Genomic DNA, 504,104 nt, shown 5'->3' on the forward strand with positions numbered 1-504,104 from the left:
GCCCATTCATCTGGATTTTATAAATGTGTCCCATACAGTATTTCTCACATGTTCTGGTAACCTTACTTTGTAGTATTTTAATTTCTCATTATTGTATGCAACTCAAATAGGCTTCTTTTGGTTCTTAAGGATTTGTGCATTTCTTGATTTTTGGTGCTTTTAACAGTTGTGTTAAACTTTATAAAGTATGCAGGGCTAGAACAAAAGGAAGAATGTGTTACTCTGCTAGGGCTTATTCCAATATCCACATCAACACAAAATGTGTTAACATGCCTCTGCATGAAATAACAATGACATATTCAACTTGTTCAGCAGCCTGAAATTAAAAACAGATAATATTACTCATTGCTGTGTCTTTCCAATTGCATCCTCCAGACAATTAAATGAGCAGTATAATGGGGAATTAGATAATTAGACCTGAGGAACTGACTGCTATGAATAGGGTTAATTAGCAAAGGTTTTCTGAGACCTGGCTTACATGGTTGTTATTTATGAAAGCAGAAGACCTCTGGACACAAACTTTTTTAATACAAACACTATTAAAATATTACCCCCAGGGAGCACGACACCACCCTTCCATACAAAGATGTACTCAGAATATATGAATGCCCCCATATAGACCCCTTCTTGTTTCTTTTATTCTTAAGACATTTAAGCTAAAAGTGAACATTTCAACTTGTTTTACTTATATCTGGAACTGGTTCAGAAGGGAAGGTTTAATCTTCTTCCAAGTCCAAATTTAGAAGTGAAATTGCTAATTTTCAGAGCATTCCAGATTTAGATAAGTGGTCCATTCTGGTATAAATTAAAAGTAAATCCAGAAGTTCAGGTAGAACAGTAGTTCTTTATTGTTCAATGATACCAAAAATTGTATGATTTTTTTGGGGTTTTCCCCCGAACCAATTAATTTGAGCTTTTTAAATAATAAATAAGGTCAAATCGAGTATGGGAGATTGGTTGTAGTTTTTTATTAAAATAATTAGATAGATTCTGATTTTGGTAAATAACCCTCCCCATGTGAGGTCAATCCACTATAGCTAATTCCTTAATCAACTACAATGTTGATGACTGCAATTAATGTTTTTTTCCTAGAGATTTCAATCCTAAACCTGTTATTTTTATAAACACAGCAAATAATTGTGAGGCATACTAATAACCATTTATATGACTAATCATAATCTTGTTCCAATAAATCACTTTTTGGTCCTCTGTAAAGGATAGCAGTGGCTGCTCTTACAGTGTCATTTGTCTTAGCTTTTGGAAAATGTCCTAGTTCCTGTCACAAACTTTCTGAATTGATCTTATCATCTATTTTTTAATAAACTGGCACAGAGGTAGCATATACAGTAGACTCCAAGAATAATTAAATGTCAGAGCAATTGTTTCATGCCTTTAAGTGCGCATAAAATAATTGGCAAACAAAAAGCATTTCAAGTTTATCTCAAGTATATATAATCTGAAAACATTTCAAATATACAGTATGATCCTTTAAGCAGGTTAGCAAAGTATTTCATAAAAATCATGTAACGCATGTGTATACATGGATTATTCACCTAATTGAATTAGAAATCATTTTCTCCCGCTCGTCTTCCATTTTAACACACGATACACACAGAGTTACTGCATAATCATAAGGTCTCTGTAGAGGGCAATAACCTTATTTTACTTTATACAGTATTTCCTCCAACATGTTAATCTCTCTGTTGATATGCCCCAAGGATCTGTCTTCCTGCCTTTTCTATTCTCTCTTTACATTCTCTATCTGGTAATCTCATCACATTCTTCACCTTTCATGTCCTGATCTCAGACCTGCTATTCAGGCTAAAGTCATGCAATGCCTTACTAATGTAGCATCTTTAAGACTGAACTTCTTACATTACCATTAGCGAATTTGGGGCATTTTGCTTCTCCGAAAAATTCACAAAAAACTGCGCCGGCTTCCGTTTTTGGACGGTGGCGCAAAATCACCGCAAATTTGCGCCTGGCAAATAAATTCGTCCATCACTACTTACCATCTAAGCCTGGCCCCCTCCTTCCATTTAACATTACAATTGACATCACCCTACTTTCAGTCTCCCAAGGCAGACTACCAGGAATTATCACCACATTACCCCCATCCCCAATTAATGCCCAATGAATGACTCTGAGGCTGACTTGTAGATTAAGGTTAGTCACAGTTTTATTAGCATGTTTTATCCTGTGATCCTTGTCCTCTTGTAAACACATATTTATATAAACGAATAACCATTTATTTAAAACCACATCAGATCAAACCAAAAAACAATGCCAGCCATTTCCAGAGCAATGGGCATGTGAGGACCATTTAATCCATATAATAATAATAAATTATCCATATAATAATAACAAAGCTAGGTTCAAAACTTTCTGCCACTGGGAGTTCATGTAAGCTACACAGAACAAAGACCTCCACCCAACAAAAAAGTACTCTTTCCACCCCATCTTGTATCCCTGAGAGGAAAATGTCCAGGCCAATTTCGGTTAGATGAACACCCTCAAATTGTGACTTTCAAGTTGGTGGAGCCTGATAGCCACCCAACCCTTTGCGCGGGCAAAATGTGCAGCGCTGACATTGATTAATTTCCTGGCATGCTCAATTGCAGAAATGTCTCTTGTGCTACACCAAACCATCCTAGGTATAATCTTGGACCAAACTTTGATTATTTCTGGGAAGAAAGCTGGTAAGCAATCAAGATCAAATTTTCTAATAGATATTAACTCAGGTGTTCTAACGTAACATAAGTTATATTTTTGAATATAGCATTGAACTGGAAACAGATCAGGAGGTGACCATTCTCAGGGGTCAAGAAACCCATTTTCTCTTAAAAGTCATAGGGGATTAACCCTACTTCCTTTGTGCCTTATCATATAGGCATGGTTTTAAGAAAAAATGGGTGGGATTACCTGGGTTTAAATTCTGTGTTCAATATGCTACTGACAGAGACACTTATGACTAAGTGCCGGAGGGTACGAAACACTGAAGGTGGACCATGTGGGGTCAGCATGTACCAAAACCTTTTTAATTTGAATATTAATAAATAATTAATTTTTATCAAGAAGCCTTGGGACATATATCTTTTGATATAACTTATACATGTAATTGGTGCCATGACCATGCTCATAAGTTGTTCTCCACCAGGTAGAATAAGAAAGTTGGGCAAGTCAACCCACCGTGTCCGCTCCAGGAACCTGCTGGCAGAACATTTGCCACTGTAAACGAGAAAGAACAACAACAGCAGCGTTTTTAACCCGGAACATGTTGAGCCCGGAATCAAATATTATTTTCAAGGCATCTGAGCACCAAGTGACGGAGCAAGTCGAGAACTGGAAGGGAAGCAGAGGTTAGATTATTAATGAAAATACAATGCTTTGGTTATCTGACCAAAAGCAGATGGCATGGTTAGGTATGGACTGCCCCTAGAGTTCAACGGCCACTGCAATAGGAAACAATTCCAGCAGTGAAAGATTTTTACAGAAACCTAGTCTTGAACAACCCTTCAGGCAAAACTGCCTGTGCACAACGAAACCAATTGCCCCAGATGAATCTGTGTAAAGAGCCAACTCATCATCCTCTTCCCACATGCAAGTGTGCCATTATAAGACTAGAGGAAGAAGTGCCATGCCATTGAGTCCTCTCTCATCTGCTTTGTCATACAAATAAAATGGTGTGGTTTCTTGATTCCTTTTGTGGCCGGCAATACCTCCTGCTAAAAACCTGACCCATCGGCATAAAGCGACAAGTGAAGATCAGCAGGCCTAGCAGGGACTGCATTTGTTTTGTTAGTTACTTTCCTGGCATACATCACACATCACCATATCCAAGGGGATGGTCCTACAAAGAGCAAATCATCTAAGTAGTTTATTATGGAATTGTGGCCTGTCTTGCTCTGGATAACCCACTCAAGGAAGGAGCTAAAAACGTAGAAGTATCTGCATGATATAGAGCAACCCATTAGGAGGCACATGTCTTAATATATATGCCCCTCAAACTCGCAGCCCAACAGGTGAAAGCAATTCTCATGGACTGGAAGGAGTCGGAAAGGCCAACTCAATATTAGATTTTGCAATATGTTTGCAATATGACTTCTGGCCAATTATACAGGCTAAAACTGAGAAGCAAATTACTGACTGTTTTTTCTAATTTCAGTATCCAATCTTCCTGTCAAAACGCCTCTCCTTGTCTACCATGGGTTACTCAGGGGATATAAGAGACCATGTGTCTATGTATTAATTTTGCCATAAGGTAACAACCCAGAGGTGTAACCCCACAGAAATAAGTATCCTTTAATGGGGGAGGTAAAGCCACATTTGTATTAGCAGCAGCCTGGTTGTTGCCTAGGATTGATAATATCCTGCAGCCAATCCTCCCCTTCTGCAGCCACCTTGGCACACAGCTGTTCAAGTAACTGGTCTCCCTTGTTGAGGTGGGGGGATTACTATAATGTGCAGGCACAAATACTATAATACTACGACGTGCAAGTAAATCACCTGACTAAATTGACACTCCCTGAGATGGTTAGCAGCGGAGACTTAGAAAAGGGAGTGGAGGCCAGGGAGGGTGAAGAGACAGCAATGCCAAACAGACTCTGATGGCTCTATGCTGTTCTGTAATGGCACTTGTTGCCTAGGGGACATAGGTGATGTTGCACACTCAACACACACCAGAGCAGTGGAGGGGTTGTGTGAAACAGGTTCCCAGTGATGACATGAGCGGGGGGAGGAAGGTAAGGAACAGCATCCCTCCCCGCAGTCCGCAGTCCGCAGTCCGCAGTCCTGATGTGCCTCACTAGGCTCTATGCCACATTAGAAGTGTCTGGATTTCATTTTAGAACATTCTCTTTCATTTTCAACCCATATTACATCCATCATCAGATCATGCTGCAACAATAAGTCCCTTCCTCCTCTTATATTACTAGCTGGTCTTCCTGAATTTCATCACCACCCACTGAAAACTCATTGTTGCTGCCTGCATAACCTCCCCACTAAAGTCTTTCCTGGCTCCCGGTAAAATGGTGCAAAATTGGTGTACAAAATTCTTATCCTGTGCTTCAGAGCCCTGCATTCTTCTGCTCCTCTATGGGGCAAATTCACTAACCTGCGGAAATTCGCAAGCGCCGGCTTCGCTCACATCGCAACACTTCGCCAGCGTAGATTCGCCAGGACAACGTAATTCACTAAAATCCGAAGTTGCATCCAGGGCGCTCAACTCTGGCGAAGTTGAGCTATAGTTACTGCCCAAGTGAAGTGAAGTTGCACTAGCATTGGCTTATTTTGCATACGGCAGGAAGTTAAAGTTGAATGTACGTATATGTTGCAGCAAATACATTACACTACACAAGCCCAGGAAACCTTAAGAAAATAAAATAAATTTGTTATATAGCCCCACACATGTGCTCAGTGTATATTTTTATGTGCCATATGTTAGGAAATGTATGGGGGAGCCTGGGTACCCAAAAAAATTTTCACAGACTTTTGCAGCCTATCATGCTGAAAAAGTAAAAGGCGCTAGCGGTTTTTGGGAATTGCACTTCACCTGGTCTGAGCTGGCGAAGGCAAGTCTGACAGAACAGGTAATGTTGAGTAAAAGGCGCATCTTAGTAAATTTGCGAAGTTACGCTCTTTCGCTAGAGTGAACATTCGCCTGGCATAAGAGTGCGAAGTAGCGCTACAGTCTGTGCTGCACCAGTTAGTCCCAAAATGACATCACGCTTGCGAATTTTTGCTAACGTTAGTCACTTTGCCCTTGTGTTAGGAAAACTCCCACACTAACACTTTTCTCAAAACTCCTTAAAAAATTACCTTCTAAAAGGAAACAATTAACTAGTCTTCCTTTTGCAATAGGAAACCTTTGACCTACTGTATACACTTGTTCTATACATTTTTTGTGTCTGTCTCCTCTTCCTTAAACATTCTAAGCTCTTTGGGACAGGGACCTCATCCCAACTGTATCTTGAAATACCTAATCACTAAAGCATTTATTTATTTATTTTCACTGTCTACTTTTATAATAACTGTATTCATATTTATTTATGAAAAATGTAAAGCACTGTGAACATTTGTGATGATCTGTATATATATATATATATATATATATATATATATATATATATATATATATATATATATATGAATATATGCATAAATACAAATGGAAGTAGCAAGTTGACTATTATGGTATGGAATTAATTATTAAAGCAGAAAAAACCCTTGACCCCCCCTTCACTGCTCGCTTTACTGCCCACAGTATTTATTCTTTTTAGAAGTCTCCCTTCTCTTGGCCTGCTATAAATTTGCGGAGTTCAAAGAGGCCATTTTCCATCTGTGTTCTCATCGTCTTCTGACAGTTGCCAATACAGATCTTGCAGGATCATGCGCAGTAGAAGCTGATTCAGCTCCTTCAAGATCCATGTTGCCACTCTAAAGTAGTGGAAAAGAACAGACAGAAGATGGCTCCTTTGAACTTCGCTGCACAACTCATATTCATAGCAGCTCTGCAGAAGGGAGATTTCTGAAAAGAATAAATACCGCAGGCAGGGAGCTTGGAGCTGGGGCAGTGGAGGGGGGGGTGTGGAGAGGGTCAGGGGTTTAGTTCTCCTTTAAGTAGTGATGAGCAAATATGTCCAGTTTCACTTGCCAATTTTGAGACACCACAATTTTTTTGTTGTGGCAAATTTTTTGTGAGCTAATTTTTGCCACAGTGAAAATATTTGCGGATGGAGAAACATGAAAATTCGCCATAAATCCATGCCTGGCAAATAAATTCGCCCATCACTACCTTTAAGCTTACCTCTTCACTCTCCATATCAAAGGTGCAATTCTTAGAGGCAGAGATACATTGTGGGCATAAAACAGGATACCAAATGCCTGTTTTCTGCACTTTCCAGCTTGTCTCCCTTAATAAATAAGCTATACACTATTTTCTTCTGTGCAAACCTCAATCCAATCTCACAATTTCTAATACAAATGGCAAAATTGTATACAATTATTGTTGCTGGACACTGCATAACATTACATGCCATTAGATCAATGTTGACAAAAAATAATTTTCACATTAGAACTGCTGTGGCATTATAAGCTTTAGGGCATGTCTGAATTGAATGATGTGGTCATTTGTTGATCCATGTGACAAAGGAGTATCTACTCACTTAGGGCTCTTACTGACGAGTGGGTGTGGCTGTGCTACATTTTTTCCAATGGGGCTGTACTCACACAGGCGCATGTAGGCGCCGAATGCAGGAAAAATGCAGCATGTTGCGTCAACCTGCGTTCGGCGCCTACATGCGCCTGTGTGAGTACAGCCCCATTGGAAAAAATGTAATGCATCTAATCCTGCGCTCCCCTGCGGCTGAACGCAGAAAAACAGAATGCAGGGGAGCGCAGCTACAACCGCTCCTCAGTAAGAGCCCTTGATGATTCAGTGGATATCACAAGGCTTCATTCAGTGTAGGAACCAATAATACATTACATATCTAAATTCTTCGCTTTGTTTCTATCAAATATATTTCCATTCGGTTTTTAAACATTTAAAAAAGTGTGTAAACTATTCTATAGCTTTCAATAAACGAGTGAGACCAGCTGTTTTTATTTTATATTAATAAGTGTTCTGGTGTAACCATAGCAAGGCCAATAAAGGTCAAATCAATGCCAATTTGACAAATTAAGTTGTTTAGTAAAACTGATTAAGCAGAAAAAAATTACAATCAATGTACAATTACAGGTACACGTGATAAAAGTTGTTACTGAAAAAATTGGAGCAATGTGAATACATTTAATTTAGTATAAATCTGTGAACTTGTAGCACGTTATGTACAAGTGGAAAAAGGATTGTCTATTTTTTTCTTAAATGCGTGAGCTAATTGATTCCATTGAATTAGTACACATGAGCACTCTACATTTTCCCACTGTAGCATCCCACTGATTTTTTGATACACAACATTCTGCATTTTTTTATGCTTTGACACATGTTCAAAACACAATAAAATATTGAAATGCATGCCCAGCTAAGATAAATGCAAATTCTATGCAATACAGAAATTTTTTAAAAAGATTAAAATGCATGCTAAAAGCATCAATGTGCATATATTGCAACAGTCATTTGCAATGTAATCCAATTTTTTTATGTTATGACTCCTATTAAATTTTCCCAATAGCCCTTACTAAATTGCAAGATGGGTTAGGCCATATATAATTCTCTATGGCACTATTGGGACATATTATGTAGATAACCAATGACCAACCTTTGGACCTTATGAACAACCTTGACTGCTTTTTAACTGCCGCTTTCAGAATCCCTCAGCAGAAAATGATGGAATTTTTCACCTAGATTTTATCACCTAAAACAAGACTGCTAGATTTTATTACATCATGGACTCTTTATCAAGGGGTCACTATGTATCATTGAGAAATCACTGGCAATATCAATGGCTGAAAACAATACCATAAGGTAAGTAGAATTATAAGCATTGAAAAGGGACATTATTGTGCTTGGAGGTGCTTGCTTTACTGATTTACTGAAATGTTTGAAGAAATGCTCCTGTGAGGTCTTACTTGTGATATTTAAAAGGAGAAAAAATGCTACCATGGATCTTCCAACTTAAGATAGGCAACATCTGCCCAAATAATATGTGATGTGATGTTGCAAAATAGAGTCAAAAGAAGAGATGAGTGGTAGCAAAAACTTGATTAATACACTGGGAAGAGAAATCAAGATGATGGCGAGTCCTCAAATTCAGGATTTCCTAATCCAACAGATTTGCTTCCTGATATAAAAATTTCAGTGGAAGCCTGCACAAGGATTATTATGCCCAAAATGGACAGAATAAAAGTGGAGCTGCTTTAAAAGATAAGAAAGAATATGCATCTGCTTTTAAGCAAACTGTACATGCTAGAATACCAGTAGACCACTTTCAAACCAAATCCACAAGTTACAGTTTTGGATATAGCTAAAACCTTTGACCAATTCGCAAGTGGGCCAATTTGTTTTTGGTCAATTTTACTTTGGTTCTAAATACTGTAGCTTGATAAAACTCATTTATCATTCTTCCAAGGTCCCATAGTCACAAATGGTAAAAAAACTAATGGAAAAAACTCAACCAGGTTTTTGTTGAAAGGGGACACAATACTTGTCATCCCTGCTCTTTGTCCTTGCACTGATACCATTTGCTCAAGCTTTGAAAGGGAAGACTGCATACAGCTTTATACTGATATAGCTCTCTTTCTTGTTCCTGCTTCCACAAAATCGCTTGCAGATTTACACAACATTTAGGATTAGTAACTAGCTCAGCTAAATCAGTGATTCTACTGTTGGATCTCCCTGAGGACCTATAATGCAAACTGGTTTTACCTTTTCCAGTTGTAGAACAATTTACTTATTTTGGTATACTTAGGGACCCATTTATTAAACCTCGATTTTTTCGGGTCGAAGTTTTTAGGGGAAAAATTTTAAAATTTTTGTGGAAAACTTTAATTTTTAGAGATTTATTATACCCCAAAGCTTCTAAAAAACCAAATCCGAAAATACATCATCTCAAACCTGTCGTGGTCATGTAGACGTCACTGAAGTTGTATCTTGACATTGTGATCTGTGCTGGATTATCTGAAAAAGTTTTTCATCCAATAATCTGAAAGTCCAAGTAAATTAGATAAAATTGAGTTTTCGGAGAGTCAATCGTTTGATATGAATGTTATAATATGAACATTTGAACGTTAAGTCTCTGATTTTCAAGAAAAATTATTAATAAATTAGTTTAATTTGTTGAAGAGAGTTTGGTCAGCTTTATTTTAATAAAAAATTTGATTAATTTGAATTAAGCCCCTTAATGTTTCTCAACTAATAGTTTCAAATAGTGATGGGTGAATTTATTCATCAGGCGCGAATTTGCGAGTTTCGCCGCCGCAATATATTTGACTCCGGTGACAATGCCAACACCGGCAACAATTCTAGTCACCTATTGACTTTAATGGGCTTCAGAATTGTTGCCAGTGTCAAAATTCGCATTTTTTTGCCATTTCGTGAATTTTGCGGGAAATTCACAAATTTTTCAGTGTAGTGAAATGGGAGAATTTCGCCCATCACTAGTTTCAAGGATTAAAGCATGGGAGTTTGATAATTCACCACAAATCAACATACATTTGTACATTTCCTGTTAAGTGCTTCTTTAATAAACATGATTCTTGTTTTAAGCAAATTATATGGGGAGGTTCAAAATTGGTTTACTTTGACTAATCGATTTAGAAACAAAGATAGGAGTACTGATTGCCCTATTATTTGTATTCACTATATTGCAGTTTAATTGAGCTTTGTAGCATAGGTTTAAAAAAACATACCAACAAACTATTCTTTAATTTAATGTGAGTCTGCTGTGTGCTAAACTTACACTATTCCAGTGATTTCATATTCAATGCTATAAGATATCAAAACTTGATTGTATACTGAGCACATAGTATTATTCAGCTTACAGATGTTCTCCATGAAATCCCTTTGTGGAAAAATGCTTGCTTTCCTGGAGGGGCTAGGTTAGATTGTAGACCAGTGTAAAATATTTGTTCCTTTTGAAAACCTTTAGCAACATTTTCACCTCATTTAAAGTCCACAACTGGACCTTAATTAAGGTACCAAAAGGGACCAAAACATAATTTTTTTGTACATGCACTGACTACAGATGAAATATTCACTAACTCCCTAAGTGCTGGTCTTTATTTATATGCCAAAATTTACTGGGCACTGGGGTTATTGTATTTGAAGTGCAGTGCTGTCATTCCTGGGTATTGGCAGAAGACGTGGGAGGGCTACAGCTTATGATGGATGCATGCCATGTTGCTCAAAATGGCAGGGTAGCCTCATACTTGTGAACATGTAATGAACTGGTATTGATGAATGAAATATTTTGCCAGTCATGGAGACCAATCATGTCTTGGCAGGATACCGGAATCAGCTTTTTCACAGTACCTACTGCCTCCCCCTCAAAGGCAAATTAGGCAAATTATACTTAGTTGGAACAACCGTGCTATTTTTTTCAAAATTAACTATAGTTCAGTGAAAGAAGAATTGCCGTAAGGCTTCTGATTATTGTAAGAAAATTGTGCTGTATCTTTTTACAGCAATTTAATCGTCACAAACTAAAATACACTGAAATAAATAAACACTGTCAAGACAACTGGATTATGTATTAAGCCTGATTGTCTTTATTACATATTCATGCCAAAATATGGAAATGCAATTTCATTGCCTTGATGGAAATGTGATTATGCGTTTCCATTTTCTGCACAAGCTATTTTTCTGTTAGTTTAAAATAAAACTTTAGTTTTATGATTTGACATGTAAATAAATATTGGATGCTGGTTCCTCTATAGATATAGCTACTTTTAACTGATAATGAGCAGTACACAAAAAAGGCACTTTCAAAAGCATTTATCCATGTATATTGTGTTCACTATAAGGCAAAGAAACAGAAATAAAGAAATGGAGGCTCTCACTATACAAGTTCATGATGTATTCTGTTAGAAATGGGACAGCAAGATAAATGATGAAGTGATGAAACATGTTTTGCATGAGACTGCTGACAACAGCAAAGTAACTAGCCCAGCTAAGTCTGTGTTGTGAGAGTCTATCAACTGTGAGGGAAGCCAAGCCTCTGGCTAAATTTAGTTCTGTTATTGGGAAACAATACCAGGCTACTTTCTTTGAAATCCTGAACAAATAGTAATCATTTCACCACATACTCTGCTTAATGATAACTTTTTTTTTTACTTTCTCTATGAAGCATTAATCAGCTGTTGTGTAATCAACTGATGGTTTTCGGCAATGCATAATCCCAAATCAGTACCTAAGATAGATGAGCTTGACTGAACAACATGAAAATAAAATTACATTTGTAAAAGGGTTTAGGCATTAAATATTGGATTTTTTTTTTCATTTTGAGATATAACTAATTAATTAAAAGATGTCTGAGAATTATTTGTTTGGAAATGCAATTATACATTATGATAATTATCCATACAAATGCAGACATACAAAACCACCCACAATATGGATAAAAGTTTTGGGAAATTACTTTATGCAAATATGAACTTTCTATTCATATCATCAGTCACATAATTAGGGGCAGATAATAAATTGATGATGTCATTCAAGAAAGCCATTGACTCTCTTGGGAAGGATGGGGACTCATAGGGGCAGATTCACTAAAGGGCGAAGTGGCTAACGCTAGTGACTTTTCACCAGCATTGCCACCCACAGGGACTTAGCCAATTCACTAACAGGTGCAGGTGCCAAATCGCCGGGGTTGACTTCAGACCAGATGAAGTGCTAAAAAGAAGCTAGATCTTCTTCAATCTTCTGTCACTTACATCATATCTTGTGTGGCGAAAATGCATTAAAGTTCAAAGAAAGCTGGCGACTTTTCCTGTTTTAAAGCGGAATTGGCCGCAAAAGTCCTAACGTAGACTTTTTTGGGTAACCGGTTTTCTCCAGACATTTCCAAACATATGGAAAATTCATTTTACAGTGGGCTAATGTGTAGGGAATTATATTAACTCTCTTGTCTTTATTAAGGTTCCCTTGACACTTTTAATAAAAAGTGGTAATTTCAAGTATTTGCACCAATATTTATAATAAAGACCTCCATACAACTTTATATTACCCAACGTATGCAAATTGACCTAAGCTCAAGATCACTAGTGAATTTTCAATAGGCACAAACGAAAGCTAGTGCATCTTCCCTATGAAATGCTCGCACTGCCGAAGTAACACTAGTGAAAAGTCACCAGCGTTTGGCACCCAGGGCGCAACTTCACATGTTAGTGAATTAGCATAGTGGTAGCAAATTTGCATCTGGCAAAGTGGTGCGATGTGTGCGAAGCAGTTGCTGGCGACAATTCAGGAGTCAGGACACAAGGAAACTCATTGGGAACAGATTTAACAGACTTTATTGATGAACAATCATTTTCTGATAAATTGTAAGTGGAAGATAAATTTCTTTGAATAAAGGTGCTGAAAGAATTTTATACGATGGGAGCGCACCACCTTCTTTTATGTTTATTTGTAGATAATTATTTTACCAGTGCATTAGATTAGATAAGCATTAGTCCATTATGCAGTTGATTATCTGTGCACTGGTAATCCTAGTATTTACCTCAGAAATACCAAACCTGGTATAGCTTAATTTCCCTTGCCTTGCGTAGCTCAAGAAATAATACAAATCATCCTATATGAGTTGTGGAATATACTCAAAAATGTTTGACACTTTTCTTCCATTCCATCCATTTATATATTCATCCTGTAGTCCTTCTGTCTATCTGAAAAATCATTTTTGACATGACTCCATGCATATGCACAACAGAATGATTTAACAATAATGATATTTTATCTTATGATATCTGGAAGAGACTGCCAACTATATAAACATGGCTATTTTTAACATATACGTATTGTTGGACCTAAATGATAACTTATTTTGCCATATTCACTCAGCTTTCATTTGCTTATACTCCAGGGGCATATTTTATAAGATCAATTTACACAAAGCAGACAGGCATAAATATAGTTACCTTTTTATTGCACAGGGCCACAAGGTGTACAAGATTTCTTTTGTATTATTTATTGTTGCTTTAATGTTTCGTGGAAGCCAAGCCAAGGTCATATATCTTCTCTGAAACAGTCTCCTTGAATTTTTCATAACTTTAGATTGAAAGTCAGGCAGCTGAATGTAATTTCAACAAGTCAAAGTAGATTTTTTTTTAAACTATGTTAAAGGGACCACACTTAATTAACCAACAAAAAGGGTGCAAGCTGTACTCTGTGCCTTCCAGTCAGTTGAAAATTAAAATCTGGCACAAGGAGCAGATGCTATAAGCATATGTAAAAGAATGGGCTCTAGATCATCCATCCATTCCAGCACATACTAGTGGTATTGGTAAATGAGCTTTTATAGAAACAGTTATAGCATTCTTTAAATGTACTGTATCCTTTATAAGCAAAGAGCTCATGGCAATGTTCTGTCGCATTTGTAATACTATCATAAGAGCATTGTGTTCCCCTTTAGTTTTACTGTCACTACATTAGAGCAGATTGTCAAGTCAGAAATTATTTTGTGTGGGATAATGACTAATTTTTGGCCATATTGATAGATGTTGATTATGTAAATCAGAAGCTGCCTACAAATTCTTACTAACATAATGCTTGGTCATTAGTGATGTAGGAATTTTAGCAATGTAACAGTTTTTATTGAGTAAATCTATAAAATTATGAAATCAATTAAAATGATACTGACATTTTATTTTATTTCATGCGATAAAACACACATTACATAGATTACTTGTGCTTTCACAACTTGTGCCAAGCGGCCATGTCATCATCTGAGAACAAAAAAAGTGTTGTGTTTACATGCTTTAAGGGTTTGTTTTTGGTTTGCATTAAATATTAAACTGAATACAAGTTCACCCCCAAAACTGCTGGGGTTTGATATCATCATATGAATTCAATGATATCATCATGAACCAGTGCCTGGCTTCAAGACATCCCCATTATTACAACAATTATTTATACAGCATCATATCATTGTACTTTTGTAAGGGAGGTTTTGTTAGAGTTGTGAAGGTAGAAATAAGACTGCAGTGGAGTTTAATGATGTTTAGTAGAAAAGTTCTCTGTATATGTGCTATTACAACAATTTTGAGAAACTAAAACTGGCCAGTTACTTGAAAGCGATATATATAATTTTTTAAGGATATATTTTAAGACACTGTGTTTGGACAGTCATTGCTGGAATTCAGGACCATGGAACAGAAACAGATAAATTAAGTCACTTTTAATTGTCTGTTTTTTATTATTTACAAATAACTTTGTTATATGTGCAGTATATTGGAAAGGTGCTTACATTTCATTATGATAAATTTGCTTTGGGTGGAGATTTGGAGAATCATTTCAATCAACAACTTGTACTTATGTGTAAGGGTACTTTACTTGGAATAATGGGTTCAGCACAATTTTTATTATGAGTGTTATAAATTTTTATATTCATACACTATTGACTAGTGAAAAAAAAATCTCTAAAAGTCTGAATGGCTAAAGCGCAGCTCCCAGTGTCTTCTATGGGACCTCAATGGCTTTGACTTTCTGTTTTAAAGTTTTCATGTATTTTACACTTCATAAATCTCATATTTTTATAGAGTTTTAGAGAGATAAAAAAGGGATTTGTCACATTTGTGTTTGAAATTGGCCTTGTAGTATTTGTGTCTGAGGAAATATTTCTTTGTCCCATCACCCTCTCACATAATTTTCCACCCAACCTTCCCCTGCTGCCTTTGCTCCCTGCAGACCCCAAAACTCTGCAAAGGCCTTTGTTTGTTACCTTCCCTGCTGCCAATTGTGCAAGCCCTTGCTAACTCCTGAACTACAAACCTCCCTCCATCAGTCATCTGTGCTTTTCCTTCAAATTGTGCCCACTACCCTCATGCACCCTATACACTAGTAGTATAGGCTGCCTCTGTTGATTACCCCTAGTTCTGACTCCTAGGCAATTTCAGATAATTGTGGACAAGCATCAGACCGATGAAGAAATCAACTGAAACAGTTTTTCACGTGAGTCATGGCTCTCTGTTTAAAAGGAAAAAGAAATGAACACACATACATATACAATATATGTAGTGTGTGTGGAGTAAAGGTGATCATAAATCTTTGACATTAAACAGGACAATTTTCTGATGGTGGAACTACACTGAAGAGAGAGTACTGCATATTACTGTGACCCCTACTACTAAACTTTGAGGCACTCACTTCATTTTATTGATTTTGTCATGTAAAAGCAAAATATATCATTTCTGGAATGGTCTCGGTTTAATGCATGCAGCACTTTTATTAGAAGCTCAAGATGACAAGAAGATAAATGACACGATATCAAATGTTCAGTAATGCCTGGAAATAAATAGTAGCTACAATTTCATCTGGGATCTCTTTGCTGTTCAGTGTTGATCAATGACTTTTTTCCTTTTCTCATCAGCTAACAACTAAAACTTAATTTAAAATTCTTCATTACAAAAAAAAGCATGAGTTACAGAGCAAGGATTTGCCAGGCTTCCCTTCATCCAGACCAAAGACATCTATAGTCTCTAGTATTTTAGTGGTCACATGATATAAATACTCTCTATGGCTTCCCGAGGGCTACAGTTTTGGCAGCTGTATTGACAAATACATTTTTGTTATAGCCACCTTACTAATTTTTGTTATAGCTAGTGTACATTTAATAGAGTTGAATACATCAACAAAATCATGAATTCTGGAGAAACAGGGCAATCAGTGTCATGATTATAATGATTCTGTTACCTACCAACAACAATTGACAATTGACAAAAAGAAATATGGACTAGTGTATTAATGCATTGTGAACACCACTATGATACATATTTTAGAATGTTAAATGCCCCTAATTATCATTTGAGATAAAAGACATATTACATGAATATTTTGAGGGGTTTATACTACAAAATTCAACTCCATTATGTGATCCTTGAATGAGTTGTTTTAGCCTTTGGTTAAACCTTTTTCCACTTGTAAAGGCATTCCACCAAGATAATGAATTCCACTAGAATCCTTTAAAATAAGATAAACCTGTAGTTTGTAAACAAACACTTTGCTAACAGCTAGTACTCTCAAACATCCCTTGTTTATTTTTTTCATATTATTGTTAAAAGACCTTACCTTGCTCCTATAATAGCTTGCAATATATTAATATTGCGCCTTTCAGGAATGTATTCTTAAAGGACTGATAGTGTCAAAAAGCAGTGCTCCATATTCCATGCTTATTAATTTTACTTTTATACTTGACATTTTTAGCTGAGAAGTAGGCTACATGCTACTAGCCCCAAATAATTCATTTTGACTTACCCCTCAAATGAATGATTGTGCTGTGGGTACAGCTAACAGCTTTGTACACAGTCAACACACTGTAATAATGCATCAGCCAGGGTCTCTCTTAGCCCTTCTACACTCTAGGGACCGCAACAGCCAGCAGCTATGTTGTCTGTAATTTGAAAGCCTCGATACCTAGTGTAGTGCTTTAAATATAAGCCCAGTGTATATACAATATCAGATAATTATGTTTATCTTTGATCTTTATGCACTTGCTGTAGGCTTACAGACAGTTTTGTCCCAACAATTTTAGATGCAGAAGCTCAGAAAAATATTTCTTCAATTGCCTTAAAATATTCACACACATGAGCACAGAATACACTGATACAGGTTTAAAAGAAATGCAGTTTTTAGCATTGATTTTTTGAGTTTAATTATCAGCATATTTTTAATGACCCACTTGAGCCCTAAATCATTCCTATTTGTATTCCAGTCCTGTTATTTATACTGGCACAGTGAGGTAAACATGATTGCTCCCTGTACCATGTTAGTAAAGAACAGTTCTTAGGGTCTATTGATTTATAAGAAAGTAGCTAAATCCTGAATATGCATCAATGTCTTACCTGAAGGCCCTTTCTGCTTCTCTCACATAACATCAATGGATCCTGGTATTTAATAGTTTAAGCACGTTTCCATGTATAGATCTGGACTGCCGAATAGAAATAGGGGGAAACAATCTGTACTGGGAAGTGCTAGCTAATGGGATTGTTACAGGATGAATATTAAAATGTAACTCTCGAAGGGCCAATTATAATATGACAAATGTTTTTTTTTATACAACCAGTGCTTCTCCTGAGCTAACAATTTTGGTGAAGACTTGTGTATTTCTCTTTTAAAACTAACTGTTTTTCAATATAATGCTAAGCATAATTATTTATGAGATATTAAGATTATTACTTAGGATTTAAATTGTTAAAATACCAGTGAGAGCAAAAATCCCCTTCTAGCTTGCTCATTAGTTCTAACTGACTGATACCAAACAGTCAGGAAACTTAAAAAGACTGTACTACTACTTTCCCTTATAGGAAAATATATTGTCCAGAAAGCTTTGAATTACAGGAAGGCCTTCTCCCAAAGAATCAATTTTAAGCTAATAATGTTAACATGATATCCTTTTTGTCTTTAATAATAAAACAATACCTTGTACTTGATGGTAATTAAGTTGCATAAATCTATATTAGTGACAAATAAATCCTATTGGGTTTATTTAAAATAACAGTAACACCCAACAATTTAAGTGTTTTAAAGGAATGCCAATATAATGTTTCCTTGTTTTTGCTTCAAAAACATAACTATAGTTTATATAAAGAAGCTGCTGTGTAGCCATGGGGGCAGCCATTCAAGCACAGGATACATAGTAGATTACAGATAAATTCAGAAGAATCCCTTTGTATACTATAGAGCTTATCTGTTATCTGTTGTTTATCCTGTGCCTTTTCTCCCTTTTCAGTTTTGAATGGCTGCCCCTATTGCTACACAGAGGCTTCTTTATATAAACGGTATTAGTATTTCAGAAAGGAAACATGCCAGTTTTACCAGTGCATAAGAACAATGCATTATATTTTAATTATTTTGAAAGAATTACATTTTTGGCGTTACTGTTTAATGTTAAAATGTTTTTTTAGACTTAAGGTAATGAGATCCAAACTAAGGAAATACAGGTATCCCTTATCCTGAAAACCCAATGTCCCAAACATTCCATAACATAGATCATACAAGTAACACATTACAACAAGTATGGACTAATATAAGATACCCGGGACTCCCTCCTTTGAGTCTTGTACATTAATAATAATAATAGTAATGTTTGGTTTAAAGGCATTGATCAGTAAACCCAAGCTGTTGTACTCTGCACCCATTTTTCTTTCTGTGTCATTTAATTGAAGACTACTACTTTATTGCAATCCAGCAAAAAAAGCAGTGTGACAGCTTCCAGACATAATATATTTCATCATGTAGATGAATAAGACTCTCTGGGAAGAACCAATGGCCATTGGTTTTCTAAGCAGTTATGGGCAAACAAAAAGAAAATCAAATCCTTTAAACAGAAACTGTTTACTGCTGTGCAGGGCAGGATAGAAATGCTGCCCATTAAGGGCAGGCTAGCATTTCTTCCCTAAGGGTAATTGTACCGACAGTAAGGGTCTGTGCAAGTTTTTGGGTGGGCAGAATTAACACAGATCTCATATTTATGGAAGTTTGATGTGCCTAATCATTTAAAATTGATCTATGAAACATTTTCTCAAAAATGCTATATATATATATATATATATATATATATATATATATATATATATATATATATATATATATATATATATATATATATATATATATATATATATATACCTTACAGATTATGTAATATAGAGACCACAGGAGCATTGGCTAACACAGTAACAAATTCTAATTTACTTGGAAATAGACCATGAGGAATCTAACATGTTCTGTTTACTTGTACACTTTGTAGGGCTGATCTTAGAGCTTTAGGTTTCATCTGAATGTAATCCAGAAATCAGTATGCACCAAGACTGGTGTGCTTTAGAGCTAAAGAATACCTACACTTTCAGCCCAGTTTTTGAGTCCAGTTTTATTTGGCCAAATTCACCTCTCCCAACTCTTTGTTTGTGGGGAGGGGAGAAATACTTCAAGTAATTTATTTTTTAGTAAATGTAGTTCAAACTCAGTGACATAATTATAGCAAATTATTTGCCTACTGCCAAATGCAACCATGGCACACAAAATGTTGCCACTGCCCAAATCCTTCTTACCTTTTGTATGAATTCATTCATTTTCCACACACATATTTAAGGGATTTGTATGAAAATTTAAAATTGTTTACAACATTAATCTATAGAGATTTTGCTAAACCCTTTGGCATAAATCTTTTGAAAACTTTAGAAAGACTGAAATTCAAAATACACTATTACAATGCAAACAACTGAAAACAACCTTAGGAAAAACAAATCTATGAAGGCTGATGTTTTCGACTTTCAATGCTTAGTGACGTTGTCAGTTTTGATAAAAGAGTGATGAAAAACCAGAGAGAGTTATTTTGCTGCTTTTATTTTTCAGCTGACAGAGAACTCTTCAAATGCAATTTCAAACCGATAGACATGAGACTCATAAACAATTCACATGGTTTATTAAAGCAGAATGTTCATTATTAGATTTCACAGATGTGACGAGAGGTGAATTTCTACAGGGAAACCATTTGTGTCACTGCCGTAAATAGCTATTGGGAAGCAATTACAAATGGTTGGTATGTCAACTGAAAAATCCTGAGAGGGCATTGATAGGCCGAGTGGATAGTCAGGATCTGTCTGTTGTCCAGTCTGCACATTTGTTTTTTTCTAAAAAAAAAATTCCATACACTCTATAAGTCATAATGAAAGTTTTATTTTGACTTCTGGAAATTCCACAGACATTTTAAAGACGACACTATCACTGTCTTTAAAGCAGCAATGCAAATGCTTTACTGGTAACTCTGTCCATTTCTCTCTCCTCCTTCCATCTTTCCTGCCTGTCTTTGGGGAGTATAAAATGGAAAATCTGTAACACTGATAAACGCAGAAGACCATGATATGGTTGAATATGGTTGCATTGGTTTAGTGTTATGCCCACAATGTTTCCAATGTCTTGTGAGTTGACAAAATATAGTCAATAGTGGGAGATTGGATTGATTTTTCCTTCTTATGATATTCAGGTGTGGTGGGATGAGTTTAACAATGGAGAATGACACATGGTTAGAAGGATAGCAATAGTGTCTGTGCTTTGGTCACATCCTAAAGGTTTGGTGGTATAAGCAAATATTTCATAAACATATTTGAAACTGGCATTGAGGACAAACATTTTGGTTGGAGGTACTGTAGGAGCCATAATATAATTTTATTTCATAATTTTGCATAACAGTATATGGGGCTCATATATAAAAACTGGGCAAATTTGTACCTGGGCAGTATCTCCAAGCAACCAATCAGTGATTGGCCAGCTGCAGGTTTACCAATGAAAGCAAGTATCTGATAGGTTTCCATGGGTTACTGCCCAGTTGCAAATTTGCCCAATCTAGTCAGTGACCCCCATTTGAAAGCTGGAAACTGGAGTCAGATGAAGAATAATTAAGAATAATAAAGAGTAATTAAAAAATGATAAAGAAATTAATAATGAACATCAGCTGCTTAGAATTATCCATAATATTATATTTAATATAACTTATTAAATATAAGCTCCATCCATTCCTGTAATGTTAAATGTTCATTTTTATATGCATTAGCAGCTTAGCACTGGGTGGAGTAATGAGAAAGGTTATGGACAAAGGAAGGGGAAGTGAAGGGGGAGGAGCAAACAGTGTGGAGAGAGCAGCCATGAATACAACTGACTTCTGCCCTGCAGTCTGACATGTCTGTGTGCATTGTTCCAGCTCCACAATACCATGCACTGGGTTATCACAGACTCCAAGCATAATACCAGCCTAGACTATGTACATATGTTGGGTTTCTTCTACATAGCTTAAGGTTCAGCTGCAGGTTGGCACACAAAGCTACTGGGGGAGATTAGTCACCCAGCGACAAACTGCTTCTTCTTGCAACTAATCTCCCCGAACTGCCTTCCAGCCGGCTAGAATCTAAATTGCAGGCTGGATGCACTCGGAGCGATTCGTTTTCCAAAGTCGCCCGAAGTTTCCTCGTGAGGCACCTTCGGGCGACTTTGGAAAACAAAGCAATCCGAGTGAAATCCCGCCGCCGATTTAGATTCATAAGGGTGTTTTCCCATTGAGCAGTTTCTTTCATCCCTGAATGAGATATGCATTGGGGAACAAGGATTCTTTGTTTGCTTCTGAGCAGCCCTGAACACTATGATCTCAGAGAGCAAAATGGTTTTTAACTGCACAAAGGATTCAAACACATTCTGTCTAAGTTGAAGTCAGGTAAATTTTCCGCAAATCTGCATCACCTGAACTTGGATGTTGTTGGAAATGTAGTTAGTAGTTTAAATAATATGTCTGGTAAAAGAAATCCAAGCATAAAAACATGTATAGAAAATTGCAGTATATTACAGTGAGATACTTTCCTTATTAACAACAAACTATTTGCCTTTATAGGAGCTGTTTTTTAAAATAATTTTTTGTCCTGCTGCTGACTCCAAAGGGACACTAATTAAATGCAGCACATAACTTTAACATTCATTTTCATTTCATAATAAATTCTAGGAAGGAACGTTAGTAACATGTAAAATGATCCAGAAGTTAATCATGGTGTGTAAGAGTAGCAGTGTAAGCTGAAATAAACAGGCATGTGGAAAAGTCCCATGATCTTTGTAAGGCAGAGATGTGGGTTTTGCTTAGGTGAAGACCTTGGAGGAAACATAATGTATGTGGATATCAAGGTGTCAGGAAACAGGGCTTATCGCTTGTGATTCTGTGAAAATAAGCAAAATAATGAGCACATGCACTTCCATTAGCAGTTTGTTTGACTATAAGGCTGCGACCATACAAAAGGCAGAGTATTGCTGATATTGCACTTCCCTCTCATGCTATGTTATAGGAAAAGCTTGATTTGTCCTCCCTTGTTTGATTTGTCCTCCAGCATTTTGGAACTGTCCCTCAGGGTGATTGTGTTTGTTCACAGCAAGTCATTTACCATGAGCTACACTTAGACCCAGAAACTTGCAGCTTGAAGATGTTAAACCCCAGCATTTTTTTTTGTAAATTGGTCAGCAGTTCAAAATGTAGCGTTCAGCTCTAACTATACATACTGTAAATGATGGCAATATATTCATAGTAGTCCAAGCATGATCACATACTAGAGCTCACTTACCAACAGGAAGGCAGGGTGCAAAGTGCAAATAACACAAAACACCATTGTTTTGCACTATGCATGCTGCCTTCCTCCCTTGATCAATTGCCTAGGTCTCCATCTCTCTCTGTACTTTGTTTCACTGACATGTGGCTTATCTATTAAAACAGTGCTGCCTATGTTTGGCAAAGCTGTATTCATGAGGGCCAGATAGTGAATGGCATGTAGGCTGCCCAGTCCTTTACACATTCCCTAACTTTGTGTGTCACACAAGTGTGTTATGTGCTTGAGCTTGCACCCCAAAATTCTTCCTGTTTTTAATAAATTACCCCATTGTATTCATACATAAAATATAATATGCAATTGGCAAATATTTGAATAATGACCTGTCTTGTCTCATACTAATGAAAGTGCAGCTAAAATCCCTGCGTAAGGCAAAGCCCCGAAGCAGATGTTAGTTGAAACAATTGCTCATAAACCTAGTTTGCTGTCACTTCTAGCCTGTGTAGTAATTTACCAAGAAAGTACAAAGACCTTTCTGCTTTGCATGCAGTGTGCTAATAAAGCAGATATCAGACCCGCAATTGACAGGCAGCAGTAATTACATCAGCCAGTCACTAAATATACAAATATAGCATTGACCCATATATTGACTTATGTCACATTGTGATAAAGTATAATAAGTCACAAGTAGCCTTTTAACACTGACTTAAGAAAATCATATTTTCTTAATGCCTAGTAGAAGAAACGCATTAGCTAGGCCTTAAAATTCTGTCTGCATATAAACTGTAAGAGAACATTGACTTTCTCTGGCATTTTATTTCTTTACCTTCTATCAGCATCTTTGTGTCCCAATATATCCCTGGTCACTAGGTCATGTTTACATGCTTGTATATTCTATTAGAGGATCATCATATCTGGTAAAATTAGCTGGGGGCTTATGGAAGAGATGGGGAGTATTATGGAACAGAAATAGTATTGTGGTCTGATAATATCTGCAAACAAATCTGCTAAGGTTTTATAGAGCGGAATATGAATATCATTATAGATTCATATCTTTACAAATCCATGTGATGCTTGAACAAAAAAAAAAGGTTAATATGCCTTTACATAACTTCAAAAAACCCAAATGCTTTAGCTTATCATGTCTCACACCTACCCTTTGCATTCCAAAAGCAATATCTCATTTTGTACACAATCGTTTAAGAAGTTGTGCTAGTTTTGCCTTCTCCAAACTTCCTTGGTTCTAGCATCTACGGGTGATTTATCATTTTCCTTGGATAAATAATTCATGTAAAAATAGCATCCAAAACACCTCTACAAGTGAAAAACATTACTTCTTTATATCTACTTCCCCTGACACATTTCTAATTACATGCGCTAGCAAATGCAATGTTGGATAAATGTTCTTGAAGATGTATGTCTGCCTCTGTTGCTTGCAGCTTTGTGCAAAGCCATTCTTGCCTGATATAGCACAGGCTGAATAGAAAATGAGCCAGGAACATTTTACAGGATTTAGGTAGCTTGAAACACTGTCCTTTTCTATTCCTAGTGAAATAATGCACATATCTGAGTAATTTTTGTTTATGAGTACAGACTGGTCACATAGCATTTGCTGAGATGACAGTTAAGAAGAAAAAGAACAGCTGTAAACATGTATAATATTTGAAGGGCGAGAAAGATTTTTAAAGAACAAACATACATATTGGAATATGCAATTTGGAAAATAATTCTGTGTTGTTTATGTTGATACTGTATCAAAGGAGTTTGATTTATTAATCACATTGTAAGTGTTGATCTTAATTAAAATAGTGATGAGCAAAGTTCTATTCCATCTAAATTCAAGTAGAGGCTGAATATGTTTCCCTTCCGTTGCGCTAAATATCAGGGTAATTTTAAATTCAACACTTCCATCATTGTAGTACAGGTATGAGATCCATTATCCAGAAACCCATCATCCAGAAAGCTCTGTATTACAGGAAAGCTATTTCGCATAGACCCGTTTTAATCAAGTAATTAAAAATCCAGGCTCCAGCAAAGATGCACTTGAAAATGGGGTGAAAATGTGTGCTCCCACATTCAGCAACATTGTATTCATGAAGGCTGCGCTGCAGAACATGTCTAGGGTTTCTCCATCTCATCCTATCTTGTAAATCATGCAGAAATGCTAGATAGGGTGTCCTATCAGCCACAGGCTATAAGTAGCCTTATACCTGCTTGTAGGACAGGGCTGCCATGTAATACAAGGACCTGATTAAGAGGCCTATTTACTAAGGTCAAATTTTAGTGGTATTAGAGCTTTTTGAAACCATAAACTCTAGGGGGCAGATTTATCAAGGGTTGAATTGAAAATTAGAATTTGAAATTCGACTAGGGAGTTATTCAAATCTGATTTTCGAGACTCTGGGCATTTAAGAACTTGAAATCGACTATTCACCACCTAAAATCTGCCAAATTGCTTTTTAAGTCAACGGGAGACATCCAGGGATCAATTTGGAGCTGTTTGCAGCCTTCCTGACATTCAAGTGTTTTTCAGAGAAAACACTAGATTCGAATTTAATTTGATTTAAGTTTTTTGGTCAATCTAATTCATCCGAGTTCGAAAAATTAGATTTTTTTTAATAAATTTGATTTGGTTAAATTTTGAGTTTATTGGAGTTTAGGGGAGTTTTTAAAAACTGACATGAATTCGAAATTCGACCTTTGATAAATGTGCCTCTAGGTCTCTAAAATTACAAATGGCATAAAAAGTTCAAATATAAAAAGTATGAACTGGAAAACAAATGCTTAATGATCTGAAAAAACAGAAACTTTTCTAAAACCTTTTAGAGAAATAAAAAACATACATTTTTAGAAAAAAATACTAATCATTGGAAAAAAAATGGAATTTCCGAATATTAGTAAATAGGCCCAAAAATGTTCCACGGGGATAGAAATAGCCAATGTCTTAAGGATTCTGAATCACAAATTTTAGCAAAACAAGTAGATGATATTTTCACTGCATTTAATATATAACTATAAATGGTTAGTTTATTCAGATAAATGCCACATTTAATATTCTCTTCTCCTGGCTGGTCCTAGGAGGTTAATTAATGCCTTTCTCACTTATGATGTTAATCATTTAACTTGGCATTGCAACATGCATTATTGATCTCCCTAGGCTATTTTTATGAATTGCGCGATAGCTCCTTGCAAATAGCTAAGTGCAGCTGATCTGGTGGTCTAGAGAAACCCTGCACCTTCTAGTGGTATAATGTACATGTTATTCCCAAAGAACCGCAGTACCCCTTGAACAGTTGCCTAGCTCCTTCTTCCACTGTGATTATTATAGACCTATTTATGCTGTTCAATTTCAGTCTTTTTCCTATTGCATAACAGGAGCAAAAATCAGGACAATTAAAAGGTAGTTAATTACTGAATCACACGTGTCATAATCCTAAATGACTCCCATTCTGTGTGAAAATAAAATGAATGATTGGCCATAGTAAAATAAATAATAATTATAATAAAGAAGCATTTGCATTTAGAAATTGTCCATACATAAGAATGTGCAAAAGTGGATACAGTTTTACTTATAATAATATAGGGTGTGAAGTTATTAAGCTTAATAACACAATTGCTACTACATTTAGGATGTAAGCTATATTAAAGGTTATCCGCTCAAAACACAAAAACATTACATTATCTTCATTAAATTGTAAGGAAAGTTGTTCCTCTGCAGCATGTTGCACCTTGTTGTGACATGGTAGGATCAAAAAAGGAGTGCAGCATTGTACTCATGTGGTGGTAATAGTGTTTAATCCCTTGTTAAACAATTTACTGAGAATTATCAAAAAAGTTTATTTTCATTTAATCTGTCTTTATGCACTGCTTGCATCTGTAATGGAAAGAGCAAGTTAACCACCCTGTGTGCTATGTACTACATGCACCAAGATAGCATGTTTCACATAAAGTTCTACTGAAATCAGTGAATACTCTAATACAGCCAACAAGTCATCATCCTCAGCAGTGTCCCAGCAGATGAAGAGGAAACTCTCTTCTAATTTTTAAAAGCAAATCAATGTCCTATGTTACATTGTAGAAAATCTGACAATTTGGGAAAGTCATAGTTTCATAGATAATTTAACTTGAAAAAAAGACCAAAATCAACTTCAACCCCTCCAAATTAAACCCAGTGCATATACACACACACATACATACACACACATCCTGGCTAGTGATGGGCGAATTTATTCGCCAGGCGCAAATTTGCGGCGAATTTGCGCGATTCGCCGCCAACGAATAAATTCGCGAAACGCCCGCGAAAATTCGCGTAAAAAATTTGCCAGCGTCAAAAAAAAAATTTCGCAAAAAACGGGCGCCGGCGTCAAAAACGGGCGCCGGCATCGAAAAAACGGGCGCCGGCGTCAAAAACGGGCGCCGGCATCAAAAACGAGCGCTGTTTCGCAAATTTTTTGCCGTTTTGCGAATTTCGCACGAAATTCGCAAATTTTTCGGCGAAGCGAAACGGCGCAGATTCGCCCATCACTAATCCTGGCCTATTTATACACTCACATATATAAAATAAATATACCAATATCTATACTGTATTGTACATTTTAGTTTATAATCACAATAGCCTGTGATATTATGCTTGTCCAAAAAATAATCTAAAACAATCTTAAAGGCTTTAATCGAATCTGCCATCCCAATATCAACCAGCAGGGCATTCCATGCTGGTAATACTGTATTTTTATTAAAGCAGTCTATACCGGATCATAACTGTGTAGTTATTGCTGTTAGATGACTATAATAGAACTGCAGGCAGAATATAATTTTTAATTTAAGTGTAACTTTCATGGTATTTTAAGAGACTGCCTTTTGAGAAACATTTAGAGGTTGACAGATATTCCACTGAATTGTTGTGTTAGATGTCAGTAGAATGGATCACAATATAATACATTCAGTATCAGGGGAGAATCCTTCAGCATAGATCTTGTAACTTGGTGCTTTTTCTATGGAGTGCTCTTGTGTGCCACCAGGGTCCAGCTCTTTTATGGTTGCAGTCAGCCACTATCATCCGGATTATATCCGGTTATAGCCTATTACTACACTTTCAATGGAACACAATTGTATTATCTTGAACTTTGTTCTATGAAAGAAAAACTACCTGATTCAAACTTGTATGAAACAGTAGTGAAATGAGGTCATATTTGAAACCCCCTCCAAGGCAAGATCATGTCCCTTTTCTAGTAAGGGTGAGTAGAATGCAACTATTTATCCATGCCTATATACAGTTATTTGGATTTGGGCTATGAAGTCTAGATAATACAGGATTAGATGTTTAGTAAAAACCAGAGATTTTCTGGGATGATTTGGATGAATTTTAAAGAGTCTTGTTTTACTGTATTATTTTTAGCTCTGTAGATGTCAGTTTGAAATGTGTTTGCTTTGAAAATTGAAACCAGAGCATAAAAATTTGACACTAATTAGTTCTAGGTATGGTAGCAAATCACAGCTTTGGTGCATTTCCTAATCATCTGCTCCTCTATTTACCAATTCTCAAGGGATTCACAGTGAACTTCATTGATACAAATTTCTTTTTCCAGACATATGTGGTTCCTCCCATTAAACCATGTTAAGACTTTAGGAGGAGATACTTTTATTTTTGTGTTCATCTTGTAGGAGGCTGTTTTATTTACATTATTCATTTTGAAGAGTTGAAATGAAAAATGCAGACAGTAAGGTCTTGGACCTCTAGAAAAGCCTAGAAGATCAGTGGTGTCCTCAGCATTGCTGGCATCAGAAACTCATTTTTTACACTAATACCCCATACATAAGACATACGTGGAACTCCTATACTGTGTCTTGTTCTTTCTAGTCTGCCCTGTCCCTCAATACAGTAGCATGTTCAGAATTTGGTGGGTGGTAACCAAAAGGCCAATTAATGAAAAGAGATACTGCCACAGTTACTCATCAACAGTCTTCTTTTGTGCCCCTAATTTAATTAAAATTATGTGTTTGATATACCATGTCATACCCATCCTTACTCCGGAATGATATTTACTTCCATGAGCAAGAATTTGCCAGTGCCGAGAACTAACACCTATTGAATATGTTCCACTATTCACTGCAGTCAACCCCATTCTAATGAATTGACTGTTTATCAACACATTTCATGAGTGAGTTTTTAAGTAAGAATCAAGATTAAAGGAGAAGGAAAGGTAAACAACAGTTCTATATATTGGCCACAAAGTAAAGAGCTACTTACAATAACCGTGCCTCTATATGTCTTTCCCTTCAGCTGTATTCAAAGATTGATGTTAAAAATGTTGCTAATCTGGTCAGGTGGTACCAGGCAACATCATCGGGGAGGTTATGGGGGAGGAATACATTTTTCTCATGCGCACTTTCATCAAGGTGGCACAGGATGTGACACATACATGGCCAACATGGCGGCTGAAAAGTCTGTAATGGGGAAAATTTTTATTGGCATGGCACAAGTTCTGGAAACCGTATTGGGGCGTCAAACTATAGCAGTTCAGGAGTGGGGCATCCAAGAACAGTTTGAGATAGGTATTAAAACATTTACTTTACTTCTCCTTTAAGCAGCTGGGAATTGTTCTGGATTCTTGACTGATCTTTAATAAATCTGTCGCTGAAAAGGCTTTTTTACTATAATCACAACTTTACCTGATACACTGTGCACTAAAGCTGGTAAATGCACTACATTAAATTGTTTAAGTAAACATCCCATTATACCATATATTTTATATACAAAGCCTAAGGGCAAGCGACAGATATAAACCTATTGTGTAAATTATGACAAGTCTTCATTCAGTTCCAGATGTAGTATAAGACTATGCAGCCTTACTGTATATCATTTTACAGTTTATTAGACATAATTATTTGTATACTCTCTTTTTCCAAGGTCATGCTTTCTATTGTTGTTCTTACAGGAGATAATGGCAGGTAGCCAATATGGGAAAATTACACAGGATTAACTAAGGATCAGCAGTATTTAATGTGTTCCTTTTTTCATGACCTTCTTAGCAGTTTCCTGTTAGTAAAACCAGTGTAGTTTCCTCTGTGATCTGATGATGGGACTAAATAGGTGTGACTTTATTGATATGATTGTACTAATGTTTTCTGTTATCACCATTTTTTTTTTAAATGATGACATTTTCTATTGTTTAGATAAGAATGACACCTAAAAAAAAATATTTGTTAGACTGTAAGCTCTACAGAGCAGGGACCTCCTTCCCACATATGTCTCTTGCCACAAATCACTTATCTCTTTGTCCTGATATAATTCTGTATATATTTATTATGTGATTTGTCTTCCCCATGAATACTTTAATATATATTGTACTTTTATGCACTTTACAGCGCTGTGGCTCCTTAACAGTGCTTTAAAAATAAAGTTATTCATACATACATATTCCCTTTAAACTAATTTTAGTAAGGAGTCAATTCAGGTTTTTAAAATTGGGGATATGTGCACTACCACAGACAAAAAGCAAGGAGGTTGTGAACTGAAAAATACAATTTTGCCTAATGCAATTTTAGTTCTGAGCAACTTTCCTATATGCATTAATTTCACGCTGGCAATTTTTTACAGTAATTTGTAAATATAACTGGTTCTGATACTAAAACAACATGGCACAAGCCAACTAATTAACAGACCTGTGCAGGATCACACAAGACTGACTTCTGCTACAGTGTTTCAAGAGACAGAACCAGCAGTGCAAAAAGTACTTTTGACAATAACACGTAAAGTTACTGATAACTTAAAAACCATTGAAAATGAATTAATTTATATTTAAAGTTACTGAGAGCTCCACCCCTCCCCCCAACTAGCTTTACTCCATATCGACCTACATCTAATCCCACACATCCACAGACTATATGTTACCCACATACTGTGTGCCGCAAGGCATTCTATAGTTTCCAATTGGAAAGACTGTTCACCACGTAACACAGAACACATCCTATTTCAAGCCTCTCTCAATTTAGATATGGAAAAAAGATTGAGAGGCATAAATATCTGATTACCCTGGGGTTTCTACTTAGCTATTTATACAATATTTGTTGTTCGGTTGTTACATATCTCAATGTAGCGTCCTGATTTTCGTCCATTCTCTACACGATTTTGCCTTTTTTCCGAATAGGAGCATGTGTCTCCATATTTTGGGAGGATTTGGGAGCCTTGTTATTCCAAGTAGTTGTTATTCTATTCTGTTACTCTGAGCTCTTTTTTGAAGTTCAAAGCACGTGTTAATATGGAACTGGCAAACCACCGAACTTTCTGTAATTGCTTAAAAATGTAATGATACCATAATTACTTCTGAAAGACTGTATTCTTATCGAAGGTTTGCATTTCTTGCTTTTATGAAAATCTTCAATAAAACTTGTTAAGTTTAAAAAAAAAGTTACTGAGAGCTGGAAAATATTGTGTTTTTTTTTGCTTATACCCTCTTTATAGCATAGCCTTCATCAATAATTATCTCACTATGAAAATCATCCAATTCATAAATTAATGGTCATAGTCTGAATAGATAAAGACGCAAGATCATCCTATTATCAATAAACCAAGCATGATCAAAATATATCAAGGCATAAGATCATTATTTTGCTAGACTGACAAACAGATTGTGAACAAGATAATTAGCTTAGTAGCTAAGATTGAAAAAAACACACACGTCGATCAAGTTCATCCCTTCAACAGTGACAGCATACATATGTTTAGCCCGATCCTAGTAATTTATGTAGCTATGTAGATTGCCTATCGAAGACATCATTAAATGCATTTGCAGGGTTACCCAGAGCACTCGGCAGGTAGACTTCTTAATGAATCTGCCAATTAACCCTCTTATACATCAATACCCTTTTAGAGAAATAATTATACACTACCATGATAAATTCTGGCTGAAGAGGATATGATGACCAAATATGGTAATGTGACCCCTAATCCCATTGTCAGTCTCAGCAAGAAACATGTTAATTATTATGATTTGAGCCCTGAGGAATAAATGAATAATGTAATAAAGGGGGAATATTTTATTTACACTAAAAGAAAAGGGTGCTTTGCTTGATGTATAAGGAAAAGGTAATAATATATGAAGTTTTGTACTTCAATAAACTTATTTTCTCTATATAATAAAAAAAACAATATTGGCTAATTCCACACATATTAAATGGAATGTATAGTGATGGTTTCAATTGACAGAAAAAGGCATAACATGCATGATGGATTCTTCACTTATGAATTAATGTTATGACAGTAACATTTCCAGCTGATGACGGATTTCCTAACCAGACTACAAGATAGTGTAAATGAAAGCTCTTTAGAGATTTAGTAATCTTTCTTCCTTACCTTTTCTTTAGTTTGGAAGAAAGTAATCAGGTTCTGTGTATGTGACATGGAAATGAACACATTGTCTAAGCAATCAGATAGAAGATCCAGTGCAAATTTTTTCAAGTAAATAAACAGTCTGGGAGAACATTTCATTGATTGTGAGAAGGCTACTAAATTCCTTTTGTCACTAAGACCCATCAACAGATATTTTCTTCCTTTTAAAAGGGAAATTCTTGATATGCTGCATGTTTTCTTTGCAACTTCCTTTCTGCATATACTTAAAACAACTTAGAATACAGGCAGCATGCCAAAATATTCCTTCTCTTCCAGTTCCCTGCATGTAAAACAAAATGTAAAAATGCAATATGGTGCTATGTTTATTACAATTGTTAATTTGTTACTATCATTGGTTGCCTACACACCCATTCTACCATTTCTGTAGTGCACTGGGTTTGTAGACAATAGGGAACTACCTATGTATGTCTGAATAGGACCAATGATATTTGTGAACCAATTATAGAAAAACTCACATAGGTTGAAATACATTATAATACCTTGATATCTGTCCTATTAATTCCTTGGTTTAAAAAAAAGAATGTAACACTTCTTTTGCTTATTGACACAAAAGTCTCAGTTTAGTACTTTGTAATAACTTGAGGCTTGTGTTACACACCAACATGCTAATACAACAGCCCATATATATGGTATAATCTCTATAACAGACTAATACACAATTTTAAAAACTGTGTATCATGGTGCTTGTAGAAAATTAAGAAATTAGATTTTTTTTTCATATATATATTACCATGTCTCTAGACACTCTAAGAAGGGGTGTAAAAGGATGCTTTTAAGGTACATAACTGTTCTTATTTGATCTGATCTTCCTTAAGGGAGCTAAACTGGACAGGACTTACAGAGTGTGTTATATAGAAAGCTCTGAAAGTTTCACGTTTTCTTCAAATAATCCAAATTTTTAAAAATGATTTCCTTTTTCTCTGTAATAATAAAACAGTACCTGGTACTTGATCCAAACTAAGATATAATCAATTCTTCTTTTAAAGAAAACAAGTCTATTGGGTTTATTAAGGAGGTTTTTAACTAAACACAAATTTATCTGATCAGGCTTTTTGGAGTAAAAGCTAAAATTATTTGTGGAAAAAAACTTGTATTTTGCGTGATTTATTATACTCTGATGCTGAAAAAAAGCAGGAATCTGAAAATCTGTCATCTCAGACCCGTCAATGTGTTGTATAAGTCAATGGGAGATGTCCCTATCCCAATTTGAAGATATAGTGGTTTGCGCTGGGTTTAGCCAAACAATCCAATAAATTCATAGTTTTCTAGCACAAAACAGAATAAATCAAGTGATTCAGAAAAGAAGTGAGAAAAAATCATATGATTTTGGTCTCTGCTTGATTTTATCAGGTTTTTGCCCAATCTGATTTATTTGAGTTATATTATTAATAAATAAGGCAAAATCGGGCATGGGGGGTTGGTCAAGATTTTTCTATTTTATGAGATAAATTCAGATTTTAATAAATAACCTGCTTAATATTTAAATTATTATGGTATGAAGATCCAAATTACTGAAAGATCCATTATCCAGAAAACCCTAGGTCCTGAGAATTCTGTATAACAGGTCCCATAACTGTAATTCAGAAGACTGGGATAATTTTCACTAAGAAATGGTATCATATTCAATAATATGGGGTTATGAGGATGACATGGAACTGTAGTCATAAGAAGGCAAAATGTAATTCTAGGTACAGTACCAGAACTTCAAAATAACAGCAGCTTGACAAATGTCCTTCAAGCATACCATAATGGACTGACTACCCATGGTTAAGAGGGTTTGTATTATATAATATTTAAGGAGGTGTTTTCCTATCTGAATGCTAAGTAAAAAAAAAAAAAAAGGTAATTTTTGTGGCCATAGTTAGGATGTGTCTTGCAGATAAGAAGTTGCCTTGGTATATCAGTCCTTGATAATTCCTTTGTTATTTTTCAGAGAAATTGACCAGTGTTATTTAAAAAGGGGGTTGACAGAATCTAGGTACTGTAGCCTTATGGTCCCAACTGCATACTGCATACTGCATGAGGGTTATAAAATACGAATTTATCTAATTTTTTAAATAAAAAAACCACAACCAAACTCTAATACTCCATTTTATCTTTTTTATTATTAAAAAAAGCTTGATTTTATCGGTTCGGGTAAAAACAATAAAATCGTGGAAAAACCCAAATCTTCCAGTATTTCCCGTAATCACTCGATTTTTTTGGGCTTTTTCTTGAAAAGTCCAAACTGGTCGGATTTTTGGGCTAATGCCAGTACAGACCACAGAAACTTCAAAATAGGATACAGAGCTCTGCCTTTAACTTATACACAACCTCGGCAGGTCTGAGATGGTGGATTTTCAGATTTGGGCTTTTTGCTGCATCAAACTTTAATAAATCTTGAAAATTTTGAGTTTTAAAAAAATACCCTGAAAAATTTGAGATTTCCCCCAAAAAGCCGACCGGAGTTTAGTAAATAACCCCCATAGTGTGCAGAGGATCCATCAGTCAGTGCACTGTTTTTATGGCCAGTTCTGCAGGCTGCCTGGTGCACATTAAATTTATGAAATTTCTTTTGTGGAAGCAATTTATATTATTTCCAAAGAACAGCAGCATACAAAAAATAAATATAGGATTAAAATAATTGGAAAAATAGAATTGTAGGAGAAAATACTTTTTAAGCATCTAGATTAATAATAGAAAACTGTGAAGCCTTTACTTCATCTAAGTATTCTAAATGTACTGAGTTGTCATCAAGAGCTAATTTTATAGAACAAAGCAGAACAATGTAGCATTTAGTTCAGGTATAAATGTCCAATTTTATGCATATCTCTTTGCCTTTGAAGTGGTTATATCAGAATTTTTGGAAATATTGAACTTGGTTTACTGGGGCTATAATGATTAATTCTATTCCATTCTGAACTTCAGGCAGAATTTAGGCAGAGATGTGGAATATTTATCAACTGAGTCCAAAAAACAATAATTTCTACATACACTCTAGGGTACCGATGAACTGATATTAAAAAGTTTATTTATTTATTTATTTATTTCCATAAAGGTTTGTTATTTTGTTTGTTTAAATACAATTTAAGCATGTCTGTGGCAGTGCAAGTGGCCGTAGAATTTGCCAGTTCTGGGGGAAGTGTTGCATTCTGTGTTAAAAATAACAATCTACATCCATATATGCACCTTGTAACTTTTAAGAGTTCTAAAATTATTGGAATTACCTCCCATAAAATTAATTTCAGATTGCTGTGACCTATCATACAGCAGACCACAAGTTTAGCCCCCGCATGGTCACAGGGGCTGCCAGATGGTATTTATACAACTGCCTGTGTCCTGCGGGATGCTTAAATGTATTATTTTACAAACTCTTGCAGTTTTATAATTTGTGTTGTTACTGTAACCCTAATTTGGTTACTGTGTCTTTAAATCACAATTAACCCTTGGCAATCCAGGGGTCCTGAGTCCCTTTTTGCGTATGAAAAGTACTGGGAACTAGTTCCTCCACCTAGGGAACACTGAGGAGAAACTTCCACTAGGAAAATTAAACACACAGTTTGCAATTGAAACAGATATAAACTTTATATAAACAGTAGTAAAAAGAACTTTGGCAATCTAATACACAATACACTCCTGCACTAGGGAAACGTGGGACACTACCTTACTCACTATTAGGTACCTGACTGTTTCTCCAACACATTCCTTTTTATTATCAAAGTCCCAATCCTCTGGAAGGGGTTAATAACCATACAGTTCAGTTCAATTAAAGTGTCCTTTTCCCAGAGCTCTTATAACTCAGGTAGAGCTACCTTTCCCAAAAGTACCTCTCCCTTTGGAACTTAGCAGCTGCTCCCACGTAGCAGGTAAATGCACAAGACCTGTCTTCAAATTGGGACCCCATGCTTGTATCCTTGCCAGTATCCTCCCTTGGGTGGCTCACTCACGGGGGTGCTTTCAGAGACAATTATACTGGAGATTACAGGCAGCTCGGCAGCAGGAGAAAGCTCCATCTCTCCTTCTGATTCAGGATGGGCTCTTTCTGTACTTCCACAGATTCAACAACTTGGACAGTTTCACAAGACTTTGTTCTGGCTGGATCTTCCACCATATAACCCCTGTTAAGCTCTGTTGTACACCCTGTACAAAAGGCTCAAAAGTCAGGCACACCCTCTCTCCGAAGGATGCACTAGGGTTGCCCAGCCAATTGGATTGCTCTCCAGTCTGTAAATGGGCTGGATGATTTCACAGACAGAAATACACAGGGTCGGACGGGGGGGCCCGGGGCCCACCGGGACCGCTGTCCAGGGCCCCCCTCTGGCCCCCGCTACCTACTTTGAGCCGAAGCGCCGATCAGCATACTCCGTCAGGCGGCGCATCGCGCATGCGCAAAAATCACTAAGCGCGCATGCGCAAAAGGCGCTAGGCGCGGGTGCGCAAATGGCGCTGCGATGTGCCGAAATAGTTTTTTCCGAAAAACTGTTTGGGAGAGGGGGTCTGGCGGGGGCCCACTAGGGTCGGGGCCCACCGGGTATTTTCCCGGTGTCCCGCCGGGCCAGTCCGACACTGGAAATACAGGGGAAGAATTTTGCTGGTCCCCTACATTACCAAAAAAACCCAGCACACAAAAAACTCCACACATGTACAGTTGATAGATATGTCCCACCATTACCCTTTTACTCCTTCTATTCTCCTTATTCTTTTGCAGTTTGATTTTTACCACTTCTTGCCTTGTTTTTTTTTTGTCTTTTATCATTTACTCTTGCCTTTTTTCATTCCAATCTCATTTCTTTCTACTTTCTTGATGCATCTTACTTTAATTGTTGACCTCAAGTGTTATTCGCATCAGCCACCCTCTTCATCTGAGGTTGTGGGTGGTTAGTTATATTAGAAACAAAGTATTGCAAAGAATAGATAATAATACAATAGTGTAGCCTATATAAATGGAATGGAAAGTTTTATCTGTGACAGCTGTCTACAGCTGACTGTTTTTAATATTAATGGATTGCTGCTGTGAATATAGTTATGAACATAGTAAATGCTCTAATCTCTTTACATGGCAGTATAAATAGAATACGTTCAGCACATTGCATTTATCTTTCTACTGATAGCACATGAAACATTATAACATGATAGTATCTTTTAATGTATTTTTCCATTTAGTTTTATAGGGAAAGTTTTATTGTAGTTTAGTCAATAGAAAATGTGCACAATTGCAGTTCATCATAGTTTATGTTTGTTGCGTTGGAAGTTGTACTGACAAATAATATTCCTAAATCATAATTACATGGCACTGTGTTGTCATATTATTATGTCAATCAACTGTCATAAGAGTATTTAGATCAGCCCATGAGTAAACATTTTGCACAGTTTTTGGTAAGAATCAATAACGTAACTTAACTTGCAGGAGAATAAGGTTGGCTCAAATGCATTTTAAAGGTGTGTATTTTCCTAGGGCCATTTCAGTCTTAATCATGGTGAGGAAATAATATCAGATTTTCTTATGTGGAAAGTTTATTTTTAAAATGAAAATAAAATACTGTATGAGCTTTGCCCAAAATTTCCTCATCTAAAGCCATGGACAGCAATTAAATTACTTAATTTTTTGTGAAAGGTTACCTTTTACATCCTCTTTTCCTGGAATACTTAGAAATATGTAGTAGTTATTTTTAGTTACAGTGCAACATTTGTTTTTGATGAATGGCCAAAGATTTAGTTCCAAGAGTGTTACATGATGTAGACTGCAGAATTCTAATTGGCTGACATTTTATTTTTGGTACAGTACTCTTTTTTTTGTTATTAATATGTTTTTGTTTTACAGCTTTTAGGCTTGGAATTAAGAGCTGTTATCTGGTTGATAGGTTTTAATTACCCTACCAATCACGGAGTAGTAAAATCTCAATGCACAAATAACTGAGCAATAAAAATACAAATGACAATAAATTTGAAGGTGCACAAGTGTGTGATTAGGGTGCCAAAGTAATGTAAATCTGTCAACTAGATATCATTTTCTGGATATAACCAAAATAGTTAATAGCTAATGATGAAAAATACAATAATGAAGACTAATTAAATAAACTGCATCTATACTGTAATCTAAGTATAGTTAAAGGTGATATTCCCCTTTAATTATTACTTCGAAGGAACAATCATTGTTTGAAGTGATCAATATATTTAAGTCCTATCATTTCTTGTGAAGGTAAGTCTTTTACTTGCTTGACATTTCCTTTTTTTGCCCAAACTTTTATTTTGATGATTTAGGCAGGGAAATAACCTTTTCTAGCTGATATATAGGCTTCAAAATAATGTCTTTCTCTTTTTCTTCTTAAAAGTTCTGATCCCAAATCTACAATACTGTAAACAATAACCTTTATGGCAGAAGCTCCACATTAATGAGGTCAAAGAAAATATCTCCTGTGTGTTTTTCCAGCAAGCCTCCAACTTTCATAGCCTTAAAAAGCAGACATTTCAATGAGTCATATGTGACATTTATTCACTGCTCCTCATCACAGATGAACAGCAAAAGAAAAGCAATAAAAAAGCAAAAGAAAACCTACAAATGTGCCAGCATTTTATATTAAACACACAAATGCATCTGTAAGATGCATCTATCATGCAATTATTTTGTCCAAGATAGTAAGATCAAACATATGTTAAATAACCAATAATCAAGAAACTGTAGAAGAGAGACATGTTAAGGGGAGACACGTTTAGGGGGTTATTTATTAAAGGTCGAGCTATGTTTTTCACGGGTAGTTTTACTAAGGTTTTTACCTTCATGATTACTTTTTTTTTGTTATGGTAGTTTGAACTCAAAAATCAAGTATTCAAGATTTTTTAGCCTAGAAAATCGACAAATTTAAGCTATTTGAGATTTTACCCCTGAGTTTTTTTACATTCAGGTTTTATCATAAATAAGCAAACATTCGAGTTGTGAGTCTATTCGAGGTAGAAAAAAACTCACAATCTTGATCTTTGATACATAACCCCCTTATAGTCCATTGCTAAAATAAAATCACTATAATCCCAATGGTTTAGGGATGCAATGAATACACTATTTTAGGATTTGGCTGAATCCCAAATACTTTCTGAAATAATCAGCCAAACACTGTACGGAATCATGGATTCGATTTATCCACATAATAGATACAACAGTATGCAGTTATGATTTATAAGGAGAACTGTGTCGGTGTCTCCAGTTGCCAGAGATCCTCCCGCAGCTGTTATTCCTCCTTCAGCGGCTTCATCAGCTGGTGAGCCCAGCATTGCTCCACCATATCACTATAATGGGGATCCTCAAGTCTGCAGAGATTCTACCTCCCCATAGCTCCTACGATTGTCCCATCGAGCTTCTACCCAGTACCATGCCCTCCTGAGGTCGTACAATACTTACCCCTGTCTCTTGCCGAGACTTCTGTAATGAGGGAATATATTCAAGATAACCTCCAGTGAGGATTCATTAGACCCTCATCTTCTCCTGCAGGAGCAGGGTTCTTTTTTGTGGAGAAGATGGATGGCAAATTGCGTCCCTGTATTGATTACAGCGGCCTAAACAAGATCACGATTAAAAACTGATATCCTCTGCTTCTCATCTCAGAGCTCTTCAACCAACTCACAGGGGCTAAGATATTTATATATTTATAAGTTGGATCTTTGAGGAGCTTACAACCTCATCCGCATCCGAGAGGGCGATGAATTTAACACCATAGATGCGCATTATGAATACCTGGTAATGCTCTCTGTAATGCCCCTGCTGTCTTCCAAGAATATTTAAATTACATCTTCAGAGATCAACTGGGACAATCTGTAGTCGTGTATTTGGACGGCATTTTAATCTTCTCCAAAGACTTGGAAAGTCACCAAACCCGAATGAAAGGAGTCCTCTCCTGTCTGAGAGAAAACTCCCTATTCGCCAAGGTGGAGAATTGTGTTTTTGAGGTGCCTAAGATTCCTTTCCTGGGTTACATTATCTCTCATGATGATGGATCCTTCTAAAGTCATGGCAATCCAAGACTGGCCTCTTCCCACAAGTACCAAGGCCATACAAAGAATTGTCAGTTTCGCCAACTACTACTGACAATTTATCAAGGGGTTCTCCTACCGTATTGCACCTGTCTTAGCTCTCATTCGGATGGGAGGAAATCCTTATGCTTGGCCCCCTCACACTTTGGAGGCCTTTCAGTCCCTGAAAGACTCATTTGCCTCTGCTCCTGTCCTTTGATATCCTGACCTTCTGCAACACTTCTTCATTGAAGTAGATGCTTCTGACATCAGGGCTGCTGCTATCCTCTCTCAAAGACAAGTCGCAGATGAAGAATAACACCCTTGTGCTTATCACAATTTCGCCAACTACTACTGACAATTTATCAAGGGGTTTTCCTACCGTATTGCACCTGTCTTAGCTCTCATTTGGATGGGAGGAAATCCTTATGCCTGGCCCCCTCACGCTTTGGAGACCTTTCAGTCCCTGAAAGTCTCATTTGCCTCTGCTCCTGTCCTTCGACATCCTGACCTTCTGCAACTCTTCTTCATTGAAGTAGATGCTTCTGACATCAGGGCTGGAGCTATCCTCTCTCAGAGACAAGTTGCAGATGGGGAACAACACCCTTGTGCTTATTTCTTGAAAATATTCTCGGGAATGTGAGCTTTTGGCAGTTAAACTTGCACTCAAGTAGTGGCGACACTTCCTGGAATGAGCCCCTCATCCTGTAAACATTTAGACTGATCACAAAAACTTCAAGAGACTGAACCCTCGTCAAGCTTGGTAAGCTCTCTTCTTCAACTTTGTCCTTACATGCCACCTTGGCTCCAGTAATCGGAAGGCAGATGCCCTATCCCAAAGCATTGTACCTGAGGGTCACATCATTGAAGATCAAGAACCAAAAGTCCAAAAACTTGCAAGGAGATGCAAAAAATGCAAAAAATTTCAAATAAATGGAAAAAAGTTAGTCCTTTAGTCCAATCCGATCCTGCCGATCCTACTTCAGTTCTCACAACTGTAGAATACTTCACATATTTATAGAAAACGGATCAGCGTCTCTGGCATCGGAGACAAACAAACACCAGAAATAAGAGAAAAAAGAGAATATATAGGGGTCCGTTTACTAAAGCGCGATAAAAATATTCGCACAAAATATAGACAAATTTGTCGCCAAATATGTTTTCGCCAGTTTACTAACCTGCAGTAAATATAAATTTCCAAATTTTCTTGCGCAAAAATATGTTTTCGACAGTTATCGCATTCGCTGAAAAAAACGATACGTACACATTAATGTCTGGTTTACTAAACAGCGAAATGTGTAAATTTACACAAGAATAGTCGCAACATTTTACCGCCACCTATGTAGTGGCGTAAAAGTATTTTTTCGCCAGAAAATTCTCAAGGGGCAGGAAATATCCCATAATACTTTTTTTTTACCCATCTTTCTTTGCTGACAGGAGAGAGATCTGTAGCTATTGCTGACATGAAGTTTTGGCTTCTGCTTCTATCTGCTGCAATTTCAGCTCAGAGGCGTGTTATTGGCAGCGGGCATCACAGTCCAAGGATTCGTCCGCCTCTATGCTTTTTTGGTTTCATTGTGATTGGCTACATTAAACTGTGCATTTCTATGAATCAAAGAGATTGACTGGTATGACTTCTTGTTCATATGATTCAATTGGCAGAAGGGTTTATATGATGCATAAATGTTTGATTGGTGTTACTCTGGTAATGTTGTTACATAGTTACATATTTAAATCGAGTTGAAAAAAGATATAGTCCATCAAGTCCAACCCCTCCAAATGAAAACCCAGCATCCATACACACACACCCCTACTTTCACACAAATTATATATACCCATATCTATACTAACTATAGAGTTTAGTTAGTTAGTGTTGGATGGTATAATCATCAGTCAATAAAGTTATGAGTTTTGAAGATGCATTTCTGGCCATAAATGTCACAGTAAAAATTGCCATAATAACCGCCATAAAACAAGACTATTTTATAGCATAAATATTCGCAAAAACGTAATTTGTCGCCAGAAAATTTGCAACTCGCTAAAATTACCGCTAACATAAGCTGGTTCGTTAACGTAGTTACCGCAAGTGATCGCAATGACTTCTGAGCACATCGCTGTTTAGTAAACTTATTCGCTGCGAATATTCTGGCGGAAAAATATTCTCAGCGATAACGTGCGGAAACTTAAAGTCAGATTTATCGCACTTTAGTAAACTGTGTTACTTCCCTTTTAAATCCATTTTTTCACATGTGTTCATAAACCATGCTTAATTCCCCTCTCAGGTGCCCTTTAACTCCTCTCAGCATGCATGCAAGTTCTTCCACCGATAACTGGCTAAAATGCCTACTTACAAGACCCAAGTCCTTAGTTTGCCCGTATTGATATCCACTCTGCTCTTCTCATCCGTCAATCCATTTCACATATAAAACAGAGACTTATATTGTGGAGTTTGCTTTAATAAAACTTCATATAAATTTTAAATATTTCACTCACATTTTTTTTTCATTCTTTACACACGTTTCGTAAAAAAGGCTGTTTCATGCAGGTTGCCCAGTTATATCTGGGATAGGAGTAAAAAAAGCCGGCTTCCCCTTCTCCCTTGTGGCTTCTTCCCTGCAGACTGCCATTTTATCCCCACCGCCTGACGCGTTTCACTGCTCCAATCAGCTTCCTCAGAGGCATGGGGGTGTGCGTCGCATATTTTCCTTAAAAAAACAATTGCGGCTGGTCGCTATGGTTACCCTTCCATTCCATATCATGATGCGTTCCATCTTGTGGTCCAGCCCGCTATTTGGGCGATCTTCGGCAGTCCGTTACTATAGTCTGATTAGTGGGCAACCAAGTGTCTCTCTTATTTAAAATATCCATTCTCAGTTCACAAAAATAACCTTCCTTTTTATCAAATACAAGTCTAGAGGGGGTACAGTTCTTAACATTCTAGATATAGAAGATCCCTAATGTGTTCCATTTGTCTTTGGTAAAACCGGCCATCGCTAATCGTTTCTCTTCAATCTCCTCCTTTTTCAATCTCCGTGGGAATACAAGGTAGACAAGATTGTGGACTCAAGAATTTCAGAGGGTCCCTTCAGTTCCTGATCCAGTGGAAGGGTTTAGGTCCCGAGGAGTGCTCTTGTATAAAACAGGCTGATGTCCATGCTACTCGACTGATACTTGAGTTCTACAAGCAGTTTCAAAAGAAACCACGAGGTGGTGGTCCAGTGGCCCTTCCTGGGGGAGGGGGTACTGTCAGGAGCACCCATTAGTGCCCCGGAGGTGTTGCATCCAAAATGGCAGCACCCATGAGCCACGTGGGCCAATGCCGGCGCCTTGATGTCGGCGCAATGATATCACGCGCCCGTCGCAAAATTTAAAAATAAAAGGACTTACATATAACATATAAAACTGCACAGTTTCAGATTATCCTGATATTTTCCTTCAGTCCAGAGGCATGTAGAAAATGATGATGTTGATGATACCAGTTTGGGAAATGTAAATAAACTTCTGTAGAAGTCTATATATTTTTCAGAACCTTTCTGTGCAAATCCCATTGGAGAAGGTTTTACCTTATATGAGTTAATAAATAATTAGTTAACACTACATTTCTAAGTTCAAAACAATATCAATTATTTTAGACACTTGGGACTGTACTTTGTTCTTTCTACTTGGGTTTCAGACTGCACAATTATTTCTTCTTCTTTCCCTTCTATATGAGGTTAAGGAGTACCAAGACGCTAAAAAGCACTTCATAAATTGTAGATCACAGTAAAAATGCAATTGGATTATTTATGAAACTAGAAATTTAACATCTTACACAATTTAACAATAACTCGTTACTCAACAGGTTCCAACTCAAGATGTACAAAAAATAGGATTCACCTTGTGGTTGTCTAGGCTGTTTCTCTTGCTAATATCATGTCAAAATAATTTCACAGCTGATATGTTTGGCAGAAAATCCTACCCAGAAGCACTGGCTGTTTCACATTTTCTTTTGTAAGCCATATAAATAAACTCTGATAACATTGCCAGAGGATAAAGGTAGAAGCAAAATGAAATACTATTTTGGTGTCACAAATGTCTGCAGGACACGGATACGGAACATAATTTCATTTCAGCAAAATCTGAATCTGACAATGTACATGACTAGCATGATGAAGGAACAGTGCCAGCCGTGCTCTGTTGCTTATGTTTGTCATATTTTCAAGAATATATCAAGACTCTGAGAGTTTGGGAAGCATTACCTGTAGCTATTATACGCAGATAAGGGAAAGCACTGGCAGTTGGTACCAAAATCCTTCAGTAATAAACTGTGCCAATGGACTTTATACTATTTATCGATTTAATGACTAAGCAATAAACATTCATCATTATTCATACTCAGAGCATAGTCAAATAGCTACTTTACCTGTGTTAAGATCAAAAAGAGATCTGAAAGAGCAAAAATTACTATGTATAGATGTGTGATTGGTCCAAGGGACATTCGTATTTACAGTTTATTTCAGCAGAATTTCCTTTTCATTAGCCTTGCTTGCAGTAATTCCTTGTTACTCTTATGAGGCCAAGGATAGAAGTAGATTTTTTTCTAAAATATGATTATCTGAAGATAGTGTAATAAGTTTAATATTCTATAACAGTCACACAGTAATTTAGTTTAAAAAAGGCACCTGTCCATCAAGATCAACCCAGCATGCACTAGCATTAGGCCATAAACTGTTGTTGACTGTACCTCTCTATTTTATATGTGTGTATGCACATATAAATAGAAAAATCACACATATACAACATATATGCACAAACACATACCAATAAGCATAACATCACTAGGCAGAGAATCCCACAGCCTTACTGTCCAGACCATCAGCAATGCATGGTATCATATGAAATGGTCATCCCTGGAGACTGGGCGCAGTACAAAAGGAAGGGTGTCTTGATCAGGCAGGCCTACTAAAATGGTGGGGTGGAGTTTTAGATTAAAGCAGGGGTGTCCAAATTTTTTGCAACGAGGGCCAGATTTGGTGAGGTGAAAATGTGTGGGGCCGACCATTCAGCCTGACATTCTTTGAACCATTAGGTATGAAGATCCAATTTACAGAAAGATCCCTTATCTGGAAACCCACTGTTATCGAGCATCTTTTATAGCAGGTCCCATACCTGTTTTCTGAATGCACTGTAGCACTTTGCAACTTTTTTTGTAAATTAAGCACGTTGATTGCACATATATGTTGTCAAGTGAAGTGAACTTGCCACACTATAAAATCGTTTTCTTGTCCCTCCTCTTTTTTTTCTATTTTTTCTTTTTCTCCCTTTTCATCTTTTTTCTGTTTTTCCTCCTTTTCAGTTTTTTCCTTCTATTTACTTATTTAAAACTTATTATTTTCTCATTTAGGCAATATTTTATTTTCTGATTCCTTTCATTTCTATATTCTATTTTTCTGACCTTAGAATGATACTTGGTGAGACCCAATCTGACGGTCCTTGTTTAAGGCTGCGGGCCAGTCTCATATTGAAAACGGGCCTCTATTGGGCCGAGGGCCAGAGTTTGGACATGCCTAGGAACAGTGACATCAAAAAATAAAAGTGTTGTAAAGTAATAAAACTATAATACAGTGTTGCCCTGCACTGGTAAAACTGCTGTGTTTACTTCAGAAAACGACTATTGTTTATATAAATTAGCTGCTGTGTAGCAATGGGGGCAGCCATTCAAAGGAGAAAAGGCTCAGGTTATACAACAGATAGCAGATAAGCTCTGTAGAACATAATGGTGTTATCTGTTATACATTAATTAACCTGTGCCATGTAGCCTTTTTTCAGTTTCCACCATTGCTACAAAGCAGCTTGTGTATATGAACTATAGTAGTGTTTCTGAAGCAAACAAATCAGTGTTACTAGTGCAGGGCAACAGTACATGATATTTTCATTTCTTTAAAACACTTAAATTTTTTTTATGTTACTGTTCCTTTAAGTATCAAATAGGAGTCTGCTTTAATTTTTCTAAGGCACAAAAGCAAACAGGTCCTCACTTGCCCTTCCTAGGGAGTGGGGGTGTTTTTTGTTTATTGCTTTTTAGCTGTCTCTCATGCAGCTATGGGAGGCAAGGGGTACAATAGTTTTGGTTAAATTATTTAGGTAATGGGAGGGTAGTGTGGTCCTAACAGAATATCATGACTTTAACAAGTCACAGCTTGTCCATCTTCTAGTGTGATTGGTTCTTTTACAACATTAATGGTGTATAAGTAGGGGGCATGAATATGAGTCCACAGGCCTCTCGCACACATGCTTCAGAAATGGCCAGTGGAAGTTGAACCCTCGCAGTCCATAACCGACTGTCATGCATAACTTTTGGCCTTCATGCTGGAGGTGCATGTAGTTTCATTTAACTATTCTAGGAGCTACAAAGGGGGTAAAGCTGCTTTGTGGGCCAAATGCACAACATGTCATTTACAACTGCAGTATGCCAAGATTGAGCACACACTGATGCTATTAATACAGGTATTTGCTCTCATAAATGCAAATAGCTTGCACTACTGCCCCTGCACAGTCTGTTCTGATGCATTATGTGCAAGTGTGAGTATTGACACAAGCGAACCCTGGATTTTCTGACAGCCTGGAGGAATTTAGGATTTCCTTAGTGAGTTGCATCAGTAGTCATAAATGTCCTAGAAATGCAATCCTGGGTACATTTAAAGCTAACAGATGTACATGCCTCCAGGATTGATGTTTCTAAGGATACACCTAAGGGCTCATTTATTAAGGGTAGCAGAGTGCAGAGTGTATATAACACATTTTTTAATAATAAAGGGCAATATTTTGTGTATTCCAACATTTATTTTTTACCCAATATACTAGATATTCTATATGGCTCCATTTGATTCAACCATAACTCAAGGGCTCCATCTGCTGATACTTAACTGCATCAAAAGTTAAATTTAAAATAGTAAACCATAAGGTACTAACTAATTTTGTTACATTGTTTCCCGATAAAAGATCCCAATATTCATTTAATAAAAAACAATAAAAAACTGTTTTTGAAGCCGTGTGCACTTTTTGGCCTCACTCCCAAACAGTAAACCATAAAGTACTAACCAATTTGGTTACATAGTTTCCCGATACTAGATCCCAATAGTAATTAAATAAAAAAACAATAAAAAACTGTTTTTGCAACCATGCCCACTTTTTGCCACACCATACAGCACCTATTTTACTACAACACAATCCATATAATCCAGTATAATACTATAGAAAATGGATAATCAGCATATTAACACCAGGTGTGCCAGTATAAAGACAACAGTAAATAAATAATTAGCATAATTACCCTAGACGTGCTTGTACAATTACTACAGAAAATGGATGGTCAGCATATTAACCCCAGCTGTGCAAGTATAATCACTGTAGAAATGGTCATTATGTAATCCATCAATCCTAGACATGCCAGTAAAATCACAAAAAAATGTCCAATGAGCACTTCATTAACTCCATACATGCCAGTAAGATCAGTGGATAGATTGAAAGCATAACCTTACACATGCACAAGCAGAATACCAGTAGCAAAGTTGTATTCTTTCATTGTAGCAGCTTGGCACGTGCTTTCTCTGTGTCTGCCTGCTCTGTACAATGCAGAAAAATCCAAGATGCTTGTGTTCCACGGTGAAAGTGAGGCTGGGGTAAGGGGGAGCAGTTGCAGCTACCACGGTAAGGGGAGTAGGAAGGAAAATAAATTCAGTGGGCCATCCAAATTAGTGGGCCCTGGGCAGATGTCCAATTTACCCTATGGTTAAATCAACCCTGAGTTACCATCCACAGGTTATTGATGATCAAATCCTTAGGGCAAGTCAAATACCCTGAGAGACATTCTTGGAATACAAACATAAGATAGAAAACAACAGTGTACCTATTTTAGTCACCTACAATCCACAACTGAACATTATTAGAAAAAAATAGCCAGAGAGCTGCAACCCATGCAGCATACAGATACCAGACTAAAGGAAATATTCCCGGAACTACCTCTTTTGTCTTATAGACAACCTCCTTGTCTGAGGAAAATGAGTGCTCTACCTCAAACAACTAAAGCAGGTTTACCTGAAACAGCAACAGATGTGAAACTTCAAAATACATTGAGTGCAAATATCAAGTTGCAATACCATATGATTAGATGTACTGAATGCCCTACAGGAGGCATATACATTGAATAAAAAGGACAAAAAACTACATACAAGGACAAATCATCGCCACCATAACATCAAGACATGATACACCAGTGGGGAATCACTTCTGCAAACAAAATCACAGGATTCAGGACATGAAGATCTTAACTCTAAAAGGAAACTGTAAAACTGAACAAGAAACAAAGCTCTATGAATTCAAATGTATCAAGTAATTTATTAAGATAGTGCCTTATTTTGGGGTTGGGTTTCATGTCATATGACCTAACTGAATCAAGATCCCTGGACTATTTACAACCCACCCTAATTACTTTTATTATCTTTATAAGTTATCTCTATCTATCTGTAACTTTCCTAATTTATTGCCCATGAACACTTTTCAATGATCCAACAGTATATATGCTGTGCCTTTCCAGCTTCATTTGTATTTTGCCTGACGAAGGGGCCTTGGTGTTCCAAAAGCTTGCATTGTTTTTTTATAATATAATATAATATAATATTATTATTAATTGTTAGCCAATACAGGTATGACTTCTACAATACTTCTACAATACTTTTGTATTTGTCTATTTTTATTTATTATTTTTGTCACCGGCTAACACTGTACAACAGTTATTGTTTTGTGATTATCATGTAGAGGTAGAATGTTTTCTAGCAATGAACATAAAATGAGGTGATGTCTGCGTTACCTTATTTCCCTGGTGCAAGAGAATTAATTGGCCGTTCAAGTCTGGTATTTTACCCCTATAACACAAATATTATTGTGATTCACACGTATCATTTTGGGCACAATGGCATAAATATCATTGTTAAATAAACACAGAGTGCTATAATATCTACCACTTGATAAATGTGTATAGTAAATTATTTATAAATTGAAAATTAATAATAAACACCTCTGTTATAATATTAGTCAACTGCCAGTTTAAATATGCCACCTAAATTATTTTTGGCACCTTAAATGTTATGTCTGGAAATGTAAAAACAACACAAAATTTTATTATAAATCTAAAACCCAAGAGACTTTGTAAATTGTAAAGTGATCCTGTCATGTGTCTCTGTGCCTGTGTTTTACCCTTCTTATGAATGTTCTTTTGATCTATGCCATACTTCAGTTTTCCTGCAAACATTGGCATGGCATACATAAAAGAGAAGCCCTGAACTTGCATGCTAGCAATTTCATATTGGCACTGTAGATCTTACTTTGCCAGCACATAAAGGCTTAATAACGTTTCCTTGTTAACCCACTTTAAAACAGTTGCCTGCAGTTTCTGAAAATGTCACTAGAGTGCACTAAAACATTTCTAGCAGAGAATAAAAAGGCCACAGCATTGGCTGCATTGAAACTACAATAACAAGTTGTAAGTTACAACCTGGCACAAAATATTCTCATAACGTGTATATATGTGTATAATTAGTATTCAAATCACAAATGAATGTATATGAGTGTAATTACTTTATAATAATATCTATGCAGGTTAAGCTGTGATCCAGCCAAGTGTGATAGGCAGCTGGATGCAGGAACAAGACACCATCACCAGTTCCACCGAGCCAACGATGACTGTAGAGCATGTATCGCTTGATGCAGGATGCTTTCAGAACCCTGATGCTAGTGCCACCTTCAAGGATGGCAGTGGCTCCAGGGTTCCCTTTCATCAGTAGGCTATCAGCGTCACCAGGGCTGGATTTACATAGCCCTAGGCCCACCACCATTCAACTGAAAAAGGAAGTAGTTTGTACCAGTATCACGATAGGGCTCCTGCCCCACAGCTTCTGTCCCAAAATAGAAGCAATGCAAATGGCAAGTCTTTAGAATTGTGGACAAACAGGAACATAAAACCGCAGAAACTGTGCTGCAAGGTTTTTTTTTTTAGTTTTTTTTTTTTTTATTCACAACATGTTTCGAGCTAAAGTGGCTCTTTTTCAAGTGTACTTGAAGACTTGGCCCACCACCATTCATTGCCTTGCCCCCTCCCCTTCAAACCTGTGCATACGCAAATTTTCTTATTTGGGTCCCAAGCACTGGGAATTGGAGTACAGGAAATATAAAGAACTATCAAATCTTCTGAGCAGACTATGGGGAGGCAGTTGCTTGTGTGTAATATAAACATTCTCATTACAACAGATCTAGATAATAGTGATTTTCAGGCTGGCCAAAACCTGTGAGACCCACTAGTTTACCCACTGGTCGGGCCGGTTCAGGTTGGCTCCTACACAAAATCTTTTGTGACCTAGCACTGCCGACTTCCAGCAACTAAATTTATAGACTTGTACCTGCCCCGTCACGCCCATTTTCTGACATCACTGCAGGGCAGGCAGAGGTGTATAAATAGAGGGGGGCGGTCTGGGTGCGGGTTGGCAGGGGGTGGGTTAGGGTCGGGTGCAGGTCTCAGTTTTCCCTTTAAATTGGTGGAGATTAGCCACAGCTTTAATAAACCCTATTTAGTCAAAACATAACCTGTCCTTGCCATGTTATACCAAACATAGGTTACCCCAGATGCCAGCCACTGTAGCCATAGTGGGCATGAAAAGATAAACCTTATTAACAAGAACCAAATGGCAAGGACCAAAATCAGCAGCTGTGACAAAAACACTTCAAATAGCAGTACATATATACAGTTTTGAAATATCTTAACAATTCCCTTGAAACCTTTAAATTACAAAAAACAGTATGCTATAACAATGCAATAGGGTGGGGGGTGGGATGATCGGTCGCAATTATGGGAGACCAGACACGCTGCCAAGCCTGCACAGTGCTCCAGGTGCCCGTGACTTTAAAAGAGGAGTATCCATAGCCAAGCCTTCACCCCCACGTAGTCAGTCCCATAGTTCCCTCCGCTCCCAGCACCTCCCCACAGTCCCAGGTGCCTGTCGTTAACCACTTTGGTGTCATATATCTCCAGTGCTTTTGAACGAATGTAGATGTGGCTGGGCAGCATATTTATATATGTATACAGATATGGGATCCAATATCGAGAAATCGATTATCCAGAAGGTTCTGAATTACAGGAAGGTAATCTCTCACAGATCCTTTTAATCAAATAATTAATTTTTAAATATAATTTCCCTTTTTTTTTTTAATGAGAAACCAATATTTTGATCTGAATCCCAAGAAATAAGTAATCTTTATTAGAGGCAAAACAATCCTATTGTGTTTAATTAATGTTTAAATGATTTATTTAGTAGACTTAAGGTAAGGAAATCCAATTTACAAAAAGACCCCTTTTCCTAAAAACTCAAGTCTCATGCATTTTGGATAACAATTTCCATACCTGTATATATTTATCTTATGCATACATGCTTATATGGAAAATCCTATGCCTCCCAGACCAGCCAATACCAAATATCTATATAGGTTTATGGAGATTCCTAACCTGTGTAGTTGAAAACTAACAGTTGTACACTGAATTTTTATTTACAATTTGTGTACATTTGTCTTTAACAGGAAATTAAAGGATCTGAAGACAGAAATGGAGGGCAGGACAATACACTAGGAAAGAGGAAGATGTGAAAAAGAGCACTCTCTTGATACAGATTTTTTTTAAAAGGGTACAGTAGCTATACATGGTTAAATCGACACTGCATCAGCAAATGATGAGGGGTTTCACATTTGGGGTGTCTCATGATGCCTAGCTTTTGTGCTGATTGGTGGTCTGTCAGCAGAAAGTCCTTTCCTACTGTGATGGAAAAGTAATAAAAGTCACAAATGGAAAAAATTGCACAAGTTAGATAGTTCTTACATTGCAAATTTTAATTGCGCACACAGTGCACTTTTAAGGCATGCTTAATAGTGATGGGCGAATTTATTCGGCAGGCACGAATTCGCGGCGAATTTGCGCGATTCACCGCCAGCGAATAAATTCGCGAAACGCCCGCAAAAACGCCCGCAAAAATGGGCGCCGGCGTCGAAAAAACGGGCACCGGCGTCAAAAACGGCGCGATTTCGCAAATTTTTCGCCGTTTCGCAAATTTCGCGCCAAATTCGCAAATTTTTCGGCGAAGCGAAACGGCGCAAATTCGCCCATCACTAATGCTTAAAGCTGGAGTAATGTTTTGGAGCGAAATAACTTTTTTAGGATGAAGTTTTATTACATACACTGTGCACTGGAGCAAACTATGGCAGAAGTGGTCACCTAACAATTTCTGAGTTTGCAAAAGCTATATTACATTACTGTACCTATATGCAAAATTTGTCTGTCTTCTGTAAGCTGTTGCCTAGCAACCAGCTGCACAGTGAACTCAGGGCTGCAGGAAGTTGCCCAGCAGGGAATGCTGGGAATGGCCAGCAGGAGGCGGAAACTGGAAGGCCCCACCAAAAGCAGTCATTTGTATCGGGTTAGCAAAGGGAAGTCAAATACTGTGCCTGGAGAGAACCAGAGTTTGAGAGGAGTCCCAACTGGTGGAGAAACCATCTGGGAATTCCCATCTGAGTACCCAAAGGAGCTGGTAGTCGCACTGCATGGCTGCAAGTGCTGGACTCGCTGAACGGTTCAGTGTAAAGCATCAAAGAGACTTTTGGAGTGTGTATTACTATTTAAAGGGACAGTATCCTAAGGGAGCATTTGCAGATGTCTGTTTGGAAATATATTCCTAACTTTTAGTTAGTCAAACAGTTTGTGCCTACCTAGTTAGTTAAAGAGGTCCCTATTGCTACCTTGTTAGGAGTGCTGTTTGTATTAGTTGGCCATTTAAACAGGGCCACCCGTAGGTGCATTTTCGGATCCCACTAGGTGGAGGGACTGCTCTAATAAGTACCAGGTTCCCAGTCGCTCTCAATACCACTATGGAGTGGCTCAGGTTTGTCCCATGCGATCACATACATTCGAAATTCAACCTTTGATAAATCTGCCCTTTAGAGTGTAACACTGACAGAAGAAGTGTCAATAGGGTTACACACTGTTTTGATATATTTTAAGTAGCAATGTGAAATCTTTAGTAGAGTAGTCATAGCACAGCTAGTGAGCAAACAGGATCATGTTGTTTTTTTGTTTTCAAGTAGGTCGAATTGAGCAATTTCTGGTCAGGGAGCCATTATTATTATTGTAGCTATTTTGAAATTAGTTGGAAGCTTTCTGACCATCAGTTATTTGTATTTCACATGACCACCAGATACGTAATTATTATTATTATTCCTTATATATCATTGACTTTCTGCAGTGCTGCTTTGCAGACATTATACTGTACATCATTCAATTCCTGCCGCAGTGGAGCTTACAATCTAAGTTCCATTTTGCATTCACACACTGAAGAGCCAGTTTTATCAGGAGTCAAGTAATCTGCTTGTATGCTTTGGAACATGGGAGGAAACCATGACTACCCAGAGGAAGCTCACACAGACATGGGGAGAATATACTAATTTCTTTCAGATAGTCCTCAAGCTGGAATACCAAACCTTATTATTTTTTATTTTTATTACATTTCTGAAAAGGCAATGGGGGTAATTTATTTATTTATTTATTAGAACTTAACTTTTTCTCCCATACTCCCAAACCTGGATCCCCTTAATTTACCAATAATTATTATTTATAGTTGGTGCGAAAAAACAAAATCATGCGTCGATTAGAATTGTGCGACTTTTTCTAATTGATGTTCCAAAAACTCAATTTTATTCAACTGTCGCAAACTAGTGCAAACAGCCTGAAACTATCGAGAATCCTGAAGGTAAAAAATTTGGAAAAAAAAACTTCATTGACTTCTACATAATTTTGACAGGTTTTAGCTGGCATATTCTTAGATTCGAAAGCTTTGGAGCATAATAATTCTAGAAACATTTTAGTTCGTTTTTTTTCCTCTTAAAATCAAGTTTTTCCCCTTAAAAATTCAACCAGAAAAAATTGAGGTTTAATAAATAGGCCCTTTCCATGTGTACTGCATCTCATCTGCCGTGTTTCCTCAGGTAAAAAGAGAAATCATCATAAAAATTAAACCAGTTGTTCTCTAAACATTTTGATGCACAATAATGGTCAATACAGTAAACATAAAAAAGTGTTGTACATGTAGAGTCATTGATCATCTGATCATAAAATGCTTATGTACCATCACTTATGACCTAACTAACACACATGTTACATGTCATGATTCTCATCCTGTTAACTGCTCTGTCCTGTGTTTGTAAACTAGATTATTATTGTTGTTTTCGTTGTTATTATTAGTAGTTGTATTAGTTATTATACTACAAGCTGGTAGTGTATTTGGTTGCACTGCTTTGCTGCTAATCCTAAAAATGTCACTAGAGTGCAGTAAAGCATTTCTACTTGAAAATTAAAAAGTAGTATGAACAGTAGTAACTCCAGCTTTAAAAATATTCAATTTATATAAAATATCCTATGACAAGATATAAAACACTCATAAATAAACTATAAAATAATTGGCTATAGTTATTATTGTTGCCATTATGTAAATACAAGTTAAAATCTGAAATTTTATAGTGGAGCTAGGGAGGCACAAATAATTAAAAGGGCAGAAAGATAAAATTATAGGAAGGCCAGCATTTTTTTTGCACACACAGTTCTTTGTTTTTTAGCACGAAACATGAAAACCATGAATACTTGCTGTTTGTACTTGACCACATAGAGATGTATGGGGGAAATGTACCAAACAAATAACAAAGCAAACATGCAGCATCTATGAGTAAACTTGTTCCAATATATAACTATATCAAGGCAGTGGAGAAGATGGAAGTTCTAAGTAAAGTGATAGCATAAGGGCCAATGCCCAGTGAGAAGATACTATAATAAACACAGCATGTGGCAGGAATGGAAAGTTACTACTACTAACTCAATTCCAACAGCATAGAGGGAGAGAATGAACAAACATTTAGAGGTTAAGAGAGTTAAGCGCTCATTCTTTAGACTGAAGCTGGCAGGGGGAACTGCCCCAGGTTTTTATTTTCATTTAATTGTCTTAGTTCTGCACAATGTAAATCATAACATTTAAATAAATTAGAAGAAGTGCAGTAGTGTGAATAGATGTCATATGGTTTGCAGTCCTCTGCATTATTCACAACATTTGTAGCTTACTTCATTTTTCTTTTACAGGATTCTACACTGAAGCTTTCTCTGGAGTCAAATCAGAAGTGCTGCATGGGTGCCCTATTGATATGGTACCTTATGTTTATGGTAGAAGGTCAGCCTGAATTTGCCTCAAGAGGCACTTGACTATGTCTCTGCAACAAATTCAACAATTTATATCATAATACAGAAATCAGTCCAACTAGTCCAATTAGTCCTAAATCATGGTCAGAAGTGGATACTGGTATCTGTTTTATTTATCTAAAGTATGTATTTATGTAACGATAAAGAAGGAGAAAGATTGCTAGCACTTGGTTTGTCTTTAAAAAGTATAATAATAATTATAGTCAAAAATGTTAGACTGAGTCCTGGCACAAAGGAGCTTGTAGCAGCTGGTCAATGCCACAGAGTGGGTTAGACCAAGCGCTGGCGATTTCTTTCTGTGTTCTCAATTAACCATGTTATGGTTAACTGTACTAACACCCGAGGAGATTATTCATCTGCGTTAAATCTTTGCTTCTGTGAGCAAATAATCTTTTGCAAATGCTTTCCCACCAGCAATAATATAAATCGCTGGTGGTAAAGCATATGCAGGGCTTAATTTCTCAAAATTGCTTAAAGTTGCCTTACATGGAAACTCTGTGTGACTTTGGAAAGACGAAGCTCTGCATATGTTACATTATTGCAGGTGGGAAAGCATGTGCAGCAGAGTTGTTGCCTGCATTAGCGAAGATTTATCGTAGAAGACTAATCTCCTTGTGTGCCAAAAATATTTTGGAAAAGATAAAGGATAAAGCTTTGATTGGTTCAATTTACTCTTTCTGTTTTCTCTATAGCCTATTCAATGTCTTATTTTACGGTAAAAGTAGAAATAAATATGAAGTTGAAAACCTCAATAAATCTAAGTGATTAAAAATAATTCAGGGCCTAATATTTTAGGGGACATAGGTTTCCTTCACAAGGAGCAGTAGTAGTTATAGCTGATCTTACTAATGCAGTGAAGACCACCAGCAGATGCCTTCTTTAGTGTTAAAAAACATACACAATTATTCCTTAACTGATGTAAGGATTTTTTTTTTTCATTTGAACAACCAATCAATATTTTTAAAGCATACTAAAGATAAAATAAAGTTATTTTCAGGTATTGCTTTAATAGTAAGTCCTATTTTTTGTCCCAGAAAGAAATTGTTCAATATTATATTTCCATCATATTTTCTGGACGCAGTTATCTGGGTGACATGCATTTGAACAGATATCTTCCATAAAACAAGAATGCCTTTCCTGCACATGTTCTCACCAAAGCTAATTTAGCTGAAAAGAATCCTTTGTAACCCTACAAAAAATCCCCATCAGATTTTTACGATAAATTATATTATTTTGCTGAAGATATTATAGAACTATAAAATAATTTGGCCTTTTTCACCTTCACCTTCTCAATATGTTATTTTACCAAGTTGGTTCATTTCAAGATAGATTAAACTCACCTTTAAATCATAGAATATTTCTATCTTCGGAATTATTTTGCAAAGCTTTCCTGTCTGCTTTATCTCCCATTTCATTTCCTTTAATACCTACACAAGCTGAGATCCACACAGAAATGTCATTGTTGCATTGATGTATAGCTGTGTTATATACATCAATAATTTCCAAAGCCATACACTCTCTGGTGATTGAAATTTCCAAGATGATATCAATGGCACATAAAAGATCTAAAAAAAGTGACAGATTGTAAAGGTTGTACCTCTGCAATCTAATTCAGTGTCATCATGACTTCAAATAACTCAAAAGCATAACCTGATAAGTAATCTAGCAGGCTAACTGGTTTCTGAAAGCAAATATGTGAATGCAGGTGACCAAAGAAAATCATCTCTTCTATGCAATATATTACAGCATTTTGGGGAACCTAATCAAGAATGCTTATGGATCTATTTTGCTGACTCATTAATCTGTGGCCCAAGGTCTGCTTTTCAAAATATGCAATGAAACCTTTATCATTGAGTTTTACCGGACCCCTCAGATCACAGAGACGTTGATGTTGCTTTAAGAGAAAACATTATTGAAGTACACGGAGAAGTGATCATGGACTGACACTTCTCAGCTAATCTTGGCGGAGTGAGCTTTTAATACCTCTTTACTGATGTGAAAGTGCGGATGGAAAAAAAACGCCAGAATGGCATAATCCTGCCCCCAACAAAATAGGGTTGTTATTGCTTGGACAGGATTTAGTCTCCCTTTATAATAACAAAGGAATGCAATATTTCATAGAATGATTAACATATAACCAATAATAGTATTGCAATCTCCAGTGCATAGCTTCAGTTTCCAGTTTGGATGTGGATGATTGGCGAATGGGCGAAGGTACACTGACCCTGGATTGTGGATTTGCTTCCAGTGTACATGCACCTGCTTGCATATCCCTAGAATTTAAATTAGAAATAAAAGCAAGTTGGGCAGAAATTGTGGTCTTTAACATTGCTGCCCAAATCTGCAGTTTAGAAGGTGCTATGAAAATGCAATACATTTTGGTGAAGCTACAGTGAAGCAGATGTGGATAGGGTTAAGATGCATGTTCTGGGAGCTAAAACAATATGTATTCTACATCACTTCAAAACTATAATGTCTTTTGGATTTTATATTATAAAAATACATTTTTATGACAAGGGTGCTATTGAAGTTTACAGTATTAGTTCCTTTAGTTAAAATGTGAAAGCTGTCCTCTTTGATATCATGCTAAGATGAGAACAAAACAAAAATAGCATGCATGGTACTGTATCATTTAACTTTTGCCCTTATCTGAACATAAACTAAATATATTTTGCCCCTTGTATTTCCTATGTGCTAAATACTGATTTTGCTTTTATTTACAGGACCTTTTAGACGTTAAAGGAATTGCTATGGAATTGTGGGGATATAGTTAAACAATCAGTGTATAGGAAGATTTAAACATTTTTAGTTAGCCAAAAATGTAATCTATAAAGACTGGAGTGTCTAACATAACATAACAGAACACAACTTCCTGCTTTTCAGCTCTCTAACTCTAAGGGGCATATTTATCAAGGGTCAAATTTAGAGTTTATGGGAGTTTATAAAAACCTGAAATTCTAAAAAAATGACCAATTGGAATTTATTAATTTATTAAAAAAAGTTAGAATTTTTTTAACTTGGGTGAATAGGATCGACACACATACTCAAATTGAATTCAAATCTAATTCCAGTTTTTTCACCAAAATAAAAATATTAAAAGAAAACTGATTCCAAATTGATTGTAGGAGGCCCCCCATAGGCTTAGACATCAATTTGGCAGGTTTTAGATGGCAAATAGTCAAATTTGAATTCTTAAAGGCACAGTACATTTTTAAATTTCAATTTTTTTTAACTCAAATCGAATTTGGACTTTTCCTTTGTCAAATTACACTAAAATAAACTCAAAATTCCAATTTGAGAATTTTCAATTCAACCCTTGATAAATCTGCCCTTAAATTAGTCAGTGACTTTGGGACATAACTTTTCAGTGAGTTTGCAATTGATCCTTAGCATGCAGCTCAGATTCAAAAGCAAATAGTTATGACCCATGTGGCCCCCCCTCAAGTCACTGATTACTGCCTAGTGGGAACCAAGAAAGTTGCAAAGCAGGAAGAAGTGTTCTGGCTATTATGTTCATCATTCAGTCACTCAATCCTTTATAGATTACATTTTTGGCTAACTAACTATATTGAATTTTTTTTTATTTTGCACAGTCTATCTATTTACCCAGTTTTTATTTTTACACTGAACTGTTCCTTTAAGGTTAACTGTTCATCAATAAAAAAAAAAAGATGAAAGCAGCTTTCTCTCTATAACAACCCAACTAGATGTGTGGTATAGAACTAGCAAGACATTTCCAAGGTTGCCACATTGAGCATGAATTCTAGAAAGATTAACATGTATTACTTTTATAGTTAGTTTTTATATAATAATGTAAATGAAACTATAATGCAATTAAAATTACATTTGTCAGCATGTTCTGCCTCATTTTACACATAAATATTGAAAATAAGATGAGAGAAATTGAAGAGCCTTCCCATAAGAGCTTACAATTCCTTAAGTATAAGTCTGATGCCCAATTAATGTTTCCTCTAGTATATCTATAATTTTAAAATATCAGCTGTTGTTGTTCATTAAATGTTTTAATGGAAAGCAATATGAATTTACTACATGCTATGTAGAGTACAGTAATTAATGGTCTAATGGCTGGTAATTATAAGTTATCATTCAGAGGGTTGTTCATTTATGTTTGTCTTAGTTTCAATATGTGATCATTATATATAGAGGGGTCATAGTCTTAAATAATACAATTATTTGGTAACAATATACAGAAATACTGGGTGCTTATTTCTACAGTCATGTATAAATTAAACGAATTATCAGCTTCATCATCAGAATAAAAGGTTACATTAGACAAACACATTATCATTGTGTATTCATAAATATGTGCTTCTGCCATTTGATTTTCAGAAAAAATACCCTTATGCAAACTACCCAGCATTTCCTTAAAAATCAAACCTGTAAGCCAAACTGTTGTTTTGAGAAGAATTTTTTTTTATTATTTCATAAGAACCATGTACAAATGTACAAATTGCTGTAAAAAAATGTATTTACTATTTGGTGGACACAGAATCATCAAGGCAATGTATAAACATGGATTCTTTAGTGAAAATAACATTACCCGTTCTGCTAGATTAATAAAGCAGCTAAATAGCATTGCCACCTTGTGTCAGGGAGCCGGGAGCTCCCTCCAGGGAGGTAGTCAGGATCGAGGAGGAAGCCCTCTTGAGGGAGCAAGGTCGCGGTGTCCAAAGGGTTAATCCAAAGAGTAGTCAGAATCCAGGCAAGAGTTCACGGGCAGGCAGAAACAGCAAAGTCCAAAGTCCAGGCAAAGGGTCAAGATAATAATCAGGAACAAGATAGTAGCTCACAGGAAACCCAGGATACACTTACGGAAAGTATTCCTATACTTGGGCGCCATTCTGGCATCTAGGTAGCGTTTTTATTTTGAATTTGGCGCCTTTGTGACGTCATTGGCGTTCTTGCGCCGACGTCACAAAGTCACAAGTCACAAAGCCGGCGCCGCTACCCAGGTGGCGGCCATGGCGCCGCCATTTTGGGAGCGACGTCGGCAGGGGAGGACACGCCGCCCAGAGCTCCTGGGACTGCTCCGGGCGGCGATCGTGACACCTTGGGCATGGATGAGAGGGGAGAAGTTTTGAGGTTACAGAGGTAGAGTTGTGCTGTTGCAGGGGTGTAGTCAACACAATATGTGGGCAGACTGGCTGATAAACAGACAGAGGTTAGATTTGGTGAGTATCCCAAACTCAGAACAGACTCCAATTACCCGGTCGTGGCTCACCCTTCCGCCTATAACAGCCGCCGTTGACTTCATGACTAGCCCTCCACTACTCGGATACTGGCAGGTTTTAACATGAGAGGCCCAAGAAGAGAGTTCTGAGGGAGCACGGGAATCAAGCTTGAAATAATGGAATCGGAAACAAGCAGTGTCATCGTAAGCCAGGCCATGTTGGTAACAGTCAGACAATGTGGCACCAATACAGGAGACACAGGAATAGTCGGGTCACAGGCCAAGTCAAACACACCAATATCACAGTACAGAACAGGATACAAGAGAATAGTCGAAACAAGACAATTTGAACATCCTGTCAAGTCAGTCAGCTTGTGAGTTGCTGCTTTTGCCACATAGTTCCCATATGATTCTGGCTGAGGAGCAGGTCAAAGTTGTGGTAATGTGAAATGTTTTCAACATTCAGAAAGTGATTACTAGGTGGGCATGAAGGGTTGCAACATATTGTGATGCTGCTAATTAAACAAAGCTTGAGAACATGCAGATGTTCACTATACAAGTGTTAAAAATGTGCCTTTGTTTGGCTTTGCTGCTTTTAGCTGTAGTTCTGATTCGTTGTTTTCTCATTGATCCTGCTTCTCCAAAACATCAGCAGTTCAAGGGTAAACAAATTCACGACCTCAAATATGAGTAACGGGTCTGTGTTTCACATTAGACAACATTTCGTATGCATACTAATTATTTAACCCAAGGATGCCTCTTTTTAGACAGCATCACACAATTCTGTTTAGTGATACAGAATATATATACAGTGATTTGTTGCATGACAAAAAAAATTTTGTTACCCATAGACTTCAATGCATTTGAGCGAATTTTCACGAATTTAGCAGTACACACTAGGAGCAATAAGATGTGAAAAAATTAATGCAAGTGCTTTCTACTGGGTATGAGCGCTTCATCACTCATTATATTAGCATAGAGCACACTTGTTTTTAACGCCTTTTAAATATAGACCTAATTTCACCTAAACACAATGTTGGTATAGTGTCTCTTGCAATCTATATACATATAGACGCCAGACTTCAATGCATTTGAGCGAATTTTCACGAATTTAGCAGTACACACTAGGAGCAATAAGATGTGAAAACATTAATGCAAGTGCTTTCTACTGGGTATGAGCGCTTCATCACTCATTATATTAGCATAGAGCACACGTGTTTTTAACGCCTTTTAAATATAGACCTAATTTCACCTAAACACAATGTTGGTATAGTGTCTCTTGCAATCTATATACATATAGACACCTGAACGTATTTTGACTTTTACCAACCTTTCAAACTACCCAAAGTATATAATAAATTAAAATGGGAAGCTTATGAAAATCAGGCAAATACACTGCACAATTTTTAACTAGCACAAAACACAAGGGTATCTACTCTATATCTGTTTCCAAAAGTTTATAAGAATGTAGACAATTGTCCAGGATAACCAACTCTATAGGCAATAATTAATTTTCTGAAAACCATTCCAGTTTTGTTTGTCTCCTTGTTTATTGTTTATTAGAGACATATGATGTATTTTTCTTCATCCATTCATCCCACACAAAAAAGAAATCTGGCCAGTGGACTATTTTATTAGACACAAAACAAGAAAGTTGTGACATTCAAGCCATAAATGTTTGAATATGAAAGATTTCATTTTAAGAATTTTAGACTTCAAATTCAGTGATTTATTTGTGTTTCAAAAGAAACTAAATTGAAAATAAATTGCATTTCCATTGTGCCTTGAAAATTTGCACCTGAACCACACTGAAGATATCTTTATTCAGTGGAAAGGAAGTAAAGACTTATTATAAACATTCTTAAAGGGATACTGGCATGGGGAAAATGTTTTTTTCAAAACACGTCTATGTTCCAGCAGACTTCTGCACTGAAATCCATTTCTTAAAAGAGCAAACAGATTTTTTATATTTAATTGTTTAATCTTATATGAGGCTAGAAATATTGTCAGTTTCCCAGCTGCCTCCAGTCATGTGCTCTAATAAACTTCAGCCACTCTTTACTGCTCTACTGCAAGTTGCAGTGATATCACCCCCTCCCTTCCACCCCCAGCAGCCTAACAACAGAACAATGGGAAGGTAACCAGATAGCAGCTCCTTAATCAAGATAACAGCTGCCTGGTAGATCTAAGAACAGCACTCAATAGTAAAATCTAGGTCCCACTGCGACACATTTAGTTACTTTCAGGAGGAGAAACAACAGCCTGCCAGAAAGTAGTTCCATCCTAAAGTGCTAGTTCTTTATGAAAGCAAATGACCAGGCAAAATGCACTGAGATGGCTGACTACACATCCAATAATACTGAGATGGCTGACTACACATCCAATATTACAACAACAAAAAAATACACTTGCTGGTTCAGGAATTCAATTTTACATGGTGAATATGAGTGAATTATTTGCAGTGAAAACAGTGTAATTTAGAAATAAATACTACAGAATCCCTTAAAGTTTACTGAAATAGAACTATAACTTGAGTTTAACTTGGACAGTTCTTAGACAAAATATATTTAAGAAGTATTCTTACAACTAACATCTACTGCGAGGAAACAGTCATCATCTGAAACATCAGAAGCAATGAGCATAATAGCCTACTTGGGAATTTTTTACAATCGAGAAGAAATTGTGAACAGTCATCTATAAAGGAGCTAAAGAGATGAGTAGTAAACTCTGAAGAAGGAGGTTATCCAAAGACATACAGTACAAACTGATGTCTGATCTACAGTCAATTCTGGGGTAAATCTGAAATTTACCTTTTAAGGAGTTAAACGTATAACTATTTTATTGTATGCATCTTGAACAAGTTGACCTATGATCATAGTAAAAGTTTTTGGATCAATATAATAGCTTGAAAAAAAAATAAACTGTGAGTCATATAAATGTCATGAGGTGGTAAAGGTCTTGCACCCGAACACGCACACCAGTGAAAAACACCCTCTCCCTGACACACTACTGATCTTATCAGTATTGAAAAATGATTACTTCTTTTTGTTCAGTGAGGCAGAATAGAAAATCTAATTTGAAAATCATTAAAAATATCAATATAACAATCATACTAAAAATTCAAAGTTGAATTGTATCTGTAATGCTAAATATTTTTGCATTTGTAGAATCATATGATGGCTTCTTATTCCACCTAGGTAAAAAATTTTTTTGGAACATTCAGTATTATCAGAAAGAATTTGACAAAGGAAACCATTATATTTTGAACAAGTATACAATACTGCAAATAGTCATATAGAATATAGAAGAATTGTCACTGGAATTCCTGGAGAAAAGATAAGAGAAAAAAAAGTACTTGACATTTATTATAAAGTTGTCATTAACTGCAGCAGTGTTGTAAAAAATCAAGACGATATCTTTAATCTGATTTTGAAAGAAGCTCTGATGTATTTAAAGTTTCTGATTCATCTTGCATTGTTCAATTACAAAACTGCAGATGATGACCTGAAGATAACTTATCATTCAGTCATACTCCTAAATATTTAAATTCTGCTGTAAATGTCATTCTACTTTCTTATTATTGGAGAAATGTAGGTGATGAATTATCTGTGTCCTGAAAGAAATCATGGATAATTTAAATTGTTCATTGTATTCCATATACCTGACCTGCAAGTTGCCCTTTTCTTCTTTGAAATAAAAGAAAGTGTTTTGTCTCTAAACTTTGACACCTTCCATCACTTAAGAATTAATTGTAAGTCAAACATATCTTAAACTTACAAAAATGTGAAATAAATGTATATTCTGAAAATAGAAACTAAAGATCTGTTACCTGAAAGGAACCAATTTCTATATAATAAAATGTAAAATTTCAGTTGTAAGAAATAGATTTTAAAAATTAATTTTTCAAATCATAGGGGGTAATTTTATAATTGATCATTATAGAATTGATAAGTCCAATAAATCCATGATGATCATTGGAATTTATTTATGCAAATGCATTAATGCATTAATGCATTAATGCAAATACAGATTCAGAATAATTTTTTTCAGAAGCAACTGAATTTTAACAATCGTTTAGGAAAACCTACTTGCAGGAAATTCACTCAGATTCACTAGAAAAGCCCACTATGGAATTTGACAGCCCAAACTGGTTTGCGATAAAGAATGATAAATAATGATTTATATCACTGAATCAGTTGAGCAGATATCTTGAATAGATTGCAGTATTATGCTTTCTTGCCCACACTGTAACATATACCATTCATTTAACTGAATCGATTGACCCATTGGACAGATTATTAAAACTTTTATGCAAGTTTGAATGTCTGGGAATCATGCATAAAACCTGCAATGTTCCCATATCAAGCTCTGAAAAATGTTGCTTAAAGGGGTCATTTACCTTTAAATTATATTTTAGTAGATAGATATTCTCAAAAAAGTTTCAATTGGTGTTCAGTTTTTATTGTTTATAGTTTTTTGAATGATTTGGCTTTTTGTGCAGCAATGAGACTAATTGAGAAGTTACTAGGATAAGGACATTCTATAACATACTAAATGCATTGATATTATTTTTTCCAAAGTGCATAACCTTGCATTTATCAACATTGAATCTCATTTTGCAGATTCCTGTCCAGTGTTCCAATTTAGTCAAATCACTTAGGGGCAAATTCACTAAGCGCTGAAGCACCTAACGCTAGCGTCAATTCGCTAGCATTGGGCATTTTCGTTACTTCGCAAATTCACTAACGAACGCTGGTGTAAATTTGCTAGTGTTACTTCGCACCCTTACGCCTGGCGAATTTTTGCTACGGACGTAACTACGCAAATTCACTAATGCGCGCAGTGTACTGAATGCTACCTTTTACGCTAGACTTCCTTCACCACCTCAGACCAGGCGAAGCGCAATAGAGTAGATAGGGATTGCTTCAAAAAAAGTTCAAATTTTTTCTAAGTCCCAAAAAACACTGGCGTTTTTTCTATATTATGGGTGATAGGCTGAAAAAGATCAAAAACATTTTTGGGGCTCCCCTCCTTCCCCCCTACATTTCCTAACTCATGGCAACTTAACTATACAGTGGGCACATGTGTAGGGCAAAAAAAAAAAATTATTTGATGTTTTGAAGGTTTCCCAGGCATTTGTAGTGATTCTACGTATTCCTCCATTGAAATTTCAATTTGGCGCCGTATGCAAATTAACCATCGCTAGCGTAACTTTGCTTCGCTTAGCGAATCAACGCTAGCGCAACTTCGCAACCTTACGCTACCCCTGTGCACAACTTCGGATTTTAGTGAATTTGCGGAGCGCTGGCGAAACTACGCCTGGCGAAGTGTGGCGAAGTGCGGCGAAGTTACGCCTGGCGCAACTACGAATCTTAGTGAATTTGCCCCTTAAAGTGACAGCATCCTGCATAGAACCTATAGTTCTGCACAATTTGGTATCATCAGCAAACTGAAGTACTTTTAATGCCCTCCAGGTCATTAATAAACAAGTTGAAAAGCAAAGGACCAAGTACAGAGCCCATCACTCTTTGCAATCTATCTCTATCCAGGTACAAATACTATGGCCAACATTCCTTAATTTAACCAGTAACCTTCTGTGTGGCACTATATCAAGTGCTTTAGCAAAGTCTAAGTACATCAAATCCACTGCCATCCCAGAATCAAGGTCCCTGCTCACCTTCTCATAAAAAGAAATTAAGTTAATCTAGCAAGATCTATTACATATAAACCATGAATAGTATTATGATTTGCTATGAAGTGCAGTATCTTATCCTTCATTAACCTTTCAAAAAGCTTTCCTACCACTGATGTCAGACTAACGGGCCTATACTGTAGTTTTGAGGCTGAGAACAGGATCCCTTTTTGAATAGTGGCACCATATTAGCAATTCACCAGTCTTGGCAGACCTCAATTAATCCTGAAAAATTAGGTAAAGAGGTTTGGCAATCACAGATCTAAGCTTGCTAAGTACCCTGTGATGAATACCATCCAGCCCCAGACCTTTGTTTATCTTAACATGTTCTAGTCTCTTTTGAATTTTCTCATGTGTGAACCATGCATCATTAGTTGTATTACTAGAATTGGGACTATTAAGAAGGAAACCTTCATTAACTGGTTCCTCATTTGTGTAGACAGATGAAAAATAACAGTTCAGAATCTCAGCATTTTTTTTGTTATCATCAACAAATTTACCCCCTCTGATATTAAGGGTCCCACTGCTTCCTGCTTAATTTTTTTATATCTACATATTTAAAAAAAAAATTCGGATTCTTTTTACTGCTTGCTGCAATACCCTTTTCCAAATTGATTTTAGTTTTGTCTTGTTTGCATGATTTATTTGCCTCCTTGTACCTTATAAACATTTCAGCTAACTTGAAAGCCTTAAAAGAATGACTTTTCTTACCCACCTCAACACCAACACTTGAACCATATTGAACCAAAAAGTTTTGCTTTGCAACAACGTTCCTTATTTACAAGGGGAATATACCGACATGTATATTTATTAAGCAGAATTTTACAGACTTCTCATTTTTGTTCCGTTTAACCCTGTAAAAAGTATTTCCCACTTAATATGTTGCAGAGATGTCCTTATACTCTCAAAGTTTGCACGTCTAAAATTTTGTGTTTTAGTTACTCCCTTATAGAATTGCCTCTGCTACAGAATCTTAAAGGAGACCATGTTATGATCACTATTCCCTAAATGCTCACCAACACAAATGAGATAAGTTCAGTATTATTAGTTATTACACGATCCAAAAGAGAATTATTCCTAGTAGGTTCTTGCGCGAGCTGGAATAAAAAGTGGTCATTCAGCATATTTACAAACCTACTAGCTTTTTCTGTCTTAGCAACCCCATTACCCCAGTCAATGTCTCGATAATTGAAGTCCTCCATAGTAATAACTTGATCTAGTTGTGAAGCCATTTCTATTTGTAAAAGTAGCTGGGCTTTATTCTCGTTAATTATAAGAGGTGGTTTGTAGCATACACAAATGATAATTTTCTTTGTCACCTTTTGCCCAGTTGAAATCTCTACCCAGAGGGATTCCACATCCTCGCCAGTGCCATCAATGGCTATTTCTTTAGTGCATGGCTTTAATTCAGGCTTAATATGCAAACACACTCCTCCACCATTTTTAATCTCTTTTAATCCCTCTGTCCCTCCTAAAAAGTGTTTAACCATTTAAATTCACAGTCCAGTCACATGTTTTCATCCCACCATTTCATTTTGAAATGTGCATTACTTAGAGGAGAATTATATCTTGAGTTTGTTAGCCTATTTTCCTTGTAACAGAAGGACCTCTTTAGCTGTTAAACTGTATGTCCCCCTCACTCCTCCCCATGACCCCTTACTAATCCAACTTCCCTGTCTACCCTAGAGTCTCCATAATTCTTTATCTCACCCACCCCCTTGTCTAGTTTAAACACCCCCTTCCAGTGAGGTGCAATCGGTCATGACTACAGCATATAGATTGTACCCCAAAGAAAAATCAGCCCAGTGCTCTAGGAACCCACACCCTTCCTTCCAACACCAAGACTTGAGCCACACATTTGAGCCACACCCTAAACTCCTGCTGTCTTCCTAAACCTGCACGTGTTACGGCCAAATTTTCTGAGAAAATGGAAGGCCTTCCCTTAATCATAAAGCCTAGATCCTTGAACTCATTCTTTAAGGTCTCCCATCTACCATTAATTTTGTCATTAGTACCAATATGTACTAAGACAGCTCCCTGGCACCAGGAAGACAGCAAACTATTTGGTTTTAGCGATCCGGATGACAGATTACCCTATCCACTTTCCTAATTATTGAATCTCCTACAACCACAATATGCTTAAGCCTGACTCTCCTCACCATTGCTAAAGAAACTGATCTCCCAGCTGTTAGAGAGATCAGCCCCATCTAGAACTGCCATTCCAGAGTTCACACTCCCATCTTTTTCACACAATCTGGCGAATCTGTTGGGATGTATAAACCCCAGGGCTGCCTCCCTTTTCCTTTTTCCCACACTAGATGTCACCCAGCTAACTGCCTCATCATCCTGCTGCTGTTCCCCCCCAAACTATCTGACTCCACTAGGTCTAGCTCAGTGAGCAAGAGACTCCTTTCAAGATTGTCAATCGACTGCAGTGTTGCAATTTGTTGCTCTAGTGCTCTAACTCAAGCATCTAAAGTGGCAATTAAATAAGATAAAAAAAAAATTCTTTGGGCAGATTTTCTATAATTAAAAGCCATTATAGGAAACAATATAGAAGACAAGGGATGTTTACTAAGGATGAGCGAATCTGTTCCATTTTGCCTAGGCGAAAAATTTGTGAAACTGATAAAAAATTCATGAAATGGCGAAAAATGTGCATGCCATTTTTGTAGCAAAATACATTAGAGTCTATGGCCGTTTTTTTATAGCACCTTATTTCTGCTTTGGGAGGGTAAAATCACATGCATTTTTCACTCAGTATACTGCTACACACATGCCCTACATTGTTAGAAGACCTCCTATCCACTGTTCTACAACTGCTTTTTCATTTGAAAAAAAGGTTCCCATGTTGCCAATTTCTTAAAAAGATGTATGTGATTTTTGACTGGTCGACTGGCAATGATATCTACTACTAACACTATGTTGCTCTTTAAGCAAAAAGTACCATCAATAGTCTATTTAAACTACTAGCTTACAAACACAGGCATAGCTAATAATAATTCTGACCACCAAGAGATAATATCTGGTCGCTTTGTATCCCAAATTAAAATGAATAAACCATGTATGTATGTGCATGTCCTTATATAGACAGTGGTATGGCTCAAATCCCTTTGGTTGATGCAGAAGGAGGGGTTTTCTAGTAATGGAAACTACAAACACTGTGACAGATTCAATTCAGTGAGTAAAAGTTAACTCATGGTTTATCATGTAAAAACTCATGCACTAGATTCAATTCGAGGAGATAAAACATTTCTCTAAAATCAGTTCCATGTTTTTCCCATAGTCTTCAGTGGAGTTTTCACGTCATAAACCGTGAGATAAATTTTTCTGGATTGAGTTGCATCTCAAATTGAATCTCGTCCATGACTTTTCACGTGATAAACCTTTTTTGCATTGAATTGAATCTTGCTGAAATGGGCTTAAGTCAAACCATTTTGACTATCTTTATTTTTTTCTACAGGTTCTCTCTTCAAATGTAATAAGCTGACCTTATTATATCAAGTAAAAATGATGTCTGCTCAAGTATCCCACTGTATTTTATTTTAGCAGAAAGACACATTTACATCAGGTTTTCTATTACCAAAAATATATTAAAATGCTTGGTTAGTTAATTGTTGCACTATATATTGTGCAGTATAATCACTTTTCATGGCAAATGTGATTATTTAACACTTTAAATGAAGCTCTAGAAAGGCAAACATAACCACACAATGTATAACTCTTTATTGGCCCCTAAGCTCTTGATGTTTCTTAATCCCTCTTTCAATTAACTTTGTCAGTATTATATATCCTGCTGCTGTGTAGCATTCTATAGTAGCTGAGCAGGCATTTCTCAAATTCCCCATTAGGTATATATTCTATTACTTATAGATTATTTATCATTTGTATAGTACCTTACAAGTTAATAATGCATTTAACTGTAAAATTATTCCTGCCAATGGAATTTTCAGAAGTCATTTTATTGACATTTATGAGCTAGCCTAATGAAAAGTCTTAACTAAGCATTTCAACACTGAATGATAACATTAACTGCATTTGTAAGATACCAGGCAACCATGGCTTTAGCCGCAGTAAAAGCCAACAACTAAGAAAATCATAAAATAGAACAGAGTAAGACCTTCAGATCATAAAAATAAAAGATCCCTTTCCGCATCTAATGAATTTGTTAAAATACATGAAGTAGATTTATTTATGACGTATTTGGTACTTTCTCAGTATTATTATTTAAAAAAGACCCATTATGCTTTTTATTTTCAGCCTGTCCCATTAATGGTGCTTCACACTAAGGGGATATTTACTGAAACTCTAATTTATCTATTTTTTTTTAATTAAAAGTCGATCCTAACTCGCATCCACGAATTGAACCCATTTATTAATATTGATATCAGCTCTAAAAAATAAGTGCAGCAAAATTGTGTGACAATTTGAATTGTGTGAATTGTCACCCAAATCAAATGATTTTTTCGAGTGTTCGCCTAAAAACCCCAACATTGGGCCAGATTCAACTCAGTAAGAAAAAGTTATCTCATAGTGTATCACATGAAAACTTATGGACGAGATTCAAATCAAGGAGAAAATAAAAACTGTTGTACTGTGTAAGCCAGTAGCAAAAAATAACAAATAAAAAAACAAACAATTACAAAAAGTATTGTAGAAGTGATACCAATATAGGTTTCACTTCTACAATACTTTTTGTATTTGTTTGTTTTTTTATTTGTTAAATCGAGAAGAAAAATCTTTTCCCTTAAAGCGATACTGTCATGGAAAAACATGTTTTTTCCAAAACACATGAGTTAATAGTGCTGCTCCAGCAGAATTCTGCACTGAAATCCATTTCTCAAAAGAGCAAACAGATTTTTTTATATTCAGTTTTGAAATCTGACATAGGGCTAGACGTTTTATCAGTTTCCCAGCTGCCCTAGTCGTGTGACTTTAGGATTGAATTACTTTCTGGCAGGCTATTTTTCCTACTTAATGTAACTGAATCAGTCTCAGTGTGACTTGGCTTTTACTATTTAGTGCTGTTCTTAGATCTTTCAGGGAGCTGTTATCTTGTGTTAGGGAGCTGCTATCTCATTACCTTCCCATTGTTCTGTTGTTAGGCTGCTGGGGGGGGGGGAAGAGAGGGGGTGATATCACTCCAACTTGCAGTACAGCAGTAAAGAGTGATTGAAGTATTTCAGAACACAAGTCACATGACTGGGGGCAGCTGGGAAATTGACAATACTAATAACTCATGCATTTTGAAAAAAACATGTTTTCCCATGACAGTATCCCTTTAATTCAGTTCCAGTTTTTTTCCCATAGATTTCAATAGAGGTTTCATGTAATAAACTTTAAGATAAGCTTTTCTGAATTGAATTGCATCTCAAATTGAATCCCATCCATGACTTTTCACATGATAAACCTTTTTCTCACTGAATTGAATCTGGCCATTTATCGGATTATCCAGATCGCAATTAGGGATGTAGCGAACGTCGGAAAAAAAGTTCGCGAACATATTCGCGAACTTGCGCAAAAACGCGAGCGGTTCGCGAACGGTTCGCGAACCCCATAGACTTCAATGGGAAGGCGAACTTTAACATCTAGAAAAGACATTTCTGGCCAGAAAAATGATTTTAAAGTTGTTTAAAGGGTGCAACGACCTGGACAGTGGCATGCCAGAGGGGGATCAAGGGCAAAAATGTATCTGAAAAATCTGCCTGTGTGTGCTTGGAAGAGATAGTGTAGGGGGAGAGCTGTTAGTGATTTCAGGGACAGATGATAGTAAGTTTGCTGGCTAGTAATCTGCTTGATACTGCTCTGTATTGGAGGGACAGAAGTCTGCAGGGATTTGAGGGACATTTTAGCTTAGGTAGCTTTGCTGGCTAGTAATCTACTGTTCTCTTTAAACAACTGCCATACGTTGACCTTGTAGGCATTGTTTGCCCAGTTTTTTTGGACGCAGCCACTGAAGCACAGTTGCCAGAAAAAATATGCCATATAAATGCTGAAAATAGTCATTTTTCGCCATACGTTGACCTTGTAGACATTGTTTGCCCAGTTTTTTTGGACGCAGCCACTGAAGCACAGTTGCCAGAAAAATTATGCCATATAAATGCTGAAAATATAAATTTTTTTGGTTGCAGCCACTGAAGCACAGAGGCCAGAAAAATTATGCCATATAAATGCAGAAAATATGCATTTTTTTGGTCGCAGCCACTGAAGCACAGTTGACAGAAAAATTATGCCATATAAATGCTGAAAATATAAACTTTTTTGGTTGCAGCCACTGAAGCACAGAGGCCAGAAAAATTATGCCATATAAATGCAGAAAACATGCATTTTTTTGGTCGCAGCCACTGAAGCACAGTTGACAGAAAAATTATGCCATATAAATGCTGAAAATATAAATTTTTTTGGTTGCAGCCACTGAAGCACAGAGGCCAGAAAAATTATGCCATATAAATGCAGAAAATATGCATTTTTTTGGTCGCAGCCACTGAAGCACAGTTGCCAGAAAAAATATGCCATATAAATGCTGAAAATAGTCATTTTTTGCCATATACGTTGAGTCAACGTATGGCAAAAAATGACTATTTTCAGCATTTATATGGCATATTTTTTCTGGCCTCTGTGCTTCAGTGGCTGCGGCCAAAAAAACTGGGCAAACAATGCCTACAAGGTCAACGTCGTTGACCTTGTAGGCATTGTTTGCCCAGTTTTTTTGGCCGCAGCCACTGAAGCACAGAGGCCAGAAAAAATATGCCATATAAATGCTGAAAATAGTCATTTTTTTGGTCGCAGCCACTGAAGCACAGTTGCCAGAAAAATTATGCCATATAAATGCTGAAAATATAAATTTTTTTGGTTGCAGCCACTGAAGCACAGAGGCCAGAAAAATTATGCCATATAAATGCAGAAAATATGCATTTTTTTGGTTGCAGCCACTGAAGCACAGAGGCCAGAAAAATTATGCCATATAAATGCAGAAAATATGCATTTTTTTGGATGCAGCCACTGAAGCACAGTTGCCAGAAAAAATATGCCATATAAATGCTGAAAATAGTCATTTTTTGCCATACGTTGACCTTGTAGACATTGTTTGCCCAGTTTTTTTGGTTGCAGCCACTGAAGCACAGAGGCCAGAAAAAATTAAACCAGTAGGGTTTGCACCCTAGTTTGTAACGGTGGCGGAGGGAGGAGGAGGACGCTAAAGGACAGCTGTGTGTGGAGTCATGAGGCTTGAAGAGAAGGACAGCTGCATAGAAGTCAGAACAAGTCTTCCGGCGTGCAGTAACCCTCCGAGATCCACCCCTCATTCATTTTAATAAAGGTCAGGTAATCGACACTTTTGTGACCTAGGCGAGTTCTCTTCTCAGTTACAATCCTCCTGCTGCACTGAAGGTCCTTTCTGAGAGCACACTTGAGGCTGGGCAAGACAAGAGGTTCATGGCAAATTGTGACAGCTCTGGCCACAGATCAAGCCTGCGCACCCAGTAGTCCAGGGGTTCATCGCTCCTCAGAGTGTCGATATCTGCAGTTAATGCCAGGTAGTCCGCTACCTGCCGGTCGAGGCGTTCTTTGAGGGTGGATCCAGAAGGGTTGTGGCGCTGCCTTGGACAGAAAAACATTTGCATGTCTGACGTTACAGACTGGCCAAAGGGCTTTGTCCTTGCAGGTGCGCTCGTGGCAGGATTACTGGCACCTCTGCCCCTGGAATGTTGATGAGTTCCTGAAGTGACATCACCCTTAAAAGCATTGTACAACATGTTTTGCAGGCTGGTTTGTAAATGCCGCATCTTTTCGGACTTGTGGTATGTTGGTAACATTTCTGACACTTTATGCTTGTACCGAGGGTCTAGTAGCGTTGCGACCCAGTACAGGTCCTTCTCCTTAAGCCTCTTGATACGGGGGTCCTTCAACAGGCATGACAGCATGAAAGACCCCATTCTCACAAGGTTGGATGCAGAGCTATCCATCTCCGCTTCCTCATTATCAAGGACTGCATCATCCACGGTCTCCTCCCCCAGCCACGTACAAGACCAGGGGTCCCCAAAAGGTCACCACTAGCCCCCTGGGAAGCCTGCTCCTGTTGGTCCTCCTCCTCCTCCTCCACAAAGCCACCTTCCTCCTCTGACTCCACTTCTGGCACCTCTCCCTGCGTTGCAGCAGGTGCCTGGGTTCGTTCTGGTGATTCCGACCAGAAATCGTGCGCTTCCAGCTCCTCGTCACGCTGGTCTACAGCCTCATCTGTCACTCGTCGCACGGCACGCTCCAGGAAGAAAGCGAAGGGTATTAGGTCGCTGATGGTGCCTTCGGTGCGACTGACCATATTTGTCACCTCTTCAAAAGGTCGCATGAGCCTGCAGGCATCGCGCATAAGCACCCAGTAACGGGGGAAAAAAATCCCCAGCTGTGCAGATCCAGTCCTACCACCCAGTTCAAAAAGGTACTCGTTGACGGCCCTTTGTTGTTGCAGCAGACGTTCCAACATAAGGAGCGTTGAATTCCAGCGAGTCTGGCTGTCAGAAATCAAACGCCTGACTGGCATGTTGTAGCGCTGCTGAATGTCAGCAAGGCGTGCCATGGCTGTGTAGGAACGTCTGAAATGGGCCGACACCTTTCTGGACTGGGTGAGAACGTCCTGGAATCCTGGGTACTTGGAGACAAAACGTTGGACTATTAAATTTAACACATGTGCCATGCAGGGCACATGTGTTAAATTGCCTAGTCTCAACGCTGCCAACAGATTGCTTCCATTGTCACACACCACTTTTCCGATCTGCAGTTGGTGTGGGGTCAGCCACCGATCGGCCTGTGACTGCAGAGATGACAGGAGTACAGATCCGGTATGGTTTTTGCTTTCCAGGCACGTCATCCCCAAGACAGCGTGACAACGGCGTACCTGGCACGTCGAATAGCCTAGGGGGAGCTGGGGGTGCACAGGTGTGGAGGAGGAGAAGGAGGACCCAGCAGCAGAGTAAGAAGAAGAAGAAGACGAGGTAGAGAGCGATGGAGGAGTAGAGGTGGTGGCAGAACCGCGTGCAATCCGTGGCGGTGACACCAACTCCACTGTTGTTGTTGAGCTACCCATTCCCTGCTTCCCAGCCATTACCAAGTTCACCCAGTGGGCAGTGTAGGTGACATACCTGCCCTGACCATGCTTGGAGGACCATGCGTCAGTAGTCATATGGACCTTTGGCCCAACACTAAGTGACAGAGATGCGGTAACTTGGCTCTGCACATGTTGGTACAGGTGTGGTATTCCCTTTTTAGAAAAAAAATTGCGGCTGGGTACCTTCCACTGCGGTGTCCCAATTGCTACAAATTTGCGGAAGGCCTCAGAGTCCACCAGCTGGTATGGTAAAAGCTGGCGGGCTAAGAGTGCAGACAAGCCAGCTGTCAGACGCCGGGCAAGGGGGTGACAGTCAGACATTGGCTTCTTACGCTCAAACATGGCCTTCACAGAAACTTGGCTGGTGGCAGATGACTGGGAATGGGAACAGGTGGTCAAGGTGGAAGGCGGAGTGGAGGGTGGTTCAGACGGGTCAAGGAGAGCAGAGGTAGAGCAGTAAGATGCTGGACCAGAAGGAGTGTGGCTTTTAGTTTGCCTGTTGCCTTTGAGGTGTTGCTCCCAAAGTGCTTTGTGCTTGCCGCTCATGTGCCTTCGCATAGAAGTTGTACCTATGTGGCTGTTGGGCTTACCAAGGCTCAGTTTCTGACTGCACTCATTGCAAATTACAATGCTTTTGTCAGAGGCACACACATTAAAAAAATCCCACACTGCTGACTTTTTGGAAGTGTGCGATCTGGCGGTAACAGTAGAAGTTGGCGGAGTTGGCGGTATTGGCGGCAATGGCGGGTGCGTTGGCCGGCTGAACACAGGTGCCGATACATGTTGTTGCCCTGCTGATCCCTGCGGGCTGTCCTCCCTGCTTCTTCTAAGTCTTATTCTCCTACTGCCTCTCTGACTCTCCGTCTCTCCATCTGAACTACCCTCCTCTTGCTCTCTTCTACTAGGCACCCACAAAACATCAATCTCCTCATCATCATTCTCCTCAGATGCATCAATTTCTTCTGACACATCACAGAAGGAAGCAGCAGCGGGGACCTCCTCCTCATCACTCATTATGTCCATCTCTATCGTGTTCTCTGCCAGAATTAAATCTGGTGTAAGGTCCTCATCTCCTTCATCTTCTTCTGGCAATAATGGTTGCGCATTACTCAGTTCAAGAAACTCATTGGAAAATAACTCCTCTGACCCCAGTGAAGAAGGGGCACCGGTGGTGGAGGAAGTGTTACGTGGGGTGGCCATAGCAGTGGAGGATGAGGAGGATGTTGTGGTAAAGTTAGAAACGGTAGAGGATGGGGTGTGCTGTGTAAGCCAGTCAACTACCTCTTCAGCATTTTGGGAGTTCAGGGTCATTGGCTTTTTAAAACTGGGCAATTTGCTAGGGCCACAGGATTGCATAGCAGCACGGCCCCTAGCACGGCCTCTGCGTGGCGGCCTGCCTTTGCCTGGCATTATTTTTAAAAAAACAACAACAACAACAAAAACTCAGTTGGTTTTTCTGGAAACGATAATACACACAGCTAGATGGCGGGTTGAAGAAAACACTGTGCAAATAATGCCTACAAAGTCAACGTATACACTACTACAGCGGTGGATACGGATTACGTAAAATATATGAATGCTGCTTGAAAAAAGTAACTCAAGTGGTTTTTCTAGAGACGATAATATTATCAATATTTAGACAAAATGTGAACAAGGTCACACAGCTCGATGGCGGGTTGAAGAAAACAGTGTGCAAATAATGCCTACAAGGTCAACGTATACACTACTACAGCGGTGGATACGGATTACGTAAAATATATGAATGCTGCTTGAAAAAAAGTAACTCAAGTGGTTTTTCTAGAGACGATAATATTATCAATATTTAGACAAAATGTGAACAAGGTCACACAGCTCGATGGCGGGTTGAAGAAAACAGTGTGCAAATAATGCCTACAAGGTCAACGTATACACTACTACAGCGGTGGATACGGATTACGTAAAATATATGAATGCTGCTTGAAAAAAAGTAACTCAAGTGGTTTTTCTAGAGACGATAATATTATCAATATTTAGACAAAATGTGAACAAGCTCACACAGCTCGATGGCGGGTTGAAGAAAACACTGTGCAAATAATGCCTACAAGGTCAACGTATACACTACTACAGCGGTGGATACGGATTACGTAAAATATATGAATGCTGCTTGAAAAAAAGTGACTCCGGTGTTTTTTCTGGAGACGGTAATATTATGGATATTTAGACAGAATGGGAACAAGGTCACACAGCTCGATGGCGGGTTGAAGAAAACAGTGTGCAAATAATGCCTACAAGGTCAACGTATACACTACTACAGCGGTGGATACGGATTACGTAAAATATATGAATGCTGCTTGAAAAAAAGTAACTCAAGTGGTTTTTCTAGAGACGATAATATTATCAATATTTAGACAAAATGTGAACAAGGTCACACAGCTCGATGGCGGGTTGAAGAAAACAGTGTGCAAATAATGCCTACAAGGTCAACGTATACACTACTACAGCGGTGGATACGGATTACGTAAAATATATGAATGCTGCTTGAAAAAAAGTAACTCAAGTGGTTTTTCTAGAGACGATAATAATTATCAATATTTAGACAAAATGTGAACAAGCTCACACAAGCTCGATGGCGGGTTGAAGAAAACACTGTGCAAATAATGCCTACAAGGCCAACGTATACACTACTACAGCGGTGGATACGGATTACGTAAAATATATGAATGCTGCTTGAAAAAAGTGACTCCGGTGTTTTTTCTGGAGACGGTAATATTATGGATATTTAGAAAGAATGGGAACAAGGTCACACAGCTCGATGGCGGGTTGAAGAAAACAGTGTGCAAATAATGCCTACAAGGCCAACGTATACACTACTACAGCGGTGGATACGGATTACGTAAAATATATGAATGCTGCTTGAAAAAAGTGACTCCGGTGTTTTTTCTGGAGACGGTAATATTATGGATATTTAGACAGAATGGGAACAAGGTCACACAGCTCGATGGCGGGTTGAAGAAAACAGTGTGCAAATAATGCCTACAAGGCCAACGTATACACTACTACAGCGGTGGATACGGATTACGTAAAATATATGAATGCTGCTTGAAAAAAGTGACTCCGGTGTTTTTTCTGGAGACGGTAATATTATGGATATTTAGACAGAATGGGAACAAGGTCACACAGCTCGATGGCGGGTTGAAGAAAACAGTGTGCAAATAATGCCTACAAGGCCAACGTATACACTACTACAGCGGTGGATACGGATTACGTAAAATATATTATGGCTGCTTGAAAAAAGTGACTCCGGTGTTTTTTCTGGAGACGGTAATATTATGGATATTTAGACAGAATGTGAACAAGGTCACACAGCTCGATGGCGGGTTGAAGAAAACAGTGTGCAAATAATGCCTACAGGGCAAATAATGCCTAAAAGGTCAACTTATACACTACTACAGCGGTAGTAAAATAAAAAAAAGTAAAATAAAAAAAAAATGAATATTAAAAAAAAAAATTAAAGTTGGTGCTGCTGAACTACTAGGAGCAGCAGATTAGCACACCAGTCCCACTCCCCAACACTGCTAGACTAATAGCACTGGGCTCTTATAGTAGTAGTAGTAGTAGTAGTAGTAAAACAACAAAAAAATAAATAAAAGCAGTCCTTACAAGGACTACTGTTATTGCAGCAGTCAGCAGATGAGATCAGAAGCAGGACAGCTGCCCACTGCAGCTACATACAGAGCACTGCAGTAGAAGGTAGATTACTAGCCAGCAAAGCTACCTAAGCTTAAATGTCCCTCAAACCCCTGCAGACTTCTGTCCCTCCAATAACAGAGCAGTATCAAAACGATTACTAGCCAGCAAACTTTCAACTGTCCCTGAAATCACTAACAGGCAGCAGCTCTCTCCCTACACTATCTCTTCAGCACACACAGGCAGAGTGAAAAAACGCTGCAGGGCTTCGGTTTTTATAGGGAAGGGGAGTGGTCCAGGGGAGAGCTTCCTGATTGGCTGCCATGTACCTGCTGGTCTGGGGTGAGAGGGCAAAAAAAAGCGCCAACAATGGCGAACCCAAAATGGCGAACGTCGCGCGACGTTCGCGAACTTCCGGCGAGCGCGAACACCCGATGTTCGCGCGAACAAGTTCGCCGGCGAACAGTTCGCGACATCTCTAATCGCAATGCCAAGAAACAACTTCAGGGGTATCTGCCATTGACTTCTACAATGGCACATTGACTTCTATTTGGATTTTTGGCAGTTTTGGGCTATAAGAAATCCTTAAAAATTCAAAAATTTGAGCTTCCCCTTTAAAAACTTTACTACAAAAAATCGGTCTCTTAATTCCAAGGTGCATTTATAGAAACCACTGTTGGCCAGCTCTTTCATAATTCCATGCCAAAAGGATTCTGCAAGGATGTCCATCCTATCTTTCGCATAGTGGTATAAGCCACAAAAAACATCAGATGCATCTGTAATGTTTAATATGTCTCTTCTGGTGCATTAATAGTATATGTATATATGCCCCATACACTTTTGTCATGATTTGAAGCAGTTAATAGTACTGTAGTTCCTAATTGAATGTACCTGCAACACATGCAATCTCTGTTCTATATTATTACACGGCAGTTTGTGAGCTTTCATTTCTAACTGTATGCCAATTAGCCAATTAGCAATTTCATTGAATAGCAATGCATATTTGTTGGGGGCTTATTTTTCATACATTATAGTTGTATATTGAAATTAGTGATTAGTGATTGGCGCATTTACGCGATTCGAATAAATTCGTGAAATGGCGCAAAAAAAATTGTCGGCGTAAAAAAAATGGACGCCGGCGTCTAAAACAAGAATTTCACGCAAAATTTGCGTATTTTTTGGCGAAGCAAAACTGCGCAAATTCGCCCATCACTATTAGTGATAAAGCACTGTTTATCTTGACAGCGCTATATAAATAAATGATGATGATGCTGATGATTAGTGATAATGGTCTCTCTCTTGCCATCCTAATGATACTAAAGTTTTGTGTTAAAATGCATTTAAAAAGCTAATTAAATAATAAATCCCTAGTATATTATTTTTCCTTAGTTTAAAGAATGAGTTTCAAGTGTTGGAAGTTACCATCAAGTACAACATATTGCTTTATCATTACAGAGAAAATGGAAATAATGTAAAAAAAAAATTAAATGATAATGATTTGCTCAAAATGGATTCTTTATGGGACTTCCCATAATTTGGGGCTTTCTGAAGCCCATACCTGTAAATCTGTAAATGACTGATAATGTCTGAAAGCAAAAAGACAAGACATAGCTATTTAGACAGATATAGAGATCATACTATATATAGTATATTGATTATAAAGATAGACAGATTTACAGATAGATAGATAGATAGATAGATAGATAGATAGATAGATAGATAGATAGATAGATAGATGCCATGTTGAATTTGTCTGTTACAGAAAAATTTTATTTGACACTGTAATATAATTATAATAATAATGATATTTAAAGTTAAACTTAGACCCCCTATAACTTTATTAGTCTCTGAAAAATCAAATAGCTACACAGACTAATTAATAATTTTGTCAACTAAGCTTTCTGAAGGTAGTCAATACATATTTGAATAAGTAATAAGCATTTGACCTTCTTTGTTTAGAATATTGCTCAGAAAGCTACAAGCTCCATAATACATACATCATAATGTCTGCAGATTGTTTGTGACCAATCTAATACTGTGATAATGTATTCAGGGACTATTGAAATGATGCAAAAGTGTTTTTTTATTGTTTTTATTTTTAAGAAAAGCACCTTTTAGTCAGATTTTATTGCTGACATTGCACTCACATCAGTCTGGGTCAGTGGTATGACAGAATAATGCAAAGTGACTTATGAAAGCTGGGACAAGCTGGCAAACTAAAAATTATGTGTTAGCAGTTTTTAATGGAAGCTTCCAAGAATAAATTTTTAACAAGATATTTAAAAAGGAGACAAAAAATCTGGAGATGAGCAGTATACATTCACCTTTGCATGTTAAACTTAATGGCATTAATAAATAAAATTTCAAGCTCTAGTATCATATCTGATCAACAAGATCCACTGCAGTCTCTTTGAAAGCAAGCAGATACAGTATTTAAAACATAAATAATTACAAAATAGGGCAATATGTGTGTTTGCCCTGGACCAAACCTTTACATTCCTTGCATCTGGTAACTGATATCTTGTCAGGAGACAAAGTGCAAAAAATAGGTACAATTATCCATATTTTTCACACCCAGAGGTTAGGGAAGACCTTTTTTTCACAGGTATACTGTGTTTCCTGCATTCTGCAGCACTTTGTTTATGTAGGGGTGTGGCTTATTTATCAGAATTCAAATGTGTACATTTTGGAATTGTTTTAAATCCAAATTAATTATTTATTTATAGAAAAAACTTTAATACAAAAACATTAATGTAGTAAAAATGTGAAAAAGCAAAATTCATATTCTACTTATTCTAAGTGAGTTTACCAACTCTACTTAACCTTAAATAATAATAAAAAATCATAGAACAATTGCAAACTGTCAATAAAATATCATTGTTTACATCACACAAAGAGTTCATTAAGAAAAAAAACTACACCCTTAATGTGGACATAGGTATGCTAGAAGTTTTAAATGGTGTAAAGCATTACTCAGTCACAGAAAAAGTAAGATAACTAAAGGGCTCAATACAATATGTATGTAAGACTTGCATCAAAGAAAGCTGTTTTATATATACTGGTGTGGCATCTGTTATCCAGAAATCCAGTATCCAGAATGGATATTTACCCATAAACTGTATACAGGCTGTCTTGCATATAGTTTGAAGGACAAATTTTGCCACGTGTCTCTGTTCTCTGGGGCAAAACTACTTTTCACAGTTAATCAAAGCTACACATTGGGGCTTTATTTACATAGAAATGCATTTTTCTGTAAAACGAGTAAATTTATATTAGATACATAAATTCTTAGGTAATTGTACTGACAACGCCAGAATGTATGCAAATTTCTTATACCTACTTCTTGTTTTTTAAACTTCATTGACTTTGCCAAGTCATTCAAGTATATCATTCTAGAATAAAACTCTGTATACACATATATAATACTCTCAGAGCCTTTATACCAGGAAGGTTATTTCTGAATGCTATAAAAATCTGAATTTTTTGTGAAAAAAAATATTTTTTTTCAGTATTTATTAAACCCAGAGGATAGAAAAAATCTGAATCTGAAAATTTGGCATCTCAGACCTGACAAGGTTGTATATAGGTCAATGGTAGAAGTCCCAAAAATATCCTGTTCCTGGATTTTGTGCAATAATCAGATTTCATGGTTTTCGGTCAAAAATCTGAAAAAAAATAGATTTTTCCATTAAGAACATCCGAAAAATTTGTAAGATTTTAATTTTTTTAGGATTTCACTATTTTTTCAGTTTTTTCCTGAAAAAAAAAGTGAAATCCTACAATAGGTAGGGCCCGAAATATTGCCCTTATTTGTTCATATATGGGCTAAATAAATCACTACGGATTTGGCATCAATTCAAGTGTGCTACTGGATTTCTTACTGCTGCAAACTATAACATTTGAAATATTTTTCCACTGGCAGATAGGTTTCTAAATATTTCTGCAGGTTCTCAATGCCTGCATTATAAGAACTTTGCACAATTTTCTTCACACTGTTTATTATTTAATTTTTATTTTAATCCCCTGTAAGATAAATACTTTTATTAATATCACTTTCAGGGCTGAATCCCACTCAAGAATAGTGCAATGTAGTCAAGGCTTTAAATATCCACCAGTATAACATCCACCAGAGGAATCACTCATAATTTATGATATAATAATTTATATTCACACAATTTTTATAAAATATAAATTACATGGTTATCTTGTGATCTTGGTACCTCAGGTAGACTTGCTTGTGTGATGTCTTTTTATATTGTATATACGTTATGTTGTTATTAGATAGTGTGCAAGCTGCAAACACATCTCATTTAGCACACTGTTATGTCTCCTCCCCTTTTACCAAGGGTAGTTAAAAATGCAATCCTTCCTGTCTCCACATTGCATTTTCCACCTTCCTTTGTCCTGATTCTATAATGGACTGCCTCATGGAATCCACGTCCAACTTCCAAAGATTAAGTTATTGGTCACTGACCAATCAGAAACTGACACACATACCTCTAGTCAGCCTTCAGGTTAATAGAATAGGTGAAGTTAGTCAGACAGTTCCTGGAGTCCCGGCATTGAGGACACAGATGCCAGACCCAATGGAAGGATCAGTATCAGGGAGGCAGTGGGTTTAGATGTAACTAGCGATGGCATGGATGTAAATGGCATGGATTCGCGGATTTCTGGATTTCGCTGACTGCAAATGTTTTCAAGAAAGCGTGTGTAAAAATTGTCGCGCACATAAAAATTTTGAGCGTCAAAATCATTAGGATTGACTGTGTTTCTCAAATTTTTGCAAATTGGGGCAAGTTCGCCCATTAAAAGAATGTAGCATATACAACAATAAGTTAAAAACCATACATATGGATACACAATTTCTAAAAATATGCATACACTGACATGCTCCTCAAGGCAGTGCCCTTCCATTAGTCTTAGGCTAATGGTTATTTGTGTGTCCTCCTTGGGGGATATATTGCCTTCTATGAACCATCTCCTATACTAATAAGACATGACATAATAGTATACTTTTTCACAGAACAGTTATATTACACTTTATGGAAAAAAATCTCAAGTTTTTATGGACTGGTCTAGGTAGTTGATGTGCATTTTATCTATGGGTGAAAAAGAAGAAAGACCTAAAGGAACACTTTTTCATTATTTTATTTCTAGATTAGATGGGGAACCTTGATGGCTCAGTGATTATCTCTCCTGATTTACAGAACTGGGGTCAATTCAGTCCAGGGCACTTCCACAAGAAGTTTATTTTCCCTATTAGTGTTTGGCGAATAAATTTGGCAGACATTGATTCACAGAGAATATCTGCGTTTTGCCGCCTAAAAAAACAGCGTAGAAAATTTGCCGGCAAAAAATCTGGCAAGACAAAAAAAAAAAACCTGACCAGTGTCAAAATCGACATGCGCATAAAATTATTCGGACACCAATTGACTTTAATGCATTTGGACTAAATAGTCGCCGTTTCATAAATTTTTTCGCCATTTCGCAAATTATTCAGAGTAGCAAAATGGGACAGATTCACCCATTACTATTCCCTATGTTAGTGTGTTTTCTCCAACTACCATAACTTCCTACCACACTCCAAAAACATACATTGACCATAGTATGTGTTAGTGTGATAGAGGCCATATATTGCAATCTGTACAGGGCAAAAGACTGATGTAAAAGATAAACAATTTTGGCTAAGCACTATATAAATGTGTAGGTGCAATTTAAATATTATCTGATGAACACAATGCTTTATTCTGTTTTATTCAAAGGGATTTACAGATAAACCAACATTCTTGCCAGGTATATTTTGCTTTCAGATAAGGTACAGTAAGTTTATCTTCTAGAGATTAAAGGGATGGCTGCATGGTTTGTCTGCTTGGTCAAGGACAACTGCAGTTCACGTATCGCATGGGAAAGTCTTGTTGGCCTGAAAGTATTTCTGCTTTAACTCCCAGTAGCGGATGATATATTTAGCCATCACTGAGTTTAACTGCCACCTGTGCACTCTGACTGCACAAAATAAACAAAGTCAAGTTAGATGAAGTTCTCATAATGCAGATACCTAATACACAGTGGTTTACAAGTTCCTTAGAAAGATATGAAATCATCAACGCTACTCACCAATATTTCAGAACAGACCGTTTAATGCTTTGTATAATATTAAAGTGTATTTGCTGCAATAACTCACCCTTACACTAACTTCCACAGGCCTGTGCCTGACTGATGTTGTTAATGATTTTTTAAGGGCAATAGCCTAGAGTTCTTCCCTCCCTATTTTGTTCAATAGAAACCATCTTTGTTTACTGAGAACAGGATAGTATAGGGCAATGGCAAACTGCATCTGATGAAAATTCATGCATTTTCTAGGCTAATGCAAGGTAAGGCATTTCTATTTATTTGTAAAAGCTTTGCTGGTCAATGCATTGTTTTTCAAGATCCAATTCCATGATATTTGAAAGTTATGATGCAAGGGTCCTGAAATAAGTATACAATACAGATAGAGTCAAGTTACAGTAAAGTTTTGTTAAGCCAAAAATGTTTTTACCTCTGAAAAGTTATCAGTTGTTATTCTAAATTCAACTCATTGCAATGTTGGTTTACTCGAATGTGAGCAATAAACTGTATATATATATATATATATATATATATATATATATATATATATATATATATATATATATATATATATATATATATATATATATATATATATATATATATATATATATATATATATATATATATATACATATATATGTACACACACACATATATATATATATATATATATATATATATTTATACAGTATATCTATACAACAATATATATATATATATATATATATATATATATATATATATACTGACACACAACCCCCAGTATACATACATTTTTAGCTTCAATCCCTTATCTGACTTGTTGTCGTGTTAGCTAAATCAAGCCTTGTAATTTGAGCATTGGAAAAGATTTATGTGTAAGGACCCTCAAGCACTGAACAAGCAGTGTATGGAATGCAATGTATATCCAACATCTTGTTATTGTGCTGAATAGGTTTTTTGTTTCCCTTTTTCCTTATTTGCATAATAGGCCATACAAGAGTTTTTTTGTAATTTTGCCCTACTTAACTGTTTGTTTCATAATATTTACAGGATTTGACATTAATAATATAAACGTAGAATACAAAGTGAGACCAAAAACTCATGTAAGTTTAAAAATTTATGTAAGAAGCCTTTGCAACCCAAAACTAGGACCATTTAAACCATTTGCTATACAAAACGAGAGTTTATAACAAAAAAGTAATGTTTTAATTGACTGATCTGATAACTGTAATTATGCTGCAATTATTTCACTTTAATGATTGATAATTGTATGGTTGTTTTCATGTATCAGGATAAAAGCAGCTAATGTTGGATGTAAGGGCAGGAATTTTATTAGGGAATGTGGTTAATCTAGAAAAATAAAGAAACTATTTTACCACCCAATCTGAGCCAAAATGTCTCACAACAAAGACTGTACAAGCCAGTCCTTATGTTAATTGATGTGGCTTTTACAAATAATGCACTTACATAATATGTAATGCTAAAAGGGGAAGGTTAAAATAGAAAACTTATTCCTTATGAGGTTTAAGACGATTCATGTCATGAATAAACATGACGTTTTTTTGGCTTGCCAAATGAAGAAAACCTGTGCCTAAACTAAGCATGTGTAACCCATGTACTAAACTGTTAAGAGGATTATTGGGTTGAAAAGCAGTTCATAATTGGGAGCGAGACATAGTAGGATGTGAGTGAAAGGAGCCCAGTAAGAACTTTTTGTTTGCCTGCCAAAAAAGCCATAAACAATAGCTGCTGTTCACTTCATTTTAAAAAGTTACAACAAGCTTTAAGTTGACCAGAGGCCTATTTCTAATAAATGCAGTTAGAGGGGCTTTGATAACTTAATTTCAATTGCCAAATGACAATTAAAAAATACCCAAAATACTCCAAGGGAAGCTGAGGTGACTATTAAACTGAAGTCTTGCATGAGGTCCAAACCTCAAAATGCTGTTGTTTTTTGTGCTTAGTACAAAGGTTGAAAAAAAATTGAACAGTCTGAAATACCGCTCACTAGAATACACATTGAGTCTAAATTTAATGGCCATGGCAGTGGGTTGGAAAATCATGCCAATTATCATGTCATCCAGTAACTAGCAGTATATAGCCACAAGTATCTGGACACCTTCCTGGTCCATCCAGTGCTGTTATAACCATCTCTACCATGGTAGGAAAGCTTTCCGCTAAATGTTGAAATATTATTGTTGGGATTTTCTTTATTTCACTCCAAGATTGAGCACTGATTGTGGGTTATTAGACTTGGCTTGCATTTGACTTTTCAATTCATCCCACAGGCAGGGCTCTGTGCAGGCCTGATGTGTAACAAAGTCTCAGTTATGACCGTACTATACACAGTATAGCTAACTACAGACAAACTGTACCAATGTCTACTATAAAGCACCTGCCATTATATGCTAAATATTTTTGAAACACAGTATGACTATGTATGAAGTTTGATGTGAAATTAAAGGAAACTGCATACCCAAGAAAATGTATAATAAAAAAGTTTAACCAAGGACCTCAACCAAACCATGAAAAAAGATCCTCTGACTACTATTTACTCCCAGTCAAATTTACAGTTATGCTTACACATTCAGACAGATAGAAAATCTCCTGGCATCCACACCTAGGATGGTCTATTAGAATGCCAGATTTGAAGCATTTTATCACTACATGGAACCCATTTACTCAACTCCAGAGTCCAATGACTAAAACATTTACAGCACTCCCACCAACACATGGCATTGCAGAGTGATGTTAGTTTTGTATGTGTCTTACCATAAAAAATATTGTTCCCCTTTACTAGCTGTTTTTGGCTAGCCATGCCCCCAGTCATGTCAGGCTACTCACACTGATCTTTAGGCCACAACCAAGCTGAACCTTGCGTTTTTAACTGGAACCAGACTGGAAAGCTTATTATGCAGTAAGTATGATGCATTTTAGTTTAATTACATTTAAAACCCACATGTAGCACAGTCCGAATGGGTTCATTTCTACTCTAAGATAGGCTGTAGATGGACATTAAGGGGGTTATTTACTAAAACTCAAAAGAATCTCAGTTTTTTATGAAAGCAAAGTTGACCAAACTCCCTTCCATGAATTGAATTAATTTATCAATATTTTTCTCGAAAAAGTCAACAACAGTAACGCTCCGAAAACTCGATTTTATCTAATTTTCACTATGAAAACTGGACTTATTTAGATGATTGGATAAACACCCCGACTTCAGATATCAGATTGTCTAGCGCAGATCACAATGCCAAGGAATAACTTCAGGGTCATCTGCCATCGACTTCTACATGACCTTGACCGGTTTGAGTATTTTGAGATATGGATTTGTAGCAGCTTTGGGGTATAATAAATCTCTAAAGATTTGAGTTTTTTTTCCCCATGGGATGCTAGGGTAGCACCAGAAAACTTTAGATAACAGGCCCTTTCTTTACATTATATTTCCTATTCATAGTCAGTTTCTTTATTCTTCTTTTTACATATTACACTTCTCTCTTATTCTCCTCTTTGTTTAATTAACAGGCGATGATACTTTGGGATAAATTGATCGAGAGAAAATATGATGTTACTGTAATAAAGAAAGCTTATGAAAGAGCAGTCAGTACCTCCAGGGAAGAACTCTTGTACCCAGTTAAATACCAAAACAACAAGAGTAGAACATTTAAAAATAAGAAAGGGAACAAAAAACTCAGTGGATCTAATATATACTTTATTACTAAGTACAGCAACCAGGCTGACCAAATAAGGAGAATTATAGACAAAAGATTGGATGTCTTGAAGGTAGACCCCTTGCTAGATAGAGAAGTGCTGGGAGGTCTGAAGTATGTATTCAAAAAGAGTAGGATGTAATGCCCTTGGTCCAATAAAGGCCGTTTTATTCATGAAACAGTGGGTGCTGGACTAACTTTCTTCAAAAAGAGTAGGACCATTTCAAATGACTAGTCTGTATCAACCTAAGAATAAACAGATGGAAATAAACAAAAATTGGTTAGTGAAGCAAGGATCGTTTAAATGTGGAAAAAATAGATGTAAAGTGTGTAAACACATACTAGTTCAAAATTTCTTTAAGAGTACCACATCAGGGGATATTTATCCCATAAGAAGTTATATAAACTGTGACTCAAGGGGTCTCATTTACTTAGCGACCTGTAGCTGTGGTGCTCAATATGTGGGCAGAACGTACAGGTCACTGAAGGAGAGGGCAAGGGAACATCTTACACCCATTGATCTGGACAGAATGGAAGAAACAAATTTTTCAAATAAGCGCACATCTGCTATTAGTAAACATATAATGTGCAGACATGGGGGTGATTTTTCACACATTAAATTTCAGGGCATAGAACACGTCAAATTGGGACCACGTGGAGGCGACATTAAGAAAATAATTGACCAAAGGGAAATCTTTTGGATTTTCACTTCAAAAACTAGGCATCCACATGGTCTCAATAATGACTGGGAAGTAACATGCTTTTTTCAGCCATAATGTGTGAATAACAACCAAAAAACATGCATTTGTAATGATTTATTGAGTGAACAACACCGCTGTTAAATAAGTGTAAAACCAATATGTCTTTTATATTACATTATGATAATAGTGGCTGTGACCGATATGACTTGTAACAAACAATTTTTATTCTTTTGTTTGTTTTGTTTTATATTTGAGATTTTTTTAATGAACACAGGTATATAAGGCACAGGATATCCTGTGACCTCACCTCTGATGAAGTGCCAGAAGGGGGCATGAAATGCGTCAGGTGATATCACATGTCATAGGGTAGGAGTACATCTGTTAAGGATGCCTGTTTGTTGTTTTAATTTTTTCAATAAAGCTGGACAGTGATTTTTTACCCCAAGTGTGTGGAATGGCTTTCTCACCCACCAAAACCCCTCCATAACAAAATGGTCAATGATCAAATATAGACATACAAGACACCTGGGCTCACTGGATCCTACTGTAGTTTGACAATGTTTGTAGGTGCTCTTAGTGCACTAGCATAATGAGGCCGTGGTGGTCTGTATTTTCATCCCACATGGTGCCAGCATGCCTTTACAGTCACAAATCTTTGTACCCCAGACAAAAAGAACAAACATTTGCATCTGACATAAATAAGTTCTTATAACTTTCTTTCAGCACTCAACAATTATTGTTTCTTCAATCATCATGTTTCAAATTCCCACTAGAGGGCAACAGAGATTATGTAAATACTGACTCCAAGTGAAAATGTGTTGAAATGTATCCTATCAGCAATTATATATATATATGATATATTGATATCTGGATTATAGTGCAGTTTCCTACATTCAACTTTGTGTTTAAGTCAGATTGTTTGTATTTTTCTCTTCAGAATAAAAAGTAAAAACAGGAAGTACTCAGAAATCTGTAGAAAGGTAGAAATGTCTTGTGAAAAGCACTGCACTGCAATATCACAGTTAAGTCTCTTTTACCAACAGGTAGGGGCCCATTTATTAAACTTAAATTTTTTTCTAGTTGAGACCTTTAGGGGGAAAACTAAAAATTTTCTAGGAAAAAACTTGTATGTTTAGAGATTTACTATACCCCAAAGCTGCTAAAAATCCAAAAATTTGCCATTTCAAACCTGTCAAGGTCATGTAGAAGTCAATGACAGATGTGCCTGAAATTGTTTCTTGACATCGTGATCTGCACTGGATAATCTAAAAAAATTGGGTTTTTCATCTGATAATCTAAAAAAGTCTAGTTTTTGCAGTGAAAACTTGAACTTAGAGAAAAATCATTTGTAAATTATTTCAATGTGGAAGGAAGCTTGGCTTCGGATTTGTTTTCAAAAAAAATTTGATTCAATCAAATTTTAGTATTTGTGCCACCTAAACTCTTTTCCCCGTATGTAATAAAATGCTTTTAAACAGGTGACCATTAAATGCTACTTACAGATTGGTTGGCATAGGTGATTAGACCTGTAGCAAATGTTGCCCCTTTTATTATATTTCCCTGAGCCTTTATATAAACATTGACCATAGCGAGAGTAATATGGTTTGCAGTATATAGTCAATCCCCTTGTTTAACATGAGTTCAATGAACATGGCTTGTGCTAAACATACGTTTTGCCTATTGTTTTCATCAGGAAAAATTGATGGATTCTTTTGCTTCTTGAAATACACAGGGAAAAAAAGGAAAATTGAAGCTACTTTCTGGTAGTAGATAACTCAAATCTATCTCACAAGAAACATAAATGGAATAACTTCAATCTATTGACTTTTCCTGGTTAAACAATATATAAAACCATTTCCTTTATGCTTTAGTCCTTTATCATTTTCAAATTCTCCAGTCAGACTATCATTTCTCTTTCTATTAAAAATATAGTAAACAGAAAGTATGGTGTGAGTTTATAGATAGCATATGTCCAAATATTGCAAATTATGTATTTTTAGAGACATTGTTTTGAACAATACATTATACAGTACAACCTCAAACTGTTAAAATAGGAACATTTAGGGACCAGGCCCAACACAGAATTTCATCTCTAGGCATCTTTCAGTCCCTCTTATATTTAGAAAAGTTTTGCTTGTCATGGCCCCTATTCAGGCAGAAGGTAGTCCTCTAATGTTTCTGATTCAAAACTTATTGATACGGTTGAGATATCTGTTATGTCCTTACAAAGGACCTGCACATCTCCATTCTGATTCAACATAAATCATTAATGAACAAGGACAGATTCAATTGATACGCATTTTCTCCTAATCTGTAAGGAAGAATTATTATGGGAACACTGTCACTCCTTGCAACTAAATGAGTGCTGCATTTGCCTAACATAGCACATGTTTAAACATTTAGATACGCAAAAACATCTGTATGACCTATCCCTGTAAAGAACAGTAGTCAATCAGATTCTAGTTTTTTATAATTCTATTATAGTTTGTTAGCCTACTGAAAACTCCAAAACTGTATAGCACCAATTCATCCTTCTCTATCACCCTTATTTCTAATAAAGGGCACATTACAGTGGTCTGCACTAGGGTTACCAGATCCCTTGAAAATTCACAAAAATGTCTAGAATATCCAGCTAGAAGGGCTTCAATGATTGCAATGTAATTTGAATACTATCACTGCAGCATTGCGACATGCATTTATTATGGGGCTTATTTATCAAAGGTCGAGTTTGTGAGTTTTTTACCTCAAATCAACTCGAATGTTTGCTTATTTATGAAAAACTTGATTGAATGCAGTTGGAGGAAAACCTGAATACCTTGAATTGATCAAGTTATAAGCTAAAAAAGCCCTGAATACCTCAAATTGATCAAGTTTTCGTGCGCAAACCACTGTAAAAAAACCCAAAAATCATGAAGACAAAAAACATCTTCAAATGGTTCAAAGGACCATTGACTTCTACATGACCTCAACAGGTTTTAGTTGTAGTATTTTATCGTTTTTTGTTTTTTAGCAGCTTTGGGGCCTATGTTAGGTTTTTATTGATCCCAAAAAAATTCGAGGTTTTACTGATACTACCCTCGAAAAACACAACTAGACATTAAATAAATAACCCCCTAAATAAACCCAATAGGATTGTTTCCAATAAGGATTTGTACTGTTTATTTATATATTAAATTAATATGTTTGCATTGCTTTCAGGGCTTTTGGAGTTGGGACAGGGCAAGGATCTAGCATGCTTAAACACTGGTGGATCAAACTGATATCTTTTTTAGTGATTTCTTATCACAACTGAATATTAGGAGTCAAGCCTTTCAAAAATATAAATCTGCTATGTATGTATGGGTATGTTTGGTGCAGGAGGTAGGGATGAGGTATTCTTTGACTGATATATATAGTGTCTGAAAGCAGACTTACATTAAAAACCAGTAAATAATGATACAGGATAACTAATTCTTGAATGCTGATGGATTTTTTATAATTTCATGGCATATTTCACAAAACATTCCTTACAGCATCATCATGAGTTTGTTCACAGGTGATACATACATAAAATCTTCATTATTCTGCTCATCACTAAAATTATCATCCGACAATAATTCCAGTTCTGATTTTAATTATATTTTTAATATCCAGAAAGAAAACTGATTGATTTATTTTTTTAAAAAAAGGGAGACATCATTTAGGATATTGCTTTATATAAGTATCACAAAATGAATCAATAGGGGTTATTTTTATATTTTATATGAATTGCTTTTATAGGTGTAATACAATCGTTTCCATTATTTAGAATCACTCGGGAATTTATTTGAGTTGCTTTCTTTGTAAATGCAAATAAATTAGAGCGAAGAAAGCTTTCATATTTTATCATTCAGGTAACTTTGTCATTTCAGCACAGAAAGCACTTTACAATTAAGGTTTGATGCTAGCTGTCCTAAATATTTAAAGGTGCTTTTTAATTTCTCGTATCAGTACAATGTACCAGCCTTTGCACACAATGTTTTATGTCTGGAATTAAAAGGATGATGTTTTACCCTTAAATAGTTTGCCAAGAAAGAACAGTACAGGGCCTAATGGGTACCTTTGTCATCTGCATCCCTGTACATTATTGATTGATCAGGAGCTAGAATAAATGTGCTGCCTTTCAAGGACAGGAAGGGTCATTTACCATCTTTAACACAATGTATACTCTAGATTTCATTTGAAGACACAAATGACATATTTGTAGAAATCATCATGCTGTGAATGAAGACATTCAGAATATGACTTCAATATTATTCTTTGCCTGTAATGAACATCTGGTGACAAGGTGTTTGGTGCAGCATGAAGAAATAAGAAGAAAAAGAAGTCTGCAGTAAAAAATCTTGTTTTATTGCTGTGATTTTGAGTAATTTTTCTTCTAGCATTAAAAGTTTGCAAAAGGTAGTAATCATTTTTTAATAAGGAAAAAAAATACCAAGCTCATAAATATTGCATGTATTAATTGTGCAGCTTAATGGAACATTTTATGTTTCTGAACAACTCGTTTACATAATTAAAATCTTCTTTGATCTGTAAGTAAGCGATTTAATCATAATGCTCATTAGGCTCAATGGTTCTTATGTTCCGTTATGTCAAGATGGTTAAAAAAATGTCTTTTTCTTTTTAAAAAATATATTATTTTGTTGCTCAATAAGTAAACAAAAAAAATCTGTTCATGGCCTAAAATATTTGTCTTTCATCTTTCTGAATGTTATTGGTTTTAAATAAACATTTACATTAAAGCATGTTTTTCTTGTCTGATTTTGTTTGTTGCAGAGCTGTTCTGCACAGTAAGTGCTTTCTCGGTCAATTTATGTTCATTAACCACTTCACTGCAGAAATAATTAATTCATAAACCATTTTGTCTGAACTGTGCACCAAAGATGCATAATTTGTTTGTTCTAGAAAAACACCGTAATTTGCATTTGTACTGTTTAACATTTAAAAGGACATTACACAAGGAGTTTTGGATTTCCTTTAACCTCTTCGTTACAGGAAAATTCTAGTTTATATTTTGCAGAGTGGTATTATTTTAATGTGGTAGTTAAACAGGTATTCACCTATTTCATCTATTATTTTGAAATCTGTTTCCAAGAATGAACAGAATTGGCAACACCGATAATTACTTGTATTATCTGCTAACTGGGTTACTGCCAAACTGGACAGTTAATATGAAAAGAACATATGCAAAGTTTTACAAACTGACACTGTTCTAATATAGATACAGTTTACATTAAAATGGAACTATCATGAAAATTAAATTTTAATGAGCATCTTATGGAAATAAGGAACTTTCTAGAAATAATGAACTACAAATTTTGTGTGGTTTCTGAAATCGAGTTATTCTTCACTGTGTATCATGTGAAAACCCTATTGAAGTATATGTAAAAGTATATGGGAATATTAGGAGAAAAGTTTTTCTCCTCAAATTGATTCTCATTCATGAGTTTTCACATAATAAACCATGAGATAACTTTTTCTCACTGAATTGAATCTGGCCCAAAGTGTGTTGATGATGCCTACAAGTTGTTTAACAATAACAATATCTATTACATACTAGTTGTGAATATGGTTTTCTCCTTATACTATTTCAAGAGTGTAGGCATTTACAGGAAAAGCCAAATGCCCCTCTAGATGACATACTATACTATAACACATTGCCATTTTCTAGCAGATATAAGGATTCTACAAACTACAAACAGCAGACGTTAAGGATGCTAAGGATGCTGGACTCTAAGGATGCTGGGAACTGCAATGGTTTCTTGGAAAACATCTGCGTTTGTAACCGTCATATAAGACATAAATACACCAGTAATTAATCAGCTTTCCAGGTAGCCTGATGTTTGTACTCCAGTTGCTTCTTCACATGTGGTCATTTAGTAGTAGTGCATTACACCTACCACCATCCCACTTTAGCTGACTGGACATAAACAAAAATCATATTTCTTGACACTGTAAAAATGAACATTTGTATTTGTACTCTTTATTGACCTGCATTTGTCACAGGCACTTCATGGGCAGATGTCTGCAAGGGGTCTCAAAGCACAACAGAACTTTATTTAGCTCCCGCAATTTGCAACAAAGTAAATGTGACATACAAGGGCCAGGAAACACAGAATAAGAAGTATATTGTTTCATGAATTATTTACTGTAGAACAGCACATGTGGTACATAGGGTAACTTTAACATTACTGCAATTATAAAACAGATTTTTTTTTCAGACAGTTTTATAATCCCATCAATCTTTTATACCTTGCACCCTTCCAGTAGCCTCACCTTTCATTTACTATACATAGCCTACAAAAGAGATGCAACTGATACATGCATTTTCCCGTGCATATATTTTCAGGGGGTTTAAGTTACAATAATAAAATTGCCAACACGCTATACTACATCAAGGAAAACCCCGTATGGTGGTCCTAAATATTTACCTGTGGTCATAGTTTTTATAGGCTGGCACCTTCCTGCTTGGTTGCATTATTTTGGAAAAATATCTCCTATTCCTCACCAAAGCATTGGTCTCCCAAGCTGATGCTTTACAAATGGGAGTTGGTTCCCTCCTCCAAAAAGCAACACTGGTGGATGCATCAGCCTATGAGAGCAATGTTTTAGTCTGGAGACACTTTTTCCAAGAAGTACAATATAACAAGATAGGAAGTTGCAGCCTATGAAAAATATAACCAGAGTAAACCATGGACGTTTTACCTTATTGCTGGATGGTGGCTTGGAAGTTATGTGATCATACTTAAAGTATTTAATTAATATTTGTTAGTATTAACATAAAGGATCCATGAGAAACCAGACCTCTCAGTATTCTTAGCACTATCTTCTAGTAAGCAACAATGTTGATGAGCAGATTGCTAGGATAGAGTTACACTTCTCAACAGCCTTAGGTGACAGTGGTGACAGGCAGGTCTGGACTGAGAATTAAAATAGGACCTGGCATTTCAGGTACACAGAGGCCTAATCAGCCCACATAAAGGCCCAATCAGCCACCACCAGCCCACTTAATACTGACTTTCTATGGCATCTTATAGCAGCCCCTCTGGCATTTGCCAGACCCCACGGATTGCCAGTCCGGGACTGGTGACAGGCAGTTTCCATTCCTAGCCATAACATTCGTGGTGGCACCAGGGGTTTCTCTGCCAGCTCAAATACCCAAGCACCTTTTTTACCCCAGAATTTCACACTACCCTGTATGTGCATGAAATCCTTGTACAGCTCTATATATATATGGAAATGTATATGGCTTAAAATAGTGAAGTAAATTAGATGCCATCTTTAATACAGCTTTATGAATAAGACCTTTAATGTTCATATGTTATGTGTTGCAGAAGATGTTTTTCTCTTCTATTTGTTGCCCACCTGCAAAAAAACTACTGCAGTTTATATCACTTTGCACATAAGTTCTACGTTTTAGTAGAAATGAGAATAGGAAGCAAAGTACTAAATTCGATAACTTCTTGTCACTATATAACATCAGTATAGGCACAAATGTAAAGCAGATAATAAAGAATAACTTATGGTGGTGTCAGCTGTATAAAAAAAAATAATATATATGCCAACAATATTTTTAATCGTAGAAATGATTGGTTATATGCTACTCTCTTAAATGAAGGTTTGGCAAGCTCAGCTAAGTTGTAAAACCAATTGCACACTTTGTTCCTGCCTTTCACCCATCTCCATAAAAAGTTATAACATCTAGAATACAGAAATGTCTCCTTTGAGACTTTTACAATACACAAGGACAAGCTTTGGCTTTATTTGTTAAATAGAAAATGCATCAAGGCCTCAGTTTTGCTTGCACTGCTTCTTGTTTAGTTTACTTATGAACAGCATCAATGTATTTTACTTGTAGATAAAAAAGAGCACTCTGATTCAAAAGCTCTGTCACTAAATGTCCCCTTTCCCTAATGTTCCTTCCATTCATTGTTCTCACCCCTATTCCACAGTCCTAATGTGAGACATCTGCTAGAGGACAGATTGCACAAGTTAGTCACACTGCACCATTTGACAGGGGTCATTTGAAGCTTCCAAACACTTCTGCAAGAACTGAACCATGCAAGCAATAATCCTGATTACTACTGGAAACAAACTGCTGCATAAGTCAACCTCAGGTATAAAAAGCTAGAGCTATTATTGCATTGATATGTATTTGAATAAAAATGGTTGATGTATTTATTCTACACCATCTACTCCTAGTTTCCAGTTCATTCCAGTGTTGTTTTTTAACTCTTGTTTTTAACTGTATAACTCTAGCCAGGGTTTGAATTTAATACTTATTGTTTTACTATAAAAAGTGTAATTGCATTTTCCTGCACAAGCTATGTTAACTATAGTATTACTGTATCTTAAATCATAACTTTTCCGAGGGATAGTTCATGTTACTAAGCAATGTTCCAGTAATCTTACTAGGTTTAGAGTGTAATAGTTATTTTGTGAGAATATGATACTGTAACCCTGTAGAAATAGGATATTTAGAAATGGTGAACAACTCCCATAGAATTTTCATATGTAGCGGTACTTCTCCCTATACTTATTGAGAGTCATGGGCATACAAATGATTTCAACAGCCTAATCTGACCTGCAGGTTGTGATCTACAGTCTAGTTTGTTCTAGAATCTAGATTCTACACATTTTACTTAATGGAAACTTCAGGCAACTTCTCAAAGTCAATGTGACTTGTATGTCTTCCCACCAGTGATTTGAATTATTGCAGATGGGAAAGCATTAAGAGGAGATTAGTCACCTGCGTTATAAGAGATCAATTGTAGGGCGACTTATCTCCTCGTGTGTCAGTAACCTTAAGGTATGAGGTTTCCAATTACAAAAAGACCCTTCATTTGTAAAACCCCACATCCTGAACATAACAGGATAACAGGCCCCAATACCTGTACATGCATTTTACTTTAAAATTCTGCATCCTATGTTATGCTTCAATAGAATTCTGACTATACTAGCTTATAGTCTGGTCATATCAGCAGTTAATTTTCATCAGTTTTTGCCAATATGGCAACTGTCTACTTTGGGTTAGTTTCTTCCAGAAATAACCATATTATTTTTAGCAGTCACTGCTTCTTGTATTGGAAAATGCTATGATTTTTTTTTAGATCATGAATACTTGCATTTATTCTAATGTAGTTTGGTCTCCAGGGTGCCTGTCCCAGCATCAGAATATCCCACGCTAACATGCCATTTCAGTGAGGTAATTAAGTATACACCTTTGCTTTACTCTATAGAAAGTTATTAAGGCCTATTCACAATAGGCACACAAACATCCTTAACAGCTGTTCATCATTTTCGGCAATAGAACTTGTTCCTTTATGAAAGTTATTACACACCATTAACGCATGGTGCACAGACATATAAAAATTCTAACTTAAAATAAAACCCACAGCTTCCTTTTTTTGTCCTCATTAATTGCTATCAATTAACAGTGGCATAGAAATGTTTTTCGTTTGTAGTCAGAATTGAATGAAAACGCCATAGCAGGTTCAAGGCAGGGCACAAGCTCCCCAGCCGCAGGGGGAACACCTTGGTCAGGAGATTTTTTGTTAAGCTAACAATAACTTTCTGACACTGTTTTTATGTAGAATGCATTAAACATATGTTTATATGATGAATACATTCAGTGATTATAATTATGAATAAATATGGATCTTAAGCAATGTGTTCTTATCAGCGCTCTCTTGTATATAAGAGAGCACTAATATACCTTTTGGACCTTTGGGTCTGTGGACCCCCCGTTTAACACTTTAGTCATGCTCCCTGTCCTTGCCTGTTTGAAGGTTCTGTGTTGTCTTGTTCCTGTGTTCTCTACTTAAATTCACTTGGAGCTGCAGTTCTGTGTTAGGTCTGTGTACTGATAAGTCACTTTAGATGAAAGTTGCTCCAGATCCTGCTTGTTCCCTGCTTGTTCCCTGTATAACCATGGTATTCATATTTAGGAAGTTTTATGCTGATACATTTTGACATGTGGGACCTACAATACGGTAAAATGCAATCTTTGTGGCCTTTTAATAAATGTTTTAAAAACCAATACGTTCAGCATAGCTTTGCAGTTTGGTAGTTTGCAGTAGAAAGGTGTATATATACCTATTTTGGATCCCCCAAAATGTGTACTTACCAAAAATGTTTTTCTAGGGTCTCCATACTGTTAGTGGGTCTCGTAGCACATAATATGCATACCGGGTGCTTATATTGCAGCAGCCAGATCAGATGTGAACATTCATTTGCACTATTTTAATTTGGGGGGGGTCTCTGTATGCCTCATACTTTGGTAAATCTATGCATATTGGGCATCAACGTGTTAAGTAGATCACTGCCATTCATATTTAGGATGTTTTTACTTGGTACCTAGGAGATAAAATGCAAGAAAGTGGCAGCTTTGATGTAATTTTCAGGTATTTCATCAAAACTGAAAATGTTGGGAAAGTACTGCGACTCAGTAGTTTGGAGTAGAAAGACATGGTTTGCAAGACAAAAATATTGAATGATTCCAGTGTTCTGAACTATATTTTTCTGGTAGTACAAACTCATAGGCTTATGACTAAGTGCCCCCCAGGCACAAAATGCGTACGACTTATTCTGTTTTGAGATGCTTTTTCTTACATCTAATATTTCTATCTGCACCATTTTTAACACATTGGCGCAGTTTGTGCCAGCTTGTCTACGTATTGCATTAAGTTTCTGGAAACATGACCATGTGTGATACCCCTACCAGTTAGTCTACACAGGATTTAACTGTAGTACCAGTTGTTACTAAGTTTGGGCTGCCTATGTTTGAAGATCTGTGAAGGGCAGTGGGAGAATTTAATGGATGGTTTGCATCCTTTTTAAATAAACATAGTTGTTTTGAGCTAATGTGAGCATGTTCAAGTTACTGACTTGAAGGAGCATCCATGGGGAACAGGAAGTGTGAACTAAAAAGAAAAACTAACTTTAACAGCTACAATATGCTTCATGATTATTCAGTCTTATGTGGCACACTTGTTAAACAATCCATTTTAGTTTCACTTGCCATAGAAATAGGCAGATACAGTATATTTAATATTGTTTGCAATTGAGATGTGAAACTGTATGCTGTTTCAGTAGGTCCATGAAAGAGAGAACCATTTTTATTAGGGCGTATTCTTATTCATATATTAAGGTTTTGTCATAAGTAACAAAGGAAAAATGCTCTGCAGTGTACTTTGGTATTGGAGAGCTGCGAAAACGATGAGAGAAGAGTCAATAAACTGTACAATTTCATTTCATTTTGTTTCTGGTTTGACAGTTCCTCTATAAGACGATGATTTCATTTGGTTGATTTGCTACATAGCGTTGTACACTTGCTGGGTAACCAGGCTTGCTTGTTTCTTCTCTTATAAGTCTGTACGTATACTTTCATTGCAGTTGGATACGCTCATACAGACTGTATGAAGTGACGTTCCATGACTTCTGCTGTGGCCGTTAGGAGTTTGCTTTTGCATAATAGTATCTGCTACATTCTTTTTTATCTACGGCAGTAAAAATGCTGATTCTGTGAACATTCTAAGTACATTGTTTCCGTACTAAGCTAGATTTATATCTGTTTGAGGTTCCATTAAAAGCAATCAGCGTGGACTGATAAGTCATTACCTGTGAGTTACTGCTGTGTTTTTATGTTTCTATCTAATATTTACCTGGAGCTCTAATTGATTAACTCTCTGCAATGAAACACTCTTTAGGGCCTGGTATTAAAATATGTCATTGTGAAGTTCATGGTGGTTGTTGTTGTACTCGTTGGCCAAATATGTCTTGACGACCTGCTGGAAAAGATAATACAGTTTGGCTTTTCCTCCTGTTTGATGAAGCAAGACAATAATGCCACATGACATAATTTAGACTTATAGTTATTTACAGGAGATAACCATTAGATATGATGGAGAGCTGGCTATTCCCAAGAGAAGAGTCAATTTGTGTTAAAAAACGAAATACTTAATTCCAAATGAACAAAAGATGAATGTGTTTATACCGAATTGTATAATTATCCGACTAAAGGATAAGCACTTGCTAGGCCACCTTTACCAAAAATACATATCCTAAGGATTGAACATGTATAAATGCAGCAGCCAATCCAACACTTGCCCCAAGCTCTATATTTATAGTTGAAATCAAGTTAATTACTCTGATGTCCCCAGTCACTATAACCAACCATTATAAAAGCCTGACATAGATAATGGTTGGATGGACAAAGCAATCAATCATTAAAGTAGGTTATTGAATACATAAAATATAGCATTGGCATAATCAGTCAACTAGAGCAAGCAAAGTGTTTAACATAGATATGTAATTAGGCAATGCCTTTGTGTCATGTTAAACTGATTTTTTCTATGGCAAAGCTAAATATTTATCAAAATGAGAAAAGAAAAGAAGATTTTCACCAAATTCTACTTAAAGGGAATCTATATTCCTGAATATTGTAGGTCTAAAAATTGTAGAATGTTCCATTGGGAAATCCTAACTAGGCTTTTAAAGGAACAGTTCAGTGTGAAAATAAAAACTGGGTAAATAGATAGGCTGTGCAAAATAAAAAATGTTTCTAATATAGTTAGTTAGCCAAATATGTAATATATAAAGGCTGGAGTGAACTGATGTCTAATAAAACAGCCAAAATCCAACTTCCTGCTTTTCAGCTCTATAACTATGAGCTAGTCAGCGACTTGAATGGGGCCCACATGGGACATTTCTGTTCAGTGAGTTTGCAATTGATCCTCAGCATTCAGCTCAGATTCAAAAGCAACAGAAATGACCCATGTGGCCCCCCCTCAAGTCTCTGATTGGTTACTGCCTGGTAACCAGGGCAATCAGTCAGCGTAAACCAAGAGAGCTGAAAAGTAGTGTTCTGACTGACAAGTTATACATCAAATCACTCCAGCCTTTATACATTACATTTTTGGCTAACTAACTATATTAGAAACTATTTTTTTATTTTGCACAGCCTATTTACCCAGTTTTTATTTTTACACTGAACAATTCCTTTAAGTACTAAGTATCGCCCCCTGACTCATATGCTTCACTGTGCTCTTACAACAGACTGCAGCAATGAGACAATATATATGCAATGGATGGAGACTGAAGTAGCTTTGTCAATGGTACTGTAAAGGGTGCAATGAGCATTTCAATAAATATTGTATTCATCATGATAACCAATTAAATACACTCATTTAAAAAATGTGAGTGAAAAAAGGCATTACATGGTAAAGATATATCTTCACTGTTCTCGGTGTGGCCCCAGCTTCTATATAACTCAATATTCAAAAGTCCCTAGCAAACTCTCAAAATATTTTTGAGTCACTTGCTTTTATTTCATTAACTTTCATGTCTTAGAAGAACTGTGTACATAAAGAGGGAGGAATTTATATCTAGACATTTGGTTCAGATGACTCAATATGTCCTGCCATGTCACAACATTTAAACAGAATTTTAAATAGATTCTTATCACACTATTTTTGCTGTGACACGTTATGTCATCATGTGCAGTGGTGCTCTGCATAATATCAGTAGATCTCAGCAAGCATTTTTCAGGCTTCATGCAACCAGATGAGATGTCACATATAGCAAAATCCAGTCGTTCATTAGATGGTACTACCAATCTGACATAATTGTTAAAGGGATACAGTCATGGGGAAAAAAAAAAAATTTCAAAATGAATCAGTAAATAGTGCTGCTCCTGCAGAATTCTGCACTGATATCCATTTCTCAAAAGAGCAAACAGATTTTTTTATATTCAATTTTGAAATCTGACATGGGGCTAGACATATTGTCAATTTCCCAGCTGCCCCAAGTCATGTGACTTGTGCTCTGATAAACTTCAATCACTCTTTACTGCGTACTGCAAGTTGGAGTGATATCACCCCTCCCCCCCCCCAGCAGCCAAACAAAAGAACAATGGGAAGGTAACCAGATAGCAGCTCCCTAACACAAGATAACAGCTGCCTGGTAGATCTAAGAACAACACTCAGTAGTAAAATCCCATGTCCCACTGAGACACATTCAGTTACATTGAGAAGGAAAAACAGCAGCCTGCCAGAAAGCATTTCTTTCCTAAAGTGCAGGCACAAGTCACATGACCAGGGGCAGCTGGGAAATTGACAAAATGTCTAGCCCCATGTCAGATTTCCAAATTTAATATAAAAAAATCTGTTTGCTCTTTTGAGAAATGGATTTCAGTGCAGAAGTCTGCTGGAGTAGTACTATTAACTGATGCCTTTTGAAAAAAACATGTTTTCTGATGACAGGATCCCTTTAAGCCTTCAGGTACATTAGGTTTTAAAGGGCAGCACCATCAAAGGGCAACACCATCAGCCAGGGTCTATATCCACTGCCCAGAAGATATTTTACACCAGGCCTGATCAATAACTGATGAGTTCCAATCAAATCCAGATCATTTAAGTTCCATACAGAGGCAAATATCTCCTAATTTGATCTAAACTAATGAGACAACAGCAGCTAATGTGTATCTGCTCATGAGTAGTTTTATTCTACAGAGAAAACAGCATCCCCTTAACACCATCTTAATAAATCTAAATGTAACTCCTGTATTAGAATTTGCATATATGTTGTTTTTTGTTTATTTGGCTATTTACCTTTATTATTGTACACAGCACTGTGGAATACACTGACACGTTATAAATGGGTCTTAACAATAGTGATAATAATAAAAAATATTAATTAGTGATAATAATAATAATAAAAATAATAATAATAATAAAAAATATATAATGTTCAATTTGCACAATAACCTGTGTACCAAATTGATTATTACTTTCACGGTGGCCCTCCAGGTTATGACATCCTTAAAGGGTCTTATATAAAGCAAAGATAACACATTATCTTGACCCCTGGGGGGGGGTAGTTCTGATAGGAAGTTTCACCTGGGGAATAATCAGCAGCCTAGATCTGATAGCTGCCAGAGAGAGAGTGAAGGTGGCCATAGACGCAAAGATCCTACCTTACAAATCGAGGATTCGTACGATTTTTGGACCGTGTGTGTAGAGTCCCAACATTTTTCGGTTGTTTGGTCGATCGGACAGGTTTAGCAATGTCGCCAAACGAGCGGATCTTTTCATCTATGGCCACCTTGAGACCCAGAGTAATATTGAGCTACATGCTGAGTGGGTTGAGATCTGTCTTCCAAGGGTTCTCTCACTCTATATAGACAGATAGTTCACCCCTTCCTTTGCCTTTATTTTATTTAAAGCAGAGACATGGTATCTGCCTATCTGATCCTTCATAGCCTAAGGCTGCCATTTGCAAACTAGAGGTGGCATTTACACAACCCTCATTAAATTCTAAATTATAATATACTTTACTAAGCTTTTGAAAATAAAACATATGGGTGGACACTTATACAAATGTGTTAATTTACTTTTTTGTACATAATAGCAACTTGTTTTATATTTTTTACCAATAGTTTCACTAGCTTTTAATAGTTTCTCTTTAAATAATGAATTTATGTAATAATTACTTGCTGGGTTTTTAAAAAGCACATATTTCCTTTCAGTTTACAAGAGCTTTATACCTGAGAAGATTAATGTTTACTAATGAAACATTGCAAAGGAAACATGAAATTAAATATGCGTAAACATTGGGCAGTTTATTAATGTTTGTTCCTTTTTTGTACTGGAGATTAGCAATGTTACCGCTACAAAATTAAGGTAAATGCTTGATTTTAAACCATCCGCTGCTAGGAATAAAATGTATGACTTTTTTTAATTGAATTTCAGTTCTGAATGGTTGATATCACAATCTTAATTAAATAGTAAATTATAAATTACTCCACAAAGAATGAAAATATTGGATAACCTAATAAAACCACATAAAAAGTAACCACTTAATGAACCATCTATCTTCATGTCTTTCCTAATGAAAACTAAGAAGCGCTTTATAAATAGTTGCGTTTCCCATATTATTACCTTTCATGTTCCTAGTGCATTGTGTTTGTCTGCTTTCCTTCTGATTATATTCTCTGAAATACTTGTTTGAAGTAAGATACTTTATTTTAATACTTGCAACAAAAGCTTTGAATAGCTGGGTTCAGAAATACAGTTGTAAATGGAAAAAGCTGTTGCAAAGCACAGGGCCTTCTGCCAAATACTTTTTAAATGGTTTATTGCGCCCAAGCAATTCAGAGATTAAAAACATCTCTTGAATTACAATGACACATCAAAAATAAAATTAATGTTGGGGTTTTCATTACAAGAATTGAGTCTCTGTGTTATTCTTTCCATTAGATAAGGGGGAAAAAACATACTCTGGTACATTGTTTTTGCTGTCAGAGCAAGCTTTTAGGCAAATACACAAGCTCTCGCTGTATGCCGTGCTGACTCAATCTTGTTCGGAACGCCATGTTCTTTTCAACTGCTGATCTGATGGAGATTCAGCTACAAGCTTGGACATTTGCACCTGATTTCTTTCATATATAAATGCTTGAAAATAAAATACTCCACCGCTCCCACCAGAATAAAATGTCAAGACTGGTCTAACAAAAGGCAAAATCTTTTTGTTTAGGAATTCTGTCACCAGAATTCCTTTTCATTGTGTAGTCATCAAGCTCTGTACACTGGCCAATCCATTAAAAATTAAATACAGTACCTTCCACCAAAATACCTGGTTTTAATCAGTTACATTTCCAATGCATGCATAATAAGTACAGTATTTATCAATAAGAAATATACATACAGTACTTTGGTAAACTTTATACAAAGTAATTCATTATTAACATTTTAAAGGGGTGGTTCATCTTCAAACAACTAGTTGTTTTTCATTCGATCGAACGATTAAATCCTTCGAATCGAACGATTCGAAGGATTTTAATCCAACGATCGAAGGAAAATCCTTCGATCAAAAAAAGTTTAGCAAGCCTATGGGGACCTTCCCCATAGGCTAACATTGACTTCAGTAGGTTTTATCTGCCGAAGTAGGGGGTCGAAGTTTTTTTTAAAGGGAAAGTACTTCGACTATCGAATGGTCGAATAGTCGAACGATTTTTCGTTCGAATCGAAGTCGAAGGTCGTAGTCGAAGGTCGAAGTAGCCCATTCGATGGTCGAAGTACCCAAAAAATACTTCGAAATTCGAAGTATTTTTCATTCGAATGCTTCACTCGAGCTTAGTGAATCGGCCCCTTAATGTCTGACTAAAATTATTTTTTGGCAGTTTAGCTTGTTAATGCACCCTTTTTTGTAACTTTAAAGAGGTTCTAGTGATTCATACCTCTTAAAGAGGTGTGACCATACATATTTAGCATCAACAGGTAGTTAAATAGTTTAATTGGGTTGAAAAAAGACCAGAATATCAAATTCAACCCCTTCAAACGAAACCCAAACGTAAAGTTATTAAAGGCATGCAATGCAATTGGTGAGATTATAGATACATGTTTAAGCATATATACCGTATATATATAAATATATATATATATATATATATATAACCTGAATCAGACGCTTGCACTCTAAACCAGTCTTCCATGAACGTGGGTGCTGGGTCAAAGTATTTATGTAGAGTTCAAGAGGACCCGCACACCTTGGTTAGTGAACCAAAAATTTCTTTATTTTTCAAACTTGTGCATCCAACGTTTCGACCCACATTAGGGCCTTTATCAAGGACAAAATACAAGTGTGCCGGTGAGAATTTAAACCTGTGTAGCTCCTCCCAGTGTTACAAAGGCACCAATCATAAAGACATATAAATCCACATTGCATATAATCAGCCATAGGTGAAGTAATTGTGCAATATCTTAGCTCACCATGTGATGTCGCTGTTGAGTGAAAAAAGTGGTTTTTCTTTTTCAGAATAAGTCCATTCAATAAAAAACATCCATCCCTGTGCAACCTGTGAATTTACATACATTACTTTGTTACTCTGTTATCTTGAAGCGACAGATACACTTTGTTACAATGTTAGCGTCAATTATCTGTTTCAATAAAAGTTATACAAACTTACTATACATTGTGCTGTCATTTCTAAACTACCTTCGTTCATTGAATTATAAAAAGCAATTCAGGACCAACTGCCCGTTTAACCCATTTGGTGCTACACAATTCAATTCGTGTATCCAGTAAGCCTCCCGTTGGAGTAGTACTCTGTCAAAGTCCCCTCCTCTGGCCCTCACAGGGACATGCTCAATTGGCATGCATCTAAAGGCAGCCGGGCTATGTTTGGCCTCAGCCCAATGTTTAGCCACCAGCTGCTGTGTGATATCTTGTTTTCTGCCTTTTTCTTTTTTATCCTTGTCTTCCCTGTCTGGGTTTAATGCCGCCCGTATGCTGGACCTATGCATCCCAATCCGCTCCTTGAGCTGCCTTATTGTTTTTCCACAATAAATGAGGCTACAGGGACACTTTATGATGTACACCACCATTGTGGTGGTGCACGTCATCCTGTGTTTAATGGCATATTTTTTACCTGTGTGTGGGTGTGTGAAACTGGTGCCTAGAATTAAACTGCTGCACATGACACAACCGCTGCATTTGAACACACCAGGGCGCTGTGTAAGGAAGTGCTGTTTCTGGGGCTTCACATACTTATCAATAGGATCTGAGGGACTCAATGTTTCTTTGAGATTTCTACCTCTCCTATTGCTGAATTTAGGATTTTTGGGCAATTTTTTATGTAAGCTCTCATCACTATGCACTAGTGGCCAATGCTTTTTCACGCACTGCTGTACATGGCTTGTCGACGCCCCATACTGGCTCACATAATACATATCATTACCGCCATCCTTGTTATTTTTTGTGCCCATATTCTCAGATAACACTTCCTCCCGATTCAATGCTAGGGCCCATTCCTTTGTCTCCTGTATCAATTTGGGGGGATACCCTCTTTGCAGAAATTTGCGAGACATAATGACCAAATCATTTTCTCTTTTGCATGGGTCACTATCAATTCTGATCACTCTGAGCATCTGCGATTTGGGCAACGAATTCAGCAAGTGCTTAGGGTGATTACTATGATAGTGCACTATAGTGTTTCTATCGGTTGGTTTCACATAGATACAAGTATACAACTTATCATTTTCCTTATAGACTTTCACATCAAGGAAGTCTATACAGTCCAAACCATATTTCAAGGTGAATTTCACTGGACTAGACAATGCATTAAGTTGATCGACAAACTCTTCCAGCTCAACAACCGGGCCCAACCATATAAAAAACACATCATCGATATAGCGCCTATAAAAGGCGCCATATCGTCTGAAAAGCGGATGTGACAAAATCTTATCATTTTCATATATGTGCATGTATGCATTTGCATACGCTGGAGCCACCCTCGAGCCCATAGCGGTCCCTGTCCGCTGTATGTAAAATTGGTCCTCGAATTTAAAGTAATTATTGTACAGAATGAATCTCAATAATGACATCGTAAATTCAATCGGTGGTCCCTTATACAGTGCATTATTAATCAACAGATCACGTGTGGCCCCTATACCTGCCTCATGGGGGATGCAGGTATAGAGGCTTTGCACATCCATTGTCACCAGCACTACATCAGATAGGGGTAAATCTATGCTCTGTATGAGTTTCAAAAATGCAGTGGTATCCCTGAGATAGCTACCCATTTGTTGTATACAGGGTTGAAGCAATGAATCCACATATTCAGCTATGCCCTCATTAAGGGACCCATTAGATGATATTATGGGTCTCCCTGGTGGTCTAGACAAACTTTTATGAATTTTGGGCAACGTATAAATCACTGGCCTGACGGGGTATTTGGGTAAAAAATATTCAAACATACTTGTTGTAATCCAACCATTTTTAACAGCATTGTCCAGCATGTTTCCCAACTCACCCCGGAATTTATCTGTAGGATCAAAAGTCAATTTGGCATAGCAACTTTCATCATTCAATTGCGATAGCACTTCATCCTTATAGTAGCTATAATCAAGCAATACAACAGCCCCTCCCTTATCGGCTTTCCGGATAATTATATCCCTATTACACTTTAGGGAGTGCATGGCCTCTCTCTCCGCTGTAGAAAGATTGCCTCGCCACTTACGTTTAGCCCGATACCAAGCAGTCATGTCCAGATTAAGCATGCGGTTGAAAGTTTTAAACTTTCAACCGCATGCTTAATCTGGACATGACTGCTTGGTATCGGGCTAAACGTAAGTGGCGAGGCAATCTTTCTACAGCGGAGAGAGAGGCCATGCACTCCCTAAAGTGTAATAGGGATATAATTATCCGGAAAGCCGATAAGGGAGGGGCTGTTGTATTGCTTGATTATAGCTACTATAAGGATGAAGTGCTATCGCAATTGAATGATGAAAGTTGCTATGCCAAATTGACTTTTGATCCTACAGATAAATTCCGGGGTGAGTTGGGAAACATGCTGGACAATGCTGTTAAAAATGGTTGGATTACAACAAGTATGTTTGAATATTTTTTACCCAAATACCCCGTCAGGCCAGTGATTTATACGTTGCCCAAAATTCATAAAAGTTTGTCTAGACCACCAGGGAGACCCATAATATCATCTAATGGGTCCCTTAATGAGGGCATAGCTGAATATGTGGATTCATTGCTTCAACCCTGTATACAACAAATGGGTAGCTATCTCAGGGATACCACTGCATTTTTGAAACTCATACAGAGCATAGATTTACCCCTATCTGATGTAGTGCTGGTGACAATGGATGTGCAAAGCCTCTATACCTGCATCCCCCATGAGGCAGGTATAGGGGCCACACGTGATCTGTTGATTAATAATGCACTGTATAAGGGACCACCGATTGAATTTACGATGTCATTATTGAGATTCATTCTGTACAATAATTACTTTAAATTCGAGGACCAATTTTACATACAGCGGACAGGGACCGCTATGGGCTCGAGGGTGGCTCCAGCGTATGCAAATGCATACATGCACATATATGAAAATGATAAGATTTTGTCACATCCGCTTTTCAGACGATATGGCGCCTTTTATAGGCGCTATATCGATGATGTGTTTTTTATATGGTTGGGCCCGGTTGTTGAGCTGGAAGAGTTTGTCGATCAACTTAATGCATTGTCTAGTCCAGTGAAATTCACCTTGAAATATGGTTTGGACTGTATAGACTTCCTTGATGTGAAAGTCTATAAGGAAAATGATAAGTTGTATACTTGTATCTATGTGAAACCAACCGATAGAAACACTATAGTGCACTATCATAGTAATCACCCTAAGCACTTGCTGAATTCGTTGCCCAAATCGCAGATGCTCAGAGTGATCAGAATTGATAGTGACCCATGCAAAAGAGAAAATGATTTGGTCATTATGTCTCGCAAATTTCTGCAAAGAGGGTATCCCCCCAAATTGATACAGGAGACAAAGGAATGGGCCCTAGCATTGAATCGGGAGGAAGTGTTATCTGAGAATATGGGCACAAAAAATAACAAGGATGGCGGTAATGATATGTATTATGTGAGCCAGTATGGGGCGTCGACAAGCCATGTACAGCAGTGCGTGAAAAAGCATTGGCCACTAGTGCATAGTGATGAGAGCTTACATAAAAAATTGCCCAAAAATCCTAAATTCAGCAATAGGAGAGGTAGAAATCTCAAAGAAACATTGAGTCCCTCAGATCCTATTGATAAGTATGTGAAGCCCCAGAAACAGCACTTCCTTACACAGCGCCCTGGTGTGTTCAAATGCAGCGGTTGTGTCATGTGCAGCAGTTTAATTCTAGGCACCAGTTTCACACACCCACACACAGGTAAAAAATATGCCATTAAACACAGGATGACGTGCACCACCACAATGGTGGTGTACATCATAAAGTGTCCCTGTAGCCTCATTTATTGTGGAAAAACAATAAGGCAGCTCAAGGAGCGGATTGGGATGCATAGGTCCAGCATACGGGCGGCATTAAACCCAGACAGGGAAGACAAGGATAAAAAAGAAAAAGGCAGAAAACAAGATATCACACAGCAGCTGGTGGCTAAACATTGGGCTGAGGCCAAACATAGCCCGGCTGCCTTTAGATGCATGCCAATTGAGCATGTCCCTGTGAGGGCCAGAGGAGGGGACTTTGACAGAGTACTACTCCAACGGGAGGCTTACTGGATACACGAATTGAATTGTGTAGCACCAAATGGGTTAAACGGGCAGTTGGTCCTGAATTGCTTTTTATAATTCAATGAACGAAGGTAGTTTAGAAATGACAGCACAATGTATAGTAAGTTTGTATAACTTTTATTGAAACAGATAATTGACGCTAACATTGTAACAAAGTGTATCTGTCGCTTCAAGATAACAGAGTAACAAAGTAATGTATGTAAATTCACAGGTTGCACAGGGATGGATGTTTTTTATTGAATGGACTTATTCTGAAAAAGAAAAACCACTTTTTTCACTCAACAGCGACATCACATGGTGAGCTAAGATATTGCACAATTACTTCACCTATGGCTGATTATATGCAATGTGGATTTATATGTCTTTATGATTGGTGCCTTTGTAACACTGGGAGGAGCTACACAGGTTTAAATTCTCACCGGCACACTTGTATTTTGTCCTTGATAAAGGCCCTAATGTGGGTCGAAACGTTGGATGCACAAGTTTGAAAAATAAAGAAATTTTTGGTTCACTAACCAAGGTGTGCGGGTCCTCTTGAACTCTATATATATATATATATATATATATACGATATATATATATATATATATATATATACGGTATATATGCATAAACATGTATCTACTGTATGATATACAGAGTGCTTTAAATAATAAAAACAAGCTAATTGGAATTCAGTATTTTGTTTAGAATTCATTACTGGAATGCCAACCTGGCTCCAAAGATCTTACAATCTATGAGCGTATTTAAATAAGTACACCCCTCACCCCCTCTAGACCATTGACTTTCATATTAAACATTGCAAAGTTTATTCATTTTAATTTAATGTGCTTAGTGACACTTCCTCCTGATCAAAGTTACCTGGATAAACTGGCATTTAAAGATACTTTCTGAACAACAACAACTCAAGAATATATTTCCTTCTCTAAAAGTGCCCTGTAAACTTTGAATAGAATCCTAAAGACACTTAACATTTATTGCACTCTAATGACTGATGAGATGCTGCAACAACATGTATAATAAGTGATCAGGAACAAATACCACAGATCAGCAACAGGTCAATGGATTAAGATTATGTACTTGAAATACAAGATTTGCATGATAAAACCTTATTTACCCATCCATAATTAGCTGTAGATGGGGCTGCAATAGTAACGACACCTAGTGGTCTAGTGGAGTGGCAGGGATGCCCTCCGCTTCCCTCGCAGGAACGCCCGCAGCCTTCTTGTTGAGTTGCGCACTTTTGTAGTAGCAATTGTCCTTACTTAAAGGGATAATTTCATGGGAAAATTTTTTTTTTTCTCAAAATGAATCAGTTAATAGTGCTGTTCCAGCAGAATTCTGCACTGAAATCCATTTCTCAAAAGAGCAAACAGATTTTTTTATATTCAATTTTGAAATCTTGATGCTAGAAGCATCAACCCTGACTACCCTATCCTAATCATGTGAGTCCCTCTTTTGTGGATGATCCACTGGAAAACTATTTCCACTACTCTCCTCGTTGGGGCAACAGGCAGCCCATACTACATAACCCTTTCTCAGACACCTAATGCCTGCTGCACTTTTCTCTTACCCATTCTAGCCTGTCGCTACTCCACACTGTCTGGTCTTCTTCTCCTTCTCCAGTAATGCTTGCTGTTCCCTCCCATTGAAGACAGTGGGGCTCATTTATCAACACTGGGCACATTTGCCCATGGGCAGTTACCTATAGCAACCAATCAGTGATTAGCTTTTTGAAGCCAGCTGTAAGTAGAACACTGATTGCAGCAATTTGATTGGTTGCCATGGGTTACTGCCCATGGGCAAATTTGCCCAGTGTTGACAAATGACCCCCACTGACTCTGGGTGTTGCTGCACTTTTATACCCTTGTGTACCCTAGTGGTTGGCGTAAGGTACTACAACTAACTTATTGCATTAACTATATTGCCACCTGGCTAAATAAGAAACACTTAATAACATGTTGCTACTGCCATTTATTGGTGAACTTAACACACAATATTAACATGCTATATTTTTACACTATCAAAATTTCTTACACATCTATTTCTCTTCATTCCCCTCTTCTCACTATGGAGCTGCTGTAAAGAAAATGGTGTTGATTGGTTCAAAGTGCCACTTTACATTCACCTGTTTGTTGTAATGCCTCTTGCCCTCCTACAGTGAAATAATCATGGCTGGATGCTAACATATGCCCCAGAAGTATCATTACCTGACTGCCTGCTTAACACAGCAAGGGGGTGTATTTGTTTGGCTGGCTCTGCTTTGCCCTCCTTTTTTATTAATGTTTCTGATTTCTAGCTGTGTTTCTCAGTGAATATAATAATAGTAGTGCTTGGCTATGTGTTTTTCTGTAATATATTTAATTAGGTTTTGCAGCCATGGAGAGCTGTAAGCATGGACAAGAGGAACAAGTTGCACATTTCCAGAAGCACATTAATACATTTTTGCCCCCTTCTGCTTAAACAAGAGGGTCCGTGCACAGCTATAAAAACCTTTATCCTTAATGCTACCTTTAAAATAAGTAACAATCATAGGTCTTTGTAAAATTTAATTAAAAACTGGAAATTGTTTTGAACAAAAGAACTTCTTATGAAACTTTAATAAATTTGTTCAGGAACCTGGGTCTGCCAGCTGGGATCCAAAGGACCTTTATCATGACCAAGGGTTGTCTCCCCTGTCCCATGCATTTGGTTTGGGATACCAGTCCCTGTTACCCCAGATGTTAGATTCCTAAATAGTCTTTTTGATCATGGAGCTAGCTATGGCATTTGCAGAATATATTCCTGGCACCTGCAGCTCTTTTTGATCTTGACTGTGTTCATGCACAACAATTTGAGCAGCATTTGATCCAGTTTTTAAGTGGGCAATAATTTTTCTCACAAAGAGAATGTATATACAAGTATATAATCTGCCTTGTATAATATGCTTCTTTAAAATATGCAGGAAGTCTGTAAGTGCACAGAAAATACAAAGGGCAAAGCACTAATGCTCAGGGTTTTTGAGGGGGAAATGGGGAAAGGAGCAACAGCGGTCCATAATGGAGGGATGGGGTCTTTTAAAAAAAAGACTATCACTTTTAATATCTTACTAAAAATGTATTTGATGGTTAACTTCCTCTTTAATAAGATCAACAACAGAAATGAAATAAAGGAGCTAATACTCTAATATAGGGATGCACCGAATCCCCTATTTTGGATTCAGCTGAATCCCCGAATCCTATGTGGAAGATTCAGCCGAATACCGAACCGAATCCAAATCCTAATTTGTATATGCAAACAGTGGAAAAAAATTGGTTTACTTCTTTGTTTTGTGACAAAAAGTCACGGGAAATCCCATCCTGCCCACAATTTGCATATGCAAATTAGGATTTCGGATTCGGTTCAGCCAGGCACAAGAATTCGGCCGAATCTGAATCCTGCTGAAAATGGCCGAATGCCGGCCGAATCCCGGCCGAATCCCGTACCGAATTCTGTATTTGGTGCATTCGTACTCTAATACAGAAATAGGTAAAAATCCAAATTATTCCCTTTGGTGGGGAACGTGGTTAAGTTATGACGTGCTTTACTTTGCTGTTCACATACAGTAAACCTGCACAGGTTCTAATCTGATTTGGTTTCTGTAGGTGCCAGCTCGGTCTATACATGTAATGGCTGCAGATAAAGTTGCATTTGGTCATTGGTGTGTGTGTCACATTAGTAGTCCAACAGTATTTGAATAAGAATACAAATAATAAACATTAAGGGGATTTTTTAAATTCTTTATTAAGTTACATTTTAATTGGTATGCCGGTTTGTATGCATGCACACCTATCATTATTTTATGGCAATGATAGACACAGCCATTGAGAAGAGCAAGAATCACACTGCTTTTTAAAATAACGTATTTGTTTTATGACATTTCAATAACGTATTTTGAAAGCATAAGTAGATGACAGTACGAATTAGAAATCTTTATTGTATAGTAAATTTTGTTTTATGCTGACTGACTGGGATCATTAGATGTACTTTTACAAACTTGCTGTGCAATAAACTTTCTTTTTTTATACTCAGCTGCCATCGCCTCTTATAAAATATGGATCCCTTTTCAAAGAGAAGTATTAAAACAGGCAGGGAATCATTTTGAATTGCATCCAGTTAGTCATTACACTACATATACAAACAAATTAATTGCCTGTATGCACCAAGCTGCACAACTAAGCTAGTGGAACTACATTCTGAAATTCCATGCTTTAAATCAAAACAACCGGCATGATCAATGCTCAGGGGAAATCACTGTAGTGAAGGCATGGGGTTTAGCAAAGGCAGAAGGACATGCATATGAAAAAGAATTTATTCCTTTTATTGCACACAAAAAATATTTTCTTTGATTTTCAATAGCCTGCAAGAATGTGCCATTGTGTGTCATATTACAGATAAATGTTTTCCTTTGTATTATGCAGCACATCATAGGCAGGTTTTGTGGCAACTGCCAAATGTGGTGTATTATCATAAAGTCTGCAGCAAGACAAAGATGCTATTAGAATGTCTCCCAGTTGTTAGAAACTTCCATTTATCTATACAGTAAATATGCCATTGGCAAATCCACTAGTATTGCAAGTAATTGTTGCCCATCATCTGTCATTTTTCCACAGTTTAGATCAACCAGGTTTAAAAGCATAGGAAGGCATATTTACTGGTCTTCCAGGAAAGAGGCTGCATTATAATAGCACAGTGCAGATATTTCCTCCTTTCGGGTTAATGTGAATGTCTTAAACGATGCAGGCCAAGCTCTGTAAATACATGAAATTAAAAAACAAAAAAGCTCTAATTGATTTTATTATAAAGGACAGCATTCATGAAAATTCATAAGAAAAAGTATTTGCTTTTGTATTAAAAGGTCTCCGATAAAATAAAGAAGAACCAAAAAGGGTGCAAAGTTGTTAAAAATTCAAGTCACTGGGCCAACAGCCCTCTTCCTCAAACTGGCGCAATGTACTTTCTTCTAAATTCTGTACCACTATCATATTCTGCTTTCCCTCACCCTGTGTCACCCTGGGCAAGTGCAGTCAAGTTAATGATTAGAATCATGAAGGGTCTTTAACAAATTGCTCCCCCCAATGATTTCCCCCTTTTTTAATACTGTTGTATTTTTATGAATCCATTGTATTCCAGATAAGTGCAAGATGTGATTAGTGACCCATTGCATTGCATTGAATACATAAATGCATTTTTTTCTCAATTCCTTTCCATGCACCAAAAGTCAATGTGTACTTTTTTTTTCCTTGCGCCTAATACATTTGAGTAAATGGATGTTTTTATCACTTTTACAGGTATCCCTATGCAAAAAAAACCTTTTCCCCTCAGAAACAAAACACATGGAGAACTTATATTCATTAAGATTGTTGCATTGTCAAAAATGTGGATTCTAAGTGAATCTGTATAAAAAAAAAAATTGCTCATCCCCAGCTGTAATTAATTACACAGGATGAAATATGAGATAGACTTTAGAGTGCTGGAGAAAAGAGAACTATGACAAAACACTGTAGAGTCACACAAAAAAAAAACAAATATGAGCACAATCATTACAACAAGTACTTGCACAAATACTGCCTTAGACCCTAAATAAACAATACAGTGATACAAGTAGTAGGCTGTGTCACACATAAAACATTTATTTGGTGTGATAAAAATTAATAAATGTATCTTAAAGTAGAAAAAGAATCAAGGACAGAGGTACCTCAGTGCTCCATGGTTCCTGAGCTCCTCCCTCCTAACGCATTTCATGTTATTGGATGCTTTATCAGAGGAGGTGATGAAGCACCCTTTCACGAAGTGTCCAATGATAAAATATTTTTATCATTAACATTTTATATGTTTATAAATTGCACATATATTATCTAGACTAAAAAGGACAAATTCATTAACCTCCTGAAATTCACCAGCAATGGATTCACTCACATCGCCACACTTCGCCAGGCGAAAATTCGCCAGGACAATGCTAATTCAATGCGAAGTTGCATCCAGGGTGCCGAATGCTGGCAAAGTTTCGCTAGCGTTAATTCGGCAAGCAAAGCGAAGTTGCACTAGTGTTGGCTAATTTGCATACAGCGGGAAGTTAAATTTCAATGGACGTATCAATGTATATGTTGCAGCAAATACATTACACTACACAAGCTCAGGGAACTTTAATAAAAGAAAATAGAGTTGTTATATTGCCCTACACATGAGCCTGCTGTATAGTTTATGTGCCAAATGTAAGGAAATGTAGGGGGAAGCCGGGTACCCTAAAAAAAAAATTACGATCTTTTGCAGCCTATCACCCTGAAAAACTGAAAAGTCGCCAGCGTTTTTTTTGGGACTATTTTTTTTCTCGAATGTGCTCTTATTCATGAAAAAATTTGAAACTCAACATAGAGATTTTAAAAATGAGAAAAAAAACTGGAACAGTGAAATCTACCCTTTATTTTCAATGAGTCAAAAATACATTACGGTATTTACTTTTTACACATATATTATCCATTTATGCTGAATTATATTTTGATACAAAGAATTCAACCAATAAAAATCATTACATACTTAAGGAGTCATTTACGACATTTCTTGAACATCTGTATAGTTGCACTCTGTGCTGCTCAGTCCTTCCCGTCTTCCATTTCAAATAGAGCTCCTCCCTCCTAACACATTTCATGTCATTTGATGCTTTATCAGAGGAGGTGATGAAGACTCCTTTCATGAAGTGTCCAATGATAGATCCTAGAATTTTGGCATTAAGGTTTTATGTGTTTATAAATTGCACAAGGCCTATTTTCTAAACTAATGAAACCCTAAGGAATACCCTTTGCTAATATTAAACCAGCTAAGGCTTCCTTCTTAAAGTAATAGTAACATAAAAAATTAAAGTGTTTTAGAGTAATAGGAGTAATAAAAATAGAATGCAGTATTGCCCTGCACTGGTAAAACTGCTGTGTTTGCTTCAGAAACACTACTATTATTTATATAAATAAGCTGCTGTGTAGCCACGGGGGCAGTCATTCGAAGGAGAAAAGGCTCAAGTTACACAGCAGATAACAGATAAGTTCTGTAGAACATAATGGTGTTATCTGTTATCTACCATTTATCCTGTGCCATATAGCCTTTTTCAATTTCCGCGATTGCTACACAGCAGCTTGTTTATATGAACTATAGTAGTGTTTCTGAAGCAAACAGATCAGCTTTACCAGTGCAGGGCAACACTACATGACATTGTCATTACTTTAAGACATGTGGTGTTACTGTTCCTTTAAGGCTACCTAAAATATATATAAAAAAAATACTGGGTTGTATAGTGATCAGTGCATATTCTTACTAGCTTAGAGGAAGGTCTCTGAATAATAGATTCCAACTGCATTATTTAAAATGAATAATGATAGACATGATACAGAAAACAGCACCTGCAATGTTTCTATTATAACATATCTGTGCATAGAAAACAAATATGAATAGGTTAAACATCCCTATCATTGAAAAATGTTTACTTTAATAGAATCTCTAAATCTGGGGAAAACACTACTTATGAGATTCCTTAGCAGCAACAAGTATTTTATAAAAGTCAACCGCAAATGGAATATAATTTTTTATGCCACTGTTGGTATATGGATGCTTTTATTTATCACCTCTATTTACGTTACACAAAAGCCATGGCTATTTAAACAACTATTTAGCTTGCAGCAGTCCAAACAAAAGGCCAGCTCCAACTATTTGTTGCACGGACAATTACAAATTGTTTAAAGCTGGGTGTGACTCACGGAAGGATATGATTCATAGATAGAACAGGTCCTAAGTATCTGTATTGGTGCTTATTAATTACAGTAGCAGACGTGTTTTGTTCCTTTCACTTCTCTAGAGAATTAAATGCCACATAACATATGCTGGATTCTGGCAATCTTATGTTTACAGAAGTTTAAAAAATATTTTGAGCAGTTGTGCATGAAATTATTTAATATCTCTCAGGAGAGGAAATGCTAACAATGTTAAAACCAAATACAACTGCTTTCTATGAATGCTCTGTTTTTCATATCTCGTGAGAATGTACTCAACAGAATATGCAATTTCCACAACTACAGGCTGGAAAAAAGAGAGGACAATACAAAGGCAGTAAGGCAGATAAAAATAGAAGAAAGTGGACCCCAGAAACAATTGAGAATGTTAATTTAACAAGGCCATAAATCTCAGATAAAATGTTCCGTACATATTGTCTCTAATAATATGTTCAACGTAATCTTGTATCATAGTGTGGCCTTTTTTTTACCCTGTTCATTAATGTTATGCTAACACAAAAAGGATTGATGATAATATTTCTATTTTTAAAAACAATAGTGTCAACTTCATTTAGCCTGTACAGATACACATAATTTGGGGTTGGAAATAGCATTTTCTGAAGCCTGAACAAAAAACTAATTAAATTGTATAATATTGAGAGAGGCCTGGTGTCTGTACTGACTTTAGGTTCCAACCTACCTTATTGTTATACAACAAAAAATGATTCCTGAAACCAGAATAACTCATGTGAGTAAGTTTAGTAATGCCATATCTGGTGGAAGTACAGGTGTGGAATCTGTTATCCAAAAACCCATTATCCAGAAAGTTCAGAATTATGATAAGGTCATCTCCCATAGAATGTTTTTTAATCCAATAATTCACATTTTTAAAAATGATTTATTTTTTCTCTGTAATACTAAAACTGTTATTTTTTAGTAGACAAGATATGGAGATCCAAATTATGCAAAGACCCCTTATCCAAACCCTAGACCCTGAGCATTCTGGATAACAGGTCCTATACCTGTACAGACTAGGTAGAGGCACTGGGCCATGTTCTATCAGTAACGCTGAAATGTCATGGTTACCCTGCTTATTACATATACTGTATTTTATGTTTTATATTTTCATTGTCCATATGTCTTTCCTGCATGCAATTCCTCAAGAACCATTCGTATCCATATATATAATCTACTATATCTTTACAAAAAAACAAACAAACATAATATAATGACTTTTATAAACTGCACTAATTAAAAGTTATGACTTATGGGTAGTGTCTAAATGAGTGCTATTTGTATTCTTGTTAATTGACCGTACTTAGACACTACATTTTACACTATTTTTCGGGGTGTAACATATTTTCATAACTTGATAGACAGGCCCCAAATACAATGAATGTGTGCATGTGAAAACATTTCCTTAAAGGCCAGTGTAAACACATTGAACCCGAAACCTTTGATGACTTTTGCATTTGTACTGTGGGCTCTGTCTGGTTATATATCTTGTAATTGATTTTGATGGCTAGAAATGTTGCCTTTATTTCTTCTGTAGTAGGACCGGAGTACAGGTTGTCAGGGGTCTAATGCAAAATGGTCCTTTTTAAAGGCTATATAATGATTTAACATATGAGTGTGTAGAATTGTGACTAACCCACCCCTAGGGGGATAATAAAGGGGAATATTTATGAAGGTCGGTAAACAAGTGTAAAACCTTGTGTAAAATTGATTGTGTATTTATAAAGCCGAATATTTGTCCTAAGTGTTAATTAATATTGTGCATAGTAATCAAGGAAATAATCCATTGCAAATAGCTAATCAATGTATTAAAATGTGTACGTTTTTTCTACACCAGATGAATGCCTACAATCATGCCATTATTTTACACTTCTATAGACTCACTGTAACTCAAAGCAATGAAATTGTGGTTTTAAAAAGGGGTGTTTTTAAGCACGTTTTTTTTACAAGCTAACACTTTTTAAGCAAGTTCTTTTAGCAAGTTTACATTAAGCTAAGAAAATAATGTCTCTCTTCGGGAGACCTCATTGTTAAATTTAGCCCTTAAATAGCTCTAGTATGCACGTAAAATGGAGGCTGGTGGACACCCATTAAAGTCAGAAGTGTATGGACAGCCTTATTGTAAGAAGTAGGTAAGTTGTGATGAACAAATGCACACTTTTCTCGAGTCAGGGTATGGATTGGGGCACTGGTTATAAGAATATTAGTTACACACAGCATTGCTCTCCTGAAGCCTCCAGAACCCCTTTAAGTAGGGGATGCACAGGCAGAGTGCTGATAGCTTTACAGGAGGTTTCCTCTCACTGTAACCCGCCCTCCCTCCTTCATTTCGCTGTGGTGACCCAAGCTTCTCCTGTAGGTTCTTATCTAAATGTACTTACCTGGCACACATTTGATTCACGGGCTCTACCCCAATCTTACTCACTCCTCATCAGGACAACAGACTGTCCTTTCTCTAGCCTACTTACATTTCACTCATAAAGAGTGAACTCACACACCCTTGTATCCACTAGATGGCCCTGAGGGAGTCTGTCTCCCAAATTGTCAGCCACATCAGTCTTGGTCCTGCCTCAAGGTGTTTCTAGGCCAAAGAGGAAATGCACAGCTCCTGCAGTTTCTTATATAGGTTCCTATAGGCAAATTTCCCTAGAGGCTAACCGGAACTAGAATATTGCCCAAACTATTTACAAATAACTTAAATCCCTATGTCACCTCCTTACATGCAGATGATATCCATATATGTTTAGACACATCTCCACTAACCACTGATATTCAGACTCAAAGCTCTAACAGTCTCCCCTGGGATGAATCATTACCGTCTTCGAATGAACTAGTGAAGTGTTGTTCTACACGTGTGTTTTCAACTGCATACATGTTTGGTATTTTTGTAGTACATTCCACCACACAGGAACACTTAATTTAACTGTGCAGTGATGGTTCTGATGGGAGAGTGTATGTAAACACCAAACTCATTTACAATTGTACACATTTAGTCAGGGCCGGAACTAGGGGTAGGCAGACGTGGCATGTGCCTAGGGTGCAAAGATTGAGGGGTGCCAGGCACATCCCTCATTTACAGCCTACTCCTAGTCCGCAGCAGGGGGCGAAGTGGTCGGCTGAGTTGCCTGGGGCACCCAGACGGCCTGGCCCTGCATTGCATTTACTCAGAAAAAAATGCCAATGCACTAAAACACAAACATCAATGTGTGATCAATCAATATTCAGATAAATCAATGTTAAGAGCCCTTAAACAAATCAGATAGGTGTTGTACCTTAATGATGAGCCCCTAAAAGAGGAACAGGGGGCAGACAGGGGAATGACAATGAACATGACTTGGGGAAAAATTAGGCCACTTTTAAATCTCCGTGCATTTCATCTCCACCCACTGCATCCTTGCTGCTGCTGCCTGCATCATCTCTTCCACATTTAAATCTCTCTCCCTATCACTTCACTACTAAAGCCTTACTCCTGGCTCCCAATAAGTACATAATTCTTCTTATCCTGTCATTTAGAGCTCGGCACTCTTATTTTCAGTGTCGTTGCTAGTCGGAGAAGCCCCCCCCCCCGAAAAAAATCTTTGTATCCCAACACACAGCAATTCCATCCTATCCACCAATGGTGACCCCCCGACCCTGCACACTGCCTGCATGTAGGAGAGCAGCTGTGGATGGGGGATTTCTTTAAAACTTTAGAGGATGCAGACCCCATGGTCCAGGATTCGCTGTCTCCTGGACGCCCTACTACCGTGGGGTCTGCTTTATCTTGTTACTCCAGTGCATCTGCTCCTCTCTATATACAGTATTAGTTTTCATCCCTCCATACACTCCCCCAGGGCCTTGCACTCTGCTGAGGGCAATCTCTCCAGCTGACCTTCAAAACCTTCACATCTCTGCTTCTAACTATATTTCTTCAGCTGTGCCTGGTTGTTTCCTCCATTCCACTCGGAGTCATCATCCTTTCACACAATTCACAGTCATATCCATCTTTGTCTTACACCTTTTTATTGTCCAGCTCCTTACCTCTGGATTTACAAACTTGTACCAAGGAATGATACAGGAAGCTTGTACTATGCTATGTTTTAGTATGCTATCTTTTAATGTAATGTCATTTTAAGAGGCAGAGGTAGAAATGTATGTAAAGATTAACCACAATAGAACACAAAATAAAGCAACATTTAATTCTAATAAACTTCTATATGCTGTAGTGTTATATGCTCAATGAGTAATTCAAATAATTAATGCAGCTAGCATCTTACGGCTTTAATACAGCATGAGCACATTTGTTTTTCTTAACGCTATCATACAAAGAGGTGTTGGTTTACCTTTCTGGGGGCATTTGTGCCAACAGGAAGGTCACAAAAGTCAAGGCTATAAAATATTGAAAAGAAAATAAGGAGAATTGAGTAATTGCCAACAATTGTATTCTCTTGCAGCTTAAGTAAACATGTATTCGCAGCAACAAAGCTAGAGTTTCAGCTCAAATGAATGTAATCAGCTTTGTCAGGGGAACAAGCTGGAATCTTTTTAGGAATTATTGTTTCCTATGCTATTTATTGAATAGCATAATTTTTCATTTGTAAACGTATTTCACTTTTGAAAAGAAAAGGATTTACAAAGTGTATTTGCAAATGGCATTCTATCACCTAACTCGCAGAGCAGGAGAATGCACTCTATAATTTATGCCTGTGCAGTACAAAGTCCCCATTAGTCACCAGACTCTGGAAAACATTCTTTCCATCAGTCAAGTATAATATTATATAGTATTGTTTTTATCTTGATGTTCATTCAGTAAGAATGCTTTGTGACTATACACTTGTACTTACTGCTAGCATTCTTCCCTGCTACTAAACCAAACCACAGAAACCTGCATAATGCTTGTGATCTATTGAACACACAAATATTTATTCACTGCAAATAACAGCAGTAATATTGATATGATACCTAACAGTGGTTATCCAATATCTTACTAGCATTTCTTCTTAAAAGTTCAGTGCCTGAGAGCAGTCTGTTTGCAGTTCCTGATTCAATAAATAATTGATAATCTTTCCTTAGGGTAAATTAATAAAAAGTTGTTCATTTATAACCCTAATTATTTTTATTGAATATTGAAAGGCTAAACATGGCATCACAGGCCAATGTAAAATTGCAGATAGCTTAAAAGGTGATTTATCAACATTCAAATTCAAATTTTTGCTGTGAAATTTTTTTGCTCTAAAACTCATGAATTCAAATTATGCGTTAAAAACTTGAATGTACAAATTTGTAAATTTGAAAAACTCAAATGTAAAACATCAGCATATCAAAGCTTCCAAGTTCATGTAGAAGTCAATGGGAACCATCTATGGCAAATGTAAAGTGCTTTTTCAATGTGAGTTTTTTTAATTTTTTAACCCATTGAAAATAAAAAGTAAAAATTTACATTTTTTTGACGATATTATTCAAACAATTTCTTTTTATATTAGGATTTTTAAATAAATAAGCAAACATTTGACTAATCTCTAACATTACACAGGTTTGAATTTTAATAAATTAGCCTTACAATATAGCAGTTATGTTATACATAATGTCCTGTTTTCATTGCAAAAGGAGGACATCAGTGGGCTGAAGCAAGTCTTTGACTGTTTAAGAGGGTGGACCTTTTTACAGAAGGTGGAACTTTTGCAGAATAACATCACAACATCCTGCGTAAAAGTGGTAACTAGTGATGGGCAAATAAATTTGCCAGACATGAATTTGCAGCAAATTTCTGCATATCGGCGCAAGCAAATTAATTTGCGAAATTGCGGCGAAAAATCAGCTGCGTCAAAAAAAAAATGAGCGTGCCAAAATTATTCTGATGCCCATTGACTTTAATGCATTTTGACCAACTAGACATGCATATATACAGTGGCGTAACTACCGGGGGAGCAGGGGGTGCGATTGGGCCAGGGCCTGCACCCCCTCAGGGCCTCCCGGCAGCTCGCGCAGCACTGACTCCGGCGGAGATCCGGGCTGATTCCGGGCGTACGTACGGAGGGGAACCTGGCTCCACGTCCCGCACCAGGGCCCGCCCCCCTCTAGTTATGTTACTGCATATATAAATTGACGCTCATGTCAAAGTTGATGCGTGTCAAAATTATTTTGAGGCCCATTGACTTCGATGCGTTTTGAAAATTTGGTGGTAAGTTCGCAAATTTTTCAGCAAAGCGGCACAGATTCGCAGCATAACTAATATATCTAAATTTTTTATATTATAACTTCTATCATTCTTTGACATCCATGGATGTATGAAAGCAAACTGAGAGGTGGTGACAGAGCAAAGGACGGTGATAAGCTTGCAACAAAGTGAGGGTTGTTGTACAGGGACCAGTAATGTTACATGTTACATAGTTACATTGTAAACACAGTAATGCTGTATCTTTTGTTACATAGGCAAATTTGTATAGCCTTATAAATACACATAATAATCTCTCTAGATCAGTGTTATTTAACCTTTAGGTTGGGACCCAAATCTAAGTCGCCATACTGATCCATTTTAATACAGTGACATTTCCTGGTACAACAGGCAATAGTAATTAAAATAAGGTTCATAATTATAAACTCAATCTTACATGGAGAAGCTGACTCCTTGGCTTAATTAAGGCCCCTTGAGAAGCCGGTTAAGAAATTCTGTTTTATATTCTAATAGTAATTGATTTTAAATGCACTACATGATAATAAATGCCCCAGTGATTATATATTATAAAATATTGCTCTGTTATCTAAATATTAGAACTACATTGAATAATATAAAACAACGCACATCCACTAGGTGGCAATTTATGTTAAATGTAATTTTACAGGATTGCCTTTGAACACTTTCCACATACAGAGTTCTGTTAATAAAATTATTGCAATCTCTTACAGCTGCAAAGCCATCTATATCCTTCTTTTCCTTGAAAAAAGACACCTTTGCTCTCAGTACGTTTGTTTTCAAATCCATAAATCTACATTTCAAAATAATCTGATTGTGATTTCATATGATTATTCGAAGAAACACAGTTGCAAGCCTCTCTTTGTCTCTCTAAACATATCCCTAGTTTCCCAGCAGGTCCAAACACAGATGGCTGCCTTATTGCGACAGAAGCAAAAATGCTACATTAATGTTTAAAGGGATTAAAAATCCTCTTGGCAGTAGTGGCATATGTTACCAGTTAATTGTAGCACTGGAAGCTTCCCTGCTGTTTTAAAACATGGAGCCCTTTTACATGTTTTCTACAGAGCCGTATGAAAATGTCACGTTTACTAGTGTAAATTCTGAATTTACAAACAAAATGACCTATAAAAAGATATTACTGAAAGAACTTGGGTTTTCCCTTGAACAGACTTGTGAATTGTACTCCTTATTTTAGATTTTTTTTTTTCATTCAGACTTAATCTTCTCAATAAAAAAACAGTTTTAAATATTGGATTTTGCAGCCTTAGGATGTTGCATCATGGACACTTTAGTTATGCTGTTATCATGGGATAGGTTTGGTTAAAAACAGCAATTAAAAGCTAGGCAAGCAGCAATTCAGTGTCTTGTTATCAGCAGGTCTCAGAACTACTGTACAGTGAAATTTCCAGCATGCCATCTATATGCTAAGGACTTTATTTTATGGTCCCAGAGTACACGATCTATGGCCCAAGTGCATTGCTAAGCTATTTCTGCTATCTTATTCATTTGCTACTAATCCTACTAATTGCATATATTTGTTTGATGCAGTGTTCTTTCCCTGCACTAGGGCAGTTGGACACATGCAGTATTTGAGATTGTATGTAATAAGCATTTTAACCTGCTTATGGGTAGCATCTTTTCTTTACAGTTATGATGAGGTGTATATATTTATATATTAACATTGCACACACAAACATATACACAAACATCAGCGATGCCACTGCAAGTATACTTTGAAAAAAAAACCATACAATTTACCAGGTAGTATGACAAGGCCATTGTGTCTGTTTTGAAGCATCAAGTTTTTATGTGAATGGAACTCAGAGTGTGACCATGATTATGTTAATTATTTGGGAAAATACTGCATTGTGGGTTAAAAACATGATGATTTGCATCCAAACTCACACTTTGCACACTGCATTGGCATTCATAAATGAGCCCTATAATCTACTTAAAGTAAATTAAAATAAAGGGGCAAAAGATACTAAAGATATTAAGAGATAACACAAGCAGCTGAGTGATGGTGGCCAATAATGAAATTTCATATCCAGTTAATGTTCAGGTTAGCAGCATGGCAGCGGTCAAACAGAGCTGTTGCACAAAAGTAGAAATATTTCCTTGAAAAATATAAATATGTTAAAGAAAACCCTTGAGATACAAGAAACACCTAGGCACAGTGCTAAGGAGAGCATTGACTAATTTTACTTTAATTTTGTGTGTGTGTTTATATCCCCTTAAGGCATTATTTCATAGCCCCCTCCTTTAGCCTTCTGACAGTCCATTTTTATCAACTACCCTTATTACTTCTTGAAGAACTAATAGCCCAGACTGGTGCCCCCCCCCCTCCCCGTCAGAATTCTGCAGCATTCAACAGGGTTGCTAACTCAGACAATCCTTTTGCTTCATTTACAGTAATGCTCAAGGGAAATCTGTCCCTCCAGGACTATAGATGTCTGTCTATATCTGTCCTCTTAAAACAGATTGCCATATACAGGATAGGGATTGTATGTTGAAAAACTGGACCTAGTCTCATCTTGGATGGCATGAAGCCACATGCTTTTATCTTATGGATTGCATTGTAATGAATAGCTAAAACTAATGATAAAAATAGAAGTCTTTTATCAGCCTACTGGCTGTTTTGCATAATAAAAAAATCGAAGCACCTTTTAAATGCACTTGAATTAAAAAATGGAAATTATTTTAGAGTTTGTACATATTGCAACTGAAAACAGTATTTGTTTCTGTTCACTGAAAATTTTTTTTGATTCATTTGATTTTTATATTAGAAAATATAAAATTACAATTGTAATTAATTTTTCAAAATTAATTTTGTGGAGATCCCATTAATCCAGTGATTCCCTGCAGACTAAAGCTGGCCATTCAGTAGAACGTAGTATAGCTCCCTAACAGGTTAGTCAATCTGCAAAGTGCCTGAAAGCGGTAACGACAATTCGCCAGCATTAGTCACTTCACTCTTTAATAAATCTACCCTCATGGGTCCCAGCTGGACTTAAGCTAAGGGTGCCGGTTGGACTCAAGCTAAGGGTCCCAGTTGGACTCAGGCTAAGGGTCCCAGTTAGACTCAGGGTAGGTGGAATGATATACCCCATGGAGTCCTGCACAGATTGGCTGCAAGGTGTAAATGTATATATATAAAATGTAATATTTTACACTGGATCAAAAAGCCTGCAGAGTAGAGTGTGCACAAAGTACTTTCTGTCTCACAACTCGGTAACAGCTGTTATTCATACATCTTGTACAATAAAGATAAAGTGCTTCCCCTTTAGGTTCACAGTTAGTAAAATACCGTTCTCTGAAATCAAAATGGTGTCACAATAAAGGAATTCTGCACATGGAAAATGCAGAGATAACTTAACAGTACTGTCTCAGCCCCTTGAGACAGCTTTAACATAAACTAGCCAAACATTAGGTAGACTGCTGAAGAAGTCAATCCATTACTCCAGCACTTTGCTGTACAAATAAATATAGAGTAAAACAGCTCTTGATTCAGATTAAATATAATGTAAGATTTCTCATATTTTATTCCAGATCTTTAATCCCCAATTTAGTTGTCTGGGTGTATTTACAATCAAAATGGTGTAATGATATACTTTTTTAAGCCTTTTAGTTTTTTGTTTGTGTTCAGCTGTTGACCTTTTAAATTGCACTTCAAATTATTAATTAAATGTGCGGGTATGAATTCTAAATTGCTGTGCTTATCCCCATGTAATCTGTTATTCTGACAGTGCTTGTGATACGAGTATACATTAACTACACTGGTTTCAACAAGTCTTTATTTGAAATGAACACCAATCCATCATATACCGGAAAGAGATTCACTGATATAGCCATTTGCAGCAGGCAGCATTGATATTCTTAGGACAGAATAAAAAATTTCCATTTGGAGAACTATTAATATAGTTTCTAATTAGGAATTGTAGGGTAATAACAGGACTGTTAAGAGGAGACAAAAGATTGATATGAATGTATGTGCCTTGAAAGATATTACTTGTCAGTCAGTTAACGATAAGCAAAATCTAAGAAGAAGTTGTAGGAACTTAAAATGGCATCAAGGGATTTTTTTCTCATTAATCCCATTTTTATAATTTAAAATTAATTTTGAACATTTATCATTTGTGTACTTGGGAGGCTCTAATAAACTCTGGCATTCTCAAAGTAATGAACAATTTGGCTGTTGTAAGGACATTTGGAGCTACCCCGATCAGGTGATTAACATACTGCTGAGTTACATTATTCTTTCAATGTCTCTATTCTCTGATTAACAATTATACATTCTTAAATGAGTTTTACATGGTGTGAATCTTCTGCCCTTGTGTTCTTGAACAACATATTGGAGGCCCAGGAGAGGTTGAATAGCATCCACATAATTCTATGCCCAACTACTAATTCTGTTTTCAATCATCTTAACAATTTTGAAGTTGCTGAGTACAAATAATTTATACAGTTGAATGTACACTTTTAGTAAATTTGCAAAACTGCACATGGTTTGGTAGCTCTTTTCCTAATATAAAGAAAATAAAAGGCTGTATCAAGGACATGGTCATTTTGCTTTGTTTTTTAGACTTTAATGTTTCTGTATCAATTAAATTCAAATTTACACATTTTTCCCTCTACAACTAGGATGCAATTTCATGCTAAGTTTTATCAAAAAAAACTTTTAAAAATAAGTAATACTTTCATACAAATTCACTTATGTTGAAAACATTTAACATTTTATTTAGTCATAAATATGTAATGAACACCAATACAAGCCACGGTCGCAGAGTTATTACCTGATGTCAGAAAATAGCAAGATGGCCAAAGTAGCTCTCAGTGACAGAATCCACTAGATTTATCATCTAGACATGGATTTGTTGCATAAATTGGATTAACATATCTTAAATGAGATAAGAAAATGTAATAAATGCATCAGTGCCCCCACAGCTGTATTTTACCTACCTTTTCCCAAATTCCAGAGTAGTGTAGTCATGTTGGCAATACAAACAAGCTGCTGTGGACATGCCTTCAACTTTTCATGCTCAATGTGCATTTCAAAATGCTTTTATTTTTTTCAAATTAAACAAGCAGGATTTTAACAAAAGTTCAAAGGATATGATTCTGATGACATAGTCCTTGTTGCTGTTTGCCACCAAAGTTGATTTAGGAGGGACAGAATATCTGCTAGTGAAGGAGTGGATTCAATTCAAACGTTTCTTAGTAGCAGCTGTAAACAACAAAATTAGGTTTAACAATGAGTCAATCTGGGATTTGGGTTGCCCCTTTGGACCGAATTCTGGAAAGTCCAGATGTAGAAGTGAAAATGTTGGGCTTAATTTAATTTGAAGTTTGAATTTGAGAATCAGAAACTTCTCCAAGGTTGACCATACCATACGTCCTTTTGGACAACACCAAAGGTAGTGAAATAAGTCTACATTTTTTTGGGTATATTTTGGACAAAAAGACTGAGAGCCCAAGCTCAGTGTCCTTTTGTACAATTTCCCATGGATGGACCAATTTAAAGTGTTGTACTCTCCAGTTTTCAGACACCAAATACTTATTATATTTACTAATGGAATGAGTGAGTTGCGAAGGGGTTATTGCAGTATGTAAGTGACCACTTTTCTGCCACTATTTTAAGAAGATGTTTTTGCTTGTTTCCTGACGACCAACATTTTTGGGAAATTAGATCAATATTCATTAAATCGCAATTCTCAATAAAATCATTCATAGACTTCGCTAGCCACTGTTTCTGAAGAGCAAAATATTCTTTATTTTGGACTCCAATCAACATGCTAAATGTGAGTGGTGTGGGACTCTCCAGGACTACTACATTTTATACTTGCCATTAGTCTGCCTGTGAGTAAACGAAATACATGCAAACATCCGTTAAACTCAGTAGGATTTACTTAATGTGGACTCTGGACTGTAATCTGGAGCTTTCTGGATGTCTGGTTTCCAGATAAGAGATGCCATAACTGTAGTACAGTATACATCTTCAGTTAAGTTTGGCGTATCTACTTTAGAAAGCAGAGGCAAACCAAAAGGAGAGTTGAAGATCTTTACTGAGGGTATACAGACCTTTTAATACCCATTTTGCCCTAGTATCTAATTACAAAGCTATGCTTGCTTCATGAAAGGTCAAAAAAGGTGATAGAAGAAGAAAGTTGTAGTTAAAGAGCCACAGAACAGTGGGTGTTATACATGACTGAGCTTTAAAGCTCTGTTCATTTTAAAGGACAAAAGCTTGGGAGGGAAATGAAAATATGTCATATGAAACCAATAGTCTTTACTCTAGCAGTTGCACTTTTATTGTGCTTTCCTATAATTTCTATAATTCTTACAGTTAAGGACCCTCAGGTCCTTTTTCCTGTGTTGAAATCTGGCAAAAGCCTGGGGCAAAGTGAACTGAACTGCAATGAGCTCCAAAAATATCCAACTTTAAAATGTGCCCAGAATCTCAGCTCACTGAGAATACTTGCACGTTGTACACACATTAGTTTATGTAGCTCAGAGACACCTACAGAAGAATCTCTGAAAAAGCTGGAAAAATCAATGATAAATAATTAAGGTGCACTACACAATGCTTAAGGCATAATAATTTAAAGTTTCGGGTATGTAACCCACCTTTATCAGGACATGGATCAATGATCAGCTACTTATATTGTGCTCTTAGGCAAATAACTTAATCTTCAGCATCTGAGGGAAAAAAGAAAAAAAAACAATTACACTGCGAGCTGATTCACAGCAACTAAATCATTTCATGCACAGGGATGCCTGAAAATAGCATATCATAATAAAATGAATGCATGTTAATATTAATATAATGTTACCAGATCTAATGAAAAATCAGGGATGCCTCTAGTAAATGCACATTTAAATTTAATGCAAGCAGTACTTCCATTTTGGATTTTCTAGATAAATCCCCAAATTTTCACATGATCTGATAACCTTTTTTCTAATATTAATATACCATAATGATATTTGTCTTTTTGGCCCATGTACTTGATCTGCAAGTCCCACGGCATCCCACAACAGAGCAAAATCAAGGGATTTGCGGAGTACCAGGGAAAAATGCCAGTGTTATGTAAGGCTCCCTAAATTCAGAACAAGTGCTAAGCTCCCTGGTCACGGCTCAATCTTCTGCCTGTAGCAGCTGCCTTTGGCCTTGGGAGGAGCCCATAGCTACTCAGATGCCAACAGGTCTTAATGTGAGATGAGCAAAGCAGATGTTCTAAACGAGCAAAGGGGCACATGTGTTTCCAAGGTTTTGGATGGAAGGCAACAATTCAGGGAGTAGACGAAAAGCATAGTCAGGCAGGCCGGGGTCGTTACAGGCAGAGTTCAAGGAGAGTCAGACAGGCAGTGGTCAGTACAGGGGAGTTCAAGCAAGGTCAATCAGGCCAGGTTCAGTGCAGGCAGCGTTCAAAGAACAGTCAGGCAAGCAAGGGTCAGGATTGGCAGAGTTCAGAATAGTCAAGCAGGCAAGGGTCAGAATTGGCAGAGTTCAGAATAGTCAGGCAGGCAAGGATCAATACAGAATCACACCCAGATACTAACAAATTAGACCTAACAACGGGCAAGGACTTCTAGCACGAAGCCCCTTTAAAAAGCTTCAAATCGCAGTGACGTCATCGCACATGGCAATTAAATTGCAGAAGTGTGTGCACCGAGCGCTTTAGGAAACCCCAGCAACAGAAGAGGAGGCAGCACCACGCGGCAGGCATCCCCACTGGCCCAGGGTATGTTACAGCCAGATTGATGTGGGTTTATGATATTGTTATTGCCTATTACTTAAATGCTGTTGGCTTGCCAGATATGTGGATACATTTAACTGTCACTATTACTAAATATTTGCAAATGTGTTGCTCAGGATGTATGTTTCTATTTCATTTTTCTTTTAATGGTCTCTGCAAAGACGTGCATATTTCTCAGTGTTTCCAAGAAAACAGCCACACTGTAATCAATGCAAACCATCAGGTTCCAGTATCTTCCAACATTCAGATGATATCTTGTAAATCAAACAATTGAGCCATTCCAGCAGCCGATTTCACATTTATATTCCTCTTGTCAACCCATTTCTCTCAAAATGGTAATCTCTACAGAGTGTGACATAAAGGTCACATTTGTGCCTAACTGCATGTTTATAGCTTTTCATAGAATACCCTCCCCAAGTAAAAGGTATTTATCTGGTTTTACAAAATATATACATTCTCACATGCATTGTTCAATCAGTTGAAAGGCCATTTATCAAGGGGGGAAGAAATGCAAGAAAATAAATTTAAAAAAATGATGTAATGCAGCATTGATTTATATTGTAATGTTGCCTACACATTCAGATTTCATTGCCTTTATGATGCAAATGTGTGATTTATTGACACAAAATCTGTAAAAAGATAAATAAGTGAGTGATATAAATCAATACAGGGTTTTCATATGCCAAGCAAAATGTGATGGGAGCACAGGCAGGAAAATGCACATTTTAACTTCAATCTAAGCTGAATAGCAGTAGTGAATAGCAGTAGTGAAAAAAATGATAACTAAACAAGGGATTAGTATTTACAGGGGAAAGTAAACTTGTTCCAAGCAGTATAAACACTACAGATATCCAAATAGCAAACATGACTCATATTGCGTTTATGGTCATGTTTCCCTCTCCCCTCCAGACATGTTTGCTTCCTCAAGACCTCTTAAAACTTAGAAGTAAAATTGATTTCCTGTGCACACAAAACCTATTAAGCAAATAAGACTAATAAAAATGACTTCAGTGAAAAATTGTGTTTCTTCATCAGGAAACATTTTGCCATAAAATATTTTAACATCCATATGTAGTCTCTTTTTTTTCTGATTTTTAACAGATTTCTTTAGCAACACAAGGGCTCCTTATTGGATTTAGAGACAGGCCTATTGCATATGCGTGTTTGTTATATATTAAAATTATAAAGAATAAAGGTGTTGCAGGATGGAGATGTTTGGTGCACAGCGTGAATAAAATTGCTGCCTTTTTTGATTTCTGTTTGTTCTCCAACCTAAATCTGCCACATCCAGCAGGTATTTCAACTGTACCACATATGTTCCAATTGCTGCAGCAAATATTAACAGAAATAGGGTATGAAGATAACGTTTCATGTTTCCAAGAGGAGTTTCACACTTTTTATTGTTTTACTCGTATGACAGCAACACAGTAAATAATAATTCAAAACATATTTACTGAGCAACAAAATTGTATTTCTCCGAGCTCTCCATATTGCTTTTCCCAGTCAGCAAAAAACATGATTCTTATGTTGTCTTAACCCATATTTACCATAACTTATTGGGTTTATGTAGGACACGCACCCCAGAATATTTAGGGTCCAGAGTTCCACAATGAGCAAAGGGGGAGAGAGAATGTACTGAAATATTCACAATAAGTCTGATATCAAAGCAAATGGAATCAGGAGAACTGCATCTACATGGATAAAGAGAATGAATCTCATGTATATGAAACTAAATTCATAATCCTACATGTTATCCATTGATGGGAAGTACAGGGGTTTTTCAGCCCCTTCCCTCACTCTGCGCCGGTCAAATGAAAAAACGCCGGAGCTAATCACACGCACATCCCGTGAGGCAACTTCGGGCGACTTCGGAAAACAAACCGCCGCATGTAATTAGTTTTTTTTTTCATCTTAGCTGGCGCAGAGTGAGGGAAGGCGTTTGGGGAGATTGGTCGCCTGAAAGACTAGGTGATTAGTCGCCAGGTGACCAAATCTCCCCAAAATGCCCAGTGTGGCCTTACCCTAAATGAGCATTTTCAAAAAGGCTTTATGTGTGATCCTTGCTGCTTTCCTTATTTTGAGCAGAGCAACTGCCTTTCACCTTGGGACATAGTACTGTATGTGAAATTTTAAATGTTAGGAGACCTACAGTCTAGGAATAGTTAAGGAAATCCACTGAATATCCTATAGTGTTTCAGCATATAAAGTCATTCAGAAAAATAAAGCAGTTATATGAAAATACTGTTGTTTTTTTATATATAGAGAAATCAGATCTCTATCATTGGTATATGTTCAAATTAGAGGTCATTTGCAAACACAGACACAAGTGGGGTCATGCTAAAATAAACACAAAAATTGAGTTTATTGACAGTATTATTTAAAGTACTTGCATCCAAACACAATCCTTGAAATCCTGTATAGTTGTGCCAAGAGGCATTGGGGCAAATTCACTAACCGGCAAAAATTCGCCAGTGATGGCTTTGCGCACATCACAACACTTCACCAGGCGTAAATTTGCCTGGACAATGCTAATTCATGAAGATCCGAAGTTGCACACAGAGTACCGAACGCTGGCCGAAGTTGCGCTAGCGAAAATACGCTCAGCAGTTCGAAGTTACTCTTGCGTTGGCTAATTTGCATACGGCGTGCAGTTAAAGTACAATACATTACACTACACAAGCCCAGGGAACCTTAATAAAATTATATAGTTGTTGTATTGCCCTACACATGTGCCCACAGTTTAGTTTAGGTGCCATATGTTATCAGGGGGGAAGGAGGGTACCCCAAAAAAAAATTCGATCTTTTTCAGCCTATCACCCTGTAAAAAAAGGAAAAGATGCCAACGTTTTTGGGACGTAGAAAAAATTTCAACTTTTTTTTTTGAAGAAGTCCTATCTACCCTCTACTCAAGTCTGGCGATAGAGGTAACGGTCAGTAACATCAAAAACGTAGTGAATTTGCGTAGTAATGCTCTTTCACCAGAGCGAAAATTCGGCTGGTGTTAGAGTGTGAAGTTGCGCCAGAGTCTATCTCCTTGTTAGTTAGTAAATCAGCTAAGTGACAAAATTATGTCACGCTGTTTGTCACCTTGCCCTTTAGTAAATTTGTCCCATTGAGTCCATAATGCTGCTTTGGAATCACATGCAACTGTGAACACTAGGGAACACTGCAGCTACCATTACACTGAACTTTATGGTAATTCCAGGGTGTATATAGCAGGTTTTATCAACAGGTTCAGCAGACTTGCACCAAAAGAATAACATATCATCATCAAGAGCTGGAAGTGACTCTGCACTTATCAAACAGATGTCTTATTTATCATTACCATTGGACAGAGTAAGATACTCCTGAGAAAGTTATGTGCCCTGGGTGTTTAGTAGCTATATGAAGTGCAGAATATGTCTTTGTTGTAGCTTCCATAAGCCATAATCTGGTTCATTTAGGAAATAAATCATTTACACTATATCTTAAAAATATAAAGAAAACATATTTGTGAAAAAGATTTATGAAGCATCCGGTTGCATGTTTATGAAAAAGTTTCCCTTTTCAATCAATAATGAACATATTGTCAGTGTGATCCAAGCAAACTGGCATTGAAGAGTGGCACCTGTTTCTAGTAAAGGAAATCCATTTTCATGTTATCACTAACTGGCAACATGCAGTTCATCTGTCCTTGACAAAAGTCAAAACTTGGAAAAGACTGGGGAAACCTCACCGTTGCACCTTAGCAATCACTATCTCTACTTTTGTGTCTCCACAATGAGCAAAGCCGTCAATGTGCTTTGTTTTGTATATGCCAGTGCCATCCTTTTAAAACTGTATAATCAGAGCTAAAGGGCTTCTAAATATCAGTGACAACAAAACCAATTAAAAATAAAATAAATAAACAATGGTCCATTTTAAATCAAACCAGGAGCTGCACTATAAACTTGACATACGTCTTCCCTTGTATCCATGCCGGCTTTTCTTATTATCCTCTTATTGTGCATTGCTGTAAAAATATAAAGGTAATTTAAATTGTATTAGATAAGGACAATCCTTTAAAAAAAATAGATTTTATGGAATGTTGAAAGAGCTTTAGCATCTCCTGCTGTCTTGATGTGTGCTAGCCACAACTGCCCATCTGCCTCTTGATTGGTAGTAAACTCCAAATGGGAATTACTTCTCATTAATCATGTCACATCACAAAGATAAGGACAGGAAGGAAAAAATGTGTAACGCATCACAGCAAAGATCTAGAGAAAAGGCTCTGGAAAATGAAATGGACAAAAGCAGTAGCTCACAAATCACATTATGACAAGTAATACTCTGATTTCAAACGGAGGGTGATTGCCATATCTTCAGTAATAGAAGAAATGGCTCTGTACTTACAATGAATAATTATGGGTTCATTTTGGATTTGAAGACAGCCTAGTCACATTTTGTGATCTATAGTATTAATACAATTTATACAGATACAAATCAGCATGTTGTATTCTTATGTCCAGTCTCCTGCTGCCCAGCCAAACAATATTGATAGAGTTGATGCAATATGACACACACAACCTTCCATTTGAATTCAATGGTGTGCTGTGTATATCTGAGTTCTAAATAACACATAAGACTGTCACTCACTGCCAGGTTCTCCTGTCTCCATCCCTAAACTTACAGTATCTCGGTCAAGTTTTGTAATATTATCACATTGCCTCAATTATGTTTCCTTCTTACAACTAGGGATTCACCGAATCAACTATTTTGTATTCTGCCAAACCCCGAAATTCTTTGTGAAAGATTTGGCCAAATACCAAGCCGGATCCTAATTTGCATATGCAAATCAGGGACGAGAATGAGACAAAGAGATACATTTTTTTACTTCCTTGTTTGTGATGTGATTTTAAGGATTTGAATTCAGTTCAGGCAGGCATGAGGATTCATCTAAAACTGAATCCTGCAGGAAGAAAAGACTGAATCCTGGCCAAATACCAAAATGAATACTGGATTCGGTGCATCCCTTTCTAACTGCACTTGATTCAATTTAACAACTCTCCTCCCCCCAATGCTACATAACTAAACCCATCTACTTGTTCCTGCCTGGCAGTTTTGTCCTGCCCCAGTCATGAGCCCTCAGTCAGCAATTTGCTTTACCAGGCTTCCCCGGACAGTATTATATAAATGAGAATATAGTTCAAACCTGGGAGAACTTTCCATTTGAAAGTTTCTCTGCTATAAACATTGGATTGGATTGGATTGCGTAGGTCAGGGAATTCATCATCAACTTAAAGGGGAACTCTGGGTTCCAACCCAAAATTTGATAAAGAGGCCCACAAAACACAGAAACCCCCAATATACCCATTACAGTTACCTGAATGCCATTTCTATGCTGAACTCCAGCTGTTTAGCAGTTCTTCTCTTTCTGCATCATTTGAAATCCTGGCAGGGAAGGAGGGACTGAACACTGATGTTACAAATTGTAACAACGTCTACACAGCTTACAGACAGCATGTAGGAACTATATAACCCACAATGCATTGCATTGTGATGTTCCTTTTCTTATTGAAATTGCATGTGCAGGGAATTGTGGGGTTTGGAGGATGCAGGTTGAGGACAGCTGGCTGTTGATACAAAGTAACAGTAGTCAGCCAGCTCAGCAAAGTAGTCAGACAGATCAGCAGGAGAGCAGGGGGCTAGGCTTAGGGAACTGTTCCAAATCATCAATTATGTTTACTATTCAAAAAGCTTAAGTTATGTTTGTGTGGAGTTGTCCTTCAAGATAGAGGTTGATGATTTTAGCGAAGTGGATACATTTAACATGATTTTTTATTCAGTCTTTACTGACACCCAGTTAGCTGTAGAAAATTGTTTGTATAGCTTATAGATATACATGACTTATGGATCCTCCATCCCCACGCCCTTCTTCTTCCCCAATAATTGACACTGACACCAAAATCTGGGTGGAAAGGCCACAGCTTAATTTATATACATGTTACCGTAAATACCCTCAACATACAAATGATTAACCACCCATAACGATATCCATAACCATGCATAAACAGATACATAAACCATTGCTGGCGGCATAACACTACATGTAATTAAACAATCTGACAGTTAACAAAACTGAGGCTAGTTCCCAACACACCTACTTACTGTGGCACCTAACTGGACCTAGCCCCAAAATGCCTATCTCTCCCGCTTAAACTACCCCTTCCATTTTCCCTTTTCCCTGCGCTGTGACAACACAACCATATTATACCCTTTTTACCCTTAGTCTTCGTGCTACCAGGGAGGGAGGGTAGGAAGTTGTCTCCACTTCAGGTAAAATGGCTGCCCCTTCTCTTATGACCAGCCGTTTTATACCCTTTGTTTCTCCTCCCCTCTATTCTACCAACTACAATGCCCATAATTCCACACCCCTCGTGAATGTCCTATTCGTCACCCGGTCATGTCCCTGTCCCTTAACCCTTCGACTACGTTCCCAGGTGCCCTCATAGACATATAGATATAGGAACATGTTTATAAGCCTGTCCCATAGCTTAATAATTTTGTTGCTATTTATTTTTCATATTAGTTTTTACTCCCCTGTACTTCATCTGTTCTATAAATTTGAATAATTCATTTTCTCATTGTAAATTTCATCCTGCTCTTCCGAACTCACTCTTATAAAGCCGATCTTTGCTTACAACTGTTTTGACATGGGCCATGACATTGCCTGATATCCAGACAAATAGTACAGCCTGAGCTTTGTTTCCCTTACTTTATAGGAGGAACACACCAGTTCAAGAATGCAAAGCAGAGCAGAATATCTTATATTCTGAAATTTTCTTCTTGCCCAAATAAATACAGTTAAAAAGAAAAAGAAGAAGCAGAAGGTAACTTAAACTGTTTTGCAATCCTCACAGAAGCAGCTTCTGCCATAAAATGATTAAACTGGATTAAACAAGGAAAAGGCAAACCCACTGCCTAAACACTGACTGCAGTTAATAGTTTGGACATGTATTTGTGACATGTCATAATATGAAAGGAACAGAGTTCTTTAAAGTTTGTTTTTGTCAATAGAAGAGAACATAACAATAGAATTTGGCATCTGTTGAGATTTCATTTATTTCTTCTCACATTTTAAACAGCCAGGCTATTTTTACTCTGTTCATCCTCTCAAAGGGAGCAGAGTGTAATGAAGCATGCAGCACAAAGTAGGCTACACCTCAGCTGGAAAATGTCAAATTCTATTATACAAGCATTAAAAGCATAAATCATGGGCAAAACCTTAAGAAAAGAGTTAGAAAAACAAAATATTAGCCACACAGCAAAGGTTATATTTACAGATGCATTGTATTGGAGAACACGGTCATGACATATTGTCTGATATAATATACAGTATGTTACTGTGAATAAAATAGATTAAGCAGAGCAAATTGCTACAGATAATTCTACCAAAAATGCTGCCACTACGTCGAAAAAATTCTATTTCATTGCATGTTAATATTCAGTATTTACCAGGTATGGAATCATGCAGTGTTTTAGCATTTATCAAACAATGATCTTCATCCAGTGCTTTTAACTGTTGGCTGGATTTACTACTGATTTACGTTCATTCCTTTTTTGCTTATAACTAGCAGTACAAAACTGTCTCGATTAGCTAAGGGTGATGGGATTTGTAGCTCAACAGCAGCTGTGTGCAATTTATAACAAGAACTATATAAATATTATCAGTCAAAACTTCTGACCCCAAGTAAAGTTTATAAACTTAAAGAATCAAAGTAAAATTCAAAGTTAATCTTTCCATAATTTAGATCTTCATACCTTACATCTGCTAAAAATGTTTTGCTTCCAATAACGATTAATTATATCTTAGTTTGGATCAAGTACAAGGTACTGTTTTATTATTATAGAGAAAGGGGAAATCATATTTAAAAATTTGGATTACAGATATTGAACGTGTTATCTGGACCTGTTTTTTAAAGGGATACTGTCATGGAAAAACATGTTTTTTTCAAAATGCATCAGTTAATAGTGCTACTCCAGCAGAATTCTGCACTGAAATCCATATCTGAAAAGAGCAAACAGATTTTTTTATATTCAATTTTGAATATAAAAATCTGACATGGGTCTAGACATTTTGTCAATTTCCCAGCTGCCCCTGGTCATGTGACTTGTGCCTGCACTTTAGGAGAGAAATGCTTTCTGGCAGGCTGCTGTTTTTCCTTCTCAATGTAACTGAATGTGTCTCAGTGGGACATGGGTTTTTACTATTGAGTGTTGTTCTTAGATCTACCAGGCAGCTGTTATCTTGTGTTAGGGAGCTGTTATCTGGTTACCTTCTCATTGTTCTTTTGTTTTGCTGGGGGGGGGAAAGGGAGGGGGTGATATCACTCCAACTTGCAGTACAGCAGTCAAGAGTGACTGAAGTTTATCAGAGCACAAGTCATATGACTTGGGGCAGCTGGGAAATTGACAATATGTCTAGCCCCATGTCAGATTTCAAAATTGAATATAAAAAAATCTGTTTGCTCTTTTGAGAAATGGATTTCAGTGCAGAATTCTGCTGGAGCAGCACTATTAACTGATTCATTTTGAAAAAAATTTTTTCCCATGACAGTATCCCTTTAAGGGATCTTTCTGTAATTTGAATCTCTATATCTTAAGTCTACTAAAGAATCATTTAAACATTAAATAAACCCAATAGCATTGTTTTTGGTCACCGATAAGGATAAATTATATCTTAATTTAGATCAAGTACATGGTACTGTTTTATTATTACAAAGAAAAAGGAAAAAATATTTAAACATTTGAATTTTTTTATTAAAATGTAGTCTGTGGGAGATGGCCTTCCCATGATTTGAATTTTCTGAATAACGGGTTGCTGGATAACGGATCCAATACCTGTATTTGGATAAAATGGAGTCTATAAGGGAGGCAGCCTTTTCATAATTCTGAGCTTTCTGGATAATTGGTTTCCGGATAATGGATCCCATACCTGTATACAGACACAGAAAGGTAGCCAAAAGCAGAGATCAATTATGTATATAGGTTACTGCCAAAAACAATACCAGGTCTTGGTGGAGTTTTTTCTTAGATTTGCTCAATATTTTTAGGGCTTTTTCCAGAAAAGCCTGTGTTTTTTACGGATTTTTGCCCAAAAAGCCTGAAAATGTTGGCTTTTGCCTTATACAAACCCTCGGCAGTTCTGAGATGGCAGATTTAAGTTTTTGCCCCAAAAAGCCCAACCGGAGTTTAGTAAATAACCCCCATAATGTTAGTATTCACTTAGCCTTGTACTGTCCGGAGGGTATAGTTTGTTTATCTGGCACATGTGAAATAGTAGATGTTTCCAGAGTTGATAAAGTACCGATTAGCCCATATTGTAGTTTTGATGAGAGTTCTGGGATTGCATATTGTTTCTCAAGAGGTGCTATTTGAGAAATATCTCATGTAATTGCATACACTCTGTTTTCTTTTTTAGTTTCCTTGGTCCAACATATTGTTTTGGGACAATTTATTACATTCCCTCTTTGAGGAATGTTCCACATCATCAGTTAGTGAGTTGTGTGAGAGTCCTTATTAGTCCTATAACCTGTATCTGCTCCAGTGATCCTATAAAGGTTATTGAGTCAAAGTTAATGTAGCTTAAAGAGAACTACTTTGGCCCTTTTGTATACCCTTACTTACTGAGCGATATTTGTAGCCATAGTGATTAGCATATAATACTTTTAATAACATTTAATAACCCGCTCTGTTAAGCAGACAATCAGGGTACTTGTAAATGTGATTAAATGAATTATACAGGTTTTGCTATCAGTTCTGACTTCTCTAGGTTCTCTTCATTCTGACATTCTATGTTCCTCTATGTTTTCTTTTCTTGTATTTCCTTTTAGATTTTTTTTGCCATGTCCATTTCACCCCACTGCCCTTACAGGGGTCCCCACGAGCCACATTTGAATGTAAAAACTATTGGGGAGCCACACAAGCAAGAAAAATGTCCTTGGGGATTCCAAATAATCCAATGGTAGTGGAGAGCAACATGTTGCTCATGAACCACTGGTTGGACATCACTGCTTTAAAGGAAAACTAAAACCTAACTAAAAAAATAGGGCAGAAATTATGTACATTATGTTTTGGACTTATGTACCAGCCCAAGGCAACCACAGTCCTTTAGCAGGGAAGATATTCACCTCCAAAGATGCCCCAGTAGCTCCCCATCTTCTTTTATGCTGATTCCTTGCACATGCTCTGTGCTGCTGTCACATTATACAGTACACATAGAATATAAATGTCACAATTGAAGGCTGATTAGTATTTAATCCAGATAAATTACTACATGGCAGCTCAGAAACCAGTGCAATTAGCATTACAATTTAATAATCAGCCTTGTAGCATCAGCATTAGGGATGCACCAAATCTAGGATTCAGTTCGGGATTCGGCCAGGATTCAGCCTTTTTCCTGCCCAGCCGAACCGAATCTGAACCCTAATTTGCATATACAAATTAGGGGCGGGGAGGGAAATTGAGTGACATTTTGTCAGAAAACAAGGAAGTAAATTTTTTCCCCTTCCTACCCTTAATTTGCATATGCAAATTAGGGTTCAGATTCGGTTCGGTATTCAGCAAATCTTTGCCAAAGGACTCGGGGGTTCGGCCGAATCCAAAATAGTGGATTCGGTGCATGCCTAATCATCTTATATTACAGACAAACCTCTGCTTGATAATTTGCGACTACCTATAAGCTTAGCTTCTCAACAACTGCTCAGAGCCCCGTGAGCATCTGAGTATCACAGACACTTTCCAAGATGGTGACCCCCTGTGACAAGTTTGAAGTCCTGGATCATTGCTGCTATTGACAAGCTAAAACTTTAGGCTGGCGCAATAAGTTATGTAAATATTAATAAATACGCCATTGTTAGCCATATTCATTTGTATAGTATGCTGTTTTCACACTTTATTTCTCACCTGTTTACATTTTGGAATTACCCCATCCCATCCCATTCTATTTTCTGTATTTATTGCCCTTTTCTTTTGCTTATGCAGCCAGAGAGTTCCATCTTAGTAAGACTCTGCTCTATATCTGGCCTTCATTTGTGCATAAGGCATTGCCTGTGCTCTGATCTGTAATGTTATTGTGGAGATAATGTGTAAGTATACAAATTTAGTGGAAGCTTTCTAAACTTTTTGACATGTGGATAAAGTCGACTAATTAGGCTTATATGTATACAGGTATGGGACCTGTTATCCAGAATACTCAGGACCTGCGGTTTTCTGAATAATGGATCTTTATATATTTTTGTTCTTCATACATTAGGGGACAGATTTACATAGGGTCGAATATCGAGGGTTGATTAACAAAGAGACAGTCAGTACTTTGATTATAGAATGGTCGAATAGTTTTTTTTAAAGAGACAGTACTTTGATTATCGAATGGTTGAATAGTCGAACGATTTTTAGTTTGAATCGTTCGATTCAAAGTCAAAGTCGTAGTCAAAGGTCGAAGTAGCCAATTAGATGGTCGAAGTAGCCAAAAAAACATTCGAAATTCGAAGGGTTTTTTTATTCTATTCTTTCACTCGAACTAAGTAAATGGGCCCCTAGGTCTACTAAAAAATTATTTAAACATCAAATAAACTGAATAGGCCGCTTTTGATTCCAATAAGGATTAAATATATCCTAGTTGGGATCAAGTACAAGGTACTGTTTTATTATTACAAAGAAAACTGAAATCATTTTTAAAAATGTGGATTATTTGGATAAAATGGAGTCTATGGAGATGGCCATATTGTAATTTGGAGCTTTTTAGATAACAGGTTTTCAGATAACCGATCCCATACTTTTTTTTTTGAATGATCATTCATAGAAAACATACATCTAAAGACATGCCCTGATAATCAGTTTCCTATGGTTAGTATTTGCTCATGAGACTCTGTATGTTTATGGGTTCATGGGGTTGATATAACTGTGCATGGGCACCCTTATTTTCTCACTGCCGCCCAGTTTTCGTCAGTGCTTTGTCTTTACAAAACTTTCTAAATCTCCTCAATTGTTGGACTCTAGACGTTCTCTTTTTGCATTTTCCTTAAGAAAATAAGTTAGTAGCAAAACAGCGTTATACATTTACAAATTGTTTTCATTGCATTAATATCTAATCCCCTCCACATAAGAGATGCGCATGGTGAAAGCAAATGTTTTATAAATTGAGCTTTTAAATAATAAATGCTCTGCTTGCCGTCTTTGTTGAATTGGCCTTGATGTTTTGTTCACAAAGCATCTTAGAAGTCTGAAAAGCATTAGTCATTACACAAAAAAAGAAAAATAATTTTCCAGGAAAACTGTAAACAAATCTCAGCAAATATGATAACGCATTATGGTCTGTGTTTTAATGCTTTGCATATTAATATGGCTCAAGTAAAAGAGTAAGTAATTTTAGAGTTTCTCCCTAGAGCTGTGCCGTTCTTTTCATATGTAATTATTCTCTGAGTGCATTAGATAATACTATGGTTCCCACAGCTGTATACACATCTATAAATCATTAATGAGGCAGTTAACTGAATCAAAACTATAAAAGATTTGCATTACCCGGCAGAACCCTTGCTTAATTGACTTCCAGTTAGTTACAATTAATATTTCCGTTTGGAATAATGATTGCGAAGCACTGACTTTTTTATTACTTAGAATTTAGATGATGTTGATTCATCATAACTTTGAACAACAAACAGTTTCTAAATGAAGTTATAGTCATATCTGCAGTTTTTACATTGAACTGGCAGTTTCAGGCAGGTCTGTTTGTTACATTTAATCTCTGGCTTGTAGAGCTCACAAAATAGATTTGATACAATGAAGCATTTAGAAGGATAAGGTACGCATATGGGAATATGAAACAAACTTTTGATAATAAAAAAGTATTTGTGAATGTACACGTATTAAAGGAGAACTAAACCTTAAAAATTAATATGGCTAGAAATGGCATAGTTTATATATTGAACTTATTGATCCAGTCTAAGGGGCAGATTTACTAAGTAGCGAAAATAGCGCAACACTTTGCCAGGCAAAAATTCGATCAGACAACGCTAATTCACTAACATCTGAAGTTGCGTCCAGGGCACTGAATGCTGGTGAAGTTGTGCTAGCGTTAATTCGGCAAGCAGAGCGAAGTTGCGCTAGTGTTGCCTAATTTGAGATGTGATGTCAGGGGAACTTCCTTATCTTCTGAGCAGGACAGAACATCTCACCAACCCTCCCTCTTTTTTGCATAGCTTGTGAAAACGTCAGGAGTTTTTCTTCTTTATGTTCTCATATTACTATATTATCTATTAATAATTGGATGTGAATGTTTCCCTGAATGTTGTTGTCACGGTCGGCACCCAATACCAGAACAAATGCCAAGCACCCTGGTCTCGACTCGTGCTTCACCAGTAGTGTGACCGCCTTTGGCTTCGGAGAGGAGCCCTCAGCTTACTCAGATGCCACCTGGACTTAAACGAGAGGTACAGGGCAGGAGTTCTGGCCAGCAATGGGGCACGACTGTATAAGTCTTTAAGGCCAGAGGTCACGGTACAGACAGGAGTAGGCAAAATTGTGGTCAGACAGGCCGGGTCGAGGCAGGCAGAAAGCAAGAGAGGCAAAGAGTCAAACTGGGTGATCAATCAGGAGGGTTAAGCAGAATCAAGGTCGGTTTCAGGCAAGGGTCAGGTTTAAGAGATCAGAGTAGTCAAAATAGCCAGGCAGGGTCAAACCCAGGAATCAAGACAGACTAGAAGCTTTACTAAGGAGGAAGCCGGCAAGAGGAGCGGCGCGGCGGGCGTCCCCGCCGATGGCGCGGCGGGCATCCCTGCTGCACCACTAGACCACCAGAGTAAGAGTTCCTGACAGTTGTATTGTGGTTTCTGTATCTTGATACTGTAAAATGTATATTGCCTTCCTCTGGATGAAAACAGGGGATATATTATAATGTATTTTAAGTTGTATTTGTCACAGCAGTGGTAGGACCTTGCCAGAGTACTGCACAGGTACATTTAGAAGAAGGAGAAAGCAGGTTCTCTCCTGTGACTGCACGGTAGGTTGATTGATACAGATGCTACTACTGCTTGTGCTAGGTGACAGCCTGCTTGGATTTCCTATCGTCGACACACTACAGATTCAGGACCAACAGCAGGGCTGCTGAACTCTCATGGTGGGAGATGAAGCTCCTGCTTGTAGCAGAGTTTAGGTCCATCCTCTCTGTAGGTAGAGGCAGCCTAATACTCGGTGGTGGATATAATGACATAGTGCTGATCTCAAGTCTTCACTGAGGAGCGGCAGAGCATTGAAGCAATCTCTTATGGAATTCTGGTTTTGAATATTGTCTTGAGCTGAGGCTGGCAAGGTCCTATTTGTTTGATAAAATGCGAATAAATGATGTGGCCGTTTTACCCCATTTCTGATTCCTGGTGTTTCATTAAGGTATGTAACATATGGGGTTCAGTGGGATGGCTGTTGGCTGGGTTAATGGAGGCAGGGCCGGATTTACATAGTGGGCGCCCCTAGGACAACTGCCGTTTGTTGCCCCTGTCCCCTTTCATTTGTTCATGCAAGTTTTCATCATCGTAACCGGAGCAATGGGGAAATTTAAAAAATGAATGTTTCTCCAGGCCACCCCACTGCTGCCCTAGGCCCGGCCCTTGGTGGCCTTTCCACAAATCAAAGTGTTTGCTCTAACAATATGGGGCAAATTTACTAACCTCTGAAAATTCGTCAGCGATGGCTTTGCTCACAGCGCAACACTTCGCCAGGCGTAGATTCACCGGGACAACGTTAATTCACTAAAATTCAAACTTGCGTCCAGGGCGCCGAACGCTAGCGAAGTTGCGCCAAGCGAAGTGAAGTTGGGCTAGTGTTGCCTAGTTTGTATATGGCGGGAAGTTAAAGTTGAATACATTACACTACACAAGCCCGGGAAACCTTAATAAAATAAAATAAAGTTGTTATAATGCCCTACAAATGAGCCCAGTGTATAGTTGATGTGCCATATGGTAGGAAATGTAGGGAGAAGCCGATACCCCAAAAAAATGTTTCAACCTATCATCCTGAAAAAAGGAAAAGATGCACAGACCTTCATTATTATAAGGCTGCTACCTCTAGTTTAGTACCTGTATAATAAAAGCATAGTTTCAATCACAGGACTACTACTCATATCAAGAGAATACTGGGAGCAAGTTTCCCAGTCTCCGCACACACACACTGACACGTAAAATGCCTTTACTTCAGCAATATTTTGAGTTCATGTAGCTCTTTATCAAGGTCAAGTGTTTGGACTGTTGTCCATTGCAACCATAATTACCAGCTACGCACTGTTATGGGCTTATTTATTAAAATTCAAGTTTGTGTAATGTTAGTGGTTTCAACTTGAAATAAACTCTGCTTTTTAAACAATGAAAATCTTTCTTATTTATTAAATAAATCTGAATATAAAAAAATGTCATTTAAAAGAACTGTGAAAGAAATGTATAGCTCACATTTTTACTATATTTGTAATATATTATTTTCTGTGGAAATATTTTAAAAACTTGCTTTGAAAAAACCATTATAAAAAAAGTCATGATATTGACATAGGCAGCTCTCATTGCAGTATATTTATCAAAGAGTGACGTTAGAGATCACCACAGTCCTCTAGAGTGAAATTCTGCCACTCTCCATTTATTTCTATGGGATTTTTAAAAGAGTATTTGTCAATGCGTGAAAGTGAAAGTTTATCCTTAGATTGAATGGAGAGTGGCGGAATTTCCCTCTAACAGACTGTGGCGATCTTTAACTTCACTCTTTGATAATTATACCCCATCAGCTTTTAGATGGTGAAGTTTTACATTCGAGTTTAACGATTTTATTGCACTTAATAAATATTGTACATAGAAATCACAAAGGGTGGCTCAGATGTTTTGGGCTCTCCACTCTTGGGTTTTTGCTGTCCAATAAAAGTCAATGCAATGCTTTCTAGCAAAATACCAATATACTGTATGTATCAGTTGTATTCTTCAAGGATGTAGAAATTGTTTTTTCCTGTGTTTATTTATATATATATATATATATATATATATATATATATATATATATATATATATATATATATATATATATATATATATACCTCTCTATTATGATTTATTATGCTAATGCTTCGCTGTTGTTTTATTACTTTGAGAAAGGCCTTGGGTTAGGCTGAAACGTCAGTTTGAAGTTCTGAGAATAAAAATGATTTTTAAGTTCTGTGAGTGCAGATCCTTCTGGAGGTATTATATATATATTAAATAAACTGCATGGATGGTTAAAATAGTTAATCATATATATTTAATAATAAATAAATCCATAGGTATGTTATTTTGTCTTGGATTCGTTTAATATTTAAACAACATACTGGTGTTCAGGAATACTGATCCATAACTCTGCGTTTCTCAGGTAATCATAATTTCGTCACTAACTATGCACACATGGCTTAAGAATTTGCTTTCTGTTTGACATTTAAAGCTTTTCTTGGAAGGGCAAATTAGAAATCAATAAACTTTATTCAACCAAATGCTCTGTAAGAAAAAAAGATAGTGGTTTCTTGAAAAATGTTGAAATTAACTTAAGATTTGAGAAAGCTGGTAGTTTAAAGATCCTTGTTCCAGAAATGTAAAATATTGTGAAATGTAACAACACAGCGAATTCTTCTGTATGATCTTGGAGACCAAGTCCCCCATTTCAAGTCAGTATTTAAGGTCACACTAAGGAGGGGTTATTCTGGAAGAAAAATATTCTATAGCACATGTGAAGTTAAAAAATGTTCTCTTTCTCTTTCAGTTTTGTTTATGAATTGTATTTATTGAACTTCTTTGTATGATTTTTATATTTCCTTTCTCTATTTATAATTGTGTGTATTTGTGGTTCTATAATAATAAGATACATGAACACATTTTACATACCAGCGTACATTTGTTTTGTCAAAGATCACAGTTCTTTTTTCCAATGGAGTCACTTTCTTATCTTACTGGTCTCTTATACAGGTACAGTGACCTTGCTAGTTTTTTCAACTGCAAATTTGGGGTTCCTTGATAAAGGTTGAGATTAGTACCTTGGTCCTAATCAGGTGATCTCAGAATTTCCATGGGTATATTGTATAATTAAAGGGAATCTAAACCTAAAAATGAATTGATATAATGTCTAAAAACCACAGTCAAAAACCTTAGAAGTCATTGACTGTACAGGAAGTGCATTGGATGTGCATAGATAGAGTTGCTGACACTATGAATTTCAAAGAAAGCTGATGAACTAAAAGTATTAGCAGTCTAAAACTGTCTAAAATGTCTTTTTCTTTACTGACACATATCTTGTTGAGAGGACCACACCTTAGCTCTCTTCTCTGCAGACATCCTGGGAACCAGAAGACACACTGGGGCTCATTTATCGACACTATTCAAATTTGCCCATGGGCAGTTACCTATAGCAACCAATCAGTGATAAGCTTTTTGAAGCCAGCTGCAAGAAGAACAATAACTGTAGCAATTTGATTGGTTGCCATGGGTTACTGCCCATGGGCAAATTTGCCCAATGTTGATAAATGACCCCCACTCTTTCAAAAGAAAGCGTCACCAGTTCATTGTACCTTTCTAAGATGCAAGATTGGGCATGTACACGCAAGTTAAGACATGAGTGCACCCAAGAACGGCACAAAATATTTTTTGAAAGGCCATATCATTTGGCACTTGTTTGGTTCCATACAAACACAGACCAATATATGAAAATGCATTCTTGGGAATCCCAACTGTTCCCCATCAGCTTGAAAATTAAATTTTGCAGTCAGTCAGGAAAGTGTTAAACAAATTGACACATTTATCAAATAGAATTCTTCTAGCACCTTACTAAAATGTTAATCCCTGAAAATGACAAGCATTGCACTCGAATTAATGCAAATAAATTCTAATGCAATGCTCTAGATTAGAATGAATGCAGATTCATGGAGGATTAATGATTTGAAAACATGTTCCAAGTATTAACTTTTACTGCTTAAAATACTACATTTTTTACCAAGCAGTAAATATGGTTAAATTTTAAAAAAAAATATACATTTTTTGCATGTACTGAGTAAAAAATATTATAAGGAATAAAGGGCACCACTTAATTGTTTAGGAATTTACTGTATTTTCCGACATGAATAGACCAAGTCTATTTGCCAATCTTGGCAATCCTAATTCAATGTAAGGCAATTTGTCAGTTGTACTACATCATAATCTGTAGGTCCATTGAATTTCAAACCCCTGCCCTAATTGCTATAAATTGGAAGCTTTTCAGTCCCCATATAATTAACTTATTTGTAGATGAGAATAATATCTCTTTCTGGATAATATCTCTTTATTGGCATAGATACCAAAAAATTAACATATTGTTGTCTAATAAACAACCTATTGTAAACAGTGTGCTTAACATTGGTGGATTTTTGTTTTTTTTGCTTTTTATTAAACCATTCTTGCAGTGGCACACAGAATTTTTTTTAACAGGCTTTTACTGTTCAACTTCATATAATACATTAAATTAGGCATTGAAATGAAAGATTTCCAAAGTCAAACAAAAATGTTTTAATACTGTATTTTAGCAAGAACATTTTAACAAAGAAGTTATACTTTAACTTAATATGGTACAACAGAGAATCCATACTTAAAAGGTCCCATTATCTAACATTCTACTGTATGATCATTTCTCTTAAAAGACCAAATGCTGAGCTGGATATAAGAAGGCATTGTGATCCTCGGTATTCCAGCAGCTAGGGCAACATCCGTGCTTTTTATTTGGTCATCTAATGAAAGAATAATTTGTACACCATTGTTTTTTTGTTTTTTTTAAATGTACACACATTTCTTTTGAAAATGTAATATATATTGAGCATTAGCTTCAATAAACAAAGCAAGATTTATAAACACAATTATATTGTTCCGTGATGAGTGGTATCAGCCATTAAGAATTTCCATTTCAGCCACAAGGAAAGCTGGAAAGGACATTTTTGAGTGTAGTGTATTCATTGGGCATTAGCCACACATTTAACTGAATCATAATCATTTAGATCTTAGGGGGTGAAATGGTTATTTAAGTGTTGGAGTCCTATCTGAATCTTTAGTGATTTTTTTTACATGTGCTTCAGATGTCAAAACAACTCTATTTGGGGTCTACACACTAACAGCATCCTTTTGGTTGGCTTTTCTATGGAAACTTTGCAGAAAAAAATCTTTCATTATTATTAAAATGACATGGCAGTTGTTGATGCAGCAACCGCTACAACAGTTCCAAAAACGTCCTTCAAGTTTCATGCTCGATTCGTAATTTTTCTTTCTATAATAAAGGCATCAAAGGCTGGGAGGGACCCTTTTCATGAACAGTGTAATCTTCAAATAGCAATCTCCAACCGGTCTTCCTTCAGTACATTATTGGTGGCTTTATGTACGTCCTGTTTTCTAACAGAAAGAAAAAACAAATTTAAATCATTTATTTAGCCACGAAATCAGTTTAATTATATTTTGAAATGAATTATATAGTTTTAGCTCACATTGTTTATGGCAAGTTATCATTTCAAACTCTTGTAACGTCATTATTTCCAATGCACAAAAACCCATTATGTGGAAACCCATTTTCAAGAAGGCCATCACTCCCATTTACTCACATTTTACTCTGTAATAATAAAACAGTATCTTGTACTTGATCTTAACTAAGATATAATTAATCCATATTGGAAGCAAAACAATCCTTTTGGGTTTAATTAACATTTTAATGGTGGTCCAGATTATGGAAAGCTCTCTTTTTCTGAGAATTCAGCATTACCAGTTCCATACTTTTATCTGAAATCATCTAAATTGGGGAGTGTTGCATTAACTAGCATTAAAATAATGCCACCAGTCTAGTTTGTTAACAAAGATATGTCTAATTGCTTGGAAAGCAAACTAAAAATATATGTAGATTATGGGGGTTATTTAATAAAAGCTGAATTGATCTAATGTTTTTTTTTTTTTTTAAACACAACCAAACTTATTTATTAATAAAAAACTCAATTTAATCGGATTGAGGAAAAACTAGATACAATCGAATGAAAACCCGAATCACCAGAATTTTTCAGGCTTTTTCCCTAATTGCTTGACTTTACAAGCTCCTTCCCAAATTGCTCTGATTTTTCAGAGTTTTTGCCTGAAAACCCAGATAAAGTCAGGCTAAACCCAGTGCAGACCACAAAAAATTCAAATTGAGATAGGTGCCTTTGGGAGTCCCCATTGGGCGGATATTCGGATTCAGCATCTGGGTAAAAAAAAATTCTACATTTTAACATTCAGATTTTCATAAATAACCCCTTATATCTTCACTGAAAAATAATTTGTCATTTAGAAAAAAAAGCCAGAAAAAGAATTGAAATGATAATTTATTATAATAGTTGTATGAATAATATTTATATACATAATAATTATTAATAATTTTGTATATAATATAGTCATTTCTGCAATAAAATAAAAAATGTCTTCTGGATAATTACAGTGGCTATATAAATGGAATATATTTTATATTTTTAAAACCCCAAATCTTTTGTTCATTTGCCTAAAACACACGTTTCTTAACTTAGAGGCTGTTTGGCATAGGGAATTAAAGGATCTCAAGGTTGTAATTTGGTGTGAATTTTATTTACTGTCTATTTGTTGCTAAATGTTTGTTACTTGACACTTGTTTGCCTGCAGTGTAAGTAAAATATGATTGTTGTCCTGTAATCTGGAGAAAGGGTCAGTTCCTATACTCCTATTAAACAGTTCCCCACAATCTAATATCGTCTTTGCTTTTTCTGCAGCAAGGACAAGGTTAATCCCACATCAGTAGATTGTGTAGATGATAGAAAAATGATAATCCCATGTACCGTGCGTGTTATGTTGACATATATTCCATTGCTGCTTTGCATATGCCAATACCGAATGAATCTTAAGCAAAGAGCCAATATTGACCTGCAAAGTGACACTGATCTTTGGAGCATTTTCAAAGTTCGCCACATTTCAATTTCAAAATGCATTTCAGCCATAATATGAGTGATTTATCACTTAGCAGTAGCTGTCAAAGTAAACTCCTAGATAAAGTAAAAACATCTGGAAGCACAAACAAAGGAGAACAGTGGCTGAATTTTAATCCAAGCCCGGCATGCTCACTTCATTAGGAACAGGAAGCAGCTAATTAGTAAGTGAATGGTTTGTGTTTTAAGAGCTCTTGTACTTCAGCTACAAACAAAGATGATGTAATATGTATTCTGAATATAAACAAGAATAGAGAGCAGGAAGATGAGAGAACAAAACATCTCAAGAGGAATGTTAGGGGGCCTGGGAATAGCACTGTGACAAAAAAAGGACATTAAATACAGTGATATAAGTTCTGATAACTGAGGAAGCACATTTTAAAAAATGCTGCCAATTTTTTTTATTCTACAGAACTGTCTTTCAAGTGTTCATCTACATCCGTTGTATGTCATTAGCATCGTATGCAATTTAAACCAATGCTCATCAAAATCTAGGAGGCAAGAAAACTGTATGTATGCACATTTTATAAAATACTCGTGGGAAATACTTGTTTACTGAAAAAAGAGCACTGTTTGTATTAATATTAAACGCTAATGCTAGCATTTGTCATAGTGGCGAAATAAATCTATGGTAATTATGCTTATATGCAAGCCACATAATATGGGTTTATGATCTATAATTAAATATTCTAGAAAATTGGACCCTATTGTAAACACATTAACTTTATGATTGTGGACATTCATTCAGAAGTTTATTTTTTCACAAAGCAGCCAAATATTATAGCAGTTCTAAGAAATCTCGGAAAGGACCAAGAAAAGTCACACATTTTATTTGGTCTGTCTTAACTATCTTTTGTCCTATCTTTTATAATGACTCCATTATGCCACGCGGCTTAAAATATATCAAAACCAAAATAACCACATACTGTATGAGCAACACTGGCTAAAGAGTAAGGTAGAGACTTTGTACTGGGTTGCAGCATCAGAAGGGCCTTGGGAGGGAGGGGGCAGGAAATAAAGATCTACATATTGTTTAACAGCTGAATCACTAAGCGATCTACAGCAGTCAGTTCTTCAACTACATTTACCTGCAGGAAGGAGAGGGGTGAGCCGTGGAGGGGAGGGGACAGCGACGGAGGGGAGGGAGGGTCAGCGACAGAGGAAGGGTGTCAGGAGGGAAGGAAGAGGAGTACGACTAAGAGGTGTGGACTAGGGGAAGGCAGAAGACAATTTTAGAGGTAGCTGCCCATTGCCCCCCTATCATAGCACACTAGGCAGCTGCCTCTTCTGCCTACCCCTAATTCATGCCCAGTTTACCAACATTTCTATGATTACCGAAAGCTCTTGGAGAGATGCTGGGTATTGTACAGTAGGTAAACAACTAAAGGAGGGTAGTGTTTGAGCCTCTAAAGCATAATTTACCCAGTTTTTTTCCCTCCTAGCTCAAGCTCTAGATTAACAACAATGACTTCAATCAAATACCTTTGATATTTTATGAGCAGAACATTTAAATTGAGACCCTCTTCTCTTTAGTAAACTCTTTTTGTTTTGTTTTTTCTTTTGGTATTATTTGTATAGAAAATACAACGACAGGCTCGATCTTCGTTATAGTAAATAACAACATATGGGAAAGTTAGGAAACATACTGATTCGTAAACACCCATAAATATTGTATTGTGATACAGTATATTTTGTTCAGCAAGAGTTCTGCCCAGCCTTGGATGTTCCCACCCCAAAGAAGTGAATGAAAATTGTCTTCTTTGGTCTGGGGAACATATATATTTCAAATAACAGAGAATATACAAAGTTAAAAGAAACATATGAATATACAAGTAATTTATTTTTCATCAAGTACGGTAAACAATTGTAGTTGAAAACTGGCTGCCACAACATTGACATTTTTGTATTATTTATAAGGTAAACATTTAAAATAATTTATTATTTAACATTCACATTTTTTAAACATTTCTGAATTTCTGAAGCATTCAGTATTTACAAATTTATATTGTGAAACTGTTAAATAGCAATTACAATCTCTACAAATTTAAGTAATGGATGTTGAATGTGGTCTTACATATAGTATACTGAGTGCTGGCACACTGGTGTTTATAGCAGCTGGTCACACTACAGCGTGAGTAAAGTTGGCCATACACGGATAGATCCGCTCGTTTGGCGATGTCGCCAAACGAGCGGATCTCCCTCCGATATGCCCACCTTGAGGTGGGCAATATCGGGCTGATCCGATCGTGGGCCCTAGGGCCCAAAGATCGGATCCTTCACGTTCGCAAACGGGCGGTCGGATCGCGGGACCGCATCAACGAACAGATGTGGCCGCGATCCGACGGGATTTTTAACCCCATCCGATCGAGATCTGGCCGACTTTCGGCCAGATCTCGATCGGGGAAGCCCGTCGGGGGCCCCCATACACAGGCCAATAAGCTGCTGACTCGGTCTGTCGGCAGCTTTTATCGGCCCGTGTATGGCCACCTTTAGAGTGCTAGCGATTTCTTTCATTAATAAACTCTTTGCCCATCTTTACACTAACTATACTGCTCCTTACGATGCATAGGCCCCTATTGAGATTTCCAGCAACAAAGTCCAGTTGGGGATACATAAACTGTGTATTATTTTACTGCCTTCTGACCCTACAGAAACATATTTCAACAAAGGTTCAGCATTTTTCCATGTGTTTTCTGACACTAAATACCCCATCTACACATCTCCCATCACAACACCTATGAGCCATTTAGATTTTTATCAAAAGGGTTGTTAACCTTCCAAACACTTTTTTCAGTTCAGTTGTTTTCATATTGCTCACCAGAAATAAATACTTTTTTCAATTGCTTTCCATTTTTTACCATTTCTCAAAATTGAAGTTTAATGTTCCTGTCTCTATTGTTTCAGTCTGGCAGCTCAGTAATTCAGGTGCAGATTCTGAACTGTTAAAATGTGCTATATTAGTTGATACATTTCTCAGCAGCATCTGTGGAATATTAGCAACTATTGTATCAATTCTAACAGCTGCCTTTAATGAAACTCAGCCATCCTACTCAGCAAGGCCAAAGATAACAAATGTATCAACTGCATGTATCAATTAAGATCAGTTATAGAGTTGGCCAACCCTCCCAAAATTGCTTTAGAAAGATACAAGAAGGTGAAAAATTAAACTTTGTACTTCAATATTCGAAAAAATGGTCACAAATAGAAAATAGAAAGTAATTGAAAAAGTCTTTATTTCTGGTGAACTATCTCAAAACAACTAGATGTTTGAAGGTGAACAACCCCTTTAATGCTAACACAGTTTCCACAATGCCCCACCATGAAGGACTTCCCATGCTCATTGTGGTAATCACTCAAAATTTCCTTCCAATCTCTTCAAAATTGCATAATTTAAGTTTTCCAAAAAACGAATTTGCTCCATTAACTTCTTCAAAAGTCTAATCCAAAATTGTATTAGTTTTGCTAAGAAAATGATTCTACCCGAATATTACAGGCAGAGATTGTCCAGATTGTTCACACCTATCATCATAGCTGTGTTGATTTCAAATAAGACAGAGACAAGTTGGAAGCCATGAACAGAGCTTCCAGTCTTTAAAGGGGTGGTTCACCTTCAAACCATTAGTTGTTTTCAGATAGATCACTAGAAATAACAACTTTTTCCAATGACTTTCTATTTTCTATGTGTGACAGATTTTCTAATATTGAAGTGTAAAGTCTTAATATTTCACCTTCTGAAGCAGCTCTTGGAGGGGTCACCGACCCTGTAAACTTTTCTAAATGCATACATTTAGTTGATACATTTCTTATCTTTCACCCTGCTGAGCAGAATCTCTGGGTTTCATTACAGACAGCTGTTAGAGTTGATACAATAGTTGCTAATATTCCAGAGATGCAGCTGAAAAATGTCAACCAAATGTTGCAAAATTGTAACAGTTTAGCGTCTGCACCCGAATTACTGAGCTATCAGACTGAAACAACAGAGACAGGAACATTCAACTTTAAACTTAGATTTTGGAAAAACAGTAAAAAATAAATAATGGAAAGTAATTGAAAAAAGTCTTTATTTCTAGGGAACAATCTAAAAACAACTGAATTGAAAAAAGGAAGGTGAACAACCCCTTTAATTTTTTATCCTATATAAATGTAACAATTATGGCCTGGTGGACAAAATAATGGCCGAGGAATTGAACCTTAATCTTTAAACTAAAAATATGTTTTTTGCTGTAAAATAGAATGCATCACTACATACTCCTATTTCATAAAATTGAAAGTACAGCAAGTTTGCCTGATTTAAAGTAATGCAAATATTACATACAGTACATATCTTTAAGCATTTAATTAAAATCACAGTCTATATATATATATATATATATATATATATATATATATATATATATATATATATATATATATATAAAATTAATGAATGCTGAATAGTTCTAAATGTAAATCAAATGTGTTTAAAACTAAATAACTATAGTAACTGCCTACTACTTTTCTAGAGGTCATGCATTATATGGCTGTGCAAATATGTTTGGGAACAGCTACCCAAGATGCAAGCAGCACTAAACAGCACTAGTAAATTAAAGTTTTAAAAGTGCATCAACTCAAGGTGATTCATCCTTCCTCAGATAAAATGATCTGTTTCACCACAAGTACCTCTGATAACTCAGGGTCTCTTGGTTTATCTACTTCTTATAGATGGAACTTTATAACCAACATAATCCCAAACAGTCTGCAATAAGTAAATTGTAAATAAAGACGTCTATACCTTCTTGATATATTTGGAATGTGGCAAATCAAATGGCTCTAATCATTATGATACAAATACAGGGCAACAAGCCCGAGGCAATTTCCTAAAGTCTTCATCAGGAGTGTTAATGATATAACTACTACTCTGACAGCTGAAGGAAGGCCCCATTCAAACTACACCACTTCTATCACACAGATGCAGCTTTTGTATACTGTAACTGAGCTATTAAACACAAGCTTTCAATTACATTTTCAGTTACTGTCTCCATTTTCTTATTGCTCATTGAATATTCAGGCAAGGAAGTCTGTACCTTGAACATCTCCACAAACTACTATCATATGTATAAAAAATGTTAAGGATACAAAACCATTGTATAAGCTGTCAGTATACCTGTTCTAAAACCCCAATCAATTTACATTTTAGGTTAACTTTAAACCAACAACATATTTTTGTTTTTAATTCTTTATTTTATTTTATCAATACATGTATGGCAAAATATATATACAAACATTTCTCAACAACATATTAAGCCACAATTGAAACAAAATAAAAAGTTGAACATGCTTTCTAGCATCCTTATTTTCTTTACTTTTTTACACCTAGAACTAAATTGGAAGTCATTTTGATAACTAAAATTGCATTTGTCAAACCCAATACAACTGTCAATGTGATTTTGTTTAAATTCAGCAGTCACTTTACCTTTCTTGCTAAACGCACAATTGAATGTGATAAACCAGGAAAGATAAATCTGCATTGATTTAATGTCTTCAAAGGTAATCATGACTGTCACTTGAATAACATGGTTTCCGTCATTTGGGTTAAAGGAAAAACAGATCGTGACCTAAGATTCAAATCTACTTATTTAAAAGACTGAACCAATGCTCAATGTATGTCTTGTAGACATACAATATATTATTATTACTTAACTAGTTTAGACTACTTTGCTTCTAACATGAATTTTCTATCTTTGGATATTTGTAAATAAAGGAATGCTACAAATTAGTTTTACAGTAATTACTGTAAACTGGCCAGATAACACAGATGGCTCCACACCAAGGATGCTAAGTCTAGAAACATAGTAATATAACTATTACTCAAGCTTGCAAAAAGATATGAGGTGTTGATTTGTTTAAAGTCATCTGGAGAAAGGGGGTGGAATGATTAGGCAATTTACCAGCAGCCGTAGGGGTGGCATACAAAAGAAGCAAATAAATCAAGTATGTATAAATCACTACATGGTATTTATGAATAAAAATAGCAAATATAATGAAATCAGGTTAATTCAGAATTATTTATTTTCTGAATTCCAATCAATCCCATATCAAAGCACATCAATACAGTTTTTTAACATAAAAAAATATTGCCAAGTATGGACTTCAGTAGTTCATACCAGTCATTCTTAAAGGGGCTTGAAATAAGGAATCCCTAAAAGTTATGGATATTAATTTAAAAAAATATTTTAATTCAAATCAATATAATCGGCATATTAATGCAACGAAATGCTAGTTTGATAAATCTGATCGAAATTCCAGTTATGAATAGTTAGAGATCCAGGAAGAAACCTGCAGGATTCCCCATTCAATATGATTAATCTGCCCTTAAACATGTTTAATAACAGAAGTAAATTCCAAAGCTTAAGATACCTAATAATATGACAGTTTCATATTTTATGACACACTTCTACATGGGTCTTAAAAACATGGATTTAAGCTGGAATAAAAAATCCTTACATACATTTGTTTATGTAAGAAGCATATAAAAACCAACAAGGATACGCTTTATTTAATTTTCCCTTGCAAAGCAATCACATGTTTTTATCACATCATCTGTGCTGATTTTACCTTTCTGTATGTTCCACGTTCTATATTTATTTCTTCTGAGATCTCTGTTAACACTAAGGTAAAGCATTTTCTGCACAGAACATATTTGCTCAGTTGAGCCATATGTCATCCTCACAGGTCAACAGTTTAACAAAGTCAACCTTGATGCAGTGTTTTGTGCGCATAAGCAGGAACAGTAAGGTGCCCGTCTGAATAATGTGCCCTGGCACAAACAAGACCCACAGCACAAGAGACTACTTAGCCCTTTAAAACAGTTCAATGCAAACGATATACAAGTTTAATAGCATTTTACTGTTCTGTGTGTGGAAGATTTGTATAAGCCTGTGTGCAATAAATGTATTCATTTATTGGGTTTTTGCTCTAATCAAATATTCATTTACGTGGGTTTCATTCCATTAAAGAGAGTATTATACAAAGGTGAGCAAAACTGTAGATTTAGTTTAAAGCCTAATCTTGTTCTCCAGGGGTAATATTGACTATATAAAAAGTGTATAAATGATATTCCGTAACACTAAAATATGCTTATAGCCCCCAAGTGCACGTTCTCCTGCTTTATAACCTACAGTGAAATGCATGACTGGCTTAATAAGCAAGGCATTTGGAGAGGATTTTACAGAGTAAAGATCTCACAAATTCTCGGAGAGCTGAAAATCCTTCAATAATAGTAATTCTCCCTCAGGACACACATTTTAGAGCAGAAAATGCTGGGTAAATCATTGCGTGTAGTAAAAAAGGGAAAACAAAAAGAAATCAGAAAAGCAGGCAGCGATGTGAGAAAGTAATAGGCACTGCATTTTTCAGACTGTGATATTGTACTTGACTCTTTGCTTCCCAAGCATCATTTTCAGCGGTGTACTTGTGTTATTTGTAGTGTTAAGGTGATTCTGAGTGGTTTAAAAAATACAGGGACACATTTATAAACATGTTTTAAAAAACTGCTTTCAACAAGAAAATTGATTAGAAGTCACTGGAATTATTTCCTTTTTTCCACAAAGACCAATAACTTTGCTCAACTAGTATTAACAGATACCCTGCAATAGCCCTGGTAAAATCCAAAACAACATTTACACTCAAAGGCAGTGGAAGTTGCATAACAAAACCTCAGAGATTGCTTGATATTAAAAATGGCAACAAGCAGAATTCCCTCTGCAGGAACCAACATTTGCTGTGGAATGAAAGCCAGCAGTGATCACTAGAGAATTTCTTAGGGGGTATATCATTTGGCTGCACCCAGACATCCAGACAGTTCTGGGTTTAGATTTTTTAATCATTTTAAGGGTCCTGTCCCTAAAAATTCTTTGATGTATAATGGAAGAAAATATATTTCTAAAGTTTCTAATGTACATTAATTACAAATGTGTAGATGGTTTATAGTCATTTAAAATGGAAATACAAGTGAAAACAGTGTTAGTTTATCCCTTTCTATTTTTTGGGTCTGAACCTTAAAACAGTGCAACACGAATAGTTTTTTTCAATTTCTTTTATCAGCTGGCTTGCAATGTTGTTTTAGGATTCAAAGCCAGCAGTGAAGGGGATGCAAACTGCCTTCAGATATATTTACAAACAACTTTAAAACCAATGAAAAATGTTGATTCATATTAAATTCAAAGATGCTTGGAATTTATATTTTTATTATACTAAATTAGTTTTGGGTGGAAAACCCCTTTAAATCAACTGGTAACAAATATTGGAGCTTAAGGCAGAATAAACTAAATTTAATAAAAGATTGAAAATGGAACAGAAAAAACACACTAAGGGGGTATTTATCAAAGGTCGAATTTTAGAGCTATGCGAGCTTTCTTAAACCTTAAATGAACTCACAACTCAATTAGTTTCTAATTTAAGAAAAAACTTAAATGGAAAAAACTTGAATAATCGAGTTTGGTGTAAACAACCTGAAAAATTAAACAAAACTTCCAGCGGAAAAAACCCTCAAATCGCTCAAATTGATTGCGTTTTCAATCAAAACCCACCGAAAAAAACTCGAACATCATGAAGGCTATTAACATCTTCAAATGGTTCAAGGGACCTCTGCCATTAACTTCTACATGACTTTTAAATCTCAAAATCTATATACAACAAAATGGGACTTCTCCCCCTGCATACACGGAAAGCCCAATAATAAGTGGATGGACAGGGTCAAGGTGCAGCGACTGCGGTGAATGTGGGGATCCCTTCCTGGAGGTCTGTAGTGCAAAGACTGTTACTTGACGTGGAATCCACACGGAGCCGCAGCGGAGACACTATTATACGCTACTACACGGAGCCGCAGTGGAGTTGCCTTTGGACATTGTTGGTCGGTAATATTTTACATTTGAATAAGGGTCACTTAGGGAGACGCATATACCCCATTGAAATGCAATATAGGGCGATGGCTTGTCTGCCTTTCCTGCAAATCTAGACCCAGTAACAACCCTGTCCATCCACTTATTATTGGGCTTTCCGTGTATGCTTGGATTCACCTCAGGCTTACCCCCAAAACACTTGATAGTGTACCACATTCACATTTCAAGGATATTTGGAATATAGGGGGTGCCTTATTAAACTGGTGAACTACGTATTCTACAGATCTTGGGATGTACTAACATTACGCTTTGCTACAACTAGTTTGGATATTACCATTGGATATTCTGAGACCACCCATCTAATTACAAATTGGGATTATCTTTTCATCATTGGAGCGCTTGGTCTAGTCTTTATGGACATATGTTATCTTATACAATATCATAATCACTAGTTGTACTAGTGCATGCATATATATTATATCAAGGGATCCCTTTTGCACATGCAGCACTGCTTAATTTTAATTTTTATTGGTTTTAACTAAGATATCGGCATAGTGTTGAATAAATATTGCCTTTTACTTTATTCATATGTACAGGTGTCATTCACTCCTAATTGAGGTAATTGGAACCACATGGGCAGGGGGAGAAGTCCCATTTTGTAGTATAAAGATTTACTTATTTGTTGGTGGACACCCCAGCCCATTTTCTTCCATATATACTAGTAGTATTGTGTATTGGTGTCTATACTTCACTTAATTTTATGTTTTATTCATAAATCTCAAAATATTTATTTTTTTTAAGCCAAAGAAATTATGTTTGGCCCAAAAAATACCCTCGAAAACTCAAATTTTTCACGGAAAGCACAACTCAACCTTTGATAAATAACCTCCTTAATCTCATGCCCCAAAGAGACTGTGCATTATGAAAAGACAAAGTATAAATATTGCATATACTTTGAGAAAAGTAGAAAATAAATGAGCACAGTAACAGTTGTGTATGCATTTTGTTATTATATATTGTAAAACTACACAATCAAGAACAATGCAAAAAAGGGCTCAGCAGAAATCCCTGCATACAATGAGCCCTAATTGTAAGAGCTTCCAATCTAAGCTTGCTTTTGATCCATTAGATGGAAGCCTAAAAACAAATAGCAAGTAGATGTTAGTTAGTGCATCACAATACATCTAAATGCTGAAACATCCTTTTAATGCTTTTGTAAACCAGAGGCACAAAAGTTTACTCAATAATTTATTAACCTGGTTGTCTCAAAGATGCTGACTGGCAGGATATGCTTTTTAGGTTAACAACTCTCTGGAGCAGTGTACACATAAAGCTACGATAACATCCATTATGTGAACAAGATGTACATGCCTTTTTTTTTAAAACATGTTTCAAAAACCTAACTCAATTAAACTGTAGAGCTTTCATGTCATCTGATCATTCACTTGGACAGCCAGTTTAATGGATTTGCCCACACATTAGTTTTGGAGCCCATGGATAATCATGATATGGTACATGTACTCCAGCAGATAACTCATACCATCTATGCACAAGCTACCTAACTTTCAAGGCAAAAGGAACTACTCAAAAACACCACTGAAAATATATAAACACGCTGAAGAAAAACAAATAGGTCCACAGTATTTAGAACCATTTTTATGGAAAAATATAAGAATCAAAAATAAGATTAGAGTGATGAGAACATTTTTCAAAAGCCCAAGAATCTGAGAGAGAGCTTCTTAGTTTTAACATTTCTGACAGTTTTGTTTACATATATAACAGCTTTAACAGAATATCTCAGGATAAATTCATTGTCATTAATGCTCTCTTTAAATTGTATAATCATTTTAAAATCATTCATAAAATCAAAACTCTATAAAGGCTATGTCTGATCATAGGCATATTGGCTAAAGTGACTTCCCTATATCAAGTCCTTGGATGTAAAAATACTGGCAGAGGTACTGGAGTTGTGTGCAGGCATTTGACAGAAGCTTTTATAAACATTATTTAGGTGTATATTTCAGTGCAGTACAGCATAAGAAATTGGCACATGAAATGTACTATGCAGATATTAGAACTGGGCCAAGTAAAAGGATCAGTCGACTTTCCCCAATAATATTATCTGTGTCCTTTACAGTCTCCTACCCAAGCAGTTGATGTACTTAAATTATATGTTATTAAGAGCTATTAAGAGTTTTGGAGTGTGGCCAGTAACTAAGAGAATCCTGTGTTTTCAGAAAGAGCCAGCACTTCACAATGCAACTGCTTTCAGATAAGCTATTGTTTCTCCTACTAAATGTATCTGGAAGAGTTTCAGGGGGACATGTATTTTTAGTATTGATTGATATTCTCACATCTATACCTAGCAATGTTATTTAGTTACCTTCCCATTGTTATGTATCCTGCATACAGGATGCCCTATAAAGCCTCAATTTTGTCAAATTTTCAAATGCAATCCTGTTACTTTAAATTATTATTTTGTTTGTTGAAATGCAAAGCCACCTTGCATAGTCAATGAGATACATCCTGAAAAGTACAGAATAGTGTTCATATAACTATGCAAATATCTATGGTTTTCAGTAGAGCAGAATTCATTTGTCGCTTTTTACTAATGACCTTATATGGAATCCTGTGTAACTGAATGAAACTTTTTCTGCAGGGCTGTCTATCCTAAAACAGACTTTTCAGCTCATACCATAGATCTTTCACTGAGCCGCTAAATTATTTGTAAAACGAATGTTTGCCCTCTGCTACCCTGTTACCACTTTATGTGTTTAGACACGTATTCCTTGTTTTTATGTGTTAAAAGGATACAGATCACACGCAAACAGCTTCTAACAATGAAATAATACAAAATTTAACTAAGGTATAAACATGCAAAAGAAGAAGTCTCCCTGCGATCATAAAATGATGTTATTTTCTGTTCAGCAGTTCATGTTACTGCTGTTCATGCTAATTAATTAAAGGAGCTGTTTCCATAATGTGCAAACAGGGAATCTGAGAAACTGAGAAGGCTTTTAGGGCTCCAAGAGAAGTTAAGTCAATCCGGGAGCGGGCAATCAAATGTAATGAAATCACTTGTCAGTGCTAAGCTTGCAAAAACTGTGAAGTTTGACTAGGGAGTAAAAGGATTATAATTAGATTTCCAATAGGATAATAACTAAATGGCAGAGAGCAATAAAGAGAAAATATTACTTTGTTGGCTAATGGTGCTGCTGTTCAGTGTAGCTTTCTTTTTTTTCTTTCTTTTTTATCAGCTTTCTTGAATGTTGTGTTAAATTCATTTGTTTTTATCAGCAAAACAAATAAAATAAAAATTATAAAATAAAACAATTCAAAGGTATTTCAATATTATTTCACCACAAACATTAATCTTTAAGTGTTCTTAATACTGCACTGTATTCTAATTGTATTCAAAGCAGAGAATTTGAGAAAGGGTTTGAGATCTGATGAAACTAAGGAGGGACTTTCAGCAGGTCAAAGCAGGTTCCTAACAACTTGAATTCCTGCATTTTCTCTTTATATTTCCCAACTTTCCACACCAGCTTTTTCATTAGAAAGTGCTTGCTTGGTTAAAAGCCATTGTTTTCTATGGGCATACATCTGACAGAATTCTGTAAAACTACTAAAAAAAAATGTGCACTGTGTTATTTGATGGATTTAGCTTAATATATATTACTATCCCTGGAGAAAGTTTGTAAATTTGTAAAAAATAAATAAATAAAATAGTTTTGTGTAAATCAATGAAAAATGGCAAAAAAATGCCAAAAGTATGTCCTACAAATATTCACTTGATATGGAGGTTAGAAAATGAATCAGTTTGCTATATTTCTGTAATGTCCTGTAATTATACATATATACTCTTAACTCCAGAAATAAATTCCAGACTGATCAATATCTGTTTGGGGATTTGAAAGTTATGCGTTGGTTTGAAAAGGTCATGGTGGGAATCACATTGGGCCATTGATGGGTCAGCATATGATCATATTTGGTCTATTAATTGATCAGTGACCCAAACATCTGAATCAGCTAAATTTGGCCTAGAGTAGTTTAAAAATACTATTTTTCATCATTTCTATATTAATTACTTCTGTATACAGAATCATTTATTATTATTATTTTTATATTTGTATATTTGAGGATGCATTATTATTGATCATATGCTTTATGATCAAAGTTTGAGATAAAAAAAGTTTTTATTCTTGACAAAAATTATTTTTCAAGTTTAAAATATTTTTAATGGAAAAGAAGACAAATTGCTACATAGACATGTTGGTAGCTTTAAAAAGCTAGTGGCATCCATTCAGATCAATGGGCACATCAATGTTTGAATAGAAATCTTTATAGCCCTTCATTTACTTCAGATTTTATTATGTTATGTTATTATTGCTTTACATTAAATTCTATTGAAACTTTGTACAACGTGAGAAAAATGGATCTTATCAAGCATATTTATGATAGAGAAAATACATGAAACAAATGATGAATGCTGAAGAAAAAAAATGCTGAGAAATGCTCAGAGACATTTCTCATACATGAGATTGGGCAAGACATTTTTTAAATGTTTTCATTAATATGTTAAATTTCCCATGTCTGGCACAAATTTTTAAAAAAGCACAAAAAAACCTTAAATTTGAACAGTGGGAAATAACTGGCTATAATTTTTTATGTTGTCTCCATTGTGTTATATTGGGCCACATTAGCTCCTTATAATATAAAGTCTATAAGAAAATCTGGAATGAATGAATGAATTGGTATTTTCCATAATGCCCTATTTAAACAAACTATTCTTCATTGTTGACTGCAATACTATGACAGTATCTTGTACTTGAAGCTAGTTGAGCTAATATACTGTATAGTCATGGAAGAACTATCTGGCTATAGAATTATGGCCAGCTAGTTCTTATCCAGAAAACCTTAGGTCCCAGGCATTCTGTTAGATAGATCTAATAGTTGTACATTTACAAATATGCCATGTGCTCTAGTTGGACACTTCAAGTCTGGCATAACACTCACCTTGCATTGGTGGGCTGTCGTGTTGAGAGCCATTGTGTTCTGTTTCCATCTCTGGGATGCAGGCATCTGAAATAAACACAAACAGTTACCATACCTTAATTTCAAAACACTTCCCTTCTGTAGTATTCAAGTATAAACTCAAGCATAAATCTGGCATAACAGAGAAAGTTCAATGCAGGGATTTCCCCCTGCATTTATTTAGTCGATAAACAAAATTTTGGGAGCAGCTCCCCAAAATATATTTTTGACTGAATAAACACAGGAGAAACTCCATGCTTTGGACCACTTTGATGTGCTATCTTTATAACACTTTGAGACTTCCTAGTGAATGTGATCTGCAGTGGGGGTGGTGTTTTGATTGAAGTCCTTATTATTGCGGCCTTGAAGAATCCAAGGATTGATTTTGGCTGGAGCACTCAAGGACTTCTATGTGTTTGTCTACATCTAGGCACAACTTTCCAGTGAAATGGATGCTGTGTAATTCAGAGTTATATAAGTGGCACCTATCAGATGTTGATAGCAGAAATATAACCAAATTGTAACCAAAAATTTGTTATAGAAACATCAATAGGAGATGTCAGTTTTTTAACCCAAAATTGTATATATGCTACTCTGTCTGCTTCTTTGTCTATCTATCTACATTCTAATGCATGAAATTGTTTACCTGAACTGTTTCCTTGCATGTAATAACTAGAAAATGAAAGTTGCCTGGGTGAATTATCTGCAAACCTTTGTCTATCCCAGATGTATATATGTATATATGCCCCTTACACGGTCTGCTCAATCCTAGATCCTGCACCCAGGCAGATTTACCATTTAACATTCGGAGACCCTCCCCTGAGGTGGCTTGTTTAAGTGCCTGTTCAACTTGTTCTCTCCGTTTTGACTCAAACTCCAGAGCATCCTGCAATTTTCTCTTGGCCTTTTTCTCTTTCTTCAAGCGCTTTTGAATTGTTGCTGAAATGCACAAAAATTACAACTGTTACGGTCATCTCTATTCTCGGTGGAATATTTTCCCAGAAAGGATTTTATTGCTCTTACAAGACTTTCCACTTTGAGATATACAGTTAAGCTAGGAAGCAGGCCACTCATTTTGATGTGAGCAGATTCTATAATCATTTTCAGCAGGTAATAGCTGAGTGATATCAATGTTGTTGCTATTTTCCATTTAAAATTTACTGTGCCTGATATATGATGTGAAAAGAGATCCAGAAGGTTATGACTAATAGTCAGGAAAAAAAGAAAAATGGTATTATATTTTAACAATCTCTTAGGCTGACATAAAACGGATGTACTAGGTGATAAATATCTATATGTTTTGTTTTCCCTTCAACTGTGTAATGGGAGCTACAAGAGAATCTCTAGAACAAATACAGTGGAAACAGGATTTCCATTCCGGATCTAATTACGATACAAGAAAGAGCATGACTTTGATATTCTTTTGGGGCATCAAACAAGAGTATATAGTAGTATTATAAATTGAACAGTGGCTGGTAGATTTGCAACTGAGTTAAAAATTAAGCAAAAAACCTTATAGCCACAGGTTGGCCTTCTCTTATATACATGAAAAGAACATCTCAAACAACTGCTTTATTGAATAAATGACATTTGCATTCTGTTAAAAAGTATTGAATGCCTCTTATAAGCTCAGGAAAGAGCATTGGCTGAACAAAATTCAACTGGTTTTGAAATTCTATGAATGTTGGTGCATGGGAAGAGTTTATTAAATATATGCTAGGTCTAGACTGCTCAACAGCTTTGGCAGCCACTAAGTGCAGACAGCACTTAAACAAAATAAATGAAAAGGGTGGAAAGCATAATTATCAAATATTCACCTATTTCAGTAGAGAATACTTGCCCCTTGTGTTATTTTTCATTGTGTGCAAGTAAGCAAAGGTGGAGAGACCTGCCTAGTACAAAATGGTTTATGGTGATAAAGGGGGAATTGTAGAAAGTGGAATAAAGCAATAAAAGTGTTGGAAGGATTACTCTGTATTGCAAAGGTAAAATATGCTCTGGTCGTATATATATATATATATCTAAACAAACTGGCTTGGCATCAAATATGGTGAACTTTCCAGCCATATCTATTTTCATGGAAATGAATGGGTCTGGCACAGGGAATTGTGGTCCCTACATTTGATATAGCTTGTGCTACATCCCCATATTGGCTATTCTATATACTGGCAATGGCTCTGCTGTAAAATCACGAGCTACATTTGTGTCATGTAGTTAAATAAAACTGCACACAATGGCTCCCCATACACCTAACACTTCTGCCTGCCAGCACTGCAGTGGTGGTGTACACTGTGCCCTTGTGCCAGCTGTGCTGAAATGCATAGAAGCCCTATATTTAATATCTAATATGAGCTGGTGGTAAGTGTGGATTCCTGGTGCCTGCTGTAACTTTGGAATGGCAAGTAAGGTCTACACAGTGTGAATTCTTAAATCTGTGAAAGAATAGTACTATTAAATCTACAATTCACTGCTGATACCACTGAGCTTTATACCTCCCTTACCTGCTACAAGTATACAAACATTCTACTTTTATCACTGGTGACCAGCAGTTTTCATTACTGATTAAAGTAGATGCTTTTCATAAAAATATATGATGGCTTACAAATTACCCCCAAAAAAGCACAGTGGGAAAGGAAAAAGTATGTTGTACTAAACTGTACACTCAATTACATATACTATATTCTAAATATAGGATTCAGCACTTTGATAGATGAATAAGTTACTGCAGGAAGCAGAGATATGGACTGTGTTACTGTACTGAGATTTGCCTATTATATTCATTTCATTGACTATGCCAAATTTACAAATGAAAAAATGACACTTTTTATCGCTTTGCAAAGGTTTCAACAGGATATAAATACAGTTTTCCTTGAGCAAGTGCATGCATTTAATTAAGAATAATGCACTATTGATGAAATCTATACTCTTGTTAATGAAATATTTCATGCTGTCTTGGTACACTATACTGCTACAGAACAAAAAATGATTTTATTGTCTTCCGATGATATATTCAAACGGAAGAAAATGTTAGAGCAACAGTGTAATCCACTCTATATCCAGCTAATCTGGAAGGTCTGAAAAGTAAATTAAACTATTTAAATACTATTCATTTTCAGACAAGACAGATGAGAGTCTGTAAAATCAATATAATGCTGATATAATTTTCCCAACCAGTTATTTATGTCACAGATGAGAATTCATAACAAATGGCAATAAATATTATAGGGGTCTATTTATCTACAGTATATGGCTCGGCACGTGAATTTACAAATGAACCATATATTAGTTACACTGGGATAAACATTATAAAATTATGTAAAAATCAGCACAGACGCCTTTTACACCATACTTAAACTAAGAAACAACTGCAAAGGTGCAAGTAAAACTGGACACATTGTAGTTAAGTTTTCATAGAAATGGTTTTAATTAAGGCATGATTATTGCATAATTACTGTTTTTTTTTGTACATTTATTTTCATGTATTTTTTCCATACAATTGTAGTGGAGAAAATGTTTGATAATAGCAAGAAGGAAGTGACGTAGATAATGAGATGCAAAAGTGGCTGCTTTGTCTTTATAATGGCAGTTTGTCAGTCTTAGTAAACTGGAGACTATTCACTAGAGTAATTTCACTTAGAAAATAGTGTAACATGCTGCCTGGAGTTGAACCAGTGACCTGGTTTTTTCATGCTGTCTACATTGCCTTTACTCTATATGAGCAGACAGTCCTGGTTCACTGCTATTGCTATCCCTGTATTTAAAAGTAGGCATGTCTTGTTTCATCTGTTGCTAATCTGGCCACAGGTGTTCCGAGTTAATCATTAGCTATAAAAACCCCCTGTTCTGCACTGACTCTCTGCCCAACATAGGTCTATTCTGAGATAGTTCTTGGGTGCGATCTTCGTCTGAATTATTGTTCTTGACTTTTGCCTGTCCTTGACCAACTTTTTCTCTGGCTGAACCCACCTTACCTGATTATTGACTATTTTTCTGGATCCTGATTCTGTACTGTGCTGACCGATCGGTACTGACCCCAGCCTGTTCAATGACCACTGTTACTCTTTCCCGTTTCTCTTCTCCAGTTCCCTTGCCTGCCCTGAACCCTCGCCTTGGCTTTCTTACTATAAGACCTGGTGGCATCCTAGTAGCGAAGGGCTCCTCCTGACGTGAAAAGTGGCTGTTATAGGTAGAAGCATGAGCTGTTACCGGAAACGTGGCATTTGTTCTCAGTTTTGGAATACCAAACATGACAAAAATGTTTGAATTTACACCAATGAGAAGTCAATTCTCCAAATTTTGTTGTATTCTCCTTTTAGTAAATTGGTACATGGGCAATGTTATGCAAAATGTTCTTTTTTGGTGTAATTACTCCAAATTTTCACTATCACTCCATAGTACATATGCCTCTTGGAATATCAATGTGGTATTTAGTATAAGCAACACTTACCGTACCAAGTGTGCTCACTTAAGGGGTCTGATTATTAATCAATAACAGAAGCAAGTCATTATGTCAAGCTAAAGACAACTCAGAACCTACATGAACTATAAATATAGTTTATTTACCTTTAAACAATGCGAGTAGAGAACAACATAAAGGAATTCTGACCTTCTTTGAAATAATCTGAAAATAGTGTAATACTATAGCCCCATGCAATAATCCACAAGAATTTATTATCAATGTCTTTCAGGGGTCAACATGCATGTGCCTTTTTAACCAGTGCAACTCATTTACCAATCTCTGAACATGGTGTCAGGAAAAGTGAAATATTTTAAATTAATAGATTTTTTGCCTGGTTTAAGTATTTAACCCCATATTCACTCTTTATAAAGATAAGATATTCAAGAAATTCTACTAGTCATGAAATAGTTCTGAATGCATAAATGATATAATGGAAAAACATTGTACACATTATTGCTACAATTCCAACAGTAAAATCATTAGCTGGCAGCCTTTCACTTGTAATTTAAAAGAAAACAAAGCACTTTTATTGACACTGTTGATCAGACCCACAGTATAATTTAGAGCATGCAGATGGAGTGATAGAAGTAAGATACTAGTCATAACACAGATGGGACAATAACATTTTCAGGTGACAAGAAACATCCCATATGGACAATAACTCATAACAAACTGATTATAATTCACCTGTCTACTAAAAGCCTGTGGATCATTTAGCCAGTGTTGTCAGTCTGGACACTTTAACTCACACTTGTTAATTAAATGTTTTTGAAACATTATGTTGAAATGATTAACCTGGAAAGTCAAATGCCAAGCTTCATTTAATTTTTACTATTCAGGATACTTATATTAATAACGTATTTTAGTAATGTATTTTAAAATGTCCTGAGTTACTTGGTTGTATGTGAAATTAATTCAGAATTTTATTGTTATAGTTAAATTTGACTCTGGCATTTGTTTTTTGTCACTAGATGCTACCTACAAATGAGAAAGTGCAGCACATGCTAAATATTATCCCTTATGTTTGAAATTAAAAAATAAAAAGTAATTAAAATTCTGCATTTTTTTGTGTGTGACACATTCAGCAACTTTATGATCAAAAAAGTTTTACAGGAATTTCATCATTGGTTTGTTGATTTATCAATATTTGATAAACAATAATTAGAATGGGATTACATGTTAGATGGTCCCAGGAGTTTTTAACATGGCCATAGTTGTATGGTTTTTTTTCACCTGCGTTTCTGGCAGCAGGTGTAAATGGTAAAGAGAGGCAAGCCAAAGAGGGACTAAAAAGAAACTGTATGATTTCTATGAATAATAAAGATATACAGGTATGGGACATGTTATCCAGAATGCTTGTTACCTGGGCCTTTCTTTAATTTGCATCTCCATACCTTAAGTCTACTAAAAAGTCATATAATCTTTGACCCCAGCAGAAGTCTACAAGGTTCCTGTCTTTATGACAGTTGCATATAGTTTCACAACTGGGATTTGCCTTTTTATGTCAACATAGTCTATTAAAGCTCACCTCGACTCTGTAATTCTGCAGTCAGCTGCCTCTCGAGATTTTCGCGAAGCTCTCGTTCTCTGCAAAGTTCCAGTTTTAATTCTTTCTTTTCTTGCTGTATTTGCTTCTCTTGTACTCTGGCATTATCAACTGCAACTTTTAGAAGGCCCTACACAGGAATGTCAATAAAGAAATAATTTTAGAAAAAATGGTTTGGTTTACTAATATCAGGTGATCATCTAGATTCTAGAAGACACATACAAGTTAATTGGAGTAATATCACATTAACCTCTACAATATTAGTGGCAAACTAACCACACCCCAATAGTGGCATGTGATTTTGAAACTTACTAAGGTGCCTTTTATTTGTGGTCTTTTTCATTTTTCTTGAGCAGATGGCATTTGATTAGTGCTAGCCACCCTTCAGTTATTCAGCACAGAATCACTGAACTTGCATATGAAACATGTTGACTGTACGGCAGAATATTAAATAACTAATGAGCCACATGACAACACCATTGCCTGATATAAGCCCCATTACGTTAGCTTTATTTCATTCTTCAGGTTGCTTAAAGCTCACAATTTGTTACAAAATGCATGAATGACTGAAGAATAATATTTGAAAAACACATGATGGAAGACTGGCAAGAGAATATCATTGACAGATACCTGAATGTTGGTTAAAAGAGTTTCAACTGATGATAGCCCATCAGCAAAGAGAAAAGGTGAAGGGAATCCGGGGGGTAATGTTTGTCCAGTCAGTTGTACTTTATCCAAAGTCGGTTTAATAAATGGAATAGCAATCTGGATATCATCTGTTAAAATAAAAAAAAAGTTTTAATATTGTTGGTAAAATACACCTTTCAAATAAAAAAAGACAATACAATATTGAAGTGCTTCACAACAAATATGAAGTCTAAACATTTATATTAAGTAAATAAATGGCAGCAGCGGCATAATTAGATGATACTTGATCCCAGAGCAAATACAATTTAGGGCCCCAAACTTTTTCTACCAAGATATATTGAAATTGTTAATTAATTAGGACCTTACTGGTCTCACTGCACTCCTGCCCCCCCCCCCCGGCAACTGCTGGGTCTGCTTCCTTTGTAGTTATGCACCTGAATGAGAGTCTTATAATCAGTATTGAAGAATCAAGGAGTGGTGCTTCTGGTGCAGTTTATGATGATGTTGGGGAGGTACAGTACCTTCAAAACAACATTCAAATCTCATATGAGGTATGGTGGCCCATAAAGGATAAAATAATGATTTTCAAGTTTATTACTACAGAACATTAGCATTATACCCAAATGAGTGCATCCAAAACTTGCTGGATTCAATAAACACCAAAGTGTCATCTGAGCAGTTTAAAGGTTGGTCCAAGTAAACTTAGGAGAAGCCGCACACCACACACTCCCAAAGGTTCTTATCCTGGTGCCCAGTGATAGAGGAATCGGCCGCCTCACAACAAGGGTAAGAAGAATTTCACCGGCACACAGGAGTTGCAGTAGCAGGGCAAGCCCTTGCAATTTTATTATGCAGTAGTGCAATGTTTCGGGGTCACGCCCCTTTGTCAAGCATGTTTATTACTACAGAACATTAGCATTATACCCAAATGAGTGCATCCAAAACTTGCTGGATTCAATAAACACCAAAGTGTCATCTGAGCAGTTTAAAGGTTGTGTTATTTTTGTTTTTGTATGCACCTATCTTTAGCTATCAATCCAAAGAGCCTCCCCTGGGAGGACTGTCTTCTTTACCCTGATCAAGAGGAAGAAACCATTGACCTGATCTCAATAGATTACTCCTATTTCAGTTTGTGACTGTACTAGCCCCATTTTAATACTGTATGCTATTGGGAGAGATAGGACAACCTACACAGTCAATGAACCTAGAGGTGGAATAAATGAGGAACCCTATGTCAACTTTGTGCATTTGAACAATTTTGCATTTGAACAATTTGTAATCAATGCCAGTGTCCCAATACAAGTTTATTTCATTCGGAAATTCCTGTTATTATTTATACAAACTACTCATCTATTCAGGAAAGACTATAACTCAACTTTCTTCTTCTCTACATAACTTTGCATAAGTACCCCGATCAAACATTTCAAATACAATTTTACATTACTTGTTTCTGGAAAAAAAATGCAAAATATATCCCAGCTCTGCATCTGGCACACAAAAGAAAAGCTTATAGAAGACATTTTTGTTGTAATTGCTTTTTTTGTAAACATAATCGAAATAGTTGTATATTGACTTTTATAATACTTGATACCCTGGTTTTCTACAAGCAATCACACAACTGGCCCTTATTGTTCCATTTGTCAAATGCCATTGCCACTTAATCCTAAAATTTAGACTTGAACATTTTTTTTTATTGGGAATCAGTCCTATGTTGATAGCATGATTAGTGTTGTGCTATTATGTTGTACAGACAGGATCCTTCGGCATTTCTGAGATAGAAGCTATCGCCATTACATTTACTGTATAAGTCAATTTGCTGACAAGGAACCCAGCAGTGCATCACTGAAGTTGTGCCGTGTCCTTTATTTATTTCAAATCTATAATGTATAGGCTTCACAATTATCTCTGAAGATTTGCAATACCAAAGAAAGCACATTTTAACATTTAATATGACTACTATATTTGAAAGGGTTATGGATTCTTGTTGTGTTACATGAAATATATTTATGACAAATTCGAAAATTCCTTTCTCCTTGGTTATAAGCCAGTATTTTTGTGGTTGACTAATGAATTTAATATGTAATTTTGTCAGTAACAGCTATAGTGCTCCATTTATAAACGTGTTAATGTGAATCTGTTGTGCTCAAACAAGATATATAAGAATCATTTCACAGGATTAGGCACAGAACATGCAATTATTCTGACAAAAGAAATATGATATTATTTATAGACAATGGGGGTGCTGGTGATAAGCAATTAAAGTGACATTAGGCAGGTGCAAGATGTTTTTTCTGTTATTTAAAGGGGAGATTTCCCACATAACTGCTAATGTAATGTAATGGACCAGTGTAAGTCACATATACAGATGCTGGTTAAGGAAATGAAGATAAAACATAAAGGACTGTAGACTAATTGTTAGATAGATTTTATATAGGATGAAACAGAAAGAGACTATAGCTTGTCTGTGTATAATAAAAGTAATTTAAACAAAATAGATATAGGATAGGACCAGAATGCTTAGGTATAAATGATAAATGATCACCATACCTTAAGTCTGTTAAAAAGAATTTAAACAAGAAATAAACCCAATAGGATTGTTTTGCCACCAATATAGATACATATAAGGTATTGTTTTGTTATTACAGAGAAAAGGGGAATTATTTTAAAAATGTTGAATCATTAAATTAAAATGGGCTCTATGGGAGCTGGCCTTTCTTTACTTCTGAGTTTTATGGATTAAAAGGTTTCTGGATAAGGAATCCCATAACTGTACATCCTGAAAGGGGTATTTAACACATATTTCACTGTGTAAGGATTTTACATGGGTTGGTCATTTTAATTTTGGGATCGTAACCATTGCCCAAATCCCACATATATGTAAATGTGGTTGTGCCACTGGCTATCTTCCACTGTGGTGAATGCTGTATTCATTTTGATGGACTACACATTTCAGACCCCTTAAAGGAACAGTTCAGTGTAAAAATAAAAACTTGGTAAATAGATAGTATGTGCAAAATAAAAAATGTCTAACTGGATGTCTAACATAATAGCCAGAACACTACTTCCTGCTTTCCAGCACTCTAACTCTGAGTTAGTCAGCGACTTGAAGGGGGACCACATGGGACATTTCTGTTCAGTGAGTTTGCAATTGATCCTCAGCATTCAGCTCAGATTCAAAAGCAACAGATATGACCCATGTGGCCCCCCTCAAGTCTCTGGTTACTGTTAGTGTAAACCAAGAGAGCTGAAAAGCAGGAAGTAGTGTTCTGGCTATTATGTTACACACAGTCATTCCAGCCTTTATATATACATGTTTGCCTAAGTAACTATATTAGAAACATTTTTTATTTTACACAGCCTATATATTTACCCAGTTTTTATTTTTACACTGAACAATGCCTTAAAAGCCTTCATATGAAACAGCTGCATAGCAGACAGCCCTTTGGATTATACAGATATAGGACCCATTATCCAGAATTCTTGGGAGCTGAGGTTTTCCAGATAAAGGATCTTTACATAATTTGGAACACATACAGTCCCTTAAGTCTGCTAAAAATCAGTTAAACTTTAAATAAACCCAATAGCATTGTTTTGCCCCAATATAGATTCATGCAGCTTAGTTACCAGCAAGTACAATGTTCTATTTTATTATTACAGAGAAAAAGGGAATCATTTCAAAATGTTTAAATTATTTGCTTAACATGGAGTTTATGGGAGATGGCCTTCATATAGTTCAGAGAAAGTTTTATAGCTAATGGGTTTCTGCATATGGGATCCCATACCTGTACTATAAATATGTAACAATTACTATGCAATATGTATGTGTGTGGAAGTTTTTAAATGTTTCTCTACGTTTCTTCGCAAAGAGTAAGGTCCCATAGAAATGCTTACCTATGCCCTATCATGAAACCAGTTTTAATTATGCTCAGTAAACCAAACATACTCATCATGATTACCCATCAATACTTCTTAAAACATAAGTAGTCCTTAACCTATCCTGATAATTCCATTAGGCAATTGCATCCTCAGCCACACCAGTACCAGAGATCAAATCAGTGAGATATCTGTCTAAATGATTAAAGTAATACTGCTTAAAGCTTTGCTATGAAAATCACTATTAATGGGAAAGGCAAGTGTCATGCTGCATCGCTTGCAATGTTTCCATACAGTAAATTGAAGTTTCAAAATAATATTACTCTCTGTTAAACAGAGAGACACAGCTAAATTAGGTGCTGCCGGCTGCAGCAAGGATCAAATGCAAAAGGAATCATATTTCATCACAGCTAGTCAAGAGCAGGAAAATAAATAGAAATATAAGAGCTATGCAGGCAATGATTCATTTTGATAATCTGGCCCAAGAGAGACACATACAGACAGCACACAGATCTAAGCATCCAGCAAAAGACAAATAGGACGCAGAGGGTGGGAATTGGGATGACAGTGTAGCAGAGGTCACATCGATTTTTAGCAGCCGTTTTCACACAGATGAGATAACCCTGGACTCCATTTGGCCCATTGTTCATACTCTACCTGTCCCACAAGCCATAAATTTCCAAGTCCAAGAAAAAAAGGGCAGTAAAGAAGAAGGATTCTACTTATGACTTCTTATGATTAAGTTTTTGTGCTAACCAAACATGTTTTGCAGACCAAGGTCACATTGCATGTTAAGGGCTTTAATAGCAAGAAGCGGTGGAAGCATATTATGTTTTAGTGTATATGGGAGGAACTGCCAAACCATTCATCACTTTTTTTTCTGATTGAAATCACATACTGCAAAGATGAATGATAAATGTATAACAAATCTATTTCAATCTTGTAATGGGTCTTTACATCTGAATAGTGTCTACATTTCACCCCCTCTTCTGATAAGTGCGCTTTTAGTAAGACATTTATCAGCCATGCATGAAAACTCCTAATTGGCAAAGCAATTAAAACTGTCCAAGTGCTGGAAGCATATATTTCGGGAGAAAAGGTACATGGTCTGACCATGCTAGCGACTAGTGTTGTGAAACTACTCCTTTCAAGATGGATAAGGTCCAGTCTTTAGGCATTATATTTATTTCTAGAGAGTGGAGCCAGGTCATTCACTGTTATGTGAATTGTGTAGAATACAAGACTCTACTGTACAAGTTTTCTAATATGATGTCAGAGCAATGGTAAAATGCTTCTGTTTCTTGTCTGTAGTATTCTATAGGAGCTCAACAACTTTTACCTGGCAAATTTTTGTATTAGGAGTTGTTTGTGGTTTGTACACTTAAATAAATCTTGAATTTTTAGAGTTTTACAGAAATAAAGAAATCCCACAAATTTTTAGATATTCATGGAAAAAAATGAGATTCAATTGTTTGTAGTAAATAGACCCCCTACATAGCATAGTTTCAAACTGTTTTTTTCTCCAACTATTTTTTTCCCAATATATATATAGCTAATGCAAAGTTGAGGCTGGCAAACAGTGTTTCACAAAAGGGGCAGGTCCATGGAAGAACACAACACAGAGGTCAATGTAGGAAAAACAGTACAGGTATGGGACCTGTTACCCAAAATGCTTAGAACCTGAGGTTTTCCAGATAACCAACCTTTCTGTAATTTGGATCTTCATGCCTTAAGTCTACCATAAAATCATGAAAACATTAAATAAACATTAAATAAATTGGCTGTTTTTTCTTCCAATAAGGATTAATTATAACTTAGTTGAGATCAAGGGAAATAGGAAATATTTTTTTCGAAAAAATCTGTATTATTTGGAGAAAATTGAGTCTATAGGGCTCTTTACCTTGCGTCGGAAGTCTCCTCCATTCTTCGCACAACTACACCAGACGTTATTTCATGACGGATATGTGCATTCATCAAAATGGGCAATTATGTCTCGGCAAAAGAACGTTGGCGTACTTTCGTCAGCCATGATTCGTTGTCGCAAAGTATTCATAACAAATTTTCTCTAGCATGACTTCCTTCCTAGCGAAACTTTGTTTACTTATTATTTGTTACTTATGCTTATGTCAATGTATATTCATTGGGTATAAAAAGATCAGATGTATGTATTTTTCTGTGATGTTGGTGAAATTGCTGGAAGTGGTCACTTAAAAATGTCCAAGAAAGCAAAGTGAAGACACAGATCCTCTATTGTCCCATGCCATGAGCCCACCCTAAAACAAATGCGCCACAATTTTAAAATTTTAAACAAAGTATAAATAAGATATTTTTAACAGTTACAACTCGTAAATATAATCCCACTTTAAATATTACATAACACCAGCATTTTGACTTTTGCTTATGACTTTGTTGGAATACGTCACTGACATAATAATGATGTATAATTTAGCCAGTCAGAAAGCTGGTGAAATTGATTTTAGTGAAAAGGGTAACATATTGAAATTTTCACACTTAAATTAGTGACTTTGATAAATTAAAACAATTGTTTGCCTCAATGAAAATTTGCCTAGCTAAACACCACGAAAGTTCTTCATTGACAAGGTAATTTTCTAGCGAAATGTGTTGCCTGACTTTAAGTAAACAAGAGATGTCACAGCAAATTGTCTTTTTAGTGATATTTTGTAAAAAAATAAAAACCACACAATTCACTGTTAAACTGGTAAAATGCAAACCTATTTAACTTTTTATGTAAAGACATTTTCTTGGTAGCAATGACTCTTGTGTCCTGTAATTAATTTCAAAAGGTATTTGGTACACACAGCACACTTCAGTTTTTCCAAAATAAGTAAATGATCTGATTGTTCTTGACACCTGTAAAGACCACCAAAATTGCACAGATAAGTCAAAGAGTGAAACTGCAGGAGATATACTTCCAGTTCTGCTTTTTATAAGGTGGAGGTTAACTAAAGTCTACAATACCCTACTATACTGCATACACTCTGACAGTGATAGGGTTAAGGAAATAGTTGGCAGAAGGCAAAGTGGACAGCCAGGTTTAACCTTGTGATTCACACGCCAGCTACACAATCAATGCTCCTCTTCTTAATTAATCTGTGAATACAGAGGGCAGGGAATGCAATGAGGGAGTAGCTGATTAATCTGTTTTACTAGCTTTAAATCACATTTTTATTTATTTCCAAAATAAATGAAAGTATATTATTTAAGACTAAAATTGCATTTTTCATTAGTGGTGTTTATCATAAAAACACTTACAATAAAAATACTATATCGTCCCCATTTTTCCAGGATGACCTTAGCATTAAAGAGAAAACTATAAAACCAAGTACCATGCACGTTCTCTTATGTAGCTATCTGGAGTTTGTATAAATTGGATGTAGAAGCAATTTATTTTGTGCTGATAAAACAAATGTGAAATGAAACATTTTAAATATAATCTTCCAAACTGCATTAAATATGGCAATTAGATTGTATTTTACAGTAGTTGGCAGGTAGGTTTCACAATCAGCATGATAGTATATTATGAAATGATGTCTATGCCGCAGGAATGAGTCCCCTCCCGAGAAATATGAGGCCTGCATAATAAGTTTGTAAGAGAACACTGCCTTTTGTTTACTGATCTCACCTTTATTAAAGGTGCTTTCTACTTTTAAATAATATTTTTGTATTTTTAATGCTTGGATTAGGAAGACATTATAGGTGTGTGTAACCCTCAAAATCCATGGCAGCTGATTCATATACTGTATATTCTTTCAGTATTTTAACTTCAATAGAGCAGTTAAAGCTAATTACTCAATAGTTGCAACGGGTAACAGAGCAAAGCCAAATGTTTCCCATATTTCTCTATATACCCTTACAAATAGCTAACCGGCATATTTATGAAGAAGCTTCAATTTTTTTAAACTAGATTAATAACAAAAATAACCCACATTAAAGTAAACGGGCAAAGCTTATAGAAATCCAGTGAAAAGTGGAAAGAATGCAGGCTTTTAACAATGGAATCAAAACCAGCAGACGGCACTTCTGGAAAGGGTTTTAACAATGGCAGTTTCTACAAGAAGTATTACCCCAGTACATACAACTAACTACACTACCTCAAAAATCATTACATAGGTTTATAACTACAAGGTATATTACATAATGTACAATACTGTTATTTACTGCTGATGTAAATTGTATTTAAACCATTATATATATTTTAAAATGTTCTTAGAAAATGATTTTTCTTTGTATATAATGCTGGCTTTATATACATATAATTAAGTCATCAGTATAGTAGCTGAGGTGGCAAATCAGCTGAGCTACTCAAAGTAGTCCAGAAACAATTTGTGCTCTAAGCAGTGTCTGGAAATAGCAGGCCTCTCTTCAGCTGGAAGAGTTGCGTTCCATAAACATGTTAATTTCTATATAAATTATTTTTATATCCCAGTATAAACCCCCAAAAAGTCATCATAGTACAGGTAGTTATAAAGATTGTTGTAGATATATTTCATGACATATGGATTTCTTATGAAGTTTCTAAATATTGTGTGGTAGACAATCTAGCCATTGCAGAAAGGCTAACCATTCATTTACTTCCTTCATATTAATTGTAATTCAATATGTAATACACCCAGTGGGAGGAGTCTTAAAGGACAAGTAGAGTTACAGTTATCAATTAGGTGGTGAATAAGGCATTAATGTGAGTTTCAACTAATGGCATTTATAGAGCAGCATCTTATGTCACATTCCACATGCCCAGAACCTGAGCTAGAATAAATGGGGGGGACGTTAATTCAGTAGATAAGCTTTTGGATTGATTTACAAAGACCAAATTGGATACTTAAAGATAATCAAAGATAGACCAAACTGGCTTTTCAACACAGGCAGAGAATAATATATGTTAAGCTTCCATATAATGGCACCCTCCTCTCTTGCCCATTGAGCTGTTCAATTCGATAGGCCGAATCAACAAAATCATTACTTTTGTTTATTGTTTAAGCCTTCAAGGATTTGTTAAAATGTACTGAAATGTCCAATCCCATCAAAAGCTATCAAGGCTATGGGGAATATTTTTTCTATGTTCCTATGATCAATATCTATACTGATCAAATTGATTTTTCTAGATGATCAAGCAGATTGTGATTAAAAATAACTCACTGTAATTTGTTCTGATTGGAATTGAAAAGTTATTTACTTCGGTAAGGTTATATATTATTCAGAAAGGATCAATCCATAATTATCAATGATATATGTATCTCATAGTTGTTACTATGCCTAGTTCAGCTGGCTCTTTTAAGATTTGGAAGATGTAATGGTCTTACTAGTTAGTCACTTTAAAAATGTTACAGGTTGTCTATAGCCCAACCTGCTGTATAATTGTTAACACATGAACATGAAAAGCAATTGTGTGATCAAAAAACAAAAAATGAATCCTCCAATTATAAAATGATATACTGAATAACGAAGTGCAAATAAAAACTGGAAATATTTTTCTGTATGTAAAGCATTCCATGTGTACTTGTGTTCACTCTATATACAGTCCTTACTGCCTTCATAAACCATTTGGCTTAGCGGCAGCCTTCTGCAGTTCTATATCTAAAATAAGCCTCCAACTTAGGTACGGAGGTTGAAATGTTTTTCTGAACAAGTTTGTTGCAAATATTTATGATTCCATATGGAAGAACAGATGTTTCTGCATACACGTTGCAGAAAACACTTCATTTTCAGCAATAACCCTGCTGCTATATCAGCAGATTTTTATTTAATATCTATCCTTCTTCTACCATCATGAGTACACAGGCTTACATTAATGTCCCTTTTATTTTGAATTAAAGATTACAGTGGTTTAAATAAATGTGCGCGTGCTTGTTAAGTTGCTCATAATGCCAAACATGCTGATGAAAAATACTGCGGATAAATTAAGGTATACGCTTTCTAGATTTTAAAAAAAAGTATTTGTGATCATGCTGGCACAGGAAGGGCATATTTCTCTACAAGCTCTAATATTCCCATATGCTTAGTTTTAACCGGGAGCATCATCCTTATTTTAAGGACACTTCACAAGGTCATGGCATATGGGCATCACACACAACTTCTGTTTGCAAGTGTAGATGGCTGATGTCGAATAGTTATTCTGAAGATTCAGTAAGGTTATGTGACTTGCAGCCCACCATATTGATTACTGTCAGTGTCATCTGATAATGTACACCATACTTTGCACAATGTCTTTCATTATGGCTTGAAAGTTTATTGGTTATATATAAACAGGTTAGAAGGGAAATTAATTTGGTAATTGTTTCCCATGTCAAATGTATACAGTATATGTAACTGGGAGCTGCTCTAATCCTATCGGACCTTTTTTTGGATTTTTAGAAGTTAACTGATTTTTGAACTATTTTTTTCTATAGTGAATGTCTCAAATTTTTAGAGGTTTTTGATTTTTTGCGCACCATTTAGCTTTTTAATAAATGACATGGCATTTGTTGTTTTAGAAAAAAAAAAGTTTATTTGTGATTTCAAAACCTCTAAAACCACTAAAATGAGAATATTGATAAAAGGACCTCTAAGTTATGCATTACTTTACAATTTTACTACAGTATATAAATAGAAAAGTACACACAGGGAGGACAAACATTGTAATTAAAAAGCATAAATATACAGAGTAGATAAGGGTGTTTAGATTGAGTGAGTTTTTTCAATTCTTTGGCTGATTGTGTGAAACCTTAACATCATTTGGGATTGATGTATAGATAATATGGTTTGTGTTAATTTTTGAATATTGTGTCCATGTCAAGAAATCTATACTGAACTAGACACAGTTATATGCCACAGTGTGATCCTTAGGTGCAGCATAATAAGTTTTAAGAGTGTCAGAAATGCCTAGCCATCTCACACTTTCAGGTAAATCCAAATATTAAAGCCTTAGACAGTAAAGTATGACATAAAAGCAGGAGCGCGGCCCAGAGACTGCTGCATTATGTACACTGTAAATTGTTCCCCGTGCAGCATTATCACTTTCGGACAGTTCCAATATGCAAATACTACAAAACATATATACCTAAAAAGAGGAACAAAATGTACCCTTTTAAAACCAGCAATCATTTTTGTGGTGCTAGAGCAAAATAAATGAAACAAGTTTTCCCATTTATATAGCCTTGTAAAAGGAGACATCATTCAGTACGTAGTAAAAGAGAAAAAAACCCAAAAAAAACAGGAGTTTTTATTTCAGTTAAAGCTGGCTACTTGATAAAGTCTCCTTTTAAAAAACAAAAAATAAAACAAATCTAGCAGGCTTAAATAAACATAAAGAGGCATTTTAAAACCGTTTTAATGGTAACAGTCCATTTATTTTTCAAAAACAATGCAGGTTTGCTCGCCTAGAGCAGCCATGTCTCTCTCATTAGAGTAATGAAAGTAAACGCATGCTTGGTTATTGTAAGTATTCGCAAAAAAAACAACATGTCTTAATGGCCGATTCACTAACTTCGAGTGAAGGATTCGAAGTAAAAAAACTTCTAATTTTTGTGCTCCTCGACTATCGAATTGGCGTAAATTAGCCTGAGTAGAATGATTCGCATAGATCGAGCGCAAAAACACTGCGACTATTCGACATTCGATAGTCAAAGTACTGGATCGAGTGCAAAAACGCTGCGACTATTCGCCCATTCGATAGTCGAAGTACTGTCTCTTTTAAAAATACTTCGACTGCCTACTTTGCCACCTAAAACCTACCGAATTGCTTTAAAAGCCTATGGGAAAGTCCCATAGGCTTGTTTTCCAAGTTTTTGATCGAATAAAAAAGCATTCGATCGAATGAAAATCCTTCGAGCGAATATTCGATCGAGCGCCTATTCGCCTGGCGAATATTCGCCAATTCGACTATTCGCCAGCGCGTAAATTCGCCAGAATTGCCTATTCGATTCTATTCGATTCTATTCCCCAGTCGAATTTCGAGGGATTTAACCTCTCGAAATTCGACCCTTGATGAATTTGCCCCTTAGTGTATAGGGATAAGTTTATTGATTAATAAATGTTTAAAATAATTAAATGTGATCTCTCCTGGAATTTGGTTCATTAGATCATTTGAGACGCTTTGCTGCATACAATTGACATCTCTAAAGAAGGATACTTCTTAATTAATTAAAATACACATGCAGCATAGTATATATATATATATATATATATATATATATATATATATATATGTATATATATATATATGAAATATATTCTGATTATAGTTTTAATTAGATTTAAGGAAGATAATTTTAATATCAGCAAAAAGCAGAAAGCAGCTTTGAAAATAAAATGGTTTGGTTTAAAGGTATTTAGTTGGCACTGTAGATTTCTCAAGTTACAGCAGGTACATTGTCATCCTTGGAAATGTGGGGGGCACAATTCAATGGGGGGGCAAGCAAACAGAGAGCAGCCAGACAAAAGATCAGAGATAGGGTTGCGTGGAGCACTATTAATGATCACATGTAACCAGAGATATATATCTCAGGTTATTTTCTTTTGACATAACCAGTTGCCATACCTGAGCCTGACTCCCAATATATTTCGACTCCCATGTATTGTTGCTGGGAGGCTCATGGGTATTTTTTAGTATGTATTCTAGGCCATTTTCACTTCATTAGAAGAACAAAATTGGGCACAGCTATGCGAAAAATGAAACAACACCATACTGTTATAATTTTCAAGCTTCTCTAAAATATGCCTTGTGCATAAAATAGACTGTGTTGCGTCGGCTGTGTAACATTTATTCACCATGTAAAACGTCTTTGGTTCTGACATACTTACTACTTTCCACCCCATAGCTCTAAGCATAGAAAATGTACTTGAGCATATAACAACCAGAGATCCCTGCCCCTGAGTAATTATTCCCGCTTTATTAAGGTTTATTTTATAACTTTATAAAACAGGTTATAAAGGACAGTACTGCTATTATGTCCTCCCCTGCTTAGACTTAATAAATATTATGTCCCCTGCTATCCATTAAAAGCAAGTAGTGCAGAAAATAATAGTGATTGTAATCTCCTGTATAGATGTAAAATAACCTTTATAAAACAGAGATGTATAACAGCCAGGAACAAATTACACCAGTGTAGTTTCATAAAATAATGCCCCTATAGCAGAATGAATCCTAAAATACTGACAATCCCAGCGGTGTTAGAACTGTGTCCTTTGTAAGGCCGAATAGCCAGTTAAACTGGCAAAATACATATATTTTTAGCAATGTTCTCTTTGCGTTCAAACAGATACAAGGTTTGGAGTTAATGTATCCAGGGAGCCATAAAACTGCTGGGAAACATATTTCTCACTGGTATTTTAGTACTTTGAAAATTCAATCACTGGGAAAATGTTTTGCTGTAAATATCTGGAGAGAGCAACAAAGCAATGTCTGAACACGGCACCTGTTTCAGCAATCTGAAGGACTGTGGCAAGGCTCAAACATCTTAAGCACGAATAATATGTGCAGGGCTATAAAATGGCAAGATGTATCATTTATTATCACAGGATACAGGATGCCTTAATAGGAATTGTATTTGCTATAAATAAGATTTCTGTAGGTTGTGGTACCTATCATTAGACCAATATAGAGGAAATATTTCTCCACTGTGCAATTACAGCAACATTTTGTAGGTGAGGGGTGCACAACCTGTGGTCCTCCAGGCTGTCAGTGGGATGTGGGGGCTTATATTTCACCAACAATTGCAGGCATTATTAAATAGGCAAATGAATGAGAAGAGGTTGTTTTAACTTGCCATAAACATATCCATCACCCAATAAATATTATGTTAAAAAATGTAGGGTTCGATGCCCATGATCTTTCTCCTCTTCCCTTATTATGATTTCACAATTATTAATAATGTTTATATTCACCTGTATAAGTATATAACAGCAGTTGTAAGCAAGTGATACAATACTGCACAGGTCATACCTGTAGGGTAGCAACATGCATCTTGGCAGAAGAACTGCGGTGGACACAGTTACACGGAACTCACTTAAAATAAATGCATATATGCGTGAACATTTTCTGAAAAAGGCACACTACTATGGCTAGAATCTTCAAAGAGGGATTGTGTTACTTCTGCCATGTGCATGAAAAAGTGGGATTAACATTAAATGCACTGGGTCCAAGTCTGTAACGCCTATTGATACAACCCACTGTACTGGAGCTACCACATCCAGGGTAGTGGTAGCTCCAGTATTCCTCAAAGTTATTAGGCAAAGTTTTGCATAATTCATCACAAGAGGCAGGTTGCAAAGAGAAGTGCAAAAAGTGTGTGTTGGCTTTAGGTACCTTTAGTCCAATTTCCTGCATAACATTCCAGTATAAAACACAGCAAAGGCTTGAATATACTGTTTGAAGAATGGTGATCTTCCATTGCTGTTTTTTGGGAGATTTTAAACAAAGAATACATTGGAAATGTACTTGGCACCCATTTTTCCAATTGGCTTGAATGGGCATCACCATCAATATAACATATAATAATGTAAAATAATGGCATTAACTATAGCAATCAGGTGGTGTAAAATATACAGCATTATAAATTCAATATTTCAGGGCAGATTTATTAAGGGTCGAATAGTAAATTTAAATTAGAATTTTCAAATTGTATTTCTGGTCAAAACAAATTCGAATTGGGAATAATCCAAACTCGTTTCGAATTCGAAATTTGAGATTTATCAAACATTGATCCTGAGAACAATTAGAATTGGGCTATTCACCACCTATAACCTGCCAAGTTCATGTAGAAGTACAGTAAATAGCAGATATCCAGTGACCCATTTGAAGATGTTTTTCGGAGAAAAAACTTGATTCAAGTTTAGACTAATCGAATTAGATTTAAGTTTTCGAGATGTTAATATTCGTTCCAGTTTTGGACACTTAGGGGCCGATTCACTAACTTCGAGTGAAGGATTTGAAGTAAAAAAACTTAGAATTTTGAAGTTTTTTTTGGGCTACATCGACCATCGAATGGGCTACTTCGACCTTCGACTACGACTTTGAATCAAAGGATTCGTAGTAAAAATCGTTCGACTATTCGGCCATTCGATAGTCGAAGTACTGTCTCTTTAAAAAAAACTTCGACCCCCTAGTTCGCCATCTAAAAGCTACCGAAGTCAATGTTAGCCTATGGGGAAGGTCCCCATAGGCTTGCTAACTTTTTTTGATCGAAGGATATTCCTTCGATCGTTGGATTAAAATCCTTCGAATCGTTCGATTCGAAGGATTTTATCGTTCGATCAAAGGAATTATCCTTCCATCGTTCGATCGAACTATCTGCGCTAAACCCTTCGAAGGATTTTAATTCCTAGTCGAATATTGAGGGTTAATTAACCCTCGATATTCGACCCTTAGTGAATCGGCCCCTTAGCACACTGGTTTTCATCATGTTACATGGCATGATTAATAGACCCCATGTTTAATTTAGACTGGGTCTAAAGACCAGCAGTATTTTAGCACTTATTTAACCCACTGCTTTCATTTTAAAATTGGTAGCAACTGCCATTTGCTGCTTATAGATAAAAAAATAAATGATCTTTTATCTATAATACTTTCTCTCACCCAAAGACGGCTGGCAAATGTACCTTGTTTTTACACTATACCATGTATGTGCTGCAGAAGTGAAAGTGTTTTTAAAGCATCTTTAAAGCAAGATTTGCTGCTTCCATATATTATAAAAATGAGCGTGTGAAATTAATGTGGTCACAGAGGCCCCATCAATCGTTGAATATTGTTTAGAACCACAAAAATAATTAAACATTTATTAACTTTATCATTGTCTGGGTGCACATAACTTTTTCAAGGGTGAGTTATTTTTTTCAAATGGTCACATTAAGGTGCAGAATCTGCCATGCGATTGTTTTCTGTTAATAAAATATGTCCTTGTTTTTCTGACCTGTGTTATTCTGGTCTGTGTTCTTCACAGCTGCAGTGTTGCCAAATGACTTGTTCTTTTTCTATCAATTTACAGAGCAAACTTTGCTTTGTGAAGGACATTAACTTTCAAATACAGATGAGGCATTGTTTTAAAATGGTTTTGACTGCCTACTGAGCATTGCAAAAGTAAAAAAAAAAAACTGAATTAGACCAAAATGTTTCTTTAGTAGATCCTTTTTTTTATTATTTTTTGGGGGGGGAGGGAGTAGACTACAATTGCCCCACTACAGGTATTAATGAACAAGGATAGTGGCTTACACAGTGTGAGAAAATGGGCAATATATTTTTTATCCAATTACATCATGCCAGTAATTTTGAACTAAAACACTAAGGTTGTATTGGCTAATATAATACCCCCAGATCCAATGAAGGGGAATTTAGGACATTTAGGACATGGTGTAAAAGTGCACATAGGTTGAAAAGAAACAGCTGTTTTTTTTATATATTTCTCCATTACTCAAGGATTCTTTGAGGCCTATTTATCAACATTCTCATTTTAGTGGTTTTAGAGGTTTAAAAACAAACTACAATTAAACTATATAGGGCCAATTTAATAACAATCAAATTTAAATTTTTTCCACAAATCTCCTATTTTTTTTTTACTCTAATAAATTCGAATGTACTCAAAAAAACGGCTAAAATTCGAACAAATGTTATAATTTGAACCTAAATAAATCTGCCCTTAGTGTAAAAACAATGAAAACCACAAATACAAAAATAAAAAATTAAAAGTTGTTGAGGTCAATGGGAAATGCACTGATCCTATTGGATCATTTTAAATTAATTTGCACTAGAAGTTTTTTGATTTTTTTTCACAAGGAATTGTCAGAAAAGCTCACATTTTTAGAGGTTTTAGAGGTATTTATATTTTTTTCATTCAGTGTTATTTTCCTTCGTACTTTTTTTATTTGGATCTTTTAATACATTTCTTGATATTGGTGGTTTTAGAGAAAGTGAGTTTAGTTGTGGTTTCAAAAACCACAGAAATTTGACCTTTAATAAATAGGCTTCCATTTCTCTAAGATCATGAACGCCTTGACATTTATTAAAAGATCAGAATGAACAAAAATTATACTCCTCTAAAAATCCAAGCTTTTCATACAATTACTAGCGAAATAAAATACAAAAACCTCTAAAAGTCTGAATAGTTAAAAAAAGGTCCAATAAGATCAGGGGAGCTATTATTGACTTCTGTAAGACTTTGCGTGTATTAGAGATTTTTTGTGGTTTTTACACTTTATAAATCTCGACTTTTTAGAGTTCTAGAGAAATAAAAAAAATACAAAGTGTTTAGAGAAAAATTCAATGTATGAAAAAATAAACATTCAAATGTTAGTAAAAAAGTCTTATTGGTTATTTAGATATTTCCTGAGCTGCCACTAGAATTCTGTGCAGGAGATATCTGTTTCTTAGGGACTATACACTTCAGTTGTCTCGGTAAGCTAGAATTTGATTTCCTCCTCCATGTTTTAGCAATTACATGTAAGCCTCTCTGACAAAACAGAATGAAAAATATGCAGCTTTTGTGAAATGATTTGTCTAATGCAATGAAAACAGCAGTGACAGTGGCAAGCATAAGCATATGGAATCATTTGTATTAATTTCTGTATAAGGTAATGAACAGTATGTTGAAATAACACACAGCGAACTTGCCTTTAGGCAATAGCAGTATTATCCCTTTAAGTGGTCATGGCCTGAATTTTTTTATAGAACAATTATAATATTTCAGTTTCTGAATATAATATATAGAATTGTTTATTATTTTGCAGATGTTTGGAAATGAAACCTTCTATTTAAGTGGTATCATATTTTTAATGCATGTACATTAATGTGTGGAAAATAAAGCAAACTCTAGTTACAACCTTTAATACACATGTATAAATACATGTCCATTTAGGTGGTATGTGAATGGCTCCACTGACCAGGGCAACCCAACCTTGATCTTCTATTGGCTTTACTATCTTATTATAAAATCCTCTATGTATGCAGTGACTTATACTGGATAAGAATGTGCAAATGTTTGTAAAAATTTCTGAACAGGTAAAATAAACTGTTATTATTAGAAGATGTTTTTTTAAAAAAACTGCAGATAACATTTTAAACCATCAGTACAATTTTTCTTCCAATTACATATTGCAGAATGGCTGCAGGCATTGCATTAGACAGCACTTTTTCCAAAGGGACCAGAGGAGGCACACACGTAGTTCCCCTCCCACTCCATAACATATGCATCATACAGATGTTAAAATTTGGGAGTTTTGGGATGCACAGCCCACAATGGGGCCCTATCAGTATTGCCTGTCTTAAGGCAGGCAGTAAAGACAGGGCTCAGATGCACCTTTTGGCACTGCTCTCTGCATTAAGCAACAAATTTCTTGATCTGGAACTCTGTGCAAACAGCAGTATTCCCCGGTGCAAAAGTGCTTGGTAAGAGAGCACAGAGGAGCTTCCTCTAGAGCCCCTTAGTGCTCTAGCACTTGCACCCTGGAGAATAAAAAAATGATCTCTGATATCAATAAAGCAAGCCAGCTTGTGGACATAGGTGTGGGAGTAAATAATTGTACAAAGCTGCAGTCCATGGGACTCAACAGTATAAGATTATTCATCCAGTAAAAAATAGGGTGTATATTAAATATCTTAATGTTATTAACGTAATATTATGTTATATATATATTAGATTCACATGTTGCAGTTTTCATTTAATGTGCCATCGCTATTTGTCCTTTTATATCACATGGTATTAGTTTTGCCATCACTGTGTTTAGGAGAACATGCAAATTATTACTTTTAGGCCCTTTGGCAAAGCATATGTTAAAGAATTGGCAACAACAGTAATAAAAGTACAGTTGTATAAAATTGGGAAAACATTGCATAAACACCATATAATTGCTGAATTAAAAAGTTCATGGCTGTCTCCCTTTATGTCTGGTATTTCACCTTTTAAAGTTTTTAATCAGGCTTTGAAATAATAGCCGGAAACCATATGTTTATTAAAACATTTGCAGGCCGATATCAAAGTCGGTCTGGCTCTATAGCTCAGAATAATACCTTTTTGTCATTCAGCATATAAATCACTCCACCGTCTTCCTTCTTTGTACTTCTGTCAGGGCTAAGAATTTAGACATATTTTCTCAGATTTGCTGAGAAATAACTCAAATTCACTAACAAGGAGCAGATTAGGAGGCTCATAGTTTCTTGGAAAAGAGCCCATGTCAGATTAAAAGAACAAAAAAAAAAGGCAGAGCGATATGAGCAGCTCGACCTCCACGTAGTGTTCGGGCAATGTTCTCATCCTGCTACTACTGCCAGGCTCATTGTAACAAGCAAATGCATTCAATCATCACAAACTTAAAACACTCTCACATTTAGAAACTAAGTTACAATTTTAGGAGAAAATCTATTATTTACAGGAAACTTAAAATTACAGTTTTAAAATGAAAGCAAAAAAGACGAAAAAATCTATTTTTTTTACTATAAAAGCTGAATTTTTAATAAAAAACAATTAAAATTTTTAAGGATTTATTATACCCAGAGGATGAAAAAAGTCTGAATCCAAAAATCCAGCATCTCAGACCTGCCGAGGTTGTATATGTCAATGGAAGGTCAATGGGAAGTCCCAAAAATATCCTAATCTGCACTGGGTTCTATGCAAAAATCCAAAGATTTTGTGGTTTTCAGGGCAAAAATAAGAAAAAAAAGAGTTTTCAGAGTTTTTTCCTGAACTGGAATATTTGGGGGGAAATGTATTGAAAAATAACAGGAAATAAACTGTGCAGATTTGGCCGGAGTATATTTCAGAAAATTATAAGATAAATTCGGATTTTGATAAATAATGTTAATTTTTTTTTAATTATTTTCTTTGCCTCTGTAATAAAGTACATTGTACTTGATGGTTACTAAGTTGCATGAATCCATATTGGTGACAAAAAATCCTATTGTGTTTATTTATTGCTTAAATTGTTATTTTTAATGATCAAAAAAAACCCAGGACCCAAGCATTCCAGATAATAGATCTTATACCTGTATTATTATTCAACTTGAATACTTAATAGCAAACTGCAGAGGAATTTTCAATACAGTTTAATACAGAGAAACTGAAATAGTGTTTCATCAATAAAAACATGTTATAAGATGGAAAGTACTAATATTTCCTGATACTGTGCCTTTAACTGTGTACCCAAGCAGTTAGAGGTGAAGGAAACTCCTAAACATTTGTTTTGCCAAAACATTATTCCAAGCATCTAGAAATGTTGAAGTTTCCCCAACACAGATACTCACATTCCGCCATAAGGGGCAGATTTATCAAGGGTCGAATTTCGAATTTGAAAAACTTCGAAATCCAAATTCAAAAAGACCAACCGAAATTAAATCAAAGTTTTTCTTTTGGCTGAATTGGTGTGTTTTCAATTGAATAGGTCCATTTTCGATCGAATTTGAATTTTTTTCCCCGAAAAGTCCACCAAATGACTCCAAATAGGTTCTAGGAGGTCCCCCATAGGCTAAAACAGAGATTCGGCAGGTTTTAGATGGCGAATGGTCAAATTTTTAAAGAGACAATTGAAATCGAATTTGGACTATTCCCTTGTCAAAGTAAACAAAAATTAGCTTGAAATTCAATTTTTTTTTTCATTCAAATTTTCACTTCAACCTTTGATAAATCTGCCCCCAACTGTAACATCATGCCCATGCTGAATATAAAGCCCAGACAAATTTCTGCACTAGTGGAAGATGCATTTTGCTAATTTTGTCTATAAAATTAATGTAAGCTGATATTTCCTTATAAATTTTAGCTCACCCTCATTCCTCAGAAATCATCATGAAATAATAAAGATAGGGTTTTAGTGATATGTTATAAAATCATAGTGAGATTTTGAGGTCAGTACCATGTTGATTGAAGCTGGGCAAGTGAATGGGCCAAATGTAGAGAGAACGTGGCAGGTTTTTTTTAGAATATCTCTAGTGCCGTTGCTGAATTTATATAATTATAGTATTTCCTTACACATACTTGTTGCATCTTAATGCAAAGTTACTTGTATATTTAATTTTCAGAGTTGCTTCCCACTCAGCATCTGCTACAGGTACCATCAAGAACTTCTTTGCGTTCCATGTATAAAATACCTTGATTCTGGGTAAATTTAAATGTGATTCTAAACACTATTCTATATGCCAACATATATAAGAAAAATATGGTATTTCAAACATATAGGAGTTGTGGGAAAGGATAGTAATTCAATATCAAAATAGTTGGAATGCTAGAAATGTTAAATGCTGGGGTAAGTTCCCCAATGCCACATCTTACTCATCTCTGAACTGAATACTTTAGTGTATACTGTAACCTTACAGAGAGACCATTATTTTGTTAGTCTTTCATACAGTCATGTTAGAAACAATGCATTCCTTACAGACCCTACTTGAGGCTTGCTATTAACACCAAGACCCAAAAAAGTTTTGTGCAATGGCTGTATCTTAATGTTACTCTATTTGTCTTATTAGCTCATGCACCCAATATCATTTGAGATGGCTTTAACTTATTCTGAGCCACATATGCCATATACTTTGAGTCATAATGATTCCATTAAGTGAGAGTGCTGCCCAGATTTCTTGTGATCTTTAGGAAGGGACTTGATTGTATTTGTATTTCTACAACTGGATGTGAGTTTGAAAGCATTGTTGTGCATTAGAAGGCATTTATTAAAGGTTGTAGATTAGGCAGTGAGATCATCTAAACTACAGTAAAATTTCATGGCTACTAGAATAACACAATGAAAGAGATCGAAAAAAATTAAATAATGTACAAAATGCCCTTGGCAGCACCATTAAACAGGGCAGTGAACTACTTCAAATAGCTGTGAGTGTTAAACATTAGTTCTGCCTTAAGTAGGTTGAGTTTAACAGCCAAATGTGCATTGCAGTCTATCCGAACATTAAAAGCACCTTTCTAAGTTCATTTTACAGAAAACTTAATGACCAGAACAAACTATTGAAGAAAAAAAAAAGCCCTGAAAAGTAATTATGTCTACAGATGAAAGAAAACAGTAAATTAAGAATCCTTTGTACGGTGCAGCTGAAACGTCTTTGCATTCAAAAAATGAGAAATATATTAAAGTGGAAAAAAGTTTACTTTAATTTAATAGAACATGCTGCACAGTTTCCTGTAAAAACTGGGATGGGAAGGGGGTGCTGAGAACTACTGTTCTGGAAAATGAAGAATGAAAAGTTTCCTTATTTTTCTTACAATAACCTTGAGTGCATTAGGTTAGAGCAATATATATATATATATATATATATATATATATATATATATATATATATATATATATATATATATATATATATATATATATATACAGGTATGGGACTTGTTATCCAGAATGCTCAGGATCTGCGGTATTCCAGAAATTAGATGTTATCTGTAATTTGGATCTTTATACCTTAATGGGGGAATGTAATAAAAATCGCTAACGGAAAAACTATTCGCAATGCGAAAAGTTAAGCCTTTGCGCGAACAAATTTTGCTTTGTGCGAATTTAATATAGCTTTTGCGAGCCCGGAAACTGTTTAGCGACCACTTCCGACAGTGAAAGACCGTTTGCGAATTTTATAGTTTGCGCCAATTCGCAGTCAATGTAATAAAACTTCTTACTGAAAAAGTCGTTATGTTTGCTCCAAAAGATTACGACAACTTCAAGCACTTCTTATGAGTGGGCAATTAAAATTCGCAATGCGCAATTAAAATTCGCAACGCAATAACAGTTTAAGGAACAATATTACATTGGGAGCTGTGAATTTTTAGTCTTATTGGTGTGAATTGTTTTGCTCTTTGCGACTTTTATTACATTCCCCTGATAGTCTAGAAAAAAATTATGTAGACATTTAATAAACCCAATAGGCTGGCTTTGTTTCCAATAAGGATTAATTATATCTTAGTTGGCATAGAGTACGAGGTACTGTTTTATTATTATAGAGAAAAGGGAAATCATAAAAAATTTGGATTATTTGGATTAAATGTAGTCTATGGGAGATGGCCATTCTGTAATTCCAAGCTTTTTGGATAAAGAATCCAGATGTTTAGTATTATACACTATAGCAGTAGCTTGGTGTGGACACACAATAAAACACTAATTAGCAGGTATTCTGCTTTCTGCCTGTGATTCCCATACTTTACAATTGAACTTATAGCATTAGCTTGGTGACATGGTGCTCCCAGTGGGCTTAAAACAGGTTCTCATATTTAAATTCCTGACTTTAAGTTTTCAAGACAAAAAAGACAAGTTTACTGCTAATACTGAGCCTCTTCAGAACCAAATAGAATGTGGTTCTTGGCTAAAAAAAATACTGTTGACCTTTGCACTAGATTCTTCTTCAATACTAAAGGGTTAAAGATTTGCTAAAAGGCTGTAGCAAGGTACAGCTAGGGGCACATTTACTAAGGGTCGAATATTGAGGGTTAATAAACCCTCGAATTCGACCCTCAAAGTAAAATCCTTCTAATTCAAATATCGAAGTCGATGAATTTACCACAAATCTATGATCGAACGATCAAAGGAAAAATCGTTCGATCGAACGATGAAATCCTTCGAATCTAACGATTCTATGGATTTTAATCCAGTGATCGGATTTTCCTTCGATCAAAAAAACCTTAGCAAAGTAATGGGGAAGGTCCCCATAGGCTAACATTGTACCTCGGTAGATTTAAACTACCGAAGTATGTAGTCAAAGTTTTTTTTAAAGAGACAGTACTTCGACTATCAAATGGTCGAATAGTCGAACGATTTTTAGTTCGAATCGTTCGAGTCAAAGTCGTAGGCAAAGGTCTTAGTAGCCTATTCGATGGTAAAAGTACCCAAAAAAAAGTTTTTTTACTTCGAATCCTTCAATCGAGCTTAGTAAATGTGCCCCCTAGTGTTATCTGGAATGATTTCTAGACAAGGGGTATTTCTGTACACTGTAATATGGAGTAATATGTAAAATGCACTCTTTAAAATAGTATTGCCACCAATATGGATTTATACAGCTTAGTTACCATCAAGTATAAGACACTGTTTTGTTCCAGAGAAAAAAACTCGTTAAAAAAAATGTTTGCATAGATAATACTTCATGAAACGTGGAATTCCTGTAGTTCTGAACTCTCTGGATAATGGATTTCCAGATAACAGATTCCATACCTGTACACGAATAAGTCTTAAGTATAAATGGTGTCACATGGCATGTCTTTAAAACAAAGTTGTATATTAAATGAAAGAATTTGTGATTAATTGAATGCGGTATGTTTAAAATCCATTTTTTAATCAGTCTTGCATGGACAACACTTGTACACCCCCCACAAAAGGCTGACTTTGTTTTACAAAGTGTAAACTGTTCTTCTGAAGTTTATCAGATAACAAGGGAGTAACACAGACCTTATACAACAGACAAGTATAAAAGATATATAAAAAAAAACCCTTAAATGCTTTTATGTGCTTTGATCTGGAGAAAACATCCACAAAGCAATGTTAGAGATTCTCTGGTGATGCTCCTTGCTACCAATGAGTGTCTCTGTGGATTTTTATTCAGTCCAGAGAAACGTGAGCGTTAGAAGAACAAGGCTCCTTTAGATGTGTATTTGAAGAGGTAGTGATATAATGCATTTAAACATAACACTAAAACAAAATCAGGAGCAATACTTATTGCAATAGTATTCTATTTAGAGCTGTTCAAACAAGTTTATGTAATAGCTTATGCAACAACTCGTTCATGAATGCAAGTGGACAATGTGCTAAATGCCAAAATGAATTTAAATAACCATGATTTTGCACTCACCATGCAGTGTTTTTCCCGGAATTTAGCATCAATAGCGGCACCTGGTAAATATGTTCGTATTTTATAAATACATGGTATTATGATACAATATTATGCACCAGAACTTGCTCACAGTTTGAAAGTGTAGACATTTATTACTGCTTCCCTTATAAATCATGTGCAAGTTGTGGCACAAGTTTGTCAGAATTCAGAAGTAAATCTGGTGCACAGTGTCAATAATGAGTACACATGTATTTTTGCAAGTGCGGTTGCAGTCCCCACACTTCCCCCACAGTCAATTACTTGTAACATTATTTTCATTAATTGCATCAAAATGTGTTCCCCACACGTCCTTATAGTTGAGCTTGATGTTGCTCAGTCCTTCCTGCCTTCCATTCCAAATTGTGCGCTTCTGCGCCTATTGACACAGGGTGCTGAGGGAACCCTGGAACTACCCCCACATAGAGAATAGATGGTAGCTCCAGGGTTCCCTCAGCAACCTGACTCAATCGCTGCAGTTCAGTTGCTCCAAAAGAATAGGGAGCAAATGTCACTGGCATGCCAAAAACCGAAAATGATACCAGGTGGACCCTTGAAAATATTCAGAGCAACTGTGCCCGATTTGGTGCAAGGCGCATTCAGGGGGTTATTTATCAAGCTTCGAATTTATTTCGGTATTTCTAATATCCAACTCCGAGCAACTCCGAATTCCCAAATGGGCCTTATTTATGAAGACAAAAGCGCGGAAAAATAGGGTCGGGCAAACTTCGGAGCTTTCCCCGAAAACTCTGAATTGTTCGGAGTTTTCCGCAAAAACTAAGAATTTTTTGCCCCGAAACCCCAAAATCATCAGATATCAGTACAGACATCAGCACAGACACTGGGACATTCCCCATTGACTTATATAATTCTCAGATTTATTTATTTACAGTATTGATGGATGGTAACAGTCACACGATGGATTGCAAATCTGACCAGATCAGTTATTTCTAGTAGTCTATATCTGGCACTCCAAGGGTTAGACTGAACCTAAGGAAACCGTTTTTATCCTCTGAACTAAACAAATATGTTGTTCTCCACAGGAACTGATACACATTTATTTGAGGGTGGTAAAATAGCAGTCTTTTAGTACAAATGCTGTGTCATGAAAAAACTTCAGCTTTGAGTTTTGTAAACGCTGCATTTTCAATATTACACTGTCAGTCTTCATTCACGACCTGACAAACTTGTCAGTCAAACGGCAATTCAGTTTTGTGAGGAACAAACCACAGATCACAACAATAATACTGCTGGCTGTGCATTATCTTTTGATAAATAACACTAACACTACGGCATCCCAAAATTTCTTTCCACAAAGTTAAACACAGAAAAATGGCCTACTCTATGAATTGTGAAGTTTTAAAGGTGCAGTAATGCATTAAGCCTGTCAATTTTAGTACGAGTGATATAACAACATAATAGTTAGGAGGAGCAGGCCCACACTGTGGTGAAGGATGAAGCAAAGAATGTAAATTAATAATTTACATTGGGGGGTAATTCATCAAAGATCAAATTTTATAGTTATGTGAGCTTTTTTAGACCTCGAATGAACTTACAACTCGAATGGCTTCTAATTTAAGAAAAACTTGAATGAGAAAAACTCGAATTAGCGAGTTCAGGGTTAACAACCTGAAAATCGATTGAGTTTTTGGCAGAAAAAAAACCTCAAATCATTCGAGTTTTCGAGTGAAGCCCTCCGAAAAAAACTTGAACATCATGAAGGCTATTAACATCTTCAAATTGTTCAAGGTACGTCTGCCATTGACTTCTACATGACCTCAACAGGTTTTAGATGGTGTATTTTCAGATTCAAGCTATTTCCAGGGCCGGGGTATAATTAACTAATAATATAATTTTAAATTAAAATTTAAGTTTTTTTAATCAAGTTTTTTTTATTTAACTCGAAAAATCTATTTTTTTACTCAAAAATAACCTCGAAAACACAAAACACAAAAAATAAACTTTGACCATATACAGTATGTATAGCTTTTTTGTGTCGCAAAATATTTTGACTTTTCCTCTCACAGTTTCATGGCCTACCTAGGGAGATAAATTGCTGACATCACAATAACTGTTTCCCTAACCATTGAATATATGTCATAATGTTGTGAAATTATCAGTGAATATATAATTTTTATTTAATTTAGTAGCAGATTGTTGATAAATGTCTTAATTTATATTTTATTCTAGGAAAAAAAACCCTGCTATGAGTAAATTAATTTGACAGTGGAAAGTTGAATAACAGTATTGAGGCTTAATAGTACAAATTAAATCATTTTTGTTGAAAACTAAGTACACAAAAATTGAATTTTTACCATATATGTATTTTTTCCAACATGAAAGAACCCACTTAATATACAATGTTTTTTGTGGTTATGGCATGGGGATCCAACCAGTAATCACCATACTTTAAGCCTACATAATAAAGATTATCGGCAATTACTGGTTGCAATTGTGCAGTTAATTAAACAAAAAGGAAGTATATGGCCATAATAATTAGCAAATGTAGAGGAGATAATAAAAATATTTACTTAATATGGGCCAAATTGAGGCAACTTTGGAGATTTTTAAGGGAAACAAAAGCATTCATCTAAATTTTTTCATTTCAGTTGCCCTTAAAGCCTGATTCATAGTCAGCAGGTGTATGCCACATAAAGCAGAGCTTCCCACCATAGTCATAATTTATCTCCTGAGTTCCACAACAAGAATTTCGTGCATGCACAAGGTAATGTACTTAGGGCCCATATGCACCCATGTCCTGCAACCAGGTCCTTTGCTTCCCTATGTGCTTATGCAAAATAAGACTGCTGGCTGCTGGCAAAATAAGACTGCTGTTTGAGGGCTTTTGGGAAGCAACCCAACAGCCCTCAACCATAAGAGTAATTAAAATAAACTAAACCATTAGGGACTTTTGTTGATTGAGGACCTCTCAAATAAAAATAATAATGTCAGAACAGAACATTTCACCCAATCCTATATGGGAACTGTTGCAGAATTACAAGCTTTACTATTGACCTACTACACACCCAAATCTACTATGAAAGTACAAATGGAGTAAATCTTTATCATATTGGGCTAAACCATTATATTGTATCATTAAGCATTCTTTTCTGTGATCCTTTTTATTATCCCAGTTATGCAGTAGAGCGGCTTTGCTACATATCCCCAATGACGCATTGTGAATGTCTTTCAATTAAGAACAACAGGAGAGAAATAAAAAAGATGAGTGAGCAAAATATAGTCCGCTGCTGTTTAGCTTGCAAGTCAGAACCAATGGCAAATGAAAGGCATTCACTTTCTGTTTACACTATGTAAAAGAATGGAGCATTTGCAAGGAGACAATAACATACCTTAGGTCATTTGCTAGATTCCTTTTCAATAACCTTAATAAGCAAGAGGGAATTCATTCATAAAATAAATTCTATAAAGTGGCCATTATATTTCAGGTAACATTCTGCTCCTCTAAAATCTTTTGTACAATTTTTAAAAATTATATCATGTAACACAATGATGAATTAATGTGTATACAGATGAAGCCACTTGGGTTTGTGTGTTAAATGCGCCATGACTCGGGATTAATTGAAGAAACTGTTATCTAAAGTCATCTTAACTCATTTAATGCATTTAAACTTTTCATTAGCATTCCAAAGCACCATTGTTCACAATGCTTTAATTAGATGGGATGTTGTGACGCAATTTTCTGTGTTAAATGAAATAAGTGGGATATATGTGTTTAGTTATTCTGTGTCAAACACACAAACCAAAGCGGCTGTGTTTCCTGACTCTAAACTGTCTCCTTTTTGACTGGTGATGCCTCTGTTTGATTTCTGGCAGCAAAAACAGTTGTTATAAAATTCATTGGGTGTTCCTTTTATCATTTTATTAGGTTTATTCCTTGTAGCAACTAAAAAATGGTATTTAATGGGAAAATGTTAATCACTGTCCATTATTACTTCAAGGTATATAATGATTTATTACTCTGAAGATTTTATATGTGTCCTGTTATTTCAACTTAATTGCAAAAAAGGTTTTATATATATTTTTGTATTATAAGGGATAATTTTTCAGCTAACTCTTTGGGGAATGTAATAAAATTCATAGGCGCAGTAAAAATGTGCAACATTAAAAGAAAATCAGCATTTTGCAATGCATATTGTTTGTTAGACAATAGATAATTCAGCAAACCAAACATATTTAAGCCGATCTTTGATTATTGTTCTCTGTTCCCTACTGCATTCTCCAACTGTCACTTTTTATAGCCAGTTAATAAACAATGACTAGCAGAAAGAAGGCTGCCATTTTGTTCATTGTCATAATGCATTCTTACCCAAGTAAACAAAAACAGTTGCTAAGAGCCTTGTATATTTGTTGTACTAAAACCATCAAGATGTGAGTTGTTGCTTTTTCTTCTGCATTGATTTGTACTTCATAATCTGAGCAGACAATATGCAAATGTGCACAGAAATATACACACTTTCATTTTCAGATGCTACGTTCCAAAAGTAAAAAGCCTCAGAGTACAAGTCTAGTATGCCTGCACTATAAATGGTCAAGCTACTAAGCCTGCAGCAAGCCACTTAGGTCCAGGTATCTGCACAATTAAACTGGGTCCAACTGGGCAGACAAACATCTGGTGGCAATTTCTCCAACAGTCACATCACTGGTTTACCTATAAAATTGGTCCATCTAGGATGACTAATGCATGCAGTTAGTGAATAATTTCATAGATATTAGTTCTGATAGCACATTAGTAATATTGTGCTATACTGGAAAATTTCAGGAACAACAAATCAGTATAAAGTATTCCAAAGTTTTGGAGTCAGCAATAACAGATGTCAAAGCAGCAAAGAGAACAACTAGAAAGTTGTGTGTCACCAAAATCACATTCAAAAGCTCTTTGTGCACATCAATAGTTTTGAATGTTTAAGAGCTGGCGAGGAGATGCAAGAGAGCCTATTTGACCATATGTAACGCTCTTTCACTATGTTGAATTTGGTCTTTATAAGCAAACAAATAGGCAGCCAATCCTTTTAAATTATTTTTAGGATAATTGTTTCCGCTGCAAACATCGTTACTTATCAGTTTTGAAAGCATGCCAACTGCTAGCAGTTGAAATACACAAATCTTGGCACACAACACAGAAAATGTTAATCTCCACTCCCTTTTTCCCCCAAATAGAAAATGTTCCGCATCTATTTTACACGTTTCTCAAGTTCTTATCTCAAAGCCATATTATGTTGCCCATTGCTATCAAAAATCACTATACACTCCTTTTTAATCAGTTTTCTACAGCTCATTTAGTAACTTTTAAAAGCAAACCTAGATTATAACCAGATGCTGCTACCTTTTTTCCTTGTTTATACCTTACTGTGAGTGGACTCCAGGGACTGAAAACTCGGTCTGAACTGTGGAAATGACAAGGTTACCTTGTAATAGCATGTGCCAGGCAGAGAGTTTCTAATACATTCGGAAGATCTGATGTTTTTTCCTTGAGTATAATACAAAGAGAGATGCAAGACTTTCACTTTGGCTTCTGTACAAAACTTGGCATGCTACTAAACTTTTAACATAAATTACTTTATTTAGACTGAGAAGCATATCAGGGCCTGAGTGTTAAATGATCAATTATATAGGCACGGTCAGTGAGCACTAATAAGCAAAAATAAATATAATGCAGTTCCCCATACATTGGTTAAGACAACAAATCTAAGATGTGGTTTATAAATGAAAATCATTTAGATTATTTGTGTTTTTTGGCTTTAATTTTTTGCTTTTATTTTTTTTTATAACGTGGTGCTAGAAAACATGTAAAATGCATGAAAACATAATTTAATGGGAGGGACTTAAATATCAACATGCATGCTTATTTATGAAAAAACTCGTATCTAAAAACTCAATCAAATTAAAATGTGGAAAAAAAACTCAAATGCAGCAAATTTGTATTCTATTCATTATTTTAAATAAGTCTACAAAACATTTTTAAAAAATTTAATTAAGTGTTGCCCAGGACAACTGCCATTGACTCCTATGTGAATTTGTCAGCTTTAATATGCCGGAATTCTTAAAAAAATGAGCATCTTTTGTGCTTAATACATTTCTAAAATTTTAATATTGGAAATGCTAAAATCATGAGTTTCAGTGCAAAAAAACCCCTCACAATTGTGTTAAATATTGGAATTTGAATGTTGATAAGTCAATCCCTATGTATAGTGTGGTGCATTTTCACTTGGGCAACTACCTATATTTGTGTTTTTAGGGAATTTCTATAAATCATCATTTCTGCCATTAAAAAAAGGATGAAAGCAAATTGCCAATTAAAGTTAAAGTGCTAATTGATTTGTTAACTTTTTATAAGACTTCCATGCAGTTCTGGCAAGAATATACTTCTTTAACACCCTCTGTGGGTCAGTTCCCAGGGGTACCAAATAGTTTTCAGAAGGAAATTTTATGGTTTGGTACAATGGAGTAGATTTCATGTGCCTTTCATAAGAAGAATCACTAAGAAGAGCTGTAATAGGTGCATACATAAATGCTTGTTGGACCATATCAGAACCTAGTTGATCGCTTGGACACCCATAAATTACAATGAATACTGTATATATATATATATATATATATATATATATATATATATATATATATATATATATATATATATATATATATATAGCATTATAAAAAATGTAATCAACAACTAGGTGCTTTTTCTAGTAAGAAAATCTTGTCATGCAACAGCACAAGCTTTTGTAGGATCCTACTAAATCTGATCCCACAGCTGTAATGTAAGTCAGGTCAGATAAAGTCAGATGGTGTGTATTGTTTCTGTATCTACATTCAACAGTCAACGTATTTTGTTGGATGCAGACATAGCATGCAGTGTTCACAGGTGTGTCATGTTGGAAGGCAAATCTCCCATGTAGTTTACACATCAACCCCATTATATATCTACCTATGGACCTATATCTGATTTGTAGGATCTGCTAATCCAACACCATCCTACTAAATCTCTCAAGTAGTTTTGCCATTAATGCTTTGCAAATGAACTACAACTGCACATTGTCATTAAGTTAATAAATGTAATACCAAAGGCCAAATGGTAAATCATCTTGTTCATACTTATGACATATATATAAATATATATAAATATATATTTGTATATATATATTTTTAATTAAATCATGAGAAAGTCCTAAAAATTCACATATATTAAATTTCTTCAATGGTTTATTACTAATTTATTACTACATGTGCCCATACATACTCTTAAAAAACAAACTCAGAAAGCTTTTAAACATGATGATGATGTGTAATTCTGAAGAAACCATGCATGACTTAGTGCCAGAGATTTTTCTGAATAGTGAAAAGATTTAAAATCCAGATGCTGTTCATTTGCTGTTAAAAGTGGCAGCATCTAGACCACCTCTATGCATTCAAAACTCAACACACCCTTTGTTTACCAGACAAAAAAAGTTTCTTCACCTATGTGTTGTCTCCTTCACACTTGCATATATCCACAAAAGCCAATCGTTGTTCTGGTTCTGAAAGTGTATGCTTTATGTGATTTTTAATTTATTGTACTATTCAAAATCCATATATTGATTAAAGAAATCAAGTTATACAAGTTGAATACTTGAATATACAAGAAATACCATATAAAATGAAGCCTAATTATAACCAATGAATGCTCATAGTAAAAGGGTATTGAAATAAAAATTATAGTGCAATACCATTCTGTTTCCGAACAACAAACATATTTCCTTCCACAGTAGACAATGATGGAAACAATGTGATAATAACAGGTCCCACAAGCTCCGAACTACCATATCAAGTGGTTTATGTCCTAAGCATTTTTAATGTTGCCCTGTAATTGAACTTTACACTGCCAGCCCATCTAAAGAATGGCCACTACAAAGGCACAGAATACTGATCTAGTATCAATGGGCTATAACAGTAAAATAATCTTCTCTCAGGTCATGCATTAATTTGTCTCAAGACCTTATTAAGGTAAAGTCTTTGGCTCTGGCTCAAGATCAAAGTCTTATGCTTAAGGTATTGATTTTCTTTTTATGCAGTCTCTGTCCTTCAGTATCAAATGAAACAATGTTTGGCAGAAGTGGAGGTGTGCCTATGTTCTCAGGCACATGACAAAATGACCCAGAAGATTTCACATGTGTTTAAATAAAAAGGAAATTACCATTTTATACTGTATTTCAATATTCAGATTCTTAAAGTTATTTTCTGGGCAAAAAAATACAAAAAAGACTTTTTGAGATCCTGGAATGTGATTTGGCACGTGTTGTACCCCTGGTGGTTTGTTTGAGGGGATTTCCAGGGCCCACACATGTGATGCACCTCCTGTATACTCTCAGGCCAACAGGCATATACACAGCATATAGACCGGGGCAAATTTACACTCCAGTCTGGAACAGGATTTCCATAAACACAGAATTATCCAAATATTATAATTTGGATAATTCTGTGTTTATGGAAATCCTCAGTGGCATCTGACATCATTATACTTTACTACTTTACTATATATGGGGGCAGATTCATTAAGGGTCGAATTTCGAAGTTAAAAATACTTCGAAATTCGACCCTCGCATTGAAATCCTTCGACTTCGAATATCGAAGTCGAAGGATTTAGCGCTAAACGTTCGTTCGATCGAAGGATTTTTCGTTCGATCGAACGATTAAATCCTTCGAATCGAACGATTCGAAGGATTTTAATCCAACGATCGAAGGAAAATCCTTCGATCAAAAAAAGGTTAGCAAGCCTATGGGGACCTTCCCCATAGGCTAACATTGACTTCGGTAGGTTTTATCTGCCGAAGTAGGGGGTCGAAGTTTTTTTAAAGGGAAAGTACTTCGACTATCGAATGGTCGAATAGTCGAACGATTTTTCGTTCGAAACGTTCGAATCGAAGTCGAAGGTCATAGTCGAAGGTCGAAGTAGCCCATTCGATGGTCGAAGTACCCAAAAAATACTTCGAAATTCGAAGTATTTTTCATTCGAATCCTTCACTCGAGCTTAGTGAATGGGCCCCCTAGTGTTATCAGTAATTATGCCGATTTATTGAGCCGCAACTTTTTCAGATCGTGCTTTTTGATGACAAATCTGAAACCTGAAAAAGTCACAGGAAAAAGAAGTATCACTTATTTGGGATTTATTATGCAACGAAACAGCAACAATTCTGAATACTCCACCTGTCAAAAACATGTAGAAGTCCATGGCAGATATCCCTTACAACAACTGGAAGATCTTTCTATGATTTGTAGCTTTATAGGTTTTCGGATATTTCTGATGCTGACTTTTATGCGACAATACCAAAAAGTCGCAGTTTCCGTAACTTTTCTGTGACTTTTCCTAAATCTTGAAAAATTTGTGGGTTTTTTTTTTGCATTAAAAATTCCGATTTCTTACTAAATACACACATTTTTCAGATTTTTGGCATATAGAGTTTAGTAAATAACCCCCTAGAAGTCACCTTCAGCCTCGTGTTTTTATATGGTCATGGAATGCCTTAGTAACTTACAATATCCTTATATTGTACAAGAGGAAGTACTTTATTCACTATATATTTGTAATTTCTCTGCTACTTTAATAATAAATCAAGATCATAAGAAATTTTTGTGCCAAATATCCTAATACCACTAGTACAGTAATACAGTATATACCGCATACAGTATCTATTTTAAGCATAAATCACTAAGCATTTTTTTGCTGGTCAATGCATCAATAAAGCATTTTAGTAAACTGAATCTGAGCAGTTTATACTGAGTCACTTAGCATAATAATTTATCTTGATGCCCACTTATGGCTCTAAGGACAAAAAATTGCATTAGCAATTCTTTTTTTAAGGCAACATACATATTACGGATTGCAAATGGAATTAGATAATGGATTAAAGTTGTCTTAAAATTACTTTTTAACTTATTTTAATTAGTTTTGCATTTTGTACTGTAAAGATTATGATTCACTGCCCTTAGCTTATTAGTTTTCGCTTCTAAACTCCATCTGCTCACTTTCGGTTTACAGTAATTGTAAAAAAGGGAAAAATGTCCCTGGGGAGTGGATTCCTCAAATCACACATTTCCCTGTTGCTGTCTCAGGTGTTCTACACCTGTTTTCATCTTATTTCCCTTAAACAACTTAATTCTTTTTGGCAATGATTAATTCATAGGTATCGGAACATCTACACTATGATAGAGAAAAGTGTGGGATCTGAGAAACAGATAACGTATTAATTTTTCACTGTTATTGAACACATGATTCTGACAGATTTCTCTGCACCTGGACCATTCGGCCACCTCACATTGTGAAAGGCTAAAGGTCATTTTGAATCTGCACAAAGAAATGGCCTTGTGGAGTTTTAGAAACTGCATGATTGTGTTATTTGCACAAGGCATTCTTCATGAGCATTCAATATATTCGCTTTCTGCATAATGTTTATGAGATAGTATAGAAATATTGTACACCTATCATAAAATATAAGCATATTAGAAAACAGAGGATGTCCATGACCATGCTTTTGGGACTTTGAGGTGACCTATAATATCTCTAATACCTCTATTATAATACATAATGTTCAGTAAGTCATAGGAAAAAAATCACATCTTTACACATGTGACTTTCCTAAGGATATACAAAGCCTATATATAAAAATATTTACAATATAAGTTCTGCTATTTAGTGTCAGTCATCCCAGTATTGGCATGACAAGACTGGCATTCTCCTGTGTATGTATTTTAATAGCTGTGCCATTGCTTTTTATTTTTATAAAAGAGCTTGACCAGGATTTTTGCGAAAAAAAACAAAACAACTGATTTCTCATGTAGATAATTTATTGAGAATTTAGCCCTGTGAATGCTGTTGATTCATAATAAAAGCCAATTTTCGCATGAAACATAACTTAAAACAACATAAACCTCCCATGCATATGCATATTTATATGCATTTTCCTCCAATTATAAACTTTAGTGGGGCTGAGCATACTAAGTGGCCAATCAGAAATAACTTGAGACAGCTGGATGTTCATATTGATGCAAAACCTTCAAAAACTATACTTGTGGCTAATGGTTATTCATTTTATATCAAAAAGCAGTAAGATTCTCTGTTGCTATAAGGGCCACAGTACCAGGGTCGGACTGGAGCACAGGGGGTTCACCAGGTTCCACGCTTCTGGGCCCCCCCTGCGTGCATGCGCAAACGCCGGCGCGTATGCATGCACACCGGCAAGCATGCACCAACAACAGCCCAAATGCCGGTGCATACCACACAGCACACTTTTTTCTTGGGGTTCAGCAGATTAGGGAAGAGAGCCTGAGCCGGCAGGAGCCCATAAGGACCGGGCCCACCAGGTTTTTTTCCCTGTGTCCAGGCCCGGATTTGTGGCGAGGACACAAAGGCCCGGGCCTAGGGTGGCAAAGTTTTAGGGGCGGCATGCCGCCCAGCTGCATTAGTAACTCAGCGTTCCTGTGCTGCGCTCACATGGGAGTGGGTGCGTGCGGACCACGCGACAGGAACACAAGGCGGCGGACAATAGGACCGCAAGGACTCAGGGTTCTGCAGATGCAAATCCGGCCCTGCCTGTGTCCCGCGGCCAAGTCCAACACTGCACAGTACAGTACGCATTTCACTATTGGTAGCATCAAGCAATATCAGATATTCATTTGTTAACCCTTCATCACCCCAAAACCGCAATCATTCAGTTGTTACTTGTTCCCAACTTCATATCTCTGAAACATGCTTTTCCTGATGTTTAAGTGAATGTAAATTTGTAAGTAAAAGCAAGGCAATTTATGATGTGAAGAGCTATAAATCATTTTTAAAATCATGATGATATTACTCAAAACAGATGTGAAAACATATGTTTGCCACAGTTATATAAACTGCTTACTTGTCACGCCTAATAAATGGTGATGTTTTCACTTCAAGCACATTTTTTAATGTTAAAAGAAAATCGGTGTAAGGGAAGTATTTTGATTACTCGTTACAGAAAGAATATAATTTATGAATGGAACTATTCTATAAAAGTGGCTCCAACTTAAGCCATTCCTAATTCCTAGGTTTAGCTTCCTACTATATCCTTTACCAATCAATCAAAAAAAATGTTTGTTTTAACATTTTTGTCCCATATGTGATACAGAATTTAAGTTAGTGTGACTTTTTTAGTTATAAATTGTCTGATTGCTACTGATTCAATAACTAAAGGTGGCCATAGATGTAGCAATTACAGTATTTCCTAGATATGATCTTTCCAAGAAAGATTGTTCGTTTCACCACACATGTAAAGCTGAATATACAGGTAGAAACAATATAATTCTACCTTGGTGTGGTGATTCAGCACTAACAATGGTCATTGCCTTTAAAGGCGCCCAATTAAAATTTTCCAGCTAGTCCGATCAACAAGCTGACCGATATCCAAGTCTTCTGCCGATATTGGTTGGCTTGTTTCACAACTTTTTTCATACTATATTATCAGTGTGGCTATAAGTCTTAAGGCTTAAGACAGGGTCTACAGCCAAAGCAATAAACTATAGACATGACTAAAGGGGTAAAAAGAGGAATAACTGAATGGCTGCTCTGCAAGCAAGGTGGACACACAGAGATAGACGCACACATGGCTGATCAAAATGCACTCATACAACCAAACAACACTGATCCTTTGGAACATTCAGCAGGAAAGAAGGGTAGAGTCCTGCACAAGAGGTAGATTTGGCCAAGTGGATTGCTATGGAGGCCACACATATACAGTATACAAAAAAAAGTACACAATACGCTGTCTACTTAATGCTAGCATAAAACACTGCTTGTTATCCAGAATGCTCAGGACCTGGGGTTTTACATATAAGGGGTCTTTCTGTAATTTGGCTCTCCATACTATAAGTCTGCTAAAAATCATTTAAACATTAATTAAACCCAATATGATTGCTTTTCCTCCAATAAGGATTAATTATATCTCAGTTGGGGTCAAGAACAAGGTACTGTTTTTTTTTATTACAGAGAAAAAGGGAATCATTTTTAAAAATGTCAATTATTTGATTTAAATGGAGTCTATGGGAGATGGCCTTCTCGTAATTCAGAGCTTTCTGGATTATGTCTTTCCAGAGAACAGGTCTCATACCTGTACATGCGATGAAACAGCTTATCTTTCTGAGGGAACTAGGGCCCTATAATTTAGATTCATACTAGAAAGTAGTAATTAAAAATATTATTATATTTATGAAATATATTCCAGTATTTGAATGAATCCTTCATTCTGCAGTTTCTCCTTTGTACTTTTTTCAGACAATACACTACAGTACATTATAGTTCATAATACAGCATTCCTACCTTTCTCTTTTGACATCTTTTTCATAATGGATCCAGTATCTTGTCCTGTGATCTCACCTTCTCTGGAGTTCGTTAGCAGAGCTTCCATAAACAGAAATAAACACAGTCAGTGCAGAAAAGCATTAATATATATCTAAATGTAGACAGGAAAACCAAAGCACTATGGCAAAATGACAAAGTATAATATTTTAAAAGGTTGAATATTATATTTTAGTTAAGGAAAAGTAAAAACAGCAATGTTCATGGCATATATTGAATCTCTATGCTACAAAGTTGATGTTGTCTTAGGGGCAGATTTATCAAATTGTTATCAAAGTGTTAGAGTTCATTACAGTAAAATTCCATTAGACTTTTAGAGGCAAATCTACAATGGATGAAAGTTAGAGTTCCCCATTGCTGCTGTGTTTACTGCTAGACTGTTTTATTATCAGAGTGGTTCTATTGCATGTATACATGTTTTATGTTAAATAAAGGGTTAACAAAAGTGATAGTGTCAATTTCTTTTTTAAAACTATTGCAAAATGAAAATTTAATATAAGCTTCATCATACTGAAATAAGAAGTGTTCTAAATATAATTAATTAAATATGCTGTACTGCTTCTGAAATAATCAAGTTTATCTTCACGATTCCTCTCTCTTCATTCTCTCTTCATGCAGCAATTGGGTGTCAGATATTAATTGACAGTTAGATCCAATATATCTTATCAATATATCAATATAGGGGGGCTCCTATATTAGAGAGTACTCTATTAAAATCACCAGACATCATGTATCTCTACATGCAGGATTTGTGCAAAAGGCAGTTATTTTGTTAGATTTTGTTTGTCAGTTAGTTGAGTGAGCTCTAATTCATCTGCTAGGAAAGGAAGCCCCCTATAAGATATATTGGATCTAACTGTCAATGACTATCTGACACCCAACTGCTACAAGTAGACAGAATGAAGAGAAAAAGATGCTGAGAGAGGAATAGTGAAGATAAACTTGATTATTTCAGAAACCATGCAGAATATGTAATTGATTATATTCAGAAAGTTTCTTATTTCAGAATGATGAAGTGTATATTAAATTTTTCATTGTTGGGATAGTTATCCCAGAATATCCGAGAATGACACAGCACATTAATTTGTGTACGAATAATTGTTATACTTACTCAGCCGTCTTAATAAAATACTGGTGAATGGGATTACTAAAGAATACCATCGTTTTCCAGTAAATTTACCATGAAAGACACTGCTATGCTATGTCAAATACTAACCGACTCGATCCGGTATATTGTCAAGTTGTGAGGGTGAGCTTGATACACTACTGCTTTGATGTGAGGATGCATGGCTCCCGGGTCGCTGGCTGTCTTCTATGGATGGAGCAGGGGATGGAGTATCCTGTATCCTCTCCTTAAAAAATAAAGACTTATTGGTTAAATAGCAACACATTATTAACATTTTAGTTAAATATAAGTTAAAAGGCAATTTACTGTATAAGAAACATATTTCATCTATTTCCCTCAAGAGACGAAATTCAAACGCTGCGAATATTCGCTCATCCGATAATCGAAGTACTGTCTCTTTTAAAAATACTTCGACTGCCTACTTCGGCACCTAAAACCTACCGAATTGCTTTAAAAGCCTATGGGAAAGTCCCATAGACTTGTTTTCCAAGTTTTTGATCGAATAAAAAGGCATTCGATCGAACGAAAATCCTTCGAGCGAATATTCGATCGGGCGCTTTTTCGCCTGGCGAATATTCGCCAATTCGCCAGCGCGTAAATCCGCCAGAATTGCCTATTCGATTCTATTCCCCAGTCGAATTTCGAGGGATTTAACCCCTCGAAATTCGACCATTGATACATCTGCCCCTTAGTGTTTTTTGTGGTTTTTACACTTAAATGTAAAATTTTTAGAGCTTTTTAAAAAAAAAATAGAAAACCACAAATTTATGGAGATTTGTGGAAAAAATTTAAATTTGATTGTTAGTAAATGGGCCTATAGTTTAATATATATACAGTAATAGTAACTTTATTACTATACTATAGTAGTATCTGTGCAAGTACCTACATTTTGGAAACTAGTACCTACCTTTATGGAAACTATAAAAATGCTCTTTTGGTTACTATTTATCAATCACATTGAGTACTTCTCCCAACATTCACCACTTTATCATTATATTGAATTTTGGAAAACAAATTATATATAATACACATAAGTTTATTAGGGGGCTATTTGTCAAAATGTGAGTTTGCAGTTTTTTTACAAGAAAATGAGAATATACTCAAGAACATCATTCAGGACTTTTGAAAATAGAAGTCAACTGGAATTGACTCTAACAGCTTAATTTTTTAAAATGTGTTTCTCAGTTCCAGGGCCGGAACTAGGGACAGGCAGAGTAGGCGCCTGCCTAGGGCGCAATCAGGTTGGGGGGCGCACTTTTAAGGAACTGTTCTCTTTTTTTTAGCCCTGGTTTGCTTGGCCTTTAATAGTTTTTCAATTTTATTAACCGCCTATTCCAAACCCTCTTGCCCGTGATTTTTGCTGTGGGCACTCCTCACCTCCCTCTTGGCAGCTGCTGGCACAGGTACATATTTGTGGGCAACATGGTGGATTTTTGGCTCCTGCTTGCACAAGTACATATTTGTGGGCAATATGGTGGATTTTTGGCGCCTGCTGGAAGAGATACATATTTGGGGGCAATACGATGGATTTTTGGCTCCTGCTTGCACAAGTACAGATTGGGGCTAATATGAGTGATTGGCTGCTGCTGGCATAGGTACAAATGGGGGTAATATGGTAGGTGCTAGAACAGGTACGCAGATGTTTGGGGCATTATGATGGATTTTGGCTTCTGCTGGCACAGGTACAAATTAGGGGCAATATGATGGATTTTTTTGGCTGCCGCTGGCATAATTACAGTAACACTATTATAGATGTTTTGTCGTATTCTGGCACAGGTACAGATTGTGGGCAATCAGAGAGATTGACTGCCGTTGGAACAGGTACAAATGGGGGAGATATGATAGGTGCTGGCACAGAATGAATGGTAAGGTAGGTAATGGTAATGTAGGACCAGGTGGGGGGGGGCACTGATTGAAGCCCTTGCCCAAATAACTTGGCCCAGCCCTGCTCAGTTCAACATTCAGGTTTTTTTAAACCCATTAAAAATTAATGGAATAATGTGATTCTCGCTGGCATGTGACTTTTTCTCTGCAAAAAAAGCATGCAGGAATATTCTGTCCCATTTTTTTCTTAAATAAGCTATCTTTTGAGAAATTGCTGTTCACTGCATGATTTATAGCACATGTTTTACCCCTCCACCTCAAAAATTAGTAAATAGCCCTCCAAAACAGAAAAAAAATATGTGATGCAAATATGTCTAGTAGAGAAATTTTGCATAATGGAAAAAATTGCCTTTGCGTAGAAAGCTTCATAAAGAGAAGAGCATATTAGATGAGATCATCCTGTTGTGTTTAAGAATAAACAGCTCCATTGGACTGAAGTTCCACACTGGCTATTTGCCACAACAAATGCTGCGCTCTCTCTCACACTGTCAGTAATAATAGCCATTTGAATGAATGACCAGGGAGAGTTTTCCAACTGTTCTTCAGTAGTAGGACTGAATAAACTAAATTATGGTATATTAACCGTCAGAAAACGCATAAACTACAATATATGCAATCTTTAAATGGAAGTTATTCAAGCAAATAAAATATTATTGATTTAAAAACTGTAAGGGTTTCCAGCCATTCAGCCTTTGCTCTGTTTGGACATATTGCTGCTGCCTCTATTACAGAATATGTTTGATAATATGACCCTGCAAGCTATTTGTTTGCTCAAGAGGCTTAGATACTATAATTTCTCCTAATGAATCTCACCAAAGGAAGTATATAAACAATTAAATGGTGCCACATACCAGTTACTAAATTAATTTAATGAAATATAAAGCAAAGTCTCAAGGCACATTTGCACTACACTCTTGTGTTGTCCTGGGACCAGAACCATGCTTGTGTCACTTTTGGTTTCACATATTATGGTTGTTTATTACTAAAACTAATAATATACTTATATTTGATAAGTAGTGTGTATAGACTTTTTTAAACATGTGTTTTGTAATCTTTTTCCCATTTTTTTTAAATAGCCCCTGAAGTGAAGAATATAGTTGAAGTCACAATTATACATGCAAAAATATTATTACTGCACTGAACCCACACAATTCAACAATGCCTTGCTCTTTAACATTTGAATCATAAGGGATGGGCGAATTTTTTCACCTTGTTTCGCCGAGGAAATGACGGCCATAGACTTTAATGGGCATCAGCGTCATTTCGCCGGCACCGAATTTTTTGCGAAACGAAACGGGTCAAATTCGTACATCCCTAAAAACACCCTTTTTACTGTCTGTTTGCTGATCCCGTGTTTATAAAACAGGGCACATATTGCATTGAACTCTGCTATTTCTCATCTCCTAAAACCTTGCCTCCTTAGGAAAACGCGCACTCTCTGCTGAGCAGCTGCTTTTGCTAAAATTGGAGAAAGTTGGTCCAAGTGCCTGGAGGAATATGCATGTGAATGTATGTATATATTTATGTATGTATATGGTTATTTTTAAAGCTTGACTCAGCAAGCAGCTCTGTGCATGATAAACTGGCATACAGTGCTGAAAGGAAATATATAAAGTACAAATGAATATGCTCAGGCAATATTAGTTTATATTGGCTGCAGAGCTTGTAGTCTTGCACTTCAAAAATTGAATCAAATGGCATTTAGAATCCCACTGCCCTTAGTATTTGAATATTGTTTTTATATCATAGAACACAGGACAGAATTTGGCCTACTTGCCTGTACTCATGCCAAAGGCTTGCTTAATATTCACAGAAGAGCGCCATTTTCCCTTTAGGCAAATAGCTCAGACATTTCTGCTAGGCATGTCGACAGAGAATAATCGGCCTGAAAATAGCTATTGATTCAGAGCAGTCCCACTTTAGACTGTTTATATGGAACCATAAGTGTGCTTTTTTTTGAAACATAATAAATGGCTTTATGAACAGTTTCTTCTTTGCGAGTAAACAGAGCTATTTTTCAGTCCTGTAATCAGTATGCATCTATTTAGCTACTTAGCAGCAATATGCCTTGGTTCATTAGGTAGCTACTGTTGTGTCTCATCCTAGTTAAAATTTCACAGCAAGTTAATCTATTTTATTACAAATGAGAACACAAGTGATAATGTCCTCTTCATTTGCCAAACACAGGGTTAACAGTATTTGCAGCTAATCAATGAGGGCATTTATATCAGTAAATTTCAAATCTCAAAATCGCAACCTTTTTTTCCTTCTTTCACGGCTGCTACAGTTTTATTTGCCATTTCTAGATTTTACAGCTTTGTTTCACTCCATATACTTTATATTTTATCATATTTCCAATGTCTCAATGGACACTGTACTGCAGCCAGGATTTTAAGGCTCCTATTAGGAAAATGGAACACTGTTGCGATTTCACAAGAAAAATATTTTTAAGTGGTTTAATGGCAGTTATTAACCATTTGTATTACGATCTGTGTTACAGCAGCAGTCATAATGTTTCATGGATATGTTGTAGTATAATGGGCATTTGACTGAGATGTTTGTAAAGTGGTACAGGGTATGGGATCCATAATCCTCTGGACTGTGGGGTCTGCTTTCTCTATAGCTAATAAAACAAACCCTCCTCCCCGGCCATTGTCTTACCTGGGCGAGGAAGGGGGACGCAAGTCGGGTGTGAGTGGGCGCAGTCGGGGCAGAGGCAGGATGTGGGCGGTTGGGTGGGGCGGAGGTGGGACAGGAAGTGGGTAGGGGGATGGGGAATGGAGTGCGCCGGGCCCCTCTGAAGATTTATTTGCAGGGGGGCCTATAGTTACGCCACTGGTCAGGTTAATTGGCTTTTAATTACTTTGGCCTAGCATGCATGAATGTCATAGGGTCTATAGATTGTAAGCTCAACTAGAGCCCAGAGGCTCTAGTTGAGCTCACATATCTTAGCTACTGTTTACCATTTAGAGTATTTGTAACCTCAGAGACAAAGCAAGTTAAAGGGATGGTTCACCTTTAAGTTAACTTTTAGTATGTTATAGAATTGCTCATTCTAAACAACTTTTTAATTGGCCTTCATTTTTTATTTTATTTTTATAGTTTTTGAATTGCCTTCTTGCTCTGGCTCTTTCCAGCTTTCAATTGGGGCTCACTGACCCCATCTAGAAATAAATGCTCTGTAAGGCTAAATATTTATTCATATTGCAGATTTTTATTGCCTTTATATTCAGTCCCTTTCCTATTCATATTACAGTCTTTTATTCAAATCAGTGCATGGTTGCTAAGGTAGTTTGGCCCTTAACTACCGGATTGCTGAAATTGCAAACTGTTGAATAAAAAGCTAAATAACTCAAAAACCACAAATAATAAAGAAATGAAAACCAATTGCAAATTGTCTTGGAAAATCACTCTCTACGGCATACTAAAAGTTAATGTGAATAACCCCTTTAATGAACAATGAAACCTAACAAATTTCACTATTGAGATACAAGCCGGGCTTGATCTGAAAACTGATCCGTGAGTTAAACGTAAGCAATCTTCTAATACTGGTTCAAAAAGGTGGGATAGGAGGATATCGTGCTACTGCAATTACTCTTCTAAATGTTAATCTTTTAATTAGCTCCTAGAGGAGTAAGTGGCATTTCACAGTAGATGCTGCTTCCGAATGTTTATAGAGAGTCTAGATATTTAATTCATTTATCTGTCTCGATATGACACATTTAATTGATAGTCTCTCTTTGCACTGTCAGTCTCAATAACAGAAAGACAATACACAATTTACACATTAGTAATAGCTACCCAGTTTTCATTTTCCACTGTATTGTCGTGACAATCCTCTTTATTCTTATTATGGAGTTTTATTAATTTTTTTTTAAAAAAACAGAAATATGCACAAGATATCTCTTTTCAAATTGGTAATAGAAGATATGAGAATGACAAGTAAATAAATCATTGTCTTCCAGTCTTAAATCTTTTGTATCCTTAGTATACACAGAGTGTGAATTAGTGTTGTTATTTTAGTTTCCATTAATTCAGTGGAATCTGTCTGTCCACGTCTTTCTATAGTGAATTGTGATGACCATTTCAACCAACAGATATGTAAGTTAGTTAAGTTAACTAACTTTATTAAGTTAAGTTAATGCCACGGCCACTTTATCTTTGCATGGAGTTGTTGTGCAGAACTAAACAGACCTAGGCATTCCAGAACAAGCGTAATTGGCTGATGCTATTTAAATGAATAATGATACATAGTAAATTATGGCTGTGGATAGGCAAGGCAGCTAGTAAAGGGATGGCATCTGTTATCTGGAAACCCATTATCGTGAATTATGGAAAGGCCATCTCCCATAGATTCCATTATAATCAAATAATTAAAATTTTTAACAATTATTTGATTTTTATTATTTTACTGTTAATAGTAAAGCAGTAACTTGTCCTTGATACCAACTAAGATATAATTATTCCTTATTAGAGGCAAAACTATCCTATTGGGTTAGTTTAATGTTTAAATAAATTTTAAGCACAACTATTGAATAGAGATCCAGATTATGGAAAGATCCCTTATCCAGCCAACTTCAGATTCTAAGCATTCTGGATAACAGGTCCCATACCTGTAAAAGGCTCCAAGTAATTGGTTATACGTATAAGCATTTAAGTCACTTTCAGAGGCAAATTTTTACACTTTTAACTGCTTTGTTTTCAAATGGGTAAGTCACCCGGCTGCTCACTGAACGTTCTAACATTTTTTGTTACATAAATAGTTTTCAGTTCTGTGTTATTTCCTTTACACCTTGTCCCAGAGATCAGAATTCATATAGCTAGGACGGGATTGTGAGCCTTCATCGTTTGTACAGTGTTAATACCAGCTGCTCACATAGTTGTGCCATGTCCTTGTTACTATTTCCATCAAAACATTAATTTCCAGATGCTCCACTGAACAAGAGGCAGAGATAATCGGTTTTAAGAACGCCACAAAAGCTTTCCACTTTCTCTGTCTATAAAGCAGCAGAGCTGTGAAATGTGTTTAGAAACTTTAACAGAGGTCTGATGGGTATGCATGAGTAAGGCTTTATTGTGTTGTATCCACTTATCACCAGCAGTGTCTCATTTAACCTATGACACTGAGCACAGATATCTAGATTTATAAGGTAAATAGTGCCTAGGCCTACTTGCCTGAATGTTTACCCATTAAACGGGCTGTTTATCTTTGAGATAACTCTTAGGTGCATATTTACTTACGTTATGTTGAGGATGTAGCTTCATCTTATCAATTTGCCAGGCAGAAACAACCTTTGCAAAAAGGGTAACAAATAGAAACTTTCACACTTTTGATAAATTTGCGGATTAACAATAGTTCACCTGAACGAAAATTTGCCTGGCGAAATGGCGCAAAACTTCTTTAGCGCTGAGCTTTTCTGCTAGCGAATTGTGTTATTTGCCTTTTAGTAGATTGGTGGTTACTGCTAATTGTCATTTTGGCAAATTTTTGCTAAAAAAAAAAGTGCTTCGCTCTTTAGTAAATTTGCCTGCAGTATGATGCAAAGAGGGATATTCAATTTGCGGTTAGTTACCATTTTTATGCATTTGTGGCTTTTGAGTTATTTAGTTTTTTATTCAGCAGCTCTCCAGTCCAAAATGTAAGTAATCTAATCGATAGGGTCCCTAGCGACCATAAATTGATTTGAATAAGAGACTGGAATATGAATAGGAGAGGGGATGAATAGAAATATGAGTAATAAACAGTAGCAACAACTAAAATTTGTAGCTTTACAGAGAATTTGTTTGTTTAGTTGGGGTCAGTGACCCCCATTTGAAAGCTGAATTGAGTCAGAAGAAGAAGGCAAATAATTCAAAAACTATAAACATGAAAAAATTTAGTCCAATTGAAGAGTTGTTTAGAATTAGCGATTCTATAAAAATACTAAAAGTTAATGCAAAGGTGAGCCACCCCCTTTAAGATATTCTTACTTAAGCTTTCTACAGTATGTGCTACCAAATGGCCAATTCCATGTTTCAAGAAATCTCTGAGGACATATAAAATATACAGATATATAAACTCAGAGAAATCAGATGAAGACAAAGTTTAATAACCAGCTACAGCAGTATTCAAGTTAAACATAAACGTGTAAAAGCTATACATAAATATACATATAAAATGTTAGGAGCAGAGTGGAGATTTTTTGAAAACTGTGCGGAATCAGAACACAGAGATGTGTTTTCATATTTCAGTAAATATGGCTTCCATGTAGTTTAAACGGTAAGCTAAAAATTGCCCCAAGGAAATGCCCCTGATGCTTTACATTTTTGAAAATTAGACAAACGGGCACAGAAAGGGTTAACTGTCATTCATTGCTAAGTAAGCATTTTTTTGCTGTTGTTGCTGAAGTGTACGCTTGTACTAAATGTATAGAACACAGCACTCAGCTCATGTACCTTCAACATTGATTCTCTCTTACTCTCATAACACTTATGTTTGTATAAATTATAGGGGCAAGTGATCACTCTCTTTAAGGGCCAGAAGAATATATAGTAGTTACAGACTCATGCAAGGTCAGACTGGGTTTGTGGGACACAGAAAAAAACCCAGTAGGCCCCAGACCTCATGGGGGCCTGCCGACCCAGACCCGCTCCCTGGCAGAGACTCTAAGTGCTGTTCCCTGACCTCCTGCCTTGGCCCTGATCGATCACACCAAAAGAGGAGAACACCTGAATGTGCCCTGGACCCCCCAGTCCGACGTTGTGTTCCTGGATATGGCATACTTCTTATATGGACCAGAATATACACAGCAATGCAGTAGGCTATCAAACTGTACCCCCTTATTAAAAAAAACATGAATCTCTCCCTGTACTAGGTAGAAAAATAAGATCCAATCATAACTGCTGACCGTATGTACACTTACCCCCTTTAAAAGCAAGGTAAGTGTATATACAGTATTATCATGTATAGTATTTATATTCCGTAGTGCTGAACAATAAATGGTTACATACATTGTTTTGGTTACATGATAAAGTGCACTCGTTGGTTCAGTCCTGGTGTGATTTTTATTGTGGGTATATTATTATGGGTTGTGAAAAACCAGAAGAACATCTTTAGTTTTCATCTTTAGTGACTAGTGCGACAGTTTGAAACTTTAATCTAACTTATAGAAACTCCACTGATAATTCTTTCTTGTCCGCTTTTCCGGTACAAAATTGTTTTTGGATGTATCACCATTCGGCTATTCTCTGCGGAGGTACAATACAATACATGATAGAAAAGAGCAACACACTATTTATCTCTAGTGCGGCAACCTCAATTTTCCATATCAACTGCTCAAGCTGAATCATAAATGGATTCTCTGAGGCCTAATGATCACATTACTATATCCCATTCATGTTACAGCTGTATTAGTTATTGGCTAGAAATGCTAATGGATGCTCCAACACTAAAGGGATCTGAGCCAGAACTAAAGGATAATATGTGTTTGGCCTTGCAATACTCTCAAGCCTGCTTAAAAGAAAAAAAAGCAATTGTCTCCCAAACTTAAAATGTCTTTTCCACATAAGGGGTTGTGACATAGTCTTGATTATAAAATATCATAATTGGCCAGTCTATAAAGCCTTGTGACTGACAACAAATAAGTCTCACTGGCTAAAACATTAGGTCATGAGAAGCCCATATAACTGTTATAATAAATACGGCAGTGAAAAAACAAAGTTGTAACAAACCTTTTGGGTAGAGCTGCCTGCGTGTTTATGGGAAGGAGCCATCTATATAGATGGACAGTATAAAACATATATGTGTGCAACAAATGATTTGTATATATATAGAGAGAGAGAGAGAGAGAGAGAGAGAGAGAGAGAGAGAGAGAGAGAGAGAGAGAGAGAGAGAGAGTCTCACTGATCTGTTTACATATATTATCCTGAGGGTATCATTTAATAAAATAGTAGCAGAATGTTTTAGCACTTATATCAGTTCTTTGCTTTTTATACCTTGGCATTTCTTTTAAATTGGCCTCTCTCTTGTTTACAAGTGGAATAATAATAAGTAGTATGGGGCCCCATGGTTACTATGTTAGGTCAGGGGGTTGTTGAGGGTTGTGTGATTCAAAAACAATGACTGGGGTGCAACTGTTATATATACTGTTGATTTCTTTCTATCATTTAGAAAATCTATCAAGTGGCACCATACCATGTACAGTACAGCTTGCATTGCTGGACCAATAAGCTTTGCTACTATAAAAGACATACTTGCACTTGACACAGATGTGCAGGATGGGTAAAAAAACTTAAAAAAACTATAGCTATGTTACACTGTGCAATGGCTACCTGTGTAGCATCGTACCCTATGTCATTGTGTTTTTATAGAGGTGTACACTGGCCTGGGGAAAACATTAGCAATTCAACTCCCTAGAGTAGCCTAACAAATTGCTATATCCATTCCGCAAATGAGTTAACCTGAATATGTCCTTTAATATATATTTGTGTGGGAAATCAGATTATTAAAATCTACCCAAGACACAATCAGACTGAAGACCCCAGCTCTTTGAGGCACTAATTCTAAAAACCAAGCCACCAGTAGACAATAGCCTCTATGGAATTACATACACAACTAACATTTGAAGATTATTTACACAGTGATAAAAAAATGTTTGTTTTGGTAAAAATATTAACTTAATTCTATAGTGCATCTAATGCATCAAATGTTGTGTCAACTACACCAACAAGAATCCTATTCCCTAGATAGATATTGGAATCACATACAAGTAACCCAGTAATGCATCTTATACAGTTTTTTTTCCACTCACATGAATTCGATTTTACTCGAAATTCGATTGGGGGTCATTTACTAAATAAATCTAAAATGCAAAACTCGGACGAATTTTACCGACCCAAAAATTCGAATCAAATTTGATTCTAATTTTTTCTCTGGACTGGACCTCACCCTTTGACTTATACAGTAATTCAGCAGGTTTTAGGTAGCGAATAGTCAAATTCAAATTCTTAAAGTATGATAAATCTTGAAAATTTAATTCAAATTTTTTAAATAACTCGAGTTTGATCAAATTTGACAGTTTTAACCATTAAAAAAATTTGAAAATTCAAATGTGAATTTGTTATTCGACCCTTAACAAATATGCCCCTACAGTACCATCTAGATGGGGGGGGGGGTACAAAATCCCCTTTATAACCAAATACAATTCTGTAAAGTGGTCTATGTGGTTCATTCATTCTGGAAAAAGGAATCACAGTTCTATATATAATGGAAACTGTAGATTTTTTCTTGCATATACCTTGCTCATACTTCTAAGGGCTCATTACCAATGCAGTGCAAATGAGAAGCATTGGAATCCATTTATAATATTTACCCACCATACAGTGTTTTTTTTCCCAGAAATTCCAGCATAATTGTGGGTATACACGACAACTTGCAGGTGATGCACCAATGTGGATGGTAAATCTGGCACAATTTGGAATATATTTTTTGCCAGCAGTTGTGTTGGAATGGCTTCAATTTGGCCCACATCCTTAACAACAGCATTAGCATCCGATTCCCTTAGCATCACTTGCAGCTATTGATGCAACCAGCTAAGGCAGTGATCCCTAACCACATGTTGCTCACCAACCCCTTGGATGTTGCTCCCAGTGGCCTTACTGAGTTGCTTGTTTTTAAATTCCTGGCAAATTTTGGTTGCACAAACCAGTTGTACTACCAAACAGACCCTCCTGTACACATAGAGGCTACAAAACAGCCAATCACAGCCCTTATCTGGCACCTTCAGGAACATTTTTCAAGCTCATGTTGCTCCCCAACTCTTTTTACATTTGAATGTGGCTCACAGGTATAAAAAGTTAGGGAACCCGGAGCTAAGGTAACCCTGCCAGGCTGATAGGAACTCCAAAGTTTCCTTCTGACAACGCAAATATTCATCAGAGGATGCTAATGGGGTACATTGGCTGTAAATTGCAAAGGAGCTTGTATGAAAGCAAGGACTTAGCTCACACAATTTTAGATCCATTTAACCACTTTGCCTTATAGTGTTAAAAAATGTATATGTAATTCTTGTCGGTTCTCAGTGGGTTTTGCAAAAATATGCCCATTTGATTGAAGCAGTAGCATATTTTCCTGTTTAACAAATGATTACACCCAGACTGCCACCTCCCTCATATGGCTCAGTAAAATGACAGTGTTGCTGCTAGCATGCCTGCATTGGCACTGTAATTAGGGGCACCCATCACCTGGCATTGTCATTAACACATTCCCCATCCCATTGTGCTGTTAGTAAACGTTCTCTTTCACTTCCTCTCTGCCCAGCACAATGGCACAGCACAGTGCAAGAACAATGCTGGTGTGAGATGGAAGCAGATATTTATTAGCAATGGCAGATTACAGTGCTGTCAATCGAGAGCACTTTAACCATCCCACTTCTGCAGAGTCATTCCTTTGCATTGATCCTTACCTTTATAACAGAGGCTCCCATTCTGGACAGAGGACTGTGCATCTGGGCAGCTGCAGCCATGTTAGCTATAGTATTTAGGTGATTCATCTGATTCATTGCCATGGCAACAGATGCAGGAGGTAGGCTGACTGGAAGGAGGGGGTGGGGCATCATCATAAATGGTAAATCTAATCCTAAAAAAAAAAAAAAAGAGAGAATTTGCCAAGCATTAGTGTACTGTAGCACATGAATTGACAGGAGGGATTTCACAGATTTTGTGCATAAACAGTGCCTTTAGTTTTCTAACACAGTGATGATTACTATTGTCAGTTTCATGGTTTCCATACTAACAAAATGTGGGCTAGGAGAAAACTTGAATATTTCAAATTAGGGTCTGGATATGTTTATCCAGATCTTTGCAGCAAATATAGATGCTCATATATATATATATATATATATATATATATATATATATATATATATATATATATATATTAAAGTAACACAGGGTCAAGAATCACGATTGCCATAAAGGAATGTAAATAATAGCAAAAGTTGAATTTGTTATTTTTGAAAATCCAAATGTTAAAATATCGAGAAAAAAAAAAATTTTAACTCAAATTTTTAGAGGAAACAAAAACTTGAATTTTTCACGATTTATTATACACCAATGCTGCAAAAAGCCAGAATCCAAAAATCTGCCATCTCAGACCTGTCAAGGTCCTGTATAAGTCAATGGGAGAGGCACCTATGTCAATCTGAAGTTTTTTGGCCGGCATTGGGTTTAGTCTGAAAATACGACTTTTTTGGGGTTTTCAAGCAAAAACTCCAAAAATTCTAGCAATTTGGAAAAAAGCCAGAAAAGTAACTCGGGAAAAAGACAGAAAAATGGAAGCAATTCAGTAAAAAAGCCAGAAAAAATGGAGTCATTTTGGGAAAAAGCCTGAAAAATTCGAGCAATCGGGAAAAAGGCCAAAAAAATCGAGCAATTCAGGTTTTCGCTCGATTTAATCAAGTTTTTTTCCATTAAATCTAGTTTTTTGTATTAATAAATAAGCTAAAATCGGGCATGGGAATTTGGTTTTGTTTTTTTATGAAATATGAGTTAAATTCTGATTTTAGTAAATAACCCCCTATATGTATTTGACTTAAGGGACATGTCTGTGTAACACTGCCACAGACATGACAAGTCGGACCAACATAGTGCAGTCTACAAGTCAGTGAATAAAATCCACCAAATCTAGCTGGGCATAAGATAACGTTGTCATAGACAACTGACTAAAAGTTTTTTCTCTGATTGGCTATTTGTAGTTTATTACCTACACACCCGAAGATATCATTGAATCCAACTATCACTTCATTATTCTCACATTACAAACAAAACTATTTAAGAACTTCAGAGATTAAAAACTTAAATCAAAAAACATAAATTTGCACCTGGGCAGTAACCCTAAGCAACTATTATCAATCATTGTTTTTTTTTCAGCCAGCTGCAGGTAGAACAATAAAAGCAAACATCTCCAAATTTGCCCAGTGTTTATAAGTGACCCCAAGTGATATAAAATAGAGATCAGGGATGATGGAATTAAAAAAAGATATAAAAATGAGGAAGAGATACTGTGCAATAACTAAATTAATCTTTAATTTGATTGCAAGAAATTCAGTTGGGATAATGAAAATAATAGGACTTTATGAACCACTTCAGTAAATAAATCCATATGATGATCAAAATATCAGGGGCGTAACTAAAAAAGAAGCAGACCTTGCAGTTGCAGGGGGGTCCATGAGTACAGAGGGCCCAATGAGGCCCTAATTATTGAACAATCTCAAAATATCTTGGTAGAACAGGTCAACATACAAATATTTTGGGGCCCTAAATTGAATTTGCAGTGGGGCCCAGTAAGATCCGCCACTGCAGAGTATGGTATAGCAGTTGGCCCAATTGTCCCTAGTCAATGTAGCACAAAGCATGAGTTCATTATTCACTGGAACTCAGAAATGATGAAGGATGCAAGTAATTCAGCCCATTTAGAAATATGCTGCTCTGCTATGATATGTATGCACAACGTGTAAAGTGCTAATCACTTACAAGAAAAAAGTTCTTATTCATACAGTTCAGACTTTCCATATATTGTAATTATTTATGGATACATTTAATTAATTTATCTAGAATATACAGCCTGTAAGAATACTCTATATCATATCATAATCGGGGACAAAAATTAATTTTGGATGACATCTCTGATTTTATGTTGCCCACATAAATTGTTGAATTAATCGCAGGCTTCTCTTTATGATGCAGTTCCTACTATAATTTTACAATGAATCATGCAAGGGTCTAGTGCTATATTAAATATGATTTTAAGACAATTATGTGTCATTCTCATTGGCTTCATTTTTGTTTCAACTTCTGTATTAAATAATTTTCGTACATTTTCTACAGTCTAGCAATATGAAGGACACGTGGCCCACTCTATCTTATTGTGCACCCCATGTTGTTGCTTGCAGTTACAACAGTACATCTCCAGTTTGGTTAAGCAGTCTTGCATTACATGTTTCTAAGGTTTCTCCTGTACCTGGTTAACAGTTTAAGCAGTCATTAAAATAAATGTGCATGCAGGAGTTTTTTTAAACTTTTAAAGAATACAGTATTTAGTCCCACGAGTGTGTGCCTCCTTTACAATCAAGGCACTGTCACTCAGATGAACCCTCTTATCCCCCTGTGATTTCTACCTTTAGCTCTTACTAAATTAGATATTAAAAATAGATATTTAATTTTAGCTGCAATGCAAATCATAAAACTAAATTGTGGTCTGGTTTCAAGTTTTGACATGTCCAGTTTCCTTTCTCTTGGCTGGCCTTCCTGGGGGTGCCTGGAGCTGTGATGGGGGGGGGGGCTCAGTCTAAAGGCCAACTAGAAGGAGAATGCATTTGGTCTCCTAGATACAGTACACCAGAAAAATCATCGTTGAGGTCAGTTAGATATTTCCCCTTAAAGACATACAGCACTATTACTAAATAACAAACCAAGATTTCCCTATATCTGTAACCTTGTTATGAGCTAAGGTTTCCCTTACAGGGGGGAATTGAACTAAAAAAGGTCTGCCAATCACTTAAGATATAAGGGCTCATTTATGAACACTCATTAAAGGTATTTGTGTATTAAGACACTCCTTGCACTTCAATATAATTGCGCTCAGTGCAACTGCCTTTCTCCAGCTCTGAATTAAGACCAAGGGGCCGATTCATCAATAGTCGAATATCGAGGGTTAATTAACCCTCGATATTCGACTGGGAACTAAAATCGTTCGACTTCGAATATCGAAGTCGAACGATTTTGCGCAAATCCTGCGATCGATCGATCGAAGGATTTTTCGTTCGATCAAACGATTAAATCCTTCGAATCGAACGATTCGAAGGATTTGAATCCAACGATCGAAGGAAAATCCTTCGATCAAAAAATCACAGGCAAGCCTATGGGGACCTTCCCCATAGGCTAACATTGACTTCGGTAGGTTTTATCTACCGAAGTAGGTGGTCGAAGTATTTTTTAAAGAGACAGTACTTCGATTATCGAATGGTCGAATAGTCGAACGATTTTTACTTCGAATCGTTCGAATCGTTCGAATTCGAATTTAACCAATTCGATGGTCGAAGTACCCAAAAAATACTTCGAAATTCGAAGTTTTTTACATTCGAATTCTTCACTCGAATTTTGTAAATCTGCCCCCAAATGTGTGTACTAACGTAGGGAACCCTGGCTTTACCGCCACCCACTAAGGTGGTGGTAGAGATAGGGTTCCCAATATGCACTATCCCTAAAGAATTGGCTGCACACATCATTTTGACAGTGAGCTCCAGCAGTCATCTCTTCCAAGTCATGGAAATCACTTAGAAGATGTTCAATGCAACTGCATCCATTTGTATTAAAATGTAGTGACATTGGGTCAATTGTGGCAATTGCATCTGAAATTGAAAAGTGCACTTGCAGTCATAAATGGCCCCTGTAACATTTTTTTCACAGCTTTGCTCCCTATACCACCCAGGGACCAGCAGACTTGTTCTGTGAGCCAAATGCTAACCTTGGCAATTGGCCAAATAATAATTAATTACAAATTAAATTTTTTTTAGCTATTTTTTTTATATTCCAGCAAGCAAAAAAAAATTTACTGTAATATTATCCACCATACTCACTGTTGGCTAGCAAGTGGTTTTGCTGGAGAGGGCTTAGTGGATGACCTCCAAGGCTGGCTTGACCTGACAGAGTGACATGTCCCATGCCATGCTGAGATACAGTTGTCGTGATTGGAGACTGCAACTTGTCTTTGTCCCATGAAGATTCACTTCCACCTGCAGGACAATAGTGATATACATATATAATTCATTCTATTTGTATAAATGTACATTTACAATAATATAATGTATTAATAATAATGTTAGATTATCTTCTGCAGTCATTAATACAAAGGACTTAAACTGATTTGCAGATATCAAACCAATTGCAAATTGTATTGCTATGTTAAAAAATCAGGAAACAGCAAAAGAATACCCCTGGTGTCAACACCTTGTATTTGTTTCTCAACAGAAGAATATTTCAATCGTTTTTACATTGCATATTAGCACTAGCTGTAAAGGGAGCACACAGAAACAGTCAACCTTATGGAACTCTGTCCTCTACTGCCAAGCAGAAATAAGACATAAACATAAAATATTTATTGTTATACTACACCTGCTAAGACAATCCACATTACCATGTAGGAAAGTGTCACTAGGACCCTCTTTTATTCACAGCAAATAGGGTTTAGAGAGCTGTTCACCTAAATTCTAGAAAAGGGACATTGTGTGGATGGGGAGAGATCAATAGAGAGGTATAGTATAGATTTACCCTAATGCTAGCAATGTACTGTATGCTGGAGATGTAAAGCTGAAATTGGCACCCTCCTCCACATATTTTGGGAGTGCACATTGCTCTGACCCTACTGGTACCAGGTATTACGCTCGTGCTCACAAATACTGGGATGGGAGGTGCCAGATACCCCTGCTAACTCCCTGCTATTTCTAGAAACAGACGATGGAGAAGAGTTGTTCGACTCTACCTTAGAAAGACTCTTTCATAATGCAGCTAAACTCCTTATTTCAAGCTAATGGAAAACATCAGTATCCCCTTCTATTGCAGAATAGCTAGGCAAGATTAAAAAGAATTAGCAAAATTTGAAGAACTCTCAGCCCAAACAGAGAAGCAAAGGAAAAATTATAGAGACACCTGGTTACGTTGTTTTTTTTTAAAGAGGCAGACACATATAAACAAAATATCGCTCAGTGATCCCAAAAAGACGTGAAAAGAGGCTCCCAGAGACCCCTGACTTACAACCCCTTACATAGCTCAGTAGGTTAGCAAAACAGTCCAAAGGGTCAATAAACATAAACAATTGGAGATATCAATCTAGTGTAACTATGTACTGTAATGTAAATGTGAATATTAGGCTGTGGATTTCTTAATTTTTAATTTACAGTAACCCGATATAATACTGTAATGTGAATGTGAATACTTGACTATTGATGTATTAATTCATGGTAAACCTGTACAATATTGAATTGCAGTTGTGAATACTTGACTAATGTGTGACAACCCCCAACCCCCCTTTCTTATTTATGTATTCCTTCCTTTATTTAATGACAAAACTGTTAATAAAAACCTAATGAAAGAAAAACGAGGTATGGTGAGGAACATGGAGAGGATGAGGAGGCATTCAACTTGTGCCCAAAATAAAAACAGGACATTTAAAGACATCTAAAGGAGCAGGGTACATGCCATGGTTTTTGAAATGATGTTGCTGATTCTCAAGACAGGTAGCCCTAAGATTGTGATAGTAGGAAACCGGTCTTTGTACTGTTCTGTCTGTAACTGTAAACAGTTGTCACAGCCTGCTGCACTCAACTTTTTTTAAACCTATGTTACAGCTCACAGGCATTCTCATCAGGATAAATGGCCTCATGAAGGTGCATGTGACAACTATAACATTGGTTGAACAAAACATTATTTTGTTTGAGGTTGGCTGTTCAATATACCCAGGACTTTGCTCACATGAGGATACGCTGAAGAACTGCTGGCTGCAAAGACCAAGTATCAAGGGTGAATTCCAGCACTTCTATTGATACTGCTATCTCTCCATGACCTCCTACAAGCATTTTCTTGCCTTTACCCTTACTGCTTCTTTGGTAGAAATCTATGAGGGAGAATGTATAAAATGTCCAGCAGATATAATGACTGGTAAGCCTGGCTGACTAAAATGTCAAGTACAACTCTACAAGCATTATACATTCCCTTCTGTTCAGATACATCTCTGCCACTTTTTTTAAATATGGCTGCCAACATTAAAAATGCAGGAATGTACAGCTCTGATTCTTTCTGCACCCCAGACTATACTCCTACCTTTACTGGCTTTCTCCTTCCATTGGTAATACCATATTTAGCACAGTGCTCCACTTTATATGGTTTTGTTCAAAAACATAGACATTTGACAGGTTTAGTAAGAAGTGGTGCAGTTTAGCCTGCTGTAACAAACATGTATGTTTTCTGTTAAATGGGGGGGGGGGTTATAATGAACTATCTTGTCGTTGTTGGCTTAGTCCACAAATCAAGGCAAATGCATTATATGAAGGTGACTTTATTTTATCTTTCTTTTGTTATCTGCTTTACACAAGCAATGCTATTTACTGTCCATATGTTCCATGACAGAAGAGATATAATCTGGACAGGTGCAGAGAATATTTAGGAGAGCTTAATAGCTTGAAGGATGCACAAAGAAGATATCAGAGACCCTGCTCATTTAAATACATATTCCGTCTGCAATTAAAATTCCACATTCTCTCTAGGCTTGAGAAGTTTTATTTACAGAAATCACAAATGAAATGAGAAATTAGCAGCACATAAGCAAATCAAATATGAAAACACAGTCACCCGAACAGTGAGTGCATAGCTTTGTGAATAAATATGATTTGGCATGTATTTGTTCCCCTTGAGACACAAGAATTCCTGTTGCTTTGCTTTATGACAAAAAAAAACCTTGTAATGAATTTTTAATAATGAATTAAGAGGGATGCATTTTAGATGCAAACACAAAACAGAATAAATGTACCTTTCCATGAGAATTTAGGAAACCAAACTAAGCTCCAAAATGACAAAAAGTTGAATAGGTCTAAAATATTGCTATGCAATATTTTACTATTACAACTCTCCATATCTACAAATCATCTGGTCCTACCCCCTATTCATTTACCAGATAATGTACAGACTACCCTGCAACAGTTATGCCCCCCCTCTGCAACTTAGATATGAACCTTGGGGGTGATGCATTTAGTGTTGTAACTAAAGGATTTTCTTTGCACTAATACCCCCTTTCCACTGGTAGTGACATCACTGGATAGTATCCACTGGATACATTTTCCAGGAGAGGGAAATATCAAGGGCAATAATATGAGTGGGAATGCATTAAATCGTAGCCATACATGAAAATTTAAAATGCCCAAAAAGCTTCTTTGTTATTGTTCCAGTATGAATCAGTAAATGGCAATCTTCTGAGTATCTTAGCAATGTAGATGAGTCTGGGTGCACTATATGGAAGGATAGGAGAGAACCAAATAAAGAGTTTTCTTGTTAAGTACAGCTTCATGCTGATGCAATATTAGCAAATAGCAGGAGTATACCCTTTTATACAGTCAAAACAATTTTCTTTAGAAATGAAGTATTTGCTTCGGACTATAATGTTTTGCTGCCAAAGGGAGCCATGATTTAAAGTGAGCCGAAGTGTCATATTGGAAAAGTCCAGTGATAGCTTTACTGGGTTAGTTCCAAAAATGTATCAAGTGGTTCAGCAGATGTAATTACTGCTTAGCCCTGCCAAAGCATTGAAATGTGCCCATTAATTCTGCAATTCCCAATCTGTCCATCAGTCAGTCATACTTACAAAATATGTCTGTCACTAGTTAGGTGAAGTAATCTTTTGATAATTATGTAATGAAAAGCTGACGATGTGAGACCTGTTCCAAAGTTTGTAAAACAAAAATAACCTACGGTACTATCAAAAGTCAATATGGTGTTAGGCTCAACAAATAACAAAGTGCCCATTATAATACCTGTTACTCTGTAACATTTAAATCCATAAAAGCCAAGCTTATAGAGGGGATAATTCTACTAGTTCTATTAATTAATTTTACTATTCCTAATGTCTGAACAGTGGCAGGGTATATCTACATAAAATCCATCACCAAGACACTAAAATATGAAGTCAGTCATTCTGTGCACCAAACGTTTGTTCCGCATACTTGCATTGATGCATGTGAGTTGGAACCTCCATACTGCTTACCTTGCCAGAAGCTGAAATGAAAGTGAATCAATACCACCAGACAACTCTTCTGTGTCCAGGGCAATATTTCTCAGTTGAGGCAAGGCCTCTCAATCATAATTATAGTTCATGCAACTTCTAAACACAATATAGGGTTCAAACCAGTGCTGCACAATATGTTGGCGGTCTAAAAATACTTGATGATAATAATTTATGACCTCCAAGGCAGTATGCAAAGGTTTTTTTCGCCTGAGATGCAGCTTGATTTTTGCAATATTTGCAGAATGAGAACTAAAGGGGGTACCATTGAGCCCCTTAGTTCTCTTTTTCTTTTTCAGTTGGTTGTTGTAAATGAGCCAATATGAATAGATATGTGTATCTAAATGTAACATAAAGGCAAAGTTATATGTCTCTTAATATAGCTTTACCTAGTCACACATATCATAGCAAGTTCTCTCTCACATATATATTTAAGGGAAACCTATACCCCCAGATGAATACTTAACCAACAGATCAAATCTTACCAAACTGGAATATCAGCATCAGTAAAATCATCTAATGATGTCAGAGCAATGACTTCTAATGATGCCACAGATATAATAATATACTACCCAGACTTTTATATGTATTCTAAAATGTCAGCGTAAAAGTTTAGATAGATTGTTATGTTGCCTTGTGTTGCTCCATCTCAAGTAATAAGTGTCCTGAAATATATAAGACTGTGTCATTACAGATAATATTTTTAGTATTAATAAGATGTACATTTTGAACAGACAATGGGAGACCTGAGTAATTACTATTACTACTAGCATACCCATTATTTAGCACTCTAAACCCTCCTCTAATTGATAATACTTGTATGCTCAGACTAACTTCAGCCATTGAGTCATGGAAGCTGGACAAAACATTAGTTTAATTGAATGCATATTATTTAGAACACAGACATTCAGTATCTTAAAGTAATGCGCTTTATTTAATAAAGTTTTCCATTTAGAATGATATTTTTATATATTAATTTTACTTAATTTTAATAGTCCATTTCGTTTGCCATCTTATCCATTATCTTGTGCATACAATCTTTTGGTGGAGAGCATGTTAATATAGGTGTATTTAAATTGGTTGAGAGTAAAAATTAGATTAAAACTGCTTATTTCTTGGTTAAGAGAGTTTAACCTCTGGTACTAAGGCACCAGCACAAGGCAACAATTTATACATCCAAAACTACCCTTAATAGTGGTACATATATTAAATATTTACATTTTGGAAACAGAAAAAGGGACAATAATATTTGCTGCACCCATTTTTGTGGCAACATCCCCTAATTACCATGTTTATTTTACAAAATTCGGCAGGTTATGAAAGTCTGAACACATTTCTGTAGTTTTTGTTTGTTATTGCAGTTTTGCTAATGAAGGCAAATTGCCCTTTTACGTCACAGTTTTCCCAATAGATCTGCTTATAAATTGTTATAATTGTTTCTTTGCTTATCTTAAATTGTTATAAAAGTATCTCAGTGCACCTGCTACATATTTTGGGCTCTCTGCCAAAAGCCAATTAAGTTAGGAACTTTGTATCTTTTTCTGGCTGTTCAGTGCAGGAGATCAAAGATAAATTTGGGATATTTCAGTAACAAACACGGGACTGCAGGTTGAGCTGTCAAAATCGGGACTGTCCTGCGAAAAACGGGACAGTTGGGAGGTATAATAAAAAGGGGGCTAAACATTGTGTTTAACATGCAAAGCAAAGGGCCCTTTAATGATGGCCTGACCTACTGCAGACAGTAATTCAAGGAATCCCTGTGTATGCAATGGATAATACATGTCTCTGTGTGCCATATGAAAAGCTCTAGCCAGTGAAAGCCTGTTGAATTACTACAAATGTAAATGCTAAAACAAGCTATGTGTATTATATCATCAGACAGTCCTTGAACACTGTTTAGATAAATAAATATTATTAAAGTGGAAATTCAGCATTATTACTTCTGATCATTTACTACTTTGGATCCATCACAATTCTCGATTAAAACTAAGATAAACGTCATTTAGTCTGCTCTCTGCACATTTCAGTTGCTATAATTGCCATATCTTTGTGTTCTAAATGAAAACCACCTTGTTTATGTTTTGAAAAAATATTGACAGCTTGAGTCCTCAAACCAATGCCCAGTAACAAATTCCAAATGTTTTGTCGCATTACTTCTGAGCAATACCATCTGCCAGAGGTGGCATTTCATGGCTGTTTACCCTGACTCCCTCCAAGAATTCATCTGCCACTGCCTAATGCTGCCTGAATAAAGGGGATTAAGACTCTGATGCAACAGAGACTATTGATAATTTGGTATAATTGGGAAGAAATGAAGATAAATGAGGTTGAGGATGGAGAGGCAATTAGATGTGCCGCCAGTACAGCTGTGTTCCCGGTCTAGCTCCCTTGGCCTTTTCTTCAGTAAGGTACGTGAAAATTAAACATAATGACAAATATACCCTCCCCTAAGCACTTGCAGTTTTAAAAAAAGACTTAAAGAGACAATTGAAATGATTGCTTTCAGTTTGGTGAGCAGTGCAGCACCAATTGCTTGAGAGTAAAGTTACAAATTTAAATAATGCATTCAAATAGCTACAGTTTAATCCTTTCCGTTTTTCCTAAACCATCTTCCTTCCATAAGGTGCTGTTGTTACTTTGTGAGGTCCAGACTGCAGCTACAGTATGTGCAAAAATACCTTCTAGATCATGCTATGACCCAGCACCAGCATCTATTTAAGTAGACCTTATAAGAGGAGTTCAACATCAACATCTGTCTGTATCTTGCTAGTGTATTTTGAGGCCTGCCCATAATATGTCCGTATATTTCTGTTTCTGTCATCCAGAAACCTGTTATCCCGAGAACTACAAATTCCGGGTAGGCCACATTCTGTAAACAGCAAGCACACTGGCCCGCTGCTGTTGCAGGTACTTGCAAAAAATTTTAATGCGGAAATATTAACTTTTTTTTTACCTACAACAGCAGCCTTGTGTGCCAGTGTGCTTGCTTTCTACAGATATTTGGCAGTTGCTGTTACATCTATCACTGGGCACCAAGCAACTTTAGACTTACTTATAAAGTACAGGTATGTGAGAGCTCTTTCTATGCACATTTTGTAGGCTCCATTATAGGCAAATAATTCAAATTTTTAACAATGATTTCCTTTTTCTCTGTAATAATAAAACAGTACTTGGTCCAAACTAAGATATATTTTATTCTTATTGGAGGGAAAATAATTCTATTGGGTTTAATTAAAGTTTAAATGATTTTTAGAAGACTTAAGGTATGGAGATCCAAATGATGGGAAACCCCCTTATCCAGAAAACCCCAAGCAATTCTTGATAACAGGTCCCATACCTGTATAATAATATAGCAAAGCTACAGCCCACATTAAAATAAATTGAATTATTATAAGAGCCTATATGTCTGCTGCTCTCTTCATAAAAAAACAGTTGCATAGTTTCAGCACATCAAAAAAGGACACAGTAATATCAAAAAATATGGCAATGAAGAGTTATCACTGTTTATTCAGTCATTCTTACTATGTTAAAAAGGCTGCCAAGTTGTGGCAGTAAAAACAGATACACTGGACAGCTCGGTGCAGACATGGTAGATAAAAATATTTGATGTGTGATATAGAATAAAATCACAGAAAATGAAAATATTTACTAATTTCTACAGTCGTACAGACAACACAGCTTGGCAAGAGCATCACTTTGTCTTTCAGTGGGGCTTTATGGCAGTGGCACTAAACAATAAAATGTCTTTCAATATTATTCATGCAGAATTCACATGAGCAAATGAGATGTATCTTAAAAGTAAATGCTTTGTTGCAGTAAAAGATCTAAGTCAAGTGCCTGCTTTATTTTACATGTATCTATAACTTTCCCCCTTTTTTATTTAAAGTAAAAGGTCTTTCATGTGAAACCTGCACGCCTCTGTCTGTTTCCAGTACAAGAGGTATCTTTTCAATATTGAAAAGATGGAATTATTAAATGTATTGCATAGAAGCAACAACACATATACCAGTGTCAGCAGGGTGGGTGATGTGAAACTAAGTGAGCTATTTACTATTTGGATGTTTCTCTTACAAATCAATTGATCTCTTTAAAATCCTAAGAATTCGACATTCATAAAGTCACAAAAAAAAATCTAATAGAAAACTTTGCAAGTAAATGCAGATAAGATCCCATAGAAGTCAATGGAGGCTACACTTATTCTATTGGACTCTTTTTTAGCCATTGGTACTTTTAGAGGTTTTCACATTTTGATTTTTTATTATTACAGGAAAATTTTGATTTTTAAAAATCTGGAGTATTTGAATATATGGGAGACGGCTTTCTGGATAACAGGTTTACCTGTACCATCAAAACTTTGCTAATGGTCACCTTGTCTATATCAGGATTCAGACATTTGAGCATTTTTGCAGTTTTATCACTATCACTCTGAGACCCTTTAACATTTTAATACAATATTGGTGGCCCATATCTCTGTAAGCCTACCCCTGAACATTTTAAGGGACAACATACATGTGGTAAACATCATCAGTGCGTGTGAAGAAAGGCATTCATTGTGATGGATACATATGTTTGGCCTAAAGCATTCTAAAGCTGAAATAAGCAATTTATTGTGTATGACAACATGCTATGATGGCTAGCAGTCAGAGGGCAAGTTTAGCCATCATCAACTTCCAAACAAATGTTGCTGATTGCCAGCTGCTTGATTCAAGAGTGGGTATCTGAGCTGATACTCATGTATCTACATCTACAGGGGGTTGTAGAATAAAAGTGATTACATCATTGAAAACCGTGGGCCTGTATTAGAAAGCTAAAAAAACGTATACAATCTCAGTCTAAAGCAATCATAAGGGGGTATTTACTAAAACTCAAATTTATACATTTTTTTTTATTAAAGCAAAGTCGACCTAATTCCCATCCACGAATTTAACTTATTTATCAAAAAATTGGCATGAAAAGCCGGTGCTGGAAAAGTCTCAACAAAAATGTGCGATAATTGAAATTGTACGACTTCTTTGCGTTGTTGCCCAAAAAATCTGACTTTTTCGGATTACTGTACAAAAACCAGCGCAGATCACAATGCCAAGAAACATCTTCAATTTGTAAAAGGGACATCTGCCTTTGACTTTTGCATGAAATCGACAGGTTTTAGCTGGAGTATTTTCGGATTCTGATTTTTAGCAGCTTTGGGGTATAATAAATCTCTAAAAAAAAGTTTTTTTATCCCCCTAAAAAACTCAACCAGAAAAAACGGAAGCTTCATAAACAGGCCCCATGGAGTTGCAGAACTATCATTGGAAACTGCAACTTAAAGGTTTTTTATTTGATTTTGGTTTCATTACATTTCATTTTGGTAAAGAGATTAACGCTGTTTATTTAAAGACTCTGGATTAAGTTTTGCATATTGCAGACCTCACTAAAGATGGCCATACAAGGACTGATAAAAGCTGCCCACAGACCAAGTCGGCAGCTTATCGGTCTGTGTGTAGGGCCCTCTGACGGGCTTTCCCAGTCGATATCTTGCCAAAAGGCGAACAGATGTTGATCAGGCAGGATTAAAAATCCAGTCGGATCTCGGCTGCATCTATTCATTGATGTGGTTACGCGATTCGACCGCAGTGTTGGCTACAATATGATCCGATCATTGGGCCCTAGGGTCCAAGATCAGATCAGCCCGATATCGCCCACCTCAGTGTGAGCATATCTGTGAGATATCCGCTTTTCTGTCGAAATTGCCAAACCAGAGGATATCTACTTGTATGGCCACCTTATGGCCTCAGGCACACTGAGCAGGTGTCTGACATTCAGCCTGCCTCATTTTTCAGTATGCAGTACAATGCACATAATCACCCTCAACTCTTGAGTTGAGGACCAGTTAAGTTAGAAGTAGAGACTGAGTTCTGTTTTACTTGAAAAAGTAGAAAATAAGATACCAACACAGTAGAACAGATCAAGTGGGGTGAACCCTGTATGTTTATTATGTGAACATGCAACATTCCGGGTGCTTGCTCCTTCATGACAGAGACAAGGATGAGCTGGTGGTCCATTTCAAAATGTTAACTGAAAATCATTTAATTAGCTTCTAAAAGTGTCTCAATAAATGAACCCTTACATTTGCATTAATGATGTATCTGGACTCATATATTCAATAAATGTATGGCCGGAGGCTTTGTGAAGATATATAAAGTACAAAGGTTACACCTGAACTCAAGAGCTGGCCACAATACTAATCATATTGAAAGCTCAGTACTTCAGGTGGGCCTGAAACCCCTTTGGAAGAGGTGAAATTTCCCCCCATAAGATATATTTGACTTTCCATTGTGTTATGATTGTAAAATAATCCTCTGCTCAGATCTCAGAGGTGATCCAATCTCCCAGTATTAATTTGGCCTGCAGTGATTTATTAGAGGAGAAAATAGTAACAATACATTTTAATCTAAAGGGACTAACTTGTTTATGGAGTATAATGTCCCCCACTTTATTACTTTACGTTACTGGAGAACATTTTAACAAGGTATTCAGCCTAGTGAATAATAGTAATCATTTTAATTGCATGCTATTCTTAATTAAACTTTCTTCCTTTTTCCCCTTTTACAAAGCAGAACACATCGATTTTATCATGAAAAGGACAATTATTTATTACTATTCCAGAGTAAAACAAAAAAAGACAATGGAAAAATATTATTTGTGGAGTGGAAATTTTCACTAAAGGTTATTTTCATATTTGTCTTAACTAGTCTCATTGTTCTTTGCTCACATCTAATGTCAATAAAATGAAAAATGATATAGATTTAGAAGGACTGTGGTCTCAGTATAGCATCTCTCATATTATTATTCCAGTATCATCTGTTACAAAGTAAGACCAATTCCCACATCTAATTACAAACAGGATTTCAGAGTCATTAAACAAAATACATTTCCATTAGTGCTGCTGTAAGAAGATAGGGGGAAAATGAAGATTAGTTTATACTGCACCTCTGCTTTTCCTGGGTTTTAAGACAAAGAATCTTCTACTGAATAAAAAGAAAAACTGTCAACTGTCAAAATATTATCAGCTGGTGCGAATGTCTGCATCACATTCAAGACATATTCAGAAATGTATGGAATTTCTGTGTAGAAATGGAGACTTTACAATAGCATTTGGCCTAGTTTCCATTGGGTGAACCTCAGTAATAATTACTTGATACTTGATTAAGAACACAATTATTTTAAGTAAATATTTGTCATAAAAACGTCATTTAAATCTATGCATAAGATTAACTAGGTTATAAAGTGAGTTTTTAGCATCAAGCTATATTTGTTGTAGGTTTAGAACGGATCTACAGATGCTATGAATATCAACCTGTTTTGAGAGAGAATACCTGGGAATTATCTTTCTGATCCAAGTCCATATTGTGTGATGGACAACAAATTTCAAATTGTTAAGGTGTATAATTGTTGCTACAGTAATAGTTATAGCTGGTTATTTTTCTTTAACTTTATTTACAGTTATCATGAAAGTATGGGTTTTAAAATTGCTACCCCATTGGCTAATTAAACCTATTATGGGTGCAAAACCGGGCAATGATTCTGCTTGGAATACTCTTTTTTTAAAGATAAAAGAATACGTTCTGCAGGGTTCTGAAAAAATAGCTTTACAATAAGTTGCGCAGGGTTCTTAAAACAGCCTAAGGGCTCTTACACACGGCCGTTCCGACCTGCGCTCCCCTGCGTTCCGTTTTTTGGCGTTCAGCCGCAGGGGAGTGCAGGAATAGACGCAAGTCATTATTTGAAATGGGGCTGTACTCACTCAGGCGCGTGTAGGCGCCGAACGGGCTCTTACACACGGCCGTTCCGACCTGCGCTCCCCTGCGTTCCGTTTTTTTGGCGTTCAGCCGCAGGGGAGCGCAGGAATAGACGCAAGTCATTATTTGAAATGGGGCTGTACTCACTCAGGCGCTTGTAGGCGCCGAACGCAGATTCAGACGCAACATGCTGCATTTTTCCTGCGTTCGGCGCCTACACGCGCCTGAGTGAGTACAGCCCCATTTCAAATAATAACTTGCGTCTATTCCTGCGCTCCCCTGCGGCTGAACGCCAAAAAACGGAACGCAGGGGAGCGCAGGTCGGAACGGCCGTGTGTAAGAGCCCTTACAGTAAGTTCTGCAGGGTTCTGAAACCAGCTTTACAATAAATTCTGCAGGGTTCTGAAAAAACAGCTTAACAATAAGTTCTGCAGGGTTCTGAAACCAGCCTTACCCCAAGTTCACAGTTGGAATTCTCTGTGCTATCTGAGTCTATATTATATTTACCAGGCACTTGGTTAGTTGCAAACAAGTAGGACACTACTTATCAGTATATTAATAGTGTCTTGATTTTTTTAAATTGAACACGAGTTGTTTGGGCAAAAACACTTCAATCATTTCTTTACTACTCACGGACAATATAAGTTTTGTAGTATAGATCATAATAGGAGGAATCAGTGACGGGCCAGGTCTGTCAGTTGCCCCACGCAACCCAGCTGGCCATTGGTAACTTCGGTCTGCGGGCAACCGAGGACACGCGTGCGTAACCGCGCGTAACCGAGGACGCGTGTGCGTATCCGCGCGTAACAGAGGACGCATGTGCGTAACCGCGCGTAACCGAGGACGCACGTGCGCAATTGTGCGTAACCGTGCGCAACCGAGGACGCGCGTGCGCAAAGCACTTCGACTTCACAGAGCGCACCCAATGTGGTTACATTTGCCGGACTATGGGTAGGCTGCATATATAAGGTAATTGCCCCATGTGCCTACCCCTACTTCCGGCCCTGGGAGGAATATAACTTTTACTTGATGTTTAAGTGTAAACCCACTTAGATTGTAAGCTCTACAGGGCAGGGACCTCTTTCCTACTGTGTCTCATCATATATCACTAAACTCTTTGTCCTGAATTGTATTGTGTTTATTGTCTGACTTGTCCTCCCTCAGTGTACTTTTATTTATATTGTACTTGTATGCATTGTGCGGGACTGTAGCTCCTTAACAGCAGTTTACAAATAAATGTATACATACATACATACATAAACAGGTTTTTAAATCTGCAGAAAGTTGTTTACTTAATAGCAGGCTTAGTTTCCCTTTAAATTATATTTCACAATGTAAGTTAATGCTATTGTCTTACAAAACGTTAAGATCTCTATAGGAAGATGGAGGTTGCTTTATGCTATATGTATTCGTTTTTACACTTTCCAGAAATGGCCATGGAATTAAGTGATGGTAAAACCATAAGGAACAAGCTTATTGTACTACCAAGCTATTATTATAATAATAATAGTAATCAGCCTATGGATTGTTCCCTAAAAAGTTGACAGTTAGTTATGGAAATGTATACAGGATTCTCCGATTAAAACTCCAGGTCCCACGCATTCATTATAATAGATCCAATACCTGTATTAGGGATCATATTGAATTTATTTTAAAGGAAGCAAATTGCTAGGAACCTAAGCCCTGGCAATGAATCAGTTGATGCATATTGTGTGACAGTACAACTCAACTCCCAGAAGGAATGGTTCTGCTCACTGTGACAATCCTGAAATCACACTGCCAGCTGTACATTGAGCAGGCTGTCATCCACTCCAGATGCAAAAATGTTATCTAATCAGCTTCCATTACATTATGAGCTTTGCTATGTGCCAAATGCATATTTTTATAAGTAGCAAGACAACTCCCAATCCTACAAATAAACACAGCCACTTCAGTGATATACTGTGCTCTCTGTATGCAGCCTGTGCATAAACAGCATTCATATTAATTGGAGAATAAAGGCAACACACACTTGAAACCTTCACAGAGGTTGAACTGGATTCAATTAACTGTATCTAATCAAAGAAAAATAATTGTATTGCACCATATGGAAGCCTTTGTACTGTTTCTTTTCTCCAGTTTTACATCTGGTAATTTCAAATATGGTTGACATTTCAATGGACAGAGATATTAGGGCTCATTTACAAGTACCCGTGTGCAAAGTGTACATTCGGACACACATCGTGTCTTTAAGGGCAATGGTAAACCAGGAGATTAAAGGGGTTGTCCACCTTTTCTCACTGCTACACAAAAAATCATAGATTATGTTCCCCTGAATATGATAATGTGTGTTATGCATAGTCTGTGTACCTATGTGGCTGAATATGCTGTTTTTAACTTACTGTAATAGCTGCAGTTCACACAGAAGCATCAGAGAAAGTTTTCAGGGGGAGGAGCATTTCTTCTCTCTGCAGTGTGAGTCACATGGGAGTGTGGTGACATCATCAGCAAGCCTTTTCCCTTACTATTCACTGATTGACTAGCAGAAGAAGCCTTTTCATTGGCTGTGTTTCTCTTGCTTCAGCTTTTTTTTTTTACAATAGACTTTATTGAAACTGCATCATGTTCGTCTTAGCATTTCATGTTGGATTTGATGAGACAGAAATGTGCAGCAGCTTTATAAGGTCCTACTGCTAGTACTGCTAGGAACTCTGAGTATCACTCATGTATTATAAGGGATAATGTACCCCCTACTGTAAATGATAAGGATATTAGAAGTCACTGAGGGGTTGTTCTGTGACCATATAAAGGCACAAGGCTGCAGGCTGAGTTAGACGGGACTGTGAGTATCACTCATGTGCTATAAGGTATAATGTACCCCCACTATATCTATATATTTCCCTTCCCACCCCCTTCAGTAGAGGGGGAGTGAGAGAAGTGACTGGCCAGATTTGGGGGTAAGTGAAGCAGCATGAGGAAGACAGGAGGAAGGCATCCTCAGCTCCAATGGAGACCTCCTTTCCCGGCTCTGAGGCCGGTTGCTAATGATGTTGTTAGGCGCTGCTCCTGGGTGACTTAGTTTGTTAGTGCGGCTCGGCGCTGTGCTGCCTCACTCCCATCCAGAGGCCATAGGAGTAGGAGGAGCAGCAGCCGCCAGACTGAGCACAGCACAGAGTTACACAAACCCCGGACGGATCTCCCGCACTAAATGTGACATTGGAGTTGGGCTACTAGGCAGGTGCGCTCTCTGCTCCCCGCTTCCCCGGATACTTTTTGGGGGGCTCCTGGATCATAATGTTATATTGAGGCTGTGAATTGCGAGGACCTCGTGCGCAAATCGGATAAGGAAGAAAAAAAAAAAATGTGCGCATGCGCATATCTAACTGAAGCCGCTCCTGCACAGTGTGGTTACATCACATTTTCAGCGCATGCGATAACGCGTCTGAAGCCGATTCTGCCCAAACAGCGTTAGGAGTCATGCTGAAGAAGAGGCAGGCTTACTGGAGGGTAGAGGGGATCACCGACACCCTCTGTCCCTTGCGGTCCGCAAGATATGCGATGTGGAAGTCGGAAGAGTTATTCTGGAAATATCTTTGAAAAGTTAAGTTTCACTTAATTAAAGTATATGGCATTTATGTTTATATTAACTTATTTAACACATATGACAGTAGTTCTTTTCAAGATGAACCACCCCTTTAATTGCTCGCTAATCTCCTACAAATGCTTTCCCTCTGTGAACAATATAAATTGTGTTATCAAAGATTATTGTGGGCAGGCCTGGATTTGTGGCGAAGCCACAAAGGCCCGGGCCTAGGGCGGCAAAATTTTAGGGTCGGCATGCTTGCCAGCAGCATCCTAAAGTGTATGGGGAATGCAGTGTTCCCCAGCGCTATGACACGCTAGGACCCAGAGGCCTCAGGGCGCCCGGAAGTGAAATCCGGTGCTGATTGTGGGCAACTAATCTCCTAGTATGCCTAGTATAAGTAAGTGCAAGGGCAGGTTTGTTATAGTCAGTCTAGGAGTGAAAGACAGGATCAAAGGTTAATTAACAGAGCAGCCAGAGGCTCTAACAAGGAGGGTTAGTACCCTGTGGTAACAAGGCCACCACTGTAGGGATTTGAGGTTTAATGTAATATGTGTGGTGCAAACCTAACACTAACCCCAACTCAAAAACATCATAAACCATTTAAAACTAATTGGCTGTGGGAGCAATATGCTCATCAGCAAGGAAGGAACTGATAAGCCAACAAATGGGAAAGTACAAAAAACAGGCAAAGGGATTCTGTTGTGGGAAAACATGTTTTTTTACAAAATGCATCAGTTAATAGTGCTGCTCCACCAGAATCCTGCATTGAAATTCATTTTTCAAAAGCTTAAACAGATTTTTTTATATTTAATTTTGAAATTTGGCATGGGGACACATTGCCAGTTTCCCAGGTGCCTCCAGTAATGTTTATTTATTATATTTAAAATATTTAAAGCATGGGACCATGCAAAATGACGTGAAATAGCTACCTACACACTACAAAACACACTTAGTTCAAGAATAAAACAGTGGAATTTAGTAATACAAACTATACCATAAAAATCATGACAAAATCGCTTTAAACATATCTGAAAGTTAATATTTAAGCATGGCCAATGTAATATTAGATTGATGCAGGGAAAAAGTGAATGTCTAAGGCCCAGTCAAAGCTCTGGTCTCAAATCCAGTTGAGAATCTTTAATTCTATACAGGTATGGGATCCAGAAAGCTCAGAATGTATGTATTAGATGTTATGTCTGTAGCAGTATGTAAAAGCAGAATAGTTAACAGTTCAGACTTTATTGACAATATTTTTTATATTAAAATAGCTCTGAAACATATATGTGGTATTTCGTTTTTGTATGTTTGTATGAGCTGTGTCATCTAAATAAGCCTGCAGCCTGCATTTATATTTATTAAGACTTGCTTTTGAGACATGCGTTTCCTTCAGCTCAGGCAACTTGTGTGACATTCCAAGAAGGAAAGAAATTTATTCCATTCTTTAGTCTTGTCATCTTCTACTAGTGCAGCAAAATAACAGCCTAGGCATCTTAGTTTCCAGAATAAAAGATCTACCTCTTCTGACATCTGAAGCACTTGAAAATGTAGAAGAGAAAAGTAAAAAAAAAATGCTGACCGTGTAATAGCTGGGTATTCATGGTGGGTGTAAAACATGAAAGGTTACAATATGGATCTGTGCCTACGCATTTCTTTTCAAGTTCGGATGCATCCTCCTGCTTCTGCTAACTCGGCAGTCATATAGCTGACAGATTTCTGGGTTTTCTTAATAATGCATAGGATTTTCTTTTAACTTGTCAGTGCAAAAGTATCAATTCTGCCCCTGTGTCGTTTGCGATGCTGATTTTCTTTGACAGCGTTCCATTAAACCAATGAGTTTTCTCCCTCCTGATGGTTTCTTAAATATTCCTCTGAGTGATGTATTTGTGTTTCTTAAACAGATTGTAAAGGATGTTTGTATTTATGAGGAAAGGCTTCACTTCAGGTACCGCAATGCAAAACAAAATAAAAACACAGTTTACAAAAAGGAACCTATTTGCTGTGCAAATGCCACAAGGCATTTTTCTTCTTCTGTTTCATTTTTGTTTTGGGCCTTTGAGAATATTCTGCACTGGAAATTAGTCAACAGCGGAGTTTACGTGTTGTTTTTCACTTTAACTACCAAAGGAAATCCTGAGGAAAAGATAATCGTGTATGCCTCGCAGCAGAGAGTGCAAATTCTCAGCAGAACAAAAGGAATACTTGGATTTTCCAGATAAGAGGGTCTTTCCATAACGTGAATTTTCATAATGTGAACACCATACCTTAGGGTGATGGACCATGGAACGTTTTTTCTCCCTTACTAAGTCTCCTCCAATGTAGGTGACAAAGTACATTTGTATTGTAGTCAGTAAAACATTTGAATTGCATAATCATGTTATTTTATTTTTTACAGAAACAAGGCACGTCAGTTGGGGCAGCTGTTGCATCCTTGTGTGCTAATATCTACATAAGCTAGAGAACCATTTATTTCTGCATTGCAGATTCAGCAATAACATCTGTTATATCTGAGGTTTCTGATCTGAGGGAGCAGTACAGACATTTATAAAAATGCTAGAAGACGCACAGGCCAACCAGTGAAGTCCATGATGGATATTAAAGGAGAACTTAAACCCCCCGTACCAAAAGCCCCCCTTAACTGCCTGCCATTGGTTCAAGCTGGATCAAATACACAACTCAAATTTTTAGGTTTAGGTCTAAAACTTTTTGGGTGTAGATTTAAAACTGTTATGCTCAGGGTTGGACTGGACCTGTGGGATATCGGGAAAAATGCAATGGGCCTTCATGCAACCCACCAGTCCAGATCTGCTCCTCACAGCCAGCAGTTCCTCTGCTTCTTCCTGACCTCCCACCGCCCGATTGTATAAATAAATTATGTGCAATAAGAAGGTGCATATTGGACGGGGGGGGAAGGTTACAGAGGGGGATTTGCGGTGGGACCTGTGGGGGTGGCAGGGGACATGATGTGGCATGCCTGGTGGGGCCAGACTCCCCCCCCCTGGTCTGATGCTAGTTATGCTGAGTCGTTAAGAGCTGCCTAGTTAATGCAGACAAATGTTTCTGAGTACCACTAAGATTGGCACACTGCATAGTAGTGACAGCTTACTTACCATTGTATTAGTAATTGTAATTGTAATTTTCAGAAAGGGTTTTTCACGATGTGAAGAAGTGTAATTCTCTCCCTGAATCAGTCGTACTGGTTAATACATTTGATAGCTTCAATAAGGGGTTGGATACTTTTTAGCAAGTGAGAAATTATAGGGTTACTGAAAATACCTCTTAGTACCAAGCTGATCCAGGGACTGGTCCAATTGCCATCTTGGAGTCACTATGTTACTATATGATTAGCAACGCATGTTATGGTACTATACTGAGAATATTTGTTTTAGTCATTTAACATATAAAGAAGACCCCATGATGGCAGTGCCTGGATTATGGACTATTATGCTTTTTACAAAGAACCGTGGACTATGGTGAGATACAATTATATTGCACTATAGGATCAGGCCCACAAACATTTTGCTAATGACCTTTAAGATTGGTGCTGTGAACTATTCTTTGTAAAAAACACGTGAAATATGTCAAATCGTTTTGTTTCATAAAGAGACCCTTTTGACTTTAAACCTGTTGTGGGAAAACTTATTTTGAAGGTTAGTTCTGCTTTCTGAATGCATCCCACATATCTTTACTCAGTTTATGTAAATAAGCCTTCATGGTGGGACATTGTGGGGTATGAAGCATATTAAGTAGTAGGAATCTCAATGCTTGATAATAGCTGTGGGTTTCTTGAAAAAACATCCTATACACCAGCTCAGACCTCGCAAAAGCCCATTTGTGTGTGTGTGTGCGCGCGGGGGGAGGGGTAAAGAACTTCTTTTGGAAAAAAATAGAGAACTCATGAGCATTTTACTGCCTGTTGATAATTCTGACATTCCAGTAACATTCCACACTTATTTCTACCTCACCCTGACTTACATATAGCTATACATATAATGAGCTATACATATAATCACATATACTGTACTTTGATGCTGTACTATCATTCCTCTAACAATTATTCTACACTAACCATAAATGCCATTGATCTGAGAAGCTCTCCAGGAGCAATCAAGTTCCTAATGTACCTGTGCTTGAAGAATAAGAGAAGCCTTGGAAATTCTAGCTTGGTCTGACTTTTTTATTTTAACAAATCCCAAAAAAATGGATTTTGATAAATAACCCCCTTAAAGTAAATGAAGGGATCTTGAAAGACTTTTGGAAGCACCTGCATGCTTATACAAAACAACAAATAGATCAATAATCAACAATTTGAGTGAATTAATTCCCAAGAATTATTTATGAAATTATATTGATGGAATCCTTAATTAACTTGTGAATTCACTACACTTGCAGAGTCTGCAGAATGCTGTTATTTAATAATTTTAGCCATCTTGAGTGAATTCAAAATAAGTGATCAGCAGATCTGATATCCACTTGAGTAATTCATCGATAGCAGTTCCTTCTCTATGTCACTGATTTAGGTAGGTTTTGCTGATTGGAGTTTACAGTGAAGTTTTAAATGTCAACAAAAAAAAATATTGTTGATAAAAGCTTTGTAAATAATTTATCCAGGACAAAGAAATGGGTTATTTTCTATGTGTGTAGTATTCTCTCAAAAGATTTATGCTACATATACAGTATATCAGAAGACACTAAGGAGTTCCATGAAGGATTCAGGCGACAGACTACGGGCTTTTATATGAATCTAAGGACTTCAATCTTTAACCTAAAATAGTTTTGGAATTAGGGCTTAACATAACTAAATTAAATTGTAGGAAATTGAGAAATGCTGTCTTATAATTTTGCCCAAATATCTAAAACAGACATTTTTAAACAAATGTCAAAGAAACTCCATCTTTTAATCATAGGGTATAGCACTACAAAAAGTACAAAAAGCATTATAATGGCTGTAAATGTGATCACTTAAATAATGTTCTATTTGCCACATTGCTAATCAGCTGTGGAGATGTATCTAGAGATCTGTGAATAGGAATGAGCAGGTGGACATCCTTACTGTCCACTCTTTTGGTTATGGGAGGCTGCATCTTGCCAACAGTCTATGCTCAAGTATTGCCAAAGATATTATTCAATGTTTAGCAATTCAAATCTTAATAAGGATTTAAGCATGCAATAGAGAAAGTGAGATTTTATGTAAAACTAGCAAATAACATTTTTTCTATATTTCAAATGAATGATTGCTTTGTCTGTTGGAGCTCATTAAAATTGATTTAGAATTAAAATCTGCATACGGTAAAATGAAATAACTCATTTTTACAGGTGGAGTCCTTTTACTCTATGAAGCACTATAACTATGCAGCCGAATACCTTTTTATTATTGTAAGGAAATAGCTGCAGTTGATGCCTAGACTCCTATGCCCAATATGTACAGGTCAACTGCAGCCACCGACCACAATACTTTCTATCTGATCAGAGAGCAGGTTGTCATATGCAAAAAAATTCTTGAATCTAAGAAAATATTAAAGGATTCTGGGCGGCTGATTTATCCCATGATATGATTACTCTATTTCTCTAAAATCACAAATGCCTTGTAATATATTAAAAGATCTGAACAATCCATATAAAATATGAAAACCTCTAAAAAGCTATTTTTATAATGCAACCATTCCCCCCCGAAACGTTGATTCTGTTTGGTGGCATAATAAAAGGAGAAAGCTCCCTTACTGCAAAATATTGTATGTGTGCGGATCCGAAAATTTGGGTTTTCAAGGTAATTTTTTTGGTCAAAACTCACATTTTCGGGTTAGAAAAAAAACTAACGTTTTTTGTTTTTTGAAAAAAAAACTTGAATTTTTCGAGATTTTTTATACCCTGACCCCTGTAATAGCTGAAATCCGAAAATACACCATCTAAAACCTGTCTAGGTGATGTAGGAGTCAATGGCAGAGCTCCCTTGAACCATTTATAGATGTTAATAGCCTTCATGATGTTTGCGTTTTTTCGAGTTCATTTGAGGTATAAAAAACATTTGACCGTTGATAAATAACCCCCTTTTTGAAGTAAAATCGATTCAATAAAAAATAGAACTTGTTAATGGGATACTGTAAAGGGAAAAACATTTTTTCAAAATTAATCAGTTAATAGTGCTGCTCCAGCAGAATTCTGCACTGAAATCCATTTCTCAAAAAAACAAACAGATTTTTTTATATTCAATTTTGAAATCTGACATGGAGCTAGACATATTGTCAATTTCCCAGCTGCCCCAAGACATGTGACTTGTGCTCTGATAAACTTCAATCACTCTTTACTGCTGTACTGCAAGTTAGAGTGATATCACCCCCTCCCTTTTTCCCCCCAGCAGCCAAACAAAAGAACAATGGGAAGGTAACCAGATAGCAGCTCCCTAACACAAGATAACAGCTGCCTGGTAGATCTAAGAACAACACTCAATAGTAAAAAACCATGTCCCACTGAGACACATTCAGTTACACTGAGAAGGAAAAACAGCAGCCTGCCAGAAAGCATTTCTCTCCTAAAGTGCAGGCACAAGTCACATGACTGGGGGCAGCTGGGAAATTGACAAAATGTCTAGCCCAATGTCAGATTTCAAAATTGAATATAAAAAAATCTGTTTGCTCTTTTGAGAAATGGATTTCAATGCAGAATTCTGCTGGAGTAGCACTTTTAACTGGTGTGTTTTGAAAAAAACGTTTTCCAATGACAGGATCCCTTTAATGTTAATAAATAGGCCCCTAAGAGAAAACCCAAATTTGTGGGAAACCTTTACTTTCACTTTAATATAGGGCAGCAAAGTACAATTTCTTTTAGTTTGCGAAAATCTCACACTGTACATAAACCTATTGATGAATACTAATCACTGTATTGCCTCACCCAGCTAACTGGGCACTCTATAGAAGCACAAGCAATTAAGGCAGACTACTCTCTCTCTTAACTCTTGCCTCCATATGTAATAAAAGTAGGGATGCATCAAATACACTATTTGTGATTCGGCCAAATCCCCGAATCCTTCATGAAAGATTCTGGCGAATATCGAACAGAATCCTAATTTGCTCAGAAGCAGTAACCCATAGCAACCAATTTTGCTTTTAAAAAGACAACTGGTAATTTCTACCTGCTGATTAGTTGCTATGGGTTACTGCTCCTGGGCAAACATAGTGCCTTTAATTACATAACCCCTTAGGTCTTAGAGTTTCTCATACTAGTAGTTCATTTACTATGAAACCACATAGTCGAATCTTGAATTATTTTGTCCCATAAATAAATTATAAAATTCATTAATAATGAATAATTAAAAATTAGATTTAAAACAGATGCAACACATTAAAAACTAAACTGGCCATTTACAGGGGGTTTGCATTTTTTTCCTACCATCACCAGAATTTCTTCTTCATAGGAAACAAATCACATAAAGATGATTTCAATATCCTCATCTCTTATCTCATCCCATCATATTGTACAGCATGCTCCAACACTGATTGACTGCAACATCTCCCATAATCTGCATTCACAAACTGCACAAATAATTCCTTTCCCCTGTCATTTATAGTTATCTGTCCAATTGTACTGGAGAAATTTTACTAATGGGAAAATTTGAAAAGCTGGTTCAGATACCTTCAGTTGATTGAGTTTAGACATAAAAATGCAAATTAACCCATTTCAGATAACTTAATTGTAATGATCTATACAGAAAGGACAAATAATTTACAGTCTAAACTAAAACAGTTTTCTCTAAAAAGCAATCAGTTGCAAAAGCATTTATTTCCAGAGTTAACAACTTCAGTAATTTATTTGTGCGCACCCTAGCAAGATCACACTACTTACTTTAGAAAGTGCAATGTACAATGGCAGTGGCTTGACACAATGCTACATATACATAACATTTTCTGAGCTATGATGCATAGTGAGGGGCGAGTTTGGGCCGAAAAATGTGCGAATTTCCAGCGAAATTCGCGAAACAGCGAAAAATTATTTTTCATTTTTTTTGACACTGGCAATTTTTCGTGCAAATTTCACAAATTTATTCAACAGTGGCGAATCGCGGGACTTCTCCACGAATTCGTGCCTGGCGAATAAATTCGCCCATCAATAATGATGCATACTGAATTTTGCCCTTTTATTGTTCAGAAAATGATGTCTCTAAACTACAATACAGCTTCTATCTATCTATTTAATCTATTGATCTAGCTATCTATCTATTGATCTATCTCTCATTCTCTCTCTCAATATCTATCTATCTATCTATCTATAGCTATCTAGCTAATCTATTGATCTATCTATCTACTGATCTATCTATCGATCTATCTATCTATCTCTCATTCTCTCTCTCAATATCTATCTATCTATATCTATCTTTCTTTCTATCATCTATCTATCTAATCAATATCTATCTATCTATTTTAAAGTATGTACTGTACTTATTTCTTGCTGCTGCACAATGTATTTTCTAATCAAAATGTTTAGGGATGCACCGAATCCAGGATTCGATTCGGGAATTCGGCCAGGATTCTGTCTTTTTCAGCAGGATTCAGCTGAATCCTTCTGCCCGGCCGAACCGAATCCAAATCCTAATTTGCATATGCAAATTAGGGGTGGGGAGGAAAATTGCGTGACTTTTTGTCAGAAAACAAGTAAGTAAAAAATATTTTCCCCTTCCCGCCCCTAATTTGCATATGCAAATTAGGATTCGGTTCGGTATTTGGCCGAATCTTTCGCAAAGGATTCGGGGGTTCGGCCGAATCCAAAAAAAGTGGATTTGGTGCATCCCTAAAAATGTTTAAATATTTAAGTAAAATGCACTCAAGATACAAATATTTTTCACAAAGAACCTACACTGTAAAGCATTTATGAGGACCCCTGTCATAAGGTCTGTGAGGTAGGACCAAACAAAAGAAAGAAACAATTTGGAACCAGGACTTTTTCTACACTGTACTTCCTACATTCCACATTAAAAGAAATGCAGGAAGGTTTTAAGAAAAAGGGGTGGTTAACCTTGAAGATAACTTTTAGTAGGTTACAGAATGGCCGGTTCTAAGCAACTTAACAATTGGCCTTAATTTTTTCTTTTTTATAGTTACTGAATTATTTGCCTTCTTCTTCTGACTCTTTCCAGCTGTCAAATGGGGGGGGTCACTGACCCCATCTAATAAACAAATGCTCTGTAAGGCTACAAATGTGTTGAATAATAAAAAGCAATTGCACATTGTCTCTAAATATTACTACATCATACTTAATTTATAGGAGAACAACCCCTTTAAGTTTAGCACTTCCCAATATTTTTAAGTTCATGGGCTCCTGCACCTTTCCAAGGAGTATAAAAAAGAAACATTGTGGCAGCTGCGAGTTCAGGTGATCGACAGAGTCCCAAGCTGCAAGAATCCAAAAAAAACAACTGTTTATAACAATACTAGACATTAAGCCTGTTAAATTAACGGGATCGACGGTCCGTGGGGCACATGCGCAGTAGCGCAATCCCACGGACACAGGGACTGGACGCAGAGACACTTCAACTTTATTATACAGGATAGTACTAACGACCAGTTACTCTGGAAAGGCAGTTGAAGGTGAATGAAAAAAACTAAAATTCTATCCTGTTATATTCATTAGTAAAAAAACTACCATCTGCAACAGGCATTCACACAATTGTATTTACAACTCCACAGCTGGTGAAGAAGGAATTCCTACCATGATGAAGAATGAATAGTAAAATCACATGATTTTTTTGGTAAGTATTTTATAAAATGGGTTTGAAGGGCGCTGCTTTTACATATTTATCCAAGTGCTCCAGCAGGTGGATTACTGGCATGGAGGGTAGCTTAGCAAATATTCTATATCCATATTCTATGGTTATACCTGTATATATGCTCTAATTTTATTTTAGCACTAAACTGTGTAGACTTCAAAAATGTAAGCAGTTTAAAATACTAGTTTGTATAGAAGAATTAGAATTAATTATATATCAATTATACATGACAGCAGAGACACAGCTACAAAATGTTTGCACATGTATTCAGGGGTTCCATGTTTATGTAGCCTGTTGTATTGCAGATAAGGGGTTATCCACAATGCAAATGGATGTGCAACATTTAGATCTACCTGATACTGATTCAGAACCTTTTATGTGGATATGTGGAGGACTTTAAACAAGAGCTAAAAGAACTTATAGAAAATAGGATTGCTCTTTAACAGAATCCATACAGAAGCCCTATATAGTAAAAATAATACATTGGTAAAATTAATTAAAGGATTTAGCTGACTTTAACATTCTCTACATCCTATTTTAAATAGCATAAAGTTTGTTTTTAAAACCACACATTTTTCTTATTCTTATTTGTCTATAAAGTGTTGCCTCGCTCTCCTTGACTGATGCTTGAAGCAGGGACACTCATTTAAAGCAGCTATTGTGCTGTGTTCTTTGTTAGTAAAGAAGTTTCAAAAGGGTCTACATCTTCAAGTAAACAGGCAACTGAAAGCCGTGTTATAGTATTAAGTTATTAAATGCACGCCGTTGTATATTTATGATTTGACAAGTACCATTATAATCATTCAGGCATTTATGCCCCACAAACTCTAAGCAGCCATAACCTCTGGTGATGTATTGCAAAGCTCCAAGAGCAATAGTACATAGACTAATTTCCTAGAACAATAAAACACAAAATTTCTCATTCGGAGCTAAATGAAACACGAAACGGTTGTTATTCATACTGAAATCTAGATGCAGAATCATGTTTCAGCCATTATCTCGGCTATTAAACACAGCCCCTGAATCAAAGATACTGTAGGTTTGCATTCAATGTGTTTTGTCCCTTGATTCTTTCATTCTTTTGGTTTTCAAGGATGCGGTAAAAAATAAATAATATAAACCATCCGTAGGAGTGTTTTCTGCACACAGCTTACCAAGCCATTCATATGTTAACGGAATAGGTCAAATGAGGCAGTGGCCTGCAGCAAATGTCAATGTTGTTATGCACTGAGTTATAAGCTTGTTTTCTTATTATTGCTTATAAATAAATACCTTATTATAGACATGCTTAAATCAAGATGAAATTGCCCAGTACATACACACAGGGCATTATTTAGGATATAACAAAAAAGCTTATTGCTTAGCAGTTTTATTAGCCAGCACTAGAACAAAACACATAAACGTATATATCTTCTTCATATAAAAAGACCACAGCATGAAAAGAGAATATAACCCATTTAGCACTGCAATCTCCCAAAACAGCCCTGCTTGCCCCACCTGCTCCCAAAAAGCAGAATAGCATAGAGTTTGTTTTTCTTTAACCCTTTTCCTAGGTATAGGTATGGGATTCATTACCTGGAAACCTGTTATACAGAAAGCTCCAAATTAGACTCCATTTCATCCAAATAATCCAAATTTTTAAAAATGATTTCCTTTTTTTTTCTGTAATAATAAAACAGTGCATTGTACTTGATCCAAACTATGATATAATTAATCCTTATTGGAGGCAGCACAATCCTTCTGGGTTTATTTAATGTTTATATGATTTTCTAGTAGACTTTAAATTATGAAAAGATCTCTTATCTGGAAAACCCCAGGTCCCATGCATTCTGGGTAACAGGTCCCCTACGTGTACTTCTTTGTCAATGGCGGAAGTGACTTTCTGTCAACAATGTAGTACCTATGTTTCCAGGTTTATGGGAAAGTGCGTTGATTAGCAATGTGTCTGTACCAAAGCACAACATAACATACTTGATTGCAAGCAGCAAATGGGTTAAAGAAAAACTCAGACAAGTCAAATAACCTTCATTTTTAGGGAGTAACATTATTTTGACCCCCCCCCCTCCGTGCCCTGCAGTAATAGCCCAGTCACCCAATGTCAGTATTTTCTCTCTGATTTTACCCACCCCTACTGAAAAGCATTGAAATGCACCCTAAATCTTCTGTCTATGGGAGTAGCAGATGTGGCTTGGGTGGAACTAGGGCAACTGCCTTAAAATAAACAAAGTGACAATTATAAGACAATGTTTTCAATTGGTAAACAAATAGCACCCAATATTCTTCTCTCATGCCTTCAAAGAACTAGTCTCTCGGCAGCAGCGAATTAAACAACTATACTATGCCTTCTTCTGAACGTTCTACTATTTGGAAGAGCTTCTGGGTAGGAATGAGTGATGTTTTTGCCTAATACTGATTCATTGTGAGTGATGAAACTTTTCTTGAATCTGCACTAGAACTTCAGGATCGATTATATTGCCAGGAAAAAAGTTGCATTGCTTTGTGCAAGAAAAAAAAAGGAGAAATGCTCCTTGATGCCAATGCAGCCTATTGACTCCTAGGCATTTGGTGAAATTTTAGCAATACTTTGTCATTTTGTGAAATTATCTTTTATAGATGACTTATATACAGATACAATATAATTATTATCAATTTGCATATTCACATTTAATTGAAAGCAGGGCTTTATCTGTGCAACAAACTGCATGATAAATTGTAATGTCCATAGTACACAAAGTAGGGCATGCATTATGCCTTATATAATGTATATATTTTAAGGTATAACATGACTATCACAAATCATTTTGCAGCCCTGCATACTTTATACAAGTAGAGACATCACTAGTATAAATCCTTAGTGATTTGCAAATTTAAGTAAATTTCTTTTGTGGATATATTTTCCCATATATATAAATCAAGCTTATATGGTGAAGACATTTTCCCTGCCTTACATTCTGATTCAGACATACTATAAATGTAGACTGAATATAGGTGTACTGATGTTTTTTTTTCCTAATGTGTAGTTACCATAGCATTTAATAGAATGTCTGCTCTGTATTAGTAGTTTTCAATTAATTGCAATTCATATGTCCCCCTAACCTCAAAGATATGTGCCTTAATTTAGTTCTTAGGTTGGTTTAAAATTCATGGGAACATCATCTGAGCTGAAAGCTTGAAAGCCAACAAATCAATATAAATTGATTGATTGAAGCTTGGAAAAGTGAACAAGAAGAAAAGGTCTGCCTTAATGGTGAGTTTTATTTTTTTTTAAAAAGTACTGTTAAGTACAGTCTTCTGAATAAAAAAGCAGTCTTACGTAAGACACAAAAAAGGATTGCCTCTTTGACTCCATATGGCGTTGAGTTGGAGATATGGTATTTTTTTTCGCCACTCCTTGATGACTTTATGATACAAAACAAGGCACAGTTATAAGCTTCCTAGCATACTAAATTATCTCTGCAATGGTCCTCCAGAAAAGATACAGTTGTTGTCGATAGATAGATAGATAGATAGATAGATAGATAGATAGATAGATAGATAGATAGATAGATAGATAGATAGATAATAGATAGATAGATAGACAGGCAGACAGATAGATAGATAGATGATATATAGATAGACAGATAGATACATACATAAATACATAGATAGATAGATGATAGATAGAAGATAGATGATAGATAGAAAGAAAGAAAGAAAATAGATAGAAGATGATAGATAGATAGTAGACAGATGATAGATAGATAGATAGATAGAAAGAAAGAAAGAAAGAAAGAAAGAAATATAGAAAGAAAGAAAATAGATAGATAGAAGATGATAGATAGATCGATCGATAGATAGATAGATAGATAGATATACATTTACACTTGTGATATGATTATTTTAAAATTCAGTTCTAGCAATTCTTATCACCCACAGTTAATAAGCCATGTTATTAGGTATAAAGTAAAGGCATTTAAAGAATAAAGATTTCCAGTTGCTGTGAACTACTACCTGAAGCTGCTGGCCTCATGTAGAGAACCCCAATATCACTACTTAAAACAAAATTTTACTGTAACGATTGTCAAGGCTGTCTTTATTGAATGGACGATGAGAAAATCTCCAGTACCTGCATTTGAGTTGAGTTCTTCATTCTCAGACTCGGTCCCATTCTGGCTGCCACTTCCATGAAGGCTGTTGATTGCCATCATCTTCATCTTTTGTAGTTTCATGGCCTCCGCCATAGCAGCAGCTGTCAGGCCTGGGAAAAAATGGCATTATCCAATATGATTAATCTGTTTCATCCCAACTACTTCATCTGTATTGTCACTTTCATTTAGCTGCATAACTATGAAAAGGACATCTATTTTTCAACACAAGGTAAGGGGTTTTAAGAGCACTAGACTGTTATTCCACCTAGGCAAATGAGTAAAAACAACAGGTTCTGTTGCTTTTCTGCCATTTTCCAAAGGGAGCTTTAAGGTTTTGGTTTCTGGGTAAAGGTTAGGTATGCGGCTTGATAAAAGGAAGCAGATATCAGAATTTAAATGTTAATAATCTATGCTAAGCTGCCACAGTAAGGGTTGTTTATACGCAGAGCAACATTTTATTGTCATAGCCTAGACATTCATTTATCTAGACTATGTCATATGGACTTATTGTTGATACTCACAAATGAATACTAGTTATCTATGCTCATAAAATGGAACATGGCTCTGCAGGCCACATTGGTGAAGATGCCTGCAAAGCCTTTATAGGATTATAAATGAGGGCAGCACAGTGCACCATGTAGTAATATGCTGTAGAAGGATTATTCTTGAACTCACATACTCTACTGGATCTTAGGTGTTTTTTACTTTGCGAGGGGTGTTCTACTAAGTAATAATAGTTGCTTAAAATTGGAAGGAATTTATTTTTGCCCAGGAAACATTAATCATTTTTACTTGCTCTTAAGGATATACAGAATAATCTGTGCATATTAAAAATATTATCTGTTATAGTATCTAATTGATTGTACTGTTCCCATCTCTTCATATTACTTTGAAAGCCTTCCTGTCAAAACTGTGAACAACTAAATTAACAAAAGGAAAGCACTCAGTGATCAAATTCTTGGGTTTACAATTAATTAAATGAAATGATGAGTCAGTGAACTGATGCATGTTTCAATATAAAAACAAAACACTTAATTACTATAACAGTCAACACATTGCGACAAATAATAAACTGAATTAAAATAATTGAAACGTTGCCTAGCTGGAAACATTGAATCAATGAAACAGAGAAACGAGCTTGCTGTTATTAGCTCAGGGTCAAATATGAGACACTAAACAAAGTCGATAAAACATCTGGAGAGATGAAAGACCCATATTGGGTATCACAGAAAATAATGCACTGGAGGCTCCAATAAAGGCAAAAATGCCCTCAAAGATATTATGTGTAACTAAGCATGCTATTGACTGCCAGTGTGTGCAGCACATTGTACTATATTTTCATATGTGTACATATGTGCAAGTGTCAAAGTACAACATTTGAATTAAACAAAAAATAATATAGAGAATAATGATCATTTACATTCCTAAACACAGTGGACAACTAGCACTTTTCTTGAGTCTAAAACCACTTTTATTAAAGGAGTTGTTCAACCTTAAATGAACTTTTATTGTGATGCAGAGAGTGATATTCTGAGACAATTTGGATTTGGTTTTTATTTTTTATTATTTGTGGTTTTTGAGTTATTTGGCTTTTTATTCAGCAGCTCCCCAAAATTACCCTAGCAACATTCATTGATTTGAATAAGAGACTGGAATATGAATAGGAGAATAGAGGATCTCTGTTTTCTTTTTTTGCTTCCTTGGAAATTTTTAATAAGTGGCTACTTCCATCAATTTCACCAACATCGCTAATAAATACATACTTATAACTTTTATATACCCGAATAATTTAAATTGACATAAGCAAAAGTAAGTCAACAAAATTTTTCTAGCAAGGAAGGAATGCTAGAGAAGATTCGTTATGAAATTTTTGCGCCAATGAATCATTGCTGATGAAAGAACGCCAACTTTCTTTTGCCAAGAAGAAATTGTGAATTTTGATGAATGCGCGTATTCAGCAAAAAATAACGTCTGATGTAGTTGTGGAAAGTATGGCGGAGATTTCTGATATGAAAATTCGCACATAAGTAAATGTGCCCCCATACCGTATGTGGAGAAGTGCATGAAATATCTACTATCATGTTATTGGAATATATTCTCTTTAGTGTAAGACACAATCCAGCTATCAGCAAACAGAATCCAGCACTCAGCAAGTAAAGAGATAGTTATTTCCTTCTCGTATGTACATCCTGAGAAGAACACACACAGAAAATAAACATGTGAAAAATCAATAGTTGTGTGAACCCTAGAGTGAAAATTTGAATGTAAGCAAATATGCTCCCATAAGTACTCTTCAAACTTCCATATAGTTGCGTTCAGAGCCGATCTGTCCTTCGTGCCTTCAGTTCCGAATTGAGTGGTGCTGTGGCTATTGACACACAGTGTTGTGTGAACCCTAGAGCTACCATCACCTACTGGCCAGGCAGTAGCACCAGGGTTCTCTCAGCTCGCTACACTTCAGCCTAAAGAATCAGGTACAGATAAGCTGCACACTAGAACTGGCACCTGGCATACTGCAAAACTATTTAGCTGCTGCATCTAATTTGCACTGAAGCATACATGCAGTTGCACCCATTCTGACAAATGAAAATGCAGTTGCACTGGAGTCAGGAGCATCACAATTGCATCCAATTCAATGCCCACATTGCAAAATGGGGGGAAATGGTTATTAAACTAAAAATCTAACTTTAAACACTGGGTTGAAGTAAGTGAATGCACCCTTTTGTCTTTGGCTTTGCAAGCATTCAAGCATATAGTCTATGGAAAACTATTGACTAATAGGATATGCTACTGGGGCATAACAAATGATCAGCTTAGTTAGGCAGTAAAGACATAACTTGTCCACTTGTTTCATTTAATAGACCTATAGTATTTTTCACACTATAAACATGGCTAGAAATACCCAGTTCTTATTGATATATTTCATCAATAGATTAACTACAGATTACCAGGCATTTTAACTATAGATAAGAGATCATTTTCCATTGTGTAACGCAGACCATCTTTCAGTGACCCTTGAAAGAATGTTTGCTTTTGATTCATATATCTAACATAACAATAATTGTCCTATTAGAGCCAACTTCGACAACTTTATCAAGGAATTCTATTTACTCACAAACTGTTGGACGTCTGAAACACAATAGTGTGCTTGTCTATTGAAAAAATGTAAAGATTGTCCTTTTTTTAAAAAATAGGAGGTTAAGATCAAAAGCAAAATTTAATAGATGTTTGACTAAGGTCATACTCCTAGGAAATGGAACACTGAAGATGAAAGAGGAGAAATAGATTTGGCTTTTGATCTCAGCCAAATCCATTTGGCATTGTTTAGCTTTTATTTAATACTTCAGGTTCTACGTGATATCATGACTAAAATGAATTGGCTCCAGTTTTTCAGATTTAATAGCATTGTTATACTTTAAAACATACCACAATTTAACAGATTCCTTCTTTTCTGGATGACAGCCTATTTTCTGTAGAATTATCACCTAAAATACACCTGAGGTCTAAAGGATTAACACAAACTTTTTGATTAGGAGGGTGTCTGCAAAATTTGGCAGCTTGTAAGTCAATATGTGAAAACTGGTTAGCTAAAGCTCTAGATGTAATTATTAAATATGGAGTGTTTGTGTGTACTTCTGATTAAGCAGGATTACAGGAAATTAAATAGCTTCAGTTGCTTGCACAAGCAAATCAACGGAGTCAGTAATCTATACAAATAGTGGGCAAATGATCTAAGTTGTGTTGGGTTTATTATGCATTCATTTAACAGTGTATGCATCTCTCATTTGTAAATAAATTAATTTTCAAAGCAAAAGGTTTCAAACAGGATTTAAAGGTTCCGTTGATTAAAGCCCATGAGAAGGAGTTTATAGGGGTAAATTCATGTTGTACAATTAGTCAAAATGCATCAAATCAATCTTTTGATTTGAGAAGGAACAAGCAAATATGTTAAAATGTTTGCCACACATATTGCACTTATCACTAGGGATCACTGTTTTGCCCTTGGACCAAACAAAGGATCACAGAACTTGCAGGCATTTGGAATCAGCAGAATATCTTAGAAGCCATTCACTATCCAAAATGATTTGCACCCAAGTGTATTTTTTTTCTTAATGTCCATTCCTGTTTCAGCAAAGTTCAATTCCAAATTATCATACCAGCCTGGGTAAATTTCTAAATATTAACTGCGGGTTATGGGACTGACTATATCAGTATCAGTACGAAACTGAATCAGTACAGCACATTGATATATTAGTACAGAATGTAATTTTATAAAACGCTATATTTGTCCAGGTCTCCTAACCCATAGCAAAAGGTGATCAATAAATGCTGCCTGTTGATTGGCTTTGATCTGTGACTGTCATACATTTATAGAAGGATGTTTGCACAAGTAAATGAACCAACTTTTAATTTTATGCAATGGCTTTCTGAACACTTGCCAATGTTATTACATAATCATTATAATATTTATATAGAATGTTTAAATGTAGGGTATAATTATTGATCTACTACCAAGCCTAGAAACAAATATATTAATAGATGGCAGAGAATTAAGCTTAACATTCAAAGAATATAATTACTGTTTGCATTACTCAATAAAATATATGGCACAGGACAACTATTAATTAAAGGCTGATAAGTCATTGATAGAAGAACTGCGTCTCTATTTCTGCCATGCTTCTAACTGGAATTCCTAATTTTTTCATTTGTGATGCATTGTGGGCCTGCATTTGGGGAAATTCCATGGGTCACTGTACTTGGGTTTGAGCATCTGAGAATTTAAAAAAAAACTCAGGTAGCCACATAAAAACTTGGACAGTAATGCAAAAAAAAGATGTTGACATTTGCAACCCACAGAGTTTGCAGTAAATAAATTATATATTCATTTTATATTTGAAGCCACATAATTTATATTTAAAATGCAAATCAGTCCCAAAGTGATAAAATTGCTCCTCTTGAAGCATTTTATTCTACAGCATAAAATAAACACAAAGAATTTTAAAAACTTTCTAGTACTTTAATAATCTTTTTACATCTAAACTGGCAGACAAATGCATCTTTATTTATGGGTGTTTGCCTATTAATAAAAGGAACTCTGCCATAGATCAAAAAGAAATATACCCCATCTTTGGCTGAAAATGAACAAGCTTTGTTCCTGCCTTATGCCTGCACATATATTTCTGTGTGATAATTTATAGTGCTGCAAGTCTGTAGAAATTAATGGAGAAAGTGGCACTAAAGTTAAATAGAATGTAAAAAATAAAAAGAATGTTAACAAAACGAAAACTACAGGTAGTTTTCTTGAATTGTTTCTGAAATACAGGGCTGTTACAATAATCAATCTTTTGATTGTAGGGGTGTTTGATTTGTTGCATAGAAGTTGAAATACCCCAGTTTGTTACTGTGAGCCAAGAAGTCATGGTATTTACAGAGAATCAAGTAAGTGTAGTATGCTCAACCTAGTATCCCCACACCATGATATAGTTGGAGAATAGTGACTAGAGTCTACGGGTGTTTTTTTCTTGTGGCACCTTGTTTCTGCTTCGGGAGGGCAAAATCACATGTGATTACTACTATACTATAACTAACAACTAATAAAAAATCGGACCACCAACAGATAATATCTGGGTGCTTTGTATCCCACATTAAAATGAATAAACTATACTGTACATTTATGTGTATGTCCTTATATTGGAAGTGGGACAGCTCAGAACCCTTTGGTTGATGTGGAAGGAGAGGGGAAGAATAAAATGATGTATGCGTTTCTCACACATCTCTTTTTTTGTGAGGCATCATTTTTGTTGCAATGAAACATGAGACAAATTTTTTATGCAGTTTCGTGAAAATGTTCTCAACTGCCAAAACCCGAAGTTTGTGGCTAATCTTTACTTTTGCGAATTCCAGATATCTCCTCTATGGAGTTTTTATGTCTCAACCATTGATTTAAGTTGTTTCCAAATTTGCATTCAAAACACTCTAAACTGGGATTGTCAGTCATGTTGCTTGAACAAAAAAAACTTCTCCTCTAGTTACAGTTTTCCTAGTTAAGCCCCTTGCTATGTAATGAACATGGGTTGGGGAGTGATTTGCAGGTTGACCCAAAACCTGCAGTGACTCACAGGTTGACCACCGGTTGGGCAGGTTCAAGCTGAAATTTGGCAAACCATTAGGTTTGGGTGCGGTTCAGAATGGGGTAGTACACTCCTCCACTACACTGAAGATTCAGTGTCTTGGAATCAGAGGCACGCACAAAAATAGCGTTCAGATCAAGATGATGTATTTAAGGGTTTGGTGAGTGTTTTACAATGGCAACATTTTGCAGGTTATGGTTGGGTGCGGGTTAAGGTTTTGCAGGTTGGGGTTGGGTGCAGGTTGAGTTTTTCCTGACTCGCACGTCACTATTATGTAGAAATATGGGATTATTTACATATTTCAAAAGATATATGGAAATATTTGTAGTAATTACAGTTGATTTGTAAGTTTTGCAAATGATCTAAAAGGATGTTCCAAGGACATAGGCGTTTAGTTCCATTGGGCATAAAATGCTGAATGGGCCAGTTTCTGATCCGCATACAGATCTTTAAATTTGGTTCTCTTTGAGTACTTTGTTGTAATTGTGCCACCTGTAAAATAAATTATCTGCACTAGTGTGGGGGCCCTGGTGTAGCCATTCTACCTAAGTGGGATGACCACCCTGCAACAAAACATTTCTGGAGTACTACTGGTTCTCCCAACAGAGCGACTTACTGGATGCCCAAGACTTACATTTGCAGACTTAAAAACAAAAAACCCCAACATGACCTGGCCTAATAGCATCCCTTTAAATATGTATGGATAGAATTCGATATTGAAACAAATATACTTTTACTCGGGTCAACCTTTTTAGTCCACCTAGCTTTCATTTCTATTAAACAGAACCTTGTTTGTAATCATCTTGATTCTTTGTAATAAAGCACATATGGCACTTTAATGCATTATATTGATAGCAGCGGCAAAACAGTGCTTAGGTGGTATATGCAGCAATGAACATGACAGGTATATTTCTAGAAACATTCATCAGAATTAATTTAAAGTTGGCAACATACATTCTGTAATCAGCGAATGTGGAATAACCTCTTAAGAGGAATGAAGCAATTCTTTCCAAAACAATACAATCATTAACAGACGAATTGTCCACATCTTTCATGTAAAAACATTTGTAATGTGATACATTTATAACTCTAAGGTACAGTGAATAAAGGGAGATCTTCATGCAGCTTCATTTTAAAATGGGTCCTAACCCATTCGTTGCTATTAAATATCATCTTACAGATTTATAAACCTATAGACCCTCCTCTTCAGAGAAGCCTAGCCCACACTTATTAAAGAGACAAAAACCCAAGATTGTATTCTGCTGTTATTACTGGTTTTAATTATATTTAAAGCTGGGCAACGTTGGTATAACTTAACCTTAAGCCTATGGCACATGGGGTGCTTTCAAGTCAGCTATTTGTTGGAGAAATTAAAATGCCTGCTATCTATTTTGGATCACATTCCTTTGACATACACTATGCACAGTTTGAGTGCTCTATCTCAAGGGCATAACTACAGAGATAGAAGACTCTGCGGCTGCAGAGGGGCCCAATGAGGCCCTAATTCATAAACAGTTTCAATAAATATTGGTAAACCAAGTCAATCCATAAATATCTTGGGGGCCTGAAAAAGAATTTGCTGTGGGGCCCAGTAATATCTAGTTACGCCACTGCTCTAGGTGTTAATTACTGCAAACAGTATTATCTGTGGGACTTACACACTGTTTGTCTATTAGAAAAAGAGACTTTCCTACTTGACATGTTTTCATTCTGGGACTGGGCACAAATATACACGTACAGTGTTTCTTAACCTTTTCAAGTTTTAGAATGAATTATGTTACCCTTTTTTAATGGGTTTGTTTATGAAGTACATTTATTTTTGTAGCAGTTGTTATCCTCCTGAAACAACACAGTAAAACCTTTTTCACTCCTGACCCAAATACTAATACCCTGTGATATGCAGCATGTATACTTTGGGCCACACTCATGTGTTCCCTAACCGCCCCTATGGAAATACAGTATTTAACACAAAGCCCTATATAAATGCATTAACAAGTCACTCAGTCTGCCTGTCAGACGTTTCGGCTCACATCGAGCCAAAATATTTCTTGCAATCTGTGTTTTCTATCATAAACTCTTGAGGACCATAAAATATAACAATCACTAGCATTTTAGAAGTTTAATCTCCATTATGGAAATATAAGGTTCTGCCTCATCTGCTAGATTGGTCTACGGATAGATTTATAGCATCATCATTAAATTATTAATACATGTGCTCCTATATTATATGCTGTTGGGGGCATCAAGGGATCATGCCATCTGGCAGCTTTATTTCAACACTTTTCTAAGTAAACATACTTTGATTAGATTTTACTTTAGCATAAAACTTTATCCTGACTACAACGGGATAATAGGTGGATGCTAATACAGACAGATACTGGTTCCAATGTAAGATGTATAGTGCTTTAAAAATTGTAAAAATTTGAGATGTCTAATCTAAAAATAAAAGGGTGTAAAAAAACAGCATTAAATACGATGATTGAGCAGCATAAAAGAAAATACACACCTCAATAAATTTGCCATTTATTTTACACTGCTTTTAACACTGCCTAAATAACTTTACACGGCCTGATAAATAGGCATCTAAAACATTTTTTTAAATACTTTGTGTATACTAAGTTTATGTTCTATAAAAATTGTAGCAAACAATATTTTTCTGTCAAGGCCAGGCAGCTTAAAGCTAGTGTTCCCAAGCAGTGTCTGTTTGTCACCATCCATGTGAGTGTTTCAAGTTCTTTTCAATGGGTAGCAGTGCAGGTGATAAAGGTTTGACTACAACTGTTCCATTTGAGATGCTGTAGCCCTTCAATTTGGATTTGTATCCCTATGTGGCAAGTATCGGGTAAAAAAATATTCCATTAAATCCCAATTTCTCATGCTTGTGTAAAAACTGCCAGTTGCTTGCCTCAGCTAAAGTTTTAACAGCTAAGGTCCCAACAGCATTTATTTCCTGGCCCATGAGCTGGCGCTTCATGGTGTCCATGGAAAATGTACACAATATGAGAGTTCATATTATATACAGATACAGAAAAAGGCATATTTTCAGCCCAAAATAACCTCATACTTTTTGTACAAGGTATGTAATATCAAAGGAAAACTCAAAAAATACAAAGATTTGAAGTGAAGCATAGGATATTCAAATACTGTGGTTCTTTTTAGGTATTCCCAAAGTAGTGCAGAGGGCTTTTAACTGTTTTGGATTTCCCTGGAATTATTGGCAATTGACTATTACTAACATGACACTGGACCATTGGTAGGCTTGATACACAAATAGTGCTATGGATCTGTTATGAAGAAGAGATGGAATTACAGGAAGGCCATTTTCCATAGTCTCTATTATAAGCAAATAATTGAATTGTTCAATCTGTACTAATAAAACAGTACCATGTACTTGATCCCAGCTAAGATATATTTATATTTAGTCCATATTGGTAGCAAAAGAGCCCTATTGGGTTTATTTAATGTTTACTTGATTTTTTTAGTAGACAGAGTATGGTGATCCAAATTACAAGACCCCTCCAGAAAACCCCAAGTTGTAAGCATTCTGGATAAAAGGTCCCATACCTGTATAATAAATATATGCATATATATATTAATATCTTTTCTGCTAGAAACAAACTAAATTACAAAGCATATTTCAAACATTAGACTGTGGAGTGATCTAAATGTAGTCACAATACTTTCAAAATGCATTTGGCAAGCACACAAGGTATATTTAAGTAATGGTATAAAATGCTTGTAATACTTGGCTAAATAAAGAACGCTCAAACGTGCATTTTGTCGTCTTCTTGCATTCGTTTTGACATTAGTACTTAGATTAATTTGATTTATCATATTAAGTGCTTTAGAACAAGGAAAATCTCTGTTGGGCTGAAAGAACAAACTGTCAAGAAGGAATAAAAGCGATCCAGTTATTCCTCGTCTTTCTGCAACAACAATAATGCATTGGCCCCATTAATAGGAGACAGTGGGATTGTTTATTAAAGGCCTAGAAATATCATATAAACAAGTGGTGCCTAAATTAAAGGGGTTGTTCACCTTTGAGTAAATGTTTAGTATGGTGTAGAGAGTGATATTCTAAGACAATTTGCAATTGGTTTTCATGTTTTATTATTTTTGAGTTATTAAGCTGTTTATTCAGCATCTCTCCAGTTTGCAATTTCAAAAATCTGGTTGCTAGGGTCCAACTTACCCTAGAAACCATGCATTGACTTGAATAAGGGACTGGAATATGAATAGGAGAGGCTCTGAATGATGAGTAATAAAAAGCAGCAACAAAATACATGTGTAGCCTTACAGAGCATTTGTTTTTAGATGGGGTCAGTGACCCCCATTGGAAAGCTGGAAAGAGCCAGAAGAAGAAAGCAATTAGTTTCAAAACAATAAAAAAAAAATAATGACAACCAATTGAAAAGTTGCTTAGAATTGGCCATGTTATAACATACTAAAACTTAGCTAAAAGGTGAACCACCCCTTTAAGTAAAAGAGTAATAATTGTTAACCGTGGGACAATAGGTTTGAATTACCCAATTCTGGGTACACTGTGTGGCATACTATAAATGTAAATGTAACAAATAGTAAAAAAAATCAGAGAGAGTAAAAGTTTATTAGTAAAATGTTATTAGTGATGTGCTGCTATTTTTACCTACTGTATATCTTGGCTTGCATGAGCACTGAATACACTTACCGTAGCACCATTTTTCCTTTTTTTCTTTTTTCTTTTGCCACAAATTCCATTGATTTCCTTTGAGCATTTTATTGCAGCAGAAATAAAAAGTTCTTTAACATTTCCCATTGGTGTTACCCAATGGAGCACCTATCCTGTAGTCACATACTGTATGGCTATTGTTGCCATTGATACCTGCCGGTGCATGTTCAAGCAGTGTTGCAGTCACTAATCCTTTATGAAACTCTATTTGCAGTAAGCAAAGTGCACTTTTGGATGCCACGTTTTCTTACCCACAATACAGAAAAGTTTTCCGTGATTTCATTACTGTGGCAACGGGGGAAGACGTGCCTGATGCAATTGTGACCAATGCATTAATGGAACAGTAACACCAAAAAATTAAAGTGTTTTAAAGTAATGAAAATATCATGTACTGTTGCCCATCACTGGTAAAACTGATCAGTTTGTTTCAGAAACACTACTATAGTACATATAAACAAGCTGCTATGCAACAAACTGAAAAACTGAAAAAAGGCTATATAGCACAGGATAAATAATGGACAACAGATAGGGAAGCACTGAATTCAGGATTCTGCCTTTTTCAGCAGGATTCCTATTCGGCCGAATCCATGTGCCTGGCCAAACCGAATCTGAATACTAATTAGGGGTGGGTAGTGAAATCACATGACTTTTTATCACAAAAGAAAGAATTGTTTCTACTTTTTCCTTTACTAACCCTAATTTGTATATGCAAATTAGGATTCAGATTCGGTTTAGTATTCGGCCGAATCTTTCACCAATGATTCGGGGATACGGCCGAATCCCAAATAATATATTTGGTGCAACCCTAATAACAGATAACACCATTATGTTCTACAGCGCTTATCTGCTATATGTTGTGTAACCTGAGCTTTTTCTCCTTTGAATGGCTGCCCCCATTCACAGTGAAACTTGGCAAACATTTGGCTCATCGCTTCTATTAACATCTTCAGATAGCAGATAGTTCAAGTTCATTGACTTCTACATGAACTTGGCAGGTTTAGGTGGTGAATATTCGAGTTAGAACTGTTTTCAGGGTAGAGGTGTGATAAATCTCCCATTCAAATTCAAGTTGGTGCTTTTCAATTCGAATTTGTTCGTTTTGACCAAAAAGAATTGAAAATGTAAATTCAAATTTACCATTCAAACCTTAATAAATCTGCCCTGTAATGTACCCAAGCAGCCCAACTGTAAACAATGAAACCCGTTTATAGACAGCTACAAGTATCAGTTATTATTCTCCCAATGTGACATTAGCCTTACCAATTCAGAGGAACAAGTAATGATGCTTCCTGGGACTATCTTTATCTGGTGTAAAATGTCAACTGGATTCACTTAAAAATTACACGTTTTTTATCTTGTTCCAAATAACCCATTGCTGAGATAGAGAACAGAAGGCAAAATATGTCTGCTGGCCCCATGACACATTAGTATTCATTACAGAGAAAAGTAAATGAGAACTATTTCATCTTCAGAGCACGATCCTGTGGCATTACCATCTAATAACAATATTAAAGTCGCATTACAGATCTTTAATGTCTTGCAGTAATAATGCTGTCTAGTTTAATAAAAATGAGCATTAAAACAAACATTTGGCTGGACCCATTTTAGGTTTCGTGAAAATCAATTATTGTTTTGTTCTTGGGGAAATATAAAGCTTTTTTTCCCCTAAAAAGGTCAGGGGAGAGTTTAAAGTGAGTACAGACATTCTGTGTAAATTTAAAGAGCAGTGTGACCTTTTTTTTAAATCATCCAATTCATTTTTGAAAATGCATTAAATGTATGAATGTAATTTCATCTAAAAGTGCTTTTCACACTATGGTCATAAATGTGCTGCCTCTGCTATCAGATATAATAAATGAGGACCAAAATTGATTCTACTCAGGAGAGCAAACTGGAAGAAGAGCACAACAAAATCACTTTTCGCTGTCTAATGACTTCATCATCTTAACTCGAATTTTATGAATTTGCGCATTATCATGTTTTATTGCTTTAATATTTCCCTTGATGAAGGAAATCTTCAATTAAACAAACTTTTGCTACATTTTTGTTCAAAATTTGTTCCTGCTCCGTTAGTTTGGGCTGTCTGGCTGAATGATCATAACAATGATCACATGATTTCCATTGGTTCAGCCCATGGGTCAATCAGTTGGATACATACGAGGAATATTTGGCCAACATAAGTCTTGTTTTAGCTATAACACACAATTGGAGACTCCTTTGCTTAGTATGGGGAAAAATGGAATAAACAAGTGCAATGTGATGTTTTGTTGTACTTTACCCCACTGATTATGCCCTAAGGCTCGTTGTTACCACTCAATAAAAAATATAAAAGTCATTTGTATATAAACCCATCAAAGAATAAAATGAATAGACAGGGCAATTTTATGCTAGAATACTAAACTCACATGTATTTTGCACACCCCTAACCATCCTATTTGTATATTTTTCTGCCCCTTAAATATTTGCTAGAATATGAGCACTTCTGCTGTTTGACCAGACAATGTGAGAGCTGGGTCTGGATTTCCAATAAATGAATCCTAATGTTTGCAAGGCAGCGATAAGAAATTGAGCTAAGACTTTAAACAGTTATGCAAATGAACCATTGGCTAGCACAGAGCAATTAAAGTGATTTGGCTTTTAAAATGCTAGCTTCATTAGACTATAAATACCGCTCAATTGACTTTGTGTCTTCTTTTTTTTCATGTTATTGACACAAAAAAAAAGTTTCATGAGAAAATTGCAGATGCCTTTCTGTGTAGCTTGAAAGGAATTAAATAGAAGCATTCAGTCCCAAACATTCATTAGTAAGCGAGGAGTTTAAGGCCATTAATGGTTCTCTTTCTTCTTCTGTGGTAAAGGAAACATCTATTCAAGTATAGAAATTCATTATCACACCTCCTGATTACATAAAGTGGTATTTCGACTAAGTGATCTCTGACTTTCTGTCTGAAAATCATATTACATTGACTTCTAACAGTCTAAGATAAAAGCAGATGAATGCCACTGCAGAGTAAATAAATGTATTAACCAACTTTCTGCTCAAGCTTTACACTTTATATTGATCCAGTGCTGGGCTATGGTTTGCAGCTAAACTTTAAGGGAGCTAAATAAAAGTATATAAAAATAAGATTGCAACGACTGTAAAGGCAATGACAAACCATCATTGCTTTTCCATGTAAGCAGTCAAATGTCTTCTGATGTCTTCATCCATGCAAGCAAGAGTGAAAAGATACTTTGGAAAGATATCTACTGTATTCTAACAGTTCAACCATCATTAGTCAAACACATGTTGGGAAGTGCGGGATATTTTCAGTGTTAAGTTTGAAATAATTAACCTTAAACAGGACAAAAAAAAAGTTTCTGGGTCTCCTAAAAACGTAAATATATTATCCATACTAAAGACATTTTCACAGCCAATCTAAGTCGGAACAGCACTAGCTACTGAATGTGTAATGCTATTTTGGGCTATTTTAAGCCAAAAGGGTTAATATCCAGCTAAAGCAATAGAGCATAGCTTACATTTGACTCTAGCACTTTAGGCAGGGCCTTCGCTTAGTGGAAGTAATGAAGCTAGGGTTTAGCGGACCTACAACTCCCAGAGGCTACTATGCATAGAAGTAACAATTAGAATGCCAGGAGGTAACAAAACAATTTATTTGTCCAAGACAAATGATCCACAGTGTATACACACAACCCACAGACGCAGGACTGTTGAAGCAAAGACACTACACTGTGACTCCATGTGGAGGCAGCTAGGGAAGTTTAAGGTAAACCTCTAGGTAGGAATGCCCCAATGTGGTCTGGATCCCATACAGAGGAATGATCAGGGAGGAATATTCTTAGCCTGATTCCCTTTGCAACTGCAGTCCCTTCACTTAGGCAGACTCAGAGCCTAGGGGAGAGCTACTTCCTTCTAAAATCCTTGTTGGAGCACAGGCTGTTCGTTCTAATTAACCTCTCAATCTCACTCTCTTAGAGAGTACTATGAAAGAGTTAACCTGTCACCTGCTGGCCTCATTCACGGGGTCCCTGCTTCCCAACTTTAACTAGAGGTACAGGTCCCTCTAGGAGAAAACAGATTTACTGGGCCATGTTGATCCCATGCTCAATGGAACAGATGCAACTGGGTCAGCAAACGAAGGCCAAAGAGAAAGATCCGCCACTAACCAGACAATATGTAAAAGTGTGGCAGGAAGTGGTCATAGGTCTGTAGGCCAATAGTACAAATATGTAAATGATAAACTAGATACATGAGCATCTGCCTAGCAACTAGGAAGATAAGGAAGTGTTGGATTTAAAGCCATAGGGACATACTAAACCTCTGGGTACCTACAGATGCAAACTACATGAAGCCAAGGGAGCTATTAAAGGGGTTGTTCACCTTAAGACAACTGTCCAAATTCGAACAGCCTGTGTCATAAAAACCATTTTACTAAATCATCTTATTATTTATATTTAAAATACAGAACACTTTAGTTGAGCATCAGAAGCTCTAAAGGTTTTTCTGTTCTCCCCTCAGGGAGGGGATTGTCAACACCTCCTTTCCTCTCCAGCTGCATTTCTTTGATCTGATTGGATGGCAAGACACTCAGCAATTTACTTTCCAGTGGTGGGAAACTGGAAACAATCACGTTGGGGTGTATGGCAGGTTGACTATTAAAATCAAATTTCTGATTGCTATAGGCAACATCACTATTTATGCTTGTTTATCAATATGTCTCTAAATCTCCACACATGCTACAGGCATCAGTCCACTGTGCTAAGGACTATTTCAACTAGTTCCATCCATGATGCTAAACTGTAAGCTCTTTGCAGTAACACCTTGATTTTCCATATTTTTATTTTCTGTGCGTGTTCATCTCAGGAGGTACTGTACATGCCAGAAGGAAAAGCATAACTATCTATTTACTTGCTGAGTGCTGGATTCTGTTTGCTGATAGTTGGATTGTGTCTTACACTAGAGGAATATATTCCAGTGACATGATAGTAGATGCTTAATGCATCTTTCCCCGCTTAATGTGCAGCATTATTGGATAGGAATGAGATTCTTTTCCTTCACAATAAAATACATTGGTAAGCGTTTTCATTGTAGAGCTTTAAAAACACAGCAAAAGCAGTAGGGGGAAAGTTCTACTACTACTGGAGGGTCACAGGTTGGACTTCCTTGAGGTTCACTGGGACCTCCATCTTACCTCCTGGGCCCCTGTCGTTTCTGTCCCTACATATTGAGGACACTGATTGGTAACTAGCTGTAGATCCTGTAGTACATTACTTCCACATCCTATATAACAGCATGTTTTAATCTGGTCCTATGGTTCATATGGAATCTTATTAGCTCATAGAGGGGCAGTATACCTCCTTATTCAACATTAGTTATGCTAAACATATAAACATTATATATGATAATGTATTTTAAGTTTTATTTTTCACAGCAGTGGCAGGACCTTGCTAGAGGTAAATTTAAAAGAGGGAGAAAGGAGGTTCTCTCCTGTAACTGCACAGTGGGTTGATTGATACAGACGCTACTACTGCTTGTGCTAGGTGACAGCCTGCTTGGATTTCCTATCATCGAAACACTACAGATTCAGGATCGACAGCAGGGCTGCTGAACTTCTCTCATGGTGGGAGAAGCAGCTCCTGCTCATAGCAGAGTTTGGGTCCATCCTCTCTGTAGGTAGAGGCATCCTAATAGTTAGTGGCGGATCTAATGACATAGTGCTGATCTCAAATGAGGAGCAGCAGAGCATAGTCGCAATCTTTTATGGAATTCTGGCTTTGAATATTGCCTTGGGGTGAAGCTGGCAAGGTCAAATTTATTTGATAAAATTTGAATAAATGCTGTGGCCATTTTCACAATTTCTGGCTCCTGGTGTTTCATTATGGTATGTAACAATGAGGTTCAATGGGATAGCTGAAGAAGAAAGGGTCAATTGACGAGTCCCCTTGTCAAGGAATATCTCTGTTCTTAGAATTTGAAAATTATAAAGAGAAAGTTTAGGTATCCATTTAAGGCAGGTAAGTCAAATCTGAGCATCTCCAGCTGTTGTTAACTAACCCATCCCCATACGGTTATAACTTACACCTGGAAGGCTGAGAATTTTACACCTTTGCATTGAGGCAATATGATTAAATACTTCATATTAAAGTACAAACCTGTAACATACCATACAAGCCTTATTATTAAGATACTGCTGACTTTTATGGTTGGAGTGGCCACAGGACAAGGCTAATAATTACCAGCACCAGAAGCAGCTTGTGGTTTTATATTACGTTGAGGTAAAATTAAACTGGAATTAGAGTGGATTACTTTTATCAAATAGGGAATAAGCTGTTAATTAACTCCCCACTGTAGCAATCTTTTTTTGAGCTTGCAACTGTTATTAGCTCTAGATTAAACTGTTGAATTAATTTCCCACTTACTTACTATTTCAAGAGTTTTTAATTTACCTGGCAGCAGTTTTAATGGGAAATTGTATTAGTGCGCATAAATTGTTTTTGGGAAGGGTAAACAGTTTGCGATAATGTTTATTAAGTCGTTTTGTTTGAGCAAAAATATAATTGCGGTTTTAATTAGTGGATGGTTGTTGAAGTATTAGGTTGGAGATTACATTATGGCTTTTTAGAGAAAACAATCAGTCAGGTAATCCCAGCATTTAGAACTGATAGCAAACACAAAAGCTGTGTCAATATACTCCTGACAGCATCCTTTCATTTGCCAGTGCCAGTTTCTGGAAGAATGCAGAATAATTGAGAGGATTGAAGTATCATTTTTAACAATTCTTTCCGTTTAATATGACAAGCCCGTGATTGCCAGCAAACATCGAGTACACTGGCGGCAAGAAATATCAAAGAAATAAAACCAAACCCCATTTGTCCTGTGTAATATGCATGAAGCAGAGTTTGCAAATATATTTTTTATTCCTTTTGCATTGAAACGCTATTAGCTTGGAGACCCAAAGTAGCCCAGACGACTTGATTTAAATATATTGCATTTTCCAGTTCTTAAGCAGGGAGTTGTGTATAAATACTGAGCCTAAGGCATCATTTTAGGTTATAAAAAGAAAACATCTGAGAAGGAAATAATTTCTGTTCCATTACAAATTGCTATGGTTCATTCCCTACCATAAATGTATGGCAAACATCTGGCAGTAGAACAAGGATTAAACAGTTGTAGTACTCAGGGTATCCTTTCCTATTGATCTGCTCTAGCTAATGATTTTCCTTATTCAGAAACTGGCAGCTCACAATCACACTAATTTAATTTGGAAATAAGGACTCCTCTTTAGCGATGGGCGAATTTCTCCCATTCCGATTCACAGAAAAATAAGCGAATTTTGCTGTAAATTCACAATGTTTTTGGCAAATCAGAGGGGGAGAAATAGCGAAAAATTTGTGCGTCCAAACTTTTTTGACACCAGCAAATTTTCGCTGCCATGCAAATGTAATTAAACCCCGTTGTGACCCACAGAGTTATTATTATTCTGGAAATGTTTGCATTGGGGATAGGGTATATAATAAGTCAAGATGGTGTAAGTAACAATTGGTGTTGTACTATAATTACCAGCATTAGGTAAATAAAGAGGTGCTGTCATTACTAAAGGCAGCCCTGCTGCATTGTACATTACACAATGCATTCTGGAACAAATAAGAAAAGTTATATTTTGATGAACATCAGAAGGGATCCCTTTAAGATAACAGGAAGCCAAGGAAATGAAGATATGATAGAATATTTAATTTTTATATGTAAAATGATGCTGTTCATTAATGTCAAAATCACTGCCAAGAACAGAATATTGTTTAGACTCTTTGGGGGAAAATTGGCAGTTTTAAATTACAAACAAAACATAAAAACATTCAATTTAAGCTCTTTCAATTATTTCTACTTTCCAATTTATAGTTTTATTATTCAAGCAAAAGAGAACACCAAAACAGAAGTAATCTAAAGACACATTCTTTTAACAATAAGCTCCAATTTTATAGCCAGTCTAATATAAAACCATTTTAAAAATAATAGATGTAAAATTCAATTTTTTTTAGATTATAATTTTATTGCAAGTTTTTATGTTAGCGGTGATTCCCTTAAAGGGAAACGCAACAGATAAAAAAATACATAACACAATAAGGCTCTTTTGCCAAGGTAAATGCAAAAAGATCCACAACTTTGCACAGATTAAACCTGATATTGGAGAGGCATAATTCCAGGCTCTTACTACAAGGCTTGCTTGTACGTTCATGAGCTTTGGGTTATAATCAAAAGAGTAAGGTCATGGTTACATGTAGTAAAAATGTAAAAGTTTTTCATCAAAGTGCTATAAGATTCAGTGCCTAAACAATATAAAATTAAAGGTTTGGTTGAATATCAGCCAAAGCAAGATCTTTTCCAGTTTCAAACCAACTCAGCACTTGCAGTCTAATTATCTGTTCCACTATGGAGGCCATGGCCATCTCTGCTGGAGAATCTGGGCTGCTATCACATTTACTTATTTTCACATTATTTCACACATAATTTTCTGTATTTCTGTCTGGTCTTCACAGAGGACTGGTTCTGTGAGTCATTCGTGGATTGTGGTAAACCTTCATTATAACTTGTACACTTTCTTATTCTTAATTTAACCCTATTACAGTATATTAGTAACTCTGTGGGGCAGATTCACTAACTTCGAGTGAAGGATTCGAATGAAAAAAATTCGAATTTCGAAGTATTTTTTGGGTACTTCGACCATCGAATTGGTTAAATTAGTTCGAATTCGAACGAAATCGAACGAATCGAAGTAAAAATCGTTGGACTATTCGACCATTCGATAGTCGAAGTACTTTCCCTTTAAAAAAAACTTCGACCCCCTACTTCGGCAGATAAAACCTACCGAAGTCAATGTTAGCCTATGGGGAAGGTCCCCATAGGTTTGCTAACCTTTTTTTGATCGAAGGATTTTCCTTCGATCGTTGGATTAAAATCGTTCGAATCGTTCGATTCGAAGGATTTAATCGATCGATCGATCGCAGGATTAGCGCTAAATCCTTCGACTTCGATATTCGAGTATTTTTAACTTCGAAATTCGACCCTTAATGAATCTGCCCCTTAATATACTCAGTTCCCTCATAATCGGATTTCGTTTAGTGTATAAATTCCATTTCAAAAAGTGATGTTCAGCTGGCTGGCATTTTACAAATATTTCTTAACATTAATGATGTTAGTTAGATTGAAGTTTTGAAGGGGCAATTATAATTAACAATGTAAAATGAAATGACATCCATGAGATGTTATGATTCTGAATTAATTTAATGTTATTCCACAATGAAAAAAGGCATTGTAACATACTGTTTAATATTTTGATAAGAGTTTTAACTAAGACTGATTAAGACTAATCCGTTGGAACCTTCTAGCTTTTAACCTAAGGCTCAATGATCTCTAAGTAAATACTGAAAGCAAGCATTTCTTAATAGAATGTAGTTTGTTTGTTTATCCCACTTTCATAGTTACACTCTAATCCTGCCCCATTGCATCCTACATCAACACTGTAACAGTTGTTGATAAGGAACCCACGGAGACCACTGACAAGTACCTTTCGGTGAACAAAGTCATCCCTGAAGACACTGGTGTTCCCTGACGCACTTTTGGGCCTCGGACTTTCTGCTGCAGAATCAATCAGGGAACTTGAACACGTCAATGGTAACAAAAATACAGGCAAGGTTAAAGTGAAGAGCAAAGTAAGGCCAGGCATGGTTCGGGACAGACAGCAAGGATCAAAGTCGTTAGGCAGGCAGGTGTCAAAACCAGTAGTAGCGGACACAAGTTGGGACAATCAGGAATCGGAGTCAAAAGCAGGCAGGAGTCAAAACCAGTATAGCAACATGTACAAAGTTTGAGCAGGAACTGATTAAACAGAAGCCAGCTTGGGTAAGGAGGGGAAGGGGAAACCACTATTTAGAGACCAAGAGGCCCAATGGGAGACAGGAATATAAAAATGGACAAAGAAGGGAACCAATGACTGAACATTAGAACAAACTGCGTCCAATTTAACGCAGGCACCAGTTAATTAGGGAGAGGTGTGTTGCACCACTGGGTGCCTAGGTGCCGGAAGACATGCGCATGGGAGCCTCTAGCCGTGCCTGCATTTCAGTGCGTCTGAAGGTAAGATTAGACCCGGCGGGGTAGGTTACAAACACATTTCTTAGCATGACACCAGATGCAGCCATTCAAATTAGTTTGTCAGATTACAGAGGAGATCCAGGACAAAGAAGAAGCCAGCTCCTGTTCTCATTATTGAGCCCAAAGGCACATTAAACTAAAGAATAATGTAAATACCTGTATGCCTACTGGCACATGTACAGTAAGTCTGAATACCACAGTCTATCAGCATCAAAAACAGATACAATTATGATTTGCATTAAAAAATTGTAGAAATGTTACCTAATCACCAAAAAGAATGTGGGTTCTACAGCATGCCTGTAACATATGGTATTGCATATCACTGCAATAAACTCATTTGTTATTGCATTCAAATCAGACAAAGTTAAACACTGCAAATAATAAAATAGTTCCAGCCTGAATGTAATTTGGATCTGCTTTGAAGTCATTAAAAAGCTGCTTTGGTATTAGTTAATGCATTAAAGCATACGGAACATGTTACAGTACAGGTGTAGATTAGATTTATTCCACATGCCGTGCGGCTACATCTGTGTTACAGGGGGGACAAAATGAAAATTAATCTTCAGTTCCTTTGGGGCAGAGAAAAAGATATCTGAGAAGCTAAACTGAATTTTTTTGCCAGCAAATCTATCCACTATCCACTTTCACTAAGATCTACAGTGTTCCTGTTCAACAGTTGTAACATTTCTTTTCAATTAAAGGACTGACATTATCAGGGAAGCTAAAAAATAGAGACTAATTTAAGAAAATGGGACATTCAGATTCTGCGACTAGACGTTCATTACTCTTCTCCCAGGGATATTGCACGAAAAAATATTTGTAAGATAACTTTCATATTCCTTTTAAAGATTTTTTTCAACCAGCAAACCACCAGCAGTTATCTATACTGTAGTTATATTTGTAGTAAACCAAGCTTGACAAAACTCCCATACACAATTTTATCTTATTTATCAATAATATAACTCTAAAAAGTCGGGTTGAGAAAAAACTTGATAAAATCGAGCAAAAAACCCTAATTGTGCAAATTTTTTGAATTTTACACCCGAATCGCTAATTCTTTTCAGTTTATCGCCCGAAAACCCAGATTTTTTTTGGATTATTGGATGAAACCCAGCACAGATCTCAATATATTCATGTACAAGGGACATCTGCCATTGACTTTTACATGATGTCGGCAGGTTTGAGATGGTTGATTTTCAGAGTCTGACTTTTTGGTGCTTCAATATAATAAATCTTGAAAAATTCCAAAAAACTTTGACCAGAGAAAATTGAGGTTTAGTAAATAACCCCCATATAGTCCTGCAGCAGGTTTGGAGCCCATGGGTTACACATAAAAAGACATATTATTTTGTGGGTAGGATTTGTAGATGCAGTATGTGGGGGGGAGGTCAGCAGGCCTGTGTGTTCCAAGTCACGATGCAGAATAACGTCACTTCCTCACATCTTGTGTATTGTGACATCACTTCTTGTTTTAAGGTGGCCACTGGGTGGCCAACAGCTGAAGGGTGACAGGGTTTGTCATATCTAATTTACTTTGTTTTAGGTGCTTTCTTTGCAGTTGTATAATAACAATATTTCTAGCTCAAATTTCAAATGCCAACTCAAATAGGGGCAGAAAGAAATCTGAAAGCACCTTTATTTAAGTTAAGCTTGTACATCCATATTGTTTCAGTGATAATTCTATCCATTTTAATGGAGCGGGAGACAGGGGAGATGGGGCTCAAAAAAGGGAGACTATTAACAAATACGAGGGAGTTAACATGTCTGATTAGGAAGGAATGCTAGCATATGGGTTTAATAGGCAAAGACACCTCTGCATATTTGTGACTATATGTAATATGATAACCTGCATTACACTTAAAGGTGATGGCCTGTTGGAGACCTGAAAATTAGTGATGGGCGAATTTGCGCCGTTTTTCGCGAACGATTTTCCTTTGATCGGAAAATTGTTAGGAAGCATATGGGAATCTTCCCCATAGGCTAACATTGGCCTCGGTAGGTTTTAGGTGGCGAACTAGGGGGTCAAAGTATTTTTCGATTTTTCGACTATCGAATGGTCGAATAGTCAAACGTTTTTTACTTCGAATCGTTCGATTCAAAGTCGTAGTCGAAGGTCGAAGTAGCCATATTCGAACATTCGAAATTTTACGTTTTTTTTCTTCTATTCCTTCACTCGAGCTAAGTAAATGGGCCCCCTATATTTCATTTTGACAACTATTTTATTAGGACTTAACAAATAGCCTAAGCCCTAATGCATTTTGCGCCTGATGGGGCACTTGCTCAAAGGCTCATCTCTTTATTGCCCTTTTCATTAATTTACCTACATCATTTTATTTATTTTTTGCAAGTAATGTCAACACTGCAATCCTTGTTCTTTTGAAGTAGAGCAGGTCAATCAATTATACAGTCCTTATATGAAATCAGTAAGTTGCTCTGGTTTTCCATTCTGCCCTTTAATTGGCAAGTTCAACCTTCTTACTGATTTGGCTGAACGTGCACAGGTGATTATACAGTAGGATCAGAAATTGCCAAAAATTTGTGTATTTGCTGAGCCCTTAAGATAGGCAATTCTTAATATATTGGGAGCCTACAAAAAACAAAGTTCAGACTAATCGCTCCAGTGCTCCAGTAATATTTTCAGTAAAAGTCCAACGGTGCCTGTAAATGTAATGGCATGCTGCAGCTGTACACTTCCGCAGCAATCTAACATAACCTGTCATGGGATTGGGCGTACGAACATCATGTTGCAGCCACTCTGCTGGTAGATTTATTAGAAGGTAAAACATGTCATTTATACATCGACTCACGGGAGGAAGAAGAAAAAAAAAGCAATCCCTATGAAGTTAATCTAATAATAGACTGGAAAGCAATGATTACTGGTTCATGTGCGCTAGCTATTTGTAGCAGTGGTTGGCCTAATTCTGCAGGCCTTGCTTGTCAGAGCTGTGAGATTAACAAGTGTTTAGCTGTGTACCTATTGGGAAACATAAAGAAATTATTTAATGACACAGAAACCATTACATTTTTCCTACTCTGCTATAAAAGAGAGTGTGTTGACATGGACTTTATTAGTCGGCTTGATGTACGGGTATATTCTGAATAATTCTTTTTCCATTGTGTTTTAATGCACCTCTCCCTTCCTCTTGCTTCAGCAATCATTTTTATAAAGAATGCAAACACACACTTAAATGTCAGTTACATAGTTACTTGCTCTTTACATGCTCTGTTTAATGTGCTCATTCAGCCTGGTCTCATTTGCAAGTGTAAAATACAGGGCACATAAGGGAACCTTGGGATCAACACCTGCCTTCAACAGGGCAAATTGTACCCAAAAATGTCACTTTCCATACTGCGCTGCATTGATAAATAAGTCTTTCATTTGCTCCTGTTTTGGAAAAGCAAACAAAAGCAAGTTATTTATGGTCATCCATTATTAAACCCACTGAAAAAAGATTTGATAAGCTACCAGCTGACTTTTTTATTTAGCTATGTGGATGTATTTGCTCTAAAGATACGGTACGATGTGACTTCAAAATTGCCTTGTGGATAGAGCACATGGTGTAAATATTAGTTACAAGTGTAGATATTATAGTTAATAGAACATGTGAAATCAGCTTACCCATAGTAAAGTATACATGTTATGGCTAGTAGCTTATCTATAAGATAAATCAGACCTAATAATGAGAATGAGAATGAGAAGTAGCAGCAACATACTGTTAATTAACATGATTATATTATGAGACACCTTCCAGATCAAGTAGCATTAAGAAAAGGAAGTTACAGGATTAGACTGGGTTGAAAAAATACCAAAGTCCATCAAGTTCAACCCCTCAAAATGAAACCCATCATCAATTCACACACACACACACACTGACCCCTCCATACCCTCACATGAACTATACAGTATATAGTGAATAAAGTACCCCCTCTTGTAAATGATAAGGATATTACTGAGCAGTTTCATGACCATATAAAAACACGAGGCCGAAGGTCATGGAACTCCAAGGTGACTTCTAAGATCCTAATATTTTGCAACTGAGGGTTCTTTATTTATTATAATACACAAGTTTCAATGAGTCATGTGACAGAAATGACATCAGACAGAACTCACCGTTTATAACTGATGACATCAGAACTCACCATTTCTAAGAATATAATTTACAAGATATTCATGGCTTTTGTGTATTATATACTCACAAGCTAACTAGATTTTAAAATCACAATATGAAATCACAATGGAAATTATGTTTTTCCAAGAAATCATCCAAGCCATTCTTAAATGCATTAACTGAATCAGCCATCACAACATCACCCGGCAGTGCATTCCACATCCTCACTGTCCTGACTGTGAAGAACCACCTACGTTGCTTCAAATGAAAGTTCTTTTCTTCTAGTCTAAAGGGGTGGCCTCTGGTACGGTGATCCACTTTATGGGTAAAAAGGTCCCCTGCTATTTGTCTATAATGTCCTCTAATGTACTTGTAAAGTGTAATCATGTCCCCTCGCAAGCGCCTTTTTTCCAGAGAAAACAACCCCAACCTTGACAGTCTCCCCTCATAATTTAATTCTTCCATCCCTCTAACCAGTTTTTTGCACGTCTCTGCACTCTCTCCAGCTCATTTATATCCCTCTTAAGATACAACAGTACATTTTACAAGCATTGATTCTCTTGCACTAAGTAAGCCTGTCTATAATACATTTTATTTAGTTCATACTTGGTGAAACTTTTTCCTTTATGTGTATTAAACGAGTTGATACTTTTGTGCTTAGTCTGCTAAATATGTCAACCTATCATCGTTTAGGTCACCACTTGTTATTGGAGTATCCACATGATATTTTCATTACACTGCATAAAACAGGGAGCAGCTACAGCAACTCTGAATCCGTCTTTAATAGGTAATAAGTGATCTGTAGTTTGCCAACGTTCAGCTCTATTAAAACACAGAGCTGAGACTGACAATAAAGAGAGCTAGTAGTTGCTATAGGGAATGCACAGGGAACATTCATATTAAAATGACTGGTGGTGGAAAAGGGAGCTACATGATGCTGGTTATAACAGTAATTTCCTGAATGACCACAGGCCCATCAACTTATTTCCCTGCGCTTCAGTGCACCCAGCTGCAGCCAACTCATTAACTACAAAGAGAGCAACTATTTAAAGCAATTATCTTTTGTTGTGCAGCAAAAGAATGCATTACGATTTTTTCCTTTTTCATATCTATGACCACTTATACCCATGTTTGTCAACAGTTCCTAATTTGGAAGGACAATCAATAATAGCCACGGGTTTTAGTCCCTGGAAATAAAAGTTTTATAACACTTATTAACTTCACATAAGGCTGATGCTCTAAAATTTAAAAAGCATTTCTCATTATTTACTGCCAGTTGGGAGTCATTCAATATATTTACAATGAAAATATTTTTTTATAATAAATATACCTAGCTGACTTGTCAAATTCATGTCCCCATACTTAATGCTATGTTGAACCCTTATAATTTTCCACAGAAAGAATGATTGTTACCCAACAGCAAAGTCTGCTGCCAACTGATTCCAATTTTTGTACTTTTCAGTTATTGGTTGCTCATGCAAACCCCTCCATTTTCCTTAATAATGGTTTCTGTTGTTGGATTGTTGTGAATTATCTATTTTAAAAGCAGGGGATTGTATGGATTGTATAGGACAAATCAGAAGATGGAAATAAGCTAGTTTTCTAAGTCATGCAGAACCTTACAGTACACCCCAGTAAATAGAGGTAAGAAGTAGCCCTAAAATGTAACTTTTAATTTATTATGCTAAAAGATTTTCCCGATTAAAGTAAATATGGAAGTGTACTGGAATCACTGTAAACTCCCACTAGTGATGGGCGAATTTATTTGCCATGCGCAAACTACTTCCGCGTTTCGCCGCTGGCGAATAAATTTGCGAAATTGGCTGAAAGTTTATGCCGGTGTCAAAATTGCCGTATGCGTCAATTTTGATGCCCGTGAATTGACGTTGGTGTTTCGCCCATCACTAACCCCCATTGTAAGAGGAGGGCATAAGTATCATTCCAACCATTGTGGTTCAGTTATCATGATGTTTGTACCCTCCTTTTACAGTGGGAGGTTATAGTGATTTCAGTACACTTCTGTGTTTACTCCCAAGAACACATTACCTTAATATTAGGACGTAAGACTAGATAAGTAACACTGTTGAGGGTAGTTGTCCCTGAGGAGGTGTTATTTTTCTGCTCCTGGGGGCCATGAGTTAGAAGGTGCTGGGAAACTATCACCGTGTATATACTGTACCTATATAATTTATCTAGTAAAATATTCTGTGTATTGGAGTGCATAAAAACAAAGCAAGGACTTGCTATAAGTGTCCTTGAAATAGGGGCTGCACTATCAGGGGAATGTAATAAAAGTCGCAAAGAGCAAAACAATTCACACCAATAAGACTTACGGGGGAATGTAATAAAAATCGCTAACGGAAAAACTATTCGCAATGCGAAAAGTTATGCCTTTGCGCGAACAAATTTTGCTTTGTGCGAATTTAATATAGTTTTGCGAGCCCGGAAACTGTTTAGCGACCACTTCCGACAGTGAAAGACCGTGTGCGAATTTTATAGTTTGCGCCAAAGTAATAAAACTTCTTACTGAAAAAGTCGTTATGTTTGCTCCAAAAGATTACGACACCTTCAAGCACTTCTTATGAGTGCGCAATTAAAATTCGCAATGCGCAATTAAAAGTCGCAATGCGCAATTAAAATTCGCAATGCAATAACAGTTTAAGGAACAATCGGGGGAATGTAATAAAAATCGCTAACGGAAAAACTATTCGCAATGCGAAAAGTTATGCCTTTGCGCGAACAAATTTTGCTTTGTGCGAATTTAATATAGCTTTTGCGAGCCCGGAAACTGTTTAGCGACCACTTCCGACAGTGAAAGACCGTTTGCGAATTTTATAGTTTGCGCCAATGCGCAGTCAATGTAATAAAACTTCTTACTGAAAAAGTCGTTATGTTTGCTCCAGAAGATTACGACACCTTCAAGCACCTCTTATGAGTGCGCAATTAAAATTCGCAATGCGCAATTAAAATTCGCAATGCGCAATTAAAATTCGCAATGCAATAACAGTTTAAGGAACAATATTACATTGCGAGTTGTGGATTTTTAGTCTTATTGGTGCGAATTATTTTGCTCTTTGCGACTTTTATTACATTCCCCTGAATATTACATTGCGAGATGTGGATTTTTAGTCTTATTGGTGCGAATTGTTTTGCTCTTTGCGACTTTTATTACATTCCCCTGTAAAAATCCACATCTCGCAATGTAATATTGTTCCTTAAACTGTTATTGCATTGCGAATTTTAATTGCGCATTGCGAATTTTAATTGCGCACTCATAAGAAGTGCTTGAAGGTGTCGTAATCTTTTGGAGCAAACATAACGACTTTTTCAGTAAGAAGTTTTATTACATTGACTGCGCATTGGCGCAAACTATAAAATTCGCAAACGGTCTTTCACTGTCGGAAGTGGTCGCTAAACAGTTTCCGGGCTCGCAAAAGCTATATTAAATTCGCACAAAGCAAAATTTGTTCGCGCAAAGGCATAACTTTTCGCATTGCGAATAGTTTTTCCGTTAGCGATTTTTATTACATTCCCCCGTTTATGTTTTAAAGGAACAATAACACCAAAAGACTGAAAGTGTATCAAAGTAATTAAAATATAATGTACTGTTGCCTTGCACTGATTAAAACTGGAGTGTTTGCTACAGAAAGACACCTATAGTTTATATAAATAAGCTGCTGGGTGCAGCTATTTAAGATGGAAAAAAGGAAAGGCACAGGTTACATAGCAGATAGATAAAACATATTGTATTGGACAGAGATTATCTGTTACTGTATGTGCTATGTAATTTGTGCATTTTCTCTTTTTTCTACCTTGAATGGCTGCCCCCATGGCTACACGGCAGCTTATTTATATAAACGATAGTATTGTTTCTGAAGCTAACACACAGCTTTTACCAGTGCATACTAACAGTCTATTATTTGTTAATTACTTTAAAACACTTTTCTTTTTGGTGCTACTGTTCCTTTAATTGGTCCATAGCATGTATATGTTTTTTAATGGGGAAATCTTTTTTACGGTTTAGTGCTACTTCTTATATCTGCCACTGGGGTTAATTGTATTAAAGGTTCTGATTGCCCTACAGAACACGTTTCTTTTCCTTTCTCCTAATATATGTTACAGTGGAATATTCAGGAGCATCCGATTTCTACCTCCACTATTTTCTTTTCTGGGTATGCAGACTTATTATGTATACCATCAAGTGCAAGGCACTGAGTGCAGCAATGGCAGGTGCAAGCAAGACCTTCTCTTAATACCTTCCCTGAGTAGAAGTTAAGTAGAGGTATTCCTTGCACCTCAAGTCCTGCCATGCATGTCCTGAATAATATTCAAAGTAGGGGACTGTCTAGGGATTCCCGTGATTTCTCATGTGCTACTGCTACAGTACGCCTGATCCTGGCTGTGCCATATACAGAAAGAGAACAGAGCTAAGGGTGCGAAGAAAACTCAGAAGTGCAAATAGTTCTTTGTATGTCTATTTTAGACTTTGCACCTTGCAGCCTCTTAGAAAATCAGCCATTATGCTTTGATTTGATATTGTAATTTGGAGTTAGAGACACCAGTAGAAAGAATGGACCAAACGATTTCCTCTTTGAACAATATCTGATTGGGGTTCATGCATACATGTATTAATGAGGCAGGGAAGACAACACACTGTAGACAGAAAAAATCAGCATGGGCCCTCCATGTGCTCCAACAGGGCTACTAGTTAGGTGTGGAACATTAGAAAAGGCACTCTTATTTAGCAACCTGGCCAGATGAGCAGCAATTTATGTGCATTGCCAGCTTTAGATTGCAGAGCTTGCCCATATGGGATATTGCTTTCTACAAACACCCAAAACAGCTTTCAGACATCTGTCAGTTAAAATGCATCAATTTTATGGGTTTTCAGCAAATTGCATTTCATTTACCAGTCTGAATTATGATGGTGATTGATTGAATTACAACAATTACAAAGAAATGTGCATCTGTCCACCCCACTGATCATATTTATAAATGATTAAAATCATCTGCCTTTTGTGTCTAATTGTAATCAAGACTGTGGGTAGGGGTGGATATCTTCCCAAAAAACTGATGTATATTAAAGGTACAGTATTTACATTAAAACAATTATATATTTTTTTTTAGATATTGTGTATCTTTATAAATGGGAATTACATTCAGTTTGAACAATTGTTTCTTGTGTCACTTAATTGTTATTAAGCTTGTTGACTACTTTTTAACTCTATAAAGTAATGTAGATCACATTAATAGTAACCTATTAGCCATGTTAAAAAGCGTAGCATTATATCTGAGACAACAATATCAAAAACTAAGATTTTCTAATTGGATTAGCCAGAATAAACATAATAAATGAAAGAGAAGAAAGGAAAAAAGGAAATTTCACACTAAGTGAAAGCTTGACTTATAGGAAGTGGCAGCTCTGATAGCCCGAGGTGTTGAATTCGTTTTGCCACTCGATAATTTGACTGATTCACTCGAGTGGCCAGAAGAGGACATTTTCTGCCTGATTTCAGTGTAATCAAGTCACCTGCTCTAAGATTGCTGGGGCCAAGTCAATTGCATTCTGCTGAGCACCGAATGTGTATAGAGAGGCTAGAACTGTATTTTCTGCATAAGTGGGCAAAATTATTAGACTTACTGACATACATATACTGATAGGAATAAGCTCATCGTCAAGTGATATGTCGTCGTTGCAGTGCTTTGGCAGGTTTGATAAGGCAAAAATCTCCCAGTGAAAATAAGCATTAGGCGGAGTGTAATAATCTTGGATATTTTGCCAGTATGCCTTAAGCACATCTTTCATGTTAGAAGAATAAGTGCTTATACTAAAAGCAAAGCATGTGTATATTTCTAGTGGTTTATTCCACTTACCAGCCCCTCTATCCAATTGATTTTAGCACTAATAATCAGAATCTTACCATATGATAAGATATATGGTAGCTATTTCTCCCCTACTTCTATTAAGAGTCAACAAAGCCTTTCTGGTCTGTACATAGTCTTACAGGATAGAGACAGGCAGCCCTTCCTTTTCAGAGAAAGCTTAACACTACATACAGTATGGAGCTTCCCCAAAACAGGAGCCCATTTATTATCATTCAGATTTTCCACAAATCTCAGAAAATTTGTGGTTTTCCTATTTTTTTTTTAAAAAAAGGCCCAAAATATTTGTGACTGATTAAGTGTAAAAAACCCGAAAAAACTACAAAACTTTGCCTGGTAAAAGTTATCGAGGTCTTATACAAGTCAATGGTAGCTGTGCTGATCCTATAGGAATGTTTTTTTAATCAATTTAGACTTTTACAGGTTTTCAGATTTTTTTTCGCTAGGAATTGTCCAAAAATTGTTTAGAAGTTTTCAAGGTATTCAGATTTTTTTTAAAGGAACAGTAACGTCAAAAAATAAAAGTGTTTTAAAGTAATGAAAATATAAAGTAGTGTTGCCCTGCACTGGTAACACTGGTGTGTTTGCTTAAGAAACACTACTATTGTTTATATAAATAAGCTGCTGTGTAGCAATGGGGGCAGCCATTCAAAGGAGAAAAAGCTGAAGTTACACAGCAGATAGCAGATAAGCTCTGTCTGTCTAATGGTGTTATCTGTTATCCATTAGTTAACCTGTGCCATATAGCCGTTTTTCAATTTCCGCCATTGCTCAACAGCAGCTTGTTTATATGAACTATAGTAGTGTTTCTGAAGCAAACACATCAGTTTTACCAGTGCAGGGCAACAGTACCTGATATTTTCATTACTTTAAAACACTTGAATTTTTTGGTGTTACTGTTCCTTTAAATTCCATGACATGCGTAGTTTTAAAGTTTGTGAGTTTAGTCGCGGTTTCAACAACCTGTAATTCCTAAAAAGCCTCCACGAGCCCACCTTCCAAAAGGTTACAACAGAGGGTGCTGAGAACCTGCGGACAAAACATTTGCACCTTCTGAAGTGCTGGAGATCTCCTTTAGTCTGTATGCTTTGGGTGACAGCTGTGTAACAAGAGATCCATAGGTTTGAACTGCAAAATGCTGACACCAAACTCTCATGCCCCTAGTCACCCAAACTTCTTACTAGCCTCCCCCATCTGCTCATATCACTCAGCTACTACATTAGGTATCCTATGTAGGCTCTTTAAAATTGCATTTGCTTTTTAATGTTTATCTCTTCTAAATAAAAGATTACCGTGCACCGATCAGGTCCCTGAGTGGTCAAAAATTCGTAGTTACATCCTTTTATGCTGAACTACTATTCTCTTGTAGTGGTTTTACATTTCTGCTGTACAAACACCCATATATATATATATATATATATATATATATATATATATATATATATATATATATATATATATATATATATATATATATATATATACATAATTTCTTTATTTTTATTACTGAAAAAGGTTTTATGAGAATAGAACTGGCATGTAGCAAGTAAGTAAATTATACTAAAGCTGTCATTCCAGCAGTCTATGGTCATTTTCTACATTAAGATTGTTTCTTTGTGCTTTTATGTAAGACACAAGAGTGGCATCTCTCCTTTTATTAGAAAAAGACCATTAAGTAATGAAGTTAAAAACGGCATGGGTTTGACGCAGGGATATTTTAAGCTATTTTCTACTTGACATATGTTACAGCATGAATCATTCTCTACTGTGCGGAAGCCCAAGAAGGAGCAAACCTGATCTGTTAATAAAATATAAGGTGACCTTGCCTAATTGAGCCAGTTAGCGCAGAGAAAAAAATTCTTTCAACATGAGAAACAAAATCCAGAAACATTATCAGATCATGCATTAATCAGGAGCTATGCTGGTATTTGTTTCATTTCACCCATCACACAACAGTTATTGTGGATTTTGGAGGAAGTACAGTAATACTATGCAGAGGTGGTGAACTATAGCCTCAGCATCAAAACTTCATTTTTTTCTGCTTTTTTTTTTTTTCCTAGATACAAATCTATTAAAGCAAAGCAGATTGTGTTTTATGTGGTTTACCCCTTTAGAGGGAGAGAAAACCCAGTTAGCAGAATAAATGCTGTTAATTACAATGGTCAGGGATTTGGAACAGGTCTAAGTTTTGTCTAAAATGTTTTGGACACCATGAAAAAACACAACAAAAATGGCACCAGCACTCACCCTAACTGAAACTTCTTGTTACTGACATGGATATGCACTGCTGATATATTGATATATGCAGTTCAAACACCTACATTCCCTTCCCAGCACTTCTGAATTAGGTTTCTTAGGCCACTTCTTGATTGGAGTAGTAATTTTACACTGCTGCCTAAATACATGAGAGCTGAGTTTTTTTTTATATATTCACATGACTGTTATTAAGCAAAAATATTGGTTCAGAATTATTTCCATTTCTTTTTAGGATTTTTATTTTAATACTTCTGCTGTGAATATGACGTTCCTTTAGCTAAAATCCTGTGCTGTGCCCTAGTAGCAGTGTTGGACTTGGCTCGCAAGTCACTGGGAGAAAACCCACTGGGTCTCAGACTTCATAAGCCCTGCCATTCCCAGGGCCCACTCCCCTGCCCAGACCAAGGGAAGTTCTCCCCACCCAGGCATTCAAGAGGAAAGTTAATTAGGAGGATGGTAAAGGGAATGGGGCGGAAGCATGGTGTGTGTGTGTGCGGAGGGGGTTGGAGGACACTGGGAAGAGGCCCCATGAGTTCACCAGGAGGGCCCTTGAACTCACAGCCCAGTGAGCCTTGTACACTCCAGTCCAACCCTGCCTGGAAGATAGACAATTTGTTGATACATAGCATTTGAGAGAGCAAGTATAACATACTACAATGTGGTGTTCACTCATCAGTTGATTTTTTGTATTAAGGAGGGTGGGAGGTAAAATAATGTAAGTGGAAAGAGGGGCATTCACAAGCCTCCTTGATATTATACACTCTCCAGAGATGTTCAATATAGCCTTGAGCCCAGTATTGACTGCTGTATTGCCACTGCACTGTACAGGCTTCTAGTAGCTACTAAAGCTACTGCTGCAATCAGGAAGGAAAGGCAAGTTGGGGGGAAAAGGGAGGGTACAAATGATTTGTTTCTAGACACCCTGGAGGGAAGTTCCACCTCTTATTTTAATTGCTTCAGCACTGGGAACTCCTCCTTCTTTTTCAATTGTACTGACATGTATAAATATCATTTTTACATAGCACCTTGCTTAATGGCAGTAATCAATATTAATAAATATGAATATAATCCTGATTGTTATATAGTTTAGTAGCATTTTAAAATTCAATTGTACATATATCACCGTAATGTACTTGAAAATGCATACAGCAAGACATATACAGAACCTCACAGACAATATTCTTACAAACAGGTAAACAGACACACAGATACATTTACAAAAATGACACCAAGGCACATAACATTCAATACCTTCCTCTGCGGTGTGTCCCAGGGCAGACCTGTGCATCTGTTCTGTGAAAATGAGCCTAGAAAAGTCGATGATTGCCTGCCTGCTTGCTGACACTCAGCATGAATCTTGAATTAGAGCATCGGCAGGAGAACCGGGGATAAGAGAAACAGCACAAAGCGGCTTGTAATAGGCAAAAGGAGCTGGGATTTCCCTCCCTCGTTCACACGACACTGAGAACCAGTTGGGGGATTTGGCCAGATCAAAGAAAAATATATTTCACGTGAAGAGAATAAACCTCACACCTCTCTAAATACCTCTGCATAATCTTATTACAAATGGTGCACGTCCGTTATAGTAATAAGTAGGCAAGGACGGTCAGCCTGTGTGGGAAATGCAGAATGTGAGCAGAATACTGTATGTTTGATGAACAGAAAACAGGTAAAGAATGGCAGTACAAAATGTTGATTCCACAACAGCAGTGGAAATTTAAAGAAAACAATAGATACTTGCAATTATAATCAAATAAATACAACTGGTGTAGTTATTTTTTTTTACTCAGTTCAAATAAAAAAAAGGCAAGAGGACTGCATTAGGCACACGTAACTCATGGCTATAATGTGTCTCATTAACCCTGTACGGGATGTCATACATTTTATAAAACCCAATAGAAATTCTTCACCACCAATTTTGGATTTCTGCAGCTTAGTAACCATCAAGTGAAATGTGCTGTTTTATTATAATTATTTGCTTAAAATTGATTATTTAGGAGATGGCCTTCCTGCAATTCAGGGCATTCTGCATAACAGATTTCAGGATCAGGGATTCTTTACCTGTAAGTCACTGATCTGTTTCATGCTACAAGTCCTAATGAGTTCTTTGTTGACATTATACAGTCAAAGTTGTTGTTGAATTGCACTTAGTGCAGAGGTATACCTAGGGTTGCTACCTGTCCTGTGTTCACCCGGACAGCCCAGTTTTCGGAAGGTCTGTCCGGGTGAAAACTGCCTGTTCAAATTAGAAAATCCAGACAGGACATTGTTAAATGGCATGTGATCAGCCAATCACTGACCATTGTTTTACAGTATGTTATATCTATATATATATATATATATATATATATATATATATATATATATATATATATATATATATATATATATATATATATATATATATATATATATATATATATATATATATATATATAGATAGATGTTATCTATAGCACCTATACATGGAAAGTTCTATCACTGATAGACCAGAACTCATCAGAATATTATTAGATTCTTCCCTGTGCTGAAGGGGTTATGACCCCACAGGAGGGCCATGATAGGAGTTAAGGTTGTGGTCAAACTATAACTAAAACTGGCCATACACACAGATATTATATAAGGTTTTGTTTGCTAATCTGCTCATTTTTGCCCTTAGATATTATTGTGGAAGATGGCTGTTTCTTTTATCAGACATTTTGGTTGTGTCCATTAATTTGTAAAACAATATGTGTATTTATATGCCTAATTTGGCAATAACCAATACTCTGCCTGCTGTCTGTGCCTGTACGACCCGTCTAAAAACCAACCTCTTCTCTTTCATATTTGCAAGGTATCAGTATTTATGTTAAGAAGTCATCATTTTGTATTCCAAATAATTGGTCTTTTGATCTGGTATATGACAATAATGTGACATGCATGGACAGCATTAAAGGGGCAGTATACCTCATTTTCAACTTGAGTTCAAAGAATGGGACTTGACTCAGACACCAAGCATAAAGACTCTAAAAGGCAGGGACAGCTCTGGTCATGACTACTAGGGGCACATTTACTAAGCTCGAGTGAAGGATCGAAGTAAAAAAAACGTAGAATTTTGATGGTTTTTTTGGGGTACTTCGACTTCGATTCGAACTAAAAATCGTTCGACTATTCGACCATTTGATAGTCGAAGTACTGTCTCTTTAAAAAAAACTTTGACTACCTACTTCGGCACTTTAAACCTACTGAGCTACAATGTTTGCGGGGACCTTCCCCATAAGCTTTCTAAGATTTTTTTGATCGAAGGAAAATCCTTCGATTGATGGATTAAAATCCTTCGAATCGTTAGATTCAAAGGATTTACTCGTTCGATCAATCGATTTTTCCTTAGATCGTTCGATCGAAGTATTTGCGGTAAATCCTTCAACTTCGATATTCGAAGTCGAAGGATTTTACTTTGAGGGTCGAATATCGAGGGTTAATTAACCCTCGATATTCGACCCTTAGTGAATGTGCCCACTAATGTAATAAAGTCATATTATTTAATATAATAGTACAAAGTAATAAAGTATTTAGTAAACAATATCTAATTACAGGTATATTGTTGTCTATGGTCTCTGATAAGTTTTGATGCTCTGACACTGAAAATCGTCTTTCATTTCTTATAGCTATACTGACAAGGTTGACAATGAAAGAATGTCTACATATATTTCATTTGAATTTTATCAAATCCTGCTGACATGTTTACATTTACGCCTCTGTGTGATGTCCACAAAATACATTTATGAAACTTCTCATGAATACAGATGAGGAGACGTCTTCTCACCATATCAGTTTTATCCAAACCCTTTTATTTATAGTTGGTGCAATGTTTTACTTACATCAGAATGTTTTCCCCTAAATTAATTGTTCTAAAAGCAGCTGGCAAACTTGCTTAAATGCACAATACCATAACCATAAATGTTGCATTTATTTAACTGACTTGTACACACAAATCAAAATGCCCAAGATATTAGAAGCCAGGAGAAGGAAAAATATACAGTACTTTTCTACCATGAAGTCTACACGATGGTTTATGGCCATTTTATTAGGCAATTCAAAAAAAAAGATAACATTAGTATTATTTATTTAGACAGTTTGGGTTGACTCTTACATTGTCCTTTACAAGTGAATGTTAAACAGATCAGACTGCCTGCTAAATAATAAATTAATATGCTTTGTTTACTATTGGCTTTGGTGCAAGTGCAACAGCACTAAGGGTGCAGAAATTGTGACCCTTTATCCATTTACATAGATCAATGGCATAGCAGTAAAAACAGCTATTAATAGTTCTACTGGTGCTCCCCAGTGCTTTGCACCTAACAGCACTATGCTAGCTTACATGTATAAATGACATGAAACTAGTCCTTGTGCCTCCCAATTATCGCCAAACCTGGATACAGTGCCGCCAAACTTAAACAATGCTGCAGTAGAAGTGAGGGTCAGCTTTTTGCAATCCATTTTAGTTCTTTTAGTCCCTGAATTGTATATTCCACCGTTATGCTTCATCCAGGCCTACTGGATGATTTGGCCATGCAAATGGATGGTTAAAACGGTTGTTCACCTTTAAATTAACTTTTATTATGATGTAGAGAGTGATACTCTGAGACACTTTGCAATTGGTTTTCATTTTTTATTATGTGTTTTTTTAGTTATCTTTTTATTCACCAACTCTCCACTTTGCAATTTAAGAGATCTGCATTGATTTGCAAGAGACTATAAATAAGAGAGGGTCTGAATAGAAAGATGAGTGATAAAAAGTAGAAATAACAATACATTTGTAGCCTTACAGATCATGTGTTTAGACTGTGTCAGTGACTTCCACTGGGAAGCTGGAAAGAGTCAAAAGAAGAAAGCAAATAATTCAAAAACTATAAAAAAAAAAAAAGAAAAGATGAAGACTAAAGGAAATGTTGCTTAGAATTAGCCATTCTACTGTATATCATACTAAAAGTTAATATAAATGTGAACCGCTCCTTTAATTAGTACTTTCTTCTGATCTCTTTCAGATCATGTGATACCTCAGGGACTTTATGGACTATAACTTTCTGTACAAAGTGCTTCATGGTGTATCTATAGATGCCCCTTGCTGTTCACCAGTAAAGTGCTGAATTATGTATAATTGAAAAATAATTAAAATGTCCACTACACTCCATGCTAAATAAACCTCCATTAGACCTTAATGAAACCAACAACAATAAGGTTGTTAGAGATCATATCAAGCAATTAAATTCCAAATTCACAAACTATAAATCTTATCTTAAATATTTACACATTTATGTAAGTGCAGGTGTTAAGCCTCTTGATTAATTAAGGTTGAGAAACTTTGTATAATGTTCTGCAGTCAGTGTAGGCAATCAAAGAGAAACTAGGGACATTTCAGTAATAATCCGGGACTATGGTCTGAACTGTCAAAATCAGAACTGTACCATGAAGATGGGACAGTTGGTAGGTATGTGCTAGTGCAGCTGAGTCTGCAGTAGTTAGTGGTTGTTTACTTGGGTGATCATCAAAGTATGTACCTTGAAATCCAATAGGTCTTATATTTCTGGTTATTTTTATTCTATTTCTATACAGGTATGGACCTGTTATCCAGGTCAGACTAGTGGTCTTTCCGTAATTTGAATCCCCATACTTTAAGCCCGCTAAAAAATCATTTTAACTTTAAATAAACCTGATAGCATTGTTTTAGCTCCAATAAGGATTAATTATATCTTAGTTGGGATCAAGTACAAGGTACTGTTTTATTATAACAGAGGAAAAAATATCATTTTTGAAATGTGAATGACTTGATTAAAATAGGGTCCATGGGTGATGGTAATGATGATAATTCGGAGCTTTCTCTTATTTTTCTTCTATCTTTTTACCACTTCTTTATCCAACTGTAGAACATCATCTACATATGTTGTGGGGCAATCTCTTGACTACAATACTCTCCTTTTTTGAAGTAATATAAAATAAAAGCCATTAAACACCATTAGCCTAGGGTTTACTGCATGGCTACCTTACTGCAGAGCAATATTTATTTTGCTCTTTTACAATAAGAGCAACTTTTCTGCCAATTTTCTGAAACACTAGACATGTCAAAGAGTGACTGCTCTTTCATGGCAGAAATGTTAATTATGCATTCCGTTTGACTTGCACAGGAAAAAAAAATGCCATATGTTGCTGAATATATAACATTTATGAGAGGCATAATTTATTCTATTTGTCTATTGGTACTTAATCAAGTAAAATAAAATGAATGCACTTCTCATTTAGGTGTATACAGTATGCAACCTGTCATTTTATATTTTCCTTCTATCATGATTTGAGCGAAAAAAGCACATAGAATATTATTTAGTTTTGTGCTAAAAATGTAAATATGCAACCACCAATATTTTGTAACCAATTGTTAATCCTAAAACTTGTGGACAGATCACGATGGCCCAGGCCTAAAATGGCAAAGATCTGGGGGTAGCATATTGCCCGCTGTACAAGGAGTCAGCCCATCATTATTTACTATATACTGCCCACTGGCCTCATCTGAACTGGGGACTGGGTGGGATGTTTTGGCAAATTTCCCACCTGCCCAGTCCCCAGTGGCGGCAAACAGCACCAGCAGTAGCAGCGGGGAACAGGTTATGGAGGTAGGGGTGTGCGCATGGGGGAGTGGTGTGTGAGCGGGTGGGGGTGTGCTGGGGGGTTGGTGGTGCAAGTGGATTAGGGGCACACAAGTCTTACAATTAAGAAGAAATGTAGTGATTACTGCAGGTAGAATTTAAGTAAAACTCAATGATTAGTGCAGGGTTAGATCATCAAGGCAAATATGCCCATTGTAAATTACAATTTATTAACATCAGACATAAAATACTGAAGCTGCTAATAATTAATTATATATTTCTCTATGGAAGATTCAGGATAAGATAAAGATACCATGCCTTCTGGTGTCGTCACAGTATCTTGGCATCTCAATGTAAATAATAATAAAAGAAAATGTAAGCTTCGTTGGGCTGATGCTTGCAATGACCAGGTCTCCAAACAGAGGTCTGCAAACAGGTTGAGCTGTATGAATTCAACCTCTGAATAAGCATATTGTGGCTTTTTAAAGTATTGCTTATTAAAGTTTTTGATATTGTTTTGTAGGCAGACAGGCTTGAAACGTCTGTGCCTATCAAATACAAATCACAGTCCTCGGGCTGACCAGTGTTTCTTATCGGTGATTTCTGTGTAAGGAACTATCCACTGGAATGTCAAAATAATCAGCGGCAAAACAAATGGCACATTTATAAGCCTTCCAGTGTTTTTCATTTTTCTCCTTCTCCTTTTTTTTATGTTGTAATTTGCAATTCCTCCCAAGAGAACAGTAAGCTAGCAGAGCATAAATGTGCCAGGGAGAAAAATAACATGGTTAGTGCAACATGTGCATAATTTTTGCAATTATTTGACTAAATGTTTATTTGTTTAAAAGCAACGAGTTGGCTTTTATACCGCGGCTATGTAATCAGAATTAAATATTTCCTCATTTTATGTAGTTTTGGGGACAGACCAGATGGAATGCAATGCACTCTGGGATATGTCATTTATCACTGTGACAATGTGTAGGTTAGCAGTGATCCTCTCGCCACAGGGGAAGAATGAGATGCAAGTGTGAAGCAGCATTACGGCTGGACTACTGAAGTTTGGCAGTGCTTGCACCACTCATTAATTTAATCATATTAATTTATTAGTCATATATATCAAAGTAATTCACTGCAGAATTGTCAAGATGAACAATTCATATGCCAGCAAAATCCCAAAAGGGCCCAAATACTGTGGTTACATTTGCTTCTGCTTTGCAAAACAGCTGCAGGAAGATCAAACATCGCAGCTAAAATGACAAAGATGCTTCTCACGCCACATTCCCACTGCAGAGAATTTTGAAAAGTAAAATATCGCTTAACCTAAGGCTAATTTTAGTTTTATTGCCTATATTCAACACTAAGATAATATATAGAGCGAGGAAAAAAAATAAAAAAAATGACCTGGGTTAACGCTGTATAGTGATGCTGGACATGTGGGATTCTAATGCACAGATAAAGTTCACAATATGTATTGGATTATTAAAGTGTTGCCTTTGGCATTCCTCACCATTATCTGTCTGTATTTATGTTCAGAATTAATAGAATTATTTTTTCTGAATACACAAAAAAAGTCTCAACCACTTTGGAACTTGTTTTCATAGACAATAGTAGATGTCTGTTAGATCCAGGGTATTAAATATATTATATTTCAGTATGTTATAGAATGGCCAATTCTAAGCAACTATTCAATTGGTCTTCATTATTTATGTTTTTAAAGTTTTGTAATTATTTGCCTTCTTCATATGACTCTTTCCAGTTTTCCGATGGGGGTCACTAATCCCATCTAAAAAACAGATGCCCTTTAGGGCTACAAATGTATTTTTAGTGCTACGTTTTATTACTCATCTTTCTATTCAGGCCTCTGATATTCAGCAATGTTTTCATCTGGAGACTGACATTTCGACCTCAACAAAGTTCTTTTACAAAGTATGGGACAAGTATGGGATCCATTATCTGGACACCCGTTATCCAGAAATCTCCAAATTACATGAAGGCCATCTGCCATAATTCTATTTTTTTTTTTTAAATGATTCCTTTTTCCCTGTAATAATAAAACCATGTCTTGTAATTGATTTTAATTAAGATATAATTAATCCTTATTGGATATAGAACAATCATATTTAGTTTAATTAATATTTAAATGAATCCTTAGTAGACAAAGTATGGAGATCCAAATTACAGAAAGATCCCTTAGCAAGAAAACTCCAAGCATTCAGGATAACAGCTCCCATACCTGTATATGCATATGCACTTGTTCTCTTAAAAGGGTTGAACTTGACATATATTTGTCTTTTTTCAACCCAATATTCTTGGAGACTATTCTTGGACGCCAGTGACTATTCTTGGACGCAGGGACTATTCTTGGGCGCTGGCGACTATTCTTAGATGCCGGCGACCGTTTTTGCGCTTGACCCGAGTATAAGCCGAGGTAGAGTTTTTCAGCATATTTTGGGGGCTGAAAAACTCGGCTTATACTCGAGTATATACGTTAACTATGCAGCAACATTCTTTAGAGGGATCTCCCATTGTCACCATAACCCAATGAATTATATTGTGTTTAGCAGCTTAGTTTTTTCTTTTTTTGTTAAGACATCCTATCTCTTTTTTGAAACTATTATCTTTAGCAGCTGATTTATCTATATTTGGATAATTACATTTCTTTCTTAAACTGCAACCACATAAATATTACTATGTAGATAATGTTCTGTGGGTCAGTGCATGTGGATGGTAAAAAAAAAGAGTTTCCTTACCTGTGGGAGATATTAGTCCTGGTGATAAAAGACCTGGAACTCCGTGAGTCAGTAGACGTGCATTTTCTTGAATTCCAACTCCTAGTGAACGTTTCGGAGGTCTTCCTGGTCGGGAGCTGTGGATATATAATGTAAAATGGAATGTTAACAAAATAAAATAAAGTCCATGTTTATTCTCATTGCAATCCAGTACTGCAAACAGATATTTTGCCATTTGACTCTTCTCAGGCACCAACACTTTGTAAATCGGTATAGTCACTAGGAAGATGCATTATAATCAAGGAGGCAAAGGTCTATGAATAGTTTGCCTTGGAAAGTCCTATCTCATCTCATCTCAGTCCTATCCAAGTGATCCTATAAAGTCTCTGCATGTTTCAGATGTTAACTGCACATACTGTACTACAGTAACCTAGACTGCCATACATGCATTTCAGACTGGCAAAACTTTCACAAGAGAGTAAAGATAATGTCAATGTATAATGGGCTGTCTAGGCTGCTGTAGAATTATACTGTATACTGTATACACTGTAGAGAGGGAGGGAGAGATTGGAGCCAATGTCAACATCTCCAATGTAAGAATTAACCATATTTTATTTACATTTTTAAATTGCCTTCCCATGAACTAACTGCAAGGAAAAATAATGAGCTAAAAATACAAGTAAAATTAGATATATATATATATATCTATACATATATATATGCACTTTTTACCCAAGTTTGTTTATAAGGAGAAGCCCTATATATATATATCAGACACATGTTGAATACAAGTGAATATAACCCATTTTGTTTCCAATTCCATTTGATATTATAGCTAAATTATACATGACATGGGTATAAGGTAAATAGAAATGTGTCATACTTCTAATTATTGCGGGGGGCTTTACCCATTTGTTGCTGATCAGAAAGCTTAGCACCTTCAGAACAATAATACATTATCAACAGTGTATATCGCTACATGTACAACAGCTTGATAAATGCATGATACTTGGGAACCCAATAAATGGGCTTCCATTTTTTTCTAAAATGATGTCTGTCTATGATATTGCTCCCAAACTGAGAATAACGTCCAGATCAGCACTTCTTAATACAGTCATAAGGGTCAATTGTGAACCTTTTAGAAAAGGCTTTGGAACAATAACGTCTCCTACTGTGTTACACCGTCTTCTAATTGAAATCTGCAATGTGGGGAATACTTTTATTTCTATACTTGTTCAGTTAAGCTGCTATCTTTGGTATACAATGCACTTTAAAGTCACCAAGGGCTCTGCTAGCAAATAAAAGCTGTATCTCATACTTTTTATAGTTCTCTCTTGCTGAAAGACGGATTGCTTTCAGTGATTGGGGCAGAGCTAACAGTGTTATCCTCACCTGTCAGATGCTCATATTTTTTCAACCAGCCATAAGATGCTCATAATCCCTGCTTTCAAATTTGAATCTATAGCGTAAAACAAATCTAAAAAAAAATGTATATATTTATATGTAGCATTTATCTTTTTCCTATAACCCAATTTGTGCCAGCTCCACTTCCAGCGTAGTCAAGCAATACAATATTTATATCTTCAAATCAACTTTTGTGATGAAGAGTAATATGTCAGTGAATACATCTGGAAGCCCAGATATACTGTGGCTTTACTGACTAACAGCTACTGAGTTCTTGCCAAGCCCTACCGTGTAAATGACCACTTACCACAGTAAAAAGATGTCTATTTGGCTTGTGAGTAAATCTGTAAATTTGCTTTGTATGAAGAACAGCGTGTAATATGTTTTGCTATTTTAACATGAAATGACTGGAAACAAATATAAACCTAAACAGTTATTGCCTCTGAAGGCTCCCTGAGAAACCAGAACCCTGTTCTGCGTACAGTACACATGAAGGGGAAGCTACAAGGTTGTCTAAAATGGTACCATTCTCTATTTATTGTTATAATAAACAATGGAACAATTTCCCCTAAATGAGGAAAAATAGAAGCAAACTACAAAACAGTGTTCATCACAATCAATGGTTTGAGCCTATCATGTTTTGCCAGTTTCAGTGTTTAGTAGCTTAGAGTTTCCTCTAGGAAAACAGGGGTGACAAAATGCATGGACTTGTCTTCAATCCCTTACCATTGTGGGTAATTGGAATCATCTCAAGTATGGCGCAACTGTCATTGTGTTAGATCATGGACAGTCATGTTTTGAGCAGATGTCCCATACATGTCCTGATCTCAACTATCCATGCTGGGAAGTGACAATTTCATACTTCCCCCCTACTTTACCCGACAAAAGGTGCATCTAGTTATCATGATTATTCTTCTGTTGTTGTAAAATGTTCAAATTCATGATATGAAGAGTACAGTGTGCCTTTCTTCCACCCTATGTGTTTATTAGTTTGGGATGTGAAGTGAACGTCCTCTATTGTGACTGTCTTTGGTGGCAGACACAAGCCACTCAATAAGTTGTAAATACGCCCAATAAAAAAGGAAAATACTTTCCCTTTCCGTTGCAATTTAAATAACACAAAAAAGTGTATTGTTTCATCTTTTAGCAAATAGCCCAAGACTTTAGCATAGCATAAAATGTTTTTAACATCAGGCATATTACTGAAATCATTGGTCATCGCAAAAAAACCTAATCCAAAATGAATATAGTTCTTATGCCAAATTATTGTAATATTTGTTAAACACTTAATTTATTGAAAACGACAAGATTATATGCCATGGTGCTCTCATTTCTACCAGTTCATGGTAGACATATATTTGGGGTACATACATTTCATGCAGAACCCCAAATATATTCCCACATAATAACTTCATTGACACTCTACTAGTGTCATACCTAAGAGCTGTAAATAACCACTTATTTATTTTTACCCCCCTGACTTCTATGTTGTTTTGCATAAATACATAAGGCCATCAAGGAAACAACTAAGTCTGTCTGGTCTCTCCACCAGCACCATCTAGGATTTCTGTGGTCCAGTATAATTTATTAGGAATATGTCTTCCAAGGTGATCTCACAGTATCCTTAATCATCTGGATTCCATCAGCTTCATTTTGCAACAAAGAAAAGTAACATAAGCTAAAAGTACATTTTTTGTTCACTAAATACTTTAAAGGCAGGTTCCTGAAATAGGTCATTCAAGTCATTTTACTTATGCAGCATTGATTGATAGAAAAGAATAAAGCCCTTGGGCGTGCAAGGTGGAACTGTTCAAGAAAACAATGTGTAGTCTCTCTGTATTACTGAGTATACTGATTAAATGTCCAACATCATTATGAGATAGATCTGCTCAGCACTCACTTAAATCGCCGTCTACCTTTGCGATGTGCAAGCACATTACTTTCGTCTGACTCAACTGCCATTGAATAGTAAAATCAGACTGAATAACACAGGCTATCAGGATGTTTATAACTACAGGCCAAATACAAATTAGGATTACAGCAGAACTGGGTAATCCTTAAAACTCTAACACATTCATAAACAGCTCTACTTCTATTTCAGGCAGTGAAAATGCAGTGTTTGCCATCACATACAGTTCAATATAATATAGGAATACACCGAATCCACTATTTTGGATTCAGCCTTCATGAAGGATTCGGCCGAATACCGAACCGAATCAAAATTTGCATATGCAAATTAGAGGTGGGAAGGGGAAAACATCTTTTACTTCCTTGTTTTGTGACGTAAAGTCACGTGATTTCCCTCTCCGACCCTAATTTGCATATGCAAATTAGGATTCGGATTCAGTTTGGCTGGGCAGAAGGATTCGGCCAAATCCGAATCCTGCTGAAAAAGGCCGAATCCTGGCCGAATCCCGAACAGAATCCTGGATTCAGTGCATACCTAATATAACTAACTGGACAAACTGGACTCCACAACTGAGGATTCCTTCCTTTGAACAGAGTAACCTTAGGGCTGATATGTGTATATATATATATATGGAAAAATACAAGATTCCTCTGCACTCAACCCATTATCAATATATTTAAGACAGACATTTTGTGCATACTGCTACTGAAAAATGCCTTACCCTTTAAACAAAACAGGGATTGTTTGTCCATATATTGCAATATATTTAAGCTGGCCAACTACGTCAAAGTCATCCCATATCTGGCCAGTCCTACACTTAATTTTCATCTGATTCATTAAGAATTCTATTGCTTCATTATACATTTTACAAAGGGATATATATATAAGCCAGCCAAGCATACTCACTGATATAAAACTACCCCAACATGTCCTGTCCTTGTCCAGAATTGCTGTTAACCCAATTAACCATAGATGCAACACGGGCATAGTAAAAATTTATTCTAAGAGTAAAGTGTCATACATCTATAAAACATATACCGTATATGGTTTATTTCACATCTTCTCATACAAACTGTTCTAACCAATGCTTTATTGTGTAACAGGGAGATGGTCAGGGCTGCCATCAGAATATTTAGGATAGCAACTTAAGAACATCTAAGCTCCTATTAAAAATGATCAATATTCAGGTATTTAGCTCTCCTTACATTGATTATTCAAGAACTGGGGACATGGGGTAAGCAAATGAAGCTGATTTCACCAGTTACTGATATTAAGATCTCTGGCTATCTCCGCTTACTGTTTCTGGACTGCTCTATGGCCACAAAGGTGCTCCCCTGCCCTAACTTGTATGTCAATCAGACAGGAGGGGACACCAATGTGTCCTCCTTTCCTTCACCCCTCATGAACAAAATACTGCTGAACCAAGCAAAGGTGTTTGCATAGGGTGAACTAACCAAACCGCAGGTTGCAACTTGCAAAAAGCATGGCGGACTTCACCCTTTAATTTTTTTGCATTTTGCACCCTGCACTTAGTAAATGAGCCCCTGTAATTCCATCATGGGACCCAAGTAGAGATTTTTTATAGAATGTAATTCTTACCTCCTTTAAATTAATATTGTCTAATGCAGAACTGTATTAAGGGGATCATGGGGACCTGCTCTAATCAGCATGGGGACAAAATCTAATTAAGAATTGTTGCTTTAAATTATAAGAGTGACTGGGTTTACAGCTAGGCAAAGTAGTGAAAAAGTCTAGTTAAGCTAGATGCCCAAAAGCAATCTGCAGCCTATAAACAACCCATTAGCATTTGGTAAAAATCAGCACATATAAGGTGCAGATTTTGCATTAAGAAAAACTTTTCTTATTAGTAGTAGTTTACAGAATACTGAATATATCTTTGAAAATAGTGAAAAATCAGCTTTCATTGCTAAAGGTCCCCATATATCCAAAGATTTTTCTTTGGTGAACGACTGATTTTAGCGAAATCCGACCAATCCGTCAAATTATCGTGAAGTTAGTGGGATTCGAACGATCGTACATATTACGGTTTTTCGTCCATCTGTCAGAAAATTGATCGGCCAGGTTAAAAAAAAATTATCGGTCCCAGTGCAATCTATCTATGTTTGCAGGGCCAAGCAGGCAGCTACCCTTCAGTTTTCCCGGCAATATCGCCTGAAATGATCTTTTTAGTTGATGGACAAATCGTACATTTAAACGATCGTTTTGAGATAATCGTGGTCTGACGATAATGAAAAGATATTTTAAAGATCTTTACATCTATGGCCAGCTTAAGACATTATTCACAGTAAGATCTCACACAAGTCAAACCATTGTTGCATTACAGCAAGACTGTAGCTTCATTCATTTTACCTTATTCGCATAAAAAGAGAAGCAGTCGGTGGCTTCAAGCTGAGGGTCAGGCAGATATTATGGAAGTAGCCCAGGACCCAGGGGAAGTTTTAAATACATGCTTCCCTATTGCCAAGTTCTGTGTTGTGTACAAATGAATTGTACAGAATGTGTTTGTTTGTAATTCCTTAAGCACCCCTACACAACTGCCTCGTGCCAGTAGCATCTTTGCAGCTTATGTATGAGAGTTTAAAGGCCCACACAGACTAGTTGCCGTGTATTATTTCAACCAAATGAGGGAGGCCCCATGCAGGATGTCACAGTCCTCCAGCACTACAAGAATCTGCCTAAGAATAAGGTGTGCAAGTGTTATATCAATATTATTACAGGCAACATGGTCCTCTTCTCTTAAGACTGCATTATACAGCATGTTGCACTCAATCCCAATCATTTATAGGTAGACCATATTCAAACCATGACCTAGATCTTGACATCCTCTGTTAAAGGTCTAGTTTAACAACAAGAGAAATAACTCCCAATACTCTGTATAATTTCTACAGAACTATCCAAGTAAATGTCACCGTACAAAAAGCCTAGAAAATCACTTCTTCATAATTATGCTCTCTGTACCCTCATTCCCAAAAAGCAACTGGTAATGTAATTACTGGCTGGAAAAGTGTGTAATGATATATGCTATGGGCTTGAATAGGAAGCGCAATCACAATTTAAGTACATGAGTCTAATACCTATTATGCCAGGCTGAATTGATTTACGCTTTGTATTTAGCGAATATTGCGATTGTAATTTATGGCGTGCTACAGCATATAAGAGTTTAATCCAATATAGCCTTGCTCCTATTCATTATCTACAGAGATGTTACTTTGAAAATTAGATTACTTTTTAAGGATACTCATTCTGTAGCAATGTGTTACTCTGTATGCAAATGCATAGACATTTTAGCATCATGGCTATAGAAAACATATTGCAGCGTCCAAAGGGCAAAATCCCATGGTGTATACATAAGGCAACAAAACGGTAAGAATAAATATAATGACAAAAAACTTGAATCCATAATTCTACCTGAACTGATACCTAACTGTAGTTATAAAATAATATATAGATCTTTGACAGTAAACCCTGATAGCCCTGCATTCCCTATCAACAAATATTCCCTTCTATAAGTAAGTGAAAATGGAAACCACCATCTTCTCATAGAGGAGTTTAGTTACAGTACCCTCAATAACTTCAAGTATTTGTGTAGCAAACATAGCCTGTTCTTCCCTTAGCTTCCACATACTGTACAGTATCAATACCTATTATTTTTACGAGTAACGTGAACACTTTTAGAACTTTGGATAACAATACAAACAGCTATTAGCATCTGCAAGCTTGAGACAGCAGTTAGCACAGGTTGGAAGTAACATCTTTCAATCTAGAGCAACAAACTTAAAGGGGTTATCAATCAAGCCACAATGCCGTCCCACAACATCCCCTAGTTTTCTATAGAAGTTGTCGAAAAACATAATTAGCAAGAAAATTAACCGGAGAGAATTCTACTTTTCAAAAACATCATTATAAATGCAAAAGACCTGACCAATGAGAATGCTGATTCCCAGCTCCATGTCAGGCATCTTGCTGTTATCTTACATATAGAGATAATGATGGAATTTTCTTTTCTTCATTATATTACACTAGAATCAAACAGACTGTTTGGTGCTTGTAACCTGTGCTTTAAGCTTCCAACTCCAGTTGAAAAGAACATGGAGACACATTGATACAGTTCAACTGGTATTCTCATTAGAGGATTTTTTTGCATTTTAATGCAGTTGCTGGCTGTGGAGATTTGGGGAAAAGTTTTGGAAAAGATCTAATGTGCAATATTGCTTTAAGAATACAGCCCTGATGTTGCTGGACTACATGCCGGCAGTAAGGTTTACTACCCTTTTAACGGTGAAGCTGGAATGAATGCAAAAATAGAAAAACAAATCCCAATGAAAACAGATGTTTCTGCAGTTTAGTTAGAGAGGCATACAATGGAATAGTCAGATGTCAAAGTAAACCTCAGCAGAGATTTGATCGCTACTTCAGGTCCGTGACTTGTTGGGCAAGTCCAATGAAACTGAGACATAACCACTACCATAAACTGGATATGATGAACACTACAGCTACAGTGCAAGCTTTTGTGACAATGTTGCAGTCAAAAATGTTTTAACTATAAAATAATGTACACACTAAATCACTGTACAGCCATTTTCCCAGATCTAAATAGGTAATATTAAATAGAGAATCAAATGTAGAAACATTAATGCCACATTTTACTCAAAACATATGCTCCCTGTACCCACTGTACACTGAATGCTGTCATGCATTTGAAATCTGTCACACTAAATGATATGCAATAAAACAATATACACTTGCCCAGCCCTAAGCCTGGGGTGAGACAGTGGACTCTCTCTCCAGCAACAGAGGGTTGCCATAATACACTGGGGAATGCTGCCAGCAATAATCTTCATACAGAAGTTTAGTATCTGGATCAACAGTCAATTTTCTATAGAAGTCAAGGGGATCTGTGCTGATCAAATTGGACCTTTTTTAACCATTCAGACTATTAGAGGTTTTTGGGGTTTTTTTCGCTAGTAATTGTCCGAAAAACACACATTATTAGAAGTTTTACAGGTTTTCTTATTTTTTAGCACATCGAGCAACTACCATTATAATCATTGAGATATGGAATACATATATTGATACTTGGTTCTGGAAAGTCCGTCTTTGACTTAATCACCAGCAATTTCCCAAACAGTATCAGAGGGGGCCACACGGGACCCCCCTACTGTTGGCAAAGTAATCAGCTCACGTTGAAAGGTCCGTGATTTCAGCTTTTCAATATGGCTTAAAACATTGATTGAGTAACTGATCTCTACAATATGCTACTCTCCAGGACACAGCTAATCATGTCATTATTGTTTAATTGCACACTGATTGTTTGTTGATGTTTTTTTAAGTCTTTGTTTAATTAAGTTTTTTTTTGTATCTCGTAATTTAAATGAACTACTTCTTTTTACTAGCCCCTTTTAGTTTGTTAAGCAACCGTAATTAACATTAACATTTAAGTGTATGTAAAGTATAAATATATGCTCTGTAAAATAGCTATGAATAAAACAAGGTACGTAACAAGCAGATATCATACGCCCAGTGTTGCTACAAATTAAATCAAAGTGTAGGAATAGAAAAAACTTCATGCCTATGTGCAGTGATTATAAAAGTAGAAATGTTTATTAGCTAATTGTTAGAGTTATGGTGCTTTCCCTATTTTATCAATAATCTATTGGGTGTTTATAATCAATTCTACTATGTATTTCACTTTTCAAAAGGAGTGAGCTGTCATTTGCATATTTACAAATTGGTGTTGTAAAATACTGCAGAACCTTGGGGCAGGCCCGGATTCCAGCCTACCCCTAGGCCATTGGGTCCTAGGGCTAGGCACCCTTGTTGAGAAACCCATTATCCATTATCCAGAAAGCTCTGAATTATGTAAAGGCCATCTCCAATATACTCCATTATAAGAAAATAATTCAAATTTTTAAAAGTATTTCTTTTTTTTCTTGAACTTGATCCAAACTAATATATAAGTAGACACAGTATGGAGATCCAAATTAAGAAAAGATCCTTTATTTGGAAAATCCCAGGTCCTGCTCATTCTAGATAACAGGTCCCATACCTGTAATTTTTCTTTGGTTGAGAACAAAAATGTATATAGGAAGTGTATAGATATGAGAATTATTGCTTCTCCAAACCAGCTAGAAAAGATTAAAGTATAAGCCTTTGTTTTATTTTGCTTGCTCACTCACCTGTATGTATGTACACCTATAATTCATATTCTTTACTTATATACATAGTACTGTATATTTGCATTACATTAATGGTATAGACAGAGGGAAGAGCCAATGCAGTAAATACAATACAGTTACAAATTTTAAAGAGGTTGTTCACCTTAAAATTAACTTTTAAATGAGAGACTGATCACTGATGAATAAGAGTGGGCAAGAATATTAAAACAAATAATAGAAAGTATTTAGACATCTTTGTGTCCAACACAGTCAGTCCCAACAACTCTACACTCTGAGTTGTAGCCAGAGAAAATAGAATGGAAGTGTAATTTACGACTGCAATTGCATTTATTAAAAGGTAGTTGCGTAAACATGAGCTCTTTGCACTTTGGTACCGTAAATATTATGTGGAAACAATAATACTGATTTTATTGTGTAAATGTCATTTGTTTCATCAAACAATAGCACATGTGTTAGCTTCAGATTTCAGCCACAAAAGTGATAGGGTGGGACAATAATTTTCAACCGAAGGGCCTGACTATGATATTGTATGCGAGCCTATAGGTGAATATTGTGCAATCTATTTACATTGCAGGTGGTCAGTTTGCTTTGTAGATAACTTGGTACATTTGTTCTAACCCAGAAAAACCATCTGAGATGTGGAAAGAAGCATGCAGTCAGGCTGGAGCTGGTAACTGCTTCTTAAATGTATCACTGGTTGGTCCTTGTGTTAGTTGGGGTTCTTTCTACTTCCTGTTCTATTATAGAAATACTGTTGTGATGTGTAGCAAGTTACAAATACAATTCTATGAGATTAAAACCAATATATAAAATAGGTTTAAAACAACACAGTGCCTATGATATTAATTCAACACACATCAAGCACCCCAAGAATTAAAGAAGCAATACCCTCACAAATCCATTTTCATACTGGTTTCATGATTGTACTCTCAAAGCACAACCTCATTTCTGCCCAAGAAGAATCATAAAAATAAAGATTTTGATGTGTATTGATTTGGCCTTAATGGTTGCTTGAGTGATTCATTCCATTACACTTGACTTATTCCATCTCTGGGAATCATCCAAGTAATAATTAGTAATATAATATGCACCAAACAGCTCAAAGTCAGAACAGAAGACATGTTTTATTATAACAGATAAAAAGTAAAATTTGGATTATTTGGATAAAAGTCTATGGGAGAGGATCTTTCAGTAATTTGGAGCTTTCTGGATAATATATATATATATATATATATATATATATATTTATATATATATATATATATATATATATATATATATATATATATATATATGATATTTCTCATTGTAACTGTTCATGGTCACCTGTTGTGTGCAAATGCTAAGGAAACATATGCTTACCATATTGAATAATTGAATTAAAGGCCTATTATATCTTCATTCTAATGCAGGTATTGAAAGGTAAGCATTTCGTTATTTCTTTTTTTCTTTGAAAGTGCAACTAACTCACCTTGCCGTGTTGGTCTTAGCTAAGCTGCCATTGGGATTTGCATGCAAAGCCACACAACCATCCTTAGTATTTTGATCCATTGTGTAACTTTTCAGTGTACATTAAACTTTTGACATATCTGCTGGTTTATATTCTCTGCACCTCTAGTTAATTGATCTGGAGAAGTAAATTTTGCTGCATTATTTTTAAGAGAAGAGAAAGGGAAAAGAAAAGCTACTTTTACAAATAACTTTAAAAACAAATATCTTTAGGGAGTTATTTATCAAAAGGTTGAATTTTAGACTTCTTTATACCTCGAATTAACTCAAATAAACTCACAACTGGAATGGTTTCTAATTTAAGAAAAAAAAAGTTGTTAACCAGAAAACTCAAATTTTTTGCGGGAAAAAACTCGAATTACTCAAATTGTTCAAGTTTTCAGACAAAACCCTCTGAAAAAACTTCATCATGCAGGCTATTAACATCTCCAAATGGTTCAGGAAACCTCCCATTGACTTTTACATGACCTCGACAGGTTTTAGATGGTCTATTTTTGGATTCAAGCTATTTCCAGAGTCAGGGTATAATAAATCTCAAAAAAAAAAAAATTTAAACCCGAAAATGGGATTTATGACCAGTAAAAATAACCTTGAAAACTCGAATTTTCTTGGAAAACACAACTTGAGCCTTAATAAATAACCCCCTAAATGTTTAATAGAAAGTTGAAAGAAGAACTTTTTTTCTATTATCCAAGAAACTGTTTTCAGGTGGAGTTCTTAATGCAGGAATTCAAATAAGCTGAAATTATGTTGGCCAATTACTGTCAAATATCAAAATGCAAATAAGTATTCCAAGGCTTAATCTTAATGCAGTGGTTTCAGCAGTTGGCTAAGCACTACAATTAGAGGCGCAGTGCATACCTAGTTGCAAGAAATCTAAGATACGGCAGACAGCCAGTAACTGACATATATTATCAAAAAAGTGTAAGACAGGATTGTGCTTTTACCCTTGTTGAACTGAGATTATTATACCCTTTCAGTGTCAAATGTAGAATGGGAATCATGTGAATGATGTATAATGTCTTTAAAGCACTGTGAAATATGCTAGTGCTATATAAATAAAAAATAATAATAATGAAGCTGAAAACTACAAGCCACATTAATGAGCAAAGAATTTGTTAATGAGCTGCATACATAGGGCACGAGAACCCTTGCTGCACCAATATATAATACATGGTTATGTCTCTGGATATGCTGGACTGTCCCTTCTCATGTACTCTATAGACAGGCTGATGCTTATTAGAATTTTACAAGATAAACAGCAGTTGAACAGATTAAGGCAAGGAATAGGGTAATTATTATTGGGCCATCTTTACATGTGTTTAATAGAGAAAAATAAATGCATTTCTTAAACATCTAACAGGATGTAAGTTATAAAACAAAACATTTTTCATAAATGTATATATAATAGAGGGTAAACAAAGTGTTTTGAGTATTTAAACTGATAGAAATACTCAAAATATATAATAATAATAGTCATACTCAACAGTGAAGAAAGGCTTTATATAGTGAATTTCAAGGTGTTATCGAAGCTACCCAAAAGTGTTTATGTTTTCATGTTCTGCCTATTGAAGGCATATCGTAACAAGCAAACTGTCCAGTGGAATACTTTTACATATTAAATTCTTGCTCTGTAATTGTCTGGCTCTTCCTAGTAAAAACATATTCTGCTTATTTTTAAAACAATTCAGTTTTAAATTCCATTATAGGCAAATCAAGATCTCTTTTCATTTGGCATTTATTACTGCACTTTCAGCATGCCAAGAGTAGTTAAACTCTACTTGACCTTAAAAATAGCTAAAGAAGAAATAAAAAAAACCTGCATGAAAAACCAACTGACGGCACTAATGGTAAGAAAACTTGTCACTGGTGTAAGTAGTGTTACCAGAGCGCATTGTATGACTAACAGGATCAAAGGCCACAAACAGCAGTACAGGAGCTTGGGGGGGAATAGGATCAGCCATGCACAGGGTGCAATTAGCATCAGCGGCTTGTGAAGATGTCAAGCTGATAATCTTTATATCCTGAATGGTTAACGTTCTTTCAAGGAAAATATTTGAGGATAACAGTTATTTTGGAAGAACATAGACCAGAACTTCTAATTCCTGTAAACTTCTTCTTCTCATATTTTTGCAAGTTATATTTCTGTATACGGAGTATGTTGATAATTCTGAAATGTTAACTTACCATTTCCATGTAGGAACACCCTGATTTCAGTTTGGTACACCCAATATTACTTATATTGAACAAATATAGGTCTCAATAAATTAAGAAGATTTGATTACAGGTTTATATATATATATATGTGTATATGTGTGGGAAGGGGGTGCAGTACAGCGAAAAGGGGCAAATAGCCTGAAGCCCAACCATTTTGAGATTTAATTGGTGTGAGCCAAATAACTATACTGGAAATTCCTGGAAAAGAGAGGAGAATGTTGGCCATGGCCATGTTTTCATATAAACATGACCATGGTATAAGCTAAGGGGCAGCCTAAGCAAAGTTTCGCCAAATTTGGGGGCCTAAGTGCAAAAAGTCTGAAGAAATCTGGATCAGAGGGAATTCATGCTTAAAGGCTTAAATGTTCCATTAGCAACATCAGATATTGCTGGCTTACTAAGTGGTTGATAGAGGGCCTGGAATATTGCCTTTCTTGTATGTTTTGGTGCTAAATAAACTTCTGCTGCACTTAAACATTTCAGTGTGCTGCTGGTATTGATTATGCATTTGGTTTATGACACATGTGCTCTCCACTTCTGGGACATGAAATATAGTTAAAATTTTTAACTATTGTTATTAACACAAATGTATGTATACAGTCATATGAAAAAGTTTGCGAAACCCTCTCAGCCTGCATAATAATTTACTCCACTTTCAACAAAAAAGATAACAGTGGTATGTCTTTCATTTCCCAGGAACATCTCAGTACTGGGGTGTTTTCTGAACAAAAATTTTTAGTGAAGCATTATTCAGTTGTATTGAATTAAATCAAATGTGAAAAACTGGCTTTGGGTACCCTTGTAATTTTGATAATTTGAATGCATGTAACTGCTCAATACTGATTATGGCAACACCAAATTGGTTGGATAAGCTTGTTAAGCCTTCAACTTCATAGGCAGGTATGTCCAATCATGAAAAAAAGTACTTAAGGTGGCCAATTGCAAGTTGTGCTTCTGTTTGACTCTCCTCTGAAGAGTGATGGCATGGGATCCTCAAAGCAACTCTCAAATGATCTTAAAACAAATATTGTTGAGTATCATGGTTTAGATGAAGGCTACAAAAAGCTATCTCAGAGGTTTAAACTGTCAGTTCCAACTGTAAGGAATGTAATCAGGAAATGGAAGGCCACAGGCACAGTTGCTGTAAAACCCAGGTCAGGCAAGCCAAGAAAAATACAGGAGCGGCATATGCGGAGGATTGGGAGAATGGTTACAGACAACCCAAAGATCACCTCCAAAGACCTGCAAAAACATCTTGCTGCAGATGGTGTATCTGTACATCGTTCTGCAATTCATGGCAATTTGCACAAAGAACATCTGTATGGCAGGGTGATGAGAAAGAAGCCCTTTCTGCACTCAAGCCACAGTCATTATTCTGGAATGGCCATCGCAGGCCCCCGACTTGAATATCATCGAAAATCTTCTGCAGTGCTGTATAATTGAGAACTAAGGCACTAAAAAGTAGGGATCATATCCTCAAAATAATTACCACGTATTTCAAAATCACTGAAAAGCTGACGGTTTTGTGCACTATAACTTCTAACTATAGAAGGTCTGCAGGTCATGTTAATTTGAAGATTGTGACCATTTAAAAGCAGAAACTTGTTTCTTAAACAATGTAACATGCATTAATTCATTTGGGCCTTTTGATAAGTTATTAAGACCATCATTAAACCAAGGCAAAATATACAAACCCAGTGGGGAAATTCCATATAAAAAAAGATCTAGGGTCACATACAACATCCCTTTAGGTATTTTCTAGAAATGCAAAGTGCTTATCCCACAAGTACCTGTGTGCATTAGATTCTGCTTTGAATGCAGCGCTAAAATCAAACATCTGCTAAATATTTCACTCCCTACTCTAGATAACACAAGGAATTACAAATAAAACAAATCCTGTGATGTGACACTGACTGAGGGAGTTGTCTGCTTATTGTAAGATTTTATTCCCTCTTGGTGGAGCTTTGTTCTGTGGTCTCCACTGGCATCTATCACAAAGCTCATCATGTTGCGCAGCTGACAGTTTTCACCCCCTCTACTTCTCCTTGGGGTATCCCGTAGAACAAATCACTTTATACTCTACATACAAAATGCAGATATATACAAGGTCAAAAATATTGTTTTTTAACATTAGAAGTGAGCACTGTGTTTTCAGCTGGAATATTCTAGACATGAAGAAGAGACACAAAGCATGCAGCCTGTACAACTTCAAGAAGGCTCTTATAATACAGAAATCAACCAAACAGGTTACTGTTAGAGCTTGAATATACAGGCAGTACAGATGTAAAACTGTTCTGAGAAGTACAATAAAGCATTGGTGCAGATGTTAGATGATTTCTCTTCTGTTCAGAGGATGGATAGGCCAAGGTATTCTTATCCTCAGTCAGTACTGAAATCTTCTACTGTATTAGTAGGTATTCATAAGGAATTTGTAACAAAAAGTCAAAAAGTTTGCATTGGTTCTGGTAATTTATGACTAATTGCCCCCAAGGCATGAAAAGCGTAAGGCTACATTTTTGAGATTTTTTTTTTGTTAAATAAATTACTTTAAATCAAGTATTGGAGTGAATTTTGGTTTGTGTCAGCCTACTACCAAGTACAAGTGTGCTAATTGCCTCCCCAAGCTGAAGGTCTGGGGCTTGAGCACCTGGACTCCCCATTAATATTTGTAAGTTAACCTTGTTTTCCACTATGATCAACATTGGATGCCTCCTCTAAAAATTGTTTATTGGTTCTGGTAAGCCAAAGCAACCAAATGTTCATTTCAGCCAGTAAATGCTACCTGCTTATTGTTTGCTGTGGGTTGCTAGACCTGGTGCAAACTTTGTGAGTTTTATTATTCTACCTCAATTTATTTAATTGTTGCAACCACCTCACTTGAAGGGATCTTTTCATTACCATAAATAAACTAAATGTTAATATAATGTGTTGATTCTGTCCCTCTGTGATTCTATATTCTGTTAACTCATACTGTTTCTCATGCCAACTGACTTGTCCAGACCTTTTTTTGTCATTTAAAATTGTCATTCCCTTTGCTGAGTTTTTTTCATTCTTCTGTTCATTAATTGTCCCATTAATATTATATAAAAAAATAAAAAATTACCGTATACCATAACAAGATTGTTTAAGGCAAAACGAATTTCTACACTCGTGCAACTATGCCTGCTACTTACTATTTATTTTTTCACTTACCAGTTTTTGAAGTCACTGGTTAGCACTGAGCTTTCTTGTGAGTTATTGTTGAGTTACAGGCCAATCCAGATTTGCATAAATATATACAAAGGAATAGACCCTGTAATGACATTTTGGTTATCCTATCCTATATAAACCTTTATGGCTTCATTGCCTTGCTGTGGCTAAAGGGAAATGACCAGAGAACTCAATACTGGCAAACCCTGAAGTTGTTGGCTCTTGTTATTGTTTGAGTAGAACTTTAAACTGGAAGGTCTCATCAGTAAGAGTGAGAAAAAACTTCACAAAAAACACCCATTAACTTTAATGCAATAGACAATTGCACTTTGGCACTTTGTTTAGCATCCAATGACGAAAACAAAAGCTTACTATTTTCTTTCCATCTCCAGATGCGGGTCTATTGTTTCTTTATCTTTCCGACTTCCATTAAGTGAGTTTAATGCATTTGGAGTGAGAAAAAAATGCCTATTCACTTCAATTCATTTGGAGTGAGAAAAAAACTTGCCCATAGACTCTACTTTTTGGAGTGAGAAAAAAACTTGCCCATAGACTCTACTTTATTTGGCTACAAATAATTTGCCACGAAAAATTAGCAACAAAAAAAGTCATCACTACTCATCAGCAAAGCCTTCATACCTCTTGTTCAGCTTTTCTTTATATGGTTATAATATACTGTACAGAACTGTAGGTAATAATGGAACCAAATCAATAAATTCCTTGTGTTCTTAAATTAATTTTTATTAGATAAAATCATTTTGCATATCTGCTGCCTGTTCCAAGTGTCCTTGTTCAGGAAGATTATTAACTTCTCAAAAGATCTTTTTCAATAAGCTTCCAATGTGACTTCTAACACTGCAAACAGTTTGGTTGTGTGTTTTATTTAGCAAATAGCTATTGTGGAGCTTGAATCCCAGGATTGTGGGAATTGTCCTAGCTATCATGGTCTTTGGATAATTCATGGCTTATTCATTTTTTTAAGAAGGGGATCTGACAAAAAGTTATTGTGAGGAATAAAGAAATAGATGGTTGTTTTGTTTAATTAATGGCACTACTTGGTTCACCAGTGGCTAAGAAAACACATTAGAAAACACTTTAATTAATTCTGGTCAAACTCTCCGAAAGATTACAAAAAGTGCTAAAGAGAAGAAAATGTTCAATATCCTTTGCGCCAACTTTCCTCGCAATAGACAATTACATTTTCTTTTAATTCAGGCACTTTGTTTAGCATCCAATGAAGAAAACAAAAGCTTCTTATTCCCTTTCCATCTCCAGATGCAGGTCTATTGTTCCTTTATCTTTCTGTCTTCCATTAAGTCACTGTATTTAACCTAAACTATTAATTTACCTCTCATATACAGCATATTATGAGTTGCCTTTAACAGAATTGTCGCACCTTCAGAGTGCAAACTGTCTGACAGCTCCCATTAGCTAGCTACAATTCCATGAACATTTAACGTGTTTCGCTGTACAATTGTACACATTATAATTTACAAATTAAATACGCTGCATTTTCACCTAAGGTCTGTTGCCAAGAAAAATGTGTGTACAAAAAATTCTTTGCATCTTTTCATAAAAAAAGATAATTACAAATGTTCACGTTGTATAAAGGAAAAAAGCAATAAGGAGGAGGAGGGGGAGAAGTTACAATAAGGCACCTGTTCTCCTCTTTCTCCTGGAGTTTGATGAGAGGAGAGGAATCCAAGAGACAAAGCAATGCAATTTATTTCTCAACAACAACATGCCAGTGAAAAAGCATGACACACATACTTGGCAAATTGAAAAACACAGAGATTAAGCAGACATAGGGCTACATTTTTAACCTCTAATCTTTAATCAGGATTTCTGAATGCTGTATAGCTGTATCAAAGCCACTGACAGGTAACGTGAGGAGCCCCTATTTCTTTGTTATATTTGTAAAAGTATTGCAGCAAAGAACAAAGTGACCACTGCCTCCCTTCTTTGGGTAATGTTAAGTGAGTAAAACCAGAAAATGTTACACTTGAGATCCAAGCATCTTCTCCTGAAGACCCAAACTTACAGATGCAGTCAGGTCATAAAGCCTTGTGGCAATGGTATTTTGTGGGAAATTACTTTTCCTGGGGGTGGAAACCCAAAAATTGAATTGAGAATCACCCTTGGTAAAACTGTCCTTTAGTGTAACTGTCACATTTAGGGTAGGACTATACGGATGTTTTCATCGCGATTTGACGCGCTGCGACAAATCGCATGCAACGAAAATAATGTAAGTGAATGTATTGTCGGATGAAGTCGCAGTGTTGAACCAACACGACTGTCAGATGAAGATGCAGATGCATACGCAGCGTGCAGCGTCTGCATCCGACAGTCCTGTTGTGTCGGATCACGCCGAAAACGTCCGTGCAGTCCTACCCTAAATGTGATTATACAGAGGACAGCTTTACTTGCAGTTATTCATATAGAACACATTTCAAAGATATTTTCAGACGTAATGTCACACCCAGGGAGCATGAGGTCCATAGTTCTAAAGCATTAACTGAGAGCAAACATTTGTGTTAATGTAATAAAAGGTGCAAAGTTTGTGCAAAGTATACTAAACCCTAGCAACCAACAAGATCTTTGTTTTCAAAAAGCAGACTGGCAAATACTACCGGCTTATTGGTTGCATTATTTACTATAACGACTGGAACGTAATGTTGTCATATTACCCTTTCTAGTTCGAATACACAAGTTTAGTATACAAAAATACTGCTACCCAAAACCTGGCTACCAACAACACTAGGCTATGTTATGAGCACAGCATCTTTTCTACTGATATTTGTGGATAAATAAAACTTAAACAAGTGATGCCTGAGCAGCTGCACCATTAATGACAGGAGAAGGCATCTTATTGTAGTTTAATGACCACAGTCTATAAGCTCTGATAGTTTGTCTTATAGAAGAGATGTTCACGTTGATAATTCTGAGCATTTATTTATCTTTTTAAATTATATTTATTTAAACATCCCTGATTCTGTATCGCTGCATGCACAAACCATAGCACGTATTTAGCACGCTGGTACAACTGCATTTTGCCCCCAGTTCCCAGCATAGACATTGTCTAGAAAGTAGCTAATGTGTGTGAATGGAATATTTGGGTTGGTTTGTAACTAGAGAAGCAACACATAAAAATACATATTTTAGAAAATGCGTGCAATTATAGCTGCTTCAACAGATAGCTAACCGTGTCTTGCCAAAGTAAATGCTCTAAAATATATTAGAATAAAAGACCAGAAGAATATGATCATGCAAGCAGAAAAAAGTAAATATAGCTTTAATAGATTCTTTAATCTATTAAAAACGTATTGAGAACTTTCATTTAGATTTTTAGATCTTAACTTTTATGTTATCAATTCTCCTGCATGTCAGATTGGTAGAGGATTCACTCTGTTCCCACTTAAAACATTATAGATAGGCTTTTATTTTCTATATAAGTCTCCACAGGTACCTATATATTAAAAAAAAGCTGACCACAGGACACGTGCTACAAAATCCAGCAGTGGGCAATGGGGGAGAGGGGCACCTCCTCATATTGAATCAAGACAGTCCCATAGATTGTATGGTGCCTGCAATAACTTGGTAGATAAGAGGGTTGGTGAGGGGTTGTGTCCAGGGAATCACCAGGTATTAACATGGCACTGATATTTTTCATTCTGAAGATGTAAGAAAGACCTCAATTCACTAGTATTCCTTTGGCTAGCTGGCTCTAAATCTTCCTCCCCTTGTTGTACATCTGATTAGTTGTTGCACTTCCTTTCTTGAATACATTTCTAGAAAAATAACTCTCTCAAACAAAAGAAATTGGATTTCTCTGCATTTACATCTGTAAAACAGTCAGAAAAACACATTTACAATTCAAGTCTAGTTTCACCCAATAGTAATCTGATAAACAATGCTGCTTTGTGCAGAACAGTCCCACACTAAAACATCTATTTGCTATAAAACAAAGCAGAATTCAAGCTGTTGAACATATTGGCTTTTTTTTTTTCCAAAAGTACAGCCAATAAATTGAGGGCATTTCCTTGGCCCAGCCTCATTCATTATTTTATAGTTTTAGTGCATAATACAAATAATATAGTATTGTCTAATCTTAAGATACTTCTTCCCTTACAACTGCAGGTGCTTCCTTTTACTAATGAGACACATAATGATAACATTTTTTTAAACCAGTCTTGTTTAACTCTCTCATTCTCAAAGAAATAATAAAAGACCCTTTCAGTTCTTGTCTTAGTCTGAACTAATCTGTACTAGCATGTACTTCTGCATAAATTCTTCTCCTATTGCACAGAACTGTAAAATATGTTATTCACTTATAAATATTCAAAATGTAGATAATCTGGGATTTTAACAGTAATTAGATCAGTTTGTTCATTTTTAATTGAATAGGAATTCTGGCAACAGGGGAACATGATCATTAAGCCCCTTTTCAGAAAGTGTTGTAAGAGTAGGTGGGGTATGTTTTGTGGACTTCAACTATCACAACTATTAGTGCAAGCTCTAATAATCTATTTCCTCATTGGGTTCCAAAACAGAGCCCCCACTTGCTGCTTTCCAGTAGGAATGGGGTCTATCTATGGGAAATATTCAAATATTTTAGTGTTAAAATAGAGCCATACAACTACAAACGAGTGTAATTATTAATACTATGCAATTATTAATTGGAAAATGATTCCAAATAAAACTTATTTCGAATATACTGTGGCAGAAATGCATTGTACTGACCCTTTAGCAGGTGGCTTTACCAACATGCCTAGATTTTTCTTGCCACAGTTAATGAGGAGCACGTTGACCCTTAATATTTAATCATTGTAAGTCCCTTTACACCACATCCAGACTTCACGACTGGAAATTGGCATTGAGCCTTTACATCAATATTAATAAGAATGCTCTTGAATGTAAGAGTGCTGCTAGTTTTATAGCTCGGTAAAAAGGAAACTGCCAGATATATTAAGATGGTCTCCTGTTCAACATTCAGTTTATTTGTTAATGGCAGTCCCTGCCTATGGGAACATTGCTGCCCACTGATATCGATAGAGGCAGATAGCTGACCAATAGGCATTCCCTCAGGGACCTTATTTGTCCTGGAAAAGTACAGGTTGTTGTGGCTGAATGGCAGCAACCCACTAGTGACTAGTGAAAGCCTATAAAAATGGGTAATTTATACCTTCCACTGATCTTGTAGGACGGCTTAATAGCACATAATGGTTGCATGGAATGCATAGAAATAGCTAAATCTGACTACTAAGTGCCATACTCCAATGAGAATTTGGAGCCTGAGCCGAGCAGTCTTTGGGGATATTGCCCAATGACACGTTGGGTCTGAAGTTATGGTAATGCTGGATAATATTCCAAACATCCCAGCTTGGAACATCTGCTGGCCTAGTTAGAGGAATAGGGGTTTACACTATATTCCTAAGTGTGTGGACACCTGCCTCTTCCATATCGCAATCCAAAACCAAGGGTATTAAAATAAAGTTGGCAGTTTTGTAAATCGTACACCATGGCCTTTGTGCAAACACTGCACCTGGGGGCCCCTGCCAGTCTGCTCCCCCGCTCAGACTCTTACCATGGAATCTGCTTGTGGTGTGCTCCATGACTCAGGCAGATGCAACTTACCCGATGCTCCCCTGTAAGTTACACCACTGAAAACCCTCTTTGTTGCAAAACAAGCTTCCCTCTGGGAATACATGTTGGAGCATTGCTGGTGAGATTTGCTTCCATTCATATGTAAGAGGTTGGAGCATCAGGCTTGGCTTGTTTCAGAATTCCAATTCATCCCACTGGTGACCCTGTGTAGGCCAGTCCATTTCTTCTGCTCCCATTTTTGCAAGCCCGTTCTGTATGAACTTTGCTTTGTACAAGGGGGTTATTAACTTGCTGAAGTAGGAATGAGCCTTCTGCAAACTGTTGCCACAAAGTAGCAAGAAACCGAATTGTCAAGGCAATGTCATTGCATGATTTAGTAGTATGCATGATGGGTGTGGGATAAATAGCCAATGGCAATAATTACAAGGGGTGTCTGCACTATTTTGGCCACATAGTATCTAAGGAGCCTGATAAAAAATATTTATTGTTGAATATGTTGTTTTAAGTGTGCTTAAAATGCAAAGGTTTACTATGACAACTGCAAATGGGCCATGATATATTTTATGTTTGAATAATTGATTGCATGTGATTATGCTTTAAATGTAGCTTTAGCTCACAACTGTACCTTGGCAGTTCTGTAGATAGAGGCTGCTGAAGTGCAGTGTGAAATACAGTACATGCAAAAGAAATGTTTTTGTTACAGCAGCAGGAAATGTAAGAGAAGTCAATATTAATGCTTTATGGTTAAAATGCATTGCAATTTCTATGTTTGATTTATGGTTTATACATTGTTCACTTCCTGTGGAATGAATGTTAAAAAAGTATGCAGTAGCTACAGACTGTTTGGCTTAACATGTGATCTTTCTGGATTAGAATTGTGTCTGTGTCCACTCCACAACAGGCAAAGACCCAATCCATTAAAATGCCTAAACATGCCACCTCAGATAACCATTAACGTCATACTTCTATATACAGGTATAAGACCTGTTATCCAGAATGCTCTGGACCTGAGGTTTTCTGGATAATGGATCTTTCTGTAATTTGGATCTTCATACCTTAAGTTTACTAGAAAATCAGGTAAACATTAAATAAACCCAATAGGCTGGGTTTGCTTCCAATAAGGATTAATTATATCTTAATTTGGATCAAGTACATAAAATAATAATAAATAAATAATTGTTCAAAAGTTGATTATTTTGATAAAATGGAGTCTATGGGAGATAGGCATTCCATATTTCAGGGCTTTCTGGATAGCGGGTATCTGGATAATGGATCCCATACCTGTATCAGCATAGTGCTGACATGTGGAACCTTTAAACCAGCCCCTTCTCCCTACTGAGCCACTCTCCCTGCAACAACTTCCTCCTGAGTATTGTTTCCCTTGTTTCCCAACTCACTGCACCTTCTGAGTGTTCCACTCACTCCATGTTTTAGTTCATTGTTTTAACTTTACTTTGCCCTCCATTATTATTTATGTCTCATTGCATTAGAACCTTTATACTCCAGATAACATATTAACTTTTTCTATAAACGCATGCAACATCAGTGTGTTATCGTCAGACAACAAATAAATGAAAATAGTTGCCATTCACCTGCTGCGTTATTTTACACACTGATTTACAGATATTCAGCAGGTGGCAAAGTCATATTCTATGGAAAGACCAGGGATCAGGCCTTGACAAGAGAGAGCTATTTCCATCAGTATTTCTAACGAACAGACATCCAGGCACCAGCATGTCAGGCATTTTATAATACAGTCCCCATTGGCTTCTGGTAGAGACAGGGACTTCTGTTTGCTACATATCTTACACAAGATACGCCCGAGCTCCTGCATTGACAAAGAAATAAAAATAACAGCAGGGCACCATTAGCCCAAGCTACATTAAAGTAACACAAAAACAGCAAGATCTGTTCTGATAGTTAATGTCAGCAGCCTGAATTGAATGATTGATGTGCTGAGACTCAGGCAGATGGTTTAACCTTTCCTGCATTGGAGGGCTGTGGCACACAGGGTGCAGGAGTTAATGGGTTAGTTTCCCCAAGTGATGGCACTGAGGCATCTTATATTATTCTCAAATAACCAAGGCAAGGCCAGCCCTGCATTTACACAACAATACAGTCTATAAGTGGGCACAGTGCTGATGGTTTTGTATAAATGTCTATTGGTCTGCATATTTATTACATATGTTCCACTCAGCAAGATGTTATCTTGTTAAGTATGCAAATATAATATTAGAATAGCCTAAACAGTATAAGATCTATTATCCAGAATGCTTAGGACCTTTTGTTTTTGGATTTGGTTTTCCATAATTCCATATCTCCATAACTTAAAGCTGCCCAGCTTAATTACCATCAAGTACAATGTACTGTTTTATTATTACAGAGAAAGTTTAAATAAAAAAATTGAATTCTTTACTTTAAAGGACTCTATGGGAGATAGCCTTTCTATAATTTAGAGCTTTCTGGATAATGGGTTTCTGGATAAGGAATGCTATACCTATACAGAAAATAATAAGTACATACACATCCCTCCTGTACTATTTTGTATCTGTCTGGAGGGAGCATTTGCTCCTACCCTGGTCTGTGTGTATCTAACATAGGGATTCACATTCAACATTTCAGTAACTAATAGGCATCAATGGTTTTTAACTGTTCCAGTTTATAAACTGTTTATTAAATCATAAATGTATCATTATCTGACCTAGGGTTGCCATATGTTTGATTCTGACCCAAACAGTTAGATTTTTCATTGGTCTACCTGTAGACTGTCCTTACAGCTAAGGTATGGTTAACCTACAGCAATTGATGTGAGAGGAATGACAATGGGGCAAATTCATTAAAGGGTGAATTTTCGTCAGCGACTGCTTCACCACACTCCGAGCCACTTCGCCAGGCACAAATTCATTACCACTATGCTAGTTCACTAAAATGTGAAATTGCGCCTCAGCAGTCAATCGCTGGTGAATTTTCTCTAGTGTTACTTTGCAAAACTTTGTTAGTATCCTTACGCTAACAGTAGGTCAATTTCAATAGGGTGGGTACAGAAAAGTCTTATGGAAATCTTTATTAGTGATGTTGGTGCAATTGCTTGAAGTGGCCACTTTTTATTACAAATGTCCAATGAACTATAATAAAGACATAATGCCCTAGACATGAGTCCACCCTAAAACAAATGTAGCATGCTCCTCAAATGAAAAAAAAAAATGTTAACACAAAAATCTTTACAAGCCAGCATTTTTTAAAACTTTTATGACTTTCCTGCATACAGGATATGATGTCACTGACATAAGATTGAGGAGGATGTAGTTTCATTTTATCAGTTACATAACTCCCAAGTGTCCCGTTTTTTAGAAGGACAGACCCTCTTTTGACAGCTCAACCCGCAGTCCCTCGTTCGTACTGGAAAGTCCAGTATTTCTCTGCACTGAACAACCAGAAAAAGAAACAATGTTTCTAACTTTCTCTCTCTCCAGCTCATTTATATCCCTCTTGGACTCCAGTCCTTAAGAGGGATATAAATGAGCTGGAGAGAGTGCAGAGACGTGCAACTAAATTGGTTAGAGGGACGGAGGACTTGAATTATGAGGGTAGACTGTCAAGGTTGGGGTTGTTTTCTCTGGAAAAAAGGCGCTTGCGAGGGGACATGATTACACTTTACAAGTACATTAGAGGACATTATAGACAAATGGCAGGGGACCTTTTTACCCATAAAGTGGATCACCGTACCAGAGGCCACCCCTTTAGACTAGAAGAAAAGAACTTTCATTTGAAGCAACGTAGGGGGTTCTTCACAGTCAGGACAGTGAGGTTGTGGAATGCACTGCCGGGTGATGTTGTGATGGCTGATTCAGTTAATGCCTTTAAGAATGGCTTGGATGATTTTTTGGACAGACAGAATATCAAAGGCTATTGTGATACTAAACTCTATAGTTAGTATAGGTATGGGTATATAGAATTTTAATTAAAAGTAGGGAGGGGTGTGTGTATGGATGCTGGGTTTTCATTTGGAGGGGTTGAACTTGATGGACTTTGTCTTTTTTCAACCCAATTTAACTATGTAACTATGTAACTATGTAACTTAATTGGCTTTTGGCAGAGAGCCCAGAACAGACACAGCAGAAGATAAGATACTTTTGTAACAATTTCAAGATAAGCAAATAACTAATTGTAACAATATAAAATAACAGGTCCCTTGGGAAATGTTAGACTCACAGCTTAAAGGGCAATTCACCTTCATTAGCAAAACTGTAATAACTGAAACAAACACAGAAAGATGTTCAAACTTTCATAACCTGACAAATTTTGTAAAATGAACATGGTAATTAGGGGGTGTGGCCACAAAAATGGGCGCAGCAACTTTTTTGTCCCTCTTTTTATTTCCAACATGTTGGGAGGTATGCAGTTCGCCTGGTCTGAGGTGGTGATGTAAACTCTGACAAAAGAGGTAACATTCACTACTGAATTTGCGGAGTATAAAGTCGCCTGGCGATAGAGTACGAACAAACGTCCTCTATGCCTGATGTCCCTGCGGATGGGATTTCTGGCTAGCGTTGGCCACTTCGCCATTTAGTGAATCTGCCCCAATGTGTTCACATATATATACATAACTGCTTGTTCTCCCACATATGTCTCTGTAAGGGGCAGCAGACCTGCTTTCCTGCCAGTGACACTTACCAAAAATACATCTACAGGTGCAGCTCTTGTTAGGCACTTTCACTGTTGTGCTAAAACTTCTTCATGTCTGTGCATAACCAAGTCTGAAGTTGGCAGACTAGAACCAACCTGCAGCCAGGCCTCGTGTCAGTGTTTTAAAACAGCAAGAAAATGTGTGAAAGTGTCATAATGACCATGTTTTCTAAACACAAGACGCTAAAATTGGCTGGCTGTAAACCAACTGCTGCAAAGTCTTATAACAAAATGTGAACCTAGTCAGCGCCATTTTACATCACTCTTCCACTTTAACCCTTGAATGTGTATATTAAAAGCTGTTCTTTTATGACGGCTGACCTTTAACTCTCATTAGTGATGAACTCATTCATGACATGAACTTTCTACACTTTAATGGCATGTAGGCGAGCAGGGCACAATAATCATCCGTTTCAGTAATTTGCAGTACTGGTGAGAAAGTGTAAGGATGTTCTTTAATCGCAGGGAACACAATCAGGTTTCAGGAATGGTCTGGGGAGGAAAGTGAAGATATATTTAGATGTTTCAGGTTTGTTTTGTTATTTCTGCCCTGCGGCTAAGTCTGAATTTGAAGGCCAGAGAGGCTGCTCACAGTCTCTATTCTTTTATTTTGTCCTTGTGGGTCAGCAGAATGTATTTTTGTGCCAGTAAATAAATACATGCATTTTTCTTTTAATACACTGCATTCCATTCACCCTTTGGTGTCAGGTACACTACAGGGCAGATTTATCAAAGGTCGAATTTCAAAGTAAAATATACTTTGATATTCGACCATCGAATGGCTATACTTCGACTTTGAATATCGAAGTCAAAGTTTTTTTTACCGAATTTGACCATTTTGCGGTCGAAGTAAAATCGTTCGATCAAATGATTTCAGCAATCGATCGAACAATTTTACTTCGACTTCCAAAAACGTAGAAAAATGCATTAGAAGGTCCCCATAGGCTAACACAGCACTTCGGCAGGTTTAATTTGGCAAACTATTGAAGTCGAAGCTTTTTTAAAGAGATGGTCGAATGGTCGAATATTCGAACGATTTTACTTTGAATCAAATTTGAAGTCAATTCGAAGTCGTAGTATCCTATTCGATGGTCGAAGTATCCAAAAAATTACTTCGAATTTCGAATTTTCTTACTTCGAAAATTTCACTTCGACCCTTGATAAATCTGCCTCTACATGTGCATAACACCTGCCAAAGGAGCAAAAGATTGTCCACTCATTTATGTTAAACTGACGAGTAAGTGTATGGGCATTAATAACAGGGAGCCAGACCCACCAACTGCTGCAGTTACATAACCGGGTCAGTGTTGGGTGCCTTTGGATTCACAATGCTTAAAATGCATTCATGCAGCCAATACAACTCACTGAATTGTATAAAGGAGATGGTAACATTAAAAAAAACTATTTTATTATTGCGTTAAAACAATATGCACTCTTGCACAAAGACAACATTTAATAGGAAAAGGTTCTTATTGGCTGTTATGGGTTATTGCACCTGGACAAACCTTGTGCCTTTAATTACATGGACTAAAAATCAATTGCACTCACTGTCCATTCAACTTGATAAATGTGTCAGTTCTGGAGCCAGGAATATAGCCTTAGGTCATACTTTGATCCCTGCTTAAAAATGCTTTGTTTGAAGCAGGGGCAGGTATTTGCTACCCAGCCAGGTGCCCCAAACAGCAGTGAATAGGCCATGCATAACCAGTAACTGGAGAGAGTGTAAGTGAGCCTGTGCTGTCTCTCCTCTGCCCTCTCGCTGCAAACTGACTTCAACATGACAACTGCTACTCACTCTCTTGTCTTCCTGCTGGCAGCAGTTTGGACACCCAATGAGGCTTTAAAATACAGTCCCCAAACAAATGTCTCTTTCTGCTTTATAAACTAAAACATTTTGTTTTTTAGGGATAGTATCACTTTTTGTGTTTTTCCATAGTTTATTTTGCCTTGTGCTCTTTAGACTTGGATATGTTACAGTAAAGATTCTAAATGTATGGGTTGAGTCCTATTCTGTTTAGGGTGGGTCTCTGTGTTCCCCTTTAATAATTGAACATTTAAAACATACCTTCCAACATTTTGGAGATAAAAAGAGGGACAAAAAAGTTGCCACACAAACAGTTTTGACCACATCCATTTTTGTGACCACACCCCTAATTAACCATGTTAATTTTACAAAATTTGGCAGGTTATGACATTTTTAACATATTTCTGTGTTTTTTTTTCCAGTTATTACAATTTTGCTAATGAAGGCGAATTGCCCTTTAATCTATGAGTCTAACTTCTCCCAAGGGACCTGTTATCTTATATTGCTACGATAACTTTTTTCTTATTGTGAAATTGTTACAAAAGTATCTTATCTGCTGCTGTGGCTGTTCTGGGCTCTCTGCCAAAAGCCAATAAAGTTAGAAACTTTGTTTCTTTTTTTGGCTGTTCAGTGCAAAGAAAAACTGCACTTTCCAGTACAAATGAGGGACTGTGGGTTGAGCTGTCAAAAGAGGGACTGTCCCTCTAAAAATGGGACAGTTTGGAGGTATGTTTAAAATAGTATATAAAAGAGATGTATCACTGACGCTAAAAAATACCTCAATATCTGAGCCCTTATAAATAGACAATATAGACAGTTATGCCCTGCCAATGTCAGGTTCATCCATAACGCTGCCCTATGTCTCCCTATACGCCCTATTACTTTGGGGATCTGCAAACCAGAACTTTCCTGTAAAAAATGGGAAAGTGTGATCAGGGCTTCATTGGGGTCACCTAAGAAAATTTTTATAAAACCATTAGGGTTCCTTTAAAAACAAAAGTGCTAAAATACATTTGGCAATAGCAACTGATCATCAATATGTTTTTATCAGTCTACAGCCAGCTAGAAAGTGAAAGCAAAGAGCTGATTGGTTGCTACGAGCAACTGCCCTGATGCAGTTTACCAGGCATCTTAGTAGATCTGCTTCATTGTGTTAAAGGATGCATAAACTGCACTTAAATAAAAGTCCAGTAATTCAAGTGAAACTACCCGACTTAATGTATAGTAATTTTCCTGTCATAGTGGGTGGCCTCTGGTTTTACATGCACTAGAATGGAGGTACAGACAATTCATTCCCTTCCAGCAGAGATACAAGTCGGTGAGTGCTGATAGGTTTGCTCTGCTTCAAATACAGTAGAACCCCCATTTTATGTTTTTCAGGGGACCAAAAAAAATGGTGTAAAATCCAGGAAAATGTCAAATCAGGGAAATGTATTATGCATAATATATAGGTGGGAACACAAAACAACAATGTAAAATGAGGGAAAACTTAAGATCAGAGGATGTTAAATTGAGGTTTCACTGTACATTGTCATATTCTGTTTTACTGAATGTTGCCATTAAAACACATTGGCCAAGCATAGCAGAAATACCTAGTTACATGTAGTAAACATAGATCTACTGTATAATCATTCACCTTATGAAAATGATTTGTATTTAGTTGTAGAGCACTGAGAATGGCAGGAAGATCTGCCAACCTTAACCCCCTCACTGCCATCCACGTCTTTCCATTACTCTCTGTTTACAGTTGTAGAATCCTAATTACTGTATTGCCCCTCCCCGGCACAGAGGGATAGAGACAGCAGCCAAAAAATTTAACAAGTCAGGGTGCCTTTGAAAATATTTAATTAAAATCTAATCCCACATTCTTAAAGGCTCACATAAATTAAGCTGTCAGTCAGGAGATTTATGCATTCACATTTGCATATTACATACAATTCATCAATTACTCATGTTTGAAAGCAATGCCTTTCTCAGGGAGCCAAGCTGCCAGCCATGCCAACAGGAGAACTGAGACACACAAACCATACCCGCTGGTACCTCAGAGAATGGCACTTCCATATGTCTGTTTTTCTTCTGCTAAACATTCACACAGCCTCAAGCATGCTTCAGTGGAACAGTACCCCAACATGATGGATTCCACATGTACAATCTGTCAGCACTGGGAGAATCTTCTCATTCTGAGACTATTGCTGTTTGGATAAACAGTGGAATGTATCCAGAGAAACCAAAAAGATGCCTGAATCAATAGTCATTGCACATAGAAAACATAGAATAAAGTGTAATGCCATAAAAACTTCATTGCTTGGCTACAAAACAAGGAGGGGGCTACTTTGTTTCCGTGGCTGACAAAATAGGATGTTTGCCAAAGTGTAGTCTGGCTATTGCCACAGGTAGAAGGGTAAAAACACTTTGCTTCCATGCTAAGAGCCGCAGGGAGAATTGTAAGCCTCTGGGTCTCTTGCTGGGAACTAAAGAAATAGAAGACTAAATTGTAAAGCAACTGAAACAGCGTTTTGATTGGTGGATGTTGTTTGCATGTGAATTTGATGGAGCCAGCAGAGCAAGCAGCAGGAATAGAAAAGGTTTAACAGCGCACACAGTCAAAACTGAAATATACTGCAGATTTGAGAAGAGCGTGAAACTTTCTATGTATGTGTGTGATCTCTTTCAAAGTGAAATAATACCAAAAAAAAGTAAAAGTCTAAAGTAATTTGAAGGGAAAGTTCACCTCTTATTATAATGCAAGTAATCATATTTAAAGAAAATCTGCAGCTGATCAACATGTTATCATTTTTTGCATTCATTGATTTTTTTATTTAGGCCACACTAAAGGTCAAAATCAAAATTAAGATGGGCCTCTTACTGATATCATAATGTGCACTTTCCTAGCTTTATTGCATTTGTACTGAAAATGAGCAAATTCATTCTCTGCTGACTGGGTTTGTTTACAACCACTGCCTGACTCGTCAGTGTAAGATAAAGAAGATCGGGTCCTGTCTGTGTGTAAGGATTAATGCCATTTAAACAGATAGTGCTGTCAATAGAAAGCTTGTTCACTAATGTTCCAAACACAGTTGCAGTCACTTGTTCTGCTTGCTTGGGCAAATGTATTTCCTGGTATTCGTGTTGCTATCGCTGTGTTCTTTTTTTGGTAAAAACACAGTTGCCAACGTTGCTTTATGAAAGATCATCTAACTATGTACTCTAAATCAGAACAAGTGTTTCAAAAACACATGCCATCAACAAATAACGTTCAGGCTGAGTTACATTTACAGCAACTCAGATGGAGATTCCCATGATTTAGTTATAAGATTGAGGAAATTAAACTTATCTGGATAAACAAACAAAATAAAACGGAATTTATAAGGTACATATATGTACGAGACCTTAAAAACTAGAATAAAATAATAGGCCCTATTCAAAGTGATATTGTCATTAGCAATGGGCAAATAAATACGCCTGGCGTGTATTCACGGCAAATTTCCATGTTTCGCCACCGGTGAATAAATTCCCTAAACTGCTGCAAAAATTGGCTGCCGAAAAATCCGCCAAGACGGAAAAATTTTAGTGCACGTTAGAAAAGTTGCGCGCATAAAAATTGCCGAACATCATAATTATTCAGACGCCCATTTACTTTAATGCATTTGGACAAACTATGTGCACGTATATAAATATCGTGGGCATAGAAATTGACGTGCGTCAAAATAATTTTGATGCTCATTGACTTCAATACGTTTCGCAAAAAAGACAAGTTCACCCATCACTAATTGACGACTCTGTATGTATCATCTCAAACAATAATCACCTAACAAGCAGTTGCACCAGTGTTTGCAAGTGATTTCCAAAGAAATAAGTAGATGCAATTTAGAGCATTTGGTCCCTACCTCATAGGCATGCCATCTAACTGTCTGGGGTCCATTTACCATGCTCATAGCAACCAATTGAATCTTTGCTTTTGTTTTTTAACTGCTGAAATCTAATTGCTGATTGGTTGCTCTGGACAACATTACCGGTAATGCTTCACTCCACTTTTTACACAGATAGACCCCTATATGTTTAGAATTGACAGTTTAGTTGGCTAGTGGCTTCATTGGTGTGCATGAAAGCTAACGGTTGTCCAATGATTGTATTTTTAAATGAAAGCCAAACAATCAAACTGTGATAACCTGCCCATCTTCTTGCAAGCTGTCCTTTTTAAAAGATTGATGAAAATCAACAGATGAGATATATAGAGGAGTTGATTGGAGAGCTACTTAGTCCTAACACTTTAGCTAAAGTCATAAATGCTTCTGGCTGGATTGGCCTTTTAGCTCATTAGGTACCTTGCCGTACAGTACCATTAGAAAAAGTAGTTGCTCAACAAGCAGAAAATCCACAGAACATTCTAGAACATTATAACAAGCACAAATATGTTCAATATTGCGTCCTCTGCTGTATTAGAAGCATCTGCTAGGCAATAGGGGCTTACGTGAGTAAAAATCAGGGACGTGAAAAGCAGACTGTTGAACTGTGGTGCATTGGGGACAGTGTTACTTATGTGATATGCCATGAAGCTTTTGTATACAAAGGAAGTGCCTTTTGTTATTTCCTCAGTAAATTTACTGTTTCTGGTTAAGAACCACTGGTGTCCGTTTGCTTAAAAAAGTGAACATGTCAACAGTTATAGTTCAGTAGTTGAAGTAAGTAGTCACATGGAGCAATGCTCTACCCAACCCATGACAGCAGCTCAATAAAAGTACCCCAAGTATCTATATTTCTACATGTATAGAAACAAAGTCGACGTAACTCACATCCACGAATTGAACTAATTTATCAAAAAAATCAACTCGAAAAAGTCGGTGCGGGAAAACTCTCAAAAAAATCATGAAACAATTCGAATCATGAAATTTTTTCGAGTTTGATGCCCGAGTTGTATGATTTTTTTCAAATTGTCGACCAAAAGCCAGTATTTTTCTGAATTAACGTACGAAAACCAGTGCAGATCACAATATTTTCACATTTTAAAAGGGACATCTGCCATTGACTTCTGCATGACCTTTCAGCTAGAGTATTTTTAAATTTGATTTTTAGCAACTTTGGGGTATAATAAAGCTCTAAAAATTTGAGTTTTTTCTCCTCTAAAAATTTGAGTTTTTCCCTTTAAAAATTTGACCAGAAAAAAAATCAAGGTTTAATAAATAGGCCCCTTAGTCCCGCACCTATGCACTGTATTGTACATTTTTTGTTAACAGGGTTAAAACAATTGCCTTAAACTTGTGTTTTACTTAAAGAAGTTTTGCCCCTCAAGCATTTCCAACCACTGCCTTTTTCAAATTAAGTCTAACAATGGCTATTAAATCACTGGTTACTTTTAATTAAAGTTTAACACACCCTGTAACCTTTAAATGCAGTGGCCTGTATCTGGTAAATTAAAATCTGTGTAATTTCGTTAAAAGGTAGCGTCTCCTAACAAAGAACCTGATTCATAAACGTCCCTATTAACTTGAGATCTATTATATTATTTTTGTGTGTGCAGATAGGTGTGAAAGAGTAGAACTACCCAAGCTTCTGTAAAGCTTTTTCGGACCTAAAAATGGGAGCTGATTTCATCACATATAGTAATGGTGTATAATAGAACATGTCAGTTTTCATGGTACAGAGCAAACATTTGTAGCTTTGCTTGCTGAACAACCATCTTAGATATCTGGATCATGCAAGGAGTTATAGTACTGTCACCCAGTTATCTTCAAAGATCAAATATTTCTTCTGTCCCTGTAGTCATTTCAAATATATTGTTTCCTTAATATCCCATATGTATTTTCGTCTTTATGTAACCAACCTTTGTTTCAACAAAAACTTAATAACACTACACTCCTGTCCACCACAAAGGTCTGAGTACAAATGTAGGTTTGGGATTGGGATTGTAACATGCAATCGAATGTTTCGGAGGCTTTTGATTTAAAAAACAAGTCAATAAACCCCTAAACAACAACTATAAACCCCTAAAAACATAGGGGCTGTTAGGTGTTGTGTCCTCTAAGACTTGAAAAAAAACATTGCCCTAAAAAAAAAAACAAGTCACTTTAAGAAAGGAAGCGTATTGACAATAACAGAAAAAGATGAAAATGTTCCCATTACTTGATAGATTGTAAGCAGTTTGATAATGTACGTGCTGTTTTAGGAATCTCAAGAAACTAATTTGTTCAGTTTATTTATGGCAGCAGTGCCTGAGACACAATTGATATATTCAGGGACATTTATTAATATAAATGTTGTTTTGAAGGCACACCTCTTTCAAAACAGCATTTTAAGCTTGGCACTATTTATCAGCGCAGCTACAGCATCTTAATAAATAGTGATAGCCGGGGAGGAAATAGCGAGGGGTTACAGGCACCTTAAAAGTAATGAGCTGAAAATTGTAGTACAGTGTTACTTGAATTTGTTTGCAACCAATATATTTAGCTTCTACAACCACATCATTAAGAGGGATATTAACTAAAACTTGCACTTATCTCATTTTTTTTAGTAAACAAAGTTGGGCTAACTCCCATCCACAAATTTAACTCATTTATCAATAATTCTTCTCCAAAAAGTTGGTGTCAAAATCGAGAAAACATTGAAAATCGGGCGTCAATTCGTATCTTATGAACTTTTCAAACTGACGCGCCGAAAATTCAACTTCATGGAATTTTAGCCACGAAAAGTTGGATTTATCGGATTATCTGACAGAAACCAGCACTGTTCATGATGTCAAGAAACTTTTTCAGTGATATCTGCCATTGACTTCTACATGACCTCAACAGGTTTGAGATGGAGTATTTTCGGATTTAGATTTTTAGCAGCTTTGGGGTTTAATAAATCGCTAAAAATTCGAAAACTCTAAACTTTAAAATTTTAGCTTTAATAAATAGTACCCTAAGTGTTAAATACAAAGGGGCCGATTCACTAAGGGTCGAATTTCGAAGTTAAAAATACTTCGGAATTCGACCCTCGAATTGAAATCCTTCGACTTCGAATATCGAAGTCGAAGGATTTAGCGCTAATCCTGCGATCGATCGATCAAAGGATTTTTCGTTCGATCGAACGATTAAATCCTTCGAATCGAACGATTCGAAGGATTTTAATAAAACGATCTAAGGAAAATCCTTCGATCAAAAAAAGGTTAGCAAGCCTATGGGGACCTTCCCCATAGGCTAACATTGACTTCGGTAGGTTTTATCTGCCGAAGTAGGGGGTCGAAGTTTTTTTTAAAGGGAAAGTACTTCGACTATCGAATGGTCGAATAGTCGAACGATTTTTCGTTCGAATCGTTCGAATCGAAGTCGAAGGTCGTAGTCGAAGGTCGAAGTAGCCCATTCGATGGTCGAAGTACCCAAAAAATACTTCGAAATTCGAAGTATTTTTCATTCGAATCCTTCACTCGAGCTGAGTGAATCGGCCCCAAAACAAATCATTTAACATGTTCTTGATCCTTTAAATGGGAACTGTACTGCATATATAATAATAATACTCAAATAATAATAATGATAGATAGATAGATAGATAATAGATAAATAGATAGATAGATAGATAGATAGATAGATAGATAGATGATAGATAGATAGATAGATAGATAGATAGATAGATAGATAATAGATAAATAGATAGACAGATAGATAGATAGATAGATAGATAGATGGATAGACAATAGATAGTTAGACTATATATATATATATATATATATATATATATATATATATATATATATATATATATATATATATATATATATATATATATATATATAAAATCAAATAATGATAGATAGATAGATAGATAGATAGATAGATAGATCATAGACAGACAGACAGAGTTAGATAGATTGTAGATGGAGTTCCTTTCCCAGATCTGTTTGACCCCACCCTTGATTTTGCCAGTGGCCACCCCCATCTGGCCAATCCCAGCCCTTTTACATCACTGCCTCCATCTACATCACCACCCTGTAATATTTTGGGGAAAAGTTAGCATTGGCAGGTTTAACCCACCCCTGTGTGTATAATTTTGAACTGGCGACTTTCATTTGAAATTTTGTTAAAACTCATAATGAATAAGAATGAATCCTTTTTTTCCCATGGGCCCCAGCACAGGTGCATCTGCAGGTATTTTAGGACAAAAAAACTCTTTGCATTATGCATTATGAAACTTAGAAACCCTCCATGACTATACAACTATAGGCATTAGGTCAAAGCTTATTACAGGACACTTCAGCATAACAACAAATATTTTCTCTTTTCTACGTAGAAAAGCCCAACTGTGACATTAATAGAAGCTTTCTAAAATAATAAAGAGAGTGTTGTATAAAGAAAGTAACGAGAGAGCACGCTGCATAAACCAACCCACTCTGCCCTTTTAAACAAACTGATTTGGAAACGTGCAGGAAGTTGGCATGTGATGATAAAAATCAAAAGATTCCAAGCAAAAGTTGTACCACCATCATAGCACTAATCTAAAGCATTGCAAATCTCACCTTCACAGATTTAATGATTGTGATAGGAAATGTGCATTAGCTTGTGTTTCTTTACATTAAAGCCAATTATGTTCCAAGTTTTAATTTCCATTTTTCAATTAAATATCAAACTGCACTCCAGCTCCAGGCTGCCGCTGAGAATTGAAGTTGGCTGACGGCCAGTTTAAATCCCCAGTACTCTATTCCTGCTAGTGAAATAACACCATAAACTAATCTTCTCTGCTGTTTGCACTGCTTAATATTGAGTTTGGCAACTGTGAATGGCGGGAAGTTCAGGGGCCAACTGTAAGCTCTGTCCTAAATAACTATCATTTTCCTGATGTTTGTTATTTATATATATAAGAAGCTGGAGAATTAAAGGGCTTTATTAGTAACAGTCAAGCTTTTGCTACATGGTGGTCTTAGGGATTTATCCACGGCAAGATCCCCTGTGAGTAATGCAGCAGTATCACAACTATGATGGACACATCTAGAAAGATTTATATGTTTTATTCCCTGACTTAAGATACCAGTTTATTAGAAAAAGCTGCTATGACAGGGAAATATTTTTACAGCACTGTAGTAAAGAGTAATATTTGCTCAGTGACTATACCATTCATGTTGCAGATATGGTTTCTAGGGCTGTTGTGAACCTAGAAAACTAAGAAAATGACATGCATAAGAAGGCCATACACTTACATTTCCGGCAATTAATATAAAACCATTATTGGGGGTTTACTTTTCACAAAGAGTTCAGCCCTTTATTTATAACTTGCTGCTCCATCTGTATGTCTGGGATTTTATCACTATGAATATATTTATTACTGTTAGAAACCAGTCTTACACATGCATGAAATGTAATTAAACAATATCTTCTGCAAAAAATATGTTTTCCCTTTGACATTCCTAGATTACAAATGGAATGCATCCTCTTTCCAGCTGCGTAGCAGTGCCAGTGATGAGAAACAAGAAGGGAATCAGAGTTTTAAATAAGAAACAAGTGAAATGGGGGTTATAATTCCTTGTCTACAGCACACAAAAGTTTTTACGAGAAATAAAAAGAAAACATTTGCTAACCATTTGAGCGTTGGTTTGCCACCAAATCATTGTTCAGATTTCCTGCAAAGTGATTAATATCTCCTCTTAAAGTGAACCAAGAGCAGTAAAACACCATTGTGTTTTTATAAGGCACTAAATGCAACAGAAGAAAGGAAGCACCTGAAGCATTAGGAATGATTCTAATCACAGTTACTTCAAATGGAAACCCCTCAAACATACATTATAATTAAAATTGAAACGATTACATAAACAGAAGCAAAGTTGCCTGCATTTCTCAACTCATCACAGATATCATTTAGTGACGACCATTTGAAAGTCAACCTCTGATTGACTGATAAGGGAAACTTTGTATGTTTTAGTGTGTAACCCCCTGCAAGTATTTATTTGTGCTTGAAAGCTATGTAAACTACAATATATATCATGTGGTTATCACAGGCAACTTATACTCCAGAAGTCTGCATGGGCCCATAGACTGTAATGTATAGTAAGTAAATAAACCCAAAAAAATGCCTATTGACTTCAATGTACTTGGCAAATTTTTAGTGAAGTGAAATGGGACAAGTTTGCCAATCACTATGTCATGTGAAGTTCATGACATTTGCAACTGCAGTCGAACAACAGGAAGAATCTAATGGTCACTTATTTAAAAGCAAATATCTTATTGGTTTCTATGGATCACTGCACCAGGGCAAACTTAATGGGGGCGAAATATAATATAGCTTGCTTATGGGGAAAAAAAATCCTATTGCACAACTAAAATATAACTTTTGTAAACTCTAAAACAGTTTATCGACCAATGGAAAAAAACAAAGATTTTACATTTTTTTTCAAGCCAAATTAACTATATAATCATGAATGCTGGGAATGAAATAAGGCACTATGTTGATTAGAGTCCCAAACTGGTTTTGGTTTTATTAGGGCTGTAAAACCTAGAGGCTAGACGCTAAAGAAAGGTGTCAAGGAAGCAGGATGAAGTTATACAGGGATGGGATCTGTTATCTGGAAGCCCATTATCCAGAAAGATAAGACTTATGAGAAGGCTATCACCCATAGGTGCAGATTCACTAAAGGGTGAAGTGTCTGGCGCTAGCGACAATTCGCCAGAAATCCCATCCGCAGGGACATCGCCAATTCACTAACAGGAATAGAAGACAATTTGCTAGCGAACGAGACCATTCACTAGTGTTCATTCACACCCTATCGTCAGGTGACTTTTTGCTCTGGCGAACAGTTGTTACTCTGCAAATTCAGTTTAAAAAACATTACCTCTTTTATAGTTTACTTTGCCACCTTAGACCAGGCAAACTGATAAAATGAAGCTACATCTTCCTCAATCTCAGTGACATCATATCCTTTATGCCGGAAATTCTAAAAAAACGCAGGCAAACTATTAAATGTTGTTGTGTTAACATTTTATTCCCCAGACATTTGAGGGGCATGCCACATTTGTTTTAGGGTGGGTTCATGTCTAGGGCATTAGAGGATCTATTTTGTCTTTAGTACGGTTCCCTGGACATTTGTAATAAAAAGTGGTCCCTTCAAGCATTTGCACCAACATCAATAATAAAGACGTCCATACTAGTGATGGGCGAATTTATTCGCCAGGCGCGAATTCGCGGCGAATTTGCGCGATTCACCGCCAGCGAATAAATTCGCGAAATGCCCGCGAAAATTAGCGGCAAAAATTCGCCGGCGTCAAAAACGGGCGCCGGCGTCGAAAACGGGTGCCGGCGTCAAAAACGGGCGCCGGCGTCAAAAACGAGACGCCGGCGCGATTTCGCGAATTTTTTTCGCAAATTCGCCCATCACTAGTCCATACAACTTTTATGTACCTGTCCTATTCAAATTGATCTAAACATGAGTTATAACGAAGTCTCGCTAGGCATTTATGAACGCTAGTGAAACTTTGCTTTGAAATTCTCGTACTGCCGAAGTAACACTAGCGAAAATTTGCCAGCGTTCGACTGCTGAGACTCAACTTCACATTTTAGTGAATTAGCGTAGCAGTAGCGAATTTGAGCCTAGCGAAGTAGCGTGAAGTGTGGCGAAGTGATCGCTGCGAAAATTCGACCTTTAGTGAATTTGCCCCATAGACTCCATTTTTATCAAATAATTTTGATTTTTAAAAATAATTTTCTTTTTTCTCTGTAATAATAAATCTGTACCTTGAACTTGAATCCCATTGGGTTCATTTAAAGTTTAAATAATTTCTTTAGTAGAGGAGATCCAAATTACAGAAAGAGCCCTTACCTGGAAATGCCCTGGTCCCTAGCATTCAGGACAACAGATACCATACCTGTAGCAGAGGTTCTGAACTTGCGGTACTGCCCTCCCACCAACGAGAGGGGCTGGTGCAATGACTGTGGGGCCTAGATTGAAGATCAGTTAAAGTCAGACAGCAAAATACAGTCAAGTTTTGCTCTTCCTGATGCATGATGTATGTTGTGTCCCAGATATTCTTGCAAATGTCGCTATCTTGTTAGGAATTAAGGGGGGCCTTACCTATCTGACATGAAAGGGGGCTTCCAGCAATAAGTCTGAACCTACTGGTTTATGTTGCACAATTAAACAGCCAGTGGCTTGCAAACAAACACTTTAGAGAACATTAGCAGCAATTTGCTAAGAAATCTAGAAATGGTGCTGTAATTATAGCCAGGATTAAGACAAGAAGAGTGAGCAGTCAGATGACAATTGTGAAAGCTACAGTTCGGCTCACTGTGATATAATGTTCTAGCAATAACCTAATATTTCATTTATGAATTGGAAATTGCATCCCAGGGAGCTAGGAATAAGATAAACATTTGGGTGTTTGTTTTTTCCACTTATACAGCCACACCATCTCTCCCCGCTTCTAGATGGTCACATTGGAATGACATTTACAAACATTTCATGTTGATCTAACATGGGTCACATCAATCAAGCGTACAGTTTCAATGACACTTTCTTAAATAAACTGTCATGAAAGATTTATTGAGAATTTGATAAAAGTGAAGAAGATATACTTTAGCTTTTAAAGATGCATTGCCCCTTACTAGAGGGATAATGTTGGTCCTCAGCAGTAACCTCTTCTCTGTTGAAGGGGCAGATACTAGTTTTGTACTAAAGGATTTTAATAAAGGTGATTATGCCTTTCCAGCTCCAGTTTTTCCAATTCAGAGTTTTCTTTTAAGAAGAATATTATTAATGTATGCACTTTTATATGTGCTGTATATGATAAGCAAATTGTTTCTGCATGTGCATTAAAACACAAATACAGGTATGAGACCCGTTATCCAGAATGCTTGTTACCTGGGGTTTTCCAAATAAAGGATATTTCCATAACTTGGATCTCCATATAGGGTATGGAGATCCAAATTATGGAAATATCTCTTCTCTAATCTGCTACAAATCATTTAGATATTAAATAAACCCAATGTGATTAATTATATCTTAGTCAGGATCAAGTACAAACTACTGTTTCATTTGTATGATTTGAATTACTTAATTGAAATAAAGTCCCGTAATTCTGTGCTTTCTGGATAATGGGTTCCCAGATCCTATACCTGTATACAGTATTCAAAAAGGAGGTTACCTTATATTAACATATATTATACTGTTCATCTCCCACTCATTCAAACGACTAATTGCTACAGTCAGAGTTTATATATATATATATATATATATATATATATATATATATATATATATATATATATATATATATAAGTAGGCATTTACAGAAAATATTTAAGGGTGAGAGGGAGAGAAAAAGAGAGGGAGAAAAAGAGAGAGAGAGAGAGTGAGAGAGAGAGACCAACTTCAAACTGCTGTAAGCTCTCAGTAAGACCTCCTATTCCACCATCCATAGAATAAAAAGTGCATAGAAATATAATGTGCTTAGTAGCAAAGTATCTGAAAAATTAGGTGGGCAAGAGAGGTAGATTTTCTATTAGCAACTGCCAATGCAATACGTAGACACATATACGTGGAAGAAGGAGTCTTTTCCCCCTTCCCACAGACTTAGGGGCCATTTATTAAACCTTGATTTTTTTCTGGTCGAGGTTTAGAGGGAAAATGTTCATGGAAAAAAGAAAACTCGAATTTTTAGAGCTTTAGCACACCCCAAAGCTGGACATAGTGATCGGCGCTGGATAATCCGAAACAGTAAGGGATTTTGTCCAATAACCCGAAAAAGTTGAGTTTTTGCAGAAAAAATTTGATAAAGTCCAGTTTTCCAAGAGCCAATTGCACTATATGTATTTACGCTTGATTTTGTCATGATGTTTTGTTGCTCTGATTTTTTTGAAAAAAATTATTGATAAATGAGTTAAATTTGTGGAAGCGAGTTAGGTCAACTTTGTTTTAAAAAAAAAAATTTTGATTTTTAGTAGATCAGTCCCTAAGGCTGGTTTGTGGAACTGCCATCTTGGGTGGGGGGCCCTGAATTGGGAGCCCTGCTGGGTCCTGGACACCCCAGACTGACACCTCAGACTGACACTGAAAATGTATATACATTTCAATCACCAACAGAAAATACAAAAAGCTGATACAGGTATGGCATCTCTTATACAGTACCACAATACCCAGAAAGCTCCAAATTATTGGAAGGCTATCTCGCTCTTTTTTAAAGATTTCCTTTTTTCCTCTGTAATAATACAACAGTACCTTGTATTTGATCCTAATTAAACTGCAAAACATTCCTACAGGGGTAGATTTATCAAAGGTCCAATTTCTATTCGAATTTGAAAAAAAATTGAAAATTTGAATATCGAAATGTATCATCTCTTTAAAAATTCAACTTAGTCTATTCGCCATCTAAAACCTGCCGGATCGCTGTTTTAGCCTATGGGGGACCTCCTAGAACCTATTTGAAGTCAATTGGTGGACTTTGAAAAATCGAATTGAAAACTTCAAATTGAATTTAATCGAATGCGCTATTCCGTCGATTCGTACGATTCAAATTCGTCTGAATATGGACCTATTCAACGAAAATGGACATATTCGACCAAAAAAAACTTCAACTTAATTTCAGTTGGTCTTTTCGAATTCAAATCTTGATAAATATGCCCCTAAATGTTCTTTAGTAGGTGTAAGGCAGTGATCCCCAACCAGTAGCTCGTGAGCAACATGTTGCTCTTGAACCCCTTGGATGTTGCTCAAACCAGGTGCTAATTTTTTAATTCCAGGCTTGGAAGCAAGTTGTAATTGAATAAAAACTAAGTATAGTGGCAAGTAGAGCCTGCTGTAGGCTGCCAGTCCACATAGGGGCTACCAAATAACCAATTACAACCATAATTTGGCACCCAATGGACTTTTTCATGCTTGTGTTGCTGCCCAACTCTTTTTACATTTGAATGTGGCTCACGGGTAAAAAAGGTTGAGGACCCCTGGTGTAAAGTATTGTGATCTGGAAAACTCCAAGTTCCAAACATCCTTAATAAGAGAACCCACACCTGTACCAGCTTTTAAGCAGGATTCTTTATATGAACCCCAACAATTTAACCCATAGGCCTTAATGTCCCCTTAATATTAGTTAAAACATTTATTAGCAATTTAAACCCCTTTTTATTTATTCCAGGAAATGCTCACATGAATGCACATCATAGATTTCATGAATTAGATTGTCTTTTTTTGTTTGTTTGTTTTTGATTCCTTTCTGTTTTGTGTGAATCTTTCACCTCTGGGAAAACTGACAGACATCCAAGGCCATTGGGAGTACCCAGGGTTCATTTAATTCCTGGCTTGCATGGGCTTCAGCCTTTAACATCAGAATTCATACTGAAGCTAAAGATGTGCTGCATTCTCTTGTCTACATAGTACATATACACATTAACATAGACATTAATATGAAACATTCTCTAGGAATATTGTGAAGTTAAGTGCAAGATGTGTGTCGCTCTAGTCTGTGAGATGTGTGTCACTTGGTCCTTTAGAGATCCAAAACATGACAAGAATCATTGTTCCCTCTGCTTCAAAATGAAAACTTCAGAAGAATAGAACTGTACATTGTGCTTTGGAGTGAGATGAAAGGAAGCAGAAAGGCGAAAGCATGAAATAAATCTCAGAAGGTTACGGAGGAGAAAAGCATGTTAAAACGCACATACACACAACTACTTAAAGTGATTTAAAACAATAGACACTAGAAGTCACTATCTAGCTGCTGCCTGAATTTCATCTGTGTTTTTTTTTAGCCCAGCTATGTAGATACTACGGACAGGTAATATTTAATTAATAAAGGAAATCTACCCAACGTACTGTATATGCAGGTGTTAAATAGAATGGGACATTTCTGAATTTATCACCATACAAGTACCAGATCAATGACTGCCATAATAACAACAGTATGCAGCAACCCATAGGAACTTAGAAGACGTTTGCTTTTAAACAAGTGACCATTAAATGCTTCTGGTTGCTATAGGTGACAGGACATGCTGCAAACTTTCCACCTTTATTAAATGACTCCTAACTGAGATGTGTAAGGTTTAAATTTAAACAAAACTGATTTGAAATCTCAGCAGACAACAATCATAGAACAAGGGAAGCTAACATTTCATTGCCACTTTAAATTATAAAATTGTACATTAAAGTAACAGTGTAGCCTTCGCTCATCTACCTCATATGCACTGGGCCAAATAACAAGGGCAACCTCAATCTAGTGCCCCTAATGTTCTACTACAGCCATGACTACCTCTATGCTACTTAAATTGATGCTTCATAATTGCAATGTTGCGTTTAATGGACTTTTCATGATTTTATTTATTTTAAGATCTGTACTTTTGAAACAGCTGGGGATAGTGCATTAGTTCCATTGATTTTCAACACAGATGCCAAACATGACAACACAACAGAATTATGGCTCTCAGGCACTGTTTCCCACAAACCTGTGTCGTGCGAGATTGAATTGGAGAGCGTCTATCAAATCTAGGTCTGGGGGGGGCAGTTCTAAACATGTCCCAGAGGGGGACAAAGTATATTTTTGCTTCTCAGAAACATTTATATTCTTTGTAGCTTGCCACCACGAACCATTACATCCCCTCAGTCTATTTATAAGTGGTCTCTTTTATCAAAGCTTGATGGAGCATATTTTAGCATTTAATGCGGCATCTTTTGAAACACTGCATATTCTTCTATAGCTGTTGGGCTGAGAATCTGTTAACCACTTAATGATTTTGCTCTGCACAAAAGTAACCGGAGGTCATCAGATAAGGTCTCAGTATAATTCTCTATACTATATACTATACTCTATTTCATTTTAATTTGGTTCCAAGATAGATTTCTTCCGTTACCTACTGTGAAATTTACAAGATGTTTTAAATTAAAAAAATAAATAAATAAATAAAAAATAAAAAAAATATATATATATATATATATTATTATTAACATGTATTTATATAGCGCCAACATATTGCGTAGCACTGTAAAGTAAATGTGATTATACAACTACATCACATGAATTACATATATAGAATATATGGAGTAACAAACATCACAATCAATACAGGTACAAAAAGGTGAGGAAGGCCCTATGCATAGGCATACACTCTAAAGGGAAGGGAGTAATACACAAGGTGTGGGAGTGGGCAAGATCGAATTAAGTGGGTGAGAAATGTGGTGTTGTATGTGGTGTTGCGTTTGGTAGTTAAGCAGAGTGAGGGTAGGCTTCTCGAAAGAAGTGCGTTTTCAGAGATTTCTTGAAAGCAGAAAGGTTGGGAGAAAGTTGGACAGACCGTGGGAGAGCGTTCCAGAGGAGGGGTGCAGCCCTTCCAAAGTCATGGATGCGAGCATGTGAGGAGGTAATGAGAGAAGAGTTGAGTAGTAGGTCAGTAGAGGAGCGTAGTATATGTATATTATATAGTATATTATATATATGTATATAGTATATACATATATAATACACAAAAGCCATGAATATCCTGTAAATTATATCCTTATAAACGGTGAGTAGTGATGTCATCAGTTATAAACGGTGAGTAGTGATGTCATTTCTGTCACATGACTCACTAAAATTTGTGTATTATAATAAATAAAGTACCCCCAGTTGTAAAATATGAGGATATTAGAAGTTACCTCGGAGTTCCATGACCTGTATAAAAACACTCGGCCTTCGGCCTCGTGTTTTTATATGGTCATGAAACTCCTCGGTAACTAATAATATCCTTATATTTTACAAGAGGGGGTACTTTATTCACTATATATATACACACTGTGACTTTTAGGGGTGTATTTACTAAGACTCAAATGTATTTAAATTTTAATTTAAAAGTCAGCTCAAAAAAGTCAGTGCCGGAAAAGTCTCAACAAAACAAAATTTGAATTGTACAACTTTTTCAAATTTGACAATTGAATCCTACGATTTTTTTGTGTTGCCGCCCAGAAAACTTTTTTTTTGGATTATCATACGAAAATCAATGCATATCACAATGTCAAGGAATTGTAAAAGGGGCATCTGCCATTGATTTCTACATAACCTGAATATTGAATATTTGAATATTTTCACATTTGGATTTTTAGCAGCTTTGGGATTTAATAAATCTCTTAAAACTTTTAGTTTTTTTCCCTCTAAAAATTCAAAAAAATCTAATTCTAAAAAATTGACCAGAAAAAATCAAAGCTTCAAAAATAGGCCCCTAAAAACAGGTTAAGTGATCATTATTTGTAGCTGTGTTTAAGGGTTTTTTCATTTCCCTTTAACCAAACAGACATTGTTTTATTAAAGAGTCATTAATAACCTATTTGCTTTATTGAAATCAACAGGCAAAATATGCGAATAACACAAAAGCAGAAACATGAAGGCTTGGTTGTCTTCAAGAAAAAGATTGCTGGTTTCATTCATTGCATTCACTTTTCATTTGGAACCTCTCTACAGATATAAATATATATATACAGTAGATATAGATATAGCTATATAGATATATATTGGCATCCAAACACAAGCATACAAGAACAGGAATATTTCATGTTTCACTTTGAATGATACATTTAACTATAAAGTTACAGGATACTCACTCAGGACATTACTTATGCTTTATAATTGATGTGGGGCTTTATCCACTCCTACAGTCATCCCATCCTTGCAAAGAGCTGTGCTGCTCTGCCTGTCATTCTTCATTTCCATGGCTGTGTCTTTCACTTGAACTATGCTATGTCATTGAATTATGTTGCCTTCTATAGGAACATGCATAATGCATTACATTCCTTTCATACACTTTCTTTACAACCACAACTATTCTGCATGTGCTTCAGGATTTCCAGCCCGAGATGTGCTGATATGGGCCATTTGATAACACTAATGGCTCCTTTTGTTTTAGTAGTCTAAGCAGTAAACCAACTGCACATATATTAGAGAAGTGCATTCCGTGTGTTTGTGTTAAACAGTTTACAGAAATACCACTCAGCATTGTGGGGAATTACAGAACAATCACTGTAATGGCAATAAAGATTAGGAGGCATCCATCCACTTTGCTTAAAATCAGATTCTTTAGAAAGCATAACAGTTTCTAGACAAATTACTTATTTTAATGTAGATATTGACATCTTACAATGCAGGTGTAGGTAAAGCTCCTTACTGTCTGTTTAGACAATGTTGAAATAGTTATTGGTCACCAAGCAATATTCTGTACCATGGATTTGTGTTCCCAAGAAGAGGATCATTGAAATATATTTTGTTAGATGTCTCCATACAATGTTATCCATTTGTCCTCACTTTACTTGAAAAGTCACAGCTTGACGGCTTCTTGCTAAGTGATATAATTTAAGGCCTATTTTTTTGATAGCCTCGCAAATGTACAAACTCTGAGAATCAACCATAATCAAATTTTTTGAAAATATTCAACATCATCCATCTAGTCAGGAAGTATAGCCAATCATGACTATTCTGTCTGAACACCAAGGTATGTATGGCACCATGGGGACAGTTTCAACCCCTCAGATCACAGTAAATCTCTCCTGAATGAAAAGTCAAGAGCATGTGGATAGGGCATTAGCAAATATGAAAGTGAGAGGGGTCTCAGCTCTTCCTTACTTCCATACAAATCTGCTTGATTGTGTCAATGACTCAAATAAATTGAACAATTTTCTATGGTTATGCTCATACCCATATTAATGTTTTCCTATTTACAGTATTTAGGGCAGCGTTTTGTCAGTATCTTCAAAGTCTAAATAACACAGAACTAAAATTACATTCAATCACATTCAAGTTTTCAGACATTAGTCATTAGTCTGACATGACCAAAGTCAATGCTACCAAACTATTCTGCACATATGGATAAATATATACTAAGCAGAACCACTAAGCAATAAATGACTGTGTATCTGACTCAATATACTCTCTCTAAACAACATGCACACAAAATAATTTATCACTATTTAATGACAGTAATTCCTTGTGCATTAAACACTATATCATAATGTTTTCAAAGTGATAAATTGAGTGACACTGTGTCTCAGAATGTAAAAATGCATGGGAAACTTATTTTCTGGCATTTCCTGAATTTATTCTGTAGACCTTGCTTGTAATTCATTATTCGGTTTCCAGCATGCACTCTTACTGTATAAGGGTAGAGAAAACACTGGAGTTATTTTTGTGTCTATGAATGCTGGGCTTACTGAGACAAATCCCAGAATATGACTTAAAGTGGTTGAATAAAATATTTCCTTTTTCTTTTCAGCCTCTAAAATTAGCACAGATTATCCACATCAAATGTTTACTGCAAGATATTGGGCCTAATATTAGTGAGAAGCTCTAGGAGTCATGTTACCTAAGTCAGATATGCATGGATATCTATAATTGGGCTGTTATTTTAAGGCTACTCACTCCAACATGGCAACAGTTTGGGCAGAGTAATGTGGGTACTCCTCAGATCGCCATAGGTCAGATAAAATTATAATTAGTTTTTTCAGTTTTCCGCATCAGTACATACTTGGACCTGGCAAAGGCAAGAACCAACTGTGCAGGATTGTTTTGTTCATTTCAAGAAAAAAACTCTCCTAATCACGACCTCATGCTAACTGTAACCAGAACAACTGAAATGCAACATTTAAGCCTAGGCTTAAGTGACAGGTATTGCTGGGATTCGAGCCAGGGACCTTTGGGTTTCTGGCTCAATGCCTTAACCATTTGGCCAGGTGAGCAGTCTGTAGGGTTGCTCGCTATATGTGACCTGGCCTCCCCAGCCCAGCTGCAGCCTGATTGGCCTCTGCAGCCCCAGCCCAGCTGCCGCCTGATTAGTTGCAATCAGTCAATCAGGCTGACTCTGCCCTATTTAAGATCAACCCTTTGAACACACCTTGCCAGAGCATTGTTTCCCAGACTAGCAGTGTGGCATTGTCCCTAGCTAAGGGTTTCGGTTCTAGCCTCCTTGCCTTGCCTTGTCTGAACTCTTCCCTGTCTTGTCCTGCCTGACTCTGAACCTTGTCTTGTTCTGCTTTACCTTCCCTTTCTAGTTCTGCTCCAGTCCAGCTTTAAACCTAGATCTCTCCTTGCTTTAACCTTGTCTTGACTTTGCCCTGCCCAGCTTTCCTTGCTATTCTGTATCTTTCTCTGTTCCTCACTCCAAACCTGATCTTGCCTTAACTTGTTCTACCTTGTACCTTTCCCTGACTTCACCTTGTTCTGACCTTGCCTAGTCTGTTCCTGATTCTTGTTTCCTGACCCTACCTTGTACCCCCTCATCTCGCTCTGCATCTTGCCCTGCCTTTTCCAGTCATCTCTTGCTATTCTGCTCTCCAGTCCTCTCCTGCTATCCTTCTCTAGTCTCCTTCTGCTCTCTATCCCCAGTTTGATCTGATCTACGCCCGCACCGTCCTGTCCCTCTTTGCCCTCATCAATCTGTTCCTGCCTTCCCTTTAAGTGTTCCCTAGGCACATACAGCTCCTGCCTCAAGGACTCGCCTTCACCCATCAGTCTCCACAGTGCCCCCTAACTAATCCTTGACATTAAGATAGGAATACACAAAAATATAAACCAACAGAAACTAAAAAAGTGAGCAGATATTTGTCTGATTTGGTCACCGATTCACCTCCCATGCCAACATTCAGATCATAATAGGAGCATCTGCAGAGAAACCTAGAGAGGATTTCATCAACATACTGATGATATGCTCATTCGATGGGTGTTTTATAACCGCCCAATCAGTTTTGCTCCCAAGCAACAAACTACCAACTTGGTGTAGCGTGACCAATTCGGCAGATAATTCCAGCCTGGGTATGGCTACAGGTATTTCCGTTTGAGAATCAACAGAAAATATAAACTAGACCTAATTTCTTGGGACCTACTTATTCATAGCTACTGTGAATAAACCCATGGACTTCAATAGCACTAAATGAATCAGAGCAGCACAATTACTTGTGTGAATCAACCTCAAAGCAGATCCTGAAAATTTCAGGAACAGCACTTTGGATTGTTTTCAAGTAACTCAAGTAAATATTAAGAGGCCATTGAACAATTTTGCCATTTATGCCAGAAGATAAGGAATGGTAAAACATTCATCAGATCTTTCCTGCTAATATTTTTGCAGGCTCATACAATAATGGGCTATATCCCGCAGGAAACAGAATGTCTGCTTTCTAAAACTACCATAAAGTATAACAATAAAACAAGTCCCACTATAAAATAAAATTGATCCAGCTTAGTCCCTTAAAATACAAAATGTAAGAAAGATTATCCCATACAGACTGACATCTATAAAACTTAATGGGTAAAACCATCAAAAGATTATAAAATGCGCCCATAAACTGGCAGTGACATGCATTTCTTAACCAAGAATTGTCAAATTATACTGGACAATCATTATTTTATCATAGCCCATACACCTGCCTATTCATAGCACATTTGATTTGGGCTAATCATCCAATTCACTTGAATAAAATAAAAATCCAAAAGCTATACTCTGATCTATGACAAAGCCACAGAGGAATTTAGGTGCCCATGCCCAGATTTAATATTTATTTATCTCTGATGACCCCCATGATGCAAAAGTTACTTTTTGCTTTTTATATACATTTCATACTTAATTTGATATGTGAAACAGCGTTATATGTACAGTCAATGGACTAACACTGGAGGTACCTGTTTCCCTCATTCATTTTATTTTATACAATATCTTTATATGCTAAGCATTGTTTGACAAAAATACTCTTTTCATTACCACTACCGAGGCTTTGTTGCTGCAAACTAGGTTCAGTATAGTATGGTGATATCACAAAACAAAACTAATAAATAGGGGGTAGATGTTGATGGGCTGCAGAATGGGAAATATGACCGTTTTAGGAATAAATAATAGTCATAATGAAAACATAGAGGTGCAAATACACCTGAAGAGATTGCCCACATTAAAAAGATAGATTAGTTGAAGACCCAAACTTGCACCTGTATTGTTGTTCCTTTTCACAGTGATTCCACTATCTGATCAGCTGATAATCAACTTTCACTTTCACCCTATAATAAATACGCCTTTAAGTATCCAATAGAAATAAATGGAGAGAGGCGGACTGTAGTTATCTCTAACTTCACTCTTTGATAAAAACTGTGTACCCCCAATGACTGCAATCTTCTGGGGTCCTAACCTAAAAAAACCTAATAGAATTGTTTCCCATTAATAAGGATTAATTATATCTTACTTGGGATCAATCATAAGGTACAGTTTTATTATTACAGAGAAAATTATTTTTTTTTATAATTTGAACTGTTTGTTTATAATGGGGTCTAAGGGAGATGGCCTTCCCATAATTTGGAGCTTTCTGGATAACAGGTTTCCTGATAACATATCCCATACCGGTATGTATGTATATATATATATGCGTATATGTATGTGTGTGTTGATATCAGTATCACAATTTAACAAAGGCAAATACTGAAACTGGATAGGCTTTATCAACACAATTCACTGGCACAGTAATTTACAACCAAACAAAAATGTTTTGTTTTTTAATGTAATGTTTAAATCAAACAATACCATGATGTGTTAAAAGATCTGATGTCTTTTCCATCAATTCTGAAATAATATGAGCCCAGGGTGACAGCATTATCTCTTCCCACCAAGCAATTCCAGAGGTACATGCGAATGTGATTAAAGGTTATGCTGGGTCTAAATTTTCTGCCACACAATTATACAATAAAAACAAACTGCGGGAAGACTGTGACAGCCTCTGGTTCCTGCAAATACATTTTATTACGCAAAGAAAACATTCAGGCACAAATATTCAGGAAGAATGTATGAACTCCTCTAAGGAACACCAGCAGCCAGTCCTATATTTTATTGAAGCCATCTCCTTAAAAGGTCTTATTTCTGATTTTGCTGAGACAGAATCTGCTTGTCAGGAAAAATGCACTAACGGTGTAAACTCTTTATTTATGCATCCCAGCACAATCAAGTCATTAAAAATGTTTCTTACAGAACAAATGGAAAATTACTTGCAACGGGACTAAGGCATGTAATAAAACAAAGATTTACAAAAGTACTGCTTTGTGTGGCAATAATGTAATCTGTGCTCAACAGGGTCCCTCATGTTTCGCTCACTCACGCTACTAAACTGCCTTGTTCTGTGCTTGTTAGGGATTCCCTCAAAAGAATAGGTACATGGCTTAGCACCTTAAATAAGAAAAAAAAAAGCAACAGCTATAGATTATCTATATGAACTTGACTTAAAGGAAAACTATACCCCTCAAACAATGTAGGTCTCTATAAAAATATATTGCATAAAACAGCTCATTTGTAAAACCCTGCTTCATGTAAATGAATCATTTTCATAATAATATACTTTTTTAGTCATATGTGCCATTGGGTAATCCTAAATAGAAAACTGGCATTTTAAAAAATAAGGTCAGCCCCAGGGATCGTATGATTCACTGTGCACACAAACAAACCAAACAAACTATACTTGTTAGGTCACATGAGCCAATTAACAGACAGAGTTGTGTCTTCTGCTTCCATACTTCTTCCTGTTACAGTTAGAGTTGTAGTATTTCTGGTCAGGTGATCTCTGAGGCAGCACACAGACCATCATGAAATGGTGATTCAAGGTAAGAAATGCAAAAGGCCAATATTTACTTAAATATATATATACCAATTTGATACGATTCTTTAATATGCCACTTTATTTCATCTAAACTCTGTTGCACAAGTATTCATTTTGGGGGTATAGTTTTCCTTTAACATTTTACCTTCTTACCTGCTCCTTGTAGTCGACAGACTTTCTCTATCACACCTTCCATTTGTAGGTGGCTCTACCAGTAATTGGCAGTGGCTCCCTAACCTTATCCAAGTGTTTTTCATTTCACTTTAGCATTTCCTCCTTGCTTCTATACGTCACTCCCCTCCCAATTGCTTTACACTATTCAGAGCCTGCAGGTAAATCAAATAATTTTATTATCTTTTATTTCTAAAGCATGGATATATTCTACAGGATTTTACAGAGATACTGATTTTAGATTATATCACTCAGTAGAGTTTATAATACTATAGTGCACCTATAGAAGTACTCTGGGTCAGTCCATTTTTTAAAAAACAAGAGCACCGGCCCGGGGTCTCAGATTAGTGATTAATTTTGCTGAGAGGGTCACAGATTAACAATTATAATCACTGGCACCCCCCCATCCATAATTATACCATTCCTTATTCTTCCTTTAATATGCTATATATACAAAACATAACATAATATATAAACAAAATATAACATAAACAACAAACATAATTGTAACATAATACAACAAACATAATTCTAACAGTGGTCATACACGGGCAGATTAAAGCTGCCAATATCGGCCCTTTCGACCAATTCAGCAGCTGTATGGGGGCTTCCGGCACGTCTTCTCGATCGATATCTGACCCTGATATCGATTGTAAAAGTTACATTTTTCAGGTGATCGACCCGTTGGAGCCCATTGCACCTCGTTATAATCCGATCGTTCGGCCCTGCCATATCTGGCAAAGATCCGCTCGTTTGCCGATGTCGCCAAATGAGTGGATCTTATAGTGTACGGCCAGCTATAGTTCCAGGCATAACCAGGACAACAATAGGTATTAATCTCTAACCCACCTCTATAACCCCAAATTACCTTTCCTGACCAAAGTTGTAGAAAATATGATATAAACAAAGATTTTAGCTTCTAAAATAACCTATTTCTACAGTCTAAAAGAAGCTATAATGGAAGCGACTGAGTTGAACCAGAACTCCCTGTATGCTTAGCCAATCAGTGTTGGGAACTGTAGTCTAGAAATAGCTACAGAAGCTAAATGTTGCACTCCATGATATAAGGCAGTGTTATTTTGTATTTCTAGTAGTAGCCTTAGCATCAAATTCCTATCTTTTTAAAGTAGCGTCGCTTTAATTAAACCGTTTCACACCACTGGAAATAAATACTAATATGGACCTGCTTCACATTAAACATCTGAATTAACATCGACAGACTGGCAATCATTTAGAAGAGCATTCCAACAGTAAACATCTGTTTCTATATTCCAAAATCCCCCTAACCATAAAACTGTAAAGTTATTCTGCAATTAGGAGTTGCATTTAACAAATTCATGTGACATTTGTGACAATGGTTAACTGCAAAAAAAAAGCCATAACAATTTGGGTTTTTATACCCACAAACAATTAATTGTGAAAAATAGCTAATTGGTTACTGGTGCCATGCAAACACATCCTCTCTAATATATTCCTCTTGGGCAATCATTGGAGCGCTAGGAACTTCACTGGGGGATATGCAGAAATAAATTAGACATATCTGAAATATTTCTAGAAAGGTTCCTTTCTCCCTTGTAGAAAGTATTTAGCTTCACTTTAAAGTAGGGAAACTAATGCTTGAAATAATCCATGACAATAACAAACTGTTATATCTGTAAGAGTGCAGTGATAACAATGTCACCCAATAGGTTATCAAGCTGGCGTTCTGGCATCACTCATATATCACAGGTCCCCTACACCACTTCTGTCAGGATTGTTTATGTTCTGTCCCTGTGAAATAATGACCATGGTCTAAACCTGCTTGAGGGTGCTGTTCTTTAGAACATGTTTGCTTGTTTATTAGAGATGTCGCGAACTGTTCGCCGGCGAACTTGTTCGCGCGAACATCGGGTGTTCGCGCTCGCCGGAAGTTCGCGAACGTCGCGCGACGTTCGCCATTTTGGGTTCGCCATTGTTGGCGCTTTTTTTTGCCCTCTCACCCCAGACCAGCAGGTACATGGCAGCCAATCAGGAAGCTCTCCCCTGGACCACTCCCCTTCCCTATAAAAACCGAAGCCCTGCAGCGTTTTTTCACTCTGCCTGTGTGTGCTGAAGAGATAGTGTAGGGAGAGAGCTGCTGCCTGTTAGTGATTTCAGGGACAGTTGAAAGTTTGCTGGCTAGTAATCGTTTTGATACTGCTCTGTTATTGGAGGGACAGAAGTCTGCAGGGGTTTGAGGGACATTTAAGCTTAGGTAGCTTTGCTGGCTAGTAATCTACCTTCTACTGCAGTGCTCTGTATGTAGCTGCAGTGGGCAGCTGTCCTGCTTCTGATCTCATCTGCTGACTGCTGCAATAACAGTAGTCCTTGTAAGGACTGCTTTTATTTATTTTTTTGTTGTTTTACTACTACTACTACTACTACTACTACTATAAGAGCCCAGTGCTATTAGTCTAGCAGTGTTGGGGAGTGGGACTGGTGTGCTAATCTGCTGCTCCTAGTAGTTCAGCAGCACCAACTTTAATTTTTTTTTTTAATATTCATTTTTTTTTTATTTTACTTTTTTTTATTTTACTACCGCTGTAGTAGTGTATAAGTTGACCTTTTAGGCATTATTTGCCCTGTAGGCATTATTTGCACACTGTTTTCTTCAACCCGCCATCGAGCTGTGTGACCTTGTTCACATTCTGTCTAAATATCCATAATATTACCGTCTCCAGAAAAAACACCGGAGTCACTTTTTTCAAGCAGCCATAATATATTTTACGTAATCCGTATCCACCGCTGTAGTAGTGTATACGTTGGCCTTGTAGGCATTATTTGCACACTGTTTTCTTCAACCCGCCATCGAGCTGTGTGACCTTGTTCCCATTCTGTCTAAATATCCATAATATTACCGTCTCCAGAAAAAACACCGGAGTCACTTTTTTCAAGCAGCATTCATATATTTTACGTAATCCGTATCCACCGCTGTAGTAGTGTATACGTTGGCCTTGTAGGCATTATTTGCACACTGTTTTCTTCAACCCGCCATCGAGCTGTGTGACCTTGTTCCCATTCTGTCTAAATATCCATAATATTACCGTCTCCAGAAAAAACACCGGAGTCACTTTTTTCAAGCAGCATTCATATATTTTACGTAATCCGTATCCACCGCTGTAGTAGTGTATACGTTGGCCTTGTAGGCATTATTTGCACACTGTTTTCTTCAACCCGCCATCGAGCTGTGTGACCTTGTTCCCATTCTTTCTAAATATCCATAATATTACCGTCTCCAGAAAAAACACCGGAGTCACTTTTTTCAAGCAGCATTCATATATTTTACGTAATCCGTATCCACCGCTGTAGTAGTGTATACGTTGGCCTTGTAGGCATTATTTGCACAGTGTTTTCTTCAACCCGCCATCGAGCTGTGTGAGCTTGTTCACATTTTGTCTAAATATTGATAATATTATCGTCTCTAGAAAAACCACTTGAGTTACTTTTTTTCAAGCAGCATTCATATATTTTACGTAATCCGTATCCACCGCTGTAGTAGTGTATACGTTGACCTTGTAGGCATTATTTGCACACTGTTTTCTTCAACCCGCCATCGAGCTGTGTGACCTTGTTCACATTTTGTCTAAATATTGATAATATTATCGTCTCTAGAAAAACCACTTGAGTTACTTTTTTTTCAAGCAGCATTCATATATTTTACGTAATCCGTATCCACCGCTGTAGTAGTGTATACGTTGACCTTGTAGGCATTATTTGCACAGTGTTTTCTTCAACCCGCCATCGAGCTGTGTGAGCTTGTTCACATTTTGTCTAAATATTGATAATATTATCGTCTCTAGAAAAACCACTTGAGTTACTTTTTTTCAAGCAGCATTCATATATTTTACGTAATCCGTATCCACCGCTGTAGTAGTGTATACGTTGACCTTGTAGGCATTATTTGCACACTGTTTTCTTCAACCCGCCATCGAGCTGTGTGACCTTGTTCACATTTTGTCTAAATATTGATAATATTATCGTCTCTAGAAAAACCACTTGAGTTACTTTTTTTCAAGCAGCATTCATATATTTTACGTAATCCGTATCCACCGCTGTAGTAGTGTATACGTTGACCTTGTAGGCATTATTTGCACACTGTTTTCTTCAACCCGCCATCGAGCTGTGTGACCTTGTTCACATTTTGTCTAAATATTGATAATATTATCGTCTCTAGAAAAACCACTTGAGTTACTTTTTTTCAAGCAGCATTCATATATTTTACGTAATCCGTATCCACCGCTGTAGTAGTGTATACGTTGACTTTGTAGGCATTATTTGCACAGTGTTTTCTTCAACCCGCCATCTAGCTGTGTGTATTATCGTTTCCAGAAAAACCAACTGAGTTTTTGTTGTTGTTGTTGTTTTTTTAAAAATAATGCCAGGCAAAGGCAGGCCGCCACGCAGAGGCCGTGCTAGGGGCCGTGCTGCTATGCAATCCTGTGGCCCTAGCAAATTGCCCAGTTTTAAAAAGCCAATGACCCTGAACTCCCAAAATGCTGAAGAGGTAGTTGACTGGCTTACACAGCACACCCCATCCTCTACCGTTTCTAACTTTACCACAACATCCTCCTCATCCTCCACTGCTATGGCCACCCCACGTAACACTTCCTCCACCACCGGTGCCCCTTCTTCACTGGGGTCAGAGGAGTTATTTTCCAATGAGTTTCTTGAACTGAGTAATGCGCAACCATTATTGCCAGAAGAAGATGAAGGAGATGAGGACCTTACACCAGATTTAATTCTGGCACGAGAACACGATAGAGATGGACATAATGAGTGATGAGGAGGAGGTCCCCGCTGCTGCTTCCTTCTGTGATGTGTCAGAAGAAATTGATGCATCTGAGGAGAATGATGATGAGGAGATTGATGTTTTGTGGGTGCCTAGTAGAAGAGAGCAAGAGGAGGGTAGTTCAGATGGAGAGACGGAGAGTCAGAGAGGCAGTAGGAGAATAAGACTTAGAAGAAGCAGGGAGGACAGCCCGCAGGGATCAGCAGGGCAACAACATGTATCGGCACCTGTGTTCAGCCGGCCAACGCACCCGCCATTGCCGCCAATACCGCCAACTCCGCCAACTTCTACTGTTACCGCCAGATCGCACACTTCCAAAAAGTCAGCAGTGTGGGATTTTTTTAATGTGTGTGCCTCTGACAAAAGCATTGTAATTTGCAATGAGTGCAGTCAGAAACTGAGCCTTGGTAAGCCCAACAGCCACATAGGTACAACTTCTATGCGAAGGCACATGAGCGGCAAGCACAAAGCACTTTGGGAGCAACACCTCAAAGGCAACAGGCAAACTAAAAGCCACACTCCTTCTGGTCCAGCATCTTACTGCTCTACCTCTGCTCTCCTTGACCCGTCTGAACCACCCTCCACTCCGCCTTCCACCTTGACCACCTGTTCCCATTCCCAGTCATCTGCCACCAGCCAAGTTTCTGTGAAGGCCATGTTTGAGCGTAAGAAGCCAATGTCTGACTGTCACCCCCTTGCCCGGCGTCTGACAGCTGGCTTGTCTGCACTCTTAGCCCGCCAGCTTTTACCATACCAGCTGGTGGACTCTGAGGCCTTCCGCAAATTTGTAGCAATTGGGACACCGCAGTGGAAGGTACCCAGCCGCAATTTTTTTTCTAAAAAGGGAATACCACACCTGTACCAACATGTGCAGAGCCAAGTTACCGCATCTCTGTCACTTAGTGTTGGGCCAAAGGTCCATATGACTACTGACGCATGGTCCTCCAAGCATGGTCAGGGCAGGTATGTCACCTACACTGCCCACTGGGTGAACTTGGTAATGGCTGGGAAGCAGGGAATGGGTAGCTCAACAACAACAGTGGAGTTGGTGTCACCGCCACGGATTGCACGCGGTTCTGCCACCACCTCTACTCCTCCATCGCTCTCTACCTCGTCTTCTTCTTCTTCTTACTCTGCTGCTGGGTCCTCCTTCTCCTCCTCCACACCTGTGCACCCCCAGCTCCCCCTAGGCTATTCGACGTGCCAGGTACGCCGTTGTCACGCTGTCTTGGGGATGACGTGCCTGGAAAGCAAAAACCATACCGGATCTGTACTCCTGTCATCTCTGCAGTCACAGGCCGATCGGTGGCTGACCCCACACCAACTGCAGATCGGAAAAGTGGTGTGTGGACAATGGAAGCAATCTGTTGGCAGCGTTGAGACTAGGCAATTTAACACATGTGCCCTGCATGGCACATGTGTTAAATTTAATAGTCCAACGTTTTGTCTCCAAGTACCCAGGATTCCAGGACGTTCTCACCCAGTCCAGAAAGGTGTCGGCCCATTTCAGACGTTCCTACACAGCCATGGCACGCCTTGCTGACATTCAGCAGCGCTACAACATGCCAGTCAGGCGTTTGATTTCTGACAGCCAGACTCGCTGGAATTCAACGCTCCTTATGTTGGAACGTCTGCTGCAACAACAAAGGGCCGTCAACGAGTACCTTTTTGAACTGGGTGGTAGGACTGGATCTGCACAGCTGGGGATTTTTTTCCCCCGTTACTGGGTGCTTATGCGCGATGCCTGCAGGCTCATGCGACCTTTTGAAGAGGTGACAAATATGGTCAGTCGCACCGAAGGCACCATCAGCGACCTAATACCCTTCGCTTTCTTCCTGGAGCGTGCCGTGCGACGAGTGACAGATGAGGCTGTAGACCAGCGTGACGAGGAGCTGGAAGCGCACGATTTCTGGTCGGAATCACCAGAACGAACCCAGGCACCTGCTGCAACGCAGGGAGAGGTGCCAGAAGTGGAGTCAGAGGAGGAAGGTGGCTTTGTGGAGGAGGAGGAGGAGGACCAACAGGAGCAGGCTTCCCAGGGGCTAGTGGTGACCTTTTGGGGACCCCTGGTCTTGTACGTGGCTGGGGGAGGAGACCGTGGATGATGCAGTCCTTGATAATGAGGAAGCGGAGATGGATAGCTCTGCATCCAACCTTGTGAGAATGGGGTCTTTCATGCTGTCATGCCTGTTGAAGGACCCCCGTATCAAGAGGCTTAAGGAGAAGGACCTGTACTGGGTCGCAACGCTACTAGACCCTCGGTACAAGCATAAAGTGTCAGAAATGTTACCAACATACCACAAGTCCGAAAAGATGCGGCATTTACAAACCAGCCTGCAAAACATGTTGTACAATGCTTTTAAGGGTGATGTCACTTCAGGAACTCATCAACATTCCAGGGGCAGAGGTGCCAGTAATCCTGCCACGAGCACACCTGCAAGGACAAAGCCCTTTGGCCAGTCTGTAACGTCAGACATGCAAATGTTTTTCTGTCCAAGGCAGCGCCACAACCCTTCTGGATCCACCCTCAAAGAACGCCTCGACCGGCAGGTAGCGGACTACCTGGCATTAACTGCAGATATCGACACTCTGAGGAGCGATGAACCCCTGGACTACTGGGTGCGCAGGCTTGATCTGTGGCCAGAGCTGTCACAATTTGCCATGAACCTCTTGTCTTGCCCAGCCTCAAGTGTGCTCTCAGAAAGGACCTTCAGTGCAGCAGGAGGGATTGTAACTGAGAAGAGAACTCGCCTAGGTCACAAAAGTGTCGATTACCTGACCTTTATTAAAATGAATGAGGGGTGGATCTCGGAGGGTTACTGCACGCCGGAAGACTTGTTCTGACTTCTATGCAGCTGTCCTTCTCTTCAAGCCTCATGACTCCACACACAGCTGTCCTTTAGCGTCCTCCTCCTCCCTCCGCCACCGTTACAAACTAGGGTGCAAACCCTACTGGTTTAATTTTTTCTGGCCTCTGTGCTTCAGTGGCTGCAACCAAAAAAACTGGGCAAACAATGTCTACAAGGTCAACGTATGGCAAAAAATGACTATTTACATTTTCATTTTGCACTTTATTATGGCAGTATTTTTGCTTTGCTTTTTTGGCAACTGTGCTTCAGTGGCTGCATCCAAAAAAATGCATATTTTCTGCATTTATATGGCATAATTTTTCTGGCCTCTGTGCTTCAGTGGCTGCAACCAAAAAAATGCATATTTTCGCATTTATATGGCATAATTTTTCTGGCCTCTGTGCTTCAGTGGCTGCAACCAAAAAAATTTATATTTTCAGCATTTATATGGCATAATTTTTCTGGCAACTGTGCTTCAGTGGCTGCGACCAAAAAAATGACTATTTTCAGCATTTATATGGCATATTTTTTCTGGCCTCTGTGCTTCAGTGGCTGCGGCCAAAAAAACTGGGCAAACAATGCCTACAAGGTCAACGACGTTGACCTTGTAGGCATTGTTTGCCCAGTTTTTTTGGCCGCAGCCACTGAAGCACAGAGGCCAGAAAAAATATGCCATATAAATGCTGAAAATAGTCATTTTTTGCCATACGTTGACTCAACGTATATGGCAAAAAATGACTATTTTCAGCATTTATATGGCATATTTTTTCTGGCAACTGTGCTTCAGTGGCTGCGACCAAAAAAAATGCATATTTTCTGCATTTATATGGCATAATTTTTTCTGGCCTCTGTGCTTCAGTGGCTGCAACCAAAAAAATTTATATTTTCAGCATTTATATGGCATAATTTTTCTGTCAACTGTGCTTCAGTGGCTGCGACCAAAAAAATGCATGTTTTCTGCATTTATATGGCATAATTTTTCTGGCCTCTGTGCTTCAGTGGCTGCAACCAAAAAAGTTTATATTTTCAGCATTTATATGGCATAATTTTTCTGTCAACTGTGCTTCAGTGGCTGCGACCAAAAAAATGCATATTTTCTGCATTTATATGGCATAATTTTCTGGCCTCTGTGCTTCAGTGGCTGCAACCAAAAAAATTTATATTTTCAGCATTTATATGGCATAATTTTTCTGGCAACTGTGCTTCAGTGGCTGCGTCCAAAAAAACTGGGCAAACAATGTCTACAAGGTCAACGTATGGCGAAAAATGACTATTTTCAGCATTTATATGGCATATTTTTTCTGGCAACTGTGCTTCAGTGGCTGCGTCCAAAAAAACTGGGCAAACAATGCCTACAAGGTCAACGTATGGCAGTTGTTTAAAGAGAACAGTAGATTACTAGCCAGCAAAGCTACCTAAGCTAAAATGTCCCTCAAATCCCTGCAGACTTCTGTCCCTCCAATACAGAGCAGTATCAAGCAGATTACTAGCCAGCAAACTTACTATCATCTGTCCCTGAAATCACTAACAGCTCTCCCCCTACACTATCTCTTCCAAGCACACACAGGCAGATTTTTCAGATACATTTTTGCCCTTGATCCCCCTCTGGCATGCCACTGTCCAGGTCGTTGCACCCTTTAAACAACTTTAAAATCATTTTTCTGGCCAGAAATGTCTTTTCTAGATGTTAAAGTTCGCCTTCCCATTGAAGTCTATGGGGTTCGCGAACCGTTCGCGAACCGCTCGCGTTTTTGCGCAAGTTCGCGAATATGTTCGCGAACTTTTTTTCCGACGTTCGCTACATCCCTATTGTTTATGTTTATCGGTAGAATTTTTCATTGAGCTAGTTTATTCATAGAGTTCCCCCACTATCATTTTTCAGCTTCTTGAAGTCATTTAGAACGTTCAAATAAATATTTCTGAGCTGTTTGTTCTTATAAATCAGAAAGCAGCAGCCAGAAACTGTGAAACACTACATATATGTCAGGTCATCAAAGCATGCAGTATATGCAGTATTCACTTTCTGAAAATTGTATTATTTCATATTGCCTTTTGCAATCTTCCAGGTTTTACAAACTGGATAACAGGACAAAGGTATTTTATATTTTTACAGTGATACTGATTGCAGTATATTTTTGCCCCTAGAATTGTAATTGTCCCACCTTATATATAAGGTGGGTGATGATTTGCAAAGTGTCTTATTGTCACGGTTGGCACCCTAAATCTAGAGCCGATGCCAAGCACCCTGGTCTCGGCTCATGCTTCTGTAGCAGTCGCCTTTTACCTTGGGAGGAGCCCTCAGCTACTCATATGCTGCCAGGTCTTATAACGAGAGGTGCAAGGCGAGGGGTTCTGGACAAGCAGAGGGGCACAACTGAAAAGCAGAGTCTTTGGGCAGAAGGTCATGGTACAAGGCGTTAGGCAAAAGAGTAGTCAGATCAGGCCGGGTCGAGGCAGGCAGAGATTAAACGTAGTCAGGCAGACAAGGGTCAAACCAGGAAGTCAATCAGAAGGGTTAAGCAGAATCGAAGTCGGTTATCAGGCAAGGGTCAAGTTTCAGAAGGTAGAATGGTCAAAAGCCAGGCAGGGGTCAAAACAGGAATCAGAATAACAGATAGCTCAAAACACCAACAGGATAAACCTATAACGGGCAATGATCACAAGCCCAATTGCGCCTTAAATAGTGTTTGAATTTCCCACCAATCCGCGCTGGCGTCACTACGTGACTGCGACTATCATTTCTGCAGAGGCGTGCCTAACAGCGGAGCGGGCAGAACGACGCAGCGGGTGTCCCCGCCGAGGGGGCGGCTAGACCACCAGGTAAGGTTGTTACACTTATGACAAGATTCCACATTTTTAAATTATTTGGATTATTGTCATTAAATGGAGTCACATGTGTAACAGTAAAAAGGCATATCATTGGCTAGTTTGGGAATTCTTCCACAGACATGACTCAAAATGCATTATAAAAACTTCAAATGGAAATACAAGTGGGCTTATTTTGGCATATTCTGTAATCTCTGCTGTATGTTTTATATCCGATACCAAACAGCACAAACTTTAAACCTTAATAGAATTTCATTTTAACAGAGAGGAATTCTGAGAAGAACAACACGGGTGTCTACAAGTAATATTCCTTCTTTTATGGTTGCCCAGACAATATATTCCTTCAAATTTAGTTTTGATGTAGTTATTGTGCACTGATGAATATCAAAGGTAACATTTCAGCACTCTTTTGAGGAAATTCTTTCTTGACATAGGCAGCAATGTGCAAAAAAAAGAATTTAGTGCCATTCTTTTATCATTTTCATGAACTCTGCCTACTTAGTCAAAGAAAGCCTATTTAAAGGGGCTGATAGAGCAAATACTTCCAGGGAATTGCTACATCCACAGTTTTGTCATTTTGTATTTCCCAATCAAAGCTTTACATCCATCAGGACAATTGCATGTATGTCTAGCATGCTCTGTCACATCAGTCAGGGACGCGTGCTAATGCGTCTTAGCTAGCTTGCTATTATAAAGGCATCTTGCATGCAGAATTCAAAAAAGAGCAAAAAAGATTCTCTTTTTATTGAGTATTGTGATTAAATATAAAACCCAGGAAAAGAATGTACTTATTATGGTAGAAACGATGGTGAAGTGTCATGCAGGTTTAATTCCAAATATATCCATCAGTCATTAGAAGGATAAAGGATTATTGCATTTCTAAAGCATAGATACATGAATAAATGTGCCTTGTCTTCCATAGAACTCTCTTGACCTCACCTAATGCTGAAAGATGCCGGGTGTTACAAAGCGTTTCTGCAAGGTGCTCATGACCGGGTTTTCACCTCTTTTGTATCAGTGAGGTCCCGGCTCATAGTGTGACCTTTTTGCCTCCCAAAGGATTATATTAGTGACATATACAGCAGGGTGAGATGCACAGCTTAAACCTTGTCACTCTCATGACTCCTTTCTAGTTTAATATCCTTCATCTTTCTGCTTAGCATGTGCTCTTTATTATTGGCTGCACTCAGATTGGCTTTCATTGCTTGAAGCTGACCAAATTTCCCTTTGAAATAAAGGCCCTGGTGCTTTAACCTTGACACTGCGATAATGCAAAAATCCTGCTGTAAAGTCATTGAGCTGGTGCTAAAAAAGCAAGGAGCACCTGTGAGAACAGACTGCTAGATGGTATTCAGAGCCCCTAGAGTATTGTGTCTGCAGCTGCCGGGTACAGAAGCAGTTGGAAGCGCTTGCCTCTCTCTCTCCCCTCTGCTCTCCAGAGACCCACAAAAGGGGTTTGACTTACTTAAGCTGAATAATTTTGTTGATTAACAAGAGTTCTGGGAAGGAGCCCTTTTATAATGCTGTAGACAGAGAGAAGCTGCCTGAGGCTGGACTGTCAAACTATGATACTATACACAGTACTGAGGCAAAGGTACACACTACTGTCCTGGGATTGAGCATGTTTCCTTAATTGTATTCTTGGTTTCTTTTACTTTGATAGGAGAGAGCGAGTTACAAAGGGTGGACTTGAATGCCTCCTGATTGTAGCCACTAAAATATGGGGCCAGCGTAAAATATGTCACAAATAACTTTGGGGGGGGGGGGGGATTCACAAAAGTATTATTATTGAGACCAAGTAAAAGTAGAGATAGATTTGTCAGATTCCCACCATATTCACAAACCTCCATTTCTGTGACTTCCAGTTTCCAGATTTTGTCTCTCCCACAAAACATTTTTGCTGAATTTGTTTTTAGCTCCTCCTTCTAAAACTGTCAGTCGGCTATCAGATGACGCTCAGCTGTACCTCTGCCTTGTACTAATAATTCTGCCTTTAGCTCCTCCTCCTAAACCTGTCAGTCGGCCATCAGATGACTCTCAGATGTACTAATAATTCTGCCTTTCAGAGAAGAGATTCCCTGCTTCTTTAAAAGGTCAATATGGTAGAACAGACACTAAAACAGAGATAAATGTCAATCAATTTCTCTACTCTGAGTTGATGAATGCAGCACCACATGAGTTATATCCATTAGGTATTGTCTCCTGTTAAAGGGGCAGTAAAAGCTTTTGGCAATTTTTAAGTTTTAGTTTTGATGGAGCACTGATACTCCACCACTCCTCCCCAGCCACATCACAAGTTGCACCAACTTAACTGTGGCCCATTGCAGATACAGAACTGCAAAAACACACCCACACCTTTGGCAAATAACCCCCTTAGTGGTTTTATTCTGGAGGGATGTTTATCAGCATTTTGATGAGGTAGAAAGGATCTAGAGAAGGGGCATCCAATATTTCTGGGGAATAGATGGTCACTGCAGTACCTCTTGTATTATGTCCACAGGGAGTAGTAGCTAATTTTGTTTGTGGAAAGGACTGGAAAGATTCACCTGTAATAAAAATGTACTGGAATGCTTGAGAATATTACACTGTGACCTTTTGTTTTCTTTGCAAGCTTAGAAAATTCCAAGTCAAAATGAACTGGAAAACTCACAAATGTGTTCCTCCGCTGTGCAGCAATACACCAGTTAAAGTTAAAAGATCAGCACTTTTGCAGTTTACATTCATTTTCGGTTTATAGTCATTTCTGAGATATTAGCAGTTTTAGACTTGGCTCAACAGCTCTTTTTGAAGGTTCAAAATCCCAATGATCCTAATTGCCTATGCACTTTATATGTGCTTCTTCTATTTGGTTAACCCTTTGGTTGCTGAGCCAGAAGCCTGGTATTTGCAGTCTAAAATTGCACAGCTAAAAATAAATTACTAAAAATGCTCAGAGAAGCACCCTAAATAAGTTTACATCAATTAATATGTGGCATTAGATTCCCTTTAATAGCCATAGTTGAAATGAATCATTCTAAAGATGAAAAACAGCGATCATGTTGCAGATTATTATATCCATGTAGAACATTATTAAAACATTGATTGATACTGGACATATCAATATGGGAGTTCACCACATTGGAAATCACTTGATACACTGTTTTAATGATGTTTCCATACTAAATTGCAGTATATTATGTAGTAACAAAAACAGCTAAAATAATAATTTGATTTCTGCAAGGTGCTGCCTGTTCTTGCTGAATTTTATACTTTCAAACAAGCAGTCAAAGCACAGAGGGGAAGATGCCATCTTAAATGTTAGATCTGACAAGGGTTAAAGGATGCCCTGTAAGCATAAAAAGCAGATCATTTAGAAAAGGTGCGCTGTGTATCAAGCTGATGTTGCATCTACGCTCAACTGCAAAACTAATTAGTGAAGTTAAGTTGAAAATTCTGTAAACAAGTGCAGTTATTATTCATTCTGCTCTGCACTACAAATGTGGGAGGACATGTTAAATGATAAATTAGGCATGAACTGCTTTAATCTGTAAACTGAACATGTTAGCAAAAGGCCTGCATTTGTAATTAGTATTTATGGCCACAGGAGAGAGCCTCTTTTAAAACAGTGACAGGAAATTGATCAGTTTAGGTCGTCATGGCAACCAACAGCCCTTTATAATTTCTCCTCTTGTGTTTTGCTTGATGCGTTACATCCATGTTTAGAAATACATTTATGAGCTGTAGCGAAACTGCTCAATAATGCAAAAAGACTAAGATGTTTAAATGTCAGACCTACTTTGTTCAGATAAATGGCTGAATAGATAAAATGCTCCCGATTTAAACGTGGAAAAATAAGCAAAATGTAGTGCTTTGAGGTAAATAAGGAAAGCCCTTTCAAACAGAAGCCCTAAATGCAAATCAGGTTAGAAAGACAGTATGAGGCCGTCAGAATCATAATAATAGCTAATAATGACGGATGATTTATGGGATGACACCATGGAAACCAAATCTCTTTGCACCCTTGGTTACCTTTATGATGGGTTTGTTGGCTTGGAGATAGAAAGTTCCTTAGGGATCACTTGAAAAGGGACAGAAACAGTTTAACCCTTTATCATCAGCTATTGTATGAAATCTAATCTCCAAACATTCCAAAACAGTTTTTTTCACCCTGTACAGTATAATAATATTATAATTTCAGAAAACAGCAGCATTTGTTGAGGTCTTAAAGGAAACATCATTTCACAGGTCATTGCTGAAATCCTCAGAAGTGTATTGTTCTGAGGTCAGGGTTTGTAACTGGCAGGAGCCTGGTGACATTACAAAAGAGGAGAGTTATGGGAAAAGTCAATGAAACTGTTAATATAATAGATGGAGACTGGAGGGAACTGGAGGGCAGAAGTCAAAGAGGAGGCATTGTTCTCAATGTGCTGCCACCTGAAGAATGAAAACGTCTCACTTATCACTTTAGTTTAGAAATGAGCATCAAGGTTAAGGGGTCCAATACACAGTGCAATCAATCTAAAGATCACATGTATATTGTGTGAACCATTTACCAGTGCCTGGTTTGCTTTACAAAAAGAAAAACAGTAATACATGGCAGCTATATAAAGAGGGGTTTGGACACACAGTGTGCTTTTCTCATAAATCACCTCTACACTGATATATTTATAACTGTTTATAAGTCAGAACATTTAACATGCCCTTTATAATGCTAATGATTTTTACACAATCACTTTAATAAAGGACCCAGATTTCTTTGACATTGGCTAAAGTTAGGGGGTATTTTTGCACATGTATTTTATACAGCTAAATTACTATTGCAAAAACTTATTTTTTTTATTATACAAAAATCTTAGTTGGAGATCTTATTGTAAATGATAATTTAAAACAATAGCTAAGTAACATGAACAGGAATTTAATCTTTAATGTCAAGCACATACAGAATTTTGACACACACTGCTCACATATTACTCACCGTCAATGGCTTGGGTGATCATCACTAAAAATGCATGCTAGGGACCTTTATAAATCATTTCTAGTAGAATTAAGGAAAAAGTGTGAATGCAATTTTCAGATCACTATTATCCATCTTTGTTCTTCCAATCTGCACCAGAAGTCTCAAGGAGCAATTAAGACATGTTCAAGTTTGTTCATGGTTAGTGTCAGTGAGTGTATTGGGCAAATACTAATTCTTTGTATGTTTTTGTATGCTAAGAAAGTTATTTCAGTGGATAAACCTTTGCAAGCTACACAACTCACATGTACCCATGCACAGATGAGACCAGAAAACTGAGAAGGTCAGTATTAGGCACCAAGACTTAGAGATCAGCCAGAATGATCTTGAAATGATGTTGTTAAAAGTCTGTTAAACTTTTCACTGATTCTTTGCATTAACAATAGGAATGTCCATGTTGTGTCCTCCCAGCAGTTGAGGTCCCCAACTCCTTTAACTCCAGCCATGAGAAAGCACTGCGCTAGACTAAATACATTGCAAATCATGACCCGAGTATTGTAGAATTTAGCAAAAAAAGAAAACACCTGGGGATCTCTAGTACACAAAAAAATCACCATGGTCATCACAACATAGTGCATAAATATATATATATATATATATATATATATATATATATATATATATATATATATATACAGATGCAGCCACTTTGGTTTGTCTGTTTGACACAGAATAACTAAACACAGATATCCCATTTATCTCATTTAACACAGAAAACTGCGTCACAACATCCCATCTAATTAAAGCATTCACCATTGTTCACAATGGTGCTTTGGTATGCTAATGGGAAGGTTAAATGCATTAAATGAGTTAAGATGACTTTAGATAACGCAGTTTCTTCAATTAACCATGAGTCATGACGCATTTATCTCACAAATCCAAGTGGCTTCATCTGTATATATATATATATATATATATATATATATAATACACAAGAGCCAATAATACACTGTAAATTATATAAACAGTGTTATGTGATGTTATCAGTTATAATGAAGGCTTAGTGATGTCATTCTGTCACATGACTCACTGAAACTTGTGTATTATAATAAAATACCCCCTGTTGCAAAATATAAGGAAATTAAAAGTCACCTTGGAGTTCCATGGAACTCCTCTGTAACTTCTTATATCCTTATATTTTACAATAGGGGGGTCATTTATACAATATATAGCACTATAAATTGCAGAAAACACTATTTTCAGGCTGGATGCACCTATGAGAGGTCTTCTTGCAGCTAGACCTATCTCCCATATATCCTTATATTCTTATATCCTTATATTTTACAATAGGGGGGTCATTTATACAATATATAGCACTATAAATTGCAGAAAACACTATTTTCAGGCTGGATGCACCTGTGAGAGGTCTTCTTGCAGCTAGACCTATCTCCCATAAAATGTATGATTTCACATGGTGTCAGCTAGAGTACTGTATAGTATGTTCTAACCTTTATAAATGTTGCTATTCACTACTAGGTCATTGTGAACATTGGGCTACACAAGTATGAAGAAATTTTATTTATTTTTTTGCTTCCTGTGACATTCCAGTTAGGAATACAGAATATATAGATCAGAGAACTGGCAAACAAGCCTGTTCCTTCCTCAAATTCCATAAATGAGAGAATGCCATAGAGTGACAGTACTGCCGGTAACAGCCACTGGGTCTGCGAATCAGAGAAATTATCTTGAGCATCACCACAAGGGTTACATTTACTATGGTTGGGCTTTTTTGCTGTATCAGATTTCATGTTTCAATAACAATGTATCAGCCCATCTGGTTCTCTTTTATATTGTTAGCATTACAATCCCAATAAAAAAGAAAGGGATTAAGCCATAACCACAAGGTTTTTCTCTCTTTTAATCGTTTTAAATTCTCTTTTAACTGTTCCTTCTCAGAATCAGCAGCTTTTAGAATGAAGTACCCAGACACAGAGATAACTTACAAGCACAAATAACATTAAAATAAATGGGTCAACCCTGATATTCCAAACATGTGCCTTAGGTATACACACACACACACACCATATTTAAATGACATAACAATTATTTCTATTCTGCACATGTAAAATATTTTATGAGAAGCAGAGCTCTAGTGTAGTCAACCATCTTTGTATCTGTTGATCACACAAAGCCCCTCCCAGAGTATGATATTTAATCCAATTTATATTTATGATCTGGATTGGTCCTGCAGAATAAAACTAAAGACATTTTTAAAATTTTTTTTAAATACATAAGCATTATTTTTGTTGACGTTAATGTGCCTTCAAGGTATATTTTGCATGAATTTCATGAATATTGTTTGTGCTGGCATTTCACACAATTCCTGCAGGACACAAAATGGTGATTTAGGACATTTTGTTGCATGGTTTCATGTGGAAAAAAAATATCTAACTAAAAATAACAAGACTTAGGGGTATTTTTAAGGTCGGTGCAGAGTGAGGCAGCTATCCTTATGCCACCCTTCTCAACTACATCCCTATGCTTACTTTTTCTGACCTCCATCCAGGGCCAGCATTGCAAATCCACTAGAAGAAACAAATTTCAAGTAAAAAGAATACCCTGAATTTTGGCTCTTCACGTTTTCCAAGGTGAGTTTTTGTCTCCCATGGTATCTTGCTCCCCTAGGCCTGTTTTTTACCTTGCATTATGTCTGGTGATATATATATATAACATTGGCAAAACAGAATTTCTTTATGATAAAGATTCATGGATACAAATGCAGAAATAAAAGAAAACTACCTAGTGTTTTTAATATTCGTAAATGGGGCATACTTTTCCTTAAATGTAGGACACAGAAGAAACAAGATACTCACAACAGGTATATGCAATAGTAAAATGAGAGTGTCTTAACCAAAGCACACTGCAGTTATAGGAGTGAGTAATTCTTGGCTACACAGTGGGGCTTGGAGCTGAGAGACATCAGAAGGCACAGCGTATATCAGGAGTGCATTAACTTCAATCCTGCACAGCAATCTCTAAATAACCCACAATGTTTCTTAAACTTGCTGTTTGAATAAGAACAATCCCCTCTGAGGCCCAAACCGTCTAATGAAAAATTGATGAACACACCACAACAGTTGCATGCAGTGAAGACAATTAAAAGATAAAAAGATAACAATAAATAATAGATGAGACTGCTGATTTAGAAAGAAAAGTGGTCTTTGACATTGGAAACTATAATGTGTAGGCTAAACTGTATGGTCAATAGGCATACTGTTCACACTTGAATTAATACTAGCAGTAAAATGCAAGTCTGACCATATCAGAGCATTGGTCTCATTTTATTAATGCCTGGGGAAGGGGCAAAAGGCCCTGTTTTTTGGAACTTTACCCCATGAGTGCACCTGGAGAAGCAGCTCTTTGTGCTCTTAGAATGGATGATAGGACAGGAGCACAAATTCCCTTGTAGGTACTGTAGCTTGTGTGCCAAAAAAAGAAAAAAATAGGTGACAGCAGGCCCAAAAGTACAGCTGCTCATGTGCAACTTCATTTGGGCACAGCAAAGTGTTAATAAATGAACAGTAGCTTTCTACTACATTTTATATTTATACTGTATATAATAGGGTTGTAAATTCCGTCTTATTTAAATGGCATTCAGAAAGTATCCTTAACATCTTTCAGACCTGCTTGTGATTTATTTGATAGTGTCATCTGTCAGACATCAAATTAATCTATATTCAAACTGCTGACGTTATGATAAAGCATCGGCAATGCTGGCGGGTTCATAAGTAGTGGGCATTAGAGAATAACTATTGACTGAATTGTGTCCCCATATTAAATATGATTTTACTGAGAATCTGCAAGCAACCCAACCTCTTATCTCATTTATCTTTCCAAGTATTGTTGGTTAAAATCCTAATGTCTTTCATGCCCAGAAATAATGGATCTGCTTTCTTGAAATGATTTCCTCTTTCTCAGCAGGCCACATCACAAATAACTCTGGCCCTTCCCAGTAAAGTCCAATAGGTTGTGATTTATTTTGACGCTGCTGACATTTATACTAAGCATTCCTATTATTTAAGCAGCTAATGATCATAAGCCGTGAATGAACATGTACTCTAGGAAATAATGGAGTATTAAACACAGATGTAATGCTAATATTTCACAGTGTTGTTTCCTGGCATCAGATTTAACAAAATAATATCTGAAAGAAAAATAGATTTTGTTTGTGGTGGTCCAAAAGACCAAAGAAAAAAACAACCAATGAACCAAGGGTGGGAAATTGGACCATTTTTTTATCCCTAGCTTTTCCTGTAACTTTCCCCACATGCTGGCCTATATTTATGCATTAAAGTAACATAAACACCTGCTACTACTTTGCATTATATTAACTGTAGAGTTTAGCACCTTTTACAACATAACCCCCTAAGATATTAGGGGTCATTTATGAAGAGCACACCCCTTTGTGCTCATTTAGGCACCACATTTTCCTTCCATCTGGTTCCGGTTCGCCCCTCTTGTCGGAATCAAAAAAATCATAGCAAGGTGCAAACCTCAGTGTCAGGAGGTGCAGGCCTAACCTGTTCTTGCTGCTTGACATAAGGAATGCAGTGTGCAAAGTACAACAAAAAAGGACCATTGTCCACTGCCTTCCTAATAATAAATTACCTGTATTGTTTCAGAAACACTAAAAATAGACTACAAAAAAGAACAACTGTAAAAGTTGTCAAAGAAGCACTTTAAGTTCCTATTTGGGTTTAGATCCCCTTTAATTAAAAACTAACCACGTCAACAATGCATTTCGCCTGACACACTGGGCCAGTTCCCTGCAATTCAAGTACTTAGACAGACTGCAATGATCCGACCTCCAGGCCTGTACTGCAATTTGTCACCCCATAGTTAAGTCACCCAGTAATCTTCTACATGCACTTATTTCCTCTGCGGTTGGCTGTTAGATAACAAATGACTGGGTTTTGAAATATAAAATACTTGTGTATAACAATAGTACAGTAACAGATTCCTTTTACTAAAGTGCATACAGCGCACACCTATGTTACAATTAATGCCAAAAAACACATCAGTTTACTAAACTGCAACCACTTTTTAAATTAATTAATGTAATTATTTTTGGCACAAAAGCTTGAATTTATTAATTATGATACATAAGTCTAGCACCAAAATGATCACCTTGAAACAACATAGCCCCTGGATGCCACTGTTATGTAAAATAATGCCATTAAAATATCTAATGGGTGGACTATGGTTTGGGTATCTGTGAGTACAATAAAGAATTTATCAGAAAATGTTATCAGGTGTTACTTCTCAGAATGGAATGGAATATAAGCACCAAAGACCACCAGTTCGGAAATACCAGGCTGAGGGATTGATCACATGGCAGCTGCCCATGTGTAGTACAGTCAGAACCGCCATCAGAAATCGCAGGGCCCCATATGACAAAGTTTCCTGGGCCCCCTGGGCTGCACCCACCGCAAGCCCCACCTACAGGTCCGCCCTCCCCATCCCCACAGGTCCGCCCCCCACCACACAGTAAAAAAAAAAATATATTGGTGGCTAGGGTTCCCACATGTTAATAAAAAAATAAAAAGATATTGGTGGTTGGGGCGCCCCATAAAAAAAAACTTTTGTGGCCAGGGCCCCCCATTAAAAAATATTGGTGGCTAGGACCCCACATTATGAGAAAATTGGTGGCCAGGGCCCCTGAAACGTCCATTCCTTCCCGAAGTCAGCAGCACTCAGAAAGATGGGAGGCCCAGCTAATCAAGTAAGTGTGGTGTGGCAGGGCCCCCCTTACCCTCAGGGCCCCCTACAACTCTCCCCCCTGTCCCCCCCTGATGGCTGCCCTGAGTACAGTTGATGTGTAGCATTTAATAATCCAATCCAAAAGTAGATGGCCATTTACCATATTAATAGATGAAAGCAGCAAACACATTTGGGGGAATGTAATAAAAGTCGGTAACAGAAAAAATATTCTCAATGCGAAAAGTTATGCCTTTGTGTGAACAAATTTGTCTCTGCGTGCATTTAATATAGATCTTGCAAACCCAGAAAGTGTTTAGCAACCACTTCCAACAGGGGAAGAAGGTTTTCCGAATTGTATAGTTTGTGCCAGTGTGCAGTGAGAGAAATAAAATTTCTTACTGAAAAAGTTGTTATGTTTGCTTCAAGCACTTCTTAAAAGTGGGCAGTGCGCAATTACAATTTGCAATGTGCAATTAAAATTCTCAATGAAATAACAGTTTGCGAATTTGTATTCTTATTCGTGCAAATTATTTTGCTCTATGCGACTTTTATTACATTCCTGTCATTGCCTCTAATGTGCACTGATAGTGCTTGCCTGAATTCACTCAAATGCATAAAAACTGGCTTTCACAAGACACGGTAAACAAGCTTTACCATTAATAAGCTGTACCTTAAAATGATGAAATGTTGCCTGCAGAATGCTGCATTATTATGCTACACATGGCTCCTCTATCTTAGTATTCACAGGATTATGGTAATTAAGACTCCCTTCACTTAGGGTGATGTGACACTTGCTTGACTATAATGTCACTCCACTTAAAGTCTGTGTAAACAACATTATCTTAGTCACTCTGCATTACATTTCCAACTAAGAGCAAAATTACAAGGTCAAAGTGGTCGGGAATGTAGGTAATCCTGAGGCGACATCATGTAATATGTACTACATGCAAGCAGCTTTAGTAACAGTGTAGGGGTCTGATTATACAAAGTGGGTGTCTCACCTGGCAAAAAAGCAAGTCAATCAGGAATTTGGTCAAGTACCAACAAAGGTTAGATCTCCTAAAGCTTCATCTCTGGATATGAAACCCAATATAAAATAAATGAACATGCTCAATAAAGCTAAAAACAATTATGGGAAAGACAGGAAATGCAGATGTCTACACTAGAGATGAGTGAATGTCCCATTTTGCTTCGCCGAAATTTTTTTCGAAACTCAGAGAAAATTAGCAAAATGGTGAAAAATTAGCAAAATGCATTAAAGTTATATAATTTTGAAGCACAACAATTTCTATATGAGCAACTCATTTGTCCAAATTCATTAAAGTTAATAGGCGTCCGAATAATTTTGACGCTCGAGAATTTTTATGTGTGCGACAATTTTTACAAGCATGACTCTCCTGTCCAAATGCATTAAACTCAATAGGCATCCAAATAATTTTGAAGAGCGACAATTTTTTTGACACAGCGAAAACATTCGCAGTCTGCGAAGTGCGGAAATTCGCCGGAAATCCATGCAAATAAATTTGCCCATCACTAATCTACACATAAACATAAAATGCAGAGCAAAACATATACTGCAACACTCAGCTGCATAATAAAACCCCATAGATATATAACATAAGACCCATAATCCACAGACCCACACCCAAAAATCCTACCCGCCAGTATACACCAACTTTGCTACACTACTGTCCTCTAGTTGTACTTCTGCAAAACTATTGTGTATTTAGTAGCAATTAGAAATTCTCAGATTTTTATGAAATATTTCTACCTTGATGTTCATTTTAAATACTTGTTGGTCACTGGACATATATTTAATATATTTAATCAAGGACACTCCCTTTTGTACTCAGATGCAATGCTCATAACTGCCTGTTCTATATTTCTCCCAAATAAAGAGGCAGCTGTTTGGCTATAAGTATTGATGCAAACTCTGAACTTGTGTTGTATGTTTTGTACTCCAAATGATGGGTTCAGTGCGGTTTTAGCACACCATAATTATATTGATTTGCAACTAGCGAGCTGCAATTGTGCTTAAACTGCAGTACGAGTGGTGTCACATTGCAATAATAAATGACTAGACAGGTAACTTCTAAACAATAGATTCTTTCACCCTTAAAATAACAATACAGATATCAAAACAAATTCAACATCTATGAACAGCTACACCATGAAATACCTTTATAAATGATTCCATTACTTGTTTCTGAAGAACAAGTAATAAATAAATATATATATCTATATATATATCTATATATATATATATATATATATATATATATATATATATATATGTGTGTGTGTGTGTGTGTGTGTGTGTGTGTACACAAATGGAGCATGCTTGATGAATACTGAAACATTTAGCTCACAAAATCACACCACTTTCTATCGAATGATGAAGACAGTCATTTTTAACAGATGCACCATTTAAGTCTTCTTCATACATAGGAAATAGTTTGAGTGTCGTTATAACAGACTGGGTAAAGAAAGTGTTTCAGCACCAAGGCCAGTTCTCCACTAAATTGTATCTAATATGGCCTACAAGACTATAAGACTAAGACTATAAACAAGCCAAGTATGCACACACACATTATGGGGTCTATTTATTAACGGTCAATTTTTGAGATTTTAGAGATTTATAATGCCCCAAAGCAGCAAAAAATCCAGATGCGAAAATACTCCAGCTAAAACCTGTCCAATTCATGTAAAAGTCAATGGCAGAGGTCCTTTTAACCATTTTAAGATGTTTTTTACCTTCATGATTTTCGGGTGTTTTGGGGTGTTTGATGCTGGTTTTCTCTCAAAAACTCGATAAGTTTGAGTTTTTTTAAGCCTATAAACTTGAAAAATTTGAGGTACTCCTAAAAACTTGAATTGAATATTTTTTCCCCTATTTTTTCGAGTTTATTGGTAAATTAGCCAAATTCATTGATGGGAGAATGGTTAAGTTTGTTTCTGGTAAAATACGAGAAAAAATTAGTTTTAGTAAATAACCCCTAGATGTTGAGCAATTTGACTTCAGATAATAAAATGGAGGTGTGTAAAATTTCCAACAAGGTTTTCAAAGCACAGTTTTATGAACCTTGCCTACCTGACCTGATAAAATCTATGCTAAGTTCCCACAGCTGAAACCTTTAGATGTGATATAAATAAATGTAGTTCACCAAGTTGACTCTTTGGGGGTTATTTACTAAAACTCTAATTTATCTCATCTTTTATATCAAACCAAGCTCAACTAAGCTCCAATCCATGATTTTAACTTATTTATTAATATAATAACTCAAAAAAATTGTTGAGGGAAAAAACTCAGTTATCGCCCAAAAACCCTGAATTTTTTGGATTATCAGACAAAACCCAGTGCATTGACTTCTACATGACCTCGGCAGGTTTAAGATGGCAGATTTTCAGATTCAGACTTTCAGCAGCATCAGAGTATAATAGATCTTGAAATATTTGAGGGTTTTTTTCCACAAAAAAAATTAGTTTTTCCCCTCAAAAAAATTAAGGTTTTAATTGGCATATTGTTGAGATTATTTGATTATTGTTGTTTCCTGTTACAGCAACAAAAGTTAACAGCAACAGAGATTCATGTATAGCTAAATGCTAAAGATTATGTGTGGAATATAAAAACCAGTGTAGAAAGTGTTTTTTTATTTTGGTTGGTTTACCAGGATAACAATAAAAAAACATCACTTTTTTGGTACTGTATTGTATTTTTTTCCCTAAAGTGCCTCACTTTTTTTCTCTCTCTACACACACATATACAGATGCTGGAATCTTTATCCATGTCACCATGTCAATCATTATTATACCTTTTTCCATTAAGATAAATGCTGTGATATGTTGTGCCATGGAGCACTGGGTGACGTCAAAATAATGTTTGCGTGTGTATAATATATATGGTTTTCAGGGTCACTGAATTACCTTGCCAATCTACTCTTATTATGACCATTCAAATCATCCCCACACACTCTTTGGAGGAAAGCTGGACTGTAAGTTTGTGCAACTAAATCAATACACAAACCATCTTCTTACAAGCAGAACATTAATGTAAAATGTGAGCATGACTTATGGATATGAAATTAATGAGGTTAAAAGCATGCTGTCTAATGGAATAAATTACCTCCATGTATCAGATTAGTTCAGCAGTGGAGCTTTTCATTCTTGCTACAATTCAGCCTGACACCAACCGCTTTCTGCAGGTCATGCTGAGAAACAACGGCAGCATACAGCCTTACTTTTTCAGGCATATTTTTCTAAGCGTGCAACAGTTGTACCATCCCATATATGTCTTCTCCGGTTTAACCACACAACTTTGCTGTAAATTAGAGCGATGTTCAAAGGGATGCTAATTTGTTGTACAGTATCTGGAGCAGCACCAGGCCAAGCCAGACAGGTGCCCTAGGAAACCAGATCTGCCATCTTGCCCCCCCCCTTGCATGCTCAAACCAGTGCTCCCCCTTGCCCCCTAGTGCTCATGTACATACAAGCATACACATGCTTGTTACCAAGTGAGATGGTAAGTGACTAGTGGCTGGTGGCGGGGACAAAGGCCTGGACTAAGGGTTGGCGACAGAAGAGGTAAGTGCATAATGCCCTACATCACATATGCACCCTAGGCACAAGACACTCCTGTGTAGCACCTAGTTCTGCCCTTTATCTGAAAGGAGAACTAAACTTTAAAATTGAATATGGCTGGACATGCCATATAAATAAACTAGCCTTTCACTGTTCAAATAAAAAGTCCTATATAATTGTATGTAGGCAAAATGGGCCTGCCATGCCTCTATCAAATATGTATTTTTAGCATGCCCAAAATGAACACAAATTGTGAATTTGTTATGATGGTCAAAGGATGTAACTACTTGGGTTGCAAATCCCATGGCCAATAGGAACAATGGAGGAAATCTAGAAAAAGGGTCCAACATACCATTCTGCATGCAGATACAAGGAATATGAAGATTATAGGAGGCAGGATACATAAATAATGGTGAACATGAACTTTATTGACCTGGTGTAGTAATCCATAGCAACCAATGTTTGCTTTTACAAGTTGTCAGTAAAAGCCATCTGCTTATTGGTTGCTATTGGTTCCTGCACCTAAGTAAATGTAGTGTAATTTATTATATGACCCCCAATGTGTTTTGGGGAAATAAGGCAGGAGAATGGACAAAACTATCCATTGGGGCCTAAGGGGATCCAGTTGCACCACTTTATATCGTCCAGGTCATAATCCTACAAAACGGCCTGAACTATCTTTTTATTTACCTCAATCTGCTTGCTCATCTTCATTTATTTACTGAAATGCTCATGTTTTAATAAGAATTGCATTTTATTGATACAAATGCTGAGAAGCCTTTATCCCACTGCGTATCATTTTACACTATTCTCTAAACAGTAAAGCACTGTGTGTTTTACTTAGAAGAGACTCTTTTATATGAGACTGGACTCTTTAATTGTTTCTTTTTATATAAATACACCATCAGATTAAGCCTAAAGGAAAGGGCATTTGAATGTCAAAAAGAGAATGGATTATGTGCTTAAAACTATGCCAGAGTTCATAGTTTAGCTGTGGGGTCCCATATCCCTTAACCAACCACAACAAATACAGTACAATCTCCAATATCATGATCTGTTTCATCTACATTAATATCGCTGGCCACACAAATATTCCGCTGTTCCCCATTCATCCTGCAGATGGATTAACTGAATATTTTAGGTAATTACAGGAGCTGATTTTTAAATATGGGTTAATGGCAGAGATCAACATTTGTAATTCCTTACTGAAAGACTAGGCGGAAGACTCATTTTGTTTTTTTCCCCACCTGGACTTCTTGCTTGGTTCTTGCTTTAATTTTTATAGCTCTTTTTTCACTGTTACTGACTCTGCCTGCAGTTAAGTCTTGTATAAACTGACACAGTTAAATAACTCTCTAGCCATAACCTTCATGACCAACTCCCACAGTCCAAGTAGTGTAATAATCCTTATCCCAGATGCCAACAAGTTGCCATATAATGGGAGTATGGCGATCTGAAAACATATTCACTCCGAACAGATTGTTTAAAAAAGAAAAAGCAAATATCCTTGGGTTAAATGAAAGCTAAGCTAATGAAGTGATTTACAGCCCAACACAACCTGACAACTTAAACTTTATCTGCCAAGGCATAAATGTGCTCAAATGTATTGACAAATTGAAACACATGTATTATAATCTGCTTTCTGTATACCTGCCAGCTTTTCATAATTTCCACAGACAGAATCTACCTTTCAGCCTGCAATCCTAGAAATTCTTGGTTCTGAATCTCTCCATCGTTTTTTGTGATCTTACCTGTAAGCACAGATGATTGAAAAACTGCTTCAAATTCAATACAGAAGTTGCTTCACATCTTTAGAGGCTTAACATTGCTCAGCTGTGTTATTTTAAATACATACTTTAATTAATGATGAGATTGAGTTTTAAAGGATCTACCTTACAAGAATTTCCTATATTCTAGTGTCAAGGGGATTGAGACAGTCTGTGCTTAGTGCACTGGGCAGGCAGTGGGCACAGTGATCCATGAGGAGTATATTTCTTTTTGGCTATAGGTTTTCACAAATGGTGATGTTGTTTTAAGTGTAAACACTATGACAATTCCCGCTTATTTCTGAAAAGTATGGAGAGAAGGAATGTTTTGTGCATGCAATAAGCTCTGCCTGTATACATTTTTTTAAGAAAAAATGTGTGGAACTCTTCTTATTAACAGCATATAAGGTCAATAGTTCTGCACATAAAGCATTCTGAAAACTCATTCAGTAGGCATGCTTAAAAGCAAACTATTGATAAAATACAAGCAATTCTTGTTTGATTAACATTCACAAGGATATATAGATTCAATACAATTTCTTTTTAGCTGAAGGAAGCAATTTTCCTTAGAACTCCTTTAATGTGCAGTCGTTGTAAGGATGATGCTTCTTTCTATAGAAGTTATGGGATCTCTTACCCATAGGGCACTTTTAAAGCAAATTGTTCTAATGTTTTTTTTGTTTTCTTTTTAATTTACTTTTTCTCTGTAACAATAAAACAGTACCTTGCACTTAATGGTAGCTACATTGCATTAATCCATATTGGTGGCAAAACAAATCTATTGAGTTATTTTTCAATGTTCTAAAAAGGAAATTAAAGGAAGAAAGCCTTATCCAGAAAACCTCAGGTTCCAAGTACTCCATGCCTGAATATGTAAACACATTGATAATATCATCATGATTTTATTGCAATCCATAGAAGGGACAATTATGACCAAAAACTCAAGGCCTCGGCATATCACTAAAGATGTACCACACAAAGACTCACTACAGGTTTCTAGTGAATGCCTAGCCCCCGGAATAGGATGAAGAAAAAGCAGTGTTTGCTGGGCTTATTCCAGTTTCCTTTTTCCACTGCAAAGTTGTTTTAGCCTAAGTTTGTAATATATTTATTTTGTATAACCAATTCTTACTGCTAGTCATTAAACACCACTCAAGAGATTAGGAGTTAATTAGTACAATCTGAATTTATCTCATTGTCCATTTAAAAAGCTCTACCAAACTCCCATGGCCGATTTCCTTAATTATTAATAAATAACCTCGATTTAATCGGATCGGTAAAAAATCGAGCCAAAACCAGAATCGTATGATTTTGTTCTGGCTTCTCTTTAGAAACGCTTGATTTTTTTGTGATGTTTTTGCCTGAATACCCTGAAAAAAAGATCGATTATCGGGTGCTAAACCCAGCGCAGACCACCATAACTTCATATTGGGATAGGTGCCTCTCCCATTGACTTATACAGGACCTCGACAGGTCTGAGATGGTGGATTTTTGGATTCAGAATTTGTAGCATCAAGGTGTAAGAAATCTAAAAAATTTGAGGGTTTTTTTTCCACAAAAAATGTGAGTTTTTGCCAAAAAGAAACTCAATAAGAAATATTCGATGTTTAGTAAATTACCCCCTCAATGTAACACTGGAATTTTCAGTCTGCAATAGGTCTGACCTATATGACAATACTATATGTTTCTAGCTGCATGTTGATCTAGTCACTTATATAACTGTGTATACAATGTGTATAGGACATATCTGTTTTCAGCATGATGTTTACATTCAGCATGCAGTACTGATTACCACCCTAAACCATGGGGATCTGCACCTTTAATTGAGGGACAGACCTATAAGAAATGCTGCCTATTTGTGCTTAGAGGAGTTATCATGTTTTTCATATAGCTATCAACTTGCGCCCTGACAGGGTCTTGTCTTCATTGTCCGCAAAAGCAATTGTACACAGTCAGGAGATAATTGGAATCTGCAACTTGCATCTTCAATCTCTTTGGTTTTAAAGGTTAGTTTGCCTTAGACCTGCAGTGGTGCTGTGATGCTTTAACCCAGATCTAGCGTACCTTTAAGCATCGTCTTCTTTATTGTTATTTAATAATAGGCCTGTAATCTTTGAGGCCTAATCTCTTTAGTCCCAGAGAATTGTGTACAACTAGACTGAGAGCAGAGCACAGATCTTGTTTATTTTATGACAAAAGCGATTACCACTGCATGTACAAATGTAGAGAATGACATTTCTGATGTAATATGTTGATTGGCAGTACCTTAGGAACACAGTGTGCCTGTATCATTTATCTGAGATAGGTTAAAATAATAATACATTGAAATGCTGTTCCAGCAGCTTTCCAATATCTTATGCAAGCCAAGATCTACATTAAGGAGAAGGTGCTTTAGATCGTTATTACAAATATCATCAGAATCTCAAGTAGTAGGCCAGCCTTTACACAACATGGTAAGATGTCCAAACCTATTATTTATTCTGCATTATTAGTAATAAAGGGGACCTGACACTTTATGATATTATTCCAAATCCTCTTGCATTTTATTAATCTAAAAAAAAAAAATTAAATATACTTGAACTAAACAAACCTCATTGGAACAAAGGATCACGGAAAGCAGGCAGGTTCCATTTAGTGGAAGTTGTCCAGAAGGCAAACTTTGCATTATACCTAAAACCAGTCTATGCACTGGAATGGAGCACGCAATACCTGTGCCCAAGCAGAGGCTTTGGAAATATAAATAGTGACTTGTAATTGATTTGATCAGTACAGTATGTGAAGCGATTAATATGAAAGTGTATTAGAAGTGGGGCAGACAAAATATTTGGTTGACAGTCAACTTTAAACAAGTTTATAAAAGTTACTGATGTCTACAAAATTTTTGGTAGAATTTGGCTTTTACTAAACAGTTCTATGTCTGGGTGATAGGTCCCATTTTTCAAATGGTTTTACCAACACTTGCAAACTTTGAATGCCATTTTATTAAAGGGGAAGCTCAGCTACGAATATGTTATGTATAAACCTGTTGGAGGAGGAGGAAGAAGGATAGGAAACAGATATAAGAAAAATATGGAGGGAAACTGTAGTGAATTTAAATAGAGAAACTCCTTGAGTTGTATTGGTGGATATGAATGGCCCAAACAGCAGCAAAGCAGTAGCCCTGACCACAGAATGTTTATTGGCATGAGACAATACCAGAAACAAACAGATCTTTTTGAATTACGTAATAATAATAATCATGTAATGATAATCAATTATGTAACAAATGAGTGCATTGGGTGCCATTTTCTATATAAACTGAATGTACACGCCAGACATCAATCGCTGTTAGTAGAAAATGCCCCTGCTACTATGGAAACCTCCTTGTCTACCCAGATGTGGCAATTTTGCACAAAGTGGCATTGTGCGGTCATCACACAATTACTGGAAAGACTGAATGGATTTATCAAATTCATAAATCCATAAATTGTGCAAGTTTTCTCAGATATGAAATCTACTGCAGGTGCCATATAACTGTATTAATTCAAATTCTGGAGCTAATTCAGAGCTTCCAAATTATAAAAAATTATTTAGAAAAATCGACACTTCTGTCTGTTTGTCAGTTCTGCTACGTTAGCTTTTTCTCATATTTCACCCACAATTCTTTTTCTAAAACTCTACATGAGTATATACAAGCTGCAAATAAAGTATTGTCTAAACACAATAACTGCTTTGTTGATTTTAGTTTTGGCCAAAAAAAGGTTTCCTTTATTCAGCCAAGTCACAGCAGGTTTGCTGATCTCCGGGCTGCTTTTCCTGCAAAGTTAGCAGTTTATATGTATGATAATATATATTTTCTATACTTATTAGGCACTCAAATCTAACAAAACATGATTTAGTCTTCACAATGTTGTTCTTTTGTATTAGCACCTCCAGTTTTCTTTTACGTGTAAACCACTGAATCTGAGAAAGGCATGACAAAGAAGAGACAGACATCCCTTGAGTATCATATTTGCTGCAGAACCGTACCATTTCCTTTATTTGGGCATTTTCATTTCTATCTCCTCAAATCTCCATGGTTGATATATTTTGAGTGTCATTTATATCAGCAAATTATCATTTCCTTTTCTTCCCAAATCCCTTAATCCCTTCGGTATGGGATACAATTATGCTCATTGTCATTTTTTCATTGAATGCTCTCTGATATAATTACATCATCAAGTTCTCAGTTTATGATTTATTTGCCTGCATCGGCAGGTCTCCATGATCTTCCCTGACTATTCTCTGCACTACAAATTATGGTTCTGTTTCTCGTAAACTGTAATAAGTGGCACATATTTGCCTTAGCATGTAATGAATTTAAGTAATCTATCATAATACTGAAACCCTATATTTTTTATAAATGATTTATTTTACATATTAATATGAACCTATTAATGCTATGCTGCTGATTCTAACCTATTTTAAGAAACACTAATCACTGGGATGGTGGGCAGCTTGAGGGTGAAATATTCATAAAACTATAGTAGGGTGGGTAGTGATTATGGCAATGATTTCATATATTTTAAACTGGTTATGAGCTATAAGTAGGCAACCAAATTTTGAACTGTAAGGAGAGTTTGAAAAGTCTAAAAACATCTGATATAGGGCAACACAGTCCATTTTTGTAGAGGATGTTTTCTTTGGATCACTTCCAACTGGCATTAATTCATATCCCACCCTGACCCATTATTATCCCCCAGAGATGTGTTTTATGTGCTATTAGTATTACACTTCATTAATAAACAAGTGTACATATGTATATGCAAGTTATGGTTCTATGCCAGTATGCAATAAGCAAATGTATTGGGTGTTAGGTGCCTTCTTTCTGACTTCTACCATTTCTGTCTGGCCAACCACACTGAAGACAGTATATTCACTCCAATATCTTGTACTATCTTATGGCCTAAGCATTTCTCCTTTTCAAAAGGCTACATAAATACATTGGGATCATTTAGAGCTGTGTATGAAAATAATCCTGCATTACAGTCTTTATTTTTATAATGCTGGAATCATACATCATGTATACTGTCTATGTCTCACTATACACAATTGTGTAAAGGTTGGGCCATATATTACATGTAACAGTACATGGGGCAAGTCTTTGAAATGCACTGTAGCAAAAGATTGTATAAAGAGCAGTGATTTGCATAGTACACCTAACTGCATTAGGGTGATTATACATTGTTTTTCTAAAGGAGAAGGAAAGGCTAAAAGTAAGTAAGCTGTATAAATACTCTAGTAAACCCTCAACATAATGCTGCTCTGAAACACAAAAGAAACACAGCATTTCCTTCTGTATTAGACTTCCTGTTTTCAGCATAAACCTCCAGGGCTAGGGCTTGAGCATGTTCAGTTTGCACCTCTCTCCCTCTCCCTGCCACCCCCCTCCCCTGTCTGCTGTAATCTGAGCCCAGAGCTATGAGTGAGCATGGAGAAACTCAGGCAGGAACTGATGTTACACCAAGCTAATATGGCAGCTGCTATCCTAAACAAACAGAGAGAGTTTCTAGAGCTGTTTACTTAGGTATAGTAAAGCTTTCTGCAGAATAAATTATAATGTAATACCTTGATCTATTCTGTTGACAATAAACTGCCTCAGTAGCTTTCCTTCTTCTTTAAGTACCTATTTCAAAAGCTACCGTAATTTTCAGAGAATCGTGTAATTCCCCCTTTCCTCTGTATTATTAGAGCAATGGTTTCTGTTTATATGTACTTTTCCTCAGTCGATTTCCTCTATTCCGTGCTGGACTAATTCAAAAAAATTCTCAAGGGAAAGGGGAACTAAAGGTCTAATATAAGTGGTTACACAACAAACCAAGTCCAGACAAATATAATTTTAAAGATTGCTTTAAATAATATTTGCAGCCAGACTGTATTCCCAAGCAAGGATACACACAAACAGTTAATACGTCTCCCCTAAGAGAACTCTGATTGTGTATTTATTTCACATTTAACTGATTTGGTTGTTTTTAGCAGCACATGTGCATTACCAATGAAGCAAGAGGCATCTTCCGGACACCAATGTCTATTTAATTAAGTCTGTATCACTCTTCTATTAATTTGTATGACTGCCAGTTGGTCCCTGGATTCTACGCAATAATTCCTTTGGGGTCCCACAGATGCACTGTATTGTGTTACAAAGAACCAGCCGAAAAAAATTAAAAAAGTCTCCATCATGCATTTCACAGTAAAATCCTTTCTGTCATTTATGCGAGGGGCAAGACAATAATTTATTTACCCACAACCATCTGCACAGAGCCACTACTTTTACTTTGCAGTATATGCTTTTAGATTTTGTATGTATTTTAATTTTTTACCCTACACATTAATCATTTACATGTTGAAATGCAATAGTAGCTTTAATAAGAACAAGGAGTATGGATGGTAACTTTAATAAGAACAAGGAATTTGTAAATGGAAGAAAATAAGGTAACATAAAGATAACATTAGCACAGGATCTAGTAACCAACAAGCAACGCTGCTTGCTGATTAGTTGCTACATTTTACTAGACCAAGTACAAATAGCAGGAATGTACTTCATGACCCCCTATAAGTCTAAAGAATAAAGACTTTGAAAATGTATCTGACACCCTTGCTTCGAGGTTCTGATTACTTTCTCTCACTGAACTCTGCAAGTGCACCCTGAGATTAGCTTCATTTCAGGGGAACAATTAACTAGATACCTTTGAAAATGTATTTTACTTGTCTACTTTAGGAACCAACAGGGACCATAGTTCACAGCTGCCTGGAACCAGATTTTGTTTATAAGAATACAAATATGAAAGATGGGAATACTTTCTAAACAAACAAACACCAAAATCTCTGTTCCACAAAAGCAAACACACAAGATATCTTTCATCTTGTTAAGCAAACACATGGCGGTTTCTGTACAGCCTTAGTAAAAGTTGCATGGACTTTAAGAACAGAATGATATGGCATGCATTTCACAGAGTTGAGACTTTTGTAGACAGTGGGAAATGGTCAATAGATTTACTTTGGAAAATTGGAAGCCAGAGAGGTTCACTCAACACTGACAATGTTGCAACCAACGAGCAGGGCCAGAGTTTTGGATCTGAAGCATGGAGAGCATGCCTTTATTGTAAAAGAGCAATGTTCGGAGGTATACTGCAGCAAATACTTAACTGGAAAGGAGGGGTATATAGATGGCTTTAGATGCTGCTTTATGGTCTGCTCTATCTATATGGCAACAGAGAAGAAGGTGGTTTGCTGACTCAAGGAGGTATTCTGTCATGGCCAAGACTCTGATGTTGTCAAAGATTCAAAGTCAATCAGATTCCAAATGGAAATCAGGGGCCTATTTATGAATCATCACAATGTTCTATTAGAATCTTTTGGCATATTAAATGATCCAAATTTTTTCTACTCACTCATGTTGAGATTTCAATGACATTTTACTACATCAATAACGTTTGCTCCCTCCAACTTTCCATTAACTTTTTAAAGCTTTGTTGATAAGTAGGTAATTCATATATTAACAGAACCATATTCTTTTAACTACATATATAAACATTACTAATCTGAAGCTTTATCATTATTGCCATTTAGTCTTAATTATTGATTATTATTTTTTCCCACACTTTAGCGGTGGATCTACACAAATAAACATGTGGCAACGTATAACCCATTTCTTCACATAGGCCTTTCCATACAGCATTGGAATGTATAAGTCTAAGTCCTTACTTTCTGCAGTCATTGCATCTAGATAACATGAAGAAAATGATAGTTTGAAAACCCTGGGTAATATCTGGTAATTACAAGGACAGGAAAGATTATTAAAACTTTAATAACATTTTAAATAGCTGTGCTTAATTTGAGAAATTTTAAAAATTGCCTGGTACTATGACACCACTTAGAGAGGGCTGTAATTGTCTGCTCTTTGAAACATGCAAAGTAAATAGTGCTTAAAATACAAATATATATAATCATTTTGCTGAAAAAGGCAAGGACTGCACCTAACGTGTAATTTGGTTGGACAAAAAATGTTCAGACCTAGTGATTCTAGGAAAATGTGCACTTTTGTAGGGTTGGTTGTACCAATCACAATTAGGGATGTAGCGAACCGCCGATAATGTGTTCGCGAACGCCGTTCGCGAACACCGGCAAAAAATGCGAACAGTTCGCGAACAGTTTGCGAACTTCGAACATCCGAAAATCGTTCGATTCGAACGATCGAAGGATTTTAATCGTTCGATCGAACGATTTTCGTTCGAATCGAACGAAAATCGTTCGATTTTAGCGACCGAATGGTCGAATGGTCGAACGATTTTGACGCGAACGCCTATTGGCGAACGTCGCGCGACGTTCGCGAACTTGCGGCGGACGCGAACAGCCGATGTTCGCGCGAACAAGTTCGCCGCAGAACAGTCCGCGACATCCCTAATCACAATGACTATGCCACTTGGAACAACCTAATTACCTCTTTATGGCACTGCCTTTTAATACTAAAATATAAAGATACTATACAATTTGTGAAACTACCAAATGAATCTAAACTAGGGTTGCCACCTTGTCAAAATGTTCTTATCAGCTGGTGCGAGGGGTAACAAATGAGGGGGAGCTATTATGAGAATAGTAGACACAATTGCACTAGTGCAGTAGCAATCAAGCACATTTTTACTTTTATTAATCTTCCTGCAGCTGGCTAAACAAGTTCAAGGTGTATTATACTTCCTTATTTAGTATATGTTAATTTAAAACAACTGGACTAGCTGAGTAATAACTATACTAGATATACCATGACCTGGATGAATGAAAATCTTCATAGTCATTATACTTGTTCAACATGAGTTTAAAGAATGGTGCTTCTGCTGATTGGTTTAATCCAGACCAATGTATGTTGTTTATTTAAGAGTCTCTGAAACCACTTTTTTGGCTTAAAAAAAAAAAAATTTAAAGTGTAAAAAGAAAAAAAACAGAAAAATGCATAAATCCAGTCTTCCTGGTATATCATTTATATGTCAAGCAAGTAAATGTTTCATAAAACATAGTTGTACTTAGCCATGAAGAACAAACAAGTTTTAAGAACAAATAAGAACAAATAATTTGCAGCCATTTGCAGATTACCTTCCCAAATCATTAATCATTGATAAAATGAAAAAGTTTTGTCTGTACTAAGAGCAAAAAAAGAAAAATTGTCACATTCTCAGTACCAATGCCAGCGAGTTTGTTTATTCAGAAAGGCACGATAAGTCTTTAATTATTAAGCAAAAATGCATTTAGCAGATGGTCAAAGAAAAGTACTTTTAAGAAAGTTGCCCAGAGGGTTATATAAACCTACAAGAGAAAAAGCCGGCAGCTGGTGCGTGAAATCAATAATGAGAAAATTAGTTCTACTGTATCTTTGTTTCCATTGTCTGGACAGTGAAGACTAAAGAAGGAGGGGAGATTATCAACTTGCGAACTTTGCAAAGCGCTTGAATGAAATAACTTGATTCTAATTAGAAGAAAAAGGCTAACACATAATACTGGTGAAAGCTTGTGTAGGAAGACCAGGCGTGTGTGTCTGCTGGATGACTGAGAATGGATATTCCACATTAGCTAGCTGTTTTTTTCTGTACTTTGGGAAAATCTAAAAGTCGTCTAATATGAGCCAAACACAGCAGGATACCGAAAAGGAAAATACAGAGACATACTGTTTTATGTACAAACACACTGAGAAAGGTTCTTATATTCTGATCCACTACTGTGCCAATTAATGCCATAACCAGTGCTTATGTTCGCATGTTTATGCCAATAAACATTACAAATAGAAAGCATTATCTCTTCTTAAAATAGAAAGTAACATATTTGAAGTAACAGTATGTATTCACTAGGACTAGGCAAACTTATACTAAAATGTGTACTTTTTATTTCTATGAACAGTTGCAGTATAGTGCAAAGGAACTTCACTAAAAAGGTAGGGCAATGTATATGCTATTGCAATGCAGAGTGAAACAATGCCTTGACTGCAATGTCATTTTGCCTTACCATTGACTCGAATCTTCTGACTATTTTGCAATTTTTTAAGCAAAATGGGCATCATTGCCAAGGACCTCTGGATCTGGAAGGGGATCATTATTCTCATATTTTAAATATATATAGAGCTTGCTATAGGAGCAGCTGTAGCACCATGGCATTGGTTTAAGATATGATGGATGTGACAGGCCTCTAATGTGGTCCACATATGGAAATAAGACCCATGGAGATCCACTTGTCTTGAGTACATACATGGCACTGATAGTTAAGACTTGTTACTAAAAAATCTAAAAATCAAGTTCTAGTTGAAAACTGTGTGATGCAGAAATATATATATATATATATATATATATATATATATATATATATATATATATATATATATATATATATATATATATATATATATATATATACTGGTTTAGTAGATTTGGGGAAGTAGTTTTTATAAACATTTGTAATGCTTCTAGTACAGCATTTTATAGATGTTTGTTTGGGGATTAAGCAGCAACAAAGAACATGTACTCTAATTTGTAGCACATGCCAAAGAGATCAAACTAGTTACTGTACATTTATAAGGAATAAACATGTGCAATCACTAGTAGAACAATTATTGCTGAATACCAAGATAGAGAGATAAAACTTTAAACCTGAGAAATGTGATGACATTGCCTTGACAGTGGGGAAGGTGCCAGCTCATTCATCATTATGTGCAAGGTAGATATCCCAGGGAGCTTAATGCTAATTTACTGCTACAATATGGCTGCACTAAAGCATGGAATTTAACATGTTACTGTTCAGTTGAAAAGCATGTTGGAATGTTCAGTTCAACCACAGCTGGAGAGTCAAATTGATTGTGATTAATGACATCCCCATACCTTCCAAAACATAACCATTCACCCAATCTGCCAAGACACACGCCTCTCCTCAGCACCACCCTGAAATCACCAAGCTTTCTACTAATTCTTCAAAACCCTAAGATCTCAAGAAATAAAAACTTCCCCTTGAAAAACAGCCTGTGGGGATGCAACTTTTTGTAACTGCACCAGTTTCTGTAACTAGAGAATAATTCATCCTACGGTGTTTTTATGCAACTAAGTTGAATTAATTGCACACATCAATGGTGCAACCAGAAATAAAAGCAGACAGTCAAAATAAAGTGTGCATCAGTTTGGGCTTTATTGGGAAGTGTTAGTTCCCCTATCCATCTCTCAGATTTGCTTGTCTTGTGAGGGCTGAACAGCAGCAGAAAACAAGCTCAACCCAACTGAAAGGTTAATAGTTCCTTTACATGTAATTCACAATGTCTAAATTTAGTGAGTCTGCTTACAAAAATTAGACGATTGCCACTTTGCTCATCATCATTAATTGTGACAGTAGACACTGGGCTTTTTGAAGTTAATTAAGCCTAGCTTATGTTTTAGTTTAATTTCCCTTTAAGCTAACTGACATTTAGTAATTTTTTCTAAAGCAGGTTTGCTGGAGAAAAAAAATCATAAAGGTAAAGAGCACTGTCTGCCAGAATCACCTATTGAAACAATGGAAGCAAAACAACATGATATGGAAGCTAAAAAGCTCAGTATATTTTTACACCAAGCTGTCTATAAAGGGTGCCCAAGAACTGGTCGGAAAAGGTACAATGCACTTACAAAAGTAACTTCGGATCTTTGGCCAAAGTACATAGGTAAAAAGATGTCCGGTCCTAAATGAAGTTCAACAATGCAATGGGGCTGTTTTAAGCCAATATAAATAAGCAATGTAAGGAGAATAATGTGAAAAACAGGCCAACTTGGTTTTAAAGCCAGCAAAAGGCCTTCTGGATTTAAGGTACTGTTGTGTCACCACTGTACTTTTGTTCTAATGCGCGTGACAAACAAATTATGGATCTTACCGTTATGCAAAAGTATTAGTATGTGTGTTGCCAAGGTGGAGTGAGATCTCTTGGTCTGGTTTAGTTTGAAAAAATGATGCAGTCCTATCTTAAAGAAGATTCAAATATCACAGCACAGTACACAGTTTTTCAGCCCCTGCCACATTAAGGGGCACATTTTGACAAGTCATCGTGCAATCTTGTTCATTCACAGATGATTAGACGTGTCTCAAATTTTCATTTGCCTATGCACCATGTCAATATTTTGTGCCAAGGCAAATGAGTAAGAGAAAGGGAGCAGCATCTCTTCATTTAACTACATATGTGTTTCTAATACATACAACAGAATGGTTGCATTATGCCTACTTGGCATTCCACCACGGGTTTTTTTGCAAAAGGGGTTCCTTCTCCTTTAACTGGCAATATGTGGGTTATGGAAAATGCCAGAGGGGCTGCTGTAAGTTGACATAGACAGTCACTATTTATTGGAATGGTGGGGGCTGCTTGGGCCTCTCTGTGGGCTGTTTGAGCCTCTGTGCACCTGAAATACCAGGGCCTATTTAAAATCTCAGTCCAGACCTGCATCCCATGGTCAAAATATTACCACAATCCCTCCTGTGGTCTTGCAGACACTACTATAACATAGCTTTCTATTCAACAGAGCAAGTTACATCATATAGGCCCGTATATTTATAGGTAAGTCTGTAAACCAACTTTTATTTATGTATTGCTCCATATTCTTTCAGATCAATAAGCCACTTTTTCATACAAAAATATTTACTAGGAGACTATAAAATGCAACTTGCCTTCTTATATTAATAGTACTAATGGAAATTTTCAAGTCTGTTCTGAAGGTTTGTACTGAAAGAAGATGCCATTTATAATCAGGACCCACCCCATTTTAATGTGCAAGGGTGCTGACCACGTTAAAAGGGAACTTCAGTGGTTTACAGTTGGTTGCAGAACATTGATAAGAGAGGGACTTTGCTTAAATATTTTTAAATCTGCCTACTGATAAGAAATGGGATGTTTCCTAATAGAGAGTTACTGTAACATTCCGCATCATAAAGGTAAATTAAAGTGTTTTTGGTTCAAGAAAAGTCTTCTTATTAAGAGAATATAATAAGAATGAATATTTCTAACAAAATAAGAGCAATAATAGTAGTAGCTAAAATAGGGGGGGAAGTAGATATTCATGGGCTGAGTAACCTCTAGAAATGACAGGTCCAATAAACATGAAGAGTAGGGAAAGGTTTTAAGTTTTCCTTTGAAAGGGACTCATTATGCCATGATACTGTATGACTTTCTATATATGTTATAGTTAAAAATACAAGCAATACTAAAGTGGTTTGTTGAGGAAACAGGTGAAATGTTTTAACATAGCCCAAATAATCATTTATGAATCCCTTTTATGTGAGAACAATTTTAATACAAACCAATGCATACCTTCATAGTTTTGTATCTACATTAGTACCTCTTTGCAAAGCAATATTTTATTGCTTCTAAAGGGGACCTGTTAACATACAGTAAGAAATTATTCCAATTGTTTTATATTGTTTTTATCGTCCAAACTAAGTACATTATATAAATGAGTTGAATCATATTTCCTTGGAATTCCCAATCACAGCAAGTAGGCAGGTGCCATTTTGAGAACGCTGTTATTAAGACAACTTTGTATCCAAAATCTTGTTTATGTGCCAGAGTGAGGGATTTGTTGCCATGCCCATGCACTACCTAGACAATTATAGATGAAGAGGAGTGCAGTGGCATCTAGAATATGCAGAATGGAAAGGGAAAGTAATTGCCTATCCCAACTCTATGCCTGAGCTGTAAAGTCAGAGAAGGCAATACATGATTGACAGACAAGATTTTAAAATAGCTTTACAGCAGGTAAAAAAATCAACACCGTTTTTTTTTAAATATAATTAATTCCAGAAAAAGAATGGATAAAAAATTGTAGCAAACCTAAAAAATATTCATGAATGTTTTGATAAAAGAGGAAAATATCAAAATGCTGGGTATCCCTTCGGGAAACATCTGCTCCATCCCTGTAACAGGTAATGCCTTAGTAGTAAATGTCTAAGATTAAATAATCATTTTGTCATCATTTCATGGGGTTTACTCCTATTATCCTGGTCCCACTCATGTCCAACCACTCCTACTCATCAGACTGTACTTCTCCGTGCCCATTGTCATTATTATTACACCTGTCATGTCAGTTTCACTTGCTGCTTCTCATGCCCACTTAACTGTCTTTCTTATTCTTAACTGTCACACTGTTACTAAGCACCAACTGATTAGAGGAGGCTTTGCTTGAGTCAGTACTGCTAGTGAGAACATTTTATAGCACATGGGTGCATTGCATTTTGCTAGCATAATTCTTTGCATCGACTTCTTCATTCCAATGCTTTTTTTAACATTCATTTCTGCAAATAATGTGCACAGAGTATTTCCTGTTTGTGTCGACAGCCCAGAATGTTAATATTAAGCATGCAGGGTACTCATTGCTATTTATCACATAACTATAAACAAAATGTGCTGTAATAATACAGATAAGACTGTACTTCAGAAAGGGAATTCTTTGAATTCTTAGGTAAACAGTGTACTGCACTCATTAATCCAGCTGGCAGTTTGGAGTAGATGACCTATTGTATCATGGAAGAAATGTTAATTAAAATATTTACAGTGGCCAAATTTCATCTAGAACAAAAGGGATTCTGACTCTTACAGACACAGTTGCTGATTGTATATCCATTTGCACACATGCACTGCCTTGGGGCTAGTTGATAAAGGGTTTATTGACATATAAAGATGAAGAAAATGTAAAATGAAAATTGACACACAAGAGTTAAAGATAACATCTGTATTACATATATCTATATTTTATAACTAAAGCTGGGTACAGTGTGCTGCTGAAAACATACATTAACAAACTGGTGACAACAAAGAACAATAGATATACTTTTAATAGAATATATGATGAGAATGACGGGTGAGCTGCTTTTCAAGGTGTCTATTTGTGAACATACTGTCGTTTTCTTGTTTATATTTTATAGATTAGGGCCACATAATTAGAGCTCTTTGAAACCTTTGCTTTCATTTTCAGTGATAAGCGTCAACTTAATAAATGACCATGTTGCTATTATTTTATGTTCCCTTGAAACTGGTAGGCCTCATTACACATGCTCTACTGTACCTTTTCATGACTCCAAAAGGAATTCTCATAATTTCATTTTATAGTATGATGCTTTCCCAATCTCATTGAGTTTCATGCCTACAGCTCGGTACTTCCTCAGAGCCCTTTTAGAGCCCCAAACATTTTTGCTGTGGGGCAAGCAGGGTACCTGAACACAACAGAAATATTCTGATAGTGAGGCACTGAAAAGGGTCAGACAAGAAGCAAAAAATAAAACAAACTCTGGAGAACCACAGCGAATTCAGTGTGTTTATTCCACCTGATGAAGGATATGTTTATCCGAAACATGTTGTGATGGAATAAACACTGAAATTCGCTGTGGTTCTCTAGAGTTTATTTTATTTTATGCTGATCTTGGAAGTGCTGTGGCCTTGACGGTGCTATTACTTTGTTGAGAAGAACCCTAATACATATTGGAGTGATGGACCACCTAAAATTGTACAATTACCTATAAGCCGTAGGAAAAGTTCTGCTAATACAGAGTCAGCTTGGGCAATGAACAGAATGGAGACTGGGGATTTAAATCCTAAAAGGGTGCCCAAAGGGGTTGGGTGCACAAAGCTTATTCAATAGCATTGTAAAGGCTTACCCTGGTGGTGTAGCCCTAGTCCTTTCACCTCAAGCGCCTGGTTCTCTATGGCGCATGGGTTCCGGGTTTACGCGCCGGCTTCTGCCTCAAAATCATTGCGCGTTATAGGTTCTACTTGCTAGTATCCTGGGTGTGCTTATATTGTATTTGATTCCTGGTTTTGATCCCTGCATGTCTGATTACTCTGAACTCTGCCAATATTGACCCTTGCCTGTCTGACTATCCTGAACTCTGCTAATCCTGACTCCTGCCTGCCTGACAATTGTGCTGGTATTGACCCTTGCCTGTCTGAGCTTGCTTGAACTCTGCCCACACCAACCCTGGCCTGCCTGACTACGCTTTGTCTATTTCAAGTACTGTGGCTTCCGTCCAAAAACCTAGACAACGATCGTGCCCCTTTGCTCGTCCAGAACTTTTACTTGGCTCCTCTCTTATTAAGACCTGGTGGCATCCGATTAGCGGAGGGCTCCTCCCGAAGTGAAAGGCGGCTGCTACAGCCGGAAGCAGAGCCGAGATCAGGGAGCCTAGCACTTGCTCTGGATTTTGGGTGCCGATTGTGACAAGCATCTTAAATGTAATGCAAACATCATGGTTGAATGCTGCCAAGAAAGGACAAGACAAACACACATGTGCATTTGAAACCATGGACCAATGCATCGAGAGATAAGAAGATGCACCACTCTCAGGGAGGGACTAGCATATGTTTTCGGAGCAGAGTACTAGAAGGAAACCCATGCAATCATGTATAGAACATGCAAACTCTTTGCAGTGCTTTGCCATCAATATGGATTTCTGCAGCTTGGCTTTCATTTAAGTACTAGTAACTGCGTTACTTTTTACAAAAACAAGGAACTTTATAGACATTTTTGTAAAATAGTATTCCTGTATAGTATTTTAGAGCATTGTAGATAATGGGTTTCCAAAAAATAAATCTAATACATGTACTTACTTCAATTTTTTCTGTAATAAACCCTGTGGTGGGAAAATAGTGCATTTGACTCAAATTATAATAATAAAAGCTCAGTTGTATTGTTTTTTTCTCGTTGCATTGTGGCCACTATTCAGCTCTCCAGTGCAATTGGCAGTTCTCTCCATTCCCTAGTAATTTCAAAGCACAGCAGCTCTCACACACGGCAAGGTCAGACATTTTTAACATTCCTGGATTAATGCTGAGAGCTGCAGCATGTTTAGACAAGGTCGTGACCTCAGGCATCCATTTAATCAAATTTCTCTGCTGCTTTTCCCAATGGAACCATCACAACAAGAAATTCTCTCAATGAAACAAAATGAAAGAAAAGAAAAAGAATACAATAAATGCACTTCACATCTCCCAATGTTTACATGCTATTTAGGCATTCTCTCTCTCTCGCTGACCCCCACTGACCATTGGTGACCATGTCACATCCTCGGAGAGAGGAGAAAAAGCTTATCTGGCTGGATGCAGTTCATTCATAGGAGAAGTTGCAATTTAGATGGAAGACTTTGAGGAATGTTGAAGGACATGATGATGCCCGTGCTAATGATTTTGCTAATTATAACTCTATTTATCACAGCCAGAATGTCCTTAATACTCCCAGTGACCTACAATATGGAACATGCAGTAATGATAGTTGCTCACTTCACTGGACCCAGGTCTCTGGACCTTCTCAATAACTAGGCAGATGGTATTGTTACATGGTTTTCTTTAAAGATATATTTGCAGCTAGGTCAAAACCTAGCATACATCCAAAGGCTTCATTTTAAATAAATCACGACTAAAGCGATTGGGTTAACAATGAGGCCGTGGCCCACATATACTAAGCTAGGTACAGATTTTTGCAGAGAAATGAGCAAGCCTAGGCAGGTGCCTCTTCTACCTACCTCTAGTTCCGGCCCTGATCTTTAGACATTTTCAGTCTATTCTACTGAAGTCTGTTGGATAAATTTACTAAGCTAGGTGTAAAATTGCTCAATAATAGTAATACATAAGGACCAAATAAATGTCCTATGTCCTAACTATGCTAATTAAATCGAATTGCTCATTGATTATGCTGGCTCATTTATCTGAGAAAATCTGCACCTAGCTTAGTATATGGGGGCCACTACCTCATTGTTAACCCAATTGCTTTAGTCATGATTTATTTAAAATGAAGCCTTTGGATGTATGCTAGGTTTTGACCTAGCTGCAAATATATCTTCAAAGAAAATAATGTAACGATTGTTCATGATTCCGATAAGTGCCTTGCCGAGTTTGTTCTCTCTGCCAATCTACCTTTTGTCATGTGCCCCCCCCCACAAGACTCACACATGGGGGGAGAGAGTAGGGATGTAGCGAACTGTTCGCCCGCGAACTAGTTCGCGTGAACTTCGACCGTTCGCGTCCGCCGAATGTTCGCGAACGTTTGGCAACGTTCGCATTTTGAGTTCGCGTTCGATCGTTCGACCATTCGACCATTCGAATTCCTTCGACCGCTAAAAATCGAACGATTTCCATTCGTTCGAACGATTGTAAGCATTCGATCGAATGAAAAGCATTCGATCGAATGGCTTCGATCGTTCGATTCGAATGAAAATCCTTCGATCGAACGATTAAAATCCTTCGATCGTTCAAATCGAACGATTTTAGCGGGTGTTCGAAGTTCGCAAACTGTTCGCGAACGTTCGCATTTTTTGCCGGTGTTCGCGAACGGCGTTCGCGAACACCAAATCGGCAGTTCGCTACATCCTTAGGAGAGAGGTGGCCAACTGGGTTGCCTAGGGCACCCGGTCAGCTAGGCTTGTCCCTGCTAAAGATATATAGGTCAGGAAAAACTTAACCCGCACCCAATCTTAACACACAAAACCTTAACCAGCAGCCTTTCATACCCCACAACATGTCAGGAATCGGACCCAACCTGTACCCATATCTTCTCACTCTGTATGCTAAATGTGTTTCTGTGCCTCTGGTTCCAATACAGGGAATTTTCTGGAGCAGAGGAGTGGACTTCCCCAGTCTCACACCCAAGCCTAACCCACAATGACTGGCCAAATTTTAACCTGAACCTGCCCAACAAACAGTAAACCTGCAGGTCTCTGTGGGTTTCTGGTCAACCTGCACATCACTACTTCACTCTGCAAGGTATTTATGGAATCATGAACAATCTCTCTAAACACTGAGAAGTAAGTCAGAACTTAATTAAATATAGCTACAAAAAGTGTACTGATAAGTCTAAACAAAAGCCATGCCTTTGTAAGAAGTATGTAGGTAAGGGTTTCACAGGAATTTGCTTATAAGCACTTGACAAACTTGACAAAAGTGTAAAGAAATCAACGTAACACTAACATATTTATATAGTAACCAATGTATTTATCTTGTCTATCTCACTGGTTTCTATGCAAGTTTATTAAACTTGAGCTGCAGTGGAATAACAATTTTACTTGTTTATTTGCAGTCAATTCAAAGCATATAGCGTATGTCACAGTGAAGGGTTATGTTATACCCTGTATGAAAAAAATATCTTTCTACATCATCTAATCTGTTGTATAAATTTGTCTGATAACATTTTGATCAGCATAAAGACAACCATGGCAAGCATTATAAAGGGGCATTATGAGAAATTATTTAAAAACATTTTTTTCATTAGATAGATAATCTAAATAAATTATGCTTATTCAAGCCAGAAACAAGAAGCAATCGTAAGTAACATACTCAACATTTTAAAAGGGTAGGTGGGGGGGGCTATTTTAAATACCTTTTAATTAAATTATTCTCCATTCTCTACAAAAACTTAAATTTAATTCATATAGGCCCCAATCAGGGGTTAAGCTCACAGATCCATGATATTATAGGGACATACTTTTACAAAAATTATTATTATTTGCTTGTATTCCAGGAACAGGAGGACCATACCACACCAATCATATTGCAGAACAATACCAGAGAGTAGGTAATGGGCAACACCTGCATCCTTGATCCTTTTAAATCTAATAAGGCCCCATTAATGGGGGAATGTAATAAAAGTCACAAAGAGCAAAACAATTTGCACAAATAAGAATAAAAACGTGGATTTTGCAATGTAATACTCTTCCTCATACTGTTATTGCATTGCAAATTTTAATTGTGCAATTTTAAGAAATACTTGAAGGTGTCATAAGCTTTTGGAGCAAATGTAACACCTTTTTTTAGTAAGAAGTTTTATTACATTCACTGCGCACTGGCACAAACTATAAAATTCGCAAACCTTATTCCACTGTCGGAAGTGGACGCTAAATAGTTTCCGGGTTCGCAGAAGCTTTATTTGCACAAAGGAAAATTTGTTCGCACAGAGGCTTAACTTTTCACATTACGAATATTTTTTCTGTTACCCACTTTTATTACATTCCCCCATAAGTGTTTTAAGAAAATGTTTTTTCTTTAGTAATATTTCTTTAAATAATCTTTAGTCCAATTTCCTATTGCCTTTTACATTAGTTTTAACTAACAATTTAGTCAATGCTTGTTATTGGCTCTCACTGAATCCAAGTCCCATTATCCTGTTAAATATAGTGACTACTTCATGGACTACCTAAGTTGCTTAACATTTGCTGAAGAGTTTTCAATATTACTCTCATCTTTAATGCAGCACTTGTATGGGGCAAAGAGCAGAAGAGAAGCAGGCAGGCAATAAAGAATTAGTTTGCCTTTATTTAATAGCTCAATCAGTCAGAGTAATAGAGATGGATAAAATTGTAACCTATTCACCCAACTCTTCCTAATTGCTATCCTGAAAAGCATAGAGTGAAGTGGGGGCAGGCAAAAAGTTTAGATCTAATTGCAGTGCAGAAATTAGAGGTGAACAGCTTGAAAGCATAATCTCCCGACATCACGATCCCGCATGGATAGAGGCTGCAGACAGCGATACAATTAGAAATCAAATAGTAGCAAAAACAGCCTCGGGTCTTTCCAAACTAAAGCCATTTTTCATTCCAGCTTAGATTTCTTTCTTTTTGCTGACACACGCATACTGCTTTGTCAGTGTGGAACTTATTTCATCCAACTGGAAAATAGACGCAACTCCAGCCCTTTCCAACTCTCTCAGCTGAACACTTCTTTGTACATACTGTAGCCTTAATAGAGACATTGGTTTACATTTTTTTGTTTTGCCATCAAATAACAGAGAGTAGTTTTCTGTTTCTAAATAGTTTTTAATCTTCTTTTAATATCTCATTTGTTTTGCTTATTTGTACAATTCAGTTTTACATAGAGTTCTACTGACTTCCTCTTTGCTAAGCAGCTGAAGAAATTGTCTTCTCTTACGGCCGTGAATCGAGAAGACTGGGCTCCTATCTCAAAGAGATTTATTATTTATAACAAGTCTAACATCTAGGTTCATGTCCTTTGTATTTTTCAGCATCTATATATTTCCAAAGCAAAGGGCACCTTTTTAAAATGCCCTTTCTGCCCTACCCCTAAAACCAGCTCTGGCTTCTATGTTAACAATGTGCAGTAAGTTAAAGCCATGTAGTTCCCAGACTAAAGTGAACAGAAAAGATTTGTTGAAAAAGCATGAACAACAGAATACCCTACTACTGTATGAAAATAGAATGGGGGTAGGGGCACTATAGGGTCTATGCCCCAGCCTTAAAGGGATCCTGTCATCGGAAAACATGTTTTTTTCAAAACGCATCAGTTAATAGTGCTACTCCAGCAAAATTCTACACTGAAATCCATTTCTCAAAAGAGCAAACAGATTTTTTTATATTCAATTTTGAAATCTGACATGGGGCTAGACATTTTGTCAATTTCCCAGCTGCCCCTGGTCATGTGACTTTTGCCTGCACTTTAGGAGAGAAATACTGGCAGGCTGCTGTTTTTCCTTCTCAATGTAACTGAATGTGTCTCAGTGGGACATGGGTTTTTACTATTGAGTGTTGTTCTTAGATCTACCAGGCAGCTGTTATCTTGTGTTAGGGAGCTGTTATCTGGTTACCTTGCCATTGTTCTTTTGTTTGGCTGCTGGGGGGAAAAGGAAGGGGGTGATATCACTCCAACTTGCAGTACAGCAGTCAAGAGTGATTGAAGTTTATCAGAGCACAAGTCACATGACTTGGGGCAGCTGGGAAATTGACAATATGTCTAGCCCCATGTCAGATTTCAAAATTGAATATAAAAAGATCTGTTTGCTCTTTTGAGAAATGGATTTCAGCGCAGAATTCTGCTGGAGCAGCACTATTAACCGATTCATTTTGAAAAAAATGTTTTTTCCCATGACAGTATTCCTTTAAGGTTATAGAAGGCAATGCCACATCGTATGCAGTTTTCTGATGACACTTTACATGTTCTACTGGAAGTTAAAAGACTACAATCTTTTATCTCTACTCCTGGTATATTAATTTCTGGTAAGGCTGTTACCCCATGTAACTGTAACTAAGATTTGCTATAGAATTATTTGGTCCTGAAAGTGTAAAAAGCAATTCCCTTCTCCTTGGCATGATGTCACTTGTGGTTATATCCCCTTTCCAGCTGTTAAATAACTCCAATCTCGCCATTACATGAAGTGACATTATGGGGTGCATTTATCAAAGAGTGAAGTTAAAGACCACCACTCTCCATTCATTTCTATGGGATTTTGAAAGGCATATTTATCAAAGGATGAACTTTTACTTTCACCCATTGATAAATACTCTTTTAAAAATCCCATAGAAATGAATAGAGAGTGGCGGAATTTCACTCTAGAGGACTGTGGTGATCTCTAACTTCACCCTTTGATAAATATCCCCTTTGTCTGCTCCCAGACCTCTAATCTAATGATTCTGGAACCACTAACATTTACATTTTTAAAATTTCCAGCAAGTCTTTTAAATACACATTTGAAGTGTGTTAAATGGAAAGACATTGTTATATAAATATGTGCTTGTTTTTTGTAACTGCTCCTATTTCAAAGGAATTTTTTTAGGAACTTGAACCAGCTCTGGAAACAATCCCTAATCTTCTCTATAATACTTTAATGTTTGCCATTTTAAATGTATTTTTATCTGCTAATAACCTGAGCCGCTGATGTGTCAGCAGGCTGGGGAAGAAGCTCCCTATTCCCATGAGAATGACATTTCAAGCCTGTGAAAGCCAACAAATAGCATATATGCTTTAGAGGCTTCAGATACTTGATTGTTTTTCCCCCTGACCTAGGAAACGTTTGCTTGTGTTCAAAAGCTTTCTCACTGCCTGTAATAAGTTCAGTTCCCACAGTCCTAGCAAAGTTAAGCTGAGTCTTGTGAAGGCCAGCACAGCTCTGCTGCACTTACACCAACACAAAGAAGTCGAGAGTGGCTGAATCACACAAAAATGTGTTTACCACTTAAACAAAATCCCCCAAATAAATAAAAGTAATACTATTGTACTGAAGCCTGACTCACTTATGTTCTCAAGTCTCAATCTGCTAATGCGCTCATATCTGCAGTGGAATATAATTAAGCCCTTTCATTAAGTCCTTTGCTTAGTGATATTATTATTAAAAAAAAAGGGACAGAAAAGAACGCACAAAAGAGAAGGCATGTTCATGTTGTGTAAATAGGTATACAAGACAATAATACATTGAAACATATCAATGACAATGAGGAGAGAAATGGATATCATATATTTAATGGTTGGACATACAATCATACTACAATAAATATTATAAGTAAACATAATTTCCTGCTGTTCTGCATTTTCAGCTTTATATAGCTACCCCTCTTCCTGATTTTTAAAAGTAAAGATTGCTTCATTATACCACAAAACAACATGTGCAATGAAAACATCAGGCTAGAAAAGTTGCATAATGCTAATTGATGCAAGTGTTTGTTACAGTATATCTTTCTGCACTTTCAACATTAGCTGCCTTACAAAACTGCAAGATTGCGCTTATAATTCTCATTGACACAAAGACTGATTCTCTTTTTTAGACCTGCATATTTTACCAACCGAATGGGACAGCAAATTTGGGGATACAATGTAACACACTTCTAGGCTAACAATTATTCAGAATCATTCTGCAGATTATACTGGCTTCCATGCAACATAGCCATAGTTCATTAAATTAGCTGTTCAGTATATACGTGTATATTCAGCTTGTAGAATTTGTGTATTTTTTTTTTTTTTTAAATATCCTGGGTCCTATATAATATTAATTAACAAGCATTAGATTCTTTGCATGAGTTGGTGCTTGAAACTAAGGGGTTATTTAATAAAATCTGAATTTATCTCATAATTGAAATAAAAAAAGCTAGACCAAACTCCCATCCCCAATTTAGCCTTATTTATTAATAAAATAGCTCAAATAAATCTGATCGGGAAAAAATCCAACAAACTCGGGCAAAAACCCAAATCATACGATTTTTTCAGATTTTTTTCTGAAATCACTACATTTTTCAGGTTTTTGCCCAAAAACACTGAAATTATCGGGTTATCGGGCTAAACCCAGCACAAACCACAATATCTTCAAATTGGGATAGGGACATCTCCCATTGACTTATACATAACCTCGACAAGTCTGAGATGGCAGATTTTCAGATTCTGGCTTTTTGAAGCATCAGGGTATAATAAATCTTGAAATATTCGTTTTTGTTTAGTTTTTGAGTTTTTGCCCCAAAAAGTCCAAACCTGGAAATTTGAGATTTAGTAAATAACCCCTTAAGTGTGTATGCAGGTTCAACCACGTTCCGCATCAGGTACCCATCCCCGAGCCCACGCCCCAGCCAAAGGGTTTTTTCCTGATCTCCCACTGGCTCAGTAAGACCCTGTGTGTATGAATGGGTGTTTGGGTCCAAATGAATGTAACTGTGTGGGCATTTGAGTCTAGTGTGTATGGATGAGTTTGTATGCAGGGCCGGATTTCATTTCTGGGCGCCCCTAGGCCGCGCGGTCCGACCAGGCGGCCGTGCGGTCCTAGCGCCCGCCTTCCCAGCGTGCCAGCGATAAAACGCCGGCGCAGCTGGTGAGGTTGAAAGGGGACGCGAACGTCCCCATAATGCGGCTGGGTGGCATGCCGCCCCTATTTTTTGCCGCCCTAGGCCCGGGCCTATGCGGCTTTGCCGCAAATCCGGGCCTGTTTGTATGGGTATGTATGAGTGAATTCTTAGGTATAGTGTCTATGCATAAGAAGTTGCTTGAATTCCAGTGCGTATTTATAAAGTTTGTTTATTTTAATTTCCCCGAATAATATTTTTTAGCTCTAATAATTGTGGATCATACAAATTACTTATGGATTATAATAACCATACACATTTGTTATTTCTTAACCATAAAAACCACAAAAAACACTAATACAAAACTTTGCGATCTTAAACTTTAGAGGTCATTGAGAAGTCAATGGAAGTTGTCCTTTTTCAGTTGTAAAATCATTCTTTTTCATGGTTTTAAAGGTTTTTGTTTTTTTTTACAATTGTAATCGCATAAAAATCTTATGAAAATGAGGATATCATGACATTTGTGGCTTTAGTGAAAATGAGTTTTTTTGTGGTTTCAAAAACCTCTAAAACCACACAAATGAATGGGCCACCCGTCATGTATGCATAAGTGGTTGCCTCTGTATATATGATGGGAACCAAGTGTGTTTCATTCTACAAGTATTGATGTTTATGTTACACCAGTTGTTACCCACCTGACATTAAAAGACCTTTATGATCTGCCCTGGGGCATGGACCTAAGGACCTGGGGCACTGGTGGTGGGGGTTTAGGATTAGGGCCACATAGAGTGAGATTTTGAGCAATGCTTATTTTGCCCTTCTAGATACACCTGAGATCCCAGTTTGAAGGTCCATTATTTGGGGTGAAGACCTATTTACTGTCATGGATATTCTTGGAACCATAGGTTTTTCCATGTCTGTAAACTTGTTCTGAACTAAAGGGGACTCTGACCAAAAGTGGGACCTCCTGAACTGCAAAAAAATCAGAGAGTCACTTGTTTAATTGATTGTGTCACTATTATATAAATGAATGAAAACGACTGCACCGAATGTAATAAAGATATGAAGCAATATGAAGTGATAAAGGTGGGTTAAATGAAATTGCAAAACACAGTGTAAGCAGATTGCCTTTATATACACAGCACTGACTTGTCAGAAGTTTTTTATTCAAACATTAGGAACATAACAGAATAAACTTTCCTGCAAGCTCCTACTCTTTTATGTCTAAATATATTTCTCTTCTCAGAACATCAATTACTTCTTTCCCCGATACTTTTCTTGTAAATGCTACTTAAACTTCTCTGATCCATGTATGATTTTAAGTCAATTTAATGTTGTGTAAGAATTGCTGATACAATACAAATTTCAAGCGAGTGACAGCAAATGCAGTTGACAACCTGTACATTATGCAATTATGACTGTCGTTTTATTACTGTTATTAATTTATTAGTATAATTGCATTTTTTTTCTCAGTGTCAGTATGCGATTATAAAGCACTTGTCATTACAAAGTTAACCTCGGTACAAGTCTGACCCCAGGGGAGGATGCGCGAGCTTTCAGTCCAAAATGAGCTGTCAGTTACACAACAGCATTGTGATGACTACATTATCTTGTAATTAAATGTCTCAACAAAGTTTTGCTTCTGATTGACAGGCAGTTAAGACTACCATTGACCACGGGTCAGTTTCTTTATTTCTTATTATTTTTTTTAGCAATAATTTCCCATCCTCAGGTACGAAAGACAGGATATCTTAAAAATCATATTGTTGTTCCAGCACATTTTTCCTAATGTGTAACTTGTAAGACAAAGGCAATACCCCCACACTGCGTTTAGTGTTGCCGACGCTTTTGTGTTCCAGTGACAAGATTGATTGATTAATGTTGTTTTTAAAAAGCTGCTCATTATTATGAGGGACATTTTTTATGGCATTTCCCCCCACCCCCATTACTTATTAGTACAGTGAATAAGAAAACAAAATCTGCTCTAGCAGAGAAATCCAGTTTATTTCAGTTGCTCCAGTATGGCTGAACTAACTTTGGTAATTAAAACTTCAAAAGGAACTACAAGTTCTAAGGCAGAAATCTCTAGTGATATATACTTATATACAGAGAGAGAGAGAGAGAGAGAGAGAGAGAGAGAGAGAGAGAGAGAGAGAGAGAGAGACATAAGGTGCACACCATAGACAGTTGTTTCACCTGGGTGCCTGAGCTAAGAAACACGCTTGACAAAGAGCCATGTAGGCTCCAAACGTTGCTCTGTCTTTATTGCCCTGCTTACATTATTACAGGGGTTTTTATCTGGAGTACTGCCCATTTAAATTCCTGCCTGAGCTAAAAAACAACACAAGCAATGCAGAAGAACGGCAATCACAGGAACTACCGATTCAATCTTCCAAAGGTTTATTTTGCTCAACGTTTTGTTCCCCCACAGGGACCTTCATCAGGAATCAAACAGTTGCACTGGGAGCTGATAACCAATCAGCAATTACGTTTAAACAGTTAGACAACAAAGGCAAATATCTGATTGGTTGCTATGAGCAATATCACCAGTAATGTTTCTCTCCACTCCACACAGCATGATAAATAGACCCCTAGATGTACAGCAGAACTCTAGAATAACCTAGAATTACACAAATAATTACTGCTACACAATTGTGTGTTGAAATTAGTAATTTCCCATGTATCTTATTTTAGTGCAGTCAGTGCGTCAAAATATATTGCAACAGACAATCTTGGTGGCAAAGGAGTTTAATGTATGAACACAATAAAACACAGACACAATTATATTTGACATTTTTGCTCTACGGTTTTTGTCACTTGCCCATACTACCATCTCAGTTGTGTACCTTCAAATACAGACAGTGGGGTATATTTATCAAAAAGTGAAGTTAGAGATCACCACAGTCCTCTAGAGTGAAATTCAACCACTCTCCATTCATTTCTATGGGATTTTGAAAGGCGTATTTATCAAAGGATGAACTTTCACTTTCACCCATTGATAAATACTCTTTTAAAAATAGAAATGAATGGAGAGTGGCAGAATTTCACTCTAGAGGACTGTGGTGATCTCTAACTTCACTCTTTGATAAATATACCCCAGTGACTGAAATGTAAGCCAGTGGAGAGCACTACAACTTTATTGGGCTATTTGGTGCTCAAAGCATCTTAAACAGGCCATTGTTCAATGTATCTAATGTTCTAATTGGCTACCAGGTGAACCTGTACAAAATCAAATGCTCCAGTTAGCTATAGGAATGGACTTGTACCCCCCGGCATAATAGCTGGCTATGCACAAGTCATTATAAAATGTGTTCACACCCACATGAAAATGTCCCAAAATGTGTGTCAGCTTTCAAGCTCTTCAATCTAAGTGGCCGCTCTATCTTTATAGTGCTATTTAGCCAGCTTGAACCTAGATAAATTGAGATGGAGAATTTTCACTGGAGCAATTTCACCTGGAGGTGAATTTACTCCAATGCAAAGATAATTTTCACCACTGCAAAGTTAATTCTCCAATGGAGGCACATTTATCAAGGATCGAATTTTGAATTCATGTGAGTTTTTTTAAAATCCCATGAACTTGAAATTCGACCAATCGAAATGTATTAATAAAATCGAATCTTTAAAAGTCGGATGAATAGAATCGATCTGAAAACTTGATAAAACTTTCAGGAAGGCTGCATACAACTCCAAATTGATCCCTGGAAGTCTCCGATTGACTTAAACAGCAGTTTGGAAGGTTTTAGGTTGCAAATAGTCGAATTCGAGTTCTTAAAGGCCCAGAGCATGATAAATCTCAAAACATTTTATTACATTTTTTTTTTAAAAAAAAACGATCAAAAACTCAAAAATATGACCCTAGATAAATCTGCCCCTTGATGTATTTTCCTTTTTAGTAAATTGGAGATCTTATGGGGAAGGTTCCTTTTTGGTGAAACTACTCCAAATGTTTACTTTCACCCTTTAGCAAATATGGCTCTATGTCACTAGGTGGTAAAATAAGCATATCACATACATATAGTTGTGGAGTAAGGCAAAAGCAGCCTATGTACTGTAGAACAATATCCACAGCTCAATAACTGCCATATAGAATGCTGAAAACGTTTCAGCTCAAGGTACAGATATTGCATGGTTGTTCGCAGAACGTTATTCTCCAACGTATGTTTATATGAAATCAACTACTTACTTAAAGTTGTGTATATTCCCTTAAATTCAATGTAGAATGCATTTTCTTTGTTTAATATGCAAATTTAAAACAGGAGTGCACAGCCAAGTCTTTAACATAAAACTAAGAATTTCCCACACAAGTACCCCCTGAGGGCTAGTAAGTTCACTTATAAGCACAAAGTTCCTATTAAATGTGAATTTACTTCTGAGCTAAGCAATGTATTGGGATACCGAAAAGATGTTCGCAAGGAGACCATTTTTAATTATACTCTCAGAGGCTACTATATATTCTATTACTGAGGATGTGATGCTGATGAACATTTATGCACAGACCTCGTTCAGCTCTTTAGGCAGATCACACATTATACTCTGTTTAACTGGATAAGACAGAGCAGGAGTTTTAGTCTCAATTCTGAGAAGAACGGAAGTTTTTTTTCTCATGTAGAAGCAAGCAGCTATTCATCAGTGATCTAACCTATAGACATTTGAAGGTTGCCGAGCACCTCGGAGGGGCTGTTGACCTTCAACAACTAAAGGAACTGGAGTTAGAGCCTTAGTCAATATATATTTATCTTTCTGTTGGGACTATTACAAGTGTTCAAGTAATGCTGACCTTGAAACTTCCAGCATAAGATGCAGTGAAATAATGATCCCAGTAGGAAGCCTATAAAAATCTTAAACCCGGGTCCCTCCTCCTCAGTTTAAAAAATAAAACTTTCATGAAATGTGGAGTAATATATTGCCTTGACTTTTTTTTCTAAAATGTAGTCCCTTAAAGGGGTAGAATTAATAAAATATGAAGTAGGTTCATATGAAAGCACCTTGTGTGACATTCACTTATACAAAAGGAATGTGCTTTTTCACAGTGTATAAAATTTATAATAATATTAATATTTATTATAAAAAAAATTTCATACCTTTGTAGAATAGATCTTGAACCAAAAATATAGCACATATAATTGTTTTACTGATAATATTATATATACACTTTTAATCTTATATTGCAGAAATCACTATTATAAAATGACTGCCCTTCCACTCAAGTATAGTAAGGATAAAAAAATGAATGTAATTATATAATAGCAAAGACTGAGTGTGTAGTTCCAAGTGGAGGGTGTGCAATAAAGGGGCAACTGCAGAAGGAATCCAAGCTTACTACTCCATGCCATGCTTAAAGGGGAACTATTGCGAAAATGAAAATTTAATATAAGCTTCCTCAAACTGAAGTAAGAAACTTTCTAAATACAATCAGTTAAATATTCTGCATTGTTTCTGAAATAATCAAGTTTATATTCACTATTCTTCTCTCAGCATCTGTTTCTCATCGGTTGGGTGTCAGATGAATGATCCAATATATCTTATAGGGGGCTTCCTTTCCTAGCAGATGTATTAGAGCTCACTCAAATAACTGATTCCAGTACAAACAAAATCTAACAAAATAACTGCCTTTTGCACAATTCCTGCAGGTAGAGAGACATCATTTCTGGTGATTTTGAGTGAACTCTAATACATCTTCTAGGTATAAGATATACTAAATCATTTATCTGACACCCAACTACTGAATGAAGAGAGAATGAGGAGGAAGAAAGAATGAGGAGAAACAGGTGCTGAGAGTAGAATAGTGAAGATAAATATGATTATTTCAGAAATGGTACAGCATTTTTAATTGATTGCATTTAGAACGTTTCTTATTTCAGTATGCTGAAGCTAATATTAAATTTTCATTTTCGCTATAGTTCCCCTTTAATACAAGATGCCTAGCAACAATTCCTCCGAGAATGACAGCTGCGTCTCCAGTGCACTCAGAGTTCATAGCCCTGAGCTGTAAATCTCCGGAGAAAGCTTCAGAAGTGGCATATTGGGGGACCAAACAATGCAACAATAACAGAAAGGCACCGCAGTCTTTTTTCATGTACAATATAAAGACAATAAACTCTTGTCTTTGCCCATTAGTAGGCAATATAGGCTATTCTCCATACGTAATAAAAGGCGCTAAGTTTGTCCAGTAGCAGTAACCCAAAGCAACCAATAAGCCGTTTGCTTTAAACAGGTGACCAGTAAATTCTACCTGCTGATTTGTGCTTTAGGTTATTGCACCTGGGCAAACAGTGCCTTTTATTAAATAACCCCATAAATGACTTAATGTATCTGTGCACTTGCCAGTTCCTTACAGCTTTTATTTCGTGCATGGGGCATTAAAGGGCATTCCCAAAACTGTTGCCACCAAATAGAAAAAACACACTGGAACCAGGAGACCTAGTCCAAAACCATGAAAAACAGTGTCAAACCATTATTCTTCCTCCACCAAAAAATATAATCTGCATTGCATATTCAGGCAGCAATCACTTAGAACTGCTAAAACCCAGACTTGTCATTGGACAGCCAGGTGCAAAAGTTCAATAGCACCAGATATTTAATAACATTTGTGATTTCACAAAAGTATGTAGCAAATGCATTTGCCAATGGAAAATTGACTGCTTATATTATAGTTTGCCTTAACATGTGCTGCGTGTAATAAAACTGAAAACAACTGTTTAAAAAGCACCGTTGAATGAACGTTAGACAATGTAATAACTGTCTAATATAGATTATTACACTACAGATTAGATATTTTCCTTGTTAATACTTTTTGTATGCATTAAAAACGTATATTTGTCCATTACAATACTACAGCCTACACCATACTTTATGCTCCTTTTAAAGGGGCTGTTCCCCTTTAACTGAACTGCTAGTATGATGTAGAAAGTGATATTCTGAGACCATTTGTAATTGGTTTTCATTTTTTATTATTTGTGGTTTTGGAGTTATTTAGTTCTTTATTCAGCAGCTCTTCAATTTCAAATTTCCAAATTTCAAATGTCCAAATTCCCCTAGCAACCATGTACTGATTTGAATAAGAGACTGGAATATGAATATAAGAGGCCTGACTAGAAAGATGAGTAATAAGTAGCAATAACAATAAGGGGCACATTTACTAAGGGTCAAATTTCGAAGTGGTAAAACTTCGAAATTCGACCATGGAAAACCAAGTTTTTTTTTCAGTAAATTTAACCATTTTCGATCTAATTCAAATCGTTCGATTGATCACAGAAATCGTTTGAATCGAACGATTTAATCGATCAAACGATTTTCAAAAAAAAAAACTTTGACTTCTAAAAAACCAAATACTGCCTATAGGTTCTAGGAGGTCCCCATAGGCTAACATAGCAATTCGGCAGGTTTAAGTGTGGTGAAGTGTCGAAGAGACAGTACTTCGATTTTCGAATGGTCGAATATTCGAAGTTTTTTCAATTCGAAATTCAACGTTTTTGAATTCGAAAATTCACTTCGACCCTTAGTAAATGGGCCCCTTAATGTGTAGCTTTTGCTTTTGAGGCTTTCAGTGACCCCCATTTGAAAGCTGGAAAGAGTCAGAAGAAGAAGGCAAATAATTCAAAAACTATAAAAAAAATAAAAAAGGATAACCAAATGAAAACTTTCTTATAAATGGCAATTCTATAACATACTAAAAGTTAACTTAAAGGTGAACCAACCCTTTAAGGTGAATTGCCCCTTGAGCAGTTCTTGTACTGATGTTACTTCCAAAAAAAACACTGTATTTAATAACACTGACGACTGTACTATCATCTAAAACATTTGAAGGAAATGTACACACATATTACTCCTAAGAGTACCAAAACATACACAAGCAAAACAAATTTTCAGTATTTCTGTTAAAAATGTCAGTGGTATTTTCACTTTACCCACTGATCACGTGTGTGGATTCCTACTGTTACCATTACTGTACATCTTTGCCAATCCCCTTGCGTTGTATTTATGACACAACCATGGCACCTTTGATTAATACCATTACTCATTTATACAGCATTGTGGAAGAGCCTGTATCAGAGGTAAGTACTTCAAGAGCAAATGACATTTTCATACATCATTCAACAAGTCAGTGCGCATTAAGCGGGTAACAATCATATTTACATTTCTCTTTGTACCCTGCTATAAGCTCATTATTTAAATGGACACCACCACATGATAATCAATGCAGAAAGAGATGGTAAATCTTGAAAATTAATATAACTGATTAGCTAATCTGACTAAATTTAAATGGCACTTGGGATAATCTGCATTCATGTCACCTTGCCACCAATTCAGGGATATATTTAATTTTGTCTTGAACCAAACGCCATTCTAATGGATTACTTCAAGACTGATTTGCTTATCCCTACTTTGTTATAAAAGCTTCTTCCAATTGGCACATGTACATGAGGCTTGGACTGCAGCCACATTGATTTGTGAAGAGGCTCGAGGAATTACTAATATACAAAAAAAGGAGGTATATCATCAAGATCAAGGGCACCAAGAAGCAAGACTCAAAGTTCTGTTGGATTTAGAACAAACTGGCTATTTTTCCCATCTTTTTTTTTTTTAAACCAAATCAAAATCTTTTTTGGGTCTAATATTCTAAATTATTGCACTGCACTTTACTTAAATAATGAATTTTTCTATTTTTGGATGAATTTATAGCGGCACTGGCACTTTATAATCTTATTATAATTCCTTAGGAACTATTGTCATTAAATAATTGTGGTACATCATTTTTTAGAATTTTTTGGATAACTTTAGAATCATAACTATTGAGAAAGCAACTCTCATTCAACTTTTGCTAAGCCAAGCAGCAGTAGATGACTGCTAGGTATGCACTGAATCCACTATTTTGGATTTGGCCGAACCCCCGAATCCTTCACGAAGGAATACCGAACCGAATCCTAATTTGCATATGTAAATTAGGGGTGGGATGGGATAAAAATGTTTTACTTCCTTGTTTTGTGACAAAAAGTCACATGATTTCCCTCTCCGCCACTAATTTGCATATGCAAATTAGGATTCGGTTCGGCCGGACAGAAGGATTCGGCCGAATCCGAATCCTGCTGAAAAAGGCAGAATCCTGGATTCGGTGCATCCCTAATGACTGCACACCATTTTTCTTTTGGATAGATACAAAAGTCAACAAAGTATAAGGCTAATACCAGGCTGTGTATAAATGCAAAGTAAAGGCAATCAAAATGTATATCATAGTCTTCTATACCGTAAGGTACATGCGGTGGATGAGATATTCACTTTCCTCATAAACTTACCAGTTTTTAGATTAACCATACCCATAAACAGTTTGCAATTTAAAAATAATGTTGGGCCCAGATAGGACCATCCTTAATATGAACAGTTTGTTTCTATTATTGATCTTATCCATCAACTCAGAGATTAATTACTGCAAGCCATTGTTGAAAACTACAACTCCCAGCATTCTCAGACAGATGCAGTTTATAACGTTTCACAGCAGCTGGGTGGTAATGAATTTTCCATTCCTGTCTCTTAGTTGGCAGAAGATAAGCTGAATTAACTAAAAGAGAGAAAAAACACCCATTGAAAATATAGACATTAATTTGCTTTTCCGAGTGCTACATTTTCATTTCTTTTTGAAGAAATCACTATTTAATGTCTTTAACCATGTTCGTTTTTCCTGCGCATTAATTTTGATATCTTATTTCCTAAGGGTGCTGCGTATAATGTGATGTTATCCATCTCTATCATGTCCCCTCTTGCATCAGTGATTCCATGTACAATCTTTGGTCACAGATTACATTTTCTGCACAAAAATAAAAGAAAGAAAGAGGAAAAAAAAAGAAAAAAAATTCTGCCCACAGGCAGTCAGTAAAATATTCTGAACATTTTGTTTGTGAGCACTGCTCACATTTATCACACTAGGGGGCACATTTACTAAGGGTCGAATATCGAGGGTTAATTAACCCTCGATATTCGACCAGGAACTAAAATCGTTCGACTTCGAATATCGAAGTCGAACGATTTATCGCTAATACTTCGATCGAACGATTATTCGTTCGATCGAACGATTAAATCCTTCGAATCGAACGATTCGAAGGATTTTAATTCATCGATCGAACGAATATCCTTCGATCCAAAAAACATAGGCAAGCCTATGGGGACCTTCCCCATAGGCTAACATTGAGTTCGGTAGCTTTTAGCTGCCGAACTAGGGGGTCGAAGTTTTTCTTAAAGAGACAGTACTTCGATTATCGAATGGTCGAATAGTCGAACGATTTTTAGTTCGAATCGTTCGATTCGAAGTAGTAGTCGAAGGTCGAACTAGCCCATTCGATGGTCGAAGTAGCCAAAAAAAGACTTCGAAATTCGAAGTTTTTTTTATTCGAATCCTTCACTCGAGCTTTGTAAATGTGCCCCTCAATGTTTGCATTTAATTCCCTACACAGAAAGACAAATGTTCAGATGGAAATATACAGATTGGCAAGTGCATTGTATACCTAGTGAAATCATATAGTGGATGGATAAGGCTTGATAGAATATAGTCAGACCTACGAGGCAGAATACGTGTATTCATAAAGAAACAAATTTCAACTTCAATCTTTTCATGCATGGGCAGCGCTCATAAATAGTGATGAGCGAATTTATTCATCAGCCAAGGATTCGAGGCAAAATTCCAAATTTTCCCATGTGCAAATTTTTTTTGTCAAACTGCGGTGAAAATTCACGTGGGAAAATTTGCCTCGAAAAAAGTCACCATAAGAAAAAACACCCATTGACTTTAATGCATTAGGACAAAAAAAGTCGCCATAAGAAAAAAAGGCCATTGACTTTAATGCATTAGGACAGAAAAAGTCGCCATAAGAAAAAACGCCCATTGACTTTAATGCATTAGGACAGAAAAAGTCACCATAAGAAAAAACGCCCATTGACTTTAATGCATTAGGACAAAAAAGTCCTAATAAGAAAAAACGCCCATTAACTTTATCTCCCCGAACTGGCTTCTGTCTGCCTTCCTTATGCTTGAATGAAGAATCGCCTGCGCTAATACACTCGCGGCACTTCAATTTCCGAAGTTGCCTCACGTGGAAACTTTGGGCGACTTCGGAAATCAAAGTGCCGCAAGTGTATTAGCGCAGGCGATTCTTCATTCAAGCAGACGGAAGGCAGACGGAAGGCAGTTCGGGGAGATTGTCGCCACGCATAAGATTAGTCGCCCTCCGACTAAATCTCCCCGAATCTGCTCGTCTGCCCCAACCCTAATGCATTAGGACAAAAAAGTCGCCATAAGAAAAAACACCCATTGATTTTAAAGCATTTGGAGAAAAGTCACCATATGAAAAAACATACCATTAACTTTAATGCATTTGGAGCGAGAAAAATTGTTGCGCACGTAAAAAATTGTCACACATAAAAACACCCATTGGCTTAAGTGCTTTTCGCAAAATTTCGACATTTCGCTAATTTTTACACAGTTTCGCGAATTTGCTCATCATCGACTTTAACTTGTTTAGCTGAGCTTCGATGTATTATCACCCTTTAGATAGTGCCAGTGCATTTTACTAAGAAACTGTTATGTTGTCAAGCTGATGACTAATGACTGAGCTGCATTTTTTCCCTTAAACATGATGAGAGTATCCCTGGTTTACTGGCTGATTATCCCTCAGGAACAAACACCCCTGCTATAAAGACTGTAAGGTGGATTCTGGGAGCAGTAGCATAACTTTGGGGCCATAAAATTCGAAATCGTGGGTCACCCATAACATATCAAGCAGCCATTTTGTGTGTGTCACAGTTCACCCATGGGCCCCCCTAAAGAGGAAGTAAACCCTCCACCCACCCACTTCTTCTCTGGTTATGCCATTCCATGAATGGAGGAAACACATGCAATTAGTAGTACCTTGCTTTAGAATCTGCTGAGTCTCATTCTAGTGTAACTCCACCAAAACACGAAGAAAGAAAATGTAATCATGAGCATTTTGCCATTATAGAATTAAAAATGTTCAGTGGTTTTAGTGTTCCTTGTAAATGTAATTACTGTTGAAAGCAGTATTTGCCCTTCTAGTTCTGAAACAATGTAACAGAAGCCAACTCATTAAAAAGCATGTGAGTCATGCAAGGCATTGTGAGAATTGGAGGCTTGGCTTCCGCTACATTGTTTCAGAACTAGAAGGACAAAACATTCTTTCAATAGTATTACATATTCAGGGTACGTATAACTTTTAAAGCAATCAGTATTCTTATATGATGTATCTTGGAATGTTATTAAAAACTACTATGCATGGAGTTCCCCTTTTAAAGCCCAAGGCAACAAATCTTGAGGCTTTTCGCCGACTTTGAGGCCACAGGGGGGCATTCCATTGTGCTAATTACAGTCATTTTATTGGATTTTCAGCATAACCTTATACTAAGGCCTGCTACAAGACAAGTAAATATGAATGAATCATTTGACACCAGAACTATATAATGGCATTCTTTTCTACCCTGGTCCTGAGTAGCACCAGTCATGGCCAGGCTTAAGCATATTGCACAATTAATTATCCAATAAAAATGACAATGCTTAGTTGCTCAAGGTGAAGTATCTTTTAATATACTTGTTGGCTTTACAAGCAGCCAAGAACCTAGTGTGGTACGCCACAGAAAATTAAGTACCTTCTCTAAATAGCAAGAGGGAAAAGGCATTTGGACGGAAGTGGTAAGTACCTAACCCTCCAATACAAAATACAGTGCAAACTCATTCTGCTTTCTAAAAGGTTGAACTCATTAACCCTTTCAATGCAAGAATTGCCAGTAATCTTTTTGTGGTGGTACAAGGGACAACCACTGAATGTACACAACTTTCCATCTTATATAGAATATACTACTTGCCTCTTACTGTTGGGTAAGCATATATATGTGTGTGTGTGTGTGTGTGTGTGTGTGCCCTCACACAGAAAACCACTACAGGTATGGAATCTGTTAGACTGATACCCAATATACAGAAAGCTCCAAATTATGGAAAGGCCATATCCCATAGACACCATTTTATCCAAATAACATTCCAACATTTTAAAAATCATTTCCATTTTCTCTTTTATAATAGAAAAAAGTTACCTTGAACTGGACCCTCATCTAAGATATAATGCATTAATATTGGAGGCAAAACAATCCTATTGTGTTATTTAATGTTTAAATGATTTTTAACAGACTTTAGGAATGGGGATCCAAACTACGGAAAGATCGGTTATTTGGAAAAGCCCAGGGTCCAAGCATTCTGGATAACAGGTCCCATACCTGTATCGTGCTATTTTCAACTGCTTTTTCTGTTCTTTATCTTCTTTTCTTCTTAAAGGGGACTTTAAAGTAAATTTGTGTGTTTACATGCAGAGAACCCGGAGTCAGATTTCTTATAATGTGTGCCCACACCCAGAGGAATTTCAGCCATGAGGCAAGGTGAGCAACTTGCCTCTGGCGGCAGCTTCGCAGACGTTACCAAAGAGCAGCTCCTGGTAACTTAAAGAGCCGAATAGTCGGTTTTTAAACTGGAAATTCGGCTTTTCTAGTGCAGAGAGTGCAATTTCGCTCTCTGCGCTATCAACAGGACCCGCCCATCGGCTATTAAGGTAAGCGTGACGGGTGACTGGGGGGCGGCATTGCGAACGCTGCCTCAGGCGGCGTTACTTACCGAAACGCCCCTGCCCACACCCTCATTGCTCCCTTTGTATAAGGGATCAGTAGTGGAAAGCACAATTTTCCATTCTACTTCTAAATCATGCCCATATATCGAAGAGAAGAATAGATGGCACCAGTATGGGACAACTGAATGTCAACTACACATTTAACCTATTTTCTGTACTTTATAAACCTTATTTCTGTCGCATGCGACTTCAAGATAATTAAGTGTCAAAGCAAGTTTCAATGTTCGTTCCTTGGGTAAGTGGTAGAAGACTGTTACCTATATAACTAGCTGGCTCGATCAGGAGTATTTAAGCTCTCATTTATGGCTCTTAGCACCGTTCCACAACAGCTGTGCTATTATAATATGGTTTCAGCCCTGTCCGCTTCCCTCACACAAATAATTAAACCGTGTATTTACTTTCCACTGTTTGGATGAAGCCAAGTATTTTTTTTTTTAGCTGTTTGTCTCTTTTTTTCTGCTTTTTTTTTTGAGCAGTGACACATTGATGTTTCAGATAATAAATCATTCCAATTTGTTCCTCCCTGCCAACAATGGTTTTAATCTTCATTTACGACTTGCAAAGTCCGTTTTGTTGGAAGCGTTTGATAAAATACTCAATTACCATTTTTTTTTTTTGCTCCGCAGTTCAACTGCTGTGCTGATAAAAAGGCTCCAGCTCGCAAGATAAACTGCAAATAATTCCTGGAGAACAAATGTCAGAGGCGGTTTACAATGAATGGGATTTTTTGGAGCAGATTATTCTCTCAGCAAAGTGACAGGGCAGTTCAATATTTATTTTGCTGAGAATGTCATTTAAATATTGTTTGACACCTGCTCCCTATAGTCAGCAACTCAGCCCATTAATGTTTATGGGGCTTTACAGCACTGTTTTTTTCCTTTGTGTGGGGAGAAATTAGGGCTCTGCACGCAGGACACCCCCATACTGTTTCACTTCAAGTTGCTATGATACTATATTACAGCTTCCAAGCACTGGTGTAACACAGCTGCTTATCCCTTAAATTACGGGCTGTGCTATTCAATACCTAGAGAAGCATTGTATAAGGGTAGGACTACACAGACTTTTCGGCGCGATCAGACGCGCTGCGACTAAATGAAGTTGCATGTGACAGAAATAAGGTAAGAGATAGAAATGTCGTATGATGTCGTAGCGTTGATCCGTCGAGACACGACTGACGAATGCAGATGCAGTGTGCAGCGTCTGCATCCGACAGTCTTGTCACGGATCAACGCTGCAACTTCATCCAACATTTCTATCTCTTACTTTATTTCAGTCGCATGCAACTTCATTTTGTCACAGCGCGTCGGATCGTGCCGAAAACGTCCATGTAGTCCTACCCTTAGTCATAGGTCAGTGTTCACATTTGAATCTAAATTTGTGGATACCTGCAAATATGTTTATTCAAAGCATCATAGCTAGGCAAATATGCCTCTGTTTGTAGGAAAGGGGTGAAGGATGAAGTATAAGTAGTTTGTCTAGTATAGGTCAATCTAAAAACAACTGGACTTGCTGAGTAATCAATGAAGACGTTTTCACTACTCATCCGAGCAGCTTCTTCTGAAGAAGCTGCTCAGATGAGTAGTGAAACGTCTTCATTGATTACTCAGCAAGTCCAGTTGTTTTTAGATTGACCTATACTAGATATACTATGACCTGGATGAATGAAAATCTTCATAGTCATATAAGTAGTTTGGCGCCTTCCTGTGTATGGCACAAAGGCAACCTTGCAGTGAAAATATATATGGCCAGTCTTGAGGTTTACTGGTGATCTCTCAGAGTTTCCAAGAGAACCACATATACAAGCTGTACACTAAACTCTCTGAAAGAGCTACTATAACACTATATATATTACCTAAGTCAAAAGGGCATGATGTGTATTTATTCTTCCTTATGTGCTCAAGCTTTTATGAAGTTTCTTGTTCAGCATGCAGTTTTAACATTTGCTAAGCTCAGCTACCTTGTCTCTCTAACAGGCTGGCTCTCATGCTTCCTTTTTACATCCAATAGGCATTCTGTTCTATTGAGAAACCAGAATGGTTCAGGTTTAACAGTCAGGTACTTCGGTCCCCACTGCAGCTGTGCACAACAGCGCGCAACCGAGAACGCGCGTGCGTAATCGAGGACGCACGTGCGTAACCGCGCGTAACCGAGGGCGCGCGTGCGTAACCGTGCGCAGCCGAGGGCGCGCGTGCGTAGTCGTGCGCAAAGCACTTCAACTTCACAGAGCGCACCCACTTTCGGACTAGGGGTGGGCTGCATATAAGGTAAGTGCCTGGCGCCCTAGGAATGAGTCTCTTGCTCCATAGAAGAGGCAATACTCCAGGTCTTCTCATTACCATAGCCCTGCTTGCCTGACCAAGCCCTGTGTTGCTAGGCTACACTTTTTTATTCATTAAGAGATTATAACATAATTGGAGAGGTATGGGAAGTATTAAGCACATTTAACGTGAGAAATAATAGCGGAAGAAAGGCTACACGTGCTGTTTAATTTATACAAGAGGGAAATAAATATGAATGTTTTAATATTTATACTGCCAAATACTTAGCTTAAAGAAGACTTTGCCTTCTAAAACATTTCTTCCTGTTGTGGCAAGAAAAGGTCTGACAAGTGAGAATGCTTGTGAATAAAATGAATGATATACATTTCCTAATTACTATACAAGGCTTTAAAGCGATACTGACACAATCCTATAAAAATTAAAAGAACGTGTCAATATCAAGTAGTTGCTGCACCTGGAATATTTTCCTGAAAGCCGCCCCCAGCCCCGTGAACCTGCTTTGACCCGACCCTCCGACACTGTTGAAGGACCTTCTGTGCAGTTTCAGTGACGCTGGGCTGGGGGCGCCGCGATCCTTCCATAGGCTAATTACAAATGAAAACAGGACTTCAGCCTATGGAAGGATCGTTCCACCCCCAGCCCAGCATCACGGAAGCAAGGCAGAAGATCCGTTAGTAGTGTGAGTGGGTCGGCTGTGCAAAGGTTTGCGGGCTGGGGGGCGGCTTTGAGGGGGGATTTTAGGGAAAATATTCCGGGTGCAGCAACTACTTGATACTGATACGTTACTATGAATTTTATAAGAATGTGTCATTATTGCTTTAAACTATTACAAATTTGGGTCTATCTGAAACAACAGGCTGGGCTTTATGTGATTATGCAAACAGAAAGCATAAGACCTCTGCTCAGTTGCTAGTATGGGTTGTAGTCCTAAATCTATTCTGCCTTTTCGGAAGCCCTCGCAAACTAGTAGGCCCAATGACTCATTATTGCGTTCAAACTCTTATTTTTCCTCGCAGCTTCCCGCGGCTCAATACAGACATCATTACTTCTCAGCCAGTGTAGTGATTCTGATCGTCATGCCTGGAACAACCACAGCACAAAGATTAAATACAATCTATATCCACATAAATCATTAAATAAATGAATCATGAAATTAATATGTAAATTGTGTGTTTAACCTCTATTTGTACAGCACTGTCTGTCACTGTGTTGTAAATCTAAAACTAATTGCAAATTCACAACTCTGCGAAAAAAAAGAACACCATGGTAAAAATTTTGACATATTTATTAACTAAATGTTGAACTACATTGAGTCAGTAATTAACAGGCATGCCAGAACCGAGGGAGAAAATTATATTTAAGCACAGATGTCACCTGTGTAACGTGTCTTAAACTACTTTAGATTTCATTCAGATATTAATCATAGGGTGCTTCTATTTAATTTTGGCTGATAAACCTGCTTCCAGTTTTGCTTAATTGTGTTAAGCAATTAAGCATAATCACATACATTTTGCTGGAAAAATTGAGTTTGAGCCTTTAAAATTTATTGTAAGCTTAATGAAAACGTTAGGGGGGGACTGAAGGCTGAATATGTACCAATTTTCTATTTTACTACTTCAGTATGTTCTCTGTAAGTCAACTGATGCTTCAGATTTGGCTTCAGCAGATCAGTCATGAGTGAAACAGGATGAATTTAGGTCTAGAGTCGAACATCTATTTGCTCTATAACTGATTATATATTTCGACCCATTAAAAGTGCAGCACCTACCAACACTGCTATGGGTCCTCTCATTTGGCCTTCTATTACATAGGTGCAAATGATCTGCCTTTCAACCACTGTTGATGGCACTCTCTCTTCTATAAAAAACAAAATTCTAATTATTGAAGATATTAATTACAATAGACCAAAGATAGTAAGGGATTACCTTCCATCTGTGATCCCTTAAATACACATTTATCTTACTGTATAACAGTTATACATTTACGGGGGAATGTAATAAAAATCGCTAACGGAAAAACTATTCGCAATGCGAAAAGTTATGCCTTTGCGCGAACAAATTTAGCTTTGTGCGAATTTAATATAGCTTTTACGAGGCCGGAAACTGTTTAGCGACCACTTCCGACAGTGAAAGACCGTTTGCGAATTTTATAGTTTGCACCAATGCGCAGTCAATGTAATAAAACTTCTTACTGAAAAAGTCGTTATGTTTGCTCCAAAAGATTACGACACCTTCAAGCACTTCTTATGAGTGCGCAATTAAAATTCGCAATGCGCAATTAAAATTCGCAATGCAATAACAGTTTAAGGAACAATATTACATTGCGAGATGTGGATTTTTAGTCTTATTGGTGCGAATTGTTTTGCTCTTTGCGACTTTTATTACATTCCCCTGTTAGAGTTTTAACAAGGCCAAAGTGAGACATTTCTATACATGGACCATATTCCTTTTTACATCAATGGTTTTATAAAACCCCTATATGCCTATAACCATAAAGCCAGCATGTGCTATGTGTCTCCTTCAAACATATGTTGTTTCTTCCGTGGTGAATAATCTACTATTTAGTTTCCATACATATTGAAAACTGGGGCTGTCAGCATTTTCACCACTATAGTTACAACCCTGACTAGCTGATTCCATTTATATAAATACAAATTTGAAGAGGGGTGTTCTGCACCCTCATACAATTTACAAAAGGCGAAGACAACTTATCCATGAAGCTATGAAACTATGATAGCAGTACAAATGAGAAGAGTAGGTTCAGTACAGAGAAGTATTTCAAAGCACAAACAGGCCAGTTATTTCTCAAGAATTACATTTATATTGGCACAGATCTGTTTCTTCATTTCATTGCTCTTCCGAGTTCTGTCCAGCATCTCATTCAGTAAAAGAGAGTGAGAACCTCTCATCACAATGGCAGGAGAGAGCAATTTCAGATTTATAACATGCTGGGATCCCATCACCATGATAGAGCAATCTCTCCACCATGACATCCCTCTCTTATCAGGGCCAGGTCTGATCTCTTAGCACCCAAAGAGTGGATACATACACCAAGAACTTATTCCTCTCATACATATTCTGTATCCATTTCTGTTTGTGCTTTAGTAGAAATTGCTGCAAGTTGTTACAATCACAGGGGCATGTTCAGCTAGAAAACTGATTTTATATAAATGTTTAAGTGGCCAGTAGCTGGCTCACAAAAGCTGCAAGGTGGCTATTTCATTTATTTAATATATTTAATACCAGAAAGAACAATAGTCGGCAAACATTTTTGGAAATAGAGAGGTTCACTATATCAAGGCAGGGGAAGGTTTGGACTTGTTCCATGTGCATATTTACTTTATGCACCTTATATTTACTGCATCACCTTATTTACTAAGGTGATACAGTGTTTCACTGCTGAAATAGCAGAGCCTCATATCTATCTACCTTGTGGGCTATGGACCGTTAAGTCAGATATGTCATACAAGTCATTGGTTCATTGCTATTCACAAACTGAAGCACCAGTCTATGTGATGCTTCCAGTATTAGCAATGATGCTTCACCTTCTCTTTCAGCAGTTTACAGGCTCCATCATATCATGGCATCATTAGTCAAATCTGATATCGCCTTATCATTTTAAGATTGATGCATTTGGTATTTATTTCCTGTATGTATGTATGCATGCACAGGTGTTAATAAATAAAAGTAAATGGATACAATTACATGCAAAAGCAAGAGAAGGAAGATCCTTAAACGTAGGACCAAATGTACTATGTGCCTTTTGCGTGGTACTAAGCCTACAAACTGTCTAAAGCACCTTTTTCTGCTCTATACTAGCAATGATTGGCAGCTAAAAATATACATTTGGAAGTGATCAGCCATAGTAGGCGATATAAGGCAGCTTCTTGGTTTTGCTTAACCACTCCTCCATTGTCTTGTCACCTTGCTGCAGTCCACCAAGTTTAATGCACTTGAATTGAATCTGGTGTGTCGGGACTATGGAGCATATTAATCAAAATGCGCAATTTAGGGTGTGGTATGGGGAATGCCTATGTGACACCTGCAGCCCACCTTCATGAATCTTTATTAATTAGGGATAGCACAGGTCCCTGTGTTCCAATCTGGAGTGTAAAGACCTGTTGTGCATGTGGGTGCACATGGAAAAGTGCAAAGTGAGAAAAACATTCTCACTTGAGCCTGTTTTTTTACCCTTACCTGATATTTGTAAATGAGCCTTAGTAAATGTACTCCATATATACTTGGAACCCTCCCTCGCTCTGCTAGATACTATGATGCCCTGCTTAAAATATATTGAAACTGCCCTAAAACCAATAGAACATTAAGCAAAGCAAGAGCATGGTGTAATTGAATTAGGATGTTTCATCATACTTTACTGCAGGTTTGCTTTCAGTCAGACTGATTGCTCCTTTGTCCAAATGCTGATATAATCACACTAAACACTTTTTCTTTAAAGAAAAATCACAAACGAGATTTGTTAGCCTGTGAACTAGTAATTTTACATCAGAATGAAAAGGTTTTAGATATGTTTGTCTTCCATTTTAGCAAGTGCACCTAGATATGATCTATAAATGAAAAAGGCATGTAAAAGTATTGCCGTTACTTTCTACTGAAATCTATGCAGATGATTAACGATACTGCAAAAAAAAAAAGTAGTCTTAAACCACTGCTGGTATGAACTAGGGAAACCACTTAAAGATAATCAAATTCTCAGAATATGGACAAGAACTCTCTATTACTGGCAATAGGAAACATGTGGCTTATGGTAAATTGTGTAGTTGCTGCCTACGGAAGCAGGTATCCAGGAATCTCCGAATTAAGGGAACGCCATCTCCTATAGACCCCATTTTTAACAAATAATTCTAATATTTAAAAATAATTTTTCAGTAAAAGTTTTAAACTGCCAGTTGCAGTTTTCAGCAACTGGCGGTTCTGATACTCTTGCTATAGGGCCTGTGAGACTCCTGTTTGCACAAAGTTGCAGCCAATTGGAATTGAACATCTGTTTCCTCATTTGTTCTTCTGATTGAGGTGCAGCTGGTCCCCGAGTGCAGGAATTCTACTCATTGTGGATGGAAGGGGTTGGTAAGAGTGCATGAGAGATTTGGCATAAGAAATATTATGATGTACAATTATAAGAGACTGTACATGTAAAATTTACATTAACTGCTTAGCATCTTCTCTAATGCAAATAGAAAGCAGAATACATGTGCTGCTTTACAATGGTGCAATATAAATAAATGATGATGATGATTTCAGCTGCAGACTGTTGTTTCCTTATGTCAGTTAACACTTTGAGCTAAATGACTTCTTTACAATACCCAATGCATCAGCTATCACAGTTTGTAAAATGAGATATTGGAAACAGAATTTACTGTGCTTGACATTTCTTTTTATGTAGCAGTACAGAATAATGGGCCCGCATTTTGCGTTTCATTCGGAAAGTGAATAATTGTAGAGTATATTTCTGTCACTGTTATGTCTCTATAATCACTTCTAAAGTCTATAATCTAGACATATTAAAAGGCCAGAATGTCTAATTCCCAGAAATAAGATGACATCACTATGCACAGCATCTGAAACAACTGTCCCAAAGAAAACCATAGGAGGCCACGTAAAAATACATGGCCATGTCCTCACGTTACAAAACAAAGCATCTGAATACCTGAAAAAGCTTAAACCTACAGGGACAAGTGCTTGACCCAGACACAACACTGTCTTTGTTAATGGTTTGACCAGCCAGATGAGGCAGACATATATGTTCTCTTCCTTGGTAAACACAGAGGCAGTAACTTGAAATTATTGATACGCACATACAGAGAGACTCCTCGTACTGATGACAACACTGACAATAACACAAATAGGGGAAACTACATATAATTTGTGATCCTCCGTTTTTATTTTAGTGGACAGTTATCAGATCTATTATTTGGAATGTTTGGGACCTGTTGTTTTCCGGATAAGGGGTTTATCTGTAATTTGGATCACCATACCTTAAGTCATTTAAGCATTAAGTAAACCCAACGGGATAGTTTTGTCACCAATATGGTTTCATGCAGTTTGGTTACCATCAAGTACAAGGTAGTGGTTTTATTACAGAGAAGATGGAAAAGGACCTTCCAGTAATTCAGAGCTTTTAGCATATTGGAATTCTGGGTAAGGGATCACATATGAAACCCTTGCTTTCATTTAGAACACCTCTTCACAGACCCTAAAACTCAGATTCATCTGGTCTTGAAAATTGTCAGCCATTGTCTTGGACACTACAGGGCATTTTGGTTGAAGATCTAAATCAAGATATACCAGGATTATCTTTACCAGACGTTACCAATACAAGATTTTCTGCTAGAAGTCATTGTGGCAATTTTTCTAGCGTGTCAAGATACTTGGTAGTATTGGGACAGCACCCACAACTATTCTGGCAACTTACATATGGAATATGGTCTTTTTTTCCAGCTGTTCCCTACCTTAAATCTGACACCATTTGCAATTCATTTAAATATTTGCTTTATACGTTTTCCACTCTTTCATTTTAAAGTTTGATGAAGGCTGAAACCAGGTAACACATATCTAATTTCTGGTGTTAAACTATTATTCCATTAATCATTTGCAGAGAGCATCAGAGGCATTTCTGATGACCTGAGGGTTAAAGGATCTCTGACCTTTTACCTTCAATGCTGCATAAATTTTTACTGTCTCACTGGCTCAATAGCTATCAGGCCCTTTTTCTATCTCATTTTAAATCCCATCTGAACACTGCTCCTGTAAAAGTCAATTGTTCTTGCACATAACTGACTCCAGATGCACTTGACCTCAAGGCTCTGAATTTGTTAATCAATCAATTCACTTCCATATTTTAAAACTGTCTGCAAGTCTCTCTTTACACCAATAACCTTTACATGGTATAATGGCATACATATCAACAAATGTTGCTACAATTACAGTGTACATCATCCCTACTGGCTACATTTATAACTAAATACTTGGGTTATACTATTCATATTTATCCATTCTTAGGTCCATGCCAGCTACAGTAAGTCCAATCGTGAGTTTTTTAACAATTTATTATGCCACAACAAGAACTAAGTGCACCAACGCACCAAGGTACACTAAACAGCATACCAGAGAGCATTTTAAAATTTCCAGTGCCCAGACCATTCCAAGACCCATCCTCTCGTCTCCATAGCCCTACCTATTTCCTGCTAATCTTAACCACTCAGCATATACTGTAACCGTTTGGGTGATCCAATAGTATTCTTAGGATATGACTGAAAGTAGAGGTGTTCACAAAATGCATGTGGTTCTACAGATTTGCCTTAAAAAAATCAACACAAGACTGCCCAGGACCAAAAGCAAACTGGCAATACATATGTTCAGCACAAAAATATCCATCCACAAACATTTAATCAATGTTCCCTACAAAGAACAAACAATATTTTCTTATTTTTTTTCAGACAAATTGCATTAGCTAAGAAATTCTTTATAACTGTTTTACTGTAAATGTTCAGTAACCCCTTTGCTGCCAGCACAACAATAATGGGTGTAATAACATTTGCAGCACTAACTAACATCCATCATGGATAATCCTGAATAATAAAAATGAGTTGTATACAGATCTGTTACATTGGAACGAGGGAAGGCTGACCATAGTCTGTTATAATTTGTCTACTTTTAAAGGAACAGCTCAGTGTAAAACGAATCACTGGGTAAATGGATAGACTGTGCAAAATAAAAAAATGTTTCTTATGTGAACTGTTGTCTAACATAATAGCCAGAATTTTAGCATACAGGTCAGATTCAAAATAGTTAGCCCCCCCCTTAAATCACCGATTGGTTACTGACTGGGGGCTGCAAAGCAGGAAGTAGTGTTCTGGCTATTATATTAGACATCAAGTCACTCCAGCCTTTATACATTACATTTTTGGTTAACTAAATATATTGAAAATATTTTTTATTTTGAATAGCCTATGTATTTACCCAGTTTTTATTTTTACACTGAACAATTCTTTTAAAGCTGAATACCTTGTCAGCATTGTAGAAATACATACAGTAAATCAGTCCTGTCAAGCTTACAAGCAGTGCCTATAAGCGATCATAATGTAACAGAGCTGTCAACACTGAGTAAAACCAAAATTTGGAGCACCTGCCTTCCGAGGAACACTAACCTGCCTTAAGCCTAACTCAGATTGTACAAATACAACTGCATTGTGCAGCTGAAGACAAGTTTATAGAACTATAACTGAGATAAACCATGGTGTTCATATTACTACACTTTAACTGTGTGGCTGTACAGTTTTACAGTATGGAAATAAAATGTGTCCATCATTTGCCCACAGTGTACCAGAAATGTGACTCATCATGTACAGCCAGGGTGCTAATATGAGATTCTAATGTAAAATGAGGCATTTAACAGTATGATTATGTGCCCAGTTATTAAATGATCGATAAAAGAATAGAAAATTTAATTTTATGTTATGGATAATTGAAACTCTGTCTCAACACATATATAGCACAGATAATGAAATAATTCAGCAAACAAATATATACAGGTATAGGATCCCTAATCTGGAAACCCGATATCCAGAAAGCTCGGAATTACGGAATGGCCATCTCCCATAGACTCCATTTTATCCAAATAATCCAAATTTTTAAAAATGATTTCCTTTTTCTCTGTAATAATAAAACAGTATCTTGTACTTTATCCCAACTAATGTATAATTAATCCTTATTGGAAGCAAAACCAGCCTATTGGGTTTATTTAATGTTTAAATGAATTTCTAGTAGACTTAAGGCATGAAGACCCAAATTACGGAAAGATCCGTTATCCGGAAAAACCCCAGGTCCCGAGCATTCTGGATAACGGGTCCCATACCTGTAATACATTTTGGGACTGATTTTAATCCAAGAGAGACTAGAGACCCTTTTCTTATAGCAATATAGTCAACAATCAAAAATAAAACAAAAAGATAAAATGATTTAAAATTGTATCATAGTTTTATATATTTACTCTAAATCTGGTTTGTTGAGAGAGTTTCAATGCAAAACAGTCTAAAGCTGGCAATACACAGGCCAATAAAAGCTGGTGACAGACCGAATCGGCATCTTATCGGGCAGTGTGTGGGGTCCTTCGACAGGCCTTCCCAATCGATATCTGGCCAAAAGTCGGGCAGATGTCAAACAGGATTAAAAATTGACCGTGTTGGTTACATCAATGTGGGCATATCAGGGGGGAGATCCGCTCGGTTGGCGATATTTCTTTCTAATATAGTTGTAATATACATTCCAAAATATTGTTTTATAGAGGGTGGGAACCTGAAAACATAAGTTGCATAAGTAAATGGAACAATATATAATTGTCTAAAAGTCCTTTGAGGTTTTTTTTGTACAATTGTTTGCCCTCAACATTGGATGGTCTACAGTACCAACACTAAGAGGCAGATTTATCAAGGATCGAATTCAATTTGAAAAAAATAATTGAAAATTCGAATATCGAAATTTATCATGTACTGTCTCTTTAAAACTTTGACTTCAACCATCTAAAATCAGATGAATTGCGGTTTTAGCCTATGGGGGACCTATTTGGAGTCAATTGGTGGACTTTGAAAAATCGAATACAATCTTACTTCGATTCGAACAATCTAATACAGCCTATTCACCTGCAGAAAAAAACGTTGATTTTTTTTATAAATTTCAGTTGGTCTTTTTTTATTCAAATTTCAAAGTTATAGGAGTTCAAAAAAAACTCACATTACTTTGAAATTCGAACCCTTGCTAAGACTTCCTTAGTATTCAAGGAAGTATCATTTAATTCCATATTGTATTTACTCATTTACCAAACACCTTAAGATAACCCTTGCTAGGGAATTCAAGGGTGCTATTAACCCAAGTTGGCCTTCCTGACTATGATAAAAGGAGCACATTTATAGGCATTATAGGTAATGCCTAATTGTAATTATACAAATCGATAAGTACTGAAATAAAGGAAATAGAGTATAATAAGTACTAAGAGGAAATAGTTGAGCAAATTTGTCATTAGGATCATATTCAAAATATTGTTGAACCAAATATTTTTTGTTACCATGGCTTGAAAAAGAGACAGTAGGGATGATTCAGAAAGGATTAATCATATAGCAATGTTTAACTTTATATCAAAATTAACCATGATTAACAGTATAACTGTGGTTATTGTGAAGTTTACAAAGAAGACTAAGGACATTGTCAGCTAATTCAAAGATGGTGGCTATTATTATTATTATTTTTAATCTCCGTTTAGTGCCTACATTTTTCACAGCACTGTTACAGTTAAGTCCCTGCACCAGAAAAGCTTACAATCTTACAAGTCCCTTTCACACAACACACTTTAGGGTTATTTTCATTGGGATATAGTTAACCTGCCTGTATGGTTTTAAAATATGGGATAATATAAGAGAACTCACAAAAACACAGGTAGAGCACACCAACTCCTTGCAGATAGCATCATAGTCAGGGCCCCCGGTGCTGCAGTGCTGAAAATACTGAGCCACTGTGCTTATGTTTAGCAATGGATAGTTCAAGATGGTTCAGATGAGAAACACTAAACTCTAGAAAAGTAGAGCCATCTAGTAAATTACACTGAAAATCATTTTATGTTAATTAATGTACCTTTATTTTGGTAGTTACCCTTCTGCAGATTTATACATTCTATCCTGGAAAAATATATGAAAAATGCCCATAATTTTGTTTCCTAAGGCATTGGTTACATTAACCAGACATTTTAGGGATTCTTAGTATTGCTTCCCTTATGTATACATAAATTCTGCAACTATTACCTTTCACTAAGTATTTTCAATGCTGGACCTTCAGTCTTAACTGTCTCAGTTTCTAATATTAAATGCATGGAAACAACATTCTTATTTCTATAGTTTTTACGCTCACCTGATCCACTGCAATTAAAGCTACTTACTTTGATCCAAATAATTGCAGAAGCTTTATACTAGATTAAGTTTTAATCACCGGTGCAACATTCCCCAATGTTTTTTCCTTTACAACTTTTTAAAGAAATATGGTTATCAAAATATATATGTGCCTGCAAGTTATTTGTTTATATCTGACTGCAAACAATAAACATGCTTGATGAATAAGAGAAGTGTAGTAAAAAAAATTTAGTTATCGAGACGTTTTTGCACATTTCTTGGTACACTTGATATGTCTGCTGTATTCCAGTTCAGTAATTATGGTATAGTGGAGGGTATAAGAATATAAACAAAATGATATATGATTATACAGGTATGGGATCTGTTATCCTGAAACCCATTATCCAGAAAGCTCCAAACTACAGGAAGGCCAGCTCCCATAGACTCCATTTTATCCAAATAATCTGGGAAACCCCAGGGCTCGAGCATTCTGGATAACAGGTCCCATACTTCTAGTATCCTTTTAGGGCAATGACACACACAGTGGTTTTGGGAGTATTATCAATGCCATGAGAGTGTTCCAGAAATTAAAGTTGACTTTTGAGCAGATCAGTTGGAAGCAATTCTAAATTAATCTGCTAGTAAACAAACTACACAGAACCATCACTTGCCCTTACCTTCTCTTATCTCCCTGGACTACAAGTATTACTGATTTAATTAAAGGGATTCTCTCATGATTTTTATGATGTAGTTTTTATTTCTAAATGACACTGTTTACACTGCATATCTATAGAAGTAAGTCAAATCAACTGGACTTGCTGTGTTTTTTTACGTTTCACCAGTCATCCAACTGGCTTTCTGAAATTCAGAATAACTTGGTACATAGGATCTTGCTTCACTTTTATATCCTCTGGAATGTTGCTCCAATCAGCATAATCTGTTTATCATAATCCACAATGATGTCACTAAATTAGGTGTTGATTGTATTTGCAAGATTGGAGCTTTCACTGCACATAATATTCACTCTACCATTTAAAATTGCATTCCTGAACCAGCAAGTGTATTTTTTTTTTTAGTTGTAATATTGGTGTGTAGGCAGCCATCTTGGGTCATTTTGCCTGGTCATGTGCTTCAAAAAGAGCCAGCACTTTAGGATGGAACTGCTTTCTGGCAGGCTGTTGTTTCTCCTACTCAATGTAACTGAATGTGTCGCAGTTGGACCTGGGTTTTACTATTGAGTGCTGTTCTTAGATCTACCAGGCAGTTGTTCTCTTGTGTTAGGGAGCTGCTATCTTGTTACCTTCCCATTGTTCTGCTGATGGGCTGCTGGGGGGAAAGGAGCGGGATGATATCATTCCAACTTGCAGTATAGCAGTAAAGATTGACTGAAGTTTATCAGAGCACAAGTCACATGACTGGGGCAGCTGGGAAACTGACAATATGTCTAGCCTCATGTCAGATTTCAAAATGAAATATAAAAAAAATCTGTTTGCTCTTTCGAGAAACAGATTTGAGTTTATAATTCTGCTGGAGCAGCACTATTAACTAATGATTATTATCCCTTTAAAGTCTACTAGAATCCAATGACTGGGAGGATCGAGATATTATGCCAACTAAAAAGTTGTTGTCTTTTTAAAACATACATATTTTTTTCAGTTTTTAACCTAATTAACTAAACATGCCATTTTTTTAGGTGTAAATACGATCTTTTTTTAAGTTAGACAATAGTTCTCCCTTGAATTGTAGTTGCCATATAGCATGTCAGTGACAAATTCAGTTCTGTCTTTTCTCACAGCTAATGCCATCAAGATGCTGAAAACATATAGAATGGAGATACACTGACTTGCATTACAAAGCAAAGTTGTTCCAAGGTCAAGCTCATCCTGCTGAAAAACTGGAGATACGAATAACACAAATTTATGAGCCACTAGTACAATGAATTCTGTGCCTGTTGCAGTTTCTCAATATAGTTAGGGACTGCATCAGACAGCTCCTTCATATCTCAATACCCACTGAATATAACATAGTTCTTGCAGATGAAATATATCACTAGACGGACACTATATTGTTAATAATTACACCCTGAACTACAGCAGCTCGTGTGGCGACTGGAGATTCTGTGAAGCAATTTCTGGGCTCACAAGGGAGCACAGAGCATAACTTTAGATTGCTAACTTACAATGTGAACATGTGGTAATGCAGAAGACAATAGAACGGCAACAATAATGAACACAGTTCTGTAATTAAAGCTGAGTCTACAGTGCAGGTCTGGAGGGGCATTGTATCCTGCTGTAGGACACTGGAAAGGTTAAAGCAGCAATTTATAAATTAGCAACATTGCTTGTAAATAATCCCATATGCTCAATCAATCCACAAAGATTAGCATTTGGATGTTATAGCAAGCACGTACTATCCAATAAAACTCACTCTGCCATCCACGCAACACAAGCAAGAACTAACCACTGCATAAGATGTTATTAAGGGGAGTTTAGAACATTTATGTACTTACACCATTTTTCTAAACTATGACCCTGTGCAGTTTGATTGCCTCTGGTCACTACTATCAGTAGCGATCCTTGAGGGGGCGGGCCCTGGTGCATGACGCGCAGCCGGGCCCCGCCCCCTCCATACGGCCGAATTTGGCCGCATTTTCAGCGGCGAACGGACTGCCGGGGGCCCTGAGGGGGTGCGGGCCCTGGCCCGCTCGCACACCCTGCTCCCCCGATATCCGCCACTGACTACTATACATTATTGGTGAGCTATTCTAACTCATTATATTAGTATTATACCATTATATATTATATTACCTATATTAAGACAGGATAGGTACTGGTTTTAGGAGAAAAAAAAGTTTGCTAAACACCTCATAAGGGGTGCTCGATGATTAATATAACCCTATTTTACTTCTTTCACAGACAAGATAAATATAGTGTATTATCCAAACTGTAAAAACAGGAAAAAGAGTTAAATTAACTTAATGGGATACTGTCACAGGAAAAACATTTTATTACAGAATGCTATCAGTTAATAGTGCTCCTCCAGCAGAATACTGCATTGACTCAAACAGAGCAAACTTATTTTGTTTGATATTTAATTTTGAAATTTGGTGTAGGGTGGGGATTAACATGTTCTTAGTTTCCCAGGTGCTCTCAGCCATGTGATTTTTGCTTTGATACACTTTATTCACTCTTTACTGCTGCGCTGCAAGAAGAAGTGATATCATCCCCTCCCCACCCCAGCAGCTGATCAAAAGGCAGGTAACATAATAACAGCTCCCTGCTGCCATGTGGTAGATATGAGGATAGCACATGATAAACAGTAAAACACCCAAGCCCAACCACAACTCCTCCAGTTACACGAAGAGGCTTATTTATAAAGCCTTCCTTTTTTTCTAGTCGAGTTTTTAAAGGGGTAAACTCGAATTTTTGTAGGAAAAAAAACAAAAATGTTCAGAGATGTCATGTAGAAGTCAATGGCAAATAATAACATAATAAGTAAGATTGAAAAAAGACACACGTCCATCAAGTTCAATCTTTTAAGTCTATATACAGTATAACCTGCCTAAATGCTAGTTGATCCAGAGGAAGGCAAAAAATCCCATCTGAAGCCTCTCCAATTTGCCTCAGAGGGGGAAAAAATCGTTCCTGACTCATCTGACCAGTCCCTGGATCAACTTGTTCTATGGGCTATCTTCGATAACCCTGTATTCCCTCATTTCTTAAAAAGCCATCCAACCCCTTTAAAACTATCTAATGTATCAATCTGTATGAATAATTAAGGGAGAGAATTCCACATCTTCACAGCTCTCACTGTAAATAATCCCTTCCGAATATTTAGACAAAACCTCCTTTCTTCTAATAGGAATGGGTGCCCTCTTTCCAGCTAGAAGGACCTACTGGTAAATAAAGCATTAGAGAAGTTATTGTGCAATCCCCTTATATATTTATACATAGTTATTATATCCCCCCTTAAGTGCCTCTTATCCAGTGTGAACAACCCCAACTTGGCCAGTTTTTCCTCATAGTTGAGATTTTCCATATCTCTTACCAGCTTAGTTGCCCTTCTCTGTACTCTCTCTCTAAATCAATAATGTCCAGTTTGAGCACTGGAGACCAAAACTGGGGGCCTTACTAGTGCTCTGTACAGTGAAAGAATAACCCCCTCCTCCCGCAAATCAGTCTTCTGTTCAGGTCTCTGTTCAGGTATGGAATAGTAGGGCAATTCTGGGAAGTTTTGGTTAAGCAGTTGGAAGAGGGCCCTATGCTGTATTAATGCCTTTACTTCTCCTTTAAAGAAAGGTATGTATAATCTATATATACTTTAAAGAAAGTATATCCAACACATTCATTAAAACTCATGATCAACACATGTGAATATTGCCTTAGAATTATATTTTATCTTATTATCCATGCAGAAAATTCTTTTTCTGCGTATTTCCATTTATACCCATGAACGCTCATACTGCTTTTTCCTTGCGGTGCGAAAACTTACACATAATGACAATACATTATAATATTCTATTTAAGACTATGAGGTCTACCACAGCTATAAAAATACCTAAACCTCCCATTCACACTTACTGAAAGAAATATGTCAAGCAGGATATTATGTTCCCTAAATAACCAATGCCCTCATACGCTATTGACAATTTTAGGGGAAAAGGGGGTATAAATGTATAGTTCACTTAAATAATGCTGAGGAAGCAATCTGTACAAGTCAGTAGCTGCTATCTGGTGATAAACCCACTTGACAGTGGTTTTTGTGTTATGGAATAGATCTCTTAGCTGTAAACCGGAAAAAAATCTTCTTGCAGATCAATGTAGCTCTTGGGGGCAGGGAAGGAAAACTAAGCATTTTTCAATTGATATAAAAATGGAAGATACACTGGATAAAATGTTTGTTAATGGCACATTCACTGCATAAAATATTAATGAGAAATATTAGAGAAAGAGTAACTCTATGTTCTGTTAAATCAAATCAAATGAACTGTACTAAAAATGTCCATAATTCTATTTGAATTTAACACTTTGGAGGAATTCCCCGGTATTATTTCACATAAATCTTCATAGCTTCCAGAGGACTGTATTAAATTTAATTAGTTAAAAAGCAATTTGGTTTGGTCTGTGTAACGATTTCTGTGCATGGTGCTCTAATCTCCTATCCATTACAGGGAACCATAAGCCAATGAAATTAATATTCAGCCACAGAGAGAAGTGAACTAATGTGCGATGCAATTCAATTTCCATCCACATTCCTTTGTACAAACTCTGCAAAGATTATTAGCCAGTTTCCTAACAACACACTAATAGGTAAAAGTATATTTTATTATCATAGCTCAGAGGCATTATTGCAAACGTGTACGCCGTAAGAAAAGTCAGCAAATGATTTGATTAGAACATTGCAAACACTGGTTTTATTTATGTGACGGGAAGTACTTAGAAAGTCATTGTTAATAGGGGTTAAAGCTCAATGACTGGCTTATTTTTAATTTTCCACTGACTGAATTAAAGTATAGAGCCTGCTGAAAATGCCTGTTGTGCAAATCAACAGCTCAAAGCAAAACATGTTTCATTAATGCTTATGACAGGTGGGGTGGATTTCAGGCGTTTTGTCCACTACTTTTTTCAGGGTGGGGCTAATGTACCTGAAATTAGCCTCTGCTACCTCCCAATAGGTGTGAAAAAACACTAGCAGCTTTCAACCTGAAGATGTGCAGCGTTTTAGGCTTTGTGCCCTGCTGAAAAAAAACCGATGCCAAAATTGCACCCTAATATGCTTAAACAGAGAAGTAAAGACTACAATTATGGGACCTGTTATCCAGAATGCTTGGCACCTAGGGTTTTCCAAATAATACCTTAAGTCTACTAAAATATGATTTAAACATTAATTAAACCCACAGGGTTGCTTTGCCTCCAATAAAGATTGATTATATCTTCATTAGGATCAAGTATGAGGTACTATTTCATTATTACTGAGAAAAAGGAAATCATTTTTAAAAATCATTTTTAAAATTTTTTATTATTTGATTAAAATGGAGTTTATGAGAGATGGCGTTCCTGTAATTTCTGGATAATGTGTTTCATACCTTCCAATTGTCCTATTTTTCATGGAACTGTCCCCGCAGTCGTGAGTTTGTTACAGAAATGTCCCGTTTTTTTCTTTGATCTCCTGCACTGAACAGCCAGAAAAAGATACAAAGTTTCTAAAACTTTTGGCAGAGAGCCCAGAATAGGTGGTAGGTGCACCTTGATACTTTTGTAACAATTTAAGATAAGCAAAGAAGCAATTGTATCAATTTAAGATAAGCAAAGAAACAATTGTACCAATTTAAGATAAGCAAGTCTCTTGGGGAAACTGTGACTTGCAGCTTCAAGGGCAATTCATCTTCATTAGCAAAACTAATACATAAAAACCACAGAAATGTGTTCAAACTTTCATAACCTGACAAATTTTGTAAAATGAACGTGGTAATTAGTGGTGTGGTCACAAAAATGGGTGTGGTTAAAAACATTTGATGTGCTCCATGCAGAAAATCTTTTTGTCCCTCTTTCTATTTCCAAAATGTTGAGAGATGTGGGGTTTCCAGGTAATAGATCCCATACCTGTATTTAAATATATATATTTTAAGTACTGTACTTCCTGTACCAGACCAGAGTTTCATCAGCCCTATAATCATAATAACACATGCCTTTGAAAGTATCCACAGCACCTCCCATCTTGGATCTTGGCCATCTTTTAAATGTCAGTGGCACTACACTTGCTCTGCCATTCCAATATGATGCTTTGAAGCAATATTTGGGAGTCGTCAGAAATGATCAAAACATTAGCCAGAATCAGGGGTGCTGCACTAATGAAGAGTGTTGAGAAACTTGCCTCAGGTGGCAGCGCCCCACTAGTTACCAAGGGTGACGAGAATGCTATTCCTGGTAACTTTAAGAGCAGTTGCGCTTTTTGCGCTAGTGTCCTGGACCCCCCAGGAACCCTCCACCGATAGCAGTGGGGCCAGGATCGGCCCTGGCCAGAAAGTAAAGTCATAGTAGTTAATGCTACAGGACTGATTATAAATATAGGTTTATGCAAAACATACTTCTATGATTCTATGCTTCCATTAATTGTGAATCTGAATGTACTACTAGTAGTGATGAATTTAGTGTGAATTTCTGCGGCGAAAATTCCCTGTGGAAAATTTGCAGAGAAAAAACTCCCATAAAAAAAAGCCATTGACTTAAAGGCATTTGGAGAAAAAAAGTCACCATAAGAAAAAAACGCACATTAAAGGGATACTGTCATGGGAAAAAAGTTTTTTTTCAAAATGAATCTGTTAATAGTGCTGCTCCAGCAGAATTCTGCACTGAAATCCATTTCTCAAAAGAGCAAACAGATTTTTTTATATTCAATTTTGAAATCTGACATGGGGCTAGACATATTGTCAATTTCCCAGCTGCCCCAAGTCATGTGACTTGTGCTCTGATAAACTTCAATCACTCTTTACTGCTGTACTGCAAGTTGGAGTGATATCACCCCCTCCCTTTTTCCCCTCAGCAGCCAAACAAAAGAACAATGGGAAGGTAACCAGATAGCAGCTCCCTCACACAAGATAACAGCTGCCTGGTAGATCTAAGAACAACACTCAATAGTAAAAACCCATGTCCCACTGAGACACATTCAGTTACATTGAGAAGGAAAAACAGCAGCCTGCCAAAAAGCATTTCTCTCCTAAAGTGCAGGCACAAGTCACATGACCAGGGGCAGCTGGGAAATGACAAAATGTCTACCCCCATGTCAAATTTCAAAATTGAATATAAAAAAAATCTGTTTGTTCTTTTGAGAAATGGATTTCAGTGCAGAATTCTGCTGGAATAGCACTATTAACTGATTCATTTTGAAAATTTTTTTTATTCCCATGACAGTATCCCTTTAACTTTGATGGATTTGGACAAAAAAAGTCGCCATAAGAAAAAGGCCTATTGATTTTAATGCATTGATTTATTTCATTAGAACAAAAAAGTCGCCATAAGAAAAAACGCCCATTGAATTTAATGCATTTGAAGCGAATAAAATTGTCGAGTGCGTAAAAATGGTCGTGTGTAGAAAGGGGACATTGCCGAAATTTTGCTGCAAATTTTTTCGCAGTTTCGCAAATTTTTCGGTGAAGCAAAACGGGACAGATTCGCTCATCGCTAACTACTAGTCAACCGTGGAGTTAGATTTTTATAGTGCGTATATTATGTATATTGTGAGTCAGTCCCTAAGTGCAGGTTAATAACATGGGATTAGTAGAAAGAAGATAAGGAGCTACTGTGAGCATCCCAGAAGGCACAAAACTGTTTGTTTTGTAAATTAACTAAAGTAACTTTTGTTTTAAACACCCTAATTCTTCAGGTCCATGGGAACCTTTGTTGGCCTGCAGTGGCTGTAATAACTACAACCCTGTGGCTACATCCCACTGGCAGAATTATTATACTGTTTATATAATGGGCATAATTAGTTCCTAAGGGTAGGGACACACTGGGCGATTTGGGGAGATTTAGTCGCCTGGCGACTAATCGCAGCGACTTTTCTCCCTGAATGCTTCCCCTCGCTCTGCGCCTGGCTAAAATGAAAAATCGCCTGCGCTAATCACACGCGGCGATTCGTTTTCCGAAGTCGCCCGAAGTTGCCTCACGAGGAAACTTCGGGCGACTTCGGAAAACGAATCGCCGCGTGTGATTAGCGCAGGCGATTTTTCATTTTAGCCAGGCGCAGGGCGAGGGGAAGCATTCGGGGAAGATTGGTCGTGGAAAGTCGCGGCGATTAGTCGCCAGGCGACTAAATCTCCCCAAATCGCCCAGTGTGTCCCAGCCCTAAAAGTGTAGCATACAAACAACTGATCACTCATTTAAAGGGTTTCCTAATCCCATCAAATCAAGTAATGGGTTTGCTTTGTATATTTCACTTGTCCTCCTGGATGATAAAGGGTTAAGGGGTGGACTTTTGCTGAATATGTAATATAAACATCATTTTACTTATCCTGTTTTAAACCATAAAAAGTATACCATAAACCCAGACGTTTCCTTTAGAAAACTGTCCCCATTGCTGCAGTAGTGACTGCTTGAAGGGCCGCACTGGCCCAATATTTAGCAGTTCAGTTGTGACATACGGAGTGTACATCTGGAGGAGACTGCAGAACAACAAGAATCAATACAATGTCATTGTAATTGCCAAGGAACAAAGCAATTCTAAGAACCCACCAATAGTGTAAACATAAGGAATGGGAGTCAGCAGAGAACACTTTGCAAGAGAAGCCACACAAATTGTATTTAGCAAACAATGAAACATTCACATAGAAGAGGATATCTTAGAAGAAATGACCTCTGATTTTTGTCATGAATAAAACATCTTTAAACAAGTCAGGGGTTTTTTTTTCTATTCATCAAAGGAAAATAAGAGCCCCAAGGTCACCTGTCAATAACAAAACAAACCTCCAGTAAATCAGAGAGCAACACAAATAAATTCCTCATCAGTAATTAAAACCAGCCCTCACTGGCCCTGCGTTATCAGCTCATCAAATTCATTGCTCCTCTAGAATAACAGATCCACATCTGCAGTCATTACAGCATGCTAGATAAATCAATCCTCTCAATGATGCTTTGAGCCATCTCTGCTCCCTTTTAACCAGCCCAATATTTATTTCCCTCTGACACATCTGACATTCTATTTACTGTAGGCAAATGGAACTCAGACGGCACCTTGTAATGGCTTCACCAAATCCCATTGTGGGGTACATCTTTGAAGACTGATGAATGCAATAAACAAGGTTTTATGGCGCAAGAGTGAGTTTTGAAGGTTTTTTTTTTTTCTTCTATGATAAAAGACAAAACTTGACTTCTGCAGAGCACAGATCTCATTATATCTCCAGGAAGCAAGTGATGCAGGAAACTTTTCCTAGGGACATAGAATCATGTGGCTAGGGCACGTACAAGATTAAAAACTCTCATATTAAACCTATCATATACTTTGCAGCTTGCCCCAAGCACTGCTTATCTTAAAATTTCAGGACCATCTTTTGCCTGTTAGAGGATTGTGGGAACTGAAGTTCTATACAAACAATATATACTGTATATATTGCATAGAAATAAAGCAGTGCTATCATGGATATCATGCTAGAAGCAGCAGTTCAGCAATAGACTAAGGGCTATATATTTGATGTACAATGTCCTGTTAATTACTGGTATAGGGCTGGAAATGAAATTAAGAGATAGCTTAACCATCATCTTGAGTTTTTATATATATATATATATATATATATATATATATATATATATATATATATATATATATATTTTATTTTTTTTATTTTTTTTCTGTGCGTGAGGGACTGGGTAATTAATTTGAACCCGTGAAGTCTATATTACCATCTAAGGGGCAGATTTACCAAAGGGCAAAGTGGCTGAGCTAGCATCAATTCCCTAGCGGTACCGCCAGCAAGGACATCTGCAATTTACTAACAATTCGCAATTCGCTAGTGAAAGAGACAGACGACAACACTCTATTGCCAGGCAACTTTTCGCTCTGGCGAATGAACGTTACTCGCAAATTCACTAAAGTGCAGATTTTACTGAACGTAGCCTTCACCACCTCAGACCAGGCAAGTGCATTAAAGTAACTAGATCTTCCTCAATCTTCTGTCACTTACATTATATTCTGTGAGCCAAAAATTCATCAAAGTCCATAAAACGCTGGCGTCTTTTCCTTTTTTCAGCCAGATTGCCTGCATATAGAACATTCATTTTACAGTGGGCACATGTGTAGGGCATTAGAATAACTCTATTGTCTTTATTAAGGTTCCCTGGACATTTGTTTTAAAAAGGGTAAGTATATGCACCAAAATGTAACATAAAGACGTCCATACAACTTTAAATTTCCCGCCCTATGCATATTGACCTGAGCGCAAGATCCCTAGTGAAGTTTCACTAGGCAGAAATGAATGCTAGCGCATCTTCACTATGAAATGCTCGCATTGCTGAAGAAACGCTAGTGAAAAGTCGCTACCGTACAGCAGCCACGACGAAACTCTGCATTTTACTGAATTAGCATAGTCTGAGAGAATTTTCAACTGGCGAAGTGTTGCGATTTTGGACGCTGGCAAATTTTCACCGGTTCTTAAATCTGCCTCTAAGTACCTTCGTCCATTTACCCAAATTTCCCAGTCCCTTACACACACACACACATATATATATATATAAATATATATATATCTGTGTTCGTCTGGGTGGCACACCGTATCACATCGATTACCTGGGTGCACGGTAAAAAATCCATACAATGTTCAAATGACCAGCAACTCCAGGGATTTCTGGGAAAAATTCTTTATGTGGTTATATATGTGCAGTACAGGCAACGTGACGTTTCGGTCCCCTCTGGGACCTTTCTCAAGGCCTTGAGAAAGGTCCCAGAGGGGACCGAAACGTCACGTTGGCTGTACTGCACATATATAACCACATAAAGAATTTTTCCCAGAAATCCCTGGAGTTGCTGGTCATTTGAACATAATATATATATATATATATATATATTTGCCTAATATGGATTTTTGATACATCCCATTAGGGACCAATTGGCTGTGTAAGAATTGAGTGTCAGAATCTAGTGCTGTCCACCTTTAATTTCCAGACTATATAAGCAGATCAGTCCAATCCACGTTTGTGGCTCAGTTGCTTCTCTGACCCTCCTACCAAACGACCAGACTGGGAATCAGCCCTTGTAAAGTCCACCCATGTTGTGCAGTGAATGTTTTAAGAACAAGGGGCTGCAAGGGTAAAGGGCACTTCAAAAGATCCCCAGATATCTATAAAAAAATATGTCTGATCTTCAAAGATACATGGTAATTTCCTGCTGTTTTCAGCAGACTGGGGTATAATTCCTTACTGTATAACGTGAAGGAGTTGAGTGCTATTATATATTGCTGTTACAGCTCTTTAAAGTCTGAGTAGGCTTTATTTACTTTTTAACAAGCAACAAAGAATTACTGTGCACGTTCTTGTTAAATGTAAAAAAACAAATAAGAGAGCAGGTTGTAAAGTCCCACTGAAACGTGCGTTAGCAGAAGAAATACTCAGAGCAGTTAATTTATTTCCCTAACGGGCTGAAAAAAAGCACAGTCACCTCCATCATGTAGACTTACATATAGATACCTCAGCGAATGTTAGAATATCTCTAAGACAAAGGACTTTTTTCAGAAAATAGTAAATTGTATTTGAAGTGAAAACTATTTGATTTTATTTTCGGAAGGACTGTGAGAAAAGAAATATCCATTGACCCCTACTGATTATAAACAAGTTTTTATTGGGTTTCTGCACATGCTCAGTGCCAATAGCCTAAAACCAAGCTAAAGAGCGTTGCAGTATATAGCCTCATGTCTTAATTTAGCTTCAAGATTAGTAAATTAAATATTATGGGAGTCATTTTCTGATTTTTAAAACTATGTTCATGGCATTTACTATGTAGGGTTTTTCACAATTGACCACTAACGGAAAGTAGATGCTATATCTAGGGCACCACTTTGCTCTTTTGTTTGCAAATGTGTTTAACATCATAATTTTTGTAGAAATCAGGCAAAAAAAACAATTGGTATCTGGACAGGACAAACTTCAATGGAAAGTACTTTGCAATGAACTAAGTGCTTCAGCACATGCTATCTATAGAAGCAAAACCTGACTGCCACCAGACCCAGCACTGGTTTTACTAACCACAGTAGGTCCCAGCCACTCCACATTGTCTCTGCCCATACCAGTTCAGTATATTACGTGACATAGATGACCACCAGCTCCCTCTTCAACTTTAGAAGAAGTTAGGTCACTGATTACACAAGAGAGCAGATAGGAAGAATATACTTATGTTTCCAAATTGTGTCAGATATAATGGAAATGGACTGCCCTTACATATATATTTTTATTATTATTACAAATACTTAATACCTTTAACGTATTTAACGTATTCATCTTAAAATTGCATTCCTATTACCATTGGCAATAACTACATTTTGGAAAACCATAATAATAAGTTATCAACCTAACTATAAAGCTCTTGTCAAAAAAAATCTAATGCGCAGAAAGAATTTATCCCTTTAAATAGCATTCGGCACTGCTGCTTACTTGAAAAAATGATGATGTGAAAAGAATAATCTTGGAATATTTGTACTCTGTTTTTGGAATATTTATCAGCAGCTGCTAGCAGTTTGCCGAATTGCCCTCTTTGTTTCAACACAGACTGCGCACACATAATAATCCTAGAAAATAAATAAATTTGGTGTAATTTGTGTATGTTTACCGATGATCGCATAGAAATGAGTGTAACTCAACCAAAAGTGCCAAGGTCATTCATTAAGTATTTTATGGCCTGCAGAAGATATAATAAATATGCCCAGAACAATTCCAAACGATAATGCTCATGAATGGACTAATAGAATCTTCTCTGCTAAAAGCAATTCTCACTGTGACTGCCGTTGCTCTGGTCAAAGGCAGATAATGCTGTTGTTTTGCCGTGACTTCGATTAACTGCTTGCTTAAATCATGGGGCAATTTAAATTTCTCTACTTACTTAATCATTTTCACAATAGTTATTGGTATTTACGTTGCCTGTTTCCTGATGTTCTATAGGCACTGGACCATTATGTATCTAAAGTACTTGCAGTACCAATTCACTGCCAGACATGATAAAATGCATTCAATTAAAATAAACAAACTAGGAATTGTGCTTGAAAGTTGCCTAAACAGCTTTAAACCCATTCATGCAAAGATCTGCCCAAAATCAAGCTGTTCAGAACACATGGAAAATCTAGTAACATTTAGGGGCACATTTACTTACTCGATTGAAGGGTTAGAATGGAAAATACTTTGAATTTCGAAGTATTTTTTTGGCTACTTCGACCATCGAATTGGCTACATCGACCTTCGACTACGACTTCGAATCTAACGAATTGAACTAAAAATCGTTCGACTATTCAACCATTCGAATAAAAAACTTCGACCACCTACTTCGCCACCTAAAACCTACCAAGCACCAATGTTAGCCTATGGGGAAGGTCCCTGTAGGCTTTCCTAGCAATTTCTGATCGAAGAAAAATCGTTCGGTCGATCAAAGGATTTAATCCTTCGATCGCACGATTTTTCCTTCGATCGTTCGATCAAACGAAACCTTCGTCGAAGGATTTAACTTCGATGGTCGAATATCGAGGGTTAATTAACCCTCGATATTCAACCCATAGTAAATGTGCCCCTTACTGTGCACCAAAAGAGAGGAAAGCTAATCTCCCAATATTAAGAACACACCTTTACTGATACCATATTAGAAGAATCACATATCTGATGGAGAGAGGAAAAGGTGACCATACCAGGTCACTGCACTGAAAGTTTTGCTTTGATTTTTACAACACAACCCTCAGCAAACCAGATTCTCCTTTTTCAAAAAATGGCATAAATTTATCTGGCACCTCTCCTCAATGGAAAAATACATCCTGTTAGGTTCTGTGGTCCTCAGTGATCTAGTGGCATGTCACTAATGCATTAAAAGGAAGAACTACCTACAAAGTAGTCTATAAATCCCCAAGATCAAAACAATTACTGGATCCAAGAGGAAAACATGGGATTTGATTCTGAAGAGGAAACTGTCTGTGTCAGATTTACAAACATAATAACCCCATGAAACCCCTTGTGAAGACAATATTGCTGTAGTTGAGGTCATTGGTGGGCCAAGGAGATGATGCTGATGGGCATATTTATCAAAGGATGAGTAGAAATGCCTCCGCCAAGCTACAAAAACTACAAATTTTGGAGAATCAGGACCAATATATGGACAAACAATCCCTGTGTTGTTTAAAGGGTAAGGCATTTTTTAGTAGCAGTATGCACAAAATGTCTCTGTCTTAAATATATTGATAATGGGTTGAGTGCAGAGGACCTCTTGTAGTTGACTATATGTATTTTGTGGTCACACCCTCATTGCACCCCCGCCTAATGGTTTTAAAAAATAGTGGTGAGCACAACTTTCCCTTGTTTGTTATAGTTATACAGGAGCAGTGACCAGCTCTATGTTGTAGCTCCCACCCCTCCCAGCTATAGTCAGGTGATCCCACTGGTGTCTAATAAAAGGGCAGCCAAGTTTGGGAGTTTTACTTTGAAAGCAGCTAGTAAGTTGCAGGTAAAACTTAGTCCCTTTGTAAAATGTATAAGCAATTGAATTCTTAATGAATCAGATGAAAATTAAGCGTAGGACTGGCCAGATATGGGATGACTTTGACGTAGTTGGCCAGCTTAAATATATTGCAATATATGGACAAACAATCCCTGTGTTGTTTAAAGGGTAAGGCATTTTTTAGTAGCAGTATGCACAAAATGTCTCTGTCTTAAATATATTGATAATGGGTTGAGTGCAGAGGACCTCTTGTAGTTGACTATATGTATTTTGTGGTCACACCCTCATTGCACCCCCGCCTAATGGTTTTAAAAAATAGTGGTGAGCACAACTTTCCCTTGTTTGTTATAGTTATACAGGAGCAGTGACCAGCTCTATGTTGTAGCTCCCACCCCTCCCAGCTATAGTCAGGTGATCCCACTGGTGTCTAATAAAAGGGCAGCCAAGTTTGGGAGTTTTACTTTGAAAGCAGCTAGTAAGTTGCAGGTAAAACTTAGTCCCTTTGTAAAATGTATAAGCAATTGAATTCTTAATGAATCAGATGAAAATTAAGCGTAGGACTGGCCAGATATGGGATGACTTTGACGTAGTTGGCCAGCTTAAATATATTGCAATATATGGACAAACAATCCCTGTGTTGTTTAAAGGGTAAGGCATTTTTTAGTAGCAGTATGCACAAAATGTCTCTGTCTTAAATATATTGATAATGGGTTGAGTGCAGAGGACCTCTTGTAGTTGACTATATGTATTTTGTGGTCACACCCTCATTGCACCCCCGCCTAATGGTTTTAAAAAATAGTGGTGAGCACAACTTTCCCTTGTTTGCTGTAGTTGAGGTCATTGGTGGGCCAAGGAGATGATGCTGATGGGCATATTTATCAAAGGATGAGTAGAAATGCCTCCGCCAAGCTACAAAAACTACAAATTTTGGAGAATCAGGACCAATCTGTAGGGTGCATTTATGTTCAACCTTGTAGAGCAGGGGGTAGTGCTAAGGGAAAAACATTATTACACCCGTCACCCACCTTAATCCATACAGTTAAAATACTTTTACAACCTGGACCTGCCTTACTCATAGAATTCAGGGTCAATCCTTATTAATATGTCATTTTTAGATCATTTTTAGCACAAATGTGCTAGCCTGTTTGTTTTCCTATATTTGTTTTCTATATTCTTTAAATTAATTTCATGTCTGTATGTCTGTTTATTTACATACAGTATTTATACTTCCATGTGTATCTGTCTGTTGTGCACCTATATCCATCTATACCCATCGATATGCAGGAAATGTGTCTTTTAAAATCTATAACTGGCAGGCATGTGGGAAACAATTACTAATGAAATAGATATTACACAAAAGGCAGTATACCTTCTTAGCATAAAATATTTCTCAAGGGAGAACAATGTTAAGTAGAGACAATGGAGCGGAGCTTGTGCAGAAATTATGTTAATATATCACGAATAGTAATCCATAATTCCAGACTGTGCCTGGTACAAGCTCACAGAATAACCACTCAATATAGTATTTCATCATTAAGTCAACATGTTAGTATGTATGATTACATTAAATCTGCAGGCTCATTACCTGCTCTCTTCCAAACAGCAGCAATCATTTTCCTCTAATAGGTTGTATTCAAACAAAATAGGTGTTACTGGGTGAGTAAAACAGCCTCCCATCATACTGACCTGACAATTTACAGCTCTAGGGTAAATGGCATCACATTACTAATTTGTAGCAACTGTTCCTTGCACTTGACACCAACTAAAACTATATACTGATAATTTCTCTGTACTCTATATGGAATCTCAGCAAAGGTAACTGCTATAAATATAGAAATATCTGAGACTGTAGTGGTGTTTAATGACTCTGTTCTTCAAATAAATGTCATTGTTTTAATATAGTCTGGTATTTTAAATAATGTATTATTGTGCCCATCAGCCTAACATGTTTTCCCATTGCAAACAATACAATAATGCTGTTTAACAAACATGTATTTGTAGCTGCTGCCATGCTGGAATCAATGTGTTGGGGAACTTATTGACTGAAACATGACAATTGTACTACAGTTCAACCAATTTCTCCTGCTGGCTGCTAGAAGGTAAGGTCCCTGATAACACAAGAGAGCAGATAGGAGAATATACTTTATGGAACTTGTCATACCCCCCAACATTTTGGAAATAGAAGAGGGACACACACCTAATTAACATGTTAATTTTACAAAATTTGACAGGTTATGAAAGTCTGAACACATTTCTGTGGTTTTTATATGTTATTACAGTTTTGCTAGCTGCAAGTCACAGCTTGCCCAAGAGACCTGTTGATCTTAAATTGTTACAATTGTTTCTTTGCGTGTCTTAAATTGTTACAAAAGTATCTATAAGTGCACCTGCCACATATTCTGGTCTCTCTGGCAAAAGCCAATTAAGTTAGAAACTTTGTATATTTTTCTGGTTGTTCAGTGCAGGAGATCAAAGAGAAAGTCGGGCCATTTCAGTAATAAACCAAGGACTGTAGGTTTAACCGTCAAAATCGGGAGTGTCCCGCAGAAAACAGGACAGTTGGGAGATATGGACTTGTGTTTCCAAATTCTATTCCAGAATAGTGGAAATGGACTGTATTTTTATTATTATTATAACAAATACTAAATGGCCAAAATGAAGTAAAAATCTAAATAATTTACTGAAAATCCTGGAGAATCTTTGGTGAACCACAGAAGCTGGTGCAACTACATAAGTAGAAAAACTACAGCACATAGCGAATCTTGTGGCTTCTCCTAACAGCCAGCAACATGATTAAACTACAGGAATGCCAACAGGCAAACATGTCTTTATGAACAGAAAAATATGGATAATGCTTAAAAAAAATCAACTGCACTAGCTATTAGAAAAGCAATTCACAGCATCCACAAATAAGTTGTCTTTATGTATACTCATTACACTTAACCACAAATGTACAACACTGCACGTAACTGTATCCATAAAGATAAGCCCTGAGGAATAAGATAACGTTCTAACCACTGTTAAACTAAGGAACAAAAGCAGCATGCGTAGAACCAGCGACAACACAGGGAAACGTAGAGCTACCTTGGCTCAATCAGGGAGATGCTGGAAGTTGAAGTTCCTTTTAAATGAGACCACAGCACTGCAAATAGGCATTAGAGGAATTCAGTACACATTTACACTGAGACAATATTTGTTTCCTATTGGCAAGCCTGGGACAATATTTGAGCTGATCCAAAAACAGTAAGAACCGTCAGCATTTAAAGTCGGCAGGGTACTGTTTTCTTGTATAACTAGTGTTCTACTCCCAGCATGATGGTTAGCACTGTTGCCTTCTAACACTGGATCCTTGGTTCAGTTCAGCCAGGACACTACCTGTAAGGTGTTTCTATGTTCCCCATATTCCTGCATGGGTTTCCTCCAGCAGTCCCAAAGCATACAGGCAGTTAACTGGTTCCTGATAGAATTCACTATAGTGAATGTCATACAGAAACTTATTTAAAATGCTGTCCTGAGGAATATGGTGGCCCTATAGAAATAACGAACAGTTGTGGTCCTCAATTGGATGGGATTTTTAAACCTGCCAATTGGCCAGGCCCGGATTTACTAACCAGTCGCCCCTAGGCTGTTTCCACTCGTAACCCCCAGTCCCCTCTCCGTCCCCTTCCATTGCGTATGCACATGCGTGCATCAAACTGGCTTGGCTCAGCACTGGAGACTGGCGTCTCCAATGCTTATATCTAATTCGGATGTGGCTGAGCAGCATACCACCACTGAAATTCTGCTGCCCTAGGACCGGGCCTTTGTGGCCTTGCCACAAATCCCGGTCTTTAATTTTCAACCAGATATCGGCGGGATAAGCCCATCAGAGGGCCCTCACTGGCCAATAAGCTGTCAACTTGGCCCATGTATGGCCACCTTTAGAGGGTTGCCAGAGGGGGGGGCACACATAAATAAAATCACTGCACTGAACAAAAGAAGAATCACTTTTCTTACATTGGTGGGTGGGGCTTAGAAGAAAGTGGGAAAATCAGGGGAAATATAAACCAGATTTAACCAGGCTGCGGAAGTATTAGGGTGTGGCCAAATGCTAACTGGATGGTAGAATAGTTGCTAAAAAAAATATAATTAGTTGTAATTTTTCGTGATTTTGCTTATTTTTTTCTACAGTTCTCTGGCTTGGAATTTAAGCATATCTGGTGACTAGGGGTTAATTACCACTGCAAATGGCAGCACATATCAAGCTGGTTAATAGATCCCAAAATGTTAACCTGCAAAACTTTAAAAAAAATTAAAAAGTGTTGCAACCAATTGTGAGTAAATTGTAAGTAGAATAGTGCTGCTTGACAGGCCAGAGTGAGATCTTGCTTTTTTATGTCTACAATAGTGTAACTAGATGTTACTGGGCCCCACAGCAAATTCATTTTAGGGTCTGCAGTATATCTAGAGGTTGTACTGTTTTACCAATATATATTAAAATTACTTATTAATTAGAGCCTCACGGGGCCCCGTATACCTCCTGGGCCCCCCTTCAGCCCCCGGGTCTGCTTCCTCTGTAGTTATGTCTCTGTACATCTAGTATTAGCTATACCTGCTCTCACATTGGCCTGGTTAAGCAATGCTTTCTAAATAGTTTTTCCATTTGTATCTGTGCTCTTAAACTTGACACATACTCAGTGGATCATAATGCAACATATAGAGAAAGAGCAAAAATGATTACGCCAATATGGCAGAGTTCCTTAACTCTTTCTATATATCAGAATAAAATATTTCAAAGGTTACTAGCCAATAAAAAAATGCCTCCATCGAAGAAGATTTAAGTTCAATGAGAAGTAAATTCCACGGTGCTAGATGCAGTAAAACAGAACTTTCAAAGGATACTAAAATTGCGGCTATAAATTCTTATTAATATCTATCTTTCCGTGGGACTCTAAATGCTACACTGAAATTATAGCTTGCACTTTAAAACCAGATAACCGATTGCTTTACTTTGCGGAATGAGCCAAGCTGTGTTTTGTTTGATGCAGGCAACGATGGGTTAATGGCACATATTTGCACGGACAGCTTCCTCGTCCATTAGGATGAAAAGTGAAAAAAAGGTAACATGGAATTTGCTAAGAGAAAGAAAAAAAATGACATGTAACCCAATTTTGACCCTTGATATTTGAGTTGGCGGATCAAATGCTTTCCACAGATGACTAGCGCACTCCTGCTACTTTGTTGTATGTATTTGAAGTATAGTATTAGCTCAACCTCCTTACCTTGAATAAAAAAACCCAGAGCAGCATGACTGGAAGTGGAGTCTTTAGAAAAAACAGAGCTTTATCGACAACTCTGGCAGTTGAACAGTTTAAAGAAAAGCAAGACAAGTGCTCTTTATAAAGCTGCATCAAAGCAATGGTGGGTGCATTGTCACAGATAGCACTGCAACACTTTCCGCCATAAAAGGGAAAAAAAAGAAAACATTTAGCTATTTTTATCTGATCAGTTGGTATTAAAGAAAAGCATTTGCAGCTTTATCACTGTCTATTTAGTGCACTCACAAGAGGGCAGTGTGCATTATTAAGAGTGAGCAGAAATCAAAGCACCTGCATGCTTGTTACAGGGTAGGGCTAACAGAACCTGCCCTAGAATAGAAAAGGTGACATTAATAATCACATTAATATGTAACAAAGGCAGAAGATCTATTTAAAATATTGGACTGGAATGCCAGTGGCCCACCAGGAAACCTTAGCCCTTGGGCCAACTCCATACCTCCCAACTGTCCGGTTTTTCGCGAGACAGTCCCGATTTTGACAGCTCAGCCTGCAGTCCCGGATTGTTACTGAAATGTCCCGACTTTCTCTTTGATGTGCTACACTGAACAGCCAGAAAAAGATACAACATTTCTAACTTAATTGGAAATGTTGTAACAAAGGCAGATCTATTTAAAATATTGGACTGGAATGCCAGTGGCCCACCAGGAAACCTTAGCCCTTGGGCCAACTCCATACCTCCCAACTGTCCCGTTTTTCGCTGGACAGTCCCGATTTTGACAGCTCAGCCTGCAGTCCCGGATTGTTAATGAAATGTCCAGACTTTCTCTTTGATCTGCTACACTGAATCGCCAGAAAAAGATACAACATTTCTAACTTAATTGGCTTTTGGCATAGAGCTCAGAATATGTGGCAGGTGCACATAGATACTTTTGTAACAATTAAAGATAAGCAAAGAAACAATTGTTAAAGATAAAGACAAACAAGTTTATTGGGGAAACTTGTATCTTAAAGGGCAATTCAATTCATAAGCAAAAATGTAATAACACATAAAAACCACAGAAATGTGTTTGAACTTTCACAACGTGCCAAATTTTGTAAAATGAACATGGTAATTATGGGGTGTGGTCATAAAATGGGTGTGATCAAAAATGTTCACCTCACGGCAAATCTTTTTGTCCCTCTTCCTGTTTCCAAAATGTTGGGAGGTATGCAACGCTCCAAACTATTTGTATTACTCTTCTCTCTCTCTTTCTTTATTCTTCCACTCTCTTCTCTTTACATGCTATAATATATCCTTCTATCTATTGTTCCGCTTTTGTTTCTATACAGATATAGGTAATGCCCATGATATAGGCCAAACGGTTAGGAATAGGGGGGCCCATGACACCTGGGCCCCCTGAAAGTTTTCCTGGTATCCTGATGGGCAAGTCCCACAATGTCTATTGTCTATCTTAGCTGCTTTTGCTACCCTGACAACTGTAGCATTGGGTTAGGCTCATTATACATTTTGATTCAGCTTTTACAAAAATGAATGGATGTAATGCAGTGCAGCTCAAACTGTGGGGCTCTGCAGGAGCCTGGACTCACCCTGAAGGTCAATTTGGGTTTTTTATGCCTTTTTCGATCTTCTACATAAACCTAAAAGCCTAGCTTAAAGGTCAATCAGGGGGGACTTGAATTACAAAGGTCTGTAGGGGTTTAAACTTGTGCACAAGTTTTCCCATTAAAGGACTATCTCCACTTTCATTGCTGGTGTGTGAAGAATGTTCACAAATTGTACACGGGAAACAATATCTCAACAGAATACCATAGAAGTAAAGGAAAGTTGTTGCATTTTTTAGAATATAAAATTCAAGAAATGTCCTCACCATTTTGTTTTTCCAAATTAGGCATCAGCCTTATAAGTAAAGGTGCCCCATGCAAAATACTGAAGGGGACATGCCTTGACTATCAGGCCTATGTCACGCCTGTTTCTAAGCTGTGGTTACTTGAAGCTGGCTAGAAAAACGTTTCTTTCTTTCCCAGAGAGACACAATCAACCCATGGCAGACCCAAAGAAACAAGAAAACCAACACTAAGGGTGATCAAGGGCCCATGCAGATTTTTTTCAATTATTATTTCTATTTTCTTTTTTTTAATACTTTCATTTGTGCTGCTGGGTCCGGTCGGGAGGACCTGCTGGGAGAAGAAGCAGGCAAGACATGTACGTGTGTGCACCCGGATGCCTGCAGATTCAGTGATGTCACTGGCGCTCGCTGAACCAGACCCGGTGTAGAGAGTTTGGATACATGCTGCATGCATCCAGACCCAACAGTAGCCTTGCCTGTCTGTATATAGCCTAGGGGCCACAAATGTCATTAATCCAACACTGTATACTATGAACAGTGGCTGCCAGCCAGCTATGTAACATGGGTCATCCCCTCTGCAGCCCTCTCAAAAAACAGAATGCAATGGGTTAAAAAAGCCAAAGGCCAGCAGTAAGTACCAGGATTAGTGCAAGTACAGCACTGACAGAGAGCAATTAAATAAATGCCATTTGTTCACTGACATGTATATGAGGAAGAATGCAGTTACTGCTACTTTGTCTTACCTTGCAAATTATTCCTCTACCATCAGCCTATAATTAGATTGTAATTTTCAGTGGTATAAATAGCCTTACTGAAACAATTCTGTAACCCATAGGGACACATGTATGAAACAAATGTATTTGCACTTTGCCTCTTACCTAAATAATCTGCCTGGTAAGTGCATAAAGAACCGACTGTGATTTGTTATTATCATTATCAAGAAATAGTTAGATTTCAGTGCAGAACAACTGCTCTTTTTCAGTAGCATACCTCCCAACTAGCCCTTTTTTCTCGGGACAGTCCCGATTTTGACAGCTCATCTCGCAGTCCCGGATTGTTACTGAAATGTCCTGAGTTTCTCTTTGATCACCTGCACTGATGCCATTAAAAGATACAATGACATACTTAAATAAGAGGCTTTTTGGCATTTGGATTTAACTATAACTATTAATTAACTATAACTATTGTAACTATGTAAGATAAGCAGGTCTCCTGGGAGAACTGAGGCTCACAGCTTAAAGGGCAATTCACCTTTATAGGCAAAACTGTAACACATAAAACATGACCCTAAAACCCCTAGAAATATTTTCAAAGTTTCGATAACTTGCCAAATTCTGTAAAATGGACATGGTATTTAGGGGGTGCGATCACAAAATGGACGTGGTCAAAATAATTTTCGCTGCGATACGCGTGGCAGAGCTTTCTATCCCTCTTTATGATTTTCATAAGGTCAGAGGCTTATGCATTTGATGCCAAGTTTAGAAAAAAAATGGTGGAAAAGTGGAAGACCTTCTTAATGACATGACACCGGTATTATTATCAGTAGTAGTAGTAACACATATTTATACATTGCCAACATACTCCACAGCCTTGTACAATAATGGGTGTATACATGGGACATACACATACAGAAAACATCCAGTAACCAATATTCTGAAAATCACTAAATAGGCCTTTCAAGTGCCCTCACATTAATATACATAATATCAAGCCATCAAATAGATGTACATCCATCAATGTACCATGGATGCTTAAAGACCGAAAATACTTCACTTTTGGGGAAAAACTAATTCTGTGGGCACCCAAATACAAATACCTTTGTATGGCATATTGTAGTTTTGCATTGTTTAAGGTCACAATGCAGATTAATGAACTATGAGACATGAAACATTAAGGGTTCAGAACACTAGTGTCCATAGGTTGGGTTTCAAGAGGCATTGAGAACATATCATGAACTTTATTTTAGATTTTGGGGCATACAGAATCACACCCTCGGTATTACAGACAATGAGGGCATTCCCAGTGAGGAAAGGTCCTGCGACTAGTAAAAAATAATATTAATCCCCTCTTCTGTGTACTAATGAAATATGACAGACATTAGGAAGCCACTGGCAGGCCTGTTTGTATGTGTACACTTGGTGGAATATCCTTTATGCTTCCTGCAGTGTTTATTCGTTGTGTATAGGTTATATTTTAAGTACTGTTGTCAGTTTCCATTTTCTGCTTTCTGACTTTTTCCCCCCTTCTGATTCCAACCCAAACCTATTACACATCATTCCTAATTAGATGATTAGTGCTTTGAAGGGCATAAGAGAAGTGATTTGCATAATTTAATCATAAAAAAAGAAGTTAAAGATACGGATTTTGCTGTTCGTTTGTACAATTATCTTGCCAGCCTAGGGGGGCTAAGATATTAATGTGATTAAACAGTATTTCTGCATTAAACAGGCAACTGTGTGTCCTCTATTAAAGCAGGGCTAGAGGCAAATGAAAAATTAATTTTAGGAGACAATCAATTTTATTCTACATGCCTGCAATAAATAACGGTCCATCTGCAGACAAATCATTCCGCCCTGGGTGGGTACACATGTCATAAAGCTTAAATGACACAAAACAAGCCTGATTTACCCCTCTAAAAATAGAATGGAAGTCTTGCGTTGTCTGCCAGATGCCATTTTTGCCAAGAGATAATACATGGGATTTCCTAGAAGGTTCCAGGAAGTTAGGTAAAGCTTGATTGCAGCTCAGCCATAATTATTTCCAACAACTCACTTCAAAACCTAATAAATAGTAAATATCTGCTACATTGACATGTCAGCTTCATATTTTATAAAAAGCAATGTATGGTGAAATGTCTTCTATAGACAAAGCAGGCAAAATAGTAGCACATCCTTTGAAATCTTAATAAAGCCTTTTACTGTAAACGGCACCCTTGTTATAGTGGGCAAAATTCTTGGACAACATAAGCAAAATGTTTCAGTATTAGGCTCCATATAAGATAGGCATCTATGCAAAGTAGTTTGTTATTAAATGAATTAGAATTGTCACTGCTATTTGGTTGCTAGAGCTTAGTTATTTCAGCAACTGTGCAGCCATTTGGAAATCAGAATGGAAGATCAATAGACAATGAACTGAAATGAAAGGTATGCAATTAAAAATAAATAAAAAACTGACCTCTTACCTGAGGTTAAGCCTAAAAATGCAAATATCTCAGATGCCACTAAAAAAAAGAAACACATCAATACCATTTTTGGGTTTCAATCCTCTTAAACATTTAAGAATGAGTATGCCCGTTATAGTAATCACCACACAATATATGTATTTGTATAAATATATCAAGAAAAGCTGAAAAACAGACGTTATCTGGTTTTCTGGGAAAAAAACATAGCTGGTACATATTCTGATTCAGGGAAGCTGCCTTAAGCAATAGTGTAATATTTTTGCCATTTATAAATCAGATTCTAGCCAACTTTACATATTATGTTATATATTAAACTAATAAAAAGTGTCACATACTGTATAAGAGCAGCATTACATCAGTTATTACAAAACTGTGTGTGAGGTGAAGAAAAGGCATTAAAACTGGCTGTCACGGAAATGTTAGGTGCCTTCCTGATACCCTCATTGCTTAAAGCTCACATCTCTATATTTCCACAGTAACATTGTGCAAATCACATCCTCCTGAAAGGGTTGGTTCACCTTAACTTGTAGTATGCTATAGAATGGCCAATACTAAGCAACTTTTCAACTGGTCTTGATTATTTATTTTTTACAGTTTTTTAATTATGTGCCTTCTTCTTCTGACAATTTACAGCTTTCAAATGGGGATCACAAAACACATGTATTGTTATTGCTACTTTTTATTAGCCATTTTTCTATTCAGGCCCTCTTCAGTTCTTATTCCAGTCTCTGATTTAAATCAATGCATGGTTGCTATAGTAATTTGGACCCTAGCAACCAGATTGCTGAAAGTGCAAACTGGAGAGCTGGAAAAAAAACCACAAAAAATAAAAACCAATTGCAAATTTTCTGAGAATATCTCTCTCTGCATCATACTAAAAGTTAATTTAAAAGTGAACAACCCCTTTAAGCATGGCATGGCCAAAAGACTATCCCTAATTCTGGGGCCTCTGCAATATCTGATATCTGTTGGCCCAAAGGAGGGTGTTGCAATGAACTAAACATAGAAAGGTAAATTAAAGAGAAACATAGTGTCATTATATAGGTGAAGCTTGGCCTAGTCCTCAAACCCATAGTTAGCGTTTACCTGCCTAATGCAAGCACACATTTAATACAGTTCAGTGAGCTTTTGGACTTGGTTCTGAGCTGGCAGAACCTTTAATTCTATTCTGGTGTTTGGTTGAAGCAAATTTTTTCCTGAAAAGTAGGGACAACAAAAGAAATGCAGCTAGTATAGCTTGTGTCTCGCTGTTGAAAACTATAATATGCAGAAATAATAGATACATCGATGTCTTGGTCATCCAAAAACAAAGAAATATATTTTTAAGCGACAGTTGTTTAATGTTGACGGCCTAGAGTTGCCCCCACAGGTTTTAGGGGACAGGGGGACCCGAACCTGGGGGCTGCTTGCGCTGTAGTTGATTTAAAGGGGACCCGTCACCCAAACAAAATTATTCCAAATCCTATTTTATCATGTTAGTCAAGCAAAATGAACTTTAATTACACTGTATAAATTATTTGAATATTGTTTCCATCAGTCTGGGAACTCATAATTATAGCAACCAGGAAGGAGCCATTTTGTGGAACTTGTTATTAAGAGAAGCCTGGTATCATATCAGAATCTTGTTTGTGCACCAGGGGACAGGGACCCAATGTCCATCCCCATGCCCTGGTTACACAATTAAATCGTTAAGAGAGCTGGGGGAATGCAGGGAGAGCAGTGACATCTAGGAAGTGCTGAATGGAAAGTGAAAGTAATTGTCTGCCCCGCCTCTATGCCACTGGCATAGAGGAGGGGCAGACAATATTTGATTGACAGCTGATATTTTTAAATGCGTTTACAACAGCTATGAATGCTTTAATAAAAAAAAGAAATTGGATTTCATATTTAATTTAAAAAGGACTTTTATTGTACAGAATTTTATGTCTGGGTGACGGGTCCACTTTAAATCCACCCTTCCCAGCCGCACTTTTACAGATGGGTACGTGGGATGGTTGATGAGTATGTGACTTGCCTCTCCTTTTGCGGGTAGGAAGTGTGTGATGTGTTATAGTTACACAACTGCAGAGAATGATCCCACTTTTATTTGTATGTTTTAAAAAAATGAATAATGTTTAAACGTTTTGTTCGCCTGATGCAGCATCTGAATAAAGCAAAACACAAATTTAAGTTTGTCATCTGCAACCTCTATTAAAATCTCACAAAAATCGTATGAAAGAATATCTTTCAATATCTTGAATCAAACGAAATAAGACCCTTTAAACTGTGTTTGTGTACAACCCATGAGTGATTTGTTAGCGAGTGAGATAAAATCCCTGTGATTACCTCTGTCTTCTATATGTAAGAAATAGGATAGAGCAGCACGGCAAATGCTTGTTTCTAAAATGCCATTTAATCTTGAGGAATATGGCAGACTTCATCTCTCCTTGTGACTGTTACAAAATATGCTTCATTACAGGAGCAGCTTGGGTTCTGTGTTTTTATTTGGTAGTAAAACAATATAAATATATGAAATATATTAATGATAAAAGAAGTGGCAGTAGAGAATTAAAATATCTAAATGTTTACATGCCTTTACGGAGGTATGTGAAGGTAATTGCTGTTTTTTGTGTCTTGAAACTTCAAAGGGATGGTTTACCTTTGGGTTAACTGTTAGTATGTTATAGAATAGCTAATTCAAAACAACAATTGGCCTTCCTTTTTTCTTTTTTATAATTCTTGAATTATAAAAAATCTTTTCAGCTTTCAAATAAGGGTCACTGACCCCATCTAAAAAGCAGATGCTCTGTATGGGTAGACATGTATTGTTATTGTTTTTATTACTTTTGCATTCAGGCCCTTTCCTGATTACATTCCAGTCTCTTATTCAAATCAATGCATGGTTGCTAGGGTAATTCAGGCCCTTGCAAACTGGAGAGCTGCTGAATAAAAGCTAAATAACTAAAGAACCACAAATAGTAAAACATGAAAACCAATTGCAAATTGCCTCAGAATATCACTCTCTACTAAGGATGCACCGAATCCACTATTTTGGATTCGGCTGAACCCAATCTTTTCTGAAAGATTCGGCCGAATACAGAACCAAATCTGAACCCTAATATGCATATGCAAATTAGGGGTGGGAAGGGGAAAATTTTTCTACTCCCTTGTTTTCAGACAAAAAGTCATGCGATTTCCCTCCCCACCCCTAATTTGAATATGCAAATTAGGATTCAGTTCGGCCGGGCAGAAGGACCCGGCCGAATCCGAATCCTGCTGAAAAAGGCCGAATCCCGAACCGAATCCTGGATTCGGTGCATCCCTACTCTCTACATCATACTAAAAGTTAATGTAAAGGTGAACAACCAATTTAAAGTGACACTGAAAAGTTCCTATCATAATTTCAATCATTTTAACATGACAGAATTTTTGGGCATTGTTTTTTTTTGCATTTAACCCAGTTACCCATCCGAAATCCAGCAATACCTTTACCCTCTGACACCCTGATGCCCTGCTGTGCAGTTGCAGAGGATTGGGAAAATAATTATTTGTATTAATAGGCACTAAGATTGCCCAGGGACAAAAACCCATATCAGCCAATCAGCAGGTAGTATTTATTGGTCATCTGTTTAAAAGACAACATCTTATTGGTTGCTATCAGTTACTGCTCCTGGGCAAACTTAGTGCCTTTTATTACATATGAGTCAGTGTGTAAACAATTAAGAACCCCACATGCCTTTATGAGTACATTCAAACCTATCCAACCATCCAAAGCCTATGGGAGTCCTAACAAATACATGAGGTGGTATTATTACTAAACTGTTTGCAGATAGACTGAACCACCTTGACCAACATTGACTTTATAGCATAGTTCATATGCTCATTAATGCTTTATTAGTAATGTTATTGCAAACTCCTCTGCTGAGGAATTATTTTTCTAAACCATAAGGTTTTTTTTAAAAATGTTTTGCATTGCCCCTAACAAATATTATTAACGAAGACAAGAGATGAAGCACAGCACACTTTACGATTATCCTGCCAATAAACAGGTATTTTGTGTGGTGTATATGCTAATCTTCCTGCAACAATAAACTTTTAAGCTGAGGGTACAAGCTCTGTGATTAATAGCTATAAATGCAGGCTAGAACATCATTAATGTTATTACAGTGTGCATGATAAGCATAATTTCTATACCTATTGTAAATGATGGAAAAATAATGACTCTAGAATTTAGCATTTACCGCAATGTAATTATATAGCCCTTGGCTAGTGCTGATTTAGGAGCAAAACTGCCCTTCTTGGAGAACGGTTTCATTGAATCATATTATGAAATACCTATTAACTAATCTCTTTCAGTCAGAGAGGTGTTACTTTTGGAAACACATTCTTGTGGGATTCCGGCTATGTAATAAGAAAATCATGCAAATCCTATGCTCCCAAATTATACTTGTACTGGAAGTGTTTCAGCAGGAGCTTCCCTACTCACCCAGTAGGAGCAGAAACAGACTATTTTTTTCTATATGTGCATACTTACACATGACTTCCAATAGACTTCCAATAGAATTTTTGTATAAATACTTGTAATTGCATCATTCTGACTCATTCTCAGATCAAGTGCAATGTCTTTGCATATGGTGTATTGTGATTTCCATAAGATCCCAACACAGGTTATAATTTGGGAGAATTAATTCAAAACTAAAATGCTGAGGCCTCTCACTCATGTGTTGCTATCCCACTCTGTTTAAAGGGGTTGTTCACTTTTGAGTTAACTTTTAGTATGATGTAGAGAGTGATGTTCTGAGACCATTTGCAATTGGTTTTCATTTTTTATTATGTCTGGTTTTTGAGTTATTTAGCTTTTTATTCAGCAGCTCTTCAGTTTGCAATTTCGGCAATCTGGTTGCTAGGGTCAAAATTACCCTAGCAACCATGCACTGATTTGAATAAGAGACTGGAATATGAATAGGAGAGGCCTGAATGGAAAGATGAGAAATAAAAAGTAACAATAACAATACATTTGAAGCCTTACAGAGTATTTGTTTTTTTAGATGGGGTCAGTGACCCCCATTTGAAAGCTGGAAAGAGTCAGAAGATACAGGCAAATAATCAAAACAGTATACAAAATAAATAACGAAGACCAACTGCTTAGAATTGGGCATTCTATAACATACTAAAAGTTAACTTAAAGTTGAACTACCCCTTTAAGAAAGACAGCAAATTAAACCCTAATCAATTTATACCCACAATCTATTTCCCCAGTATTATAGTTCAGCTTGTAAATAGATCACATCACCTCCTTCCCACTTTATCAGTCTCTCATTAGCTTTGTACAGAGCCTAACTATGCAGAAAAAGTGAACCACACAATTTTTACTTGAAAGCAATCATTAAAAAAAAAAGCACAAAGCATCTGAATATTGGAAACATCTGTATATTAAAAATATGTTTAATGGCACTACCACTACGGGTCACTAAAATAATGTGGTTTGTAGGGCTTTGACCATAACTTGTACTGCAACAGTTGGGTTCAACCTCCTACAATATTCATGTTACACAACTGGTATGAGCAACAGTCACACACTGTAATGGTACACCGGGTGACTTTCAAATAAATCACAGTACAAATGTAGAGTTGGTGTCATTTTTTTTATTATAATCTGGTAATATTTGTTTAATTAGACCGGTATAATTAATCCAAAAACATTAGGTGTAAATAATACACACAATTGGTAACATTTTACATCTTCCCTGAAAGGTAGTGTTAGGGTTGCCACGTTTGACTTCTGGAAAAATAACGAACAAGGGGGGGTGGGATGTATGGGGGTAGGGTTATGACATTTGGGGGCATGTTTGTCCTTCATGTGGGTGTGGTTTTGAGATCTGAGATGGTTGAAACCGAAACAGGCAGTTGTTACCAAAACACCCCTAAGAAAAAACAAAATGTTTGGGTCAAAACCAAACAGGTGGCAACCCTAGGCAGTGTATGTACAGTAGGCCTCATGCCATGAAAATGAGCATATGTATGGTATTTAACTATTACTTGAAAAATAAGTGGAATACTGGACCTGAAAAATTCTACATGCAATATGTTGTACTACAACCCATCTGTAATATTGGCAAATGTTAACATGTTTACTATATTCTCATCAATGTAGTCTAATGAGTCTAGATTGTATGTGCTTGAGAGCATGGTCCATCCCTCTGCTTGGCTAAATTTCCAATAACCAATTTTTGTGGTGCAACCGAAGTCTACTTCTAAATTGCGCATTGTGTTTAAAAGAGAAAATAGCGGGTTGTGTTAAAAACGGACAAAAATGCACTTAGTTGCATATAAAAGAATGCATATAAACACAATATATGTGTTTTTATATTCTCAGCATGTGTTTCTAAACACATAGCCGTAAAGAAGGGATTCAGGATACCATACTATCTCTTATTTGTTACTGCCAAATATCTTACATTGCGAAGAGTAAGTTATTAGGGCAGTCTGCTCATCGTTCTTGCTGCAGTGGCGTCATCCACGCGTTTATCCAGAAAATGCACATCCAACCATCACATTGCGCCTGGCCATTAACTTCAGACACTTCAACAACAGACTTCCAGTAAACTAAGCAATTCAGCAGGAAAAGACTTTGGGAGAAAAACAATAGCAAATCCAGTTATTGCAGGAAAGAACAAGAGTGATATAAATCTGTGCCTAGTAAAACACTATAGAAATTCATTCGTTGCAAGTGCCTATATTTTCGAAAACAGGGTTTTAGTCACATGATTATTATTATAAAAAATTCTTAAGCCATCATACCCATAATCAAGGTAAATCCCCCAACTCAGTAAGTTCAGCAACACTTCCATTGTAATCTTTAACTATAACTAGCCTAGGTTTGTTTCCACAACGCTCAAGGATTTTAAGAGACTTCTTTTTGTTTTTTTTACAGCAGCCTACACCTGTAGGGAGATGCTTGGGGGTATACGAATAGCCACTAGGCTCCAGCTATGCAGGGAAATATTACACTCGGTATTATTTTAAAACAATTAAAATATGTCAATGCTGATAATGAACATATGTAAAAGAAACATCCCTCTTACTTTCTAATAAATCCATGTACACACACACATAAAAACACCTTTTATAAAGGTTTCTTACTCATCTTTCTATCCAGGTCCTCTCATATTCTTACTCCAGTCTCTTGTTCAAATCAGTGCATGGTTGCTAGGGTTATGTGGACCCTAGCAACCAGATTGCTGAAACTGCAAACTGGAGAGCTGCTGAATAAAAAGCAAAACAACTCAAAAACTACAAATAATAAATAATGAAAACCAATTGCAAACCAACCTCCAATAGTCTCAGTCTCAAAATAGCCCTCTCTACAGCATACTAAAAGTTTATTTAAAGGTGAACAACCCCTTTAACGCACCAGTCTAACAAATTGGGCTCATGCTAAGGTTCACAAAATTGTACATCCAATCAACAACATGTATCCAGCCATTAACTTTATGGTCTTAGAGAAAAAACATTAATCAAACTAAAACCGAAATCATACTAATAGTAAACAACTATTTTAGTGCAGAATTTCTTTGTAAGAAACGTAGTACAGATATGGGATCTGTTATCCAGAATGCTTTGGACCTGAGGTCTTCCATATAACATCTTTCTGTAATTTGGATATTCATACCTTAAGTCTAATAGAACATCATGTAAACATTAAATAAACCCAATAGTTAGGTCTTGCTTCTGATGAGGATTAATTATATCTTAGTTGGGATCCAGTATGAGATACTGTTTTATTATTACAGAGAAGAAAGGAAATCATTTTTAAAAATTTGGATTATTTGGATAAATTGGAGTCTATGGGAGATGGCCTCACCTTATTTCGGACCTTCTCGATAACAGGTTTCCGGATAACTGATTCCATACCTGTATACTAAAGGAATACTAAAAATAAATGTCAATTTGTGTCTGCTGCAGGTGTGAAGTTTAGCTACAGGCTTACAGGTATATATTTAAAATGACTATTACAATGATAGAGTAAAAAATAGAGCATCTAAACTTAAGGGAATATATACTAAAGGCAACAATGAGGCATTGCTGGAATGATTGCCCTTGGCTGAACAAGGCACAGGTAGGATAAATAACAAGAAGAAATGTTTTTGAACGCTAAATAACATACTCTTAACTGTGCCTATGGCAATTTTGCCTATAGTAACAGTGGGATAAAAGTCTCTGGGACAGGACTGTGACTATGAGAGCAGGTATTTTAGGAAGAGATGGTGCCTATAGTTGCAGTGGGTTTAATAGCCTCTTGGAAGGGATATAGTAGGATTGTTTTATGTGCACAAAACACTCAACTGTTTACCTCCCAACATTTTGGAAATAAAAAGAGGGACAAAAAAATTGGCGCGCAAAATTTGTCAGTTTATAAAAGTTTGAACATATTTCTGTGTTTTTTTTCAGTTATTACAGTTTTGATAATGAAGGTGAATTGCCCTTTAAGCTGTGAGTCTAACTTTTCCCAAGGGAGCTGTTATCTTAAATTATTACAATCATTTATTTGCTTATCTCAAAATTGTTACAAAAGTATCTTATCTGATGCTGTGACTGTTCTGGGCTCTCTGCCAAAAGCCAATTAAGTTAGAAACATTGTTTCTTTTTCTGGCTGTTCAGTGCAGAGAAAAACAGGACTTTCCAGTACAAATGAGAGACTGCGGGTTGAGCTGTCAAAAGAGGGACTGTCCCTCTAAAAACGGGACAGTTGGGAGGTATGCTCAACTGTATTTGGTTAATTTATTTATGATCCTGCACTCAGGAGTAAAATAGAAGCTATGGCAGTCTATCAGAAAGATATTTGGTTTTGTTATGTAACTTCCATTTGACTACAAAAGTCAGATGGGTTGCTATTGGTAACCCTGTGTTATATGCAGGTAAAAAAAAAACAATTTGCCTCATTTGCAAAGCCCTAGAGACAAATAGGGGTGGACAGTGTAGGAGTGCCAGTCTGTTCCACCTTTAAAAAACGAAGGTGTTTACATAAGTCCAGCTGCAGACAGGATGTAAGAGAATAGAAGCCCCTAAGGCCTTGCTGCCTGGCGTTTAAATTTTGTGCAACACTTCATAAATGCTCTTCAATTTATATCTTTATTATTTTTTTTATCAAGTAGATTTAGAACCTGCTGCTACTCTCTTGTTTTCTCTTCTCCCCCCCCCAAAAAAAAGCAGGAAAGTTACATGTTTGGAACTTCCAGGGACATTTGCAGCTCGTCGTTCCATATGTACAATTGAAAATGAAGTGGGTATAAGTTTGTCACTCACAATATATAAGACATGCGTCATTTACATTCTTGAAATCATATTTTAACTACTATTTCCCAAAAACCACAGGTTGTAGCATGAGGAAGGATGCTGAAAACTAATGGCCATAAAATCCCTAATGCTCTTCTGTGCAATTGGTCGAGTTTAAAAACCAGAGACATAGGTATTAAGAAAAGTTACTATTACTGCTGCATAATTATTCACTGTATTCAACATTCAAAATGGAATGATAAAAGATTGAATGTTGACATCTGATGAATGGACATAAATTCACCAAAGTCAACACTTTGCTAGTTTTAAAACTACAAATCCCATCAGCCTATTGGAGATGATGCGAGCGGTAATCCTAAAACAGATGTCAGTCAAAGGTGGATGTTTCTGTGCTACAATCTAAAACATAATATAATATATTAAAATCAGACTGAATTATTTTCCTTCCTTTTTCAAGTCATGTAACACATCCAATAACATTTTGCATTTTTGTTTCAAATTCTAGTGCCTCTGTTAATCCAATACAACTTTTATACAAACCCATAAACAGAGGAGTGGAAAAATAGCACAGATGTTCATCTCTAATGCAATTTCCATTCAATTTCCTAAGTGCGGTCCCTGTGTGCAAACTAGCTTAACGTTATGTTTAGCTTGCAAATTCTTTTAATAAATAATGAATGCAATAAAACGGAGAGATCAATGGCAGGCTGTGAACATCATAAAAGAAGCCCTTGTGTTCAGGCTGCCGATTGCAAACTTTAATCCGAAGACAAATCAATATGACTTTTTCTTTCTCAACCTGTCACACACCAGGCAGATAACATAAATGTAGCCTCTGAGCTGGTATCTAATATCAGTCACCTGAAACATGAGTGGATTGAGAGACACCACTGAGAGCTTTGCAGACACTGGGTTAACTGCTTTATTCATGCACCAAACCTGCCTTTAACCAAAATGTATTTAAAGTGATGCTCAATAGTTCAGGACCCAACGTTTTCTTTCATTTGCCTTTTTATAATTGTTTTGTGATAGGCCAATGTTTCCATTCAGATTGCGTCCTACCTCTTAATACAGGCAATGAAAGTTTCCTCCTTTGCTCTGCACCTGCTCTTGTCCCCCCCAATGAGCCCCGGGCTGCAGGCGCAAGCAAAAATGAAGGAGCAGCTGTAACCAAACCTTCAGCCACTGTACTGAAATAGTATGAAGCCATCTAAGGAACACGTTATGTTACATACAGTTAAAATATTACCCTCTTTACTATAAACATGATTAAAGGGAACTTATCTAACAATAAAGCCTGCACTCCAGTTGGGGTAAACAATAGTATTTTGTCAAGAAAGCAACCTTTCTCGCAAGTGCTGTGCCACCTGCTCTAGGAACACAAATGTGAATAATGACCAAGTGATGTGTGTGGCACAAGATCCCCTGATGCCACACGCATGTATATAATAAGAAAGAATACTATTGTTTCACCAAACCAGAGCTCTATTAGCCCACACCATTGGTGCGCAAAACAGCAGGTAGGTTCCCTTTAAGTAGGGCAAGGATGGTGCCCAAAGGTTGTAACTTTTTTGTGCATACATAAAAAACACCTTCCTGCAGCACAAATGCTTGTATTTTAGTTGAGCAGTATCAACAAGGGAAAACCCCCCACCCTAATTTCCTTTTTTATTGCCTGTTGTCGAACATATACCGTAAGGCAATTTTATTAAAGATGATTTGCTGATTGGCCAGTTTGATCAATATCGAACAGCAACATAATTACAGGGGATTTTTAGTTTCTCTCTGCTACTATAGGCATTGGCTCTCTAGTACCGAGAGTGCAGTTGAGTATGTTGGTGTCGGGTCGCAGGTAATGTGACACAAAATCACCCTCTTTTTTTGCCACTGGATTTGCATACTCTGACTGGGATGGTTCTAAAACAAATCACCTCTTCCTGATGACAAGATGCCTTTGGTATACAAAAAGATCATTCAGCTAGTGCAATGTATTAAAGATGCAGGCTGTGTTGCTCAGTATGTACATCTGCAGTCTCTCACTAAACAAAGCGCCTGCTTGTTTTTTTTTAATGATTTATCAACTTCTTAATTACTAAAGGGGGAAAATCAAGCATGTCCTTTCTTTCATCGTTTTTTAATAATATAATACAGAACAAAAATGTTACAGAATATTTCTAATGGAATAAAGGGAAGATTAATATAGAAGACAAACAAGTCACGCTGATATTGTTTCTGCAGGTATATATAAATATACCAATTCCAAAATAGTATATAACTATAGCATTAAACAGAAAGAATTTACAATGCTTTCAGCGTTTTGCATTATTCATTGATGAAACAAACAGTACGCAAATATTTCTACCTCTTCCAGGAAAGCATTGCTTTTAGTTGGCTAGTGGGTGCCATGTTCCTTTGCATGCCTGCGTTTCTTCATATTCTAAAAACAATCCCTATTTTCATGGATCCATGCTCAAAAGGACACCCAGGAATGTTACTGACCCATTGCTGACAGACGGGTGTGATTTCCAAGAGAACTACAGTATTTATTGTGTACGGATACTTTGGTGCAATACTGTGAGAGGAAATAAGCACAGCTGAATTTGAGTGTGACGTCCTATGCAAGCAGCGGGATTCAATTTCATATGCAAGAAGCCATATTCCTATTAAATCTGTATAGAAGCTTAAAGTCTGTCTTTATTTACTGGAGAGGGCAAGTCAGGAAAAAGCAGATAGTTACGTGGTTTGCACTTAGAGACCATAGTGCAATTATGTTTTGCCTTTTTAAGACAAGGCATGTGTTAATGAGGAATACTACAGGCTGCTCCCCACTGACTGCTTTGGGAAGTGCTTGCTGGTATCCCAGCCTGTTATTGCACAAAACACACCTGTTTTTAACTTTGGCGCAAAAAATCGAGTACAAGGAACTGTTTTATTATTACAGAGAAAAAGAAATCATTTTTAAAAACTAGATTTATTTGCTTATAATGGAGTCTATGGGAGATGGCTTTTCCGTAATTCATAGCTTTCCAAATAATGCATTTCTGGATAACAGATCTCACACTTGTGCAACGTTAATTTAAAGTTGAACTGCCCATTTAAAGGCAACCTGCTACTGACTGCATAATTAGGCCTGTACCATACATGTAATTTTATTAGGCATATATAAAAGCTCATATTAATTTCATAAAAAGAATATACTATATAGCTATATCAGCTAAAGTGTTCATCTCCCAATTTTATTTCCTTAAATAGAATGTTAATGATCCTCTGGGAGGTAAGGAAAATACACAACAAATATGTTCTTTTTGATGTGTATATTTACATATATCTATATATATATCTATATATATATATCTATATATATATAGATATATATATATATATATATATATATATATATATATATACATGCACATACACAAATATACATTAAAGGCCTAATTAACGGTACTGCAAGTTTTTTGCACACTGATATTTATTACCGGTAGTCAAGGAATTTGGATGTAAGGTTTTATATAACAAAACACAGGAATAAATCAATAAATAAATGTAAATGTAAGAGGCGGGCAAAAAAAGTGTCCACTCTTTACTTACAACTGAATTGAAAGCTATGGTCTACTTGAAGCAGGAATGGCCTTACATATTAAGGTTAGTCCACACAAGGAGATTCAGGGAAATTTAGTCACCTGGCGACTAATCGCCTCTTTTTCTGGGCGACAATCTCCCAGAACTGCCTTCGCGTGTCTTCCCATCCGCTACAATGAAAAGTCGCCTGCGCTAAAGCACACGCGGCTCTTCGTTTTCCAAGTCGCCGAAGTCTCCTCGCCGTGTGTGCTTTAGCGCATGCGACTTTTCATTATAGTGCATGGGAAGTCATGCGAATCTCCTTGTGTGGACTAACCCTTAGTGTAGTGCTTTCTCACCAAGTAATAGTTCTAACCTCCGCTTAGGGTTGCCACCTTTTCTGAAAAAAATACCGGCCTTCCTATTTATTTCTCTTTTTTCCCTATTAATAACATTGGGATCAACCATCATTTTTACCGGCCAGACCAGGTGGTAACCCTAACTCTGCTCCACAATATATAGGGTATGCACGCATCACATCTTTTAGAACCCAATTTTAAGGACCCCCCCCACACACACACATTTTAGCAGTGGTTCTTTAGAGAACAGACTCCTCCTCCTCAGATTTCTGCAGATTGATAGGTGACATTTACAGCTCGCAATGATCATTCATTATTTGCTGCTGTCATTTTCATTACAATCAAATGCTAATGTGAAAAATGCTTCAGCAAACGTGCTATTTCCTATCGATTTCCTCCTTTTGGAAATAATTACTCGTTCAATACTGAAGTTGACAGCGCAAGCTCAGTTTTAAATTACCAAGATTTTTTTTTTCTCTCCAATACCCCTTCGAGCTGTTACATTTTTAACATGGTATTATCGGTAAGTGTGTTTGTTCTGATCCCAAACTCAATTTATTTATTTTTACAAGAGTACGGGAAGAAGAGGGTGCCTCCACTTTAAACACTCCAATCTCTTTTGAGATGGCTGACAGAGTATAGGACATTAATGCATCTGTCATGATAACAAGCTAAGAATAACATCCAGACATCAAACCGAGCACAGAATCTATCTGAAGTGATTCATTCAGATCTGTCTCATTGATTTATTAAACACAGGGCAACATCTGCAGCCTCACACAGCCGCTTGGCGAAATTAATGCAAGATCAATTCAAATGGAAAAAAGTGCAAAAAGAGATAAATCAAAACACAATTTGCATGCAGTTCCACAATCAGGCTTATTGGGTGCAAATGCTCAATTTCCCTCCTCGAGCAAATGTGCCTAAACATTATTTTATCTTTTCAGAATGGTGTGATTTGAAGTGACAGAAATTTCTGCAGGTTCAGAAGCTGAAAAGGAATAAAAGACAGAAGGGGGGGAGGAAGTAGACGTGCTTGTGAATAACCTTTTGAATATGCAACAGGAACAGCATTAATGTGTGTTCGTTCCTTTCCCTGGCTAAGACTGTGGGTCCAGCCGTATGAATATAGATTAGAGCTGAAACCTCCACAGAGGAGATGAAGCAGTAACATTTGAAGACATAAACTATACGCAGGGAAGCTTATTCCTGATGGATGTAAACATTCTTTTTCCAGGGGAGCACCATCTATGTTTTTGTACTCCCCCCTGCAGAAAAACTTGGCCAGAAATGGGTCACTAAGATGGTAACTTTAAATGCTGGGATGGATCTTCTAATATGGTTTATTTTAAACTCATTTCTATTTCTTTAAATTCATATCTAAAAAAAACACACATTTTGTCAATCTATTTTTAAAAAAGTTTATTCTTTTATTTCTACTGACATTTCCCACTATACCTTGTCAGTGAAAGATTTGCATGTTAATTTTAAATAGCATTACGTATCTTAAAGCTTTAAACAACCAGTGTTCTAGAAGCTGAACCCCAATGAAGTACAATGAGGATGTGGGTGCTAACAACATGACTCAAACAGGTTAGTTTTGAAAGTTTTCCATGGAAGGCTAGAATATATATATATATGTGTGTATATTTATATATATATATATATATATATATATATATATATATATATATATATATATATATGTGGATATATATATATGTGTGGATATATATATTTATATAATCATTAAATAGTTGGTTGCCAAGGCTTGGTCATTCATATAGTTAACAGAACACACTGGCATCAATTTACATGTCATTAATTTTCCCTGATTTAATCTGTAATTTCCCCTAGTTACATTACCACGTGCTCCAAGGGAGTCTTGCAAACAAAACAAAATATATTTACTACATATATATATATATATATATATATATATATATATATATATATAGTCCTACACAATTCAGAGACCAGCATCTTCTTTCTAATCCCTGAGCATGAAAAAAAAAGACCTTCCCTGGCACAAGCATCTGTGCGCCCGCAATATAAAGCTCAGTGAAAGTGCACATGGCTGGTTGCAGTAATTATAATCTTGGCCTCATTGTTCTAATAAAAGACTCAGCCTTACTGAGTGTTTGGCTGCATTCAGCAGACACAGTGTCTGGCCCTTCTTTATTCCATGAAATAAAATATTGTCTTTATTTACAGGCCTAATTAATTTCTGTGAGTCTTTTTTTAATCAGCATAGTCAAAGCAAGTTGTATAAAATATTACTGCGGAAGAGTAAATCAGACATGCTAAATAGAACATGTGTTAGCTGAGAGCTATCCTGTTTTGGAGGGTCGCATCATCTACTGAACCCTTTAGCAACTTACAAAAGAAGAGGATTTGATTAGCGCTGTCCCATCCCAGAGAGGGTGGCAGACAGAGAGAGAGAGAGAGAAAGCATGGATAACACATTGACTTTTATTCATTAGGTTAATAAAATGTATTATGTAACAGTAGCAAGACAAACACTTCTTGGAAAACTCATTGTCTTATTGACAAAGCTTATTTAAGTTATAATGTTGGGCATTATTACATTTTGAAAAAGAAAACTTGGCAGCATTATATTGTTTAAAAAACAGATTTGACTAACTAATACAGGAACATTGCACTATGCAGGTGCTTTTTCACCTTTTCATTTTTCATTAAAAAAATTCCTTTTCATGACATTATCATTAATGCTCTCTATATTCCAAAACGGATTTGCAACACGCATTGCACCAATGTGTCTATAAAAGAACTTGAATAATCGTAAGCAATTTATATATATGTATGCAAAAACCCTATTCGTCTGGAGCACAAATAATGAGCCAGTCATATTGTCTGTTAAATGTGATAAATATCCTGCATGAAATATTTGTTTTTACAATGAATTGATTTCTTAACATTAATAACTCACCTTCCATGAACTCTACAAAACAAGTAGATAAAGAAAGAAAGCAGAAATAGTGCTGAAAAGAATTAACTTGTATGATGTAATTACAGTTGGTTGCACCATATTAAAATAGAGCCATTTCCCTAAACATGGACAATTCTCTCTAATCATCAGTGTTCAAACTGATACATTTGGAATCTAGGCTGTAACAATATACTGCCTGTTCTGATCAAATCCCCTTTCGTTGTATTGTTACATAAACTAACCAGTTTAAATAAGTGAACCTTATAAATCCAGATTTAGGTTCCGTGTTACTGCATAGATTGGCAAATAGTATGTGTTTGTATGCAATACTGTTTTTGAAAGCTTCCAGAGAAGGGAGACTTGCGATGTCTCAATAGCCTTATTTCATTTATTAATAAACTGTCCAAATGGCACTTCTCAGCAAATACTTAAGTGAAAGTAATGAGTGGAGAGCACAAAAATCTAACATTTCCTCACACGGGATGAACCAGAGAAAGTATGGGGGTCACGTGAAGCAAGACCGTACAAGGGTCCTCTTCTAACATGACAAGCCATTTAGCTAGTCCTTTCCCATCAGATTTATTCTAGAAACTAAACTTTTAGAACAGGGATATGTAAATTGCAAGCCTCCAGCTGCTGCGGATGGCTGCCAGAGGTGTACGGAATGATAGTTCAGAAGCTGAACACTGAAGGATGGAAATCCCTGATTACAAACATCTGCAGAGACTGCACTGTTTTTATCACAAGCCAGATAGAATCTTGCACTGGGCTTTATATTCTAATATTGCATGTAACCTGTTACTGGGCTTTTTGTGATCAAATATATTAGCGAAGCGAACACAAGGTGAGCAGGAATATACTGCACCCATGCCACAGTATTAAGACATACAATACACTTTACTGTTCTATTACAGAGCTGCCCATTTTAAGACTAAAATACTGAGCAGCACACACAGCATATATTTAGCAAACAGAAACCAGACTTACAAGCAGGTAAGTTTTATTTTATCGCAGTCAAATACTAGAAAGATCCCATGAACATGGTTTGTGCTCCTGGTTTTCAGTTCCTGCGATCAACACAATGTACGCTATCTTTAATTCTATAGCATCAGGACATTACATCTTAAATATTCCATTTGTGCCAAAATATCAACAAGTCCTCCAAAATTCAAAGACTCTGATTTGTCCAGAACAATAAATTGAATATAGAAACTTATGCCCATGAGTAAAAAACTCTACACGGTTGCAGTGAAATCAGCCTAGCTCTGCAATATGTGCATTTTCATAAGCATTTAAAGAGATGTATGGTAAACATTTAAAGTGATGTATAGTAAAACTTTATACCGAATCTAGTGGTTTGGTTTTTTTATTGTGGTTTTTTAACCGAAAACCAGATTGGGTAAGCAATATATACATAGAAAGTAGTTTACAAACTAAATGAAGTATACAAACTGACTGATGCAAGCTGCTTGGTGATTTGGCACAGTTACTGGAGTTATCTCCAGTGCCTCAACGTTACTGTGCAATAAACAGACCACAATAAAAAATATAAGCAATTTAACTCTTTAAAGGTGTAAGGTCAATGAGTACCTGCAGCTGTCAATGTCAATAGCTTGCAAGGTAATGCAAGCATCCCCCAAAAAGTAAATGCTGGCATCTTAAAGGTTAACATCTGTGTCCTTCCAGGTGCTGTGATCAAAACCTTCAGGCAACAGCTGGGAATTCTGAGAGTTGAAGTTCACTATACTTGAAAGGCCCACAGTTCAACCCCCCCCCCACCCACTATAAGATCAGCATATATACTTGTAATGCCTACCAACCAGGCTCACCAAAAACCTTTATTTAAATATTTATTTATATCACAAAATAAAACCGGTAATGGCTTTTTATGTAGTTTAACACATGTCAACAGCTTTCTGGGCTCAAAGGAAAATCTATAAATTAGAAAGTATATGCAATTTGAAGATGTGGAGCTCACGGACAATAGAAAGAAGAAAGCCTTCTCATTGATTTTGCGTTCAGTGCTTGAAATTTCCAATGAAAAGTGTCACAGTAAGTGCTGGTGACATTGTAACCTGCCCACTGAAAGAGAGGTTATTGGGTCACGAGAAGAGAGCACTGCCGGCATATGTCTGAGGGGCCGCAGAGATTTAGGTGAGGGGAAAGATTGGGAATTTAGCACTGAGGTCCAGGCAATGTTGAAATTGTGTAAATTATTACATTTCCTATCTCCATAATTGACGGAGTGGAAAAAAAGTCATCTGCTGTTGTAGAAAGCTTCACTGAGCAAAGTCTTGGCAGGACAATGGATTTCAGAAAAATTTAGCTTTGATTTGGAATGTTCAAACAAGTAAATACCGTGTTATACCAAGTGTTTCAAATCAAAGCCACATTACTGGTCTCTTTATAAAGTATCAGGCAGAACATTTATAAAGAACTAAATATATTTCTTTCAAACTGCATAGGGAATAAAATAAATAAATACTGCTTGGCTAATAATAATTTCCTCCTTTTTCTAAAAGAGCAATGGGAAATATTTAAACCTTTATCGTGTTGCCCTGGAAAACACGGTTCTGCTGAATAATGAAGGCAGGGTTGCATTTGTCTGACTGGGGATGCTTCAAGCAACAGTTGGTTAGTCTTACTTTAGAGACCTAGTCGGATCTAGGATGTATAAACCTTTGCTTCGTAGGGGACAAGCAACCTGCTGAATCCCCCCCCCCCTGCCGCAGTTATGGAAGGCTTAAAATTACACCTGGCTTACTCTTTCACATAAGCGCCTTTATTTTCTGTAAATAATGAATAAATCTTTATTCTGGCTGATTGCATTCATTTAACATTGGCACTTGATGTATGAAATAATTAAATGTATACCTTTTAATTACAAAAGCTCCGCTCTACTGCCTTGAAAGACTATTATAAAGAAGAACATGCTTTTCATGTGTGTGCCATTATGATTCAGAGAATTGTACGATCGTTCTCTTAGCATACACAAGGAAAGAGCTTTTGCATTTGCATCTGCAAAGGTTTGCACACTATAATAGAATATGTTAACTAAATGTGCAGCCTCTGCTAAGTATACATTGCGCTATAGAGAATTTAGAGCTTTTTATGCAACAGGGCAACATATCTCATCATTAAAAATGTATCCAGCAAGCGATCGAACCAGCTAAAAAGTTCCCATGAATACATCTTGTCTCAGAGTGATAAACTAGCAGGATCAGTCATCATTCCAAAGTATAGGAGCACCTAGGCAGCAATGCTAAATAACTATATATATATATATACCTTTCACCCATACACAGCTTTCCTTCCTACTTACATTACTCTGTTGACCCATGTAAACGCAACACCTTATACTCAAGAACTATAGTATTCACTTTCAGTCACTCAGTTACAGTCTCCATCCCTCAGCCACAGCCTTATTTACCCTGTCACCTACATAAACATCGCTAACCCCATTTTCTGCCTGCCTTTCAACTCTTTGCCTATAGCAAGCATGTAACAACCCTATGTAGCCTCACCAGCACAGGGCAAATCTTTTTTTGGAATCTGCCTCTTCTGTTTTCCTCACCTACTGTTCAACTACCACAGTAAGACAGAACTTTTCCCTACTATTTCCTTGTGTAAGGGAATGTGTTTAACTCCAAAATCAATATATATAAGCTCATTGCTTCACTGAAACTACTATATAAGAGAAAGAACAACAGGGAGAATTAAGACTTATAAGTGTAACTTACATATAAAATACACAAGCATATTGTATTATAAATAATAATAATATAGTTAGTAAACACATGAAACAAGCTAATGCGGACTGTAAAAATTAAATGGAAGATGATGGTTCACCTGCCGAAGTAATTAGGACAGTGACTTACAAAAATAGACGACTGATGACAGGTTATTAGTTTGCTGGTATTCACAAATGGCTTTGTGATAGAGAAGAATGGTTGCACAGCCTACAATTTAACAGTTCAAACAGCAGTAACATTAATGGATCACAGGCTAAAGACCTCTGATTGGTTAGATTCCGTGAGTGTATCTCAAGAGACAAGATGGAGAAGAGCCGAAAGACTGCTCTGGGGGGACTGATGGGAAACTGGGACAAGCCATGTAAGATATTTTTAAATTGTTCTTATTTTGCTATAGGTTGGTCACTTTTTCCTACACATTGAACTTCTGGTGAGACTATTCAAGTATATGTTTTCTGTATTTTTAGAACTAATCAAATTGAAAAGTTGTGTCTGGTGCTGGAAGCAGAGCATCTTGTCCACAAGTGACCTTAATGCTGCAGGAAAAAAGAATCAATAAATATAAATATATATGTGTGTGAGGGCTCCATTTTCTGTGAGTGTCACTTTGGTCTTGTGTAGTGGACTGAAATTTGTTCCTGAACATTTTGAACATTGCCTATGCACACTATACATGCACAAACACATACATTTGGTAAATAGATATAAAGTCTTTTATGAATTCAAAAGGTACAATAGCAACATATGAATAGTGTTCATAAAATGTAATTTCCTTTATGAGTCTTACAGTGCAATGACTATGTAATAAGAAGGTAATCTGTGAATCGATGATTAGATAAATCTATAAAATATGTACTGCAATATAAAGAGAATAATAAAAAAAGGGTAGACACTAGTACATTTATAATATTTCATATAACATAGGTAAACGTACATGCATTACACTATAAATTATGGTAAACATTAGTCATTAATCTAATGTCTTAAAGCGAAAGCCTTTATTTTAAATAAATTGTGATAACGTTTCAGGATAATTAACTTCACACAGAAGTGAGGTGTTCTTTTACATAGCTGCAAACTTAAAGTTTCCTCTGTAAGGTGCTTGAGAAGGCACTATAGCATTTTAAAACAAAGTAACTTTTTTTGCTGTCACTCAAGATAAATTGCTACTTCCAGTACAAAGATACACAAAATATCTTGTTATAAGGAAGAGGATAACAAAATGATTTTGCTATCATTGAAAACTTCCTTATGAACGGCCATCAGCTCTGCAACTGTAAGCCAAATAGTTATTAAGCAAAGCGCATGTTCAGTAGTTTATGTGAAACAAAATGTAAGGCAAAATATAAGAATGTAGATGAAGCTAGCAAACCCTAACATACAGCTAAATATATACAACATATGGGGTCCTGCAGTTCAGTCAGAACTTTGTTGTGTCTATAACCTACTCACCAACTAAAAAGGGATTAAAAAGTATTTAGCGTGCGCTATCACATGTGGACTGAAACATGGTTGGTTATATAAGAAACGGCAAATAACATGTATAAAAAAAGTGTGTATGTTGTCTAAAGTGCAGCAAGCAGGCAATGACAAGGGTAAAGAAAGGGTGCCAATGGAGTATAAAGCAAAAGAAATAAAGCATGGTAAGTCAAGCGTCCCCCTCTGAGCAACAGGTGTATAGATCTGTGTTCACTAGAAATGTAGAGTGTGCAGGTGTTCACATCTCACTCACACAATACTGAACTTTGGAAGTGAGTTTGAGAAGTTTGCCAATATTACCTTTCAGTCATTAGAGTCCTAACAAACTCTTAGAGCAAATAACTGCAGCAGCAGCATTAGTGTATTTTACAGTGTATTAAGTACTACAGTTTATACAAAATGTATGTACGGTGATATTTTAATATAATAAGCATACACACCAATGTGAGCCACGCATCTGTTCTGTAACAGTCTGTATTAAGCAATGAGAAAGGCTTGAAAAATATGATTCGCTATTAAAAACATGTCAAATAATGTATTTTTGCATTTACTGCAAACTATTGTACACACTGTTATCTGTATCTCTATACATGAGATGTGTACATTCTGCACACTGCACACTTAGTAGCGTGTATATTTTCCTGATTAAATTTAGTACAATAACTATATTAACTAAAGAACACTACCTATACATGGACATGAATCACACACAATGTGCACTAATAGTTATGCATATTGCATATAACCACACAGTGTAGTACGGACGCACAGCTATTACAGTACTGTGTATCTTTCATATCAGTTTTTATTTTACCTAATACAGTAAATGCAAACAATGAAGTGGATAAATAGCCTTATTTTGTTCAATGAAATCCGTAGCTGGTGTGTGCTTAACTATCCAAACAAACAACAAGAACAACGAAAAATAGGTTGGTTTAAGTATGCATGTGTCAAGAAATAAAACAATACAAGGTCCCCATGCAATTTGATGATGTGTATATGGTGACATAAATATGCAGCCAGAATAATAAGAGTACCTTGATCCACACCACAGCAAAAAGTGGAGTGACTGCCAAAATATAGGTAGGTATACCTGGGCATATTAGCAGTAGGAAAAGCTAATAAGTAAAAGTTGCTGAAGAGCTATGTGCTTCTCTCTAGGCAAAGTTTGGTAAATGCAGAATAAGTGCATAAACGTATGCAATACTTTGTACTGATCAATTCACTGCCAGCATGTACAATAAAGTTGGTAAGCGCTGTACATGCAACTTGTACCAGGGCACGTACAATATGCACATGTGCACCGCACTGTTCCCAAACTGACAAAGGTGCCAGTAACCTAAAGCAGTAACAATAAAAGGTACAGGCAGGTTCTGGGATGGGTATATTAGTCAATATTACACCTAGAAATGGCATTGGTAGCAACTGGTGCCAGTACTCCCTTTGGAGTCGGCAGAATGGAAGTTTCAATTATTGGTGCCAGTAAAACATGAAAACATATATGTATGCCCCAGGTCATGCTCGGTAGAGTAGGTATGTGTGCCCATATAGCCCCTACACTTGCATACTGCATTGGAAGCATGGCCAGAATTGGCGTGCCACATGCAAATGAACGTAGTTGGTGCGACAGTCAGAGAGACTGAACAGTAGGTGCAACTGGCTGACTATGTACCCAGTACTGTAGATGTGAGTGTAAATGTACCAGTACTGTAGGTGTGAGTGTCAGTGAGACAGAACAGTAGGTCCAATGCACTAGTACAGTAGGTGAGCGTGCGTGCCAAAGTAGCAGGACAGTAGGTGCAACTTGCTAATACAGTAGGTGTATGTAGTAGTACAGTAGGTGTGTTTAGTAGTATGTAGTACAGTAGATGTATGTAGTAATACAGTAGATGTATGTAGTAGTACAGTAGATGTATGTAGTAATACAGTAGATGTATGTAGCAGTAAAGTAGATGTATGTAGTAATACAGTAGATGTATGTAGCAGTAAAGTAGATGTATGTAGCAGTAAAGTAGGTGTTTGTAGTAGTACAGTAGATGTATGTAGCAGTAAAGTAGGTGTATGTAGTAGTACAGTAGATGTATGTAGTAGTACAGTAGGTGTATGTAGTTGTACGGTAGGTGTATGTAGTAGTACAGTGGGTGCAAGTGTCAGTGAGACAGGAAAGTGGGAGCTACTCTCTATTATTCTGTCTGATTGGAGTAGCAATATGCCAGTGCAGAGTGAGTGTGCCCATGTACAGAGTGAGTGTGCCAGTAGAGAGTGAGTGTGCCCATGTAGAGAGTGAGTGTGCCAATAGAGAGTGAGTGTGCCAGTAGAGAGTGAGTGTGCCAGTAGAGAGTGAGTGTGCCCATGTAGAGAGTGAGTGTGCCCATGTATAGAGTGAGTGTGCCAGTAGAGAGTGAGTGTGCCCATGTAGAGAGTGAGTGTGTCAGTAGAGAGTGAGTGTGCCCATGTGCATCCCAGTTCCCAGCCTCTGACCTGGCATTGGTGCAGTCGTTGTACAAAGTCTCGAAGTCTCGGCGGGAGATGAGTTTGCAGCGATTGACCCCAGGCTGGATGGCTCCCAGTCCCCGCAGCACCCGGACCTGCTCCACGGTGCACACTACCGGCGTTATATCCAGTCTCTTGAGCTTGGTGTAGACCGTGTGCAGCCCCCCCACCAGGTGCTTGAGGAACAGGTCGAACACCTGGGGGAGGCAGATGAGCTCCTGCCCCTCTAGCACAAACGACGCGATCTTCGCCCCGTGCAGGTCCACCATCCGACACTCATTGCTGCTCCCTGCCAGAGGGCTGGAACCGGACGGGACAAAGCTGCTGAGCATTCCCAGTCGGGGGGAGTCTGCTGCCGGGCTGCTGCCGGAGTACAAGCCCCCTGAGGCCGGAGTGGAAGTTGCGTTGATGACTGGAGGTGCGGACACGGCCATGCTGCTTGTGTGGGTGCCCGGCCAGGGATGTCACTCACTCAGTCTAACCTGCTCTCTCAACTGTTTGCACTAGTCCGGAGCTCGGAGCAGACACAGGCAGGGCTGCAGGCAAGCGGCACTGACACAGACAGCGGCCAATAGAAGAGCAGGGTGAAGGATGGGACCTCTTCGGATTGGACAAGAGTGGGGCGGGGCGGGACTTGTCTTTGTCATTGTACCTGAGCCATAGGGACCCCATGTGTTCCAGTTTCGCACATACACACGGATACTGCGCTTCCCAGCACTAGTCTAGGGCTAAGTGCAGCAGCAAGTGTACTGAACCAACTCACTGAATGACTAACGGGAGAACACACACGGGCTAAACTTACTGTTACAGTGGCTCGCAAGCGACAATGATGCCCGTGCCGTGCACAAAATAACCCTGTCACGTGCTCGTATGAAAATAAACACTCCACCCTTTCATTGCTGGCGTTTCCGCTTACCCACGCGTACGATATTCGTCTCTGTTGGAACGTGACAGTTTGAGAGCGCTGGGGTGTATGAGAGTCTCCTCCTGCTCCTCAGCTCCCGGGACAGCGGCAGCACCAGCAGCTCGTTCACTCCCTGATAATGTACTGGCAACGAGCGGAGCAGCAGCAGCAGCAGCCAGGGAATGGACTTCTCTCAAGCCTGCTTCTTATTTGCAGCATCTCTGCGGCCTCCTGATGTAACAGTACCACTACCATCCTAAGGCTACAACTGATATTACACTGACCGGCAATACAACAAATAAACGGGTGCTTCACCTTTAATTAACTTTTAGTATCTTACAGAATGGCCAATTCGAAACTACTTCTCAACTGCCCTTCATTGTTTAGTTTTAATTTTTTAATTACTTGCATTCTTCTTCTGAATGTCTCCAGCTTTCAAATGGGGGTCACTGACCCCATCTAAAAAAACAAATGCTCTGTAAGGCTACAAATGTATTGTTATTGCTACTTTTTAATTACTCATCTTTCTATTTAGGCCTCTCCTATTCATATTCCAGTCTCTTATTCAAATCAGTGCATGGTTGCTAGGTTAAACTGGACCCCAGCAACCAGATTGCTGAAATTGCAAACTGGAGAACTACTGAATAAAAAGCTAAATAACTCAAAAAACACAAATAATAAAAAATGAAAACCAATTGCAAATTGTCTCAGAATATCACTCTCTACATCATAATAAAAGTAAACTCAAAGGTGAACAACCCCTGCGCTGCCTGCTGTCATTAATGACAGACTTTGCATCTGCCTTTCAGGGCCAGACTTGAGCCCAACACATAGCAGCGCTCATTTCCCATCCCAAGTTTAACCCTCTGCATCCATACTATGCACCCAGCCAGTACAATTACTATAGAATGCTGGTGCTGAAATGCCACATATTGTAAAGTATTAAAATCTAGGGATGCACCGAATCCACTATTTGGCATTCGGCCGAATCCCCAGATCCTTGGTGAAAGATTTGGCCGAATACCGAACTGAATCCGGATCCTAATTGGCATATGTAAATTAGGGGCAGGAAAGGAAAAAGTGGGAAAAATTCTTCTTTTGCAATAAAAAGTCACGTGATTTCTCTATCCACCCCTAATTTACATATGCAAATTAGGATTTGGATTCGGTTTGGCCAGGCACAAGGATTCGTCCGAATCCGAATCCTGCTGAAAAAGGCCGAATCCTGGCCGAATCCCGAACCGAATCCTGTAATCGGTGCATCCCTATTAAAATCCCCAGACTACTGGCAATGGGCTTGTTGCAAGCTGAAAGTGCAAACCTAAAACCCACTGGTCACGCTGAGATGCAATACAACTGTTTTTAAAACACAGAACACCTGCCCACTACTGCATATATTACACCTTTTGCACAGCATTTTACAAGGGGTTAATCAAATAAAGAAATGGAAGTTTCTTACATTTACCAACCACCTGTTGGAAAGCATACATCTGATTGGTTGCTATGGGTGACTAGACTTGGGAAGTCACACAAATATTCATGAATATAGTTGAAACTTAAAACTTGACCTTGCCACGCACCAATCTGTTTAAAGCAATGTACATACTTTTCTTAACAAATAAAGGTATCCTCACATGATAGCCTTTAGGCCCCTACGTGTCACTTAGTTATGTATAAGGATATTGTAAGAATGCAGGGGCGCTCCACCAATGAGGCGAGTTGAGACACTCGCCTCAGGCGGCAGTGCCCCCCTGGTTACCAGGGGCGGCAAAAATGCCGCTCCTGGTAACTAAGAGCCGAATTTCCGGTTTTCAAACCGGAAATTCGGCTCTTCTAGTTCAGAGAGCGCAATTGCGCTCTCTGCACTTGCCTCGTGCATCGCCCCGACCCCCTCCTGCGCAGAAAATGTGAGCGCCGTGAGGAGGGGTCGGGGCGGCAACGGAAGGCCGCCTCAGGCGGCATATAGGCGCGGATCGGCGCTGTAAGAATGTATTTATTTAAGGGGTTGTTCACCTTCCAAACCCTGTTTTTTTCAATAGAAATAATGACTTTTTTTCACTTGCTTTATATTTTTTTGTTTTTGACCGTTTTTCCAAAATTGAAGTGTAAAGTTGAATGTTCGTGTCTCTGGTGTTTGTCTGGCAGCTCAGTGATCCAGGTGCAGACTCTAAACTGTTACAATTTGCTACATTAGTTGATACATTTCTCAGCGGCATCTGTGGAATATTAGCAACTATTGCATCAATTCTAACAGCTGCCGTTAAAGGGGTGGTTCACTTTCAAACAACTAGTTGGTTTCAGATCACCAGAAATAACAACCTTTTCCAATGACTTTCTATTTTCTATGTGTGATAGTTTTTCTAATATTGACGTGTAAAGTTTCATTTTTCACCTTCTGAAGTAGCTCTGGGAGGGGGGGTCACTGACCCTGTAAACTGTTCTAAATGGATACATTTAGTTGATACATTTCTTATCTTTGTCCTGCTGAGCAAAATCTCTGGGATTCATTACAGGCAGCTGTTGATAGCATTGATACAATAGTTACTTATATTCCAGAGATGCTGCTGAGAAATGTATCAACTAAATGTTGCAAAATTGTAACAGTTTAGAGTCTGCACCTGAATTACTGAGCTGCCAGACTGAAACACCAGAGACACGAAAATTCAACTTTAAACTTAGATTTTGGAAAAAACAGTAAAAAATAAACAATGGGAATTAATAGAAAAACATCTTTATTTCGGGGGAACAATCTACAAACAATTGAATTGAAAAAAGTGTTCAACTTATGTATCCTTTAGAACACATAAGTTGAAAAATGTATCAACTTATGTATCCTTTAGAACACATAAATGGCTGCTTTAGAAAGACATAAGAAAGCAAAAGATTAAACTTTAAAATGTGGGAAACAGGTCACAAATAGAAAATATAATGTAACTGGAAAAAGTCTTTATTTCTGGTGAAATAAAAACAATTAAACTGAAAAAAGTGTCGGAGGGTGAACAACCCTTTTGAAGGAATGTAAACCCAAATATAAAATTGTGATTATTTCTAAATGTAATTGCAATTGAAAGCTGTCACTTTCGGTACTGCTGGTTCTGACTATTTAAACAATGCATGTATATATAACTTAATTATTGGTACTAGTATATTTAACACTGTACAGAAAGTGGGAACGAAGGACAAGCATAAATACTTTAAATACTAAATGTAAATCTACAGAGATTGTGGAGGGAATTCAGATTAAGAAAGTTGGATTAAACTGGCAAAATTAGTTTACTCCAACTTTTTAAGAAGAAAACTTGGTTTTGGTGTAAGGGTGGTGTATACAAAAACCCGGTGTTCAGATGATTTTAGATTTGTCATTTAATGATTATACACTAAAGTATAGAAAAATGTTGTATTCATTAACAGGACTAGGGCTTGTTTAAATCTTTTATGAATCTGACTTTCTTGTAACCCTAATTTAATTTCAATAATATTTCTAACTCCAGTTTCAGTCTATTCCTCTTTTGTGTAAGTGGTGTGTTAAGAGATGCAGAAGCAGTGAGGTCCCTGCCCTATTGAGCTTACAATCTAAGTAGCAAACTTCAGCAAATATTTTATTTCACAGGGTACCTTGCACATGTCTTTTAATCAACTGGTCTGTGGTATATTGTTTCATCTGTCAAGAACAGGAGTAGAGATAATAACAAAAAACAGATTCACAAAATCAGAATCACTGTAAAACTACAGAAACATTCAAATGCACCGATTTGAAAGTGGCTTAGAATTGTCCTTTCTTTCCACAATCTATGTGTCACCATATTAAAATATGTTTGGCACTGCAGGAAATTCGCAAATGTATTTCTGCTAATGTAACTCCATCTTTGTGAATCTGACTTTGTCAATGCCTAAAAATAATGCCTAAAAATATACAGCAACTTCAAAGTGTTTTAAGATATTATTTTAAGATGTGGTATTTTTGCCTTGCACTCCAAGTTCATAAAAGTGCTGTCCAGATCAATAATATAAGTGAAAGTTATCTATGAAACGCGAGTGAGGCTTTTGTAAATTTGACATTATTTTTAGAAGTTTTAGGGGTGAAGTCACAAAATTGGAGTTAGCCTGAAATTGGAGTTGTACTATAATATATATAGTACTGCTCTGAAGCCAACACTGTAGTTGGAGTTAAAGTGAAGTTAAATATTCATTTACACCTAAAAAAAATAATACAGCGCAAAAGTCACAAATATGCTAACCCCAATTTCATATTTTATTCACCACTGTACACCTAAATGATTTTAATTCTACTCTAGTTTCAAAATGTTGCCGTAAAGTAACTATATTTTTGATATTTTGAACTCCATCAAAATAGAGTGAATCATTCCATAAAACATATACCAAATTAGTGTAAATTGTACACCAGATTTGAACAAAAAAATTAGGAATGGCAATAGGGTGCCCTGGGCTACCCGGCTGACCACCAAGTTCCCCTGTGTGTGCAGAGAGCGGCAGTTGGGATCAATAGGGGAAGGCAGAAGACCCATTAACAGTATGACTATGAAGATTTTCATTCATACAGGTCATGGTATATCTACCCTTTAACAGGTAACTGCCTATTGCCCCTCTATCATTGCACCCTAGGGAGGTGCCTCTTCTGTCCGGCCCTGGACACCAAATCCATTTAGGGGCCGATTCACTAAGGGTCGAATATCGAGGGTTAATTAACCCTCGATATTCGACTAGGAATTAAAATCCTTCGACTTCGAATATTGAAGTCGAAGGATTTAGCGCAGATAGTTCGATAGAAAAAGTTAGCCAAGCCTATGGGGCCCCTTGGTGTCACTTTTGTATGACAGTTTAACGTCAAAGTGTACAAAGCCTCCATGTATTTTGTGAATTTGATGTTCTTCTAACTCCATTTTAACTCCAATTTTGGGCCAGATTCAATTCAGTGAGAAAAAGTTATTTCATGGTTTATCACGTGAAAAGTCATGGACAAGATTCAATTTGAGGAGGGGACAAGTAGTTGCATACTGTAACTTGCATATGAATGTGTGCACGTGAGTCATCCGCTGGCACATTCTGAATACTATGTATGAGTGAAATACATGTTTTTGTATATAAAGTAAATGCTTTATTACCCTGCAAGTTCGCAAATTGGATTTTATATGTAAGCAGTCAGAATGCTATCACATATAAAATGCAATTATGCACAAATCCTGATTGTTCAGAGAATTAAATCACTTATGTGCATGTGCACCTATCAAAAATATTGTCTGGTAAGAGCCTTACAAACTATCCAAATTATTTAAATCAGGAGCTGACCTAAGGGCTCTTATACACAAGTATTTTGTCCTGTGTTCCCATATGGTGGCTTTTTTTGTATTCTACTGCAAGGGAACTTAGCCTATTCTTTGCAGTGGACGCTTTATCGCTGTACCATACAAAACTGCTAAACGCAGGACAAACCCTCATCTGTAAGAGCTCTAAAAGTAACTTTTAATACAACATACATGTTGCTCTTGATATAGACAGTGGCATTAGAAAATTATTTGTATCAGATTCAATTTTTTTTAAATTTGCTTATTAACTTTTTTGTGTGTTTTTAATATTCCGCTTTTTGATTTTTCTAAAACTATTCAATTCGTTTTTTTTTCCTGCTAGCTTGTACTTGTATTTAAATTTGCTCATCCGAGCAACCTTCTAGTTGTTTGAAAACTAAAAAATTAACAGGAGAGGGCATGGATATGAATATAAGAGAAGTTGTGCCATTAAAAGAATAAGTTTAATTTGCTTCTGGTTGCTAAGGCCAATCACCATAGCGAATCAGGCAGCATTTTAAAATTAATGCTGAAAAGGGACAAATTGATGCAAATTCCATGGCAGATTTCATCAGGGTAGTAAATGATACATATCCTACTATTAGTAATTCTGATCTCATGAATTTTAGACCTCCATACAGGAAGATTTACTTATTTGTTGTGCATTGCATAAAGAATGTTGTACACCTTTTATAAACAATTTCCACAAGAAATGGATTTAAGGGTATCCTCAACAGAGAATAAAACCTTTATGAGTACTTTTCCATATCTGATATGTGTAAATAACTAAGGTAACATATTCTTATTTAAAGATCATTCTTTGCATTCCCTTTTAACTGTGGTTACTTATTTCTTTATATAATTTAATTGTAGCCATGTGTATATTTAAACACCCAGGATCCTGGGTTAAACAAAGGTTGTCACAATGATTTGCACAAAATAAAGGCCTGGTGCAAGAACCATACACTTTTTTGTGTACACATAGGTAATGATACATCGCATGTACCCAGACTGTCATATACTTACCTTTGCTACAGTGCTGTAAAACACAGCAATCAGTTTACATTTAGAACTCTTATTTAGCAAAATGCAATAAGCTAAATATTTTCCATTGCAAAAGCATAAAAAGATTTTGGAATTAAAAGATGTCTCTGAGACAAAAATCAGCCTTTATTCAAGCAGTCATTTTAGCACGTTACATTTTGTAACCAGAATTCCACTGCTACTCACCATAGACAGTATCGCTGTGATTAATTACTAATGTGTTGTTTCAGAAAAAAAAGTATTTTAACCAAAAATGCATATTTGTGAGCAGTTTTTCTTAAAGGATCAGTGACACCAAAAACTGAAAATGCATCAAAGTAATTAAAACATAATATACTGTTGCTCTGCACTGGTAAGACTGGCATGTTTGCTTTAGAAAGACTACATAAACAAGCTGATGTCTAGTCATGGGGGCAGCTGTTCAAGCTGGAAAAAAAGGAGTAATAGCACAGGTTACATAGCAGATGATAGATAAAACACCATTGTATTGGGCAGGGCTTATCTGTTATTTGCTATATAACCTGTGCCCTTTCTCCTTTTTTTCCAGTTTGAATGGCTGCCCCCCATGGAAAACATAAAAAAGTCACCTTATGGGAACACAAGACTAAACGTGTGTAGAGGCCCTTACAGTTATATTGCTCTGATTTCAATTATTTGTGTACAAATTAGCTCTTGCAAATAGGGGCCTCTGGTCCGACCTATTTTGTACCCTTGTTTGTTAAATTATTGTAAGACCCAGCTTTGTAACTTGCAGCTGCTATATAAATAAATGATGACAATGATTTGTGTACAGGATGTAATTTACTGATCATAATATATATTTAATATACATTTTAGAATTTATAGATTTATCAGCAAATACAGGCATTGTCCTGCCCACATGCTGATATTTTTTGCACTGTAAAATAAGCTGCTAATATGCAGTTGCAAATTTGAATAAGAAAGGCTGGCAGGTTATAGCAGCTTCGGGAACAACAGGTGCATGCTCAGAGCCCCAGGCACACTGGTGTTGAATCCTACCTTTGTCCTGAATTTTCCTGCATATTGATTCATAGGGAGAGAAAAAGGCGATCTAGACAAAGATCCTCTGAAATACTGAATTTAACTATCTATTGCTTGTAGCACTCTGCCTAAACAGTGCAAGATATTATGTCATGCATTGGTTTATAATTCATAAGAATAAAATAGCTTCCATTAGCTTGTATACATTTCTTGCCAACTGAGCTATTAACATACAAGATTGCATCTTTTAACCACTTTCGTTCAGCAGTTCGGAGGGTGTAAGATGCCTGTTTTAATGCTGATATTCTTCTGGAAACTGCAGTACAGGACAAAAGCAATACAGGAGTCTCCATTTAATAGGATTTATGCGTTTTTTGTTTTATATATGAATACCCTTTACTTTAAGCACTGTCTAGTGTTTATTTGTAAAAGTTTAAAGGGAGACATTTTACAGTATACTCTGCTTTATGTTCATCGTGCTGTGGTTTCTTTGTAAAGCTGGCCATAGATGTTGAGATTTTTAAAAGATCAGATCCTGATCGTGAGACCAATATCTTCTCAGAACGATCGTACGATCGTACGAATTTACCATCAACTAAAAAGACCAATTTGGCAGGAAAACAAAGGGGAGCTGCCTGCTTGGCCCTGCAAACATAGAGAGATTGCACTGGGGCCGACAAAGATTTTTTGACCTGGCCGATCAATTTCCCGACAGATGTCGGCCGAAAAATCGTAAGATGTACGATCGTTCGAATACCACTAACCGCACGATAATTTCGAAGGATTGGTCGGACTTCCCTAAAATCGGTCGTTCGGCAAGAAGAATCGTCGCGTCTATGGGGACCTTAAGGCTGTGTACTTACAGGCAATCAAAGGGGGTGAAATTGTACGTAGCACCAATGCTCTGCTCTGAAGAACTGCATGCAAGTGCCAAGTACATAAAGAACACAAGGCAAAACTGGAGTTTACACCTACTTTGCACTGATGGTTATTCCAGGATTCTCTTTGTGCCCAGTTTCTAACGTTGGGTTCACAGATGTTGCTGGACTGTATACTCTGCTACTTTCTGTGCTAGACTACAACTCCCAAGATGGTTTTGCCCTTGAAAATATGGTATGTAGAGCTGTAGTCCAGAAACATCAGTTGACCCAACAATGCATCTGGTGAGCATAGGGTAATGCATTTACTGACACAGCTCCTTCCTGAAATAACACCATTTCTGCACAAATGCATGTATGTATTTATTTAGTAGGCAGCTGGAATGATGCCGGAATTCTGGGGAAATGTTTGCATTGTTGCATTTGTGTCCAAAATTTCCACTGACCCCAGCTATAGCAAATAAGCTTTTTTGTCTGTCCTTTGCTATTTCCTTCACAGCATGCCTCAATTCTGCAATCCCACAATGCCTTGCCTGCTTCTGTTATTCTCTATTGATTATAGAACATGCAATGCATTGCAGGGAATAGGAGCTTTGGTTGGAGGAGAGCTAAATAATGATAGGGAATTGGGGCTGCATTTATTTGCCATATAATATTTACAAATAAAGTTAATGATTTAAAATTTTATTTTAACTATAAAGTTGAATTAAATGTTTTTTTCTTTATGCAAAAAAAGCAAGCAGCAAACATGTTAGAAATCTTTTTTTTTCAGAAATCTTATTATTTTTTTTTGGATGCATGAAAAAAGTAGAGGGTAGACCTGTATAAGACAAATACTATTCTAAGAATCACCAAATATAAACAATAACTTTGTTCTATGTAGGCCAGGCTAGATGGGCCTTTCTATATTTTTCTACTATTATGTTTCTGTGTTTTATTTCATAGGAAGCAGAGTAGCATCACGGTCAATTAAATGTCAATAAAGCGAATTATTTTTATGGGTTTTTTCCAATCCATCACAGCCATGCTGACAGTTTTCAGCATTCTGTGTCATACACTGACTGGATGAAGGTGGTGTTTACTGGTTGGCAGTATGAAATTCCAGTTCTAGGCAAATACGAAAATTTAGTCCTGGGGATTTATGATTATCTTTTGCTTCTATAAGCTGCAATGGGCAGTAAAACGGCAAACCTTGTTCTATTAACACACTACTGGCACAGAGGGAGATATATAACAACTTAAAGCAAGGCATTTACAATAACTGCATGTGTAAAATTTCCCAGATACTGGATACACTTTCAAATGAGTTCTGAATTCCAAGGCCAGAAGTGGTGTAGCATGACACCAGTCTGTAATGTGCAGCAGCATCCAGCAATACACAATCATAAATGCGGAAGTTAAAGGCAGTACCCTTGAGAGGTGACAATCCATGAAAAGGATGCTTCATTTAGATCTTACACTTCTCAAGGCCCTCAGTAGTGGAATGAATGACAGCGCTGTAAAGCCTTCAAAGCCTTTTCTTGTGCTAAATCCTGATTAAGGAGAGAAATCTGCTTAGTGACACCAAGACAGAGATTTACATTAGCGATGTAGTCGGATTTATGAATCCAAAGCTAGCTCTTACATTTCCCACTTTGTATTGCTATTCTTTGGCAAAGCTTCACTTGGCTAAATGATGTGAGCTCCATGTTATAGGTGCCTATGTGGGATTCTGGAAAGGGAGGGAAGTTTCAAATTGATACCGGATGTTTGTAAGGACACATCTAATAGTAAGAGTAAAAGCTGTTTAAAGGAGAACTAAAACCTAACTAAAGAAGTAGGCTAAAAATGTTGTACATTAAGGGGGTTATTTATCAAAGTCTGAATTCATCTCAATATTTTCTGCTGCAAACGACGATCAAATCCCCTTTTTTGTTTTTTGAGTTTATTTATTATTACATTTTCCGAAAATTTGCTTTGCAGGAAAAAATAAGATTTTCACGATTTTTTCAGATTTTTCACCCGAAAACTTCAGGGTATTGCACAAAACCCAGCGTACATCAAAAAATTAATTGGGACTTCTCAAATTCTTCTAAATTCGTGATTTTTTAAAAGTCCGATTTTATAAAAAAAAATCACTAATCTTTCGTGATTTTTGCATTCGGAGTTTAGTAAATAACTCCCTAAGTTTTGGGCTTCTGTACCAGCCCAAGGCACACACAGCCCTTTAACAGGGAAGATCTGTGTCTCCAAAGATGCCCCGGTAGATCCCCATCTTCTTTTCTGCTGATTCACTGCACATGCTCTGTGCTGCTGTCACTTACTGAGCTTAGGGACCAACTCACAATATACAGTACACTTAGAATATAAATGTCACAATATAAGGCCGATTAATAATTAATACAGATAATTACTACATGACAGCACAGAAACCAGTGCAATTAGCATCAGACTTTAATAATCAACCTTGTAGCATCAGCTTATATTACAGGCCAACCTCTTTTTCTGCTTGATAATTTGTGATGACCCCTAAGCTTAGCTTCTCAACAGCTGCTCAAAACCCACTGAGCATGTGAGCGTCACATACACTTTCCAAGATGGTGACTCCCTGTGACAAGTTTGAAGTCTTGGATCATTGCTGCTATCGATAAGCTAAAACTTTAGGCCGGTGCAATAAGTTCAGTATAGAAAATGTGGCATTTTTAGCCAGAATCATTTTTAGGGTTTAGTACTCCTTTAAAAGGAAACATCTTACTGGTTTCCATAAGTCGTAGGCTTTACATTACCCCACATGTCCCATAACGTTCTAACATACTTGTCCATATATTTTTAGGCTCCTAGGAAGGAGTCACATCCAATACGTTTTACTGAGTTGAATTCAGCCACATACATACACATACACATACATTCATCTGCAGATTGGGAACGGCATTTTAGACACAGTTTAGACACGCATAGTCACTTAAGACTAGAACAAAAATGAATGTTTTTATTCACTAGTTTCAATGTAATTTTATTTAAAATGTCAAAGACACCTAAAAATCCTTTTCAGTGCCCCCTCCCTCCAGATTTTTGAAAAGCTGTTTCAAACAAATATATTTAACCTATGTTATTGACCCACTGGGCACTGTATAAATTATATCAAGCAATGCATGCATTTAAGTGTCTCAACAGTAGATGTAGTTTATTTACAGATTTATTTAGGGTTAAAATCTAAAAAGTAACATTTATGAATCATATAAGAACCTTTTTTTACATTGCAGTGCTTTTATGCTTATACCCGTACGCAGCTTGGGTTTGACTTCATGCACCTCCAGAGTCTGACCGAGAAGTGTACATCTTTGCCACTTTTATTTGTTGCAGATGTGTTGAAGTACGCAATACAATTTGTGGGAATACTGTACGTCATTCAAGAGCCTTATATCTGAGGGGGAAAAGTGTGAAGTGATAAATATTCATGTCACCCTGCCTCACAGCTTTCTCCTTTGCAATCTGTCCAAAATTCTATGCTAGAATTAGTTCACTTAGTGCCAGAATATTCCCTGCTCAGAGGCTGGCATCCAGACTACCTACAAAGGACCCCTTCACTATTATTTCTTCCGTATTAACCATTTTAAAACCAGAAGTCTTCCTACAATGCATGTAATGTTTACATTGTAAAGGAAATGTGTTCTCCATTTGTACATTGCCATGTGACCAGTATAGAGCTTATTTATGGCATGGTTACAGGGTCAGTTTGTATCAGAAGATATCTTAGTGGGCACTAAGCCCAAGTCTACAGCAATACCAATTCTCCCTTTCTTATTTCCCCATATGCATTATGTGACATACATATACCATTTTACATTGGCTACATATACTGTAATTGTTGTAAGAGTGGGTCCTGGTGGGAAAGTTCTATGGTGAGTCCTATTAACCCAATGCCAATACTCAGAAGTGGGTGCTATTGCATCAGGGCCGCCATCAGAAATCACAGGGCCCAGTACAGCAAAATTTTCTGGGCCCCGCCCACCCCAGCCCACAAGCCCCACCCCAGATCTCGCCCACACCACCATATAAAGTCCACACAGACACCAGCACTAAAAACGGTAAACCCCATCACTTGCAAGTTATAAAAAACCATTGCTGGTCAGGGTCCCCTTATAATTTAAATAAAAAATTGGCGGCCAGCAGGTCCAGACTGAGAAATAAAATAGGCCCTGCCATTTCAGGTACACAGAGGCACAAAAAGCCCAAACAGAGGCCCAAACAGCCCCCACCAGCCCACTAAATACGGATTTTCGATGGCACCTTATAGCAGCCCCTCTGGCATTTGCCAGAACCCAAAGATTGCCAGTCCGGGCCTGGCAGCCAGGGTCCCACATAAAAGTTTTTAAAAACATTAGCAGTCAGGGCCCCCCTACAAGTTAAAAAAAATCATTTGTGGTCAGGGCCCATAAATAAAAAATTGTGCCAGGGCACCCCATAAAGTTTATACAAAAACATTGTTGTTCAGGGTCCCCTGCAAGTTTAAAAAAATCATTGGTGGCCAGGGGCCCACTTATAAATAAAAAAAATTGTGCCAGGGCCCCCCATAAACATTGGTGGTTAGGGCCCCATAGAAGATGTTTAAAAACCATTGGTGGCCAGGGGTTCGATAAAATAAAACATTAGTGTTCAGTGGAACTTACCTTAGGTTCTTCATTAGCTTCGGTTGTGGGATATAGGTGGTACAGCTGGAGAGGCATTTTGCTGGAGCCTTGTAAGCCAAAACGGCATGCACATGGTTTCTTTTATCATAGGGAGCCCATATATTATTGTACTGGGGAGAAATAGTTAGGCTTATGATGGTAGCCCTAATTATGACATGGGGGCACTAATTGTAGGGGGATCATACTCTCCTGAAATGAAAAGGAAATTGGTGTATGTAAGTCCCTTGCTGCAAACACAAACACACTGACTTGCGGTGCTTGCATTAGGCACATGCGGCTTCGCAAAAAAGATTCAGTCGCTCATTGGTTAGTGCTTCACATGGAGTTGTAACCCGAACCACTGCCTTAGAGCCCATCGCATGCTGATCGCAACTGGACATTGCAAAAGTCTTCAGCGTGGCTTAGAGTCTTCAGCGCCGCATTAACTTTTTCAGCACAGCCGGGCCCCCCTTTAGCCCCGGGCCCGGTAAAGCTGTACCCCCTGTGCCCCCCTGATGGCAGCCCTGTATTGCATACCACGTGCTCTGGGTTTCAAACAATAGCCCAAATTTTTCAGAGTTTTCAGGCAAAAAAGCATAAGAAATTGGGTGAAAAATCCCCAAAAAAATGTGAAAAAATATTTTTTTCCCCACAAAGCAAATTTTCGGGAAAATCTTATAGTAAATAAGCGTAAAAAACCCAAACAGAGTTTATCCTAGTTTGTAGTAGAAAATGGTACTTTGATAAATAACCTCCTAAATATCGTGTGGTGGAAATCATTTGGCTATAACACATTTCCAATAGGATTGCACTGGGCACCAGCTTGATTAGACCCATCTCATTGGTGGCCAGATATCTGCTTATTTGGTGACCTCCCTATGCAAGAGAAAATAGATAACACATCTATGGTGAACATCTTCATCTTCCAACAACCATCCTGAATACGGAACCCCAATACACTATAACAAACCCCGGCCTGCAAACCTCACACATGCACAACTACAGTATTTTTTAAGGATTCTCCCATTAAAGGTCCTTGAGGTAACCTTTCCCAGAACTGACCCCTTCTATACGTGGGCAGTCCTGTAAAAAAGTATTCTGAGAACACGGTTAGTGTTTCCACAGTTCGTGCCTAAGTGATACAAAGTCTATTCTGCTGGGTTTTATTGTCTGCTTCTAATTTAGTTACATTGTGATCCTGACCTTTTAATTTTGCAAACTCACATCTAAACATCATGTATTCCAATGAAAGTGATGACTTCAAACATCTGGGTATCAATATAAAACCAATCCTCTCTCCTGTGAAATTAAATGCATTGTATTAATGTGTGCATAATGCAGAATCAATAAATAATGTATTACCGCTGATTATAATTGAATGTTTTTATAATTTGTATTGTCAGCTGTGATAAATAATCAGTACATTTCTACTGAATTAAAATAATTAGTGTGTCATTCCTATTACATACATCAGCAGTGAAGTAATGCACTGACATCTGGTTCTAATGTTTCAAAGATGGTGCAATCTTTATTAGGTAAAATAAGGCATATTAGGGATGGTGTATTGTATGGAGGGTTCTTCACCTCAATGTGTATAATTCACTCCAGCATTTCGGCTAAAACATTTAATGTGCTTGCTGCCATCTAGAATTCAAAGTACTGTAGAATATGGGTTTGGGTCTAAAAAATATAACTTCATTTAACTTTGCAGGTAGTCAGCTGTGAGAATGCTAAGTGCATAGAGCGGCAATATTACAGCCCTATTATAGGAAAGTCAGTATTTCTCTGCTGAACTACCAGTCACTGTATCTAGGGACAGATATGCAACGTCTTCTGTTGTTGAGGATTGGTGCAATGACATAAGCAAAGCTGAGACACTGGCTTATGAATGCAGGAGGAATCACTTCCCCAGGATAATTTATACTGCTGTGGGAATTCTGAGCTTTCTGGTTAGCAGTATAGGTGCAACACAGGAGCTATAGGCTGCATCACATTAGCTCAAAGTGCAGCCTGCAGTCTGTTCCTAAATGGCATGTCAATAGTTATGGTTTAGGATCGTGCATGCTTTCAAACCACCTAACCACAAACTTGCCACTAGAATGAAGCAGTGATAAATCTTGTTTTTCCATTAGAGATATCGTCTGTCCCTGGCATTAGGGATAACTAAATAAAAAATGACCTTGAGTATCAATGGAGATGATCAGAAATATAGTTGGAGACCCATGTGTAAAAGTTGCCATCCATCCGCAATTCCCATGCTTACACCCACTGGCAAAAAAGCTCCTCATCAGCATGAACTGGGAAAGCTGTTGTTAAACTAAAACTCCCAATAAGAGGTCTTCCAAGAGAGGTTGGTAGTTGCAGTATAACAGTTTGATAGGTAATCACATACCCGATCTACAGTTTTGAAAATACAGATAAGGGACCTGTTATCTAGAATGCTTGGGACTAAGGGTTTTTTGGGCTTTTTTAGACCTGGAATGAACTCACAACTCAAATGGTTTCTAATTCAAGAAAAAACTTGAATCAGTAAATTCGAGTAGAGAAACCCGAAAACTCTAATTGATCTCCAGGTTCAGGGTACAATATATCAATAAATTGACCAAAAAAATAACCTCAAAAACTAGAATTTTTTGTGGAAAAAAACAACTCGACTTTTGATAAATAACCTCCTAAGTCTGCTAATAGATCTTTTACACATTAAATAAACCCAATAGGATTGTGCTGCTTCCAATAAGTATTAAATTATATCTTAGTTAGGAAGTTAAAAGGAAATGTGCTTTAAAATTTTGACTATGCAGTCTATGGGAAATTATCTTTCCATAATTCTGAGCTTTTTGGATAATCGAGCGATTAGGGCGTCAAATTCGACTGATTCAAGCTTTTACTCAATTTTATCGAGTCCTTTCCCGCACCAAATTTTTCAATTTATTTTATTGATAAAAAAGTTAAAATCGCGGATGGTAGTTTGGTTGAGCTTGGTTTAATAAAAAGTGAGACAAATTCGAGTTTTAGTAAATTTAGGATTATAAGGGTTGTAGTTCAGAAACAAATTACAGACTATTAATATTCCTGGTGCAAAGCTATGCTTATGCTTGTAACCTGCTATTTTTTTTTTCTTTCATTCCAACTTGCAAACTTTTTTACCACATGATAGAGGTGCCTTGTTGGAGCAGTGTATCATTTGCTAATAAGATTATAGGTACTGCATATAATTCCAGTTGAATTTATTTATTTATAGATCAAATTAATTTGTAAAGGCTATATATTTTGTAACCTCTTTAAATTAATAGAGCTTGCTTATTAATGTTTTACCCGCAGGGAATATTTGAATATTATATATCAAAGTTTTCAATGACTGGCTAATCATTTATGTAGTATTTGCATTTTATTGTTTTATCTGTTACACTAAACATACATTTATACTGTTAATAAAATGAGAATTTTTTTATGTATTTTAACTTTGACTGTTTGTTGCTGTATGTCTAGGCTCCAGGAAAAATTTAATTTTTTTTAAAATGTATTTTTACCTTCTGTAAACCCATTTGGAAATCTTGTAACCACACTTTCAAAGGGCAGGTCCCTCGCATAAGAGACTACATGGAGGTAAAATGCTGTTGACTCTTATCTTTACCTAGATTAGTTTTTTTGCTATTTCTATAGGATAGGGTTACATAAGTCCCCAATGTCACCCCTAAGAGCTCAATGGTTTGTGTTTCAAATATCAGTTTTCACTGAACTGTCAGCTCCCAGGAGGGGTTAGTGTCATATTTGACTATGTATTCAAAGCCAGGTATTATAACTGTCTGTATAGAACATGAACATTCTGTAAATTAAATAGAATTTTGTGTTGATATGTTATTTCAGCTATGGCTGGTAGGAACAAAGAACTCTTCTGCTTCTGAAAGCTGATTAAAGTAAATTTATGAATAGGCTTCCAGGGCCTTGACCTACTGTATATATAGGCAGATATCAGCTGCCATCATTGTAAAAAATATATATATTGGACTTGGACTTTGACTATCTTCTTCAGTTATATGCACTAAATACAAGACTGAGCCAATGCTAAGCATATATGGGAGAAAATGTAGTCCATTCATGTGCAGGTATGATCTGTGGGTGGTTTAGGTGTTCCCACTAGCCCAGGGATTTCAGGTGGTTATCCCCTAGTGCAGGGGTCCCCAACCTTTATCACCCATGAGCCACATTCAAATATAAAAAAAAGTTGGAGAGCAACAAAAGCATGCATACAGTTCCTGGGGGTGCCAAATATAGGCTGTGGTTGACTACTGGTAACTTCTATGTGGACTGACAGTCTACAGTAGGCTCTGTTTGGCCAAAATCAAGGGAGTTGTGTAAATGCTTCATCACAAATCAGCCACACCAGCAGCCCCAGTGGGCCCTGCCCCCCAGTCCAACCCTGGCCGCAGTGCAGCAGTGCAAAGAGTGTATTTTTAAGCAAGAAACTTTAATGAAAGTGTTTTTGCGCACAACTCACTGCAGGGAAAAGTGCAAGTTGCCCACTGTGCTTGCAGTTGTAAATAAGCCATTATGTCTGTGTGAAACAGATCATCTTCCTTAAAATTATTTTACTGTGGAACCAAACAGCTTCTATCAATGACACTGCACCTTGCAGAGAGATCTTCATCCCTTTCTCTCATCTTGGTGCCCCATAGTTGAATTCTTCCTTCGGAGATATGCTACTGTATGTTCTAGTCACTTTTATAGCTTTTTACTCCTCGGATCCCTGTGTTCAGCAGTCTGTGCAGATGACCAAGGAAGCAGTGATGGACTCACTAAATGAAATTGGAGAGCAACAGATCAAATACCTCGTCAAATGCATACAGTATTGTATAGTATTAGTAAATGTATAATAATATGTGATGTAATATTTTTACATTAATTTCATGAATACGAACGCAAAATGAAAGAATTGGAATTCAGAATATTTTAACATCAGTTTCTAAATATCAGAAACAAATTAATATAAGTAGCATTAAAGTGAAATTCCTCTTTCAATTAACTTTTTTATTAGTATAAATAAATGATCTATAATATAGATTGCCAAATTCTTAGCATCTTTTCCAATGGAATTGATTTTTTATGGCTTTTGAATTACTTACTTTGTGTACTGCCGCTTTTCATGGCTGCAATTTAAAATGCTTTGTGGTTGTTGAGGTCGCTGACCCTGGCAACCAAAAAAAATCGATTCTTTGTAAGTGTACATTTTTATTGTTATTGTTACATTTTATTGTTTATCTCTCTCTCTCTCTCTCTCTCTCTCTTATTCCACTTCTCTTTTCACTTACATATCTCTGCCATGTTGCATTGGCTATCAATCAGATAGATTTTGGTATTCCAAACTGAAGAGCTGCAAAGACAAAAAATCTCAATACTTTGGAGATGATAAGGGTTAATTTTGAGGTACACTAGCCCTTTAATTATTTCATAGAACTGCAATAGAAATGAACTCTGAAGGAATTCCGTTTTGTTCAGCTGTAAGGTTATTGCATTACTTATAAGATCCCCTTTCAAAAGAAAGTGAACCTGTGAAACTGTTGCAGAAAGGAAGACAAAGGGCAAAGTAAGCACAGTATTTTCAGAAAACAATTTTATTTGGTTATAATGATTCTGTCAGGGTGAGATCCTGGTGTATCATGTTGCAGAGTTGTTAGTTTATCCGTATTGTTAGCTGTAACACTTGCTGACCGCCAGGCGAGATGATAGTTAAGAACACAAAGATTCCTTTCAAGTTCAGCTCTTATCCTAAGATGCCTCCTTGTGTTCAGGACTGCTGCTCTTGGTACAGCTTTGTGTATAGGCAGTGACACGAGAGAAGCACTGTTCACAAATCCTTAACCCTGGCCTGACCCATCGCACACTGTGTCAGCACAAAGGGCTGTCGGAATAACTTGGCTTTGGACATGACACATTCCAACATAGAGCAAATACATTGCTGCAGTAAAATAGCAATAGGCACAATGGGATTTTAGTCATTTTTATATCGGGTCATACATAAATCAACAATGTTACATTATTACACAATACTGTGAATAGGCTGAGAAAATAGACATGCACCCTTCTTGTTCCTTACTCATAGTTCTGATCTAGCTGGGACAGATGAAAGTGTAAACCAGCAACAAAGCCAATGTAATTTCCTTCTTGATGCCTAAATTGGGGGTTAGTATATTTATATTATGTCTTTTTGAGAACATTCAATATTCTTAATGCTATCTACCGCTACTGATTGTGTATTCTTTACCTTTTACCACTCTTAGCAAGCTAATGATTT

General features: G+C 36.8%; 1 protein-coding gene across 2 annotated transcripts; it reads right to left on the bottom strand.

Moving 5' to 3' along the window:
• Positions 1–151,925: 151,925 nt before the first annotated feature.
• Positions 151,926–484,862, bottom strand: dach2.L (dachshund family transcription factor 2 L homeolog). Of its 2 annotated transcripts, NM_001095278.1 has the most exon segments (13): positions 151,935–152,810; positions 168,289–168,354; positions 169,102–169,245; positions 174,294–174,441; positions 174,942–175,087; positions 212,930–213,010; positions 214,185–214,320; positions 221,220–221,270; positions 226,421–226,593; positions 230,594–230,749; positions 259,989–260,120; positions 302,618–302,733; positions 484,021–484,518. In NM_001095278.1, coding segments are annotated over 13 exon segments (1,833 nt in total). In that variant the 5' UTR covers positions 484,467–484,518; the 3' UTR covers positions 151,935–152,772.
• Positions 484,863–504,104: the final 19,242 nt, after the last annotated feature.

The sequence above is a fragment of the Xenopus laevis genome, chromosome 8L (assembly GCF_017654675.1).
Source record: "Xenopus laevis strain J_2021 chromosome 8L, Xenopus_laevis_v10.1, whole genome shotgun sequence".
Classification (NCBI taxonomy): domain Eukaryota; kingdom Metazoa; phylum Chordata; class Amphibia; order Anura; family Pipidae; genus Xenopus; species Xenopus laevis.

Excerpts from the sequence above, each read along its gene's own strand:
- dach2.L (XM_018229136.2), bottom strand. The coding sequence starts at position 484,466 with ATGGCCGTGTCCGCACCTCCAGTCATCAACGCAACTTCCACTCCGGCC. Across the intron at positions 169,246-174,293 it reads TGCAGAATTACAGAGTCGAG|CAACAATTCAAAAGCGCTTG; the intron begins GTGAGCTTTAAT and ends TGTGCATTTCAG. Across the intron at positions 152,811-168,288 it reads CGACAGCCCACCAATGCAAG|AAAACAGGACGTACATAAAG; the intron begins GTGAGTGTTATG and ends TCTTTCTGTTAG.